This window comes from Trachypithecus francoisi, unplaced genomic scaffold, assembly GCF_009764315.1.
Source record: "Trachypithecus francoisi isolate TF-2019V2 unplaced genomic scaffold, Tfra_2.0 Lachesis_group2, whole genome shotgun sequence".
In the NCBI taxonomy this organism is placed as follows: Eukaryota; Metazoa; Chordata; class Mammalia; order Primates; family Cercopithecidae; genus Trachypithecus; species Trachypithecus francoisi.
The window spans coordinates 93,830,962-94,407,677 of NW_022681465.1; the positions used below are offsets into that span (position 1 = coordinate 93,830,962).

Sequence of the window (576,716 nt, forward strand, 5' to 3'; positions counted from 1 at the left end):
GGAGGATTGCTTGAGCCTGGGAGGTTGAGGCTGCAATGAGCCATGATCACCCACTGCACTCTCCATCCTGGACTGAAGAGCCTGCCTCAAAACAAACAAAAGAATTATTAAGGGGCCAGGCATGAGACTTAAGGCTGTAATCCCAGCACCTTGGGAGGTTGAGACAGGAGGATCATGAGGCCGAAGTGAGCTACAATTGTGCCACTGCACTCCAGCCTCCTGGCCAACAGAGTAATACCTTCTCATTTAAAATATATATAATAGAAAAGTGATTATGAAGATGTTGGGCCAGGTACAGTGGCTCATGCCTGTAATCCCAGCGCTTTGGGAGGCTGAGGCAGGTGGATCACGAGGTCAGGCATTTGAGACTAGCCTGACCAACATGGTGAAACCCCATCTCTACTTAAAAAAAAAAAGAATACAAAAATTAACCGGGCATGGTGGTGGCTGCCTATAGTCCCAGCTACTGGGGAGGCTGAGGCAGGAGAATCGCTTGAACCTGGCGGATGGAGGTTGCAGTGAGCTGAGATCGTGCCACTGCACTCCAACCTGTGTGATAGAGTGAAACTCCGTCTCAAAAAATATATATATATATATATCAAGAGAACTCTACTAAATCTACTAGAGCTGAGTGAGAGTGCCCAGGGAAGGACCAGCTTGAAAGAGGAATGCAAACACGCCTGGGTTCAGACCTCACTGAAGAAGGCACGGTTGCAGCCAATAGATGGTGGAGAAGTCTGCTGGGTTTCCCGGGCCAGATCTAGTCCACAGTCTCCAGGAAAGCAAAAAATAACCCGTCTCCCTCCCCTCATAAAAACACACACACACATCCAGAGCCAAGGCTGGAGGGCAGGTTTGCAGACAAAGTCAGAATGGCTCCACACGCACAAGGTTGGAGCCCACAGTGTTGTTGGGAGTCACATCAAAGGAGTCACCTGGTCTGGACCGGGGCTGCAAGGTCAGGATCTGGCATGCAGCCGCGGCAGTGTACCACCAGGTGTCTCCAGACACACATGCACCAATGACCAATTGGCCAGGAGGAGCAAAAAAAGCAAAGCATAGCACTCCAAAAGGAGGAAACAAAGCCCTCTTCCTCCGGTGGTATCCCTCCTGTGTGCTGTATTGACAAAGTTAACATCTTGCTAATAAAGAATAAATACCTGAAGAGTCCAGTCCATTATTGTAGAGCAGTACTGAAGTGTGAATTGGAGCTGAGGCAATTGATAGTTGACACGCACACACATAATAAAATTAATAATAATTCCCTGACAATGGCTATTCTCAGTCCAGATTCAAATTTCTCCAGTTGTGCCAAACACATCTTGTATAGTTTTATGGGGTTTTTAAACCAAGATCCAATCAAGTTCTTTTAGTTTCATTTGATTTAGAGCAGTCTCTCCCAACTTTTCCATTTTAATGACATTGATCTTCAGAAGAAATCAATGGACTGATTGAGTCTCATTCTAGATTTGTCTGTTTGTTCCTGGTGTTAATTTTCTGTCTCTGAATTTCTTGTAAACTGGAAGTTAAATCAAAGGTTTGACTACAGCCAGGTGAAATGTGTTTCAGAAGAATACTTCATAAGTGACACAGTGCACCTCACATTGTGTCACATCAGGGACATAGAGAGCATTGGCTTCCCATTATTAAAGCAAGGAACTTGATCTCGGTTAAAGTAGTGATGGCCAGATACCTCCACTGTAATGGCATGGTCTTCCTTTTGTAATTAGCAAATAATCTGTGGGGTGTTATTTTGACGCTTGTAGAATACACTGTTCCCCAACCACCTTTCGGTTAATGGTTTTAGCATCTAATTTGTCATTAGGAAGTGCAAAATGGACACTTTTTAATTCAATATTTTCTTCTATATTTTTTAACTGGTATTCTTCTGTAAAAGGAAGCTTTCCTTACAGCTTTCCTTCATCAACTGTAAATAAACTAAACTTTTTCCCAAAAAAAGAGAAGAAACATGCATTATTAGCTATTTTCAGAATAAAGAAAAGAAAGTTTTGATTGGAGAAGAAGGGGAATAATTTTGTTGGAAGAGCTTAGGAGTGGTAGGCATGTCCCAGGATGACAGGAGAGCCCGGGTTCCTAGGAGACCTATGAGAGAGGGATGCTGGAGGTTGGAGGGAAACTGGGATAAGTCATCTGTTCTGCAAGCACCTGCCAAGGGCTTGGAGTAGAAACCCCCCCTCCCCTCCATTTGCCACTCAGTTATCTTTCCAGTCACCTTTGGTATGTGAGCTGCAGAATGTTGATGCTGATTTCAGATAAGTGATCATGTTTCATTTACAACCAATACAGAAATACTGAGTGGCTACAGAACAAAAGAGGCTACATGGACTGCTCTGTGTGAAAGTGCTCAGAAAATGTAGCACAGTAAACAAAAATGAGGCATTATTGTATATTTTTGCTCTTACAAATAGTTATTTTTTCAGTAGTTTAATAATTTAATGAAAAAAAGTTTTTCAATCACTGTCTCATTTAAAATTTGAGATCGTTGGCCGGGCATGGTGGCTCACCCCTATAATCCCAACACTTTGGGAGGCCGAGGTGGGTGGATTGCCTCAGGTCAGGAGTTCGAGACCAGCCTGGCCAACATAATAAAACCTTGGCTCTACTAAAAATACAAAAATTAGCCGGGCATGATGGCACGTGTCTCTAATCCCAACTACTTGGGAGGCTGAGGAGGGAGAACTGCCTGAACTCAGGAGGTGGAGGTTGTGGTGAACTGAGATGGCACCACTGCACTCCAGCCTGGGCAACAGAGCAAGACTCCATCTTAAAATAAAATAAAATATGAGATCTTCAACTAAAAACCCAAAAATCTGAATCTAATTTTATGTTCCTGACACATTTGCTCAAAGTTAGGATGTCTTCCACATGATTACCTTATTCAAATTTATATCTCTAGAGCTTCACAAAATTCATTATCTAAACAGGAAAGCAACACAATGTCATGTAAAAGAGTACTGGGCTGAGACTTATAATCTGGATTCTGGCACTAACCAGCAGTTAGAGCCAAGGACAAGTTACTTACCCTTTCCCAGATTCAGCTTCTTCATCTCTAGAATGAAAGGCATAATTCCCCATGGTTGTAGAAAGTAAGCTTGGGGGCCAGGCGCGGTGGCTCACACCTGTAATCCCAGCACTTTGGGAGGCCAAGGCGGGCAGATCATTTGAGGTCTGGTGTTCGAAATCAGCCTGACCAACATGGTGAAACCCCATCTCTCAGGAGGTAGAGATTGCAGTGAGCCAAGATGGCACCACTGCACTCCAACCTGGGCAATAGAGCAAGACTCCGTCTCAAAAAAAAAAAAGTAAGTAAGTAAGCACGGGTTTTAGCAACAGAAAAAAATATAGGTTTGAAGCCTTAGGTTTCCTCATTCTTGATATGTAATCTTAGCAAATAAACTAATATTCTGAGAGCTTCGATTTACATTTTTTTTTTTTGAAGAGATACAAAATTTACTTTTTTAAAATGCCTTCATTACAAGTCTGGGGAAGCTCCTTTTTCCACCCAAAGAATTCACCACTATAAGCAATGATGCAAGTCCATTTATTTAAAGAGAACATTTTAAAACAGTAAAAGATTATATCCATAGGCATTTTCCAATTTCAAAGGAGTGATACAATCTTCAGGTAGCCAGAGAACTGATGAAGTTGCATCACCCTCCAAAATGCATAGCTTAATTTCTAAATGTAAGAGGGAAGGATAACGTTTGTGTAGAACAGGGGAAAAACTATTCTCAGATGACATTCCAGGATGAATCCCCACATCTTCCAAAGGAGAAGATGTATGTTGAGTTTTCTTTCTTGTTGTCCTTTCGGATGCTTCCCCAATGTGTTACTGTGATGCCCTTTCATGTTTTTCACAAAGGTGAATGAAAACTTTCTTTGAATATAGCATAATATTGGGATGTGACCTCTGGTATCTAAACTCACTGGTTCATATGTGATTGAACTTTCAATGAGAATACCCCGTGGATGTTCGTTCATACTTCTTGATGCCACAAGAAGAGAGAAGATAAAGGAGCTCAAAGAAATCCAGCAGCCCTCTGGTTACAGGACAGCAGTTCCCAGATTTTGTTCATAAGGCTGAGGCTGCAGATAATTCACAGAAGGCACTTGTCTAATTCTGACCTGGAGTCAGTGTTCAAAAAAGGCAACAGACACATTACAAAACCACAAATCAACAAAAAGGTAGGAGGAGCCCTCCTAACATACCAGAGACCATCATTGCTTCAGATGAAGGGAAAATATTTATTGCATTCGTGATTTATTGTTGTGTGATGAATTATACCAAAACTTAGTGAGTAGCTTAAAACAACAATAAATGTTTATTTTATTCAGTTTCTGTGAGTCAGCTTAGCAGGGTAGTTTCTGGTCCAGGGTGTCTCATGAGGTTGTAGTCAAGATATCATCCAGGGCTATAGTCATCTGAAGGCTTAACTGGAGCTGGATCCACTTCTCCCCTGCTCCAAAAAAAGCCAAAAGACAATAAAGTAGAAGCAGAATGTCTTTTATGATCCAGTCTTGGAAGTCATACGTTGTCACTTCTGCCACAGTACTCATTAAAAGCGAATTAGTAAGTCCAACCCACCTTCAAGGGGAGGTGAACTGGCTCTACCTTTTAAAGCAAGGAATGTCAATTTGGAGGCATTTATTTAAATTGTGGCATAAAAACACCTAACATAAAATTTATCACCTTACCCCTTTTCAAATAAACAGTCGTGCGAAGTATATTGACACTGTTGTGCAACAGATCTCCAGAACATTTTCATCTTGCACAACTGAAATTCTGTACCCATTTTAAAAGTCACCATTCCTCCTCCATCCAGTCCCGGGTAACCATCATTCTACTTTCTGTTTCTATGAATTTGCCAACTTTACCTGCCTCATGTTAGTGGAATCATATAGTATTTGTCTTTTTATGACTGGCTTATTTCCCTCAGCATAATGTCCTATAGGATATATTGTAGCAATGTGACAAGATTTCCTTTCTTTTTACGGCTGATTTATATTCCATTGTACTTATATACCACATTTTGTTTATCCATTCATCTGTCAATAGACATTTGGGTTGCTTCCACCTCTTGGCTACTGTGAATAGTGCTACTATGAACATGGGTGTACAAATATCTCCTCAAGATACTGCTTTTGATTCTTTCTTGGCTATATACCCATTAGTGGGATTGTTGAATCATACAGTAGTTCTATTTTTAATTTTTTGAACAACTACCATTGTTGTCCATAGCGGCTATACCATTTTACATTCTCACTAACAGTATGCAAAATTTCTAATTTCTCTACATCCTTGCCACTATTTATTATTTTCTGTTTCTTCATAGTAACCACTAAATTGATTTCAGATGATATCTCATTGTGGTTTTAATTTGCATTTATCTAATAATTACTGATATTTAGCATCTTTCCATATGCTCGTTGGCCATCAGTACATCATCTTTGGGAAAATGTCTATTCAAGTCATTTGCCTGTTTTTAAATCAGGTAATTTGTTGATTGGTTGTTGAACCATTGAGATATATTTTTAAACCACAACACCTATCTTGCAGATTGTGGTGAGAACTAAAAGATTTATGTATGCAGATCATATTACCTGTCATGTAGTAGGCACTCAAAAATTATTACTTGTCTTCTTAGGGTTGTTATGTTAAATAATGTTATGTTAATAATATATGTAAAACTGCTTCTTAAATTATAAAGTGCTATGCAAATGTGAGTTAATACTACAAAGCTGTATGCAAAATATTTTAATATTTTTCTGAGGTTCTCCACACTTAAATATATAAATCTTTCCATCTCTAGACTTTATTCTGTTTTTTAGCTGTAATCCCTTTTTTCCATTTTACTTCAAGTTTTATCAAAAAAAATAGCAGCAAAAATAGAACAAGTAAAGACGGAAACAATAACTAATTTCACTAAAGCAACGTCAGTAAGATCTATTTAAAAATAAAACGTGAAGAAAAGCTGCAATGGATTACACTATTGAAAAATCCTAAGAGAACCAGAACTGCCGTTCCTTCAGAGAATGTGAGTGATGTTGAAAGATTAATAACGTTTGGATAACATTAATTACAGTGATGTTATAAACTCTGGTATTCCAGTTGCCATAACAACCCGCTATATGTTGGTTTTCTAATGACATTTCAAACAAGTGCTGAGGCGAACTGCATCACTTCAGAACTTTGATTGCTGTCACTCAGTGGTTTTAAAATTGAATTGTTCTGTTCTTAAAGAGTCAGAATATGTCACCGTCTTCAGAAATATTCTCAAAATTATGGGGAGGAAATGATACACATTCCTATACAGTTATAGAGCACGCAAGGAAAAGAAATGTATTTTGTTTTTAATACAAAATTAACAGGTTTTTTTTCATAGGGAATAGAAAAAAAAAACAGAAAGGAGAAAGATTATGCTTCATGCTTCTCAGAAGACTTTGTTCCCTTGCAGAATTATTTGACAATAAAATTCTTTCTAGAAAAACTCACTTTTCTTGGTTATATTTCTCTTGTCTCCATTCTCTCCTATCTTTTCACCTCCCTGTTTCTTTCTTCCAATGAGTTCTTTTAGAAGCCACGGATTCTGGTCCAGGTAGATGCAACACTTTGGAGTTAGTGAGATGAGGTCATTCCTCCACCCAGCTTTCTGATCTCTCTTCTCTCTGCTGACCAACCCGCTGCCCAATGAATATAATAAAAGAAAGACCACTTGCCACTGGCTTATATCATATTGGATTTTAATATTCCCAAGAGAATATGTTAACTATATAGTGTGCCACTGACAAGAAGCAAAGCATGATTGTAACAGACATGCTTCTAAGTATTTGCTCAGCCCACAGCCTACTCTGCTCCTGCTGCCCAAGGGGCATCCCACCCACCCATTCACAAATATGAATCGTTTGATTAAATCATAGGAGAGCACCAGAACCAACTCATCCATATGCACTGAGTTGGACAAACACATTCTCCCTTTTTCTCCTCTTTTCCCTCTTTCCTCTCCTTCTCTACAAATTCAGCTAAGGTAAATGCTGACCATTTGCAATGGTGTTTAAAGCAGAACAGTGGTGTTCTGCGGCAGAACTCTGTGCTACAGGACTCTGAAGGAAGAGTGTGCCCACTGCCTCCCTACCCACCCCTCCTGCCCACCTCCATCACAGTTCTAGCAGCATCTCAGTCTATGCAGTGCATCTCAGGCAGTGGGGGTGGCATGATTCCATGTAAAGCATATTCTATGCTCTATAAACCCTGTGCCCAATGCCATGCCATCTTAAGTAGGCCCAGGTCTGCCCCTTGTCCAAGTGTGCCATCAGCACCTTTTCAGCACTCTCTCCCCTCCCCTTTTCTCTATTCTTAAAACTCCCTCTACCCCACCCAGATATCCAAGGGCTTTGATCCTACCCTCTCAAAGCTCCCACTGTAGCCAGCTCCTCAGAGGCCTCTCAGGGAAGAGCAAAGTGAGCTAATCAATCCAGCCTAGGCTTCTGTTGACCCAGAACCAATTCAAGATGAAGGCCATGTCTTAGAAAGCAGCTGCCAGGGAAATGTATGACTTATACAATGACATCAGCTGAAACTCACAAAGATCATTGCATTTAACTCATTCCTCACCCACAGTGATGCAAGTATGCTAACCCTTCTTCTCCCAGTCTTCTCTGGATGATCTTCTCCACTTGAGTTTACTAGAATGTACATGAACAAGCTAGAGGAGCAGCCTGTGCCTGTTATTCTCTCCTCCCCACTGCTGAAGTCACTCTCCACCCTTCTCATCCTACTCTCTTGCTGGGGACACTGAACTGTATGAATTTCATCAATGGACTGCCTTGCCCTTTGACCTCCAGTTGGGTTCTGCCAATTAGAGATCCTTAACAGGAGATAAGAGGGAGGGAGAAGGAGTGGAGGCTGGGGTATTTATGCTTCTGGCTAGATCCCTGAAGTACTGTCTTGCAGTCATCTCTATGTGATTCTCTCCATTCAGGTTCTAGTAACTGATCCCTCCTCATATCATTTCTGGTGATGAGTCTAACTGAACTCAGTGGTGCTACACTCTCCTTTATGGACTCCATAAACACTGCTCATCCTTTGTAAAGAGTCCCTTCACTAAACCTCCCTCCAATTGTTCTAATGCAAATGGCCCAACACATTCCTCCTGGGATCCTGAAACGATTGCTTAAATAATGTGGTCTATCCTATCTCCCCTTCCTGCTTACGATGGCCTTGGACTCCATCCTACCTCTGCTGCCTTTAAGATTGGTCTACTGTAAACTACATCCACATAACCCCAAGATTGTCCCTTCATGCCTAACCCCCAAAGAGAGGTGATAGGAGTTAGGCTGAGGAGTGGGGTAGGGAAAGACAAGGCTCATCATGGTCCCTGGTAACCTTGTAGCTTCCAGGCAGATGAAGTGCAGGGTGGAGGCAGGCTGCTCTGAGCCCAACTGGGAGGGGGTCTCAATCAGAAAGGATATGGGTTGAGCTCAGAAAGCCTGAGAGCAGTGGCACTCTGGAGCAGATCAGAAGCCAAGACTCTAGGAACAGCATGCAAATCTGTCTAGGGAATATCAAAGGCTCCTGCCCAGGTCTGAGCGAGTGCAGACAGACAGGCTGGTTGTCAGGAGGCACTGATTGACAGGGAAGAGGAGTGAATCAAATATGAAGCAAAGCAATGATCAAATAGCTCAATCTGCACATAGTAATAGATTCCTACAGATAGAAATTTAAGTCACAGACTATCAGAGTTGGAAGGGGATTTAAAAATCACACACTTCAATCACTTCACTTTTAGATGAGGACTATCAGACTGTAGATACAGGGGTGATGAGTGCAGAACAAAGACAAACACCCAGAACTTCCTACTTCTAGGTTAAGGATTTACCTGTGAAATCCATGCCCCTAAAAAGATAGGTGGATTCTACCTTTTTAATATTTTTAAACCAAAATAGCTTTGAATGAAAACACGATGTTATGACCTCGATATTTTTATATCAAGTATATTTTCAACTGGTCACTAGAAAAAAAGTAGATGTAGTAAAAAGAATCCACACAGGATCAAACTGATAATAGCTAAAATTATACATGTTAACTTTGATATTGACAAAAACTGACAGAAGAATCTCATTGTGTTGGTAAGTCTCAAAAGTGAACCATTTTAAAATTGCACTTTATAGAAATAACACAAAATAAAACTGACAAAGGCAAAAGCTTTACACAGAAAAATTTGTTATTGACTTCAAAAATTGACAAAAGACTCAAATCTTCTTGTCAAAAATTATACCTGCAAAATCTAGCCCAGGAAAATTAGGTTTGGTAGAAAATGACTATAAAAGAAACCTCAAAATTGCTGATGCTAAAGTTGGAAAGATTTAATATGGACACAAAATGTGATCACTGAATAAAATCTAAGTTATTTCAGAAAAATAAAAACACTGAAAATTGTTTAATGGCCCAGGAAGAAATTTGATCAAAGAATTACATTAATTCAAGACAGTTGTCTCTAGAAAATAATTTCTTAACAATATTTCCAGAAATGTTGGAATAATTCTGATGAAAATGTTTGTTTTCATTCAATAAAAATGTCCTCAGGGTGAAAACAACTGAGTGAGAAGTACCCGATGTGGGACTTCTCAGGTAGCCACCACTGCTTCCAGTTTTATACTTACCAAGTTTAAAGAAATCTAAGATCTCTTTCCAGGATCCTAACTACTTGCCTAGATCAAAATAACATGTGCTTAAGTGAATTATTTCAGCTGGTTGATAAAATCAAAGTTTATCAGAAAGCATGAAAGTTCAGAGATCCCCTTACCACTTCAAAGGGAGTTTGTACTTTAAAATCAATTTACACATCACCTCACACCCATTATGATGGTCACTAGTTAAAAAGAAAACAGAAAATAACAAGTGTTAGCACCAATGTGGAGAAATTAGAGCCCCTTTGCACTGTTGGTGGAATGTGAAATGATCCTGCCATTATGGAAAACAGTATGGAGGTTCCTCAAAAAATTAAAGCTAGGATTACCACATAATCTAATGATATGGTTTGGCTCTGTGTCCCCACCCAAATCTCATGTGGAATTGTAATCCCTACATGTTGAAGGTGGGGTCTGACGGGAGGTGATTCAATCATGGGGGTGGTTTCTAATGGTTTCACATCATCCCTCTAGTATTGTCTCATGACAGAGTTCTCACGAGATCTGGGTTTAAAAGTGTATAGCATTTCCTCCTTCACTCTGTCTCTCTCTCCTGCCACCACGTGAAGATGTGCCTGCTTCCCCTTCACCTTCTGCTGTGATTGTAAGTTTCCTGAGTCCTCCCAGTCATGTTTCCTATACAGCCTGCAGAAACTGTGAGTCAATTAAACCACTTTTCTTCATAAATTACCCAGTCTCAGGTAGTTCTTTATAGGAATGTGAGAATGGACTAATACAGCCAACAATCCCACTTGAGGGCATATATCCAAAAAAGAATTGAAAGCAGTATCTTGAAGAGATGTTTGTGCATCCGTGTTCATAGCAGCACTATTCACAATAGCCAAGAGCTGAAATCAACCCAAATGCTCATTAACAGATGAATGGATAAACAAAAGACTGTGTTTCTTTAAGTGTGATTTTATGCTGGGATCATAGGGATCCCTGGATTTTATCCAAATGAGTGGGAAAAAAAATAACACATCATGAAAAAGTAGATTTATACTGATCATACAGGACAACACCTTTTAAGATTGTAAAAAGTTAAAACTTTTCTCTCCTCACATCACCTGTAATGATGGCACCCCACAAAGATTTTTCTCTATGTATCCTTAGTTTTGCACAATGCCCTGGCCCAGTGCTGCATCCCCATATCCTGGTTGAGAAGAATATGCCAATATTTAAGGCCACACAATAGGGTCAGCACATCAAGCTTCAGGTCTTACAGTCTCCATAAAAGAGAAAATTCTCCTTTCTCATGCCACTCTCCCAAAGCCAGGGTTCCTGAAGAGAGGATTTCTGGTGTTATTACACAAAGGAGATCCTGGAAATGAAGGTTTGCCATGGGTTATGTCCAGTACTGGAATAAACACAGAATTATTGAAGTACCTTTCTCTGTCTTCTTTGCAAACTCCTTGTTGCAGCTCCTTCCTTGCAAACACTTCTGTCTTCCTTGCAAACCCTCCATTGTAGCTCAGAACTCTACTTTGGCATCGTCTCCTGGTAAAGCGCTTGCTGCGTCCACCCTTCCAGCCACACTTCCTCACTCTGCTCCACACCACTTCGGTGCTGCAGGAGTTACATTTTCTGTTGCAAAGATCAAGCAGTCTTGGGTGACCTCTGGTGACGTGGGTGATTGGAAAGCTATTTAAGGCAATAAGGAAGCACGGGTGTAACACAGGCAGGTTGTAGTCCAGTCTCCCAGAGCCTTGGGATGTCAGCAAGGGCTCCCCCTTGAGTCAGTTATGGTAGCGCCCCCTTGAGAAGAGGGACCTTTGGCCCCTGACTCCTGACAGTGTCACACTCACAATTCCACTTCTCTCCTTCACCAATCTGTGCTTCTGCTTCTCACCAGTTCAGCTGTTACCTCCACTTTTGTTTCGGTAAACCTAAGATTGTAAAAATGTAAAACTTTTCTCTCCTCAATGTCATCTGCAATAATGAAACTCCATAAATATTTACTCTCTGTATCCTGTAGTTTTGCACAATTTTGTGGTTAGCTTTGGCTAAGTTGCAGGTTCTTGATCAGTTCGATCATGGTTACTTACCAAGGTCACATGACAGAAAGTCAACAACTTATGGAAAAGGAACAGTCTTTGCTGATTTGCTTAGAAGGTAATATGTACAAACTTGCATTATTGCATATATCACAATACAGGTTAATTGTTTCTGCATAGCCCAGTCCCCTACAAGACTATAACCCTGAGGCCAGTGGTATTTCCTATATTTGCATGTTCAGCATGTAGCATAGTGCCTGGTACATGGTAGATTCTCAATAAAGCTCTGTTGAAGTTAATTGCAATGAAAGTAAAATCAAAATACCTGAATTCAAATTCTAATTTTGCTATTTATTTGCTATCTGAACTAGGATAAGTTACTTAATCTTTCTGAACCTCCCTTTCCTCTTATGTAAAGAGACATAATTGTGATAAATATTAAGTAAGATGTGGGCATATCTAGCAGTTTTGTGTGTGTGTGTGTGTGTGTGTACACATATAGATATATTTTAAACATATATATGTATATTTAAACTGTTTCTTTGTTATACCACTGCCATGTATTGTAATTATACTCAAATAGATCTTCTATTCCAAACAGAGAGTAAGTTTTAAGGACAGGATCTGTGTCTTATTAACCTTTACACCTCCATACCACCACCCAAATTTCTGCATTTGGTGGGTATTTAAGATAATGAATGGCGTGAAGCGCTAACGGATTTGTAAACTGTATGTGCTTAAAATCTCCATTATCTTAACATTTTTAACAATTTTTTAAAAGCAGGAAGTAAGAAGCATGACAAATAAATTATTGTCAACCCTAGTTTCAATAACTCTGGGTGCCTAGCAATCTTCTAAGAGTCAAACGAAAGCAATGTTGCCTAGGTTGCCGTTTTCCAGCGTGTGTCTCCACCTACTGTATTTACTGGAAAGTTGCTGAAGCATTCCTTCTAATCGTGAGGTTTTCAAGAGTGGATCTCCAGGACAAGCAAAGCTCTGCATGGGGCACCACAGTCTAGCACATGTTTTCAGTCACCACTAGAGGGCAGGCTAACGCTAACTTCGGGGGACTACGAAGCAAGGGCTTTAGTCTCGAAAAAATGGGTGAGCGCACCACTTGTTTCTTGGGTGTGTTTCTAAATGGAAAAGTACATGTGGGCATGTCCAGATTCGTATTTCGTGTTCCCTTGATTCGTTATTTAATCCTTCGACTCACCTTTCCTTTTGTTTTCTATTTCCTCCTTCAAGTTCTTTCTCCTCTGGAGTGTAACAAATAAACCTTCTTTTTCCCCCATCAAAGGCTTAACCCACAAAAATAAATCAAGATGAAGGAACAGAAGGAAACACTGCATAATTTAGTTAGTGAAAGTTGGACAGCTGAGGTTTCCTTTGGGTTTATTCTAAAATAAAGGATTTTTTAAAGGTTCAACTTGCCTAATTTTTCATACTTTGGGCAGCTTGCCAAGACGGGAAGGGAAGGGGATTTGCAGAAAGAAGAAAACTGAGTGTGTGTGTGAGTGTGTGTGCGCGCGCGCACGCATAGCGGGGCGCGTTTGTGGTTGTAGGGGATGTTTATAGGGATGGAGGAAGGAAATGAAAAGCAGATGTTGAGGAGCTGGATGGTCACAGAAAGAACACTGGTCTGCAACTATTACTGGGCAGCCGTGAGCAGTGCTGGGACACAGCTCCACTGGACAGCCACCCCTTTCTTTAACCTAAGAGCAGCCACCCTACTCACACCTCAGGCTCCTCATCAAGCATGCGCGAAATTTGTACTAGATGACCTTCTGGTTCAAATATGAGCCTGTGTTGAGCAAGAGAAAACATGGGGGTTAGAAATGCAGGATGAATATTTGTGGAGAATCTGAGAATGACAAACAGAAAGCAAGCAAGCCAACAAACACACTATGAAGCTGGAAGAGTCTTCCAGCTGACCCAAGTGTAGAAACAGTTGCCCCATCTAGAATATTTGGAACATTTTCCCTCCCATTGTCAGGGCTCTACCACCGGACTGCTCTCTGTTCTACCCTCTGGAAAGTCCAAGGGAAAAAGGTACCAAAGCAGACAAGCGAGGATAGAGACAGTGGTGGCATTGCAGGCTGATTTGCGTTGCGGCTATAGAACAAAAATTTCCAACCCAAAATGATAAGCTAATAAAATTCTAAACACAAACTTCCTCTAGCCAGTTAAAACAGTGGTTCAAAGAGATACATACCCCTGGGGATCATACCGCTATTCTTCCATAGTTGGTGTAAGTTCAGTGGTGTAAGTTCAGTGTTGGTTTTTCATGACTTTCGGAGGCCACTAACTTTCCATTTCACCTGCACAGTTTCAATTACTCTAATCGTATAGTTCCTTAATAATCAGCTTGGCTATAAGTTGGAAGCTTTAACTGCTCTCTGACAATAAGTAGTAGCTAATTAATTGCTACTTATGAACTTTTTTTATCTTAATACTTCTGAGAGTTCTCTCTAGATAATCACTGGAGAATAAGGAATTTTTACCCCCATGTGGCTATTCCGCTAAAACTAGCTACATTTAGCTCTAAAATAGGCGCGAAAGATTGTTACTTTGCGTTCAACAAATAGGAAGAATTCAAAGTATTTTAAAATTGTTACATCTGCAATTTCAAGAAATCACCACTAGGGGGTGGTGCTAAATACTTAAATAGTGATTCTCAGTCTGAGTTCAAAAATGCAGATGTCTTGGTCTTGGAGAATCAGGATCTTCTGAGCAAGAGATTAGGAAATCTTCCCCTTTTTAAATTATTATATTTTAAGTTCTGGGGTACATGTGCAGAACGTGCAGGTTTGTTATATAGGTATACACATGCCTTGGTGGTTTGCTGCACCCGTCAACCCATCATCTACATTAGGTATTTCTCCTAATATTATCCCTCCCCTAGCCACCCACCCCACAACAGGCCTTGGTGTATGATGTTCCCCTCCCTATGTCCATGTGTTCTCATTGTTCAACTCCCACTTGTGAGTGAGAACATGTGGTGTTTGATTTTCTGTTCTCATGTTAGTTTGCTGAGAATGATGGTTGCCAGCTTTATCCATGTCCCTGCAAAGCACGTGAACTCATCCTTTTTCATAGCTGTATAGTATTCCATAGTGCATATGTGCCACATTTTCTTTATCCAGTCTATCACTGATGGGCATTTGGGTTGGTTCCAAGTCTTTGCTATTGTGAACAGTGCTGCAATAAACATATGTGTGCATGAGTCTTTATAGTAGAATGATTTATAATCCTTTGGGTATATACCCAGAATTGGATTGCTGGGTCAAATGGTATTTCTGGTTCTAGATCCTTGAGGAATCACCACACTGTCTTCCACAATGGTTGAACTAATTTACACTCCCACGACAATGTAAAAGCATTCCTATTTCTCCACATCCTCTCCAGCATCTGTTGTTTTCTGACTTTTTAATGATTTCCACTCTATGGAAATGGCATGAGATGGTATCTCATTGTGGTGTTGATTTGCATTTCTCTAATGACTAGTGATGTTGAGCTTTTTTTAATGTGTTTGTTAGCTGCATGAATGTCTTCTTTTGAGAAGTGTCTGTTCATATCCTTGGCCTACTTTTTGATGGGGTTGTTTTTTTCTTGTAAATTTGTTTTAAGTTCTTTGTAGATTCTGGATCTTAGCCCTTTGTCACAAGGACAGATTGCAAAAGTTTTCTCCCATTCTGTAGGTTGCCTGTTCAGTCTCATGATAGTTTCTTTGGTTTTGCAGGAGCTCTTTAGTTTAATTAGATCCCATTTGTCAATTTTGGTTTTTGTTGCCATTGCTTTTGGTGTTTTAGTCATGAAGTCTTTGCCCATGCCTATGGCCTGAATAGTATTGCCTAGGTTTTCTTCCAGGGTTTTTATGGTTTTAGGTCTTATGTTTAAGTCTTTAATCCATCTTGAGTTAATTTTTGTGTAAGATGTAAGGAAGGGGTCCAGTTTCAGTTTTATGCAGATAGCTAGCCAGTTCTTCCAACACCATTTATTAAATAGGGAATCCTTTCCCCATTGCTTGTTTTTGTCAGGTTTATCAAAGATCAGGTGGTTGTAGGTGTGTGGTGTTATTTCTGAGGACTCTGTTCTGTTCCATTGGTCTATGTCTCTGTTTTAGTACTAGTATCATGCTGATTTGGTTACCATAGCCTTGTAGTATAGTTTGAAGTCAGGTAGCATGATGCCTTCAGCTTCATTCTTTTTGCTTAGGATTGTCTTGGCTATGCAGGCTCTTTTTTGGTTCCATATGAACTTTAAAGTAGTTTTTTTTCCAATTCTGTGAAGAAAGTTAATGGTAGCTTGATGGGGATAGCACTGAATCTATAAATTACTTTGGGCAGTATGGCCATGTTCATGATATTGATTCTTCCTATCCATGAGCATGGAATGTTTTTCCATTTATTTGTGCCCTCTCTTATTTCCTTGAGTAGTGGTTTATAGTTCTCCTTGAAGAGGTCCATCACATCCCTTGTGAGTTGTATTCCTAGGTATTTTATTCTCTTTGTGGCAGTTGTGAATGGGAGTTCACTCATGATTTGACTCTCTGTCTATTATTGGTGTATAGGAATGCTTGTGAGTTTTGCACATTGATTTTGTATCCTGAGACTTTGCTGAAGCTGCTTATCAGCTTAAGGAGATTTTGGGCTGAGACAATGGGGTTTTCTAAATATGCAATCATGTCATCTGCAAACAGGGATAATTTGACTTCCTCTCTTCCTATTTGAATATGCTTTATTTCTTTATCTTGCCTGATTACCCTGACCGCAACTTCCAGTACTATGTTGAATAGGAGTAGTGAGAGAGGGCATCCTTGTCTTGTGCCAGTTTTCAAAGGAAAAGCTTCCCGTTTTTGCCCATTCAGTATGATATTGGCTGTGGGTTTGTCATAAATAGCTCTTATTGTTTTGAGATACGTTCCAGCAATACCTAGTTTAAAAAGAGTTTTAAAGGGTAGTGAATTTTATCGAAGGCCTTTTCTGCATCTATTGAGATAATCATGTGGTTTTGTCATTGGTTCTGTTTATGTGATGGATTATGCTTATTGATTTGCATATGTTGAACCAGCCTTGCATCCCAGGGATGAAGCCAATTTGATTGTGGTAGATAAGCTTTTTGACGTGGTGCTGGATTTGGTTTGCCAGTATTTTATTGAGGATTTTCACATCAATGTTCGTCAGGGATATTGGTCTGAAATTCTCTTTTTTTGTTGTGTCTCTGCCAGGTTTTGGTATCAGGATGATGCTGGCCTCGTAAAATGAGTTAGGGAGGATTCGCTCTTTATCTATTGTTTGGAATAGTTTCAGAAGGAATGGTATCAGCTCCTCTTTGTACCTCTGGTAGAATTCGGCTGTGAATCTGTCTGGTCCTGGACTTTTTTTGGTTGGTAGGCTATTAATTACTGCCTCAATTTCAGAACTTTTTATTGGTCTATTCAGGGATTTGACTTCTTCCTGGTTTAGATTTGGGAGGGTGTATGTGTCCAGTAATTTATCCATTTCTTCTAGATTTTCTAGTTTATTTGCATAGAGGTGTTTAGTGTATTCTCTGATGGTAGTTTGTATTTCTGTGGGATCAGTGGTGATATCCCCTTTATCATTTTTTATTGCATCTATTTGATTCTTCTCTCTTTTCTTCTTTATTAATCTGGTTAGTGGTCTATCCATTTTGTTGATCTTTTAAAAACAACCAGCTCCTGGATTCATTGATTTTTGAAAGGCTTATCGTGTTTCTATCTCCTTCAGTTCTGCTAGTTCTTTTCATTGTGATGCTAAGGTGTCAATTTTAGATCTTTCCTCCTTTCTCTTGTGGTCATTTAGTGCTATAAATTTCCCTCTAAACACGGTTTCAGTTGTGTCCCAGAGATTCTGGTACATTGTGTCTTCATTCTCATTGGTTTCAAATAACTTATTTATTTCTGCCTTCATTTTGTTGTTTACCCTGTAGTCATTTAGTAGCAGATTGTTCAGTTTCCATGTAGTTGTGTGGTTTTTAGTGAGTTTCTTAATCCTGAGTTCTAATTTGATTGCACTGTGGTCTGAGAGACTGTTCGTTATGATTTCCTTTCTTTTGCATTTGCTGAGGAGTGTTTTACTTCCAATTATGTGGTGTATTTTAGAATAAGTGTGATGTGGTGCTGAAAAGAATGTATGTTCTGCTGATTTTAGGTGGAGAGTTCTGTAGATGTCTGTTAGGTCTGCTTTGTCCAGAGCTGTGTTCAAGTCCTGAATATCCTTGTTAATTTTCTGTCTCATTGATCTGTCCAATATTGACAGTGGGGTGTTAAAGTCTCCTATATTATTGTGCAGGAGTCTAAGTCTCTTTGTAGGTCTCTAAGAACTTGCTTTATGAGTCTGTGTGCTCCTGTATTGGGTGCATATGTATTTAGGATATATATGCACTTCTTGTTCTTGCTCTTCTTGTTGCATTGATCCCTTTACCATTATGTAATGCCCTTCTGTGTCTCTTTTGATCTTTGTTGGTTTAAAGTCTGCTTTTTCAGAGACTAGGACTGCAACTCCTGCTTTTTTTGTTTTCCATTTGCTTGGTAAATATTCCTCCATCCCTTTATTTTGCGCCTATGTGTATCTTTACACATGAGGTGGGTCTCCTGAATACCAATGGGTCTTGACTCTTCATCCCATTTGCCAGTCTGTGTCTTTTTATTGGGGCATTTAGCCAATTTACATTTAAGGTTAATATTGTTATGTGTGAATTTGATCCTGTCATTATGATGCTAGCTTGTTATTTTGCCCGTCAGTTGGTGCAGTTTCTTCCTAGCGTCGATGGTCTTTACCATTTGGCATGTTTTTGCAGTGGCTGATACCGGTTGTTCCTTTCCATGTTTAGTGCTTCCTTCAGGAGCTCTTGTAAGGCAGGCCTGGTGGTGACAAAATCTCTCAGCATTTGTTTGTCTGTAAAGGATTTTATTTCTCCTTCACTTATGAAGCTTAGTATGGCTGGATATGAAATTCTGGGTTGAAAATTCTTTTCTTTAAGAATGTTGAATATTGGCCCCTACTCTCTTCTGGCTTGTAGAGTTTCTGCTGAGAGATCTGCTATTTGTCTGATGGGCTTCCCTTTGTAGGTAACTCGACATTTTTCTCTGGTTGCCCTTAATTTTTTCCTACATTTCAACCTTGGTGAATCTAATTATTATGTGTCTTGGGGTTGCTCTTCTCAATGAATATATTTTTGGTGTTCTCTGTATTTCCTGAATTCAAATGTTGGCCTGCCTTGCTACGTTGGGGAAGTTCTCCTGGATAACATCCTGAAGAGTATTTTCCAACTTGGCTCCATTTGATTCAGATACACCAATCAAACGTAGGTTTGGTCTTTTCACATAGTCCCATATTTCTTGGAGGCTTCGTTCATTCCTTTTCATTCTTCTTTCTCTAATCTTGTCTTCACACTTTATTTCATTAATTTGATCTTCAATCTCTGATATCCTTTTTTCTGCTTGATTGATTTGGCTATTGATACTTGTGTATGCTTCACAAAGTTCTCGTGCTGTGTTTTTCAGCTCTGTCTTGTCATTTAAGAACTTCTCTAAACTGGGTTATTCTAGTATTCTAGTTAGCAATTCATCTAACATTTTTTTCATGGTTCTTAGCTTCCTTGTCTTGGATTAGAACATGTTCCTTTAGCTTGGAGGAGTTTGTTATTACCCACCTTCTGAAGCCTACTTCTGTCAATTCATCAAACTCATTCTCTGTACAATTTTGTTCCCTTGCTAGTGAGGAGTTGTGATCCTTTGGAGGAGAAGAGGCATTCTGTTTTTGAATTTTCAGTCTTTTCATGTTGGTTTCGCCCCGTCTTCGTGGATTTATCTTCTTTTAGCGTTTGATATTGGTGACCTTCAGATGGAGTTTCTGAGTGGACATCCTTTTTGTTGATGTTGATGCTATTCCTTTCTGTTTGTTAGTTTTCCTTCTGACAGTCATGTCCCTCTTCTGCAGGTTTGCTGGAGTTTGCTGGAGGCTCACTCCATACCCTGTTTGCCTGGGCATCACCAGTGGAGGCTACAGAGCAGCAAACATTGCTGCCTGTTCCTTCCTCTGGAAGCTTCATCCCAGAGGGTCACCTGCAAGATGCCAGCCAGAACTCTCCTGTATAGGTGTATGTTGGCCCCTGCTGGGAGGTGTCTCACAGTCAGGAGACATGGGGGTCAGGGACCCACTTGAGGAGGCAGTCTGACCCTTGGCAGAGCTCAAACATTGTGCTGGGAGATCTGCTGCTCTCTTCAGAGCCAAGTCTTGCTTGTTCTTAAGATAATATATAGATTAGTAATGCATATCTTGCAACCCTTTTAAAGATTTCAACAGATGATATAGGATACTTACTTCTTTATTTCAGTCAATTCAACTCAGGTGACAATTATTGACGCCTCTCAGGCCCAGGACCTTGCTGGCCCATACAGAGGGCTTGTGGCTTTGCCGACTCTGAACTTTGATTCTTTCTGATTTAATCTTTCTACATCCTTCGATCCAAGGGTCACTTCCTCTTATCAGTTGCACAAGAGACACCATCCCACTTGCGTGTCCTGGCAACAGCTTTTCAAGGTGCTCTAGGTCCAAAGGATAATGCCAGTTCCGCTTTCCTTTAAATCCTTTAAATAAATCTCCCCAGAAATCTTCCTTTTTAAATAAGTCTCCTGAGTGAATTTAAGGTGGGCTAAGTTAGACAACAGCAATTCAACTCATTTTAACTGGTGTGAGTTCCCTCAACCCCATCCACAAAAGGAAACCTTCCTTTAGAAAATGGTCATCTTTAACTAAAAGGACAATACAAATATCCACATAGAGTGTATCCACACCCAACCACTTTTCAGCATCTTTACTGACCACCGTCATCCCTTGTCACAGCCACTGAAATCACCTCCTAATCAGTTCCCTTGCTTCCAGTTCCCTGGAATCAATCTCCAGATAGTAGCTGGAGTGATCTTTTAGAAAGATAAATTCTGTCATTTCACTTGCCTGCTCAGAACCTTCTATTTACTACACATAACTCTCAGAATAAAATCTAAATGTCTTACTATGGCCTGGAAGGCCCTGCGTGAACAGGCCTCAGACTGCCGTATCATTGCCTCCCATAGCAACTTCCACCTTCATGCCAAGCTCAGATCCTTGAGCAAGCTATTCCTCAGTCTGTCCCCAAGATCTGCAGGGCTGACTCCTTCCTCGTCTGCTCAAATGTCACCACCTCAGAGAGGCTTTTCCTTTACCTCACCACCTACCATGGGTCCTGCCAGTGGTGGCTGGGGGTTAGGGACCAGGAGTCAGGGAGGGTTATTAGAAAGAGACAGATTTTATAGGTCCTTTTACAGTCACAGAGCAGGAGCACAGTATGTATTTGTTGAATGAATAAACGGATAAACTTAAGCTAAACCTAAGTACAAAGTGGGAAAATATTAGTATGTGTAGGTGCAAACTGGGGCCCCCTCTTTATTATTATAACTATGCAATGGCGTTTTAATAAGCTTTCCATAAACATTCAACTTCAACACAGCTACCCTTGTTTTGCCTCTTAGGAGTGATTTTCCATAGGGACTTGGGCAAGATGGACCCTTCCAAAACAGGCACTTCAGAATTTTCAGGGCCCAGGGGATATATAAAGTTGAAACTGCACGCTCAATATATGTAATTATAATATTTTAATTACTTAATTAATCATACCTTTAATATGCATAAAGACTTAAGAAAGCAGATTTCAACAAAATCTTCTGGTACTGTCTATCCCTAGGGAATTAACATGATCCTCTTTCTTGGAGTTGAAGGTTTCTGGTGTGTGGCCCTCCAGAGCCCTCTCCACCCTCGTCTACTCCACTGACTCCATGCCCTGGGAGGCTGACCTTCATGGATTATTGCATCATATGGGTTCCCTTGGTCTCTGTTTCATTTTAGGGTTTGGCCAATGGAAAGTATCAGCAGAAATTAAGAAGATGAGAGAAAAGAGAGAGTATCGGGGAACCCACTACTGATAATTCACATGGTGAATTCTATTTCCCTAAGTGTCAGCCAGTCTGAGAAATAAAGGGAAAGAGTACAAAAGAGAGAAATTTTAAAGCTGGGTGTCTGGGGGAGACACCACATGTCAACAGATTCTGTGATGCCCCCCAAGCCGCAAAAGCAGCAAGATTTTATTAGTGATTTTCAAAAGGGGAGGGAGTGTACGAATAGGGTGTGGGTCACAGAGATCACATGCTTTAAGGGCAACAAAAGGTCACAAGGCAAGAGGTCAGGGTGAGATCACAAGGTCAGGGTGAAACGAGAATCACTAATGAACTTCCATGTCCCATGGTGCACGCATTGTCATTGATAAACATCTTAACAGGGTTCAAGAGCAGAGAACCAGTCTGACTAGAATCCACCGGGCTGGAATTTCCTAATCCTAGCAAGCCTGGGGGCGCTGCAGGAGACTAGGGCATGTTTCATCCCTATCTACATCTGCAGAAGTAGGACACTCCCAGGGCAGCCATTTTAGAGGCCCCGCCCCGGGAATGCATTCTTTTCCCAGGGCTGTTAATTATTAATATTCCTTACTGGGGAAAGAATTCAGCGATATTTCTCTTACCCGATTTTGGTAATAAGAGAAATATGGCTCTGTCCTGCCCGGCCCACAGGCAGCCAGACTTTAAGGTTATCTCCCTTGTTCCCTGAAAATCGCTGTTATCCTGTTCTTAAGGTGCCCAGATTTCATATTGTTCAAAGACACATCCTCTACAAACAATTTGTGCAGTTAACGCAATCATCACAGGGTCCTGAGGTGATATACATCCTCAGCTTATGAAGATGATGGGATTAAGAGATGAAAGACTGGCATAGGAAATCACAGGAGTATTGATTGGAGAAGTGATAAATGTCCATGAAATCTTCATAATTTATGTTCAGAGATTGCAGTAAAGACAGGCCTAAGAAACTATAAAAGTATTAATTTGGGGAACTACTAAATGTCCATGAAATCTTCACAATGTATGCTCTTCTGCCATGGCTTCAGCCAGTCCCCCCATTCAGGGTTCCTGACTTCCCACAGCATCTCTCCCTTTCTTTGTATATAAATGTGCCATGGCGATGAAGGCTTGTACATTCTCTTGATTTTGATGCAGGCTTCTTTGGTCTGGCACACTAAAGACAAGCCGATTAACCAGAGAAACATAATTCCAAAATTTACTGTAGTGGAGCCCCCAATAGACTTAATCCAAGTCATGGGGTTTAGTCCAGAAAGATTTCCTGCCACATGATCTAACACCTCAGCTCCAGGCACAATGGATAAGTGAGCTTGAGAGGCTTCAAAAATTTGTTTCTTTAATTTAGTTATGTCCAATGATAAATTATCTTCCCTACCCAGAAGGTGTCCTTTGACCATTTCCCATGAACAATCAGTCTTGTTATAGGAATATGGGATGATACAGAAATCAGAGGTATTCCAGTCGCACTGTATTTGCATGCAATGTTTGAGACTCACTACCTGATCTCCAAGCCAAATAACAGACTGTCTTAAATCATAATTTGATTAGCCAATTTTTTATCAATGCCTTGTTAATAATTCCACATTTGGGTGGAATTGGCTTGCCAATTATTAACAAAATGAGCCATTTGAATAGATTGATGTAACACCATTCTGGCAGTGGTGGCCAGTGCAGTGACTGTAATTAGGCCCATGATCACAGCGATTAAAGTGAAAACAAATCTCTTAGATCTTTTTAGAATTCATAGTAACACTTCATTAATTAAATGTATTGAGGGGGAGGATTCCCAAGGTCTGGGCAAAGTTACCGGAATCCAGATTCCTTCTTGAGCTCAAACCAACATTCCACTTTTTCTGGAGTCAAAAGGGGAGTTAATACAAGTGTATAAATGACGATTAATGCATTGGACAGTTTGATTGTTCATCAAATTTTGATATTTCCCACTAACAACATCTAAGGAGGCTTAACACAATTCTGTATGGGAACAGTCAGGTGGGAGGTAAGTAAAGCAGAATGTCTGGATCTATGTTGGTACTGAGAGACAGGGGCAGTAGTGGGAACAACAGACAGACTAGTTTCTCCTTCCCATACTCGCAGTCCAGACACAGCAATAGCCAATTTCCAAAGTCTGGGTGTTCTGGGCTCAGAATGGGAAGTATCATACGAGACCTCGGGGCGGGGTGGGGAGTAATACCTTTATCTTCTCATCTTAAGGGAAAGAATGAGCTGAATCTCCTATGCAAAGTAGAATGATGATTCTCATTCTCCCGATAAGAAATAAAATAAGTAGCCTCCAGGCATTCCTTTCCACCAGAGGAGCAATTGTTTTTTAAATAGCCCTTTGGTGCCCAGTCTATTACTAAACCATATGAGTCATTTTTTAATATTACTGCATGTGAGTTAACACAATCTTCCCAAATTAAAGTTTTAGATGGGTCCTCAAAATTTTTAGGGCATGGTTTTAATGCAGGTTTATATTGAAAGTATGGGGTATCTCCCATTACTCCCCCTTTCATTTGTTTTAAAGGAGAAAGGGAGAGGCCGGAGATCAAATGTCCTGGCTCCTTTGTAGCTGATTTCTCCCAAAGATAAGCAGCCCAGACTTGAGTTGTTAGATGGATACAACCAGGTGCATGTCCAAGGCACAGGGGGGGTATTTATAACCCATGGTAACATTAAATGCAGTGGCTTCTTCTCCTGGTTGAGCAGGGCAACGGTCATCTGTAGCTCCAGGCACCCACACACTATTGTTAGTGTATATTTCTGCAGGAGCATCCATACAGGTGAGAGGTTGAATAAGTGGAGGAAAAGGCACATAAGCCCAATAAGAATAATTTTGTGTAGCAGGTAAATCAGTGTGAGAGGAAACTGGTGAGACAGAAAGTGTAAGGAGGAGAATCATTAAATAAAACCTATTGTAAGCGAGATTGAGTGCTGAAGGAGGAAGAGAAGAACAGAGGGATATTATTTTGAGGCTAACAGAAATGGTGAGACTTTTAGGTTTGTAAGGAGAAAAAGAAAGGTAATCAGGAGAAGTGGGATTAGTTAGATGGGTCTCCATTACCATCAGAGAGGATTTAATCAGATCTATTGTGATTTGGTGTGCCAGCTTCTAAGGAGTTGGCACAGATCTCACCACGTCTGACGGTGGTCTCTGACACAGATGTCTTTTCCTTGTGGTTTTCATTTGATGATCTCCTGGTGAAACATAAGCATATCCTCTTTCCCACGTTAAGTAGAATCAGAGACAATATCTAAAGGTTTGGGGAAATCCTGTAAGGCAGTAATTATAGCAATTTACTCTGCCTTTTGAGCAGAGGTATAAGGGGTAAAAATAAGCTTGTCTGTAGGACCTACATAACCAGCATTGCCATTACTGGAGTCATCAGTGAACACTGTAACGGCCTCAGGAATGGGCCGATCTTTGGCTAAACGAGGGACCACCTAAGAAGCCATTTTTATAAAATCAAACAATTTGTTATTTGGCTAATGATTGTGAATAACGCCAATGAAATCAGCCAAATGAATTTACCACAGTACGGAATGTTGAAAGGCGGCTTGAACTTCGAGCCAATTTAAAGGAACTACAATTAAATTCAGATCAAATCCAGAAACTTTAAATGTTCTATCCCGAGCCTGTCCAATTAAGATGGCTATTTGGTCCCGATAGATGGACAAAGTTTTTGACACAGAATGAGGAAGAAAACAACACTCCACTAAATCATTATGTTGAACTAGTAGTCCAGTAGGGAAGTATAATGAAGTGAAAACCAGAAGCTGAAAAGGCTGAGATGGTTGTATTCTAGATAACTGGGTGGTCTGCATTCTTTCCTCTACGAATTCTAGTTCTAGTGAAGCCTCAGGGGTCAAAGTCCTGGGACTGCAGAGATTGGAATCTCCCCGCAAAGTACAAAACAAGTTAGACAGTGCATAGGTCGGAATATCTGAAGTAGTTCTTAAATAATTAATGTTACCCAAAAGTTTTTGGAAGTCATTTAAAGTTTTCAAAGAATCTCTCTTAATTTGAAACTTTTGAGGTTGAATACTTTGTTTATTGACCACGATTCCTAAATATTGAACAGGAGTGGTCTGTTGAATTGTATCCTGAGTGATGTGTAATCCAGCCGCTGCAACATGGCAGCTCAAAATTTGATAACAGTCAATTCTTTATCAGTGGGGACAGCAATTAAAGTATCATCAATATAATGAAGAATACAGGCCTGGGGAAATTGGGCTCAAACTGGTGAAAGCACTTGCCCAACATAAAGCTGGCAGATTGTAGGGCTATTCAGCTTTCCCTGAGGAAGTCCTTTCCATTGATAATGAGCTGCAGGCTCCTGATTATTAATAGATGGGATAGTAAAAGCAAATTTTTCACAATCCGATTTATGTAAAGCAATATGAAAAAAAAATCTTTAAGATCAATAACTATGAGAGGCCAATATTTAGGTATTAAAGCAGGGGCAGGCATGCCGGGTTGGACAGCCCCCATAGATTTAATTACAGCGTTAATGGCCCTTAAATTGGTTACCATCTGCCACTTGCCTGATTTTTTTTTTTTTTACTAGAAACACAGAATTCCAGGGAAAAGAGAAAGTTTCACATTTCCAAGTTGTAACTGTTCAGAAACCAAGTGAGTTAAAGCCTCCAGTTTTTCTCCAGGATTCAACAGAGAGCAGCCATTGTTGAATCCAAATGGGTGTGTCAGATTTCCATTGTAAAGGGATAGGATCAGGAGGTGTGGCAGTAGCCACCACTAAAAATGATAATCTAAACCCGCTCTGTTTTCTTTTATAGTAACTGGGAGGGGTTTAGTAACCCCTTCATGCTTTGAACCGAGCCCAGGAACAAACTCCATGTTTTCCATCATATGCTGACTGGGAGCACTATAAGAGTTATGTGGAATATTAATTCCAGCCCCCCATTGTGCCAGTAAATCTCTATCCCAAAGATTAATGGGAATTGGTATGATATAGGACTGAATTGTACCCTTTTGACCATCAGGGCCAGTGCAAGGCAAGATAAATGTGCTCTCATAAACTTCCTCGGCTTTTCCAACACCTACTAGTCCCATGTTAGCAGGATGTTTAAGCCAGGAGGAAGGCCATAAACTAGAGGAAATAACAGAAATGTCAGCACCAGTATCTACTAGGCCCTCAAACTTTCTTCCTTGAATGTGTATGGTGCAGGTGGGCCATTGTTTTGAAATTGCATTAATCCAATAAGCAGCCTTTTCACCGCCAGAGCTCATCCCACAGCCATATGTCTTATCTCCTCTGTTTAAAAGGATATTAGGTAGTAAAAGCAATTGAGCTTGTTTAACAATAGTAAAAGAAACAAGAGCTTGGCCAGAGCACATAGTTTATCCCAAGCTCTCATACACACCTTTGTTACTTGTTCTGCAGTAAGAGCATCAAAGTTTAATTGGGCATAAGTATCAGAGAAACTATCAGAACCTGTGAGCTGAGCCTGAGTAATTAGAATGCCATTAGTCCGATATAGCTGAGCCTGCAGACAAGCCTCCTCTGCCTACCAGGCTGAGATGGGGTTAGAACAGCGTTTACCAAAAGGTCTCCATCTAAAGAAAGCAAAACGACATCAGTACAAAGTTTGTAATGCCATTTTAACATAAGGAGAAGTGGGATCCCTAAATTCTTTTAAAAAGGTAAGACTGAGTGGTGCATATCGATGCAGACCAGAATGAGAGTATGAGAAGGGGCAATTGGAGGAGTAGAAGAAGCAGAAGTATACTGGTGATTATGGGCATCCATGTGTGAAGAAGGGTACAGAGAAGCAGGCTGAGTGGATGGCAAAGTGACTGGTTGAGGAACCGAAATGACAGGAAGTTGAGGGGCTGAAGTGGATAGGGAGGGCCTGCAAAATTACAGGTAAATTGTAGTTTGGTCCTGGAGCCATTAGGTGATGCTCAGAGGCAAATGCTGCAAAGGTTTGAAGAGGGAAGAATTATCATATGTATGGTCCCGGGCTGTGTGTGTCAGGGTCATGGAAGCTTCAAGTACTGGCTCTTCATGAAAAGAAGTAAGATCATTAAGGGGTAATGTTAAGCCAAAGTCACCAGAGTTAGACATTGAATTTTCAGCACCATTAGGTGGGGGAAGAGTAGCCAAAGGGAGAGGCTGATCAGATAATGAAGGCCGTGTGGGAGAGGAAAGCTGAGGAAAAGGCAGAGGGTTGCCAGACCCAGAAAACTGCAGCAACTGCAGGGGTCACGGGATCGGCATGCCAACAAGACAACACGCACCAAGGCCCAACTACCCCAAACAGTGACGGGAACATAATTCTCTGTCAAGACCAGTTTCCAGAATGTTGCACCAATATGATCCCATACTTTTACATATAAAACCAAGGACAGTATTTTTCCACCGCCTGAATAGAGTGACCATATTTTCCATGGTTACTTGGACTCTTCCCTGTTTTAACAGGTCTACATCTAAGGTTCCTTTTTCAGGAGACCAAGGACAGTATTTTTCCACTGCCCTGAAGAGAGTGACCGTATTTTCCATGGGCACTTGAACCCTTTTCTGTTTTAACTGGCGTTTAATGTAGAAGAGATAAATATAATTTTTAGACCCCGTGTGACCCATAGTTAACCCAAACCATACACAGACCACTCACCAGTTGTCAGGGAGTCAAACATGCCTTTCTGTGGACTGAACCCATGATGTTTCTCTGCACCTACCAAAGGGAATTGGGTTCCCATATGCACTTGGGAAGAAAGAAAGACCACATGGGTGCCAGATATCGGGGAAACCCACCCCCAATAATTCACATAGGTTCTTTTCTATTTTCCTAAGTATCAGCCAGTCTGAGAAATAAAGGGAAAGAGTACAAAAGAGAGAAATTTTAAAGCTGGGTGTCTGGGGGAGACATCACATGTTGGCAGATTCTGTGATGCCCCCCAAGCCGCAAAAGCAGCAAGATTTTATTAGTGATTTTCAAAAGGGGAGGGAGTGTACGAATAGGGTGTGGGTCACAGAGATCACATGCTTTAAGGGCAACAAAAGGTCACAAGGCAAGAGGTCAGGGTGAGATCACAAGGTCAGGGTGAAACGAGAATCACTAATGAACTTCCATGTCCCGCTGTGCACGCATTGTCATTGATAAACGTCTTAACAGGGTTCAAGAGCAGAGAACCAGTCTGACTAGAATTCACCGGGCTGGAATTTCCTAATCCTAGCAAGCCTGGGGGGCGCTGCAGGAGACTAGGGCATGTTTCATCCCTATCTACATCTGCAGAAGTAGGACACTCCAGGGCGGCCATTTTAGAGGCCCTGCCCCGGGAATGCATTCTTTTCCCAGGGCTGTTAATTATTAATATTCCTTACTGGGGAAAGAATTCAGCGATATTTCTCTTACCCGATTTTGGTAATAAGAGAAATATGGCTCTGTCCTGCCCGGCCCACAGGCAGCCAGACTTTAAGGTTATCTCCCTTGTTCCCTGAAAATCGCTGTTATCCTGTTCTTAAGGTGCCCAGATTTCATATTGTTCAAAGACACATGCTCTACAAACAATTTGTGCAGTTAACACAATCATCACAGGGTCCTGAGGTGATATACATCCTCAGCTTATGAAGATGATGGTATTAAGAGATGAAAGACTGGCATAGGAAATCACAAGAGTATTGATTGGGGAAGTGATAAATGTCCATGAAATCTTCATAATTTATGTTCAGAGATTGCAGTAAAGACAGGCATAAGAAATTATAAAAGTATTAATTTGGGGAACTAATAAATGTCCATGAAATCTTCACAATTTGTGTTCTTCCGCCATGCATTTGGCCAGTCCCTCCGCTCAGTGTCCCTGACTTCCCACAACAAGAGTGTGTGTAATTTATTCTCCAGGTCACCCCCTGTAGATTGGCAGTGGCTGCTTTCCTCTACCAAAGGGCCCAGTTAAGTCAGATAGCTTCTGCTAAACTACAAGTCTCTCCAGGGTCCAGTCAGTGCCACCTTCCCTTGGCTCTTTAGGCCTGAGGATGGTCATGGCTCTCTGCAGTTACTGGCTCCAGAATGACCCCCAATCCTGCTCGCACCTTTGTAAACAGCCCCTTCATTAATCTTTCTTCAATCACTCCTTTGGAGTAAGCAATTAGTCTACTATATGAACTCAGATGAATACACTATTTTTATTTTTATGTTTATTTTTTGAGACAGAGTCTCGCTCTGTCACCCAGGCTAGAGTGCAGTGGTGCGATCTTGGCTCACTGCAGCCTCTGCCTTCTAGGTTCAAGCAATTCTCCTGCCTCATGCTCCCAAGTAGCTGGGATTACAGGCAAGTGCTACCACACCCAGCTAATTTTTGTATTTTTAGTAGAGACGGGGTTTCACCATGTTGGCCAGGCTCATCTCAAACTCCTGACCTAATGATCTGCCCACCTCAGCCTCCCAAAGTGCTGGCATTACAGGCATGAACCACAGTGCCCAGCCCAGATGACTACACTTTACAAGGGTGGTGTTGCTGTTCTAGTCTCTTTCTAACGATAAATAGATCTTAAGTTGCTCAGGTGACTACATTTCAGTCCTTTTCTCTCATTGTCTCCACACTGTCTTCTCATTCCCCTCCCATCCCAAGCTGTTCTCAGCAACAGCTTCACTAATGCTTACCCATGCCTGTGCAAAAGCCAGCACTCCCAGAAAGTCCTAGCATTCTCCAACTCTCTACAAAAAGGGTCTTGGTTTTTGTTTTCTTTCATAATACTTATATTTTAGGCAAGGAGGGTTTTAAAAAAGAATCAGCTACTAAATATTCTTTAAAATGACTATCCCACACCTGTCACCCTGTTTATTCTCAACACCCTATAAATGATACCGCTTTAGGCAAGACTGGTTGCGTGAGCATTTAACCAACAAATATCAGCAACTGGGAAGCCCATAAATAGCAGCAGAGAGGACAAATAGGATGACTCAGTAAGCCCTCTGAGTCAGACTGGCAGAGAGTGGCCTTCCTTCATAATTATGGGGCATTAAACCCATCATCTGTGAAGTCACCTCTGAGTCTCATCTAACCAATATCATGCATCTAGTTTCCTTTGAAGATGTGCAATCTTCCTCCTTCTAGCTACTAAGAAATTAAAGTGCTTGGGCTGAGAGGGCTCCTGTAAGCTAATAGTCTATGTTTTTAGCAATTAACCCCTTTCTGAGATTGGCTGATGTTCATGCTTTTAGCTGGTCTTAGTTCTGGCTTGGGCACCCTTGACGGTGAGTCCTCAGATAAGTCACCTCATCTCACTGAACTTCTTTCATCTATGATGAGATAATAAAATTTGCCTAGCTACAGAGTTGTCATGAAGATTAAAGTGAATTTGGCCAACTACATGACATTTTGGAAATGGCAAACTATACAAACAGGAAATAGACCAGTGATTGCCAGGGACTCCAGGATGAACAGGTGGAACACATCATATTTTTAGGGCAGTGAAACTATTCTCTATGATATTCTAATGGTGGATACATGACATTTTACATCTGTCAAGGCCCATGGACTGCACAGCACAAAGATGAGCCCTGATGTAAATTGTGGACTTCATTTTATAATAATGTATCCATAGTGACTCATCAATTGTAACAAATGTACCTCAGTAATGCCAGATATTAATAGTAAGAGAAACTGCAGGGGGAAGAAAGTATAGGTATGTGGGAATCCTCTGCACTTTCGGCCAATTTTTATGTAAACCTAAAACCGTTCTAAAAATAATTTTTTTGTGACATTACCAGGCCAAAATGAATTAATTAATTTAATTTAAAAAATAAAGGCCGGGTGCAGTGGCTCAAGCCTGTAATCCCAGCACTTTGGGAGGCCGAGACGGGCGGATCACAAGGTCAGGAGATCGAGACCATCCTGGCTAACACGGTGAAACCCCGTCTGTACTAACAAAATTACAAAAAACTAGCCGGGCGAGGTGGTGGGCCCCTGTAGTCCCAGCTACTCGGGAGGCTGAGGCAGGAGAATGGTGTAAACCTGGGAGGCAGAGCTTGCAGTGAGCTGAGATCCAGCCACTGCGCTCCAGCCTGGGCAACAGAGCGAGACTCCGTCTCAAAAAAAAAAATAAATAAAACAAAAATGATTTTAAAATCAATGTGGATAAGATATGTGAAAGTATTTGACAAACTCTAAAGAGCTAAATAAACATAATGCATAATACCCAAATGATCTTAAAGAACTTAATTGTGAAAGTTCATTTGGGGACCTGACAAGTAGAGCCCCAGGTGATGTCTTAATTACCTGTCTTCACACCTTCGAAGTTGGTTGAGATAGAAGAGTGGGTAGGACTTCTATGTCCAGTTTGCCTTCACTGCTGACTGAAAAGATTTCTACCAAATCCAAGTCATGGTACAAATATTCTACCCTTCACACAACTACTACCTCTGAAATTGCTCAGGAAAGTTTAATACACATTACACATACACACTACCTTTCAGCATGTTTCCTTTTGATTCTCTGCGGCTCTCACCCTGTCCAATATTTAGCAGTCATGTTTGATTAAGGTTACACTTTTCAGGATTAAGTTCAGGATTAAGTTCAGTTAGGTTAGGAAGGAAAATCTTTTCTCCTTTTAAGCCAGAGAATGCCTGACACAGACAAAGCTTCTTACAGTGTTTCATTTTTGGGACTCGGCAGCTGAAAGGGTGGCTATTGCTGGAGCCTGGAAAACATTATCTCTGATGCCCACCATAACCATGTCAGGTAGGGAGGATAAATTAGGGCAAGAAAGAGGACCAGTGGGGTCAAAAATTAGCATAGGTCATACAGAGAGGGATTCAAACTCAAGACAGAGGAAGCTGTTGCTCAGGCCTTGCCAAGTGAGATTAGCTAGCTAATTTCAGCCAACTTATTCTGGGATAGTGGTGGTCAATTGCATTTCCTCTCCTGGATAATGCTTGTACTTTTGACAAGAACCTTCAAAGCTTTTGAAAAAGACCTTCAGTGTTCATCACACAATGATCGTTGGAACTCTGTTCTAGGAGCTATTAATAGACTTGCTATGAAAAAAGAAGTTCTATGGTCAAATAACTAGGAAATGCTGCACATGATGGAGCCCTTTGTGAACAATTATGACACACATTCACACGTTGCAGGCTCTGGGCAGCCTGCAGCTAAGAAAACTAGTTAGTTTCGTTTAACTCCAACATGTCCCAGGCTTACGTGTATATTGAGCACCTTTTACTATATGCTTATTAACATTTCCTTGAATACCAGCATGGGAAAAAATTGGTTTTAAAAAAGGAAGTGGGCTGAGCACACTGGCTCACACCTATAATCCCAGAACTTTGGGGAGCCGGGGCAGGCAGATCCCTTAAGGTCAGGAGTTCGAGACCAGCCTGGCCAACATGGTGAAACCCTGTCTCTAGTAAAAATACAAAAATTAGCTGGGCATGGTGGTGCGTGCCTGTAGTCCCAGCTATTCGGGAGGCTGAGGCACGAGAATCACTTGAACCCAGGAGGCAGGGGTTACAGTGAGCCGAGATCACACAACTGCACTCCAGTCTGGGCAACAGAGCGAGACTCCATCTCAAAAAAAAAAAAAAAAAAAAAAAAGGAAGCATCTAATGGTGGAAGTAAAGCCACCCTGACGTGATAACAAAAGAGTCATTTGGGGGAAATGACCTCACATCAGCAGTTTTCCCACTCATCCAGAGGTAAGTATGGTGCACTCTCCAAGTAGTGACAATAAATAGATTTATTAAATAAATCAATCCCGTGTCCATGACTTCCCCACAACTCCATGTTATATCCTATTATCATCCATTAGGTATTAAAGTGCTCTCAGCCAAGGAGCACTCGGGTGTTAGCTCTAGATTCTGAGGTAATATTACTGGAAACTAGAAAACAAGGAGAAACAGGTGTCTGAAAAGAGAATCAGAACAGAGAACAGAGTCTGATGTGAGGAACTGAAGAAAAGCAAGCTGTGAAACTGACATCTCTTGCACTGCCTCCACTCACTATCTGACTATGAAGACAGAAACAGCTAGGTATTAGTTGGTGCAAAAGTAATTACGGTTTTTGCCATTAAAAGTATATTTAAGAATCAACATCCCCAATGAAAGGTACTTGAAGTTTAATCCACTCTAAATACTAATAAGATACATAGTGTTTGCACATAGAAGGATGGAAAAACAGGCAATGAGAAAGACTTCTTTGCTGCATATAACTGTCAGTGAATGTGGAAGCTTAGTTGTTTAGAATCTAGTAGTTGAGACCAGTTTTCTTTTTTTTTTGTTTTTTGTTTTTGTTTTTTTTTTTGTTTGTTTGTTTTTTTTGTTTTTTTTTTTTGAGGCGGAGTCTCACTCTGTCGCCCAGGCTGGAGTGCAGTGGCCGGATCTCAGCTCACTGCAAGCTCCGCCTCCCGGGTTTACGCCATTCTCCTGCCTCAGCCTCCCCAGTAGCTGGGACTACAGGCGCCCGCCATCTCGCCCGGCTAGTTTTTGTATTTTTAGTAGAGACGGGGTTTCACCGTGTTAGCCAGGATGGTCTCGATCTCCTGACCTCGTGATCCGCCCGTCTCGGCCTCCCAAAGTGCTGGGATTACAGGCTTGAGCCACCGCGCCCGGCCGAGACCAGTTTTCAAAACCACTCCCAATTTCAGGGCACAGAATGTCTTAGTAACACCCACAAGTTTCACCTAACGAACATGACTAAAGCCAGAAAGCAGCCCTGAGGTTTTTCCGCAGAGAGTCCACCCTGCCTGGGGTCATACATGCCCCTATGCAAAGTGGGCCCAGCAGCTGTCCCCTCCTGGTGCTCACCCTGTGGGGGAGCAGAGTCAGGGTGGAAACCTGCTATGGGCAGAATGAGGCTGGGCTGGGCTGGAATGAGCCACTCCCTCAGAGAATCTAAATGAGGATGAAGAATTTCTGACCCAGCTAGGGGCCAAAACCCATCCAAGAATAGAAGTGAAAGGGACTCAAGCTTTTTAAGTTTCTTCCACAGCAATCCAGATTCCAACATTGTTTCTAAGGAGGCTTTTGTTTCCCTGGAGAATTCTAGTTTCAAAGTGGACTTTCTTGCACAAAGAGGGATTCAATAAAATTGGTTGTGTCAGTGAGTGTTAAGTGTGAATTCAAAGAAGAATATTAGGCTGGGTCTCAGGCATACGTTACTATTACACTATGTATCTTATTAGTACTCAGAGTGGCTTAAACTTCAAGTACCTTTCATTTGGGATGTTGGTTCTTAAATATACTTTAAATGACAAAAACTGCAATTACTTTTGCACCAAACTAATAACTAGATGTTTCTGTCTACATCTCAGAAGCCAGAGGTGCCTCATGAGAACACTGAGGTAGCCAGACAAGGACCACATCCAGACAGGAAGAGCACACAGCACAGTGGCTGTGAGAATGGGTTTTCCATGAGATAGACTCAGTTAGAATCTCAGCCTCAACACTTACCAGCTGTGCAATCTAGGGAAATCTTCCCGTATGATCTTGCTGAGCCTTGGTTTCCTTAACTGTAGAGAGACTAAGAATCTCTAATTCACTTGGGGATTCAATGCAATAATATGTATCATATAATAATATAAGGCCAGGCATGGTGGCTCATACCTGTAATCCCAGCACTTTGGGAGGCTGAGGTGAGTGGATTGCTTGAGCCCAGGAGTTTAAGACCACCCTAGCAACATAGTGAAGCCCCATCTCTACCAAACACACACACACACACACACACACACACACACACACACATACACACACACCAGCCAGGCATGGTGGCATATGCCTGTATTCTCAACTACATGGGGGACTGAAGTGGGAGGATCACCTGAACTTTGAAATTTGAGACTGCAGTGAGCCAAGGTGGCACCACTACACTCCAGTCTGGGAGACAGGAGTGAGACCCTGTCTCAAGTAACAATAATAATACATACAATATTTAGCATTTTACTCAGCATATCGTAAGTACTTGATATATTGTAGTCATTACAAAGGTCAAATTTCCAGGACTGGGTTAGAAACTATGAGGAAAATAGACAAGTTCATAGTAATTAGGAAAGAGAGAAAGTTAAACTCTCTTATGACTTGATAAAATGTCTGGATAAAAAGACAATTTCAGCAGGGTTGCATCAGATAAATTGAACCCATTCCCTGCCACATTTGTCCCTGGGCCTTTATATCCTCAGCATGACATTGAACTGATAGGACCAGAAGGTACTGGGAGAAATGTAAAGATGGGATGTAACTGAATTTGGGGTGGGTGATTTGCTTCATAGAAATTCTTTGGTTTTTAGAGAAGAGGGCCAAACTGTGATTTTGTCATGAAACTGTCATGAAACTGGCATTTTATGATCATTTTTAAACTTCTATTACAGTTTTAAATAAGTTCCTGGCAGTCTTCAACTTTTACAAAGTCTTTCTGGAAACAGGGTCAGAAAACAAAAAGGGTGAAGCCAAATCCCTTTCCCCTGACAGTTGCTGTGCTAGAAAGACAGACAGGGCTCCCTCTCAAAGCTGGCTGCCCCTCACTTCCCAGTTCCCCTGGTTCCTGTGTGCCATTCAGACACCCCACTGCAGTGCTTTCAGCCCATAGGATACAAAGGAAAAGCTCAAGGCTATTGTTATAAAATACAGTTATAAGATCAATGGAATGGTTTTGAATGCATTTGCTGGCTAATGGGAATTTTTACAAGAGGGAAATAAAAGAGAAATTAGTTCAAATTTCCCTGGACAGATGTCTTAAAGAAATCTGAACCTTCCAAAATGCTACCAAAAAGCTTTTCTAAATTCTGCAAACAAAGCAAAATTGTTGTTAGTTAAATGCGTAATGTTTATGATCACCAGCATATTAGTTTGAGAGCAAATTTACACCACAGTGGAGTTGTATTTTCATGTACTGTGAGTACATTTTGTCAGTTGTTAGAGTCCTTGCTAAAATCAAAGTAACAATATAGTAGGCCCATTTTAAAGAAGCTAGAAAAATAGTTGTACTCTTTTTTTATTGGTTTAGAAACTTGTGCTGCTGTGTTTTTTCTTTAATGATATCATTAAGTATCTGGCCAAATATCCCTGTCCAAGGGATTCAATCTTTAATTATTACATTTTTCCATGGGAATAAACACTGTCACTGAGTATTAAAATTTAGTTTCTAAAAGTACATGGTGGCCAGAAGCCTGCTGGCCTCCGAGATATTTCCACATGTTTAGCAGGGTCCAAACTAACTGAGTTACATCAGCTATTTGTTGAATGAGTCCCACCAAAATCTGAAAGAGGCCCATAAAAGAATCAGAAAGTTTGCTTATTTGTCTGTTTAAAGCAGTGTCAGAGTAATAGATCAATACAAAATAGGGGCTGCCTATATGGTTCAGAGGAATAGTATATTAAAAAAAAAAAATGCTATTCTTGATCAAAGTAGATCCCCGACATGATAACACATAAGAGAATTTGGAATTCTAGAACTATAAGAAATGGGGAGAGATAGGAAGGAGGCAGAAAATAAGGAGAAACTTTCAATAATCAGCTTTAGTTTAGCTGATCATCAAATGACAATATTTACTATAGTGTTTTCTGTCTTTGCTAGTTTAACCACATCTTCTGTTTTTCAATTCAAGATCAGGGCATTTTTACATTCACTTTAGGTAAATCGTACATCAAGAAACATTTACTTGTATCTCCCAAAACATTCAGATTTCGTGGTAAAAATTAATGTATATGACATACATTTAGACAACAGCTACTGATTGCCCCCTCCAAAAAAAGTTAAGGTGCCACAAAGACTGAGCTCTTTATGTGAGGAAAACAGTCATTATAAGCACTCCTGTAGTCCCTGAGAAAAAGGATACCTTCCCTCTCTGAGGAGGAATTTATTATATAACATGAACAACTATCTGCTGAATTTTAATTCTGTCCTTTCTCAGAAATAAGTTTGGGCTCTGCTTTTAAAAACAAGCCCAGGAAATAACAGTTTGCAGGGGCCTGAAATCAGAAGTCTGCAGACTGCTGACAGGAATGTTCAATATTCATATCCATTCTACAATTGACCTCATGTATGTTTGGGTGAGGGAGAATGGACAAAATGGAGAAAGGTGAACAACATGGAGCAGTACCTGTTGTTTTCGGGTTCTTCATCACCAACTTACCCGCATGCAGGAAAATGCCGCCCACCCCCGAGAAGATGCAGATCAACCGAGCATGCGCCAGGTGACGTCAATCCGAAGAGATGGAAACTTACCTGGCCTATGGAGACGCCCCTATCACGCCCTTATCCTGCCCACTGCCCTCCCCCTTCCAGTACCAATGCATTAAAGTCAGCTGCCGGCAGAAGCCGGCGTGACTTCTTCGGCCCCCGCATTCATGGACCGGTGAACCTCACCCGAGAGCGCCAGCGCGACTTCCCTGGTCCCCTACACCTGAGGACCAGAGAACCTTGCCCAAGAGTGTGTGCATATTTGCAATAAAAGGCTGCTGCTTTCTTATGTACTTTGGCCTCATGTTTAATTACTTAGCTCTCCTAAATTAAGTTACATTAAATTAAAGTAAGACAGGTGGTGCCGAACCCGGGAGGAGACCCCTCCTCAGGGCCCCCCCAAGGTCCAGGGAGCCTCCTCCTCCTTCCACGCTGCCAGCAGACCAGGACACAGACGCTACTTTCCACACCTCCAAGCCTCCTAGGGGTGAGTACCTCTTGCCTCCCTCTCATACTCCTTGGCCAGAAGTCCTGCGCAGGCCCAAGGCTTTTTGGACACCAGGTGACCCACAAGAGAGTTCCCAAAGGTAGAGACATCTGCCCAAAGGAACTCCATTCCGTTCCATGTGAGACCCATCCAGGACGGAGATGTCCACCTGGAGGTAATCTCCATTCCGGCTCCAGGAGCCTTCCCTGGTCTCTAGTGGCTCCAAAGGATGCTTTGTAGCCAGATAGAGTCCGGTTTCCACCTATAGGCGAGAGAAAGGCAATGGGAAATCCCCAATCCAAAATACCTAGAGCCACCCCTTTACGGTGTCTTCTAACTAATCTCAAAACTTTACAATTAGAACAAGATCTTAAATGAAAGTGACTAATTTTCCTCTCCACAGTGGCATGGCCACAATACAAGTTAGATAATCAGTCTCAATGGCCACCAGAAGGAACCCTCCATCTTGTCCATGCTTTAAGTGTGGCACAACCGGGCACTAGGCAAAACAGTGTCCAAATTCTCGCCCACCTACCACACCATGCCCAACCTGCCATCAGGAAGAGACATTGGAAGTCTGATTGCCCCGCCAGCAGGGCAGGCATTGCACCTCAACGTGGTGCCTCTCCTCAAAGGCCAGAAGGCTCCTTCCAGCTCCTACACCTTGACGACGATTGATGGTGCCCACACTCGGAGACCCCAGTCACCCTTGCCGAGCCCAGGGTAACGCTACAGGTAGCAGGTAAGCCAATTTCTTTTCTCCTCCTTATGGAGGCTACCTACTCAGTTTTGCCATCCTATAGTGGACCTAGCCAACTCTCCACTATTTCAGTAGTAGAAGTAGACAGTAAACCATCTAACCCTCGCCAGAACTCAATGTTAAACCGTTGCCTGGACTATGCATGTTTTGCCCACTCTTTCCTCATCATGCCCTCATGTCCCACCCACCTCTTAGAACGAGACATCTTAACCAAACTCTCCATAGAGACATGTCAATCGTGGGTAACCCTACTTCCCCTTGCCCTTACCAGACTATAGGCAACACCTAGAAGCCCTACAGGCCTTAGCCCATTTGAACTAGTTTACGGGCGCCCTCTTGCATTATGAGAACTTCCTATTCTTTCCACACCGTTGGCACCCTACTTGCCCTATCTCTCTCCCTTAAGACAATTACTTAAAGAACACGCTGAAAGGTCACTTCCCCCACCTACATAAGGAAATCCAGACACCCCCTCGGCCCTTTCTCCAGGCGACCAGGGTCTACTCAAGGATCTACATGCAAAGGGCCTTATTCCTAAGTGGAAGAGCCCATATACAGTAATTCTTACCACTTCTACAGCAGCCAAGCTTTTAGGTCACAGTTCCCGGGTCCATTTTACCCAGTTGAAGAGAGCCTAGACCCCTCAGGCTAAGTGACAGTCCACCCAACTGTTGCCCACCTGTCTAAAAATAACCAAGATAGAAACAGGCTAGATGAGCCACACCCTCCTCAAATTTTCCTGTTTCCTCACTATTCTTCATCTTAACTGACTGTTCCCTCACAAATCCCATAGATACCCTCCTCCCTGACCCATCCCCCAACCAGTGGGTCTCCCGACTTTTTACTCTCATAGAAGACCTAGCTTGGCAGGGTGCCCTTTGTGATTTCAGCAATGTTGAACTTACTCTCTACACTTTTGCCACCATTATTATGGTTCACTCTAATCCCCCTAGTTACTCCTACTAATCCTAACTTTGTATCGAAATTTTATATAACTGAAACCTGGTCTACAGACAACCAGGTACACTCAGTCATGCAGGGCACTGCAGAATGTACCCCCCACCCTCCAGGGTTGTCACTCTGCCCTCTCCCTAAACTTTTTCCTAAGTTCCATCACTGGAGGCCTCCCGGCCATATGTTTCTTATATGACCAAACAGAATATAATTGTAAGAACTGCTGGAAAAAAACAACCTAGGGTGTCCATACAATTACTGCAAAATCCATCGTTTGTATGACTTCAGTGCACAATCCCAACATGAGAATATGTTTCAAAGCCCTTCGCCAGGAACATATAGTGTTATTATTAATGATCCCTGGTACCCTCGGTGGGCCCAGGGAGTAAAAGGTGGACTATATGCATCATCTTCTTCCTTATATCCCATTGCAACCATCCAGGTAAAGAGAATATACGTTCAGCAAGTACAACTCCCTAACGGTGTACAGACCCTACAAAATTTAACCTCAGCCGTAAAATCTCATGAACACAAAAATACAGAAGCTGTTAAGCCCCCCAAGCCCCCCTAACAATGAGGACCCATTCTCATGGCTAACACTTATTCACCAGGGACTTGACTTAACCCAGGCTGCCGGAGTAAGAAACCTCTTCCACTGCTTCCTTTGCACTGCACTCGGAAAAGCTCCCTTAGTGGCAGTCCCTCTACCAGCTGCTTTCAATATCACCACCGAATCTACCAGCTCCTCTCAAGCAACATCCTTGCCTCAAGTCCTACTATACCATAATCCACAGAGTCAAACCCTTCCTTTTTGCTACTCTACTCCCAACTCTTCATGGTGTAATCACACCCAAGCTCCCAAGGGAATCCAGACGGCCCCGTTGGCAGCTACTTCTGGTGTAACCAAACTTTATCTAAAACTCTTAACCCCACCTCCATCACCCAATCCCTTTGCGTTCCGGTGTCTTTAGTGCCTAGCTTAACCCTATATAGCAAAGAGGAATTGTCCGAACTAGCTTCCCAGCTTACCATTCCCAGCAATAAAATCCAAAAGTAGGCCGTTTTTCTTCCCTTAGTCATTGGGGTTTCCCTAGCATCGTCCCTAATAGCCTCAGGACTTAGGACAGGGGCACTCGCCCACTCAATTCAGTCCACAGGGGCTCTCTCCACTCAGGTCCAGGAAGCCATAGAGGCTTCAGCTGAAAGCCTGGCCTCTTTACAGCGTCAGATTACCTCAGTGGCCCAGGTAGCAGCACAAAATAGGCAAGCATTAGATCTTCTTACTGCTAAAAAAGGAGGAACATGCCTCTTCCTAGGAGAAGAGTGTTGCTATTATATAAACGAATCAGGCCTGGTTGACACCAACGTCCAAACTTTAAACAAAATCAAAAAGGAGCTTCAACAATTTAATGCCCCCTTAACCCCTGGACCACCGGTATGGCTGCTGCCTGTAGTACAGCAGATGCTTCCATTCCTAATTCCCATACTAATCCTCTGTCTTATGTTATGTCTTCCTCCCGTTCTAATAAAATTTCTCCGAGCCAGGGTCCAAGAAATCATCCGAGTCACCTTCAACCAAATGCTCCTGCATCCCTACACCCAACTGCCAACCTCAGACCCTAACTATGCCCCTTAACAGCAGGAAGCAGCCAGATAGACAACGGTGCCCCAAATTCTTATAATCAATAAGAGGTTGGACTGTTTGGGTGAGAGAGAAGGGACAAAATGGAGAAAGGTGAACAACATGGAGCAGTACCTGTTGTTTTCGGGTTCTTCATCACCAATTTACCCGCAGGCGGGAAAATGCAGCCCGCCCCTGAGAAGATGCAGATCAACCGAGCATGCGCCAGGTGACGTCAATCCGAAGAGATCGAAACTTACCCGGCCTATGGAGACGCCCCTATCACGCCCTTATCCCGCCCACTGCCCTCCCCCTTCCAGTACCAATGCATAAAAGTCAGCTGCCAGCAGGAGCCAGCGTGACTTCTTCACCCCCGCATTTGTGGATTGGGAAACCTCACCCGGGAGCGCCAGCGCGACTTCCCTGGCCCCCCACACCTGAGGACCAGAGAACCTTGCCCAAGAGTGTGTGCATATTTGCAATAAAGGCTGCTGCTTTCTTATGTACTTTGGTCTCATGTTTAATTACTTAGCTCTCCTAAATTAAGTTACATTAAATTAAATTAAGACAATGTACTATAAGGCTTTTCCTCAACTTGAAATCTCAGTGGTCCCTCAAACAAGTCTCAGCATGTGTTTGCCTCATTCATGATGCTAACTCTTACTTTTGGATGAAACAAAAGCCAAAGGTGAATCCTGGTGCCCTCGACACTCCAGGAATGACCCAGCATTGATTATGGGCCCCTTGGAGAAATTCAGACAAACATGAGAAAACAAATAGGGGTGGAGCCAGAATTTAGGGTGGTGGGGTACTGAGCAACTTTTTTTCTCATTTGCCTATTTTCCATTATTGTTGTAACATGTGCTTCATTCATGAGGTATGTGACAATCCAGAAGGACACCACTCTCCAGGATGACCCGTGTCTGAGTGTAGAGTTTCAGAGACCAGGCCATTCACCTGGCACAGCTACAAGAATATCTTTCGGAGTTTTTCAGAATCGTTGGAGTTTCCCAGAGATACGTCCTCATTGTTTGATTTTCTTACATAATATATACTCCCTTGGTAATCACATCCACATTTTCAATTATTAACTATATTCAAATCCTCTGGTTCCTCCACTGAGCACCAATGCTATATAGCCAACTCTTGTGGACATCCCACTGCTGGTCCTACAGCCCATTACATTCAGCAATGCTTGCATCATCCCCCACTTTTTCCCAAACCACTCCCCTTCCTGTCTCTGCTGCCTCAGCAAACAGCACTTCCATCCAGCAAAGCTCCTCAGCCAGACACCTTGACTTTCTTTCCCTCACAACCATCCATGACCAAGCCTGTCAATTTCACCTCCTATTAATAATTTCCCCTGAACCAGTCCACTCTCCTCCATCTCTATCGCCACCATCCTGGGGGAGGAGGCCACTACCATCTCAAACCTATCTTACATCACAGGCTTCCTAACCGAAACGCTGAGCATCTTCTAAAGCACTAGAACTTTCAACAGCTCAATCCGACATTTCTCACCCTCCTGCTCAAAACCTACTCCCACCGCCCTTGGTTTAACCAAACTCTTTTATACGGCATGAAAGGCATGTCTTGATGTATCTCTTTTATGTCGATAATCTCATCCCTTGCACTCCATAATCTAGTCATGCTACAACCTAGTCACTGTATTTTGATTCCCTGTTTTGTTTTAATTTTGTTTTTTGTTTGTTTGTTTGTTTGTTTTTAGAAACACGGTATTGCTATGTTACCCAGGCTGGAGTGCAGTGGCTATTCTCAGTCATGATTATAGTGCACCACAGCCTCAAATTCTTGGGCTAAAGCCATCCTCCCACCTCAGCTCCAAGGACTACAGGCTCACACCACAACACCTGGCCTTCTGTTTACTTCTCTTTTTCCCCTACTAAGTTATAAACTCCTCCAAGGCAAGGATTTAGTCCTGTTCACAGCTGTAACCTAACACCTAACTCAGTGCCTGCACATAGCAGATATTCAATCATTAAACTAAAATTTATTTCTCCCATAATTTTTTCTTAAGTGTTGGTGGTTCCAATTGAAGGAAGACAACATGAATGAACAATAACAAATAAATAAAAAGCTCAGATGTCTGAGACCTGCCTCCATCCTTATAATAAAAGTTATATTTTCTTCAAGTAATTTTTTTCCTGTTTTATGTGAGGAATTAAATATATCAGTGTGCCATAGTGTTAGAAAAGGAGAACTTTGCCTTTCAAGTAATACAACACCTAAAAAAGTTTCATGTCATCTGTATTAGAAAATGTCACATTCCTAGGCTGCTTAGATACTCAGGATTCATTAGTTATTTCTCATTGTAAGTGCCAGAAAAGTACCAGAAATCTAACTCAATTAACTTAGATACTCCACCTCCCAAAAAAACTGATAATCGGTTCATGTAATCCAAGAAAAGATTGAATAACCAATACACAGAAAGGACCGTCATGCATCTAGGTCTTAGAAAGGACTCAAATCCAAGATTCAAAAGCTATCAGGCTCACTGTGACTCTTCTCTTAAAACAAAAACAAAAACAAAAAAACCTGCATACTCTCACTAGTTCTCTCCATTCCATATGATGGCAAAAAAAAAAAAAAAAAAAAAAGCAACCACGGTTTTACTTTCTAGGGCTGCTATAACAACATACTAAAAATGAGTTGGCTTAAAACCACAGAAATCTATTGTCTCACAATTCTGGAGGTTAGAAGTCCAAACTCAAGGAGTTGGCAGGGCACGCTCACTCAGAGGACTCTTGGGGAGAATCCTTTCCAGCCTCTCCCAGCTTCCCATGTTTGCAGGCAATCCTTGACAGCCAGTGACTTTTAGATGCGTCACTCCAGTCACATAACCATCTCCTCCCTGCGTCTCTTCACATGGTCTTTCTTTTGTGTGTGTCTGTCTCTGGGTCTAAATTTCTCTTTTTCATTATATAAGGACACCAGTCCTATTGACTAGGGCCTACTCTAATGACCCCATTGTAACCCTATTTCCAAATAAGGTCACATTCTGAGGTACTGGGAGCTAGGACTTCAACATATTTTTTTGCAGGGGACACAATTCAACTACAACAATGAGTAACAACAGTTTCCAATATTTGCATCTAAAGTCTCCCCTACCAGAGGAAAAGTCTAGAAGTCCTTGACCTGGTTTGTGTGATATCCCCAACCCCTGGACCAAACAACAGAGATGGGGGCAGCAGAGTTCTATCAGAACACGATTGTTTCTGTGGTCATCATATAGATGGGGAAAGTGGTAATATGGAACAGTTATGCTCACATCTGCTTCCCTTCTAGTGACAAGGAGATGGGTTAATGTTAGAGGGTAAAAAAAAAGATACAGACACTCAGCAGAGTGACAGCAAAACAGTCACAAGGAGAGGAGTGTTAGGAAAAAGATCAGGAAAGGAGTGTATGTCATGACATATGAAATGTCTTCTTTAATATTGTAAGTGGGAAACAAACCATAGCATTTGTTCAATTTACTGCTGCTACAAATGAGAGATGCATTATTTTTCTTTATCGGGGTTATGGTCAACCCAATTTTCTCCCTACTTACAGCATTCCATTACATATATTTTGCTCCTAACTTATTTTATATTCCTGAGGTGAAAGCATATAAGAACAAATCAGTAAAAACTGTGGCGACATTTTGGCACCAGAAATAAAGTTCTTTTTTTTTAACATTATGAACTATGGCTAAACCAGGACAAAGGTGACTCAAAATTTCCTTAACTTAAGCTGGGTGTGGTAGCACCTGCCTGTAGGCTCAGCTACTCAGGAGACTGAGGCAAGAGGAGAGGATGGCTTGAAGCCAGGAGTTTTAGGCCAGAGTGCACTGTGATCACACCTGTGAAGAGCCACTGCACTCCTGGGCAACAAAGCAAGACCCTGTCTTTAAAATAAAAAAAAAAAAAAGTTAAAAAAATTTCCTTTACTTAAAGGTTAGTATGACTATTTAGACATACATTGAAGCCAGGTGCGGTGGCTCACATCTGTAATCCCAGCATTTTGGGAGGTGGGGCAGGGAGGATTGCTTGAGGCCAAAAGTTCATGACTAGTCTGGGCAACATAGCAAAATCCTGTCTCTACAAAAAAGTTTAAAATTAGCTGAGCCTGGTGGCATACACCTGTAGTCCTAGCTGCTTGGGAGGTTGAGGCAGCAGGTTCGCTTGAGCCCAGGAGTTTGAGGGTGCAGTGAGCTATGATTATGCAGCCTGGGTGACAGAGCAAGACCTTGTCTTTAGAAAAAATAAAAGTAAAAATAAAATAAAGATAAAAACACACATTGCAATTGTTCTAATTGTCAAATTTATTTGCTCCAAAATAAAACTGGGCAGGTCTATTTTGGACACCATTGAAACTCCACCATAAGGAAACTGTGTTTTAAAGTATTTTTAATTATAGAAAAATAATATTTGTTAATTTATAGACATTTTGGAAAAATCTGTGAAAGACTTTAAAAAATAAAAGTCACCTATAATCCCATCATTAATTACCGTTAACATTTCAATATCTTTACTTAGTTGTTTTCTCTATTTATATAAGTACGTTTTTAAAAACTTTACAGAGTTAGATTTATATTATACAGTTTTTGGTTTTTGTTTTTGTTTTTGTTTTTTTGAGACAGGGTCTCACTCGGTCACCCAGGCTGGAGTGCAGTGGCATGAACATGGCTCTCACTGCACTTCTGCCTCCTGGGCTCAAGGGATCCTTCCACCTCAGCCTCTCGAGTAACTGGGACCACTGACACAAGCCACCACATCCAGCTAATTTTAGTATTATTTTGGTAAGGTTCTGCCATGTTGCACAGGCTGGTCTCAAACTTTTGGGCTCAAGCAATCCTCATGCCTTAGCCTCCCAAATTGCTGGGATTACAGGCATGAGCCACTGCGCCCAGTCAGATTCATGTTAAACAGTCTTATGTCCTCATTTTTTCGTTTTATATTTTGGAAATACCATGTTTAATCACAGCATAATATTCTACGGTATGCCATAATTCATATAAACACTATTTTATTGTTGGACATGTAGGTTGCTTATATTTTTTATTATAATGATGTTCCAAATATATATATGCACAGTTTTATTGTAAGCACAGCTGATCACCCCTAAAAGAGATGCAAAGCTTTTGGCCATCACTAAGCAAATTTCAATTTATTCTATACAATCTGCCTCTAAAATGAGATAAAATATCAATCATCATAAGAAATATACCAAAATGCATATATACAATTAACAAACATATCTAATTCCTAATTACAAATTGTCTCATATATCGAAAAGCACATTATTCAAGTTCCTTGAGGGCAGGCACAGCGGCTCACACCTAGAATGCCAGAACTGTGGGAGACCTACGTGGGAGGATCGCTTGAAGCTGTTACAGCAAGTAGCAGTAAGTAGCTAGTCAGACATGAGCAAGGTGGAGCAGGACCAGACAGGAGAGGGGAGGAGTGGGCAGGAGAGGGAAGGAATGGGCAGGAGAGGGTTCCCCCATCCCCCACCCAGGATGGGAGGGCGAGGAGGTTGTTAACTGTCTCTCTAAAGTAATAATTGGTCCTAGCCGGTGCTAGGGAAAGGCAGGCTCCAAATATATAGAAAACACTGGAAACTGATCAACTTCTGGCTAAGCTCTCAGGACTGGGGAGAAGTAACCCAAGATCCTGGAAGTATGCCGATGTATCAAACCCCAGATCAAAAGGTCTAACCACACACTTACCTTCCAGGTCTCCCACTTGGCCCTCTTCCAAGTATACTTTCCTCCCTTTCATTTCTGCTCTAAAGCTTTTTAATAAACGTTCACTTCTGCTCTAAAACTTGCCTCAGTATCTCCTTCTGCCTTCTGCCCCTCAGTCGAATTCCTTCTTCTGAGGAAGCAAGAATTGAGGTTGCTGCAGACCCGTGGGATTTGCCATTGGTAACAAGGCCAGGAGTTCGAGACTAGCCTAGAAAACTTGGCGAGATCCTGCCTCTAAAGAAAAGGGGTGGGAAAAAAGTTTCTTGACTCTCTTCAGATCTTTTGGAAATCTTATCCCTTGCTAATAAATATTTGTAGAGTCAGAAAGAGGAGATGGAATTAATTTCTGCATTGATGTTTATATTTTGGTAGTATATGGTCATGTCGAAGGGCTACATATTCCACCTCTGCTCCAGAGCTGCTTATCCAAGTTCTCTGGGATATAGCTAGTATAACTGGGAATTATGTCCCTAGAAAGACGCAACCCTGCAGCAGCTAGAATTAGTGCAATTTAGTGAGAAGAACACAGGACTTCCTCTACACCTGGGTTCAAATCTCAATGCCAGCACTTCTGGGAGCAAGTCTTTGGGCAACTCAGTTTTTGTGAGTCAATCTACTATTTCCAAAATAGGGAAGGAGACAGATGAACACTCATTGAATACAGAGGCTTTACACAAGTGATCTCATTTAACTCTCACTAAAAAATGACCAATCCCTTTTAGAAATAAGAAAACAGGCTCCGATTGGGTAAGTAATTATTCAGATTGCTAAGGAGGCAAGGCAGGATTTAATTTTAGATCTGTCTAGCCCTAAAGCTCACATTCCCTGCCCACCCCCCGCCCCCGACATGATGCTTCCTGGACTCACTTGGACTGTGGAGAAATTAGTTAGATTTGAACATCTCCTCTAGCATAATGAGCACAGTTTTCATTCCTGTAGCAGTTTTTGTATTATAGTTTGTTGGGATAGAGGGTTGGGACCAGGACCAGGAATGGGTTAAGTGAAAAGCTAACCTCAGGCAGAAAATGTAAGGAGGGGCACACAAACTCTGTCGTCAAGATAAATAATATTTTAATATAATAATTTTAAAAATCTAAATTAATGCAAAAATCCATGAAAAGCAAAATAACATTTTAAATGAAAACGAGAACTGATAGTGCCATGTTAAGCCATATTGGGGCCTAAAAGACATACAACCCTCTTCACATGTTTTTTATGTATTTTTGATGTTTAATTATGATAAATGCTATGTAATAATACCTTAAGCAGATATGAATTTTTTTCAGAACACTAGTTTTAAAATATTGAAAAAATTGGAAAGTAGGTATATTAAAACTCACATTATTTTAAGTATTTGATTTATACCAAAATCAGAATTTATTATAAATTTATTTTGCTGGTTTTAATGGAAGCAAACTCATAAGTTATATTTTTATCTAAGTCAATAACCTTTTTCTTTTTTCTGAGACAGCGTTTCACTCTTATTGCTCAGGCTGGAGTGCAATGGCGCCATCTTGGCTCACTGCAACCTCCCCCTCCTGGGTTCAAGCGATTCTCCAGCCTCAGCCTCCCAAGTAGTTGGGATTACAGGTGCCCACCACCACACTCAGCTAATTTTTTTGTATTTTTAGTAGAGATGGGGTTTCATCACTTTAGGCAGGCTGGTCACGAACTCCTGATCGCAGGTGATTCACCTGCCTCGGCCTCCCAAAGTGCTGGGATTACAGGCATGAGCCACCGCACCTGGTCGCCAATATCTAGTTTTAAAAATATGTAAAATCATGTATCCAGTTATAAAGCATGTAGTACACATCCTTCCTTTTGCAACATGGCTGAGCATAGCGCTGGCTGGAACTATGACTTATGACAACCAGCCTCAAACATTTTCAGGGCTCTGTAAATGGAAACAGAACATCTGATCATATCTGACTCCTCAGGTCTCCTGTCACAGCTCCTTTGGGTAGTAGCCTCTCTTTTCATAGAAAAATATCACTGTCAGGCTGACTTTTAGGGTCATGTTCCTAAAGGCCAATAAAGACAAGCTGTGTTCTCATGACAACAGGTGCAAGTCAACCTTACACATATGCTGACGCTCCAGAACATCTATGTGGACTTCCAAGCTTAGTCAAGCACTAAATATCTGAGAGTTACTATCTTTTAAATACCCCCAAATCAAGGTTTTGAATAACTTTTCTGGATCACATATGTTCATTTAATATTTATCGAAGACTACATCCCTACTAATAAAACAATCCATACCTGGGTTTGCAGATTCTATTATCCAACCTTATGTTTTAAATATACCAATTAGGAGTGTATTTCATTATATCTTTTGTCATTTAAAAAGCATGTATTATGCATCTTTTATGACAGTAAGGGCTATATAATAATGCCTTGTACTTTTACATTTTTTCACTTGCATTCAATGCTTATGAAGGTTCTATGAGGTAGGTAGATATTATATTTTATAGAAATTAATTTATTAACCTTTTCTTTGAAGCTGCAGGTTATCTAGTGATCAGCCCTCTCTTTACTCACTGTCCTCTGATTCCAGTTCTAATGCTCTTTCCACACTGCCAAGTTGCCTCTTCTAACAGATACGCAGCCTAACAACATAGGATTTCAGATAGACAAGTGTAGACAAAGCAAGACTGTACAGTTGAATATAGAATGTCTAAAACGATCAAATGAATATGAAATTATGATATAACGTGCCAAGGAAAAGATGAATTTTCCAGAAGGGAGAGTGAAGAAGAGTCATAGGGTGACTCAGTCCCGGACACAGTCACAGAGCTGTGGAGGTCCGGGCCTGCCGGAGAGGTGGTGCCACATGTGGTTACCATATGGCTGGGGGCAGAGGCATGGTCGGCAGCACAGGCAGAGGTCAGAGCATGACAGCCTCACCAGAGACATAAAGTTGAGTCACAAACCTGGCCTAATCAGAATTGAGTAACAGACCAGGCTTGGAGCAGTAGCTCACACTTGTAATCCTAGCACTTTAGGGGGCTGAGGCGGGTGGATCACAAGGTCAGGAGTTCGAGACCAGTCTAGCAACACAATGAAACCCTGTCTCTACTAAAAATACAAAAATTAGCTGGGTGTAGTGGCGGGTGCCTGTAATCCCAGCTACTCGGGAGGCTGAGGCAGGAAAATCGCTTGAACCTGGGAGGCAGAGGTTGCTATGAGCTGAGATCATGCCACTGAACTCCAGCCTGGGCGACAGAGCTAGACTCCATTTCAAAAAAAGAAAAAAAGAAACAGATCAATTCTCAGAATGAATGCCAGTGAGAAGACCTAAGAAAATGAGAGACAGGCCAGGCGCAGTGGCTCACGCCTGTAATCCCAGCACTTTGGGAGGCCGAGGCGGGTGGATCACGAGGTCAGGAGATTGAGACCATCCTGGCTAACATGGTGAAACCCTGCCTCTACTAAAAATACAAAAATTAACTGGGTGTGGTAACGGGTGTCTGTAATCCCAGCTACTCGAGAGACTGAGGCACGAGAATCGCTTGAACCCAGTAGGCAGAGGTAGCAGTGAGCTGCGATCACACCACTTCACTCCAGCCTGGGTGACAGAATAAGAGTCCGTCTCAAAACAAAAAAAGAAAAAAGGAAAAAGAAAACGAGAGACAAAACAGACTACTGTCCGTGATTTCTTTAAAAAACAGGAGGAGAAGATAAAACTGTTCTGGAGATGGATAGTGGTATTGGTTGTACAACAATGTGAATGTTTAATGTCACTGAACTATACACTTAAAATGGTTTAAATGGTAACTTTTATTATATGTACATTTTTAACATAATATATATTGTGTTATATATAATTGTGTGTGTATATATATGTACAATTTTTAACATAAATAATTTTTTTAAGTCAGAGAGTAACTCAAGTTGACCTAATTCTCTGTACCTCAGAGGCAAATCCTCCCAGGTCCAAAAAAGAAAAACAGTCAGGAGCTGCTTAACAGTGATTGAGGTGAAGGCAGGGGAATGATACCTACCTAAAGGGACAATTTGTAAGTTTGTCAGTATTTTGGGGTTTTGTGCTGTTTTTTTTCTTTTTTGAGACAGAGTCTCACTCTGTCGCCCAGGCTCGAGTGCAGTGGCACTATCTTGGCTCACTGCAACTTCTGCCTCCCAAGTTCAAGCAATTCTCATGCCTCAGCCTCCCAAGTAGCTGGGATTACAGGCGTGCACCACCATGCCCAGCTGATTTTTGTATTTTTAGTAGAGACAGGGTTTCACTATGTTGGCCAGGCTGGTCTCAAACTCCCGACCTCAGGTCCACCTGCCTGGGCCTCCCAAAGTGCTGGGATTACAGGCATAAGCCACCACGCCCGGCCTAGTTCATTTGTATTTTGGTTCTAACAATGAATGGGGTACAACTGGCTGGGGTACTGGGATTAGAGACGCCCAATAATATGTGGGTCAGTCATGCAAACGAAAAGCTGTCTCATGTCACACATGAGCTTTGAATGTCTTTCAAGTAGATGAAAAACCTATTTACAATGATGTGAGCCTAAAACCTAACTTTAATTTACATGTAAAACACAAAATACTTTTGAGTAGCTTTAAGTGCACTGAATTTTCTAGGAATACAGTTTATAAATGCAAAGAAAATTGGACGTTGCCTCACTGAATTTTTCAGGAATGCACCTTATAAAGGTAAGGAAAACTGGATGTTGCTTCACCCACAACTTAACCCACTGTAGTTCAACATTTTGGAAAGTTACAATACCAATGGTGGTGCCCCTTGTGGTATCTGAGTCATCAATATATCACTGCAGTATCGGTCTGAATTTGTAGGTGTCACATTCACAATTCTAGGTACAAGTACAAGCATCTGGCTATAACGTATGTTTACTATAAATTAAATTTTTAAAATTTCTCCTTTATGTTACCCTTAGGCCACCATCTTTTAAAATTATGTGTGAGGTTATCTTGTATTTTCTATTCACTTTCTTTTAGAATAGAAGATATTTACAAAAGAAAAAGCGTATTGAGATTGGTGAAATGTATCTACATCCAACCAGGATGGCTTGGAGTACACAGCTACTGGGGATTTTCCAAGCACTTTGGGAGAATGCATGCATTCTATTGTTTGAACAGAGACCACCCATTTATCACTGACATCCTGTATCCCTTTTCTGCTGCTATCGGGGGTCTAACCTTGTCCAGACAAACCAGAAACGTCTCGATTTCTCTTCCAAGTACTCTGCGGCATCTTCATTGGAAAAGAGGAATTTCAGATGTTTGACTATTAGAGGCTTGACAAGGGCAGAGAGAGCAGACACCTAGCGCAGATTGTAGTCAGAAGGAACTCTGAGGAAAAGGGCAATGATCAGTCAAAAAAGGTCAGCTATAATATGTTTCCTATCCTCAAAGCCTGCTTCTAAATTAAGGGAAAAATTGTAAAGATGTATGCAAAAAATGTATTGTACACAATCAAAAGGATGTTGAATTTAACTACAATTGCAATTATTCATGAGGTTGATCAATTTGTAGATCATTTTGAAGAACTGACAACATTTTATATGCTCCTTGGGGAGACACTGAAAACGTCATTAAAGCAAAGGAATCTCATTATCAAATGTGGTCTCTGTCCTCACTGAAAGTTAAAGAATGACTCAACTCACAGACAGTTTCCATACTTCCTTTTTAATAGCCGTACCTTATATCAGTTCGCTCTCATGCATGAGAATTAGAAACCACGTATTTTTTTCAGAGCAATTTAAAAACAACTGTTTCGCCAAGTGCAGTGGCTCACGCCTGTAATCCCAGCACTTTGGGAGGCTGAGGCAGGTGGATAACGAGGTCAGGAGTTCAAGACCAGTGTGGCCAAGATGGTGAAACTCCATCTCTACTAAAAATACAAAAATTAGGGTGTGATGGCAGGTGCCTGTAATCCCAGCTGCTCGGGAGGCTGAGGCAGGAGAATTGCTTGAACCCGGGAGGCAGAGGTTGCAGTGAGCTGAGATTATGCCACTGCACTCCAGCCTGGGCGACAGAGCAAGACTCCATCTAAAAAAAAAAAAAACAAAAAAACAAAAATCTGTTTCTTTCTATAACCACTTTAAAAAAAACCATGCCCAAACTTAATTTCATAATCTAAATTGCACTACTATAAACCGAAGATAAACTGGAAAATTTAAATTTTCATTACTTTATTGCAGTGTTGTTTGTAATCGTAAAAAAAAAAATAGAAACAACCTAAAATGTCTCAACAGAAACATAGTTGAATAGGAGACTGTGCGTTCATAAATGGAATACCATGCAGTCTCCAAAATGATCTTACAGAATTACCAATGTTATTGAAAAATGTGCATGTGTCAGGCATGGTGGTTCATGCCTGTAATCCCAACACTTTGGGAGGCCAAGGTGGGTGGATCACTTGAGCCCAGGAGTTTGAGACAAGCCTAGGCAACATGGCAAAACCCTGTCCCAACAAAAAATACAAAAATTAGCTAGGCCTGGTGGCACACAGCTGTAATGCTAGCTACTTGGGAGGCTGAGGCAGGAGGATCACTTGAACCCAAGAGGTGAGGGTTGAAGGGAGCCAGAATTGCACTACATTCAAGCCCGGGTGACAGAGCTAGACCACGTCTCAAAAAAAAAAAAAAAAATGCAGGAAAGAAAGATGTACATGATATATTTAATCATGAGAACATTACTAAAATCCTTTAAAAATGCATATATTTACACATATGTGCTTAGAAGAAAAAGGATACACACCTTTTGCATTTGTGTAACAACATTTTCTTTGGCTTCTCTGTAATTTCTAAATTGTCTGTGTATATATCACTTTTGCAATAAAACAATGTCTTGTCAGAATAAATACATTTAACTTTTATTGACAATATTTTCTCTGGGGCTATCATATTTTTTTCTAAGGCCTCAATAAACTAAACAACTAGACAGAACAGAAGGGTAAAAAAAGTGAAGCTCATTTTCTTTATTAGTTATTTATGACCATCATCTGAACCAATCACCCTCAAGCACCAAGCTGGTTCTTCCCCACCATCCCCACCTCATGAATGGCATCACCTTACTGGCTGCCCAAGTGAGAATTTGTTATTTTTACCCATCCCCAATCCAGAGGCCCACCTCTGTCCAATATTTCTCCATAATAGCTCCCAAACTCTAACACCCCCCTTATCATTTCTACCATGTTGTTGCTCTATGACTACAGCAAGTCCTGTAACTGGCCTCTCTGCCTCCAGGCTTCTCCAGACCTAGACTTGTTTACATTGCTGTCCAAGTGAGGTTTTTAACATTCTCTGTCTTGTCATTCACTGCTTAAACTCCTTGAAGAGTTTTTACTCTTTTCTGGCGAAGGCCTATGTGAAGCCCTTCAGATGTGGCCCTTGCTTGCATCTCCAGCCCCATCTCTCAGCACTGCTCTTAACACTCCCAACCATCATGAGCTAATTACTATCCTTTCAACATGCCATGCTCCTTCACACCCCTCTTGCTTTGAACACGCTGGATCTTCTGCCTGAAATGCCTTTCTCAGTTCCCTTCTGATATGGTTTGGCTGTGTCCCCAACCAAATCTCATCTTAAATTGTAGTTCCCATAATCCCCACATGTTATGGGAGGGACCTGGTAGGAGGTAATTGAGTCATGGGGGTGGTTACCCTCATGCTGCCATTCTCATGGTAGTGACTGTGAGTTCTCACAAGATCTCATGGTTTTATAAGGGGTTTCTCTCCCTTTTGCTCAGCACTTCTCCCTGCTGCCACCATGTGAAGGACACGTATTCTTCCCCTTTCGCCATGATTGTAAGTTTCCTGAGGCCTCCCCAGCCATGCTGAACTGTGAGTCAATTAACCTCTTTCCTTTATAAATTTCCCAGTCTCGGGTATGTCTTTATTAGCAGCATGAGAATGGACTAATACATCCCCTTCACTCACTTTTCAGTCCTCAAAGTGCACAGCCATCCTTTACCGCCCTGTGCAGCACCTTCAGGCCTTGAGCTCTATGCGGGGATGTAAGCCACAGAAGCCACGAGCACATATTTTATACTAGGGCACACAGCTGAAAACTCACAGACTGGTACCAAACCAGCTTGCTTCTGTTCTGCTTCCACTGCCTGTCAGGACTGTGTGCTCTGGGCAAGGTACTTCAACTACTGGACCTTGGCTTCCTCATCTGGAAAATGAAAATAAAACTGCAACTTTATAAAGCTTTTCTGAAATCAAATAGAGCAATGTACATAAAAGGCAAATAAAACTCACTCTATGTTTTACCTAATTTTCTTTTTATCCTGCCCTGTGTATTTCTTAAGCCAACCATCTTACTTCCTTTTTTACAATGCATCAGGATAGACACAAACACATGGAAACACCATTACAAAGCCCCTGCTGACACTTCAGAATTCAGATTGCATTAGCTCCTCCAGGAAGTCTTAGTTAATCACTCTCTGCTGGAGTCTCACTTAGATGATCTCCTGTGTGCTTGCATATCATCTGTACACACCTCTGTGTTGAGAGGAGTGGTAAGGGATGGGGCTGGAGACTCAAGAAAAGGCCATATCAGAAGGGCCTCATATATAGCCTTTCCCCTGAAGGGAGTAAAGGCTCTCCAAGGAGTTTAAGCAGTGAGTGAAAAGACCAGCCGAGAATGTGAAAAACCTTATTTGGACACAAGGCAAAATAATTACTTTCTCCCTTGGCTACCTTTTCCATTCCCTTTCTTCAAGGGGAAGAATCATGTCTTATTTCGCTTGGTATCAGCAGCTCTCAGAACAGTGGCTTGACCAATACCAAGCATTCAATAAATGTTTATTGAAGGGATGAATCAATGGCCAACCACAACCTATACCTCTTACAGCCCATTTAATGCCCTTTAGCCCCTTCCATAAGTATTTGCCTGGAATGTTTGTACGATTTTTGAAAATCTCAGAAACAACACTAGCCCTCCTCTCATGGGAAGATGTGTTTCAGGCTAACACCTGTGCTGTTGTTGATGCCATTACCCCAAAGAAGACCAACCTCTCCCTTTTGCCCATATAAGTTGGCTCTAATTTCAATGTTGCTGAAAACCTCTCCTCTTCCATAAATTCTTTTTTCAAATTGCTCCAGCCCATTGTGATCTTTCATCTTTCAAACTCCTTTAACATCTAGGGCCTACACCATTAATCTTCCCTAGTACCCAAGATACCCTGATCCCCTCGATTTGTTCTCTGCCTTTCCTTGCTCTTCTTCCCAAGGAAACAAACACTTTCCAACTTTATCACCAGGGCTCCTTTGCCTTCTGGCTTGCATTTGGGTTCAACCAATAGAAGGCACAGATAGGCAATAGATGGGTGGGAGGACAGAGTGGTAGGGAATGTCTTCCCTTGCTTGGCCCATTCTGTATCATTTGAGTCCTTCCAGGACTGTGGCTTCTCTAGGGCGGCCCCTCTTCAAAGGCTCTGCCCCCAGGTAAGCTTCAAAAGCATCTTTTCCTCCCTTTACCTTTTCAGGTCTGGTGCCTCAACATCCTTTTTTGATGTTCTTAACTCTGTCCACACTTCTGTAAATAGTCCCTTTATTAAAGGGACTTTTATCTCTTCAAAATCCCCACAGAATGTTCTGTTTCTTGCTGTGATCTTGACTCACACAGGAACTTTCCATTTAGTTGGGATAAGACTATAGGAACCTTACAATTTATCAACCAAACCAGGACACTTCTGAGAGTGAAAGGGGGCACTATTAATTAAACCATGGCAATAGGCGCAAATCAGAACTGTTCCAGGCCACCTGGAATGAATGAGCATCCTAGGTAAGTCAGGAACATAAAAAGATAATTGTTATAATGAAGAGATAAAAACATTTCTAAAAGAGATAATATTACACGATAGATTAAGGTAAGTGCCAAGGGTGCCATAAACTTTCAGTGCTACAGCCATTCCAAGACAAGAGAGATTATTTCTCCTGGGGAAAGACATTTGAGATCAGCCGGTTGCTCAGTTCTCCTCCAACTAAATGAAGTCACACAATCCATGTGTGCTTGGCCAATTTTGTAGATTTTCTCCAAGAAATTTCAGTCCCAGTTGGGTCCCCCCCACTCCACCCCTCACACACCCAGTGTAACTCTTCCTATTTCTTTCCATTGTTTAGACTCTGGGTTTTTAAGGAAAGCAAATTAATTTAAATCTTAGCCAATTATTCTTTTTAAAAAACACCAAATGCATTCCTGATTCAAGTATAAATCATTATAAATGTCTTATATTTTTGATTCTTTAAACCATGTTTTAACTTCATTTCGCAAAGATATCTAAGAGGTGATTTATAAGCTTTGTTTGCAAATACAAACATTCCTGTTAGTAATCACATAAAGCCTAAGTAACCCCAGAAAGCTTCTTTATGTATGTATGTATGTATATATGTATATATGTTTACCTTGTCTCTTAAACAAAAGAGTTTGACAATTAACCGATACTCTAAAGCCTTGTCACCCTAAGCAAAGTGAACCCAGACTCATTGCACCCCTACTCCTAGCTGATTCAAGGCTACTTGGCCAGGAAATGTTTATAATGCTCACGTTGCTAGTAGAAGCAAGTTACTATGATCCCCAGTGTGTGACTTCAGGCTTGCCAAATCACTGCTTTATTCAGGCATTTCATACTCAAGAGAATAGTATATAAAAACACCCACACCCCTGCCCAGGAGCAGAGAGCACCATGTAGATTAGGGCAGCCAGAGTTCCTGCTCTACTTCCCAACCAGTTGGTGCTGGTTAGGATTAGACTAGCATGAGTTGGAGTTGAAAAGGTCCCTCTTGAGAGAGTCAGAAAGGGTCCTACAACAACAAGACAAACAGGAAAAGAAAGTAACTAGAGACAAAAAGCAATGGCAGACGTGCAAATCATACACAGGAAACAGCAGAAATCAACGCAGACAGGTGGGAGTAAAGTGAGAGTAAAAACCACAGTGAGGAAAAGTAAAAGATAACAGAGCAGCCTCTAATTCTACACTGGTAAACCACAAAAATCCAAAAGGAATGGTGCACATAGAGCAATTGTAGCAGGATGTAAGGTTCAGGCACAAGACAAGAAAAAACTGCAGTGTGCCTTGGACAGCAGAAAAACTTAGAAATGACCTAAGTGGTTTAACAAATCTATTCAGGCAGGATTCAGATTCCTATAAGGCGCTTTCAGACTCCTGCCTACTTTATCACCAGGGAAGATCGCCAGCTGCTGTACTGATGGATGGAGGAAGTGCTCTCCTGAACATGGAACACGTGGTATTCTGTAGGAGGAAAGAGAGTACTGGAAACTCCCTGATGAGAATATTCTGGGTCCATATGGGGTGTAACATTCTATCAGCCTGTGAATTTTAAAAACCACCCTAAGGCCCCAAACTAATCCTTCAATTATGGGCCATTGCCTGCTGTGTTTTGCATGCATTGTGTGAAATGGATTATAACCAATTTTCAAAGTCAGCAGATTGTTATTTACCCATATGTTGACAATCAGTTTAAAGAGGCAAAAACTGTATGTTAGCTACTTCATGAAAAATACTACACCTACTCAAAAGTCCTCACTGGCAACATCTACATTGGCATTTCCTTTCAAAAGTTATATTAAAATAACTTATGTTACATGTAAAGTGTTATATCTATAATTTATATAGAGAATTTATAATACCTATAGTTTACATAGCATGGATTTATATTAAAATACATAATACATATTATTAAATTATATAATATTATATATATAATTTTTATATACATTTTCTTGTCTAAATATACAATTTTATATATTATAAAATGTGAAAATTTTATATTAGATATAAATTATTTATAAATAATTTTGTTATATATATTAACTTTTTAAAGTAAAAGTCAATATAGATGTTATCAATGTGTGTGTCTCTGTGTGTGTGTGTGTGTGTGTGTGTGTAATATATAGTATTGATTAAAAAAAAACCTTTTTCTTTTTTTTTTTTTTGAGACAGGGTCTCACTCTGTAACCCAAGCCAGAGTATAGTGGCACAAACATGGCTCACTGCAGCCTCGACCCCCTGGGTTCAGGTGATCCTCCCACTCCAGCCTCCTGAGTAGCTGGGACTATAAGTGCACACTACTGTGCCGTTAGTTTTTTTTAATTTACTTTTTATACACACAGTCTCACTATGTTGCCCAGGCTGGTCTCGAACTCCTGGGCTCAAGCAATCCTCCTGCCTCAGCCTCCCAAGGTGCTGGGATTACAGGAATGGGCCTCTGTGCCCAACCAAAAGCTCTTTCTAAAAGGTTTTGCAAAGGTTCTACCTGGCAATATGTCCATGTTTGTGTGCATTTTGGTAATCTACTATTACAATGGTTCACTGACAGGTAGTTATATGTTTATACAACTTCATTTTCATTAATTTCACAAACACATTATGAAGCCTACTAGTTAGTAGGCTTATACCAGTGTAAACTCCAACCAGGAGTTTTCAGGGAACTTTGTAGATCAGTTTGAGACAAATCCCTTCACATGGGATATCCCACAAGACATGGGATAAATGTCTTGATAGATATGTTCTTAGGTGCCAGAGTAGTGGAGGCATCTAGGAGGACTTTTCCAAAGATGATCTCAGCAGGAGCTGAGTTTTGAAGGAAGGATGAATATGAGCTAGTTGAAGGGAGGATGAGTAGGAAGGGGAAGGAGCTTCATGCTAAGGGTGGAGAGAACTGCATCTTTCTCAGGCACTGAAACATGGCTCTGCCTGATGCATTTAAGTCCAAGGCACTGGTAAAGTACACACTGAAGAATGATTGACGATGAGACTAGATAGACAAGGCCTCATATCATTAGGGACTTTGCATGCCAAGTTGGAAACCAGGGAAAGATTTTAAGCAGTGGCATAGCATGATCAGATGGTAGAAAAGGAAGTGTTTAAGGAGGAAGGTAATAGGATGATATCAAAAACTTCAAGCACTAATGGAAGAAGGGATAAGAGACAGTGGAAAGAAAGAGGTGGAATGACTCAAGCTGTTTAAAAGGCAGAATCTCAGCCTGGAAAACACAATGAGATCCCACCTCAAAAAAAAAAAAAAAAAAAAAAAGTAGCTGGGCATAGTGGCATGCACCTTTAGTCCCAGCTACTCTGAAGACTAAGGTGGGAGGATCCCTCGAGCCCAGGAGTTTGAGGCTGCAGTGAACGGTGATTGCATCACTGCACTCCAGCCTAGACAACACAGCAAGACCCTGTCTCTAAAATAAAATTTTTAAAAAGAAAGAGAATCATCTAAGTTCTTGGGACTGCTTAGATATGAAGCATGAGTGAGAGGAAGAAATCTAGGATGTCTCCCTGATTTCAGGCTAAGACCACAGGATGAGCAGTGGTGCCATTGAAGGCTACAGGACCTCTGGAGGATGAACAGGTTGCTGTTGTTGGTAATTTTCATTTTGGAGTGTTTTGGAGGAAAGGATGTGAAAACAAAACATTCTATTTGGGGGTGTTCTTGTTTTGAGAAACTATATGATTCTGGAGCTCCACAGCAAGGTCTGAACTGAAAACTCAAAAACTGGGCATAACCAACACATTAGCAGAGGTTGAAGATGAGTGTATCTGTGAAAAATGAGTGAAGGTAGATGAGCAAAGTCAAGGACAGAATCTTGGGATACACCATCATAAGGCAGGCACCAGACATAGATTATAAAGGAGCAACCAGAAAAATAGAAAAATAGAGCTTAATTTTTCTTTGAAATGGAACAGAGAAAAGAGTTCCAAGAAAGAGGAGCTTACAATCAGATGCTGCATTGAAGCCAAGAAAGATTTAGGAAAAATAAAAACTTATCACTTAGCAGTGCATTTTGATATGTTGAAAAAAATTAAGTTTCTGGAATATAACTAACTGGTAATTTTTAATGTGATCATTTAGTACTAAAAGTCATCATGGGGCTTTAATTCAGCATATATTCTGTTCTCAAATGATGGCTGAAAGGTCATTCCCTGAAAAAGGTAGAACTGTTTGATAAGTGGTTCTCTTTTTACAGTGTCACCTGTTGGTTTTTCTAGAAGCAGATGACGAGACATGCCGAGGTAGAATCTGAGGTGTAAGATATTTATGAGAGATCAACACTGGAGGGAAGGGGAAACAGGGAGGGCTGTAGAATGAGAATGTACCATACCATGCTTCAATGTCTGGGCCTTTGTACTTCATCTCACATAGTCACTAGATGTGGGCTCTGTGACTATGGAAGGGCATGATATCAGGAGATGACTCTATAGCTGAGACAGACTCTAAGGAACAAACAGCTGGAGTGCCACCCACAGCTGGGCAGTAAGTCCTTCCTTGAAAGAGATCTGGCCAGTGTATCCTATTTCAACATCATGCGGCTTGCAGCCATCACCACATATGGTGTAAGCCACATGAAGTTGAAATGTCAGAGCCTCGTCCAGCTATGATTTCTGCTTGTTGAAGTAGCCAACTATTAGTTCTTTGCTCCTGTATCAGCATTATAAAGCTATTTCTCTGTCATTACATATATGAAACAATTTTCAATGGCAAGAAAACACTAAATTATGGTCTCATCACATTGGTTATGTGGGTGTAAAAACGTGGACTAGACACGAATGTTGTAATTACATTCACTTTTGGAATTAAGTGCTGGATATATTTTATATCTAAGGCAAACAAAGAAAATAAATTTAAGTATAAGGCAATAAAGCAGTTGAGCTGTTCCAATAATATCTAAAACAAAGTTTTGGTTACCTAGTTTGAGAGGACTGCCAATTAACAACACTTTTCCAAAAAGTGCTCTATAATTGCACAGCCCTGAGAAAATAGAATGAAGCAATCATATTTGGTTATACATTGCATTTATACCATTTGACATCTCCTCCTTTGCAAAATAAATTTTCCCGTGCCAGCTGTAATTAGGCACTGAGATAAAACTGCCTTAATATTCTGCATATTTTATTAGGGCTGCCAGCAGCTGTCGGATCACTGGCTCTGTTCTCATGTACAATGAAAACATCAAAGACATCTGTGGTTTGCCCTAAAATTAGTGCCAGAATTGGCCTTCTCTCCATTGTGTAACCAGCTTTGCTATTTGCATAACTAACAAGGGAACCTCCAGACTTTGCTGCTAGGTTCACGAGGGAAAACTACCAAAGGCAGACTTTGGAAAGTGGCCGGTATGGCTTTCCCCCATAAGGCTTAAGTGCATGGGGTTTGGAATCACACAGACCTGGATCCAGGCCTCAGTTTTTACCATTTATTTGTGACTTTGGGCAAGTTATTTCTCAGCCATATTATCTTTTTTGGTAAAATGAGAAAGACAATAGTATTTATCGTTTTGAAGACGAATTAAGACAATGTACATAAAGCATCAGCATGTGCCCAGGCCTCCTGGGAAGCACTCATTAAGAGTTAGCAATCTTCGGCCAGGTGCCGTGGCTCATGCCTGTAATCCCAATACTTTGGGAGGCCGAGCCAGGTGGATCACTATGTCAGGAGTTCAAGACCAGCCTGGCCAAGATGGTGAAACCCCATCTCTACTAAAAATACAAAGAATAGCAGGGCATGGTGGCAGGCACCTGTAATCCCAGCTACTCAGGAGGCTGAGGAAGAGAATTGCTTGAACCCAGGAGGCAGAGGTTGCAGTGAGCCGAGATCACACCACTGCACTCCAGCCTGGTGACAGTGAGAATCCGTCTCAAAAAAAAAAAAAAGTTAGCAATCTTCCTTCCTTCATCTAGTGCCCTTTTCTAAAAAGTTATAACTACAGTGGCTTTCCCTGTAAAGCAAAGGTGTGAAGAGTTCTCCATTCAGTTTAAAATGGCAAATATGCCACACACACACACACACACATGCGTGCACACATGCACACTCACATGCACAGTTGCCTTCAGAATTCCCAAGTTACAGAAACTTCTTAAAGTTTTCCTAGCAAACACTGGGTGTCCTTTTCACTACTGTTTACCATTGTGTGACAGACTTTAAAACTTTATCTCCTTCTTAGAACCACGTATTTACTATCAAGTCACTATCAGGTGAATTGCAGTGAATCTTCTGGAGAACTTATCAGATAGTTGGCCTTTAACTACAAGTAACGTCTTGGCTATACTGCCTCAAACAGTAGACATTTCTTATCTCACAAAATAAGTCCACGACAGGCAGCTCCAGGGCTGCTGTGGTCAGTGACTCTGTAGTTGACCATGGATGCAGGTGCTTCCCAGCTTTCTGCTCTGCCGTCCTCCACATGCAGACTTCATCTTCAGGCTAGCTCCCTCATGGTCACAAAATGGCTGCCATATACAAACAGTTACAGCTGGTCTTTCCATGTCTCTTTTTAAAAAGAAGGAAACCTATCTCAGACGCCTCCTGGCTTGTGTGTTCTCAAGTCTCAGTGGCCAGAACTGAATCATATATCCATTTATGAACCAAATAGTAGCAACAGAAATGGAACTGCCATGACTGACTTCATGAAGCACACAGCAGTATGCAGGAAGTTTCCATGAGAACAAGGACCAGGTTTGCCTTGCTCCCCATTGTATTCTCCATAGCATCATAAACAGCGCACAGGAGGTATTCAGTAAATGTTTGTTGAATAAATGAATGAATAAAATGATACAAAAATAAATAAGACACTAGACATACTGCAGCAGGACTCCTGTCCCTACAGTTCCCTAATATTTACAACTAGGGCTGTCTAATGACCTCCTTCCACAGCCTCTGATTTCAATACTGTTGTTAGTCCAGGAGACTAAGGAACACCATGTCAGTTGCTTAATGTCAAATAAGCCTTTCTGATTGTTATGTAATTATCATAATGACTTGGCTTTTTCCTTTACAATGTAGCTCTTTCTGGATATCCCAGAACCTACCATTAATAAATTAAATTCATGGTATTGAAATTCAACCTGCCTATCACAGGAAGTTAACACTACCATCAGACCTCCCCAGAGGTAGTGGCATATGGAAAATGCAATGCCCTCAGACATGTCTTATAAAGACACCCTTCTGGAAGGTGTATGGTTGATCTAGAATGTTCACTGTGAACACCAAAATCATACTCAGAGTTGTCAGTTCAGATTATATGTGATCCTGCTCCCTATGATCATATCTATAAGAATTGAAATTTTATTAAAAATAACTATAGGACTATTTGAGAATTTAGCCCACACTAAGAAATAAGACCCACATACAGTTTATAATATAGTCAATTTTAACAAAAAAAAATAACTATTAGGATTCCCATTTTAACTTCCAGTTTTTTCTCCTCAGGATTTAACAAATCTTTTCGGCAGATATTGGTTAGGGAATGGTGTCTGTTCTGGTCTAGTTATCTTTTCCTTTATTTATCGGAGAGTTGCTGCTGATTCATTTCATCTCTGCAGGAATGATTACTTTCTTGAATTGCAGTGGCCAATGTCAATTGTAGAGACTATTCAATGACTGGTTTTGGTTGTTTTTTATTTTTGAGCAAATTCAGACAGAGTCCCCACCAATTGATTTCTAAGGAAACTTTGCTTTTCACCAGGAAATTTCTGCAAAATGTCTGCTACCAGTGAGCTATTTACCTTGGAGCTGTATCTGTATTTGCTCAACCCTACAGCTTTTGATGCTCAAGGACTCTGCTACTGCCTTGCTGTCCTGTTTGTGCTGGATGATTAGATGAATTCTAAGGTCTGCTAGAGGCAAGAAGAGTAGAAGTACAACTTTCAGACTGAGCCCAAGCTGAATAAGATTCTCCCATTGGTATATATGGATTTTATGATACTTTCTGAAGGGTACCATTAAACTTATCCCATTTAACCACTTGGAACCAACAACACATCAGGCTAGCGGTTTCCAAATCTGGCCTAAGAATCTCCTAGAGAGACTTTAACTAAACACAGATACCCTCTTATCCCCACCAAGACTGGAAACCAATAATCTTTTGGATAATATCAGTTTTTATGCTTACTATTTAAAGTTTTAATGTTACTGTAATTAAACAGCTTTAATTTTTCAGTTTTCACTTTAATCACCATTTTAATAAAAATAAACCTATTTTATGAATGAATTTTATAAATTATTAGAATATAAATAGATTTTACAAATTATAAGAATTATAAATAGATTTTATAAGATAAATGCACATGGCCAGGCATGGTGGCTGATGCCTGTAATCCCAGCACTTTGGGAGGCCAAGGCAGGTAGATCACCTTTCAGGAGTTCAAGACCAGCCTGGTCAATGTGGTAAAATCCCATCTCTACTAAAAACACAAAAATCAGCTGGGTGTGGTAGGGGGCACCTGTAATCCCAGCTGCTCGGGAAGCTGAGGCAGGATAATTGCTTGAATCTGGGAGGTGGATGTTGCAGTGAGCCAAGAACATGCCATTGCACTCCAGCCTGGGTGACCAGAGTGAGACTCGGTCTCAAATAAATAAATAAATAAATAAAAGTAAATACATAAAAATAAATGTACATTATATTTCATTCTTCTTGACCGTTTTTACGTACTATATTTTTATGTATATATATAAAGTAAAGTATACTTTTTGGAGAATGAATTGACAAGAAGTGTCAAATTTAAAATGCTTAGGCCATTGAGGCCCAGTAATTTAAATTCTCAGAATCAACCCTAGAAAACTCCCGGTAGAAGTGTGTATGGGTGTTATAGTATTTAGGGCAGTCTACCAAAAATTTTTTAAATCTCAAAACCTCAGTGGCTCATTATAATAAATGTATGTTTTGTGCTCATATCACCAATGCAAGTCAGCAGGGGTACTCTGCTCACAAAATCATTTGAAGATTTGTCTTGTGACTCTACCTTTTTCTAGATCCTTGGAGTCACCTCTATTAAGTTGAAAATGGGGAGAGAACAGATGGAGGATGGTACCAGAGATTTCTTTCTATGGACCAGGTCCAGAAGTGACAAACATCACTCCCACTCACATTCCTTTACAGAACTTGATCACAAGGCTACCTGTAAGGAAGCCTGGGAAATGTTGACCAGCTATGTGTCCTGGAGAAAATCAAAGTGTGGTGAACACTGCCAGAGGGACTTGAAGGAAGATGTTAATCACAGCAGTGTTTATGAAAGCAAAACACTGGAGAAAACCTATGGGTTCATAAACAAGTAATGGTTGGGTGAGTTACAGCACATCAATATTACAGAATATGAAAGCCGTGATTAAAAAGAAAGTGGTAGCTCTGCACGCACTAATGTCGAAGACTGCCTGTATTATATACAAGGGTCAAAAAAAGAAAGGTTGTATAATAGTGGGTCTGGTATGGTACAACTTTTATTAGAATTTGTTATTACATATAATTGGAATGTAAACAATCTAGCCTCAAGATAGGGTCTTGTTTTTAAAAAATTAGTCTTATCCACACAATGGAATGCTATGCAAATATTATGAAAATAAACAGCTCTATATATGCTGTACTAATATAGAAATATCTCCAAGGTAGATCATTAAAAGCACAAGATGCTGAGCAGTGCATAAAAGATGCTAACTTTTATGTAAAATGAAAAAGGTGTATATTTACATATATTTACAAAGAAGATAAGAAACACAGGAAATGTTTTGGCAGTGGAGAACTGAGTACAGGAACAGGAAAACAAAATGTGGAGTAGAACAGGCACGTGTTTTATAATAGTTAACCTTTTGTACCTTTTAAAATTTTGCCGTGTGAATTAACTAGACAAAATATGTTTTAAAACACCAGTCCTTGGTAAGAAGAGGCCAGGCAATTAGAGGGAGAGGTGGTGAATCAAGACCTCTATTTTAGCCATGTGGCTTTCAGATATCCGTTAGCCAGCCAAGGGGTGCAGTTGGCCACAGTAGTGGAGATCTCAGGAGAGAAGTCTGGGCTAGGAATAGAAATATAGGAGTTTTCAGGGTTTAGATAGTATTTAAACTAATAAGAATTGGTGAGATCACCTAGGGAGAGAGTAAATAAAGAAAAAGGGACTAGGGCCAAGCCTGGTCCTGCAAGATAATGCAGGTCCATGACCAAAAGCTTGGAAAATATTACTAAAAGCACTAAATAAATAAAAATCATCTCTAATCTCACTCCCTAGAGATTACATCTGCTAACATTTTGGTACATTCCCTTCTAGTCCTTTTCTCTGCATCTAAGAATATGTCATTAAGTACCTCCTTATATAAAAATCTGTGTGTTTTTAAAGAAAAAGAAAAAACAGTATTTTAACTACCCAGAGTACTTGAAAATGAAATACAATTTTTACAGTAGGCTTATGGATCACTAAAGAGCATTCCATTTATAATCTGTAGCACATGTCTTTAAAATCCCTTTTGTCCATCTCTTTCTCTCTCTCTCTCTCTCTCTCACACACACACACACAACACACACACACACACAGAGAGAGAGAGAGAGAGAGAGAGAGAGAGAGAGAGAGAGAGAGAGAGATCAGCAGCAGAAGCAGCAACAACAGTGACAGAACTCAATACTCCTGCTTTCTCTAAATGCCCCGACCTCTCCTTTGTAGACAGGTCTCTGCTGTCTTTTTCCATCCCTCCTCCTGCCTCCTAAAATATATTCTTTTAGGAAATGTTATGTTGGATATCCTCCAGTTGCCCTTCTAGTCCCACTCTGTATCCTGCTCTGTGGCCTGCATGGGTGACCTAGATGGCCTGTCTTGACAGACCCTTTGCCTTCTGGCTTCGAATTGAGTTGGGCCAGTGGGGAGCCTTGGCAGAGGAAGGTGGATGGGAGGAGAATGGAGTCAAGTTGGCTTTGCTCCCCTGGATCCCGCTATGCTGAGTTGTCAGCACAGCTCCTATTAGGGGGACCCTGACCGATTTCTGATAGCAGGCTCCACCCCTTGCCCCATGAGGTCTAGCAGAGGTAACAGCCCCCAGTTTTTATTGGCCCTGGGGCACTTCCGCATCTCTGTTGGCTTCTTTAAATCCTGTCCATCCTTTTGTCCCTTAATTATGCTCTTCTTAGTGACCCCCGCTCAAATATGCTATTTCCTGTTAGGACTTTACTGATACAAATAACTCAGGCACCTTTAAATTATACATCTCCTTTAACTTATTTTCTTCATCACCATAACCAAAAGCCTGAATTCCAAGCAGGCAAAGACATTTTTGTAGATATTACATCATAGTTTTTTATCCTACAGGAGACATTAATACAGATAGTATGGATACATTTTCACGTGCACAAAGAAAATCTGTAAGGAGTGTTTCATCCTAGAGAGCTGGTGATTGGGTAAAAAGGATAGATGAGTTTTCACTCTTTTCTTTATGCATATATTATTTGATTTTTGATTTCAGTAAGCAGGTACTACTTCTGAAAAAAAAAAATTAAGGAATGAAATACAGATTCCAGGACCCTACCCGTAACAACCCTGAATTTGCAATTGCTCTGCAGCACCTCTGTGTGGATTTGTGTAGGTTGTGCCCTGCATTTGGGTCCCAGTTGATGGGAGCCAACATCCAGCCTACAATGTACTTGCCAACCCTGTCATAGACTTGAGACCTGTCATAGAGCCCCAAAGCACCTTAAGACCAGTGGCAGTCCTTCTCTTGCCTGCCTGGTTCTATGCTAATTTTCTGCCACTTAGAATTTGGAATTTTCTGCCAATTGGAATGGCTATTGCCTTTGCTACTTCTATCAGGGCAGAAAACTGAATTTGGGGCTTGAATTAGAGCTATGCTGATGATACTTGGACTTGCCTATCTTTTTTCCACCCCACACTTTGTCGCTCAGATCTCCAATTTCTCAGCCCTATTCTAGGGTTCTTTATTAGCACAGATTTCTGGTCCCAAATTGTTCTGATCTGGCCCATTTCATTGTTTCCAAGTCTCACGCTTAGAACCTGCAATAATTCTCTTAGGCCTTCTCGCCAGTGTTTAAGTAGCTTCTTTGCCACTACCCAAGTTACTAGGAGTCATCTAATCTGAATTTAATTTGATTTTCAATCTCTATTTATAGATTTCAATTCAGAGATTTTTTTTTTTTTTTTTGATCATCTTCCATCTGGAAAGACGTTAGATTTTCCTTGCCTTTAATAGTCATAATATATGTCACTAAATCACCTCAACCATTTCTAAAACAGTTCCATCGATCCCTACCCTGATTCAGCAACCCGACTTTTTAATCAACTATTCTATTTTGAACCGCAAGTTTAAAATTTTAAAGTGGTTTTAAAAGCGAAATATATGAATATTACATATGTATATATTTTTAAAAATAAGGGAATATACATTAAGATCTGTTTACTTACAATGAACTTTTAAAAAATGATAAATACTCTATATCTGACTGTCTCCAAATTCCTAAAGTTTTCAGAAGCCAGCTGAGTTTCTACTGTGTTTTACAGTACCACTCTCTGGCAGGGTTCCATCTCACTCTCCTTAAAACAAAGGGGATGGGCCAGGAACCAATCACATCTCCTTCCAGTTTGTGATTCACCTGCTGAAGTTGCCCCACTACTTCTGGAAGCTCAGATGTCAAACAACGAACTGAGGCTCCATTTACCTTTGGTTTGGCAAACTCATATTCTATTATCTTTCCCTCCCACTCAGGAGCAAGATTTAGTTACTCATTACTTTTAAGGGGGTTTCCTAAGAGACACAAGGAAAGATTTCCTGGTGATATGGGCTGACAGCTATAGAAGCACTAACAAGAGAAGTTGTAAAATCTCTTCCCTGGGCGTCTTTATGAAAAGCAAAATCACATGGGTCTTGTTGAGAAGAAGAATTAGAAGTAGGTAGGAGACTTGAAAGGGGTAAAGTGTCATATAATTCAATGATTTTGTAGTAACAGATGGGCTACTAATTTAAAATAAGAAGCAACAAGCAATTAACAGAGTTGGTGATTCCCAAATTCCATGGGTCTTTTAACCATGGATTTATGCTAACTACACTCCCACCTTCTTCAGGTTTAGTAAGATTTCAGCCTGAGTTGCAGTGCTGTATTTACCATTACACAAATAGCAAGTTGAACTTGCTATTTAATATCTGATAATAAACTATCTCCCTCCTCCCATGTAGTTCTACTCTTTGGCAGAACACAAAAATGGTCTGATGTGGGTAGAACGTAGGATGTGGTTCTTTATTGCTCAAGTTCCCCTCTGCACACTCCCTCTATTTTTCTTATATAGGAAAAGTATGAGCCATGAATATATCTTGTCCAAGTCTCTTATTAAATCAAAACAAAGTTCAGCTTTGGCACAAATGCAATCAGTTTCCATACTTGACTTCTCCACACAACTGATTGTGGCAATCACATGCTTTTACTAAATTGTTGCCATCCAATGAAAATAGCAATAATCCTCATCTTTACCTATGAGATCAAACATTTTTTAAATTCATATGTCTTGTAGGTTGGCTTGTGTTAACCACATCACTACTATGTGCAAATTCCCACGCAGAGCCATACATGTGCGCTTTTCTTTCAGGAAGTTTGTTATTTAAAGTGCTGGATGTTGTTAACAGATGAGTTTTTGAAAATTTTTTAAAATAATATGTTGAGCTTCAAAAGCCAGGTAACCACTGAGAAGAATCAAGTACTGCAACCATAGTCACCTGTGGCCCCTCCATCTCTGGTTCTCTTCACTTGAATTCCTATCAGTGCCCCAGCAGAGATGTGTGGCTATATTTATTTATTGGACACTACGGTTTTTTAATTTTAAAATTCATAGTAGTATAATATTCATTTATTGAGCATCTAGTATATGCCAAACACTATTCTAAATACTTTTTAAATACTTGGTTTATCTCATTTAAGCTGCATAATAACCCTAGAAGATAGTATTCCTATTATGCCCATATTACAATGAGAAAAAGGAGCAGAGAAATTGAGTAACTTGCTCAAGGGAGAAACTGTGGAGCCAGAATTTGCACTGAGGTACTGATTTTCTAACAACCAAGGTTCAAGCTTTTATTATTGGATGGGGCTTCTGTGTACAGAAAAGCATATTTATAATTACTAATATTTTGATTAGCATGTAGTTTATTTTAGATGTAACTTTAAAAATGTTTTTCTTAATACTTTTTATATCAAATACGAACAACCATTTGTACTTTGTTGATTAATGCTCAAACATCTCTTACATTTGAAAACTCAAACTCCTGTAAATATTTAGCTATGTAAACATTTGATTAATCAGATTTTCTTAGGCTCCTAAATTACAATGACAAACACTTCAATCACCTTACAAGTCAGTATAAGAAAATAAACAAAACATTTCATTTAAGCAATTGTATAAATGTGATAAACCAGATCTTCAAATTTAGAAGCTCAAATCCTCCTAAGCCTAAAATGCAAACAGAATATACAAAAGGGGTTTCACTGCAAGCCTAGTTCTTAGACATAACATAAGAATATTGAACTATAGGTTCTGGGCTTATTAGTTCATTGTTCTGTACCTTCCTGGTGTTGCAAACTTACTTATCTAAGCAAAGGGAACAAAGTTAGCCCTTAAAGATCATGACCCAGATTACTTGTCATAGGGGCATAGAGTGCCCCCTTTTTTATTTTTTATTTTATTTTATTATTATTTTTGAGATGGAGTCTTGCTCTGTCACCCAGGCTGGAGTGCAGTGGCATGATCTTGGCTCACTGCAAGCTCTGCCTCCCAGGTTCAAGCAATTCTCATGCCTCAGCCTCCCAAGTAGCTGGGATTACAATCATGCACCACCATACCCAGCTAATTTTTGTATTTTTAGTAGAGATGGGGTTTTGCCATGTTGGCCTGGTTGGTCTTGAACTCCTCACCTCAGGTGATCCACCTGCCTCAGCCTCCCAAAGTGCTGAGATTGCAGGTGTGAGCCACCATGCCTGGCCAGAGCGTCCCTTATTCTCTTTCAAGAATAAGCCAGTAAATGTTGTGATGAGCCTGTTTATGGTCAGATTGTATCTCACATCTCCTAGGCTTCTTAAACCTATGCCCTTCTGACTTAAATAACCACATACATTTCCACTTCTCATAATCCTCTGACTTTCCCAAAATACCCTATCCCTTAAAATATTGGGGGCTTTCCAGGCCTCAGGTTTTAATTCCCTTTGGATTAACAAGAAACTTTTTCATTAAGGCCTGGGTAATAATGAAAACTTTGAACCTAGTAGTCAGACTTTAATCTCCTCTTTTATTTGTATCTTTCTCATCAACCATGGTTTTATGGTTACATTTCCCCTTTTTCTCATAGCCCTAAAAATCTTCCTATGCATTCTGTAGCGTCTCTACCTCTGAGAATGAATTTCTACCCATACTTTATTCCATAGCAAAATACATCATTGGAATGCTTCTTTTTCATTACTAAATGTGTCACAGTTGGGTCAGGCTGTCCTTGCACGAAGGGTGGAACTAAATTGTCCTGTTCAGAGTTCCACATAGAACCAGCACAAAGTATCTTTCCCATTATGGTCAGAGCAAAAACATGCTAAGAGACATTTCACAAAGATCATGAATGTGACTCAAAAGTCCCTGGCCCCAGCCTGTAACTAATACACAAGATCAAGCCAACTTACAAAGGAACAAGCCACTTCAGCTTCATTACTAGAAACTAGCTCTCTTCAAAGTATCCACCAGCTAGCTAGCTCTGTGTTTCCCAAATATTGTCTCTTACATGTGCTCAGGGCACATCATGGTATTTGGTTTCTTAGTTTCCTACCACGCTGCGGCCTCAGTGATAAGGGCCTCAACATTGACAGGCCTCTGCGCACCAATGAGTCTCCCCTACCACCACTCTGGCCTCAGAAGAGGAGACCCATTTCCTCTTCACTTCTACCTAATTCCTCAAGTTTAGGCACAATGAGAGGGAGGAAAAACACAGCAAATTTTGATATCTTCCATTAGAAGTGGCAACTAGAGATCACAGAGGTCTAATCTCAGGAATGTAGCCTGTTTCCCTAGCAAAGGTCAGCTCACTTCTCTCCTCAAGAATAATCCAAATATTCCCACGGCCTAGATTCCCAGACAAAATGTCAAGTTCAAAAAATAAAGCAGAGATTTCTCTTTCTCTCCAGCCTTAAGCCCACCTCCCAAGTCCTCATTTTCTACCATGAAACTGACTCTTTGCTGGATGACGCACTCTCTTCAAGGCATCACTGCTCTTACACCAACCACAGCCTCCAAAAGACATCAAGGCCATCACTGTCCGCCATCAGCATGCTTCCCACGATCCACACACTCCACTCTTAACATCAGCTTGTCAGTGCTACCTACACTAAGCTGTGCTACACCAAGGCTCCCCCAGAGGGACTCCCCCAACAAAAAGTTAAAATGTCAGCCCTAAGTATATTTTCTGCAGTTTTGGAGGACTCCACTGCAAGTATCCTGAAGGAAAATTCTTTGACAAGGACACACACACATACATACACAATACCTCTACAAGAACAAGAAAAAATAAATAAGCACTATGCTTCTAAATTCAAATTGAAGGAAATAAAATTTCCAAAGAAGTATCTTCTAACATGTAGTCTCTGTAGGACTTATTAAAATACCAATTTTTGGACACCATGCAAAACCTGATTGTATGAGAATCTGTGGTGGCCGGGCCCAGGCAATCAATATTTTAAACAAGCCCATCCATTAACTCTTCCGTACACTAAGGTTTGAGAACTACTACTCTGAGGGCAGCCCCATCTATAACATTTGTAGTGTCTGGGCAAGAGGCCCCTGGCCCACCCCTCTTCTTCCATCCAGCTCCATCCCATACCTCAAGGGGCCTCACCTCTGGTCACCCCCTAAGTTGCTCATTTAGGCTCTGTCCATATATCCCTAGGCCTAGGGAAGTTATCAAGAAACCAGACTCAGTAAAGAGGGCTGCAGAGATCCTTGGAGCAGGTTCAGGAATGTTTGGGCAGGAAATTAAGGGGTCCTTGACACCCAAAACATGGTCAAGAAATTGGAAAACAGGCTCCAGTAAGCATGCCTCCATGGCCCTGCAGACTTCTCACCCTGTCGGGAAAGACAGGCTGGAAGAAGGTCAGAATGCAGGCCTAAGTCCTATTTCTAAGGGAATTGTCAGTGATGGAGACATGGGTTTCTAAACAGAGCTGCTCTGTTGGATGCATCTGTTCCTGAGTTACTCCCCTTCATTACATTTTTTTCCCATGAACAATGAGAAAGAATTTAATTTGCTTTATAGTGGAAGTTTCTCCAAAATAAAGGAGCTATCTGTCCTAGAGGTAAGTTTAAGTCTCAACCCTTAAAACAAAAATGGAAACAACTTACAACTAAAAAATGACAAGTTTTTACAACTACCATACTGTCCGGGTTTCCCCAAAACACTGAGGTTTTGACAAGAGCACCCCATTACCCCACAGCACTCTGTAACCTGAACTTAAAACCTTCTAAAGTCAATGAGATTTAAGAGGTTGAAATATATGGTGGATAGTCTTTGTCTTTGATGACATGAAAAGTTGATACTGTTGATACCCAGGAACAGATATTGGGCTCTACACTGAAGGACAACAGAAAGTCTTGAAACAGCTAATTATTTTCAACTCGCCATGAATACCTCCAAATTTTCCCCATAAAGGATATCTATTTCCAGAGTGAAGGCCCTAGCTCCTAACCTCCTTGATACTATGACTGCCGAGGGCTCTGGGCATTTCCTCTTAGTGAATGGCACTGTGGCAGCCACACACAGGGTTGTCGACCTAGACCCTCTTCTCTGGGGATTGCTCCCTGGCCTTGGATGGTTTCCCAGAAGCCAAGTTTGTGTCATATAACCTTGCATCCCTGGCAACAGTTGCTTGGACCAGGGGCACCTGACTCCAACTGGGTCAGCTTGATTGTCTGCACTGGGAATTTGAAATTAGGACAGAAAGAGAGCATGTCCCTCTATGTAGCTGAACCTAAACTACGCAAATTTGGGTGCTGTGGGTCAGCCATGAATTAATTGTTCCATGTGGGTTGGGAGCTAAGGAACCCTGCCCTCTCAGAAACAAGTGAAGCGGGTGTTCAAAAAAGTGAGAGAACATACTTCCTGTGTTCCTACAGCAGCTACATTCCTGGCTTTGGGTTCTGTGGGTCACTCCTAGGGTTTTACAGTAAATTTTTCCCGGAGGAAGGAGGGGTTAAATTAACTGATCAGGGCGTTTGTTACCTGTAATTAAACTGATCTACCTAGAAGAGCACCGTTAGTGACGTGTTTACTTGCCTTGACTCCACTCTCTCCCTTAGACCCCATTCAAAGAGCCAGGTCTAATCTATTTCAACTCTTAATACCTCTTCATTTATCACATCCTCTTTATTTCTACTGTCACACCTTAGTTCAGGTGTCCAACTTGAAGTCATATAGACCTGAGTTCAAGTCCCAGCCTTGCCACTCACTAATTGTATGACCTTGGACAAGTTACTGAAACTTCTTAAAATGGGAATCATCACAGTACTTGCCTCACAAGATTGTTGTAAGGGTTGAATAAAATAGTGCATACAACAAAATGTATGGCATATTGTGTTCAGTAAATATCTACTATCATTATTATGGCATTATTATTTTCATTTATATTATAATATTATTAAAGAAGAAAGTTTAAGTTACTTATAGACATCAGCTTAATTGCTAATAGACCCAATTGTATTTCTTTTAGGAATCTATGTTATTTTAATAACTGTGATAATGTGCATTAAGGACTGTTGGCTTTATTATAATATATCTAAAGTTATTCCAGTTTAATTCAGGTCTTTCAAAGGTAGGCAAATGTTAATATCTACAGTGTACCTGAAGTACCAGATACCCTAATAAGCATTTTACACAAATTTTCTTATTTAACTTACAAAAGATGATACTATCTCTATTTTAAAGATGGAGAAACTGAGGCTCACATACATTAGTTAACTTACCAAGAGACAGGAACAAAGAGACAGGCCTGGAGTTCAAATCCAAGTCTTTCTCTTTTTGCTGTTGTTGTTTGTTGTTTTTTTTAGACAAGGCCTGACGCTGTCACCCAGGCTGAGTGCAGTGAGATGATCTTGGCTCACTGCAGCCTCCATCTCCTGGGCTCAAGAGATCCCCCCACCTCAGCCTTCCAAGTACCTAGGACTATAGGAGCACACCACCACACCCAGCTGACTTTTGTATTTTTTGTAGAGATGGGATTTATGCTATGTTGCCCAGGCTGGTCTCGAACTCCTGAGCCCAGGCCATCCATCTGCTAAGGCCTCCCAAAGTACTGGGACTGCAGGCATGAGCCACTGCACCCAGCCACCCAGCCTTCAAATCCAAGTCTTTCCAACTCCAAAGTTTATGCTCTTTCTACCATACTGCTTAGTCTCCTGATTCATGGGTATATTTTTCTGTTGGAGAGACAGCCAGAAAGATCATGACAATTGTGGTGTACAATCTGATAAACATGTAATTTTAATCTAGTGTGATAGCTGCCCAGAATCCATTTTTGCAGAGTTAATCATCTGAGCATGTCAACTCCCCTGAAACTCTGCTATCCCTCTCTTGAATCCCTTAACTCCACCTTGCACATTAACCTGAAATGATAGTAGTAACATTTTAGTTGGCACTCTGGGTAGCTTAAAGATAAGCACAAATTTGAATTGCTGATGTAACAGTTAAGCAAAGAGCCTGTCAGTATATCAAGTGCAGATAGATAGATAGATAGATAGATAGATAGATAGATAGATAGAGCAGACATTTAGCTTCACAAGGTTTTTGTAATGACTAATTAATGTGAATTTGAAATATACACAGTTTTTCTTCTTGGGAAGGAAATGTGGAGTACTATAACCTTCTTCAGAAGTTTCTTTCTTTTGATAGGAACTCTGAATGTAGATATCTTTACAATTCCCTTTAGTGCTTGAGTGTTCATATTACCTTCAGATACACTCAAGAAAAAGAAAGTAAATCCAAAGGAGTTTTGATGCATTTAAAAAACTTAAGAGAATAAGTAAAGCATTTCTTTACTTTTATTATTTAAACAATTTTTTTTTTTTTTTTTTTTTTTTTTGGAGACAGGGTCTCACCCTGTTGCCTAGGCTGGAGTGCACTGGCCTGATCTTGGCTCACTGTAACCTCTGCCTCCGAGGTTCAAGTGGCTGTCCTGCATCAGGCTCCTGACTAGCTGGGACTACAGGCGTGCACCACCATGCCTGGCTAATTCTTGTATTTTTAGTAGGGACAGGGTTTCACCGTGTTGGCCAGATTAGTCTCAAACTACTGACCTCAGGTGATCCGCCCACTTCTGCCTCCCAAAGTGCTGGGATTACAGGCATGAGCCACCACACCTGGCCTTATTTCAATGATTTTTTTGTATGTTTTGAGATTTATAAAAATGATTTGCACTGTAAGAAAATATTCTTATTTTAAATACAAATTCAGGTGACAATAAAAATAAAATATTGAAAAACCTGTGCTGGATATTTAAAGATAATCATCATGTTTAATAGCAAAGCTTAATTTGCTTCAATCCAGGGAGGAGAAATATACTTTTTTTTTTTTTTTTTTTTTTTTTTTTGTGGATGGAGTCTTGCTCTGTCACCCAGGCTGGAGTGCAGTGGCACGATCTTGGCTCACTGCAACCTTCGCCTCCTGGGCTCAAGTGATTCTCCTGTCTCAGCCTCCCGAGTAGCTGGGACTACAGGCGTGTGCCACCACATTCGGCTAATTTTTTGTATTTTTAGTAGAGACAGGGTTTCACCATGTTAGCCAGAGAAATATACTTCTTATTCTTTAAAAACTTGACTAGTAGGTAAGTCAGTTGGCTTAAGGTAAAGAGAGTATAATTTCTTATACACATTGTTTTATGTTGAGTCCTGAGAAATGCCTGTACAACACAGATTATCATTTATTTCTTCTCTAAACAACAACAAAAATGTTTGAGAGTGCAGTTTTATTGAAGTATTGAAATGAAAACTCAAGGATATTTTAAAACAGGAAAATATTTTAGCGGAGCATGTTGATTATATTGCTCCTACTGTTATTTTCTAATCACATTTCCTTCATTCATATGCTTTTTCAATGTACATTTTCTGCTAAAATAGAGGGTCAGGAGAGAATCATGCTTCTGTTTCCTGCTGATAGTGTGAACCCAAAATAGCAGCCAATGAAAGCAAACATCTGTGAAGGCTTAGTCAGAACAGTCACTCACTAGTCATACCTCCTAACTAATGTTTTACTCCCAGAAAGAATTTTACCTGCTTCTTCAGTGTCTTAACCAACATCCTCTAACAATCAAAGCAATCTTCTAGGAAAACAATGTATACAGCAACATGCCTTTCCCCACCAGATCAAAGCAGGAGATAATGCATACCAGCAAAGGATATGAGAATTTACCAGTATAGGCATCAATCAATGAAAATGGGATATAGAAATCAAATTTCAAATTCAAAGCATTTTAAAGTAATATTTTAATACAAGGCTATGTTGTCATTGAGTACTATTACATGTATTGATACAACTGGTGTGCTTCACTAGGTAAATGTCCATGGTAAATGTGACATGTTACTATTTAAATTCGTCAGTAATCCCACTGAGCAAAAAGTTTCTTTCCCAATTTTAAGGATGTTAATAAAAGGATTGAGTACAAAGGAATGGAGCAGATTCTTCCTTGTAGATTACCCTTTCTGGAGAAAATACCTTGGGAAATCTAACCTATGAATGGTGTTAGATTTCCTCACATAGATTCCTAGTGGAGTGAAAAAGTGTCTTCATAAAATATATTTGGCTGATCACCCTGTATCAGTGAGAGAAAATACAGACTGTACCATCACAGCTCCCAGCAATATCACGATGTCCATGCAATTCATTTATTCATCCAGCATATATTTATTGAACAGATGCTTTATTGATTATTGTTAAGAAAAAATATTATTGAAATATCTTTGCCAATTCTTTTTTTTTTTTTTTTTTTGAGACAAAGCCTCACTCTTGTTGCCCAGGCTGGAGTGCAGTGGCACAATCGGCTCACTGCAACCTCTGCTTCCAGGGTTCAAGCGATTCTCCTGCCTCAGCTTCCCAAGTAACTGGGATTACAGGTGCCTACCACCACACCTGGCTAATTTTTTGTATTTTTAGTAGACAGGTTTTCACCATGTTGACCAGGCTGGTCTCAAACTCCTGACCTCAGGTGATCCACCTGCCTCGGCCTCCCAAAGTGCTGGGATTACAGGTGTGAGCCACTGTGCCCAGCCACCAATTCTTGATAAATCACAGCTGGATCTGACTTCCTTCTCGCACTTCTAGCCAAAATATTAATAGTGTTGCAAACATCTATTATACTTGAGCATCTATCTTATCTTGAACCTGAAATTATAAATTAGGATTTCATCATCCTGTGAATAATTAAGGTCGCCAGAAGTCAAATAATGAACATGCTTTGCTTCTGGGCCTTGTTTCCATGCATTTTGCATGGCAAGTGCTCTCAAGGTCAATTTCTTGTGGAATGTCTGCCTCATATCGTTGAATCTGCAAAGAATCTTGCTAGAAATGTGGATGTAACATTTTTGGCTTGGTATGATATTTCTCAACCCCCAGTCTGTAGAATGGTGTGTTTTCTATGTTATATTGACCCACTTCAAAGAACTCCATTTTTCAGATTGGACTTTATGTTTGAAAATGCTATTGCAATTAAGAGAAGTCAAAGAGGAATTTGGCTGTTACAAGAGGGTACTGTGGTAGGTTGAAAAATGGCCACCCAAAGATATGTCCATGTCCTAATCTCCAGCAACTGTGAATTTTACCTTGAGATGAGGAGATTATCCTGGATTATCCAAGTGGGACCTAAATGCCACCACAAGAGTCCTCATAAGAGAAACAATGAGGAAGACTTGGCACAGACTCACAGATGAAGACGAAGATTGAAGTGATGGGGCCACAGCCAAGAAAGTCAAGGAAGCCTCTAAAATCTGAAAGGGACAAGTAGGGATTCTCTGAGAGAGAGAGAGAGAGAGAGAGAGAGAGAGAGAGAGAGAGAGAGAGAGAGAAACTGATTAATTCATTGATTGATTTTAAGGAACTGGCTCATGTGATTGTGGGAGCTGGCAAATCTGAAATCTGTAGGATAGGCCAGCAGGTTGGAGACACAGGGAAAAGTCAGTGTTACAGTCTTGAGTCCAAAGCAGTCTGGAGGCAGAATTTCTTCTACCTGGCTGGGTACAGTGGGTCACCCCTGTAATCCCAGCACTTTGGGGGGGCCAAGGCAGGTGGATCACCTGAGGTCAGGAGTTCAGGACAGCCTGAGCAACATGGAGAAACCCCATCTCTACTAAAAATACAGGAATTATCTGGGCATGGTGGTGTATGCCTGTAATCCCAGCTACTCAGAAGGCTGAGGCACAAGAATTGCTTGAACCTGGGAGGCAGAGGTTGCAGTGTGCTGAGATCGTGCCATTGCACTCCAGTCTGGGCAATAAGAGTGAAACTCCATCTTAAAAAAAAAAAAAAAAAAAAAAAAAAAGAATTTCTTCTACCTGAGTGGAATTCAGTCTTTTCTCTTAAGGCCTTCAACTGATTAGATGATGCCCATGCATATTATGGAGGGTAATCTGCTTTACTCAAAGTCTACAGATTTAAATGTTAATCATGTCTAAATAATACACACCTTCACAGTAACATCTAAACTGGTGTTTAGAGGGTACTATGTACGGTAGCCTAGCCAGATTGGCACATAAAATTAACCATCATATTGTCTATTCATGTATTCATGACAGGACTCCTATCAACAGAAAGAGAGTACAAAGAGTAGACTCCAGCTCTTCAGAGAAGGAAGCAAGGAAGCAGAATGAAGGACACAGAGAAACCAAGCCTGGGAATTGTCAAAGATTTTGTAGAGAAATGAGGACTGCCCAGGATTGAGCCCTGGGAATATCTACAATATTTAAAGTGTGGTCAGGGCTTAGAGAAAAGGGTTTTTCATAAGCTCCAACCTCAAATGTAGTTGCAACCTACTAATCTCTCTATATTAAGATGCAGGTGGCTGTCCAGTGGGACTGGGAACAGCCGGAACCATAATTTCAACAAGCTGAGTGACCGATAACTGATGTCTATCCAGCAGCACAACTTCAGAGCTGTGACATCAATAAGCACAGGGGGACGGGATCAATAGAAATTCCAAAACCAAGATGACTGGAGTGAATTCCTAATAAAAAGGTGAGACCTAAGGAATTGAAACCACACACAGGGAAAGGCAAAATCAGAGTTGTATCTTTAAGATTTTGTTGACTTGGAGGTGAGGTGGGTAGTGAATGAACATGCCTTGACTTGTCTAAAGTATTATTTGTTCCTCTGGACAGGGTGAGAATCGGGACCTTTTGAAAGTTTCTTGCAGGAAATAAAAAGCATAGAGCAAAAGGCTACAACTTTCATGATAGACTTTGTGGACAAGTGGAGTTGCCTTAGTACCCAGAGAAGAAAGGACATGGGCCCAGGTCTCGGGAGCAGATGTTGGTGATAACAAGAGATCAGCCTTAGCAACAGACATTGTCACCAATAGAAATTTCAGATATTTTCATATCGCATTATAGTGCTGCAGAAATCTTAAAATATTTTATTGTCTTCATCAGTACTTCAAAATTATAGTCATTTTTGAAGATGATATTACATTATTTTATTTATGATTTGATTAAGACATCATTTTTATAACAATTTATTCAACATATTTAATTTTCTTTGTAATCTTATATATTTTATTTTATGCATTAAAAACATTATTCTGAGGGTCAAGCACAGTAGCTCCTGCCTGTAATCCCAGTACTTTGGGAGGCTGAGGCAGGAGGTTTGCTTGAGCCCAGGAGTTTGAGACCAGCCTGGGCAACGTAGGAAGACCCCATCTCTGTAAAACAAATAAAAACATATTCTGAGAAGACTCCATAGGATTCATTAGACTGTCAAAGGGGTCCAGACAGAAAAAAATATTAAGAACTCAAATAAAAGAATCTATTATTCTGTCCTATTTATATCCATTCATTTAACAAATGCTTATTAGAACTTACTTTGTTCTGTGCATAAACCTCTAACTCAGAAAGTGTTTTGGAGGAATTTAGGGGAAGAGATTTAAAACAGTAACATAAAACATAGTAAAGCATTAATATAAACCACAACAGAAATGCTACGAAAATAATGACACAACGAAAGCTGTAAATTTAGGAACCAATCCATTTGAAGGATTTCTTAGCACTATGTAATTTCTTACTGTTAAGCTTCTGATTACTATATAATCAGGCTGACAAATGACTAATGCTGGGCAGGCCCAAACAAGTGAATTCGAGTTTTGTTTGGGACTCTGTCTCCCCTTCTTTGTATAGAGTCTTACGGAATTTTAATGGTCCTACCTCCCTTTGGGCCGTCTCCCTTCTGGATGACTGACAAAAGCTTTATAATTTTTCTCATCTAGACTACAGACATTGGATGGAGTAATTACCTAGAAGCTTGGAGCACACTTACTTCATCTATCATTCATTTTTTTAAAATTATATTCACAACTGGAGAGAACACACAGATTTTACAAAATGCCTGACATTTTGCTAATACAAAACTTGGAATAAAAGAGAAGATAGGAAAAAATTAAAATCTGCCAAAATTAATAGAACTCACTTTTATGAGTTGATCATTGATTATTTAAAGGAAATAGAATCATAATTACACTGGGCAGTAAATGTTGGCATTGATGAGGTTAGTTAAAAGGATCTTTACATCAAAATTTGAATTTTTTTTTTTTTTTTTGAGAGGGAGTCTCACTCTGTCGCCCAGGCTGGGGTGCAGTGGCCGGATCTCAGCTCACTGCAACCTCCGCCTCCCGGGTTCACGCCATTCTCCTGCCTCAGCCTCCCGAGTAGCTGGGACTACAGGCGCCCGCCACCTCGCCCGGCTAGTTTTTTGTATTTTTTAGTAGAGACGGGGTTTCACCGTGTTAGCCAGGATGGTCTCGATCTCCTGACCTCGTGATCCGCCCGCCTCGGCCTCCCAAAGTGCTGGGATTACAGGCTTGAGCCACCGCGCCCGGCCTAAAATTTGAATCTTAAAGTAGAAACCAAATGAATGCATGACAAGACTGCCAATGAAGGCTAGATGTTGATGGAAAAGAGGTAATGGCACAAATCACCAGTCCTTGCAATGTGAAGAAGCCTGGAACCAGGAGACATGGAAGTCCAGGGAGAAAAATGAGCAAGTCGTCCCAATAGGCAGTGGAGGAGTTTGGAATATGTTTCCTCCTCTTTCAGCCCATGCAGACACAAATGGGCAGAAAATACTGATGTTGGTGAGGTTACGTTCCCCTGATTATAATGCTGACTTCAGCCACCGTACCTAAAAACTTTAGAGTACTATATTAGAAACAATAAAATGCAATGTTTGGATTTGGGAGCATTCAAAAGGAAGTCTAAGAATAATCTTTATTCTTCTCAACCCCCCCACCTGCCTCCACACACATACACACACACACAATATCCCTGCTGATTAGAAGCCATTCACTTAATAGTTACATTTACAAAGATAATTTCATTCTGATTATAATTTCTCTTTCTTTTAAAAACTAGGTCAGGAACATGTTCTTCCTATACTTTTATACTCAATAGTTGGGTTTTGTTTTGTTTTCCATTTTACCGTAAAAACATTTGTAATGGCAGTCTTTCTACCTTTTAGAGAGATTTTTTTTTCACCAAAATACATGAAACAAAAAAGTATTTGGACTTAAACATGGCATTAAACTCCCAGATGCTGAAGTCGGTTATTAGCAAATCTATTACTGCTGTCACCAAGATCTTAGAAGGAGGTAGGTGTTACAAAAAAAAGAAAAAGAAACGGAATCCTCTTTTATAGCTAAATAATGTAGTTGAAGCTGTAACCCATAGTTTATCTCTTCTGAAACTTTCCCCAACAACTCAGCAAAGGAAATTAAAATCCTTAATTAAACCCTTTTTGTTAGACGTAGCAATGAAGACAGTGCTTTCACCCTAACCAGAATAATGTTGTGCTAAAATGATTAGAACACAACAAATGCTACTCAGACCAAGGCTCTAACCAATAATTTCTTACAACGACTCTGACAATACCTTGTGATTTGCTGTATCAAACTGCAGAGACTTTCGTTGGACTCTGAACACCCTTCATGTTTTATTATGAGGGTGTCATCTCTTAACTTATCTACAGCGTCATTAAAAACATACCTATTGTTTTGTCTACCCAGCAACTATTTTCCAGAAATTGCCTCACCCCATTGCCCAATCTGGAGAGTGGCAGCAGGATTTGCAATATTCCCATAATGTGACTCTGCCCCAAGTCATGCTTAATTGGTCTGAAGGTAGGCATCTAAACTTAATTAAATCTATTGGTCCCTTTCTCAGGAATGTAAAACTAGAATGAGAAAAAGATCATCTCTCTCTAGGTGACTAGTCTGTAAATGCCAGCTTCAGAACTGTTTCTGCTATGTGTGAACTGCAAACAAGAAAGCTGATCTGCATTGAGAAAGTAAAGCAGATGTGGGGAGAGGGGCAGAGAGAAGGGTCAAAAGGGGAAGAATTTTGGGGTTTTCTTTTGTGCTCTAGTTCGGGTGGTTCTATTCCTGAAGTTCTTGTGTCTCTTGGATTCTATTATTCAGTAATTCTCCAATAAATCCACCCTTTTTATTTGTAAGCTAGTTTGAGTTGGGCTTTGATTCCTCACATCAAAATAATAAAAGCCCCAACTAATATTCATTTATTCAATAAATTTTTATTTATTTAATATTTAACATATAAATTTATTCTGTTGTATCTCTTGAAAACACAAGTTTCATAAGCTTTTAACTCATTTCAGCTAAAGAACATATCTTTCAAGTGTCAAAAAATGCCTTCTAATCTGAGATTTGATGTTAATTTTGTGTTCCCCATATGTTTAATTATTTAAGAACCTCGCTCATATCCTCCAAAGCCTTAGTCTATTTAGTTCAGTTCAGTTCACACATTTTTGATCATCCACTTTGTGCCAGACAATGATGTGGTGATGTAAACTCAAAGATAAAAGAAGAGATCTCACAATCTAGTGGAAGAAAAATATTTGTAAATGAATAATTAAGACGTAATGTGCCAAGAAGTAACACAGAGGTGCAGTCAAGGTATTAACAAGGGAGTTTTTAACATTCTGGCTAGCAATAGACACCTATTTTTTTCCCCAACACTCATCCTCCAATTTTTCTAGAAATTTCTCCTTTATCTTCCCCATCTTTACCATAGTATCCCTTTTCTTCAGCCAAGAGAGACGAATGTCATGTGATCTATTCTGCCTCTGCTCTGGCTACAAAGACTAGGAAATTAATGCAAGGTGTGCAAATTACAGTGCCTTGATATCTAGCCCCCAAAATTAACCCCAATCTCACCTCCTGTTATTCATACATTTATATAGTCCCTTCCTACACTGAATGGGTCTGCCCTATGTAACTATCAGGATATTAAGGAAAAACAGAGTATGACTTCAATGTCTAAGTCATAGAAGATAGTATAGTTTCCACCTTGCTCCTCTGGGTCATTCACTCTGGGGAAAGCCAGATGCCATGTCACGAGAGTCCTCAAGCAACCATATGGAAGTGTCACATGGCATGGAACTGAGGCCTCTTGGCAACAACCTTCATTAACTTACCAGAATGGTGAGCATAGTTGGAAATGGATCCTCCAGCCTAGTTAATCCTTTAGATGACTGCAGCTCCAGCTGACATCTGAACTGTAACTTCATTCGAGACACCCCCTTCAAGACAGAACCATCCAGCTAAGCTCTTCCTAAATTCATTTTGCACAAAAACTGTGAGATATAACAAACGTTTATTGTTATTTAAAGCTGCTAAGTTTGGGCATAATTTATTACACAGGAACAGGTAATAAATATCACAGCCCTTTGGCACTAATTTTTCCAAGAACGGGCAACTAACCCAAGTTAGGGTAATGAGTAATTTCCCCCAAATTTTTTGATGGGTTATCACAGAGAACATAAAGATAGTTTCTCTGATAGCTAAACATATAAGATGTCAAACTGAAATGCTTCCTGTGACCATGTTGCCACTAGGTGGAGAAAGCCAGTCTAATGTGAGAGAGAATGAAGTCAACACAGAGAGAAACAGAATGGCAGAGAGACAGCCATGAGGGTGTTTGGATCCTTAGTTCTAATTACTCCTGAGACTGCTGGATCTTGCTTTTTCTTTGGGTATTTGACCCTTCTTCAGAGTCCTCCATCCAGATGCCATTGCCTCAAGGCCTTTGTATGTCCTGGTCATCTCTCCTTTTTTTCTCTTGGCCCAAACCTTTGCTATCGTTGTTGTGCAAATGTCATCTCACTGGCTGGGCACAGTGGTTCACATCCCAGCACATTCAGAGGTTGAGGCAGGAAGATCACTTGAGCCCTAGAAGTCTAGGCTGCAGTGAGCTGTGACCATGCCACTGCACTCCAGCCTGGGCAACAGAGACTCTGTCTCAAAAAAAAAAAAAAAAAAAAAAGTCATATCACCAATGAGATCTGACCACCCAGCCTAAAATAGATTATCCAGTGTGTGGTAGTTTTGTAATGTGTCAACCTACCTAGGTACAACATTTCCTAGAATTCATTTTCTGGGATGCTTCTAGTTAGAGTGGGTCACAAGGAAGATTCTTGAGAAATTTGGAGGGTGGTAGGGAAACAGTGGCCATTTTGTAGTTCACGCCTACATTGTTGCTGATCTGCTGACTCACTTCATTGGTGTGAAGCAGTAGCTGGGCCTGGGCCTGCAGTTGCTCTGACTTTCCTTGGACTTTCCCTCAGCTCCTCCCACTCCTGCCAGGTTGCTGTGCTGAAGAGCCCTCACTTTTACAGGATATCCTCATCACAAAGGCCAGAAGCAATAAGAATAAACATGGGTTTCCATCTCTCCTTGTCCTCTTGTCCTTTCATATATATGAAATTCTAATAAGATTTTGAATGATAAATAGGTTTTCATCAGATGGAAGAGAGTTGGGGGAGAAAAATGCATCAAGCTAAGAAACAAGCAGATTCAAAGACAAAGAAGTGTGAAACGATTCATGAGGAAACATGTTTTTCCTAGAACACAAATTGCAGAGGTAGTGGTAAGATGAAAAATTAAAGAGGTTATATAAACTAAATACTGAAATGTGTTATATACCCTAAAAAGGAGTTTCAACTTAATCTTACAAGTAAACATTTACAAAAATTTTTTGTGCATCAAAATTCCTTTCTAGAAATAAAAGTTAAAAATTCAGGCTCCATCGTCCCATCTCCAGAGATTCTGATTCATTAAATCTGTGATATGGCCTAGAAAATTGTATTTTTAATATGTCATCCAAATGATTCTGGTCAAAGGCAATCTAAGATCACACTTTGATAAACATCATAGAACAATGGGGAGCCCCTGGAGAGTTTTACGCAGGAGTGTCACCTGATAAGATCTGAATTTCCAAAAGACAACTTCAGATGCAGTTTAACAAAATTGATTTGAGGGAGATAAATCTGGATATAGAGAGATTTATTAGGAGACTGGTGTAATAATCCAAATGAGAAGTAATGGCAGCCTCAATTAAGGCAGTAGAAATAACAAGAAGATTGTGGAGAGAAGTAATATTTAGGAAGGGTGAAGGGAGGAGGAGAATCCAAGATGAATCCCCAAATTTTTATTTGAGTAATTAGGTAAGTTATAAAATAGAAAATGTAGACAGAAACACAGATTCTGAGGTTGGAATGTATTTTTTAAGTGGTGAGTTCAGAATGATGGATTTTAAGTTCAATATGCCAGTGTGATATTTCAGGCGAGATGCATAGTAGATACATATACATTACACATGGATTGTTACTCAGGAACATTTTTTTCTCTACATTTGATATTTTCATGCTGTGAGACATCTATTAGAACAACACTTCAGTTCTCCTTTTTCCTCCTCATTCACTACTTTCCACAGAGGAGAGAGGCACCTAATAGGTGAATTTGGAGGAAATGATTGAGGCATGTGTGGCTTAATCCATTTTTTTCTCCTTCCTTTGAGATCTGCCTATGAGTAGACTCAAGTTTTGTGAGTATGGGCACATATGTGCAGAAAATAAGATATTGAAACAACCTGGAGGGCAGGGGACAAAACAGAAATTATAAGGCTGTGCAGGCAGCTGCCATCTAGAAGAAGTGATATCCTTCCAGAGAGGGTGTCAGGAATGGAGGCTGGACAAGGTCCTTAGCAGCAGGAAGTAGGTGTGGGGACAGGGTGACTCTGAGAAGTATTCAGAGGAAACCTCACTCACCATCATGGCCAAATTCAATCACAGAGGACAGGACCAGACAGAGTAAGAGGGAGAGCAGACCCATAAGGCAACCCCTGCCTTCCCTTCTAGTGACCTTCAACCTAGTGAACCAGAAAAGGGAGGGGAGGAAGAGTGAAAGAGCTGACTTTGAAGGTGCTTGGACCATGAGTCAATCCTCAGATGGAGAAGTAGAGATGTGATTAGAGTCATAATTGAACTCTTTGACTTTTCTGCTAACTACAGGGTAAGCTAGCTGTGGGATCTGCTTGACACATCATGGAGGACCTATCAAGCAAAAGAGAGCTGATATAGAACAGTTGAGGACAGAGATGGGGGAAAAGTAAAATCCTAATGTTTACACCCTCTCAGGTTCATTCTGTTTAATAAATTGGTGATGGTCAGCTAGGCATTTTTCTGGGTTTGAAGGTCATGATATTTTCAAAGAGTTATATGATCCAGAAAAGGTAAAGAATGCCTTGTGAGAAGAAATGAGGAATAAGGACCAAACCCAGGAGCATATCAACATTAAACGGTGAAGGGTGGGAAGAAGAGCCAGGAAGGAAGACTAACAAATCAGAAGAATCAAGCCAAGGGAGGGGTTCAAGAAGGAAGCAGTTCTACAGTGAGTTATGCTGCATAAATGCCACCCAATGATCCCAAGTTCCATCAGCCAGTGGATACAAATATGATCACATTAATCTCCAATTTCACAACCATCCATCTATACAATTGCTGTCACCCTTCTCCCTTAAAGTCTCCTTTTCTGGGAGCCCTTCAAGATAGTATTCTTTCTTTGGTGACTTTTACTGCCTCCATTGTCCCAAAGCACAAAATCTTGAATGAGCTAAAAAGACTGCATTTCTTTTTTTATTATTATTATACTTTAAGTTCTAGGGTACACGTGCACAACGTGCAGGTTTGTTACATATGTATACATGTGCCATCTTGGTGTGCTGCACCCATAAACTCGTCATTTACATTAGGTATATCTCCTAACGCTATCCCTTCCCCCTCCCCCACCCCACGACAGGCCCTGGTGTGTCCAAGTGTTCTCATTGTTCAATTCCCATCTATGAGTGAGAACATGTGGTGTTTGGTTTTATGGCCTTGCAATAGTTTGCTGAGAATGATGGTTTCCAGCTGCATCCATGTCCCTACAAAGGACATCAATTCATCCTTTTTTATGTCTGCATGGTATTCCATGGTGTATATGTGCCACATTTTCTTAATCCAGTCTACCATTGATGGACATTTGGGTTGGTTCCAAGTCTTTGCTATTGTGAATAGTGCTGCATTAAACATGTGTGTGCATGTGTCTTTATAGCAGCATGATTTATAATCCTTTGGGTATATCCCCAGTAATGGGATGGCTGGGTCAAATGGTATTTCTAGTTCTAGATCCTTGAGGAATCACCACACTGTCTTCCACAATGGTTGAACTCATTTACAGTCCCACCAACAGTGTAAAAGTGTTCCTATTTCTCCACATCCTCTCCAGCACCTGTTGTCTCCTGACTTTTTAATGATCACCATTCTAACTGGTGTGTGAGATGGTATCTCATTGTGGTTTTGATTTGCATTTCTCTGATGGCCAGTGATGATGAGGATATTATTCAAAAGACTGAATTTCATTTATTCTTCCATGTGGTGAATCCACATTCTCTTTCTTACACAAATGGGGGAGTATGATAGCAGAGACTCCTAGTTGTACTTCAATATCCTTTTTGTTTGTTTACTGGTCCCAAGCCAACAAGAATAAAGACTATATAACCTAGTTTTCCTTGAAGTTAGGTATGGCAATGTGATTAGACTCTTGCAATAGACTATGAGCAAAAATAGTGCATACAACTACCAGCATAGTTCCTTTTCCTTCTTCCAGCTGGCTGGAAAGTGAATGCTGAAGTTACAGTAGCCATCTTAGACTACAGGTAAACTTGAAAATGAGGAGGCTGAACATGTTGAACATGAACCTCCCAGCTCTCTCTTCAACGAAAGCTGTTGGGAGTGATGTCAGTAGACATCCCACAGCTTTCTTTCCTTTTAGCTGCAGAGAGCCACCTTGTTCAAGGTCACACTCATTCCTGGGTGGCTTATATCTAATGACAAATCAATGCTGGGATATAAAGTCCTGGCCATTTTGGCCTAACTCAAGACAACTCTGAGAGGCCTTTTTAACTCCAGCGTCCCATGGGATTGGCCATGGTGATCACAGGCCTGCATCATAGCTTGACTCTCTTCTGCCTGCCCCAGCTATTCCTCAAACCAGCCAGACAGCCTTAGTGTGGCTGCAGTTTCAGGTTGCAGTGTTCATTGTCCAGATAGTCAGGCAGACTGTCTTCCTCACAACACTCTTGACGTCTTCATCCTCTTCTGTTGTTTCTTCTTTTTTTTTCCCATAAACCTGCTGCCATCCTCTAATATGCTATATAATATAGTTAGTTGTTTATTGTGTTTTGATTTACTTTCTTTCTCCCCCATGTAAGGCCCATGAGGAGAGGAATCTTTATTTTGTGCCCTGATATACCCCACACACCTATAGTGATATCTGGCACAGAGCAGGTATTCCATAAGTATTTGTTGGTGGGTTTTTGGTTTTTTTTTTTTTCTTCACGAAGCCTTGCTCTGTTCCCCAGACTGGAGGGCAGTAGCATGATCTTGGCTCACTGCAACTTCTACCTCTCGGGTTCAACCGATTCTCCTGCCTCAGCCTCCCAAGTAGCTGGGATTACAGGCACATGCCACCACACCGAGCTAATTTTTGTATTTTTCAGGTAGAGACAGGGTTTCGCCATGTTGACCAGGCTGTTCTCGAACTGCTGACCTCAGGTGATCCACCCGCCTAGGCCTCCCAAAGTGCTGGGATCACAGGTGTGAGCCACCACACCTGGCCTCAATAAGTATTCATTGAATGAATGAATAAGTGAATAATTCTCTGATGATAATTTTGCAAATATCTGCTTATTAGGGCCCTCAATTCCAAAAACAGTTGGAAAGAAATTTTTGGCAGCAGATTCACTGAGTATTATACATTCTATATCACCCAATAACAAAAGATTGATTATGTACTTTTATGGAGTGCTGTAAATCTCTCCTTTTATAACCTAGGCTTATTTTTTTTTTTATTTTTTATTTTTTGAGACAGAGTCTTGCTCTGTCACCCAGGCTGGAGTGCAGTGGTGCGATCTTGGCTCACTGCAAACTCTGCCTCCCGGCTTCATGCCATTCTCCTTCCTCAGCCTCCCAAGTAGTTGGGACTACAGGCCCCTGCCATCACTCTCAGCTAATTTTTGTATTTTTAGTAGAGGCAGGGTTTCACTGTGTTAGCCAGGATGGTCTCAATCTCCTGACTTCGTGGTCCACCCACCTCGGCCTCCCAAAGTGCTGGTATTATAGGTGTGAGCCACTACGCCCCACCTAACCTAGGCTTTTTAACATTTTCATATATATACCTCTAGATATTAGAGGTACCTTATTTCACATGAAATGTCCACTGAAAAGACTGATTTTCCCTAAAATATTAACAGGAAATTTAGAAAAAGCAACCCTGAAATTCCCAAGTGTGGTGATCCAGGACAGCTTGCTGGCTTACATTATAGGGTACAGTTACTTCTAACAGGAACTGTCTGTTCTCAAGTATAATTCATCACAACTGAGTTGTTGGAAACTTTGTTTTGCTTCATATTACCTGCTTCTGAAAGAAGTCAGTATTTGTCAGGTTTCAGAAAGATTTCTTTGAAGTCAGCATTCCAATAAAAACATGAACTAGATAAACTGAGCACCCATTGAGTTGGACTGATGATTTATTTTTGTAGCTCTGAATTCTCAGGGGACTTTCCTCTCCCAGGCAAGTTCTGTAGCTCTGAATTCTCAGGGGGCTTTCCTCTCCCGTGCAAGTTCTTTTTTTTCACAATTTGTCTTAAGAGTTAGTAAAGGTTACATAAATGTCATTATGTCCTTCTAATTCAAGTGAATTAGAAAGGCAGTCATAATATGACTGAGTGTGATTAAAACCAAACTTTTTATATAAAACAAAGAAAATAATTCCAAAATATTTATAAATAAAATAGATCATTGGACTGCCTAGGAATAAAATCTTTATCATTATTTATTAACTAGTTATTAGTTATGAATATGGAGTGTTGAGAGTACAGATGCTAACTGCATTATTCTTTTGACTTTTTTGATATGTTAATAACTTCAAGGAATAAAGGTACATAAACCATCGCTAAAGTTCTTTTCTTACCCCTTGAGCAATGTTGCTTCCAATCAATCTACCCATCACTCATTCATGCTCCAAAAGGCATGCAGGGATCAGAATTTAATTTTAAGGCCACGCGCGGTGGCTCATGCCTGTAATCCCAGCACTTTGGGAGACCAAGGCATGAGGATCACTTGAGGCCAGGAGCTGGAGACCAGCCTGGCCAACGTGGGGAAACCCCATCTCTACTAAAAATACAAAAATTATCCATGTGTGATGGTGCATACCTGTAATCCCAGCTACTTGAAAGGCTGAGACACAAGAATCACTTTAACCCAGAAGGCGGAAGTTGCATTGAGCCGAGATCACTCCACTGCACTTTAGCCTGGGTGACAGAGCAAGACTCTGTCTCAAAAAAAAAAGTAATTTTAAAACATTAGATTTAAACTGCAGTTGGAATTTATCTTTGGGCAGCTTTTCTGTCCTTCCGAAATTTTGTTCTGCAACAAATAATAAAGATTAGTAAGAGAGGCTGGGTGCGGTGGCTCATGCCTGTAATCCCAGCACTTTGGGAAGCCGAGGCGGGTGGATCACGAGGTCAGGAGATCAAGACCATCCTGGCTAACACGGTGAATCCCATCTCTACTAAAAATACAAAAACAAACAAACAAACAAACAAACAAAATTAGCCAGGCGTGGTGGCAGGCACCTGTAGTTGCAGCTACTCGGGAGGCTGAGGCAGGGGAATGGCCTGAACCCGGGAGGCGGAGCTTGCCGTGAGCCGAGATGGTGCCACTGCATTCCAGCCTGGGCAACAGAGCAAGACTCTATCTCAAAAAAAAAAAAAAAAAAAAAAAAGATTAGTAAGAGAAAGATTACCTTTTAAAATGTATTAATAAGAAGAATTAGGGAACCAATTTTTATCATGTAGCTTTTTATTGACATCAACTGATTTTCAACAAAACTTGATTATTATCATTAAATGGATAATCAGAATGTCACTGAAAGATAACACTTGGAAACTGTATTTTATTTCATGCATTTATCTTTAGTCAGATCTCTCCCACAGTTAAAACCTCAGGAAAGATTCTCTTGCTTCTTCCATCTACCATATGCTGGTGTCTTGATAGTAACTATTTTCTCAAACTCCTTGGCATGAAATACAGACTTCGCTTATTCCTTGGCCTCAGCAGACAGTCTTGTATCATGAACAATAAATAGCTCTTTGGCCTATTCACCAAAAGCATATCACGCCTCACAAATTAGCTTCTGGAATATTCCTGAAGTGGATGTCTGTTGCGCTGCCCAGATCTACTTTTAAGACCAAGGCACTCATTTCCCTACTTGTAGGAGTGTTGGCTACTGAGGACTCACAGCTGAGTTCCCCCTCAGGAATTGCCCACCTCATCCAAGACCCACTTCCCTCTCCCAGGGCTAGTCATATCCAAAAAGTGGCCCATGTGCAGGTGTACAATTGCACACTCATACTAACTTAAAACAACTTGGAAAGAACATCTAGTTTTAAAGCTACACATGGAATAGATGGAGGCCTTTGCTATCACTGAGTCATAGTTCAACTTCTCCTTCTGCGCAGTCCTGCTTCTTTCACTCTTCCACAGGTGTTGATTCCAAAGCCACTTCCCAGTAATTTTCCTACATACTGATCTCTACTTTAGAGTCTGCTTCCTAGGAAACCTGACCTGTGAGAATTCTTTTGGTCATAATTAAACCACCACCTTCAGTTGTCATTGAAAAACCTAACATTTTGATGGTGACTTGTGTACCAGCCATGGCAGACTAGCTTCTGTAATAAATACTCCCAAGGTGTTAGTGGTTTAACCCAATACAAATTTACTTTCTTGTAATTCCAGCACTTTGTGAGGCTGAGGCAGGCAGATCACTTGAGATCAGGAGTTTGAGACCAGCCTGGCCAACATTGTGAAACCCCATCTCCACTAAAAATACAAAAATTAGCTGAAGATGGAGGTCCACGCCTATAATCCCCACTACTTGGAAGGCTGAGACACAAGAATTGCTTGAACCTAGGAGGAAGAGTTTGCAGTGAGCCAAGATTACACCACTGCACTCCAGAATTTTTTTTTTTTCTTTTTTTTGCTTCTTACTCATTCCATAGTACACTGTAATTCAATGGGGAGAGAAGCAGTATTGTGGAAGCTTGGCTCCACACAGTTATTCAGGAATCCAGACCCTTTCCAGCTTTTGGCTCCACCCTTTTCTAGGAGTCTTGTCCTTCAGCTGATAGATGAAGGAAGAAAAGGAGAAAAGTGCATGGGAGGTTAGATAGCTTAAAAGGCTACACATCAGTTCTTCATTGGCCAGAACTCAGTCATCTGGCCACACAAATCAAGCTGATAAGCACTAGCAGTCTGCAACACATTTATAAAGTATTTGTGATTTTCAAATTTTCCATTATCCATACCTGTGACACTCTAGTACCATTCTTCAATTTGTAAGAACTAAAAAATCATCTTTATTAAAGATTCAAAAAGTTGTGGTCGCTCCACTTTAATAAAAGTCTCTGTAGGGTTTGGGGTTTTTCGTTTTGTTTTACTTGTTGTTGTTGTTTTGTTTTGATTCAGTTTTATGTCTTTAAAAAATAAGGGCTTTAGGCTGGGCGTGGTGCTCACGCCTGTAATCCCAGCACATTTGGAGGCTGAGGCCGGTGAGTCACCTGAGGTCAGGAGTTTGAGACCAGCCAGACCAACATGGCGAAATTCCGTCTCTACTAAAAAATACAAAAAATTAGCCAGGTGTGGTGGCGCAAGCCTGTAATTCCAGCTACTTAGGAGGCTGAGGCAGGAGAATCATTTGAGCCTGGGAGGCAGAAGTTGCAGTGAGCTGAGATTGTGCCATTGCACTCCAGCCTAGGCAACAAGAGCAAAACTCCGTCTCAAAAAAAAAAAGTCAGGGGGGAGAGCTTTAAAGAAAAACAGAATGCCAGGTACAGTGGCACATGCCTGTAATCCCAGCTACTCGGGAGGCTGAGGTGGGAAGACCACTTGAACCCAGGAGTTCAAGACCAGTCTGGGGCCGGGTGCGGTGGCTCAAGCCTGTAATCCCAGCACTTTGGGAGGCCGAGACGGGCGGATCACTAGGTCAGGAGATCGAGACCATCCTGGCTAACACGGTGAAACCCTGTCTCTACTAAAAAATACAAAAAACTAGCCAGGCGAGGTGGCGGGCACCTGTAGTCCCAGCTACTCAGGAGGCTGAGGCAGGAGAATGGGGTAAACCTGGAAGGCGGAGCTTGCAGTGAGCTGAGATCTGGCCACTGCACTCCAGCCTGGGCGACAGAGCCAGACTCCGTCTCAAAAAAAAAAAAAAAAAGACCAGTCTGGGCAACATAGTGAGACCCCCATCTCAAAAACAAGAAAAAAAATTAATTAGTTAAAAAAGAAAACAGAACCACAATATCAGTATCATACATAATAAAATTAATTCCTTAATATATCTAATACTCAGTATGTGTACAAGTTTCCCTGATTGTTCTTCAAAAGTATTTTCATTTAGTAGTTCTTTTAATTGCCAGACATTTATTGGTAGCTATGTCATACATAGTTCCAGCAACTGGCCATGCCACTGTTCCATCTTCCCAAAACCTCTGCAGGATCCATTTACTCCTTTTTGAACTGATCTGACTGAATTTGTCATAACTACAGCCATACAACTTCAAAACCGTAAACTAAACCTTCATGGGTTTGCTGAGACCAGCTGGTGGTTTTTCTGTGTTTTCTTTTCTTTTCTACACGTAGTCTTCATCCATTGTCTAAGCTACTACTCTTAACCATAGCACTGGCTAGCACTTCAAAGGCAACTCCAGCAAATACCTCAAGGCTTGGGGCTACTCCTGCAACATTCTCTTCAGGGATAATATGATTTAAAGGTAAATGCTTCTACACCCTCAGAAAAATGACTCCTTCAAGAATTCCAAAATTCTTATGTTCAATGATAAGGTCATATATTTATTCAATGATGTATGTTTCAAACAGCATCTCATCTTCAGATTGTTGTTGGGATATTAGAGAAAACAGTGTGTTTGTTTCAAAGCAAAAATTTAAATACCACATTTTTTATGTCTTTAAATGTAGCAGAAATAATTCTCATTAAGAGGTTAGAAATAAAGTGAAATCATTCACCTAAGCTGCTTTATATCTTTAGCACCATCTCTCCTAGTACTTGCTTAGACAGTAAAATGAAGCTTGATAGGAGATTTCAGAAAATAGTCCTAGAACCTGACTTGTAATATATCCACTAACAAGACAATCTTAAGTTCTTCTAAGGATTCCACTGCCCTACAGATATTTGCACCTCAGTGATTTCAGCTTTTGCCATAAACTCTGCCAAAGCACAGACAAATTAAAATCCCAACCTAGGATCCATTTATTGTGCACAACACATAACATTGACAATATTCCTGCAGAGCTCAGGGCAGTACTGACACCCATAAATGACTTGGCACTTGTATTAGTTGAGATTTTTAGTGGCAGGTAGCAGAAAATCTAGCCTAAACTAGCTGAAACGTTGAAGTAAATGTATGGATTATGCTGCAGAAAAACTAAAAGATAGATCTGATTCCAGATAAGCTTTCATTCATACCAAGAGCTCAAGAATTAGGACAGGTGCGCAGTTTCTTTTGGCTCCACTCCTCCAGGGTCAACTCCCTTTCACCAGGCCCTCTTCTTGTGGTCACATGATGGCTGCTAACAACTTTTGGAGCTACTTTCTTCCAGAGAAGTGGGAGTTTGCTTCCCCAACTCAAATCAACCTGAGAATTGAGACTCTTTGCACCTTATTGGTCTGGAGTGGGGAATGTTTTCATCTATGAACCAATCATTGGTGGGAAGGATGGGGGAGAAGGACCTACACTGACCGCCTAATCAGACTATACTTGGAGGAAGAATCAGTCCTATTCAAATCATATGATTAAGAAATTCATAGTACTGCCAGGAAGAGGGAAGAGGTTACAGAGAAGGCAACGACAAATGTCCACTGTAATACTAAATCCAAAGTGGGCTGACTTGGGCTTTCTAACAGGATAAAATACAAAGCAAAATACAGCTTCAAATAATTGGATTTTTGCTTTTTATTCTATGAATTTGAACCCTGAAAGAGGTTTTAGGTAAACATAGTTTATTTAACTTTTGTTACCGGTAGGTAATTTCTTCTTACAAGTATTCAATGTGATTGTAAAATGTTCATGTTACCACCACTTGGTATTAGTGAACCAGGATAATAATTTCCAGCAAAATCTTGTCACCCGAAGTTGTATCTTTCCCTAAATTATCAGTTACCTGTATACTCTTTGACTCCCATCGTGCTTGACCCTCGCTTCTCAAACTACATTTTATAGTGATGCCAATATAGACTACTTCCTATAAAATAAAATAACAATGTTCTCAATTTTTAAGTATCAGAGGACTCCATATGTCATTCTCCTTTATTCTCTATGTTTCATATGTAATCAGTTTCCATTTTTGACATCTCATGTCTGCTGGCCCTTACTCTTGTTCCCTGCCATCCCACTAATTTAAACTTGAATAATTTCCTGCCTGGATTTCTCATGAGTCTCCTCGCTGACCATCCTGATGCAAAACTCTCCTTCCTCCAATCTATTTGGAAAAATACTTCTATACTAATGCAAGTGGTTATCAAGGGCCTATTTGTGCCAAGTGCTTTATAGCTCTTACCTCATTTTATTTAACTATTACAAAATTTCTATGACATAAGGTATTATCCCCATTTTATAGATGAGGAAATTAGACTCAGAAAAGTCAAGAATTTGCCCAAGGCTACACACATCATAAGCAGCAAAACTGGTATTGGAAACCAGGTCAGTCACACGTCAAAGCCTGTGCTGCTTCCATCACATCACACTGCTGCTCTATGACTTCATGTCATGTCTGTCCTCAAAGAGGTTCCCTACTGCTGCCCCTCCCGAGGGTAAACATCTCAGCATGTCTTTCAAGGCCTGCCGTAATTATATCCCACCTAAAGATTTTTCTAGTTACTTTCAATGTGTACATCTTTCGGCAAATATGTCTCTTCCATCTCCCTCGTGTAAACTGGCCCCCATTCATTATCTTATACTTACAAGAAAAAAATCTTGATAATAATAATACATACTAACTTAAAGGTTAAGCAATAAAAGTAACTAAAGTAGAAAATGGAAGTCCACCATATTTGGAGTGAACATCAGGGATGGACTAGAGGTCATAAATGTCTGGTTGAATACATTACCTCAGTTAAAAAAGACATGGTAATTTTTATGTTTTAACTAGCTAGCATCAAAATGGCCACATCAAAGTGGCCACATAAAAATATTCTGTTTCTGGTTTTTCTTGCCTTGTTTGCTTTCTTTTTTGCTGTCCTCCTGTTTAAGTCCCAGTCATCTTTCGGGGCGTAGCTGAAGTCACACCTCTTGACCCCTACTCCCTGATCCCCTTTGTTTTCCCCCAAAACCTTAGCACCCACCAGAGGATACTCCCTTTTTAAGGTGAACTTCTTCACTGCTCATAAATAAAACACAAAAACAAGAGAAGCTTAAAAATTTAGCATCAGGAAATCTTTCCTGACTGTTGTAGTTCTCACTGACTTTCTTCTACTGTCTACTTAGAGCCTGTACCACAAAACTAGCATTTAATTACATATTATTTGTATTGTTTGTTCCATATGTGTTAGAGTAGGTATCAAGGTTGTGGGTGGAATTAGATTATGGGGAACCAGGCTAGGGAATGAATTTACAGGGTTGATGAGTACTCTACAAGGCAGGCATGGAAACAGCTAGACCTGTGAAATTACAGAAAGTTGAGTTGTGAATTTATAGCAGTGGTCTGGAACAAGTCCTGAGCCAGGGCTTGTACACAAGTTTGAAGTCAGAACACATCAGTATGTCCAAGATGAGAATTTGGCTTAAAATCTAGAAATCTACAGAAATGAGTGAGGATATGGCAGGGCATGGATTAGTAATAAAAAATAATGATGATATAGTATCCTTAGTTCAAACACTGTGTAAAATATAATTGATGTGTAACATCAAAAACATTAAAATAACATCAGAACCACATTTTTAAAAATCTCCGAATTTCACCAAAATTTTACACATTTATCTTTTGGATCAGCAATTCTACTTCTAGGAAATTATCCTAAAGAAATATTGATACAACTGTACATAATGTTTACATTTAACATTGTTGATAAAACCAAAAGATAAAATGGAAACAACCCAAATATCCATCTGCTTGTTTGCTTACACTTTCCCCTATTATCCACACATACAGTAGAATAATAGTCAGATATTAAAACAGAGATAGATCTATGAACACTGGCATGAAATCAGGAGTTTGAAACTAGCCTGGGCAATATGGCAAAACCACATCTCTACAAAAAAATACAAAAATTAGCCAGGTGTGGTGGTACATACCTACAGTCCTAGCTAATTGGGAGGCTGAGAGGAGGGAGGATCACTTGAGCCTCGGAGGTGGAGGCTGCAGTGACACATGATTGTGCCATTGCACTCCAGTCTGGGTGACAGAGTGAGATCCTGTCTCAAAAAAATATGTGTATATGTATGTACTTTTTTAAAAAAGAAAGTTTCAGAACAGTATATACAGCATGGTTTCTTTAAAATATTAATCACACAGGAAAAATCATTTATATAATAAAATTTATTTTATTTTATTTTATTTTATTTTATTTTTAGAGATATAGTCTCGCTGCATCAGGCGAGTGGCGCAGTGGTGCAATCATAGCTGACTGTAGCCTTCATTTCCTGGGTTTGAGCCATCTTCCTGCCTCAGCCTCCAGAGTAGCTGGAACTAGAGGCACGCACCACCTCACCCAGCTAATTTTTTATTTTTTTGTAGAAATAAGGTTTTACTATGTTGCCCAGGTTTAAAATTTTTTGTAAAATACATTTTTCAAAGCATTATCACCTGACCTGGAGTGAAAATCACACTTCAAACTAGATCTACTGAATCACAATCTCTGATGATAGGACCCAAGAGTCTGGATAACAATCATCCCATATGACTCTTATGCCCAATAAAAATTGAGAATTATTGGATTAATATGATACTTAACAGTGGCCACTTCCAGAAAATGGGACTTGGAGGGCAACGAGGGCTTTCCCTTTCATTTTACTTTATACTCTTTTTGTTTCAAAACTTTTTTAGTTTTTATTTTTTGGGTTTCACTCTGTCACCCAGGCTGTGGTGCAATGGTAGGATCACAGCTCACTGTAGCCTCAAACTCCTGGGTTCAAAAAACTCTCCCGCCTCAGCCTCCAAAGCACTAGGATTACAGGCACGAGCCACCACGCCAGCCTAAACTTTTTATAAACATTTATTACATATACACTAATCTACATCTACTAGAGATTTTTGAGGTTCAGAAGACTGAAACATTAAATATTGATTGTCTGGGTCATATAAATGAGAAAATCTATTAACAATTGAGCTTATTCAGAACGAGAAAAGACGGGCCAGGCGCAGTGGCTCATGTCTCTAATCCCAGCACTTTAGGAGGCTGAGGTGGGTGGATTACTTGAGGTCAAGAGTTCAAGACCAGCTTGGCCAAATTGGTAAAACCCTGTCCTCTACTAAAAATACAAAACTTAGCCGGGTGTGGTGGCACATGCCTGTAATCCCAGCTACTCGTGTGGCTAAGTCATGAGAATCCCTTGATTCTAGTGAATCGCTTAGACCCAGAAGGCAGAGGTTGTAGCGAGCCGAGATCATGCTACCGCATTCCAGCCTGGGTGACAGTGAGGCTCCATCTCAAAAAAAAAAAAAAAAAAAAGGGAAAAGACTATCTAAGACTATAAATTTGGCAACATGTAACAAATTATCAAACTTTTCCTTCATTCTTTCAACAAGTATTTGCTGAGCAGCTGTGTTCCAGGTACCCTTCTATGTGCCAAAGATAGAGTGAACAATTTTAGGCAAGATTTCCACCCTTGAGGATGTTACTTTAGAGTTGGGGAGGAAAGACAGATTGAGAAAAGTGGGGGTAAGGTGAGGGACAAGGAAAGGCTTTTTCCAGGAGTGATTTTCGACTGAGATCTGGAAGATGAAATCAGTCACATGAAAAGTTGAGCAAGAGCAGCCATCCTGATCAGAGATCTTGACTGATTTAGGGGACAGAAAGCAGTTCTGCGAAAATGGAGCAGAGTGAGAGGAGACCAGTGCCAGATGAGGCTGCTGAGGAAGCCAGAGCTATATCGCGTAGACTTTTGTAAATAATTTAGATTTTATTCTGGGAAGCCAGCGATAGGTTTTAAGAAAAAAATGATATCTCTTTTGCATTATCTAAGTGATCACTTCGATAGCCTTTCACCTGGTATTTTCACTGAGCAGAATGTGACTACAAGTGTCTGGTCTGAAACTCCTGAGCTCAAGGGATCTTCCTGTCTAGGCCTCCCAAGGTGCTGGGATTATAGGCATGAGCCACAGCACGTGGCCTGGGTTATATTTTATAGGATGGTTTACTTTCATAAAACAAATTATAGGCCAGGCACGGTGGCTCACGCCTGTAATCCCAGCGCTCTGGGGGGCTGAGGCGGGTGGATCATCTGGGGTCGGGAGTTTGAGACCAGCCTACCCAACATGGTGAAACCCCATCTCCACTAAAAATACAGAAATTAACCGGGCATAGTGGTAGACGCCTGTAATCCCAGCTACTCAGGAGGCTGAGGCAGGAGAATTGCTTGAACCCGAGAGGCAGAGGTTGCAGTGAGCCGAGATTGCGCCATTGCACTCCAGTCTGGGCGACAGAGTGAGATTCCATCTCAAAAAAAAAAAAAAAAAAAAAAAACTATAAATATCAAGGCACTATCACATTTTATTTGTCCTCACAAAAAATTTCTGTGATTGAGAGAATGTAAGTTATTATTCCAGGTTGATCAAAGAGGTAACTGAGATACTGAGCAGTTTAAGAAGTTAACTCACTGAACAAATGTCTGAGTGCAGACTATCTAATCCTAATAAAAACAGTAGTTCTTAGTAGGGTATATATATCTTAGTGATTAATTAGTAGTTACCACTTCAGGATCTTATTAGTAGTAGTTCTAGTTAGGATTATACGTCTTGTTAACGTCTGAGCCACAGTTAGAATCTTTGATCCAGGATGTTGAAGGAAACAGTCACATTGCATGTATTTATGGCTGCTCTTCAGGAAGCCACCAGCATACAAAGCCCATAATGAAAGTCTTGGTAAATACATATGCTGATGTGTACCAAAAACAGTAAGCCTTTTGGGTATGTCTTATAAAGGAAAAGTTTTGTGTTTGTTAAGTGTTATGTCATACATTTTTATGGAGCAAAACAATGTACGTATTTTAAAAATACCTTTTATATGGATTAAAGGTTAAGACTAACCATATAAACTACAGAGTGTAAGGTATGTGTCAGCAACCGTGATACAAAAAATATTTTATGGGCTGGGTGCGGTGGCTCACGTAATCTCAGCGCTTTGGGAGGCTGAGGTGGGTGGATCATGAGGTCAGGAGATCCAGACCATCCTGGCTAACACGGTGAAACCCGTCTCTATTTTAAAAATACAAAAAATTAGCTGGGCGTTAGTGGCACATGCCTGTAGTCCCAACTACTTGGGAGGCTGAGGCAGGAGAATAACTTGAACCCAGGAGGTGGAGGTGGCAGTGAGCCGAGATCATGCCACTGCACTTCAGCCTGGGCACGACGGACCGAGACTTTGTCTCAAATAATAATAATAATAATAATAATAATAATAATAATATATTATTATTATTTTATGAAGCAATGTTAACTTTGAGCTATATAACTTGATTTCTTTGCATTCTTTATAAAGTATAAATAAAATATAAATAGATGTTTTATACCTCAGTTGCAGAGACATCAGAAAATGAATTCTAGACAGGAGCTCAAAGAGTTCAGATAAAACTCCCAAAATTATAGAAAAAATAAAAGCTAAACCCTAATTTGGTCAAATTTCACTTGAAACAAGGGTTCTCAAGAGTGGTGTCATTTCTGGAATGTAAAAGAAGTTATTTTCCACATTGTCTATCCAGTGTGTTTTTTTTTTTTATAGAAATTATACACTTTAGAATGGATTCAATAGGATTGTTCTTTTGACAAGGATACCTTCAATATGTTCAAGCTACAGATGAAGCCAGTCTTTTAACAGTTTTTAAAGGACCTACTTGATTACTTATACATTAGATTGAAAACTCTAGGAGCACACATATATCCAGATAAGCACTGATGTATATATCCAGGTTCCAATTTTTAAATTTTAAATTGTATATTTGTAGTTATTGTTACAGGGAGATTAACAATGACTAGGGAAGGCCGGGCGCGGTGGCTCATGCCTGTAATCTCAGCACTCTGGGAGGCGGAGGCAGGTGGATCACCTGAGGTCAGGAGTTTGAGAGTAGCCTGGCCAACATGGTGAAACCCCGTCTTCTACTAAAAATACAAAAATTAGCAGGGCGTGGTGGCGCGGGCCTGTAATCCCAGCTACTCGGAAGGCTGAGGCATGAGAATCACTTGAACCCAGGTGGCGGAGATTACAGTGAAAGGCGATGGCGCCACTGCACTCCAGCCTGAGCGACAGAGCAAGACTCCCTCTCAAAAACAAAACAAAACAACAACAAAAAACAATGACTGGGGAAAGTAGGCTATGAAAAGTGTCGTTTCCTACCTACCAATTGCCAGTACTACAAGCAGGAGTTAGACGTTTGGAGGTTTTTACACGGTGCTATAAATACAGTTTCCTGGGTCCCGGTCCACGTGGCCTTCCTGCTCTGCCAGGATGGAGAGTCTTGCTTTCCACATTACTGATGTGGTCAGACTAATTAAATGACTGCAGAAAGACACATTCCCTGGTCAACCTTACCTGTCTGCCTTCTTTCATTGAGTCACAGTTGTTGGCTTTACAGGCCAAGGCAAGTAAGTCTTGAATCCTCAGCAGAAACAGGACACCAGCATCTGATGCCTCATAACCTGAACAGTTAAGGACGTCCCACCACAGAGCTTCCTTTTGAGCGTGATGAACTATAAGGCAAGACTATAAAGGGGTGGATCTTCATTTCGATTTAGGGTAGGTGACACCTGAAAGGTGTTTCTTCCCTTCCAGCGTAACTGAATGGGAAACCTGAACCAAGTGTGCTTGGGAGGGCTGCTTGGGTCAGCTACCTGTAAGCGGAAATAGGGGGTGCCACCTTCCTATGAAAACACCGAGCCCATACTGTCAACTGAGGGCCCTTGAATTCACATCCCTCAGCCCGCTGGAAAGCCCTGAAACCACGTGGCCTTTAACCCATTCCGGCAACAGCGCCAATTCACAGAAGCGAGAGGGCAAGAAAGCTCAGCGCGACGCTTCCCGCGTCTTCTAGGCCGCGCGCTGAAATCAAACACGACGCTGGCTAGCTGGGGGCCGGGCCAAGAGCGCACCGCTACAGCGGCCGGGTAAGCCGCGGCCGCCGCCCGCCCCGCTGCAGAGCTGGGCGGGGCCACCTGGAGGCAGCCGGGAGAGGCAAGGCGAAGAGGAAGACGAGAGGCCGAGGCGCGCTCTGCGCAGGCGCGCGGCGCCCCGCCTCCCCAGCGTCCGCTCCCGGGCTGGCGGCGCGGGCCCTCCCACTCTACCCCGCGCCGCCTCACGGCCCCGGCCCTAGCTTCACCCCGACTCCCCGGCGTGCGCGTCCTCCTGCCGGCCTGCAGGCCCGGGGCCTCCGCCTGCTTCCCCACAACTGCTCCTCGCGGCCCCGCTCGCGTTCACGCTGTCGCCCGGGCCGGCGCGGCCGCGGGCAACTGCTCCCCCTCCCACACCTACCCCGCCCCCTCCCCGCCTTTTCCGTCCTCCGGTTCCCCTCCCTCGGCCCGTTGCCGCTGCTCCAGATGAGGTGATGGCAACGGCCAACTTCGGCAAGATCCAGATCGGGATTTACGTGGAGATCAAGCGCAGCGATGGTGAGCCGCGCTGCCAGCCCCGCTGGCCCGCTCGGCCCCGCGTTCGGGTGTGCACGGAGGGGACGCGGGCGCCGGCCGCCTCATTGATTGCTTCGCCGGGCTGTGGGGGCGGGAAGGCGGCGGCCGCGGCGCTTTTGTGTGTGGCGTGTGTGCCAGTGAGGCCGGCGTGGGGTCCGCCCGGGCGCCGTTGCAGTTCTCTGGGCCGGGCCGCGGGGAAGGGAAGCCGGGTGGGGAAAGGGCCCAGGTGTCGAGGGTCGCGTCTCCGGGGGTCTCTGGGCGGGGGCCGCTCGCTCCTCCCCCCGCAATCTCCAGCCCCGCCGGGGACACCAGCCCGGGAGGGAGCGGGCTTCATTAGGGATGACCCTGCTTCGCGCTTCCCCTCGGTCTTCGCATTTTACCGGCCTGGCCTTTGACGGGGATGGGGGTGGGGGAGCGGGAAGACCAGCGATTTCTCATTTAGAGAACCGACTGCTGGTCGGAGGCCGAGATTGGGGGGAAAGAGCCAATCCCGTCGCCTTAAACTGCCGTCTGGTTGTCAGACCTCCCCGGCTTTCGTTCTCTACCATGCTGCTTTCTTTTTTGCCACTTCCTTGGGGGAAAGATGTGGAGAATATCGCGCTGAGCCATAAATAAGGGTGGGGGAGCAATGCGAAGAAATATTCGATGGGCTTCTCCAAGGTGATGAGAATGTAAAGGGAAGGATAGGGGATGGGCAGAGTCAATGCGAGGCACTGCTGAGAGGGTGTGGGGGTGGGCGACCGGATGTTGATATTTTCACACCCTCGAGAGAGGTAACTGAGAAAAGTGTAAGGCGAGGTGAAGACACATGCCTCATTTTTTTTTTTTAAGAGCCTTAGGCTTATGTATCTTTCTGTAGGTTTCTCTTGGGGAAAATGTTTTATGTCACTAGCTTGGGGTGTGGAGTCAGATACGCCAGCCAGATTGGAAATAATTCATATTGTAAAGGAATAAATGCACGGAGGGAGATAAGTGAAATTATTTTCTTTAGGTACCAATATAGAAAGAACGAGAGCTGTGTGATAATCGCGAGTTGAGCAGTGTTCCTGACTTCATCTCTCATACCGACTCCTTTTTTTTCTTTCTTTCTTTTTTTTTTTGTTGAGACGGAGTTTCACCCAGGCTGGAGTGCAGTGGTGCGATCTCGGCCCACTGCAACCTCCGCCTCCCGTGTTTAAGCTATGCTCCTGCCTTGGCCTCCCGAGTAGCTGGGATTACAGGCGCCGGTCACCACGCCCAGCTAATTTTTTGTATTTTTAGTAGAGACGGGGGTTCACCATGTTGACCAGGCTGGTCTCGAACTCCTGACCTCAGGTGATCCACCCGCCTCGACCTCCCAACGTGTTGGGATTACAGGCGTGAGCCCCCGCGCCTGGCCTCGATTCCTTTTATGTGTGGCTTAATGTATTGGCCTTTAGCCTAGCCTAGTCAGTAGTAACTTGGCTCTCACGTCCACGCCCCCCTTGGATTCTGCCAGGTTTGACCAAGTTATGTGAAGCTAGGTTGATTTTCATATTGTGTGTATGATATATTGGAAGACCCTATATAGCTAATGATTTTTTTCCTCCATTATATTTGAGGTAATTGGTGGTAACAACTGAAACCATCATTATCCTGTATATGAAAAGATAAATTGGCCGGGCGCGGTGGCTCAAGCCTGTAATCCCAGCACTTTGGGAGGCCGAGGCGGGCGGATCACGAGGTCAGGAGATCGAGACCCTCCTGGCTAACACGGTGAAACCCCGTCTCTACTAAAAATACAAAAAACTAGCCGGGCGCGGTGGCGGGCGCCTGTAGTCCCAGCTACTCGGAGGCTGAGGCGGGAGAATGGCGTGAACCCGGGAGGCGGAGCTTGCAGTGAGCTGAGATCCGGCCACTGCACTCCAGCCTGGGCGACAGAGCGAGACTCCGTCTCAAAAAAAAAAAAAAAAAAAAAAAAAAAGATAAATTATACCGCTTAGGGCTTTAGAAGTTGCCAGTAACACTGATGGGAAAGAGATACCTTCTTTACTTCGGTTGAGGTTTCTTTTGTATTTTCTCTTCAAATTACTTTCTTGAAAGAGTGCTGTTAATGTCATTTTTTTAGGTAAATACGAGTTCACAGTATACCAGCAAAAGTAGGATTTACATATTGTTTTGAAGATTCTGGGTGCACAGCAACCCCTGTCCCAGGTATACCCCCAAGGGAGAGGAAATCACCACTTTGAGAAGATATCTGCAGTCTCATGTTCACTGCAGCATTATTCATAGTAGCCAAGATAGGGAAACAACCTAAATGTCCATCGATGGGTGACGAATGGCTAAAGAAATTGTTCTGTGTGTGTATATATGTTTATGTGTGTGTATAGACAATGCACAATGGAACATTATTCAGCCTTAAAAAAGGAGATCCTACTATTTACCACAACGTAGATGGGCTTGGAAGGACATTAAGTTAAATGAAATAAGCCAGACACTAAGGAAAATATTGCATAATCTCACTCATGTGGAATGTGTTTTTAAGGAGCTAAAATACACAGAATGAAACAGTGGTTACTAATGCTGGTGGGGAGAAGGAGAGGAAATGGAGAGATGTAGGTCAAGGATACAAAACAGCAGATATGTAGGATGAACAAGTTTAGAGATACAGGGGGACCAATGTTAGTAAAATTGTATTAGAGATTTTTGTTAAATAAGTAGATTTTAGCAGCTCTTATTAAAGAAGTAATTATGTGAAATGAAGCTATGTTAATCTGCTTCACCATTTTGCTGTCTATATTCCATAGCATCATGTTGTAAATCTCATATATGCACAATGAAATTTCTTTTTTTTTTAATTAGGGTGCAATAAAATGTGTAAATTCTTTACACTCTTATAAATCTTTATTAGTATAGATGCTAACTTTGAAACCTTATCAGAAAAAAGTATATGATATTTGATGTATACATTTTAACTTCTGTGGAGCATATTTTATTTAAATTTATTGAACTTGAAGCAGTTTTGGGTTCTTTTCAGCCTTCACCTTCAGCCTATATCAGAAGTCCCCAGACATACAAGACCTCTGTGTTCTTACATAAGTGCTACTAATCTAAAACCACGTTTCAAAAGCGGTTTGCATATAAGGAATTATGGAAGTCATTATCGTGTGTTATTATCCTAACCTATGGTCATGTATCTTTTTATTTGCCTCAGAGATGCATGATGGAATTGGTGGAAGGCAGAAGATTAGTAGAGAACTTGGAAAGAAGGGAAGGATCATTTGCATTGGACAGTAGTGTTTCACAGTAGAAATTGATGTCTGGGAGAATGCCCCTCAAGCTTTCCCTTTTTCACTTTAAAGAAGCTTGTTTGCTTCCTCTCACTTCCATAACAGATCTGTATTGGATAAAACACTAGTGGTTATTATAACAAAAATAAACTTTGCAGTTGGATAAACGCTAATATCTGAGACAGTAGAAAAAAGAAGGGCTGCTTCAGACCATTTTTTTTTTTAATACTTTAAGTTCTAGGGAACATGTGCACAACATGTTTTAAGTTCTACTTTAAGTTTTACTTTAAGTTCTAGGGAACATGTGCAGGTTTGTTACATATTTATACATGTGCCATGTTGGTGTGCTGCATCCATTAACTCCTCATTTACATTAGGTGTATCTCCTAATGCTGTCCCTCTCCCCTCTCCCCACCCCATGACAGGCCGGGGTGTATGATGTTTCCCTTCCTGTGTCCTAGTGTTCTCTTGTTCACTTCCCACCTATGAGTGAGAACATGCAGTGTTTGTTTTTTTGTCCTTGTGATAGTTTGCTCAGAATAATGGTTTCCAGCTTCATCCATGTCCCGCTTCAGACCATTATTAACTGGTGACTTGATGTTTTTCTTTTTGCTTGCTGATGGTGATCCATGTCCCTATTTCAGACCATGCTTTTCCCATCAGTGATGCTCTTATACTAATAAACATATTCCAAGGGCAAACAGGTACACTAAAATGAGCTTATTCCTATTTTTCAAGACCGTGATGAAAACTAACCTAATGAGTCTTCACTGATTACTAAAACCAGATGGCCAGTCAGCATAATCTAATTCCTAGATTATTCTGTATTATTCATGAGACAGCATATTTCCTTAAGTATTAATGTTTGGGTCTGTAACTTTTTTTTTTCCAACTCCTCTCAGCTCATACCTATGGGTACATATTCTTCATATTATGTTTTTAAACTGCATGGGATAATGGGACTTACTAATAACTAATACTTTTTTTTTTTTTTGAGCGGAGTCTCGCTCTGTCAGTGGTGCGATCTCCACTCACTGCACCTCTGCCTGCCGGGTTCAAGCGATTCTCATGCCTCAGCCTCCCAGGTAGCTGGGACTACAGGTGTGTGCCACCATGCCTGGCTAATTTTTGTAGTTTTAGTAGTGACAGGTTTTTGCCACGTTGGCCAGGCTGGTCTCGAATGCCTGGCCTCAAGTGATCCACCCACCTCAGCCTCCCAAAGTACTGCTGGGATTACAAGTGTGAGCCACTGCACCCAGCCTCTAATGACTCGTAAATTCTCTGAATGCATCTGTGTGTCGTTACCCCCACTCCCACCCCCACCCCCACCCCCACCCCTTGATGCCTAGCAAAGTTCCTTGCACATCGTTTTTGAATAAATCATACATTATTGAATTTTTTGTTTTCAAACATTTTAATTAATCATTAGAATGACATCTTAACTGGAACCAAACCTTCCATCTATGCTTCTCTGTACTGCTACCTCCCTCCTCTGGCCCTCTACTTCCCACTGGCCTCTTAGTCAGGATCTACATCGTTAATTGAAATTGAGTGATCTGCTAAGGTTAATCTGACTTTTCTGGTATTCTAAGGTTATCAGTGACAGGGGTTAGGATTGGACTCCTAAGATAATTCCCTGCCACAGGAGATAACCTGGTATGAAATTGGACTGGTATATATTCTTACATGTGTCTTCCTGTTTTTCTGATTCAATTCCTTTCCCTTTTTAAAACCCACTGACTCTTTAAAAAACCTACAATCTTTCTGTCGCGTAACTAGTTGTTTTTTGTTTTTTGTTTTTTAAGCTGCACTGTTAACAGTTCTATAGTAGCTGTGACTACCCTTCGGGTACTGGGGGAGAAATGAGAAATGTTGAACGTTTGGAAGCTGCAGCTAATATGGGATTGTTCTTTGGGGGGGTCTCTTAGTCACAGTACTGTGACTGTATTGATACATGTGATCTGAAAAGAATCTTAGAATATTTCCACCAGAAAGATTTTTGGAGATAAACTAGTTTTCATTTTTATAAATGTGGAACTTGAGTCCCAGATCACCATAAGTGACTTATCTAGATTCATACAACTTGTCAGTGATGGCCAGGAACCTGACATGCTCAGCATAGAAATCAGACTATCAAGAACTATGACAGTAAAGGAGGAATTCTCTGTTATTTTGGAACCATATACCGCTTTTTACAGCCCAGTCGAGATGTAGGAAATTGCTTCTTTCTTGGGAGAAAGGCACCAGTGAGCAGTGTTACAGAGCTGGATTAGAATGATCCCTGGTAAGAAGTAATATGTTGGCCGGGCGCGGTGGCTCAAGCCTGTAATCCCAGCACTTTGGGAGGCCAAGACGTGTGGATCACGAGGTCATGAGATCGAGACCATCCTGGCTAATACGGTGAAACCCCGTCTCTACTAAAAAATACAAAAAACTAGCTGGGTGAGGTGGCGGGCGCCTGTAGTCCCAGCTACTCGGTAGGCTGAGACAGGAGAATGGCGTGAACCCGGGAGGCGGAGCTTGCAGGGCGCTGAGAGCCGGCCACTGCACTCCTGCCTGGGCGGCAGAGCAAGACTCCGTCTCAAAAAAAAAAAAAAAAAAGAAGTAATATGTTACTACAAGTTCATAAAACCTAAAATTGTGGGAGGAAAATATTCTTGTTTCTTAGTTAAGTGTTGGTGTAAAGAGTTCCTTTTAACATCTGAAATCAAGAGGCAATTGACGATTTCCAAGGACCCATCAGGAATTTTGGAGTTCAGGACAGGCAAAGAAAATCTTCAGAAAAGATTTTAAATGGCCGAATTCTTTATATGCTTTGCCACATTTTTCTTCTGCTAGTTCATCTTTACACGTCATTATATAGGCTTCTGGAGAATAGAGTGTGTAAATTTAAGTAATAAAGATGAACCATGTAGCAATACAGTTGTTCTTTAGGTACAATTATGTGATTGATTATGCGGGTGGAATGGAATAGGGGAATTTGTGACCTAATAGTTCCCTTTTGCCTGAGGACTAGGACGATAATGTTTCTGTATATGTATTTGTTAGGGCTTAATAGTTTTCCAAGTGCTTCAAGACATGTTAGCTAATTGGATCCTCACAGGAACTCTATGAGGTAAGCAGGGTAGGAAGATGGCAGATTATCGGTTTATAGGTGAAGAATCTGAGGTTGGATTATTTGCCAAGATCATATGGCTGATAAGCCCATGGCCAAAGCCCAGATCCCTTCACTCCCAGCTCTCTTAAGTGCTGCGGACAGATGTTAGCTGATTATGGTGTGAAGTTGTATACTTCAGTAATTTTTTTTGAGACATACAAACCCCTGTAGTAAAATTCTTTCCGCTACTACGAAGGAAGCGCAAAAAACTTAAAATAGTCACTTACTTATTGCTTCCAAAAGTACCACAGAAAGCCAGGAATCTATATTCATCGCCTAGCCACTTGATTCTTACGACAAACATTTGAAACTCTGAGGAAAGGCTGTGTGTCAACTTGTTTTATGTGTCATGATTGCTAAAATGCTAGAGAAAATAGCAAAGAGCCAGTTAAATCTTGTCTGCTCAAATGAGACAAGGGGCAAGAGTGTGAAAAATCCAGAACAAGATTCCTTGAGAGATCATCTAGACCCCATTCTTTCTAGTCATAAGTATAGTTGTGATTAATATGACATTAATCTTTTGCAAAGTTTGATTCTTGGATTCAGCCATCTCCTTTAATTTTAACACCTCTGTTTTGTAACCTAAAATAATTTTAAGGTGTTTGTTTGTTTTGAGATTATGATTCTTAAGCTTAAGAACAGATACAATTTTTAAACTTTGGATAAAACTAATTTTTATTCTTCTGGTTCAGTTGTAGAACTTAATACAGGTTAAGTTGTCTTCCAGCTCTTTTAGCTAAAGTAATATTAATGATATTATAGTGCTAAGTGAATAGACATTAGAATTTCACCACATTAAACTATCCCCCAAGAGTAATATGAGTGAGGGAAGTGTTCCTTTTAAAAGTCATGCTTCGGCCGGGCGCGGTGGCTCAAGCCTGTAATCCCAGCACTTTGGGAGGCCGAGACGGGCGGATCACGAGGTCAGGAGATCGAGACCATCCTGGCTAACACGGTGAAACCCCGTCTCTACTAAAAATACAAAAACTAGCCGGGCGAGGTGGCGGGCGCCTGTAGTCCCAGCTACTCGGGAGGCTGAGGCAGGAGAATGGCGTAAACCCGGGAGGCGGAGCTTGCAGTGAGCTGAGATCTGGCCACTGCACTCCAGTCCGAGTGACAGAGCGAGACTCTGCCTCAAAAAAAAAAAAAAAAAAAGTCATGCTTCTAGGTTGAGCATCGTAGTTCATGCCTGTAATCCCAGCACTTTGGGAGGCCAAAACAGGAGAATTGCTTGAGCCCATGAGTTTGAGGTTGCAGTGCACTATGATCTTGTTACCCACTACAATAAAACATGAAATTCAGTTGGTCATTCACTAGGGTGTGTGATATTTTGGAGTATAGACCTTAAATGATTATGGCATATCAAAATAATGTGGTCTTATATTTCTTTTCTTTTCTTTTCCTTTTTTTTTTTTTTTTTTTTGCTGATTTCATTGAATACACTTCTATTAACAGCCTGCTGTGTATCAGGCATTCTGATAGGTGTTGGAGATACAAAAAAAGAATAAAGCAAAAATAGTTCCTGCCCTCACAAACAAGTAAATAAGTGATTCATCTATAGTGTAATTAGTATCGATAGAAGTTTGCCATTTTGTGTGTACATTATTACTACTTTCCTTTTAAAGATTAGGCTTTTTAGTTAGACTCCTGAAGTTATGGACCTTTTAGATGGAAAATACATGTCATATATGCCATCTCTCCTTTATGACCAATATCCATGATCCCTTCTAGCATGCTTTCGTGATGAATTTAGCCTCAGAGTTTTTTTGTTGTTTTGTTTTGTTTTTTTGAGAGGGAGTCATGCTCTTGTTGCCTAGGCTGGAGAGCACTGGCGTGACCTCGGCTCACTGCAACCTCTCCCTCCTGGGTTCAAGCGATTCTCCTGCCTCAGCCTCCTAAGTAGCTGGGATTATAGGCATGCACCAACATGCCCAGCTAATTTTTTTGTATTTTTAGTAGAGATGGGGGTTTCACCATGTTGGCTCGGCTAGTCTCGAACTCCTGACCTCATGATCCACCCACCTCAGCCTCCCAAAGTGCTGGGATTATAGGCTTGAACCACTGCGCCTGGCCAGTCTCAGAGTTCTTAATACAGCATTATCAGCCCTGATAGCTGTAGTCAGCCAATTGAAATTGACATTGTCATTGTTAGCCTATTTTCTATCTTTTAGTACCTATTTGAGTATAAGTTTATAACTTTTAAATTGTTTTGATATCAAGAGGAATTTTTTTTAGGGGGTTTTGCTCTGTCACACAGGCTGGAGTGCGTGGCATGATTATAGCTCACTGTAGCCTCCAACTCCTGGACTCAAACAATCCTCTCACCTTGACTTCCCAAGTGTCTAGGACTACAGGTATGCACAACTGTGCCTAGCTAATTTTTGTATTGTTTGTAGAGACGGGGGTCTTGCTATGTTGACTAGGCTGGTCTTGAACTCCTAGCTTCAAGCAATGCTCCCTCCTTGGACTCCCAAAGTACTGGGATTACAGGTGTGAGCCACCATACCTGGCCAAATTTATTCAATTTTAAGTTTTTGGCAGACCAGCACCTGACAGCAGGTTTCTCTCTAGAAATCCTGGGTTGGGGTACTTGTAAATAGAGACTGGCTCGGTGTGGTGTCTCGTGCCTGTGATCCCAGCACTTTGGGAGGCCTAGGTGGGAGGATTGCTTGAAGCCAGGAGTTGGAGACCAGCCTGGGCAACATGATAAGGCCCTATTTCTACAAAAAATAAAATTAGCCAGGCCTGGTAGCGTGTGACTGTAGTCCCAGCTACTCAGGAGGATGAGGTGGGACCATGAGTGAGCTGTGATCATGCCACTGCACTCCAATCCGATCTGGGTGACAGAACAAGTCACTGTCTCAAAACAAACAAACAAACAAACAGAGACCAAGGAAGCAGAGCATGAAAATAGCAGTAGATCCAGCTACTGGTGGTTATGTGTAATTTGGATATAACCTCCTTATGTATTATGGCCAAGGAACTGTAAGAATCAGGTTCCTCCCTGGGCTATGTTTTATTTACTTTTGAAGACTTTTTCTCGAGGTTTTTGTAGGTTTTGGCATTAATTTTGACCAAATTTTACCTACAGGAAAGACAGGATCAGCAGGGAACAAACTTGTGGTAAAATTTGCTGAGTGTCTATACTGTGCTAAGAATGAACTTTTTTTTTGTTTTTTTAGGATGGAGTCTCACTCTTATCACCCAGGCTGGAGTGCAGTGGCATGATCTTGGCTCACTGCAACCTCTGCCTCCTGGGTTCAAGTGATTCTCCTGGCTCAGCCTCCCGAGTAGCTGAGATTACAGGCATGTGCCACCATCCCCAGCTAATTTTTGTGTTTTTAGTAGAGACAGCGTTTCACCATGTTGGCCAGGCTGATCTCAAACTCCTGACATCAAGTGATCCGCCTGCCTCGGACTCCCAAAGTGCTGGGATTATAGGTGTGAGCCGCTACACCCGGCCTTATGCCTGCATTTTGACCACAACCTGTCACAAGGTCGTGTGTGGAATTTTCCACTGTGGTGTCATGTTGGTGCTCAAAAAGTTTCAGATTTTGGAGCATTTTGGATTAAAGAATGCTCAGCCTGTTCATAACTCTGGCTGCTTAGTAGATCACCTGTGGGGCTGTGGAAAAAAACAGACCAAAAAAAAAGGCAACCCACCACAGCCAATATCTGGTTCCTTTACCTAGAGAGTCTCTCTGGTATGTAGTCTGGGTATCAGTATTTTACTGTAAGGCACCTCACATACTGGTGAAGCTTAACTTGTCACAGATTCGTGATTCCAGGGTATAGCCAGTGTTGTGATCCATTATTTTAGTAAAAGTAGTCTCTCCTAACAGAGTGTCTGACAAGACTTCATGGAGAATGAAGTTTAAATGGTGAGAGGAAGATGACCAGTAGGTTGCCCTGAGGGGAAGGAGGCATTCTAGCCATGTAGGACAGCATGGAAGAAGTCCCTGACTGGAAACAGAACTGTCCGGTGAAGGGCGTTTAAAACAGGCAGAGGGTAGGATGATGAGGAAGATACGGAAGGAGGGATAATCTGGGACACTCTATTAAAGACCTGGAAACAGAGGTAAGGTAAGGATCTTGGAATTAATTTCTAGGACACTTGGAAACTACTATAGGACTTAATCTCCTAAGACCAGTAATAGGAGTTAGTGATTAGTGATAGATTAGAGGGAGAGTAGTACTGAAAATGAGAGGTAGCATGGCTAAGATTTCATCATTCTAGGAGGGTGAGCAATGATTAAGGAACAGATGATATGCAGAACACACTGCAAGAAGAACTGATGTTATTTTGCGGTATATCGCTTTTGCTGGATAAAGGCAGATGAGTTGAAAGGAAAGGACTTATTTAACATTTGGGAAGTCTGAGTATAGGTTTTAAATCTCTTCAGTTTTATTTCATCAAGCTAACCCTATTCAAGAATACAGTGTAGAGGACTGTAGAGCCTATCAAGGTAATATCAAGGAGAGCATCCAACTCAGGCTGCATATAGTTTTTGCCACTAATATCCTAAAAGTGAGTGAGTTTAAGGTATAAATCACTTCCATTGCATGTTTATCTGCAGTGGGAATTTGCTTAAGCTATAACTGAGTACTTTGCCTTCTTGGTACTGAGCTATAGTGTGTTAGCCAGGACCCTCTCAGAATTCTTTGTACGGAATGAGAAGGAAAAGCAGTACACACATAATATGGCATCAGCTCTTTAAGGACTGAAGTGTTTTGTTTCTTGAAATGCAGCTGCTCTTTTTCACTTTTTCTTTGCTCTTACTTTTGGCTTATTTTTTCTGTCCTGGCATTTGCCTTCTCTTTTTCATCCTTAGGATTCTAAGTGCCATTTCAGTATTCAGACTCTCTAAACTGCAGTTTGCAATTTAGGACTTGCAAAAAGAGGTAAGCAAAGGGATAAATAGGCACAGCACAGAGGCAGTGAAATTAGTCTGTATGATACTATAAAGATGGATACGTGTCACGATACATATGCTAAAATTCATAGAAGGTACAATACCAAGAGTCAACCCTGATGTAAACTAGGGACTTTGGGTGATAATGGTGTGTCAAGATAGGTTCATCGATTGTAACAAGTGTACCTGGTGCAGGGCATTGATAGTGGGGAGGCTGTGTATATTTGGGGTTAAGGATTATATGGGAAATCTCTATACCTTCCACTCAATTTTGCTGTGAACCTAAAAGAGGTTGGGGAGGAGAGGATGCAAACTTCAGGTGTTAAAAGTTAAAACCACTCTTGAAATAATGGACCAATTAATGACAAAAAAATTATAATTTATGAATGAGGATTAGTCATATAGGTATACAATTAAGATAAAATTTTGCCATTCATTTTTGTCATGCATAGTCTATTGGCCAATGTAAGAAGAACAATTTTTTAATGAGCTATAGTATAGTAAAAAGGATTCACATATGTATGGCAACTTTAGCTACCCACCCCATTTTTTTTTTTTTTTTTTTTTTTTGAGTCGTAGTTTCACTCCTCTTACCCAGGCTGGAGTGCAATGGTGCAATCTCGGCTCACCGCAACCTCTGCCTCCTGGGTTCAAGTAATTCTCCTGCCTCAGCCTCCTGAGTAGCTGGGATTACAGGCATGTGCCACCTTGCCCAGTTAATTTTGTATTTTTAGTAGAGACGGGGTTTCTCCATGTTGGTCATGCTAGTTTCGAACTCCCGACCTCAGGTCATCCACCTGTCTTGGCCTCCCAAAGTGCTGGGATTATAGGCTTGAGCCACAGTGCCCAGCCCCTGTAAGATTTTTAAGAAATGAGAACAAATTAGGGGCCCTAATTAGTGAGGTACGTCTTAGAATTTAACCATAGAAAGCTCTATGATTAAGTACTACTGTTGGTCAAAACTTGCTTGTATTGTTATAATGAGGAAGTTGACTTGTCCAAGGTCATACATAAAATAAGTAGCAAATCTGAGATTAGAACATGGATTGTCTGCTCCCAAAATCCTCTATATACTAATTCGTTGTAGACCGTAATTCATTTTTGTGCACTATTAATGTTCCAGGCATTGGAAGTCAAATAATTAATTTCATAATGCTTTTCTTTTCTAGGGTATACTTTTTTATTAATCAGGTGTTTTTATTAATCCAACTAGTATTTGCTATATGGCCATCATGTGTCCCTTCATCTGATTTCTTTGAAGAATTAGTTGAATGACTTTTCCCTAGAAGAAGTTAGTTTGTCAGTTACAACAAAATGCTAAGTAGCTACTGCACTCAATACAAATGCTCTGTGGCTCTGTAATTTGACAAAGGCATTCTAGTTTTCTGCAGTCTCTTTTGCTACTGCCTATGTTTAAACTCTCTTGCTCACAAGACTTTAGACAATTTATTTATTTATTTATTTATTTATTTTTTATTTATTTATTTTTATTTTTATTTTTATTATACTTTAAGTTCTAGGGTACATGTGCATAACGTGCAGGTTTGTTACATATGTATACTTGTGCCATGTTGGTGTGCTGCACCCATCAACTCGTCAGCACCCATCAATTCATCATTTATATCAGGTATAACTCCCAATGCAATCCCTCCCCCCTCCCCCCTCCCCATGATAGGCCCCAGTGTGTGATGTTCCCCTTCCCGAGTCCAAGTGATCTCATTGTTCAGTTCCCACCTATGAATGAGAACATGCGGTGTTTGGTTTTCTGTTCTTGTGATAGTTTGCTAAGAATGATGGTTTCCAGCTGCATCCATGTCCCTACAAAGGATGCAAACTCATCCTTTTTGATGGCTGCATAGTATTCCATGGTGTATATTTGCCACATTTTCTTAATCCAGTCTGTCACAGATGGACATTTGGGTTGATTCCAAGTCTTTGCTATTGTGAATAGTGCCGCAATAAACATACGTGTGCATGTGTCTTTATAGCAGCATGATTTATAATCCTTTGGGTATATACCCAGTAGTGGGATGGCTGGGTCATATGGTACATCTAGTTCTAGATCCTTGAGGAATTGCCATACTGTTTTCCATAATGGTTGAACTAGTTTACAATCCCACCAACAATGTAAAAGTGTTCCTATTTCTCCACATCCTCTCCAGCACCTGTTGTTTCCTGACTTCTTAATGATTGCCATTCTAACTGGTGTGAGATGGTATCTCATTGTGGTTTTGATTTGCATTTCTCTGATGGTGAGTGATGATGAGCATTTTTTCATGTGTCTGTTGGCTGTATGAATGTCTTCTTTTGAGAAATGTCTGTTCATATCCTTTGCCCACTTTTGGATGGGGTTGTTTGTTTTTTTCTTGTAAATTTGTTTGAGTTCTTTGTAGATTCTGGATATTAGCCCTTTGTCGGATGAGTAGATTGCAAAAATTTTCTCCCATTCTGTAGGTTGCCTGTTCACTCTGATGGTAGTTTCTTTTGCTGTGCAGAAGCTCTTTAGTTTAATGAGATCCCATTTGTCAATTTTGGCTTTTGCTGCCGTTGCTTTTGGTGTTTTAGACATGAAGTCCTTGCCCATGCCTATTTCCTGAATGGTACTACCTAGATTTTCTTCTAGGGTTTTTATGGTATTAGGTCTAACATTTAAGTCTCTAATCCATCTTGAATTAATCTTCATATAAGGAGTAAGGAAAGGATCCAGTTTCAGCTTTCTACTTATGGCTAGCCAATTTTCCCAGCACCATTTATTAAATAGGGAATCCTTTCCCCATTTCTTGTTTCTGTCAGGTTTGTCAAAGATCAGATGGCTGTTGATGTGTGGTATTATTTCTGAGGACTCTGTTCTGTTCCATTGGTCTATATCTCTGTTTTGGTACCAGTACCATGATGTTTTGGTTACTGTAGCCTTGTAGTATAGTTTGAAGTCAGGTAGCGTGACGCCTCCAGCTTTGTCCTTTTGCCTTAGGATTGTCTTGGCAATGCGGGCTCTTTTTTGGCTCCATATGAACTTTAAAGCAGTTTTTTCCAATTCTGTGAAGAAACTCATTGGTAGCTTGATGGGGATGGCATTGAATCTATAAATAACCTTGGGCAATATGGCCATTTTCACGATATTGATTCTTCCTATCCATGAGCATGGTATGTTCTTCCATTTGTTTATGTCCTCTTTTATTTCACTGAGCAGTGGTTTGTAGTTCTCCTTGAAGAGGTCCTTTACATCCCTTGTAAGCTGGATTCCTAGGTATTTTATTCTCTTTGAAGCAATTGTGAATGGAAGTTCATTCATGATTTGGCTCTCTGCTTGTCTGTTACTGGTGTATAAGAATGCTTGTGATTTTTGCACATTGATTTTGTATCCTGAGACTTTGCTGAAGTTGCTTATCAGCTTAAGGAGATTTTAGGCTGAGACAGTGGGGTTTTCTAAATATACAATCATGTCATCTGCAAACAGGGACAATTGGACTTCTTCTTTTCCTAACTGAATACCCTTGATTTCTTTCTCTTGCCTGATTGCCCTCGCCAGAACTTCCACCACTATGTTGAATAGGAGTGGTGAGAGAGGGCATCCCTGTCTTGTGCCAGTTTTCAAAGGGAATTTTTCCAGTTTTTGCCCATTCAGTATGATATTGGCTGTGGGTTTGTCATAAAGAGCTCTTATTATTTTGAGGTACGTTCCATCAATACCGAATTTATTGAGCATTTTTAGCGTGAAGGGCTGTTGAATTTTGTCAAAAGCCTTTTCTGCATCTATTGAGATAATCATGTGGTTCTTGTCTTTGGTTCTGTTTCTATGCTGGATTACGTTTATTGATTTGTGAATGTTGAACCAGCCTTGCATCCCAGGGATGAAGCCCACTTGATCATGGTGGATAAGCTTTTTGATGTGCTGCTGAATCCGGTTTGCCAGTATTTTATTGAGGATTTTTGCATCAATGTTCATCAGGGATATTGGTCTAAAATTCTCTTTTTTTGTTGTGTTTCTGCCAGGCTTTGGTATCAGGATGATGTTGGCCTCATAAAATGAGTTAGGGAGGATTCCTTCTTTTTCTATTGATTGGAATAGTTTCAGAAGGAATGGTACCAGCTCCTCCTTGTACCTCAGGTAAAATTCAGCTGTGAATCCATCTGGTCCTGGACTTTTTTTGGTTGGTAGGCTATTAATTATTGCCTCAATTTCAGAGCCTGCTATTGGTCTATTCAGGGATTCAACTTCTTCCTGGTTTAGTCTTGGAAGAGTGTAAGTGTCCAGGAAACTATCCATTTCTTCTAGATTTTCTAGTTGATTTGCGTAGAGGTGTTTATAGTATTCTCTGATGGTAGTTTGTATTTCTGTGGGGTCGGTGGTGATATCCCCTTTATCATTTTTTATTGCATCTATTTGATTCTTCTCTCTTTTCTTCTTTATTAGTCTTGCTAGTGGTCTGTCAATTTTGTTGATCTTTTCAAAAAACCAACTCCTGGATTCATTCATTTTTTTGGAGGGTTTTTTGTATCTCTATCTCCTTCAGTTCTGCTCTGATCTTAGTTATTTCTTGCCTTCTGCTAGCTTTTGAATGTGTTTGCTCTTGCCTCTCTAATTCTTTTAATTGTGATGTTAGGGTGTCAATTTTAGATCTTTCCAGCTTTCTCTTGTGGGCATTTAGTGCTAAAAATTTCCCTCTACACACTGCTTTAAATGTGTCCCAGAGATTCTGGTATGTTGTATCTTTGTTCTCATTGGTTTCAAAGAACATCTTTATTTCTGCCTTCATTTCGTTATGTACCCAGTAGTCATTCAGGAGCAGGTTGTTCAGTTTCCATGTAGTTGAGCGGTTTTGATTGAGTTTCTTAGTCCTGAGTTCTAGTTTGATTGCACTGTGGTCTGAGAGACAGTTTGTTATAATTTCTGTTCTTGTACATTTGCTAAGGAGTGCTTTACTTCCAATTATGTGGTCAATTTTAGAATAAGTGCGATGTGGTGCTGAGAAGAATGTATATTGTGTTGATTTGGGGTGGAGAGTTCTATAGATGTCTATTAGGTCCGCTTGGTGCAGAGATGAGTTCAATTCCTGGATATCCTTGTTAACTTTCTGTCTCGTTGATCTGTCTAATGTTGACAGTGGAGTGTTGAAGTCTCCCATTATTATTGTATGGGAGTCTAAGTCTCTTTGTAAGTCTCTAAGGACTTGCTTTATGGATCTGGGTGCTCCTGTATTGGGTGCATATATATTTAAGATAGTTAGCTCTTCCTGTTGAATTGATCCCTTTACCATTATGTAATGTCCTTCTTTGTCTCTTTTGATCTTTGATGGTTTAAAGTCTGTTTTATCAGAGAGTAATATTGCAACCCCTGCTTTTTTTTTGTTCTCCATTTGCTTGGTAGATCTTCCTCCATCCCTTTATTTTGAGCCTATGTATGTCTCTGCATGTGAAATGGGTCTCCTGAATATAGCAGACTGATGGGTCTTGACTCTTTATCCAGTTTCCCAGTCTGTGTCTTTTAATTGGACCATTTAGTCCATTTACATTGAAGGTTAATATTGTTATGTGTGACCTTGATCCAGCCATTATGATATTAACTGGTTATTTTGCTCGTTAGTTGATGCAGTTTCTTCCTAGCCTTGATGGTCTTTACATTTTTGCATGTTTTTACAATGGCTGGTACGACTTTAGACAATTTAAACAGGAACAAATGCCATCGTAAGGATGCTTCAAATTAGATGAGCAACAATATTGTCAGGAAAAATGGTAACAATTAGATTATAGCACCTTGCTAACGTGCTGACATAATAGATTGATTTGGGGGCCTATCCAAATGATTATTATTATTGTTTGTGTGTGTGTGTGTGTGGAGACGGAGTCTTTGTCGCCAGGCTGGAGTGCAGTGGCGCGATCTCAGCTCACTGCAACCTCCAAATCCCTGGTTCAAGCGATTATCCTGCCTTAGCCTCCTCAGTAGGTGGGATTACAGGCACGTGCCACCATGCCTAGTTAATTTTTGTATTTTTAGTAGAGATGGGGTTTCAGCGTGTTGAACGGGATGGTCTCTAACTCCTCACCTCGTGATCCGCCTCCCTTGGCCTCCCAAGGTGCTGGGATTACAGGTGTGAGCCACTGCGTCCAGCCATAAATTTATTTTTATAAGCCCATTGTTTAAAATTGTTTTGGGATTATATGTGGGTTGTGTATTTTTTAAATTATAGCTGATACTGCGAGTTGACTATAACTTGGCTCTAAGTATATGGTAAATGCTTTCTTTATATGCTCTTTGGTTGCAGTTTTATTAACAGTGATAACATTGCTTTTTTTTTTAACATTGCTTTTTTTATATGCTCTTTGGTTGCAGTTTTATTAAGAGTAATAACATTGCTTTTAACTTTACATGCTCTTTTGGGTTTCTATTAAGAACAATTCCTTAATTAAAAATAAGTAGAGCTTCTTTTCCTTCTGTTCCTCAGATTTTTCCTTTTTAATCTTTACAGGTGCTTCTTCCCCATTCTCTTTAAGTGTTGATGTTCTTCAGGGTTTGATCCTACCCCTGCAGTACTTCTCACATAGTATTCTCTTTCTGGGTAAACCAAATGCTTCTTTTTAGCCCATGTTGGCTACAGACAGGTACTGTTTGTATATGTCATGGATTACTGCATATCTCCACTTGGATATCTCATAAGCACTCAGATTCAGCATGTCCAAAATTGAACCCATCGCCCCCTCCTCAAATCTACTTCAGTATTTCTCATTCACTCTATTGCTCCAATCAGAAACTTGGTTGTCTTCCTTGACTCCTTATTCTTCCTTGACCTCACAGCCTATTATCAGGATCTCTTAATTTAATGACTCAAGTAACTCTTCCTGCATTTTTTCTGTACCTACCACTGTAACTTTTGGTCATGCTAGCATTATGTCTTGCCTGGGGTTTTGCAACAAATTCCTAATAGGCCTCTTCACTTAGGAGAGTAATTTGGTTAATAATAACAACAACAACAACAACAACAACAAAACCCAAAACAATAATTTGGTTAATTACTGTTTCAGAGTAACCTTTCAGGCACGTAAGTTTGACCCTCTGATCACCTGCTGAAAACTTTGAAAGCGTTCTCTACTTCTGTTGCCCTTTGTATGAAGCCCAAGTCTAACATGGCTTATTATGGTGAACCCCGAACAAACTAACCTGCCTCTTCAGTCTCATTCTTACGCTTATTTGAGGCACACTATACTCCAGACAAGCTGAACTTCCTTGGAACACTCCACTTCTAACTAACCTAGCTAACTGCTGTATCTCCTTTTGATTCCTAGCCTAAGATGGGTCCCCTAATAATATGTTTCTGTCTGGTCAGATCAAGTTCCTTTATATTCCCCATTGCCTAGGACATGCACTTTGCACACTTTATAAATTATCTATGTACTGAACCAGTGACTAAATGAACTTCCAGCTGCTCTTTCACTGCTCTGTCTATTCAAGTTTTGACATTCTAAAAAATTGACTTGTGTGGTTTCATCCTTCAGGCATCAAGAATATGACATGACAAGGTGTGTGTCACTGTTTTTAATGCATGCTTGTAATTTTCTCTTTAATAACCTGTTTTGAATAGCAATATAGTCCCATGGCTAATTAAGTTCCAAAAGGATATATATATATGTATGTATGTATATATCTGTTAGTCTCCATCCTACCCCTACCCCACAGCTAGCTACCCAGTTCTTCTCCAAGAGACAAAAATATTACTAGCTTCTTATATTTGTAGAGAATTACTTCTTTTTCATTTTTCAGGAAAATCTGTGCTTACGTATCTCTATCTACATGTAATATAAATATGTGTAAATATATACTTTTTCCTACAGATGTTATATTGTATGTACTGGAATGTAATTTACTTTCACTTAATAATAATGATATATTGGAGAACCTTTGAGTAGATTAATAGTCTCATTCTTTCTTGTACTGCATTTCATTAGTGAGTAAATACACTACAATTTATTTAACCAGTCTTTTACTGATGACATTTACATTTGTGCCTAATCTGTAGCTGCTACACAGCCAGTACTGTAGTATTTAATGGTCTTAAACTCTTGACATTTTATACATATATGAATATATCTGTAGGGGAAAATTCTAGAAGTAGAAGCACTGGGTCAGATAATTGTGTGTGTGTGATTTTGATAGATCTTGTTGACTTGTCTTCCATAGATATGAATTTACCTTACTATCTGCAAAAATGCGTGTTTCTTCATACTCTTGTCCACACAGTGTACATTACACTTTTGAAATACGCTGGCTTGGATTGTGAAGTTCAGGCTGTGCCTATAGAATTTTTTTTTTTAAGTGACCCTGTAAAAGATAACATGCTTAATTTATGAAGTGTTTGTGAGGTCCAGACATATAATAGAAAACATCTAAGTTCTGATGTTTATCTATCATAGCCAATATAGAAAAATAAAATATGTATCATATATTATGTCTATGAGAATAAAGTAATTTTTTAGTTAAAATTTTTTGAGAAATAAGCATTATAGTTTTACTTACTAAAATTATAACCTGAATTTATTTACTAAAACTAAAACCTAAAGAGTCCTTTAAGGTGTACAATTCAGTGATTTTTTTTTTTTGTATGTTCATGAAGTTGTAAAATTATTACCACTGTCCAATTTCAGAACATTTTTATGACAAACCCTAAAAGAAACTCATACCCATTAGCAGTCACTCTGCATTCCCCTCTCATTCCAGCCTTTGGTATCTGCCACTAATCAACTTTTTATTTTTGTAGATTTGTTTGTTTTGGACATTGAGTATAAACGAAACTGTACAATACATAGCCTTCAGTGTATAGCATCTTTCACTTAGCATAATCCATACTCAGGTTTGCCAATATAGTAACTTGTTTTCAGTACTTTTTTTATAGTTGAATAATATTTCATTTCATTTATCCATTAATCAATAGACATTTGGGTTTCCCATTTTTTGGCCATTATAAATACCATTCATATACAAGTTTTTGTGTGGACATAAAATAACTGAAAATTGTTTTCAGTTTTTGTAGGTTATACCTAGAAGTGGAATTGCTGGATCGTATGGTAACTCTACACTTAACTTTTTGAGGAACTGCCATATTATTTTCCAAAGTGTCTGTATTATTTTGCATTCGCACTAGTAATATTTGAGGGTTCCAATTTTCCACATCCTGGCCAAAACTTGTTATTTTCCATCTTTTTTATGGTGGGTATGAAGTGGGTCCTGGTGGGTCGTCCTGGTGAGTATGAAGTGGCGTTTTGTTGTGATTTTGATTTGCATTTGCCTGATGATTAATGATGTTGAACATCTTTCCATGTGTTCATTTACCATTTGTTTTTTGTTCTGTTTTGTTTTTTTGTTTTTAAAAGATAGAGTCTTATTCTGTCGTCCAGTCTGGAGTGCAATGGTGCGATGTCAGTTCACTGCAACCTCTGCCTCCTGGACTCAACTGATCCTCTCACCTCAGCCTCCCAAGTAGCTGGGACTACAGCTGCACACCACATCTGGCTAATTTTTATATTTTTTGTAGAGACAGGTTTCAACACATTTCCTAGGCTGGTCTCATACTTGGCTCAAGGGATCTGCCCACCTTGGCCTCTCAGGGTTCTGGGATTACAGACTTGAGCCACCATGCCCAGCCATTTGTATGTCTTTTTTTGGAGAAAGATGTGTTCAAATCCTTTGTTCACTTTATAATTTGGTATGTTTTCTCTTTTTTTTTGAGACGGTGTCTCACTCTGTCACCCAGGCTGGAATGCAGTGGCATGATAATAGCTCATCGCAGGCTTACCTCCCAAGACCAAGTGATTCTCCCACTTCAGTGCCTGAGTAGCTAGGACCACAGGCACAAGCCACCTTGCCTGGCTAATTTTTTTTTTAGAGGGGATTGTGGTGGGGGAGAGACAAGGTCTCACTGTGTTACCCAGCCTGGTCAAACTCGTGGGCTCAAGTGATCCTCTCGTCTCAGCCTCTCAAAAGTGCTGGGATGACAGATATGATCCACTGTGCCCAGTCAATATTAATCTTTTTATTGTTGAGGTATAAAAGTTCTGGATACTACTGCCTTATCTGATATGCTTTACAGATATTTTTTCTCATTCTAAGGGTTGTCTTTTCCCTTTCTTGATAATATACTTTGAAGCACAAAAATTTTTAATTTTGATTAAGTCCAGTTATCTGTTTTTTCTTTTGTTGCTTTTGCTTTTGTTACGTCTAAGAAACCATTGTCTAATCCAAGGTGAGACCTACCTTTATGTCCTACTACTTATGTAGGCCTTTCCATAGACTATATTACCTTAAATGTTTATGTTCTTCCTTTATCTTAACACTTGTTCTTGACCTTTTAACATAGAAAACAAATTAAGCATTTGTCAGCAAATATGCTGCAAGTGTTTGGTAAAGGATGAATAAGGCCTTGAAATACCTTGCAACTCTAGTCTCAAAGTCATCTCTTTGTTACCAGAGTTGAAGGGTGGGAGAAGGTTGTCTTTTATCTGTGTGCCTACACACATATGTGCATATATGGTATAATTTATCAGTATTTACAGAGACCATAGTAAGCACAGCACAAAACCAGGCTTTAAGAGATACATGGGAAATAGAGTTTAAATGGTAAATATGGTTTTATGGTTTTGGGGTGTTTTTTTTTTTTTGATCTTTTTTAATGTTACTTTAAAATAGATGAGTGGAATGTGATTCACTTTAGTAAAACAACAACAAACTAGCTTTATTAAAACATCTGAGAAAGCTGGGTGCGGTGGCTCACACCTGTAATCCCAGCACTTTGGGAGGCCGAGGCGGGCAGATAACATGAGGTTGGGAGTTCAAGACCAGCCTGACCAACATGGAGAAACCTCATCTCTACTAAAAATACAAAATTAGCTAGGCGTGGTGGCACATGCCTGTAATCCCAGCTACTCAGCAGGCTGAGGCAGGAGAATCGCTTGAACCTGGGAGGCGGAGGTTGCGGTGAGCCAGGATCATGCCATTGCACTCCAGCCTGGGCAAGAAAAGCGAAACTCCATCTCAAAAAAAAAAAAAAAAAATTCTGAGAAAGATGGAAAAATGAATATATTAGAAAAGGTTTTTAAAAGGGAGAATGTTAAAAACACATAAAATTATAGCTTTATACATTCTGAAGTAAATACTGATAAGTTGATATGATAGCTAGAATTTGTTTCAAAATAACCCAGTTGTGGGGATAGAAATAGCTACAGGATTGACCATATGTTGAAAATTAGTGCAGCTGAATGTGGGGGGTTATCATCTGTTGTGTAAGTTTACAATTTTTCATAATACTTTAAATTTTGTTGCTGGGTACAGTGGCTCATGTCTGTAATCCCATCACTTTGGGAGGTTGAAATGGGTGGATCACTTGAGCCCAGGAGTTTACGATCAGCCTGGGCAACATGGCAAAACCTTGTCTCTACAAAAAAAAAAACCTTGCAAAAATTAGCCAAGCATGGTGGTATGTACCTGTAGTCCCAGCCACTGATGGCTGAGGTGGGAGGATCCCTTGAGCCCCAGAGGTTGAGGCTGCAGTGAGCTGTGTTCATGCAACTGCACTCCAGTCTGGGTAACAGAGGGAGACCCTGTCTCAATAAAATAAAATTAATTAATTAAAAAATTGTAATGAAAAGTCTTCTTCAGAATGCCTCTGCACACAATCCCATTTACAGTAGCCACATAAAGAATAAAATACCCAGGAATACAGCTAACCAAGGAGGATAAAGAGAGCCATACAATGAGAATCACAAAACATAGGTGAAATAAATCAGGGATGATACAAACAGAAAAACATTCCATGATCATGGATAGGAAGAATCAGTGTTGTTAAAATGGCCATACTGCCCAAAGCAACTTACAGATTCAGTGCTATTTCTATCAAACTACCAATGACATTCTTCACAGAATTAGAAAAATGTATTCAAAAATTCATATGAACCAAAAAAGAATCTAATAGCCAAAACAATCCTAAGCAAAAATAACAAAGCCAGAGGTATCATACTACCCCATTTCAAGCTGTACTGCAAAGTTACAGTAACCGAAACAGCACGGTACTGATAGAAAAAACAGACACATAGACCAGTGGAACAAGATCGGGAAGCCAGAAATAAAGCTACATACCTACAACCATCTGATCTTCAGCAAAAACAAGCAATGGGGAAAGGACTCCTTATTCAGTAAACGGTGCTGGGGAGACTGGGTAGCCACATGCAGAAGATTGAAACTAGACCCCTTCCTTTCACCATACACAAAAATTAACCAAAATGGATTAAAGACAAATGTAACACCTCAAACTATAAAACCCCTGGAGGAAAACCTGGCAAGTACCATTCTGGGCATTGGCCTTATCAAAGAAATGTATGACCAAGTCCTCAAAACAATTACAACAAAAATTAAAAAAATGACAAATAGGAGCTAATTAAAGAGCTTCTGCACAACAAAAGAAACTGAGTAAACAGACAACCTACAGAATGGGAGAAAATATTCACAAACTATGCATAAGGCAAAGGTCTCATTTCCAGAATTTATAAGAAACAATTCAAGCAAAAAGCAAACAGTCCCATTAAAAAATGGGCAAAGGGACACACTTGCTTTCTTAAGTCGCCTGCTTATTCCTCTTCCAAGTTGTGCTTTCTTTCTTTTCTTTCCTTTCCTTACTGTTGTAAAGCTTTTCTTTTTCTTTTTCTTTTTCTTTTTTTTTTGAGACAGAGTCTCTCTGTCACCCAGGCTTGAAGCAATGGCATGATCTCGACTCACTGCAGCCTCCACCTCCTGGGTTCAAGTGGTTCTCCTGCCTTAGCTTCCCGAGTAGCTGGGATTATAGGCGCCCGCCACTATGCCTGGCTAATTTTTGTATTTATAGTAGAGATGGAGTTTCACCATGTTGGCCAGGCTGGTCTCAAACTCCTGACCTCAGGTAATCCACCTGCCTCGGCCTCCGAAAGCGCTGGGATTATAGGCATGAACCACCATGCCCAACTGTAAAGCTTTTTAATAAGCTTTCATTCCTGCTCTGAAAGAAAAAAAAAATGGGTAAGGGACATGAACAGATACTTCTCTAAAGAAGACAGACGTGGCCAACAAGTATATGAAAAAATACTCAACATCACTGATCATTTGAGAAATGTAAGTAAAAACTGCAACAAGACACCATCTCACACCAGTCAAAATGGCTATTATTAAAAAGTCAAAAAATAACAGATGTTGGCCAGGTTGCAGAGAAAAAGGAACACTCACATACTGTTGGTGGAAATGTAAATTAGTTCAGCCACTGTGGAAAGCAGTGTGGAGATTTCTCAAATAACTTAAAACTATTCAACCCAGCAATCCCACTACTGGGTATATACACAATGGAAAATAAATTATTACTACAGAAAATACACCTGTACTTGTATGTTCATTGCAGTACAGTTTATAATAGCAAAGACATGTAATCAACCTGGATGTTCATTAACAATGAACTAGTTAAGCTGGAGCTAAACATTGGATAAATACGATAAATACCGGATACAAAGATGGTGACAATAGACCCTGGGATTACTAGAGGAGGGAGGGTGGGAAGGTTGAAAAACTAGCTATTGGGTACTCTACTCACTACCTGGGTGATGGGATCATTTGTATACCAAACCTCGATGACATGCAGTTTAACCCGTGTAATAAACCTGCATATGAACCCCAAACCTCAAATAAAAGTTAAAAAAAAAATAAATGCCTCTACAGACCAAATATTTCTCTTGGTTTCTGATCTACTTTTAGATACTATCACATGTATTTCCTGCCACTATCTTAAACTTACCAAAAACGGAATCCATTGCCTTTATCCCCATATTTCTGTTTTTGCATTCTGTCTGTTGGTTAGTGGAGACACCATATATCTGGTTTCTCAGATAGAAATCTTTTTTTTTTTTCCAGACGGAGTCTCGCTCTGTCGCCCAGGCTGGTGTGCAGTGGCGCTATCTTGGCTCACTGGAAGCTCTGCCTCCTGGGTTCATGCCATTCTCCTGCCTCACCCTCCCAAGAAGCTGAGACTACAGGTGCCCCCCACCGCACGTGGCTAATTTTTTGTATTTTTAGGAGAGACAGAGTTTCACTGTGTTAGCCAGGATGGTCTTGATCTCCTGACCTCGTGATCCGCCCGCCTCAGCCTCCCAAAGTGCTGGGATCAAATAGATATCTTACTGATATTGCCAACTTTCCTCATTCCTTGAGGATGTTTGCCCCTGGCTCACCCACACTCTCAGCAAAATGGCCTTGCTTGTCTTTTCACCACCAAGAAATATAAGCAACCAGAAAAGAACTACAAGTCAGCCACATCTATCCAACTACTAGCATCTGTGCCTATGACTGCCTTTCTTACTTTACTGTGGACACATTTTTTCTCTTCCTCTTTTAGGCCCCTTTCCTCCACTCGTATGCTGGATCTTATCTCTCTTCACCTGCCCAGTCACAACTTCAGTGGTCTCTCTGTGCTGCATCAACAGTTATTTTCTTCACTGAATCATTTCTATCAATATGGGAATGCTGTTATTTCTCCCATCAAAAAAAAAAAAAAAAAAAAAAAAATCCTCTTAGGCTGGTGTGGTGGCTCACACCTGTAATCCCAGCACTTTGGGAGGCTGAGGTAGGTAGATCGCTTGAGCCCAGGAGTTTGAGACCAGCCTGGGCAACATGGGAAACTCCTTCTTTACAAAAAATATCAAACGTAAGCAGGGCATGGTAGCACATGCCCGTGGTCCTACCTACTCAAGAGGCTGAGGTAGGAGGATTCCTTGAGCCAGGGAGGCGGAGATTGCAGTGAGTTGAGATCCAACCACTGCCTCAAAGAAAAAACAAAAACCTACTCTCACTTTTAGGCATTGCTCCTATTTTATTTGATCTGTTAGCAGCATTTGACACAGTTTTTTTTTTTTTTTTTTTGAGACGGAGTCTTGCTCTTTCGCCCGGGCTGGAGTGCAGTGGCCGGATCTCAGCTCACTGCAAGCTCCGCCTCCCGGGTTTTACGCCATTCTCCTGCCTCAGCCTCTGGAGTAGCTGGGACTACAGGCGCCCGCCACCTCGCCCGGCTAGTTTTTTGTATTTTTAATAGAGACGGGGTTTCACCGTGTTAGCCAGGATGGTCTCGATCTCCTGACTTCGTGATCCGCCCGTCTCGGCCTCCCAAAGTGCTGGGATTACAGGCTTGAGCCACCGCGCCCGGCCGTGACACAGTTAATTCACTCCCTTTTGTTTGAAATACCTTCACTTAGCTTCTGTGACTACTCTTCTGATTTTTCTTCTTTTTCTCTGGTAACTTCTTGATTTCCTTTGCTGGTATCTCATTTCCCTGACCTCTGTACAGAACTTTAAAGATCAGAACTTCTACTCTCATTCTCTTAGTGGTCACATCCACTTTGATTGTCTTAAAAAATACTGTCTATATTGGTGTTTTGCAAACTTTTTTCCATTATTGCTCTACCTGAGAAGCCTTTTGACTACTTTATTGCCTAATCACCCCTTCGCGGTGAAATTTCTCTACATCTATTTACAGGTTGTGGCCCTTCGAAGGGCCATAAACCATTGTAATATCTAAGATCTGCCCTTCCAAAGAGCCAGTTTTTACCACCTTGGGGATATCACCCCCACTGAGAATGCATGATTTGAATTGACAATCCCCAAGCTTTTTTCTTCAGCTTTGACCATCTCCAGTCTATTAGACAGCCTACTTCATATCTCCACTGGACAGATATCTTAAACTTCACATGTACGAAACCAAACTCATAATCTGACTTTAGCCTTTTTTGCCACACGGAGCTTCAATGATCTCATTCTTCTTTATGTATCTTTAGTTCTGGCAGCACTGAATTTGAAATATACATTTTGCCCTAGTGGTAAAAGGGCTTAGAAGAGTGATCATTTATTCCCCTAACCGAAATTGGCCAGGCTTTGAAAGTAGAAATTTCCGTGACTCAGGGCCACTATCATCATAGGCTTCCCATAAGTAGAGTGGAGCAGCAGCTGGGATGACAGAGTAGGGGAATAGTAACATTGCACTGACAGTTGAAAAACATTCCACAAGATCCCTGTCTCATTACGATGTATGCATAAGAGAAGGTGATATGTATATGTAGCTGTGAAAAGTTCACAGAATAGCACAGCTATATTGGTATGGAATTCCCTTTTGGGTAAATAAAAATTTAAGCCAGGGCACAATTAGATAGCATTGCTTAGTGTGTTCAGGAGAACACCTGGGAAAGAGTTCTTCAGAATTTTGAACTATTGGCAACATGTTGCTTCAACACCACCACTGTAAAAGTCTTTGGTATTCTAAATAGGAAATCTTTTATTCTTTAACACATGAGTAAAGATACATTTAGTATAGTCTGTTACCGAAAAGAATGTAGATATGAAGAACAACCTTTTAATTGAGACTTTTAGGTTTTGAGATTTAGTTAACTTTTTTTTTTTTTTAACATTGTTACTATTTCAGCTAGAATCATAGTCATATTACATTGTGATTTTAGAATTTTGGTTTTTTTGTTCTCTTTACAAGTGGTTTTGGACGGCGTTTTAACCCTGCCTTTCCCCAGCCCCAAATATGCTGAATAACATCAGGAAACTACAGTGATTTAATACCTTTTTTTTTTTTTTTGAAACAGAGTTTTGCTCTTGTTGCCAAGGTTGCCCAGGCTGGAGTGCAATGGCCTGATCTCGGCTCCCTGTAACCCCCACCTCCCTGCAACCTCTGCCTCCGGGGTTCAAGCGATTCTCCTGCCTCAGCCTCCCTAGTAGCTGGGATTACAGGCATGCTCCACCACCCTGTCTAATTTTGTATTTTTAGTAGAGACGGGGTTTCTCCATTTTGGTCAAGCTCATCTCAAACTCCCGACCCCAGGTGATCCACCCACCTCAGCCTCCTAAAGTGCTGTGATTATAGGCGTGAGCCACCGTGCCCAGCCTGATTTAATACTTTTTGATGCTATCATAGCTCTTTTAGGACATTTTTCTTATTATTCTTATGCAAATTCTGAATGAAACTTTTCTAAAAGCTGCACAATGGGCCCTTCTAAATAATAATGCTACCTTAATTGTTAGTGTGCAGCTCAACAGATACGAAGTTTCCCCGTCAGCCCATAGGAACTGAGCACTACTGAGTTTTTACATCCCTTTTCAAAACAATAGATGAGGTAAGAATTTGAAAATTCATAGTTTGTTTTCAATATGAATAGAATTTGTCCCATTTTTAAGTTGTATTTTCTTAATGAAAATCTTAGCTATATCATTTCCTTTTTCCTCTCCTTGTGTCAGACTTTCAGGTTTGTGTTTAATGTCTAAGAAAAGAAATACTAAAACTTTCGGTTTAGTTAAAAAACTAACATCTTAAGAGTGATAAACCAAACAGAAAAGTCTCTATGTTTGGCGAAGTCACATTCCCCAGAGATTTACTAAACAGCAACAGCACTGTTACCAGTGTCAGCTGAGACATTATTTATGTCCTTCTCTAATGGCTTCTTGTTCCACTAAAGCTATTAAAGAAGGTGTAATGCTACATAGTCCTCATGAAGGATTCTTTTCCTCACTGCTTAGATTAGCTAACACAACCTGAATATCAGAGTTTGAGACTTTGACTTCTGCTGGATCTGCTGCTGACCTGCTGTGTGACCTCCAACAAATCAAATTTCTTTCTGTCCTCATTTACTGGTCAGTGGCACCTAGGAATAAATTGACATTTACTGTTAGATTATAAATAATAACTGCTTTGAGGTAGTTGGCAAAACCAAGATATAATGTGTAACTATTAGTGTAGTTAACATTACTATGAATATTACTGTGTAGTTAGTTAACGTCTACTTTCTAAATAATGCTTTTTTGTAGCATCCTTTTCATTTTAGTCTATTTTAAAGCAACATTTGACAATCTTTGTTTTCCCAACTGTTCTCCATTTTGTGGTTATGATAAGATTATAATATAAACGTATTAAAGAGGGGAATTATTTTCATGTTCTTGAAGGAGCATCCTTTTAGAATTCTTTTAATAAGCTGAAAAAAGGAATTGTATCTGTTTTAGAAGACCAATCTTAAACTTCTTTAGACAATGAAAGCTTACTAACATGTTTTTCTGTGATTTAACTTGGAAAGATGGCAGTACAATTTTTGAATTTGCATTTTACAGTGGTAGTTGTTTTAATAACTAAATATACAATTGATTGGAACCACTATTTTATGTACCTAATAATCATTTAAGAAAAATGGGGCCGGGCACAGTGCAGTGGCTCAAGCCTGTAGACCCAGCACTTTGGGAGGCCGAGGTGAGCAGATCACTTGAGCCCAGGAGTTTGAGACCAGCCTGGGCAACATGGCAAAAACCGGCCTGTACAAAAAGTATAAAAATTAGCCGGGTGTGGTGGCAGGCACCTCTGGTTCCAGCTACTCGGAAGGCTGAGAGAGGGGGATCACTTGAGCCCGGGAGGCAGAGGTTTCAGTGAACTAAGGTTGCAGCGTTGAATTCTAGCCTAGGTGAGAGTGAGACCCTGTCTCAAAAAAGAAAGAAAGATGGAAAACCTGTTATTTAAGACAGGTTTTAATCAATCACCTCATATGAAGTGGCAAAGGTTTTACCGTCAGTGTGTTCTAAGATAATTTATCTGGTGCAGAATGACTTGGAAGAAAGTATTTCCTTCAAGTATCTGTTTACCAACCACTTTGAATAAGCTTATGTATTGTACTCTTCTTCTGGAAACAGCATTGTTCTGCCAGACACTTGGTCTGAATGTGTGATTTTACAATTCAGAGTAATATTTCTTTGTTCTTCTGAGAATGGATATTTATGCATGTTTTCCTCTTAGTTGCTGCTTGAGAGGTACAGGAGATAATTAGTTTTATTAGCATATTTTTTAAAGTCTATTAAAAATGCTTTTAAATTATTTGGTGGTATTCTGATTGGAAATGGAAGGGGTTGCTAGAGGTTTTATCAAGAATAGATACGCTATATATTTTAATTTATTGGCAAGTAAGCTAGATTTTCCTATTAATTTTCTTTACATGGCTGTATTCATGTGAATCACCAGTGACTACTTTTTAAAAATATGTGTAAAAATTTTTAAATTATATTTTTTATAGTAATATTTTATAAAGCATTGATTTGTTGTATTTTTAATTTATCATACTTTAAACAAAACAGATTTAAACAACTTCAAAGGGTTTGGAAATAGCCATTATAAACAATCTTATAACTGAAGTTTTATTTTTGCTAATAATTTAAGTTGTTGTTCTTAAACATATTTAGGTTTTGAAATTTTTATAAAGGTCTAGGCAGGGCGCGGTGGCTCATGCTTGTAATCCCAGCACTTTGGGAGGCCAAGGCAGGCAGATCACCTGAGGTCGGGAGTTCGAGACCAGCCTGACCAACATGGAGAAACCACATCTCTACTAAAATTACAAAAGTAGCTATGCACGGTGGCACATGCCTGTAATCCCCAGCACTTTGGGAGGCCAAGGCAGGCAGATCACCTGAGGTCGGGAGTTCGAGACCAGCCTGACCAACATGGAGAAACCACATCTCTACTAAAATTACAAAAGTAGCTATGCACGGTGGCACATGCCTGTAATCCCCAGCACTTTGGGAGGCCAAGGCAGGCGGATCACCTGAGGTCGGGAGTTCGAGACCAGCCTGACTAACATGGAGAAACCACATCTCTACTAAAATTACAAAAGTAGCTATGCATGGTGGCGCATGCCTGTAATCCCAGCTCCTCGGGAGACTGAAGCAGGAGAATCGCTTGAACCAGGGAGGCAGAGGCTGCGGTGAGCCGAGATCGCGCCATTGTACTCCAGCCTGGGCAGCAAGAGCAAGACTCTGTCTGAAAAAAAAAAATTGTTTTTATGGGATTGCAGGCATGGTGGCATATGCCTGTAATCCCAGCTACTTGGGAGGCTGAGGCAGGATAATTGCTTGTTGAACTTGGGAGGCAGAGGTTCTGGTGAGTTGAGATCGTCCACTGTACTCCAGCCTAGGTGACAGAGCGAGACTCTGTCTCAAGAAAAAAAAACAAAATTATAAAGGTCTTAATATCTTAAAAGTATGAAGAGAAACTTTCATAGAAATATCTAAAGGGGAACTGATAAAAATAATGTTCACTTTGGGGGAAGACTTGGCATATGTATGGTCATATACCACAATCCTTTGATTAGGGTAGTTAGAAATAGAAAAAAAATAGAGTTTGTAATCCTAGGTATGTCAGAAACAACTGCAACCTTTTAAAAAACTGCTTGGATCTGAAAATAATTGATTGTTGCTTTTTTGTATTTTTCCTAACGTTCTACTACTATATCCTCTTAATAAAATACATATTTTTGTTAGATTTTTAATATTCTGACTTTTAAATACTTGTAATGAAATTTTATTAGTATTCTTGGCTGACTTATTTTGGCTCTTGTCTCCTCCATTTGCAACCAAATTATACTTTATATGCTAGACAAGGTTTATGCCAGCCTAATTGGTTGCTGGCATTTCTTAGCCTCACAGCTGCTGTGAACTCAGCTGTGAACTAGAAAACATATAATAGGATCCTGTATTCAGAGACCAAAAGGCAATTGTCAACATGTAAAACTTGTTTTTGACAGCTCAATGAATATATGAGCTTTTATGACAAATAGCACTAATAGCAGATCTTAAGTAACTATCTGAAAGATTAGAAAGTCTTGAAATATGAATTCCATGTGTTTATTTTTATTCACTGAAGCAAAGATGGCTTAAATTTGCATGTGTGTTCTGTTAAGTCATTTGTGGCTTTTTTCTTTTTAAAAATCATGTGTCTTGATATTTACCAACAGATATTAAAAAGTTGAGATCTGAACTGTTTTCCTTTTAATTTCACCCTAATAAAAAGTTGAACCTTAAATGAGGTAAAAAATATTTCTTAAAATGAGCTAAACATAAAATGGCTTTGATTAAAGATTATATTTCAAAATATTATGTTTCATTTAGCAGATTTTATTTTTATAAATTTTATCATCTAAGTTTGGGGTGAACATTACTTTTATATTAAGTTGAACCATATGAAATTGTCATTTTTTTAGGTCAAATGGTTGAATGTAGACTAAATGGGAAAAAATGGCAGTCTATCAACATGAACTCCCTAACCACATTCAGAAATGTAACTAACCACTATTAATTACCTTTGTATAAGTAAAATATCATCATGTGTGATCAATAAACAATGAGGTTAACAGATCAGGTTTATATATAGTAAAATCTTTTCTTCCATTATAATTGCTTTTTGCCTGTTCCCACTGTTTTCTTCCATTTTCTTAAATATTTAGATACTCAGCAATAAACAAAACAAAGGCTAAACAAATATATGAGAGGCTATAGAAATACATTGAGGACAAGCAAACTGTGTTAGTAAATGGCTCATACTGAATATGATAAAAGCATCATCCTGTACCTACATTTTGTATCACTTTGATAACTTGGCATGATTTTTTGTGTCTACTGTGATACTAACAGTCTATCGATTATATTTGGAATGTAGCTCCAAACTTTTCTTGCACACTCTTTTATTTAAAATGCCAATTGAGTTTTGTCACATACAAATATAAATGTTTCCTTACATAAATATTGGCCAGAAAAATCTTGCATTGTGAGAAAAGTACATTTTAGGAGGTTTTGGTATTAGAAACCAAGAGGTGTTCTATTGGGAAAATAATGATTGGGGAGCTATTCTGCAGGGTTTGCCTGTACTTTCCAAAACTCTTCGTGAGGCTGAGGCGGCAGTGGCTACGGCTGGAGTAGGATGCTGGGAGGTGTTGAGGAAGGAACAGTGGCTTGTACTGTGAGGATGTCAGGAAGGAACAGGGGAGGAAGATGGTGACATCAGGGGCAGGGGCAAATGAACCTTGTTCAGCCACAGCCTTGGCTTTCAATCTGTGCAAGTTTAGTGAGATCACGCTGCAAGAAGCAGTGTCAGGCTGAGGACGCAGCGGACCTCGAGGAGATGATAATGGACATCGGCTCCACCCAGTTACACACTCAAAAACTGCAACTGCCGTAAACAAGGAGCTCCTGGTATGGTGGTTCTCTGCCAATACCCTACCACACTGACAGCTCTCCTATAGTCCTGCCTACTTATCTCCTCCCCAAGTGTCCAGCTAGTTAAGGACTATCCCCTGGGACAATTTCCCTGCAGAGAAGGGGTACCTGTTTTGCCCAGCATCTGCATTTAACAGGACAAGCTCTGACTCTGCCCTTCACACAAGTGTGATGAACCCCAGTTCCCAGGATACTTATTCAGGCCCCACATCTCCCAGCATCTCGCCCACCCAACACTTCTGGGTGGTAAAATGGACTCCAAAGTACCTGCTATTGAGGAGAAGTTCTCCTAGGTGACAAGAATTTGCTGAAGCCATGGGATACTTAGAAGCTGTCATCACCTTCATCCTGACCCTGGTCTTAATGAAGTCCCTGGAATTAATATCTTTCCATCTCCTGGCCAGCTTGTCAATGTGCCTGTCCTCCCACCTGCCACGAGTAATGGATATGGGAGGAGGTCGCTACCTGACCTCACCAATTTGCACTTTCCGCCAGCACTGCCCACCCGCCTGGACCCTGAGGAGACAGTCTACCTTAGTCTGAATAGGGGCAACAGTACTTCCAATTTGACTCATATCATGACTCACCTGGGCATTAGTGAGGGCCTGGGCCTGGTCTTGGGCCCAGGTCATGATGCACCAGGAATTTGTTCACCTCTTAGCCACCCATCCCTGTGGTCCTCCCTAAGCAATCCCGATCTCCAGGCTTCCCTGAGCAGTCTTCAGATCCATCTTCAGGGCTCCCACAGCCACCCCTCACTACCTCCCTTCTCCTTGGCCCACCATGCCCTGCCTACTACCTTCCTGGGCCACCCCTCATTAAGTACCCTGGCCCTCCCCCTCCTCCTCCCCCCCTTCATCCTCCTCTTCCTGCCCCTCTTCCTCCTCCTCCCCCTCTTCCTCTTCCTCCTCCTCCTCTCGTTCTCCACTTTACTCTTCATCTGCCCCTAACTTACTCAACCTCTACTCCTGGGCCTCCCCCCCACCACTGCCTTGTACCCCTCAGCCCTCTAAGTTTGCCCGTGGGTCCAGCTGATGCCAGAAGGTCCCAACAGCAGCAGCCTAAACAGTTTTTGCCAATGTCACCCATCCTATCTTCCATCACTCAGGGTATCCCCCTGGAGACCAGTAATCTATACATCCAGCCACATACCCCAAAGTCTCTGCAGCAGCCAGACTTGCCCTCTCAGGCCTGCTCAGTGCAGGTGGGCAGCCCCTGGGCAGGCAATTGGATTATGGAATACTACCCACCTTGGCCCCCTGGCGTTGGGCAAGTCTTCACTGGCCAATGAGTGACTTCAGCCTGGGGAACTGGAGCAGTTCAGCATGGAGAGCCCATAAACCAGCCTGGTGATGGATCCCCCTGGCTTTTCCAAAGGGCCTGGATTTTTAGAAGGTGAGGGGCCCGTGGCCAGCCCTCAGGATCCCCACACCCTCAACTACCAGAACTTGACCCCCCACTGCTCCTGCTGTGGCTCAAGTCTTAACATCATCCTCATAGGAGACTCCTCCCCAGGTTTCTCTAAGGAGATTGCAGCAACCCTGGCTGCTGTGTCTGGCTTTGAGGTGTCAGTAGTAGGGTTGGAGTTGGGGCTAGGGCTGGAAGATGAGCTGTGCATGGAGCTACTGGGCCTGGAAGGACTATACATGCTGAGTGACCCAGTGCCCTGCTACCCGATCCTGTTCTGGAGTATTCATCACCATCCCTCTTCTTGGCCCTGTCCCCCATTACTGTCCTTTTCCTCCCTTACCCCGGATAGTGGAGACTCCACTCTGCCCCCAGATCCTCTCTGTAGCATGAACGAAGGATCCCAAGAATGAGAAAAAGCATGGAGTTTGTCCAGGTGGCCCTTGAATTCTGTACACGGGTGGGCCTGGGGAAGCTCAAAGGAGAGCCACAAGCACTTGCAACTTTGAACCAATTGCCTGGAAGTCAAAGCCTGTTGGAAAGCTGGGGATGTAGAGGGGAACCTGGGAGGCAGGGCGTGTCCGAATTCCTAGGGGTAGGCATTGCCAGCCCCTCCTCATCACCCTTTCCCTCTCAATGGAGGAGAGTGCCACAGTGGGTATTATTTTTAATTAAATATATTTTAATAAAAAATCAAAAAAATTCTTTGCAAGTGTTTTGTTTTACTTCTAACATGACATTTTCTATACTAATTTATCTTTACAACTAGATTGAATTAAAATGGAAAACTTTTAAATATGTCTCTGGATTTTAAGTTTTAAAAAGCCATAGAGTTTTTGAAACTATAAGTTATCTTTTATATGGTAGTACTGATTTTATGTAACAGTGTAAATTTAGAATTTTCAAATCTGACTTCATTTTCTATGAATATGACTTATGACTTAAAGATGGATTGAGACTTCTGGTCAAAATAGTACACTAAAGTCCATGTATTGGTGTTCTTCTGTCCCAAACACATAAGAGGAAACCAAAAAGGCATAGCTGAGCTCAAAAACAAGATCATGGATTAGTAATGGAATAGGAATTCTAAGAGATGGGTGAGGCTGAAGCAGGCATGGATGTCAAAAGTGATTCCTGTAGGATGATGCAGGAGAAAGAGACTTTGAAAAAGGAGAGTCAGAGTCAGTTCCACTGTTTGAAGACAAGGACTTGTGTGGCTCCTCTTAAAAATGCTGGTTTTTAAATGGGGCTGATTTGCTCCTAGAGCTAGATTTATAAGAAATTTTCCGTCAAGGCAGCCCAGTACAGTTATGGTAGAAATACAGGGGTATTCAGCCACTGTGCACTGGGAAAGTCATACCAATTATTATGGCTCTGTCTGTCCTAATTGGTCAGTTATCTCACCTTTAAAAATCATTAACAGGATACCTAGAAAACTCCCATGTGTGGAATTTGAGAACATTTCTAAATAACTCATGAGACAAAAAGTCATGAAAATTAGAAAAATAGGTGGAACTGAACAATAATAAAAATACTACATGTAAAAACTTGTAAGATGCTGCTAAAGCAGTTCTGGGAAAGAAATGTGTAGCTTTAGCTGCTTATAAAGAAAAAAGAAAGAATAAGGATGGTGAATGACTTAAGCATTCATCTTAAGAATTTAACGAGAAGAAACAGTAAAATATGCCCAAAGTAAGTTGAAAGAAAGAAGTAATAATAGCAGAAATTAAGTACATCATAACCTAATAAAAAAGGCTCAACAAAGCCAGGATTATTCTTGGAAAAGACAAATGAACAAATCCCAGGTGAGATTAAGAGAAAAAAGTTTACCAAAATATTAGGAATGAAAATGTTGACATCATATCAGATGCCAGAGGCATTAAACAGATACCATGAGCTTGATGCCAAAAATATGGAAACTTTATCTAAAACTCCTAGAAAAATATAATTATGAAAACAATAAAAAACTAATAATTCTATAATTAAGGAAATTGGATCTTTTAATAACGCAAAACAAGATGGTTTAACAAGTGCCTACCAAATACAACTATTCTAGAGTATGGAAAGGGAAACTCTGTCATAGAAAATCATTTTATAAGATTAGCTTAACCAGCCGGGCGCGATGGCTCATGCCTGCAATCCCAGCACATTGGGAGGCTGGGGTGGGTGGATCACCTGAGGTCAGGAGTTCCAGACCAGTCTGGCCAACGTGGTGAAACCCCGTCTGTACTAAAAATACAAAAATTAGCAAGGTGTGGTGGCACGTGCCTGTACTCCCAGCTATTCAAGAGGCTGAGGCAGGAGAATCACTTGAACCCGGGAGGCAGAGGTTGCAGTGAGCCGAGATCACACCATCGCACTCCAGCCTGGGCAACAGAACGAGACTGTCTCAAAAAAAAAAAAAAAAGGTATAACTATGATACCAAAATTTAATAAGATTGTTATGAGCGGCTGGCAGCAGTGGCTCACACCTGTAGTCCCAGCACTTTGGGAGGCTGATGCAGAGGGATTGCTTGAGACCAGAAGTTCAAGACCAGCCTGGTCAACATAGCGAGACCCTGTCTCTACAAAAAAATTAGCCAGGCATGGTAGTGCATGCCTGTAATCCTTGCTATTTGGCAGGCTGAAGCAGGAGGATCACAGGCTGTAGTGAGCCATGATCACACCACCATACTTCAGTCTGGGCACAGAGTGAGACCCCTGAACTCTTAAAAAAAAAAAGTAGCTTTGAGAAAGGAAAATTGCTGGCCAGTGTCATTCTTAATTAATGATATAAAAATCCAGAACAAAACAGACAATGCAATTCCAATCAGAATCCCAACAGGTAGTGTTTCGTGATTATTGGTTTATATGATTTTTGGAACTTCACAAGCTGATTCTAAAGTTTATATAGACATGCAAAAGGCCAAGAAGATCAAAGAGACTCTTAAAGAACAATAAGGCAGGAGGGCTTATTCTATATGGCAAGACTTAATAATAAGCAAAGCTATAATACTAAGTATAATTTTAGTTCAGGGATAAAGAAATAAACTCATGCATGTATGCTTGAACTATGACACAGGTAGTATTGCCGATAAGTAGAGGGGAAAGGGGATTTTCAGAAAATGGTCCTGGAAAGGAAATTGTGTTATAGAAAAAATATCAAAATGCCAGTGGATTAAGGTCCCAAATATGAAAGGTTTTGTAAAATTTTATTTATTTATTTGAGTCAGTCTCGCTCTATCACCCAGACTCGAGTGTAGAGGCATGATCTTGGCTCACTTCAACTTCTGCCTCCCGGGCTCAAGCAGTTCTCCTGTTTCAGCCTCCCAAGTATCTGGAATTACAGACACCCACCACCATACCTGGCTAATTTTTTGTATTTTTAGTAGAGTTAGGGTTTCACCATGTTGGCCAGGCTGGTCTCAAACTCCTGATCTCAAGTGATCTGCCCATCTCAGCCGCCTAAAGTGCTAGGATTACAGGCCTGAGCCACCACACCCGGCTTGTAAAACTTTAAAAGGTAAGAGACTGTTTTACGGATCTCAATCTTAGGAAAAATTTCATAATGTACCAAAAAACAAAAAAAAACCCATAATGGAAAAACATATATTTGACTACATTAGAATCAAGAACTTAAATGCATCAAAAGGCACCATAAAGAACATGAAAAGATAAGCCACAACTTTGTAGAAAATATTTGTTATACATACAACAAAAGATTAATACCAAGAATATATATAGAATTTCTGTAGAGAAGCAGGCAAAAGAAAAAGGCCCCAACACTCAAGTCAGTACTCAAAAGGCCTCAATGGCTAACAAGCACAAAAATAGGCAAAACCTCATTAAATCAGAGACATTAGAACCATATTTGATACATTAAATCTGACTAATATTAAGTGTTTTCATGAATGTCAAGTAATTGCTAGGGGGATTACAAATCATTATAGATACTGTGTGTTAGGTCCATATTTCATTGCTATAAAGAAATACTTGAGAGTAGGTAATTTATAAAGAAAAGAAGTTTAATTGGCTTGTGGGTCTGCAGGCTTTGCAGGAAGCATGATGCTGGCATCTGCTCAGCCTCTGGGAAGGCCTCATGAAGGCTAAGGGGGAGCAAGAGCAAGAGAGGGAGATGCCACACACTTTTAAACAGCCAGAGAACAGAACTCACTGTTGTGAGAACAGCACTCATCACCAAGGGGATGATGCTAAACCTTCATGAGAAATCCACCCCAGTGATCTTGTCACCTCCACCATCCAATCATCTCCACTGGGCCCCACCTCCAATATAGGGATTATAGTTCTACATGAGATTTAGGCATGGATGAATATACAAACTATCACACAGCTACTATAGATAGGAAACATCATGGCACTGAAGAGAAAAGTTTTATATATGTGGACTCAATTACTCTGTATTTCTTCTCATGTATTCTAGAGAAATTATTGCACATTTGTACCAGTACACATATGTAAGAATGTCCATAGCACATTGTTGCTAAATGCAGAAGCATAAAAACAATTCAAATGTCCGATAGTAGAATAGATAAAATGTATATTCATGCAATTAAATACTATATTGTAGTGAAAATAAGTTATATACATTTTATATATATGACATAAATGAATCACAAAAAATAGTCTTGAGCAAAAAAAAAAAACCACAAGTCTTAAAGTAGTGTTAATCCATGCATATGCAATTTAAAGAGAAGTAAACTGTTTAGATTTGTGAGTGTATGTTACATTGAAAGGTAATAAAATTATAAAGAAAAGCCAAAGTATGATTATTTCAAATGTGAGTGTGTTACATTTAAAGGTGATAAAACTATAAAGAAAAGCTAAAGTATGATTATCTCAAATGTCAGGGTAGTTACTTTTAGTACTTTTTTTTTTTTTTGAATCGGAGTTTTGCTCTTATTGTCCGGGCTGGAGTGCAATGGTGCGATCTTGGCTCACTGCAACTTCTGCGTCCCAGGTTCAAGCAGTTCTGCATCAGCCTACTGAGTAGCTGGGATTACAGGCACGCACCACCATGCCCAGCTAAAATTTTGTACTTTTAGTAGAGACGAGGTTTCACCATGTTGGCCAGGCTAGTCTCAAACTCCTGATCTCTGGTGACACCTGCCTCAGCCTTCCAAAGTGCTGGGATTGCAGGCGTGAGCCACTGCACCTAGCAGTTCTTATCTTTCAGAGGGGAACGTATGGGGTTTCAAAAGTGTTTTTTAACCTAGCTGGTGGTAGTTACACAGGTGTTTGCTCTATTATTTTTTGTTAATGTAGAAGTGTATGTGATATAATTCACAGTAAAGTAAATGGTGAATCAAAGAGAGTCAAAGGGCAACAAGTTAGTGAAGATGGAGTACAGGAGTTTTCTCAGGTGGATCAGAGAAATGGGGTGGTATTTGGAAGACCACATGGAAAGATTGTTGCATTTTCTAGGGAAAGATATTTCCTGTCCTGATTAGTCTTATTAACATCTATGCATGATCCCTATTAACAACTGAGACTTGAGCATCTCATTGTTCTCCCCCTAGTGCCATCATTCTCCCAGTCATCCAGACTTGAAACCTTGTTATGCCTATATGTTGTCACCATATCATGATTTTTTTCCTTTGAAAAATTTTTCATGTATCTTATTATTGTTTCTCTTATTACTGAACACCTTTGTTAACAGGTGTTTACTATTTGACTTTTGAAATAAATCATTGGATGTCTTTGTTAAAGAAAAAAACAAATTTTAAAAGAAAACAAATTATACATTTGTATTACAATTTAAAAACAGGTACTTGAGTAGTTCAATGAAAAGCCATATATAAGACAATTTAAAAATATTTAAAGGCATATTGGGCAAAGTTGGTTTTTAAAAGGAAAATAACATTTTTTAGAGACGTCTTTTGGTGCAAATAAAGCCCCATGCTACATTGGTATTGTAGGTAGTGTAGATGGTTCTAGTTATCTGATTAATTGGCAAAAAGCAAATGCTTAAGACTTTGTTTATTCATTTCTTATTGCTGGAATTTAATACTCACTTCTGGTTGGATGAGTAAACTGGATTATGGTAGAGATAAGGCAACATAATTCTCAGTTCTGCCCTGCTCAACTTCTAGAGTTTAGTCTTAGATCAGATGCTTTTGACTCTGCAAACTTGTGATTTAAGGCTTTCTGGATCTGTACACTGCTGGTTGAGGTCATAGAGTTTCCAATACTGAGAAGACTGCTGATACTGGATGTTGTCTCCTTGATTTTTTTTTTTTCTTTTTTTTTTTTTTTTCCTTTTTTTTTTGGAGACAGGATCTCACTCTTGCCCAAGCTGGAGTGCAGTGGCACAATCATGGCTCACTGCAGCCTTGATCTCCTGGGCTGAAGCAATCCTCCTACCTCAGCCTCCCAGGTAGCTGTGGCTATAGGTGGACACCACCACGCCATGTTGATTTTTACATTTTTTTCATAGAGTTGAAGTCTCACTATATTGCCAACCTGGTCTCAAACTCCTGGGCTCAAGCCATCCTCCTACTTCTGCCTCCCAAAGTGCTGGGATTACAGGTGTGAGCCACTGTGCCTGGCCTCCTTGATTTTCTTTATCCTCTCATTGCCAATCTCTCTAGGCTGTCTTTGGAAATTGAGGTCCATGTGAATTTGTGACCTGTATTCGTGGTACGTGTTTTCTCCACTGGCCCACCTGTTTTTTGTACACCTAGTTATGGTACATTAAGTCACTCCTTGCCCAGAAGGGTGGGAATATCCTGGTAGATGCCCAACAATAAGAATGGTTGTGTTGGTCTTGCCTTTTGGAATATGCACATTCTCGTTATTGTGGTAATTCTACTGGTAATTGCATGGAGATCCACCCTGGTAACTCGTTTCTTTTTTCTTTTTTTTCGAACTAGATTTGATAGCTAGGTGTGTCATTTCTTTAACCTCAACCACAGCCTCTTCAATTCCTTCATTTCCTCTTCATATTCTTCACAGTAGTCTGATATTCAAATACATCTTCCTTAGGCTGAAATACTTCCTTCCTTTCTGTTGATAAAACCAATGTTTTTTTAAACATATCAATGTTTTATTAAACTCTTTTACTTTCTCCAAAACCTTTGTTGCTATAATCATCTTGTCCCCACTAGTGGGTATTAGTATGTTGTGGGGCTGCCACGGGCGGTTGGGGAAAGGATGGCTGCCAGGTCTCAGCCTCACTATTCATGTTGTAGAGATGGTGATTGATGCAGGGCTTGATGCAGCAGTGGTAGGCTCCTCCCAGATTGTGATGGTGACTGGGCTGCTTATGGCTCTCTGGGGTTCACTCTTCATTTCCAACACCAATTAAATTCATCCTCTTTTTCATATGCTGTGGCAACCATGCAGGTGCACTGCTTAAATGCCTCTCTAAGAAAGAATTCCAGTTTCAGGGAATGCAGTTAGCTGACAACCTGCAGTTGTTAGTACCTTCAGGGCCTTTAGGTTTGGGGTTGAGAACTTGAATTTCCTGGGAAATCCACAGCCAGTGATAGAGCATGGCATAGATAATAGGACATATCCATTTTGGCTCAGTGCAGGACTCCTCTAATGGGCAGTCTTGCTCTGAAGCACCCTACTGGGTTGACCAAGACTTTGTTAGATCTACATCAAGGTCTGAGACTTTCTCTGCTCAGTCCTGCTTCATAGCCACTTCCTTCCTAGGTTTCAAATATGTGTCATGGTCTGAAGGTTTTCAATTTTTTTTTTTTTTAATTTTAATCTTTTTTTTTTTTGGAAGCAGAGTCTTGCTCTGTCACCCAGGCTGAGGGCAGTGGAGTGATCTTGGTTCACTGCAACCTCTACCTCCTGGGTTTAAGCCGTTCTCCTGCCTCAGCCTCCTGAGTAGCTGGGATTACAGGTGCCCACCACCACACCCAGATAATTTTTGTATTTTTAGTAGAGACTGGATTTCACCATGTTGGCCAGGCTGGTGTCAAACCCCTGACCTCAAGTGATCTGCCCACCTCAACCTCCCAAAGTGTTGGGATTACAGGTGTGAGCCACCTGGACCTGGCCTGGTCTGAAAGTTTTCTGTGCCCAGTCCTCTTTCCTCCCCACTTTTATCTTGAGCAATAAACCTCTTGTACTTCCAACTCTCTCATCTGCTTCTCAGAGGACTCTAAATGACACATATCACTTCCACTGGTTATTTACCTAATTTATCCCTAAAACTGAAATAAGGATTATCTGGCCGGGCGCGGTGGCTCACGCCTGTAATCCCAGCACTTTGGGAGGCCGAGACGGGCGGATCATGAGGTCAGGAGATCGAGACCATCCTGGCTAACACGGTGAAACCCCGTCTCTACTAAAAACTACAAAAAACTAGCCGGGCGAGGTGGCGGGCACCTGTAGTCCCAGCTACTTGGGAGGCTGAGGCAGGAGAACGGCGTGAACCCGGGAGGTGGAGGTTGCAATGAGCTGAGATCCGGCCGCTGCACTCCAGCCTGGGCCACAGAGTGAGACTTCGTCTCAAAGAAAAAAAAAAAAAAAAAAAAGGATTATCTAATTTCCCTTTTTTAACTCCCTTTTGACTCCTCCCAGTATTTTTTTAGGTCATCAATTTCACCCACCCCCAGCACCTGCATCTCCTCTAATACCCATCTATTAGTAAAAGGCACCACTGTTTACTTAGTTGCATTTACATCTTTCACATTTAAATTTGTGACCCATCTTTTGGGGAAGTGGGGGGAATGGAGGTGGTATTGTGTGAGATGGGAATTAGACAGTTAAAAGGAGTGACTTTAGTAAGGTATGAATGAGGTCACAGGTAATGCAGGTCAGATCATGTGAGACTTTGTTATAAGTCATTAATCGGCCATTGAAAGGACTTTAGCTTCTACTCTGTGTGAGATGGGGGATGGGGAGTCATTGGAAGGTTTTGAGCAAAGGAGTAGTATCTCACTTACTTTTTACCAGGAACATTTTGGCTGCTCTGGAGAATAGACAGAGGGCAGATAAGTTGGAAGCAGGAAGACTAGTTGGGAGAGTATCACAGTAATCTAAGTACAAGGCATTGGTAGCTTGCACAAAGGCGATAACAGTGAAGTTGTTAAGAATTGGCTCATTATCTGGGGACAAGACTCAAGCAATGTCATTTTATTTTGTAAAAGCTCCCTAGGAGTTTCTGGTACACATGAGGGTTGAGAATTTGTGCTACCGTTTATACATTTTTATAGGAATGCCTGGACTTAAGACATATAGACATCTTCATCAGCTTAATTCAAGTGGGTAGAGATGCATAGTGATTAATAGCAAGTACTTTTACATCTGACCCAGGTTTAGATCCGTGCTACTTATTCACTGTAACTTTGAGCTTTATTTTTCTCATCTTTAAATGCAGATACCTACTTTGTAGGTATATTTGTTATGATTAAATGAACCAATGTGAATTAAATGAGCTAGTATCTGACATATTCATGCTTAAAAAGTAGTAGCTTAAAGAAATCTGACACATGAAATGATAAAAATTTTAGGATTGATAATGCTCAGTGTTGTTGAGGATGTGGAGGAATAGGTCCCACTGCTGGTGACAATGTATACAAAGGGCAGTTTAGTAATATCTATCAAAATTTCAATTTTCGCAACCCACTAATTCTCCTTCTAGAAATTTTATTTGTGGAAACATTCACACCTATGTTCAGATATTCAGTGCAGCATCTTTTAATGGCAAACAGTTAGAAATAATACTCCTCATAAAGGAATAAATTGGATATATTCATTTATGGAATGCTTTGTGGTTATGAAAAATAATAGGTAGGTCTATACATACTGTCATGGAAAGATTACTAGTATGTATTTTAGTTTTTTGTTTTTTTTTTTAAAGCAACACCAGTATATCATTTGAGAGTACTTAACATCCTCACTATTTGAAATCTATAAGATTATGTTCATTTATCACTTATATGGATTTTTATATGAGCTCATATAAAAGGTAGGCCAAAGGCTGGGCATGGTGGCTCACGCCTGTAGTCCCAGCACTTGTGGAGGCCAAGGTGGGCAGATCGCTTGAGACCAGGAGTTTGAGATCAGCCTGGCCAACACGGAGAAACCCTGTCCTCTACTAAAAATACAAAATTTAGCCAGAGCCAGGTGTGGTGGCTCACGCCTGTAATCCCAGCTGCTACTTAGGAGGCTGAGGCATGAGAATTGCTTGAGACTCTGTCTCAAAAAAAAAGAAAAGAAAAAAGAAAAGGTAGGTTGTGCACAGTGACTCACGCCTGTAATCCCAGCACTTTGGCAGACCAAGGCAGGTGGATTCCCCGAGCCCAGGAGTTTGAGACCAGCCTGGGCAACATAGCAAGACCCTGTCTCTCTTAAAAATAAGATAAAATAAAATATAAGAAAATAAAAGGCAGTGATGGTAATTTCATAAACAATAATACTTATCAAATTATTATAGTGCCCATGTTTTAACAGTATTGAATGCCTCATTATAATAACATTGTTTGTTTTCTGTACTATATATCTGTTTTTAGATATTTAAAGAACTATAAATTATCTTAAGGTAAATTATAGATGCCCCTAAGGATTTCTACTAGGAAATATTGAAGATGCAGATATATTGCATAGTTTCTGTCTCTCTTTGACTAATAACCAAATGGATAGGTAAGATGAAAACAGATGAAATAAATTTTTTAAAAAGTGTTTTATATAAGTATATATTCTGTTGGTGTGCTTCTAGGAATTTGTCCTAGGCAAATAATCCGACAAGTATATAATGACAAATATACAATAGTATTCATTGCAGTGTTTATAATAATAATAAATTGCACATAACCTAAGTGATAGGTATTAATTTATGATAAACATAATCAAATACTATGTAATAATTTAAAATAATTATTTAGATCTATAGTTATTAACAGATAAAACCTACAATCTACTAAAAAGGGAAAAGAAGTTTAATACATTATATATAATATCTTCTCTCTACAGATTATAAGACTAGAGTAATCAGGGAAAGTAAATAATAGAATAGATTTGGATAGACAACATGTAGAAGAGGACATTTTAAATGAGCATTTCCCAACCTTTTTGGATTCACATTTCTTAATTTTAAAATTTTATCAATTTGCATTGTATATGGTAAAATGGTTTTTAAGTAAAAAGTATTTTATGTCAGTATAATACTTAAAACTGCTTTCTGAGCCAGGCGCAGTAGCTCACGCCTATAATCCCATCCCTTTGGGAGCCTGAGGTGGGTGGATCACTTGAGGCCAGGATTTCGATACCAGCCTGTGCGATATGGTGAAACCCTGTCTCTACTAAAGATACAAAAATTAGCTGAGCGTGGTGGCGCATGGCTGTAATCTCAGCTACTTGGGAGGCTGAGGCACAAGAATCACTTGAACCCGGGAGGCAGAGTTTGCAGTGAGCCAAGATTGCATCTGCACTATAGCTTGGGTAACAGAGCGAGACTGTCTCAGGAAAAAAATTTTTTTTTGCTTTATAAATTTTTGTTCTTTGTTGTACAGAATCATTTTTGGCTCATAGTAAGGAAACTTTCTAATGTTTAGAACTGTTTTTTTTTTTTTTTTTTTTTTTTTTTGAGGCGGAGTCTCGCTTTGTCGCCCGGACTGGAGTGCAGTGGCCGGATCTCAGCTCACTGCAAGCTCCGCCTCCCGGGTTTACGCCATTCTCCTGCCTCAGCCTCCCAAGTAGCTGGGACTACAGGCGCCTGCCACCTCGCCCGGCTAGTTTTTGTATTTTTAGTAGAGACGGGGTTTCACCGTGTTAGCCAGGATGGTCTTGATCTCCTGACCTCGTGATCCGCCCGTCTCGGCCTCCCAAAGTGCTGGGATTACAGGCTTGAGCCACCGCGCCCGGCAGAACTGTTTAACAGTTTAAGATTTCAGGCATTGTATGTCACTGTGTGACCATTTATCACATATGCTGAAAATAAACTTTAGGTCTTATCTAATTTACTGATTTACTGGACTTGACAAGTAGCAAATTGATTTATGGCCCCATGGACAAAGTTCATTCCCTGCCTGAGGGTCTGTGGAAATCTCTCGTAAAGAAAAGTAATGTCATTTTTTTTTTTTTTTAATTTCCAAGTTATAAAATTGTATTTCTTAGTGTTTAGGAATGCCATAATTTGTGGCATTTTAAAGGTGTATACTTTATTTCCACATAGGCCGAATACATCAAGCAATGGTAACATCTTTAAATGAAGATAATGAAAGTGTAACTGTTGAATGGATAGAAAATGGAGATACAAAAGGCAAAGAGGTAAGATCACTGGGTTAAATTTTATTCCTAGTCCTGCAATCAAGATTCTGAATGTAAAACCAGAAAGTACATAATGCATATGTTTTTATTATTCCTTTAAAACTTTGAAATGATTAAAAATTTTCACTTAAAGGTAGATTCCTCCTATATCTCTTATGTGATTGCACGTATCAATCTTAATTATTTGATAAAAATATACTGTTCTTTAAGTCTAGCTCGCACAGTTTGAAAATGTGCTATAATATTTAATTATGTGGTTCTATTGGTCACTGTGTTGTTAGCAATTCATAGAGTCAAGACTATAAAATGATACTTTTTGAGAGAAATTCTTTAAATTTGAGGATTATAATTCTAAATCATTTGCAAGGCTAAGGGATTGTATTCTTTTTTTTTTTTCTTTTTTTTTTTGAGACAGGGTCTCACTTTGTCACCTAGGCTGGAGTGCAGTGGCATGATCACGGCTTACTGCAGCCTTGACCTCCTGGGCTCAAGTGACCCTCCCACCTGTCTCCAGAGTAGCTGGGACTACAGGTGTGTACTACCACACCTGGCTAATTTTTGTATTTTTTGTAGAGGTGGGATTTCACCCATGTTGCCCAGGCTGATCTCAGACTCCTAGGCTCAAGTGATCTGCCCACCTTGACCTCCCAAAGTGCTAAGATTACAGGCATGAGCCACTGCACGCAGCTGAGGTACTGTATTCATTAGGCTAAAGTAATTTAAGAGTTATTTACTGTGTCAATTTATTTGAAAAATAAAAGGTTAATTGTCAAAATATACTCTCAAAAGACTATGTGTGTGTGTTGTGAACAGATTGACCTGGAGAGCATCTTTTCACTTAACCCTGACCTTGTTCCTGATGAAGAAATTGAACCCAGTCCAGAAACACCTCCACCTCCAGCATCCTCAACCAAAGTAAACAAAATTGTAAAGGTTAGTGATAAAAATTCAGAGTGCAGGACACTGGGAACGGGGGTGGTGGGGGGGTGTAGATGTGTGTGTATTCTAGTTTGAAATTGGTAGGCTTTGAAGAGTTTAAGAATTGATGAATTTGCTTTTTCTGCCATCCATATTCATGTATATACATACATATTTTCAAGGATTAAGGTTGTCTAATTCACAATTATGACAATCACTGGATAAGGTCTTAGAAATTTCTCACCTAATTAGGATTTTTCCTGAGACTAAGTTTCTTAGGAGATATACATCAAAACCATTTGCTTGGTGTTTGTTAAATGAATACATATGACTTTGACAAAGGCATAATAGCTATTTCTTAGGAATAATAACTACCAACTCTGATAGTCTTTTGAAATTATAATTCTGCTATTTGTTTCTTAGAGAAAGATGGGAAATGATACTATAGTTCACTTCTATATTGTCTGTCATGATATACCTTAAAACTGTGCTAAATCCTCCCTGGCAGTTTTATCTTTATAAAAATTAAAAGCACATTGTTTTTACGGCTTTTAAAGATAATTCTCCTTCCTTTCTCTTAAGACCTTTCAGTATTAAATTTTTGTTTCAAAATACAACTCTTTTTAAAACAGGTAGTGTTGCCGGGCGCGGTGGCTCAAGCCTGTAATCCCAGCACTTTGGGAGGCCGAGACGGGCGGATCACGAGGTCAGGAGATCGAGACCCTCCTGGCTAACACGATGAAACCTCGTCTCTACTAAAAAAAATACAAAAAACTAGCCGGGCAAGGTGGTGGGCACCTGTAGCCCCAGCTACTCGGGAGGCTGAGGCAGGAGAATGGCTTAAACCCAGGAGGCGGAGCTTGCAGTGAGCTGAGATCCGGCCACTGCACTCCAGCCTGGGCGACAGAGCAAGACTCTGTCTCAAAAAAAAAACAGGTAGTGTTGCAAAGTTGTTGAATCTGCAGTTCTTTGTGTTCATTTCAACAAGCATTTGTGGTTTTGTTTTGTTTTTTTACATTGTGCCAAATACTATGCTGGACAAAATACAAAGATGAATGATGACATGGCTTTCAGCCTGTAGGAACTTGATATCTTTCAGGGAGGACATAGATAAGCATCTAAATATAGTATGATAGAAGCAACAAAACCTTGTTTTGTGAACTATGCAGAGGAACATAAGGCATATTTTCAGCTCATGAGTTTAATCATATTGAGAGTCACCACTTAGAGGTTATTAGCTACCACTTACAAATGGGTTGTTTTTTATATTCATCTTCAAAATAAAGGATCTTCACTGGAGGATCTTTATAGTTTATTCTTCCTGGTATATCATTAACAACCTTTACTGTACATTAGAATTACCTGGAATAGAATAAATCAGTGTATTTTAAAAATAAATATTTACTATTAATGCTATCAATATTCAAGCATTTTTATATATATTTTCCTCTATCCTCCAAAAATATTCAGGAATTAATATGAGCCAGGCACTGATCTAAGGACTTTCTTCACAACAACCTATGAGGTCATTACTACTGCTATTCCCGTTTCATCGATGAGAAAACTGAAACAAAGAGCGGTTAAGTAGCTTCACAATAATATGTGTTTTAATCATCATACTATGCTGCTAAAACCATGTAATAAATGTCATTTCTGAATAAGAGGGGGTAAACAAAAAATAAGTATTTTTATAAGTATTAAAAATATTTTTAAAGTATTAAAATAAATCAATATTTTTTAAAATACTGATTTATGGGCCCCACTCCCAGAGATTCAGTTTTATTTTACCTAAAGGGAGGCGCTGGCATCAGTGTCCTTTTAATAGTACTCATCTGATTTAAATGTGTAGCCAAGGTTAAGACAACTACATTATTTGATATCTTTTTTGAGGTGAATAAAAGGAAGCCTTCATGAATAAATTAGAGGACCAAAAGTTTGCTGCCTTAATCCGTACAGTGTCCAAGTCTTAGAAACTCTTATGAAACCTTTTTAGGATAACTGAAAATGTACATTTTATAGTATTCTGATATTTTAGTTTAACAAGGGGTTCTAAGCTGTCTAGAACTAATATTTTATGAATTACCCCCTCTTATTCAGAAATGACATTTATTACATGGTTTTAGCAGCATAGTATGATGATTAAAACACATATTATTGTGAAGCTACTTAACCGCTCTTTGTTTCAGTTTCCTCATCGATGAAATGGGACTAGCAGTAGTAATGACCTCATAGGTTGTTGTGAAGAAAGTCCTTAGATCAGTGCCTGGCTCATATTAATTCCTGAATATTTCTGGAGGGTAGGGGAAAATATATAAAGGAACTTGAATATTGATAGCATTAATACTAATTCATTAAGATTATAGTTTTTCTTCATTTTGTTTTATATTCTTACATATCTGCCTACTTTCGTTTAATTGAAAGCAACTCAGATCATGATACATATGAGGAGTAAAGACAGAAAATATAATGAGCATTTTTTTCCTTTCATAGAATCGACGGACTGTGGCTTCCATTAAGAATGACCCTCCTCCAAGAGATAATAGAGGTAAAGTAAAAATTTATCTCTTAATTTTGGCTTTTGGCTTCTTAGTATGTTCCTGACGAGGTAAATCAAAAGTAAACATTACCCTGATGTTGGTATTTATTTAAATTTTACCTGGCTAATTTTAAGAGGGTTTTTTTTTTTTTTTTCTGGCAGAGGGGTGTTTGTTTGTTTTGCTTTTTGAGCAGGGTCTTGCTCTCTCACCCAGTCTGGAGTACAGTGGCATGAACACAGCTCACTACAGCCTTGACCTCCCAGGGTCAAATGATCCTCTTACGTCAGCCTCACATGTAGCTGGGACCACAAGCATGTGCCACCATGCCCAACTAATTTTTTTAATTTTTTTGTAGAGACAGCCTTTCCATGTTGCCTAGGCTGGTCTTGAACTCCTGGGCTCAAGTGATCCTCCTGCCTTGGCCTCCCAAAGTGTTGGAATTACAGGCGTGAGCCACCGTGCCCAGCCTGGTGTCTTCTTGATTTCCTGATACAATATGCCAATAATACTAAAAAATGATTTTGTCCGGGTGTGGTGGCTCAGGCCTGTAATCCCCACACTTTGGGAGGCTGAGGTGGGTGGATCACCTGAGGTCAGTAGTTCGAGATCCCCCTGGGCCAACATGGTGAAACCCCGTCTGTACTGAAAATAGAAAAAATTAGCCAGGCATGGTGGCGGTGCCTGTAATCCCAGCTACTCGTGAGGCTGAGACAGGAGAATTGCTTGAACCCGAGTGGCAGAGGTTGCAGTAAGCTGAGATCGCACAACTGCACTCCAGCCTGGGCGACAGAGCGAGATTCCATCTCCAAAAAAAGAAAAATGATTTTTAAAATGTATGGGATGATGGCTGGGCACGGTGGCTCCTCCCTGAAATCCCAACACTTTGAGAGGCCGTGGCAGGTGGATAACCTGAGGTCAGGAGCTCAAGACCAGCCTGGCCAACATGGTGAAACTCCGTCTATAATAAAATACAAAAACTAGCCAAGTGTGGTGGCATATACCTGTAATCTCAGCTACTCAGGAGGCTGAGGCAGGAGGATCACTTGAACCCAGGAAGTGGAGGTTGCAGTGAGCAGAGATTGCATCACTGCACTGCAGCCTGGGCAGTAGAGTGAGACCCTGTCTCAATAAACAAATAAATAAATAAATAAATAAATAATAAAATGGATGGGATGAATATGAAACTATGAAATGCAATTTTTAATTCATCTTATTTACTAAATAATTTTGCAAATTCGAGAAGAATAGCATGAGAAAGAAAGGAAGCGGGAAAGAGTCAATTAGTTGGCTGATTTCACTAGCTGAAGAAAAGTTGAACACACATAAAAATTGTGTGGTTAACTGAAGTCTCCCATATATTTTCAGCCAGGACATGAAAAGCATAGTGAATTTATTTTCTGCTGTTTAGTGGTTCAGAATTGTCTTTTCTGGCAGTATTCTTTCTCTGTGTGTGTGGATGGTAGACCAGGATGGACAGAAGTATTTAATGAGAGACTGAAAGTAGAGGGACAGTCCTTCATTTAAACACTATCTTTTGAGTCTTATGTAAATTTATATTTCTTTTAAAATTTGATATTTATATTTTTATATTCTTTTTTCTACTTGTATAATATCCACATTGGGAAATTCTCTGCTGAAGATTTGCATATTTGAGGAGCAAAGAGTGGGATTTGGAATAGAGGGAGGGTTGAAGAATTCTAAGTTTTTACTGTCTGTATATATGTGATTAGTGTAAATTTTAAAAAATGAGAATAGATGTAAAATTTATATTTTGCTGGGTGTGGTGGTTCATGCCTTTAATCCCATCACATTGGGAGGCCAAGGTGGGTAGATCACCTGAGGTCAAGAGTTTGAGGCCAGCCTGACGAATATGGTGAAACCCTGTCTCTACTAAAATTACAAAAATGAGCCGGGCCTAGTGGCGTGCGCCTGTAGTTCCAGCTACTTGGGAGGCTGAGGCAGGAGAATCACTTGAACCCGGAGGTGGAGGTTGCAGTGAACCAAGATTGCACCACTGCACTCCAACCAGGGTGACAGAGCGAGACTCCATCTCAAAAAAAAAATTTATATTTTGCACACATATTTTAGGAGGATTTCTTTGTAGTTTAAAGTTTTAAGACATGGAGCAGTTTATATATACATATGTATGTATATTTTGTTTTCTTCACATATATATTTTAAAGGATTATTAAAAATCAAGCTTGGTTTTGGTTTTTATGTAAATTATTTAGATTGAATTTTGTAGCTAAAATTACATTGGTGAAAGCTAGGTCTGCACATATTACTTTGAAAGCCTCTTAGCTTATGTCAGTTTATTGAACAGAATTATTATAAACTATATTATATTTTACATATATAAATAGAAAACTTGGCAACTTACTAATGTAACTTTTAAGGATCAGTGTTTTGGGGATATCTCTTCCTTTTACTAAGGTTATCTTTACTAATTTTCTATCCTGAATTAATTTTTTTTTTCTTACAGTGGTTGGTTCAGCACGTGCACGGCCCAGTCAGTTTCCTGAACAGTCTTCCTCTACACAACAGAATGGTAGTGTTTCAGATATATCTCCAGTTCAAGCTGCAAAAAAGGAATTTGGACCCCCTTGTATGTAAATTATGTATCAAGGCTTTAGTCATTTTAGGCATACATGTATTCTCTCTTGGTCATCCTTTTTAAATCCTCAAAGAGTAAACAGTCTAAATACAAGCTTGATTGCAGATTTCATTTTACCACTGTGGAAAACTTCTTTTTATTAGTTTAGTCTGTTAATTGGGTTTTTTAAAGTATATTTTGGAGCAAAAATTTTTTTGTGAAATTATAGCAATGTTTCAGTTTGAGTTTAAAATTCTGGTCAGATGATAATTTGTCAGATGTTACAGAAGAAAGTCTTGTGCTCCTTGATTCTTTGAATTCAAAAATGTGTGTTTCTAAACCAAGAGATGACATGTATCAATATGTTTGAGTCATTTTTCTGGACTCTCATCTGTACATTGTCCTATTTTAGTTTTGGTAAAGCAGTTCATTAAGTAAAGCTCACATAGTTGTTATAGGCATGCTTTGTCACTGTGTACCTTTTGCGTGTGTGTGGTGAAGTTATACATAAAAAAAATAATATTAGTACTCTAAAAAAGAAAACTATACTTCTGCAGCTCATGTTGTCTTTTCAGCACGTAGAAAATCTAATTGTGTGAAAGAAGTAGAAAAACTGCAAGAAAAACGAGAAAAAAGGAGATTGCAGCAGCAAGAACTTAGAGAAAAAAGAGCCCAGGTTCGTAACATAAGCATATATTTTGTTTATATACTAACCAGAGATTAGATTGTATCAGTGAAGGTAATTGATGTGTCAAAAATAAGGCATTTTTTTGGAGAATTTTAAGAATTCCTTAAATTGATATTGAGGAATAATATAAACTCTTGTGAAAATAAGTTACCATAACACGTTTTTACTGTATTGTTCTTTTCATGTTTTATGGGTATGTGTTAACGCTAAAATTTGTTCCATTAAGAAAAAGCCATTGTGTTACAGAATTCTAATGTGTATAGTATAATATTTAAGAATTTTTATTTTAGAAAGACCTAAAAATACTTTGGGAAAAATATCTAGTTAAAGTGCATGATTAAACTATAAATTTTATTGTTGTTTTTATATGGTTAATAAGTTCACATGTCTTAGTGAAACGGGAAATTCCTTGTGTTTTGATTTATGCCACATATGAAGAGTGGATCTCTATTATGTCCCCCTCGGGGTCCCTTCAGATGGTGGCAAGACTGCTTAATAGCAGTGGGAAAATTGCATAGAGAACTGGTCTTTTACCCTTCTACAGGTCTTTACATATTAGACATTTTGTTATTATACATATAACTCCACCATTGTGCTTGTATGGCATCTATTACATTCTCAGAACTACTCTTCTCCAATAAAACATCAGGATTATTTATTTAATAGTATGTTCAAATGCCCTTAATCATGTGAAACTACCAGTTCACATGTTGCGTTGTAGAATTGTGGACCTAGTATTATATCCAACCTGAATGAATCAGCTTTTATCTGAAAGTGACCTGAGAATGACCAATTGGGTTTTGAAATAAATAATAAAACAGATTATCTACTAATACTTAGCATAGATGCCACCTGGTGTTTCCTGTGGGTACTTCATAATACTTACACATCTCTCTGTGATCTCTTAATTCTCACTTCACAGTCTGCTTCTCAGTTGACATAGGTGGTATTATTTCCTAGAAGAAGGTTAATTGAAAGTAAGTTTCAGTAACAGTTTGTAATTTAGTTGCATTCAAAAAAAATCTGAATATGATGTATAAAAAATGTGACTTCTTAGAATGGTTAATAATTTATTGTTCAAGGCTAGGAGAGGCTGTTGACTATTGCTATTTGTATCCTAATCTGAATTTTCTGTTTTGAAACCAAATTGTAGTTGGCATTCAAAAATTTGAATTTTAAAGATTTTTAAAAAATGATCTTGGCTTCTGATTCCTTTAGTTCTATGTTCTGTCGATTTGGGACAGTTTTGTCATTACTTAGTATTTTTTAGAGGGTCAGCAAATATAGAAAATGAAGACAAATGAATCTGTATTTATACTTTGCTGAAACACTGAATTAAATTAGAAGATGAATCTGCTTAAATGAATTTTCCTAGAATTTCAGCTTTTCTAGAGTTATTTGCCAGTGGTTAACATGAGCATTATTTCTCTGTTGCTCCATTTTATAGAATAATTAAGGTATATGTATAACAGATGGATTTTTGAAATAGGTAATTGGTAACTTCAATGAAGAGTCTTTAATTCGGAATTAACAGAATGCATACAGACTAAGAGAATTGTGTTTGTAATATGAAAGTGGTTCAGAGCTGATAATGAAACCACAACTTTGAAACCATATCATATCGTCAGTTTGAGTTTAGGCTTGGTTATGACAAATGGCACAATTTAATTTTCAAACCAAATATAAATGCAACAAATACATTATTATATTTATAATGGTGAATTCTCTCTGTCTTCTAATAGGACGTTGATGCTACGAACCCAAATTATGAAATTATGTGTATGATCAGAGACTTTAGAGGAAGTTTGGATTATAGACCATTAACAACAGCAGATCCTGTAAGATTCTTTGCAAACCATTATTCTGGAACTTTTTGTGCTTCAAATAAAAACATGTATTTGACACTTGCTAAATTCATACTGTATTCAGCTATGTAGTTTTTCCTTTCCTTATGGGTGCTCATTCACCATATTTTAAGAAAAGTAATTATCCACATTAATGCTCATTTTCCGTAATTTAGTATATGAGATATGCTGCCTATAGCGATGTCCTTCTCAAAGCAAAACCTCCCTGTCTTTGGAAGGGCAGAGCAACACTTAAAGGAGTGATAGCAGAAGACTCACTTTCCTTTCTGACTATGAATTATACTTTGATCTCAGTTCCAAGCTTATCTTTGTCTTGGGCTATATATCCCACCATCATTTCTAATTTACTGTTGGTAATTTGTTAGTTTTAAATGTTACTCTGGCTTTTAACAATAAGTGATGGTTGTTGAGGGCTGCAGTGGACCAGAAATCTAGAACTGGAAAAAATTCTCTGCTCTTACTACTCAACTCCCTTGCTGTTGATGAATGAGAATTCATTGGACAGGGAATGCTTTTTTTTGAGATGGAGTCTTGCTCTGTTGCCCAGGCTGGAGTGCAATGTTGTGATCTCCGCCTCCCGGTTCAAGCGATTCTCCTGTCTCACCCTTCCGAGTAGCTGGGACTACAGGCACCTGCCACCACACCCGGCTAATTTTTGTATTTTTAGTAAAAACGGGGTTTCACCCTTTTGGTCAGGCTGGTCTCAAACTCCTGACCTCAGATGATCCACCTGCCTTTGCCTCCCAAAGTGCTGGGATTACAGGCGTGAGCCACCGCTCCCATCCAGGAATGCTTTTATAACTAATTGGTACTTATAAAAAGTAATCCATCCGACGTAGCATATACAGAATGTGTTAGTTACAAAAAAGACATTTGTGTTAGATAGATGTATTATTTAGAATTGTTGATAGTACTTGTATCCCACATATTTTAGGCCTTGCTATTCCTTCATGTATTTCACTTACTACATGGGAGCTCACCCTTTAGGACAGGAATTGGAAAACGTTTTCTGCAAGGGTCTTTGGCTTTGGAACTATATGGTCTTTGTCACAACTACTGAACTCTGCCATTGTATTGTAAAAGCAACCATACACAATACATAAATGATGGGTATAACATTTGTTTCAATCAATGTGTGTCAGTAAAACTTTGCAGAAGAAGTAGGTAGTAGCTAAATTAGGCCCACAGGCCATACTGTGCCAATCCTTGATTTATGTTAAGTTTTATTAAAATGAGGCATGTATTGGGAACAAAAATTTTATAAAAAAATACTTAGGCATAAGAATTGTTATATTTATAAAATAGTTCAAATTATTTGGCTCAGTAATCATCTGAGAATCCTGTTTCTTGCCAGTAATTATCTTTGCTAGCAACTTTCCCTATGATCAACCTATATGTCACTTAGTGGAATAGAAATGTTTACTTTTGTTGTGTATAGCATATCTTGAAGTGGATAATACAGCTTTTTTTTTTTTTTTTTTTGGAGACAGAGTCTTCTCTGTTGCCCAGGCTGGAGTATAGTGGCAGGATCTTGGCTCACTGCAACCTCCACTTCCCGGGTTCAGGCAATTCTCATGCCTCATGCCTCATGCCTCAGCCACCCGAGTAGCTGGAATTACAGGCGTGCACCACCATGCCCAGCTAATTTTTGTATTTTTAGTAGAGACAGAGTTTTACCATGTTGGCCAGGCTGGTCTTGAACTCCTGACCTCAGGTGATCCACCTGCATTGGCCTCCCAAAGTGCTGGGATTACCCACTGCGCCTGGCATCACAGCTTCTTTTTTTTTTTTGGTCCTGAGATGGAGTCTCACTGTCACCCAGGCTGGTGGGCAGCGGCATAATCTCAGCCCACTGCAACCTCCGCCTCCCAGGTTCAAGTGATTCTCCCACCTCAGCCTCCCGAGTAGCTGGGACTACAGGCATGCACCGCCACTCCCTGCTAATTTTTGTATTTTTAGTAGAGACAGGATTTCTCCATGTTGGCCAGGCTGGTCTCAAACTCCTGACCTCAGGTGATCTGCCCACCTCAGCCTCCCAAAGTGCTGGAATTATAGGAATGAGCCACCACGCATGGCCTCCTCACAACTTCTTAATGTGAACTTAATGCTACTAACAACAGTAGTACCCTCTACAAAATTATTTCCTAAGGTGATGGTTTTCTAAATAACAAAATAAACAAGTTTCCATTACACTCGGAATTCTAGAAGTAATTATATCTGGCAACCATTAAAATTTGTGCAAAGGTAATTTGTTTTTTAAGCTTACCTATCATTTATGCTATGTATACATTTCTAAAACCCCTGGAGGAAATACTACATAATTGACATTTCAGTGTTTTACATGACAGTGATAATCACTGAAATAAAATACTTTTTATTTCTAGATTGATGAACATAGGATATGTGTGTGTGTAAGAAAACGACCACTCAATAAAAAAGGTATGGCACTTAATGAGCTCTAATAAAAGATTGATTTTATCTTATTTGTAATGTATTTTTATAATAGCAAATCAAATTGGTTTGGAAAAATGTAAATCATTTCCTTTGATTTGTATGTAACCATTATGCAGATTTCTATGGCTAAACTTGTCAGTTTGTTATTGCTCTGAATCATTGCCATTCCAAGTCTTGCTTCACAGAAATCTTGATTTTGTTTTTACTTTGCTGTTGAAATATTTTGTCTTAGTGAGTTGCATATTTATGGGATATTATCTTTATATGTACAGAACTTCCTACATGTATCTTAATTCTTACTACTTAAAATAATTTTTGTATGTGAACTCAAATGCTGTGAAAATTATTGGGCATTGATTTTCATTTATTCTTTTAGAAACACAAATGAAAGATCTTGATGTAATCACAATTCCGAGTAAAGATGTTGTGATGGTACATGAACCAAAACAAAAAGTAGATTTAACAAGATACCTAGAAAACCAAACATTTCGTTTTGATTATGCCTTTGATGACTCAGCTCCTAATGAAATGGTTTACAGGTAGGTAAATTCATTTTAAATCAGAATTTTGTTCTTATGCCATGTGGTCATCAACACCTTGAAATTTACATTAATTGTGGGATATTTCTTAAGAAGTGCAATATGCTGTTTTATTCTGAGTTTAAACAAAGAATGTAATAAATGCTGTAATGAATATTAACACTTGTTCTCTGTAATGCTCCCTGAAATCACAGTTTCCATTGCTACTTGCTAAATAGCTTATGACACATATATATACATACATATGTATCAAACAAACCATGTATATGGATAAGAAATTTCTGGAAAATGTTAACCTCTAGGAATAGGATATGATGAGGAGGACTTTTAATTTTTACCTTTTAATCTCTGTACTAACAAAGACATTTGAAATGTTTGTTTGAGGCATGGTCTTGCTCTGTTGCCCAGACTGGAGTGCAGTGGCACGATCACAGCTCACTGCAGCCTCGACCTCCCAGCCTCAGGTGATCCTCCCATCTCAGCCTCCTAAGTAGCTGGGACCACAGGCATGCACCACCACACCCAGCTAATTTTTGTACTTTTGGTGGAGTTGAGGTTTCATATGTTGCCCAGGCTAACCTCAAACTTCTGAGCTCAAGTGATCTGCCCGCCTTGGCCTCCCAAAGTGCTGGGATTACAGGCGTGAGCCACTGTTATGCCTGGCCAAAATACCTGTTATCAGTAAATTATTAATTTATCTAAATCTGTATTTATTATGTATCATCACTTAAGGCGAAAAAGTTCCATATTTGCATTTAAATTTGTCATCTTTAAGCTTGGAGATAGTTTTAGTACATGAGATTCTTGTATGTTTTCTGTATTCAACTTATAAATAATTCAGATTTACCTGTATTATACATTGGTATCTCAAATTTTTATGCCAGATTTAGATTTTCATACATAAGTTTGCAAACATTTCTAATAATTACAACATCAGTTTTAGCAGTATTGTTATTTTGGTTTATCTAGGAATATAACTGTCTTTGTAATTGCTTGAATGCTCTGTCTGGTTGTCCTTTTTCATAAAAATGCCTAGAAAGGAGAAATTTAAGAGTTAATGAGACTAAGAATTGAAGGTGTTACAAAGGAAATAGTTTTGAGACCAACTCCTTTTGTCTTCACCAAGTGTACTGGGTAGTCAGTTGTAAAAAAAAAAAAAGGATCAAATTAAAGAACATATGAATACTACATAGAAATATTTGTGAAGAATGTATTTAAAAGGGAATTATAATTGTTAATTGTAGAATTTTTTTTAGCTTTCTGAAGAGTCCACTCTTCCTTTTCATTCCCTCTTTCTACTCCTGCCTCATAAAATATGTTTGACTTTTATAATAGTTTTTAAGAAATTATTACAAATACAGGCATGTTTCTGGGTGTATGATTTAGTTTTTATGATTTTGTTTTTACCCTGTATTTATGTTTCTTAACTTTATCAATATTTATCCTTCTCCTCTATCTCTTATACTTAACTATTATGGATTGAGGAGTTACATGTTTTTTTTTGTGGGGAGGTTTGGGAGGGCGGGGTTGATCTAACTACTTAGCAGGCTCATCCTAGTTCTTTTTGATCAGAACTTTTTCCTGTTTTGTTCTGTACTTTCTTCAGTTTTGCCTTTTACAAAACAAAACAAAGACAGCAGTTATATAAAATGTTCTACTTGTAGATCTGTTTTCCATCTTTTTTTTTTTTTTTCTTTTTAAGACGGAGTTTCGCTCTTGTCGCCCAGGCTGGAGTGCAGTGGCACGATCTTGGCTCATTGCAAGCTCCGCCTCCCCGGTTCAAGCGATTCTCCTGCCTCAGCCTCATGAGTAGCTGGGATTACAGACCTGTGCCACCACACTCGGCTAATTTTGTATTTTTAGTAGGGACAGGGTTTTACCATATTAGTCAGGCCATTCTCAAACTCTTGACTTCAAGTAATCCACCCAACTCAGCCTCCCAAAGTGTTGGGATAAGAGGCATGAGGCACTACACCTGGCCTCCATCATACTTTTTAGTTTACTGTTCAGGAAAAAAGTACTTCTTATACCTTCCCACCTTTTAATTTTAACTCTAGCAGTGGGTTATACCAATACGTTTGAAATATAATTCAAGGCCAGGCACGGTGGCTTACGCCTGTAGTCCCAGCACTTTGGGAGGCCAAGGCAGGTGGATCGCCTGAGGTCAGGAGTTTGAGACCAGCCTGGCCAACATGGTGAAACCCCATCTCTACTAAAAATACAAAAATTAGCTGGGCGTGGTGGCAGGTGCCTGTAATCCCAGCTACTCAGAGACTGAGGCAGGAGAATTGCTTGAACTCGGGAGGCGGAGGTTCCAGTGAGCTGACATTGCACCATTTGCACTCCAGCCTGGGGGACAAGACTGAGACTTTGTCTCAAAAAAAGAAGAAAAGAAATATAATTCAAACCATAATATTTAGGTATCATTTTCCAAAATTGAGGCTGTCAACTTATTAATAGAATTCAATGTCCTATAAGCGCAATTTATATTCTTTTTCCTTAAGTATAAATTACTTGTCTAAATTCAAGGTAGTCATCATTTTTCTATTTATTTAGATGGTCTAAAGATAATATTTTTGCAGCTTTTTTTCTCTGTTAACTTTTCAAAATTGAGATTACCACTCTTGTTTATTGTTTTTGTTGAAATTATAATACTTTTTGTTTTTATTGTATATGCCTTATTGTGACCATTGTTTATTATGGAAATATTGCTTGAAATTATGCTTTAAGTAGCTTTAAGTAATTTTAGCGTATGATATTTAAAATTCTTAAATCAATTCTTCGATATTGTTATTTAAGATTTTTAACAAATATTTGTTTAGAATCTTGCTGTTAAGTTTTGTTTATTAATAAAATACTTTGTATTACTCAGCATTACTTTTATTCATCAAAATATTGGTGACACATTCTGACTGATGCATTTTATTTTTAAGGTTTACTGCTAGACCACTGGTGGAAACTATATTTGAAAGAGGAATGGCTACATGCTTTGCTTATGGGCAGACTGGAAGTGGAAAAACTCATGTAAGTAATTTATTAAAGTTACATTCTGGTATGAAGCTACAGTTTCTTTTCCTTGTAGCTTAATTCCGAGACCTAAATTCTTAAGAGTTATTCCTGAGTAATATCTGTTCTTTATTTTCTTTTTAAAATATAGACTATGGGTGGTGACTTTTCAGGAAAGAACCAAGATTGTTCTAAAGGAATTTATGCATTAGCAGGTAACTCCTTTTTCCATATAATTTGGAATATTCTTCTTAGGTATTATTCAGGTAACTTTGAAATAAGGCTTTAAAATATTGTTCAGCAACTATAATGCTATATTGACTGTGTATTATGTCAATTATAGGCTATTAGATTGCTTGAAAAGAACTGTAAGATTATATATTCACAAGATTTTTTTTTTTTTTTTTAAGAAGAAAAGAACTGTAGGCTGGGCGTGGTGGTTCAGGCCTATAATCCCTGCACTTTGGGAGGGCAAGGTGGGTGGATCACTTGAGGTCAGGAGTTTGAGACCAGCCTGGCCAACATGGTGAAACCCCATCTCTACTTAAAATACGAAAAAAAAACTTAGCCAGGTGTGGTGGCGGGCGCCTGTAATCCCAGCTACTTGGGAGGCTGAGGCAGAAGAATCGTTTGAACCCAGGAAGCAGAGGTTGCAGTGAGCCAAGACCACGCCACTGCATTCCAGCCTGGGCAACAGAGCAAGACACCATCTCAAAAAAAAAAAAAGAACTGTAAGATTGAGGGGGCAGAAATCTTGATTATAGTTGTCAGCAGCGTATTCTGGCACATTGTTGGAGATTAGTCTCAGTTGAATTTCTGAACTGTAAAAAGCTAGCTATGGTATGAGAATAACCTCATTATGACCATCTGTAATTTTATGCTATTTATAAATATAAATATTAATATATATAAATAAAAGTAGCACCCTTTTATGGAATATGAAAGATAATAGCTTCTATTAATACTATTTTTTGTAAAATTAATATTCACTTTATTTCTCATTTTTATTATTGATACTATTATCCTAGGTAAAGATTAACTGATTTCTCTAGAAATAGACAATTTGAGTTGCTTTTTAAAAATATTTATTGCATCTCAATTTTCTGTATATGAAATTCTTGACAGCTCGAGATGTCTTTTTAATGCTAAAGAAGCCAAACTATAAGAAGCTAGAACTTCAAGTATATGCAACCTTCTTTGAAATTTATAGTGGAAAGGTGAGTGGGAACTTTTTTAATTTTAATTTTTTTAAATATATATATATATAACATAACATTTGCCATTTCAACCATTTTTAAGTTCAGTGGCATTAAATATATTCACATTGTTGTGCAGCCTTTACCACTATAATTTATGTGTATTTAGAACTTTTATGTTAGAATTTATGTTATGAGTTTTTTTTTAAATGTCCTTTGAAACTTTTCAACTTCAATGTTGAGAATTCTTATTCTAATTATTATTTTAATCTCTGAAATAATTCTTAAACTCTGAGTGACTTATTTTTATAGAACTGATATTTTAATTGCCACAGGATCTCGCTCTGTCACCCATGCTGGAGTGCAGTGGCATGATCACAGCTCACTGTAGCTTCAATCTCGTGAGCTTCCCGCCTCAGCTTTCCTAGTAGCTGCGACTATAGGCATGCACCACCATGCCCAGCTAATTTTTTTTGTTTTTAGCAGAGACAGCGTCTCACTATGTTGCCCAGGCTGGTTTTGAACTCCTGAGCTCAAGCCATCCTCCTGCCTCAGCCTCCCAAAATGCTGGGATTACAGGCGTGAGCCACTGCACCTAGCCTCTTCTTTACTTTAAAGCTAGTTTTCTAATTTGAATATGGTTTTTCATAGGTGTTTGACTTGCTAAATAGGAAAACAAAATTAAGAGTTCTAGAAGATGGAAAACAGCAGGTTCAAGTGGTGGGATTACAGGAACGGGAGGTCAAATGTGTTGAAGATGTACTGAAACTCATTGACATAGGCAACAGTTGCAGGTAAATTTCATTTTGATTAAGAAAGGAAACTTCAGTTTTAGAAACTTTGGGTATAGCATAACAAAACGAGGATGTTATCTGTCAATACATCTTGGAAGTAAAAATCATTGTTCATAAAAACTTGTGTTACATGTAAATGTGAGTGACAATTATTATATTGATACTATATTACAAATATATTAGAAATATGCCAGATTAAATTGTATGAATCTGGTTCTATTTAAGTGTTACAACTCAGTGTCTTATCTGTATTTAAAAGATGAAAACTAGCTAAAGCAGTGTTTGTTGCTGCTGCTGTTTTTAATGAAAATAATGTGGTTTGAATATGTTAATTGAAATTTTTACGTATCAAGATGTCCCTAATCACATTGCAGAACATCCGGTCAAACATCTGCAAATGCACATTCATCTCGGAGCCATGCAGTGTTTCAGATTATTCTTAGAAGGAAAGGAAAACTACATGGCAAATTTTCTCTCATTGATTTGGCTGGAAATGAAAGAGGAGCTGATACTTCCAGTGCGGACAGGCAAACTAGACTTGAAGGTGCTGAAATTAATAAAAGCCTTTTAGCACTCAAGGTAAATAAAATATATTTTATCATGAAAGGTCTTTTGCTTTTAACTTTAATTTTCTTTACTCAGTTGCAAAATAATAGTACTTGTTTTACCTAATAAGAGGTTTTCGAAATTTAGATGCTTATAATTTATAGTGTGATTTTATTATACCCAGAATTTTTCCTTGCACACATTCTTTATTCTTTTTAGATGGGATAAAGGATATGTGACTTAGTAGGTCAGTTCTGGGGCTACATAGGTAGACTCCAGAGGGTCTTTATTTTTCTTGAGACTAAGTCTTGCTCTGTCGCCCAGACTGGAGTACAGTGGCGCAATCTCAGCTCACTGCAACCTCCACCTCCTGGGTTCAAGCCATTCTCCTACTTCAGCCTCCCCAGTGGCTGGGATTACAGGCACGTACCATCATGCCCAGCTAATATTTGTGTTTTTAGTAGATAGGGGTGTCACCATGTTGGCTGGGCTGGTCTTGAACTTCTGACGTCGTGATCTACCTTCCAAAGTGCTCGAATTACAGGCATGAGCCACTGTGCCCAGCCCAGAGGGTCTTAATTAGCCATGTTTTCTGGGAGGAGGGCAATGAACCACTGAATTGAGCTAAGAAATAGTTTCTCAGAAAAACGTGAAATGGCTTTCAAAATGTTAGGCCAGGTTATTACATCTTTTCTTTGAGTAGAAAAGCAAAGCTGGGAAGGCTGTAATAAGACTGTTTTTTTCTTTTGGAGTGCCATGTTAAGAAATTAACTTTTTACAGTTATCCTACTGCCTGTCACTTTCAAACACTAGTCATAGTTTCCAGAAATATCTCTTGGAAGAATAAAGTAGGTTTTTTTGTTGTCATTTTTTATTTTCTTGAATTAGCATTTATGGAAACACCTACACTATGCTTTAAAACTGTTGGCCAGGCACGGTGTCTCACGCTTGTAATCCCAGGACTTTGGGAGACTGAGGCGGGTGGATCCTCTGAGGTTAGGAGTTCGATACCAGCCTGGCCAACATGGTGAAATCCCATCTCTACTAAAAATACAAAACTTAGCTAGGTGTGGTGGCAGGCACCTGTAATCCCAGCTACTTGGGAGGCTGGGGTAGGAGAATTGCCTGAAGGCCAGAGGCAAAGGTTGTAGTGAGCCAAGATTGTGCCACCACACTCCAGCCTGCGTGACAGAGTGAGACTTTGTCTCAAAAAAAAAAAAAATAAAACTGTTAGTAGAATTTTCACAGCTGATCAGACCTTAAATGTTGGAAGTTGTAGTAAGAGACCTTTTAACATATGTTAATTAAGATTACCCTTTATAAGAAAGACTAATCTGTGAGACTTGTTTTCTTAATTTTCAGGAGTGCATCAGAGCCTTAGGTAGAAATAAACCTCATACTCCTTTCCGTGCAAGTAAACTCACTCAGGTGTTAAGAGATTCTTTCATAGGTGAAAACTCACGTACCTGCATGGTAAGTTTATGTTTATTTTTTGTTTGTTTTATTTTATTCCTGAAGGAGTAACTACACAATATTTATGGAAAATGTATTAGTGACAATCATTTGAAACCTTCTATTATGAATGATATGGTGATATTTAAGATGTGGTCCCTCCCACTCTGATAGAGAGGATTATATTGCAGTTATATAATTTCAGCATCTAGGTGTTCTCGAGGGCTGGTCTTTCTTGATTTTTTTCCTTTTTCTTTTTCTCTTTCTCTTTCTCTCTCTTTCATTTTGAGTGTAGGTCACACTTTTCTTTATGGTCATATGTCTGGTAATTTGGGGTTATATCATGTGTGTTATGAATGAACGTAGAGACTGGATTCTGTTATGTTCTTCTGAAGGTTATTGGTTTTTTGTTTAGCAGAAATTTAACTAAACTTACTCCAAACTCTTATCTCCCCTGGGCAACAACTGTAATTGAAAGCTTTGTTTAATCCTTTCAGATTTAGCTGTGTTGCCTATAGTTTGCCTTGTGTATGTCTAGGTCAGGAATCAGCTAGGGATTTGGGCAGTTTATATATAAAAGTTTGTCCCAGAAGGGAGAGTACCACACTCTCTGTAGCACTTTCCCTTCTGGGACAAAGTTTACTTTTCCAGCTGCTATGAACTGCACTCCCAAACCATATCCTTTAATTTCTTAACCAGAGAGACTGCAAGTTTTCAGTTAAGTTTTAGTTGCCCTGTGTGACAGCAGCAGAGCTTGCCCTCTGTCAAAAAGCTGTTTAAAAAAAAAAAGTCGGGTGGAGTGGGGATCAGTCAGTACTATTCCTTCCAGGTGTTAACCTCCTCCATTTCTGCTGGATTTTGATTGTTTTCTGGTGCCTTCAGAGTTTGTATTTAACTAGACTTTATCTGATTATAGATACGATAATATAATCTTGGAGTTGAGATAACATTAATAAGTCTTTATTTTTAAATAATCATGGTAAGATTAGACCTAAATGAGCCGTATGTCAGTATTATTGTCTTGATCATTTATGACATTTTCTTTACCTCTGCATTTTTTTTTCCTGTAGATTGCCACAATCTCTCCAGGAATGGCATCCTGTGAAAATACTCTTAATACGTTAAGATATGCAAATAGGTATGAGAGATAGTTCTCCATTTTGAAATTTGAGGGGAGTAGAGCAGTATGCAGTATAATTTAATATCTGATAGGGTAAATCTTACTACATTGTTCTTTCAATTCTCAAAAAAAAAATGTTTTGCATATTATTCCTTAAGATGATGTATAGAATCATCATGTCAAATTCTAAAAATAAGTGGAAATGGGTAATTTGAGAAGGGATTAATCACTTTAGTAAAATTGGTCTTTTTATCCTAGAACAAGGTTTCCATTTCACTGTTTTATTTCCTAATATTTTACTGCATTTAAATCATGCTAATTCTTCTTATTACATTAAGACTCTGAAGTAAATCAATGTCAGGGACCAGTTTGTATTTCTTGAATTGTTTTGGTATATGGTCCAGATTATTCCTGATAATATTAAATGCTATATATGGGGAATCTAGGATTTGAGGAAGAAGTGATAGCACAGTTCTTTCTGGTGTTCTTTTTTTTTTTTTTTTTTAATTTATTTTTTGAGACAGAGTCGCATTCTGTCACTCAGGCTGGAGTGCAGTGGTGTGATCTCAGCTCACTGCAACCTCCACTTCCTGGGTTCAAGCGATTTTCCTGCCTCAGTCCCCTGGGTATCTGGGACCACAGGCATGTGCCACCATACCCGGCTAATTTTTGTATTTTTAGTAGAGGCGGGGTTTCACTATGTTGGCTAGGCTGGTCTTGAACTCCTGACCTCAGGTGATCCACCCACCTCGGCCACCCAAAGTGCTAGGATTACAGGCGTGAGCCACCCTGCCTGGCCCTTTCTGGTGTTCTATATGGGTTACATTTTTGTTATTCATATTATTAGTCTTATAAACATTATAAACATTATAACTGGGTTATTACAGATAGAAGGACAGAATGCATTATAGACTACTAAAGCAGTTTATTCTATATAGTCATGAAATGCCTTTGGAACTTTGATTTATAACGGGCATATTTATATTTGATCCATAGATTTTTTCTCCACTGCTTTTGAGTGACTTTATTTACCACTGATCTTATTTTGAATGACTGTTTAGTGTTAAATTTCTCTTCTCAAATGTTAAATTTGTGATTTTAACCTAGAGACAAAATTCCTCTTTGTAATCCATTTCTAGTATAGCAGTTCTCTTAATTTTGCTGGACAGAAGTATCTGTCCTATTTCTTTGTTTTAATCACTATGGAAATGTTATTTTTTAATTTTTTATTAAAATGTAAAATACTTATGCATATAGAAAAGTACCTAAAGTATAAGTGAATAATTAAATGGATAATGGATATTTATAAAGTGAAAACTCCTGTCACTGGTTTGGGAAATAGAGCATTATTGGCCCCCCAAAAGGTTCCCCATGTGCTCCTTCCTGTTCACAAATCCTGAATAACACGCCTTATTCATTTATGTCTACCCCGATGTAACCCATGTATTAACTTCTGTGGAATACTTTACTTTTTTCCTCTTTATAAAAATAATTTTACTACCTATGAATGTTATCTCTCGGTAACATAGGTAGCTTATTTGAACATTACACAAATGGTATTATAACCCCCCAGATTTTTTTGCATCTTGTTTCTAAAGAGATTTTTTTAATGGTAGTAAACACTGTTGGACAGTATAAACCTATTGAGCTTTTGTAAAAAGGTATTAAAATATAATCACTTCTTTAAAAATGTAATAGGGCCAGGCACGGTGGCTTACACCTTTAATCCCAGTGCTTTTGGTGGCCCAGGCGGGTGGATTGCTTGAGCCCAGAAATTCGAGACCAGCCTGGGCAACATAGCAAAACCCCATCTCTATAAAAAATACGCAGATTAGCCTGGTGTGGTGGCGTGCATCTGTAGTCCCAGGCACTTGGAGAGGCTGAGGTGAGAGGATTGCTTGAACCTGCAATGTTGAATCTACAGTGAGTTGTGATCACACCACTGTACTCTAGCCTGGGTAACAGAGCAAGACCTTGTCTTAAAAAAAAAAAAAAAAAGTAATAGAACTACATTTCTAAGTATGAACTATTGTATTTTCTAAATTTAATCCCTTTTAAAGTTTGAATTATGAGCTCCTAGCTGCAGATCCTTATTGTGTTAGTTTTAATTGATCTTTGTAATTAACATTTTTGATAGTGGGATTTTTATCATTAATTTAAAATGTTTATTTCAGAATAATTCTTGAGAAAGATGAGGAGCAGCCTAGTGTAGTAGATTCTTGCCATGTTATAGAATTAAAACAAACAAAACCCCTCTATTTCTTAAGATTTGAGACAACAAAAGATTCCTCCCTAATATTGTGAAAATGCTCTATCTAGCTGTTCCTCTAGTTCACTTAGGTCAAAGTAAAATGTTTTAACCTACTGTTATATCATGTAACTCACTTGCAACATGACTAACCATTTGGGACACTATATTAATCCATTCTCACACTGCTACAAAGGAATACCTGAGACTGGGGAATTTATGAAGGTTTATTTGACTCACAGTTCAGCATGGCCGCAGGGGCCTCAGGAAACTTACAGTCATGGTGGAAGGGGAACAGGAAGCAAGGCACCTTCACAAGGTAGCAGGAAGGAGAAGCGCCAAGCAAACTTGGGAAGAGCCTCCTATAAAACCATTAGATCTTATGAGAACTCACTATCATGAGAACAGCATGGAGGAAGTTGCCCCCATGATTCAATTACCTTCACCTGGTCTCTCCCTTGACACTTGGAGATTATGGAAATAATAATTCAAGATGAGATTTGAGTGGGGACACAGGGCCTAACCATATCAGACACATAATTTTTTCAATTTTATTTCCAAATCTCTAGGAATAAAGATTTTCAACCTTCCTTGATACTCATACCAATGTTTTATGACCTTAAGAGTCAATTTTTTTTTTTTTTACAGCCAAAAATAATTAGTTCCTCCTTTATACTAAATCTGCCTTATTTTATTTAGGCCAATACTTTGAGGTGATGGGTAGGTGGCGTTACATTAAAATTTTCGTATTTTTAGGAAGCTATTTCTCTCTTAACTGTTTAAACTTTTTTTGTATTTAAGACATAGCTTAGTGATTGAAGTGTTATTTCTCAGGACAAAATAGGTTTAATAACTTCCTTACTACTTAATGGTACCAAAGCCTTGGGAAAGTTACTTAACCTCTCTCTGCCCTTATTTCCTCATCTTTAGAATGGACAGTTAATGACCGTGTCTATCTTAAAGGATTGTTTTTGAGGAGTAAAAGAAGTGATCTGTGTAAAATGTTTAGCACAGTACCTGAAATATATTAATAGGAATAGTTATTCCTGTTGCTACTTTAGTGAGCAGTTCTGTCTTAAAAATTCAGTTAGACAGATGTGAAAGCAGTGTTTTTTCATATCCTTATATTAGAATCATATACTTTGAAAATTTTATGTGGGAATTGTGGGATAGTTTGTAACAGTACACATTGCTGCTAAGTGATTAAGTGGACAAGTCCAGTTCATTAGATGACAGTTAGAGATACTTTATTTATTTATTTAAGATGGAGTCTTGCTGTGTCACACAGGCTGGAGTGCTGTGGCACAATCTCAGCTCACTGCAGCCTCTGACTCCTGGGTTCAAGCGATTCTCCTGCCTCAGCCTCCCAAGTAGCTGGGATTACAGGTGCCCATCACCACGCCCAGCTAATTTTTTTGTATTTTTTAGTAGAGATGGAGTTTCACCATGTTGGCCAGGCTGGTCTCGAACTCCTGACCGGAGGTGATCTGCCCACCTCAGCCTCTGAAAGTGCTGGGATTACAGCATAAGCCACTGCACCCAGCGAGACAATTAGAGATAATTTACAGGGAAGTACAGGGGAAAACTTTCAGAGTGGAAGGAATGGTTGTGCCAAGGGAAAAAAAAATTATAGGATGTGTCAGAAACAGACAGTGGCCTCTATCCTGAAGCAGAGATACTTAATCTTTGCTTGATGGAAGAGGTTAGAGTGATTAGAGTGATTAGGAGTTTTTAGTAACATTGAAGAATATGATTCTTGTACGTAGTATAGTTTGGCTTGGGCAAGAGAGCTTTGGATAGAGGAAAAAATGTGTGGATGAAGCAAATAGGTTGTCTAAATTAAAAGATTTAGATAAGAAATGGGGTGGGAGTGAAAATAGTTGTTCACATTAGAAATTTAGATTTTTCAGGCCAGATGCCGTAGCTCATGCTTGTAATCCTAGTACTTTGGGAGGCCAAGGCAGGAGGATCACTTGAGTCCAGGAGTTTGAGACCAGCCTGAGCAACCTAACAAGACCACATCTCTACAAAAAAATAAAAAATTAGCTGGGGGTGGTGGCACGCCACTGGTAGTCCCAGCTGAGATGGGAGGATCACTTGAGTCAAGGCTGCAGTGAGCCATGATTGAGCCACTGCAGCACAGCCTGGGTGACACAGTGAGACCTTATCTCAAAAAAAACCAAAAAAGATATTTACATTTTTCAGCATGTGTGGTAAATAAACTTTCAAGGATAAAGGACAGATGAATCCAATATTGAACCTTTGACAGTAGATATTACCAATAGGTCAAAGAAAGACTGTTAGTAGAGGAAATATGTTAGTTTGATTTATATGAAGATATTGATACTTGTTTTTGACCGATAAAGACGGGAATTTCATTTGGTTCAACCTAAGAGAAATGACAAGAAAATCGGAGAATATGGTTATTATACTGAAGTGTTTAAATAACATAGGCTTTGTACTCAGGGCTAGGTTTTAACCTTAGTTATGCCACATTCTCAGTGAGTGACCTTAGAGAAGATACTTTATTTCTGAGTCATTTTTCTCATCTATAAAATCAAAGATGGTTGAAGGACTAAATAATATAATGCCTAAAAATTACCAATCCTAATACCTGACATGTAGGGGGTACTTAAATATTTTATATTGATATGAAACAGGGTTGGCCCAAAGGAGACATAAGGAATTACATAGATGGGGTGAGAAAAATCATAATTTGATTAAATGTAACTATTGAAGATGTTAACAAAAGCAATTTAAATTTCATTGCTAAAGGCTGTTCTCAACCAGAGTTCTTCATCTGAATCACCAACCACTGAAAATAGAGTGAATATTTTCTCAGTTATACTAAGGACATTTCACAGCTAATACCATTCTGGATGCGTAGGAAAGAAGTTGATTCATTACAAACAATGGATGCCTTGAGGCATTAGTACTTAATTCCCTTGTGTCCAGTTTGAAAAAGATGGCAAAAACGTTGAAGAGTCATGAATGCTAATAAACAAATAGTCGTGGTACTGACTACATGAAGAAATTAGATTGAGTGGTCATGTAGTTAGAGGGGCATTTCAGATTTAAGTGATTTAGTTAAACTTCTAGGAAGGATTATGAGAAAAGAGGAAAATACACCAGAAAGGAAAGACCTAGGACTACAGAGCAGGGGATCGATAGAACAAAGATGTTCAAAAACCTCTTAAAATTTGTTATTTGTAAAATAATATTCTAAATACATTGTCACAATAATATCAATATCCTTTTCTAAACAAAAGTGAATACTAAATGAAAATGTGCAATGTGCATTGCTGTCTTTCAAGAGCATTTTCTTTTAATTTGTTGCTGTTTTGGTGCTGCAGAGTAAAGGAGTTTGGAATTAGTCCATCAGACATTCCCTTCTCACAGGGTAGTGGCAGTCGCCCTGATCTCTCTCCTTCTTATGAATATGACGACTTTTCTCCTTCAGTTACCAGGTCTATTTCATTCTATACATAAGATGTTCATTTTTATAGTTTCTTTTGAATTGTGCTTTGTATAAACATTTCATTTGCTATGTTTGTCCTGAGCCATTTTAGTTTTCATTTTCATTTCATTTGGCAGGTGGTGGTTGTACTGCATGATCTGCATTCTTATGTCTTTTATTAATTTGTTTGCTTTAAAATGTTGATTTAGAATTCAGGCTTCCTATTTCCCCCTCATATTTTTAAGGATGATGTCACTTTTGCATACTTACCATTAAAAGATAAATTGTTAAAAGATAAATTATCTTGCTTAAAATGAAGAGATTGCCTTTATGCTGTACGGTCTTATGAGTTTCCTTGTCTGCAAGGAGCCTCTTGACATAGAAAGTTTACCCTCTTTTGGCTGGGCGTGGTGGGTTACACCTGTACTCCCAGCACTTTGGGAGGCAGAGGCTGGTGGATCACCTGAGGTTAAGAATTCTAGACCAACCTGGCCACTGTGGTGAAAAAAAAAAAAAAAGTGTTTTTTTTAAAGTAAAGAAAGCTTACTCTCTCCCAAATGTGTAAGTTTAAATATAATGAGTAAACTCTTTTCAAATGATAAAACTTAAAATCTTAAAATCTTTATACATTATAAATAAAATTATTTTACATGTAGCTATTTTAATTGAGCATAACTACCAGAAATCCGCAGGGTTGTTTTTTGTTTTGTTTCAGCAGTGATCCAGTTATTGGTCTGTTATTGTTTACATTTTTCTGTTCATATAATTTAATTGCAATAACATCCACTTTGATGAACCAGTAGTAAAAAAAATTGAAAATTAAAAAAAAATTTTAAATTGCAACTTTTTTTCTTTGAATACTGAATCTACATACTTTGTTAATTCTCATTTAGTTTGCACAGTAATTATATTTGATATAATTAATATAATATGAATTATATAAAGTTATCTAAGTAGATTTCCTAAAATTAAACAACCATTTATGTGTTTCTATAGATTTCAGATAAATTTTACCTATAAAGGTGACATCATCAATTTTAGTATGTTAACTGAATTGCTTGTATATTGAATAGGTTGGTATTTTCTTGTTCCTCTGCATGAGTGTTTTTAACTTTAGATACCTCTTATATATTTATAGGGTCAAAGAATTGACTGTAGATCCAACTGCTGCTGGTGATGTTCGTCCAATAATGCACCATCCACCAAACCAGATTGATGACTTAGAGACACAGTGGGGTGTGGGGAGTTCCCCTCAGAGAGATGATCTAAAACTTCTTTGTGAACAAAATGTGAGTGACTTACTATAGTTGTAAGTGATATAATCTTAGTTCATTTCATCAGTAGCAGAACTTAACTGAAAACTATCATTTGGGGGGGGTCAGGCTGTGGGTGTGGTTGCTCAAGCCTGTAGTCCCACCAATTTGGGAGGCTGAGTGGGAGGACTGCTTTAGGCCAGGAGTGCAAGACCAGCCTCGACAATTTCATGAGACCTTTTGCTATAAAAAATTTAAAAATTATCCAGGTGTGGTAGTATCCACCTGTAGGTCTACCTACTAGGCAGGCTGAGGCAGGAGGATTGCTTAAGTACAGGAATTCTGGGCTGTAGTGGGCTGTTGTAGCATCACTGCACTCTAGCCTAGGTGACAGAGTGAGACCTTGTCTCTTAAAATAAATGAATAAATAAATCAGGGGTCAGCAAACTACAGCCTGTGGGCCAGCCATCTGTTTTTACAAATAAAGTTTTACTGGAACATTCTCTTTAGGGTTGTCTGGCTGCTTTCTTACCATAACAGCAGTAACAGACTGTGTGGCTCATAAACCCAACATGTATTATCTGGCCCTTTAAGGAAGTATCCAACCCCCAATCTATTCATTTTTTTCCCTCAGATTGTTGTCTGGTATTATAATTTGGGAAAAAATTAAAGTAATACAGGGAAAAACAACGTTAAAAATTATACATATAATAAATATCTTATTAAAAAGCTCGAAAACAGGCTGGGCACGGCGTCTCACACCTGTAGTCCCAGCACTTTGGGAGGCTGAGGTGGGCAGATCACTTAAGGTCAGGAGTTCAAGACCAGCCTGGCCAACATGGTAAAACCTGTCTCTACTAACAATACAAAAATTAGCTAACAATAAAAAAATTAGCCAAGTGTGGTGGCGCATGCCTGTAGTAGTCCCAGCTACTCAGGAGGTTGAAGGATGAGAATCGCTTGAAACTGGGAGGCGGAGGCTGCAGTGAGCTGAGATCCCACCACTGCACTCCAGTCTGGGCGTCAAGAGTGAGACTCCATCTCAAAAAAAATTGAAAAAAGCCTAAAAACAAAAGAACTGTAGACATATGCATCTACATTGAAAGGATGCATGCACTATATTAAAATCAAACAGCAAAACACTAACATTTGTCAAATCTGGTTGCTTTTCTATACGATTACAATTTTTAATGATATTTTGTAATTAAAATTTTTTTTTGTAATTTCCCAATTACAAAAAACAATACATGCCCATCGTATAAGGATAGAAAGAGATAAAGAAATAAAAAGATATATATATAATACACTTTCACATAATTGCTTTTAATGTATTGAGAGGGTTCTTTTCTGTGTGTGAGATGTAAAGGTGTGTTTTTAAAATGCATATTCTGTATAGTTTTGTGTCATTCAATACCACTAAGTCTTATGGCATATTCTCATCAGGTTAAAAGTCAGCATTGATTAGTTGCTTTTACTACATGATATACATTGCTAAGCATTTTATTATCTGATCTCATTATCACAACTCAGTGTAGTAGGTACTATAATTATCCCTACTTTATAACTGATATTCTAAGGTTTCAATAATTTGACCAAGATTTTACTAGTAGTAAGTACAGAAGCCAGGATTGAAATTTAGATCTTTCTTATTCCAATGCCAAACCTTGTACCAATTAAACTGATTGCTACCTGCAATACAGTGTTCTTTGAAAACAACATTAGTTAGTTCTAATACTTTGTAGCAGATACTTAGCCCAAAATATTCTAGAGTAACAAATACTTGCACTACTTTTTGTTACCATGTTCCAAATCACGATTACTAAAGCAGGGCTTAAAGCAGTGGTTCTTAACTAGGAGCAGTTTGGCCCCCAAAGCGAAACGTATGGACATTTTGGTTGTCACAACTGAGGTGATGCCGCTAGCATGTAGTGGGTAGAGCCAGGAATGCTGTTGAACATGATACAGTGCACACGAGTGTCCCCCTCACCTTATCCCCACACAATGTCAGTAGTTCCAAGACTGGGAAAACCTGGTTCGAAGTAAGAGTTTTAAACTTTGAACCTAGAAACTAAAAATGAGATCCTGGCCGTAGTCCATCATTTGTGTCCAGAATTTTTAAGAGAGACTGTAGTTGCTTTTAGACTCTAAAGCAAACCCTGCACTGCATCTAAATACGTTACCTCCCAAAGATGTGGAAAACCAGAGCAAGATAAGTACTCCCTATAGCATATCTTTCCATTTTATTCTTGCATCTATTGGGCCTCTGTAGAGCCTGAATTTGGAGAGGTTAGTTAGGTGACCAGACTAATCCAGGGGAGTATGACATCATGAGTTTTTACAGCCTCCATGTTTGAGAGAGTGTGCATTTCTGTCACCTGTGCCACTCCCAGGGAATTATCTTGCAATGACTCAGCATTAGCCTTAGTTAAGTATTGGTGCGTGTGTACATATTATTATTGCTATATTGTCTTAACAAAGTAGATTAAAATGGAACAGTATCTAAGACATGCTCTGGAGATCGGAGAAGTTGTTTTTTTGTTTTGTTTTGGTTTTGTTTTTGAGATGGAATCTTGCTCTGTCGCCCAGACCAGAGTGTGGTGGCACGATCTCAGCTCACTGCAACCTCTGCCTCCCGGGTTCAAGTGATTCTCCTGCCTCAGCCTCCTGAGTAGCTGGGATTACAGGCGCACATCACCATGCCCAGCTAATTTTTTATATTTTTTGTAGAGACTGGGTTTCACCATGATGGTCAAGCTGGTTTTGAACTCCTGACCTCAAGTGATCCACCTGCCTCAGCCTTCCAAAGTGCTAGGATTACAGGAGTGAGCCACCATGCCCAGCCAAAGTTGTTTTTTTGTTGTTTTTTTTTTGTTTGTTTTTTTGTTTGTTTGTTTTAATTATCATCTGAACCTGACCTGGGATCAGAGAAGCTCTGACTTGCTGTAGGACAAAAATATGAATATATTGTATATAGTTGTACCCCAGTTATACATGGAGGATTGGTTCCAGGACTGCCTGAATATACCCAAATTGTGCATACTCAAGTCCCACAGTTGGCCCCATGGAACTTGCAAACGTGAAAAGTTGGGCCTCTGAATACAAAGGATTCACATCTCTCAAATACTGTATTTTCAGTCTGCGTTGGTTGAAAACCAGATATAAGTGGATGAGTACTGTTCCAATATGTATTGTTTTAGAGTCAACTATATATGTTTTTTGTTGTTGATGAAGTAAAATTGTGAATTGTCCATAGAAATTTCTATAAAAACTGGTAAATATATTCTATAATATATTTAAGAAATTAATGTTAGTTAAGAGTTAAGTCCTCTGCCGGGCGTGGTGGCTCACGCCTGTAATCCCAGCACTTTGGGAGGCCGAGATGGGCTGATCACGAGGTCAGGAGATCGAGACCATCCTGGCTAACACGGTGAAACCCTGTCTCTACTAAAAATACAAAAAATTAGCCGGGTGCAGTGGCGGGCACCTGTAGTTCCAGCTACACAGGAGGCTGAGGCAGGAGAATGGCGTGAACCTGGGAGGCGGAGCTTGCAGTGAGCCGAGATTGCGCCACTGCACTCCAGCCTGGGTGACAGAGCGAGACGCCGTCTCAAAAAAAAAAAAGTTAAGTCCTTTACAACACTAATTTTATAGTCCTGAAAGACATTTTCTTTACATTATCTAAAGATACTATCTTCATATCTCTTTTAAGAAAAAAAACTTGCCGGGCGCGGTGGCTCAAGCCTGTAATCCCAGCACCTTGGGAGGCCGAGACGGGCGGATCACGAGGTCAGGAGATCGAGACCATCCTGGCTAACACGGTGAAACCTCGTCTCTACTAAAAAATACAAAAAAACTAGCCGGGCGAGGTGGCGGGCGCCTGTAGTCCCAGCTACTCGGGAGGCTAAGGCAGGAGAATGGCGTGAACCCGGGAGGCGGAGCTTGCAGTGAGCCGAGATCCGGCCACTGCACTCCAGCCTGGGCGACAGAGCGAGACTCCGTCTCAAAAAAAAAAAAAAAAGAAACTTAAGATAAACATGTAAATTAAATTGTTAGTGAAAAGTAAACAATACTGAGGAAATATTTCATACATTTACAGCCTACAATAACTGTATTTTTGAAAAGTTGGGCTGTTCCAAAAGAGTACTCTTTCAGGGTAGTTCGGCAATAAAGCTTGGGCTAAGTGAAAAATATTCCCTACTCATCTTAAGTTTGAGTTGTCTTATTGAGAGTTGCATATTTTTACACAAAGAAAGAAATTGTGGCTTTGCCTTTTATATATAGTTTGCTAGCCTTTACCATTCAAGCCTCTTCAATTTCTAAATGACATTTTCATAAATAAAAAAATCTACTTTTATAACATTTAAAATACACACTATATCATAGTTTCTTAACTATGTTTATTTTAAGGAAGAAGAAGTTTCTCCACAACTGTTTACTTTCCACGAAGCTGTCTCACAAATGGTAGAAATGGAAGAACAAGTTGTAGAAGATCACAGGGCAGTGTTCCAGGTAAAATAAGACAGGGCCTTCTATGAAAATATTTATTGAGATAAATTGAGAATTTGTCATAATTCCATAAATGTCACACTATTCTTTCAAAAATACTTGTTTTATATGTATATGTGTATTTGTAGGGCATATGACATGGCAAATTTTTAATACAATGAATGATGGCTACAAATAACATTTCTTTGCACCATGGTGAAACGTTCTGCTTTATTTACCTCCCATCCCTCTTACTGGTTTTTGTCATTTGTCCATTTTTAGGGAAGAGTGTCACTTCTGCCCACCAGTACGTCCTTCTAAATATTAGGCCAATGTATTTGATAGCAGTTAAGAAAAACTCTTTTAAAGGGTTTTGGAGCAGTTGAGGAAGTATCAGTTGTTGCAGAAAAGGTAGACTACTTCAGGAGATGGAGAGTTACTGCTCTGAGCTGTCAGTGGCAAGTTGAGGGAAGGGTGTTATGTCACCACCTGTAGCAGTAACTCCTTAGGCATTCATCCCATTATGCATTCACCCTGTTAAAAGTATTTACTGTGTGATACTCTACTCCCCTTTTTTTTAAACAAGAAAATGTCCTATCATGGTGATATTTGAGGGAGTGAACATATCATTTGGACATCATTATGAAGATTGTACAATTGACTTGCCTTACACTGCCGCCCCCACCTTCCTGTAATACTATGAACACTTCTTGAGAAAAAAAAAAAAAAAAAAAACAGTAACTGTCTCCCTTATTGACCTGTATTCCTTCTTTGATGTTGAAGAAATCTTTGTCATTAAACAAAGAAACTTCAGCTGTAGGCCATTCAAGAACCTGGTAAAAAGGGCTCAAAAATGACAGAGAATACTTTATGTCAGATTAGGATACATGTTCATTGAAACTATTAGAGTTTGGCCAGGCGCAGTGGCTCATGCCTGTAATACCAGCACTGTGGGAGGCCGAGGAGGGTGGATCACTTGAGCCCAGGAATTCAAGACTAACCTGGGCAGCAACATGGTGAAACCCTGTCTCTACAAAAAATACAAAAATTAGCTGGGTATGGTATAACATGCCTGTAGTCCCAGCTACTCGGGAGGCTGAGGTAGGGTTTCTTGAGCGTGGGAGGTAGAGGTTGCAGTGAGCTGAGATCACACCACTGCACTCCAGCCTGGGCAACAGAGTGAGAAAAAAAAAAACAAAAACTCTGGAGTTTTAGTCAAACTCTTATTATGAGACTCTCTTTAGAAGCCCAGGTGTTTAAGAAGAGAACGGACACTAATAATTTAAGAAAATTACACACCCGTAATCCCAGCACTTTGGGAGGCCAGGGTGGGTGGATTGCTTGAGCCCAGGAGTTAGAGACGAGCCTAGGCAACATGGCAAAACCCCATCTCTGTTTAAAAACAAAAAGAAAAGAAAATTGTCATCTGTGCCCTTTTGGAACAAGGTATCACGTAAAGACCATCATTTCCCACTGCCATTTTTTAAATAAAGTCTCACAGCTGTTTATTGGTAAAATTGGGTATTTCTGACTTTCAATCCTGTATTCTTTTTACAATTCTCTATATCATATAATTAAAAAAAAAATTCTCTATATCATTCCTCTGTATTGTGATCTGCCATTTCGCAAAAAAACAAGTTTTGTTAAACCAAAATTAAGTGTATAGCTGAAGGAAAAGGAAAGAAAAATTAGAGTGTATGACCGGGCATGGTGGCTCATGCCTGTAATCCCAGCACTTTGGGAGGCCAAGGCTGGCAGATCACCTGAGGTTGCGAGTTCGAGACCAGCCTGACCAACATGCAGAAACCCTGTCTCTACTAAAAATACAGAATTAGCCGGGCATGGTGGCACATGCCTGTAATCCCAGCTACTCGGGAGGCTGAGGCAGGATAATTGCTTGAACCCAGGAGGCGGAGGTTGCAGTGAGCCGAGATCGCGCCATTGCACACCAGCCTGAGCAATAAAAGTGAAACTCAAAGAAAAAAAATAAAAAAGGAAAATTGGAGTATATTTGTGTTTTCTAAAAGTCAATTGATGTTTAGAAAATTGAGATTGTATGCATCCTAAAAGCAAATCCACTATAAGAGCTTTTATGTCCAAATAGCTCTTTAATTCAGAATGATCTGGTCTTGTTTTGTTTTTTGTTTTGAGACAGTCTCACTCTGTTGCCCAGGCTAGAGTGCAATTGCACAATCTCGGCTCACTGTAACCTCTGCCTCCTGGGTTCAAGCTATTTTCCTTCCTCAGCCTCCCAGGTAACTGGGATTACAGACATGTACCATCCATGCCTGTAATTTTTTTGTATTTTTACCTGGCTAATTTTTTGTATTTTTAGAAGAGACAGGGTTTCACCATGTTGGCCAGGCTGATCTTGAACTCCTGACCTCAAAGTGATCCACCTGCCTCAGCCTCCTAAAGTGCTGGGATTACAGGCGTGAGCCACCATGCGCAGCTGGAATTTGGTATTACCTCTTGGCTCAACCACTATAAGTCCCTAATTGGATATGTTAATTTGTCAGGTTCTAGGCTACCATAGCCCCCATCAAAGTGCTCAGTAGCTTTATTATGCACATTCTTCCCCTGTTTTAGGGACAGCTGTTGAGGTATTGAGACTTATTCTCCTCTTTAATATTGATGTATTTGATGCATTCTCTCCCCCAAATTCCCATCCAGAGTAAAAGTAGAGAAGTGAAATGATCTTGCTCAGCCCATCTTTCATGTGTTTGTGTTAGATTTTGAGGACATACAGTTGACCCTTGAAAACCGTAGAGGGTTAAAGACACTGACCCCCAGCACAGTTGGAAATATATATATCTTTTGAGCTCCCCTAAAAACTATTAATAGCCTATTGACCAGAAGCCTTACCAATAACATAAAAGTCTATGAGTACATATTTTATATGTTACATATGTTATATAAGGTATTCTTACCACAAAGTAAGCTAGAGAAAATAGTATTAAGAAAATCGTAAGGAAGGAGAATTATCATAAAGGTCTTCATCCTCATCATCTTCATATTGAGTAGGCTGAGGAGGAAGAGGCGGGCTGGACCTGGTGTCTCAGGGGTGGCAAAAGTGGAGGAAGTGGAAGGGATGGCAGGAGAGGCAGGCACAATCAGTGTAACTTACATTGAAAAAAATCCACATAAGTGGACCCACACAGTTGAAACCCATGTTGTTCCAGAGTCAACTGTATTTCTTAACTATACTGTCTGTGAATAAAGATGTTTTATGTCTATTGACATTTTAGAGAATACTATCTTAAGTATGTTTGATTATATTTAACAGAATTGTAATTTGGTTTCTGTTTTACAAAGAGGCTTATTGGATTATCGAATTTTTGTCCTTGTAGGAATCTATTCGGTGGTTAGAAGATGAAAAGGCTCTCTTAGAGATGACTGAAGAAGTAGACTATGATGTCGATTCATATGCCACACAACTAGAAGCTATTCTTGAGCAAAAAATAGACATTTTAACTGAGCTGCGGGGTAATTCTTTTTCCGTTTTAATGTTTGAAATCTGATTGGTATTGGTATGTATATTAGCGAGAGGGTTTCACATTGCAAGAGGACATACGAAGTAAAAATTGTGGGCACTGTTTAGCACCTATTTTCCGAGAGGTAATAAAGACAACTAACCATTGTGGTTTTTCTAAAAGTCATGGTATACATTTTAAGTTTTCTTTCATATTTTAAGAGAGTCAAAGAGAGCAAATGTGTTTTTAACAAAATTATAAATTTTATGTACCTATTCAGATCTTTAGTTTGGTAGGCTGATGCTTATGAGATTTATCTTCTTTCTGTGCTTTTTTTCGGGTCTCACTCTGTTGCCCAGGCTGGAGCACAGTGGCGTGATCATGGCTTACTGTACCCTCAACCTTCTGTGCTCAAGCAGTCCTCTCACCTCAGTCTCCTGAGTAGCTGGGACTACAGGTGCAAGCCACCACACCCAGCTAATTTCTAATTTTTTGTAGAGGTGGAGTCTTGCTTTGTTGGCCAGGCTGGCCTCAAACTCCTGGGCTCAAGCAGTCCTCCTGCCTTGGCCTGCCAAAATGCTGGGATTACAGGCATGAGCCACCACACTTGGCCTCTGCCATTTTTTTTTTTTAACGAAGGAGGTGTAAAGATGACTACCCTCTGTACCTTACTCATGAAGGGAAGCATGTGCCTTACCTACTAAGCCGTGTCTTTTTGGTTTTTTAGTTAGCTTATCTGTGTAGCTTCAGCTATGCATTTCTTTATTTGTTAATTTCTTAGGCATCTGTACACCATTGGCTGTTTATGTGTGAGTGAGCATCTGTATGTGTGTATACATGCAATCCAACATATACCAGAATGAAATTACTAGTTTGGGGAAGTAAATAAGCGGCTTATTTTTTTAAGGAGGCCCTCTGTGAAGTTGATTGGTTGTGTTGAAGGGTTATTTTTCTTTCAAATTAATTTGTTTATTTAAATTGGCATCCCAGCCTGGGCAACATAGAGATCCTGTCTCTAAAAAATAATTTAAAAATTAGCCAGGCATGGTGGTGCCTGCCTGTAGTCCCAGCTACTTGGGAGGCTGAAGTGGCAGGATCACTTGATCCCAGGAGTTTGAGACTACAGTGAGCTAGGATCGTGCCTCTGCACTCTGGTTTGGGCAACACAGTGAGATCCTGTCTCAAAAAATTTAAAGAGTTGACAGATAAAAATGTGTGTATTAAGTACAACATGATGTTTTGAAGTATATACAGGTTGAGTAGCCCTTATGTGAAAAGCTTGGAAATAAAAGTGTTTTGGATTTCAGATTTTTGAATATTTGCATTATACCAAAAGTTTGGGATTTTGGAACACTTTAGGTTTCAGATTTTTTTTTTTTTTTTTTTTGAGATGGAGTTTTGCTCTTGTCTCCCAAGGCTGGGGTAAAATGGCACAATCTCGGCTCACTGCAACCTCCACCTCCCACGTTGAAGCAATTCAGCCTCCCGGGTGGCTGGGATTACAGGCACGTGCCACCACATCCAGCTAACTTCTGTATCTAGATGGGGTTTCACCATGTTGGCCAGGCTGGTCTGGAACTCCTCACCTCAGGTGATCCACCTGTCTTGGCCTCCCAAAGTGCTGGGATTACAGGCGTGAGCCTGGCTTTTTTTTTTTTTTTTTTTTGGAGGTGGCGTCTCGCTTTGTCACCCAGGCTGGAGAGCAGTGGTAATCTCAGCTCACTGCGACCTCCGCCTCTCGGGTTCAAACAATTCTTCTGCCTCAGGCTCCTGAGTAGCTGGGATTACAGACGTGTGCCACTGTACCCGGCTAATTTTTGTATTTTTAGTAGAGACAGGGTTTCACCATGTTGGCCAGACTGGTCTCGAACCCCTGACCTCATGTGATGCACCCGCCTCAGCCTCTCAAAGTGCTGAGATTACAGGCGTGAGCCACCATGCCCAGCCAGATTTTTGGATTTGAGATGTTCAACACATATATGTTGCTGACTGGTTATGAAGTTGGTTATTTGAAATCATATTCTGTAAGGTGAGCAGTGAAGTGACTGCTGAACTAAAATTTTCATTTGTTTCTCATACTGTTCATATTTAACCCTTTATTTAAATTGTTTTGATCATTTTTCTAATCTGTAATAATTCACAATGAGCTTCTGTATCCATTTTATTCAGAAGACAGATCATAATGCACTCTGGTATTTTTTCTTTGTAGCATTCAACTTAATTGACTTCCTTTCCTTTTCTCAAATTTCATGTATATCAAGCATATCCATAACTTTTAAGAAATTACTATATAGATATATTACATTATTCAGTATTCAGTCCTTAGAATTTTTTTTTTAACCATCCAGAGATAAATTTGAGATTCGTAAGAACAATTTGGGCTGGGCACCTGTAATCCCAGCACTTTGGGAGGCCGAGGCAGGTAGATCACCTGAGGTCAGGAGTTCATGACCAACCTGGTGAACTGGTGAAATCCCGTCTCTACTAAAAATACAAAAATTGGCAGAGGCGGGCGGATCACAAGGTCAGGAGATCGAGACCATCCTGGCCTACACGGTGAAACCCTGTCTCTACTAAAAAAAAATACAAAAAACTAGCCGGGCGAGGTGGCGGCGCCTGTAGTCCCAGCTACTCGGGAGGCTGAGGCAGGAGAATGGCATAAACCCGGGAGGCGGAGCTTGCAGTGAGCTGAGATCTGGCCACTGCACTCCAGCCTGGGCGACAGAGCAAGACTCCATCTCAAAAAAAAATAAAAATAAAAATAAAAATAAATACAAAAATTAGCCAGGCATAGTGGTACATGCCTGTCGTCCCAGCTACTCAGGAGGCTGAGGCAGAAGAATTGCTTGAACTGGGGGGGCGGAGGTTGCAGTGAGCCAGGATCGCGCCACTGCACTCCAGCCTGGGTGACAGAGCGAGACTCCATCTCAGAAAAAAAAAAGAACAGTAACAGTTTGAGAGCACCAAATCCAGAAGTCCTTAAATTCATTTCAAAATTTCAGAAAAGTTAACTTTTCAAAACATCACTGTACTTCCAAAAAGGGGAGGAAAATTGAGATTCCAACTTTATTTTCTTCTGAAGTCTACAGAGTAGGGTTTTGTAACCTTGGCACTACTAATATTTGGGGCTAGGCAGTTCTTTGTTGAGGAGTATTATCCTGTGCCTTGTACAATATTTACCAGCATCGTTGGTCTCTGTCCACCACATGACAGTAGCACCACACCAGTTGGGATAACCCTAAATGTCTCTCGACATTACCAAATACCTGCTGGGGGCCAAAAATCACATCCAGTTGAGAGCCACTGTTATTGAAAGATGTCTCATCTTAGCTGCATGTAATTTGTCTGACAATTTACTAACCTATTTCTAGTTCTTACATGACTAAATCAGTAGATGACCGGAAATAACGTGTAAAAGCAAGAAATGTATCGTTTTGTCATCACCTCTTCACAATCCCCCTTCGTCACAATGAGGACAAAATGTACATTTCTAAAAATTCAAATATATTTTAAATTTTCATAACTTAAAAAAGGTAAAATAGGGGGGCCAGGCGCGGTGGCTCATGTCTATAATCCCAGCACTTTGGGAGGCCAAGGTGGGCAGATCACCTGAGGTTGGGAGTTCAAGACCAGCCTGGCCAACATGGTAAAACCCCGTCTCTACTAAAAATACAAAAATTAGTTGGACATGGTGGTGCGCACCTGTAATCCCAGCTATTTGGGAAACTGAGGCAGAAGAATTGCTTGAACCCATGAGGTGCAGGTTGCAGTGAGCCTAGATTGCGCCACTGTACTCGAGCCTGGGCAACAGAGTGAGACTCCATCTCAAAAAAAAAGGTAGACTATGTATTTTACACATGTAAAACCTGCCTATACTCCAGAAGGAATTCCAGTAAATTAAAACAGAACTAAATGTGCCAAACAGAACAGAAAGCTATTGAAAGATATAGAAAAATAGGTATTTCTGGAAATCTGTAACAAAAAACTTTGTAATAGTTCAGCACTGAATTTAGTTCTGAGTTTCTAGACAACAAAAACAAAAGGAAAAATACTGAGTAACTGTTAGGAAATAACACAGCTGACTTGATCGAACCCATAAAGTTGTAAACTCTTACTGCATATAATACAATACTTATCCCCTCTTTCTTTTCTTTTTCCAAGACAAAGTGAAATCTTTCCGTGCAGCTCTACAAGAAGAGGAACAAGCCAGCAAGCAAATCAACCCGAAGAGACCCCGTGCCCTTTAAACCGGCATTTGCTGCTAAAGGATTCCCAGAACCCTCACTACTGTAACATACAACGGTTCAGCTGTAAGGGCCATTTGAAAGTTTGGAATTTTAAGTGTCTGTGGAAAATGTTTTGTCCTTCACCTGAATTACATTTCAATTTTGTGAAACACTCTTGTCTACAAAATGCTTCTAGTCCAGGAGGCACAACCAAGAATTGGGATTAATGAAGCATTTTGTTTCATTTACGCAAATAGTGATTTACTTTTGGAGATCCTTGTCAGTTTTATTTTCTATTTGATGAATTAAGACTGTGGACTCGATCCAGAGCCAGATAGTAGGGGTAAGCCACAGCATTTCCTTTTAACTCAGTTCAATTTTTGTAGTGAGACTGAGCAGTTTTAAATCCTTTGCGTGCATGCATACCTCATCAGTGATTGTACATACCTTGCCCACTCCTAGAGACAGCTGTGCTCACCTTTTCCTGCTTTGTGCCTTGATTAAGGCTACTGACCCTAAATTTCTGAAGCACAGCCAAGAAAAATTACATTCCTTATTTGTCATTGTAAATTACCTTTGTGTGTACATTTTTACTGTATTTGAGACATTTTTTGTGTGTGACTAGTTAATTTTGCAGGATGTGCCATATCATTGAACGGAACTAAAGTCTGTGACAGTGGATATAGCTGCTGGACCATTCCATCTTATATGTAAAGAAATCTGGAATTATGATTTTAAAACCATATAACGTGATTATAATTTTTCTTAGCATTTTCTTTGTAAAGAACTAAAATATAAACTAGTTGGTGTATAATAAAAAGTCATGAAATTCTGAGAAGAGTTTTATCTTAGGAAAATACATATATATGCAGTGTGTGTGCCAGTGTGGTATTAACAAGACTAATAGTGCAATTTGATCCTTACCAATATCATTACTTAATTTGAAGTGTTCATTACCACCCCAAAATACACCTTTTCTATGTACTGTTAAAGGAAATTGGCTTCTGATGCATGAACATTTACATGTACATTGAAAGTAGTCCATAATAGAAGTTAGTTTAAGCCAAGTGTAGACAGTACATTACTCCCTTGAAAAAGAATTAAGCTGAAAGAGTTGACTTCGCCTTTAAAAGGCAGATCTAACCCAAGCTCCATCCAGTACCAAATGTGAAACTTCGTTGTTATTTGGTGAGAATCATCAAATTCTCACTAATACATTGTTGTAGGGCATGCTACTTTTTAAACAGCAGCACTTATTTTTACAGATTGCTACTCCAAGGAAGAAAACTGGCCACTTTTCATGTAAATATTTTGTTCAAAGATTCATATATCTCTCTAGGAGTTTTCCCTCAGTTCCCAGGATGGGGTCCCGGAGTAGATTAACAGATAAAAATCTCCCAAGGATATCTTGTTTTGATTTATTTACTCCAGGGAACTACCAGCTCCTTCATAGGAGCCAAAGGGGAGCTATGAATAGAGAGTCACATGAGCCAGATTCTTTACTTTACTGTTCATAAAACCCAGAGAGTAGTTGTGAAAGATCCTAATACAAGTGTGAAAAGCTCTGTAAACATGAAATCTAAAACAAATGTAGATTTTCACAATATGCTTATTAATAAATGAAGTCTATGGAATAAGTTTTAGAGAGAATTTACTTCAATCACCTTTGTTTTGGAAGGGACTCAGGTTTTCTTGCAGCTGTAAGATATATTCTATTTGTGTTTATTTCAAAGGGAAGAGGAAGGATGGAGAACTGTTACAATTGACCTTGCAGAGGATATTTTAAAAAAGGTAGTTTTTGAGATTAACCGACTTTCAAAGGGCAATAAAGACGTGAATTTGCTCATTTAAAGCACAACAGATTAGCTTCAAATGTATTATTTGCATTGGATGGGTACCGTCTTTGGAAAGTCTCCTTATAGACAAATACGCTGCCTTATACTATGATGGCTTCATTCTGATCAGGTATTTTAAAAGTTAGTACCAGAAAAGATATTGGAGGCAGTATAATACAGTCCTTCAGCTTTACAGATAGTGAAAACTGAAGGCCAGAAAAGGAACTAAAACTCAGAAATTCATAGGGGTAGAGGGAAATAACCCGAGAAAGCCAAGTTAAATCTTAAAATTTTGACTATAAGGATAGAGATGATACAAGTGAACTTCGCAAAAGAGTTTTGTGAAATTAAACAAAAAATCTACCCTTATGTATATTTCATATTTGTTTAACAAAAGCAGCTTGACGCTTTTGTTCTGGATTATACATCAAGAACAAGCATTATTTTAATTATGTAGTAACATTTACTATATGACTTTGAAGCTAGATTTCAAATCTGGCTTTGTTAAATTAATTGGAAACACTCCTTCTATTAATTTAGGTATTTAAAAAAGCCAAATATCAACAAAGATATTTTTATTAATTTTTTATAGAAAGAAAATAGCTACTAAAACTATTATAGTATATTAACAGCACTTAGTATTATATTGATTTAAACATAGTAGCTAATAAAACTTGCTTATGACATCTATTGAAATTCTCAATCTGACAGTTTTAAAATAGCTTAAAACTAAGCACCAGGTATATGAAAAAAGTACTGGAAATTTTAATTGTCCAGAAATCACAGGAATACTGGGAACCTGTAGTTATGGGGAATGGCTGTTTTTCTGAAGTTGAAAGCAAATATAAAACTATAAAACCAGTTTCAATTACAAAACCCTTTGAAATTTTGCTATGTCTATAGTTATCTACCTAAGAACCATAAAAAAAGATAATTTTATTGTTAACTTCATTCCAGTTTAGCTTCCTCATTTTACACGTAGGGAGTCATGCCCTTTAAATATGCCTGGCACTGCTCGGTGGCAGTAGCAGACTTGGGCTTAGCCAGAACCCTAAGTCTCTGATGCTATAGGATAGCAAAAGAGGTAGGCAATCATAACAGACAGTGTATAGGATAAATAGAGAAGAGAATGAGAGAACCAAAATAAAAATACTTTAAGAAACAATTGTTTTACTGTACATGTGAATAAAAGAAATGGTACGGGGAATGTGAATAACATGAAATGGTATGGGGAATGTGTGACTAGTGAAGCATATTTTAACTGTTTTACTACTGGAGGAACAGAGCTAAAGGCCTAAAGAAGGCCTCACAGTATATAACAGTAAATAGAAGAGTAACATCTTTATACAATAAACTGTTAGAAATGATAAGTTTAAGTGTAAAGTTGTGCGTCTCTGCGGCTCCTGAACTTGAAGATTATTATGAATAGATTGGACCAGCTCTATATATTAAAAACTTGGATACTTAGAACTCTCCAACTTAAAAATTCAGAGTCATAAATGGTGACAACAGTAGTAGTATCGAACCAAAAACAGTCAAGTAAATTATGTCTCTAAAGCAAAAGCATTATCTTCTCAAATACAAAAAATACAAAATTCATTTCTTTTCTTGACCTTGAAAAATTCTGTTTTCCAAACACCTAGGAAAAATGAATACCTTCTGCGTTGAATCCATGTAGCAATCTGAAAAAAGAAATCAAAATGGAATGGTACTGAAAAGCTTATTTGTAGCACATAATGGTATATAGTTCTATACCATTATTTCTAAAACATGAATACATCATGCTGACAGAGCCCACCCACTCCTAATACTAGTTATTAAAGAAACGATACTGGCTGGGTGCGGTGGCTCACACCTGTAATCCCAGCACTTTGGGAGGCTGAGGCAGGTGGATTACCTGAGGTCAGGAGTTCAAGAACAGCCTGGCCAACATGGTGAAAGTGCGTCTCTACTAAAAATACAAAAATTAGCAAGGCATGGTGGCACATGCCTGTAATCCTAGCTACTTAGGTGGCTGAGGCAGGAGACCTGCCTGAACCCGGGAGGCAGAGGTTGCAGTGAGCTGAGATTGTGCCTTTGCACTCCAGTCTGGGGGTCAGAGCAAGATTCTGTCTCACACACACAAAAAAAAGAAATGTTACTGTCTGACTAAATTTATAAGATGTATATTGGTTAAAACCATGCCATGTTGGTGCGTCTTTCATTATAGCTTTTATGTCGTAATGAATTTGACTAAAATTATCTTAGACTCATTATCCCAGGCCTAAGAACTCAACTGGCGCTTGTTTCAAGGTAACTGAACAAGAAGCTGTTTGGAATTGGCAGAAGTCAGATGAATAACCAATCTTACATGCCCCTTCTTCCTCTCTTAAGCTGTTATTTATATTCCAATTAAATACACATTATTTCTCCCTGTAGATACCTGTGTACTTAATAGATTCTAGTTAGTAAACTGCACATGCCCAATAACTTTGAGGAAATTTAGTGAAAATGAAGGAAAAGATAAAATATTTCTCTTTAGACCTGAGGTTATTTTTAGGCTGGCCCATAGAAACAGGTCCAGATAAATTTCTAAAAAAGCAAAGTAGATACTTATGAATAGTATTCAATGCCTAGGATTAACATCTAAAAAGACTCAGTAGTACTGCTGGCCAGCCAATAAAATATAAACTCCATTTGTCTTAGTTACATAGAACTATGTTTCCGGCTTAGAAAAAGTCAAACCAATGACTTTTAGAACAAACTACCCTCATTTTGTATTCAGCCTCTAGAACATGGAAGCTTTAAAAGTGAATTGGCTAAACAGGCAAGAACTTCTGAAAGTTAACATCTTAATGATTAAAAACAGTAAGTACAGGTTAGTAATTACCTGGGTAATTAATTGAAGCCTTATTCTATTTTCATAAGACTTACTTGCTTAATTCAAGCAAAACAAATTTTGGTCTACATTACCTAGATAATTATGACAGCTTTTTACTTGAGAAGTATAGAACTTGCCTCAGGCTACAAAACTAACTATATTATTACTAAATAGATAACCAGGTAGGATTCTAACTGGCACTGTATGCTTAAGATTGATTTAACAACAGCTATTCCCAGTAAGGAAATTTTAAAAATCAGATCTAGTTACATGTATTATGATTGGAGGATTACCATAAGGTCCATTCTACCTTATGGACTATTTTGGAGGGATAAGCTATTAAGACTAAGACTATGAATGAGAGTTGGGGAGGGAGCAGGAAGGGAGGAACATGCACACCACATTAACACAAAGGCAATCTTCTGGCTCGGACTGTTCTTGACTACTGTTCTTAAAGAAAATGTTCATTCTGCTGCAGCTAACTAGCCTCCATCTTCTACACCAAATACTATTCCATGCCATGGAAGTGCTATGCAATAACTCTCCCAGGTAGCACCTTATACCGCTTAAAAGCCTTTAAAATCTCTAATCTGAAGGTGTCACAGTAAAGAAATGTAAACACTTAGGAAAACAAGAATGTAATTACCTGATGAAGTCATCTATGTCCATGGAACGGGCCCGTTTGTCACTAAAACCTGTGCTGGTTAGGATTTGCTGTATTTTATCTGCTATGCTGAAATCTTCTGGTATTATCTATCAATATAAGATTCAGAATAAATGAACGACATATCTTTAATGAGGTCACCTTGACTCTTTTTTTTTAGTTCAGTAAGTCATAAAATAGTCACCTTTAATATATCTGTTAATAAGACTTTGGAAGGCCTGATTGTTTACGTAAGACTTGGATCTCTAAGTGGCTGATCTTTATTAACAAAAACTTGGAATACCTTGAATTAGTAATCCTGTCTATATTAGCCATTTTCTTCTTTAAAATTCTATAATAGTTACTAGTTTCAGACTTCACAAATAATTAAAACTATAAATTTTAAAGCAACTGTTACTCCTTTCAAAATAATGCATTTTCTTGCTACAGATTTCACCTTAACCACCTCGTTTTTCTCAAAGAGGTGACCTGCCCAAGCCTTGGGAATATTAAGGATTTTACACTTAATGCACATATTTTATCCAAATATTTTTCTTAATCTAGCTTAATATTTTTCTATTATACTTAGGCAGATTATCTAATGACTTTTTCCCCATAAATGAGAAAATGGAGATAGTACTGTGATACATTAAATCATATAGGTTCTGAGTCATAAAAAATAAAGAGAAAATTGGTGTTTATCTCTTGTCTGTTCTGTTTAATTAAACTGGAAGCTAAAAAGTTAGCAAACATCACATTACACACACTGTTACACAAATGATAAGCATGAGGCAACCAGAAACCTGCTATTGAGCCATATAAACTTTATTTCAATTTCTGGGTATTAAACTTAGAAATTAATAACTATATTTGTAACTGCTGTGTGAGCAAAAAACAAGACATGGTCACAATTCAGAGGACAGTAAATTGTACACAGTTATTTTAAGTTGTGCAAGCTATACATATCTATAGCTTTGAGGAACCCGTAACTGCTCAATCTGATCCTTGTTATGGCTAAAAACAACTGTCAGTAGTTAGAGGACAGGGTGGAGTAATCAAAGTTGCTCTTATCTGTTCCACAGGATACAGAGCAGCACTGACCTGTCAGAATTCAAGTCAAAATTGTGCTAGTTATGCATTCTATATTGTCTTTTAAGGATCCTATGGAATGTACAAAATAATCTCATGCTAGATCAACAAGAATAAAAATGGACATTTTAAAAGAAAACAAATCAATGAAACTGCAGGAACCTTTTCTACTTACAATATTATGGACTGAACAGTGAATTCTGTAGTTTTTTTCCAAGAGTTGTTGCACTGCACTTGATCTGTAGCATAAAGAAGTGATGCCACTGTTATTATTCCAAAGTCAGAAGAATTTCTTAATTTAAACTTTTTTTTTTACTAATATATAAGCCATTTAAGCAATAATTTCATTTTAGATGAAATTCATGTTATGTATGGTGCAATTAAGGAATTTTAAAAGTTGTTGAATATTTAAACTTATGCAGCAAACACTATATTTAAAGTGCAAAATCCTGATAAATACCTCTTAAATTCTTAGAGAAGTTCTAGACCCTCCACGAAACATCCCCTAAAAAAAAAATCTCCAAGCCCTGTAAAACTGTGTCTCACCTCTCTTTTACCCTTGAACCCCAAATTGATGAGTTGCATTTTCCCAAGTTAATAAGATGACACATATCCTTCACAAGTGTGGAAGGGGTCCATCATTGCCTCATTTTTCCAACAAAAAACTAGAGCAGATGTATGGTCAGAGTTTGGGAGTGTTTTCCTGTTTTGCCAAAAAAAAACCTGATCTGACTCTCAACTCCAGCAAACTTTCTTCATTAAGTTCTCCTGCCTCCCAAGCTCTAAAGATAGTTAAAAAGGTGAAGTTTGTCTGGACCCATATCTTTATGCTTTAGGGTAGCTGCTCACGAAAAGGACCAAATTCTAGCATAGTATCTGGAGCACTGGTCCTTTACACATTAGAAATTAGTATAATACTTACTTAAATGCAGCAGACAGTGTCTTGTTTTTCCTAACAAAGGTTATCCTTACTAGACCATCCCATTCCTGAAATAGAAGATAAACATTTTCTTCAAATCACAAACTTCTTGTTCTTGTCTATGCCTGCTAGGTATTACCTTGTCTTTTAATATATAAAATTGAAGGGAACTTTCTAAAGTGGAAAATGTTCTGTATCTTGATATGGCTGGCACACGTGCAAAAGTAAGACATACATTTGATTTTTGTACTTTGGTGCATTTCACTGAGTATGTCTTTTCCTCAGAATTTTTTTTTAACAAGGGTCAAAGCATGACAATTTTTTTTTTCATTTGAAAAAATAAAGCCAGGCACAGTGTTGCATGCCTGTAGTACCAGCTACTCGGGAGGCTGAGGTGGGAGGATCACTTGCGACCAAAAGCTCAAGTCCAGCCTAGGCAACACAGTGAAACCCCATCTTAGAAAAACAAAGTGGAGGCCAGGTGCGGTGGCTCAAGCCTGTAATCCCAGCACTTTGGGAGGCTGAGACGGGTGGATCACGAGGTCAGGAGATTGAGACCATCCTGGCTAACCCGGTGAAACCTCATCTCTACTAAAAAATACAAAAAAAAACTAGCTGGGCGAGGTGGCGGGCGCCTGTAGTCCCAGCTACTCGGGAGGCTGAGGCAGGAGAATGGCATAAACCCGGGAGGCGGAGCTTGCAGTGAGCTGAGATCTGGCCACTGCACTCCAGCCCGGGCGACAGAGCGAGACTCCGTCTCAAAAAATAAAAAATAAAGAAAGTGGAGGAAAAACAAAATGGTCCCACTTCTGAACAAAGAACATGGCATCTATTTAAATCTAAGTATCATTTTCAAAAATAAGATTCGAAACAGACATGACTTCAGATACTGCCTGTGCAACACCCCTAAACCTCCTTGAAGGAGTTACTGACAAACCACTCCATTTACCACCAGTTGACCACACACAATTGTGTTTTTCTCTAATGTGGCTGTAGTAAGGTTTTACATTAAGTGGTCTTCTTTCTTGTTTTTAAATCTCAAAAGCAATTACAATTAAAACATGTAACCCATAATATTACTTTAAAACAACTATTTTCATTTTACCTTGTTTTCCAAGTTTTATTCAATTTTTTCTTTTCTTTTTTTTTTGAGACTGGGTCTCACTTTATAACTACCTTGCATCAAATTATTCCATCTACTTCAGCAGAAGGATGTGTTGTAATTAACATTTTCCTGTGTTTGAATATTTAGGTTGATTCAATATTTTTCTGCTGCTATAGACACACATCTTCCAGCCTGGACTTTTTTTTTCCTTTTATTAAGCCAATATTTTAACCTCACCTGAAAATTGATGGGTGGTGGTGGATTCTTAGGTTCTATCCTTACAACACTGGATTCCACCTTGGGCGGTGGTCTGAAGTTATTCTTTCCAACCTGTTAATGAAAAAGTACTTAAGTAGTACTCTCAAAGGCAACTTTTATTTAGTAACCAAAGATGCTGTCCTCACAGAAGGCACAACTAGATGCTCAAGGATGAGTTAAGCTAGATTATTTCAATAATAAAAATCACTGGCTGGGCGCTTTGGCTCACACCTGTAATCCCAGCACTTTGGGAGGCCAAGGCAGATGGATCGTTGAGCCCAGGAGTTCAAGACCAACCTGGACAACATAGCGAAACTCTGTGTCTATAAAAAATACCAAAATATTAGCCAGGCATGGTGACACACAGCTCTAGTCCCAGCTACTCGGGAGACTGAGGTGAGAGGACTGCTTGAGTATGGGAGGCAGAGAGCGCAGCGAGCCACTGCACTGCAGCTTGGGTGACAGACTGAGATTCTGTCTCAGAAAAAAGAGAAAGAGAACAAAATTCACTTACTTTCATTAGATGGTCCACACGTGCCAACAGCTGTGTATTAATTGAGAGTCTGCAGTATAACTTATCTCCAGGTTTTGCAACCAGTCGGAGGGCAAATTCTCTTTGAAACATAAGTATAGCACATCTGAAAAGAAAGCAGAAAGGAATAAAGAAAATGGTCATTGTCAACTATAAATGAATTTTGACTGCAATGAATTTTCTTGGGAGAGAAATAGCAAAGCATTGGCAGCTGATTATAAGGTAGGAGAACACTTTCAGTCTTTTTTATTGCCACAGAATGAGAGAGCTGGCTTTGTTTTTATAATGGCTGTACTCCTCACCACAAGATAGCTTGCAAATATAAGCCTTTAAAGACTGGATGAGAAGGTGTTTCAAATCAGCACTAGTCCATCACCTCTTCTATGAAAACAAAGTGAAATATATTGTTTCAGCAGTAGAAATATATTTATGGGGTAGCAGACACCTTTAAGGAAGAGATGAGGCTGAAGAGGCAGATTGTGATGTTCAATGTCCTTGATTTGACAGGTTAAAAGATGTACACTTTTTTTTTTTTTGAGATGGCATTTCACTCTTGTCGCCCAGGCTGGAGTGCAATGGCGTAATCTTCATTCACTACAACCTCCATCTCCTAGGTTCAAGTGATTCTCGTGCCCCAGCCTCCCGAGTAGCTGGGATTACAGGTGCACGCCACCACCCCTGGTCGATTTTTCTATTTTTAGTACAGACAGTGTTTCACCATGTTGGCCAGGCTGGTCTGGAACTCCTGACCTCAGGTGATCCGCCCACCTTGGCCTCCCAAAGTGCTGGGATTACAGGCATGAGTCACCATGCCCAACCAAAAGATGTAGACTTTTTATTCAGCAGGCAATGGGGAGACTTTGTAGGGGTTAATGAACAGAAGAGCATCTTCAAAGCTACACTTTGACATTCAAACTTTTGACGAGTCACATTAAAAAATACATTTGGCATTGCAAGCCAAGCCACAAATGTCTGTGTGTATATGTGTTTATATTGTATTTCAAAACAAAAGTTTCATGGAACTATAATTACCTGGACTACATGCAATGCCCTCTGATATATTCCATTCCATGTCATTAAAAAAAAAAAAAGATGGTCATGACTCATTAATTTTATAACCACTAAATAGTTTTTGACTTGCAGTTTGAAAACCACTAGTATGTAACGTAGAAAGTGACTTCAAAGTTCATGGAAATATTGAGTTAAAAGATAAAAATAAGGCACCTATAATCACAGCACTTTATGAGGCCAAGGCAGACAGATCGCTTGAGCTCAGGAGTCCAAGACCAGCCTGGGCAGAACATGGTGAGACCACGTCTCTAAAAAAAATATAAAAATTAGCTAGGCATGCTAGTACACCCCTGTAGTCCCAGCTATTCAAGAGGCTGAGGTAGGAGAATCATCTGAGCCCAGCCTAGGAGAGGCTGAGGTTGCGGTGAGCTGAGATCTCACCACTGCACTCCAGCCTGTCTCAAGAAAAGAAAAAAAAGAAAAGACATGAACTTTATTATTCAACATAAGCTCCATCAAGTTCAAGACACTTTTGTAAGTTATGATACCAGCCTTTTAGTCTGTATCAAAGAACTGAGGCTCTGGGGAATTTAACCATGTCACTGCAGTCTTTTTTTTTTTTTTTTTTTACATTATTAACTGAAGAAAAAAGGGTACCCTTCCAAGATTTTTTAAGACCAGGAAACAAAAATAAATCAGAAGGGCTGGGCACCATGGTTCATGACTGTAATAATCCCAGCATTTGGGGAGGCTGAGGTGGGCAGATCACTTGAGCTCAGGAGTAGGAGATCAGCCTGGGCGACATGGCAAGACCTATCGCTAAAAAAAATACAAAAATTAGCTGAATGTGGTGGCACATGCCTGTAATCTCAGCTACTTGGGAGGCTGAGGTGGGAGGAATGCTTGAGCCCAGGAAGTGGAGGCTGCAGTGAGTGCAGATCACACCACTGCTCTCCAGCCTGGGAACCAGAGCAAGACTACCTCATGAAATAAAAAGTAAGTCAGGTGGGGCCAAATCAGGACTGTAAGGTGGATGCCTAACCATTTCCCATTGAAACTCTCAAAAAATTGCCCTTGTCTGAGGAGAGGAAGGAGTAGAAGTGTTATGGTGGAGGAATCTCTGGGGAAGCTTTCCTGGGAGTCATTCTGCTACAACTTTAGCTAACTTTCTCAAAACACTTTTGTAATAAGCAGATGTTATCATTCTTTGTTCCTAAAGAAAGTCAGCAAGCAAAATGCCCTGAGCATTAAAAAAAAAAAAAAAAAAAATGTTGCTATGGGCTTTTCTCTTGACTGGTCTGCTTTTGCTTTGACTCGACCCATTCTGCCTCTTGGTAGGCATTATGTTGACTCTGCTTTGTCTTTAGGGTCACACTGGTAAAGCCATATTTCATCTCCGTTACAATTCTTTGAAGAAATGCTTCAGGATCTTGTTTTCTTTTTTGATAATCTCGCTGTTGCCCAGGCTGGAGTGTGGAGTGCAGTGGCACAATCTCGGCATACTGCAACCTCCGCCTCCTGAGTTCAAGCGATTCCCCTGCCTCAGCCTCCCGAGTAGCTGGGGTTACAGGTGCCCACCACAATGCCCAGCTAATTTTTGTATTTTCAGTAGAGATGGGGTTTCACCATGTTAGCCAGGCTGGTCTTCTAACCTCAAGTGATCTGCCCACCTCGGTCTCCAGAGTGCTAGGATTACAGGTGTGAGCTACTCCACTCAGCCATGTTTCAGGATCTTGATCCCAGTTATATAAAATTTCCACTGGAAACTCTGCTTTTATCTGCAGCTGATTTGAGTACAATGTTTTTTGTTTTGTTTTCTCATAAAATATTTCAGAAACGAGGATATGACAGTTTGGGTATCCATAAAGTAGACACTTTAACTTTGATTTTGCAGTCAGAATCGTGTAAGTTGAACTAACTGAGATGTCTATGGTGTTGGCTATTGTTTGTGCTGTTCAATGTTTTTCTTCGTCACTTAGGGAACAAACAAGATGAATGCTTTCCACAAATTTGATGTGGCTGGTCTGCCACTGTAGGCTTCATTTTCAACACTGTCTCATCCCTTCTTAAAACGAGTTATCCATTTGTAAACTGCTGATTTCTTTGGGATATTGTCCCCATAAACTTTCTGTAAAGCATCAATGATTTCACCATTCTTCCAACTAGGCTTCACCATAAATTGGATGTTTATTCTTACTTCAATTTTAGCAGAGTTCATGTTGCTGATAGGGGCTCTTTTCAAACTGATGTCTTATCCTTCTCAGTGCCTCACACTAGATCCTGTTCAGTTAGTACAGAGTTTATTGTGGTGCAGAAAAATTTTGAAATCCTTGCATAGTTCTTTCATAATACACATTTTCCATGAACTTTTTGAAGACCTCTTATACTAGAGACCAGTTAGCAAACCACTGCAATTGTCTAGATCTAACGTAATACAAATTCTAACCTAGGCTTAACGGCAGGAAGATTCAAAAAGAGGGAAAGGCTGTCTGGTCTCAGAAGCAGGATTTCTAGCATACTGTCCCCAAATAACCTCTCAATTAAAAAGAGAGAAAGACCTCCATACGAATCAACATTTTCTATAAAAATTCTTCAGTAGTTTTTCAACTGACCTGACTCATTTTTGGCTATGTTCACCACCTGAATTGTAAGTCTTTCAAAATTTGGCAGTAACTCTAGTCTTTTGTCACAAACCTGAAAAAAGGTCGATGTAGCAACAGCTTGAAGACAAAAGGCGATGAGATCTGTAAGAGAATTAACTAGTTATTTTTGGGAAACACACGTCAGAGAAACACTTAGTATCATGTTCCTGAAAATGTGAGAACATACCTGATAAGGCAAATTTGCCACACAAGTATCAAAGAACGGCAAATCTGTTTTCAACACATCACCCACTAGTACTTGAAGTTTGCTGGCCGCAGGCCTGATGAGAAAAGAAAAAATGTAAAAAGACTGTTGTTTCATGAGATTGAAATGACTTTAATTCTATTATGTATACTCACGTGCCCTGAACTCTTTTGTGAAGTTCAGCTACCAGCCTTGGGTCAAGTTCACAAGCAACAACCTAATTAAAAAAAAAAAAAATTATTTAGGTTAATTATGGAATATAAATATTTTATTGTTATCCCAACAGGAACTCTTACATGATTTATGTGACAAACTTCTTTTTCCATTTCTACCACCAATATTCTTTCAATTGTACTCGCCTACTTCAAATAACAAACAAAAATGGGCCGGGTACAGTGGCTCATGCCTGTAATCCCAGCACTTTGGGAGGCCGGGGTGGGCGAATCACAACGTCAGGAGTGAAAGACCAGCCTGGCCAACATGGTGAAACCCCATCTCTACTAAAAATACAAAATATTAGGCCAGGTGCAGTGGCTCACGCCTGTAATCCCAACTCTTTGAAAATTTTTGTATTGAGACAGGCAGATCACCTGAGGTCAGGAGTTCGCAACCAGCCTGGCTAACAAGGCGAAACCCCATCTCAACTAAAAATGCAAAAATTAGCTGGGCACAGTGGTGGGCGCCTGTAATCCCAGCTACTCGGGAGGCTGAGGAAGGAGAATTGCTTGAACCCGGGATGTGGAGGTTGCAGTGATTCGAGATCGTGCCATTGCACTCCAGCTTGGGCGACAGAGAGAGACTCCATCTCAAAACAAAAACAAAAACAGAAACAACACAAAAAATTAGCTGGGCCTAGTGGTGGGCACCTGTAATCCCAGCTATTCAGTAGGCTGAGGCAGGAGAATTGCTTGAACCCTGGAGGCAGAGGTTGCCATGAGCCAAGACTGCGCCACTGCACACCAGCCGGGACGACAGAGTGAGGCTCCGTCTCAAAACAAACCAATAAAAAAGCCGGGCGTGAGGCTGAGGTGGGTGGATCATGAGTTTAGGAGATCGAGACCAGCCTGGCCTAAAATTCTATCTCTACTAAAAAATTCAAAAATTAGCTGTTGCAGTGAGCCGAGATCGCGCCATAGCACTCCAGCCTGGCGACAGAGCGAGACTTGGTCTCAAAAACAAACAAATGAACGAACAAACACCACCACCCAGAAAAGTAGACAACCAGATTATGTGAGAGTTCTACCCATATAATCAACAGAATCACGTTTCATCTGTCTCCATGCTTTGTAACTGAACAGACGATGAAAGAAAATATACCACGTCTGTGCAGTCAGTGTTGTTAGAGAAGAGCGTACAATGCAATTGCTCTTACTGTAAGTATGTCACATCTACTGAGATACACAATACATGGCATAGATAACTTCTCAAGTAAATGAAATAGATGTCAAATAAGGCCGAAATTGAAATTTTATTCCAATTTCAGCTGAGGTTTCATTGACTTCTTTTATTTTTATTAAAAACACTTTTTTTAAGAGATGGGGTCTCACTCTGTTGCCCAGGATGGAGTGGAGTGGTGCTATCATAGCTCACTGCTGCCTTGAAGTCCTGGGCTCATGGGATCCTCCCACCTCACCTTCCTGTGCAGCTGGGACCACGGGTGTGTACCACACCAGGCTAATCTCCTTTCTTTTTTTTTATAGAGACGGGTCTCACTATGTTGCCTGGGCTGGTCTCAAAACTCCTGGACTCAAACAATCCTCCCACCTTGGCCTCCCAAAATGCTGGGATTACATGCGTGAGCCACCATGCCCAGCTTCTTTTTTATTTTTTATAGAGATTGGGTCTCACTTTGTTGCGCAGGCGAGTCTCAAGCTCATGGCTTCAAGCAATCTTCCTGCCTCAGCCTCCCAAAGTGCTGGGATTACAGATGTGAGCCACAGCTCCTGGCCCCACTTCTATATAAACCGTCTTTACAGGGTAAACAATGTGCTGCTTATTCTGTTTGGCTCCCAGATGTATCTTTATTTTTATTTTTTGAGACAGGGTCTCGCTCTGTCACCCAGGCTGCAGTGAAGTGGTAGGATCATGGCTCACGACAGGGTCTCGCTCTGTCACCCAGGCTGCAGTGAAGTGGTAGGATCATGGCTCACGACAGGGTCTCGCTCTGTCACCCAGGCTGCAGTGAAGTGGTAGGATCATGGCTCATGACAGGGTCTCGCTCTGTCACCCAGGCTGCAGTGAAGTGGTAGGATCATGGCTCACTGGAGCCTCAACCTCCCAGGCTCAGGTAATCCTCCCACCTCAGCCTCCCTGGTAGCTGGGGCTACAGTCATGCACCACCACGCCCAGCCAATTTTTTGTAGAGATGGGGTTTCACCATGTTGCCCAGACTGGTCTCGAACTCACTCCTAGGCTCAAGCCATCTACCCACCTTAGCCTCCCAAAGTGCTGGGATTACAGGTATGAGCCACCACGAAAGGCTTTTCCAGATATATTATCTACTTCTCTCTGCATCCTATAGATAATGAAGTCCAGTTCCCTTACCTTTCAACTTCTGGTTGGAAATGGCCAGTGAAAGGCACCAGCATTATAGGGTACAAAGGGAAGGGGTTGGGTATTTCCTTCCTAATTAAACTCCCTGTTGAGGTTGGGTATGGTGGTTTATGCCTGTCATCCCAGCACTTTGGGAGGCCGAGGTGGGCGATCACCTGAGGTCAGGAGTTTGAGACCAGTCTGGCCAACATGGTGAAACCCCATCTCTACTAAAAATACAAAAATTAGCCAGCGTGGTGGCAGGTGCCTGTAATCTCAGCTACTTGGGAGGCTGAGGCAGGAGAATCTCTTGAACCCAGGAGGCAGAGGTTGCAATGAGCTAGGACCGCATCACTGCACTCCAGCCTGGGGAACAGAGTGAAACTCCCTCTCAAAAAAAAAAAAAAAATTCCCTGTTGAAATACCTAAGTGGTTTCTGTTTTCCTGACTGAAATATCTCTTATTTTCTTTTTTTTTTTTCTTTTTTTTTGAGACAGAGTCTTACTCTGTCACCAGGCTGGAGTGCAGCGGTGCAATCCTGGCTCACTGCAACCTCTGACTCCCGGGTTCAAGTGGTTCTCCTGCCCCAGCCTCTGGAGTAGCTGGGACTACAGGCACCTGCCACCACACCCAGCTAATTCCTATATTTTTAGTAGAGATGGGGTTTCACCATGTTGGCCAGGATGGTCTCAATCTCTTGACCTCGTGATCCAACCGCCTCGGCCTCCCAAAGTGCTGGGATTATAGGCGTGAGCCACTGCGCCCGACCGAAATATCTCATATTTTCTAAGACAAAATTTCCAACAAGGGATCAGGAGTTACTACTAAAATAATAGCAATTAATTAAGACATATTCAGATTGAAAACCAACTGAGCATGCTAACGTAGTCATTTGTGATACCAAACATTAAATCCCCTTTTTACCTTTTTTGCCTTTTCTAACAACTTTACAGTCATGTTGCCAGTTCCAGGTCCAACTTCTAGCACTACATCAGTTGGTCTTAAGGCAGCCTAAAAGCAAGCACGAACACTTTAGCTCTTCTGGCACATCAGAACACAGAAGTTAATTTACACTTGACCATCTTTACTCGTATGTCCTCCGATAAGAGCTCTTAATCTGACTCCATTTTTAGATTCTTCATGATCGATGTGGTTAACAAAATTACCTCAATAACATTTGGTGCAAATGAAAATCTAAAACCTGGCCGGGCGCGGTGGCTCAAGCCTGTAATCCCAGCACTTTGGGAGGCCGAGACGGGCGGATCACGAGGTCAGGAGATCGAGACCATCCTGGCTAACATGGTGAAACCCCGTCTCTACTAAAAAATACAAAAAACTAGCCGGGCGACATGGCGGGCGCCTGTAGTCCCAGCTGCTTGGGAGGCTGAGGCAGGAGAATGGCGTAAACCCAGGAGGCGGAGCTTGCAGTGAGCTGAGACCCGGCCACTGCACTCCAGCCTGGGCAGCAGAGCGAGACTCCGTCTCAAAAAAAAAAAAAAAGAAAATCTAAAACCTTTCCTAACTTGGAGGAATACTGCTCAACTTTAGGAGTCAGAAAAGCAGGAACAGCATTTGTGGGATTGGCATTCTGATTTCTATCTAGAAATACTTCAATCGCCTCTTGTTACCTTCTCTGTTCACATCAACAAGTTCAAATGGGAAAGGACTGTACGTGCTGGACGAGTTTTTTTCAATTCTCAACCCACCTATGGTTTCAAGGATGCAGAAGAGCAGCAACTGTATACAAAATTGAACGTCTGCACACAGCTGTAATATTCTAGGGCCACAGCTTTTATCAGATGCTTAAAGGAAACTATGAGCTAAAAAGGTTAAAATAGTACACCAACCTTTTCTTTTTCTCATTTTTCAAATGACAGGAAGCCCGACAAGATCCTTTAACTATGTAATGCTCTTTCTACAACTCCAAGATGCTTTTCTTGCTTTTAACCATAAGTGTAATCTGCACCGTGTATATTTCACTTCCTAGCACCCAATCATCCATAACCATAAGAGAACATCAATAACTCAGATAGGAGTAATACTCCAAGCAATTTATATGTGGTACTGGAATACATCAAATAATTTATATGTGGTACTATATGTTTTTCTGGGGAACAAACTTTCTAATGTGTGGTTTAGACATAAATAGATGGAGTACATAAAAACTAAAAGTGATCAAAAAAATGATTAGAAATAGAAGAATAATTATCTTGAACAAATACAAAGGTCCAGAATTGGGAAACCAGGAGAAACTCAGACCCACAGAATGAATCTTATTTATGCAGAAGACAGCCCCTGAATCCTAGACAATTATTTGATTCATTCAACAAATATTTACAGAGCATCTAATTTATGGCAGGCAGACTTTCTGCCCTTATGTATTCACAGGAATAAAATTAATAAACCAACAAGTCTCTCCCTTTCCTCTTCCATACCCACCTTATCGATAATGCTGTTAATAATGAGAGGATTTTTCAAAATGTGCTGCCCAATTCCCGTTTTGAACATGAGTCCTGTAAGAAAACACGAAACAGCCTTAATTTTCCTACTGAGATTAGATATTAGACAGTCCCAGAGAAGAAAGCTGCATGGGTAGGGGGAAGATTTCTGAGCCAACCAGGGCCATGAAACGTCACGCCAGGACTGACAAACTCTTTTAAGTTCATCCTCCAGCTGTAAAGGAAGCCAGCGACGACGCGCAGGGCCTGCGGCCGACTAGGGGACCCACCCCTGCCTTCCGCGCTCACGGGAGCGGGTCCTGACCAGCCTCCGCCGATCAGGTCTCGGTCCGCACCCCAGGCTAGGTCCTGCCGGAAGACCTGACCCGACCCCAGCTATCTCGCGGGGATCCGCACCTCCAGCGCTCTTCAGCTCCCGGCGCTGCTCCTGCCGCCCGCGGCGGCGGCCAATGGCCCCCGACTTGACCTTCGGCATCTTGGCAGGAAGCGGGCCCACAGGCCCGGGATGTCAAGGAGGACCAAAGTGGGCTAGCGTGAGAAAGCCAACACGTGGGAATCGCCGCCTCGCGCCGCCCGCACCACTCTGGCCCAAGCTCGGGAGGGGCAAGGGTCCGCCCCCTCCCGTACGATCTGGGCTCCTCCTCCAGAAAGAGGGCGGACCTTGGAGCCCACTGACTGCCGGGAATTGGAGTCACCGAGAGAAGAAAGCCGAACTGCGGGAGCCTACAGATCCCAGAAGACACCGCGCTACCGAGGCGTGCAGTCTGGAGTTGGAGGAGCGCTTCTCCCAACCCGAGCTGGATAAGAAGGTGTTGGTGTGGTGCTCTCGGTGTTGCGAAGGCTGTTTAAGTTATATGATGAGGTTAAGCCTATGGATGTTTTAGAAGGCCAGGTTCTGGGATCGTTGAGGTCCGAAGAAATATTCGCGTGCCTCCCTCCTGTTTTCCTGCAGCTTGTGGGGCTGGGAAACCCGGGATTTGGGGATGAGCTTGCTCTTTTGTGGGAATGCATTTTTTGCTGCTTGCCTTGGGGAAAAGAACTGCGAGAGTGGAATTAACGTCTGGTTTCGCTAGGGCTATGATTGCTTCTATTAGGAATAGAAGAATAATTATCTTGAACAAATACAAAGGTCCAGCTATAAAGTAGATAATCCACGAAAAGACACAGAATTGGGAACCAGGAGAAACTCAGACCCACAGAATGAAGCTTATCGTGCAGAAGACAGCCCGTGAATCCTAGAAAATTATTTGATTCATTTAACAAATAATTCAACAAATTCCTTTTGTGCCTCATCATTCACTCCGTAAACATTTATTGAGCTCCAACTGTGTAGCGAACACTGCTGGGGATTCTACGTAAGAAACTTACCTCAAAGTTTATTCTATTGAGAGAGATGGACAGAAACTCCAAAACGCTGTAAATACGATAACGTATTGGTCATTGTGCTAGGACAGTGTGCCTGACTATAAACTCCGTGAGTACCAGAGCCACAATATCCACATCTGTCTTGCCAGCCAGTGTAATGGCTTTCTTAAATTTTTCTGTGTGTATTCTGTTTCGCTGAAGAAATAGCTTCTTCCTGTCATTACTAAAGCTAACTTTCTTTTGAGCAGTTCATTGTGTGCATTCCCATACCTTGGTCTTAGGCCCTTCTTTCTTTGATGTAGTTCTAAGTCAGAAAAAAAGTCTTATATACCCTAGTAGCACCTTCAGCTATATGTTTCATTTCAGTAATCATTGTTATTCCACAAGTCTAAAGAGTCTACACTGTGCTAGGCACTTCCAAATGTTAATAGGGTGGACATGGCCTGGAGAGGTGGCTCATGCCTGTAATCCCAGCACTTTGGGAAGCCAAGGCGGGCGGATCACTTGAGCTGAGAAACTTGAGATCAACCTGGGCAACAATGTGAGACCCCGTCTCTACAAAAAATACAAACATTAGCCAGGCGTGGTGGTGCAGGCCTGTAGTCTCAGCTACTCAGGAGGCTGAGGTGGGGGCATCACTTGAGCCCAAGAATTTGTGGTGAGCCAAGATTGCACCAACCTGGGTGACAGCATGATAGCCTGTCTAAAAAAAAAAAAGAAAAAAGAGGATGAACATGACACAAAACGCTGTGTGTGATTTGTTATTGTTGTTTTCTTTGGGGGGGGGTTTGGTTTTGTTTTTTTGAGACAGTCTCACTCTGTCACCCAGTCTGGAGTACAGCGGCATGATCTCAGCTCACTGCAACCTCTGCCTGCCGGGCTCAAGCGATCCTCCCACCTCAGCCTCCCAAGTAGCTGAGATGACAGGCATGAACCACCTTGCCCAGTTAATTTTTGTATTTTTTGTAGAAGCAGGGTCTCACTTTGTTCCCCAGGCTGATTTCAAACTTCTCAGCTCAAGTGATCTACCCACCTTGGCCTCTAGGTTGCATTTCTTCTGTGAAATAAAAGGATGCATTTCTTCTGTGAAATAAAAAGATATATTTCTTCTGTGAAATAAAAGGTTACATTTCTTCTGTGAAATAAAAGGCAAGTTTTTCTGTAGAGAAGGAGCTGTGGAGGTGGTAGGACAAAGGGCATGAGTGCGGAGAAGGTTTGAAGATCCTTTATGGGCAATGGGAGAGGAAGATTAGAAGGAATGCAAGAAGACATGCCATGTCTTCCAGCTAAATGTGGAGCCGAGTATCTCCAATGTGTACTGCTATGTAACCACAGTCTGGAGAGAAGAGCAGAAAAGGCAAATGGTTCTTTTGATTCATCAATGAATGACCACTATTGCTCCCTAGAATAACATTGTAGGCCTCTCACATTAAGTTCCTATTTACCTTACTTATTTACTTCCCAACGTCATCAAGTTCCTTTTTCTTTCTTAAACATCTTTATACCTCTGCTTTGTGAGTACTGTTCCCTTTGCATTCTCAACCTTCCCCTGGATAACTTTTGTTTGCCCTTAAAGACACAGCTGATATATATATATATATATATATATATATATATATTTTTTTTTTTTTTTTTTTTTTTTTTTTTAAGATAGAGCCTCGCTCTGTCACCCAGGCTGCAGTGCAGTGCCATGATCTTGGCTCACTGCAACCTCAGCCTCCCAGGTTCAAGCTATTCTCATGCCTCAGCCTTTCAAGTAGCTGGAATTACAGGTGTGTACCACCATGCAGGCTAATGTTTTTTTTTTTTTTTTAGTAGAGATAGGTTTTCACCATGTTGCCCAGGCTGGTCTTGAACTGGCCTCAAGTGGTCTGCCCGCCTCTCCCTCCCAAAGTGCAGGGATTACAGGCATGAGTTACCATGCCCGGCTTCAAATATTATGTTTTTTAAAATGGTGGCTCAGGCTGGGTTTCAGTGAGGCAGAGTTGCAGTGAGCCGAGTTCGTGCCACTGCACTCCAGACTAGGCAACAGAATGAGACTCCATCTCAAAGAAAGAAAGAAAGAAGGAGGGAGGGAAGGAAGGAAGGAAGGAAGGACGGACGGACGGACGGAAGGAAGGAAGGAATCCTGAATACTATAAACAAGATTCTTCCATAAATGTGGTTTTTTTTTTTTTTTTTTTTTTTTTTGAGACGGAGTCTTGCTCTGTCGCCCAGGCTGGAGTGCAGTGGCCGGATCTCAGCTCACTGCAAGCTCCGCCTCCCGGGTTTACGCCATTCTCCTGCCTCAGCCTCCCGAGTAGCTGGGACTACGGGCGCCCGCCACCACGCCCGGCTAGTTTTTTGTATTTTTTTTTAGTAGAGACGGGGTTTAACTGTGTTAGCCAGGATGGTCTCGATCTCCTGACCTCGTGATCCGCCCGTCTCGGCCTCCCAAAGTGCTGGGATCACAGGCTTGAGCCACTGCGCCCGGCCAAATGTGTTCTTTAGAATGATCTAAATACGTGGCCGGGCACGGTGACTCAAGCCTATAATCCCAGCACTTTGGGAGGCCAAGGTGGGTGGATCATTTGAGGTCAGGAGTTCAAGACCAGCCTGGCCAACATGGTGAAACACCATCTCTACTAAAAATACAAACATTAGCTGGGCATGGTGGCATGTGCCTGTAATGCCAGCTACTTGGGAGGCTGAGGCAGGAAAATCGCTTGAGCCTGGGAGGCAGAGGTTGTGATGAGCTGAGGTTGTGTCACTGCACTCCAGTCTGGGCAACATAGTGAGACCCTGTCTCAAAAACAAAAACAAAAAAAGCAAAAAATAATGATATAATTATTTTTAGATCATCATAAAGACTATGTTAGATTAATACAATTAATTAAAGAAGATGATTATGGTCACTGTTTAAGACCAGCATAAGTGTAAACCTTGTCAGTGAATATTACATAATCTCAAAAACATTTGTCAGATAAGTGTTTCCATATCATTACCATTGTTAAAAGAGAAACTAAGGCACAGTAAAATCTTAAAGTGTTTATTTGAACAGACAGTGATTCATGAATCAGTTTGGGACTCTGCTAAAGGGGCACCAAAGAAAGGCTTTTATAGGGTGAATGTGGAAGTGTGACAAATAAAATACACTGAGTTGGGTTTTGGTTTGCTTCTGTAGGAATCCAGGGTGCTGGAGCAGCCTCAGTCTAATGGCCTATTAATTATTTTAACACCATAAAATAATGTATATCATGTTGTAAAATAAAACTTTTAGAAGGATTCCAAATACAACAAAAAACAAATTATTAGGGTACATAGAATTCTATTTGTGGATTAGAGTCTATTTTTATTTTTACTATTTATTTGTTTTTGAGACAGGGTCCTGCTCTGTCTCCCAGGCCGGAGTGCAGTGGCACAATCATGGCTCACTGCAACCTCCCTGTCCAGGGCTCAAGTGATCCTCCCACATCAGCCTCCAGAGTAGCTGAGACCACAGGTTCGCGCTACCATGCCCGGCTAATCTTAGTATTTTTTGTGGAGATGGCATTTGCCTAGGCTGATCTTGAACTCTTGAGCTTAAGTGATCCTCCCACCTCAGCCTGCGAAAGTGCTGAGATCAGAGGTGTGAGTCACCACACCTGGCTAGAGTCTATTTTTATATTGTATATTTATATTTAGGTACTTTTTATTTTAAACAATATTTTAGAGTATAAATAAATAAAAATATTTTATTCTATGAAGTGGTGCATGCTCATAATCCCAGTTTCATTAAGGAGACTGAGATGGGAGGAACACTTGAGCCCAGGAATTTGAGACGAGCCAGAGCAACATAGCCAGAGACCCTGTCTCTAAAAGCAAAAAAAAAAAAAAAAAAAAAAAAAAAAAGGCCCTTTTCCAAGTTATGACACACTCTTAATAATTAATATTGAAAACTACTGCAGAAACTTTCACCTTGTGAATGCATAAGCGTTTACTAAATCATTCCTATACCATTGTTCTTATAAAAATAGAGCCATACATGTTTTAGTTTATACCTGAAAAATATTTTCAGTACTTTGAATTGGTTCTCTAGTATAGATTTCCAAGCATGGAATTATTTACTCAAATTACCTGAGCATTTTAGTCTTTGAATATAAATTAACAAATTATTTTCTTTTTTATTTTTTGAGATAGAGTCTTGCTCTGTTGCCCAGGCTGGAGTGCAGTGGCACGATCTCTGCTCACTGCAAGCTCTGCCTCCCAGGTTCAAGCAATCCTCCTGCCTCAGCCCCCCTAGTAGCTGGGATTACAGGCACGTGCCACCATGCCTGGCTAATTTTTGTATTTTTAGTAGAGGCAGGGGTTCCCCATATTGGCTAGGCTGGTCTCGAACTCCTGACCTCAGGTGATCCACCCTCTCATCTTGAACTCCTGACCCAGGTGTTAATGTTAATGAACATAAACATTAATGAATGTTAATAAACATTAATGAATATAAACCTTAATGTTAATAAATATAAAGCTACATCAACATGTTTACCAGCTACCATATTCCATTGTATAAACATACCATAATTTACATAATCAGTCCTTATGGAAAGATATATTGTTTCAAGTTTATTATAAACAAAAATGAATCTAGGAATTCTGTTAATTTATAAACATCCAATGAGCTGTATTATAATGTAGAGTTATCCAAGACTCAATTTTATGCAAGTTAAAATAATAAATGAAGGGTAGCAAATTAGAGAGCCTATAACTTTTGAGCATGTATTCTATTGCTGCTTCAGCGAAGTACCCCAAACCTAATTAGTGCCTTACAACAAGATACATTTATTAATTTAGAGTTCTAGAGGTTAGAAGTCTAAAATTGTTTGCATGTCTGAGTTTCTTCTGGTGGCTGTAGAAGAGAATCAGTTTCCAAAACTTTTCCAGCTTCTATAGGCTTTCTGCATTCCTTGGCTCCTGGCCCTGGCATCCCTCTGACATCTATTATACTGGCGTATTTTCTTTGTCTTGGACACTCCAGCCTCCCTCTTATAAAGACCCATCTGATTACATTGGACCTAGAGGATAATCCAGGATAATCTTCCCATAGTAAGATTATCACATTGGCAAAATCCCTTTTGCTCTGTACAGTAACATATTCACAGGTTTTGGGGATTAGGATGTGGACATCTTTTATTCTACCTACCACAAAACAGAGATCTAAATTTGTTTAGAAATGGAGAACCTCGAGCCTCACCTCAATCCAAATGAATCATGATCTGTATTTTAACAAGATCCCCATGTGATTCTATGCACACTTAAAATTTGAGAAGTACTGCCTGAGACAGAGTTTTGCTCTGTCACCCCCAGGCTAGAGTGCAATGGCGCAATCTCGGCTCACTGCAACCTCTGCCTCCTGGGTTCAAACGATTCTCCTGCCTCAGCCTCCCGAGTAGCTGGGATTACAGGCATGCACCACCATGCCCAGCTAATTTTTGTATTTTTGGTAGAGACAGGGTTCCTCCATGTTGATCAGGCTGGCCTCGAACTCCTGACCTCAGGTGATCCGCTTGCCTCAGCCTTCCAAAGTGCTGGGATTACAGGTGTTAGCCACGTCTCCAGGCCTGAGAAGTACTATCTTTCAATAAAATCAGAAGATACAGTTAAGCAAAAAGAAAATAAAGCATGGTCACAATACCCATCCAACTAGTGATAAACTCTCTTAGCATTTTGGCATTTATTTATTTCCAAAAGTGGGACATTCTGAACATAATGTTTTGCAACCCCCTTTTTTCACAATGCATTGTGAATGTGTAAACATGTCAACAAATACACTTCAAGATAATTTTATTTTAATTAATTAATTAATATATATATTTTTGAGACAGAGTCTCCCTCTGCCGCCCAGGCTGGAGTGCAGTGGCCTGATCTCGGCTCACTGCAACCTCCGTCTCCTGGGTTCAAGCAATTCTCCTGCCTCAGCCTCCCTAGTAGCTGGGATTACAGATGCCCGCCACCAAGCCCGGCTAATTTCTGTATTTTTAGTAGAGAGGGGGTTTCACCATGTTGGCCAGGCTGGTCTGGATCTCCTGACCTCCAGCAATCCACACGCCTCGGCCTCCCAAAGTGCTGGAATTACAGGCTTGAGACACGGCGCCCGGCCTGTTTATTTATTCTTGAGATGGAGTCTCGCTCTGTTGCTTAGGCTGGAGTGCAGTGGTGCAAACTCCGCTCACTGCAACCTCCGCCTCCCAGCCTCAAGTGATTCTTCTGTCTCAGCCTCCTGAGTAGCTGAGATTACAAGCACATGCCACCATGCCAGGCTAATTTTTGTATTTTTAGTAGAGATGGGGGTTTCACCATGTTGGCCAAGCTGGTCTCGAACTCCTGACCTTAGGTGACCCATCCGTCTCGGTCTCCCAAAGTGCTGGGATTACAGGTGTGAGCCACTATGCTCGACCTCAACATAATTTTAAATGACCAATTTGTATTTTATTATATATGGATGTATTATGATTTAATCATTCGTCTCATTGGTGATTGTTTAGGTAATTTTATCTTTTTACTTTAAAAAACAGCCCTTGTGTGATTGACATTCTCGGAATGTGGAGCTTGGTTCAAATTCTAACATGGCCTTTTACTAGCTGTTAAAAGTTAGGTAGGCTACTTGACTTCTCTGTGCTTCAGTTTCTTCATCTGTAAAGTGGACATAAAGAAAATACCTACCTCGTAAGGGTTGTTCTGAGGATTAAAATAGATAATTCCCATAAAGATCTTAAAACTGTACCTGGAATATTCTAAATGAGCAATAAAGGTTTTCTATTATTAATCTTTATGAGCACTCTACTATTTCCTTACAACTTCTCTTATTATTATTATTATTTTGAGACGGAGTTTCACTCCTGTTTCCCAGGCTGAAGTGCAATGGCGTGATCTCGCCTCACTGCAGCCTTTGCCTCCAGGATTCAAGTGATTCTCCTACCTCAGCCTCCTGAGTAGCTGGGATTACAGGCCTGCACCCCCACGCCCAGCTAATTTTTTATATTTTTAGTAGAGACAGGGTTTCTCCATGTTGGTGAGGCTGGTCTTGAACTCCTGACCTAAGGTGATCTGCCTGCCTCGGCCTCCCAAAGTGCTGGGATGACAGGCGTGAGCCACTGCGCCCGGCCTTATTATTATTTTTTTAAAGAAATATGTAGTTGATGTGTATTTTTAATTAATTTGTTTATTTTGAGATGGAGTCTCTATTTATTTATTTTGAGACGGAGTCTCACTCTGTTGCCCAGGCTGGAGTGCAGTGGAGCAATCTTGGCTCACTGCAACCTCTGCCTCCCGGATTCAAGCGATTCCCCTGCCTCAGCCTCCCGAGTAGCTGGGATTACAGGCGTCCAGGCTAATTACTGTATTTTTAGTAGAGATAAGGTTTCACCATGTTGACCAGACTGGTCTCGAACTCCTGACTTCGTGATCCGCCCGCCTCGGCCTCCCAAAGGGCTGGGATTACAGGTGTGAGCTACTGCGCCCACCCGATATTATTTTTGAAATGGGTGTGTGTGTGAACTCTCTACATGTCCCAGGCTGGCTTCGAACTCCTGGGCTCAAGTGATCCTCCTGCCTCAATATCTGGAGTAGCTGGGACTACAGGCACGCACCACTGCGCCTGAGTAAGTTCTCTTTTTGAGGATAAGAACATTTAGGTGACTATGTTAGCTTTTAGCAGAGGCAAGCAAAACTGGATTTATGTCCTTTTATATTTTTCCACTCTTTCTATTACTCAGGAGTAAACGGCAAGCGATTTGGGTAACTTAAAAAATAAACATTTGCGGGAGGGAGGGTGGATTGATGGGAGTAAGATTCTTTAAATAACTCTTCTCTGCTGTGACGGATCCGCAATTGATATGTGGAATAGAAAACGTGAAATGGTTCTGACTGAAGCTTCAATCAACCCGGGAAACAATTGAGCTCCCTCGAAGTAGGGCAAACCAAATCTATGGTTTCCATGGTGACAGATCTGGCTAGTCCGGACTTCCGGCTCTTTATACTGCGCAAGCGCACACAACTGATTTGGCTACCCCGCGCCTTTTGGTTCGAAGAGAAAGCCCCTCCTTCCCCTTCCCAACGTTCGCCTATCGCCTTCGCTCTCTGCTGGTCGCATGCGCGCTGGGCTCCTGTGACGTAGTTTTCGCGCGTCCGCGTCGTTTGGAACCGCGACGCTAAACATGGCGTGTTCCTAGAAGCCGCTTTCGGCATCAGTAGGCGGCGGCGTGGGGACTGGCAGCGTGGGGCGCGGGACCAACCGACGCCACTTCGTGCTGGGAAGTGGGAGCGGGAGGGCCGGGCAACTCCCGACCGACCCAAACGGTGAGGCCCCGGCCCGAGAGCCACAAAGCGCGCGAGAGTGGAAGGGAGTGGGTTGGGCACCCGAGACCCGAGAGGCGAGGGAGGAAAGTGGGGCTACCGGGAGATGAGGGATAACGGTAGCGAGGCAAGGGCGGCCTGCAGACTTGGCTGTTTGCGTAACCTTAGGAATTCGGGGAACTGGGGGCTGGCCGAGGAAGCCCGGGAGTGGGTAGCATGGTAGCGGAGCAATCAGGGTGCGGGGTGGGAGGGACAGTATGCTAGGCTGAGCAGAGCCGAGTGTACCCATCGTGGCCGCGGTTGCGGACCTGGGTGATGTATTTGCCCTTGGGGGAATAGGTGGTGCAAAATTTGAGATAAAGTGGTTATCTCGATTATAAGGCCGTTGTGCATTGTTACTGCGCACACGACTTTGTTGCTAATAGCAATAGTGTGATAGCTTTAAACATTTGACCCTTACATGCTTTTAATGAAAAAGGGAAGGTAGTTGTCCATTTGTTGAGAGGAGCTTCATGGAGAGGTATGGCCGCCAATTCTCAAGTTCAGCGACTCCTGCAGATTTGTATTTGGGGGTATTTGTGATTCAGCAAAACTACTTTTGCTCATTGCATGTGTCATTTTTTCTTTATTATTTTGTGACATGGTGGTTAATGAGAGAAGTACTCCTATCTGAAAGTGATTTGACTAAATAGCAAGGACTGGTAAATAAACTACTAGTGCCAAGGTTGCAGTTGACATACCTCCTCCCCTCCATCATTTAAACGAGCTCAGTTATAGTGCGGTAGTGCCCTTCAGATTTCGGTTATTCTTCAGAAGGAAGTAAGGAAGAGCAGTTTGCAGCCATAATGCTTTCCCCCCCCCCGGATAGGAATTTTCCTCCTCCATTTTCACGTTATTTCAAACTTCTCTGTTCAGTAGAGAAGCTTCAGATTAAGGGCAGGGTGACTCTTCTATAGGAGACATCCATTGCATGACACGTTTTACATCTTTCATTACTGAGAAAAATTTCGGTGAAATTAGAAAAATTTTCATTTTCCCTTTTGGTTGTGATAGGACTGGTATTTTCTCTGTTTCTGCAGTAACCTAGCACAGGGTATAGTAGAAACAATTATAGTAATGGTTTGTGTCCATATGTTATAGCCCCAGGGTAGGAGGGTGGTCTCTGCCCTAGTCGCACTTCCTGAGGCCAAAGAGAATTTTCACCACAAACACATTTGGCTGTGGTAATATGTTAGATGTTTTAAACAGATATGTAAAGATTATCTGATCATTAATAGAAAAATCATCAGATTTTGTGATGTTTGAGTATATTTACATATGGAATCAAACCAGAATGCAGCATGATCCTTGTAGGCATGTGGCTATTAAAATACACCGAAGATTTTTCCAGAAACAAAATTTTTTTTCTCAGCAATAAAAATATTCAAATTTTGAATAAGGTAATGTTTGATAAATTGGAATTTTGACCTTTGTGTTATATATTTGTACCTATGTGTGTGTATATATTTAACCTCACTTCTAATTTAGTGTTATTGATGGTAGTATTTTTTCCTTTCTTTATCAGCTTCAAATAGGGACTGTTAATTTCAGAGCATTTAAGGAACGGCAAAACACATTTAGTGCAAGTGTGAGTCTCTAGTGTCTTTGGTTTGCCGACTTTCAGGCTGATGACAGATGAGTACAGTTATAAGCTTTGTAGAGCTTAAGTTGCATCAATGTTCTTTACCCTTGCTACTCAAATTGTGGTGTATAGCATCACCTGAGAGTTTATTAGAAATGCATGATCTCAGGCTCAATCCAGAGCTGCTGAATCAAAATCTGCAATTTTAACAAGATCTCTAGATTAAAGGAATATTCAATAAATCTTGAGATACACTACTTTGGTTGGTAACAGTTGAAGAACACTGAAGTAATGCACAAACCTGTATAAAAATTTATGGCATCATTTATTTTAATCTGAGGTGATCTTATGCTGATTATCCAGTCTGATGAAACTGAGGCGCAGAAAGGTAAATGCCTTGTAAAAGGTCACACATACTTAGATTTATAACCCAGATTCCAACTCATCCAGTGCTTTTCTTTTGCTGGTTACTGTCAGAGCTTGTTATATTAAAAATGAACTAAAATTCATGAATGACAGGTGTTCATTCAATAACAAACGTTTATTGGGTACTGGACAGGCAGCCCAACAATCCTGTGTGTCCCTGCTATGTGCTCCTGTTTATCATGGTGGCTAATAACCCACCACCTTTCCTCTTTATTTATTTTCTTTGAGATGGGGTCTCACTGTCGCCTAGGCTGGAGTGCAGTGGCGTGATCTCTGCTCACTGCAACTTCTGCCTCCGGAGTTCAAACGGTTCTCCTGCCTCAGCCTCCAGAGTAGCTGGGATTACAGATGCTTGCCACCAAGCCTGGGTAATTTTTGTATTTTTGGTAGAGACAGGGTTTCACCATTTTGACCAGACTGATCTTGAACTCCTGACCTCCTTGAACTCCTGACGTCCTTGAACTCCACCCACCTCGGCCTCCCAAAGTGCTGGGATTACAGGAGTGAGCCTGGCCCCCTCTTTACTCTTTTTTTTTTTTTTTTTTTTTAGTTGGAGTTTTGCTCTTTTTGCCCAGGCTGTAGTGCAGTGGTGCACTGCAACCTCCGCCTCCCGAGTTCAAGTGATTCTCCTGCCTCAGCCTCCCGAGTAGCTGGGATTACTGGCATGCGCTACCGCACCTAGCTAATTTTGTATTTTTTGTAGACATGGGGTTTCTCCATGTTGGTCAGGCTGGTCTCGAACTCTCGACCTCAGGTGATCGCCCACCTTGGCTTCCCAAAGTGCTGGAATTACAGGCGTGAGCCAACAGGCCTGGCCCCCTCTTTACTCTTTACTGGTTAAAGTTCCCTTCTGCTTCATAGAGGAAGCGAAATACATTGAGTGGGAACTTCATTGCTTTCTGTTCTGTTTCACTTGTAAATATGAAGACCTCTATCTGTCCATCTCTAATTATATTCTAATTTTTTTCTCTTTATGGGCAATATTTCCTTCATGTGTTTGCTAGGGCTGCCACAACAAAATACCTTATATTGGGTAGCTGAAACAAGAAAATTTTTTTTTTCACACAGTTCTGGAGGGTGGAAGTCCAAGATCAAGGCGCAGATAAGATTGGTTTCCTATAAGACCTCCATCCTTGGCTTGCAGATGGCTACCTTCTTGCTGCCTTTTCTCATGGTCTTCTTGTGTGTACATACACCTCTGCTGTCTCTTTTTCTTTTCTGTTTTTTTTTTTTTTTTTTTTTTTTTTTTTTGAGATGGAGCCTCGCTCTTGTCTCCCAGGCTGGAGTGTAGTGGCCTGCTCTCAGCTCACTGCAGCCTCTGCCTTCCTGGTTCAAGTGATTCTCCTGCCTCAGCCTCCTGAGTAGTTGGGATTATAGGCACCCACCACCACACCTGGCTAATTTTTATGTTTTTAGCAGAGACCTGTTTCACCATGTTGTGCGGGCTGGTCTCAAACTCCTGACCTCAGGTGATCTGCCCGCCACAGCCTCCCAAAGTGCTGGGATTACAAACATGAACCCCTGCACTGGCCTGCTGTGTCTTTTTCTTTCTTACTTTTTTTTTTTTTTTGAGACGGAGTCTCGCTCTGTTGCCCAGGCTAGAGTGCAGTGGTGCGATCTCGACTCACTGCAAGCTCCGCTTCCTGGGTTCACGCCATTCTCCTGCCTCAGTCTACCAAGTAGCTGGGGCTACAGGTGCTCGCCACCTCGCCCGGCTAGTTTTTGTATTTTTAGTAGTAACAGGGTTTCACCGTATTAGCCAGGATGGTCTCAATCTCCTGACCTCGTGATCCGCCCGCCTCGGCCCCCCAAAGTGCTGGGATTACAAGCATGAGCCACCGCGCCCGGCCCTTGTCTCTTTTTCTTATAATGGCATCAGTTATATTGGTTTAGGGCCTTACCCTGACAGCCTCATCTTATCTTAATCATCTCCTTAAAAACCTTATCTCCAAATACGGAGGGTTCAGGGGTTAGGGCTTCAACATGAATTTTTGAGGAACACAATTCAATTCATAACATTCAGTTATTCCTTTTTCGGTTAGTACTAACTTAAGGATTTAAGCATACCCAAGTCTCTTACCTTTTTTTTTTTTTTTTTTTGAGACAGAGTCTCACTCTGTTCCTCAGGCTTGAGTGCAGTGAGGCTATCTTGGCTCACTGCAACTTCTGCCTCCCAGGCTCAAGCAATCCTCCCACCTTAGCCTCCCTGGTAGCTGGGACCACAGGTGAGGCACAGGCCACAATGTTTGGCTAATTTTTGAATTTTTTTTTGTAGAGATGGGGTTTTGCCACATTGCCCAGGTTGGTCTCAAACTCCTGGGTTCAAGTGATCTGCTGGCCTTGGCCTCCTGAAGTATATTGAAATTATAGGGGTGAGCCACCATGCCTGGCCTCAAATCAAGCTTTATCTTCAATATACTCTCCTTACCTTAGATCCTTAGATTACTCTTCAGCTTTGTCTGTAATTATTTTTCTTAGCTTTTTTTTTTTTTTTTTCCTTTTTTAAGAGATAAGATCTCTGTTACCCAGGCTGGCCTCAAACTTCAGGGCTCAAGTGATCCTGCCACTTCAGTCTCATGAGTGGCTGGTACTACTTGTGTGTGCCACCATGCCCAGCTTATTTCCTTTAAGTTTCTTGAAATAATTATCTATATTCATTTTCTTCACCTCCTTATTACTTATTTTATTTTATTTTTTTTCAGTATTTTGAAGGCTGACAGTCCATAGCAGTCACTGAATTTGATGTAGTGGTGATCACCATTGATATTTTTGTTGCTAAATCTAATGGAATCTGTTTATTCATTTGCCATTTTAACTACTTGTTCATTCTTGAAATTTTCTTCTTATACTTCTGGGTCACCATATTTTCCTTATTTCCGTCTTATGTTTTAGCCAGTCTTTCCTTGGTTGTCTTTTTTCTCTGACCACTTTAGATGTTTCACTCTGAGACACTACCCTGCTCTCTTCTGAAAACCTTCAGATTAAAATCCAAACTACGTAGTGTAGGAAATAAGGACCTTAATGCACACTCTTCTTGAATGGTCGAATCCGTGGTGGTTTCAACTACTGCCTCTATTTTGATGACTCCCAAATCTCTGGCTTTTTAGCACGGGTCTCTCTTCAACGCTGACATATGTAGTTGTCTTAAAATACTTGACATCCGTGTCAAAAACATTGTGTATTTCAACCTTTCTGAAGTTGTTTTCCTCCTATGAGCCATGCAGGCACCAATGAGTTGGAGAAGCCCAAAATCTTCATTCTTTCCCCTTATTAACATATGTGTAACCCCCACCTCCAACTCTCCAACTATCTAATTATTTCCAACTCTCCAATTATCTATTTTTTTTTTTTTTTGAAACGGAGTTTCACTCTTGTTGACCAAGCTGGAGTGCAGTGGCGTGATCTCGGCTCACTGTGACCTCCACCTTCCAGGTTCAAGCGATTCTCCTGCCTCAGCCTCCTGAGTAGCTGAGATTACAGGCATGCGCCACCACGCCTGGCTAATTTTGTATTTTTAGTAGAGATGGAGTTTCTCCAGGTTAGTCAGGCTGGTCTCAAACTCCTGGCCTCAGGTGATCCACCCGCCTCGGCCTTTTAAAGTATTGGGATTACAGGCATGAGCCACTGCACCCAACCAACACATGTATAGTTTAAAATGTGTTTACAGTACAGTAAACTATTAACAATATAGCACTACTAACAGTATTCCTATTGTTAATAGTATGCAGAAAAATTAAGAAGGATGTCGGGAATATAGAGATTCTGGGTTGAGGAGTGAGCCATTTTAGATTGGCAGTTAGTGGACACCTCTTTAAATAGAGGAAAACTTGAGCAGAATGGAATGCTGTCAAAGAGCAAGACATGCTTTTATCTAGAGACCAAAGCTTTCCAGCCAGAGGTAACACATTGTACAAGGGAAGGATAAGCTACATTTTATACATCTTTCACTAAAGATGTTCACATATTGTCTCCAAGTCTCTGTTACTGTAGATAACTAGGTTGTGCAGACAACCTAGTCCTTTGTCTCCTTATTCTTGTGTGCCCATGCAGGAGTATCTGTGATTATAGCACCAGGTGTGAAACTGCTGGGTCATAGAAGATACAGTCAGGAGTTGCTTAAGGCTGGGATGCATCCTGAGAAATGGGTCATTAGGCAATTTTGTTGTTCGTTCTATGAACATCGTATGAACAAACCTAGATGGTACAGCCTATTATATACCTGGGCTATGTGGTATATAGCTTATTGCATCTAGGCTACAAGCCTGTACAGCATGTTACTGCACTGAATACTATAAGCAGCTGCAGCAAAATGGTATTTGTGTGTTTAAACATATCTAAACTTAGAAAGGTACTGTAAAAATACAGTGTAGAAAATTTAAAAATAAATGGTACATCTGTATAGGGCACTTACCTTGAATGGAGCTTGGAGGACTGGAAGTTGCTTTGGATGAATCGGTGAGTGAGTGGTGAGTGGAAGTGAAGGCCTAGGGCATTGGGGTACACTTAGGCTACACCAAATTTATTAATAATTTTTTTCTTCAATAATCTTAGCTTATTGTAACTTTTAGTTTATAAACTAATGTTTTGTCTCTGTTGCAGTAACACTTAGCTTAAAACGCAAACACGTTGTGTAGCTCTGCATTGTTTAAAACAAAGACACAAACACACACATTAACGCAGGTACACACAAGTTGAGGATCATCAATATCTCTGTCTTCCACCTCCACATCTTGTCTCACTGGAAGGTCTTCAGGGGCAATAACATTCATGGAGCTGTCATCTATGATAGCAATGCCTTCTTCTGAATTATCTCCTGAAGGACCCGTGTGAGGCTGTTTTACAGTTAACTTTTTTTTTTTTTTTAAATAGGAGTAGTACATTGTAAAATTATGATAAGAAGTATAGTAGCGGGGCTTGGTGGCTCATGTCTGTAATCCCAGGGTTTAGGGAAGCTGAGGTGGGAGGATTGCTTGAGGTCTGGGGTTTGAGACCAACCTGGGCAACATAGCCAGACTCTATCTCTACAAAAAGTAAAAAAATTAGCATGGCATGATGGCTTATGCCTGTAGTCCCAAGTCTCCACTATTCAGGAGGCTGAGGTGGAACGACCACTTGAGCCCAAGAGTTCAAGATTGTAGTGAATTATGATGCCGACATTGCTGTCTACCTTGGGTGACAGAGATCCTAACTCTTAAAAAAAAAAAAAAAGTAGGCGAGGTGTGGTGACTCACACCTGTAATCTTAGCACTTTGGGAGGCCGAGGTGGGTGGATCACGAAGTCAGGAGTTCGAGACCAGGCTGGCCAACATGGTGAAACCCTGTTTATACTAAAAAAATACAAAAATTAGCTGGATGTGGTGGCATGCACCTATAATCCCAGCTACTTGGGAGTCTGAGGCAGGAGAATTGCTTGAACCCAGGTAGCGGAGGTTGCAGTGAACCAAGATTGCACCACTGTACTCCAGCCTGGGCAGCAAGAGTGAAACTCCATCTAAAAAAAAAAAAAAAAAAAGTGTAATGTGGTAAATGCATAAACCAGTAACATAGTTGTTTATTATCACTTTCAAGTATTATGTACTGTACCTAATTGCATGTACTATGCTTTTATACAAATGGCAGTGCAGTAGGTTAGTTTACACCAGCATCACCACTAATGTGTGAGTAATGTGATTTGCTACGACTTAGGATGGCTATAATGTCACTATGTGATAGGAATTTTTCAGCTCCATTAAAATCTTATGGGATCACTGTCGTATATATATGGTCCATATCTGACTGAAATTTGTTTTTTTTTGAATCTCACTCCGTCTCCCAGGCTGGAGTGCAGTGGCACGATCTTGGCTCACTGCAGCCTTGACCTCCTGGGCTTAGGTGATTCTCCCATCTCAGCCTCCTGAGTAGCTGGGACTACAGGTGTGCCCCACCACACCCAGCTAACTTTTTGTTTTTGTAGTAGTGATGGGGTTTCTCCATGTTGCCCAGGCTGGTCTCAAACTCCTGCACTCTAAGTGATCCGCCTGCCTCAGCCTTCCAAAATGTTGGATTACAGGGGTGAGCCACCATTTTTATGTGGTGTGTGACCCTCTGTGTGTCCTGGTCATAGAATACACAAAATATGTACTCACACTTAATTTCGTTTAGAGACTGCTAGATAGCTCTCCAAAGTTGTATTAATGGATATTCCCAGTAGCAATGTGTAAGAGTTTCTGTTTCCATGCATTCTTGCCAGCATTGAATATTTTTGAAGTTTGTAATTTTTGGACTTTGTAATTTTTGCTAGTCTGATGATCATAAAGTAGTTTTTCACTGTTTGGATTTTAAATCCCTGATAACCAGTGAAATAACATCTCTTCTGATATTAGTTAAACATTTAGCTCTTCCTTTCTATGTATTTTCTGCTTACACCCTTTGTTCACTTTTCTTGTATATTTGTCTTGTTGATTCACAAGAGTTCCTAGTATATTCTGTATAATAAACCTTTGTTTGAGTTATGTATTAATAAAATTCTTCTCTTAATCTTCACCTTGTTAACCTTGTGTAGAGTATCTTCAATGACTCCATCAATTTCAGTCTTCAGTTCTGATGTAGTATAATTTATTAGGCAGATAGGCTATGAACTTGATGTATTTTTGTTCTTTCTCAAGTCTAAAGCTAAAAATTCCCGGTTAATTTAAGTTGAGATATTAATGGACAGCACTGAACAAAAGTAACAGTGTATAATCTTTAGGGAGTCCTGGATGGAGACAGGAAACATGCATTTAAAGTTCTAGAAGTGTCACTAATGAGCCTGCGACCTTAGAGAAGTCAGTTTATCTCCTTAACATCTTTTGGCCACAGTGTCTTGGTCAATAAAACAAAATACTTAAACTGTAGAGAATTGATATGAGTATCTCCAAGGTGATAGGAAAATTATGTTTATTTACTTGTTAACTTATACAGACTCACAACTGAGAGAAAACTTATTTTAATGATAAAATGTAGAATAGTGATTAACTGTGGGAGTATTACTTGGCATACAGCACATGCATATTTGAACAAACGGATTTTTATAAATACAATGACGGGCTGAACTCTTTATAGCAAGAATGAGATTCTTTTAAGATATAGCTTTATAGACAATGATGTCCTCAACCAGTAAATAGAGACTACCAATCAAAGATGTCTATATTTGGAGAGAGAACTGATGATCTCTTAACTCAGCAAAAAGTTTTGCCTAACTGCTCGTTATAAATGTCTGTTAAATTTAATCTAAGCTGGTTATCTCACTTCAGTGCCTTGCTCAAAATCAGTTTTATAGCTTTTCCTTCCTATTTTTTCTTTTTGTATCAAAGAAGGAACTTTATTTATTTATTTGTTTTTGAAATGGAATCTTGCTATGTTACCCAGTCTGGAGTGCAGTGACACCATCTTGGCTCACTACAACCTCTGCCTCCTGGGTTCAAGCAATTCTCCTGCCTCAGCCTCCCTAGTAGCTGGGATTACAGGTGCCCGCCACCAAGCCCAGCTAATTTTTGTGCTTTTAGTAGAAATGGGGTTTCACCATGTTGGCCAGACTGGTCTCAAACTCCTGACCTCAGGTGATCCGCCTGCCTCGACCTCCAAAAGTGCTGGGATTACAGGTGTGAGCCACCGCCCAGCCAGAGAAGGACCTTTAAAAGCAATAAGTGTAATTTATGCTGTTCCTTAGTGGGTTTTGTACAGACATGTATTTTTGTTTTTCAGCTAAGGAGACATCAGAGGGTGATGGTGGCAGTAGTTGGTACCTCACAGCTGGGCACTGATCAGGTAGGGGTTGTCAGTATTGTTTAGGATAATGTATAACTTTTCCTATTAGTGGGAGATTAGTCATGGGGGACTCTTGTATATACCAAACAGGCAAGAGACTTACTGCAGTTTATCAGTGCCATTTTACTAAAAACTCCCAGTGAGACAAAAATACTCAAGTTTTTTAGACTGGTCTTCCTCTCACAGGTCTGCCACCCCTGTGTATTGTCTTGTTACATACTTTGTACTTCACCCATTTATTATTTGTTTTCCATTTATTTCTCTCCCCACTATAAAATATGCTTCACAAGGCTTGGTTTTTTTTAGTCTTTTTGGTTAATCGATGTATCTCAAGTGCCTAGAATAGTTATTTGGCATTTGTAGGTGTTCAGTATATTGAATGAATAAATATAGAAAAGCCTAATGATAAATCAAGTAAATACCAGAAAGGGGATTGGAGAGCACAGGATTAGAAAAAAGGGTGTTAGATATTCCCAGTGAAAAGTATTATTAAATTTTGTTGGCTTGATATGCTCCATTTCAGTATAGGAATATACTGAATAGACTGTTCATACATTCATTCATTTTTTTCAGCCATTCAGCACACTATTTACTCTAGCAGTGTTTTTTATAGATATTTCTGTCTTTACTCTGATAAAATTTGTATTCCATATTGTTGTTCTTGGACCTCTTTCTCTCACCTTTTCTGTCTTCTTCTGAGAAATCATAATTTCTGTTACTGCTTTGTTTAGTTGATCATCCATTTACTGAACATCCTTCACACTGTGCTAGGTAATGGCATTTATAGATGAGTAAGACATCATTCTTTCCTTTAAACAGTTCATGATTTGGAGATGATATAGAAGTAAACAAGCAAGTAAGTACAGTAATAGGAGTGTGTACTATGCAGAACAGTAGCATGGAGGAAGGAGCGCTTTCCTGTCTACAGCAGTTAAAGATTTCCAGAGGAGCTGATGTCTACCATGAACAGCAACTTTAGTGATCTGTGCCCATTAGTGGCCATTTTAAAAAGCATACATAAAAGTAGACAGAATTGTATGATGAACCCCCATCTAGCCATCATCGAGCTTTAACAATGGTCAATTTCATTTTGTCTTATCTCCCACATACTTCTCTAGTTACACTGATAGAAGTTCTAGAAGCTTGGTCAGATTCAGAATTTTTTTTTTTTTTTTTTGGCAAGCAGCCTTTCTTTTAAGATTTTGGTTTCTCAAAATGATAAACTGTTCATTTCTTTTAAGTTTTCTAATATGCTCACTTTCCTATTTTGATTATCGTAGAACTCTTCCCTGGTCTTCACAGAAATTAATTTTTTTCTTGTCTTTGGCATATTGTCTTTCTCTAGTTTGCTTTTGACTCTGGGCAGTTTAACTAAATTTGCTTGTATTTCCTATCCATGATTCCCTGTGATATATTTTCTGCCTCTTATTCTTCTCTTTGTAGACTTGGGCTGTATAGATCATGATTCTTTTTTTGAGACATGGTCTCACTCTGTTTGCCCAGACTGGTGTGCAGTGGTGTGAACATGGCTCATTGCAGCCTCAACCTCCTGGGCTCAAGTCATCCTCTTTCCTCAGCTTCTTTTTGAGAAGTCTCACTCTGTTGCCCAGGCTGGAGTGCAATGGCACAATCTTGGCTCACTGCAACCTCTGCCTCCTGCCACCTCAGCTTCTTGAGTAGCTGGGACCATAGGTGCGTGCCACCACACCTGACTAAGGTATTTATTTTTGTTTATTTTTTATTTGTTGTAGAGATGGGGTCTTGCCATGTTGCCCAGACTGCCAGGCTGGTCTTGAACTTCTAGGCTCAAGCAATTCTGCCTCTGCCTCCCAAAGTGGTGGGATTACAGATCTGAGCCATTACACCCAATCTGAATATTTGTTCTTATCTGAAATGTGGAATTATGCAGTGAATCAGTAGGTGATTTTATTTCTCTCTTTCTGTCACTCTTGTCTGTTCTTGCTCTATGGTTTTTCAGTCTCCTTTATACTAGACATTGCCTTTATTATTATATTTTTAAAAATTGCTTCATATTTACCTTGACTAGAACTCAAAAACAAATTCATGTCTTTACCTCAAATTTTCTTTTGGTGGAGTGGTGCAATATTTATAGAAGTAGAAGCAGTGCTGTAAGGAAGTTCTTAGGTGTCATATTTTGCCTCAAAGTGAGGTTTTCATTTTCATGTTTTAAATCTCATCTTTGTTGCATTGCATTACTCTCTAGGCTCCTATTCATTTCTTTCCCTCAGGAGCTCAGCATTCTTTGCCCTATCCTCCTGAACCCTGTAATCCCTGTTACATTTCCACATGGTTGTCTTGCTCAAATGGTCATTGAGAATTCTGAAGTTCCTCGCTTTCCCCAACCCTCCTTGAGGGAAAAGGAACATACTCTTTGGAATGTGGTACTTCTTACCATCAGGTGGCAGGCACTACACACTATTCAATTTATTTTATTTCATTTTATTTTTTCAATACGGAGTTTCACTGTTGTTACCCAGGCTGAAGTACAATGGTGTGATCTCAGCTCACTGCAACCTCCGCCTCCTGGGTTCAGGCGATTCTCCTGCCTCAGCCTCCCAAGTAGCTGGGATTACAGGCGAGCGCCACCACGCCTGGCTAATTTTTGCATTTTTAGTAGAGACGGGGTTTCACCATGTTTGTCAGGCTGGTCTCAAACTCCTGACCTCAGGTGATCCACCCGCCCCAGCCTCCTAAAGTGGTGGAAGTACAGGTGTGAGCCACCACGCCTGGCCAGTTCAAATTATTTTTACAGCTTTAGGAATGATAGAAACAATAATACATTATCTGGTAAAGAAACAAGTTGATGTGGGAACTGATAAGGAGAAGACTTAGAAATGAAAGTAAAGATACAGTTGCTAACAAATACAAATGTATTTTCCTTTTATGTGATGCAAGTGTACACAATATATAGAAGTGTATATAATAGGTGAAGCTTAATGGAAAGTAAATAATACATTAGACTGTTTTGATTAGTTTGATTTTTCCAAGACTGTTTAAGTATTTTAAACTATCGTCTTTATAAACACCAAATAGTAAGAACATTAAGTACCTAATAGATATGACTATTTGGAGCTATACTGCTATTTGAGAATAAAACATAAAATCCCTGCTGTTTGATTGTAAAACGCAGAGTCCCCTGGGTGAGGAAAATTGACTCTTGGTAAACGCTGCCTTCACAAATCCAGATAATATGACAAAACTATTGCTTACCGGCTGGTTGTGGTGGCTCATGCCTGTAATCCCAGCACTTTGGGAGGCCAAGGCGGGTGGATCACCAGAGTTCAGGAGCTCAAGACCAGCCTGGCCAGCATGATGAAACCCGGTCTCTACTGAAAACACAAAAATTAGCTGAGTGGTAGGTACTTGTAATCCCAGCTACTTGGGAGGCTGAGGCAGGAGAATTGCTTGACCCTGGGAGGTGGAGCTTGCAATGAGCTCAGATCGTGCCATAGTATTCCAGCCTGTGTGACAAGAACGAGACTCTGTCTCAAAACAAGCAAACAAACAAACAAAAAAACTATTGCTTACCTACTTGTTCTACTGAAGACTAGGTTTGTAAACTTTCTTTCCTGAACTTTCATGAGAGTGCAGTTATTAACTACATTACCTACTTCTTGATATGTGCTTAACAAGAGAAATACATAATGATTTGCAGCTCTTCAGAAGTTGGGATAATTTTGGAGAAAGGAAGAGAAATAGAGCAAATGTCTAATTCCTGTGGAAATTTAAGCAGATGTAAAATGAAAACTCTTGGCCTTAAAAAATGTATTTTTTCATTATTAAAGTGTGTCGACTATAAGAATGATAACCCCTGGAGCTTTCTTAACACAACTATTGTTTATGATTTGATGTGTTTACTGCTTGTCTATTTGTAGGTGTTTGTATTTTGTATAGTGTTAAATATATATTTATATTGTAATTTTTATTTTTTATATGTATATTCCTCTAGTTACAAAACAGACTAAGAGAGAGTATTTTTAAGTTGTGATTGGCTTAAGCAGGCTTAAACTTGTAGTTCCAAATGCACTTCTTTTTTCTTTTCTGTTTTCTTTTTTTTTTTGAGACAGAGTCTCGCTCTGTCGCCCGGGCTGGAGTGCAGTGGCCGGATCTCAGCTCACTGTAAGCTCCGCCTCCCGGGTTTACGCCATTCTCCTGCCTCAGCCTCCCGAGTAGCTGGGACTACAGGCGCCTGCCACCTCGCCCGGCTAGTTTTTTTTTTTTGTATTTTTTAGTAGAGACGGGGTTTCACCGTGTTAGCCAGGATGGTCTCGATCTCCTGACCTCGTGATCCGCCCGTCTCGGCCTTCCAAAGTGCTGGGATTACAGGCTTGAGCCACTGCGCCGGGCCTTTTTTTTTTTTTTTTTTTGATACGGAGTTTTGCTGTTGTTGCCAAGGCTGGAGTGCAATGGCACGATCCCGGCTCACTGCAACTTCTGCCTCCCAAGTACAAGGGATTCTCCTGCCTTAGCCTCCCGAGTAGCTGGGATTACAGGCGCCCACCACCACACCTGACTCATTTTTTGTATTTTTAGTAGAGACAGAGTTTCGCCACATAGGTCAGACAGGTCTCGAGCTCCTTACCTCAGGTGATCACATGCCGTGGCATCCCAAAGTGCTGGGATTACAGGTGTGAGCCACCCCGTCCTCCAGATGCATTTCTAACAAGCAGGAGTTTGCACATTTTTTGAAAACTCCAAGCAGAAGTTTGTAGGTCTTTTGAAACTCTTAAGTAGATTTGATGTTTTAGGAGTAGGGAAGAGAAAGAAAGCAAATACCTCCTCTCTTTGATGTCACATATATTTTGTTGCGCATTTTTTCCTTCCAAACAAACCAGTTTTTGACAGTCTGCGTGAAGTGTCATCGGGCAGGTGTTCCCAGCCCTCAGACCATGGACCAGTATCAGTCAGTCCATGGCCTGCTAGGAACCGGGCCACATTGGAGGAGGTGAGCAGTGGGTGGCGAGTGAGCATTACTACCTGAGGTCCACCTCCTGTCAGATCAGCAGCAGCATTAGATCCTCACAAAAGCGCAAACCCTGTTGTGAACTGCACATGCAAAGGATCTAGGTTGCATACTATTTACGATAATCTCACTAATGCCTGATGATCTGTGGTGGAACAGTTTCATCAAGAAATATTCCGGCCCGGCGCGGTGGCTCAAGCCTGTAATCCCAGCACTTTGGGAGGCCGAGACGGGCGGATCACGAGGTCAGGAGATCGAGACCATCCTGGCTAACACGGTGAAACCCCGTCTCTACTAAAAATACAAAAAAAACTACCCGGGCGAGGTGGCGGGCGCCTGTAGTCCCAGCTACTTGGGAGAGGCTGAGGCAGGAGAATGGCGTGAACCCGGGAGGCGGAGCTTGCAGTGAGCTGAGATCCGGCCACTGTACTCCCGCCTGGGCCACAGAGCGAGACTCCATCTCAAAAAAAAGAAAAAAAAAATATTCCTCCCCTGCCCTTTACCCCTCCGCCACTGCCCCACCCCTTCTATGGAAAAATTGTCTTCCATGAAACCAGTCCCTGGTACCAAAAATGTTGGGGACTGTTGTCATAGGGAATACATCAGTAGCCCTGGTGGTTCTTTTAGCTGAAGGTATTTGGGAAATATATGGAAGCATCTTTAGTCAGTCTGTGTGAAGTGTTAATAACGTATAGTGCGCAGGGACAGAGAAGCTAAACAACCTGTAATACATGCACAGAAAAGAATTTTCTTGTCCAAACTGCCAAAGACTTCTGCTGAGAAACTGAAATGAATCCAGATGTTGCAGTACTCATTTGAATCCAGATGTTGTAATACACAGTAGCATCTTTGGAACGTCCTTGTCTTATGCCAAAAGTCTGACATTCTTTCTTTTTTTTTTTTTTTTTTTTTTTTTTTTGAGGCGGAGTCTTGCTCTGTCGCCCGGTCTGGAGTGCAGTGGCCGGATCTCAGCTCACTGCAAGCTCCGCCTCCCGGGTTCACGCCATTCTCCTGCCTCAGCCTCCCGAGTAGCTGGGACCTGGGACCACAGGCTCCCGCCACCTCGCCCAGCTAGTTTTTTGTATTTTTAGTAGAGACGGGGTTTCACCGTGTTAGCCAGGATGATCTCGATCTCCTGACCTCGTGATCCGCCCGTCTGGGCCTCCCAAAGTGCTGGGATTACAGGCTTGAGCCACCGCGCCCGGCCATGACATTCTTTCATCTTGCTTTAATTTCTTGATCTTTTTGGCCCGGAGTTAACATCAATTGTTGTTGAAACTATAGACACTTTATTTTTATTTTTATTTTTTTAAAGAGACACGGTCTCATTATGTTACCCAGGCTGATCTCGAACTCCTGAGCTAAAGTGATCCTCCCACCTTGGCCTCCTAAAGTGCGAGATTACAGGCATGAGCCACCACTCCTGGCTTATATAAGTTGCATTTTATTTATTTATTTTTTCGAGATGGAGTCTCACTCTGTCGCGCAGGCTGGAGTGCCATGGCGCGATCTCAGCTCACTGCAACCTCCGCCTCCCAGGTTCAAGGGATTCTACTGTCTCAGCCTCCTGAGTAGCTCGGATTACAGACGCATGCCACCACGCCTGGCTAATTTTTGTATTGTTAGTAGAGACGGAGTTTCACCATGTTGGTCAGACTGGTCTTGAACTCATGACCTCGTGATCCACCCGCCTCAGCCTCCCAAAGTGCTGGGATTACAAGCGTGAGCCCCCGCACCTGGCACATTTTTAAAAAATTAAAAAAATTTTTTTTTTTAGAGACAGAGTCTCACTTTGTCGCCTGGGCTAGAGTGCAGTGGCACAAACGTAGTTCACTGCAAGTCAGACTCCTGGGCTCCTCCACATTCAGCCTCCTGAGTAGCTAGCTGTAACTATAGGTTTGTGCCACTACTCCTGGCTGAATTTTTTGTTTTTTATTTTTTGTAGAGTTGAGGTCTCACTATTTTACCCAGGCTGGCCTTGAACTCCTGGGCTGAAGCTGTCCTCCCGCCTAAACTCCCAAAGTGCTGAGATTACGCTTGAGCCACTGCACATGGCAATCTCTTGTGGATTTGGACATTTACATAGTCAAAGCACTTTAAAAAAACAGCTTTATTGAGCTGTAATTTACAGTCCGTGTAATTAGCCCAGTGAAAAAAGTACAATTCAGTGGTTTTTAGTATATTCACAGAGTTGTGCAACCATCATTGCAGTCAGTTTTAGAACATTTTCATCGTCCCAAATAGCAGTTGCTCCACATTTTCCCCCAATCCCCTAGCCTAGGGAACCACTTATCTACTTTCTTGTATTATAAATTTGCCTATTCTTCATATTTCGTATAAATGGGGATCATGCAACTTGTGGTTTTATGTGACTGGCTTCTTCCGCTTAGGGTGATATTTTCAAGGCTCATTCATGTTTTACTATGTTACAGGATTTCATTCCTTTTTAAGTGAAATAATACTTCATTGTATGGAAATACCACATTTTATTTTATTTATTTTAATTTAATTTTAGTTTTGTTTTTTTTTTTTTTTTGAGACGGAGTCTCGCTCTGTCGCCCGGCCTGGAGTGCAGTGGCCGGATCTCAGCTCACTGCAAACTCCGCCTCCCGGGTTTATGCCATTCTCCTGCCTCAGCCTCCCAAGTAGCTGGGACTACAGGCGCCAGCCACCTCGCCCGGCTAGCTTTTTGTATTTTTTTTTAGTAGAGACGGGGTTTCACCGTGTTAGCCAGGATGGTCTCGATCTCCTGACCTCGTGATCCGCCCGTCTCGGCCTCCCAAAGTGCTGGGATTACAGGCTTGAGCCACCGCGCCCGGCCTAATTTTAGTTTTTGAGACAGAGTCTCACTGGCCCAGGCTGGAGTACAGTGGCACGATCTTGGTTCACTGCAACCTCCGCCTCCTGAGTTCTAGTGATTCTCATGCCTTAGCCTCCCGAGTAGCTGGAATTACAGGTGCACAGCACCACGCCTGGCTGATTTTCGGGTGTGGGTGTGTGTGTATATATATATGTGTGTGTGTGTGTGTGTGTACATATATATATGTATGTATTTTTTTTTTTTTTTTTTGAGACCGAGTCTCACTTTGTCGTCCAGGCTGCAGTGCAGTGGTGTGATCTCGGCTCACTGCAATCTCTGCCTCCCGGGTTCAAGCGATTCTCCTACCTCAGCCTCCCGAGTAGCTGGGACTACAGGCACATGCCATCATGCCCAGCTAATTTTTTGTATTTTTAGTAGAGTTGGGGTTTCACCGTGTTAGCCAGGCTGTTCTTGAACTCCTGACCTCAGGTGATTCTCCCACTTCAGCCTCCAAAAGTGCTGGGATTACAGGTGTGAGCCACGGGAGCCACTGTGCCTGACCTTATTTTGTATTTTGAGACAGTCTCCTCTGTCACCCAGGCTGCAGTGCAGTGATGTGCTTTCCCCACTGCAACCTCCACCACCTGGGTTCAAGTGATACTTTTGCCTCAACCTCCTGAGGAGCTGGGACTACAGGCACATGGCACTGTATGCCTGGCTAATTTTTTCCATTTTTAGTAGAGATGGGGTTTGCTATGTTGGCCAGGCTGGTCTTGAACTCCTGGCCCCAAGTAATCCTCCCACCTCGACCTCCCAAAGTGCTGGCATTACAGGTGTGAGCTACCACATCTGGGCCTTACAGTGTATTTTAAAACTCTTCATTTTCCTTCCTTTTCCACCAGGCACTCCTGTGTACAGTACTCATCTAACTGTGCACTTGCTTAGAAATTCCAGAAGCTTTTTTTTTGAGACGAAGTCTTGCTCTGTCACCCAGGTTGGAGTGTAGTGGTGTGAACTCAGCTCACTGCAGTCTCTACCTCCTGAGTTCAAGCGATTTTTCCAGGGGCTAACTTTAAAACAAATCAGACATAGGGACTCAGCTGTGGAATTCTCCTGCTTAGGAAGAGTTACAGATGGTCTACCACCACCAGGCTGAAGTCAAGATGATGCCAGCTATACCACCAGCTTACTCAAGATAGCCATTAGCAAGGTGTGCAGAGCAGACGCAGTGGCTCACACCTGTATTCCCAGCACTTTGGGAGGCTGAGGTAGGTGAATTACTTGAGGCCAGGAGTTTGAAACCAGCCTGGCCATCATGGCGAAACCCCAGCTCTATTAAAAATACAAAAGTTAGCCAGGCTTGGTGACGCACACCTGTAATCGCAGCTACTTGGGTGGCTGAGGCACAAGAATCGCTTGAGCCCAGGAGGCAGAGGTTGCAGTGAGCTGAGATTGCGCCACTGCACTCCAGCCTGGGTGACAGAGCAAGACAGGGTGACATGTATGTGAGTCTTCTCACATACATACATACATACATACATACATACATACATATGGCATGCGGACCTGTACCCTCCTGCACCACTCCCGTGTGTTTCTTACACCAAGTTTTTCTTCTTAAACCCCTTCACTCAGTGCAAAAAAACCAAAATGATTCCTTTGAGGCTTGAGCTGGGCTCTTTTCCCATTTACTAACATTTAAGTAAAAGCTGCTTTCCTTTTACCACACCATACTTTGACTTACCACACCATACTTTGACGGCCAAATTTTGAGTTGGGTACTTTATTTATCCTGGTGTGGTACCTCTGCTCTTTGAGCAAGCTGTTGTGGGCATGATAGAGGCTCACTATTCTTGGCCTGCTGCCCTGTGGTAAAGCTTCTGGCCCAGGAGTGGTGCCTGGATGGAAGAAGAGAGCCCTGGACCTCTAGCTGTGTTTGCCTGGTATAGAACTTCTCCAGCATATAGCTGGGGTGTATGAGAAACGCTGGCTGGCTGGCTACCCATCCGAGGGAGAGACCATAGCCCTTAGCTGGGAGTTAGGGTGAGTGAAAGCCCCGTGTTCTTGGCTGTATGTCCCTGGAGTAGAGCTTCCTCACATTGTGGGGCAGGGCTGGGTTTGTGGCTAAAAAACCACAGATTCTTAACTGTTCCTATCAAGATTTAGTAGCATTTGTCACATAGATGTTTCTGTATTTGCTGTATGAACTTAAGACATTTTCCAGAGACTTTGAGCCTTTTATAATTTTCACCAGTTAGGGTTGTATCCCTGAGGAGAGGGTCAGTGGAGCTACTCATGCCATCATTACAGAAATATTCTTTTAAACTGGAAGTTAGTCCCAGTCTTGATTAGATGAATGTTGACCATTTTTGATGTTTCAGAGGCAAGGCTGTGGGCTGCGTATTTCATCATATCAGGAGGCACTTAAGGTCAAGTTGTGTTGCTGTTGTTGATAACTGAATTTACTCTCTTGGTTAAGCTGATGACTGATGATGGATTTCTTTATTTTAGAGGTTCGTTTCTTCATTACAATTAGCAAGTAATCTGTGGAGTGATACTTGGACACACTGGGAACACATTCTGTTCCCCAACAACTGTTGTTTCATTTAATGGTTTTAGCATGGGTTATTTACCCATGCCTGAATAAATTATTTCGCTCTGGGAACCCTTTTTATTTTGAAACACTCTTCAGTTTTTACTCTAATTTTGAAACCTTTTTGTTTTTTTTTAGAGTCAGTCTACTTAATGTGTTGGCATTTAGTAGACTTGCTGAGGTTATTGTATGTGTGAAATGCCCTGAAACTAATTACAAACACAGATAATACAAATATTCTAAAGAAAATTGTTATGTATGGCTGAAATTAAAGTCACTGCAGGTCTGAGAAATCTGTTAGTGGCAGGCAAAGGTGCTGAGTTTTCTTTTGTTTGCTTGCTTCTTTTAATGAGCATTTTTATGTTTCCAACTACAGGCACATTTGTATACCTTTGGGCTTTGGGTTTTTACCCATTTAGATGAACCACTCATATTGGTTCTCTGTGGGAGATATACTCTGGGTGCCAACTGGTATGGTAGAAACGTACCTTTCACAATTTGTTTTAACAGTAAGAATAACTTCCGGCCGGGCGTGGTGGCTCACACCTGTAATCCCAGCACTTTGGGAGACTGAGGTGGGTGGATCACGAGGTCAGGAGATCAAGACCATCCTGGCTAACACCGTCTCTACTAAAAATATAAAAAAATTAGCTGGGGGTGGTGGCAGGCGCCTGTAGTCCCAGCTACTCGGCAGGCTGAGGCAGGAGAATGGTGTGAACCCGGGAGGCGGAGCTTGCAGTGAGCCAAGATCGCACCACTGCACTCCAGCCTGGGCAACAGAGCGAGACTCTGTCTCAAAAAAAAAAAAAGCATAGCTTCCTCTGCCTCTCTCCCCTGTAGCCCATAGATTTTGGGTAGACAACAGAGACTGTTCTGATTCTTATCCTAACAACTACTGTAGTGTCTGGCAAAAAATAGGTGCCCCCAAACTGTATGAACTGAGCTCTTCCCCCCGAGACTGGATGGACTTCTTAGGAGCAAGCGCCAAAGCAAGGGGATGACCTGGATGGGGCAGGTACTGGAAGGAGGCAGGGATGGGAAACTCTAGCAGATTCCACTAGAACAGGAAAAATGATGAGGATAAGGATTGCTTTGCTGTGTGCATTTATGTTCTCCACACAATCTTTGCTCTAGGGAAAAATTGCTTTGAGGGTTGGTAGTAGTCAGTGATTTTTTTAGTAGTAGCCCAAAGCAAGGCCGTGACTTTTATCTTTACTTCTTTGGTAGAGGGGTGGGATGAGGATGAGTTCTGGTAGAGCTTTTCTCCATTCATATGTTGACATCAATATGTTTATATTGTTCCTATCCTGTGTCTATTTTTATACCTATATGAAAAGTCTAGACACCTTATTTTGCCCCATTTGTTCCTGCCCTTTTCTCCAACTTCATTTTCTGCCACTTTCCCTGTTTCCCACTAAGTGTCAGTCATATTGGCCTTCTTAAGTTTGTTTCTGATCCCAAGGCCTTTTTTCTAGTTGTTTTCCCTATCTGAAGCTCTGCCTTCTGATCTTTGCATGGGTTTCTCTTGTTCATGTCTGTCATAAATGTCACTTCTCAGAAGCCTTCCCTGAATACCCAATCTAAAGTGACACACTCAGTTGCAGTCGATCTTTTTTTGTTTGTGTTTTTTTTTTTTTTTTTGAGACGGAGCCTATATCTGTCGCCCAGGCTGGAGTGCAGTGGTGCGATCTTGACGCACTGCAACCTCCACCTCCCGGGTTCACTCCATTCTCCTGCCGAGTAGCTGGGACTACAGGCGCCCGCCACAACGCCCGGCTTATTTTTTGTGTTTTTGGTAGAGACGAGGTTTCACCGGGTTAGCCAGGATGGTCTCGATCTCTTGATCTCGTGATCCGCCCTCCTCGGCCTCCCAAAGTGCTGGGATTACAGGCGTGAGCCACTGCACCCGGCTGTTGTTTGTGTTTTTGAGACAGGGTTTCACTGTTGCCCAGGCTGGAGTGCAGTGGCATGATCACAACTCACTGTATCCTGGACCTCCCTGGACTCAGGTGATGCTCCCACCTTAGCCTCCTTAGTAGCTGGGACTACAAGTGCACACCACCACACCTGGGTAATTTTTGTACTTTCTTTAGAGACGGGATTTTGCTCTGTTGCCCAGGTGGGTCTTGACATCCTAGGCTCAGACGATCTGTCCGCCTCAGCCTCCCAAAGTGTTGGGATAAACAGGTGTGAGCCACCACACCTGGCCATGAGATATGCTTTAAGTGCAAAAGATACACAGGATTTTGAAGATTTAGTATTAAAAGTAAAATATCTCAATATATTTTAAAAATATTGGTTACATGTTGCAGTGATAACATTTTGGATATATTGAGTCAAATACACTATTAGTCCTGGTGCAGTGGCTTACGCCTGTAATCCCAGAACTTCAGGAGGCCGAGGTGGGCAGATCATTTGAGGTCAGGAGTTTGAGACCACCCTGGCCAGTATGGCGAAACCCAGTTTCTACTAAAAATAAAAAAATTAGCTGGACTTGGTGACTCGCACCTGTAATTGCAGCTACTTGGGAGGCTAAGGCAGGATAATTGCTTGAACCCGGGAGGCAGAGGTTGCAGTGAGCTGAGATTGCATCACTGCACTCTAGCCTAGGCAACAGAGTGAGACTCCGTCTCAAAAATATATATATATATGTGTGTGTGTGTGTGTGTGTGTGTGTGTGTGTGTGTGTGTATATAAAAATCAGAGCGGCTGTAGTAAAGTATATATAATATTAAGATTAATTTTACATATTTCTTTTTACTACTTAACGTGGCTACTAGAAAATGTAAAATTAGGCCAGATGCCATGGCTCATGCCTGTAATTACAGCACTTTGGGAGGGATTGCTTGAGCCTAGAAGTTCGAGACCAGCCGGGGCAACAAAGTGAGACCTTGCCTCTACAAAAAATATAAAAATAAAAAAGAATTAGCTGGGCCTGGTGGTACATGCCTGTGTTCCCAGTTACTTAGAAGGCTGAGGTAGAGGGATCACTTGAGGTCGAGGCAGCCGTGAGCAGTGGTCACGTCACTGTGTTACAGCCTGGGCGACAGAAATTTAAAATTTTAATCTGGGCTAGGCGTGGTGGCTCACCCCTGTAATCCTTTGGGAGGCCAAGGACCTGGCAGGCGGAGGTTATAGTGAGTCGAGATCGTGCCAGTGCACTCCAGCCTGGGCAACAGAGCAAGACTCTATCTCAAAAAAAAAAAAAAAATCTTAATCTGGCTGGGAATGGTGGCTCACGCCTGTAATCCAGCACTTTGGGAGGCCTAGGCAGTCGGATCACCTCAGGTCAGGAGTTTGAGACTAGCCTGGCCAACATGGTGAAACCCTGTCTCTACTAAAAATACAAAAATTAGCTGGGCTTGTTGGTGTGTGCCTGTAATCCCAAATACCGGGGAGGCTGAGACCAGAGAATCCCTTGAACCTGGGAGGTGGAGTGAGTTTGAGGTTGTGTGCTATTGCACTCCAGTTTGGGTGACAGAGTGAGACTCCGTCTCAAAAAATAAATCAAAATAAAATCAAATCTTAATCCAACTCTCTTACTAACTGTTGGTATTTTTCAGATTCTAGTTATTGGGCCCTTCTTAAGATGGTACAGTGAAATTTTTGTGTTTTTGATTAGCCTTGCTTTACTTACATAGGTTTTGAAATGGTTAATTTTCCCTAAAAGATAATCTAGGTCAGATTTCTTGTTGAATCAGCATTTGGGATCTTGCTATTTGACTGCAATTTAATTATAATTATTTTAACAAAGAAATCCATTTGCTTTGGCTATATTCTTTATAGGCTAATAACTTTCAGACTTTTACTGTCTGGAACATTCTTCAGTCATAGAGTTAGCCATTATCACTAAGCTATATCAATACAGTACAAATCTATTCCCTGTCACCCCTGCACTGAGAACTTCGATTTATTTTCTGTCAGCATTTTTAGCTTTCAGTTTTAATCCTTATGTTTTGTATGTGTATATTGTGAATAACTATACATACTTGCTAAGTATAGAATTGTATATACAATTTTGGGGGCAATTAGAAACAGAATCCTGGAGAATTCAACACATTCAAGAAATTGTGTATTTGTTGAATGGCTTCAGCTACGTGGTATAGGATTAGATGACTCAGCCCTTAAGATCCTTTCTGACTTAGGTTTTAGATTTTTGTTTAATAGGTCAGTTTGGCTTTTTTCTCCATAGCATTTCATTTTGTGTGTTTCTTAAAATGATTTGGACGTGTACCTCTGGTGGTATGTAAGATGATGTTGGAGAATACAAATGAGTCAAAGCAACTCTTTTTCGGTTTTCTTTTCTTCCTTCTGATTTGGTCAAGGATAAAGTTAGGTGCTACTTGCTACATGGTTTAATACTTTTATAACACTTACTAGTGTCCTTTTTAAAACGAAGACAGAAGGCATTATGCTTAGTCTTGGGCACATAATGGTACTTACTCAGAATTTAGAAACTTTGAAGTTTGTGTGTGTGTCTCCCCTCCCTCAATTTATTATCTTACATTTATAGAACAATGAAAGAGAGTTCCGTTTAAGAATAAATTGATGTAAGCAAAAATAATTTGATTATGAATTTTAAGGAAGAGTGTGGATATACTTAGAAAAGATAGAAAGGCAGAACATGAAGGAGTAGATGAATAGGAGTAATTCAGTACATGAAAGCTTTTTGTCTCCATTTATTTTACTGTTAATTTTTTATTGTAATACACACATTCAAGTATGTTAACTTATCATTGCCAGGTTTCCATGGATCTCAATAGTGCCAGCACTGTTGTTCTTCAGGTCTTAACACAGGCCACCAGTCAGGATACTGCTGTGTTAAAACCAGCCGAGGAACAGCTGAAGCAGTGGGAGACACAGCCAGGTTTCTATTCAGTGTTGCTGGTAAGTTGTTCTAAAATTGTTTGCTCTTCTTTTTAATAAAATGAGACAACATTACTTTGTTTTAAAAACCTAGTTTTCTTGGTAGTTTAGTGAAATAGATTCAAATGTTTGGCTGCTGATGCCTTTGCCATTGTTTTATTACTTTATGGCTTCTTAAGGGTGTTAAAGAAATATTTATTGATAAATATAAAAATAAGCAAGGTATGTGTAGCATCTGCTCAGAAGGCAAAACCATGATGATTTTCAGTTTTAGTATGTTGAAAGTATCTACCATCAGGACTGGAGGTGACACTCTTTCATATTTTGTCTTTATCCCTACCCCAGGTAATTTATGTTGTCATAGTTGTTCAGGTCTCCATATTGCAGCATCAGTGTCAGGTGTACTGTGTATTTCACTTTAAAATGTTTTCTTTTCTCATCTAAAAATTTCATTCTCTTGACACATCTGATGCTTTCTTGGGTGTAATAGGAAGTAGTATAATTAATTAACAATATGTGCTTTAAACAAACCTTTGTTGGAGTTTAAAGTTTTTGACTAATTAATCAAAATTATTTTCTCAATGCCAGAATGAAAGAAGTATTTTTGTGTTGAAGACCTTCCTTATACTTTTCTTCTAAGAAATTGAGAATTTTGATTAGTGTTTGAGGCTTAGCTTCTGGTCAGGGCAACAAAGCTCCCACTTGGGTTAAAAACTGACTCAGTATTTGTGACCGAGTCATAGAATCAGAGCAAAATTGTTTATTATATCTTGCAAAATAAAATAAGTGATAGTAGTTGTCATATATATTTTAACTTGTTGGCTAAAAAAGTTTGAGTTGTTTGTTAAATTGAAGAAGATATTGGTCGTGACTGTAAGGGAAATTGTTTAAACTCAGACTTGTTATTCTGAATATAACAAAAAAGTTGGCTGTTTGGCTCAGTAACAGAATGGTAAAAAAAATAAAATACTGGTTTTAAAAGATACTAAAGAAAACATCTTATTCTTTATGTAATCCTAGCATCATGTTTGTAAATTTTAGGCGTAGTATATAAATCTGTAGAAAATCTCATGAGTAGGGCTAGGTGCAGTGGCTCAGACCTGTAGTCCCAGCACTTTGGGAGGCTGAAGTGGGTGGATCACCTGAGTTCAGGAGTTTGAGACCAGCCCGACCAACATGGTGAAACCCCATCTCTACAGAAAATACAAAATTAGCTGGGCGTGCTGGCGCATGCCTGTAGTCCCAGCTACTCAGGAGGCTGAGGCAGGAGAAACACTTGAACCCGGGAGGCGGAGGTTGCAGTGAGTTGAGATCATGCCACTGCACTCCAGCCTGGGCCACAAGAGCAAAACTCCATCTCAAAAAAAAAAAGAAAAAAAGAAAATCTCTTGTGTATCTTTACTCTTCTTATGCTTATTTAAATGAATGTGCTCTATAAATTAGACTTGTGCTTTTTCAGGCCAAAATGTAAAACACTTTTGGAAGTTCTCATTTTAATTACTGCTGGACCTTAAAAACCAGTACGCATTGCTTAACTGTTGTCTTTTTATATATTAATAACTATACATTATTAATAATATCAAGTTCCTAGATCTTTTTTTTTTTTTTTTTTTTAAAGTAGAGACAGGGTCTTGCTTTGTTGCCCAGGCTGGTGTCAAACTCCCGGGCTCAAGTGATCCTCCCACCTCGGCCTCCGAATGTCTTTATTTTTACTACCTGTAATTTTCTTCTTAGAGGGATATAACATTTCTTTTAGATGGAACATATTATATTTATAGTAGATTAAAAAGCTGCTGTGTTTTAGTCTTCCTTTTTCCTCTATACTCACTTTCTAGGTACATTTGATCTTACCCAGCTGTCCATTCTAGTCAGGAGACTCCTATATTTATATGCATGATCTCAGGCTTGTATTCTAGTCCTGTTATTCAGAGTACTTATAGGATATTTCTACTTGGGTTGACATCTGCAGCTTGACTTTTCTTATTTTCCCAAGTGTAGTTGAGATAGACTGAGTGAGATCCACCAACTTCCACAGTATTCCCATATTACTTCCATTTGTTCACTCATTTGCTCAATAGAAAGTTAGGAAGTTTCTGCTTTGCCAGGCACTGTGCTAGGTTCTAGGCGTAAGACAAGACCCAGTCTAGTATAGAAGGTGGACATGTAACATGTTAAGATCAAATGTGATTAATGTGGTAAAAGAAGTGCATCTTTTGTAATGGAGACCCAAAAGAGGGACTTGCACCCAGTTGCCAGTGGTTCGAAGGAATAAATGTGAGTTACACAAGTATCATTGTAATCTTTTTTCTTTTTTATTTGTATTTACACATGATTTTCTAAAATTGGCTGTATAGTGTACGTTCCTTTTTTTTTTTTTGTCTGAGACGGACTCTTGCTGTGTTGCCCAGGCTGCAGTAAAGTGGTGTGATCTCAGCTCACTGCAACTTCTGCCTCCTGGGTTCAAGTGATTCTCCTGCCTCAGCCTCCTGAGTAGCTGGGATTACAGGTTCCCCCCACTATGCCTAGCTGATTTTTTGTATTTTTAGTAGAGACAGGGTGTCACCATGTTGGCCAGGCTGGTCTCTAACTCCTGACCTCAAATGATCCACCCACCTTGGCCTCCCAAAGTGCTGGGATTACAGGCATGAGCCACTGTGCCCAGCCTGTATTCCTTTTTGAAAAATACTTGGCAGTGGCTCACCCCTGTAATCCTAGCACTTTGGGAGGCCAAGACATGTGGATCACCTGAGATCAGGCATTCAAGACCAGCCTGGCCAACATGGCAAAACCCGTCTTGGCTAAAAATACAAAAATTAGCCGGATGTGGTGGCGCATCCCTGTAATCCCAGCTATTTGGGAGGTTGAGGCAGGAGAATTGCTTGAACCCGGGAGGTGGAGGTTGCAGTGAGCCAAGATTGTGCCACTGCACTCCAGTCTGTGCAACGGGAGCGAGACTCCGTCTCAAAAAAAACATAAAAACTTATAAATGTTTTTCTATAGCAAAGGACATACTTCCACATCATTTTTGGCTTTGGGATTTTCCTATACAAGGTTTGAGAGGTCACCTCTGGGAATTTGAGTTGTTTTTGGTCTGAGACATAGTATAATTATAGCCATTATTATTACTTGGATTAACATAATGAATACTTTTTTTGAGTAATGGTTAATTTTGATTGAGATTATTCACATCACATGTAGTTTTATCTGTCTTTTTTTTTTTTTTTTTTTTGAGATAGAGTTTCACTCTTGTTGCCCAGGATAGAGTGCAATGGTGTGATCTCAGCTCACTGCATCCTCTCCCTCCCAGGTTTAAGTGATTCTCCTGCCTCAACCTCCCAAGTAGCTGGGATTACAGGCATGTGCCACCATGCCTGGCTAATTTTTGTATTTTTATAGAAACAGGATTTCTCCATGTTGGTCAGGCTAGTCTCAAACTCTCGACCTCAGGTGATCTGCCCTCCTCAGCCTCCCAAAGTGTTGCTATTACAGGCGTGAGCCACTGTGCCTGGCTCCTTTTTTTTTTTTTTTTTTTTTTTTTGAGATGGAGTTTTGCTCTTGTTGCCCAGGCTGGAGTGCAGTGGCACGATCTCAGCTCACTGCAACCTCCGCCTCCTGGATTCAAGCAACTCTCCTGCCTCAGTCTACTGAGTAGCTGGGATTACAGGTGTGCACCACCACACCCAGCTAATTTTTTGTATTTTTAGTAGAGATAGGGTTTCATCATGTTGGCAGGCTGGTCTCGAACTCCTGACCTCAAGGTGATCCACCTGTCTCAGCCTCCCAAAGTGTATGGATTACAAGTGTGAACCACCACGCCCGGCTGCTTCGTGTCTCTTAAAAGTGTTCTGCTGTCAAACTTTTGTTTTTTTGAGACAGAGTCTCGCTGTCACCAGGCTGGTGCGCAGTGGCGTGATCTCAGCTCACTGCAACGTCTGCTTCCCTGGTTCAAGTGATTCTTCTGCCTCGGCCTCACGAGTAGCTGGGATTACAGGCATGCGCCACCACGCCCAGCTAATTTTTGTATTTTTAGTAGAGTTGGGGTTTCACCATGTTGGCCAGGATGGTCTCGATCTCGTGACCTCGTGATTCGCCTGCTTCAACCTCCCAAAGTGCTGGGATTACAGGTGTGAGCCACCATGCCCAGCTTTATTAAGCTTATTTACAAGCGTAATTGTTTTGATAAGGAGGATACTATGAAATAGTTTTATTTCATAGTATGTATTAACCAACCCTGGGGCCCTGATTACTTAGAATCTTTGAATCTATGCTGTAGTGGGCCTACTTTTTCTAATTTGGAAGTTATATATTTTATTGAATGTGTGTGGGGCTATGGTTTTCATTTGAAAAATAATTAGGTTTGCTTTTTCTGAATTTAATTTTTTTACTAGTGGAATTTTCAAACACACCTAAAAGCAGACTAGTACAATTACTCTCTGCGTGTCTGTTACTCAGCTTAAAACAGTTAACATACAACTGAGCAGGTGTACTTTCTTACATTAATTGTAGAACTGTATATACTTCATAAATGTGGATATGATATATGTAGTGATAGAATATAAACAAATTTAATTAAAAGATCTGTCCAGGCCAGGCGTGGTGGTTCATGCCTGTAATCCCAGCACTTTGGGAGGCCCAGGCGAGTGGATCACCTGAGGTCAGGAGGTTGAGACTAGCCTGGCCAACATGGTAAAACCCTGTCTTTACAAAAAAAAAAAAAAAAATACAAAGTATCAGCTGGGCTTGGTGGCAGGCACCTGTAACCCAGCTACTTGGGAGGCCAAGGCAGGAGAATTGCTTGAACCTGGGAGGCGGAGGTTGCAGTGAGCCAAGATCGTGTCATTGCACTCCAGCCTGGGAGACAAGAGCGAAACTCTGTCTCAAAAAAAAAAAAGATCTGTTCATATTTTATTGTGGGTACATTAATTATACTTTTTACTTATTCCATGCTAATTCTAATATTATGTTTTTTATTTATAGAATATTTTCACAAACCACACTTTGGATATAAATGTAAGGTGGCTTGCTGTACTGTATTTTAAACATGGAATTGATCGCTACTGGAGACGTGTAGCACCTCAGTAAGTTCCATCACTTCCCCTATTCCTTGGGTGTAATCCTTCCCAAATTCAGGAATGTGTAAGAATGTACTTGTTTATGTAAAAAAAATGTGTTAGCACTTCTGCAGCACATATAACTAAAATTGGAGCAATACAGAGATTAGCATGGTCTCTGTGCAAGGATGATTTGTGAAGTGTTTGATATTTAAAAAAATGCAAAAAAAAGTGTTTACTGAATAAATGTTCTATTTAGTTAATGAGAAATCAACAGCTATATTATTGTTTTCTTCATAGTTTTGGGTGTGTGTGTGAGTGTGTCATGTTGGCCCTCTGCTTACAAGGATCATGCTGAGTGAGTCATGTTGAACAAAAGCCCTTATTTTTAGTCCTATGCACATTAAAAGGCTGAGGCAGGAGGATTGCTTGAACCCAGGAGTTTGAGACCAGCCTGGGCAACGTGGAGAGACCCCATCTCAAGAAAAAAGAAACAGAAATGTAAGGTTAGGATTTGGGGGAAAAAAACCATTCAGAAGGAAATCCCAGGTCAACTCTGAACCAGCTGGGTGTAATTTCTGAGTCTTACGCATTCTTTCTCTGTGGTGGGGATGGATTAGTATACATTTGTAATCACATTAGTATTCAGTTATCACTGTTTTTTGTACCTCGTTAACAAATTTCTCTTAGTAATTAATTTTACATGTTATATAATCAGTGGGAAATCATTGTAGACATGACCCTGGGATTTGTTTGTTACAAAGTACGGTACTGAATTTTGCCTAAGCAGCATCATAATCTGTGTTTTCCAGTAGATGGCACTAAAGCTTTGTAAATTCTTAAAGCCGTAAGACTTTTCTCAGTCTGAATACTTCAAAATGCATATAAAACATGTCCTTGAATAATATTGGGAACAAGAAGAGTATTTTCAGGCTGCACTTAGGATACTATATTAAGATTTAAAGCAAACGTGTCTTCTTTTTTTTTTTTTGAGACAGAGTCTCGCTCTGTCGCCCAGGTTAGAGTGCAATGGTGTGATCTCGGCTCACTGCAAGCTCCGCCTCCTGGGTTCACACCATTCTCCTGCCTCAGCCTTCCAAATAGCTGGGGCTATAGGTGTCTGCCACAGCACCTGGCTAATTTTTTATATTTTTAGTAGAGCCGAGGTTTCACCATGTTAGCCAGGATGGTCTCGATTTCCTGATCTTGTGATCCGCCTGCCTCAACCTCTCAAAGTGCTGGGATTACAGGCGTGTGCCACTGTGCCCGGCTGGATTAATTTTTTAGATAGGATTAATTCATAATTTCGGGGAGAAATTTGGTAGGTAGTGATGAGAAAGTGTGCATTATTGGTTTATAGGCAATGGCCCAGCAGCACTTTTCTACTGCTTTGTCCAATTAAATTTTGCATATCCCTAAGATTCATTTTTGTTTTACTGTTTTGTTTACATTTTGTTTTGTTTACCTCACCTGAGGTCACGAGTTTGAGATCAGCCTGGCCAACATGGTGAAACCCCACCTCTACTAAAAATACAAAAATTAGCCAGGTGTGGTGGCGGATGCCTGTAATCCCAGTTGCTGGGGAGGGTGACACGGGAGAATCACTTGAACCCAGGAGGTAGAGGTTGCAGTGAGCCGAGAACGTGCCACTGCACTCCAACCTGGGCGACAGAGTGAGACTATGTCTCAAAAGACAGACAGATGGGGAGAGAGAGAGAGAGATGTATGTGTGTGTGTGTGTGTGTGTGTGTGTATGTGTATGAACATACATAGAAATATATATATTTAAATGATTATTTTGAAGGTAAAGTAAATTATTAAATATTTCAGGCTACACTTTTACATAATGAATTAGAACCTGGACTTTTGCTTAAATTTAAAAAGTTATGAGAGAATTTATACAGTATTTGGTAGTTAAATCCCAAGCTGTCTCTTTTCGTATATATTGAGATAAAAGCTGGAAAGGAGATGAATGTATTTAGAAAGGGGGAGCATGGGTGGCAGATTAGTAATTGAACTTATAAACTTGAGACTTTTTAAAAATATGCTTGTTTCTGTACTTACCTATTTCATTTTGTATAGATCCTACTCTTAACCGTTTTCACAGAATGAGAATTAACTAACAAGCTTGTTACCATTACCGTATACATTGCAATTTATCTGGGTCCTAATTAATTAAATACTATCCAATTTCTGCTTGGAACATAGTTTGATTTCATCTAATGATAACATGCATAAAATTAAAGGTGGAATGTACATTATTATTAGAGAATTGTTAAAGATGTGAATTTTCTTCAGGTTAATGGCTTGTTTCTTTAATATATATACAATCCCTGACTTATGGTGGTTTGATTCAATGAATTTTTTTTTTTACTTCACTATGATGCAAAAGCAGTATGTATGTATTCAGTAGAAACTGTACTTCAAGTGCCCATACAACCATTCTGTTTTTCACTTTCAGTACAGTATTTTTCATTTTCACTACAGTGTTTAATACATTAACATGAGATATTTACTACTTTATTATAAAATAGGCTTTGTGTTGGATGCTTTTGCCCAGCCGTAGGCTAGTGTAAGTGTTCTGAGCATGTTTGAGGTAGGTTAGGCTAAGATACGATGTTCAGGTTAGATATAAAATACATTTTTAACCTACAATATTTTTTATTTACTGTGGGTTTATCAGGAGGTAACCCCATCGTAAGTCAGGAGCATCTGTGTATTTTTTCGCATGATCTATTTTGATAGTCATTATACACTTTTTTTTGTTGTTATTGTTGAAATGGAGTCTCGCTCTGTCGCCCAGGCTGGAGTGCAGTGGCACAATCTCGGCTCACTGCAAGCTCCGCCTCCTGGGTTCACGCCATTCTCCTGCCTCAGCCTCCCAAGTAGCTGGGACTACAGGCGCCCGCCACCACACCTGGCTAATTTTTTGTATTTTTAGTAGAGACGGGGTTTCACTGTGTTAGCCAGGATGGTCTCGATCTCTTGACCTCGTGATCCACCCGCCTCAGCCTCCCAAAGTGCTGGGATTACAGGCGTGAGCCACCATGCCTGGCCCATTATACACTTTTATTGTAGTTAGAGTTATGCAAACTGATGAACCTGGCTCCTTGGCATAGAAGAAAAGTTCAATTACAAGTTTAAAGCAAAATATTGTAGGAGAACACATTATGTCGGATTTGATAGTAGAAGGGAACTATTAAAGTTGGAAAGTATAGCACAATCATAAAAGGATTAGAGAGATATTTTAAATGATCTGAATGTTTATGTTAATCTTGTTTTCTCATTTATTAACTTTGAGTAAGTCATTAAGATTTTAAAATACTTTCTTTGAAGTGTAATATATAACATACTTTAAACAGTGCACAAGTAAAGGGTGTAGTTTGAATGTTTATAATGCAAAGACACCTGTGTAACTGCCACTTGGAACTAGATAGAACACTTATAGCATTCTAGAAACTTTTACACACATTTGCATTTTATTACCACTTATAGTCAGATGTGTGTTCAACTTTAGTAGATATTGTTAATTTTCTAGGCTGGTTGTATCAGATTGCACTGCAACAGCAACATACGAGTGTTAGTATTTTCTCTGCATTCGTATCAGCACTTGGTCTGATCTTTCATTTTAGTCTTTCTGGTGGGCTTGGTAATTTTAGTTTGCATTGTCTTTAATGATCAGTACTTTTTAAATATACTTATTGGTCATTGGGGTATCCTATATTGTGAAGGGTCTGTTATTTGAACGTTTAAAAAATTGGATTATCTTATTGATTTATGGGACTTTTATTTTGGATACAAGTCCTTTGTCAAATATGTGTATTACAAATATCTTCTCCTAGGCTAGGTGCGGTGGCTCACGCCTGTAATCCCAGCAGCACTTTGGGAGGCCTAGGCAGGCAGGTCACCTGAGGTCAGGAGTTCGAGACCAGCCTGGCCGACATGATGAAACTCCATGTCTACTAAAAATACAAAAACTAGCTGGACATGGTGGCGCACATCTGTAGTCCCAGCTACTGAACAGGCTGAGGCAGCAGAATCTCTCGAACCTGGGAGGTGGAGGTTGCAGTGAGCTGAGATCATACCACTGTTTTTTCCAGCCTGGTCAACAGAGCGAGACTGTCTGCAAAAAGAAAAAAAAAAAAAAATCAACTTTGTGACTTGCCTTTTCACTTTCTTCAGAAGCCCTTAATTTTAATGAAGTTTAATTTAATTACCTTTCTATGATTATTTCTTTTGGGTTGTAGTTTTTTTTATAATTTTTTTTTTTTTAAGAAGACAGAGTCTTATTCTGTTGCCCAGGCTAGAGTGCAGTGATGCAATCATAGCTCAGTGTAACCTCTAACTCCTGGGCTCAAGCAGTCCTCCTGCCTCAGCCTCCTGAGTAGCTGTGACTACAGGTGTGTGCCACCAGTGCCTAATTTTTAAAAATTTTTTGTAGAGATAGGGTCTTGCTGTGTTGCCCAGGCTAGTCTTGAACTCCTGACTGAAGTGACCCTCCCACCTTGGACTTCCGAAATGCTGGGATTTACAGGTGTGAGCCAGTGCTTCCAGCCTATTTATGAATTTTTTGCTCAGCCGGTGGTCATGAAAATACTCTGTTTTCTACTGAAAGCTTTGTTTTCCTTTTCTATTTTAGGTGTATGATCTATCTGGAGTTTATTTTTGTAGAAGGTGCTCATGTGAAGTAGGGACATGTGTTCTTTCTCCATTGCATCGTGATTGTACCCTTTCTTTTTTCTCTCTTTTTTTTTTTTTTGAGACAGGGTCTTGCTCTGTCACCTAGACTGGAGTGCAGTGTTGCCATCATGGCTCACTGCAACCTTGACTTCACAGGCTCCAGTGATCCTCCCACTTCAGCCTCTGGAGTAGCTGGGACCACAGGTGCATGCCACCATGCCTGGCTAATTTTTGTATTTTTGGTAGAGACAGGGTTTCGCCAAGTTGATCAGGCTGGTCTCGAACTCCTGAGCTCAAGCAGTTCCACTCTCTTGGCCTCCCAAAGTGCTGGGATTATAGGAATGAGCTACCATGCTCGGCTTTGGATTTGTTTTTTCATCCAATTTTATCATAAATGTCTTTTAATTTTGGTATTATGCCCATTTATACTTAATGTAATTACTAATATATTGGGATTAAATCTGCCCACACTTTGTTCTTTTTCTTTTTCTTTTTTTTTTTTTTTTTGAGACAGGGTCTTGCTCTGTCACCTAGACTGGAGTGCAGTGTTGCCATCATGGCTCACTGCAACCTTGACTTCACAGGCTCCAGTGATCCTCCCACTTCAGCCTCTGGAGTAGCTGGGACCACAGGTGCATGCCACCATGCCCAGCTAAATTTTGTATTTTTAGTAGAGACAGGGTTTCACTGTGTTGTCCAGGTTGGTCTTGAACTCCTGGCCTCAAGTGATCTTCCTGCCTCGGCCTTCCAGAGTGCAGGGCTTATAGGCGTAAGCTACTGTGTCCAGCCTCACACTTTGTTTTCTGTATGTCTTGATATCTGTTCCCTTTTTTTCTTTCTTGCTTTCCTTTGGATTACAGTAGTTCCTCCTTATCTGTAGGTGATAGGTTCCAAGACTCCCAGTGGATACCTGAAACTGCAGATAGTCCTAAGTCCTGTATTTAGTGTGTTTTTTTTTTTTTTTTTCAGTCTGATAACAAAGTAGCTACTAAATATCTAGTGGGCAAGTGGCATGTACAGCATGGGTGTGCTTGACAAAGGAATAATTCACATCCCAGGCCAGACAGGGCAGGACAGCATGAGATTTCATCATGCTATTCAGGATGCTATGCTATTCAAAACCTATGAATTTTCCATTCCATTCATTGAATCTACTTCATTGATGGTAGATTACTAAAACCATGGAAAGTAAAACTATGAATAAAGGAGAACAACTGTATTCAAGACAGTTTTTATTACTCAGTTTTACTCTAAAATGTTTAGTATGTTTTCATTATTTAAGTGATTGTAACATGGATCCTTGATATCCTTGTATTAGTACCTTACCTTTTTTTTTTTTTTTTTAGAGACAGGGTCTTGCTCTGTTGCCCAGGCTGGAATGCAGTGGCACAATCATAACTCACTGCAGCCTCTACCTCCTGGGCTCAAGAAAGCCTCCTATCTCAGCCTCCTGATCCTGAGTACCTCAGTCTACAGGTGTATACCGCCATGTTCTGCTAATTTTTTTTAGTTTTAATTTTTTGTAGAAATGAGATCTTGCTATGTTGCCCAGGCTTATCTTGAACTCCTGGCCCCAAGCAATTCTTCTATCTCAGCTTCCCATAGGATTGGGATTACAGGCATGAGCCACCATGGCTGGTGCTTTACTTTTTCTAGTTAATGCCAGAACCTTGTAGTAATATGTTAATTCTGTCTAATCCGTTTTGTTTTTAATGCTGTTGTTGTTGTGTGCTTTAATTTAATTTAATTTAATTAATTTAATTCTGATACCCAGAATGGAAAACCTTAAAATGAGGCATTAAAATCTAATGTACATTTACTATTCAAAAAAATATTTAAGAGACAAGGTCTTGTTTTGTTGCCCAGGCTGGAGTGCAGTGGTGCAATCATATCTCACTGCAGCCTTGACCTCTTGGGCTCGAGCCATCCTTCTGCATTGGCCTCCCGAAAGTGCTGGTATTACAGGCTTGAGCCACTGTGCCTGGCCTTCATTTTAAAATTAACAACACATTCATACGTATGTATTCAGTCTTATACAGTAGTGTTCTCCTTTTCCTGTCCAGTACCTTTCTGTTTTCCCTTCTCATATGCAGTCAAAATTATTAGTATTGTGTTTATTCTTTTTGGAGATGTTTAAAATGAAAGGTTTAAGCTAGTTGATTTTCTCATAAGTCGCCCGTCCCAAATATTCTCTGATTCTGAATCTCTTGCCCCATAGAATAATCTCACACAGATTTTATGGAAGAAGCCGATGAAGTGACAATATTTACTTGTATAGATTTTTTTTTAGCCATCTATTTTTTTTTGTAGGCTACTATTTTTACATCAATAAAAGTGAACATCAAATATATTAATTATTTGGATTTGTCTTATTTACTCTTGCTTACTGTGTAATGCTTCCCATTTATTCAGTCGTGAAGGAATTTTATGCTTCCAACTTACCTGATGTGTCATTGTACGAGTAATAGAAATAATCTTGTTCATTTCCCAAAACCAATCAGGGACAGTTGTTTAGAAGACTTTTTATTGTTAAAGTTCATAGTAGTGCTGATATACAAGTAATGGAAATAATCCTTTTCATTTGCAAAAACCAATCAGAGACGCATGTTTGAAAGACTTTTGATTATTAAAATTTACAGTAATGGGTACCTACATTTTTTATTAGGTGGCATTCTTTTGCATAATCAATTTTTTTTTACAGTGCTCTGTCAGAGGAGGAGAAAACTACACTGCGTGCAGGGCTCATCACCAACTTCAATGAACCAATAAACCAGGTTAGTGAGAAAAATGAATGCTAATTTTTCTTTTAATTTGTTCTGCTTTTCCAAACTAATTTTATATTCTGGCATTAAAATGAAAAATAAATAAAAATATCACTATTGCACTATTTTTGTTTGTGATGTTTTTCCTTTTTTTACATTTTGAGATCTATTTGTAGCTTTGAGTAGTTTTGATTAGATTTGGTTATTAATTATTTAAAGCCCAGAAGTCATTTTAAGGTATATTTGTATACTTTTCAGCTTTCTCATTTTATGAGCCTGTATTTAAAGCAAATCTCTCTATATAGTCATGTGATGCCTAGTATTGTTTTGGGCAACAGTGGACTACATATATAATCGTGGTCCCATAGGATTATAATGGAACTGAAAAGTTCTTCTCACCCATTGACATCATAGCTGTCCTAATACTGTAGTGCAACGTATTACTCATTAATTGGTGGTGATGTTGGTGTAAACCTATCGTGCTGCTGCTAGTCTTACAAAAGTATAGCACATAAGATTATTATATGTTCTGTGATATTCACACAACCACAGAATTGCCTGATGACACATTTCTCAGAATATATCTCTGTTGTTAAGTGATACATGGCTATATTTGTAGTCTTACTGCATAAGAATTAATTTTAATGATTATAATTTTTAGATTATCCCCCCCCCTTATTTTTTTATTTTTTTAGACAGAGTCTTGCTCTGTTGCCCAGGCTGGAGTGCAGTGGTGCAATCTCAGGTCACTGCAAGCTCCATCTCCCGGGTTCACGCCATTGTCCTGCCTCAGCCTCCTGAGTAGCTAGGACTACAGGCGCTTGCCACCACGCCTGGCTAGTTTTTTGTATTTTTAGTGGAGACGTGGTTTCACCGTGTTAGCCAGGATGGTCTCGATCTCCTGACTGCGTGATCCGTCCGCCTCGACCATCCAAAGTGCTGGGAATATAGGCGTGAACCACTGTGCCCGGCCAGTCCCCACCACTTTTAAAAAAAAAAACTACAGAATGGCTTTAGGTTTTTTTCTATTGGTTGCATCTATCACATTTTCAATTCCTACTGTTCTGTGGCAGCTAGATAGTAAATTATGTACAGTTTTATCTTTTTTTTATATATTGAGGTTTTTCTTCTAAGAATAAAATAAGTTTTGCTTATAGGTACAATAATTCTTAAGTTTTTTCGAGATAATACTTGATTATGCTTGCTTTTTTAAATTGAGCTATTAAAGCACAATTGTATTTGGCAATATTTCCAATACAATTTTATTTTGACCTGTTTAAATGATCTCAGTTCTTTGCTCTTTCTTGACAAAGGAGCTAAAGGATAATGGAGAAAAACAGAGTTACCTTTAATGGGGCAGGAGGTGATTAGGGAGGGGTTTGTGTTACTGAGCGATGAACAACTGCCTAATTGTTCTTTCAGCTAGCATTTGGGAAACAATGGTGTGTAGAAATATCATTATTTAAATGCCCAATATTTGATGTTTCTTTCTACTTTTAGGTCAGGATTCTTAAACTTTGTGGTCACAGGATCTCATTTTACTGCTAAAATGGAAGACCTAAAAGAGTTATATCTATTGGTATTTACTGTGTTATAAATTAAAACTGAGAAACTTAAAAATATTAGTGTAAAAAATTATATCATACTTGTCAACATAGCAGTTTTGGAAATGAGCAATAGTAGCTGTTTCCCAAACAATAAAAATTTAGTGAGAAAGGTGGCATTGGCATGCATTTTTAGGGTCTGGCTATTTAAAGGAAGACATCTAGGTTTTCATATCTGCTTCTTCATTTACTCTGTTGTGATACATGATAGACGTTATATGAAGAAAACTTTGTTTCACACTGACAGGTAATTGGGTAAAGGAGGACCTCATAGGTCCCAGAAAGTGTCCTAGCTCTACCAGGGGTCCATGGGCCACACTTTGAGAACCACTGTTTAAGCAGTCATTCAGTGAAATTTGTTCATTTTTATCAGATGTATAATTAACAAGGTGATTTTTCACCGAGAATGCATTCCTTATCTATTGCCTTGATTCCATTTGTTTATTTCTCATTTTTTCCTTTTAGATTGCAACTCAGATTGCAGTGCTGATTGCAAAAGTTGCTAGATTGGATTGTCCCAGACAGTGGCCTGAACTAATTCCCACTCTTATAGAGTCTGTTAAAGTCCAGGATGATCTTCGACAGCACAGAGCATTACTTACCTTCTATCATGTTACCAAGACACTGGCATCTAAACGACTTGCTGCTGATAGAAAACTATTTTATGATGTAAGTGATTTCACATAGTTAAATTTGATTATGAAAATTGTGCGGCCAGGTGTGGTGGCTCACGCCTGTAATCTCAGCACTTTGGGAGACCAAGGCGGGTGGATCACGAGGTCAGGAGTTCAAGATCAGCCTGGCCAACATGGTAAAACCCTGTCTCTACTAAAAACTACAAAGATTAGCCGGGCGTGGTGGCACGCGCCTGTGGTTCTGGCTACTTGGGAGGCTGAGGCAGAAGGATTGCTTGAACCTGGGAGGTGGAGGTTGCAATGAGCCGCAATTGTGTCACTGTACTCCAGCCTGGGCGACAGGGCAAGACTTCTCATTTCACTCATTTCTCATATCACTGCTGGGCAGTGATATGAATAAAAAGATCACTTAGTTGCCAGTGAGGAGTATTGGTTGTTGGATACAGTCTTAAGGAGATCAGTTTGAGGTAAAGGAAGTACTTCAGATGAGATGATACATCTCTTAAATGAGGCTGTGGTAAAGAGAACAATTAGGTGGGCATAGAGTTGACATTTAGGAGTAGAATTGATACGTCTGGGTAATTGAAGGATGTAGGGCAGATATAGGAAGGAGTTTGACATAAGTATGGGATGACAGCCGTTGATCAGGTTTTTTGCACCTTTTGTTTTTGGTTTTGGGTTCGTGTGTGTGTGTGTGTGTGTGTGTGTGTGTGTTTTGAGACGGGGTTTTGTTCTGTCACCCAGGGTGTAGTGCAGTGGCATGATCATGGCTCACTACAGGCTTGACCTCCTTGGCTCAAACCATCCTCCTACCTCAGCCTCACGAGTAGCTAGGACTACAGGTACACGCCACCACGCCCAGATGGTTTTTTAATTTTTTGTAGAGATGAAGTCTCACTGTGTTACCCATGCTTTGAAATATTTTTAACAGTGTTCTTTGTTACCTTTTGTAATTGTAGAGAAATTAAAGGTATATAATTTTAAGTCTTATTGTATGGTCACATGATAGGGCTTAAGAAACTATTTCAGGTGGGTTCTGAATCATACTGCCCTCCAAAAAAGAAGAGGGTGACATAGTGTTTTGTAGAAAGATTTTTCTTTTGTCTTTCTTTTTCTCCTCTAAATGTACTTTAAATATTGCTCATGCTTTTCCCTAAATTGGCAGGCTTTTCCTTGGGAGCTTCCAGAGTTCCTTTTACTTCTGAATTTAGCATGTGGTCTTAAGCAGCTTTTCCCAGACCTCCGTCTGACTTTTGCGCTGGTCTCTATTTCACCGTCCATGATTAGAGATGCTTCATTCTTAAAGAAGGAGATAGCCTAGTCCTATAATGTGGAAAGGAATCAATGAAGAGTATGCAGCATGTAGAAGAGAAGGGATCTAATGGAAGGAGCCAAGTAGAGAGAGTTCTAGAAGAAAATGCTTGTCCTAGTCTTTTTATGTTGCCTTTATTCCTTCACAAAAAATTGGCCAACTTTTTGTTCCTGAGGACTCTTATTTTGTCTTGAACTCACAGTGTAGAGCCTCTTCTTTGAGAATGGACTAGGGAAGAGGGTGGGAAGAGCAGTGTATAACCTTGAGCTGTCTTCCATGCCAAAAATATTCGTTTTCAGTCTGTTACTCACAGACTGAGAGGTTTCTGAACCACACCTTTGGAATCCTCACTTTGAGGATACGGCTTGGCGATTTGCACTTTTAACAAGCTCCCCATAGGATTTTTATATACACCAAAGTTTACGTCAGACCACATTGTGTCCTTTCCATTTTTAACTCAATGGGTTTAAATAGCCAGTCTTATGTTCATCCGAGGATATTGTGTGTAAGAGAAATTATTTTTGATAGTTTAAGGTTGCTTTTTAAATCCTTTTCACTTTTGCTTGATTTCTAACGAGGACTAAGTAAATGGACAGTTGACTTACTCAAGTCTTTCTATGAAATTGTTTTTCCTTTTCCTCTGTTCTATCCTCACCTCAAACCCTGCACTTCTAGGACTTACTTTTGTGTTAGGGAGAGTCTCAAAATCAATTGTCTAGAAGATTCTTGGTTACAGTTACCTGTTATTAAAGGCTACCAGTCTATAGAAGTTTTAATTCCTATTTCAACTTTATCAAAATTTACTCTCCTAATACGTTGCCTTACAGGTACAGTTTATATTTAGTTGAGGCGATCTCCACAGATTGTAGAGATAACCAGGGCCTTAAGGTGGATAGCTTGTGTGAGTTAGCTTCTTGCTTGTTTTTTTTTTTTTTTTTTTTTTTTTTTTTTTTTTTAGTATGAGACTAGTTCTTTTACATATAGAAAGAAGTATATGCTTAATTAGCATCTTGTAGTTGCTTTCAATATAGTAGTCACATTGTACTGAATTGTAATTGCTGACTTATTTTTCTCAGATTCACTACATTGTAGTTTTTATTCCTGTTATCCTACTGCATAGTCTAAAAGAGTACACATAATGATTGTTGCTCAATAGCTGTTAAGTGAATGAACAATAGAATAGGAGACTTCTTACATGCCTGCTGGATTTCAGAGTGATATAGTGCCAAACTTCAAAAAGCAGGGTTTTTGAGAGATTAGTCAAAGCTAAAAATACCTGGAAAAAATTCAGATTAGCACTTTTTATTTTGGAATGGTGCAGCTGAACCTGGAGATAGGGACTATAGTAGGGACTGGGAAGGGTATCCTGTCTGACGCAGTTGAGGTACAAGATGTGTAGTTAATTGAAGGTAGCGTATATGGGAAGACATTACTATAAAAAGCAATTTTGCTAGTTAATACAGCTGTGCCTATTATTTTGGTAATCCAAAGCATGGAAAATCTTCCTTTTAATAATAAAGGAAGATGCCAAGATGGTCCTCAAGTACCAAATTAGTTTCCTATATAAAAAAATGTAAGGGTCATCAGGCTCATGCCTGTAATCCCAGCACTTTAGGAGGTTGTGGCGGGCACATCACCTGAGGTTGGGAGTTTGAGGCCAGCCTGGGCAACATGGTGAAACCCCGTCTCTACTAAAAATAAAAAAACTTAGCCGGGCATGGTGGTGCACACCTGTAATCCCAGCTACTCAGGAGGCTGAGGCAGGAGAATCACTTGAACCCAGGTGGTGGAAGCTGCAGTGAGTCGAGATTGCACCACTACACTCCAGCCTAGACGAAAGAGAGAGACTGTCTCAAAAGGAAAAAAAAAAAATAGTAAGCTCATGGTTGAGCTGGTTGCTATAGCAAAGTGTAGTGCACAGGGTACACTTAAAATGGCTACCTGCGGCTCAGTGTGTCTCAACAATTGTTATACCCTTTCCTCCTCTTTGTTAAAATAAGCTCTTTTGAGGGGTGACAAATTACAAAATCAGCAGTTGAGAGCAAATTGTTTTGCAGTAACAAAATTGAGCTTGATTTGACACAAAAAGGAATCCTTTTTTTTTTTTTTTGAGAGAGAGGGTCTCTGTCTTGGCTCACTACAACCTTTGCCTCCTAGCTTCAAGCAGTTCTTGTTCCTTAGCCTCCTGAGTAGCTAGGATTACAGACATACACCACCATGGCCAGCTAATTTTTGTATTTTTAGTAGAGACAGGGTTTTGTCATGTTGCCCACGTTGGCCTCAAACTCCTAGCCTCAAGCGATCCATCTGTCTCAGCCTCCCAAAGTGCTGGGATTACAGGCATGAGCCACTGTGCCCGGCCAGGAATTCGTTTTCTGTTTTTTTGAGACAGTGTCTCGCTCTATTGCCCAGACTGGAGTGCACTGGCACGATCTTGGCTCACTGCAACCTCCACCTCCCAGGTTCAGCCCCCCTAGTAGCTGGGTTTACAGGTGCATGGCACCATGCCCAGCTACTTTTTGTATTTTTAGTAGAGATGGGGTTTCGCCATGTTGGCCAGGCTGGTCTCCAACTCCTGACCTCAGATGATCCACCCACCTCCGCCTCCCAAAATGCTGGGATTACAGGCATGAGCCACTATGCCTGGCCAGGAATTCATTTTCTATAAAACAGTATGCCTTTACATATAAACCTAAATATAGTAAAATGGACATTAACCACAGTTAAAATCCAAAGTCTCTAAAAATAGGGAAATTTAAGGTACAGGTAGCAATTGTAATTAAGTTGTGAGTATGTTAATAATGTCCCCAAATCACGATGTGTAACCCACAAAAGTATATGCTACATAGCGAGTGGCACAAACATAGGTGTCTACAACCTTGACCTCCTAGGCTCAAGCAATCCTCCCACCTCAGCCTCTGAACTAGCTGGGACCACAGGTGCCTATGACCATGCCCGACCTGGATATTAGGGATTAATCTTAAGTTTTTACTTCTGTCTAACCGTCACTCAACAGTTATTGAATGCCTGCTCTGTACAAGAGATATGTACAATATTGTGGGAGACAGAAGACAGAATTAGTAGTCTCTCTTTTTTTTTTTTTTTTTTTTTTTGAGACGGAGTCTCGCTCTGTCCCCCAGGCTGGAGTGCAGTGGCCGGATCTCAGGTCACTGCAAGCTCTGCCTCCCAGGTTTACACCATTCTCCTGCCTCAGCCTCCCAAGTAGCTGGGACTACAGGCACCCGCCACCTTGCCCAGCTAGTTTTTTGTATTTTTTAGTAGAGACAGAGTTTCACCAGGTTAGGCAGGATGGTCTCGATCTCCTGACCTCGTGATCCACCCGTCTCGGCCTCCCAAAGTGCTGGGATTACAGGCTTGAGCCACCACGCCCAGCCAGAATTAGTAGTCTCTTTGACAGTTCATGTGGAAGAACACATGAACTTTGGAAAGCTGAGGTGGGAGGATCCTTGGGGCCAGGAGTTTGAGACCAGTCTAGGCAACATAGTGAGATCCTACCTCTAAAAAAATTTTAAAAAATTAGGCATGGTGGTGTATGTACGTCATCCTGGTTGCTTGGGAGGCTGAGGCAGGAGGATTACTTAAGCCTAGGAGTTTGAGGCTGTAGTGAGATATGATTCTGCTAGCCTATAAGACAGAGTTGGACCACGTGTCTAAAACATAATAATAATAGTGTTCCTGCTCAACAACACTTGAATTATTTGGATGATAAGGGTAAAAGAATGCTGTGTGGCAAGGCAAAGTCAAGTTAAAATACTTCAGAAGGTCGTCATGATGAATTATTATATTTTCTAAACAAAGGAGAACTGCATAGCTGCTTTGAGATGGGTTGGTTAGTGTAAGATAGATCACTCACCCTCATAGCAGAGACTTGCAGACTTACTCCTTGTAAACTTAAGACTTCAAGATGTGGTTCTTGGGGAAATTTCCAAATAAATTGAAATTACGAATGCTAAATTTGAGAATGCCAAGGCGCCACTTACATGATGTAGCTCCAGCCTTTAAGATATTTACAGTGCAGTAAAATTATTTAAAATATAAATGCCTTTGTGAGCAAGTCATCAAATAGGTTTAATAGATCTTATTTTCACTTTTGTTTTGTTGATTTTAATTGTACATTAAATGCCGTGTTGATTCTGTTTCTTATCTCTTGCTCTGTGTAATTTTATAGTGGCTTTTTTCCCCCCTGAGGTTTGAGTCTTGCTCTTTCGCCCAGGTTGGAATGCAGTGGTGCGATCTCAGCTCACTGCAACTTCTGCCTCCCAGGTTTAAATGGTTGTCCTGCCTCAGCCTCCTGAATATCTGGGATTACAGGCGCATGCCGCTATGCCTGGCTAATTTTTGTACTTTTAGTAGAGACAGGGTTTTGCCATGTTGGCCAGGCTGGTCTCAAACTTCTGACCTCAAATGATCTGCCCACCTTGACCTCCCGAAGTGTTGGGATTTTAGGCATGAGCCACTGTGCCCGGCCTATATTGGCTTTTTAAGTACATTATTTAAAAAGTGACTCTCTTAAAGGGTCATTTGTGCTGTGAACCTGTGTGGGGATTTGAACCTGTGCATGTGTGTGTTTCGGCTTATATTAATACCAAGGTTAAAAAGAACTTTTTGGTGGAAAGTTACTTTAGTGGAAGAGAGCCTCAAGGTGACAGACTTGGTTCAAAAGAACAGAGCTGTGCACTGAACAGAAGAGATTTTGAATATAGCATGGTGCGTGTTCTTCCTGTATTGATTCATAAAGCCTCTTGTCTGAGTCCTAGTTAAGGGCCTGGAATAAGAATGAAAATTCCAAAACTATCCCCCAAATATCTATAAGTTGCTTTTGAAACAGTACTGATTTATACCTTACCCATCTGTCTATTTATCTGACAAATATTTGGATTCTTACTCTATGCAGTCACTTTACGGGATGCCTGAGATACAACTGTGGAAAGATAGGGGCCCACCCAGGGAGGAGAGTAGTTTTACTTTTTTTTGTTCCTCCTGCTTACTGAGTTGATATTTTGGATACATGAGAACAGTGTGTAGGCATTAAGTGGCTGAAGAGAGGCTTAAGGCTGTTGCCAGGATAAGAGACTTAGGGAACTGAAAGATGGGCCACAGCATCCCTCCTGGGCCTGAGCTATATCACTGGCAGGTTTGAAAACAAAATGAAAATTAGATTTTACTTTAAAAAGCATGTAAGTAACAAATACTGTAGGTCTTTAGGAATATCCTTCATTGACAGTGAATAAATAAATATTAGTTGAGGCTGGGCGCGTTTACTCACGCCTGTAATCCCAGCACTTTGGGAGGCCGAGGCAGGCGGATCACAAGGTCAGGGGTTCGAGACCAGCCTGGCTAACATGGTGAAACCCCATCTCTACTAAAAGTACAAAAAATAGCTGGGTGTGGTGACGGGTACCTGTAATCCCAGCTACTTGGGAGGTTGAGGCAGGAGAATTGTTTGAACCTGTGAAGGGGAGGTTGCAGTGAGCCGAGATTGTGCCATTCGTCTCAATAAATAAATCCGTCTAAATAAATAAATAAATAAATAAATATTAGTTGAGAGACATCAGCAGTTTGGCTGGAAATTGTTTTTGAGATAGATCTTGTACCTACCAAAGCTTCTGGCTTGATACATTTTGGTAATTTAATATATATATTTATGTCATAGTTAGGTGGAAGCAAATTTATACTTAAGCCTTTTTTTTTTTTTTTTTTTTTTTTGAGGCTGAGTCTTGCTCTGTTGCCCAGGCTGGAGTGCAGTGGTGCAATCTTGGCTCACTGCAACCTCTGCCTCTCGGGTTCAGGCAATTCTTCTGCCTCAGCCTTCCAAGTAGCTGGGACTACTAGGCGCGCACCACCATGCCCAGCTGATTTTTTTATTTTTAGTAGAAACGGGGTTTTCACCATGTTAGCCAGGCTGGTCACGAACTCCTGACTTTGTGATCTGCCGTCCTCGGCCTCCCAAAGTGCTGGGATTATAGGCGTGAACCACTGTGCCTGGCCGACTTAAGCCTTATTAACAAAAAAAAAACAATTATTACTAAAATAACCTTTTTAGTTATTAAGAATACAGGTGTTTTTAAAATTGAAGATAAATTTTAAAAACATGGAAAAGTAAACAAAAATATTAACTGCCATGTAACTATTACCTAGATCTAATAGTCAACATTTTGCTGTTTTTGCTTTCTCACTTTTTTTGAGCTGTTTTAAAGGAATTTAAATATTTCATTTTTTTACTAAATTCTTCAACATTTATCTATGAAAAGATAGATTTATTTTTTAAGTATTTAACTTTTATCATCCTGAGGAAGTAAAAAGTGATTTAATATCATTTAATACTTTTATCCAGTTTTCTAGATTGTTCTCAAACACATTTTTACAAGTGGCTTGAGCCAGAAAAATGAATGAGGTGCATTTGACATGTCTTTTACAAATCTTTTAATTTTGAATAGTATTGATTTCCTCCCTCTCCCCCTTAAAAAATGCCACTGACTTGTTAAGAAAAAAAAACGAGATCAGTTGTCTTGGATGTCCCACCTTCTACATTTATTGATTGTATACGTTGCTGATTAGGTTCAGGGTAAGCAGAGTTTGGCATCGGTAGCTCATGGGTAATATTTTTTGTCCCAGTATTAGTGATGAATTATTTAATACATGAACTTTGATGTAAAACTTTTTCGGTGCTAACATTTCTTAAGGGAAAATTATGAAGACAATTAGGAGGCTAAAAAAGTTTAAGAATATTTGAAATGCTGAAATACTTAGTGTGTAATGTTTAGCTTTTGATACTTTGGAGTCAAGGCTTTGGGTTTCTCAGTTACAGCCACTAAGCAGTCAGTAGGTGGCACTGTTTCTTCTGGTTTAGAAATAGAAAATGTTAAGTATTTCATGAACTAGTACTTAACATGTTTCATTAAATAGTTTATTTGCATATTGTCTCACTGAATATTCCTTTCCCCCTCCACAGTTTTTAGAATCACATATAGAAAAAAATATTTTTATTTCTCCTACTTGTTTGCTTTATTACTTACTCTTTTCTAGCTGAGCCTTCTATAAGCATGTATCAGTTGGTGTTTTCTGGAGCAGATAGGAGGTTATACAGGGCTTGTGAATATATTAGTTGGCAATGGTTGCTTCCTGTGGTTTCTTCTTTATTCCTGATGTTTCTTCTTTCTTTATCTTTCCCTGCATTTACTGAAGGTAAAGGGCTGAAAAGTGTTAAAGAAAAACTTTTCAAACACTTGTAAAGGATGATAAAACAGACTTTATTCAGATGGTGCTACTGTAGTGGGGTTTTGTGGTAGGGGAGAGAAATTGTGCTCAACTCTGAATACAAGGAAAAGTGAGAATTTATTGCCAAGGAGCAGGGGTGGAAAGGGTGGGCGATTGCAGGAGGGTTGTGGGGGTTGAGAGGATGGAAAATTACTAAAAAGAATCATCAGGGATGAGAGGGGGTTCTTGGCCAAACTGAGCTAATAGGATTCTTGCCGAAAGCAACCTGATTAGATATTGATAATATCAGATGTCAAGGATAGGGGATTTTGGCTAAACCAACATAGCAAGATTTCTTGCTAAAATTGGGTGATGCAAAGAACAGACGTTTTGGAAGTCCAAAAGTAGAAGCCTAGTTAGGACAAAGGTTCAGAAAAGCCTAATTAAAGTTTGGTCAAGGAGAGACTCTTTGTCGAAAGATAGTGCTATTGCTTCTTCATTCCAGCTATTTGTGTCTAGACCTTTTGTAGGCTAGCTAGAAAGTCTTGAATTGGAACTTTAAGAGATGCCTAATGTCCTTAACTGTTAGGTTTTTGTTTTTAAATTTCCATACTATTGTTTTTTTTTTTTTTTTCAAATTTCTGTCTCAAATACTACATGCCTTCATTTAGCAATACCTGCTGTGTGCCAGGCGTCTTATGTGCTTTTCATATCTGTAGTCATTAAAGTACAGGTTAAGTACTTCTTATCTGCAGTGCTTGGGAACAGAAATGTTTCAGATTTTTTTCAGATTTTGTAATATTTGCATTATACTTACGTTGAACATCTCAAATGTGAAAATCTGAAAATGGAAACACTCCAGTGATCATTTCTCTTGAGCATCGTGCTGACACTCAAAGTTAAGGATTTTGAAGCAAATACTTAAGGTTTTCAGATTTGAGATGTTTTACCCTGTAGTTCTCTCATATTAAGTATTACTTTCTTGGGACAGAAAGAGGGAAGAATTAATAGATCAAGATCTAATTTTGCCACTAATATCTATAAATCTTATTTATTTTTGTGAGAAGTAGGAATGAAAATTTCAACATTGAAAGTTGCTTAAGGTGAAATAGAGTGGAATCTTTGACTACCTGAATTACTGAACTTTCTAACACGTATTTTTAGAGTCACATGATAAATAGAAAAGGAGATAATTTTATGGAACAGAATAGAATTTTATTTTAATGACTTTGATTCCACCATGATTAAATACTTCTTTTATTCAATCTTGTGACAGTAAGAACCTTTGGTGTAGTATTCAGAGATGGTATTTTTTGTTCTTTGTTTTGTAGCTGAGTGGGGAAGATTTTATGTTTAATATGTCTACTGTGATTTGCATTGTGTGTATGCAAGTGGTAGAATTCTGCAAAGAGAGATTCTTCTGGTAACAGAAGTCAGGCCTGAAAAAAATAAAACAGTTTTGCCCCTTTGCTACCATTATTAAAAAATACTGTTTTTATTTTTTATAGACAGGGCTTTGTCTCCCAAGCTAGAGTTCAATGGTACACTCATAGCTCACTGCAACCTTGAACTCCTGGGCTCAAGCAATCCTCCTGTCTCGGCCTCCTGAGTAGCTGGTATTACAGGCATGAGCCACTGTGCCCGACCAATACAAAATACTTTTAAAAAATCTGACACAATTTCAAAATATGCTGGTTATGTAGGGTGGCAAATTCTCCCTTAATGTTTTGCTTCTTGAGTCTGTGCCATGTTTTATTTGGCTGACTTTCCCCCCCCCCCCCCCAAGCTTAATCTTACTTTTAATTGAGGAACTAGGGAATAATTACTGTTACCATCCTTTTTTTTTTTTTTTTTTTTTTTTTCAGCGAGTCTGGCATGTAGTGGTAGTGGAAGGTATTGAGAATTAGATAAAAGGTCTATGGCTATTATGGCTAGTGAATGGGACTAGTTCTAATTTACACATGTATGTTACTTATATGTATATGAATATATGTGTATATACAAGAAAAACATTCAATTTATGTTTAGAGACAGTGCCTCACTTTTGTCCTGACTGGAGTGCTGTGTTGTGATCGTGGCTCACTGCAGCCCCGAACTCCTGGGTTCAAATGATCCTCTCACCTCAGCCTTGCAAGTAGCTGAGATTACAGTCATGCACCACCATGTCCAGCTAATTTGTTAAGAAACATTTTGTAGAAACAGAGTCTCACTTTGTTGCCTAGGTGGTTCTTCAACTCCTGACCTCAAGTGATCCTTTTGCCTTAGCCTCCCAAAGTGCTGGGATTACAGTTGTCAGATACTATGCCCAGGGTGTACTTTTGTCAGATACCATGCCCAGGGTGTACTTTTGTCAGATACTATGCCCAGGGCATACTTTTGTCAGATACCATGCCCAGGGTGTACTTTTGTCAGATACCATGCCCAGGGTGTACTTTTGTCAGATACCATGCCCAGGGTGTACTTTTGTCAGATACCATGCCCAGGGTGTACTTTTGTCAGATACCATGCCCAGGGTGTACTTTATATTTTGATATCAAAAGGTTTAAACAGGGCCAAGCATGGTGGCTTATGCCTGTAATCCCAACACTTTGGGAGGCTGAGGCAGGAGGATCATTTGAGCCCAGGAGTTTGAGACCAGGCTGGGCAATATAGTGAGACCCCATCCTACAAAAAGTAAAAATAAATATATAAATTAACCTGGTGTGGTGCACCCCTGTAGTCCCAGCTACTCAGGAGGCTGAGGTGAGGGGATTGCTTGAGCCCAGGAGATTGAGGCTGCAGCGAGCTGTGCTCACACCACTGCACTCTAGCCTAGGCAACAGAGTGAGACTCTTTGTCTCAAAAAAAAAAGTTTAAACAGAACTTAATTATACCAAAAATGCTTATCTCTTTTATACAATGCAGTTAATTGTTAGTTATTGTATTAGGAGACATTAGAGCATAGAAGATAATAATGCAGGTTTTGAGCACCTTCCTTGGATTCAAATCCTGTCTCTTCCTCTTACTGTGTTCTTTATTCTTGGGCAAGTTACTTAACTTTTCTATACCTCACTTAATTTTCTTATTGTAAAAGGAGAGTAAATAATAACTACTTTTAGATTGTGATGATTAAATAAGTTAACACAGGTAAAGTGCTGAGAGTACTGCCTAGTGCATAGTAAGGTTTAATAAATGTCTTATTCTGTAAATGCTGTAAATGTTATTTTATTTACCATTGATGTCATCATTATCTACATAAATACTTGTATACTGATAAACTGATATCCTGAACATAGCTTTTATTTGTGTATGTAGTTTTATTTATTTATTTATTTATTTATTTAATGATGGAGTCTCTTTTATGCAGACTGGAGAGCAATAGTGTGATCTCACCTCACTGCAGCCTCCAACTCCTGGGTTCAAGCATTTCTCCTGCCTCAGCTTCCTGAGTAGCTGGGATTACAGGCACGTGCCACCATGCCCAGCTAATTTTTGTATTTGTAATAGAGATGGGATTTCGCTATGTTGGCCAGACTGGTCTCGAACTCCTGACCTCAGGTGATCCACCCGTCTTGGCTCCCCAAAGTGTTGGAATTACAGGCGTGAGCCACTGCACCTGGCCTATATGGGGTTTTTTTTTTTTTTGAAATGGAGCCTGCTCTGTCGCCAGGCTAGAGTGCAGTGGCAATATCTCTGCTTGCTACAACTTCTGCCTTCCGGATTCTCCTGCCTCATCCTCCCGAGTAGCTGGGACTACAGGTGTGCACCACCACGCCCAACTAATTTTTGTATTCTTAGTAGAGACGGGTTTCACCATGTTGGCCAGGATGGTCTCAGTCTTTTGACCTCATGATCCACCTGCCTCCGCCTCCCAAAGTGCTGGGATTACAGGTACGAGCCACTGTGCCCAGCTGGTTATTTTTTGTTGTTGTTTTGTGTTTTTTTTTTTGAGACAGGGTCTCACTTTGTCACCCAGATTGGAGTGCAGTGGTGTGGTCTCGGCTCACTGCAGCCTCCCTTCCTGGACTCAAGGCATCCTGGCATCCTCCCACTGCAGCCCCTCAAGTAGCTGAAAGTACAGGTGCACCCCACCACGCCAGGTTAATTTTTTTTTATTTTTTATAGAGACCGTGTTTCTCCATGTTGCACAGGCTAGTCTTCTGACACCAAGTGATCACCTGCCTCAGCCTCCCAAAGCACTGAGATTACAGGCCTGAGGCATCGCGCCTGCTCTGAGCTTACCTTCTAAATGAGTTCAAGTGACTTCAGATAATACTGACACAAAAAATTTCAATATAAAGTCCTCTTGAACAATTTTAATATCTATACACAGAAGTTAATGTTAACCGGTAGTTTTAAGGAGATGCAAAGAAAGGCTATAAAATTATTCAAAATGTCATTTTGTGGTAAGTAAGATATCGGTTTAAAGCATAATAGTTTTTTGGTCTTACTTGAAATTTGGGTATGGCACCCTTTGAGTTTTTGTTTTGTTACAAAAAGACACAGTACAAAACAGATCTACAAATTATAGCCAAGGCTATAGATTTCATTTTTGGGAAGTTGAAATATTTGCTACAATAAGAAATTTTACATTAGTTTAAAATTTAATTTTAGGTGTTTTGTAGAATTCTTACCCTTTCTACCTCTAAATCCTTCTGTTTGTATTCTTTCACTTTCTTCTGCCTGACAAAATATTTTAATGATGTATGTGTTGGGAAAGTTTAGGATGTTGTATATTACACAGTAAGTATAATAAAATTTAGGACGATAGATTTTTTTCAATTCTGGATATATATTTCAGTTCTTTATTTTCTGAAAGGACTTACTAAGAAAAATACAAATTCATTTTATGGTTTACTGAAGTTATAAGTAAAGCATACAAGTTTGTTGAAATAAAGCTTTTTCCCACTTTTTAAATATTATTTCCCTTCTATCAGAGTGAATGTTTGCTTCTCTGCTACATTATTACTTCATGGGAAAATGTCACTTTCAAACTCTTTTTATGATACAGCGGTTTGTGTTATAACACTATTGAGAGAATGATCACTAAAGTATTTTGGCTATGATGAAACATTAGGATTCAGCAGTTTGATTTTACTCTATGAAATACTACATGCATACTTGAGAATATGCTAAAGTAGCTTAATAAGTAAGTAGTCATTGTACCTGTTGTGAAGTATACACACAAGACGAGGAAGGGCTAAGGCATCCCTGACTGATTTAGTTTGTAAAGATACAGTGAACCACTTTTAGATTCAGGCAGTTCATTATTTAATTTGGATAGAGAAGGGAAGCACCTACAGGTGCAAGCTTCCTGTGGGCCTTGTCTCATACACCAGAAAGAATGACACAGAAACAATAGGAGATGGATGACTCTAATGTGACTCGTGGGATGCTTAATTGCTGAGAAGCCAGTTCTAGACTGTGTAGCTCAGTAGTTTTATATTCTGCAGTATATTTTAAGGGGAGTAGGACAGAAAGCCTTATACCTCTTCAGAACCTGAGAGGTGGTGAGAAACTGTCTTATGATAGCCTAAAGGAGGAGATAAAGAGGCGAGTAGTAGATGGTCTTATAAGTTTCTTACAAGCCTTCTATCCTCTTGTGTTCTGGGAGGATCACAGGATGTTTTGCCAAGACTCAGATTAGCTGCGGTTCAAGCCTTTGCTAGGCTTGTGTGTTCTGTGTGGATACATGCACAGTTGCTCCGGGGGATATCGTGAAGCTGTTTTAATGGCACAGACCATTAAAAATACTTAATTAAACTAACGTAAATGGAATTTGATTTTTTCATAAAAACATAATTTTAACAGGATTGCAGCTCTGGTTTCTGATGCCTGTTCTATAAATAGCATTTAATTAGTCAACAGGAGATGCTTATGTCTTGAGTAAGAAAAAGTATTCTGAAGTATGCTGATGATAACTAGTCATAAATACTTTTATCTAATTTTAATTTAAAGTAAATAGCCATGTAGACTCAGCTGGATTGCTCTGGGAAGTCCTGGAAAAAATCGAAGATATCACTGGAAGATGTTCTGCCTCAAAGTGTGAGGCAGAACATTCTTAATGTGAGGGTCAGGTTTTTAAATATCAGTACACTTTAGTAAAGCAAGCGAGAAACCATGTGGTTGGTATGTTCCTGGCATTAAATGTGCAAAAGCCGTATGGGTAGAACTGGCAGGACACGGAAGGCTTTCTCCTTTGTATATCTTCATATATTGATTTATCTGACATACTCAGTGACAGTCCATAAATCATTGTTTTAAACTGAGGTTGCAACCTATTAGTGGGGATAAAAAGAATAAAAATAGAATGTATAAGGCTGCAATGCAGGATTTGATGAGGTATTAATATTGTTTTAAGAAACTAGTCTTTTAGGGGTGTGTCTGTGTGTGTTTAGCAGCCAGTGTAAGCTGTATGTGTTACTGTGCTTTGTGGCTAAAAAAGTATGAAACATTGCCACAAATACTCCTTGACTATTTCAGATCTCTCAGAAAATGTGTGCTTAGTTGTAAAACTAAAATATATTACTTTGTAGTTCTAATGTATTACTGAAATCTATAATACACTATGAATAAATTTGTTGGCTTTTTTTGCAGTTAGCTTCTGGAATTTATAATTTTGCCTGCTCTCTGTGGAATCACCACACAGACACGTTCCTGCAACAAGTTTCGTCTGGCAATGAAGCTGTAATTCTGAGTTCACTAGAACGAACTCTGCTATCATTGAAAGGTACTGTTAAACTTGATATGTTCATTTTTGAAATGAGGTACCTCAGAACAGTCGCCAAATAGTTTCTTTAGATGGGTTTTCTGTTCCCAATTTCACTGGAAAAATAAGAGATTAATTTCTCCCTGAAAGATAAAGGCTTATTTATAGTTTTGTGACAGTAGCTCTTCCTCTACCCCTTCTAATTTTTGAAAGCACGTATAGTAAGTTGAGGTGGATAGTTAGATTCACATTATTCACATTATTGTGGCCTCATGGCTCTGAATATATTTCTTTCAAATGCTTCTAGTTTTTGTTTCTACTTTATTTTTCTCATTCTGGACCCCCTACACTTACATTGTCATGCCAACTTTTCCTAAATTTTTTTCTCCAGGCTGGAATGAGCACTGTCTTTCATCCCTCCTTTCCCTGGCAAGGCAAGGCTCCATCTTTCATCTTAGTGCCTCACACTCACTTGGATTTCAGAAGGTGCTTGCTGGGATGCCATCTTGACCTGCATCTTGGTGTATGTTGCTTGCAGGCATTCCCTTAGCATAAATCTCCATCTCACTTTCCTTGAGCTGTTTATCTTGATGAATGTATTCCCAGGTTCCTTTTCTTCTGAACCATACTCATTTGTCTTGTTCTCTTACTGTTCTAGTCCCTCCTCTCTTTCTTCTTTCTGTTCTGGTTGCTAAGACTCTGTTAGTTCTTTTTTTTTTGGAACAGACAGGGTCTTGCTCGCAGCTTGAAGTGCAGTGGCATAATCATAGCTCACTGCAACCTTGAACTCCTGGGCTCAAGTGATCCTCCCACTGCAGCTTCCTGAGTAACTGGGACTACAGGCACATGCCACTCTACCGGGCTGATTTTTACGTCTTTCTGGTCTTGAACTCCTAGCTTCAAGTGATCCTCCTGCCTTGACCTCCCAAAGTGATGGGATTACAGGGATGAGTGCTGTGCCTGACCTAGTTTGTTTTTCTTAGTTTGATCTCAGACAGCATCAGTTTCTCTCTTACTCTAACTCAGTTTGCATTCTTTTTAGTTTTACTTATAAGTTCTTTTATCATACTCATTCTGGTACCTTGGAATCCCATCGGTCTTGGCATTGCCTTAATGCATCACTTACTTTCACTAGACAGTGGATGCACAAATCCCAAACTGTCAGCATATTTTGTGAAACCTGTGAAGAAATGTTTGAATGATTTTAAAGGACTGTTGAAAAATAAAATCCATTGTGGAAGTAGTTATAAAAGTGAGTGGAGATGGTTTTGTCAACATCCTTGAGGAAGAAATTACATACATTGGAGAGAAATGTTTACTCAGAAAGAATCAGAGAAACTGATATAAGGCTGTGTATACAAAACTGTGTGTATAGTAGTATATTTAATGATCAAGAAATTTTCAAGATTTCTTTTGATTATAGGGTTTTTTTACCTTATTGATTTCAAAGCCTAACTCCTGACGAAAAATATGTAGCTTTACTATATCTTTGCCTGCCTTAAGCTTTTTAATACCTCACCATCTAAAGGTCTTAGATTCACATTAACTTTTTAGAGACATCCTGCCTGGAAAATTTTGTTCTGTAACTATATGTTTCTGTCCTGAAATGAAGAAATACTCCAGACTAGAATTTTTGTTTTGTGTAATCTCTATCTGAATTTACACTTAGTGCATTTAGTATCTTTTAGACATGGATACATTCATTATTTCATTCGACAAATCTCTCGGTGCTTGGCACTGGGGAGACAGACTTAATAAAATGATCCCACAAATATATTTAAAGTGACACCTGTGACAGAGGCCTTATGATATTATGATAACTGATAATATGATCAGAAAAAATTTCCCTGAGAAAGTGATCTTTGAGCCGTAATCTTAAAGGATAAGTGGAAGTTAACTAGGTGATGAAGGGAGAAGGAAAGGATCCTCTCAGGTATTATGGCTCAAGGTCTTATGGTGAGGAAGCATACCCAGAATAAGGGACTCAATTTGAATTCTGTTTTCTCCTTATGAAAACGAGGAAAAGTTACTGCATCGTTACGATGCAGCAACTTCTGAGTTGCATATAATTGATGGTTTCAAACTGAAGGTCTTATAAACAGCTACATTCTAAACCTAATTTTAATACATTGCTTTCAACTTACAAACTGAAGGTCTAGTAGACAGCTACATTCTAAAACTAAATTTAATCCATTGCCTGTAGACCTCATAAACACTATTTAAGGTATAATTTTTTAATATTGTAATAGCAGTGCTTATTTACTGAACTTTTAATTTTGTCTTTTACACTGTCACCATCCTTATTGTTGCTAAGTAATTGCTATATTTTACATATACCATGGAATCCATCAATAACCCTATGAAGTAAGATTTGTTAACCACATTTTACAGATGAGGAAACTGAGATCTAGAAATGTTGCCCAAAGTAGTATTACAGCCGTAGACAATAGAGCAAGGATTTAAATCTAGCTCTGCCTTCAAATCTATTATCCTGCTTATCTCTCTGTGTACATTAGTTTGTCATGTTACTCATGAAATGTCACAATTGAGCAGTGTAGTTGATTCCAAATTTGGGAATAGGGTTTAATTTTTATATGCTTTTTTGGAGATAACTGTATTTCCATTAATATACCCTAAAACTGAATGAAGTTTTTTGGTTACCGTTGAGTCATAGCTTAAAGTTTGTGAAACAGAAATAACTTTTCCAATTTCAGTTATTGCAGGTAAGAAGTACTAACAATCATATAAATTACACTAAATTTTGGAATCCAGTTTTAGAAACATGAGTAGTAACAATAAGTCAGAAGAATACTGCATTTGTGAGTCAGAAGAACTAGACTTTAGTTCCATTTTCCCACTAATTTCCCAACCAGATAACCAGGAGTTAACTTTCTAACCCAGATTAACCTCCAAGCTTGATTACGTTTTGTGATTCTGAATCTTTGTTGTGATTGTACTTTCCGTAGGATAAAATACGATTCAAGTAAAGCTTGCTTTTGCTTTTCAGTGCTGCGTAAGTTAACTGTTAATGGATTTGTGGAGCCTCATAAGAATATGGAGGTGATGGTAAGTGATCAAAGAAATTTGCCGTGACTTTGGGAAAGTGGTATTTTCCTGAATGTTTGGAAGAGTGCTCTTTTTATTTGGCATTCAATTAGAAGAGTTTTTATTAAGTGACCATCTAGTTTTTTACCATTCTGACTTTTAGACGTCTGGTCTGTTTTCACTACATCAAAGTGGCTGTTGTGTGAAGGAGAGGAAATAGGCCCAGGATATTTCTCAAGGATACCATGGTACATTGAGAGTGTTAATTTGAATTTAAATTAAAATGAACTCCTGTGAATTTGAATGCCATTATAACATTACCAGGCACATTGTAGATAGTTATTTATATACTTAATATTTTCCTTTGTTTTTGTGTATTTAAAATAAATTTGTTTTTTTCTGTCTGATCATAACAATACATGCTCTTTGCAATCAATTAAAAAATATATGAGAGAAAAACCTTGTCAATAAATTGATCATAAGTTGTGATGTATATTCATTGTCTGTAGATCCATCTTCTTTTTTCTATGCAAAAATATAGTTACCTTTTTTTTTTTTGAGACAGAATTTCGCTCTGTCACCCAGACTGGAGTGCGGTGGCGCAATCTTGGGTCTCTGCAGCCTCTGCCTCTTGAGTTTAAGCAGTTCTCCTGCCTCCCAAATCGCTGGGATTACAGGCATGCGCCACCACGCCCAGCTAATTTTTGTACTTGTAGTAGAGACAGAATTTCACCATTTCTGCCAGGCTGGTCTCGAACTCCTGGCCTCAAGTGATCCGCCCTCTTTGGCCTCCCAAAGTGCTAGGATTACAGGCATGGCTGTGCTTGGCCTAGTTGCATTTTTTTTTTTTTTAATAGATGAAGTGGCATTTTATTATACTTAGATCTGTGTTAGTATTCACAGTAAGTTTAGCTCAGGTAAAACATTGCTTTTTGTAAGTTGCTTTGGGGGTTGCTCAGGAGTTGAGGAAAAAATAAATCTAATTGGGTCTTTAGGTCTCCCCTACTAGATTTGACCAGAGCCATTAAAAAAATAGAATTTTTTGTATATTGATGACATTTGATTGAAGTAATTGTTCTATTGTTAAGAGTTTAAAACCGATTAATATACATCATCATAATATGATGGTTTTTTTTTTTTTTTTTTTTTGAGACGGAGTTTCGCTGTGTCGCCCGCCCAGGCTGGAGTGCAGTGGCGCGATCTCGGCTCACTGCAAGCTCCGCCTCCCGGGTTCCCGCCATTCTCCCGCCTCAGCCTCCGAGTAGCTGGGACTACAGGCGCCCGCCACCTCGCCCAGCTAGTTTTTTGTAATTTTTAGTAGAAACGAGGTTTCACCGTGTTAGCCAGGAGGGTCTCGATCTCCTGACCTCGTGATCCACCCGCCTCGGCCTCCCAAAGTGCTGGGATTACGCGCCCGGCCTAATGGTTATTTCATTTTATGAAAATTGACATGCTTTTTTTTTTAAATTAAAAATTTCAGAAAAAGAAACTAAAAAATCACTTATAATCTTACTCTTCAGAGATACTGCTGAAGTTTATAAATATCCTTGAAGACATTTTATGCATATTATTCTGGATAGACCTTCTCACTCAATTTGATACAAATGGGATAATATTTACTTGTTGTTTCCTTACTTTCATTTTAAAGACAAACTAAGCATATTATAGATAGTTTTCCCTTGTCAGTTGTATTGTTGCTACATGTTATTTTAAAAATGATTGTATGGTACATTCATATGATTAGTGTCAGTAGACTAATTTTTTACAAAAGAGATATTAATATAGGATTCTTATAATGTACTTACACAATTATCTGTTGATGGACATACAGGTTCTCAGTTTCTCATTTTTGATAAAAGATATGGAGTGAACATTTAGGTAACTGTTATGTGGTTTTCTAATCTCTTTAGGATAAATTCCTAGAATTGAAAGTGTTGGGTTAAGCATATGCACCTCCACAGTATTGATACATATTACCAAATTGCTGAAAGATATCAAGTCTCAGTTTAAATCCAGATGCACTTTAATTGCCATACTGCCAAAAAAGATTTTTGAGAAACCAACTTGACAACTCCCTTTCAATTCCCTCACTAGAATGTATAAATTCCATGAAGGCGGGGGTTTTGTTTTATTCTCTCTGACTTGGAGCTTGGAACAGTCTTTTTCATATAGTAAATTCTCAATCGTTATTTGTTTAATGAATAAATCCTTTATGTTAGAAGCAATATGTCAAAAGCCTCAGGAATTATATGCAATATTACTCTCATTATATTAACTAGAATATTATGTTTATCTTTTTTTAAGTGAAAATGAATTGATTTGATTTATATTCCTATGAGTTGAAATAGTGGTTTACTTGGGCTATCACTGATATTTTGTGAGCTTTGGCTTTGCCTTAAGAGTCTTCTGTTTGCATAAATCATATGTCAACCTTTACTAAGTTATAAATGCCTTATTGTAGCATTTAATAATTAAGGTATATCAATCAATTAGAGAATAAAATCTTAACAAATTAAGGACAACGTTTCAAATAATATAAAAATCTTTTTCTTTTTTTTTTTTTTGGAGACAGTCTCACTCTGTTGCCCAGGCTGGAGTGCAATGGCGTGATCTTGGCTCACTGCAACCTCTGCCTCCCAAGGTCAAGCGATTATCCTGCCTCAGCCTCCTGAGTAGATGGGACTATGGGGTGCACCACCACGTCCAGCTAAGTTTTTGTATTTTTAGTAGAGGCAGGGTTTCTCCATGTTGGCCAGGCTGGCCTCGAACTCCTGACCTCAGGTGATCCACCCGCCTCGGCCTCCCAGAGTGCTGGGATTAAAGGCGTGAGCCACCACACCTGGCCTAAAAATCTTAAAAACAACAGAGAGCTTAAAAGATGCTGAAGAAATGATACATGACAGTGGTGAGATTCTGGGCTCTGAAGGCAGGCACATTGATATGAGGGCTTTTAAAATCGGTGGCCTTTATAATTTTTTACTTTCTTTGGGGAATAGGACTATTGGACCCTTTTATAAATTTAAGAGACATGGGATCTCTTAGTGATCTTATTCTTTTATATTGAAACCTTTTGCTGTTTCATTGTTATGTTATTACTTTTTCATTATAAATTATTGTCAACTATGCTTTAAAAACAGAAATAGTATGAAAATGGAAGATGATGCAGTAGTGAAGTTGTCATCCTGAAGTTTTCTTCTTTTAATTGTGTTGCCAATTAAATTAATTTAACACAATTAAATTGTATTAATTGTATTGCGTCCCATTTCTGGAAAGTATAAAGGAAGATTGGAAACATTCATTTTACTCTGCTTTTAGCTTTTATTTAATATAGTTGAGAATTCAGAATTTTACATTTTCTACCTGAAATGACAGAGAGGGAAGGAAATTGACAGAGGAAAAGGTTTACTAGTTTTTGATGAGTCAGTGGACATGTATTCAGAGTCTGAGAGCAGTACTCTCGACTCAAATGTTAACAATGAAATTGTCTAAGTAAAATCTCAGACACTAAGTCTTCAGATAATGGTATCCTAGTTGAATTTTCTCAAACTCAAGAATTGATGAATGAACAATATATTTCTGAGGATAGAGAGGAATTGTAGCATTCTAGAGTTAATTATTTTCCAGGAAAGCCACCATCGTCCAGTATTTCATGACAAAACGAGACCACTTCATTTGCTAATAGAGTGTGTGACATCTTTTATGATGTTTATATGCCAACATTTATTGATACAAAGATGTCTTCTATGTTTAAATTCTTGTTAAAAATTTTAATTTTTTTCACTATTTCTTTTTATTTATTCCTGTTAATTATTCAAAACATATCTTCGCATATGTTTTCAAAAATAATGGTCCGTTAGACCTAGCCAGTATATGTTGATGCCTATCTAATACTAGTATCTGAGGACCAATGTGTCATATACTTGGAGTTAAGAACTGTGGTGTAACAATGTTCCAGGATTCTGGGATAAAGCAGTAAACAGAGCACAGTTCTGGCTCTCAAGGAGCTTATATTCTAATGTAAGGAGCCACATAATAAATGGACAAATGCAATATTTCAAGGGATTTAAAGCCTGTGAAGAAAAATTAAAGCAAAGTAAGGAGAATAGAGAGTGTTTAGTGAAACAGGATGCTTAGAAAGTAATTTTTTATTTGTTGCAAAGTGATTTATGTAACTAAAGGAGATATTGAAGAGGTGAAATACTATAGTTATTTCCTTGTTTGTAATAGTGAATTGTTTTTTGCTTAACTAATTTTAACTTATTTTTCTTCAGCTAACTTTTTAAAGTGATGTAATAGATTTGTTTTAGTATCCCTGAAAAGGGTACAAGGTAAATGTTTATAACAGTAAATTGAGATATTTCAAATAATACTCTTTTCTAGGGTTTTTTACATGGAATATTTGAACGTCTAAAACAGTTTCTGGAATGCAGTAAGTACTTTCATTGCAGTCCTTTTTACTGTAGAATTTTTATTCATTAATAGCTAGGATTAATGAAGGATTAATAGATACTTATTCATTAATAGCTTCTGGTGCGCACTTGTAAATCTGGAGAAAGTGTCTCTTGTCAAATTGCCCCCCTGAGTGAGCACGTGATAGCTGCAGAGATCCTATATGTAGCTAAAATGAGTATTTTGTATCAACTTTCTGAAGTTAAGTTAGAAGCTTACCCTTTGTCTCATGTACAGAATTCCCTCCTTGGACTACAAACCAAGACCTACAGCGGATGCTTGAAACCACAGATAGTACCAAACCCTATGTGTACTATGCTTTTTCGAGCTAATATCCAAAGTGACTACTAAGTGATTAACAGGCGGGTAGGTTATATAGCCGGGGTTTGCTGGACAAAGGGAGGATTCTCATCTGGGGCAGGACAGAGGGGGCCAACTTGAGATTTATCACCATACTCAGAATGCTGCACAATTGGAAACCTAAGAATGGTTTATTTATGGAATTTTCTATTTAATATTTTTGGATTGTGATTGACTGCAGGCACCTGATACTGGGGAAGGCAAAACTAAGAGGAGACTACTGTACTGGTAATGAGTGTAGAGGAATTTGCCTTGTTGCCAGGCTGGTCTCAAACTCCTGGGCTAAAGCGATCCGCCCACCTTCATCTCCCAAAGTGTTGGAATTACAGGTGTGAGCCAGCTTGCCTGACCAGAATAGATTTTTAAAAAAAGATTTCCCTGAGGCCAGACGTGGTGACTCACGCCTGTAACCCCAGCACTTTGGAATGCCGAGGCGAATGGATCGCTTGAGCCCAGGGGTTGGAGACCAGCCTGGGCAGCATGATGAAACCCTGTCTCTACAAAAAATATTAGAAAGTTAGCCAGGCATGGTGGTGTGTGCCTGAAGTCCCAGCTACTCAAGAAGGATTGATTGAGCCTGGGAGGTTGAGGCTGTAGTGAGCAGTGATCTCACCACTACACTTCAAACTGGGTGACAGAACAAACCCCGTCTCAAGAAAAAAAAAAAAATCTATTTTGTGTTCGTTCCCCTTTCTATATTTCTTCTGCGGCTACCCCTTTCCAGGCAGATGTTCACAACAGTCATATGTATAACAAATATTACCTATAGACTATATGCCAAATCCTGTTTAGACTTCTTATAGACTCTTTCGCTTTTAGTATTTGCTGCATATCACTGTGATATAAATTTCCTTAACTGACAGTTTCATTTTGTAAATCCCTTGTTCATTAACCTCCAGTGGCTTATCTTTAGTATCCTTTATTATTCACTGTCCCATGTGAGAGACTATAGCATTTATATTTGTGTTGTATTTTACTGGTGGTCTGTTTGTTATCTTCTTCTTCCATGTGATTGTAAGCACCTTTATTTGGACATACACATGTGTGCACGCACAAATTGTGTGTGTGTGTGTGTGTGTTTGGGGATTTGCTGTCCTGAGAAGATATCTTGGTCTACTCTCTTTTAAGGAGCTACTGATTGTTTTATGTTAGTCAGTTTCAATTTAGTAAAACGTTATTGAGCCTTTTGGCAGACACTGTTCTGGGTACTATGCATGCAAAGATATGCATGCAGGAATGTTCATATTGTGTAAGTTACGTTTTCTAAAAATAGTCATTTTTCTCTGCCATCCTTGTGGGCGTGGCAGAAGGAAGAATACAAACCCTTCCAGGAGAGAATAAGACAAATGAACAAACAGAATATGAAGAGTATTATTAGAGAGCAGAGTAGCTGATGAGCTGGTGGACATTGTTCTGAATGTACAAAAAAAAATCACGCCAGGGAAATTATCAGAATCAATTTGTCAGAAGATACAGGAAAAATGATAATGAGTATGTTACTCCTTGAGTGCTTTATTTTACACATGTGTGTTGTACTTCAGCTGTGACATTTAGCTTTTAAATGTTATCCATGATTCATTGCTAAAACGACTATTCTTTTACTATAAAAATGAGTTCAGTTCATATATTGGGATTAATTTTGTATAATGTGGCACAGAGGGCTACTGTGTCATTCGGTGTAAATCTTGGTATTGCTTTTTAAATAATGAAGTCATAATGCATAATATGCAAAAATAAAACCAGCAATATTATTTTTGTGAAAGTTTTGATGTTGTCTTGGTTGTGAACTTACAGAATATTAACTTCTACTAATATTTGAAATGTATTTTTAACAGGTAGAAGCATAGGTACAGATAATGTGTGTAGAGATAGACTGGAAAAGACCATCATTCTTTTTACTAAAGTGGTAAGTTTTTAAAAAACTTGTTTTCTCAAATATAATACACATTCAAATTTAGAAGGGAAAATGATATTTTTATAACCATTTTCACTTTAGTGTAAGGAAACCTATGTTCTGACTCCTTATAGGAAAGCTAAAAATTGCTTTTATATGTACTTTAGAATACATATAATAATTAAATTATATAACATGTCATAGTGTAAGTCACCTTGATACATAAAAAATCAATTCTAATATTAGAGTATTTGATTCCTCTAAACTCGTTATTCTTTGACCCACTGGAGAAAGTGGAGATAAAGAAGATAGCAGTGCAGTTCAGCTAGAAGCAGAACAAATGTAGCAGACAGGAAGTCAGTATATTCAGAATGACCATCAGACTATCTTCGTCCATACTAAGCATCTTTTGAGTGGAATTATAGGGGGTGCACTGTGGTAGGCAATGTGCATAATTACATTTTATAAAACATTAATTTTTATGAAATTTTGGGCTTGAAGGATTGGGAGAAGTGCAAAAATTGGGTTACAGCAGTTAGAAAGACCTAGCTTGGGGACTGCTTGCAGTAAAATAGGTACTCGAAGACAGGTGGGAATACCTCAATCTGTAATCTATTTCCCTTTTTAATTAAAGATTCGATAATAGGGGAGGGGTTGCTTATTCCCTGGGAGGGGAGAAAAGGAGCAGAAATGAGCTATTTTTTATCTTTGTGTTTTAGGTAGTAATTACCTTTAGTTTCAGTTGTCTTTGTTTCTCTTGTTCCAAGTAGCCTCAACAACAGAAGTTCACCTAATCTTCCAAGATACAGTATCAAATTGACTCAGATTCTCTGTTAAAAAATCACAAAGCAAAGTAAAACAGGATGATGTGCTTAGTCAAAGAGGACTATACAGTATGTATCACTGACACTTGCCTGCAGCTCTGCTACCTCACAGTCCCTACTCAGTATATCAATTACATAAGTAAAAGTTAAAGAGCATTATTTGGATGATCTCTTTTAGAAAACACATTTATTTAGCTGTGGGATTTTTCACTTCTTTCAGCTCTTTCTTAAGGTAATGACATGGATAGACGGTATCTGTAATTCTACTTTACATAACATGTTGGAAGCAATTTCACTTATGAAATTCATATTTATGATCTCTAAGAATTTGTTAAAGCTTTTTAAATTAGAATATTTCAAAATACGATAAAGTTACTATAAATAGAATTGAGTAACTTTGAGTCTTCATAACATCATCACTCAGCAGCTATTACCAACATATGGCCACAGTCAGTCTTACTTTGTCTTTGTGCTTCTTTCCCCTCCCATCCTTGCTGGTTATTTTAAATCAAATCCCAGATATTATTTAGCATTATCTGTAAATAGTTGAGTGTGTGTCTTTAAGTGGTAGGGTTTTGTTTGTTTTGTTTTGTTTTGTGTGTGGGTGTGTTTTGAGATGGGGTCTTACTCTGTCACCCAGGCTGGAGTGCAGTGGTGTGAGCTTGTCTCACTGCAGCCTCTGCCTTGTGGGCTCAAGTGATCCTTCCACCTCAGCCTCCTAAGTAGCTGGGACCAGAGGCACCTGCCACCACGCGCAGCTAAATTTTTGTATTTTTGGTAGGGATAGGGTTTTGCCATGTTGCCCAGGCTGGTTTTGAACTTCTGGGCTCAAGTGATCCACCCACCTCCACCTCCCAGAGTGCTGGGATTACAGGCATGAGCACTACACCTGGCCTGTTTTATTTTTTTAAAATAGGATCTTAACACAATTATTATATTTAAAACATAGTGATAGCTTCTTAATGTCATTTAAATCTCTAGTCAGATTTTAGATATCTCCGATTGTCTCATGAATTCTTTATAGTTTGTTTGAATCAGTATTCAAGTTGCATCAGCTCCCTTTCCATCTATTCCAAAGTTATTTCCTTGCTGTTATTTCTTGAGGTAACAGGTAATTTTCTGTACTTTTTCATGTTTTGAATTTGATTGTTTCTGTCTCCATATGCTTTTTTAAACATGTTCTTTAGTCTCCACAGTTCTCCCATATTTCTTATAAGTTGGTAGTTAGATGTAGAGGCTTAGTCACTGGCAGGCTTTTTTGTGGGGATAGGGCAGGGATGGCAAGAATACGTTATAAGTATTGCTGTGTATTGTACGACATGCACACATGCAATATGGCACACAATGTCTGGTTGTCTCTTTTTTCTTTTTTTTTTTAATTGTACTTTAAATTCTAGGGTACATGTGCACAATGTGCAGGTTTATTACATATGTATAATTGTGCCATGTTAATTGGCTGTACCCATTAACTCGTCATTTACATTAGGTGTTTCTCCTAATGCTATCCCTCCCCCATTCCCCCACCCCACGACAGGCCCGGGTGTGTGATGTTTGCCACCCTGTGTCCAAGTTTTCTCATTGTTCGATTCCTACCTATGAGTGAGAACATGCGGTGTTTGGTTTTCTGTCCTTGCAATAGTTTGCTCAGAATGATGAAACCATCCCTACAAAAGGACATGAACTCATCCTTTTTTATGGCTGCATAGTATTCCATGGTGTATATGTGCCACATTTTCTTAATCCAGTCTATCACTAATGGACGTTTGGGTTGATTCCAAGTCTTTGCTATTGTGAATAGTGCCGCAATAAACATATGTATGCCTGTGTCTTTATAGTAGCATGATTTTATAATCCTTTGGGTATATCCCCAGTAACGGGATGGCTGGGTCAAATGGTATTTCTAGTTCTAGATCCTTGAGGAATTGCCACACTGTCTTCCACAATGGTTGAATTAGTTTATACTCGCACCAACAGTGTAAAAGTGTTCCTGTTTCTCCACATCCTCTCCAGCACCTGTTGTTTCCTGACTTTTTAATGATTGCCATTCTAACTGGTGTGAGATGGTATCTCATTGTGGTTTTGATTTGCATTTCTCTGATGCTGAGTGATGATGAGCATTTTTTCATGTGTCTGTTGGCTACATAAATGTCTTCTTTTGAGAAGTGTCTGTTCATATCCTTTGCCCACTTTTTGATAGGGTTGGTTGATTTTTTCTTGTGAATTTCTTTAGGTTCTTTGTAGATTCTGGATATTAGCCTTTTGTCAAATGCGTAGATTGTGAAAATTTTCTCCCATTCTGTAGGTTGCCTGTTCACTCTGATGGTAGTTTCTTTTGCTGTGCAGAAGCTCTTTAGTTTAATTAGATCCCATATGTCAATTTTGGCTTTTGTTGCCATCGCTTTTGGTGTTTTAGTCATGAAGTCTTTGCCCATACCTGTGTCCTGAATGGTATTGCCTAGGTTTTCTTCTAGGGTGTTTATGGTTTTGGGTCTAACATTTAAGTCTTTAATCCATCTTGAATTAATTTTTGTGTAAGGTGTAAGGAAGGGATCCAATTTCAGCTTTCTACGTATGGCTAGCCAGTTTTCCCAGCACAATTTGTTCAGTAGGAATCCTTTCCCCATTTCTTGTTTTTGTCAGGTTTGTCAAAGATCAGATGGCTGTAGATGTGTGGTGGTATTTCTGAGGACTGTGTTCTGTTCCATTGATCTATATCTCTGTTTTGATACCAGTACCATGCTGTTTTGGTTACTGTAGCCTTGTAGTATAGTTTAAAGTCAGGTAGCGTGATGCCTCCAGCTTTGTTCTTTTTGCTTAGGACTGCCTTGGCAATGCGGGCTCTTTTTTGGTTCCATATGAACTTTAAAGCAGTTTTTTCCAATTCTGGAAGAAAGTCATTGGTAGCTTGATGGGGATGGCATTGAATCTATAAATTACTTTGGGCAGTATGGCCATTTTCATGATATTAATTCTTCCTATCCATGAGCATAGAATATTCTTGCATTTGTTTGTGTCCTCTTTTATTTCATTGAGCAGTGGTTTGTAGTTCTCCTTGAAGAGGTCCTTCACATCCCTTGTAAGTTGGATTCCTAGGTATTTTGTTCTATATGAAGTAATTGTGAATGAGAGTTCACTTATGATTTGGCTCTCTGTTTGTCAGTTATTGATATATAGGTAGGAATGCTTGTGATTTTTGCACTTAATTTTGTATCCTGAGATGTTGCTGAAGTTGCTAATCCGCTTAAGGAGATTTTGGGCTGAGATGATGGGGTTTTCTAAATATACAATCATGTCATCTGCAAACAGGGACAATTTGACTTCCTCTTTTCCTAATTGAATACCATTTATTTCTTTCTCCTGCCTGATTGCCATGGCCAGAACTTCCAACATTGTGTTGAATAGGAGTGGTGAGAGAGGACATCCCTGTCTTGTGCCAGTTTTCAAAGGGAATGCTTTCAGTTTTTGTCCGTTCAGTATGATATTGGCTGTGGGTTTGTCATAAATAGCTCTTATTATTTTGAGATACATTCCATCAATACGTTCCATCAATACCTAGTTTATTGAGAATTTTTAGCATGAAAGGCTGTTGAATTTTGTCAAAGGCCTTTTCTGCATCTGTTGAGATAATCATGTGGTTTTCGTCTTTGGTTCAGTTTATGTGACTGACACGTTTATGCATATGTTGAACCAGCCTTGCATCCCAGGGATGAAGCCCACTTGATCATGGTGGATAAGCTTTTTGATGTGCTGCTGGATTCGGTTTGCCATTATTTTATTGAGGATTTTCACATCGATATTCATCAGGGATATTGGTCTAAAATTCTTTTTTTGTTGTTGTATCTCTGTGAGACTTTGGTATCAGGATGATGCTGGCTTTATAAAAAGAGTTAGGGAGGATTCCCTCTTTTTCTATTAATTGGAATAGTTTCAGAAGGAATGATACTAGCTCCTCTTTGTACCTATGGTAGAATTCGACTGTGAATCTGTCAGGTTTGGGACTTTTTTTGGTTGGTAGGCTATTGATTATTGCCTCAATTTCAGAGCCTGTTATTGGTCTATTCAGTGATTCAGCTTCTTACTGGTTTAGTCTTGGGAGGGTGTATGTGTCCAGGAATTTATGCATTTCTTCTAGATTTTCTAGTTTATATGCGTAGAGGTGTTTACAGTGTTCTCTGATGTTTGTATTTCTGTGGGATCGGTGGTGATATCCCCTTTATCATTTTTTATTTCATCTATTTGATTCTTCTCTCTTTTCTTCTTTGTTAGTCTTGCTAGTGGTCTATCACTTTTGTTGATCTTTTCAAAAAAACCAGCTCCTGGATTCATTGATTTTTTTGAAAGGTTTTTTGTGTCCCTATCTCCTTCAATTCAGCTCTAATCTTAGTTATTTCTTGCCTTCTTCCAGCTTTTGAATTTGTTTGCTCTTGCTTTTCTAGTTCTTTTAATTGTGACGTTAGGGTGTCAATTTTAGATCTTTCCTGCTTTCTCTTGTGTTCATTTAGTGCTGTCAATTTTCCTCTACACACTGCTTTAAATGTGTCCCAGAGATTCTGGTATGTTGTGTCTTTGTTTTCATTGGTTTCTTTTTCTGTGGTTAAGATTGATGAGTGATCTATCAGCTTTCCTTAGCAGCTTTTTCTCCTATTTTAACAGCGTTGATCGTCATTTGCCTAGATCCGTTATTTGATCAGGAGTTACAAAATGATGGCATTCTAAGTCTGTTATTCCTTTTGCATTTATTAGCTGAAATTCTTCTATAAAGAAGACGTCTCCCTCGTCAGCTACATGATACATTAAAATATAGTTCATATGGGAAAGGGAAGATAATATTTAAATTCTTTGTCTTAGTCTGTTACTTTTAAAGGTCTATCTGTTGCATATTTAAGCATTTTGTATCATATTTACCCATTGTTATAAAATTAAGTATGAATTGGGTCTGTTTTGGTTTTTGTACTGAAAATAATAGAAAGTTCTTATTATGAGATATAATCTAACATAATCCACATTATATGATGTGCCTCAAGAAGGGTTATGATACGTGTAAAACTGAGTGAACGTAGACTCCACATTAAGGTTCAGACTGCTAAATGATTGTTGGTAAAGTTATAATTGAAGTGATTATATTCCAATATGAATTTGGGGAAAATACATTTTAGTTTTTATTTATTTTATTTTTACTTTTTTTACAGCTTTTAGACTTCTTGGATCAGCATCCCTTTTCATTTACTCCTCTAATTCAGAGATCACTGGAATTTTCTGTAAGCTATGTTTTTACAGAAGTTGGTGAAGGCGTTACATTTGAACGATTCATTGTGCAATGTATGAATCTTATTAAGATGATTGTCAAAAATTATGCTTATAAGCCATCCAAAAATTTTGAAGGTAATTGCTTTACTGACAGTTTAAAAGAATTATTTTAATCTTAAGTGTGATATAATTGCTGTATTTATGTAATTGTAAAATTTTTATTTTAGTGTGAAAAATAAATTGTTGCTAGGACATGAAATAGAGATGAGGATTATAGACTTTAATATGTTTACACCAGCTTTTAAAAACAATGTAGTGCGTTTAATAAGCCATTTCTTGTAGCACAAATTGGTTGAGGCTTAAGGACTTTTAAGAATTAGGTACTATAGTCATCACTGCAGCTCATATTATAGGGTGTATTCATTTGAACAAATAAGAGCTTTCTCTGACTTTATATGAAGGGTGATTGTTTCTAGACAGGTTAAATTGTTGTATTATTTGAAATTCATTCCTATGTGTTTGTACCAAAGTGAATGAAGAAGTCTTGTTGGTAGGGGAAGAGAGAAACACACGCACACCCCCCCATCCTCTATATATGAGGAAGTCATTTCAGTGTGGCGTGATAGTATTGCATGGTAATATACAAGCTGTAATGGTAAGACAGAAGCAGGATTGATGTGGGTGTGTTGTAAGGAAAGAGTATCTTTGAGATTTGTTTATAATAAAAATGAAAATTTATCCACAAGAATAACTTTTTCCCTGAGAGTGTATTTTTTGTTTATTTAAATTACATAATCCAGTGTGGCTACAATGTTTGGCTATACAATTAACTTGGAAATTTCATTTTTCTAGATAGCAGCCCTGAAACTCTTGAAGCCCATAAGATTAAGATGGCATTCTTCACATATCCTACTTTGACAGAGATATGTAGAAGATTAGTCTCTCATTATTTTCTGTTAACTGAAGAAGAACTGACAATGTGGGAAGAAGACCCAGAAGGCTTTAGTAAGAATTAATTTCTTAGTGTTAGCATGACTTTTCTCCCCTTTCTATAAATATCTATTTGAGTGATAGGTATAATATTGTATTTTCATACAGCACTTTTGATCTGGAAATCTTGGTTTTTTAAAATTAACTTTTTCTTTGTTATCCTTTAGAACAAATTGAGAAGCAGAAAATGAATGACTTACACAAATATGATGTAGAATTTTGTCCAGGAAAAGACGTTTTTAGTTTTTAGATTCCTTTACAAATATGTAGTTTCAAACAAAAATATATAATTAACTCTCTCTTATCAGGTCAGTTTATGTTTTGTGATTCATTCCATATTATTTTTTATTTGTAGAAATTCTTGCAAAGAAATTTGGAGGTTTTTGAATAGTTTTTTTTTGGACAGGACATCTTTGTATCTGTTTGAATTTTAGTACTGGATAGATAAGTGGAATAAGTCTACTGGGACCCTTGCTGTAGAAAATCAAGGAATCATGTGTCTAATAAAGTACTTGTGTGTGAATTACTTACGTTATGGTGGGACATAGGCTAGATTTTAGCCTCCCTTTTCTCTTTGGTTGGATGCCCTTGCATAGTAGTTACACATGTTTCCTAATATTTTAAGAGTGCCCAAAAGTTTTTGTAATACTTATTTTCGCCATCCGTTTGATTTTTAAAAATAATTTTAGTTTTAATACAGGATTGTACTGTACAACACGTCTTTTCTTGTTTTTTTTTTTTTTGCTTTTTTCTGAAACATCTTGTTTCGATTTGCTTTCTTCATACAGTACATACAATATTGTAACATGAAACATTGAGTCCCTAAATTTTTAAGAGCCCTGAAGTATTTTACTTTAAATTTAAATTTAAATACAAGAAATTAATGGAGAGTGTGAGTAATCATTGTACCTAGTGAAACATGATTACTGTGTTGAAATGAAATGATTCTCAGAATTGTAATGATATTGGATCAGGTGATAGCAGATGCCCTGGAAATGACAAGTACTTTGAGCTTTTTTCCATAAAGCGTTGTTGTCGAAAATGAGAATGCTTAGGGATATAGTAAGCACTTAATAGACGACTGTGAGATACACAGCTGTGATCTGTAGCGTATAGTAAGAAAACCTGTGTAAGGCCTGTGTTCCCAAGGATTTGCTCTTAATGTTATGTTTAGAACAGTTCACAGAAATATTATACTGATGTTATTCAGGTCTTTGTTTTCCAAACCAAGATGTTGAAAATGTCATTATTACATGTTTTTAATTGCAGCAGTGGAAGAAACAGGAGGAGATTCTTGGAAATATAGTTTAAGGGTAAGTATTAATTGCAAGAAAAATTGATAGGGGAAAACGTAATCCTTCTAAAGCTCTTAGTAGAGAATGACACTCTATTAAAGATTCCAAACATTAGCTGGGCATGGTGGCTCACACTTTAATCCTAGCAGTTTGGGAAGCCAAGGTGGGAGGATTGCTTGAGCCCAGAAGTTCAAGACCAGCTTGGTAAACGTAGTGAGACCCTGTCTCTGCGAAAAGTAAAAAAAGAAAAAAAAAATTAGACCACAGTGGTGGCGCACACCTCTAGTCCCAACTATTCAGGAGTCTGAGGCAGGAGGATTGTTTGAGCCCAGGAGGTTGAGGCTGCGGTGTGCCATGATCATGCCACTGCATTTCAGCCTGGATTACAGAGCAAAATCCTGTCTCTTAAAAAAAAAAAAAAAATTAAAGATTCCCAACATTAAGTCAGACAGATAAGAAATTGTGTATAAGAAACTAAGAACTATATTAATATTAAATTATGACGTTTAATCTGAATTTTTTTGTTTTTGTTAACTTGGAGTTTGAAAATGAATTTTTTCTTCATCTTTCCCATTGCTTGGGAAATAATTCTCATTGCACAAACAGAAAATGTTTGTCAAAGTAAAAGCTGCCACTCTTAAGCTAGAATCCTTCTATGTATTTCATTAGTAAAATTTCTTTTTGGTATGTTATTTCTCTTACCACTTAGTGTGATTCTCAGAGACCAGCCCATTGCTTTCAGTTATAGGATACTTTTACAACACATTTATTAATATGACAGATGTTTTGCCAGTACCAGATGTGATGTTTGAGCTGTTCTTTTTAAGTTTTGTGCTTACATAATTTACAGAATTTGCTATTTGTTTTCTAAAAATATTATCTTTAATGTTTTTAGACTCGTAAACTTACAATTGCTAACCAGAGAGATTACTGGTGATTTTAAAACTAAACAATTTCATTCCTTTAATTTTTAAAAGTTTCTCTTACGGAGAAGTTTAAACGTACTAAAAAATAGAATAATATAATGAGCCCTTCATGATAACCTAGTTTATTAGTTATCAACTCATGGCTACTTTAGCTTCCTGTAAACATCTTCCAGTGTTGATGGTTTTGAAGTAGATATCTGAGATGACACATCCTCTGACCCTATTTCAGAGTGTATGTCTCTAATGTTCCTTTTGAAACACACTAAACCTTAAAAATTTAATTAAAAAATGTAAATATTGTGAACCATCTAGTGATTCCTTTTTTTAAATTTAAATAAAATAATTGTTAAATTTTTTGTGGGTACATATGAGGTGTACATATTTATGGGGTACATGAGATGTTTTGATACCAGCATGCAATGTGAAATGATTCAGTACTTTTTAGAACCAAATGAATCTTTGTTTTTAAATGTAGCTAATGCTAATTTCTGTTACTGCTTTTGTTTGTTAAGAGAAAGACTACTCCGTGTGGCAAATTGGAGTTCCTGTTTTTGCTTATTATATCATTGCTAAGAAAATACATAATAGCTACTTGGGAGGCTGAAGCAGGGGAATTGCTTGAACTCGGGAGGTGGAGGTTGCAGTGAGCTGAGATCACGCCACTGCACTCCCGCCTGGTGACAGAGTGAGACTCTTGTCTCCAAAAAAAAAAAAAAAGTCTTGGATAGTCAGCCATTTATAGTACTGAACTATAAACGAGTGGCTACAGAATGCTTTTTAAATTTAAGATGATTAATTTAAAATGTACACTTTGCTTGCCATAGTTTTAAGTTTTTGAATACGTAATGACAAATAATTGAAATAAAGAAATCAAGTTTATCTTATTAATTATCATTTGATTTTGTTTTCCTTTGTGTTGGTTACAAAAAATGGTAATCTTTTTTTTTAACAAATCAAACGTTGGAAACATTTTCAGAGTTTTAGGACTTTAAGATTGAGTATTTGCTTTATTATAGAATTAGTCAATATAGTATGCAACTGTTTTGATGGGAAATTTGTCTTTTTCCCTCCAGCCATGCACTGAAGTATTATTTATAGATATATTCCATGAATATAATCAGACTCTTACTCCTGTACTTCTAGAAATGATGCAGACACTTCAAGGTAAGGCATATTTTGTGAATAACTTTGAGTTAATCTATTTAACATTTAGTTAAGAAATAGTCTGAGTGCCTAGAATACATACGGTACTGTTTCCTGTGTCATATAATGAATATGAATTTGAGAAAAACAATTTTGAAACTTACTATCTTCCAAAGGGTTGGCATTTGAGATAGACCTTGAATTATAGTTTGGAAGATGATAAATTTTCCTGTAATAAATGCAATAGAAGCAAACGCAAAACAGTAGTTATATTGCTTGCAGAAAGTCTGTCTGGAGCATGTTGTTGAGAAATAGTGAGAAAAGGTTAAAATAGTAAGTATTAGCCTCTCAGAATGGTAGCAGTGGGAATGGAAAGAATTGATGATGGATTTGAGAGAAAATATTGATGTAAATTTTTGACACTTGATCATTACACTTAATACACAAGTAATGAATTATCTGCCTATTAACTAACATCGATTTATGATTTCTGTCTTTTCTGCTAGACTGTAAGTCCTAGGGGCATTGATCACGTCTGTTTTGTTTATACTTTATTCCCAGTGCTGGGCATATTCAGTGACTATTGTTACTTGATTGACTTTTGGCAACTGATTGAATGTGCTAGGGAAGGAAAAGTGATCAAAGATGATCCTAAACTTTTGAGTCTTAATGACAAGGAAACAGTTACCTCATTAGAAGTGGCAGGAGATAGAGATGTACTTTTGAAGTGCATCTGTATAAGGAACCTTGGGAAAACAAAAGAGGATCTTAAGGACAGAACCTGAGATTTTCACCTATAGGGATATGAGGAAGTAAAAGCCTTGTAAAAATGCCAGGTGTGGTGGTGTATCCTAGAGAAGAGCATGTTGTCAGAAGTGAGTGTTGGCCAGGCATGGTGATTCACGCCTATAATTCCAGCACTTTGGGAGGCTGAGGTGGGCAGATCACTTGAGCCCGGGAGTTCCAGACCAGCCTGGACAACATGGCAAAAACCTGTCTTTACAAAATTAGGAAAATTAGCTGGGCCTGGTGGTGAGTACCTGTAGTCCCAGCTATTCAGGAGGCTGAGGTGGAAGGATCATTTGACCCCAGGAGGTTGTGAGCTGAGATCACTCCACTGTACTCCACCCTGGGTAACAAAGCAAGACCTTGTCTCAAAAAAAAAATAATTTTGTGGTATATAGCACATTAGCATTTTGTAGTGTATATTTTCTAGAATGTTGTTTGTCATAACATTTGGTTTTTAATCCTGTGTTCTCTAATGATAATCATAAAACTTAGACTTTCCCTTTGTACCTGTGTCCATGTTTGATACCATGAAATGTGCTGTACTTAATTGAATTGGGAAATTAACAAATTGTGTTTAAATATAAATTTTTAAAAATCCAGTTTTATTTGCTTCTACTGATACCTATTTTTTTTTTTTAGGACCCACAAATGTGGAAGATATGAATGCACTGTTAATCAAAGATGCTGGTATGTTAAACTTAAGTGATTTAGAAGCATTTATTTATTCAGTAGATGGAGAGTCTGTTTTGTGGTAGATTTTATGCTGAGGGTGTTGAGATATAAGAGTAACTGAAATACGGGAACAATCTGATTGGGGAGATAACCAAATAAAAAGATAATGCATTATAATAATGCTATACAGGATAGTTAATGCTAAAGTAGGTGATGATCACCAGGTAGTTTGGTGTGTCTAAGGAAAGACTCCCAAAGACATGTAATGGGAGAACACAAGGATAAATAGGAGTTACATGTGCACGGAGGTGGTGGTGGAAAGAGGGTGGTGCATTCCGGGGAGATGGAGCAAAAGATATAAAGACTTGAGGGAAAGAGGAGGAAGCACAGTTAGAATTTGAATTGTGACTGTTTTGGTTTAACTGAAGCATTGGGGTTAAGGGTTGAGTTGAGACTGGAGAGAGTTAAGTAGGGACCAGGTCATAAAATATTACATCCATTTTAGAAGCAGTCATTATTTTATCATTTTTATAGTTGGACTTAAATATTTTAGAATGAATTGAATTTTCTGTTTGAAAGTAGTAAGGAATATTTAGGAAAAACATGAAGTAAAATAATTTTTCTAAAATGTCTACTTACATAATTTCCCTAATTAACATATTGTGTGTTTCCCTTAATGAACATATGTTTCATACACTCATTTGCAGATCTGATATCTGAAACCTTTAATTTTTTTCTTAAATTTTCTTCTCAGTGTATAATGCTGTTGGATTAGCTGCTTATGAGCTCTTTGACAGTGTTGATTTTGATCAGTGGTTTAAAAACCAGCTTCTTCCAGAATTACAAGTCATTCACAATAGGCAAGTATAAAATTTTGTATTTATTATCCACTTACTTTTCCTTATTTATTCTATTAATGAAGACAGGAAGGTATTAAAATGGCTTACAATTTAAAAATGCAATCGTATGAGTTAAGTAATGTCTTATGTGGAAAGGAATAAGAATTTTGACATCTAGGAAGTATTTGACATATCAGGTAGTTTGTGAGAGAGAAGGAGGACTTTATGCAAAGATGAGGGAGGATGGAGGTCTCTGAGTTCAAGAAACTATGCCTAAGAAAAAGACAATTGGAAACTTAGCAAGAGGTATGCCTAGTGTCAGAAGTAGCCTAATCAAAGTAACATCTGTGACAAGTGAGTGTCTTGGGATCACATAATGCATATTGCAAGTCTCTGGGAAGACAGTAGAGTAGAATGTAGAGACATCATGGCAAAAATATTCAAGTACACTTTAAGTTCTAATTGAAGTACCTAATTAAATAGTACAGATTCATATTACATTTAGTACTATGAATTATGAAATGAATGAATTTAGTACATTTAATAGCACATTTGCCCAATGCTTTTTTTGTGAAACAGAGTCTCATTCTGTCACCCAGTCTAGAGTGCAGTGGTGCAATCTCAGCTTACTGCAACCTCTACCTCCTGGGTCCACGAGATTCTTATGCCTCAGTCTCCTGAGTAGCGGGGATTACAAGCGCGTGCCACCGCACCTGGCCAGCCCAATTCTTACATTTTAGATACATTTAAGCACTTGCCTACTTACTTAAATTTTAGGTGTAGAATACATAAAATGAAAGGAAAAACCTCTTTCATAGTTTATAAAATTATTTCTTAGTTTAAAATTTGATAATTTAAAAAAATTCTAAGGGGCGTTTTTCTTAGTTTGAAGGGTACACTTCTACTGATTCACTTCAGTATACCTGCGGCCTATCAGAATACTTAGCATATAGTCGTAGACAGACAGTTAATATTTGTTGACTAAACTAACGAACGTACAGAAGGTCACATTTAGAGCCACAGAATTTGTAGAGTTGGAGATACTCCAATTTTTGCCAGTAAGTAGCTGTTTATCTCTTCAGTTATTCAATCATTTATTCAGTTAACATATATTTTTAACATTGGAATTTGCCATGTCCCATAAGGCGGTGTTGAATAAAATAGACTCTGACTTAGTCTCAGGGAGCTAGTGAGCCTTTGATGGAGAGAGAAGACAGATGTGCAGTTTAGTTGTCCTTGAACCCTAGAGGCTGTTTAGTATAAGATCTTCACTGTCCAGTACAGAAGCTCCCTATGTGTGGCTATTGAGCACTTGAAATGTGCTTAGTACAACTGAGGAAACAACTTTCCAATTTTAATTAATTTAAATTTAAAAATTAAAGCCATGTAAAATATTTATTGATTACATGTTGAAATGATAATATTTTGGATATATTGGGATATGTAAAAATATTAATAAGATTGTATTTGTTTTTTTCCTCTTATAATGTGGGTACTAAAAAATTAACATACATGGCCTGCATTGTATTTCTGATGGACAAAGCTGATGTAGACCAGTGTTTCTCAAACTTTAATGTACATAAGAGTCACTTGTTAATCTTGTTAAAGTTTAGATTTTGACTTAGTAGGTCTGGGACAGATCAGGCAATGCACACATTGAATAGCAAAGTGATCTATAATTTTACCTCTGTTTGGATGTGTCTGTGACTTTGGAATTTTACCCTTCTGAGTTTCATTCTGTTTATCTGGAACAGAGAGTCTAATATGGTCTTACTCCCAAAATTGATAGTTCTTTGGTCCTTTTACTTCACTCTACACAAGTTGTTACTTCTGCCTGTGTCACTTGGTTCAAACAGTTTCTGTCCCTTGACATGACATTTTTTTAACCTTCAGCTCCAATAGTGTTTATCTCAAAGACCTGCCCAGATTCCATCTGTCTCTGCCCATTTCTTCTCTTCCTTTTCTAAAGTCCTAGTACACTACTTTGTGTTTTTTAATTCCTTTAGGTATGTTATAAACTTCTTGGGGTCAGGAATACTTACGTACATATTTTTATAACTTTATTTATTTATGTATTTAATTTTTGAGATGGGATCTCACTTTGTCACCCAGGCTAGAGTACAGTGGCATGATGTTCGCCCACTGCAATCTCTACTTCCCGGGCTCAAATGATCCTCCCACCTCTGCCTCCTGAGCAGCTGGGACCATAGTGTGTGCCACCATGCCCAGCTGTTTTTTTGTAGTTTTGGTAGAGACAGGGTTTTATCATATTGGCCAGGCTGGTCTCAAACTCCTGCCTGAGCTCAAGCGATCTTCCCGCCTCAGCCTCCCAAAAGCTGGGATTACAGGTATAAGCCACTGTGCCCGTCCCGGTTTTTGCGACTTTAATGAGCATTTTTTTTCCTATATGTTTGATCATCTTTTAGAATTGTGGTTTTTTTGGGGGCGAAAAAACAGTGTTTCATTTATACACAGAAATATTTATCATCTTGCCACTAAAATTTACGTAATAAGGTACTTCATGAGTGAAATTCTTGGACACAAATGTTTTGAACTGCATGGGTTTTCTCCTTACCCGAGCTTTCATTTCTTTTAGCAAAGATGATGAGAGAAAGAAGTGTATATGCATGCTACTGTAAATGTTTTGCAAATGTTAATATATGTTATTTTGGTAATCTGAGTCACATTCTTTTATTGTGTACCTCTTACAAAATTAGCTTAGTTGAAACCACAAAATTTATATGAATGTTTTATATAAGCCTAGAATTTTCTTACATTGTTCTGAAAATAATCTTCATAGTATTAACAGAATTGGAGTAGAAAATTAAATACAGGAGCTTCTTTATTATTATTTTTGGGAAGCTTTCCAGTTTTAGAGTTTGGAGCATTGCCACTGTTTTTGGTTACTTGAGCTAAAATCAAATGGATTTGGTTTTTATGAAACATATCTACATTGCGGTTCTTTTAAGATAAAAGAATCAGGATTGCAACATATATGCCTAGGAAAAAATTTTTAAGTATTAAAATTTTAATAATATTAATTTATTTAGATCAGGACTTCATTGTTAATATTTTGTACTGTGGTACATTTCGAAGTAGCCTTTAAGCTTTATTTTTTTTGACCGAGCCTTGATCTGTTGCCTAGGCTGGAGTGCAGTGGCAGAATCTTGGCTTATTGCCAACCTCTGTCTCCTGGGTTTCAAGGGATTCTTGTACCTCAGCCTCCCAAGAAGCTGGGACCACAGGAGCATGCCACCGTGCCCTGCTAATTTTTGTATTTTTAGTAGAGATGGGGGTTTCACCATGTTGCCCAGACTGGTCTTCAGCTCCTGGCCTCAAGTGATTTGTCCTCCTGGATGGCATACCAAAATGCTGGGATTGTAAGCGTGAGCCAGCACACCCGCTTTTAAGTTTTTATGTTAAAAATGCAGATTGCATTCTTACTACATTTTAGATTTAAATGATAAATTATACTAAATGAAATAGACCTCTTAAAATATTTAACATTTTAATTTCATGATTTTTTCTTGTTTAGGTATAAGCCATTGCGGCGCAGGGTGATTTGGCTCATCGGTCAGTGGATTTCTGTGAAATTCAAGTCTGACTTAAGACCCATGCTTTATGAAGCAATCTGTAACTTGCTTCAAGATCAAGATTTAGTGGTATGTTTCTTAAGTGCCTTAAAAGAGTTAGTTTTTAAAGTTTCACCTGTGCAAATCATCAAGTTCACAACAGTTTATATGTCTTTCTTTACTATGTTTATGACCTTTCACTGCACTAGTTACTCCTTGGGGAGCACTTTGATTTGAGGATAGAAAATTCTTTGATTATCATTTGCCCTTCCCATTACTAGTCATTGAAAAAAAAAATTAAGCTCTACTGTTATAATTTATAATTTCTTAGTAAGAAAAAAAAAGGCAAGTTTAAAAAATCCCTTTATAGCTTATATATTCTTTTTAAAATTCAGGATAGATGTTGGCATTGAAATAGCATCATAATTTATTTCATCTTTACTGTTGATTCTTTGTCCCTCATTTGTGAGAATTTTTTTTAAGCCTTTGGAATTATTGGGCTCTTTTAAGGGATTTTTCTTTGTTTATGGTATTCATATATTGTTGATTTTGTGTTACTGAAAACTTGATAGTAAGCTCTTTGTTGCTTTTTTTCCCCTTCAAAGCAGTAGGTTTGCTGCTTTATCATAAAATTACTGAAGTAGTAGTAGTAATTTTACAGGCTTATGATTTTAAGAAGTTTAAATTGTAAAGAATAGTTTTCTTTCTTTTTTCCTACTGGTGCTTTTCTATATGCCTGGGTGAATATATTAGTGACTTAATATATGTGTTCATTGTCTTTTCCCGATTTTCCATTTGCTTTAGGTAAAATTAAGTGATTTTTTTTTTTCTCCCCTGAGTTGTGCTAAGATCTTTTTAAATCATTTCTTAGTCTCCTCCCTTTACCCTGCTGAATCTTATTTTTAGTTTGAACCCACCTAGTTTTTGCCTTTCAGCACAGGCTTGGACTATACTTCTCTTTTTTACATATGCTGACATAAAGAAAACTACATGTAGTGTTCACTAAAGGAAAACATAAATAGGTGAATTTGTTACAGAAACACAATACATTCCAAAGGCAAATAGAACTGATCTTTGAATTTTCTACCTAAGTATTATCTGCTTTGTGTAAATGATTTGAGAATTTAAGTACCATTCTGTAATTATTAAATACTAATTAAGTATGGGAAGTTACAAGAGAGCCTTGTGATGTTTTACTGGGTTTACATTCTTAGAAATGTATTAATATAACTTAGCTGCTTCTAAAATTTCTATTTGCTGAAATTAATTTTCTTTTGTAATAACTTTAGAATAAAGCATAAGATTTAAATTTTTGCTTTCCTAGTTGGAAATATTATTTGCTCTTCTGTCAGAGAGAAGATATTAAATGATTTATGGATGTGTTACAAAAGGGTTAAATTTCAATTAAGTTTTCTTTGGGAAATAGAGAAATTGCTTGGAGTTTTTCTTTTTTCTTTGTTTTGTTTTGTTTGGTTTTGTTTTGGGAGACTGAGTCTCTCTCTGTTGCCTAGGTTGCAGTGCAGTGGTACGATCACGGCTCATTGTAGCCTCAATGTCCTGGGCTCAGCTGATCCTCCCACCTCAGCCTCCCAGGTATCTGGGACTATATATGCCACAACGCCTGGCTGATTTTTCTATTTTTTGTAGAGATGGTGTTTCGCCACATTACCCAGGCTGGTTTTGAACACTTGGACTGAAACAGTCCACCCACCTCAGCCTCCCAAAGTGTTAGGATTATAGGCGTGAGCCACTGCACTGGGCCCAGAAATTGCTTGGGTCTTAGACTTGTTTTATAATGAGTCTATTAAAAAAGGAAAGAGAAAAATGAATTGTTTCAGCCAGCACCTTAAAAACAGAACATTAATTCTACCAGATACCAACAAATGGAACTGGAGAGAAAGGGATTCATGGCCAGATAAGTTTGGAAAACTTTGAGATAAATATTCAAATGGGGCTCTTAGTAACACAACTGGTCAAAGCCTTTAAAAATGTACATTTGCGGTGTGCGTAGTGGCTCACGCCTGTAATCCCAGCACTTTGGGAGGCCGAGGCGGGCCGATCACAAGGTCAGGAGTTCAAGACCAGCCTGGCCAGCATGGTGAAACCCTGTATCTACTAAAAATACGAAAGTTAGCTGGGCCTGGTGGCATGCGCCTGCAGTCTCAGTTACTTGGGAGGCTGAGGCAGGAGAATCGCTTGAACCTGGGAGGCAAAGGTTGCAGTGAGCTGAGATCGCCCCACTGCACTCCAGCCTGAGCGACAGAGAAAGACTGCGTCAAAAAAAAAAAAAGTACGTTTGCCTTGTGACTAGCCCACATGACTAATACATTAGTATTCGTAGAATATACTTTGAGGAAATGTTGCTTTAGATTCAGCCTTTGCCCTTTATATCTTCTGGTGGCTACATCTCATGTTTACATGTTTTGCATTTGCTTTATACTGTCCCTATTATTTTGCAATGAATTGTTAAGAAGATTGTTTAGTAAGGCACCAAGTTAATGTCGTAAACCTTGGCCTTTTTTTAAAGTACATTTAAAGAATGTATAAGTCATACTGCTTTAATTTTCAGCCTTTGAGAAATGCTAGCTAATATAATGTGGGGAGATACCTTATACATGCATACATATACACAATAGTGTACAACCATATAGAGATATGTATGTATATATATATGCAAACGTACATTTATATATATAAACGTATACATAAACATTGTGTATGTGTATACATATGTGTCACACGATTAAGTCAAATTGCTACACTGAGGAAAAGTTATAAACCAAAAAAAGTCACTCTATTTGCATTATATTTCCCTAGATCAGACAGTAATTTTATATTATCACACAGCTATCAGAGGTAAGAGACGTTCTCTGCCCAGTGGCCTCTGATGTTATAAAATTTGTAAAGTCCTGTGCTAACTAGAAAAGTTGCTTCCTCCAGTTGCTGCACTGCTTCTGCTGTGTTACAAGTATGTAGATCCTGATGAATCGAATTCCTCTCTGGCTTTCAGAATCTGCATTCTTTTTCCTAAGGGCTGCTGTTAAGGAGTCGGGATACATTTGATGCTGATTAACTACTGTTGTCCATGTGCTATTCTTTTGTTATTAGGAGACTGTGACAGAGTAGAAGTAGGTGTTAATTTTCTTTTGTTTTTTTGGCTGCTCCATAGAAAGAGCAGGGCTACCCCATAGGCAAGAATTTTGTCAATAAAAAATTCAGCAACTAACAGAAGCAGCACTTGTGTGCTCATCACTCAGTTACCCATATTTTCATTTGTAATGTTTTCCACATATATTTCAAATATCTTATTTAAGAAATAAAATATTACAAATACAATCGAATTCCTCTGTCTCTTTCCAGTCTCATTCTGTTGTCTTTGTTAAGCAGAGGTTTTACATGTTAATAGATTTATTGATTACTTTTTTCTTTCTTGAGACAAGGTCTCACTCTGTTGCCCAAGCTAGACTGCAGTGGCGAGATCATGACTCACTGCAGCCTCGACACCCCATGGCTCAAGCATTTTTCTCACATCAGCCTCTCGAGTTGCTAGGACTATAGGAGTGTACCACCACGCCTGGCTGATGTTTTGATTTTTTGTAGAGAGGAGGTCTCACTGTGTTGTCTAGGCTGGTCTAGAATTCTGGGCTCAAGTTATCTTCCCACCTTGGCCTCCCAATGTGTTGAGATTACAGGCATTAGCCCCTGGGCCTGGAAAGAAATCCTTTTTCTTCACTCTTGGTTTTTTATTCTGCCGCAGATTTATTTTTGAGTGTGATGTAAGGAAGTTTCCATCTTTCTTTTTTAAAAAACAAGGATAGCAACACTACAGTGATTCCTTGAATAATACATAGTTTTCTTAGTGGTCCATAGGGCTGTCTCTGTCATATCCCATGTTTACATGTGGACCTGTTTCTGGAATTTGTTCCGTTTCATTGGCCTACTTGTGTGACTCTATTTGAATATTGTTTTTTGTTGTTTTTTTTCAAACAACAGCTTTTGTAGTAAGGCTTCACACCTGGTAGGAAATGCATTCTTGTAGCTTTCAATACCCACACATTTTTCATAGTTTATGAAAGATTAAATACTGTTTTCATTAGCCACGTTTTTTTGCATGTGATCCAGTGTTTGTACTTACTGTTAATTGACCACCGTTTTATACTTATTGTTAATACACTATCTCTTTTGGAGCATATCAGTAGTTCCTTGTGCCATAATTTGAGAACTGCCGACCTGGATTCTATACAATAAAACACCTTCTAAAAAAATATCTTTTACACTCTCCCTTCCTTTCCCTTTTATAACATATTAGTTAGTAGATGGAGTGCTTATGACAACTTTTAGGTTTTAGAACATTATTTCCACACTATAAACTAGCATTACTAAATTTTAGGTTAGAGGAACCTTCTTTTCCCAGGACTACAGATGATTCTTTAAACCGGGCTTCTTTAGGCTGTAGAGTTTCTGAATTAATTGTATTTTTAAGTTTCAGAAATTCTAAAGAAGTTTTTAGAACGTTTTGGCTGGTCACAGTGGCTCACGCCTGTAATCCCAGCACTTTGGGAGGTCAAAGTGGGCGGATCCCCTGAGCCTGGCCAACATGGGGAAACCCCATCTCCATTAAAGATACAAAGATTAGCTGGGCATGGTGGTGGGTGATTGTAGTCCCAGCTACTCAGGAGGCTGAGGCAGGAGAATTGCTTGAATCTGGCAGGGGGAGGTTGCAGTGAGTCGAGATCAAACCACCACACTCCAGCCTGAGCAACAGAGCAAGATTCCATCTCAAAAGAAAAAGAAAAAAAAATTTTTAGAAAGTTTTACTTTACCTTCAGTAAAACAAGCAGTAAATTACTAGAAAATCAGCATTAGGATAATCTTTCACTTTTGTGAAAGCCTGTGTAAGATATAAACTGCGGTGTAATCAGAAAGCCTGTAGTTTAAGGGTGTGGTGTGGTTGCTTGTGAAGCAAAGAAATGGCCATCTTCATGGGCACGTTGACCACCAACCAGCATAGACATATGGTCATGTGCTGTTGCATGACAGGGGTCTATTCCGAGAAATGTGTCCTTAGGCGATTTCCTCATTGTGGGGACATCACAAAGTGTGCTTTTACACAATCTGAGATAGTAGAGGCTCTCTAGGCTGTGGGTACAAACCAGTGTAGCATGTTACTGTACTAAATACTTTAGGCAGTTGTAACATGATGGTAAGTATTGGTGTGTCTAAACAGAAAAGGTACAGTAAGAACATAGTATAAAAGATTAAAAAATGCTACACCTCTTTAGGGCGCTTAACTTGAATAGAGCTTGCAGGCTTGGAAGTTGCTCTGGGCGAGGCAGTGAATGAGTGATCAGTGAATGTGAAAGCCTAGAAAATCACTGCATACCACTGTAGACTTCATAAACATTGTACAGTTAGGCTACACTGAATATATTGGAAAATATTCTTTCTTCAGCAATAAACTAACCACATCTTACTCTAACTTTTGTTTGTTCGTTTTTTTGAGACGAGTCTCACTCTGTTGTCTAGGCTGGAGCGCAGAGGCGCGATCTCGGCTCACTGCAAGCTCTACCTCCTGTAACTTCTTTACTTTAAAATTTTTTTAAAGGTCTTGACTCCTTTGTAATAGCACTTAGCTTAAAATACACATACATTGTATATCTGTGCAAAAATATTTTCTTTTGTTACATCCTCATTCTGTAAGCTTTTTTTATTTTACAATTTTTTCCGCTTCTAATGATTTTTCTTAAAATCTAAATCAAAGACACAAACACATTAGCCTAGGCCTACGCAGGGTTAGGATCATCAATATCATTGTCTTCCATGTCCATATCTTGTCCCACTAGAAGGTCTTCTGGGGTGTTAACATACATGCAGCTGTCATATCCTGTGATAATAATACCTTCTTCTGAGCTGGGTGTGGTAGCTCACGCTTATAATCCAAGCACTTTGGAAGGCCAAGGCGGGCAAATTGCTTGAGCCCAGGAATTCAAGACCAGTTTGGACAACATGGTGAAACCCTGTCTCTACAAAAAATAGAAAAATTAGCCAGAGATGGTGGCGTGTGCCTGTAGTCCCAGCTACTTGGGAGGCTGAGGTGGGAGGATTGCTTGAGCCTAAGAGGTCAAGGCTGCTGTGAGCCATGATCATGGTTTGATTTTGTTCTACCCATTGCTTGAGTTGCTGCCAAATGCACAGAAGTTTCTGGTTCTGTTTACCTTTGTAGCAGTATTTGAAAGTACTGTTGCCTGCATTTTCTTCTCATTCATTTCCCTGTTTCTCTCATGCTTTGGGGGATCTTTCCAATGTTTCTTATGTTTTGACGGCACTTTGCTCTCCCAATTTGGAATTGCCTGTTATCTTTTCGTGAATTTTCTGAGGTTTCAGCTGGGGTAGGGTAGACTCACAGTAGAAATGTGTTAAGACTTTTCTACCAGTCTTCTAGCACACTCCCCAAGTCTTCATTCTGTAAATTCAAGTTTTAATTTTGTCCCCCCACTGCTTGAGTTGCTGCCAAATTCATTCCATTTCTTTGTAGTAAGTACCTCTTATTTCTTTTAGAGCTCAAGAAGAGCTGACTTTTTGTCTTATGTTTATTTGCCATCATTTAAAATGCTCTTCAACTTTCCTTAAAAGTCTGTATTTTTTTATTTTCCCTTGTGATCTGGCTTTCTGTTCTTGCAGTCAAACTGGAATGCAGGCAGGTCTTCTTAATTCATTTCACCTTTTTCTCTGCACATAATACTACACTGACTTCCCTTGTTAGGAGGGAAAACACATTGTTTTATTCGGGTGTCTTGTTTCTTATACTTATTTGCATTAATGTTATGGCTCAGGGAGTGCATCTCTAGAATAAATGGTCCTTTCGTGGAGGAAAGTCGAGAAAATTAAGGGTTAGCGTGCTGGCAGTTTGATTTCCTTTCTTTTCCTTTTTCATTTTTCTGAGTTGGAGTCTTGCTGTGTTGCCCAGGCTGGAGTGCAGTGGCACAATCAGCTTACCGCAACCCTTGCCTCCCAGGTTCAAGCGATCCTCATGCTTCAGCCTCCTGAGTAGCTGAGATTATAGGTGCATGCCACTATGCCCAGCTGATTTTTGTATTTTTTTTAGTAGAGATGGGGTTTCACCATGTCTACTAGTCTGGTCTCGAACTCCTGACCTCAAGTGATCCTCCCACCTCGGCCTCCCAAAGTGCTGGGATTATAGGTGTGAGTCACCATGCCTAGCCTTGATTTCTTGTTTCTTTTTTGAGGGACTTTCATGTCTTGGTCTCTGTGAATTGTTAATATTGTATTTTCACTCAGTACTAAATGCTGGGAACTTAAAGATGTTTACACATAGTCCATGTCCTCAAGAGGATTGTCCTGTGCTTAATGTTTTCAAGTTAGCCATTTTTATCAGTAATTGTTTAATATCTAGTCACCTCCTCCCCACATTGTAAGATCTATATGGGCATGGCTTACTCCGCTTTTTCTACAGCACCTAACACAGTGCCTGATGATAGTTCCTCCTTAAATAGTTTCTGATGCAATACCTGACCTGTCTTTTCATGAGGTCATTCTGTGATAGATCAAGTGGCAGCAAATTTGTTAAATCTGTTAAAAATCTGGAAATGTTCACATTGCCTTTAGAGACAGTGAATAAAAGGAAAAAGCAGGTGAAAAAACATCTGCACTGTAGGCTCTTGGAATCTGCGGATTTGTCAGTGTTTAACATTTGGTGAAGGTGCCTAATTACATCTCAAGACCTCAGAAGCTCCTGTAAAATGTTTTAAATGATTACTTTCTGAAAAATGACTGGAAAGAAAAAAACAGTTGCTATTAACAAGTAAGGAAAGTGTAACACCTAAGAAAGTAATGGTTCTCAGCTGGGAAATAAAAGGTTTGGATATGTTATCTCACAGATTAACATACAGAATTTAGTCTTGTCTTGAGCTCATGTTACTTTATGTGGAAACTAGGAATATCTTAGCCCATGCCAATTTTAGCTGATTTAAGTCCAAGATAACACTTGAAAGAGAACGAGGTTATGTTGTAATATGATTTGCCCAGGTAACATGCTGGTACACATGGAAAATTTGTGAGGTCGGGAGCATATTGTAAACCTTTCTGTATTTGTGAACTGTGGGATTTAGAAAATCTCAGAATGGGCCGGGCGCAGTGGCTCACGCCTGTAATCCCAGCACTTTGGGAGGCCAAGGCAGGCGGATCATGAGGTCAGGAGATCTAGACCATCCTGGCTAACACGGTGAAACCCCATCTCTACTGAAACTACAAAAAAATTAGCCGGGAGTGGTGGCGGCCGCCTGTAGTCCCAGCTACTTCGGAGGCTGAGGCAGGAGAATGGTGTGATCCCGGGAGGCGGAGCTTGCAGTGAGACGAGATCGTGCCACTGCACTCCAGCCAGGGCGACAGAGCGAGACTCCTTCTCAGAACAACAACAACAACAACAAACAACACCACCACCAACAACAGAAAATCTCAGAATATTTTGGGGATATTTCAAAGATTTACTGTAGTTGAGGTTACAGGTGGAAATTTGCTTGTGTTCTTTCTCCTCCCTGACTCCTTCCTTCCTTGTCTCCTTTTGCACCTTTCACTTACACATCCTCCAATTTGCCCAACCCCACCCTGGTTTCCTGCTTCCTTTTTCCTCAATCCCATGCCCTCTACATACTTTACGGCAAATTATTTTCCTTCCTGGAAGGACGCACTGGGTTAAAGGCTTGTTAAGTAAATTATAGGAAACTGAGAAGAATAGGAATAAATATTACTTTACCTTTTCTTTTTATTCCTTGCTTTGGATAAGGAGAGTATCCTTGTATTTCTGAATATTTACATGGTCTGTGTCTCTAGTAATAAGAAGAGTACAGAAAGTGATTTGGAATAAAATTTTTTGTTTGATATTAATGATGTTTAGTCATTCTAAAATAATTAAAAACTCATGATATACTACTTTCTTTTAGGTCCGTATTGAAACAGCTACAACTTTGAAGTTAAATATCCTTCTGAAAATGTAAAAATACTTCATTGCAAAGAACTTTAACACTTTTAAGTTATTTATTTTGTGAAATTAATTTATGTATCCTTGTTTTAGATACAGATTTATTTTGATAAAACTTATGTATTCTCAATATTCCTTAACTGTGCTTCACCTGTTGATGATTTTGAATTTAGAACAGATCAGTTTCTACCGGTAAGAATATACATTTCCAGGTATTTTTTTAAAAAACCATTTCTGCTTATGTCTTTGAATACTATTTTATACACGAAATTATCTATGTGTTACTTATTAAAGTTGAATTTAAAAGTATGCTGTATTGGATTATTTTGGAGGACATAATTTTTATTTGTAAACTGTTTTGGTAACTTTTATTGATAACAGTTCACTTATATTCTGCTTACTTTTGTTTAGCAATTTTATCATCTATGTTGAAGTTGGTTGCCAGACTTTTTTTTTTCAAAATGGAAAATCATTTAATATCTTCATTTTATGTGTGTCTGTTAATTTTACTCCTTAGGTTATTTCTCTGTGTTATTTACATGTGTATATCTGTATCCTATCCTACACACTAGACTGTAAATTACTTGATGAGCAGAATACCAAGTTCTATTCATCTTTTTACTCTTTACTCAACCCCCAGGACCTAGCATGGTGTTTTCCCGTAACTGGTACTCAGTAAGCACTTGTTAAACATATCAGTAACATTGGGGTGTTAGTGTTTGTTCTTAAGAGGACTGGCTGAGAAGAAAGTTACGTGATAAAATGTACTACTTTTGGTGAGGGGAATAGATAGGGAAGCTTGTAAAGCAGTGATCTTGCTTTAATAAAATAATCACTATAGACATTTTTGGATGAAAGAAATGTGTTGCAGAAGTGTGTACTAAAATGAGCCATATATCTGAAAGAACAAATTCTTGCTTTATGTAAGTGTGATTTGTTAGTTTGTAACGTAATTTTCATAATATAGGAGTTCACAACCAGACATAGGGTATTTGTTTTTGATTTCCCAATACGAACTATTCTGCCATTTTTAGAATAACAAGTTATATCTATAAAATATATATCTTCATACAATGTATGTTAAGGGCCTCATCAGATAGCTGGCATGTGAGTGCAATAATGTCTTTTTGCTGTAATGATCAGGTCTTGCAAAACAAAACATTCTGTGATTGGCAGCGGGCATATATGGAAGAACAGTGACAAGGCACTGTTAATAGTTTAGTTAACAGTATAAAATTTAAACAGACATAGCTTAGACAATATTCCTCTAAACATTATTCGGTTTGTGGATAAGTTAAATTCTGAAATGGACACATTCAGCAGCAATGAAGAAAGAAAACACTTTGTAAAACAATATGTAAAATACTGGTAGCTTAAACAATTTCAGGTTGTTTAGGTAATGCCAAGCTTTTGGCTTTCTGTGTATTTGACTTACTGCTTTGACATTATGATTTACTTCTTACTTCTGTTCATATGAATGTCTTTCATTTCTGTTCTAAACCTTTTTTATTTTATTTCTTTTTAAACTGCAGTATTTGGAAACCATGTTCACACTACTTTTTCAGTTATTGCAGCAAGTTACAGAATGTGACACAAAGATGCACGTTTTGCATGTCCTTTCTTGTGTGATCGAAAGAGTCAACATGCAGGTAATTATATTGTAAAACATGAAAATAAATGACAGGTGGGTAGAATATATGTAGAATTCATTAATATCCTTGACTACATTGTTTAAGAGTTAAAACATTAATTGAAATGCTTCTAACTTATAGACTGTGGTTTCAGTTATGTATTATTCAAAATTGACATTTATATTCGATTTTTAAAAAATGCCTAAGAAAATTAAAATATGAAAAAAAATTGAATCATCAATGTAGAGGTGTTCATAAAGCAGAATTTTACATATTTTAGAAGATCCAGCCAGTGTAAAATTCCGTGTTTGAGGGCATAGCCACAAGTGTCCATCAGCAAGACTTCTGGGAAGTCTGTTATTTTTACCTTAAAAATTAAGTATTTTTTGTAGTCTGGTCTGCATTGTATTTACATGTGGCTTAATGTAAAAATGAGGTGTAATGCTCTTAACGGTTTAGTTATTCAGCTTCCCCTGTCACTCTGAATCTTTGTGGAAATTGTTAATCCGGATAACCACACTATAATTATCCTTGTGACTTCCTATATTCTAGTTCACCATTGCATATCCTTGTTTGGAAAGCACTGAAGCAAATCTGTGATTTGCATTGTATTAGGAAAGATAATTGATATGGATTTCACAGACTTAGCGTTTACTCTTGGATCTGCTGTTAGTGAATTGTGACACCATGAGCAGATTTATTAATTCTAAAGCAATTGATGAGAATAGCTATTAATTATTGAGTAATGACAACATACTGACATATGTGCTACATGCTTTGCATATATTTCTCATTTAGTTGTCACAAAAAACTTGAGGTAGGAGTTAGAATTTATTGTCTCAAACAATATGAGACTTGAAGAAACTTCTCAAAGTTCACATATTTTAATGGCACTGCCAGTACTTTAAGCATAATGTGACTCCTGTGGTAGGGTTGAGTCACTGTTAATCATTTGAAACAGATCTGGTTACCGGTGTCTAAAAGTAGTAATATCTTGCATGATTCTTAGTACTTGGTGTTCTTAATACATTAATCACATTAATTCATTTGATGGTGTTTTTTAAACAACATTGAGAGAGTTTGTCACACAGAGTTCCTTGCAACTGTTTTAAGAACTCATTTTAAGTCCTTGCCTCTGCTGTTTAGTTTGGGCAAAGTCTTTAACCTTGTGTCCTCATGTATAAAATGGTAAAGATAATTCTGAACTCACTTAACTTAGGATTTCATGAGCATGAAATTATTATACATCTCCAATATGCTTCAGAGTACTATAAAGTTGCAATAAATTGTTTAAAAAGTTGATTATAAAAACAAGATTTGGCCATTTTCTGTAATTTTATTTAGAAATATATGGTGGATGGAAATTTCTTAAATAAAACTTTTTTTTTTTTTTTTAAATAGAAATGGATCTCCTTTCCTTTGTCTCCCCAAACTTTGAATTAAAACTTTTTCTCCGAAAGTTTGTTATTCTTTTGGCTTATAAATTAATGCTTTTGTGTTTCTGTCTGTACTCATCTTTCGGAACACAAATAGCCTAAGCAGCTTATGTGCCTGTATCATGAGAAAGTAACAATAAGATATAGTTATTCAATAGCATTTTTGTTTTTCAAAACTCATACTAAATAGGAAATGGTTAAAAAATATTTTCAGTTGTCTGATTCTTTAACTTTTTTCCTACCTTAACCTTTGATCAACCTATCATTTTTATCTTTGTTGCATATATCCCTTAACTCTCTTTCATATGCCAAATTTGATGTTTGTCCATGAGGCAGCAAACTTTTAAAAAATGTTAACAAATTTTATCTTTTTTGAGACGAAGTCTCGCTCTGTCATGTCAGGCTGGAGTGCAGTGGCTCAACTCAGCTGACTGCACCCTCCGCCCTGATCCCCTGGGTTCAAGTGATTGTTGTCCTCAGCCTCCTGAGTAGTAGCTTGGATTACAGGCGTGCTATCATGCCTGGCTAATTTTTTTTTTTTTGTATTTTTTGTAGAGATGGGGTTTTGCCAGTTTAACTGGGCTGGTCTCAAACTCCTGGGCTCAAGGGATGCACTGCCTTGGCCTTCCAAAGTGCTGGGATTACAGATGAGAACCACCGCAGCCGGCCAGAATTATGTTTTTGATATTAGGCAGCAAACATTTTGAGCCATCTTACAATAGTGCTTTCTTCTTATTCTTCTTTCTTCTTTCTTCTTTCTTCTTCCTTCTTCCTTCTTCTTTCATCTTTCTTCTTTCTTTTTCCTTCTTCCTTCTTCTTCCTTCTTCTTCTTTCTTCCTTCTTCCTTCTTCTTTCTTCTTCTTTCTTCTTTCTTCTCTTCTTCTTCTTCTTCTCTTCTTCTTCCTCCTCCTCCTCCTCCTCCTCCTCCTCCCCTCCTCCTCCTTCTTCTTCTTCCTTTCTTTCTTTTCTTTCTCCTTCTCCTTCTCCTTCCTTCCTTCCTTTTTCTTCTTCTTCTTCTTCTCCTTCCTTCCTTCCTTCCTCCTCCTCCTCCTCCTCCTCTTCTTCTTCTTCTTCTTCCTTCTTCCTTCTTCCTTCTTCCTTCTTCCTCCTTCTTCCTTCTTCTTCCTTCTTCTTCTTCCTCCTCCTCCTTCTTCTTCTCTTCTCCTTCTCCTTCTTTCTTCGTCCTCTTCCTCTTCTTCCTCTTCCTCTTCTTCTTTCTTCCTCTTCCCCTTCCCCTTCCCCTCCTCCTCCTCCTTCTTCTTCTTTCTTCTTCTTCTTCTTCTTTCTTCTTCTTCTTCCTCCTCCTCCTTCCTCCTCCTCCTTCCCCCCCTCCTCCTTCCTCCTCCTCCTTCCTCCTCCTTCTTCCTTCTTCTTCTTCTCCTTCTCCTTCTTTTCTTCTCCTTCTCCTCCTCCTCCTCCTTCTCCTTCCTTCCTTTCTCCTTCTCCTTCTTCCTTCCTCCTTCCTTCCTTCCTTCCTTCCTTCTTCCTTCCTTTCCTTCTCCTTCCTTCCTTCTTCTTCCTTCTTCTTCCTTCCTTCCTCTTCTTCCTCTTCTTCTTCTTCTTCTTCCTTTCCTTCCTCCTTCTTCTTCCTTCCTTTCTCCTTCTCCTTCCTTCCTTCTTCTTCTCTTCTTCCTTCCTTCCTTCTTCCTTCTTTCCTTCTTCTCCTTCCTTCTTCTTTCTTCTTCTTCTCCTTCCTTCTTCCTTCCTTCCTTCCTTCTTCTTCCTTCTTCCTTCCTTCCTTTTTCTTCTTCTTCTTCTTCCTTCTTCCTTCCTTTCTCTTCTCCTTCTTCCTTCTTCCTTCCTTCCTTCCTCCTTCCTTCCTTTCTCTTCTTCTTCTTCCTTCTTCCTTCCTTCCTTCTTCTTCTTCCTTCTTCTTCCTCTTCTTCCTCTTCCTCTTCTTCCTCCTCTTCCTCTTCCTCTCCTCCCTCCTCCTCCTCCTCCTCCTCCTCCTCCTCCTTCTTCTTCTTTCTTCTTTCTTCCTTCTTCTTCTCCTTCTCCTTCCTTTGTCCTTCCTCCTTCCTCCTTTCTTCTTTCTTCCTTCTTCCTACTTCTTCTTCTTTTTTTTTTTTAAGTATACTTTAAGTTCCAGGGTACATGTGCACAAAGCGCAGGTTTGTTACATAAGTATACATGTGCCATGTTGGTTTGCTGCACCCATCATGTCGACAGTTACATAGGTATTTCTCCTAATGCTATCCCTCCCCCAGGCTCCCACCCCCCCTACCCCCACAGGCCCCAGTGTGTGATGTTCCCCGCCCTGTGTCCGTGTATTCTCATTGTTCCACTCCCACCTGTGAGTGAGAACATGTGGTGTTTGGTTTTCTGTCCTTGTGATAGTTTGCTGAGAATGATGGTAATGATAGACTGGATTAAGAAAATGTGGTGTATATACACCATGGAATACTACGCAACCATAGAAAAGGTTGAGCTCCTGTTCTTTGCAGGGACATGGATGAAGCTGGATACAATAGTGCTTTGTGACGCATACAGTTTAATTTTGAAGTTTCAGTAAAGTCACCGTCTTTGTACCGTAATGCACAATTAGTTGAATGTTGTCTTTACCTTTTGATAAAGTAGTTGAAAACTTACAATTCACTTTTCTAGTGCAGAGATCTTATAAATATGTAGTCAAAATAAATATGTAATCATCAGGGGTGGTATCAGGTGGTCTTCGGGCCTGTGCATTTCTGAAGTAAAAGAACAAAATTAAAGGAACTCTGTGAAATATAAAATACTCTGTTGAAAATTTTATCTAAAAGATGAGGTGTCTTTAGGAACTTAGGGTAATTTTTTTAACCCCAATGATAGAGCCCTCATTAAAGCATTTATTAGATTGTCACCTATTTGATTTTCATGTTTTCAGTGATATGAATTTAAGTGGAGCTTTACCTATATATGAATTAACTCATAAGGCTATAATACTCAAAGTGCTTCCCCTACACCCCCAATTATTTGGTAAGAACACTTAACATGAGATCCATCCTCTTAACAAAATTATAAGTGTAGAATATATTGTTGACTTTTGGTACAACATTCTATAGCAGAACCCTAAAGCTTATTCATCTTTTTTACCTGAAACTTTATGCCTATTGAATAGTAACTCATTTCCCCTTCCCTTTAGTCCCTGGCGATCACCATTCCACTCTTTGATTCTATTAATTCGACTATTTTAGATACCTCATACAAGTAGACTGGCAGTGTTTGTCATTCTGTAGTTTGTTGGATTTAGCATATTGTTTGCAAGGTTTATTGTCCCATATTGCAGAATTTCCTTTTAAGTCTGCATAGTTTGTATATGCAATTGCATATATAATATGACATATTCTTTATCCATTCATCTGTTAGTGGGTATTTAGGCTCCTTCCACATGTTAGCTACTGTGAATAGTGCTACAATAAACATGGTAGTGCTAATAATTTCTTTGGGATCCTGATTTCAGTTCTTTTGAATAAATGCCCAGAAATGGGATTGCTGGATAAAATGGTAGTTCTAGTTTTCATTTTTTTTTGGAAGCTCCATGCTACTTCCCACAGTGGCTGTAACATTTTGCATTCCTAGCACCAGTGTACAAAGGTACCAGTTTCTCCACACCATTGCCAACACTTGTGTTATCTTTTATTTTTGTTTTATAGTAGCCACCCTGACAGGCATGAGGTGATATCTCATTGTGGTTTTGACTTGCATTTCCCTAATGACTGCAGAAACTTTCGTAGTTCTGTGTGATTTTTAAAATTTTATGCAAATAATTGAAATTGTCCTTCCCTTAAAATCCTTGTGTTATAATCTTATTCAGAATTTTATATGGACAGTATTTTTTCTTTCACCTCTTTTCATTGAAAAATCTCAAAACCTACAAAAAAGTTATAAAAATAGATCAACACTCATATATCCTTCACTTCATTAGTAAGTTTCATCACACCACATTTGCTTTCTTTTTATCTATCCACATGTACAGATTGTTGTTGTAAAACTTTCAGTTTTAGTTGCAGACATCATGGTACTCTCTAGAATATTAGACCTCTCCTTCTTAAGAGATGTATGCTTCATTTCCTACATTATCATAACCGTGATTAGACTCAGGAAACTTAACACTGATGCAATAATATTATCTAATATCAAATTTATATAAATGAATATCAGTATTCAAATTTCCTCAGTTGCCCCATATAGCTAGCCTACCACCCCGCTGGCATATGTTTGGCTCTCATGTCCTTGCTCTGTTATTTTTAATGCCAATCTTTTTCTCTTTCCTTTTATATCTTTCACAGCACTCTGATTGATTTTTTTTTGTTCGTTTTTGTTTTCTGAGATGGAGTCTTGCTTTGTCACCCAAGCTAGAATGCAGTGGGGCTCTCTTGGCTCACTGCAGCCTCCACCTCCCAGATTCAAGTGATTCTCCTGCCTCAGCAGGAGTAGCAGGGATTACAGGTGTACACCACTATGCCCAGCTAATTTTTGTATTTTTAGTAGAGACGAGGTTTCACCATGTTGGCCAGGTTGATCTTGAACTCCTGACCTCAAGCGATCTGTCCTCCTTGGCCTCCCAAAATGCTGGGCATGAACCTCTCTGCCCAGCCTCCATGATTGATATTTGAAATTCTGTTTTTGTAGCATTAATTTTAATTTAGAACATTGTATATTCTAATGACAGCCAAGATTGGAATATAAATATTTTATGGCTTTTAAATGTAACTGGGTACTTTGGTTTTATTACCCCATTTGTAGTTTATAGTATGCATATCTTTTCTGCAATTTCTGGGAAAGTATACTCCCTATTTAAAACCAACACTACCTCATTTTCCTTACCATTAGATTGTGTTGTCATATGCTTATTTTTAGTTGAGTACGAATGAGTTAGATACTTTGAAATCTGCTTTTACTCATTAATTGGCCTGCTTTTATGAGCTCATTGGAGTGATCTTTGAGATAGAACACTTAGTAATGTTGAGTACATGTTCCAGAAATATTATTATAGTCAAATTTTGAAAATAAGATATTACATGATAAATATGTTACAATAAGGTAATACCTATCTTAATATTTATTCACTTATATCTTACTGAGATGTTTGGGCAAATATTTAACTTCTTGTTTTTCTGCATTCCCCACCAACACTTCCACCACCATGAGACGGGAGCAAATTCTCTAGCTGTTTGGCTACCCTTTTAGAGTATTTTACTAGCATAATAAAGAAACTCACGCTTTCTGGGAACATTTTAAATTTTAATCCATGATATTCAAGTAGATAGTAGTGAAGCTATGACGGTCTAGTGTTTTTATTTCATCCCCAAGGATACTCATAGCAATTTCAAATACTGGAGCTGAAACGCTGTCCAGCATCATTGTAGATCCATTTTACTTTTCAAGAAACTACTGTTAGACTGAGCTGTGCTTCAGGGTAAAATTTAAAATCTGATTAACTTAATCCATGGTGAGCTTATCAGTTTTATCCTTTGAAAATTTTTTTTCCTCTTGTGTTTCCACTGTACCTTGTATACACCTTCATCATGACACTTCTCCTTTTTCATTGTAAGGGTTTGTCTGGCTCTCTTTGTATCCTTTTCTTTCCAGTGCCTTGTGTTCAGGGCCTGAAACTTGGAAGGTATTTGTAGAATGAATGAATAAATGCTGACTTTTTAAAAAACAATAGTGTAATTTCCAATTTGGTAAGCTGTTTTATTAAAAAGGAGGATATAATGACATTTTCTGTTAACCTCTAAAGAATGTTTTTTTATATTCATAAGCGTTGTTTCATTCAGTACACTTGATAGTTGTTTAAAATTATTTTAAAATATTTACTATAGAGCCCTGGGCCTTTATGTAATGTCTAATTTTATTTCTTAAGGATGTAAGCTTAATACATTACATCTAATAAATATTAAATACGTGTTGCCTGGGACTTAATAGTGCTCTCAGTGTTTTTCAAAGTAAATTGCCTTCTTTACTAATAAAATTTTGTTGTTTCCTCTAATTATATTGTAATAGATACGACCATATGTGGGATGTTTGGTACAGTATTTGCCCCTCCTTTGGAAGCAGAGTGAAGAACACAATATGTTGAGATGTGCTATTTTGACAACCCTTATTCATCTTGTTCAGGTAAGTCACTTCTCCACAGGGTTTTTTTAGTGTAGTGGTTTTTTAAAAAAATTCTTTTAAACATTTAAAAATTGTTTTTATGTTATTTATGTTAATGGTAGTGAAAAACCTCACATATCATTTACTTTTTCCATGTGTGATCTAAACAGATTTAAAAACAGCTTTTGCATGCTTATTTTGGACTTTTTTTTGAGGATGTGAAAAATATTATTCACTTTTAAAGAAGATATCGTCTCCAGTAATGATAGACTCATGGTTCGTGCAGTCCATGGCACCATGCATGCAGTTTCCTTGGTGGTCAGGGCTTTTCTGCTTAAACATACTTTATGTTTTCACTCTTTTTCCTTGATTTAAAATACAAAATGTGCCTATTATAACTTGGGAAGGCAGGAAACCAGGTGAGTTGCTTTTAAGGGGAGACAAGTTAATTGGATTTCAGACATTGTGACTTTTGAGGTGTTGGGATGTGGTAGCAGATAGAGAGGAACCTGAAACTTCGAGCTGGACTGTAGTTCTCATTTGAACTGTTATAGTGAATCGTAGTCTCGTGAGAGTATGGAGAAAGAGCTCAAGGCCATGAGTCAGAATATATGTGTGGGGATGCTCAAGTGATTTTACTGACTTCACCCACAAGTTTGAGAAGTTTTCCAGTGGGGTAGAAATCAGAAGTACCCCTAAACTCAGAAGTACTACTCTAAAGCTTTCTAAAATTAGTTTAGAAAAAAACAGAAACTTTTCTCAGAAGCTTTGATACTTTTTTGAATTTGAGCTCATTGTTTCCATAAATGCTTTCTTTTTTATTTTTTTGTTTCTTTTTGAGATGGAGTCTCGTGGTGTCGCCCAGGCTGGAGCACAGTGGCGTGATCTTGGCTCACTGCAACCTCCGCCTCCTGGGTTCAAGCAAGTCTCCTGTCTCAGCCTCCCAAGTAGCTGGGATTACAGGCACACACCACCGTGCCTGGTTAATTTTTGTATTTTTAGTAGAGATGGTGTTTCACCATGTTGGCCAGGCTGATCTCAAACTCCTGACCTCAAGTGATCCCCCCACCTCAGGCTCCCAAAGTGCTAGGATTATAGTCGTGAGCCACCATGCCCGGCCCTTCCGTAAATGTTTATGGATGACTTTTAGTTACAGATTCCTATCTAAGGCAGTTTCAGATAAATAGTAATGCAAAATATTTTTAATGCACATTTCCCTATTTTTTTTTTTCTGTGGTAAAATACACACAGCATAAAATTTACCATTTTAACCACTTTTAAGTGTATGGTGAAGTGGTGTTAAATACATTCATAATGTTCAATTATCACTGCCATCCATCTCTGTAACTCTTTTTATGTTGTGAAACTGAAGCTGTACCATTAAACAGTAACTCCACAGCTCCATCACTAAAGCACTTTAAAAAAATAAGTGGCCCAGAATTTTCCTGTCTACCCTTTAATGCTTATGATTACTTTATAAAGATTATGTCCCTTTCATAGAAGAGGATGCAGACTAAGAGAAGGTTACTGACTAGCTTGTGAATGCATTTATAAGTAATAGAAAAATGAGTGACCCCAGACATTTTGTATTATAACAACCATCTCTGCCATTTTTTTTTTTTTTTTTTTTGAGACAGAATTTCACTCTTGTTGTCCAGGCTGGTGTGCAATGGCATGATCTTGGCTCACCGCAACCTCTGCCTCCTGGGTTCAGGCAGTTCTCCCGCCTCAACCTCCTGAGTAGCTGAGATTACAGGCATGCGCCACCATGCCTGGCTAATTTTTGTATTTTTAGTAGTAATGGGGTTTCTCCGTGTTGGTCAGGGTGGTCTCTAACTACCGACCTCAGGTGATCTGCCTGCCTTGGCCTCCCAAGGTGCTGGGATTACAGGCGTGAACCACCTCTCCTGGCCTCCAAAATGTATTTTTAAGCTCAACTTGGGAGTTTTGTGAGGGACATGTGACAAAACACCAGCTTTTATGTCTGCTCAGGCAGTGTTACTTCAAGTTGTCTCAGGAAGTCAGTAACTCTTGTGGAATGTTAGGCCTATTTTCGTTAATCATAACATTTAAGTACCCGGTATATTTATAGAGGCCAAGAGTGCAAGGTTCAACCAAGTAGTATTCTACCCTTTTTGGAGAAAGCATATAACATTTCATACCAAAATTGAGACTGTAGCTTAAAATATATTTTTCAGCCATTTGGGAAGATTATACTAAAGTTTATTGGTTGGCCAGGCACTGTGGCTTACGCCTGTAATCCCAGCATTTTTGGGAGGCCGAAGTGGGCAGACAGCTGAGGTCAGGAGTTCAAGACCAGCCTGGCAAACATGGTTAAACCCTGTGCCTACTAAAAATACAAAAATTAGGCTGGGCACAGTGGCTCACGCTTGTAATCCCAGCACTTTAGGAGGCGAGTGGATCGTGAGGTCAGGAGATTGAGACCATCCTGGCCAACATGGTGAAACCCCGTCTCTACCAAAAATATAAAACTTAGCCAGGTGTCGTGGCACATGCCTGTAGTCCCAGCTACTTGGGAGGTTGAGGCAGGAGAATCGCTTGAACCCGAGAGGCTGAGGCTGCAGTGAGCTGAGATCGCGCCACTGTACTCCAGCCTGGGTGACGGAGCAAGACTCCGTCTCAAAAAAAAAAAAAAACCCAAAAATTAACTGGGTGTGGTGGCACACACTTGTAGTCCCAGCTGTTTGGGAGGGCCAGGTGGGAGAATTGCTTGAACCCAGGAGGTGGAGGTTGCAGTGAGCCGAGATTGTGCCACTGCACTCTAGCCTGGGTGACAGAGTTAGACCCTGTCTCAAAAATTAAAAAAAAAATTTACTGGTAAATTTGCTTTCTTGCAAAATACTGCTATCATTTGGCTTTTGACACATCACAGACATTAGTGTGAGTTTCTGTATGTTTTTGTTTTCGTTTTTTTAAACCTGGAAATCCAGATTCTGGTAGTCTTTAAAGAGAGTGGTCACTGGGTGAAAATAAACTTTCTAGTCTGCATAGTTGAACTTAGAGGAAGTAGATATTCTTTCATACACTAAACATTTATTGAGAACCTGCAATGTGCAATACAGGGTAATAGGCAGTGGGCTACAGAACAGAAATGAATAGAATGGGATCTCTGTGTGGGTGACTGTCTAGGGAAATACTGAATAAGTGTGTTAATTGCCCTTTTAGCAATTAAGAACATTTTGCTATTGGGGGTACATGGCCAATTCCCTGTGTCACACGGAGGGTGAGGTGGGGCACATTAGGGAAGGCCTCCTGACGGAGGTGTTACTCAAATTGTGGTGTTGTTAAATAGTGTTAAACAAGAAGTGTTATTTAGATGGTGGTTTAGCAATGAGAGCGGTAAAGGTATTTTAGACATATGAACCGGCATGTGTAAAACTCCGTAAGCATTAGAGAATGCAGTACAATTTATTTTTTTAAGGTTCATATACTGATCAGTTTTCATGTTGATAGATAAAGGAGTTAGTTCTTAAAGATTTTTCAAATGAAAACTATCGGTACCCTGCTCCGCCTCCTCATTTCCTTTTTGGTGGAAGAATCCACTGTCAACTCTTAAAGCCAGATCATAGGTTTCTCAGTCTTTCTCACTGTAACATATTGTTGATTACTGATTTAAGCATTGTAGTCATTATTTCTTGACTTCCCTGCATAGAAGATGAAAATGTAATTCTTTTGTACCCCTGTGTCCTTCCTATTCTACCATCCTCCCAGTATACTTGATGGTATAAAGACTGTTGAAGGCGTATATCATTATGTCATGATTAATTTTATTTCTTATACTTAGTATTTCCAACCTCCACCCTTGTATTAATAATTTTGTTTGCTTAGTGTTCTGAGAAAGTACCATAAACTTGGTGGCTTAAAACAATATGCATTTATTAGCTCATAGTTATGTAAGTTAGAAACCTGGGCATGCCATGTCTGAATTCTCTGATTAGAGTTTAGTGGACTGAAATTGAGGTGACTGCCAGAATAAGTTCTTAGCTGGAGGCTTTGGGGAAGAATCTGTTTCCATACTCATTCAGCTTGTTGGCAGAATTTAGGTTGTTGATTTGTAGGACTAAGGTCCCAGTTTACTTGCTAGCTGTCATCTAGGGTCCCCTCTCGTTCCCAAGTCCAGCCACATTCTTTGACACATAGCCCCTTTCATGTTCAAAGTCAGTGGAGACATTCTCAAATGTCAAATCCCCTGAGGGTTTTAATCTGTGACCTCCCTTTATGCCACTAGCTAGAGAATACTCTCTTTTAAAGGGCTCTTGTGAGTAGGTCAGGCATACCTGGATAATTTTTCTATCTAAGGTCCGTTGATTTGGGACTTTAATTACAACTGTAAATTATTTCTTCACAGTAGTACCTAGATTAGTGTTTGAATAACTAGGAAATGATGTGTGTACAGTAGTGGCCAAGAACCTAAGTGATCATCTTAGATTTCTGCTTAGTACACTTAGTTGTCTATGCAGTTGAACCTGTTCTTTTCACTTGTTATCTGCACATTTCCTCAGTGATGTTTTGTTACTTTCATCATTTTGAAGAGACATGACATTCTTTTTTTTTTTTTTTTTAAACACTTTAAATTCTAGGGTACATGTGCACAATGTGCAGGATTGTTACATATGTATACATGTGCCATGTTGTGCTGCACCCATTAACTCGTCATTTACATGAGGTATTTCTCCTAATGTTATCCCTCCCCGCTTCCCCCACCCCATGACAGGCCCCAGTATGTGATGTTCCCCACCCTGTGTCCAAGTTTTCTCATTGTTCGGTTCCCACCTATGAGTGAGAACATGCGGTGTTTGGTTTTCTGTCCTTGCGATAGTTTGCTCAGAATAGTGGTTTCCACTTTCATCCTTGTCTGTACAAAAGGACATGAACTCATCCTTTTTAGTGGCCGCATAGTATTCCATGGTGTATATATGCCACATTTTCTTAATCCAGTCTATCATTGATAGACATTTGGGTTGCTTCCAAGTCTTTGCTATTGTGAATAGTGCCGCAATGAACATACGTGTGCATGTGTCTTTATAGCAGCATGATTTATAGTCCTTTGGGTATATATGCAGTAATGGGATGGCTGGGTCATATGCTACTTACTAGTCCTAGGTCCTTGAGGAATCACCAGACTGTTTTCCATAATGGTTGAACTAGTTTACATTCCCACCAACAGTGTAAAAGTGTTCCTGTTTCTCCACATCCTCTCCAGCACCTGTTGTTTCCTGACTTTTTAATGATTGCCATTCTAACTGGTGTGAGATGGTGTCTCATTGTGGTTTTGATTTGCATTTCTCTGATGGCCAGTGATGATGAGCATTTTTTCATGTGTCTGTTGGCTGTATGAATGTCTTCTTTTGAGAAATGTCTGCTCATATCCCTTGCCCACTTTTTGATGAGGTTGTTTGTTTTTTTCTTGTAAATTTGTTTGGGTTCTTTGTGGGTTCTGGATATTAGCCCTTCGTCAGATGAGTAGATTGCAGAAATTTTCTCCCATTCTGTAGGTTGCCTGTTCACTCTGGTGCTAGTTTCTTTTGCTGTGCAGAAGCTCTTTAGTTTAATTAGATCCCATTTGTCAATTTTGGCTTTTGTCGCCGTTGCTTTTGGTGTTTTAGACATGAAATCCTTGCCCATGCCTATGTCCTGAATGGTATTACCTAGGTTTTCTTCTAGGGTTTTTATAGTATTAGGTCTAACATTTAAGTCTCTAATCCATCTTGAATTAATTTTCGTATAAGGAGTAAGGAAAGGATCCAGTTTCAGCTTTCTACTTATGGCTAGCCAATTTTCCCAGCACCATTTATTAAATAGGGAATCCTTTCCCCATTTCTTGTTTTTGTCAGGTTTGTCAAAGATCAGATGGCTGTAGATGTGTGGTATTATTTCTGAGGACTCTGTTCTGTTCCATTGGTCTATATCTCTGTTTTGGTACCAGTACCATGCTGTTTTGGTTACTGTAGCCTTGTAGTATGGTTTGAAGTCAGGTAGCGTGATGCCTCCAGCTTTGTTCTTTTGACTTAGGATTGTCTTGGCAATGCGGGCTCTTTTTGGGTTCCATATGAACTTTAAAGCACTTTTTCCCAATTCTGTGAAGAAAGTCATTGGTAGCTTGATGGGGATGGCATTGAATCTAGAAATTACCTTGGACAGTGTGTCCATTTTCACAATATTGATTCTTCCTATCCATGAGCATGTGTGTTCTTCCATTTGTTTGTGTCCTCTTTGATTTCACTGAGCAGTGGTTTGTAATTCTCCTTGAAGAGGTCCTTTACATCCCTTGTAAGTTGGATTCCTAGGTATTTTATTCTCTTTGAAGCAATTGTGAATGGAAGTTCATTCCTGATTTGGCTCTCTGTTTGTCTGTTACTGGTGTATAAGAATGCTTGTGATTTTTGCATGTTGATTTTGTATCCTGAGACTTTGCTGAAGTTGCTTATCAGCTTGAGATTTTGGGCTGAGACGATGGGGTTTTCTATATATACAGTCATGTCATCTGCAAACAGGGACAATTGGACTTCTTCTTTTCCTAACTGAATACCCTTGATTTCTTTCTCTTGCCTGATTGCCCTAGGCAGAACTTCCAACACTATGTTGAATAGGAGTGGTGAGAGAGGGCATCCCTGTCTTGTGCCAGTTTTCAAAGGGAATTTTTCCAGTTTTTGCCCATTCAGTATTATACTGGCTGTGGGTTTGTCATAAATAGCTCTTATTATTTTGAGATACGTTCCGTCAATACCGAATTTATTGAGAGTTTTTAGCTTGAAGGGCTGCTGAATTTTGTCAAAGGCCTTTTCTGCATCTATTGAGATAATCATGTTGTTTTTGTCTTTGGTTCTGTTTATATGCTGGATTATGTTTATTGATTTGCATGTGTTGAACCAGCCTTGCATCCCAGGAATGAAGCCCACTTGATCCTGGTGGATAAGCTTTTTGATGTGCTGCTGAATCCGGTTTGCCAGTATTTTATTGAGGATTTTTGCATCGATGTTCATCAGGGATATTGGTCTAAAATTCTCTTTTTTTGTTGTGTCTCTGCCAGGCTTTGGTATCAGGATGATGTTGGCCTCCTAAAATGAGTTAGGGAGGATTCCCTCTTTTTCTATTGATTGGAATAGTTTGAGAAGGAATGGTACCAGCTCCTCCTTGTACCTCTGGTAGAATTCAGCTGTGAATCCATCTGGTCCTGGACTTTTTTTGGTTGGTAGGCTATTAATGATTGCCTCAATTTCAGAGCCTGCTATTGGTCTATTCAGGGATTCAGCTTCTTCCTGGTGTAATCTTGGGAGAGTGTTAAGTATCCAGGAAATTACCCATTTCTTCTAGATTTTCTAGTTGATTTGCGTAGAGGTGTTTATAGTATTCTCTCATGGTAATTTGTATTTCTGTGGGGTCGGTGGTGATATCCCCTTTATCATTTTTTATTGCATCCATTTGATTCTCCTCTCTTTTCTTCTTTATTAATCTTGCTAGCGGTCTATCAATTTTGTTTATCGTGTCAAGAAACCAGCTCCTGGATTCATTGATTTTTTTGGAGGACTTTTTGTGTCTCTATGTCCTTCAGTTCTGCTCTGATCTTCGTTATTTCTTGCCTTCTGCTAGCTTTTGAATGTGTTTGCTCTTGCTTCTCTAGTTCTTTTAATTGTGATGTTAGAGTGTCAGTTTTAGATCTTTCCAGCTTTCTCTTGTGGGCATTTAGTGCTATAGATTTCCCTCTACACACTGCTTTAAATGTGTCCCAGAGATTCTGGTATGTTGTATCTTTGTTCTCATTGGTTTCAAAGAACATCTTTAGTTCTGCTTCATTTCATTAGGTACCCAGTAGTCATTCAGGAGCAGGTTGTTCAGTTTCCATGTAGTTGAGCGGTTTTGATTGAGTTTCTTAGTCCTGAGTTCTAGTTTGATTGCACTGTGGTCTGAGAGACAGTTTGTTATAATTTCTGTTCTTGTACATTTGCTGAGGAGTGCTTTACTTCCAATTATGTGGTCAATTTTTGAATAAGTGCGATGTAGTGCTGAGAAGAATGTATATTCTGTTGATTTGGGGTGGAGAGTTCTTTTTTTTTTTTTTTTTTTTTTTTTTTTTTTTTTTTGAGAGCGGAGTCTCGCTGTGTCGCCCAGGCTGGAGTGCAGTGGCGCGATCTCGGCTCACTGCAAGCTCCGCCTCCCAGGTTCCCGCCATTCTCCCGCCTCAGCCTCCGAGTAGCTGGGACTACAGGCGCCCGCCGCCGCGCCCGCTAGTTTTTTGTATTTTTAGTAGAGACGGGGTTTCACCGTGTTAGCCAGGAGGGTCTCGATCTCCTGACCTCGTGATCCACCCGCCTCGGCCTCCCAAAGTGCTGGGATTACAGGCTTGAGCCACCGCGCCCGGCCTGGGGTGGAGAGTTCTGTAGATGTCTATTAGGTCCACTTGGTGCAGAGCTGAGTTCAGTTCCTGGATATCCTTGTTAACTTTCTGTCTCATTCTGTCTAATGTTGACAGTGGGGTGTTGAAGTCTCCCATTGTTATTGTATGGGAGTCTAAGTCTCTTTGTAAGTCTCTAAGGACTTGCTTTATGAATCTGGGTGCTCCTGTATTGGTTGCATATATCTTTAGGATAGTTAGCTCTTCCTGTTGAATTGATCCCTTTACCATTATGTAATGTCCTTCTTTGTGTCTTTTGATCTTTGATGGTTTAAAGTCTGTTTTATCAGAGACTAGTATTGCAACCCCTGCTTTTTTTGTTCTCCATTTGCTTGGTAGATCTTCCTCCATCCCTTTATTTTGAGCCTATGTATGTCTCTGCATGTGAGATGGGTCTCCTGAATACAGCAGACTGATGGATCTTGACTCTTTATCCAGTTTGGCAGTCTGTATCTTCTGATTGGACCATTTAGTCCATTTACATTTAAGGTTACTATTGTTATGTGTGAGCTTGATCCTGTCATTATGTTATTAACTGGTTATTTTGCTCGTTAGTTGATGCAGTTTCTTCCCAGCATCGATGGTCTTTACATTTTGGCATGTTTTTGCAATGGCTGATACCGGTTATTCCTTTCCATGTTTAGTGCTTCCTTCAGGAGCTCTTGTAGGGCAGGCCTGGTGGTGACAAAATCTCTAAGCATTTGCTTATCTGTAAAGGATTTTATTTCTCCTTCACTGATGAAACTTAGTTTGGCTGGATATGAAATTCTGGGTTGGAAATTCTTTTCTTCAAGAGTGTTGAATATCGGCCCCCACTCTCTTCTGGCTTGGAGAGTTTCTGCCGAGAGATCTGCTGTTAGTCTGATGGGCTTCCCTTTGTGGGTAACCCGACCTTTCTCTCTGGCTGCCCTTAACAGTTTTTCCTTCATTTCAACTTTGGTGAATCCGACAATTATGTGTCTTGGAGTTGCTCTTCTTGAGGAGTATCTTTGTGGCATTCTCTGCATTTCCTGAATTTGAATGTTGGCCTGCCTTACTAGGTTGGGGAAGTTCTCCTGGATGATATCCTGCAGAGTGTTTTCCAACTTGGTTCCATTTACCCCGTCACTTTCAGGCACCCCAATCAGACGTAGATTTGGTCTTTTCACATAATCCCATACTTCTTGAAGACTTTGTTCATTTCTTTTTCCTCTTTTTTCTTTAGACTCTCTTCTCGCTTCTTTTCATTCATTTGATCCTCAGTCGCTGATACTCTTTCTTCCAGTTGATCGAGTTGGTTACTGAAGCTTTGCATTTGTCACATATTTCTCATGTCATGGTTTTCATCTCTGTCAGTTCGTTTATAGCCTTCTCTGCATTGATTATTCTAGTTATCCATTCTTCTATTCTTTTTTCAAGGTTTTTAGTTTCTTTGCGTTGGGTACGTAATTCCTCCTTTAGCTCTGAGAATTTTGATGGACTGAAGCCTTCTTCTCTCAACTCATCAAAGTCATTCTCCGTCCAGCTTTGATCCGTTGCCGGTGATGAGCTGGGTTCCTTTGGAGGGGGAGGTGTGCTCTTATTTTTTGAATTTCCAGCTTTTCTGCCCTGCCTTTTCCCCATCTTTGTGGTTTTTTCTGCCTTTGGTCTTTGATAATGGTGACGTACTGATGGGGCTTTCGTGTGGGTGTCCTTCCTGTTTGTTAGTATTCCTTCTGACAGTCAGGACCCTCAGCTGTAGGTCTGTTGGAGTTTGCTTGACCCTGTTTGCCTGGGTATCAGCAGCAGAGGCTGCAGAAGATAGAATATTGCTGAACAGCGAGTGTACCTGTCTGATTCTTGCCTTGGAAGCTTCCTCTCAGGGGTGTACTCCACCGTGTGAGGTGTGGGGTTTTGGTCTGCCCCTAGTGGGGGATGTCTCCCAGTTAAACTACTCAGGGGTCAGGGACCCACTTGAGCAGGCAGTCTGTCTGTTCTCAGGTCTCAACTTCCGTGTTGGGAGATCCACTGCTCTCTTCAAAGCTGTCAGACAGGGTCATTTGCCTCTCCAGAGGTGTCTGCTGCTTTTTGTTTGTTTGTTTAGCTGTGCCCTGTCCCTAGAGGTGGAGTCTACAGAGACAGGCAGGCCTCCTTGAGCTGCTGTGGGCTCCACCCAGTTCAAGCTTCCCAGGGGCTTTGTTTACCTACTTAAGCCTCAGCAATGGCGTTCACCCCTCCCGCAGCCTCGCTGCTGCCTTGCCCTTAGTTCTCAGACTGCTGTGCTAGCAATGAGGGAGGCTCTGCAGGCATGGGACCCTCCCGGCCTGGTGTGAGATATAATTTCCTGGTGTGCCGTTTGCTAAGACCCTTGGTAAAGCACAGTATTGGGGTGGGAGTTACCCGATTTTCCAGGTGTTGTGTTTCTCAGTTCCCCTTGCTAGGAAAAGGGATTCCCTTCCCCGTTGCGCTTCCCAGGTGAGGTGATGCCTCGCCCTGCTTCAGCTCTTGCTGGTTGGGCTGCAGCAGCTGACCAGCACTGATTGTCCCACACTCCCTAAGATGAACCCGGTACCTCAGTTGAAAATGCGGAAATCACCCATCTTGTGTGTCTCTGGGAGCTGGAGACTGGAGCTGTTCCTGTTCGGCCATCTTGCTCCGCCCCCTCGCAGTGTTTTCTTTAATGCAGTGTTTTAATTACCAAAGATATTAATAATACATTTTTCTAAGTTTTCATCTCTGCCTGGTCTCTGTTTCTTTTAACGTGCTGTTTTCGTATTTAGTTTTTTTGTTTTCCGTTTTTCATAGCAAACATTTTAATCATATCTCTTGATCCTTGATTGCCTTCTCTTATTTACTTTACTTTCTATTATGAAAAGTTTGAGGCATATACAAAAAAGGAAGAAGAGTGTAATGAATCCTGAAGCATCACCCAACTTCAAGATCAGCATTTTGTCTGTATAAATTTAGGAGTGGACACTAAAAAGCTGAGTGGAAGGATTGTATGTGTGGTGTGGTGGGGAGGCTTGCTGATTGTGGTGGTTTTTTTCTTGAGACGGGATCTCACTCTGTTGCCCAGGCTGGAGTGCAGTGGTGTGATCTCTGCTCACCACAACCTCCGCCTCCAGAGTTCAAGTGATCCTCCTGCCTCAGCCTCCCTAGTAGCTGGGACTATAGGCGTACGCCACCATGCCTGACTAATTTTTGTGTATTTAATGGAGACAGTGTTTCATACTGTTGGCAAGGCTAGTCTCAAACACCTGACCTTAGCTGATCTGCCCACCTTGACCTCCCAAAGTGTTGGGATTACAGGTGTGAAGCACTGCTCCTGGCCATAATTGTATGTTTTCCTTTTAGAATGATCTCGTTGGGTTTTGTAGGAGAATGTTTTCGGGTTACTTTTTAAAGTCTTTCCTCAGTGAAAGACCCCTTAGTCTCCTGCCTGTTACATGCTGATGTAATCTTCCTGTTTTATGTCATATCCCTGTTCTTGATTACCTGGTATCTCCTTGTCTTGAAACCATCTGTTTTATCTTAGCAGAAAATAAATAGCTGGTTTTATGCTGGTTCAGAGGAGGGTCAGTTAGTTGTCTGTTTATGTATCTGGATGAGATCTTGGCATCAAACTGCTTTCTAAACATTTTCTAGAAGTCCTCTTATTATTAATAGTTCCTTTTCACTGTCCTCCAATCCTCTGTCCCCCAAATGCATGCATGCATGTGCACACACACCCCTCAAAATACCTGGTTCCATTAGTTCCTCAGTCTTTTTTCTGTAGTGTAAATCAGGTAGTTTTTCTTTTCCTGCCGCCCCCGCTGCATTTTAGTTTTGGTTTCTTAGTTAGCTAAATCAGTTAGCACTTGTCTTTCTTCCCAGCTTCCAAAGTGAATTACTTTTATCTCTTCTTATGCTGTCTTTGTATTTCTGTTTTTAGTTCTTTAAAAAAAGGGAAAAATCCTTCTGTATCCTTTTAGTTGGCTTTGGGAAAGAACAGTAGTAAATACATGTGTTGAAATTGTTCATCCGTTAGCTTTCTCCAGATGTTAACATAGTGATTTCTAACGCTGCTTTATTTGGTATAGCAGGAACGTAGAGTATAGGGCTTGTGTAGGGGGAACTGGTCAGGAAGGCTAAGTGAACATCTCTTGAAGGTCAGAGGAAGAAATGTTATTTTTATTTTAGAAAAGTAGTCAGGGCACCACTGAGGACACTAGTTTGGAAGAGGGTAAAACTAAGATCAAATAGACTAATTAGGAGACTGTTAATCAGAAAAAAGACGGGCGGATCACGAGGTCATGAGATCGAGACCATCCTGGCTAATACGGTGAAACCCCGTCTCTACTAAAAAATACAAAAAACTAGCCGGGCGACGTGGCGGGCGCCTGTAGTCCCAGCTACTCGGGAGGCTGAGACAGGAGAATGGCGTGAACCCGGGAGGCGGAGCTTGCAGTGAGCTGAGAGCTGGCCACTGCACTCCAGCCTGGGCGGCAGAGCCAGACTCCGTCTCAAAAAAAAAAAAAAAAGAAAAAAATGATGAGAACCTGAATTATGGAGAGAAGGGGAAAGATTTGAAAATATTTAGGAGATATTTCTTCTTCTTTGAAGAAGAAGAACCAGGAGGTACTTATGATATAATTTATCACTAGGTAATTAGTGATTCATGTCACTTGAGTTAGGAAATACAGGAAGAAGAACTGTGTTTTAGGAAGACCATACGTTGGTTCAGTGTTAGAGGTTGAGATGACGTTCTAGCTGATAATGTGCTGTAGTTTGTTAATTGTCTAGAGTTCAGAGACTTGTTTCAGAGATGATAGATTTGTGTATCATCAGTGTGTTCATGGGACATGAGAAGAGAGCCAAGGATACTACCCTGAGAATGGCCAGTATTTGGAGGGTGCTGTTTTTTGTTGTTGTTGTTTTTTTTTAACTTTCCTTTTGTGGAAATAATTATAGATTCATGGGACGTTTCAAGGATTGTATAGAGAAATCCCATGTATCCTTCACCCAATTTCTCCTTACATCTTATGTAATTATAGTAGAATATTAATTCTCCCCTCCTTAATTATTCCTGGTAGTTCTCTTATTTTAATAACTAATGAATTTATTTTTGAACTTTCAAAGTATTGTAGGCAATGTCTTGTAGTTACTGTGGACCCAAAGGGTGCTTACATTTACTTAAAGCTGCATATCAGGGATTGGACACATTCTTTAGCCACTAGAATTATAAGGTACTGAATCTCTTCAAGTGTTGATTAAAACAGTGTGTGTGTTTAGCAGTTGCTTACTTTAGTTTTGCTAATGATAGCATATTTTGAATATTGGAATACACACCTAAGTAAGTAGATAATTTTCCAAGGAAATTTTAAGCCTACTTGATAATCAAAATGAACTTGACTGTTTTTTTTTCTTAATATTCTTTCTTTTTCCTTTCGTGAAAGATTGAGCTATGTAGAGTGAAATTGAAGTGAGTTTTAAGGCCCAGTGTGTACTCCTGTTAAATAATGGTATTTTCATAATTCTCTTCCTTTGGAAAACTCCTTAATAAAGTCTTCCAAGTGGTTTTTCATTATAAAAAGGGCCAAAATTGTATTTAACATAAGTTCTGGAGATTTAATATACAGTGCAGTGACTATAGTTAAAAAATAATGTATTGTACACTGGAGAATTGCAGGTAAAATCCCAACAATTGAACTTAGTAGTATATGTCATCAAAAGGGGAATACATATATGCTATGTGGCCTTATAATTTGCTTTGAATTATATTGACATTTGAATTACTTCTTAGGTGAGGAGGTATTTGGTGATTTATTTGGTTTCCTTTTTGTGTTCATCAAATTATAGATATTATGTTTTACAGATTGACTTTTTACCCCTTTTGTTTTCTTCCAAAATACTTGCTGTGTAATATATTGAATCAACTCCCTAAGACAGTAATTCAGCAAACTAGAATTTTATATCAAAACTTATCTTCTTCTTCCATCTTTGTGTTCTTGATTCATTAAAAATATTATGAAAAATTCTTAAATACGTTGAAAAGATAACAAAAAACTCCTTTGCCATCATCCCAACATCATCCTTTTTCCTTTCCTGTATCTAAGAAGCAGTAACAGTTTTTTTCTGTTTGCGTCCAGAAACATTTTTGTGTATACCATATACAGATATCTAGATATTTTAAAAAATTCTTTGACATGTGGAATTGTTATACACACTTCTGCACCTTTTAAATTTGTTTGACAGTTTAAAATTATGTGTCAAATCCTCCCATCCTTGTGTGTGTGTGTGTGTGTGTGTGTGTGTGTGTGTGGTGAGGGAATGGACAGATTCTCGCTCTGTCATGTCGTTTGGAGTGCAGTGATGGGATCATAGCTCACTGACTGCAGCTTTGAACTCTAGGGCTCAAGCGATCCTCCTGCCTCAGTCTCCTGAGTAGCTGGGACTACAAGCAGGCAACACCATGCTTGGCTAACTTAAATATTTTTCAAGAACAGAGTCTTGCCATGTTGCCCAGACTGGTCTCCCAACTCCTGGCCTCCAGCAGCCCTCCTGCTTTGGCCTCCCAGTGAGTTGAGATGACAGGTGTGAGCCATGGTGTTCAGCCCCTAAAATCTTTTTTAATGGCTTTTCAATATTCTTGAATCTGAAGTTCCATAATTCAATTACTTTACCGACAAACATTTAGGATAGATTCGTTTTAGATTATTTAGGCGAAAGCATTTATAGAATTTAAAATACCAAGGTTAATATATCATCTGTAGTGACAGGGAGAGGAAAATAGATATTTCTTATATGTGCAATCTCTTAAAATGAACAGATGTATGTAGCCTTGGCATATACATCTTTTTAACTGCCAATAGGCAATTGAATAATATTTTTTAATTTTTCCTTTCCAATTATAAACAGAACTAACTTTGTGTTACTATTGCTTGACCTTCCTAAAAATATGATTCATTTTTTTTTTAATTGGTTTTAGGGCTTTTTATATGATAGGTAATTTTTTGGTGGGGGATGGGACATTAGAGTGTCTTATTGTAAGTTTTATTTATACTTCCCATAGGGATTAGGAGCAGACAGCAAGAACCTGTACCCTTTCCTGCTCCCAGTTATTCAACTGAGTACAGATGTTTCCCAGCCTCCACATGTTTATCTTCTGGAAGATGGTTTAGAATTATGGTAAGAGGAAAAACTTAATACCATGGATCTTATTTTATTCGTGACCTTTCCTACTCTCATGCCAGTGAAGTTAAGGTCATGTAATAGAGCTTTGAAAACAAAAAGTGTAAACTCTGTTTCTTCAAACTGGGCCATATATCTCCTTTTTTTTTTGGCAGCTGTCACTCAGTGTAGGATTACAGTAGACAAAGTTAAAGGTGGACATTTCAGTAGGAACTCAGCTGCATTTCATCTTTTGGAATTTGTCATGTAAAATGGGGTCATGGTAACTTTTCCAAAAAGTTATTGACTTATAATTTCCAGTCTGTTAAATGAGATATTTGGGGGGTATTAAGGTCCTCTTACTACTTAACCAAGTATTGAGATATTATACCTCAGCTCCAGATACTAATGCTACTTATGGTCTTAACTTACTGTTTTACTGAGTAAATTAGTAGTATGTATTATTAAGAGGTTAAAAAAAATGCCCTACTTCTGTGGCAGCTCAGTGCTACAAAGGCTTATTGACTGCCCACGGTGTGTAAGCAGCTGTGCTAGAAAATCCTTTTGCTTTATTAAGCTCACTGTACTGTTTTTTTTTTTTTTTTTTTTTTTTTAAGCTCACTGTACTGTTGGCAACAGTTTTTTCCAGAGATAATCTTTCAGTAATACATGAAAAGTTTCAAAATCCCGTTATGTAAATTGATAGTGCAGTTAAAGAAAGCAAATCATAGAAATCAACCATAAAAGAAATGAACATTTGTTTCTCTTCATCCCTGCCTCCCTCCCTTTGGAACTTGCTTCTTTCCTTCTATTGTTTTTCTTAGATGTCTAGAATTTAACAGTTTTGGTTCTTAGAAATTACCTTTGATGCAAATTATAAATAATGATCTATATCAGGATATGAGATGAATGACTTTAAAACTTTACTAAGTAGATACTTATTAATTTGTGGTTTGCGTTCCTCAGAAAGGTATTGTTCAAACTGAAATGGCATCTATATGGTTTGGTTGTAAATCAGCCTGTTGTTGAAATATTTTATATTCAAACATTTATATTTGTATAAGGATGGATTACTTTAGATCAGAGGTTGGCAAACTTGTACTGGACAGGACCAGATATTAAATATTTTAGGCTTTCTAAGTGACACAGTCTTTGTTGCAGCTATTCGACGCTACTGTCAGTGTCAAAACCGTCATAGACAATACATAAACAAGTAGGTATGGCTGTGTGCCAGTTAAACATCATTTATAGAAATAAATACGTGGGTGGATTTAGCCCATGAGCTGTAGTTTGCCAACCTCTGCCCTAGATTGTAAGATAAAATATTAATTCCTGGCAGATAAATAATTTTTATAAACATGTAAATACTATATGATGTTGAATGTTAGAAAAAAATCCAATATTAAAGAGATTAGACTCAGAGTTATCAGTATTGCTGACAATATATTAATGTGTTTATTAAAATGTAGACATTTTCAAGGGACTACATTAAAAAGTAGTAGTAAAAATGCACTGCTTTGTTAATGGTAATGTTTTTTCCTAGCCTTTAGTTACATGCTAACGAAAATAAATTATTAGGAGAAAATTTTTTTAATTACCTAATTTGTTAATAGTTGAGTTTCTTTAAAGAGAAAAAATTCATGAAGAAACTCCTTCTTCATGAATTTTTCTTGATGGGTTAGAGTTTATATTTGAAATTAGGCAAACATAGGTGCCATTCCCAGTGATACTATTGCATTCTATATGTAATTTGAATAAGTTAATCATCATTGGTGAACCACAGTTTCCTTATCTGTAAAATGAAGAGTAATTCCTACCCTTACATGATTGTTGTGGATATGAGAGAATGTTTGCTGAAGTGGTTGGCACTTTGGATATGGCATTCAATGCCTGAAAATAATTCAAGATTGCCTGGGAAGCGAAGGACAGATAGAGAACATTCTGCCCAGGGCACAATTCTAATGAACTTGTGACATTTTGAGGACACGAGGAGCCATCTACAAAGACAGAGAAGAGCTATGTACTTATATAGTAGGAAAACCAAGCCAAGAGAGAATAATATTTCCTAGAAGAGGGGAGAGTGGTCCACTTTGTCAAATGTTGCTGATTTTCCTAGTAAGATTGGTATAGAGATGTGAATTTGGCCACATGAAGATGTTAGGAGGGTTTTCACCGGAGTGGTAAGAACATAAATTAGAATTGGAATAGACTGAAGAATGAATTGAAGGTAAGTCCGTACAGACTATACACACTGATAAGTTGTTTGAGAGCTTTTACTGTTAAGAGGAGCGTAGAAATGGGGCAACAGCTGGGTAGTGTGGGAAATGTTAAGATCTAGAGGAATGGGTGAGGCTGGATTGAGAGAGTGGGATAAGTAAAGGAGGCAAACAGGGGTGGGATTCAGAGCTCAAGTGGAGGGGTTGAATTTTGGTAGCAGCTGGGATACTTCATCCATTTTAACTGGAGGCAGAAGGTGGTTTTCCAAATTTTGTAGTGGAATGAGATAGGAAGGTGTTCCATCCAATGGCTTCTATTTTCTTGACAAAATATGAAGCATTGTCGTTAGTGGTGAGTAATGGGCTGAATTAGGAGTTTGTACAAGATATGAGAGGTCTGTAGGTGAAAGAAGGTATGAAGTAGTTATTTAGAGAATGGGAATTTGAATTTATTAGGGATGAAACCAGTACCACTCGATGTTTGGGCTCACGAATATAAAGTGAAACTCTCAGACTGATTATGTGATTTATCTCCCACTATGGCTTTTTATTTTCCTCTTACTCCATCTCACTAGAGTTTGTCAGTTACTAGTCTTTTCAAAAACAACCATTGGCCTTGGTTCTCTTTGTTGTATATCTGTTTCCTATTTATTAATATCTGTTCTTATGTTTATTATCTTATTCTGCTTGCTTTAGGTTTATAGGCTTGTTGTCATTTGATCTCCATTCTAAGAAAATCAGCTCATCAACTTTTAGCCTTTCTTCTATCATAATATAAACATTTAATACAATAAATTATTTTTATACAGAATTTGAACAAAAGACCTTGCATAGTTGTTTTTTTTTTTTATTTTTAAGATAATTGGATGAGGTAGTAATTAATACTGGTAAGCAGTCAGCAGTATCAGCTATATCTTATTAAATGTAATATGATCATTTTTAAAAATGAAACAAATTTGATTGCTTTTTGTCATTTACTCAAAAGATCATATCTTTCTCTTAAGAACCTTGACTTCCTAGGATAAAGTTGACTTGGTGGGGAATTCCACTATTAATGCATATTATAAACATTTTTCTAATACTTTATTTTTTCCTCTATTAATGAGCTGGATCTATGATCTACATTTTGTGATTCTTTTTGATTTTATATCAGTGCTATGTTTAACAATTTAAAAATGGTTTTCATTGCACTGGAATGATTTTTGTGATATGTACCAATCTATTCTTTATCTGTTTGAACAATTAATTAATAAAAGGAACTGGAAATAGACCAATGTTGGGGGCCAGGGGTTCTTTACAGTTATGATAGCATCATCAGGTAATTCTTTAGTTTTTAATTTTTATAGCCAATATTAGATTTTGAATAGGCTTTCCCCTCCTTTCGTCGCTGCTGTTTTGACAATCAAAACAATCCTTGTTTTGAGGGTTGGGGGATGTGAACAGATGGACCAACCACACACTTCTGTGATAACCCACCATGGATATATATTATGTCATGGATTGTGGTCAGATTTGTTTGTAATTGGCCTTTGTTACACTAAACCTTTCATGTATATGTATTATATTTTGGATTGTTTCATAACTGCTAATGCGGTCAGATTGGCTTGTAATTGACTTTATTGTACTAAGTTCATATTTATTAAGCATTTAGCATAAGTTTTACTAATTTATTAGCCTAGTTTCCCATCGAAGAACACATCAATTACGTGTGGCAGAGGGACATATCAAGAAAATCAGAAAAACAAAATAACTTTTTTACCTGTTTGACCAATTTGTAATAGTTATAGTTTTGGTTTGTTGTTATAATTTCATTATTATGGATACTTTAGTATATACAGTTGTGTCTTTCTATCAACAGGAGATCATTCCAGGACTACCACATATACAAAAAATCATGCATACTACAGTTCCGCAGTCAGCTCTGCGGAACCTGTGTATATGTGTATGTGAAAAGTCAGCCCTCCATGTACTTTGGTTTTGCATCCTGTGAATACTGTATTTTTAATCTTGCATTTGGTTGAAAAAGTCTGGGTATAAGTGGACCCACTCAGTGTAAAGCCATGTTGTGTAAGGGTCAACTGTAGTTACTTTCCTTACTACTTTTGCTATGTATGTAGAAATACTACATAATTTGTAGACAGGTTTTTATTTTGAGGCATTTGGTTAATTCTTTCTTAGATAATTTTTATAACTTACTGATTATACACTTACCTTTCTTCATTTAAATGAGACCTTTTAAAAGATTTAAGTCATATGTTAATGGCTTTAATGGACGTGGAAAGTGATTTAATCATCTGTTTTTCCTTTCTAGGTTAGTAACTTTGGAAAACAGCCCATGTATCACACCAGAGTTGCTGCGTATATTTCAGAATATGTCACCACTTCTTGGTATGTGTTAAAGCATAAACTTACTAATGTTTTTTAATGCAACCATAATTTGAAGGCATTGAAACAAATTTTTTTTTTATATATATATATAAAAGTTCAACTTTTAGTTTAGATTCAGGGAATATATGTACAGGTTTGTTACGTGGATATATTGCATGATGTTTAGGTTTGGGGTCCAGTTGATTCTGTCATCCAGTTAGTGAACATAGTACCTAATAGTTTTTTAACCTTTGAGTTCCTCCCTCTGCCTTCTAGTAGTCCACAGTATCTATTTTTGCCATGATGATGTCCATGAGTACTCAGTGTTTAGCTTCCATTTATAAATGAGAATATACATACTTTCCATTTTTATTTAATCCCTGATATTGACAAATAAGTCAGTTGGTGGTGTTTGTTTTGTTTTGAGACAAGGTCTTTCTCTGCTGCCCAGGCTGGAGTGCAGTGGCATGGCATCTACTGCAGCTTCAAACTCCTGGACTGAAGCAACTCCTCTAGCTTCCTGAGTAGCTAGAGCTACAGGCACACACCACCACATCTGGCTATTTTTTTTGGAGACGGAGTTTTGCTCTTGTTGCGCCGGCTGGAGTGTAATGGCTTGATCTCGGCTCATGGCAGCCTCCACCTCCCAGGTTCAAACTATTCTCCTGCCTCAGCCTCCTGAGTAGCTACGATTACAGGCCTGCATCACCACACCCAGCTAATTTTTGTATTTTAGTAGAGACGGGGTTTCACCATGTTGGCCAGGCTGGTCTCGAACTCGTGACCTGGTGATCTGCCTGCCTTGGCCTCCCAAAGTGCTGGGATTGTCAGAGGCAAAAAATGTCCCTGAGGTATAATGAATGACACACTGGAAAAATAGACTCACTCTTTGAAAATACCAGCAAATATGGACTAAAAACAATTGTAACTGATTAGAAAATCATTTTCTTGCCTTATTTGTTGCGTGACCATGGTGGTTAGATCGTGTGATTAGTTCTTCACATTTTCTCCTAAATTTTTTGTTGCTCTTTTCAAATAACAATCAAGGCCGGGTGCGGTGGCTCAAGCCTGTAATCCCAGCACTTTGGAAGGCCGAGACGGGCGGATCACGAGGTCAGGAGATCGAGACCATCCTGGCTAACACGGTGAAACCCCGTCTCTACTAAAAATACAAAAAAAAAAACTAGCCGGGCGAGGTGGCGGGCGCCTGTAGTCCCAGCTACTCGGGAGGCTGAGGCAGGAGAATGGCGTGAACCCGGGAGGCGGAGCTTGCAGTGAGCTGAGATCCGGCCACTGCACTCCACACCGGGCGACAGAGCAAGACTCTGTCTCAAAAAAAAAAAAAAAAAAAAAACAATCAAGGTAACCATTTGTTTTGCAATAAAGAGACATTTGTTGTTTGTTATCTAGAGTCCCCATAAAAGGAACAACTTACCAAAGATGAAGTCAGTGGCAGTAGCTATTGATCTACTGGGAAAAATTTTTTCTTTCAGTCATCATAGAGAAAGAGAATAGGGTTCTTTGGTGAAGGCCTTTTTAGTTCTGTTCTACCTAATTTTGAGACTGCATACCATCCTGCTTTAGGCAATCCACAGGCTTCTTTATATTTGACCTAGGATTAGACACCTCAGCCAGACCTTTTACCAACTTTGTCATAAACAACATTTAGCTGCTTCCACATATGTGTGATTTCACACATTGGTATCTTTTCACCGTTTTCCACCTCAAATTCATCATGCTTAGTCTCCACAATGCTCATTTCCCTAAGAGTGGTGGGAGAGGGATTGGTAATCAAGAATAAGAGATTTAAATAGAAAGCATATGACTTACTTTACTATACCTGTATGACACTATTTTTAGTGTAGCTTTAGGTAAGTGCTCTAGTGTAGTGGTTTTTTGGTGGTGGTGGTGGTGGTGGGTTTTTTTTGTTTTTTGTTTTTGTTTTGTTTTTTGTTTTTTGTTTTTTTTTGTTTGTTTGCTTTGTGTGTGTGTGTTTTTTTTGTTTGTTTGTTTTTGAGACAGAAGCTTGCTCTGTCACCCAGGCTAGAGTGCAGTGGCTCAATCTCAGCTCAGTGCAACCTCCGCCTCCCAGGTTCAAGCAGTTCTCCTGCCTCAGCCTTCCCGAGTTGCTGGGACTACAGGAATGCGCCACCATGCCCAGCTAATTTTTGTATTTTTAGTAGCGAAAGAGTTTCACCATGTTTCCCAGGCGCTCTCAAACTCCTGGCCTAATGTGATCCGCCTGCCTCGGCATCCCAGCGTGCTGGGATTACAGGCTTGAGCCACTGTGCCCATCCTCTAGTGTAGTGTTAGCGATAGAAAGCTTTGTAGTTGATGCATATTTCTTACCAAATCAGTAAGGAGTTTTATGTGTTTGGAATAATACCTGGCACAGTATTATCCTACCATTGACTGGCTCTTCAGGATTTGTTACTTTACTGAATCCAGAACTAATGAAATTTCAACCTTTTGATAACGGATATTCAATTTCAACTTTTTTAATTTTTAAAGATTTAAAAAGTTCTATTTTATAAAGTTTCAATGAATATAGGTGATGTGGATGCTATTGAATTGTTTTCTACTTTTATTGTTCAAACTGGTTATGTGTGTTTACATCAATAGTGAAGAAATTCTGTTTACAAATTACATTTGTTCATGTTAATTAGTACATCTTGACCTCAGTATTACTTTTATTTTTGTTTTTGACATACAGCTTTTTGTATGTTCGTTCCTCCCTCCCTCCCTTCCTTTTCTTTCTTTCTTTCTTTCCTTCTTTCTTTCTTTCTCTTTCTTTTCTTTTCTTTTCTTTTTCTTTCTTTCTTTCTCTCTCTCTCTCTTTCTCTCTCTCTCTCTTTCTTTCCCTTTTCTTTTCTTCTTTTCTTTTCTTTTGTTTTCTTTTCTTTTCCCCCTCCCCTCCCCTCCCCTCTGTTTCACTCTTGTTGCCCAGGCTGGAGTGCGATGGCGTGATCTTGGCTCATCGCTGCCTCCATCTCCTGAGTTCAAGAGATTCTCCTGCCTCAGCCTCCCGAGTAGCTGAGATTACAGGCATGTGCCACCACCCTGGCTATTTTTTGTATTTTTAGTAGAGGTGAGGTTTCTCCATGTTAGTCAGGCTGGTCTTGAACTCCCGACCTCAGGTGATCCACCCGCCTTGGCTTCCCAAAGTGCTGGGATTACAGATGTGAGCCACTGTGCCCAGCCGTACATTCTTTCATATAAGTTTAAAAATTTATTTTTAAATACAACCAGAATATTTAATCTTTTAAGAGTATAAACCAAAATGAATACTGTTTTTGTATCAGTTAAATTCTCTTATTAGAATAATGCTTTTAAACTATCTATTTAATGAGTATGCTGGGTATTATATTTTTCTAAGCAGAAATTAAGCCACTGGGCTAGTTGCAGTGGCTCATGCCTGTAGTCAGGTAGATTGCTTGAGGGCAGGAGTTTGAGACCAGCGTGGGCGACATAGCAAGACCTCATGTCTACAGGAAATAAAAGTTAGCCGGCCTTGGTGGCCCATGCTTGTGGTTCTAGCTGCTCAGGAGGCTGAAGCAAGAGGATCAAGGCTGCAGTGGCTGCAATGAGCCGTTACTCTGCTCTTGGATTCCAGCTTGGGCAACAGAGCAAGACGCTTTCTCTTAAAAAAAGAAAGGAAGAAAGAAAGAAAGCCACTGGCAGAAAGTTTCCTACTTTAAAACATATAAAGCCAACATTATAGAACACTTTAAGATGTTTAAGTTAATTTTTTTTAAGGATGTGTTAAGTGTGAATATATTCAAGGCTAAGATTCATTTTATGTCCTTTTCCCTACATGTAAATAGAATCTGATAAATTTTAAGCAGAACCAGAGGCTGTAACTAGAAGTAATTCTATCAATTTAGTTCTAATAGCTTTTTTTCTTTAAATCTATGTTATGGTGTTAATTTACTTAGTATTCTCATTACTTAAAAGATCAGCACATGACTGGCTCGTCCTAGTTATTGCGAATGCGACACTGATGTTCCTTTAAGTGTAAACTTTTTCAGCTGGTAACTTTCTGTCAAATTTGGAAAGGATGAAGTAGATTTCTCTAGATTCTGTATAACATAATTTAATAATTCACTCCCTCTCCTCTTTACAGAAATTTAAAGAAATATATAAAATATAAAATAAAAAAAATAGGAGCAAAATTATAAATAAAAGCAAATAGGAGTAGATTATAAAATAAAATCACACTAAAGATATGAATCATATATGCCCAGTGCATAACTAAATACTTTGATAGGTTATATACAGGTTTACCTTAGAGCTCTGTAGCGGTCTATGAAAAGAAAAACTAATCACTTAAATCAGGGATTTTCAGTCTTGGCTCTGTTGACATTTGGGTCAGGTAATTTTTTTGTTGTGGGGGACTTTCCTGTGTATTGAAGGATGTTTAATAGTATCCTCAGCTTCTACCTGCTTGATGATAGCGATGACAAAAATGTTTCTATACATTACCAAATGTCCTGTAGGGGACAAAATTGCCCCTGGCTGTGAACTCTAGACATAAATTTCTCAGTATCTGGAAGTAAATACATATCTATAGCATGATTGAAGTATAACTTCTTGGTATTAGGACTAGACAACTTTTCTTCAGAGTCTCACTAGGGACTTGTGGATGTAATGAACAGTATCCAGTACCTTAAAACAGATCAATTTGTTAATTTTAGGGCTATGTGTAATATCAGTATTTGTTTATTTATTTATTTGATGATGATAACATGTCCAAGAAAATTTTGTCAGTGCCATCCTGGGCATGGCAGAGGCATGGAAGGCAGTGTGAAGTGACCTAATTTGTATAGAATGGTCCAGGAATAGTTTTTAAATATCTGTAGGAAGAGATAGGCTCTTTTCTTTTTATATCAAGTCTTCTTAAATGTTGGGGTTTTTTTAACATTGATTTTAATAAAATTATACTTGGCAGTGATTTCAAAATTATATTCCCTGATATGCCTGGAATGAAGCCATTCTCAGTTCTCTCTTAAATATAGACCCTTGGCCCTACTTTTCATGGCGATGGCCAGACAGTCCGCTGTTCGTTGTTGGTCTACAAAAAAAGTATGCACAATTGCAGGCTTTCTCCTTGAGGAGAAAAGGATAATGTGAATTTTTCGTAATGATAGCTTTATCTAATATAAAGGACCCCTTTATTCTGAGATTTTTATTTATTTATCTTCTGTTGTAAAAAGATACTTAGATGACAGCTTTTGGTTTTTTTATGTCTTTTAGATTAGTAACTAGTAATAAGTTTATCATTTCCTGTCCCCTTCTTATCCTCATTTTTTAAAACTGTCAAATCCTAAAGTTTAGGAACTAATGTCTTTAAAGACATTTTGAGACAGGGTAGGACTGTCATTCTTTTGTGAAAATAAATGGAAAATTCACATCTGAATAGAATGTCTTCTTTCATTAGGATATGATAAATAAGAACATAGGGGTTTATCTTTTGCCAGAAATTGAGAAAAAACAGTTTGTCTGATTGTGAGTGAATATAATTTCTAAAATACTTGCAGCAAAGAATAGCAGGTTTTAGGCATCGATGGTATTTTGGGGTCATATTTTAATCTGTATAATTTTATACATACAGCCTATATTCTTTTATTTTATTAAGTAGTGAAACATGTAAAATAGCACAGTGTCAACCTTTGATCATATTCAGTTTTAGCAAGTAGTTTCTACTCTGCACTTGCAAAGGAATAGCTAAAAAGAATATCCTTTTCTGATAAAAGCTGAAAGATTGAAAATATCTAAACTTAATATAATTTTTTTGGAGGGTGATCAGGACTCTGTTGAGAAGTCATATCGTGTATTTAGTGCAAGTGCAGTAACACTCAGTAAATATTCACTGAGTGAACCCATTTAAGTAGATGTCAAAATATGATGGTAAAATGATTCGGTTTCATGTAGTTTGCCATGCTAGCAGTAAAAATTTATTTTGAAATGAAAGGTTGGGTCAAATGGTTAGGTATTTTTTTTCTGAAAGGAAAAAATATGGGGAGCTTGGCTTTTTTATGAATGTTTCACCTAGTGAAAAGCAAATGAGATAGCATTAAGCTTTGGGTTGATACCAGTATTCATTCATTCATTCATTCATTCATTCATTCATTGAGACATTCACTCTTTTGCCCACCCTAGAGTTCAGTGGCATAATCATTGCTGACTGTACCCTTTAAGTCCTAGTGATGTCAGTTTTTAGATATCTATAGATACTAGTAGTCTGAATAGTGCTCGGAAGAGATTTCTAGAGTATGCGAATTAGTTTGAAATAACCATGAATCACTTCATTTAAACTAATTTTGAGCAGTGAATTAATTTGTTTTTTGTTTGACATTTATTGTTTTGGCAGAACTAAGTTCAGAAAATCTTAGAACTTGCTTTAAGATCATCAATGGTTATATCTTTTTATCATCAACGGAATTTTTACAGGTATGTTGGAGTAGTTTTGCATTATATGAAATTATATAATTATTATTTTGATTATTTCTTATTTGAAATCAGGGGATGCCTTTTCAAACTTTTAAGATTGGTCTTATTTTAAGGCAGAGAAACATTGACTGTGAGCATTTCCCATTGCAGGGCAGATGTGCTGCATGCAGTTCCTTTGTTACTTAATGCAGAAAATGTGCTATGTTAACAAATTTTTATATTCCTATAAAAATCAGTGTATCGATAATCTATATTTTTATTTGGCATAATCTTTTTTCTTTAACTTTTCCTAAGAGTTCCAATTGAAATTTGATATGCTTAGACCATTAGTGTATAATTCTGAAGTGCATTATAATGAATCCCAAATGAAATTGTATGCCTTTTTGATATTACAGATATATTCTTACATATATTGACTTTTAATTGAATTTCAGACATACGCAGTAGGTCTATGCCAGTCGTTTTGTGAACTTTTAAAGGAAATTACTACAGAAGGTCAAGTTCAGGTGCTCAAGGTATTGTAATCATTTTAAATGAATATATTTGTGAGTTTTTCATTTATATTTTATAATTGGGTGTGGACTTTCGTTTGGGTGTGGATGGTTCAGAAGAAGAACAAGAGTTGATATAGTTCTAGACAGGCTATTTTAGCAGTTTTCAGTTGGTTTAATACCTGTGGACCAGAGATCTCAAATCTGAAGATTCATACACTTTCAACAGGCAACAGATCAACTGGACATCTTATGAAAATTCAATTCTGGATTTCTAACAAGGTCTGAACTGATTGGGATGTTGCCTATCTTGAGACCTTACTTTGGGTAGTAAGGATTTAAAAACTCTTGCAAATTATGCAGTGATGTAATATCTGATACTTCTCATTCTTTCATTTTGTTAGTCTGCTGTTGGGACAAAGTTTTCACTTTATAATTTGGTGGCTTTAATTTGAGTTAGCTATCAAAATTAGAGTACCATGTTTGTTGAGATTGTGTAACTATGAACCAACAGTCTCTAAGTTATATATTATCTTTATATATTATACCTGTCTTAAAGATATAAATAGTATTCAATGTATTTACATATAAACATAAATGTATGTAGAAATATATTAAAATATCTTTATGTATGGACTTTGAGAGAAGGTTCAGCTGTTAAAAGTACCCGTATTTGGGTGCAGCAAACCAACACAGCACATGTATACATACGTGTCAAACCTGCACGTTGTACACATGTATCCTAGAACCTAAAGTATAATAAAATAAATAAATAAATACAAAATTGATTCAAAATAAAAAGAAAAGGACCCCTATTTTTAGTGTTGAGTTTCTCGGCTATGTTCTAAGATATGAGAACTGAATTTCTATCACAACAAAGTAGCATTATGGTGTGAAAATCGTGGCATTGCATTAGAGCCTAAAAATAATTTCACTTCCTCCCAGTGAAATGAAAGAGGTTACCCAAAGAGGTTTGCTGTAAAAAGTACACTTAAGTAGGCCGGGCGCGGTGGCTCAAGCCTGTAATCCCAGCACTTTGGGAGGCCGAGACGGGCGGATCACGAGGTCAGGAGATGGAGACCATCCTGGCTAACACAGTGAAACCCCGTCTCTACTAAAAAATACAAAAAACTAGCCGGGCGTGGTGGTGGGCGCCTGTAGTCCCAGCTGCTCGGGAGGCTGAGGCAGGAGAATGGCGTGAACCCGGGAGGCGGAGCTTGCAGTGAGCTGAGATCCGGCCACTGCACTCCAGCCTGGGCGACAGAGCGAGACTCCGTCTCAAAAAAAAATAAAAAAAGTACACTTAAGTAATCACAATAACTGTAAGCAAGGATCCAAAGTGTACTTTAGGATCTAATTGGGTAAAAGTTTGCGCATATAATGAAGTCTTACTTCATAATAACTGATATGGTTAGGCTTTGTGTCCACACCCAAATCACTCTTATGATCAAGGGGATTGTAGGCATTACCGCCCCCGATTAGTTATCTCTACCTGGTCTCCCAAGTCAAGGGAATCCTGGGGATGGTTTCCCCCATGCTATTCTCATGATAGCGAGTCCTCACGAGATCTGATTGTTTTATAAGGGCCTCCTCCCGCTTCGCTCAGCACTTCTTCTTCCTGCCATCCCGTGAAGAAGCTGCCTCGCTTCCCTTTCGCCTTCTGCCTTGATTGTAAGTTTCCTGAGGCCTCCCCAGCTATGCTGAACTGTGACTCAGTTAAACCTCTTTCCTTTATAAATTACCCAGTCTCAGGCAGTTCTTTATAGCAGTAGGAAAATTGACTCATACATTAACCAATAAAATACCATCTAGATTTGCATAAGCACAGTCTATGACATTTGCACAACAGTGAAATCGCCTGATGACACATTTCTCAGAACATATCCCTGTTGATAAGTGGCGCATGACTGTGTTTTTATTCACTGTCACAACTCTGCTAGCATGAATCAGGCTAATATAGTGTTAAGTACTGCAGAGAAGTGAACAAGAATAAAGAGATTCTTTACGCCGATGCCGTTAGGATTGTCTATTGAGCATGGGGATTTACATTTTAAAACCAAAATTTATAAACGTATTTTTGTGTCTGTAAATTGGAAGGGTCATCTGCTAGATTACTGAAGTATTAAATTATAGATTGATGAGAAAAAGAAGGAGCTTAAGGAGGTTAGTAAGGACTGTATTAGTTTCCTAGGGATGCTGTAACAAAATACCACAACCTTGGTGGCTTAAAACAAGAGTTTCTTTATAATATTTATATTAATTATATAATTAAAAAATCAGTGTTTGTGGGGCCATGCTCTTTCTGAAGGGTCCAGGGGGAGAACCTGTTCCAAGCCTTTCTCTTATCTTCTGGTGATTGCAGTCAGTCTTTCGCATTCCTTGGTTTGTGGATATGTAATCCTGCCATCTGTGCTTCTGCTGTCACATGATGTTCTTCTGGTATCTGTCTGCGTCTCTGTTTTGTTTTTGTTGTTGCAGGGACAAAAGTCATAATTGATTAAGGGCATTCCCTAATATCTTCATCTTAACTTGATTACCTCCGGGATATGGCAGAACTCTTTGACTTTAATTTTGTGGTTTATTAGTTTCTTTTTTAGAGCCAGGGGTTTACTAAAGGGTGAGAATATAAGCCACTGTTACCAAAGAATCATGTGGGCTGTAAAGGATTTGTAATAACAGTAATCTGCATGTGGCTTGTTGAGACTGTGGATACTTGAGGCCTGGTTTATTGCACTAGTCTATTAATCCACATTTATTATTAATTTCAAAGTATTCTCCTAGCTCCAAAGCTTACAAGTAACATCAAACATGTTGCTTACTAAAATGCTTTTGTGAATTTTTATTGCATTTATGCCTTTACTAAACTGATAGAGTGGCAGTATATTAAGGAATTCAGTCTTACACAATCTCAGCTTTAGCTTTTGCTTTGGCGATAAATTCTTCTCTGGAGGTAAGAGGAAATAAAGAATTAACACGTTGGACTTACTGACTGAGGAAAAAGTGATTGGTGGTGTGGGAGTGATTAAAACAAGTGAAAATTGCCATGTCACTTTGATATTATCTTTACAGATTTTTTTCTGTATCTATGCCTGTTTTAACGTTTCTCCTCTATTATACTGAGCTTCTCCATTATCCAAAGTTCAGTAAATGTGTGCTCTGTTTGCTCTGAATACATGTATAGTAAGTGACTTGAAAGACGAGGAATCCATGATTTTTATGTTGAAGATGTGCATCCAGTATAAATGCCATCTTGCCTATACTGAGGATCCATTTGGAATTCTCTCCTTGACCAGCCCCTTGATTTGCATATGCTGCCCTGCTACTTTTATGGCTCTTGAGTATACTTTGGCCTTCATTTTCCTCATTTATTAGATGAGGAGTGATACTAAATGATTTTTATTTTGTAAGTATGCAGTACCTGAAGTTCTCCATGTTAAATTATAATATATGTATTCTAAGTGATTAAGAAAAGGTGATTTCTCACATTTAAACACCTGCCAGACTAAATTTGAATTGACCTCACCCCCAGCCCCCTCTTTTGACTTTTCTGCTACAATATTATTACCGTAATTGTTGAAAGACAACTTGTGAACTATTTGGAATGGCCATTGTGATTCTACTTGTTTTTATTATACTGTTACCAAATTATTAGAGGAAGCATAGCATAGCAGATAAGACTACCCACTGAAGGGAGACTCCCAGGGTTAGAACATTGGCTCTGCTACTTCACAGCTGTGTGATGTGGACAGATTACTCTTTGTTCCTCATTTTCCATGTGTAACATGGGGATGATACCTTTACCTACTTCCTAGGATAGATGTGAGGAATATTTGAGCTTATATTTATAAACAGTTATAACAATGCCTAGCATATAATAAGTGAATATAAGAGTTGGCTGTTTTTATGTAATATATAGCTGTCTCATTAGTCTTTCTATGGGGGGAAATAGACTACTACAGTTTTAGGCAAAATAATTTGTTTGCTAAGATCTTTGGCTGTAGAGAAACCAAGTTGTTCTACTTCATCCTTTGACCATTTATTGGAAATAAATACTTAATACATTAATTAAATTTACTTTTAAAACTAAGCACCTGGTTTGCGCAATGATGTGTATTATCAGCAAGAACTGCATATTTCAGCTGGCTCTTTAAAATAATTAGTAATTGTATTTTGGTTGCTGGGTGCGGTGGCTCACGCCTCTAATCCCAGCACTTTGGGAGGCTGATGTGAGTGGATTACCTGACATTGGAAGTTTGAGACCAGCCTGACCAACATAGACAAACCCTGTCTTTACTAAAAATACAAAATTAGCCGGGCACGGTGGCGCATGCCTGTAATCCCAGCTACTTGGGAGGCTGAGGCAGGAGAATCACTTGAACCTGGGAGGCAGAAGTTGCGGTGGGCCGAGGTGGTGCCATTGCACTTCAGCTTGGGCAACAAGAGCAAAACTCCGTCTCAAAAAAGAAAAAAAAATTTATTTTGACCGGGTGCGGTGGCTCATGCCTGTAATCCCAACACTTTGGGAGGCTGAGGTAGGCACTTGATCTCAGGAGTTTGAGACTAGCCTGAGCAACATGGTGAGGCCCGTCTTTACAAAAAATATAAAAATTAGCTGAGCATGGTGGTGTGTGCCTGTAATCCTAGCTACTCAGGAGGCTGAGGTGGGAGGATCTCTTGAGTCTGGAGGTTGGAGGCTGCAGTGAGCCGAGACTGTGCCATTATACTCCAGCCTGGCCAATAGAGTGAGACCCCATTTAAAAAAATAAAAAGAAGAAGAAAATTAATTGTATTTTATTTATTTATTTTGGCTGCTCAGAATAACACAATCTTTTTAAACTTTTTTATTATTGAAAATTCCAAACTAACTGCGTATCAAAAATCTGTAGTCAAATACATAGTCATTATTTTTGTAACATTTAATACAAATTACAAATTAAGGCAATTTCTCTATAAGTATGCCAACAGTAGATTATTATTAGGATACAAATACTTGAATTAAGAAATTTGGAGTCAGAGACGGTGGTGTGTGCCTTTAATCCTATCTACTTCAGAGGCTGAGGTTATAAGATCACTTAAGCTGAGGAGTTCGATTCCAGCCTTCCACGCAACCTGACAAGACAGCATCTCTCTTTTTCTTTCTTTCTTTCTTTCTTTCCTTTCTTTCTTTCTTTTTTTTTTTTTTTTGGCAGAGTTTCGCTCTTGCTGCCCAGGCTGGAGTGCAATGGTGTGATCTCAGCTCACCACAACCTCAAAAAAAGAAAAAGAATGAAAAACTGAGAATCTGATAATATGTGTTTAAGATAGTATTTTTGTACAAATATTGCCATAGCTCAATCTGTATGTTTGGTTTAAAAATCTTGGAAACTAGATTTTATTATTTAATAAATGGATGTTAAATACTAAATATTCATTATCGTGAATAAATTGTATTTTTATGTTAAGGAATATTTTAGGACAATAGTGCTTTCATTTTACTGCTATATTTGAAGACTGGGCAAACTCTCAAAATTTTTGGCATTTTCCTGTTCTTAGAATTCTAGTATAACAATAACAATCGTTTTTAATATTAGCTCGTTTTCATTTTTAGTATCTCTCAGATACCATTTCTTAATATAGTATGCTATATAACATTTTAAATATATTTTTTACTAAATGCCAGTTATACTAATTTCTGACAGTATCTGCAAGTAACTTCTTTGTTCTTTGAAGCAGAAAATTACAATGTTAGGAAAATTGGATAGAGAGACCAGTATGCCTGCTTTTGGAGCAAGTGGTATAGAGCGAAGAATAGACTTTATTTTGTGACTCAACATGTTATCTAGAGAAATATAAAATACTCTAAATTGTTAACATTTCTTTAATTTGAAATTTGTCAATATTATAGCCATACTACTATGACTGTGAATTTTCATTCTGGTCGTGGTCGTATTAAGCAATGTCAAGCCAAGTTTCTTTTTTTCACTGTGATTAGACGTAAGATGACACAAATATTTTTAAGGTATAACTTATTCTGTAATAATAGTAGCTCATACTAGCATTTAACACGTGCTACACATTCTAAGCATACAAAACATAGATTTTATTTAATCCTTACATAAACATATGATGATAGTACTGCTCTTTTCCCCAGTCTTACAGATGAGAAATTAAATCACAAAGTGGTGAATAATTTTTTCAAGGCTGACACTCAGTTAGTAAGCATTGGAACCATAATATAACATAGGCGTTTTGACTTTAGGATCTATGCGTTTAATCACTTTGTATGCAGTGTGAGCGTAAGCGTAAGTCAAGTAAATTGAATCCTGCATTTTTCACAAAAGTTTTAAGAACACAATCTGTTGCAGGTATATTTTGAAAGGGAATGGGTTTAAAGTGCAAAAGTTCTTTTTGTAATAACAAAATGTTGTCAAAAAACAATTAGTAATGGGTAATTGGATGATTGAAGTACCACATCTTGTTAGTTATACAGTGGAGTACTGTGCATTCCATTAAAAAGGAATGAAGAAAATCTCTATATGAGTTTGAGAATATAAACAAGGAGCGGTGTCTCTAGTTTTCTTCTGTTTAAAAAGTGGAAGAAGGCAGTGGAAGAATAAACCAGGTAATTAAAGTAGCTGTCTAGCAAAAAGAGGAGGAGAGGGTGAAACTAGATCTGTCAGGATGTATATCTGTTTTATATTACAGAGTTTGGAACCATGTAGAGGTAAAGTATGATTTAGGGGGAAAAAAATTACTGAAGATACAAAACAGACTGAAACATTTGAATCTAACTGTTATGATGTTGGTGGCATAGCTATTTGAGAAGAATATTTCAAGTCATTTTAATACATAGTATTTCACATGTATATCCCTGGTGGGATGTAATGTTACAACAAAAAAAAGTTTGTAATTGCATTCAATAGTGTTATCGTCATCAGTAATATTGGTATTGTTGTTTTAAAACTCGTATATGAATAGTAGAAAGAAAAAAGGTTATAGGAACTGGCATTTTTCAGTGTAAGAGAAAAAATATAGGACTATTTCGTATGGATTTCCCACAGGCACCTCAAATTCAGCATATCAGAATGGAATGTCATTATTATTATTGACACCACAATTGTATCCATTTGACCAAACAGGAAAACTAGAAGTAGTGAAAGACTTTCACCTTTGGTCCACTGTTCAGCTTTTCTGTATGTTGCCAGTTCTAGTTCTGAATTTTCTCTTGATTCTGTCCCATACCCTCTGCACCCAAGTCTGATAATGATATTTTTCTTTCAGAAACTTCTCTAGCTATGGTTCCTGACCTTTTAGACCACAAAAACTCTATTTTATCCCTGAAATATTTGTGTATACGACTATGTTATTTATTTACTCAATCAGATACTGCTTTATGTGGGGATTATTTAATCCTTGCATTAATTCTAAATACTCCCTTGCCACAACCCCCTGCTCCCCGCTGCCAAATAAAACTATAAAGATTCCTGTGGATTGGGGCCAGCCACAGCTATGTATTATTACTATAAATTCTCTTCAAACCGTTTTGTTTTTAAAATTTTAGTCAGAATTTTATATGACATAGTTTAGAGTCAACTAGACAGATGTATAAGATTTCTTAAAGAAAAAAACTGTAGTCAGCTGTCTTTCTGCCACTTTTCCTTGCTCAGAGACAACCACTTTTATTGTTTGGAGCCAATTGATTCTTTTGTATCTATGTTCAGATCTGGAAATAACACCCCTGTGTTACTCCTTCATAAGTTGTTAATTGTAGGCAGTATGTATTGATACCGCCTTTGCACTTCCTCTGTGCCTTCCTCCTCCAAGTAATCAAAATTCAGTGTTTACATCATGATTCCTATATATCCTATTCGAAGCTGAGACATGTAGTCAGCTGTGTTTACTTCTCCTTTTCTGTACAATCTTTTGTATTCCCTGGAAGTAATACCCTTTTTTTTTGGTATAATTTTTTTTTATGTTCACTGAACTGTCTGACAGATGTCCAATATGTTCAGACACATCAAGGATTCTATTAGTTTAATTTTCTTGGGAAAGTCTCTTCAGAACCATGCTGACTCCCACCTTGGGGCTCCTTCTTTTCTAAGTTTGTAGCTGCTGCTGCTTGTTCCTATTCTGAAATTTTAGAATGAGGTGCCGTGATGTAAGTTTATTTAAATGCATTCTGTTGGGCACTGATGAGCTCTTTTAGTCTGGAAGCAATCTCTTTTAGAGTCTTTATAGAAAATACACTGTCTTTGTTCTCCTTGATTGGGCATCAGTTGTCCAGATACTACAGAGTTGAAAATATGTAGCACTCTGTTTCTTAGACAGACTTTTAACCAGTCTTATTTTCTTTCTTCTTATTTTTAGCTTCCCCTTTCTCCTTCCCAAAAGTATAAGGTTCTGCTACTTTCTGTGTTTTTTGGAGTAGAGAAAGTGGGGGAAGTTATATGAAGTAAATCTGGTTGCTTCTCAGCTTTCTCCTTTGACACCTTGGGATTCAGCTTTCTTTGACTTAATGAGTCACTTTCCTCTTGAATTTCTTGTTTCTTGCTTTCAGTGTATGTTTCTCATTCCTCTTGTCCTTTTAAAATTATGTTCCCCCTCTTAAATTTTTTTTTCTATAATTTTAGTAGGGTTTGAGATGGGAGTGAAATTATACATGTATTTAATAATGGGTAGGTGGCCTTACTTTCTACTCACAGATAAATACTATCTGGTGATATCTGCCTCTATGACTCTCTCAATCTACTAGCTTATCTGTATATTTTCCATGTTTATCTTTTTTCCCAGATCTAGTTTTTTTTTTTTTTTCCAAAAAAATAAACTTTATTGAGATAAAATTTTATTGTTTCAGATTTTATCTTCTCTTGCTTTTAATCAGGAATTGATACCTTGTAAACCTGTATCTCTTAGTAGTAGCATACATAGTGCTTGCCCCACAGTAAAGTCTTCATATTTTTAATCTTTTATTTGGACATTACCTTCACTTCTTGCTCAAAATTAGAGCAGCAGCAAATGTTGTTATCAACCATGGTTGCTACTTGCTTACCTTGGGACTGTTTTGAAATGCTTGGAAGTATTCTTGATGGTCATAATTTTTGGAGTACACTATTGGCACACAGTAAGCAGACACTGGAAGATGCTAAATCTCCCTCAATGCATGGGATGACTATGCACAGTAAATGGTTCTCTTCATTCAAAATGTCAGTAGTCAATCTTGAGAATCATTGATGGAAGTCATAAGGGAAACTTGGCTCTACCCTGAGGCTATTCCTTGCCCACAACCCTCTCAGATGGTACCTGTTTCCTTCCCCACCTCTCAAGCACTTGGGCTGGAAGTGTGGGGTAAATGTCCTTCTTGGTCCTTTTTTGCTGTTTCCTGACCACTGCATTCTTCTCTTCCTAAAACTTAAAACAACAATAAACAAAAAAACTCCACCCTGCTTTGAATTTCATGCTTACCCATTTTTGTTATAGAAGAAACATCTCACTCATATCAAAATAATTTCTATGTCAAGTTTTCACATGTAACAATCAATACTCATGACTAATCAGTGTAAGTATGAATGAAATATGATTTCTAATTTAATAAATATGCAGTATATATGCCACATGCCTTTTTCCTCCAATTTATTGATTGACTTAAATGTGGATTTATTTCTGGGCAGTGAGTATAGGTGTTACTAACTTCCTGTTTAGCTATCAAAAAGCCAATGTTTTAAAAATGCCTTTTGCTACCTCTATTAGTGCATCATTTTTAAGGGTTGTTTAAATTGCAAGGGTAAGAATTACATTAACTGCATGTGATGCCTATGTTATTACAATGTGATTAAATACAGTTGTATGCAAGATATATAGCTGTGTGTCAATATTATATACTTCATATCAAACTGCAATTTTAAAATGGATTATCTTGTAAAAGTGTGTCTAGTGTCGGAATACTGCGTACTCTGCATTCTTAAATTTGGTCTGTGATATTTATTTTAGTATATTGTTTCCTTACATGTGTTTTTCATAAAGGAATGACTTTCAGTGTTATCACCAATGTTTCTTTCTGGGTTTTAGGTTGTAGAAAATGCCCTTAAAGTGAACCCAGTATTAGGTCCGCAGATGTTTCAACCGATTTTACCCTATGTTTTCAAGGGTATTATAGAAGGGGAGGTAAGATTTTTCTTTAAGTTCCAAAGGTAGTATTAGACTATAGGATTCTAATTTTAATTACTCTGTTAGATGCAGAAGGAAAACTTTTCTTGTCATTTGGATCATATTAAATTACGTTAAATTTTCAGGGCAGTTAGACACCTTTGCCTTTTCCTGTTCCACACGAGGAAGCATAGATATTCTTTGACATGTCTCTTTCAAACATATGCATGTATGTTCACACAAAAGTCATTTGAAGTACAGGAATGGTGAATGACTTGATTCCAATGCTTGACTACTAAGAATATGAGGGGGACAGAATAGTGTTAATGCTGGTATAGACTGAATATGTTAAACCACTGGTTATTTTCTAAGAACAGCTCTCTTAAATAGATCCATAGACCTGTGTATGTTATGAGTATTTAAAGTGATATACTACTGGGAGGCGGAGATTGCAATGAGCCGAGATCACGCCACTGCACTCCTGCCTGGGTGACAGAGTGAACTCCGTCTCAAAAAAAAAAAAAAAGTAATATATGAAATTGGTAAATATTATTTCTTTCTCTTTATTGGATATATATATATATGTATAGATAGATGATGCATATAATTCATATATGTATTTAGTAAGTTAGAACTCAGGCAATATTGACAGTTCATTCGAAAGAGAAGTGATATGGAGGAGAATGTTATTTTATATCCCTGTTGCTTGTTACTGTGTCAGTGATTGTTTATACTTGTACCATAACACAGTTTTACATGTGTTGTATTTTAATTGTACAGAGGTATCCTGTAGTGATGTCCACGTATCTTGGAGTTATGGGTCGAGTTCTACTACAAAACACTAGTTTTTTTTCTTCACTACTTAATGAGATGGCCCATAAATTTAATCAGGAGGTAAGAATCAATGTACTTAAATTTAAGGAAGTCTTTATCTAAATATAAATTAGAAATAGTTTGATGAGATAATGAGTCTTTGTAAAAGTCGCTTTATAATATTTAGACCTTTACATTTTAAATCTTTATTTATGCTATAGCAATAATTTGGGATAGAAAAAGGAATCTGTAAGTGGCAGTTGAAACTTATACATTTTTGTCTTCACTCAAAATAGGTGATTTTATTCTGCTTAGCCATAGAATATAATGTTGGTTTGTTTATAGCTGCTGTTTTTCTTCACTGATACAGAATCTGAAAACGGGTATTTTGCATGGAGTGATGTATCATCTTTGTATTATTTCTTTAGTTAACTTGTTTTTAATGCCACAGGTTGAGAGAATTTCTGTTCTGATTATTGTGGAAATGACCTTTTTAGCAAAGGTTTACTTTTAAAAATTGTGGCTGATATCCATTACCAGAGTAAGTTTGAAATGGGTTTTTCAGTGAAGTGATTTAAGACTATATGTATGATAATTCAAATAAGATTATGTTGTAAGTCATTAATCTGTTTATTAAGATTTATATGATATAGAAGATAGGGTATACTTGACCAGTATATCTACATTTGAGACAATTTTTAAAATCTTTTGGTTTATGGCTGAAAACAAATATAACTATTTCTAATATAAGGAAATCCAAAATAAGGAAGTACAAATTTTTAAATATATGTAGCTTTTCTAGAATTAGGCTAATCAGAGATCCCAACCCTTGTTTTGATAAATACATAGTGTATATTTTTTATTAGCTTATTAATTTTAATTGAAATGGGATAATACATATTTTTTAGTTCTTTTTTTTTTTTAAATTTTTAGTAGAGATGAGGTCTTGCTATGTTGTCCAAGCTGTTCTCAAATTTCTGAGCTCAAGTGATCTTCCCACCTTGGCCACCCAACGTGCTGAGATTACAGGATAACTAAAAATATTTAAGAACATAAGAGAGAAAATTAAAATGATCCAGAGGAAACATCAGAATGCCATTACTATGAATTCATTTTCTTGTTTCCATGAGGGGCCTGGTCATGTTTCCAACATTTCTTGAAATATGTGTCCTTCTTCCCTTGCATTACTTTGTGAAGATTCAATCTGAGGTCATAATGAGTAAATATTTAATCACCAAAGTTACGGATTAATCTCTTAATTTTTTTAATTGACACATAATAGTTGTAGACATTTATGGAGTACATAGTGATATTTCTATACACACGGTGTATAGTGATCAAATCAGGGTAATTGACGTATCTATCACCCCAAACACTTACTATTTCTCTGTATTGGGAACATACAACAGCCTCCTCCTCACTATTTGAAACTGTATATTACTGTTAACTATAGTCATCCTGCAGTGCTATATAGAACACTGGAACTTATTCCTCCTATCTACCTGTGATTTTTTTTTTTAATCTTTTAACCAATCTCTCTGTCTGTCCCCACTTTCCCCTTACCTTTCCCAGTCTCTAGTAACCACTGTTCTACTCTCTACTTCTTTGAGGTCATCTTTTCTAGCTTCTACATGAGAAGTGAGAACATGCAGTATTTGTCTTTCTGTTCCAGGCTTATTTCACTTAACATAATGCTCTCTAGCCTCACCCATGTTGCCACAAATGACAGGAAATCATTCTTTTTTGAGATCAAATAGTATTCGTGTGTGTGTGTGATATTTTCTATATCCGTTCATCTGTAGATGGGTGCCTAGATTAATTCCATTGCTGTAATAAAGATGAGGGAACAGGTGTCTTTTCAATACAATGACTTCCTTTCTTTTGGAGATATATATATCCAGTAGTGAGATTGCTGGATCATACAAGAGTTCAGTTTGTAGTTTTTTGAGGAAACTCGTGATGTTCTCCATAATGGCTATACTAGTTTACATTCCCACCAGTAGTGCCTGAGTTCCCTTTGCTCTACATCCTTTCTAGCATTTGTTATTTTTTGCCTTTTTCATAATAGCCATTCCAACTAGAGTGAGATGATATCTCATCGTGGTTGTGATTTGCATTTCCCTGATGACTATTGATGTTGACCCTTTTTTTGTTTTGTTTTTGAGGCAGTCTTACCCTGTCGCCTAGGCTGGAGTGCAGTGGCACGATCTCAGCTCACTGCAACCTCTGTCTCCCAGGTTCAAGCGATTCTCTTGCCTCAGTCTCCCAATTAGGTGAGATTACAGACACTCACCACCCTGCCTGGCTATGGGGTTTCACCATGTTGGCCGGACTGGTCTCGAACTCCTGACCTCAGGGGATCTGCCCACCTCGGCCGCCCAAAGTGCTGGGATTACAGGTGTGAGTCACTGCGCCTGGCCGATGTTGACCATTTTTTCACTTACCTGTTGGCCATGTGTATGTCTTCGTTTGAGAGCTGTTTATTCAGATAATTGTCCTACTTTTAAAATGGATTATTATTTTTATTTAGCTGTTGGTTGAGTTCCTTGTGTATTTCGGAAAGTAATCCTTTGTTAGATGTATAATTTGCAACTATTTTCTCCCATACTGTGCGATGTCCTTATACTCTGTTGTTTGTTGCTTTTGTCGTATGGAAGCTTTTTAGTTTGGTAGAATCCCGTTTGTCTGTTTTTCTTTTTGTTGCCTATTTTTTTGAGGTTTTATTCATAAAATCTTTTCTCTGACCAGTGTCCTGATGTGTTTTCCCTGTTTTCTTCTAGTAATTTTATATTTGTGGGTCTCACATTTTAAGTCTTTAGTTCATCTAGAGTTGACTTATGTATGTCACGAGAGCTAGGGGTCTAGTTTCATTCTTCTGCATATGGATATCCAGTTTTTCTTGCACCGTGGCTGAAGTAACTGTTCTTTCTCCATGAATATTCATGTTACCTTTTTCTAAAATCAGTTGGCTGTGAATGTATGGATTTACTTCTGGGTTCTCTGTTCTGTTGGTCTGTGTGTGTTTTTATGCTGGTACCATGCTATTTTGGTTACTATATTTGTAGTATATATACTGTATTTGTTATATATACACACACACACACACTTTTTTTTTTTTTTTTTTTGGGAGACGGAGTCTAGCTCTGTGGCCCAGGCTGGAGTGCAGTAGCAGAATCTTGGCTCACTGCAACCACCGCTTCCCAGGCTTAAGCAGTTTTCCTGACTCAGCCTCCCTAGTAACTGGGCTTATAGGCACATGCCACCATGTCTGGCTACTTTTTGTATTTTAGTAGAGACGAGGTTTCACCATTTTGGCCAGACTAGTCTCGAACCCCTGACCTCAAGTGATCCACCTGCTCTGGACTCCCAGAGTGCTGGGATTACAGGCATAAGCCACTGCACCTGGCTTATGCAGTAAATTTTGAAATCTGGTGGTGTGATGCCTCTAGTTTTGTTCTTTTTGCTCAGCATTGCTTTGGCTATTTGGGATTTTTTATGGTCCCATACGAATTTTTTTTTTCTATTTCTTTGAAGGATATAATTGGTATTTTGATAGCGATTGCATTGAATCTGCAGATTACTTTGGGTAGTATGGTCATTTTAACAGTATTCATTTCACCAGTTCATGAACATGGTATGTCTTTTTTTGTTTTGTTTTGTTTTTTACCTTCTTTGTGTTTTTAAATTCTAAAAATTTGCTGTGTTATTTAAAAATTTTTAGAGATTGAGTCTTACTGTATCATCCAGGCTAGAATGCATGGCACAATCATAGCTCACTGCAACCTCAAACTCTTAGACTCAGGTGATCCTTTCACCTTAGCTTCCCAGTTAACTGTGACTACAGATGTGTGCCACCACACCTGGCTTTTTTTTTTTGAGATGGAGTCTTGCTCTGTTGCCCAGGCTGGAGTGCAGTGGTGTAGTCTCGGCTCACTGCAAGCCCCGCCTCCCAGGTTCACGTCATTGTCCTGCCTCAGCCTCCCGAGTAGCTGGTACTACAGGTGCCAGCCACCCCGTCCGGCTAATATTTTGTATTTTTAGTAGAGATCGCATTTCACCGTGTTAGCCAGGATGGTCTTGATCTTCTGACCTTGTGATCTGCCCGCCTTGGCCTCCCAAAGTGCTGAGATTACAGGCATGAGCCCCTGCAACCAGCCCTACACCTGGCTAATATTTAAAATTTTTTGTAGACATACAGCCTTGAATATTGCCTAGGCTAGACTTGAACTCCTGGTCTCAAGAGATACTCCTGCCCCTGCCTCACAAAGCGCTGGGATTACTGGCATAAGCCACTGTGTCCAGCCACCTTCAGTTTTCTTCTATCTAGTTTTTAATTAAGAAAAAAAAATGTCATGTGAGTCCATATCAACATTTGATCTGATTAAATCCAAATGCAATCCAGTGAGATATTAAGTCAGTTAAATGTAATTTAACATTGATATATTTCTTTGGGCTGCTATTAGCTTTAAAATATTACATCATAATGCAAAAAAAAAAAAAATACATCTTATTGAGTAATTAAAATGGCTTAGATTTTGACAGGCATTATGGCAGGCACCTGTAATCCCAGTTCCTTGGGGGACTGAGGCAGGAGAATCGCTTGAACCCGGGAGGCAGAAGTTGCAGTGAGCTGAGATCACACCACTACTCTTCAGTCTGGGCGACAGAGCAAGACTCTGTCTCAAAAATAAGTAAATACATAAAAATAAATAAAATGGCTTAGCTTTGCTTATCATGTAATTAAAGTATCATGTGAGAACTACTCCAGTTACTGCTTGGTAACTTTGAAAGCAAACACATTTTAAGGTTTCAGTGGCCAGGTGTGGTGGCTCATGCTTTGTAATCACAGTGCTTTGAGAAGTCTAGGTGAGAGGATTAAGCCAGGAGCTTAAGACCAGGCTGGGTAACAAAGCGAGACTCCATCTCTACAAAAACTAAAAAAAAAATTAGAGCCCCGGAATTTGAGGCTGCGTTTAGCTATGATCACTGCACTCCAGACTGGGCAGCAGAACAGGATTCTGTCTCTAAAAAAAAGTTTAAAATTTTTTTAAAACAAAAAAAATTAAAACAAGAACTTTTTTATAAAATGAAGTTTCAGCGATTTTGGTATCACTACCAAAACAACCTACTTTGTATTACTTTTCATTGTCCTTTCCTGCAATTTCCTTTCATCTTCTTTCCATCCTCTTTTATCTTTCCTTTCCTTGCTCTCCTAGTCTTGGATACTACTTCCACTCCCCCACCCCAGATTCCTACTGTAATTCGTTTTGATTGTTTGTTGTGGCTTTTTTGTAGCTTGTGATTATTTTACAAAACTCCTACTTGATGAGGGCTCAGTATTCTTGTTAGATTTATTCACATGTCCAGCGCTTTCTAAAATCCCTTGGTGCATGAGGATCCTGTCCCCTTGAATATCTTGGGTTTTCGCCTCAGTCACGTAGATCCCATTTGAATTCTTGGCTTCACTTGTGGGTGCCCCTCAATGTGTTATCTAAACATTATTGTCAGTGTCTCTATATCCTTGATAACAACTCTGAGATGGTCATGAGCCCTGTTTTTGTTTGTTTGTTTGTTTTTCCTTTGAGATGGAGTTTCAGTCTTGTTGCCCAGGCTGGAGTGCAATGGTACCGTCTTGGCTCACTGCAACCTCCGCCTCCCAGGTTCAAGTGATTCTCCTGCCTCAGCCTCCCAAGTAGCTGGGATTACAGGTGCACGCCACCATGCCTGCCTCATTTTGTATTTTTAGTAGAGACAAGGTTTCTCCATGTTGATCAGGCTGGTCTTGAACTCCCGACTTCAGGTTATCCACTCGCCTTGGCCTCCCAAAGTGCTGGGATTACAGGGTTAGGCCACCATGCCTGGCATGAGCTCTTTCTTGCTTAGGAACTTAAAATATACCCATGGTCTCTCACTTCCCATTGACATATCATTTGTTTTTACAGTAAATCAGTAATAGAAATGTAAGGGAAATACTGTTATGCCTCCATCTATAGGCTATTGGGCTAATCCAGATCTTACAATGCCTATTTGTCCCTCTTTTTCTTCCCAATTCTATATTGTTTTCATATCAACACTTTATTGTGCTGGTACCTAGAATACATTCCTTTCCAGAATGCTGTGTTCTTATTCTGGATTAGACATTTGGTCTTCTGGATTGGACAGCTGGTTTGATATTTGTCATGTTACACTGATGAGGCTTGACTGGTTCGTATGTTTCCTGTGCTGTCCATGCTCCAACTGTGGCTGAAAAGAACTCTTAGCCCTCTCTTCTCTGCCTTCTCTCCTCAGGCTTTTACTTTTCAGTCTTTCGCTCAGCCTTCTATTTTTTTGTTTGTTTGTTTTTTCATTTGTTGGGCTAGAATTATAGTAAGTCACCTAGAACTTTATACCAAGGCTCAACGTGCTGTGGTTTTAGAAGTCTGTTCTGAATCCCTATTAAACTAATTATAAATTCTGCAGCCCAGAACTGATATTCAGCTGATAGGTGTCAATGTGGTCATACCAGTTGTTAAAATATTGACATAAATCCTGCAAATTAGCAAACCGGGTAAAAAGTGCCTTTGATAAGTGTTATAATTAATGGTATAAATTTTACTATAAAAAATTGAGCATTCCTTTTAAATATTTTAAACACATGTTTTGAATCTGCAGGAGTACAGTGAAGAAATTTTTATCAATAATAAACTATCAATAATCTGCAGTTTAGGACATCTTCTGGTATATTTAACAATTTTAAAAGTCTTCAATAACTGCTGTAAATATAGGATTCAGTGCAAACTAAAATTAGTATTTATTCCTGGAATAAAGAAACTTTTACTATTTCAACAAAAATATAGTGGCTTACTATTGGTGGTAATATAAAGTTTGGGAGTAAAGATGCTTAAGAATTATTAAGAGTTGAAGGGTCTAAATTGTATTTTATCAGAATGTCAGTTATTTTCTATTAAAGTTCCACTGGCAAAAGTAAAGAATTTTTGCAACAGTCAGGGAAAAAAGTAAAGGACCATCATGAATTGACAATAGACAGTTGTGTTTGAGATAAAAACACATTTTTTAACTGTCAAAATGAACAAAAAGCATTTAAATACTATCAGCATTTTTTCAATAACATTTACTATGTAGTTTTAATAGAATATTTGAAGGAATAAAATATTTAATAAAAACACCAGAAAATTATTAATATGAGAGTATTATTACATTCTAGATTTGTTTCCGACATCTTAGAAAACTTGTATAGGTATACTTGATATTGTGAGTTTGGTTACAGACTACCACAATAAAGTGAGTATCTTCATAACATAAGTCATACAAATTTTTTTAGTTTTCCAATGCATATAGTTATAATGACACTATACTGTAGTATATTAATAGTGTGCAGTGGTACTATGTCTAAAGTAACAATGTATGTACCTTAATTAAAAATAATTTATTGCTAGAAAATTTTAGTGATCTTCTCAGCCTTGAGTGAATAATGTTTTTGCTGGTAGATGGTCTTGCCTTGATAGTGATGACTGCTGGCTGATCAGGGTGGTGGTTGCTGTAGGTGTGGGTGGCTGTCACAGTTTCTTAAAATAAGACAAATGACGTTTGCTACATCAATTGACTCTTCCCTTCACGAATGAGAGGATTGACTCCAGTTTTGACAAAAATTCTACTGAAGACTAAATGGTCCTCAGAGAGCAAGAAAAGGAAAAATAAAAGAGGATGGAAGGAAGTTGCAGGCAAAAGATAAAGAACAGTAGGTTGTTTTGGTAGTGATAACAGAATCACTGAAACTTCATTTTTTTAATGTTGACGATGGACTATTTGGTCCTCAGTAGAAATTCTGTCACAATTGGAGTCAGTCCTCCCAGATTCTGCTGCTTCTTTTTTTTTTTTTGAGGCGGAGTCTCGCTCTGTCGCCCAGACTGGAGTGCAGTGGCGCAATCTCGGCTCACTGAAAGCTCCGCCTCCCGGGTTCCCGCCATTCTCCTGCCTCAGCCTCCCAAGTAGCTGGGACTACAGGCGCCCGCCACCACGCCTGGCTCATTTTTTGTATTTTTAGTAGAGACGGGGTTTCACCGTGTTAGCCAGGATGGTCTCGATCTCCTGACCTCGTGATCCGCCCATCTCGGCCTCCCAAAGTGCTGGGATTACAGGCTTGAGCCACCGCGCCCGGCCTCTGCTGCTTCCTTATTAAGTTTATGTAATATTCTAAATCATTCGTTGTTATTTTAGCAGTGTTCACAGCATCTTCACCAGGAGTAGATTCGATCTTAAGAAACCACTCTTTGTTTTTGTTTTTTGCTCATCCGTAAGAAACAATTCCTCATGGCTAGGCGCGGTGGCTCACGCCTGTAATCCCAGCACTTTGGGAGGCCGAGGTGGTGGATCACCTTAGGTCTGGAGCTTGAGACCAGCCTGACCAATATGGTGAAACCCTGTCTCTACTAAAAATACAGAACTAGCCAGGCATAGTAGCACATGCCTGTAATCCTAGCTACTTGGGAGGCTCAGGCAGGAGAATTGCTTGAATCTGGGAGGCGGAGGTTGCAGTGAGCTGAGATCCCGCCATTGCACTTCAACCTGGGCAACAAGACTGAAACTCTGTCTCAAAAAAAAAAGAGAAAAACAACTCTTAATCTGTTCAAGCTTTATCATGAAATTGTAAAACTTTAATCACATCTTGAGGTTTCACTTCTAACTGTAGTTTTCACTATTTCCCCCATATCTGCAATTATTTCTCCAACAAAGTCTTGAACTCCTCAAAATCATCCATCAGAGTTGGAATCAAGTTCTTTCAAACTCCTGTTAATGTTGATGTTTTGACCTCCTCCCATGGGTCACAAATGTTCTTAATAGCACCTGGAATGGTGAATTCTTTCCAGAAGGTTTTCAATTGACTTTGCGTAGATCCATCTGAAAAATCACTGCCTATGGTAGCTATAGCCTTATGAAATGTATTTCTGAAATAATAAGACTGAAGTTTGAAATGACTTCCTGATCCATGGGTTGCAGGATAGATGTTGTGTCAGCAGGCATACAAACAACATTAATCTCCTGTACATCTCCATCAGAGCTCTTGGGTGACCAGGTTCATTGTCAATGAGCAGTAATATTTTGAAAGAAATCTTTTTTTCTGAGCCATAGGTCTCAACAGTGGGCTTAAAATAGCAGCAAACCATACTGTAAGCAGATATGCTGTCATCTAGGATTTGTTCCATTTAGAGAGCTCGGGCAGAGTAGATACAGAGTAATTATTAAGGGATTTAAGATTTTTAGAATGGTAAATAAACATTGGCTTGAACTGAAAGTCACCAGCTACATTATCTCCTAATAAGAAAGTCAGTCTGTGGACACGTTGATGTTTTGAACCCAGTCCCTGACTTCTCCTCCCTAGGTGTGAAAGTCCTGGATTGCATCTTCTTCCAGTAGAAGGCTGTTTCATTTACATGGAAAACCTGCTGTTTAGTGTAGCCACTTTCCTCAGAGATCTTAGCAAGATCTGAATAACCTGCTGCAGTTTCCACATCAACACTTGTTGCTTCACCTTCCACTTTTATATTATGGAGGTGCTTTTTTTTTGTTGTTATTGTTGAGACAGAGTCTGGCTCTGTCACTGAGGCTGCAGTGCAGTCACGTGGTCTCGGCTCACTGCAGCCTCCGCCTCCCGGGTTCAAGCAATTCTCTGCCTCAGCCTCTCAAGTAGCGGGGATTACAGGCACCCACCACCACGCCTGGCTAATTTTTGTATTTTTAGTAGAGATGGGGTTTTACCATCTTGGCTAGGCTGGTCTTGAACTCCTGACCTGTAATCCACCTGCCTTGGCTTCCGAAAGTGCTGGGATTTCAGGTGTGAGCGACCGCACCCAGCCGGCTTCTTTTATTAAACCTCATGAACCATCCTCTGCTATCTTCACACTTTTTTTCTGCAGCTTTCTCCCCTCATTCAACCTTCATAGAATTAAAGAGAATTAGAGCCTTGTTTTGGATTAGGCTTTGGCTTACGAGAATGTTGTGACTGATTTGATCCTCTATGCAGACTAATGGAACTTTCTCCATGTCAGCAGTAAGGCTGTTTTGCTTTTTTATCATTTATATGTGCACTGATGTAGCACTTCTAATTTTCTTCAAGAACTTTTCCTTTGCATTAACAGCCTGTTTGGATCAAGAGGCCTTTCAGCCTATCTCAGCTTTTGACATGTCTTTCTCATCACGCTGAATTGTTTCTAGCTTTTGGTTTAAAGTGAGAGATGTGTGACTACCTTTAACTTGAACACTTAGAGGACATGGTAGGATTATTAATTGGTCTAATTTTTTTTTACAGGGGGTGGATGGAGTCTCATTCTGTCACCCAGGCTGGAGTGCAGTGTTGCGATCTCGGCTCACTGCAACCTCCACCTTCCAGGTTCAAGTGATTCTCCTGCCTCAGCCTCCCAAGTAGCTGGGACTACAGGTGCATGCCACCACGCCCAGCTAATTTTTGTATTTTTAGTAGAGACGGGGTTTCACCATGTTGGCCAGGATGATCTCGATCTCTTGACGTCATGATCTGCCCACCTCATCCTCCCAAAGTGCTGGGATTACAGGCGTGAGCCACCACGCCTGGCTGATGTACTTTCAATCTGTGTGATCAGTACGCTTGATGGCATTTTACCTCATAGATCCTATAGAGACAGAACCAGTAGAGTGTGTGTTTGCAAAAGGGCCATGTATTCAAAATGGCTCTTAAATGCTGAAGGGCCCTAGAAAGCAGAGAACAAGGTAGACTAGTGCAGTTTGTCAGCAAAGGATGTTTTACTGGGAGAACTGAGAGCAGAAGGTGGCAGCAAGATAGGTAGATATTCGCACTGCTACTTCCAGACCCTCAGGTTTATTATATTTTATAGGGAATTGGTGTATGTGCTCTTGGCAAGACAATTAAAGGTCCTTACACTAGGGACAGTAAATAAAGCAGAAATCAGGAGGCCTTCCTAGGACTAGGACTAATCAGAAGCCATCATATTGGATTAGCATTCAAGATGGAGTCATTTTTGTCTCCACAGTTAGATTAAAGAATTGGCATACATAATTGTGGGGCTGGTAAGTCTGAATTTTGTATAGCAGGCTGGAAACTCAGACAGGATTTCTGTTACAGTCTTGAGGCAAAATTTCTTCTTTCCTGGGCATACTGTTTTTGCTCTTAGGGTTTTCAATGAATTGGTTGAAGCCCACTCACATTATCTAGGGCATTTTCCTTTATTTAGCATCAACTCATTGTAAATGTTAATCACATCTACGTAATACTGTCACAGCAACATCTAGCCTAGTGTTTGACCAAACAACTGATCACCTTAGCCCAGCAGAGTTTATACATAAAATTAGCCATCACATTCTGTATTTTGTTGATTTGTTTTAGCATCATTTTTAGTGTAGCATGCAAATGTCTTAGGAAATAATTCATTTGTTTTCCTTTGAAACTCTGCAGTTTGAGGTTGCAACTTGTCCTCTCCTCTGAGAGTAGCAGCAAATTAGTCTAGCAAATTAGAGAACATTGAACAATAATCATCCAGTTGAATAAACTATAATCTAAGTACAAGTTGACAATTTTGAAAATGTGTTTTTCATTGTACCTGATTGGCAGTGATTTATTAAATGATATTACTAAAATCACTCATGGGCTACTTACATGTTTTGAATAAGTCTACTTAGCTCTCGGGATTAATTAGAGTCAGTTTCTGGTTATGCTCAAATTATCAGTTTCCAGCTCATGACTTACCCCCAGTTCGGATATTCCACTTCTGTGGTTTACTATAATTGAATTTTAACCGTGACTTATGAGGCTTTAGCTTTTAAAAGTATTTACCCACAAGTAAAACATATTTTAGGTATTTTGAGATGCCTTCTGCTCTTATTTCAGATGGACCAGCTTTTGGGAAATATGATTGAAATGTGGGTCGATCGAATGGACAACATTACTCAGCCTGAAAGAAGGAAACTTTCAGCTTTGGCTTTGCTCTCTCTTCTGCCATCTGATAATAGGTGAGGAAATGTTTTATTAAAATTTGTTTCAAGCATCAAAATGTAAACACTATTTTTGGCCATCAGTATGGCTGTGTGTTGCTAGGCAGTGTTACTTTTTTCTATATGGATGTGAATTTTGTTAGCTGATGATGATGTGGTAAGTGTTGATCCAGATCCAGAAAGCACTTAGTGGGATAGGTACTCTTGGGACTGTGGATGCTCTAGTTTATTTTGGTTGTATTCATTTTACAAATTTATTTTGTTCTTATCTGAATTTCCATTTTTTATAATAACTATTAATAACTATGTTTTATTAGACTAATCTTCAGTCCTCTTTTTACATAGATATATTAAATATCTAACATTTCAAAGTCAATAGCACTTCATAAAGTGTGTTATAAAGTATGTTAATTGAAGAGTATTATTAGTTTTGTTTTCTTTTTATTTTGGATTATTTATAAGGAAGTTTGCAAGTTGTTTTTTTCTTCTAAAAATTCTCACTCCCGTAAAGCAAATACAAAATGCTTTGGTTTGGTCATTTAAAGAAGAGTATATTTCTTCGTTTCAATTCCTATTTTGTGGAGCTTGGCATGAAATGCTTTTAAAAATACGTTGACAGTCAGTACTTAGTTCTCATTCACACTGTGTAGATTTTTTAAAGTGATGGCAGGTATATAAATAACATAGAGCTTGATTGGTGAATCTTCCTCATTACATTTTCTGGACAACTGCACATGGATGTGGTATGGGACATTGTTTATACTTTTGGCTTAGTCGGTTTGATTGAGCTTCATATCATTGCACACACCTGGAGTCCCCTTCTTTTTCATAGCAAATTTTTGAAATTTTAGTGCATGGTCAGCACATTTCTTGAAACTCACTTCATGGATGCACTTATGAATGTTGGTGGTATATTCTCAGGTCACCACCTTGTTAATGGCATGACAGCCCTTTTTGCTGCCCTTCTGTATCAAAGCCATTATGCTGGGCCCCTATTTTTTTTTTTTTTGAGACGGAGTCTTGCTCTGTCGCCCAGGCTGGATTGCAGTGGCCGGATCTCAGCTCACTGCAAGCTCCACCTCCAGGGTTTACGCCATTCTCCTGCCTCAGCCTCCCGAGTAGCTGGGACTACAGGCGCCCGCCACCTCGCCCGGCTAGTTTTTTTGTATTTTTTTTAGTAGAGACAGGGTTTCACCATGTTTTTTTGTACTTTTAATTCTAAAGGCTTAAAAGCAGATCTCAGGGCTTGATGCTGTGTTAAAAGAATAATGGTACTACATTAGATCTTTATGTCTTAGGGCAGCAATCCCCAGCCTTTTTGGCACCAGGGACCTGTTTTGTGGAAGAAAATTTTTCCATGATCTGGGGGAGGGGAAGGGAATGTTTTCGGGATGAAGCTATTCCACCTCAAATCATCAGACATTAGATTCTCATAAGCAGTGTGCAACCTACATCCTACATCCCTCGCATGCACCGTTCACAATAGGGTTACCGCTCCTATGAGAATCTAATGCTGCCACTGATCAGACAGGAGGCGGAGCTCCTACGGTAATGCTTGCTTGCCCTCTGCTCACTTCCTCCTATGCAGCTTGGTTCCTAACAGACCATGGACTGGTACCAGCATACGCATCCTAGTGATAAATTAGTAACATAAGTCCAGTTTTAGAAATCCTTATTTGTTCTTTATGTATTATTTACTTCTACTATGGTAATTTGTATTAAGGATATATATAATTATTTTATCTCAACATCATAACAATAGATAATACTTACCAAATGCCATATACTTTCCTAAGTGCTTTATGTTGATAATTTAATTCTTTAAACAGCCTGATGAGGTATAGACATGATTATCCCTTCTCACAGAACAAACAATTACTTGAAAAAAGGAACATTTCTAAGGTAAGAGATCTAGCATTTGGCATGGTATAAGCCAGTTTGAACCTGGACTGCTTCACACCAGGAATGCCTCTTTTAACCACCAGATGATATTTCTCCCCAGGTGGACAGGCACAAGGTGAACAGATTTCCTCTCTATGAAATGGTGTGGCATCTTATTTATTTTTGATAAATAAGCCGAATTTAAGCTACCTACATTTTAACTTACTGGTGTTTCTCTCAGTGGAAAAAAAGTGACATGAAAATTATTGAAGTTTTTAATATTGAAATGTTAAAGAACATAGTCTTTGGTAGTAGTCAGCACTCTAAATGTTTGTTAGATAAATTAATGAATGGAAAAAAATGAGTTAATAAGACATGTTAGAGTTTTCTCCAAGATAAAGTACTGAGATTATTGAAAGAAAGCTAGAAATGGTAGAGGTTAAGTTTAGAAAGATATCTAATTGTATCAGAAAAATTTGTTTTACATTTTTAATGAGAGTACTGTTTGCTTCGACATAAAATATTATGTAAGTGTGTGGTTGTTCAGAACTATTTTTGACATGTAAGTTGTGGAAATTTCATATAGGTTGAGTATCCTTAATCCAAAATGTTTCTTTCAGATTTTGGATTTTTGGGATTTTGAAATATTTGCATATATGCAACAAGATATTTTGGGGATAGAACTCAAGTCTAAATGTGAAATTTATATTCCATATACACCTCATATAGTCTGAAGATAATTTTGTACAGCATTTTAAATAATTTTGTATATGAAACAAAGTACTTGTATGAAGTTTTCCACTTGTAGCAGTATTCTGACACTCAAAAAAATCTCAGATTTGGGCCATTTCAGATTTTTGGATTAGGGATACTCAATCTATAGTTGGCATCTGTAAGAAAAATTAATACTTAGACTGGGACTTAAGTCATCTTATATAAATTGAGGGATAGGACTTTATTAAGACTCAAATTTCTCTTAAACACTGGAATTTTAAATTTAAAAGTTGTGAGGTGCCTTGTGATGGAAGATCAGATACAATTTTTGTTTTTAAAATGAAATACAAATCTGATGGGCACTAGCAAACTCACGTCATTTTAAGGGTACTGAGAAAGTCTTGAATAATGTGGTACTAGAATTTTTTTTTTTTTTTTTTTTTTTTTTTTTTTTTTTTTTTTTTTTTTTTTGAGACGGAGTCTCGCTCTGTCGCCCAGGCTGGAGTACAGTGGCGGATCTCAGCTCACTGCAAGCTCCGCCTCCTGGGTTCAGGCCATTCTCTGGCTCAGCCTCCCAAGTAGCTGGGACTACAGCGCCCGCCACCTCGCCCGGCTAGTTTTTTGTATTTTTAGTAGAGACGGGGTTTCACTGTGTTCGCCAGGATGGTCTCGATCTCCTGACCTTGTGATCCGCCCGTCTCGGCCTCCCAAAGTGCTGGGATTACAGGCTTGAGCCACCGCGCCCGGCCAAGGTACTAGAATTTTAAAGAATAATGATTTAACTTCATAATATCCTTAATAGACTAGTGATGAAACATTGATACAGAAAATCGGCATCAACCTGTAACAATCTGAAAAAAAAAAAAAAAAACACCTTTATTGCGCTAGAAATTTGGCTCATAGTAATTGGCTTGTGACTTAGGAAGATTTAGTCACATGCTGTAGTGGAACGTGCTGATATTCAAGTCAGCAGTATTATTGTCTCCTATTTGTAACCTTTCTTCTAGTTAACTACATAGTTGTTGGAGTTTGGGGAGATTTTTCCTCTTTTGCATCCCCAATGATGATTTCTTATTTTTCTACCTAATATTGATTTCCTATTCTTGTGTTTCTTTTAGATTTTGCAGCATACCATTTCTTTTTCCCAAAATAAGGCATGTCTAAAGTATGATGTTGATGATTTTAAAAGTCAGGCTAAATTGGGAAATGTCATTTTTTCCTCCTTTTATTATGATGGCATTTGGGTCCAGTTGATTATTTTTTGTGGGAGGGTGTCTTGTGCATTGTAGGATGTTTAGCATCATCCCTGGCCACTACCTACCAGATGCCAGTAGCATTCTCCCCTTCCTCCCCTACTCACGTCACGACAATTGAAAATATCATCAGACATTGCCATTAGATATCCCTGGGGACAAATTGCCCCCAATTTAGAACCACGACTCTAAAGAATGACCATTTGGGAAATGGTTAAACTCTTTTACTCTAATCCACTACTTTTGGCTTAGAAATTTGGTATAGACTACTTTAGGACCACACTCAAATCCCAGGGCCACCAGTCACTTGCTAATAACCATGGTCAAGTTACTTAACTCCCTGTGTCTGTTTCCTTGTTCTTAAAATAGGGGTACTAATAGTATCTTTCTAATGAGGTTGTTGTAAGGATTAAGATTGAGTTTACATATGTAAGGTCAAACTGTCTACATAGATGGAATTAGCTGTCCTTATTTCATCCCCTTCTTTTTCTCATCCATGTAATGCAGTACCTAATTCTAAAAGATGATTTGAATGGGAAAGATATATTTTTGCATCTGAAATACATAGTAAGTTTTGTATTAAGAAAATGAACCTAAAGAAATAACCAAATTCAGGCCAGGCTCAGTGGGCTCATTCCTGTAATCCCAGCACTTTTGGAGGCTGAAGCAGACAGATCACTTGAGGTCAGGACTTTGAGACCAGCCTGGGCCAACATGGTGAAACCCTATCTTTACTAAAAATACAAAGATTAGTTAGGTGTGGTTTCACATGCTTGTAATTCTAGCTACCCAGGAGGCTGAGGCAGGAGAATTGCTTGAACCCGGGAGGCAGAGGCTGCAGTGAGCCAGTGTGCGCCACTGTGCTCCAGCCTGGGCAACAGAGTGAGACTCTCTCAAGAAAAACACAACAAAACTGATGACAACTTTAATTTTGATTATGAAGAAAAGAAACTAACACCATACACTCTTTACATCATTCCCCCACATTTTGATTTTTTGATGTCTCAGTTTACATCTTTTTTATATTGCCATTTCTTAACAAATTATTGATTTTTCTTTTTTCTTATTTCAATTGCCTGGATACAAGTACAGAACGTGTAAGTTTCAGCCCATCATCTAGGTTTTAAGGTCCGCATGCATTAGCTATTTGTCCTAATGCTCAACCTCCCCTCGCCCCCCACCCCCACAAACTGGCCCCGGTGTGTGGTGTTCCCATCCTTGTGTCCACGTGTTCTCATTGTTCAACTCCCACTTATGAGTGAGAGCACGCAGTGCTTGGTTTTCTGTTCCTGCGTTAATTGCTGAGGACGATGGCTCCCAGCTTCATCCATGTCCCTCCAAAGACATGATCTCATTCCTTTTTATGGCTGCATAGTATTCCATGGTATATATGTACCACATTTTCTTTATCCAGTCTGTCATTGATGGGCATTTGGGTTGGCTCCCATGTTTTTGCTATTGTAAATAGTGCTGCAAGAAACAACATATACATGTGTCTTTACAGTGGAATGATTTGTATTGCTTTTGGTATATACCCAGTAATGGGATTGCTGGGTCAAATGGTATTTCTGGCTCTAAATCCTTGAGGAATTGCGACACTGTCTTCCACAATCATTGAACTAATTTACATTCCCACCAACAGTGTAAAAGTGTTCCTATTTCTCCTCAGCCTCTCCAGCATCTGTAGTTTCTTGACTTTTTAATAATTGCCGTTCTGACTGGCATGAGATGGTATCTCATTGTGGTTCTGATTTGCATTTCTCTAATGATCAGTGATGTTGAGCTTTTTTTCATATGTTTATTGGGTGCATAAATGTTATTTTTCTTATTAATAGTTTCGTTTTGGCTAGGCACGGTGGTTCATGCCTGTAATCTCAGCACTTTGGGAGGCCAAGGCAGGCAGATCACTTAAAACCAGGAGGTCGAGACTAGCCTGGGCAACACGGCAAAACACCATCTCTACTGAAAAACAATTCAGAAAATTAACTGGGTGTGTTGGTGCATGCCTATAATCCCAGCTACTCCAGAGGTTGAGGCGCAAGAATCACTTGAATCCGGGAGGCAGAGGTTGCAGTGAGCCGAAATCGTACCCCTGCGCTCCAGCCTGGGTGACAGAGCTAGACTCTGTCTCAAAAAGAAAAAAAGAGTTTTGTCTTTGTCTTTATAATTCATAAAGATATGGGTGATATACTCGCCACAATTAGAGTATTATTTTGAATTTTTGTCTGTGTAGTTTAAAAAGAATTTTTTTTTTTTTTAAGTGGCAGGGTCTAGCTTCTATTGTTCAGGCAGGCCTTGATCTCCTGGGCTCAAGTGATCCTTCCAACTCAACCTCCTGAGTAGCTGGGACTACAGGCATGGACCACCATAGTTGTGTAGTTTACCTTTACCAGAGAATTTTATCCATCCAGATGTTTTCTTGTTACATTTTACCACTGTTAGCAGTTTTTGTAAGACAGGCCTGTGGTGATGAATTCCCTCAGCTTTTATCTGTCTAAGAAAGTCTCTATCTGTCCTTCATGTTTGGAGTATATTTCTGCTAGTTACAGTATTCTTGGTTGCCCCTTTCTTTCCTTCAGTACTTTGAATATGTCATCCCTCCTGGCCTGGAAGATTTTCACTGAAAAGTCTGCTGCCAGCTGTGTTGGAGCCCCTTTATATGTTACTGGTTTTATTGCTGCTTTTAGGATCCACTCTTTGTGACCTTTGAGAATTAGATTATTATATATATGTCTTGGAATTGTCTTATGTGGGTTGAATCTCCTTGGTGGTCTTTGACCCTCTTGTCCCTGAATATTTATATCTTCCTCTGGATTTGGAAAATTTTCTATTATTATTATTTTTTTACTATTTCTACGCCTTTCTCTCTCCCTCTTGAAGGTCAGGGACTCTCACATTTGCTTTTTTTTTTTTTTTTAAGATGGAGTTTCACTCTTGTTGCCCAGGCTGCAATGCAATGGCACGATCTCAGCCCACTACAACCTCTGCCACCTGGATTCAAGCAATTATTCTGCCTCAGCCTCCCGGGTGGCTAGGATTACAGTGATATACCATCACACCCAGCTAATTTTGTATTTTTAGTAGAGATGGGGTTTTGCCATGTTGGTCAGGCTGGTCTCGAACTCTTGACCTAAGGTGATCCACCCACCTCAGCCTCCCAAAGTGCTGGGATTACAGTTGTTAGCTACTGCACCTGGCTACATTTGGTCTTTTGATGCTGTCCTATAGATCTCATAAGCCTTATTCATTTCTTTTCAGTTTTTCTCCTCCTTTGATTGCGTTTTCTTCCTTTTTCTCTTTTGACTGATTGATTGATTGAGACAGGGTCTTACTCTGTTGCCCAGGCTGAAGTGCAGTGGCATGGTCATGGCTCACTGCACCCTCAACCTCCTGGGGTCAAGCGATCCTCCTTCCTCAGTCTCCCAGTTAGCTGGGAGTACAGGTGCATACCACCACACCTGGCTAATTTTTGTATTTTTTGTAGAGATGGGGTTTTGCCATGTTGCCCAGTCTGGTCAGACACCTGAGCTCAAGCTATCCACCCATCTCAGCCTCCCAAGTGCTGGGATTACGGATGTGAGCCACCACACCCAGGCTGACTGTATTTTCAAATATTCTGTCTTCTACCTTACTGATTTTTTTCTTCTGCTTGATCAGTTTTGCTGTTGAGATCCTCTAATGTATTTTTCAGTTTGTCCGTTGTTTTTTCACCTCCAGTATTTCCGTTTGATTTTTTAAAATATAAAAATGCAAAAAATTTGCAGGGTGTGATGTTACACATGTGTAATCCCGGCTACTTGGTAGGCTGAGGCAGGAGACTCACTTGAACCCAGGAGGCAGAGGTTGCAGTGATCCAAGATCGTGCTACTGCACTCCAACCTGAGCGACAGAGTGAGACTCTGTCTCCCCTCCCCCCCAAAAAAATTCAATATCTTTGTTAAATTTTTTGGTAAAGTTTCTGAACTGATTTTCTGTGTTTTCTTGAAATTTGTTGAGCTTCCTTTTGAATTCTTTGAAGGATTGCACATCTCCATCTTTTCAGGATGGATATTTCATCTTTTCAGGATAGATAGTCTGATAAATATGAAATGAGATCATATTTAGCTGAATGTTCTTGATGACTTGTAGAGGTATGTCAGTGTCTGAGCCTTAAAGAATTAGGTATTTTTCCCTGTCTTCACAGCCTGGCCTTGTTTGTACCTGCCCTTCTTCAGAGGGTCTTCAGGAATTCAAAAGGGACTGACTGTTCACTTCCCTAAGCCTGTGGACACTGCAGCTATTTCAGCACTAGAGAATGCCCTAAGGCCAGGTGTGCTGTTCACCAGCCTGAGGGACTTGAGAATTCCTAGGGTTCCCAGGCAAAGGCCTTTGCTTACTTTTCTCTCCCCTTGTATGCGAGGAGTTTCTCTTTGTGCTATATACTGTTGGGAGTTGGACCCAGTACTGTGATTTATTGTGGGTAGTGGGGAGAGGAGAGGGGTTCTGGTAGCAGCTTTCAAGGCAGAGCTGTCGGCATACTTCCTTCTCTGTCTCCCCCAAGCACACAGCTTCTCTCTCTGCCGTGTACTGCCTGGAGTTGTGGTAGGAGTGGTGTAGGCAGTGAAAGACTGTTCTTTCTTCCCCTTTCAATTTGCCCTTTCTTGTTTTATGCTAAAACCAGCTACTATGATCTCTCACCTGGTTTCTTTAGCTCTTGTGAAGGTATTTTCTCGTTTGGATAGTTCTGCAGATTATTCTGCAAATTGGTCTTCCAGTGGAGGAATGCAAGGAATTGGTCATTGGAGGGTTCTGTTTTGCCATATTGCTCTGCCTCCTCTCTGAGTACTTGCTCTTATTGTTGATGTTTTTACTCAAAATACAACCTGAGCTGATTTCTAACTTAGTTTCTATTATCTGATTATACAGTAATTTGTGGAAAGGGGCAGTGAAGTAACAAGGGGACGGTTCTTTACAATTTTTATTTTGCCAGGGTTGGTCGTAAAAGAAACAGTCTTTGGCCGGGCGCGGTGGCTCAAGCCTGTAATCCCAGCACTTTGGGAGGCCGAGACGGGCGGATCACGAGGTCAGGAGATCAAGACCACCCTGGCTAACACGGTGAAACCCCGTCTCTACTAAAAAATACAAAAAAAACTAGCCGGGCGAGGTGGCGGGCGCCTGTAGTCCCAGCTACTCGGGAGGCTGAGGCAGGAGAATGGCGTAAAACCCGGGAGGCGGAGCTTGCAGTGAGCTGAGATCCGGCCACTGCACTCCAGCCCGGGAGACAGAGCAAGACTCCGTCTCAAAAAAAAAAAAAAAGAAAGAAACAGTCTTTGTGGGGTATATTGAATGATGACTAATTCCCTTTCTTGCTTTGTTATGCAAGGAAAATAGAGACATGAATAAGATTACTTATATAAGTTTCAGGACCTCAGATGTTAAATTCTGCTCCCTTACCACTCTGAATATATGGTTTACAAAGGGGCTGATCCTTTGAAGATCAAAAGAATCTTTACATTATGTATGTTTTCCTGCTTTGTATATAATCTAATGCAATTTGTAGTAATTATTGGTTCTGATTATTTCAGTTCAACTAGAAAAGAAAACCTCTTTGATGCAGCTTTTAATGTTTTTATTTTTTATATAAGCTATGCATGTGTATCTTTTGGCTCTTGTGAGTTTGGGGACTGGTTTTCCAGCATAATTTAAGTAAGATATCTATTTTTGAATTGGCTAATAATTGTAAGCTGGATTTTGTTAGCTTTAATCTAGCAGAAGCTGGAGGATGTAGACAAGTGTTAGAACAGTTGATACTACAGTTGGATGCTCACTCCTTTCATCTGTATACAAAGCAATTTCATTGAAAAAGAAAGTAAATGATTAATTCCTTGGCTTGCTGATTTTTCATTGAAGGGTATAATCATTTATAAAACTTTTTTTTAGCTTCTGAAAGTTCTTTGAAAACCAGATATTCCCGTCTCCACTCCCCCCAAAAAAGTGCCACACTTTTTGAAGTGTTTTGAGGTGTTTCTATCTTCCTACATTAGGATATGAATGGAAATAGTCTATTTTGGTTTTCATTTTTAATACAAATTTACTTTACCCTTGAAACATACATTAGAACTAAAATGCTCACCTGTTCCTCTTCTGATATCAACCTTATGACACTAATACAATAGCAATGTTTTAAAGATGCTGTTATGTGGTAAGTCACCATGCTGTGCCCTGAAGACCCATTGTACTTCACCTTTAGGATAGATGATTGTTCATAGCACTCTGGTATCTTAGAACAATAATTTGTGTCTTCTATCTCCTGTCCTGACTACTTAGGAAAGTTTCTGAATGCTTGTGAATTTGGAACTGCGTTCTCAATGCTTTCCTCGTATCTAGGAACCATGCCCTGTCTGCAAATTAGATAAAGGCTTCTGGCAAACTGTTTTCATATGTAACAGTCATATTGTAGACAGACACTGGATGCCATTAGCTAATCACTGACCATTCTATGAGAAGCTTCTTTTAAACATATCACCAGAGAAAAACTAAACTGTGATCAAATGAGATTATTTTGATGTTTCGGGACCTCAAACTGCTTTACAATGAGAATAAGAGATGTTTCTCAGTGAGAGTGAGGTATTGGGTCCAGAGCTCAAAGTAGTTGACGTGATACAGAAAAATAATTGTACACAGAATAACTAGCTCCAACAAGGATAACACTAGAAAAAGTATTCAGAGGAGTAAAATGATGAGTCTGATGTGCTTTGTAGTTTTACCCATGTAGATGATGCATGTGTACATCACAAGTGGTTCCTTCGTAGCCTGAGGAACATCTTTTTTATTTTGTTTTATTTTATTTGGAGATTCTTTTCCTTGAGCTTCTGTTTTTGTTCTATCCAGACTACCAGAGAGAAAAATATGCATTATAATGGGAAGGGAAGCTAGATTAACTTCAGATGCCTGTTGTGTGTACTGTTAGTGTGACGTTGGACCAGTTTTCTATCATTCTCAGTTTTCTCATATTTCAAATGGAGGCAGTGATAACAGCTAGCACCTAGGGCTTATTATGATAAATTGGAGAATGTATATATAATGCCTACTAAAATGCTTAATGAATGTGACCACCCAGTAAATCATTGTGTCTGCTGTTAATTTGACCAACTGTGTGATGGTACTAGTTTATCCAGTAGGTAGATCTCTTTCTTTTGAAACTTTCCCATGTTCATCTAGTTTATGTGTGAAGAAACTGCTAACAAGAAGTAAATAATAACTAATAGAACACATAATTTATGATAGCCTTTATACAATACATTTTTTACACACATTTCAGTTGATTCTTCCAATAGCTCTATGGGGATGGACATTATTAAACTTTTTTTTTTTTTTTTTGAGATGGAGTCTTGCTCTGTTACCCAGGCTGGAGTGCAGTGGCGTAATCTTGGCTCACTGCAAGCTCGGCCTCCTGGGTTCACATCATTCTCCTGCCTCAGCCTCCTGAGTAGCTGGGACTATAGGCTTGTGCCACCATGCCCAGCTAATTTTTTGTATTTTTAGTAGAGATGGGGTTTCACCATGTTAGCCAGTATGGTCTCGATCTCCTGACCTTGTGATTCACCTGCCTCAGCCTCCAAAGTGCTGGAATTACAGGTGTGAGCCACCGTGCCTGGCCTTTTTTTTTTTTTTTTTTTTTTTTGGAGACAGTCTCGCTCTGTCGCCCAGGCAGGAGTACAGTGGCACAATCTCAGCTCAGTGCAACCTCCGCCTCCCAGGTTCAAGTTATTCTCCTGCCCCAGTCTCCCCAGTAGCTGGGATCACAGGCACACACCACCACTGCCAGCTCATTTTTGTATTTTTAGTAGAGATAGGGTTTCACCATGTTGGCCAGGCTGGTCTTCAACTCCTGACCTCAGGTGATCTACCCACCTCAGTCTCCCAAAGTGCTGGGATTATAGATATGAGCCACCGCACCCAGCCTTATTAAACCTTTTAAATGTGTAATCAATACTAATAAAGGCTAATTACCTACCCGAAGTCAAGTACCAAACTGAAATTCAAATCCAGTCTATCTTACTCTTTTTTTTTTTTTTTTTTTGTGTGTCATTTTGTGATTTATTTCACGTCATAATGTCTTCAAGATTCATCCAGGATGTAATATGTATCAGAATTTTCTTCCTTTTTAAGGCTGGATAATATTCCATTGTGTGTATATGTCATATTTCTTTTTTTTTTTTTTTCAATTCTTTTTTTTTTTTTTATTATACTTTAAGTTCTAGGGTACATGTGCATGACGTTTATATCATGTATAACTCCCCAATGCAATCCCTCTCTCCTCCCCCCTCCCCATGATAGGCCCCAGTGTGTGATGTTCCCCTTCCCGAGTCCAAGTGATCTCATTGTTCAGTTCCCACCTATGAGTGAGAACATGTGGTGTTTGGTTTTCTCTTCTTGTGATAGTTTGCTAAGAATGATGGTTTCCAGCTGCATCCATGTCCCTACAAAGGACGCAAACTCATCCTTTTTTATGGCTGCATAGTATTCCATGGTGTATATGTGCCACATTTTCTTAATCCAGTCTGTCACAGATGGACACTTGGGTTGATTCCAAGTCTTTGCTATTGTGAATAGTGCCGCAATAAACATACGTGTGCATGTGTCTTTGTAGTAGAGTAATTTATAATCCTTTGGGTATATACCCAGTAGTGGGATGGCTGGGTCATATGGTACATCTAGTTCTAGATCCTTGAGGAATCGCCATACTGTTTTCCATAATGGTTGAACTAGTTTACAATCCCACCAACAGTGTAAAAGTGTTCCTATTTCTCCACATCCTCTCCAGCACCTGTTGTTTCCTGACTTCTTAATGATTGCCATTCTAACTGGTGTGAGATGGTATCTCATTGTGGTTTTGATTTGCATTTCTCTGATGGCGAGTGATGATGAGCATTTTTTCATGTGTCTGTTGGCTGTATGAATGTCTTCTTTTGAGAAATGTCTGTTCATAGCCTTTCCCCACTTTTTGATGGGGTTGTTTGTTTTTTTCTTGTATATTTGTTTGAGTTCTTTGTAGATTCTGGATATTAGCCCTTTGTCAGATCTGCCAGGCTGTTGAGTACCTCAAGTACTATTTGAGGTATTGAGTACCTCAGGCTATTAAGTACTCAAGTACTGTTTTGTCTAATTTTCCTATTCCACAATCTGGTTTTACTATTTCTGAGTCATTTTTGTTAGTCTGATTAGAAAATGAGATCATATTCCTAGATATTTCATTATTAAAGTAAGGTACTTCTTCCAACCACTTAAAACCACATATCTCGTTTTTATTTAAGTTGTTCATAAAAGGGACAACAAAGCATTCTTTCTGTCCTCTATCTAGAAATCCAGTGCATTTATTAGGAAACTATGTATTGAGATTTTCCACTTCGTTATACATAGAAAATACATTGGAAGTATTATTTGGTGTTTACAACTCTAAAATTCTAGCTTATTCACAGGACACAGGATCTTTAAACTATAATATCTTGATTTTATAGTACACAGTAATTGTGTATATATGTTTTTCTTTATTTGTTTATTTTTTTTAGGCTTTGAGGCTGGGTCTTACTCTGGTTGCCCAGGCTGGAGTACAGTGGCATGATCTCGGCTCACTGCAGCCTTGACCTCCTGAGCTTAAGTGATTCTCCCACCTCAGCCTCCCAAGTAGCTGGGACTACAGGATTGCACTACCACACCGGCTAGTTTTTTGTGTTTTTAGTAGAGATGGGGTTTCGCCATGTTGCTCAGGCTGGTCTTGAACTCCTGCACTCAAGCAGTCCGCCTGCCTGGGCCTCCCAATATGCTAGGATTGCAGGTGTGAGCCACTGTGTCAGGTCTTTCACGTTCTTTCATAGTTATGAAGTTTGGTCACTGCACATTGTTCATTTTTTGAGTTTCGTTTTCTCAAGTTCCATTTGTTAAGAAAAACTCCTGTCATACATTACATAAGAACAAAATTTTATATATGGAAATGTGGTAGGATCTTCTGGGGGTATAAAGCTTTACTATTTATTTATTTTTTATTTTTATTTTTATTTATTTTTTTTATTTTTTGAGACTGAGTCTCGCAGTGTCGCCCAGGCTGGAGTGCAGTGGCACGATCTCAGCTCATTGCAAGCTCTGCCTCCCGGGTTCACGCCATTCTCCTGCCTCAGCCTCCCGAGTAGCTGAGACTACAGGTGCCTGCCACTACGCCTGGCTACTTTAAAGCTTTACTCTTAATTTCTCTATGTCTCATTTTTTTATCCATTGTATGAGGTACTCCAATCAGAGTACCTACCTTATAGGGCTCCTGTGAGAATTAAAAAGAGATAATACTTGAAAAATGTTGAGAACACACTCTGGATCATAGAAGCACTCTATCAATAAATAGATCTGATCCAGCAGTAGCAAAAGGAGTTAATCCTATATTCTGTTTATCCTAATTTCTCTGCTTCACTAACTAACCTTTCTGACTGTGTACTCCTTTTTAAAGTTGTGAGTTAGATTTTATGTAGGGAATTTTTCTGAATTACTGAGTAGCCGTATTATACTACATAGTAGAAATATGTTTGATCTGTGAGCAGATCGATGAATTATGAGCATTGGTTATTGGAGTGAGAAAGAGCTGCTGATGCTTCTTTAGCAGGTCAAAATAATGGAGATTAAATGGTAGAGGGTCTGTCAAATCCAAGCTATAAGATGCTTGAAAGGCCAGCTGTGAAAAGGTTAGCAGTTTGGATACTAAGAAGCAGTTAACCATATTCCAATTACCAAAACAGGCATGATTCTGGAATTATTTTTCACACGGTTGTCAATTTGACTAGTCTCATGCCTGACATAGATAGTATTGTGTGGAGCCTTGATGCCCCTGCAGTAGTTATATATATTCCTCACAGCCGTATTGGGTGGTCTTCAGCACTGGTGGCTTAACATTGAAAGTTCCCGTAGGGGTTATTTAGGTTAATCTTTATTTGGTAATAAACTTTCCTTCTATAGCATCCCTGATGGGGATGTTCATTCAGCTTCTGTTTGGATACTTGGCTAATAAAAAGTCCCTGCTCCTTAAGGCAGCCCATTTTATTGTAGGACTTCTTTCTAACTGTAGCTGTTTGTCATGTAAGTGTTATCCTCAGAATACAAACTGTAACTCCCAAATCTGTGCTTTTAACTCCATATGCTAGTTTCTATATTCAGTACAGTCTTCATTCATGTAACTTCATCCATTTTATAATATTGTCTATTGAGGCAAGAAAATAATTTCACAAAGGTTATTATATAGTTATTGGAAGAGACTTAGCTCTCTCATGGCCTTATTAAATCATCTGTTAGGCTAATTACTCCCTCATCTCTTCTCCCGGGGTGTGTGTGTGTGTGTGTGTGTGTGTGTGTGTGTTTAAAACTATGGGGATTTTAGGGATTATGATAAACTAGAAATTGTAATATAAACATAAAATAAGAACCATCAAAATGGAAGGAATTTGCAGGAAAGATAAATTCTAATATAGCCCAGATCTGAAGTATAATCTGCTGAGATTAGTCTTTCAGCAAAACGCAGAAGGTGGTGGATAGGGTCAGAGGAGAGATTAGTGTTCCAAAGGTTTCAGGTGGAACTAGGGGAAAGAGGAGATATTTTGAATTCTAATACATTTCTGCTAGCTTTTTCTAAGTTGGAACAGCCCTTCTGTTTAATAGTTCTGCTTTCTGTGCTTTGCAGTGTAAAACTATGCCAATACACAACAAACAAATTGATCATCATATAGCGGCAATGAGAATGGTACCTAAAATTGTCCCTAGAAATAGAATATTGCTTCTCAAGATGACTGGGTAACAGAACAGGTATCAAGAAGTTAAAAATGTTCTTCCAAAGTCATGCTGAGGGGATGATTAATAATATTCCTTGAAAGTGTCCCAGTGACAGTACATCCTTAGGAAGTATCAGTTTGCTTTTTAAACCCTTGTAGTCACAGGCATAGTTGAACTTTTATGCTTCTCATGCATAAAGTACATAAAGTTTATTTTTTATTCTCACAGATTTGCAGTTAAAAATTTCTTAGTTACTTGTTGACAATTGAGCAAATAGAGATGTTCATAGTTTTGCCATGTTATAGGAGCACAATATTTGTTTCTGTTTTTATTTTAAAGCATACATTAGAAACTTAGAAATGGTGACATATTTTGGCAGTAATGTGCATGGACAAATTTTACATGAATATCATAGCTAATGTCATGATATTTTCATTTGGAAATTATTTCAAACTTAGAAAAACACTGCAAGAACAGTAAAGAACACACATATGACCTTTACCCAGAATCACCTATTGTTAACTTTTGTCCCAATTTGTTGCATGATACACATTTTCTGTCAGATAACTAGATAGGTGTTTTATATTCTGAACCATTTCTGTGTAAGTTGCATTTGTCATGGTCTTTTACTTCTCAGTACTTACAGTCTAGGACCAATTATTGCTTTAGCTCTTGTGTTTTTGTAGTCTCTTTTACTCTGTCATGTAATTTCTTCAGTCTTTTATTTTTCTCTTATAAAATTTTTAAATAATCCACTCCTTATAATCTCTCTCCATCTTTCCAATTGCCTCTCTGATTTTATCTCCCATCCATCCTCTCCCCAACTCCCCCAACAGAATAGAATGTTCCTCATTTGTGGTTCGATATTTTCTTATGGTTCGATTTATGTGTGCATCTCCCATTAGAATATTGCATAAGTGATGTGTCCCTCTTGGACTATCACAGGCAAAGTCACATGGTGCTCATCTGTTTCTCACTGATAATGTTAATACTGATCAAGGTGTTACCTGATTTCTCCATTGTATATAGTTATTATGTTTTTTTTTTTTCCTGCAACTGCTAAGAGGTCTATATTGAGATGTACTGCCCCTCATTAGAATTTATCTCCTACATTGAGCAAAATAATTTTCAAATTGTTTGCTAATTTTTTTTTTTCTAAGAGCACAAGTCCACTTTATTTACTTTTCATTAGTTTAAATCCTTAAGGGGTTACAGCATCTATGTCTAATGGCCTTAGCAGAAGGATCGCTTTGGAATTTGGCAAAAACCATGCCAGTGTTTCCTTGGGCCCAAGTTACCTTTCTGTAGAATACTCTGGTTTTGTTTGGTTTGCTGCCAGGAGTCACTGTGTTCTCTGCTTTGTATACGTAAGCACATTTATTGCCCAAATAGAATTCAGTTTCATCTTGGGCATAAACACCTTCAATTTTAAGAAGATCTGTGTACTCCCTTTGGTTTCAGAGACCTTGCCTGTAGCAGCAAAAATGACTTTGGATGACAGCCTTCCAGAAATATTTGCCTTTTGGAAGTCATGTTCCAAGCAGGCCTCGACAGGCTTCGTGATGGCAGAAAGAGCTGGATTATTTTTTAATTGCAAATCCCATCTCACATTTTCATTCTCTTGATTTTAGGTCTATCAGTAACTTTTAATGTCCATAAAATCAGTAACTGCTGTTATTATAAGCCATTCTTTATGTGTAAACCAATCTTGATTGGTTTATATATAGATGCTATATGTCTAAATACATATAGGCTGGGCACAGTGGCTCACACCTATAATCCCAGCACTTTGGGAGGCCAAGGTGGGAGGATTACTTGAGCCTATTAGTTCAAGACCAGCCTGAGCAAAATGGCAAGACCCTGTCTCTACAAAAATAAGAAAAATGCCAGGCATGGTGGCAAGCACCTGCAATCCTACCTTCTCAGGAGGCTGAGGGAAGAGGATCACTTGAGACTGGGAGGTCGATGCTGTGGTGAGCTGTGTTCACATTGTTGCTCTCTAGCCTAGCCGACAGAGCAAGACTGTGTCTCAAAAGAATACATGCATACATACAGACGATGTCTATTTAAAAGATGCTAATGGAACAGTTACTCTGTTATTTATACATTCTTGTTTTAGTATGGGCAGAATCTGAATGGAAAAGAGAATAGTTGTGTATTGGTACCAGAAGCATGAGATGATCTGGAGACAAAGGGAGTGTAAAAGAAGGTTTCAGCAATAAGAATGAGAGGAAAATATTGGGGCCCGTGCCGGGGGTGGTGGAGAATGAACAGACACAAGAGACAAAGACAAACAGAGAACATGGCGGCCGCGCCTAGAGCCTCCGCCTCACTTTATTTATACCCCATAAATCCCACGTCAGCAAAAATAACACAATGTAAAACAAACTTTCTGCACCCAGATATAACCTTCTGCTTAGTTCCTTGTCTCTAAGTTCTTTCTTATTTTGTCTGCCTTCTTGGCGCCTACTAGAGTTCATTAAAAGTTCAACTAGAGATACTGTCCTTGACTACTGGAGTTCATTGAAAGTGCAACTAGCTAGAGATACTGTCCTTGAGCCTTATCTATTCTTAGCATATTATTTTCAATGGCCCCTGCAGAAAACACCTCAATGAGTCAATTTTCTGGGAAGAAATAGAAGGCTAATTTAAGAGGCTGAGCATAGTGTTCAGTAATAGTTGTAATGAACATTAGTAATCAGAAAAGGGTAATGAAGAATCATTGTTGATCAGTTGTCTCTAAGAACAGCAACTCCTAAGTGAACAGAAAGACTAAACTTTGTTTTGCTGGAGATTGAATTTTTTTTTTTTTAAGCATTCAACCTGAGAGTTACAGTGTACTATTTATATTTAATTGTTTTGTTGCAGTCAGTTTAGTTTCCTTCAGTTTTTAGAATGTGAGAAGTGAGATTTTATTTTGTCATTGTTCCTTAATACAATTTCCTAAAAATTCTACCTTTGCATCCTAATAAGTATTGCAGCTGCTTTGGATATTTTTTGGCATAGAGAACAAAATTAATTCATACTCTGGTTATATTACTTTGTGGGTTTTTTCTCTTTAATTTTATTTTGATTTCAAAGGACCCTTGTTCTGAATTTTTCCTAACTCTTTAAGCTGTATGATGCAGTTGAAAAATCCATGGGACAAGCCTCATATCACTTGTGTGTTATTGGAAGTACTAAACAAAATGGACCTGAGAAACCTAACTCCCACCTCAAGTTCATGTCATTTCTGTCAGTTGTTTTGTTTTCCATTTTTAATGCATAAGATCGCAATAACAATAGCCAGCCATAAAGGATAGGTATAAGAATCATAAATCATTTTGATAAAGATCTGCTATCCAGTATGCATTGCTGAATTTTTCGTCATAGAAAGATAATGCTAGATATTATTTCAGGTATCTAATATGGACATAATTCATATTATTATCTAAAGTAATTGTTGTCTTGATGTGAAATGAAACTGCTTTAATAACAAAGGAGAGTTGTATACAATTACATAACTTGATATTTTAGGAATATTATCAGGGTATTAGTAATATTAATAAAAGTCAGAATTAGAAAGCTTAAGCAACTAGCTTAAAGTTAGTTAATGAAAGAAAGTTAATGACTGAACAATATATAATATAAACAATTATATCTGATTCTTTAAATCCTGAAAAATTTAGATTTAAAAATTCTCAATTTTCATTCTAAAAGATTCAAACTAATACAGATATATACAGGGCAAAACATCGCCTCTTTTATTTTCCCCAACTTTTCTTGCAAAGATAACCTATGTCAGTAATTTGGTATGCAGCTTCTTACCATCTTATAATCCAACTCTACCAATTAGTGCCTTATTAGTAATTAGTACCTTACTACCAATTAGTACCTTAACATATTAAATAGTACTCAGTATTTTTTGCAACCAAAAATATTCTGAAAATTTTGAAAAGAGCACTGGAGGATAATATAAAAACATTTGTGTTCATTCTAAATTTTTCCCCTATTTTTATTAAAGGAATAAAGCATAAAGTTGAAGTCTTCAATGTGTATTTAAAACAACATAAATATTTTGTTCATTAAAAAGTTTACAAAAAATTGTATTACTCTATATATATCTTATTTCAACTAGCCTTTTCCATTCAGTAGCTATGTTGTTGATAGCTAGAGTCTGTTGATAGATATTTGAATTCTGAATAACTAACGTTTTCAAGTATCCTTTAAAAACTATTATTTTACATTATGGGAGATATTTTGATGCGTATATTAGGAAAACTCTAACTGCATTCTGAAAAAATAAGTTCCTGAGATTTCCGTTCAGCAATACTTTTGAAACACAGATAAAATTACTTCCTGTCTCTTAGCTTCCTGTATCCATGGCAACCTCTGTTTTACACACTGACTGTAAAGGAACCAATGTGAAGAGTGGTGTTTCCTGAGCAAACGGTGACTTAAAAAAAAAAAAAAGTGGTGGGGTGGAGGTCAGCAATGCCACAGAACAAAATGGAGTTTAGAAATGTCGTTCTTCAGATTTAAAAAGAAAACCTTTACTGAATCAGCTGAGTGTTAATAATACGAATTTCCTTTTCTTGGTAAGATTATTTACTTAAATATGAACTTTTAGTTGACATGAAAAATAGTTTTGTGAAAAACTAATTTAGAGTTTAATTGTTCTGTAGTGAATTTGTATTTTCATAAATTATAATGTTATTTGATATTAGACTTTATGTTGTTAAAGGGACATATTAAATTCAAAGATTCTCATTCCTACATCGTTTGTCACCTATGTTGTAATCATTTGTAATTTTTAAGTTAGCAAATGTTTCATTAATCTGAACTGTTTTGTCAAGTAATGGGTTAATGGCCTGATCATGTTAATAATTCTAGAAAGTATTCCATACTCATTATTTTATGCTATTACCATGGTATGATTTATGATGGTATTATTGGCTGATCCTAATTAAAATAGAATACAGAAGTTATAGTATTATAAAAAAAAAAACACATTCATGTGATGAAGTTTTGATGATTTAAAGCTTTACCTTCTCTTTTTGTAGCCAATTCTGATCTGAACAGAAAAACCAAGAACAGGGATATGTGTGGATTACAGTTTTCTCTGCCTTGCCTACGACTGTTTCTGGTTGTTACCTGTTATCTTTTATTATTACTCCACAAGGAAATACTTGGATGTTCGTCTGTTTGTCAGCTCTGCACTGGGAGACAAATTAACTGCCGTAACTTAGGCCTTTCGAGTATTCCTAAGAATTTTCCTGAAAGTACAGTTTTTCTGTATCTGACTGGGAATAATATATCTTATATAAATGAAAGTGAATTAACAGGACTTCATTCTCTTGTAGCATTGTATTTGGATAATTCTAACATTCTGTATGTATATCCAAAAGCCTTTGTTCAATTGAGGCATCTATATTTTCTATTTCTAAATAATAATTTCATAAAACGCTTAGATCCTGGAATATTTAAGGGACTTTTAAATCTTCGTAATTTATATTTACAGTCTAATCAGGTATCTTTTGTTCCAAGAGGAGTATTTAATGATCTAGTTTCAGTTCAGTACTTAAATCTACAAAGGAATCACCTCACTGTCCTTGGAAGTGGTACCTTTGTTGGTATGGTTACTCTTCGGATACTTGACTTATCAAACAATAACATTTTGAGGATATCAGAATCAGCCTTTCAACATCTTGAAAACCTTGCTTGTTTGTATTTAGAAAGTAATAATTTAACAAAAGTACCATCTAATGCCTTTGAAGTACTTAAAAGTCTTAGAAGACTTTCTTTGTCTCATAATCCTATTGAAGCAATACAGCCCTTTGCATTTAAAGGACTTGTCAATTTGGAATACCTCCTGCTGAAAAATTCAAGAATTAGAAATGTTACTAGGGATGGGTTTAGTGGAATTAATAATCTTAAACATTTGATCTTAAGTCATAATGATTTAGAGAATTTAAATTCTGACACATTTAGTTTGTTAAAGAATTTAATTTACCTTAAGTTAGATAGAAACAGAATAATTAGCATTGATAATGATACATTTGAAAATATGGGAGCATCTTTGAAGATCCTTAATCTGTCATTTAATAATCTTACAGACTTGCATCCAAGGGTCCTTAAGCCATTGTCTTCACTGATTCATCTTCAGGCAAATTCTAATCCTTGGGAATGTAACTGCAAACTTTTGGGCCTTCAAGACTGGCTAGCATCTTCAGCCATTACTCTAAACATCTATTGTCAGAATCCCCCATCCATGCGTGGCAGAGCATTACGTTATATTAACATTACAAATTGTGTTACGTCTTCAATAAATGTATCCAGAACTTGGGCTGTTGTAAAATCTCCTGATATTCGTCACAAGACTACTGCGCTAATGGTGGCCTGGCATAAAGTAACCACAAATGGCAGTCCTCTGGAAAATACTGAGACTGAGAACATTACTTTCTGGGAACAAATTACTACATCACCTGTTGGTAGATTTTTTCAAGAGAATGCCTTTGGTAATCCATTAGAGACTACAGCAGTGTTACCTGTACAAATACAACTGACTACTTCTGTTACCTTGAACTTGGAAAAAAACAGTGCTCTACCGATTGATGCTGCTTCAATGTCAGGGAAAACATCTCTAATTTGTACACAAGAAGTTGAGAAGTTGAATGAGGCTTTTGACATTTTGCTAGCTTTTTTCATCTTAGCTTGTGTTTTAATCATTTTTTTGATCTACAAAGTTGTTCAGTTTAAACAAAAACTAAAGGCATCAGAAAACTCAAGGGAAAATAGACTTGAATACTACAGCTTTTATCAGTCAGCAAGGTATAATGTAACTGCCTCAATTTGTAACACTTCCCCAAATTCTCTAGAAAGTCCTGGCTTGGAGCAGATTCGAATTCATAAACAAATTGTTCCCGAAAATGAGGCACAGGTCATTCTTTTTGAACATTCTGCTTTATAACTCAACTAAATATTGTCTATAAGAAACTTCAGTGCCATGGACATGATTTAAACTGAAAACTCCTGTTAGAATTATATACTTTACATGGAAAATAATGAATTATATGAAGTTAGCATTATTAAAATGTTTTTAATAATTTGTGAACAGTGTATTCATTTAGCACATATTTTCTTTGATATGTACTGTATTAAGTAATAATAGCTAACATTTCTGTGTATCAAGCACTGTGCCAAATATTTCACATTTAATCCGTGAATAGTCTTGAAAGGTGGTACTATTTATACTTTACAGATGAGGAAACTTAGAGTTTAAGTAACTTTCCCAAATTCTCACAGCTTGTAACACTGTTTAGGCCTCTCTGACGAGCTCATGCTTTCAGTTTTATACTATATTGCTGCTGTGGTTCTAGGATTGTAATACGAAAAAAATAGACATGGTTCTTATTCTAGATGGAGCTTGAAATGTAGAGGAGGAGATACATGGTTACTGCACAGTACGATGATAAGTACTGTACTTAGAGATGCTGTTGAGTATAACATTTGTGGAGGTGAGAGATGGCTTTATGAAGGAAGCGACATCAAAACTGGATCATAAAGAATAACTAGAAATTAGCCCAGTGAAGAGAGCTGAGTAACACCGTGTCAGAGGGGTTAACAGAAGAAAAAATGCTGCTTTTCAGGAACTAAAATTCAGTATAGCTGGTGTCATGAATGATGGTATGCGATTTAAAGCCCAAAAGAGAGATCAGGTGATGAAAGCTCTGTAGTTGTATGCAACTTGAGGGCAACAGAGAGCCATTGAAGGATTTTTAAGCAATAGAGTGAAATGATTAGATTTACCCTTTAGAAATTTGCCTTTTTCTGGAAGGAACAGTAAAACCGGAGCCAGAATTAGTTGAGTAGGAATCTGAGTTACTAATCCAGGGGAAAGTTGCTAGAGGCCTGGGCCAGGATACTGGCAAAAAGGATGGATGGATCAAGAGGTACTTTGAAAGTAAAATGAACTGCCTTGGCGATTGGTTGAGGGGTGGCAGGAGAGGGAGGAGTCAAAGATGTTAGGTTTTTGGCTTAGGCAGTTTTGTGCTGTATTCACTAAGCTAAGGAATGAAAAGGAGTGGGGCAAAATAATGAGTTCAGTTTTAGACAGATTGAATCTGAGGTTCTTATTAGATCTCCAAGTGGAAATATATAGCATGCAGAAATTCAGAAGTGAGGTCTTATGGTCAAGGCCAATAATTCTTAAACTTTCATCTATCCAGTACACTGGAAGTGTATGATACACCCTTTACAGTAACAATAACCATTTGGGCAGTAGGTAAGTGGGGAAGAATGAGACCTTGTAGAAGTTGAGAGAGTCCCTAGGAGATGTTAGTGCCCTTGATTAAGAATCTTTAATATAGATGGTAATTGAAGTCATAGAAGTAATGTAATGTTTTTCTTTATTAGCATAAATTTGTACTTGCATAGCCCTCTGCAGAATATTAGGGATTGTAGTAAGCGCCATGCCCATTGGTTCATTAATAGTGACCTGAACCACAAATATGTATTTAAAATTTTTTCTTAAGCATTGTATCTTTCATGTTTGTGTCTCTTCTTCCTTTTCCCCAAAATTTGTTTTTTTAATTACTAAAAAATACAATCCTTATGAAATTAACCTGGAACATGTTATCTGGGAGTATTTAAAACAAATGATAATTATCAAGTTCATATTGTGAAATGAAAATAATTATAATAAAATGCAATACTGTTTATTCTACCAAAATACAGTGGTTATCAAACTCAGAATCTCCTGGTAGCCTTATAAAAACATAGTTTGCTACCCCGACTCCTTCCTCTACCCCTCTCAAAGTTTTTTCTTTTTTAAAAAATTGTTACTGATAATATTTGTACATATTTGTGTGGTATGTGTGATATGTTGTTACATGTATAGAATATGTAATGATCAAGTCTCAGGGTGTTGGGGGTATCTATCACCTCAACTGTTTATCTTTTCTATGTGTTGGGAACATTACAAGGCCTCTTTTGTAGCTGTTTTGAAATATATAATATATTGTTGTTTACCATAGCTATTCTACTTTGCTGTTGAACATTAGAACTTATTCCTTCTATCTGACTGTATTTTTGTACCCATTAACCAACCTCTTTTCATCTTCTTCCCTGCACACAGACACACACACACACAACCTTCCCAGCATCTGGTATCTGTCATTCTGTTCTCTACCTCCATGAGATCAGCTTTTTTTAGCTCCCACATATGAGTAAGAATATGTTACAATTGCCTTTTGCACCTGGCTTATTTCACTTAACATAATGACCTCTAGTTCTATCTTTGTTGCTGCAAATGACAGTATTTCATTCTTTTTTATGGCCTGATAGTATTCCACTGTGTACATGTACCTCATTTTTCTTTATCCATTTGTCAATTGATGAGCACTTAGGTTGATTGCTGATCTTTGCTATTGTGAATAGTGCTGTAATAAACATGGGAGTGCATGTCTCCATACTGATTTCTTTTTCTTTGGATAAATGCCCAGTAGTGGGATTGCTGGGTCAGATGATAGTTACAATTTTAGTTTTTTGAGAAATTCCCGTACTATTTTACATAGTTACTGTACTAATTTACATTCCCACCAACAGTGTATAAGAGATCCCATTTCTCTGCATCTTCATCAGCATCTGTTTTTTTTTTTTTGTCTTTTTATTACTGGCCATTCTAATTGTGCTAAGATGATATCTCATTGTGGTTTTCATTTTCATTTCAAATGCAATTAGTGATTAGTGACGTTGAAGATTTTTCATATACCCCTGGGCCATTTGTACGTCTTCCTTTGAGAAATGTCTGTTCCTTTGCCCACTTTTTAATGGGATTATTTTGTGGATTTTTTGTTTATTTGTTTGCTGTTGAGTTATTTGACCTCCTTGTATATTCTGGATATTAGGGTCTTATTAGATGAATATTTTGCAAATGTTTTCTCCCATTCAGTGTATTTTCTGTTCACTCTTGTTTCCTTTGACATCCAGAAGCCTTTTCACTTAATATAGTCCTAGTTGTCTATTTTTGTTTTTATTGCCTGTGCTTTTGAAGTCTTGGCTATAAAATCTTTGCCTAGACCAATGTCCAGAAGTGTTTTCCTTGTGTTTTGTTGTAGTAGCTTTATAGTTTTAGATATTATTTTTAAGTCTTTAATCCATCTTGACTTGATTTTTATATACAGTGAGAAATAGGAGTCCAGTTTCATTCTTCTACATATGGATATCCAAGCCAGAGTTCTTGATTCAGTAGGTCTGGAATAGAGCCTGTGAGTTTTCAGTTTAACAAGTGTGCTGATGCTGTTGGTCTGGGACCACACATTGAGAACCACTGCATTAATATATTTGAGAGAAAATCAGAGAGGAGCTGAAGAGTAGTTTTAAGATTTATTAGCAATTGCATAAATAAAGCCCCACCAACCCCAAAGAGTTTTCCAACAATGGTTTGCTTTTCCCTGCTTAGCTGAATGCTTTTTCGGGGATTGTAATTTCAGCAGAAAATGTGAATATGTTTAAATAAATGTTATTTTTCCTAAGTAACTTGTTTTGTTATGGAAGAGCGATCTTTTTGTTCACCTCAAGAGACGTTTTTAATAATGTATTTTTTTCTTTGTTGTATCCTCCCAACTCCTACAAATCCAATTATGTTTTTTCTTTAATTACTGAAAGTACTTGTTCATTGGGAAAAAATTTAAACAGTGCATAAATACATAAGGTAAGCTGAAAATTTCTCCATGCCCCAGTTCCGTACCACACTACTAAACCATACCCTCTTAAAGATGTTCACAAGCAACACAGCTGGCTATGTGAAGTTCAGAAAAATTTATATAACAAAGTATTTTTATCTTAAAATTCCTAAATTCAAAGAAGACAGTTCAGAAGATCTATCCACATTTTTGCTTTTTGAAAATATAGCTTCTAATTGATTTAGACTCAACTGGAAAACCAATTATATTAATACCAATTTATATATGGAGCTATAGTTCTACACAGTGGTATTCATTAAATGTTCATTTCGGTCTTTGCCAGCTATTTCCTTTTAAAAAAAATTCTTTTTTTACTAATCAAAAGAGAGCTGGAGTAAATAGCTACTCCCTTTTAAAATATTAGCCAGCTCATATTTCACTGTTGTTTAATAGTTGTGCAGTGAAAAAACTTATTTAAGGTATAATTGAAGTGTTACAGGCATAATAGTTTTCTTGGGTACAATTTCTGTATTTCATTGTTTTACATTTTGAGCAGCCCTAAGTGAAAACCAAATGATATTCTAAATTAATATAGCTAAGGAAGCTCACCTTTCTTAAGATTTCTATATTTCTCTATCATTTACTATAGGTTCTTATCTCTACCATTTATTAAAAGTTCTTGATTAAAGCACTCTAATTTGTGTGACTGTGTTTGAGGAAGAATAGAATCCATTTTTTCCATTGAGTATTACAAATTGTGATTAAAGTTTCAGGGCATAACAAAAGTAATTTGTTTTTCCCTCATAACAAATGGCAAATATTAGAAATCAATAATATTTATTTATAAACTATAAAAGTGTATGACTTTTAAATTTATAATTCCAATGTGGAATTTTAAAAACATATCTCTCATTTCTGGGATGTAAAACTGAGAACTTACTCGCAACCTCTTCCTGTCAGTGAAGTAGATATATTTGGTGTCAAGCTATTGATGAGGGCTTCAGTGGTGTTGGGACAGGGACTTCAGTAGTAGTGATCAGGAGATAGGAGAGGCTGGGCACGGTGGTTCACACCAGTGATTCCAGCACTTTTGGAAGGCTGAGGTAGGCGGATCACTTGAGCTCAGGAATTTGAGACCAGCCTGGGCAATATGGTGAAACTTCATCTCTACCAAAAATACCAAAAATAAAAATAAAAAATAAATCTGGGTGTGGTGACCTGTGCCCATAGTCCTAGCTACTTAGGAGGCTGAGGTGTGAGGATTGCTTGAGCCCAGCGGGAGGAGGTTGCAGTGAGCCATGATTATGCCACTGCACTCCAGCCCGGGTGACAGAGCAAAACTCAAAAAAGGGAATAGCAGGTCACAGGAGAAGGAGGGGAAGGCTGATAAAGAAGACTAACATGTTCCATGGTCCTCTGGAAGTGAGAGATGCCAGTGTTTGATAGCTAGAGGCCAAGTGGTCGGGAGGGTAAGGGTGGACATTATGGGAGAGTGAGGACATTATGTAGAACTTAAGTAGTGGGGAAAGAGGATCTGTGGATACCTCTTTGTTGTCCCTAAACCTTTTACTGTTAGTGGCGTCCTGTACTTTCTCATACATGAAGTTCCAGGGTTACTTTGTTGATCTACTCTGCCTCGTGGCTTTCTGGGTCTTTTGAGTAACCATTGGACAGATTTTTGTTATCTTTTCTATTGCTTTGTGTATTTTGTTTTTAGGAGTTCTCCAAGTAGTAGTAGAGTTTATCCAGATCCCCCCATACCAGTGTTAATGCATGTCAAATATTTTCCCTGTAAACACTTTTTAAAACTGTTATTGATAAATCACATACAGAAGTAGACACATCTGTATAACTACCACTGAGGTCAATAAATAGAACATTCAGATATAACACACGTGAACATTTCTTGAACCTCTAGGCATTATATAAACATTTTAAGTTTTAAGCTTTGAGATGAAGGAGGACCAGCATGTAATTAGGACATTTTTACTTAATCAGCTTATCTGCACAGCAACAAATAACAGTAAAATCTCCAATATTTGTTCTTAGGCGGTGTTTAAAAAAAAAAAAAAAAAAAACGTAGGAGAAGAAAGCTGAGGGAACCTTTTCCAAGCTTCTGACAAGCAGTTTTAATGCTAGGCCTTCCTGCCAAGTTGATCCTACATGAACTTTTCCTGTTGAGACCTATTCTTTTTTGTTACACAAGTCAAACTCCTTTACTGGTCCTGTTATTGATCTCTGAACTAGAAAAATATATGTTTGGACTTAAAGTATGATGTACTCCTTTAAGAGGAAGGAGAGTGGGGTATGTGAAGCAAAACAGGCTGTTCTGTTTACCATTAGACTTTACCTAGACCCTCTCATTTCTCATTAAAATTTATATTTGACTTTTCTCTTACTGGACTTACCTATGAACCCTTTTAAGCTAGTGGAGAGAGAGATGAATCAATTTTCTCAAATTGTTATCTCCTTCTTAATGATTTCACGGTTATGGAAGCAATATTAACAAGGTAATAGGCATTTTTTTTTTTTTTTCTATACTAGTGCTGTACTGTCTGAAGCATAGTTTTTTGTTCTTCTTTTTAAGTGCCCTCTACCAGTGGTCCTCACTTTGCCGAAGCTGGTAAGCTTGTGTGGCCACACACTTTTAATGTGGGAAGCCTGGTATGTTAAAAGAGAAATGTTGGAGAAAGCAGTATGAGAGAGAAGAATGTATAGTATGCTTGCTGCTGGCCCAGATGTGCCTTGTTTCATTGCTTCTGACTCAATTCTGAGACATCTTGTGATAGATGACATTTTAATTTAGTAGAAAGTAGTTTTCTTATCCTGAGTAATATAGAGACCTTACATATGTGTATATATATGTTGTCTTCCTTTTGTCTCCATTTTTTCCCATGTCTGTGGAGTTTTCACTACATGCACATAAACCCTAGCCTGTTGTTAGTTTGTATCTTTGATTTTGGGCAACCTTATTGCTTTTTTCCATATGTTTTCTATGATACACAAGTTAATACATCATTTATATTTTTGTCTGAGGCTCTGAGAAGCAAAAGTTTTTATGTTGTACTGCAGTTTCCTCAAGCTTTGGCTTTCAAAACTCCCTTATCCTCAGTTACCTGCTTCTCATCTATGAAAGCATCCTTAAACACCATCGTCTAGAATTAGGACCATACTTGCAGTGTTGTTGTTGTAGTTGTAGTCTTATTATAATGCTACTGACCAGGTAAACCCAGGCTATACAATTCCTAGCAGATGGAAAGCCCCTGTGAAAGCCTGGAAACTGGAAAGTGTTAATTAATCAAAGAGAGCCCATGAAGGTGGAGAACAATGTGAGGCTAGATAAGGTCAGAGAGCTGGGCAGAAACCAGGTCATATATAGGGCTGAGTAAACTAGGATTAAGGGTTTGGATTTTTAAGTGTAATGGAAATTTGTTGAAAGGTATTAACTTTTGCTTTAAAGCAAGAAAAAGATACTAGATTTTGTAAAAGCATTCTAGTGTGCTGTATAGAGAATGGATTAGAGGAAGTCAAGAGTGAAAGTCTCCTCGTTTGGGAAAGTAGGCAGTAGTTTGAACTCTAAACTCGAGACAGATTGGCTTGTTGCACAGTGTTAATAGTAGGAATATAGAGGAGTAGAAACAAGGAAAAATTTCAGAGATAAATTTGACAGAATTTGTTCATGAATTGAGTAAATGGAAGGGTACATTGGAAGGGTAAATGAGAAGAAAGGTCAAAACTGAATCCCTGGTTTCTAGCATGAGTCACTGGGTTGATAGAGATGCTTTTTACTCAGATAAGGAAAACAGGAAGAGAGCCTGGTTTTGATTTTCCGTTTTGTTTTTGGTTTCCTTGTTTTTGTTGGGGAGACACTCATAAGTTTGGTATTGGATCTCTTAATTTTGAGATGATTGTGAGAGTGCCGAGTGGATGAGAAAGATGCCGGTGTACTTGGGGTTCCAGAACTTAGAGAAAGGTCATTGAGCATAAAGTTTTTTGGTCAACTGTAATACCTTATTATAAAACTGTAACAAAATAGTAACTATGTGTTTATATGAAGTTGTTAATTTAATTACACATTTTTGTTTTGTCTTTGTTTTTGTTTTGAGACGGAATCTTGCTCTGTCACTCAGGCTGGAGTGCAGTGACTCACTCGATCTCAGCTCACTACAAGTTCCGCCTCCCGGGTTCATGCCATTCTCCTGTCTCAGCCTACCAAGTAGCTGGGACTACAGGCGCCCGCCACCACACCCGGCTAATTTTTTGTATTTTTAGTAGAGACAGGGTTTCACCATGTTAGCCAGGATGGTCTTGATCTCTTGACCTTGTGATCCACCCGCCTCGGCCTCCCAAAGTGCTGGGATTACAGGCGTGAGCTGCCACGCCCAGGCACACATATGTATTTTTAAACGTGAAATTTTGCTTCAGTGCTATTTTTTAAATTTTATTCTTGATACAATTTTATTCAAATGCTTCTTGCAAACTTTGACATTGGTGTCTTCATCGTTATCAGTCAAAATTCCCCTTTGATCATGTAACACTGTTTTCCAGAGCATGTTATCTTCATTTTGTTCTGAGCTGTGTGACATACAAGACTTTTCCAGGAATTTAATCCCAAGCTACAATTACCTTTTCAAATAACTTCGGTAACATGAACAGAGTTGACCTTTTTGATTTGTTCTTAAAATATATCTTCATCACCTGAGGTCGGGAGTTCGAGAACAGCCTGACCAACATGAGGAAACCCCGTCTCTGCTAAAAATACAAAATTAGCTGAGCGTAGTGGCACATGCCTGTAATCCCAGCTACTCAGGAGGCTGAGGCAGGAGAATCATTTGAACCCGGGAGGTGGAGATTGTGGTGGGCTGAGATCACACCATTGCACTCCAGCCTGGGCAACAAGAGTGAAACTCAGTCTCAAAAAAAAAAAAAAAGTATCTTCATGATTACCTTGTAATTATGTGTTGTATAGCTTTATTTTCATCAGTTTCCAATATCTACAATGGTGCTAGCTCCATAATTACCAATTCTTTGATAAGTTTCTTTATATCACTTAAAAAAAAAATTCTGTCAAGTGACTTTTTAAGTAACTACTCAATCTTTTATTCAGCTGAATTTTTAAAAATGTTTTTCCAAACAGTTCTGTACCAGTCCTTGATCATCTCCTTTCCGTGGAAGCTTAGTATGTCTTCATTGGGCATTGTTTTTTATAGCAAAATCACACAGGATGGCACTTCCTTCTCATGCCATGAAATATAGATCATTTTAGTTATTTCTTGTAGTCTTAAAGATAATGGTTTTGTTGGAGGAGGGTGGTGCTGCTGTGTGTGTGTATGCACTCAAAAAATGAAAAGAAAAAACAGGTAATCAGGGGAGTGGTTTAGTATATAAAAGCTTTTGTAAGGATCATTATGGAATGCAAAAAAAAGTCAACTTTCACTTTAAGATAGTGAATTTCAACTGTGGTTTTTTAGCTTATTTTCTTGCCAGTATTTTTCAGGGGAGCTGGATTTATTAATATACTTTTCCTTGACCATGCAGAGAATTACTGTGTAGAAAGGATGTATGTTTCCATTTAAATGACAAAAGTATTTGCAGGCTATGTCCTGGGAAATATCTACAGGGGAAAACTTTTTTTTTTTTTTTAAACTAGGTAATAGGCTTATTATATTTTTATATTTTTTAAGTGAATAAGTATTTTTAAAGTATTTTCTCAGTTTTCTAATATAAAAATATTGAGATATAATACATTTTTTAAAAGGTTCTTTGGCATCTTCAACAATTTGTAAGAGTGTAAAAGGATACTGAGATGAAAAAGTGTAAGAGATTTAGAGACTGTTAACCCCCTCATTGTTCAAATGAGAAACGGTGATGATGCTGACATTTAAGTAGTGCTCTGGCACATGTGGCAGGCCTTGCTATAAGCACTTTACTTGTAGGTACTATTATGCCTTCATGTTACTGATAAGGCAAGTGAAGCACAGAGAAGTTAAATTGACTTGCCCAAGACCATGTAGCTAGTCACTGGTGGAGCCACAATTTGAGGATGTGATGCTGACCACAGTTTTCTGCCACTTTCATGAGGTCTGGAAGGGTTCAGAAGGCCCCTGCCATCTGGTTACTTCACCAGCTCTTTGTGTTCTCTAGCAATTTCACAGTCACTATGCAGGAGTCACCGAGGCCTCGAATCTGCTTTGCAGTCTTCATCCTAGATTCTGCCACCCTGAATGTTTTCAAGCATGGCCTTACAGTTGGCCTTACAAGGCCTTGATGTTTTTCAAATCTGTATGCACTTCCACTTCAACCACACATTCCTCCCTTGTGATCATGCTCAAAACTCTAATATCCTGTCTTACTGTAACTTTTTTTTTTTTTTTTTAATGTACAGTGTCTTGCTTTGTCACCCATCCTGGAGTGTAGTGGTGCCATCATGGTTCACTGCAATCTTGAACTCTTGGCCTCAAGCCATCATCTTCATATCTCAGCTGGGACTGAGTAGCTGGGACTACAGGCGTGCACTACTGCCCCCAGCTAATTTTCTTCTTTTTTTGTAGAACAGGGGTCTCACTTTGTTGCCTAGACTAGTCTTGAACTCCTGGCTTTAAGTGACTCTTCCACCTCAGCCTCCCAAAGTGCTGGAATTACAGTCGTGAGCTGCCATGCCTAGCGTAAACCTTGATGTTTGCACTTGATGTTACGGGTTTTTCTTTTGTTTGTTTTTTCCACTTTTAACCCTATCCTCTACCTGACCCAACAGGTGCCCTGTGGTCAACTCAGACTTCTCATTAATACCCTCAGCCCTTTAAACCCCTCATCCTCAAACTCTATTAGCTTTTCAAGCTTCCAAGCCTGAATTGCCTGACTCAGTTTCTCCCTGTGTGTATCTGCTTGGGGTGTAAAATATAGCAACTAAAAATGATAGAAGTGTACAGATTGAGGCTGTTGCAAATCTAGGGCATTCAACTGCAGTTGGACCTCAGTGCCATTGAGCAATCTTTTTGTCTTTGGTCAAGACCCTGTATTGTAAACATTGACCACTTGGCTCCAACTGCTTATCCACATACCTAATACATAACCTCACCTTCTAATTCACAGAAGGAGGATAATTCAAAATGCAGGAACTTCTGCTTCCCACTGTGAGCCTCCAAGGGAGTCTGTACATCTGTGTCCTGCTGCCTCCTGTACGAAGATATCCTTTGTGTTCAGCCCTGCCTCTGTTGTGATCTCACTTCATCCCATCTCTGGGATCCTGCTCCTTCACCCACCACTTTGGCACCTGCACTTTCAGCTGCTCAGCCTCTGCTGGTCCATTTCCCTCAGCCAAAAACACTCCTTCAACCCTGCACTCCCTCTGGTTATTACCCTATTGTTCCGTCCCTGGACAAGCTTCTTGAAAGAATGGTCACTCCCCTTCCTCAGCTAGAACCTGATTTATCTGATTACTTGACTTTTGGTGCTGTTAGTCACCCTCTCTTCTTCGGGGGTACCACTTTCATCATCTTCCTTCTCATGCCTTTGCTCTTTTTGTATCCCCTGTTGGATTGAGCAAAGTCACCAACCTAGTCAAGTCATCCACCCAAGATGAAACCCAACAGTCATCCTAGACTCTTTCCTCCCATTTATCTTCTATAGCCAATTAGTTGCCAAATCCTGTGATGTTTACCCATTAAACATCTGTCAAACCTACCCCTTTCTCTTTATTCCTGTGGCCACCAAACCATTTCAGGCTGCTACCATCTCTTCTGATGTGGAGTGATCTTGGCTCCTCACCAACCATCATACTCCCTTATGTGGTTCTTTTTACTGCCCTGGGCAATAATGATGCTGAAGGGCCCCCCAGAGAAGAAGTTTATACCAGAAAACAAGAGTGACCAGAAGAGGCTAAGCTCACAGAAGCCAAAGAAGCAGAGTCTTCAGGAAGGGAGACCAGTGGTGTCCACCCAGCAGAGATATCTCATGAGATAAACTGAAGTGTGGCCCCTAGATTGCAAAAATGAATGTCATCTGCCCGTGGAGTAGTAGGGTCGAAAGCTGCATTGCAGTAGGCTGACGGGAGTCCTGGGAAGCCTAGAAACTGAGAGTAGCTAGAGGTGACTTCTTCCAAAACATGAGCTGTGGGCTCTATAGAAGCCCTCTTTTTCAGTTTCTCAGCACAGTAAGGTTGAAGTCATCTCCAGTCAAGCCTGGAACACTGCCCTCTGGGTTTGGTCAGTATAAGGTTCTGGATTTCAGTCTTGACTCTAGCTACTAGCAGCTGTGGGGACACTCCACCATCTCAGTCTTTATTGCTTGCCAATTGTAGCTGCTTTCAGCTAAGTTTGTTCCTTGCTCAGGGGCTGTTCCAGTTGTAAGCTCTTCCTCCTCTGGTAGGGAAAGTGGAAAACTATTCTTTTAATGTTACCACTGTTGTAGACTCTACTGTTGTAGAAATTCTGGAGTAAGACTAATAAATCAGGGCTTGTTTCTTCCTTCGACTATTTCGATAAATTGTTGTTCTTTGCTTAACCCTGTTGAATGACCTAAGCAGATAAATACAGTTAAGGGACTATTTTATCTGGTTCTGGGTTTTAGTGCCTAAAAACTTGTTTAGTCTCTTAAATTACCCTAACTTGACTTAAACTTCCTGTATTTAAAATATAATAATGCAAGAGTGACTTTAATTATTAATTAGGTACCATGTATAAATAGCATAATTATGGTCTGGTTGGATCTGAGAAAATTCTAAGGTGATTAAGGTTGTGATTAATTTCTGTCTTGTGATTGCTATTATGAAAAAGTGTTACATCATCAATTTTAGCTTATGTAACTGTTTTGAAAAGTTAATTGAAAATTTCGTTTGTGTTACTGCCTGCTTGGACTTTATAAAAGTCTATAAAATCTGCACGTTTATAGATTTACCCCCAAATCTATAAAAATTTAAAAACACACACTACAAATTTTTTTAAGATTTCATTGCGATTTAATTCGAATTTGCCTAATGCCTAATGATTTTGAACATCCTTTTAGGATGCTCACATGCCATCTGTATATCTTCTTTGGTGAAATGTCTGTTCACGTTTTTGCCTTTTTTAAAAAAATATTTTTGTTCTGTTTCTTTTAAGAGACAGGTCTCTCTGTTGTTGTCCAGGCTGGAAAGCAGTGGCTGTTCCCAAGTGTGATCATAGTGCACTGCAGTCTTGAACTCCTGGCCTCAAGAGATTCTCCTGCCTCAGCCTCCCAAGTAGCTAGGACTACAGGCTTGCACCACAGCACCTGATGCCTATTTTAAATTGAAATTGTTTTTCATCTTAATGTGTTTGCAGAGTTCTTTTTACATCCTAGGTTCAAGTCCATTACCAGATATTTGTTTTACAAATATTTCTTCCAGATATGGCATGTCTTTCTTCTTCACAATGTCATTAGAAGAGCAGAAATTTTTACTTGTCAATACTCAATGTCTTTATCTTTGTAGTTATAAAAGTAACATAAGACTTATAAATCCAAGAATATTAAAATATTCCTTTACTATCGAATCTCTCCATCTAGTATTTAAACATACTAATTAGTGAAAAAGAATTTTGTAATGTTATAGGCAAAGATAAACTTTTTGTTATAAGAAAATAGATTTTGAAAATTTCTTTTGTATTTCAGAACTGGAATTTCTCTTCATGTTCAAGAGGATATTTCAGAGAAAAAAAAACCTGTTCTAGTACTCCAGTTAACCTGTTTTGCTTTTCTTTTATTCTAGTGTTATCCAAGATAAATTCTGTGGGATTATAAACATTTCAGTGGAAGGCCTGCATGATGTCATGACAGAAGATCCTGAAACAGGAACTTATAAAGAGTAGGTGCATTATTTAATTAATCATAATTGGATTTGGGGGATAATTAAATACATGCTGCATGATTTTTTTCACCATCACTCTTTAAGCACAATATGAAAGTTTTATAATTTCTCTTTTATACAGAAACGTTTTTATTTGTTATTTTGCTTATAGTATTTATTGTTTGATCTTGGTATCAGCTTATTTATTTATTTATTGAGATGGAGTTTCGCTCTTGTGGCCCAGCCTGGAGTGCAGTGGCACAATCTCAGCTCACTGCAACCTCTGCCTCCCAGGTTCAAGTGATTCTCCTGCCTTAGCTTCCTGAGTAGCTGGGATTACAGGCATGCACCACCACGCCTGGCTAATTTTTGTATTTTTAGTAGAGACTGGGTTTCTCCTTGTTGGTCAGGGTGGTCTTGAACTCCCAACCTCAGGTGATCTGCCTGCCTCGGCCTCCCAAAGTGCTGGGATTACAGACATGAGCCACCATGCCCGGCTGGTATCAGCTTTATTATGTTACAGCGACAACCTGAATTTAGCTGCTTTGATTTAATCGTTGTTTGATGATTAAGTTTTTAAAATTTCGAATATATTTTAGCATATAAGTTTTTTTTCCTGGTATGTTCTGAGCATGGTCTTTTTTTCAACTTTGCTGTTTATAAAGCCATCTCTAGCAAATGGGAAAGAGTGTCACTTGAATCATATTTTGTTGAAAAATATGGATAGCAGATATATGTTGTTGAACCTTATTAAACATATTAAGAAAATGTGTCTGATATGTCACTTAGCTTTTGAGAACACTGGAGTTTGTATGAAGTGGAAACATCAAATTTTTTGAGACTACAAACCAAAAACAAGAAAGCATTCAATGTAGGCAGGTTTTTTTCTTTTTAAGTTAACGTAAGGGTTTGTGGCTGTATTAGTCCATTTTCACGCTGCTATAAAGAACTGCCTGAGACTGGGTAATTTATAAAGAAAAGAGGTTTAATTTAACTCAGTTTTGCAGGACTGGGGAGGCCTCAGAAAACCTACAGTCATGGCAGAAGGGGAAGCAAACATGTCCTTTTTCACATGGTGGCCAGAAGGACAAGTGCTGAGCAAAAGGGGAAAGGCACCTTATAAAACCATCTGATCTCATGAGAGCTTACTCACAAGCACAAGAACAGCATGAGGGTAACCGCCCCCATGATTCAATTACCTCCAACTGGGTCCCTCCCATGACACGTGAGGATTACGGGAACTACAGTTCAAGATGAGATTTAGGTAGGACACAGCCAAACGATATCCATTGATATGACTGCACATGACTGTAAATTGTATACATAATATGTAACAAAGTTTACAACTATATGTGAAACGTTTAGGATATGATCAGATGTTCCTTTGTCCTCTTTGGAGTATACAGTTTAGTTGAAGGGAGAACATGGCTGATAGCACAGTTAAAACACTAGTAATGAATACAGACGATTATATCTTGTTTTGTGCAGGGAACACCGAACAGTACAATTCTGGATTTTGCTTTAATAGTAAGTCAGGGAAAGAAAAAAGGCACTATGTGTTATAGTCTTCAGGGAAGGAAGTAGAACAAAATTATAACATGTTTTAACTGGAAGAGGTGAGAGTCTGAAAGAAATTTAGAAATTTTTTTGTACAGTCTCGTGGCATTAAAAATCAGGATATCAAGGCTCTGAAAAGTTGGCCGGTCACAGTGGCTTCTGCCTGTAATCCCAGCACTTTGGGAGCTGAGGCAGGTAGATTGTTTGAGGTCTGGAGTTCGAGATCAGCCTGGCCAACATGGGGAAATCCTTATCTCTACTAAAAATAACAACAACAAAAGAAGTGGAGTGACACAGCAGATTTGTTGAAGAGTCAAGATGAGTCAAGGTGTGCATGTGCCAAGCTCAGCCATGAAGAAAAAGTTTTGGTTTGGAAGAGGGAGTATGTTGGAAGTAAGGAAAACAAACCAGTTTTAGGATCCCAGCTAAAAGGCCTAGACTTGATCAAGCGTTAGTATTGATGAGTAGCTGGAACATATCTGACCACTGGTTTCTTTTATCTGCAGAATTGTTTGGTGATTTCTTTTTGCTCTGGGTGGTACTTTGCATATAGAAACACAGTTGAGAAATAAATTACCAAGAGATACACTTTTCTGTGTCTCTGTTTCTAAGAGTGGTTAGACTAGATCTCTATTAAATCTTCCTACTTTGTAATTATGTGAATTACATAGTTCTATAAATTACAGTCCATGAGACTATAAGGCATAAATAAACTTTCAGAAATGCCTGCGTGAGAAACATAAAATACATACTTATGTAGCTAATTTAGATTTCAGCTTCCCCTTCCTATTTATTTAAACAGTTTATTCAGAAAAGTTAATCTTTCTGGTTCTGTTGAATTCTTATTATAATCTCTCAACTGAGTGAATTGGAAAAAAAAAAAAAAGGAAGAAAACTCTATTTCCTTCACCTCCATCAGTAGTGTATTAAGGTTCTCCAGAGAAACAGAACCAAGAGGAGACAAAATATGTATATATATAAAGAAATTAATTGTAAGGAATTGGCTCTCATGATTATGGAGGCTGAGTAGTCCAAAATCTACAGTTGGCAAGCTTGAGACCCACGAGAGCCCATGGTGTAAGTCTGAAGTATAAATCTGATCATGTCCCTCCAGGGTGGAAATCACCAGTGGACCTCCATTGTGTCCAGAATACAGTCCACAATTGTTTGTATTTCATAAAGGTTACTTAACTAGTTGGGCTCTGAAGGCGGAAGAAGTGCAGTGTCCCAGCTTGAAGCAGCCAGAGGATGAAATCTTCATCTAGTCAGAGTTTTATTCAGGCTTTCAGTGGATTGGCTGAGGTCCGCCCACATGGGGAGGGCAAACTGCTTTACTCAGTTTATAGATTCAAATGCTAATTTCATCCAGAAACAGCCTCACTGATACACCCAGAGTAATGTTTAACCAGATTGCTGGGCACTCAGTATCTCAGTCAAGTTGATACAAAATTAGCCATCACACTAAGAAAGCCTTGTTGACAGATCATCTTTTTATTCAAACTGTTTACGCCAGGCACTGTGCAGTGTGAGGAAGCAACTGAGTCTCTGACCTGAAAGAGCCCACAACCTAGAAGGGGAGACAGGGACAAATGGAGCAGTACCAGGTGTAAGAGAGAAAGGAGTCCAGGGAAACTGAGAATCATTCCTAAGGATATGTAGTGGATTGGAGCCAACTAAGTAACCTTTGTGAAATACAAAGAATTGTGGTCTGTATTCTGTAGTCAATGGAGGTCTACCGGTGATTTCCACCCTGGAGGGACATGATCAGATTTATACTTAGAAAGGTCACCTTAATGCATTGTGGAGGACGACGGGGTAAATGCTGGTGAGTGGTCTCAGACCAGTGGAACAACCTGGGATGCATGTTAGAAATGCAGATTCTCCTTCCTCGGTACAGACTCATTATATCAGAATCTTTTGGGGGTCACACAGTAGAATCTGCATTGCAAACAGGAACTGTGATGGTTCATATACACTGTAAAAATTGAGAACCTACTGCTGTGGAAGTGGGAAAACCATTTAGGTAGCTGTTAAAGTAGTCTTATCTTGGTGAGCGGTGATGACGTGAATTTGAGATAGATTTTGGAGGAAGGATTAGCAGGAAATGGGGACAGGTAGGATAGTATGGCTAGAGAGTGTTGAAGGGTGTTTACAGTTTGGGTGACGTGATGTACACGTGCATATACAATTTTTAAAAATAGTTGTGCTTATACCTGTAGCCTGTGCTTATTTTTATACCTTGATTCGCCCTCATAACATACTGAACATGCATTTTAAAATTTAAACAACATTTTGTGTGGAAAAAATGGAAATGGGCTTTTATTTTCCCTTCTAATGATCCCTCTTTTTTTAAAGTTAGAAAAGTTTATCTTCCAAGATAAATAGATAGTCAACAGTTGCCTATTAATGTTGATACTGGTATTTCTTCAGGGTTGTACAGAAAATCTTTTGGAAGAAAGAAGAATGCTGTTTTGAGAGTTGATGAATCTGGTTATTTGTTGGGGTTTTGTTGGTGGGTTTGTGGTTTGGTTGGTGGGTTTGTGGTTTGGTTGGTTTTTTGTTTTTATTATTTTTTTGCCTAGAGTTTTTATTAAGCCAAGAAAATACACTAATGAGGCTAGAGATTTGCCTTGTTTGCTTTCTGCTTGTATGGTTAGAGTGTTTCTCTTTTATTTCCTTAAATAATATTTTTGTTGAAAGGAATATTGGGAAATGAAATTGACAATCCCTTGCCAAGATTTGGAAAGTAAAAAGGAAGAAAGAATTTAGTGGCCCGATGTGGTGGCTCACACCTGTAATCCTAACACTTTAGGAGGCTGAGACAGTAGGATCGCTTGAGCGCAGGAGTTGGAGACCAGCCCTGGCAACATAGTGAGACCCTGTCTCTTTAAAAAGAAAAAAAAAAACTAAAAGTCAGCCAGGCACACGCCTTTAGTCCCAGCAGCTGCTTGGGAGGCTGAGGTGGGAAGATTGCTTGAGCCTGAGACGTTCAGGCTGCAGTGAGTTGTGATTGCACCACTACACTCCAGTTTGGGTGGCAGAGCAAGACCCTGTCTCAAAATAAATAAATAAGTAAGTAAAATCTAGCCAGCATTCTAAGAAGCCTGGAGGCACTAAAATTTGATTAGAAAATGACTCATAAATTGTGGTTTTTATAGCTAATAATCTTATTTGAAACTATTCTATATTCTGTAGTCCGTGGAGGTCCCCTGGTGATTTCCACACTGGAGGGACATAATCAGATTTATACTTAGAAAGGTCACTTTGGTCCATTGTGGAGGAAGATTGGCAGTGTAGATGTTGGTGAGTGGTCTCAGACCAGTAGAACAACCTGGGATTCTAAAAGTTAAAATTAGACTTTTAAAAGGACTTTTTTCTCCATCACTCAATACATTGACCCACTGGACCGCTCTTCAGAAGGGAATAGAGAATACTAGAAGAAACATTGGTTGTGGGATTCTGACATCTGTATGTTACCTTAACTTGTGTAGATCCTAGTGACCTCCTTAGGAAGTCTCTCGCTTCAGTTTCCACCCTCTGATCCATTCTGCCCCACTTAAAATTAAAAGCCAAATTTCTTACAGGATCAAGTTAATGGGGCTCTATTCTGTGCTGACTCAGTCTCCAGCTTTTTCTCTTGCCTCCCTGGGTTCTTCATCATTCTGCAAACATGCCATACACTTTTACACTCATGGCTTGACTAATATTTCTGCTGCTTGGCGTGTCAAGCCCTTATCCTCTTTAGCAAATATCTACCTCTAAAATTGCATTCCAGACTTATAGAAAGAATTTATTCCATCTTTCTCTGTTTCTTCATGGCACTTTGTCTTTACTGCTAATATACAATATTTAGTTGCTTATATTCAGTCTAGTGACCGTAAGAGGATTTGAGACAGCGCATAAGAAAGTGCATGCTCATTTTAACAGAAAACTATTAACATAGATTGAAGGGATTTAGATAAAAAACCTTGATTGGGGAAACCTGTGGCATCAGGATATAAAACTTAGCTATATGCTTTCTAATTACTAGGATAAAAAAAGAAACATTAGGAATTACATGGCTCTTATTTTCAAGTAGAAGGAAATAGGTTTATCAGGTGTTAAACTTAAGACAAATCAATTTAACAGAGTTTGATTGAGCAAAGAATTGTTCACAAATTGGGCAGCCCCCAGAACCAGAATTGGTTCACAGTGTCTTCAGTGCTGTACCTGGTCAGATAATATTTATGAGCAGAAAAGGAAAAGTGAGGTACAGGAAAGGGAAATGGGGTACAGAAACAGCTGGATTGGTTACAGCTCAGTGTTTGCCTTATTTGAACATGGGTTCAACAGTTGGCCACCTATGATTGGCTAAAACTCTGATTGGTACAAGAATAGGTTACAATCTCTTTAGACTTCCAGTTAGGTTACACTGTACTATGTACGAAGAGACCTTCAGGCTGAACTTAAAATATGTGAGGAAGAAGCTTTAGGCTAAATGTAATTTAACACAGGAGAGGGAGATTCATATTTCTTCTCATTGGGATGTCATGCCCTGAGCCCAGAAATGCATTTTATTTATTTGTTTGTTTGTTTGTTTGTTTGTTTTTGAGACGGAGTCTCTGTCACCCAGGCTAGAGTACGGTGGCTGCAACCTCCACCTCCCGGATTCAAGGGATTCCCCTGCCTCAGCCTCCCAAGTAGCTGGGACTGCAAGCACATGCCACCACGCCCGGCTAATGGCTAATTTTTTTTTTTTTACTAGAGACGGGGTTTGGGGATTCACTGTGTTAGCCAGGATGATCTCGATCTCCTGACCTCTTGATCCGCCCGCCTTGGCCTCCCAAAGTGCTGGGATTACAGGCGTGAGCCACCACACCTGGCTGAAATGCATTTTTAATTAGTATTTATATAAGTGACTATGAAAGGACTGCTTGTTTTAACAATAAAGAATTAGTTGTTTCTGATACCCTAATGACTGTAGGTAAGTGACTCTGGGATTAGCTGACTGTGGCCTTAGCAACATCATCAAAGCCCCATGTTTTTTCTACTCCGTCCCCTCAGCGTATTAACCTCATCTGCAGGCTACCATCCCTCATCGATAAAAAGTAGTTCTAGGCATTACAGTTCATAACAATGCTACTGACACATAAGTAATCTTCTTCCTTATGTCTTTTTTAAGATCGAGGCAATCCTTATCTGGAAATCATTGCAGTAGATGTCTTCTTTTGTCTAATTGGCCAGAATTCCTTAAACACGCCCCTGCTGAAAGTAGTCATTGACCAAGGGGATGGGATCTCTATTACTGATTATTGAACTACTGTCATTGGGGGTCTGGGATCAACTTTTTCTGAAATAGTGGTAGCATGGAAGAAGAGGAAAACTGGACAGATTCAGGGTTCAGTTAGGAAAGAGGCTGATTATGTAGACAAGCAGAGTGTCCACTACAGAGCCCAGCTGAAAGTGTCAGTTTTGTCTTATGTGAAACAACCCATAAATTGTTTCTTCTCTCTTTTTTTTGATATGGAATCTCACTCTGTTGCCCAGCCTGGAGTGATCTTGGTTCATTGCAAGCTCTGCCTACCAGGTTCCAGCAATTCTCTCATCTCAGCCTCCTGAGTAGCTGGGATTACAGGCATGTGCCACCACACCTAGCTAATTTTTGTATTTTTAGCAGAAATGGGGTTTCACCATGTTGGCCAGGCTGGCCTTGAACTCCTGACCTCAAGTGATTTGCTCGCCACGGCCTCCGAAAGTGCTGGGATTAGAGGCGTGAGCCACTGCACCTGGCCTGTAAATCATTTCTTATATAAACCTAGCTGAAAGTCAGTTACATAGGAGTTAAAAAAAAAAAAAAAATCTTTATTAAACAATTTATTGGAGGCCAGAGGTAAAAAAATATGTATAAATAGGAAGCATATTGGTGGTTTGGCCTAACATAGGACTGGGGTTAACAGAGTGTGTGCCCCCCACAACTTCCTCAGCAACATTAGCATCAACATTATGGAGGAAATGATGGGAAAGCATCACAGAGGAACTTGTGAGAAATGCAGATTCTCAGGCTCCATCAAAATCTACTGAATTAGACACTGTGGGAATGGGGCTCAACCGTGCTTTTAACAAGGCCCTTCAGCTGGTTGAGCTGAAAGCTCAAATTTGAGAATCACTGATATTGGACATTCAGAAAATGACTTGAATACCTGGCCTTTGTCCCAACTATCCCTCCTGTGCACACAGATGGACTCCAGGTAGAGTGGAACTAAGCTTTTTTTAGACAGTTGCACTTAATTCTGTTCAGGTGCCAGAATAAAGGCAATTTTAAAGCATCCAAATTTGATACCCTGAAGTAGAGAAAAATTCATTTAGACAACAAAAATTTTGAGGAAAAATACTGTTTATCAGTGCTCAGTGAATGTTTGTAAATTCAGCTTTTTCTCATCTGTAAAATGGCTGAATTACTTAGGGCAGAGTTTGTATAGATTAAATGAAAAGTATTATTACTACAAGTACCTTTAAACCCAGAAATGACTTAAAAGGTTTCACTTTTTTCATGCTAACACCTGTTGGTTCTGTTTAGCTGGTTGAAGTTTCTTCTTGAGAAAGATTCTTATTTAGCAGGCTGGAGTACCTGGATCTATTCGGTGATTTGTGCCTTGAGTTTAGAATGGAGAAGTGGCCACTTATATTCACGTTAGTCATTCCTATTTTAAACTGTTGTGTTTACTATTTTTATTAGTATATTACTGCATGCACAGTCTACACACTTTAGTTTATTAGCAATCTATTCATTCTTACCTGTCTTTTATGTAAAGCATGATTGTCTATCTTTAATCTTTATCAGCAAAATGAGATTTGACTTTTAATTGGAAATTTTTCTGCAGGACAGTTTTAACTTTGGGCTTTTCAGCCTCCCAAAGTACTAGGATTACAGGTGTGCACTGCTGTTCTCGGTCTTAGGGTAATAAATCTTTTAATTTAGGGAAGACAGAACAGAGAGTATTCACTATATGAGTAAGTTAACAGATTTTGGAAAGCAGTGGAAGAATTTGATGCAGAATAAAGCATGCTTTCGTGTAGATCCATAGTCATTGCAATTAGAATTCAAGTTTGCAACAGACATAAATTGACTAGTGTAAAGGAACCCCATATTATTATTCAGTTCTAAAATACAAAGTGGGATTTAGACCTTTTTAAGACATTTCACTTTATTAAATAGCTTTTGGGTTGATAGAATAGTGTAATTTTCTCACTTTGTGTCGGAGTCCATTGGCCAGCTACTTGTGTTACACTGTATTATATCATGGCAGACAAAAGCATTGCAGCCCCAGGTCAAGGACATGCAGTGAGTTAGGAATTGAGTTCCTGCCGTTTTTCAGGACTTCTGATTTCTAGCCTAAGGTTCTTTTTGATCCCACCAGTGGGCACTAACTGAATCAGAGGCAGTCACTCCAAACATTGCTTTTTTAATGATAGGAAATAGAAACGAAAGACACTTATTTCCACTGCAAGAATGAGCCTGATCAAGTTTTCTGGTATCAGCACCTATGTTAGTTCTCTATTAAAAGCTATTTACACAGCTGAGTCAGGACTTGTCCTTCACCTGTACTTGCTACAAAGCAACAGAACCCAAACTTTCTTTGCCACTGTTTATTCGTTAAGAACTTAGGATCATGCTGGGCGCGGTGGCTCACGCCTGTAATCCCAGCACTTTGGGAGGCCGAGGCGGGCGGATCACGAGGACAGGAGATCGAGACCATCCTGGCTAACACGGTGAAACCCCGTCTCTACTAAAAATACAGAAAATTAGCCGGGCGTGGTGGCGGGCACCTATGGTCCCAGCTACTCGGGAGTCTGAGGCAGGAGAATGGCGTGAACCAGGAGGCGGAGCTTGCAGTGAGCCGAGATTGTGCCACTGTACTCCAGCCTGGGTAAGAGCGAGACTCCATCTCGGGAAAAAAAAAAAAAAAGAACTTATGATCGTGTTGATAAATTACTGAATTCTCCTGTTACAAGTTAGGAAACAGTGGGGTTTATTCCATCAGTTTGATTCACTAGACTGTTGATTTCTGGTCTCCCTAGAACCATTGTTGACTGAACAGAAACTGTTTCTGTTTTCTCTGCTAATAGTAAAGAGCATGGTGCAGATATTCAAAATAAATGATTTGTAACTACCCAGAAAGTACAAGTGCTATCAGGGACAGATTCCTCATAGCACAGTAATGTCATTTGGAAACAAGGTAGATTATTACATAATTAATATGTTTGTGATATCTAAATTATTGCATGTATAAAATTCTGTAGATGTGAAAATTATGGGGAAGAAGTATTTTTTAAGAGTTTATGTCATTTTTTAATAACATATAAAGGGTATGCATGCATTACTTTGTCAGCTGATGTTTCATTGTTTCAGAAGTTGCGTGTAAATAAATTACTATCTGAAATGCCCCAGAAAAATGCTGTAAAATGTTTTAGTGTGGCCCTTTTTATAGTGACATATCTTTTCATAATTCAAAAATTTTGTTAAATTTTAAATCTAAATTGTCTAGTCTTTTTCTCACATTTTGGTGTGAGAAACTAGGAACAGAATTATTCATGTTCTTAGTGATTTTAAGGGCTTATTTTTAAGTGTATTGTAGATATTTTTTATTTAAAACATGTTTTTTAAAAAATTATTATAGCTGTATGTTGATGTCTCATCTTGAGGAACCAAAAGTAACAGAAGATGAAGAACCACCCACAGAACAAGATAAGAGGAAAAAGATGGTAAGTTATAAAAGTAGCTTCTAAAAATGAAGAACCATATATTATCATTTTCTGTAGGTTCAGAAATATCTCCTCTGTTTGTCCATCCAGCTATGTATCTATCCATCTATCCCATGTTACAGAATTAATGTAAAGTGTACCCTAAAACAGATACGTTTTATTCCTAGTACAGAAAGTTGAGGATAACTTTTCATCTGAAATAACTGTGGCTTGTCTTAGTGCAGAGCAGATGATTTAGTGTTTTACTTGTGGAAAGTGTGTGACCTGCAAACCTTATTTAAGTTGAAATGTGCGTTCTTCTGTTTTGAGGAGATGTGCTGAAATTTCCTTGCATTGCCTATTGTTTTATAGATCTTCACATGAACTTTTGCTGACCTGCATCATAGGCTTTTATAAAAATGCCCTTAAATTAACCACTAACTAGTAAACACCACTAATTCTCACCAGAGCAATCTGATAAGGGGAAAAGAACAAAAAAATAGGAAACACCTAAAATATCTTGCCTTTTAAAATTATATATAATCTTGAATGTTTAAATATTTATTTTGACTGTGAATATAAAATAGGTACATAGGAAACTTCTTCCCCTTTTGTTTTGGAATCTTTTCTTGTCTTCTGGCCTCATCGTTTAACTAACTTTATTATACCTTCTTTCCTCATTTGTAAAATGAAAACAATTGTATCTGCCTCATAGATAGAATAAATATTTAAAATGGTTATGGATACCTAGTAATTACTCTGTGTTAGCTATCATTTTAATCGATCATTGTATTTACACCTTGCATTACAGCACGTTAGCCTTCAATGGCTTCATCCTTAGCTTATAGCTAACGTCGCACTGCTCTCAGAGCATGTGCAATGCTCTTCTTTTAAACTGTTTGAATTTAACTCATTTTACTTTGCTTTATGCTAGGTATCATCTCCCTAGCACATAGTGTAGAGGACAGGACAACATCCAGGAATTCTTAAGACCTGAATTCTAGTCCTTTTTGTACTATTACTTGTAACTTTGAGCAAGTCACCTAGTCTTTGTAGATCCGTTTTGCCTCATCTGTGAAAAGCGGCAGAAATTGGATTAGCAAATTTCCAGGGCCTGTGAACTGAAAAATTACTGTTAAAACTCTTAATGTCATTCCTTTTCTTCCCCCAAAACAATGGTTATACATGTAATAAGTCCTCATTTAACATCACTGATAGTTTCTTGGAAACTGTAACTTTAAACAGAACAACATACAATGAAACCAGTTTTACCATGGGCTAATTGATCTAATCAAGAAGCTCCTACAGCATATTTCTGGTCACAAAAACACCACCAAACTTCTAAATAAAGATCCAAAACACTTCTAATATTTAACATTGAAGTAAGTGTGAGCTGTACATACATTTAAGAAATATTAATAAAAACAAGTTAAATTATTTTCCCCCTTTTTGGGGGAATCAGTGAGTGATGATGGTTGTGGTGGTGAGTTAAATCAAGGAATAAATGTTTGCAAAGTGAAAATTGTAAGGAGCACCTCCTACTACCTTGCAGTTGAAAAACAAAAAGAACAGATCTGGCGAGCTTGCTGAAAGCTTTCATACAGCAGCATTTATATGCATTTGTATGACCATAATTTGTATTCATTCATTCTTTCATTTTTCCAACCCACTTATTCTGCTTTAGGGTAGTGGGTAGCTGGAGCCTATCCTAGCAGCTACGGGTGCAAGACGGGAACCAGTCCTGGATAGGACACCATTTCCTGACAGGGTGCACTTGCACACACTTACACTCACTCAGATGGGAACAATTTAAACACGCCAGTTCACTTAATGTGCACATCTTTGGGATGTGGGAGGAAACTAGAGTACCCAGAGAAAAGCCACACAGACATGGAGAGAACATGCAAACTCCACACAGACAGTGGCCCCAGCCCGAATCCATTTGTTTTTCTTATCAAAGTTATAATGAAATGATGTTAGCAAGGACCTGCTGCACAGTCATGCACTGCTCAACAACACAACATTTCGGTCAACAGCAGACTGCATACTGTAGTGGTCCGTAAGATTATGATACCATATTTTTACTGTACCTTTTATGTGTTTTGATGTGTTTAGATACATAGATGCCACTTTGTTACAGTTGCCTACGGTATTCGCTACAGTAACGTGCCGTACAGATTTGTTGCCTAGGAGCAATAGGTTACCATATAGCCTAGGTGTGTAGTAGGCTGTACCATCTAGATTCCTGTAAGCACACTCCATGATATTTACACGGGGAACTTGCCTAACCATGCATTTCTCAGAACATATCCTCATCTTTAAGCAATGTATGACTATATTCCTTTGAAATTAAACTGTTGTGTGTTTTTTGTTTTGTTTTGTTTTGTTTTTTGTTTTGCAATGGAGTCTCACTCTGTCACCCAGGCTGAAGTGCAGTGATATAATCTCAGCTCACTGCAACCTCCGCCTCCCAGGTTCAAGCAATTCTCATGCCTCAGCCTCCCGAGTAGCTGGGACTACAGGTGGTGGATACACACTGTTACATTTATTAAGACCCATAGAATAGACTACAGGTGCGTGCCACCATGTTCGGCTAATTTTTTTTTGGTGTTTTTAGTAGGCATGGGGTTTTGCCGTGTTGGCCAAGCTGGTCTTGAACTCTTTACCTCAGGTGATCTGCCCACCTTACCTCCCAAAGTGCTGGGATTGCAGGTGTGAGCCACCATCCCTCGCCTATGTGGTATCTTAAATACATGGAAAGTATTTTTTTTTTCACCCACAGTAATAATAACCTTTAAGTATAGCCTAACATTTGTCTTTCTGCCACTCACACCCCCACTTTATCATTCTAATTATATGTAGTATTGGTTTATAGAACAACCATTTTTTTTTAAGTGGCTGATTTTATTTGAAGTTATTTACTACAGTAGGTATTTAATATAGATTTATATTGTCATCTCTAGTAAGATTTCTAGTACCTTGGTCTTGCTCTTGGATACCCACTGCTCTTGGATATGCTGAGGATACCACAGCAGTTTTTGACTGAAGCTGGGATTGTGTATTGTAACATTTAATAAATCTAATTATGAATTCTTGCTAATTTTCCAACAACTTTAAACAAAAAAAATTTGTTTCACTTGTCTCTTAGAATTATAAGTTAATGTATTTTTTCAGTAATTATGTCATTCTTGAACTGTGTTGTCTATAACATTAGACATTTTTTGAGAACTATCCAGTGATATCTTGGTTGTTTCTTCAAAGGGAAAGAGTAAGTATTTGCTGGTAAATGGTTATGCATTATTCTTTACAAAAAAAAAAATTAGCAGCAAAGGTTTTTCTCATTTTAAAATGAAATTATTTACTAGGAAGAAAAATATAGCTGCTTAGTTCCAAGGTCACATAAATGAAAATTTGATTGACTTACTGTCATTGTTGTCTTAAAGTAGTCCCTAAAATGTGGTGTCTGTGTTTCAGCAGCTGCTTTGGTAGAGAATAGCAGTAGTGATTGTAGTTCAGAAAGGCAGATGATTAATATTATATCAAATGTGCCAAATAATTTTCCATAGGTTTCTGAGAATTCTCTATGTTTTATTTCAAATAAGGATGAAATTTACACTCAGGAAAGCTATTAAGCTGTCCAGACTTTTGATCTCCCTTTTCATTCAGCCTCTCTCTCTACCTTTCATTGCAGTGAAATAATACTTAGAGTAGCAAATGCAGCTCAAGCATTTCATTTAATATATGTTTCCTTTCTGTCCAGTGTGTTATTATAGTAGAATAATTCATGACCTTTACTATAAAGACGAGCTAATATATTAATATCTTAAGTTTTTTGTAAATTTTTGAAATCTGACTTATAGTCACTTATAAGTTGTAATTTCCAAATTCTAGTTTTGAGCACTTTAATGCTTTCTCACAACTCTATGATACCAGCTAACAAAGTATTATTATTATTACGTATTTATTTATTTATTTTTTGAGATAGTCTTGCTCTGTTGTCCATGCTGGAGTGCAGTGGGTGCAAACATGGTTTCCTCAGCCTCGACGTCCTGGGCTCAAAGAACCCTCCTGTCTCAGCTTCCTGTGTAGCTGAGACCACATGTGCATGCCACTACACTAATTTTTACATGTTTTGTGGAGACAGGGTACCACTTTGTTGCTTAGGTTGGTCTCAAACTCTTAGGCTCAAGAGATCCTCCCTTATCAGCCTCCCAAAGTGCTGGGATTACAGGTATGAACCACTCCACCCTCCCTATTTTTTCATATTTATTATTACTTTTTTTTTTTTAATGGGCAAATGAAAACTGTATGGATCTGTGGTATACAACATGGTGTTTTAAAATACGTGTATATTGCGGAATGGCTGAATCAAGCTAATGAGCAAATCTGTTACCAGTTGAGCTCATTCAGAACGAGAAGAGTTGGGCCAGGCGTGGTGGCTTATGCCTGTAATCCCAGCACTTTGGGAGGCTGAGGTGGGCAGATCTCTTGAGCCTAGGAGTTCAAGACCAGCCTGAGCAACATAGCTGAATCCCGCCTCTACAAAAAAAAAAATAGCTGGACGTGGTGGCATGCACCTGTAGTCCCAGCTACTTGGGAGGCTGAGATGGGAGGATTGCTTGAACCTAGGAGACGGAGGTTACAGTGAGCCAAAATCATGCCACTGCTACTCCAGCCTGGGCAACAAAACGAGACCCTGTCTCAAAAAAAAATAAAAAAAAGGAAAACCCTTATGTCTCATTACAAACCACTGAAGTTGAAATGTTGTGCAGGGCCAGGCACGGTGGCTCACATCTGTAATCCCAGCACTTTGGGAGGCCGAGGCAGGCAGATCAATAGGTCAGGAGATCGAGACCACCCTGGCTAACATGGTGAAACCCTGTCTCTACTAAAAATACAAAAAAATTAGCTGGGCGTGATGGCATGCTCCTGTAGTCCCAGCTGCTGGGGAGACTGAGGCAGGAGAATCGCGTGAACCTGGGAGGCGGAGCTTGCAGTGAGCCGAGGTCGTGCCACTGTACTCCAGCCTGGATAACAGAGCAAGACTCAGTCTCCAAAAAAAAAAAAAAAAAAATGTTGTGTACATTATCATTTGAATGTATTTTAAATTGAACCATATATATGGCAAACATAATCCACAGCTTTACTTAGCTTTTTAATGCAACCATGTATATGTAGACTGCGGCTCTGGCAAGCTTTGGCATTATAGTCTTCTGCCTAGGCTCTAGCATATGTAAGTAAACTATACGTTAGATTGAGTTGCATTTTATTTCATAAATTTATAAGTACATCCTAAGTTTCATGCCAAACGAAACAAATCCTGAGCATGGCTTTTGTATTGTCTTAGTGATTACAGTTTCTCTACTGCTCTTGAGGATGGAATTGTCCTGCTATCAGAGCCTACACATAGCTAACATTTTTCTCTTAGAGCAGAGACATATCCCTCAGTTCCCCTCCCTGCTTTCCCCTCCTTTACTCATCAACTCTCTGAAAACTTTTATTTTATCTAACTTTTGGATCTAGAAGGTTTCTTTAGACTTGCACTTACTAGAATTTAGAATACATCATCAGAAGGAAAGTGACACTGTTATGAATTGAAAACATTTCATGAGGTTTTCTGCAAATCTTTATTCCAAATATAATGTCAACAGGGCACCCTGTGGTAGTGGCTTGGAGTGGGAGTGGCTTGGGGTGGCTTGGGGTCAAGTTTGAAAACCTGACCACTGAAAACCAGTAGACTGATTCCTTTGCCTTCTCCCATTTGCTTCTAGAAAACCTCAACAGAATTACTATAAAGATAGAATTGTATTGGTACTGATAAGGTACTGTGATGTTCTTAATTAAATATCAGTAATTTTTAAATGTATGCATAAAATACATTTTCCTTTTGCAAATAATAATATGAGAATAATTCATCATCATGTTGGTGGCTTCAGAACTGCCCTTTGAGAATCCTTACCTTATAGCATTCAGTAATCAAGATAAATTATAGCATTTTTGAAAATACTTTTGTATTCAGCTTACATGCACTGCCACTCAGGTTATGAGTTGAGAGGTTTTTTTTTTTTTTCTCAACTTGCACAGTTAACATCTATGCTTCTATTGTCATGCCACATCTCTTTTTGTTTTTTGTTGTTTTTTTTTTGGAGAGTCTTATTCTGTCACCCAGGCTGGTATGCAGTGGTGCTATCTCAGCTCACTACAACCTCTGCCTCAGCCTCCCAAGTAGCTGGGATTAAAGGTGTGTACCACCACTGCCAGCTGATTTTTGTATTTTTAGGTTAGAGACGGGGTTTCACCGTGTTGACCAGGCTGGTCCTGAACTCCTGGCCTCAAGTGATCCACCCGCTTTGGCCTCCCAAAGTGCTGGGATTATACAGGCATGAGCCACCACTGTGGCCTCTGATGCCACATCTTGACCCCAAACCTTGAACTCCAACATTTCTCTCTCATCATGGTGTCTTCTTCCTTACTAAGCATTCCTTTTCTTTTGGTAGATCTATTCTGAATTTTTTCTGGAGCCCTACAATTTTTCCTTACTTTCCCCTCTTAAATCCTAGAATCCCACATTCTTTACTGTTTTTACCTTTGTACAAGCCATATCCCTCACCCTGTCTATTTCAGACTTACTGGATCTGGGGGCCTGGGAACCAGGCATACATATTTTCTAAAAGCTTCACATGTTCTTTTGGTGTACAACCAGGGTTGAAAACCACTAGAATAAGAATTAAACCCCTTGACACTCTTTTTTTTTTTTTTTTTTGGAGACGGAGTCTCGCTCTGTCGCCCAGGATGGAGCACAGTGGCCGGATCTCAGCTCACTGCAAGCTCCGCCTCCTGGGCTTACGCCATTCTCCTGCCTCAGCCTCCCGAGTAGCTGGGACTACAGGCGCCCGCCACCTCGCCCGGCTAGTTTTTTGTGTTTTTTTTTTTAGTAGAGACGGGGTTTCACTGTGTTAGGATGGTCTCGATCTCCTGACCTCGTGATCCGCCCGTCTCGGCCTCCCAAAGTGCTGGGATTACAGGCTTGAGCCACCGCGCCTGGCCCGACACTCTTTTAAGAAAGACCTCTACAGTCTGCCTCCTTTTAAACCTTGTCCTGTATTCTCATTCTGTCTCCTTCACTGGCTAAACCAAATGACTTGTCTCCACACGTTATGTGGTTTCTGCCTCTATTACATGCTAGTCCTCCATCTGGAATAGTCCTTTTGTCCCTTTTCTCTCCACTGAGCTTTTGCATTTGCCATTTTAATTCCCATATATGCTGTGTCCCCCACATAGACACAACCTCCCCCACTGTCCACATCCTGTACCACAGTGTTACATTTGTTACAGCTGATGAACCTACATTGACACATCACCGAAAATGCATAGTTTACGTTAGGGTTCACTCTGGTATTGTACATTCTATGGGTCTTAATAAAAGTATAACGGTGTGTATCCACCATTGTAGTATCATATGTAAGAGTTTCACTGCCTTCAAAATCCTCTGTGTTCTGCCTATTCCTCCCTCCCTCCCCTGAGTCCCTGGTGTTTTTACTGTCTCCATTGTTTTTTCTTTTCTGGAATGTTATTTAGTAGGACTCAAATACTATGTAGCCTCATATGATTTTTAGTCAGAAAGTCAGCAGAGTGTGATGTTGCAGCTAATGCATGTTGCCACTAGTCTGGCTCACCATGTTGGTGTGGGGAAGCAGCTGGAAGTGCAGCAACTCCACATCCTGCCACATCCTCTCTAGCTTCTCTTACTTCAGAGCCAGGCACATGCCTAGTTTCGTAATGAAGACATTGGCTTCTCTTAGAAGATATCTCATCAGCAAAGTTGAAGACTTGTAAGTGATGAGAGGCTGAAGGGTGTTGCCATCTGTTCTTACAGGTTCTACTATTTCTTGCAGTTTCACTTTGCCCTGTCCCTTGGGCCATATGACTTCAGGTTGTAGCATCACCAGCACAAAAAGAAACAGCCTTCCATGGACTAGACGTTTTACTGGCTCTCACAATCATGGAAGATAAAATCCCTATAATAAAGCCCATGTATATGATTGATAGAAGCTTCCCAGTGCCTAACAGCTTGTGTGATGTATCTCAGGTGCTCAGCAGTGTTTACTGAATGGATAAGTGACTGGATGAACCAATGAATGAATGAGACACACAGTCCCTGCCCTCAAGGAACTCCTAGACCAGTGTGGAGACAGAACTGAGATGTAGGGCCGACAACACAATTAAGTGATTTTGACATCTCTAGTAGAGCAGTCTGGAGAAGAGCTGGGCCTGCCACTAGGCTTCCCTGTCACCAGTGTCTCCCTGGTTTGGGTTTATGCTGTGTGAGGTGATGGGCACTTCATTAGACTGCTATGTCAGTTGGTGTCCCCAGAGATCTGGGAGCACATAATTCAGTGTCCTAGTGTCCAGTAGGTGACTGCAAAGCTTGTTCCTGAAAATGACATTCTAACTGTTGTGCGTCCAGCTGCTGCAGCAAATATGAAGTCAACTCACAGTTCAATGTGTGGGTCTGCTGTGGCACCTGCTCCTGGGACCACATTGGATGTGGTCATTGGTGATACTGTAATTGTAGCAGTTCCATTTAGGGAAGCACTGCCTAGCTCTCAGGAGGGAATAACAGCAGTCATGGGTGAGGCAACACCAGTTGTTGGCATCCACCGGCTGCCCCTGGCCCACCAAGCCACAGTGGCCGCAGTAGATTAGGTACTTGTAATATTACTGGATATTTTTTATGATACTGTTTGAGTGAATAAAAGCATAGGCTTGAATGCTTTATAGTCGTTAACATAGAGGTACTCATATGTTAGTGTTAGACTCATGTCACTTTATTGCTTGCCATCTGATTCTTTTTTTTCCTTCAAAAATTACTGAAATAATTTTGTTTCTTTCTTTATCCTTTGGCACATGATGATCTTTACAAAGTTTGTAGATAGATAATGGGATAAGTAGAAAGCAGTGTATTGTTGTTTAATGTACTTTTTCTTAATTATGAGTGAGACTAAGAATTTTTTAGATGTTTATAGCTCATTTTTTTTTGTTTGATGAATGGCTTGTTCATATCTCCCTCTCACACACAATTTTTTACTGGACATTTTGTTTGATTATCTGCTTCTGAATAAGAGTCCCATGGTAGATTTTATTTCCCAAGAATAGCCATAATAATATCTCCTATTCCACATGCTCCTTTTTTTTTTTTTTTTTTTTTTTTTTGAGGCAGGATCTCATTTTCTCACCCAGTCTGGAGTGCAGTGGTGTGATCTGGTTCACTGCAGCCTCTATCTAATGGGCCCAAGCTTCCTCCCACCTCAGCCCTCCAAGTAGCAGGGACTACAAGTGCACACCACCATGCCTGGCTAATTTTCATATTTTTTGTAGAGAAGAGCTTTTGCCGTGTTGCCCAGGCTGGTCTTGAACTCCTGAGCTCAAGTACACTGGGATTACAGGTATGAGCCACAATGCCTGGCACACATGCTCTTCTGTAAAATGTGATTTTGACATTCTTCCTCATTGGCAGGTTGGGTGTATATTCCTTCCCTTTGAAACTGGGCAAATTTGCTGATAGTTTATGACTTCCCAAGTCTCGATTATAAGATACAGCTTCCACCTGGTTCTCTAGGGACACTTGTACTTGGAAAGCAGCCACCATACTATAAAGAAGCCCATAAATCCATAAGAAGTAGGCCTCATTTTCCCCAGCTGAGGTACCAATTGACAGCCAGCATTAACTACTGAACTCATGAAACAGTGACCCTTAAGATAATTCCAGGCTGGGCGCGGTGGCTCACACCTGTAATCTCAGCACTTTAGGAGGCCAAGGCGGGCAGATCACGAGGTCAGTAGATCAGACCATCCTGGCTAACACTGTGAAACCCCGTCTCTACTAAAAATACAAAAAATTAACCAGGCATGGTGGCGGGCACCTGCAGTCCCAGCTACTCAGGAGGCTGAGGCAGGAGAATGGTGTGAACCCAGGATGGGAAGCGGCGCTTGCAGTGAGCTGAGATTGTGCCACTGCACTCCAGCCTGGGTGAAAGAGCAAGACTCCATCTCAAAAAAAAAAAAAAAGAAGGGCCTGTGTCACCCCGAGCCTTCAAGTCTTCCCTGTATATATCCTAGCCACTTTAATTTTTACAGGAAACCTTGCAAGGTGAAATTACCTATGACAGACTTTAAAACAGTTGTGCAGTTTTATCTTTATTTTCTTTTTCACATGTGCATTGTGTGTGAACATCATATTAATAAATCATCTGATTTTCTGGAGATGTCCCCTTGGAATAAAGTACTTTAAAATAAAACACATATAAAAGGAAAGCTTTTGTTATATAAACTATTCAGATGTTATTTATGACTTCCTTTGAACTTCACAAGAGTTGATTTCATCCCCACAACTGTCTTACTGCGCTGGAAGAAACCTGATGAGTTTCTTAACCTTACTTCAAAATGGCTTTGTGTCATTGTGTGAATTAAGTTGAGGTAACTTTTACATACAAACAAAGAAGAGGAAGGATCTTTGTTTAATAGTGGTTCTCAACTGGGTACTATGTTGCCCTGCTCCTTGCCCCTCCCTGCCAGCATTGTCATTACAGGACAGGGAAGTGCTACTGGCAGTAATGAGTGGGAGCCAAGGCTGTTGCTAAAGTTCTGCAATACTTAGAACTGAAATGGGAGAGTTTCCTGACGCCCCTCAACAGGATATGCAACAGAGGTGTGACTTATCCACAAGTGCTCAAACCCCTTGCGGGAGGGGGAGCATGCAGACAAGTAGGTGCAGGAGCCAGGGCAAGTACCCCTGGGCTCTGACCCTATGACAACATCCAAGGGTGGTAGCCCACAACTCCCAAAACCCAAGTGTGTGTGTGTGTTACAGTCCACTTTTAGCTTTGCTGTCTGCAGGCAGCTTGAGCATTAACCAGCTCAGTGCCCTCTTAGTACCCAGGTCCTTGTCTGGCATCCAGGAAGAATCAGCTCACACACAGACTTGAAGATGGTGAATGTGGGGGTTTTATTGAGTGGTGGAGGTGGCTCTTAGATGTACGGGGAGCTGGAAAGGGTATGTGCCGAGACCAGCTTGTCTGGGAGACCCTAACCCAGTGGCGCTAGAGGAATTAAAGACACACACACAGAAATAGAGAGGTGTGAAGTGGGAAATCAGGGGTCTCACAGCCTTCAGAGCTGAGAGCCCCAACAGAGATTTACCCGCATATTTTTTAACAGCAAACCAGTCATTAGCATTGTTTCTATAGATATTAAATTAACTAATAGTATCCCTTATGGGAAACGAAGGGATGGGCCGAATTAAAGGAATAGGTTGGGCTTGGTTCACTGCAGCAGGAACACGCCCTTAAGACACAGATCGATCATGCTAATTGTGACTTAACAATGCCTTTAAGCAGTTTTCCACCCTGGGCGGGCCAGGTGTTCCTTGCCCTCAATCCCGTAAACCCCCAACCTTCCAGCTTGGGCGTTAGGGCCATTATGGACATGTTACAGTGCTGCAGAGATTTTATTTATGGCCAGTCTTGGGACCAGTTTATGGCCAGACTTTGGGGGGCTTGCTCCCAACATGTCTCCCTTCTTTGATTTGCAAAGAGATAAAAGGGCAGCTTTGGTGTGAGCTACTTCTTGCGGGAGTCGGGATCCACATCTGCAAACTATACAAAGACAAACAACATAGATTAAAAGCATGATTGTTGTTGAAATCACAGAGCTTCCAGGTGTTTTTATCCATTTTTAATGAGTTACTAGCTGCTAATTTGTCTGCAGCTCCTTTAAGCACTCAGTGCCTGGCATTAAGGTCAGGTGTGCCTGGGATGCTTTAAATATTTGTTTGTTTTTTAAATTTTGCTGTATTTAAAAACAAGTTTGTAGAGTGTCCTTCTAGATGCTTTTTTATTCTTTCCCAAATTTTGATCTTATTAAGAGCATTTAATAGTTTCTACAAATCCTTCTGTTAAGCTCCTAGAGCGGTCCATATCATTTGAGGTTGAGGTGCCACTAAACCATCATGGTTCCAAGTAACAGAAACTTTTGCCATACTTGTTATCATTTCTACCATCTGACCATTTTGTTCAGATCATCTGAACGTCGTGTGACCCTGGCACGCAGACTGAGAGGTGCAATTCAAGCTAAACATCCCCTTAGGGGACCAATTAATAATGATTCCATAGGAATCGTTGTACAGCACCTTTGCCTGTTCTGCAATGCAATCTTCCTAAACAAGTACGTTCATTTTTTCTAACTGGGTCCAATCCTGTTTACAAATAGGTTTTTGAGGGCGGTATGTCTCAATTATAGGAGCAGATTTATTATGGTAAATACTGAGATCAGAAAGCATGTGTAACTGTGTCAGAGTGATTGCATCTAGGCATTATTGCCAGCCAAGATTGATAAATGTACCCAGTAAGTATAATTGTTCTCTGTGTCAGCCCTTATTGAAGGAATACTCACAGCAGTGGTGATAACCGCTATCATAGCTACCATTAAATTATTCATTGTGACTGGTTGTCCTGCTTTCCTCAGGTTTTCTTCTGCCATCTGTGACAGCTTCTTGATCTGTCCCCAGGTGGGTGGCTGTGTTCGACAGGTGTTGCTCGTGACAGTTGGGGTCCTCCTCAGCGTCAGCCTCAACATGGCTGCAACCGGGGGGTCCTCGGGATCCTCCCGGAATCTCCTCCTTGACATCTGGCTCATGATAAGGTTTCAGGTGTCTTGATGGTATCCAAATTGGCTGTTGATTTTGGCCTGGAGAAATACAAGCATAACCTCTACCCCAAGTTGTTATTTTACCTATTTCTTAACTTTTTGTTATTGGATCTTTTCACCAAATAATGCTAGATTCAATTGTGTATGGGCTGCCCAGTAATCCCCATTTCCCCTCCTTTTTTTGTTTTTGTCATCAATTGATCTTGTGTATGAAATCATAACAGCATTTTCAATTAACTGTGTGGAGTGAACCACGTATGAAGAATCAGAAATCACATTAATAGGCATATCAAAAGCAGTCAATACGTCAATTACAGCTACAAGCTCCATTTTTTGAGCTGAAGTATAGGGCGTCTGGAAAACTTTACTTTTTAAGCCCAAATAAGAAGCTTTACCATTACTAGACCCGTCTGTAAATACATTCTCAACACCTTCAGTTGGTTTAAATTTAGTTATTTTAGGGAGAATCCAGTTAGTTAATTTCAAAAACTGAAACAGCTTCGTTTTAGGAAAATGATTATTGAGAATACCCACAAAATCAGCTAAATGGGTTTTCCAAGTAAGACTGTTTATGAAGGCTTGCTGTATTTGTGCCTTCGTGAGAGGGACAATAATATTTCCAGGATCATATCCATGTAATTTAACAATGCGAGTTCTCCCAATCCCTGTCATAGTAGCGATTTGATCTAAATAGGTGAATTAGTATGTGGAAGAAAAAGCCACTCTACTAAGTCCTGTTCTTGGACAGTAACACCAGTAGGTGAATGCTGAGTTGAAAAAATTAGCAAATCTAGAGTCTTCTCTGGATCTATTTATCTGAGCTTTATGGACTTGCTTTTCAATCAGTTGTAACTCTGCCTCAGCCTGTTTTGTTAATTGCCTAGGGCTGGTGAGACTAGGATTTCTTCTAAGGATAGAAAACAGATTACTCATGGCATAGGTAGAAATGCCTAAAGCAGGTCATATCCAGTGAATATCCCCTAGTAATTTTTGAAAATAATTTAATATTTTTAATTTATCCCTACGTGTGTTTACTTTCTGTGGCACAATAGTGTCATTTGCTAAGGTCCCCAAGTAGGAGTAAGGAGTAGTAGTCTGAATTTTGTCAGGAGCTATCATTAAACCAGCACAAGAAATTGAATTTTACAAGTGATCATTGTCTTAATTTAATTTAATGTAACTTAATTTAGGAGAGCTAAGTAATTAAACATGAGGCCAAAGTGCATAAGAAAGCGGCAGCCCTTTATTGCAAATATGCACACACTCTCAGGAGAGGTTCTGGGTTCTCTGGTCCTCAGGTGTGGGGGGCCAAGGAAGTCGCACTGGTGCTCTTGGGTGAGGTTCTCCGGTCCACGAATTCGGGGGCCAAAGAAGTCACGCCGGCTCCTGCCGGCAGTGGACTTTTATGCATTGGTACTGGAAGGGGGAGGGCAGTGAGCAGGATAAGGGCGTGATAGGGGCGTCTCCATAGGCGTGGCCGGGTAAGTTTCGTATGCTCGGTTGATCTGCATCTTCCCGGGCGCGGGCTGCATTTTCCCACGCGCAGGAAAGTTGATGAGGAAGAACCCGGAAGCAACATGGATTGTGCCTTCTTGTTCACCTTCCTTCATCTTGTCCTTTCTCCCTCACCCAAACAATCATAACATTGGAGTAATATTTCTCGAGTGGGGGCAGCACAAAGTATATCATCCATATAGTGAATAATGTAACACTGTGAAAATTTTTTTCGAGTAGGTTCAATTGCTTGCCCGACATACATCTGGCAAATGGTAGGGCTGTTCAACATGCCCTGTGACAACACTTTCCAATGATAACGCTTAGCAGGCTGCAGGTTGTTTACTGCAGGAATTGTAAATGCAAACTGTTCACAGTCTTGCTCAGCTAAAGGGATAGTAAAGAAACAGTCTTTTAAATCTATGACTATTAAAGACCATTTTTTTGGAATTGTAGCAGGAGAAGGCAATCCTGGCTGTAAAGCTCCCATAGGTTGTATAACTGAATTGATGGCTCTTAAGTCAGTTAACATTCTCCATTTACCTGATTTTTTGTTAATTATGAAAGCTGGAGAATTCCAAGGAGAAAATGTTGGAACTATGTGCCCATTTTCTAATCGTTCAGCAACTAATTTCTCTAAAGCCTCCAGTTTTTCTTTACTTAGTGGCCGTTGTTCTATCCAAATTGGCTTATCTGTTAACCATTTTAAAGGTATAGGTTCTGGAGGATTAACAATGGCCGCCATCAAAAATTTTTTCCTAGTCTTTGGCGGGAACTTGGTTTTTCCACTTGAAGTGGTTCTTTCAAACCTTTCCATTTTTTTTTCTAGTCCCATACCAGGGACATACTCATTTCATATATCATATATTGACTTTGAGGGCTATATAATTTTTCTGGAATTAGAACTTGTGCTCCCCATTGTTGTAATAAATCTCTTCCCCATAAATTTATAGGTACAGAAGTTATAATTGGTTGAATAGTCCCAGGTTGTCCATCAGGCCCTTCACAATGCAGAATGTAACTACTTTGATATACTTCATTGGCTTTACCAACTCCAACCACGTTATATTGAGCAGGTTGAATTGGCCACGTGTACGGCCAGTGCTGTAGAGAAATGATTGAAATGTCTGCCCGTGTATCTGCCAAACCTTTAAATTTCTTTCTTTGAATAGTTATTTCACAGGTAGGATGCTTATCGGCAATTTGATTTACCCAGTAAGCTGCTTTGCCTTGTTTATTTGTGCTTCCAAATCTTCCTGTTCGTTTAATTTCACTTTTTCCCATTCGCACATATGGCAGTATCAGTAGCTGTGCTATGCGCTCTCCTGGCTCTACTATTCAAGGAACAGAAGTAGATACAACAATTTGAATTTCCCCATTATAAGCTGAATCAATGACTCCTGAATGTATTTGTACGCCTTTTAAACTTAAACTAGACTTTCCTAAAAGTAATCCTATTGTCCCTGCTGGCAAGGGTCCACAGATTCCTGTTGGTACGTTTTGTAGGGGTTCACCAGGCAGAAGGCCCACAGCTTTTGTGCAGCATAAATCTACTGTAGCACTACTGGCTGTGGCGGGGGACAGACATTGTACAGGGGTGAGGGAATGGCCTGAGCCAGAAATGCCCCGGTTTAGAACGGGGCCCAGGACGGGCCCCTCATGGCGTTTCCTGAAATCGGGTTCCCTTCTTTATCAAACTTAGAGTGACACTGACTAGCCTAGTGTTTTCCTTTTTTACATTTTGGACATATTTCAGGCTCAACAGTTTTCTTTTTTCCCCTATCTGGCAGCCTGACTCGCTGATTTTTTCTACTTTCTCTTTTAGTATGACCATGCTCCCCACAGTTAAAACAAGCTCCAGGAAATTGAGTATTTCCGTTATCCACTCTCAGTCCTGCCATTGCCTGTGCCAACAAGGTAGCTTTATGCAGATTACCTCTGATACCATCACAGGCCTTGATATAATCAACTAAATGTGTTTTCCCTCTAATAGGTCGCAGAGCAGCCTGGCAATCAGGATTAGCATTGTTGAAAGCTAATAACTGCAACACTATATCCTGAGCAGCCGAATCTGCAATAATCTTAAGAGACTCCTGTAACTGAGCTGTAAAATCAACACATGGTTCTCTGGGTCCCTGTTTTATAGCACTGAAGGAAGGGTATTGTTCTCCACCTGAAGTGATTTTTTTCCCAAACTCTAATGCACACTCCTCTAAGCTGTTCTATGGCATCATCCTGCATGACCAGTTGTGCATCTAAACCAGTCTAGCCGCCAACCCCCAAATGCTGGTCTGCAGTTATATTAATTTGAGGTTGGGCCTGGGCATTGCGAACAGCCTGAATGGAAGCTTCGTCTGCCCACCAAGTTTTAAACTGTAAGAACCAAGCAGGAGTTAGACAAGCTCGAGTAAGAACATCCCAGTCAGTAGGAATCATCCGACTGGAAACAATAACATTCTTTTAACAGTCCCATTACAAAAGGAGAACCTGGTCCATACTGATTTATTGCTTGTTTTAATTCTTTGAGTAATTTAAAAGGAAAATACTCAAATGTAGCTATAATACTTCCCTCTTGATCTGTGGGGGGTGTATTCTAACAGGAAACTGCCAAGCCTCTAAATCACCTTCTTGTCTAGCTTGCTGAATTCCTACCTGAATAGAACTAAGAGCGGTCACTCAAGGCGCTGCTCAAGCAGTCACTGGGACAACTACTTTTCGCCAAGTGTCCTCCAGAAAAGAAAGATTTAGGGGGTCATTTTCTTCAAAATAATGAGGAGGGGGTGCAGAAGTGTAGGGATGAACCTCTCCTTCCCTTGCCACTTTAGCTTTAGTTGGCAAATAAACTTGCTCTGTAACCTCTTCTGTTACTTTGCTATACTCTTGTTCGTCCTCGTTATCAGTGTGAAAAAGTTCCAAGGCTGGAACGAACCAGACCCCAAACCTGTCCCATTGTTACCCTGATGCTTCCAAGCTACCCTTCTTACTCACCACGGGGTTTGCTTTGAGAGTACTGGGGTGTCCTCTAGCTAGTTTTCCATTACAGCCATCACTTGGCGACCCTTCTGATTTGTTTTTCTAAGATCACCAGAGCAGGCACAAAAGAACCAGCGAGCAGGCAAGGGTAGGAGCAAAACTGCAAATTTATTTTTTGGTCACCCAGCTTCAAGGAAGAAGGTGTGGGGGTGAGGTCTATCGGCCTCCGGCAAAGGAGGCCAAGAGAGTCACCGGGTGGAGCTCTCAGGCGGAGTTCCTGATACAGTCCCGACTGGGGACTGGGAAGTCCACGTGGCGTACTGGCCTGGAGCTGCTTTTCTAGGAGTGGGAGGGCAATAGGCGGGGCACAGGCGTGTGGGGGGGCGTTCCGCAGGTGCGACCAGGTAAATCTTGGTCTCTACGGATTGACGTCACCTGGCGCATGCCGGTCGGTCTGCACCTTTCCCAGGCGCCAGCTGCATTTTCGCGCGTGCGGGAAAAGTAGGTGATGAAGAACCCGGAAGTGCACCATCTTGCCTCCGTTCGTCCAGACAGCTTCCACCTGGATTCAAGCCCCCACGAATGGACGCCACTTGCTGAGACCAGCTCAGTTGGGGAGACCCTAACCCAGTGGCGCTAGAGGAATTAAAGACACACACACAGAAATAGAGAGGTGTGAAGTGGGAAATCAGGGGTCTCACAGCCTTCAGAGCTGAGAACTCCAAACAGAGATTTACCCACATATTTATTAACAGCAAACCAGTCATTAGCATTGTTTCAATAGATATTAAATTAACTAATAGTATCCCTTATGGGAAACGAAGGGATGGGCCGAATTAAAGGAATAGGTTGGGCTTGGTTCACTGCAGTAGGAACACACCCTTAAGACACAGATTGCTCATGCTAATTGTTTGTGGCTTAACAATGCCTTTAAGTGGTTTTCTGCCCTGGGCAGGACAGGTGGATTGGGGTTTATATAGGTACAGGATAGTGGGTGTAGTGGGCCATACGGAAATTTTTGGGCATGAAAACAGGAGTGCCTGTTCCCATTTAGGGCGTCAGGTTTCCAGGCTTGAGGGTGCGGGCCTTTGCTGGGGAACCGTTCTCTTCTACCCAGTATTTCCGTTTCCTGTCTGTATCAGAACAACTCCCCCCCATTAAAAAGAATTATCTACCCAATGTTTGATGGTGCCACGTTTGAGAAACCCTGAATTTAAGCCACTCATGTTTTGTTGGGTGTAATTTTGTTTGAGTTTAGATTTTGCAAGTAAAATTATCTTGTTTCACTGAGCAGTGGGTAGTTGTAGGAGTGCCATTCAAGAAGTATTTATTAGGTGCATACCACGTGCTAAAATAGCAAATGGCTTATAGAGGGCCTTGTATGCCATAAGTGTAGCAGGCAGAATAATCTCTCTCATCCCCCAAGGATGTGCGTGTCCTAATCCCTGGAACCTGTGAATATGTTTCATGTATCAAAGAACAAAATTTCAACAAAGTGAGTTTCAAAGATTTAATTAGTTTTTATTAGTGATTCATGAATCAGGCAGCATCCAGTGTGCAAAACAGATAGGAGCTCTGAGGAGGTGGTGGAAGAGTTGGTTTTTGTAAGGAAACTTGAGCAGGAACAAGCAAACAGCATAGTACAAAAAGTGGATTGGTTAACATTTGGTTACTTTCCTTGGATGGGCTAAGGGAAAGGGTGCTTCCTTATCGTGCTATCTCAGGTTTACTGGGCCTCTTTCGATTGGTTACTGTGAATCTCATTTTTAGAAAACTGGTCTGTTTTGAAATTTAGTTTGATTACATGGCATCTAGCACAAGTGACTCCATTCTGGTTATTTAAGACGTGACAAAATGGAATTTGCTGATCAAAGATAGGTACATGTGTCATGACAGGTCATTAAAAGTGGAAGACGGGTGGAAGGGGAAGTGGGGAGGAGGGAAGAGGGTGGCAGTGGTGCAGAACAGAGAGGAGGAGGAGCCAGAACAGAAAACAGAACAAATTTCTGTTACTGAGGCCCAGGGACAGCTAACTGGCTATGTGGACCTATCTATTTAACGGCATCATTATTCACTGAGTGGAAGCAGTTAATCTGTAGGTAGCCAAATGTTGGTGGGCGGGGTGGGCAGGAGGAGAAAGTTGAGATCCTGTAGTAGGAAAATTCCAGGAAGTTTTCTTAGATGTGGCTAAGCACAATCTCAAATATTTTCTTGCCAAAAGTTTTCTACTGTTTCTGAAAATTCCTCAGTAAACCAAAATATAAACAAATAACTTTTAGAAATATGTATACATCTGATCTGTGATAATAAAAACCAGTGAGATGGCTGGGTACAGTGGCTCACACCTGTAATCTCAGCACTTTGGGAGGCTGAGGCGGGTGGATCACTTGAGACCAGCTTGGCTAACATGGCGTGACCCCATCTATACTAAAAATACAAAAATCAGCTGACCGTGTGCCATGCCCCTGTAGTCCCTGCTACTCAGGAGGCTGAGGCACGAGAATCGCTTGAACCTGGGAGGCAGAGGTTGCAGTGAGCCAAGGTTGCGCCACTGCACTCCAGCCCGGGCCACAGGGTGAGACTCTGACTCGAAAAAAAAAAAAAAATCAGTGACAGAACAGGATCTGCTTTAGAAAATTAGCCTCATAGCCAAACTTGGTTTATTAAACAATTTTGCTCTGTCACCAGATGGTCAAGATGGAAAGTTTTTAGCCCCTTATTCATCTCCATCACATTTTATCATTTTTATAAATTATTGATATACCATTTGATGAAATCAAATTTTTGAAAGAGATTGAGGACACTGACTGACCCATTATTAAACTTTTTTGCCTTTAAAGGTTCTCATTCAACATTTCCTCTTTATAGCACCTGCACTTTTCAGTCCTTCACCTGATAGCTTGACCTTGTTGAGTATTTTTACCACGAGACTTGAGATTCTCCTAAGACTTGCTCAGTGATCTTGCTTCTTGGAACCACAAAGGCAATTGGAACAATAAGGAGCTATAAGGGAGTAGCTGTGTCCTATAGATGTTCATACTTGTTCAGATTTCTCAGTCCCTGTAATAAAAGTGTAGACAGAAATAAATGATATTCAGAAAACTCAGCATATCCATGACATTTAGATTTCAAATAGAAATCTCATCTGATTTTTCCTCCACAGTTTATCTTCTTTCCATTCTCTGAATCACCTGGTGTCCACATGTAATAGGAACAATGTATTAATTCACATGTTTGGTTTTATAGTATATTCTCTCCCATAGTGGACAAACAGGAATATTAATTATATTTCTGAGAGGGAAGTAATAGAACTAAAGGCATTGCTGGATAGTGGCACTTTTAGATCTCTAGCAGTCTGTTATTTTCTAATTTCGTAACATTGATGTGCATAGCACACCCCTAAATATTCTGTTACACTTTATTATGTAGTCATTTTACTTTAATGACAATAAGATGAATGGAAAGAAAACAATTCCCTATTATTTAATGTAGTTATATATTAAAGTTGATTTTTTTAATGTAAAGAGATCACCCCATCGCTAGAAATTGAGTATAGTCCTAAATTGCACTGCCAAAATTGACTTACAAGTAGAAATGCTTTTATAAAACATGTAAGAAATTATCTCAAAAAGCAACATACTTTTATAGGATTCTGAAAATACATGTAAGATTATAACATTTTTATTGGTACAAAATTTATCTTATTTTCCTACACATTTTCTTTTTTTGTGATAGCAAGTCTTCCCCACAGCCTTCTGTATAAACTGATGCTAAGCATAGCGTATGGTAGTCTTGTGAGCCTATGTTTAGTTGAACTTAAGATGATCTAGTATGTGTATAGTGACAGATCTGAATAATATCAGGAAACTTAATATATAGAAATATTCGTGAAACATTTACAAAAACTGAGCACATTCTAGGCTAACAAAGAAAATCCCTAATTTCTCAGAGTAGAAATAGTACAGGTTAAATTATCTGACCACTTAAAGTAAAACCAGATATTACACGAAGGTTGAGAGAAATATTGGTTTCATAAAGTTTTTTAAACAGTATTTTAAAGGGGAAGCTTGAAATTTTGAAGTAGATGATATACAGCTTTGAGATTGTTACACATAAAAACGTGTGAACACAGTTATTCCTAGCCTTAAGTAATTTTATTATCATACAAGAAAAAATGAAAATAAATGAACTCTACTGATGTCAAGATGTGAAAAAAGGAAAAATAGAAGGAAGACATTAGAAAAAATCAGCCTTTGAAAAATAGAAGACAATAATTTTAAAAATTAGAAGGCAGAAAAGTACTAAAATTGATGAATAAGTATTGTTTGCCTGTTTTTCTTTTTAAAATACCCACATAGTAGATAAACCTGGCCAATTTAATTAAGGGGTAGAAGAATAAACATAAAATATTAGGGATAAGAAGGCATATAGTATGGCTTCAGGTATTATACATGCGAGTCTAGGCTAATCAATGGAAAAATCTTTTCAGAACAGTTTTCCCCCATATTAATTTTGCAAAAAGAAAAATCACTTAGGACCAGATAGAAATAGATTTATAACCATGGAAGAAGTGTTTTTAATTGCTTTCTTGCCCCCAAAAGTCCCTCCTCTCAAATGTTTCTTGCTTGCTCATTGCAAGTGGTTTTAACAGAATGTACTATCAGTCTTTTTTTAATGTAGTTTAATTCATTTAATATTACTAATGACAGGCCGGGCTGGGTGGCTCATGCCTGTAATGGCAGCATTTTGGGAGGCCAAGACAGACAGGTGGATCACTTGAGGTCAGGAGTTCAAGACCAGCCTGGCCAAAATGGTGAAACCCTGGTTCTACAAAAAATGCAAAAATCGGCCAGGCATGGTATTGCATGCCTGTAATCCCAGCCCCTTGAATGGCTGAGGCAGAAGAATTGCTTGAACCCAGGAGGCAGAAGCTGTAGTGAGCCGAGATCGCACCACTACACTCCAGCCTGGGAGACAGAGCGAGACCCTGTTTGTAAAATGAAAAAGTACTAATGACATTCTTTTAGCAACAGCTTGTCTTTCCACCCTTTTTCTTTTTTTGTTCTTCCCTCCCTCCCTCCCTTACTTTCCTTTGTATCCGGTTTTAAGGAATAGATCATTCTATGCTAGTTCAGCTATTCTAGAACCTAGAAAAAAGGATAAAACAGAAAAGTATAGATGACTTTTTAAAATAAAAATAGATACAGAAATGTAAATTACTATCAGCAAATTTAATCTAACATTAAATTTAGCATTTATTCCTGGTAAAATTTCTTACTGAAATAGGAATAGAATATTATGTCTTTACCATGCTAAAATATCTATTTGAAACTGTGCACAAACATACCACTGGATAGTGAATATTCTAAATGCCAGGAAATGCTGTCTTCTGTAACAGACCTCTGGAATCTCAAAGTAATAGTTTATTGCCCAGGAAAAACACAAGAGAGGGAGGAGCAGGAGTGGGTCTTGAAATCCGCAGTCTTTGAGGGATGATCCTGTCAACAAAGAGTCATACTCTGTAAAATATTTAAAGAGATTTATTCTGAGCCAAATATGAGTTACCATGGCCTGTGACACAGCCCTCAGGAGATCTGAGAACATGTGCCCAAGGTGGTTGGGGTACATCTTGGTTTTATACATTTTAGGGAGACGTGAGACTTCAATCAAATACATTTAAGAAATACAGGGCTGGGCAAGGTGGCTCACGCCTGTAATCCCAGCACTTTGGGAGGCAGAGGAGGGCGGGTCATGAGGTCAGGAGATCAAGACCATCCTGGCTAACACAGTGAAACCCTGTCTCTCTTAAAAATACAAAAAATTAGCTGGGTATGGTGGCGGGTGCCTGTAGCCCCAGCTACTTGGGAGGTTGAGGCAGGAGAATGGTGTGAACCTGGGAGACGGAGCTTGCAGAGAGCCGAGATTGCGCCACTGCACTTCAGCCTGGACGACAGAGCAAGACTCTGTCTAAAAAAAAAAAAAGAAAGAAAGAAATAGATTGGTTTGGTTTGGTCCAGAAAGGTGGGACAAAATGTGGAGGCAGGAGGCTTCCAGATTATTGGTAGATTTAAATTTTTCTGGTTGACGGTTGAGTTTTTCTAAAGACCTGGGGTCAATAGAAAGGAAATGTCTGGGTTGTGGATACCAAAGTTTTATCATGCAGATGAAGCCTCCAGGTAGTAGGCTTTAAAGAGAGTAAATTATAAATGTCTCTTGTCAGACTTAAGGTCTGTGTTGATTCTAATACTGGAGAGGTATAATGAGGCACATCTGCTTACCATCATGGCCTGAAGTAGTCTTTCAGGTTAAATTTTAAGAGTGTCCTGGCCAAAGAGGAAGTCCATTCAAATGGATGGGTAGGTGGCTGGGCGGAGGGGGGGGCTTAGAATTTTATTTTTGGTTTGCAATACAGACTTATTGAAATGCGTGGCTTTAACACATGGCTCCGTCTAGCTGGAAAACTGTGAAAAAGAATGAGTAGGAGTGGTTTAAGAGTTAGGTTGAATATGGCACTTATCATGTCTGCTCACATTCCATTGGCTGGGAAATGTGGTCTGTGTGGCCTAGGAAGAAGAGTAAAAGAGTTTGATGATGATGATACAATAGTCTGTTACACGGAGTTTCTATCCGATGCGATGAGAAGGGAGTGGATGTAAGTTTTTTTTTTTTTTTTTTTGAGACGGAGTCTCTCTCTGTCGCCCAGGCTGGAGTGCTGTGGCCAGATCTCAGCTCACTGCAAGCTCCGCCTCCTGGGTTCACGCCATTCTCCTGCCTCAGCCTCCCGAGTAGCTGGGACTACAGGCGCCCGCCACCTCGCCCGGCTAATTTTTTTGTATTTTTTAGTAGAGACGGGATTTCACTGTGTTAGCCAGGATAGTCTCGATCTCCTGACCTCGTGATCCGCCCGTCTCGGCCTCCCAAAGTGCCGGGATTACAGGCTTGAGCCACCGCGCCCTGCCGGATGTAAGTTTTAAGTATTGGCAAAGAAGAGACGAAATTCAGAAGTCATTGTAATTATAATATTGTAGTAAAAACCAAATTCTTGTCACACGACCAGGAAGGATTAGGCTCGCAGACACTTTGAAGGGCGAGGGGGAACAGAATTTATTGGGCAAAATGGAAAAAAACTCAGCAAAGTAACAGGGGTACCTGTTAACAGGCCCCCATCTCACAGATTGAATCCCAGGATACCTACCACACAGGAACAGGACAGGCCAGGCTCCTCCCCCTGCAAACAGGGCATGAATTTCCCAAGACGCCACCCTGTCCTCCCAGGGGACAGGCCGGTTGGAGATTCTCCCAGGCCTGCAGTCCTGTTTTTCAGCCTTCAGGCTGTTTTAGGCTTGAAGGCCAGGTTTCAGCCGGAAGGAGAGTGGGGCCTTGGCTGCCCCCGTCTCTGTCAGTAATTTAAGCCAGAAAAGTCCAAGAAGATCAACAGATCAACTATGAAGAGAATTTAATAAGTGGTAATTATATATAAATGTATGTTGCTGTTATATGCTAGCAATAACTAGTTAGGAAAAGCAGGCTAAATGAACGTCCTTTACAAATTTGAATCTTATTTATCTTGTGATTTGAGGAATGCTTTGGAATTCAGGAAACAAAAACCAAAATCAGAAGCGCACTAAACTTTTGGACAGTGGAGGAGTCAAACAATGATTTAAAAAAAAAAAAAAAGTTATCAGCATTTCCTAGTATGCACACAGTAAAGTAAAACTCTCAAAATTGCCTCAGTGAGAGTAAAAGAGAAAGGAAACCTCAAAGGTTTCTGGCAAGTAAGTAATGGTAAATGGGTTTGAGTTTAAAGAGCTTATAATTAGTAGCTGAAGGGTTTTTGTTTTGTTTTTTTTCAAGTGTTATGTGTTGTATTTAGCCTGTTGTCTGTATTCTTTTGTGTTAATGCATATAGAAATACCTGTAGATGTTTTATTGTGTTTACTTGAGAGGTTAGGCCTCAAAACTCTTGGCCCACATTTTTCTGTAGCAATGTCTCTTATTTTTGGATGTATATCACAATCACTTGTGGAGCTTTTAAATATTCTGGAACCTGAAACTACTTAAAATCAGAATCACTAGGGGTAGGACTTAGACATCAGCATTTTTTAAAGTTCCCCAAATGATTCCCTCATGCTGCCAAGTGAAGAACTATTGTATAAAGATTTGTTGTGACATTGCTGAGGCTTCCCTTTCCTCCTTTATTCTTATTATTAGTTTTAAATGAAATTATATATGTGAATGGCCTACCCTGTACCTAGCAGAAGCCTTGCTTGTGATTGGAGTTTAGTAAATGTGGATATTGTATTTTGATTCCCATTTAATTGCTCTGAAGATCATTGCATAGCGAAACGTGAATAAGCAGATGTTCTGTTGCTCAGATCTAGGCTTGAAATAATTACTTTGGCTGGGCGCGGTGGCTCAAGCCTGTAATCCCAGCACTTTGGGAGGCCGAGACAGGCGGATCACGAGGTCAGGAGATCGAGACCATCCTGGCTAACACGGTGAAACCCCGTCTCTACTAAAAAATACAAAAAAAACTAGCCGGGCGAGGTGGCGGGCGCCTATGGTCCCAGCTACTCGGGAGGCTGAGGCAGGAGAATGGCGTAAACCCGGGAAGCGGAGCTTGCAGTGAGCTGAGATCCGGCCACTGCACTCCAGCCTGGGTGACAGAGCGAGACTCCGTCTCAAAAAAAAAAAAGAAATAATTACTTTGTCTGATTGCTTAAGTTGTGCATTTCTCTCAAGTTTACTTTCAGAGATTTAAAGCACATTGCAATAAAGGCATACTAGAGTAAGAATGCCCAAGTAATAGTGGTCAAGGACTAATAGAAAGAAAAATAATTGTGTCAGGAAACCTAGATTATAAGGTAATTGCTAAATTAGAATTTTAATTTGTTTACTGAGACATGTATGTATATATGTATGTATGTACTGCCATTTTTATCTCATGAAGTCTAGGTCCCAGTGTTTCTAGACATAGCAATGTAAAATGTTCCTTTACTTACAAGCTCATCATTTAGAAACTGTATTCCAAGCTTCTCAAAGGACAGATTGGGTTTCGCAGTAGGTATAATTTGATGATTGAGTTTGTATTGCTGCGCCCTATTGATTAAGTGGGTTCTGATTGGTATCTGCCGGACTCATACTCTTCATTAAGCCACAAAGTTAGGAGAGTTTATATCCAACAGATCTTAGAAACTGAGTTATTTTAGATATATTTCAGAAATTGACAGTTACCTGCAGCAAAACAATTAGAAGTCAGAAAAGAAGGGACTTTTTAAACCAAAGATATTTTCATTAAACTAAGGAATTTTTGAAGACCACACGGTTAAATACATTGTTGTAGAAAATTTTCCTTTAAGATTTTTTATTCTGTTATATACCTAGTGTATTTATGTGTCATCTACCAAGTTTCATGGAAAGGAAGCCTGAATATATTATTATTATTAAAAAATGTTCTGTTTCTAAGTGAGAAAAATTAAATTCAAAGTTAGCAATTATTTAGTATTTTCCTAGGATGGAAAACACTTTAGCAAAATTCAGTAGGAAATTGTTACCAGAAAGGGGTCCTGATCTAGATCCCAAGAGAGGGCTCTTGGATCTCACGCAAGAAAGAATTCGGGTTGAGTCCACAGAGTGAAGTGAAATGAAAGCAAGCTTATTAAGAAAGTAAAGGAATAAAGAATGGCTATTCCGTAGGCAGAGCAGCCCCAAAGGCTGCTTGCTTGCTTTTCTTTCTCTCCTTCTTTCCCTTTTCTTTCTTTCTTTTCTTTTCTTTTCTTTTCTTTTCTTTTCTTTTCTTTTCTTTTCTTTTCTTTTTTCTTTTCTTTCTCTCTCTCTCTCTCTCTCTCTCTCTCTCTCTCTCTTTTTTCTCTCTCTTTCTCTCTTTCTTTCTCTCTCTTTCTTTCTTTTTTCCTTTTTTTTTTTTTTGGACAGAGTTTTGCTGTTGTTGCCCAGGCTAGAGTGCAGTGGCACAATCTCGGCTCACTGCGGCCTCCACCTCCTGAGTAGCTGGGATTACAGGCATGCGCCACCTATGGCCCCCCAATTTTTTGTATTTTTTTTAGTAGAGACAGGGTTTCATTGTATCATGTGGGCCAGGCCGGTCTCAAACTCCTAATCTCAGGTGATTCACCCGCCTTGGCCTCCCAAAGGTGCAGGGATTACAGGCGTGAGCCACCTGGCCTTTTATGGGTATTTCTTGATTATATGCTAAACAAAGGATGGATTGTTCATGAGATTTTTGGGGAAGGGGTAGTCAATTCTTGGAACTGTGGGTTCCTCCCCCTTTCCCCTCTTTTTTTTTTTTTTTTTTTTTTTTTTTGAAAAAACGGAGTTTTGCTCATGTTACTCAGGCTGGAGTGCAATGACATGATCTAGGCTCAAGGCAACCTCCGCCTCCTGGGTTCAAGCAATTCTCCTGCTTCAGTCTCCCAAGTAGCTGGGATTACAGGCATGCTCCACCACACCCAGCTAATTTTGTATTTTTAGTAGAGACGGAGTTTCTCCGTGTTGGTCAGGCTCGTCTCGAACTCCTGACCTCAGTTGATCTGCCCGCTTCAGCCTCCCAAAGTGCTGGGATTACAGGCGTGAGCCACGGCACCCAGCCAGTACCTCCCCTTTTTAGACTATATAGGGTAACTTCTGGACATTGCCATGGCATTTGTAAACTGTTATGGTGCTGGTGGGATTGTCTTTTAGCATGCTAATGCATTATAATTAGCATGTAATGAGGAGTGAAGATGACCACAGGTCACTTTTGTGGCCATCGTGGTTTTGGGAAGTTTTAGTCAGCTTCTTTACCACAACCTGTCTTATCAGCTAGGTCTTTATGTCTCCTATCTTGTGCTGAACTCCTATCTCATCCTGTGGCTTAGAATGTCTAACGTCCTGGGAATGCAGCCCAGTAGGTCTCCGCCTTATTTTCTCCAGCCCCTATTCAAGATGGAGTTGCAGGCCAGGCGCTGTGGCTCACGCCTGTAATCCCAGCACTTTGGGAGGCCTAGGCGGGCAGATTATGAGGTCAGGAGATCGAGACCATCCTGGCTAACACGGTGAAACCCCATCTCTAATAAAAATAACAAATTTGCCATCTATGGTGGTGGGCGCCTGTAGTCCCAGCTACTCCTGAGGCAGGGGAATGGCGTGAACCTGGGAGGGAGAGCTTGCAGTGAGCCGAGATTGCGCCACTGCACTCTAGCCTGGGCAAGAGAGAGAGAGAGACTCCACCTCAAAAAAAAAAAGATGGAGTTGCACGGTTCAAAGGCCTCTGACAAAATAACTTTACAGTAAGTAGTTTTTGCAAATTATAATTGGGCATATAGGCTTAAAAAGTGAATAATGACATGCCGCATAACTTAAGGAAAATGAAAGATTTTGCTTCACTAAATTCTTGCTGGGTGAAATTTCTTATTAATGTAGTGAAATATAATGGAAAACTTTGTTTCAAGAGATAGAAATCTCGAAGAGCAAGAAATTTGTAAGTAGCCCCACGGAAACTAAAATCTTGAACCACTTTAGAAGACTACTTCATGGGTTGAAGCATGTCAAAAGTCTATCATTACCAACAGAGGGAACTGATACGCACTTCAACTAGAACCATTCTGTCTTAGAGTAATAATTTTAAAATTAAGTAATACTGAGCCACTTGCTCATTAAAATCCGATATGTGGACTTTTGAAGTGAATCTGGCTATTAACACTTCATTTATCTGGTGTTACCCCAGAGTCAGGAATTCTGGGTAATTATCTCTTGCTAATAACTGAAGCCTCTGAACGTTCCTAATTTTATCTTACCCATTTCAATGGAAATATCTCTTGAATGATCACATACTTTCTTAGAAGGCAAGAGCATATGGAAGTAATGGAAAGAGAACAAAACCAGGAATTTTCCAATGTGTATTTTCTGATGAAGTTATTAACTTGAGAAAAACTAACCTTGATTGTCATTCAGAGCTTGGAGACGTCAGCTTTTATCTCAAAATTGAACACAGGCCTAGCTGCTTAGATGTATTATTAGACACTTATATAAGCTAATACATAAGATGAGATGTCAGTTGTAGAGCGGTTTGACCTTATACCAAATGGCCACAGAGGGGTATACTTTTCTAATTGCTGAGTCCATTTTTTAGAATAATCTTCTTAATTTGGAATAATTTTAGGTTTACAGAAAAGTAACAAAAATAGTACAAAGAGTTCTCATGTGCCTCTCACCCAGTTTCTCCTAATGTTAACATTATGTGTTACGTTTTTCTTTATTCTTCTTCCTTTTTTTTTGTTTTTTTTTTTTGAGACGGAGTCTCGCTCTGTCGCCCAGGCTGGAGTGCAATGGCGTGATCTCAGCTCACTGCAACCTCCGCATCCCGGATTCAGGCGATTCTTCTGCCTCAGCCTCCCAAGTAGCTGGGACTACAGGCATGCACCACCACGCCAGGCTAATTTTTGTATTTTTAGTAGAGATGGGGTTTCACCATATTGGCAGGCTGTTCTCAAACTCCTGACCTTATGATCTGGCCACCTCAGCCTCCTAATGCGCTGGGATTACAGGCATGAGCCACCGGGCCCAGCCCTACATTTTTCAAATATACATGGTACATTTATCAAAACTAAGAAACCAACATCGGTGCATTATTATTGACTAAACTCCAGACTTTTATTTAGATTTTACCAGTTTTTCTGGTAACACTCTTAGTTCCAGGATTCAATCCGGTATATCACACATTGCACTTAGCCTGGGTGCAGCTGTGTTTTATGTATGTGTATGTATGTGCATGCCACAGGGTAGAAGCAGCCGAAATATTTTCCTTTGTCATTGTTATCTTTAGGGAGTAGACTTATGGGTTATTTTTCATGAAATTATACTTCTTTTGTTTTCCAAATATCACAGTGGGAGACGAAGAGTCCCTTTTTTTTTCAGCCAGAAGCATATACAGGAATTTAAATAGTATGGCAATCCAGGGTAGGGCAAACACTGTCTCCTCTCTGGATCCTGAGGGCATTACTGGGTTGCCACAGAGGCCTACCCTATCTTCCTAAGGAGAATGCTGGACAATTGTATTTAAATGTTCTTCAGCATGTTCTGTTTCTTTTAGAATGCTTTCTACTAGGCTTTGATGCTTTAAATAAGTGAGTCCCCCAGCTCTTCAGAAATGGCTAATCAGAAAACATGTTCAGGGGGCCCTAGGGAACTGAAGTTAGACTAATTGAATGAAATTTTCTGCCGGGCGCGGTGGCTCAAGCCTGTAATCCCAGCACTTTGGGAGGCCGAGACGGGCGGATCACGAGGTCAGGAGATCGAGACCATCCTGGCTAACACTAGCCGGGCGACATGGCGGCACCTGTAGTCCCAGCTACTCGGGAGGCTGAGGCAGGAAAATGGCGGGAACCCGGGAGGCAGAGCTTGCAGTGAGCTGAGATCCGGCCACAGCACTCCAGCCTGGGTGACAGAGCGAGACTCCGTCTCAAAAAAAAAAAAAAGAAATTTTCTTTGACAGATTTTTCCACTATGAGACTATTACAGAATCTGTGTAAGAAGAGAGGCAGAAGCAATTTTGTTTCTGTAGAAGAGATTACAAAGAACTTTTGTAAATTGCAGGTAGGAGAGACTTGTTTTGCTTTTTTGACACAGTCTTGCTCCTCTCTGTATCCCACAGCTGGCCCTGAAGGACCCTGTTCATATGGTGTCTCTGCAGCAGTTCATCTACGAGAAGCTCAAGGCACAGCAGGAGATGCTAGGAGAACAAGGTTTCCAGTCCCTCATGGAAACAGTGGACACGGAGATTGTCACCCAGCTACAGGAATTTTTGCAAGGATTCTAAGAGCACATGACATGTGACTGCCTCGCCTTTCAGAAACAAGCTGAGTAACCTAGCCTGCCGGTTGTATGTGAGAGCCTGCTGAGATGAAGAAATCACTTCATGAAAATAAGCAAAGACCACACATTTTTTTTTTTACTACAAAATGTAAAGGATAAATGTAAATGCTGCATAACTAAAATCACAAACCTATTCCTCAAAAGAATTTAATTTTATATTTATGAGGGGGCCCTTTACTAAAAAGTACATGTAAAAGTACATTTGATGACAATAGCTGCTTAGTTTCCTGTTAAGAGAAGAAACTTTATCTTTTAATTATGTGCTCTTAACATTTGAAGATAAGAGTTAATGCCCGAGATGTTTTTCTGCAACCAAAATTCATTAAATTTGGCTGCCTTATCCTTTTTTTAAGCTAATGAAACTACAGGTTTGAAAACTGACAAAGCTGTTCAGATGATGCTATTAAAGAAATGTGTGTACTAAGCAAAAATGTATAATAGTGACAAATACACATTACCAAGCTTATCTTGCAAGGGAGTTATTTTCATCTAACATAGAAGGTGTGTTTCATCAGACAAATGCTTTTATTTTCATTCTAATAATTTGATACAGAAATTAGTAAAGGCATTCTTTTCTTTTCTTTTTTTTTTTCCCAGTAAATACATTGAGTCTACAAATGTACATTTGTAAGGCCTGTAAAAGTGAACGTGTGGTACTGCAGTACCACATGGGAGACCTCTAGTTATGGTTTGGTCCTAGTTCCTTTATTACTCCTGTGAGCACCAAGAAGAACTGGGCGACTCCCAGTCCCACCTGTGCTGTGACAGTTCCACGTGACTATGACAGACTGTTCAGTACTTACCCTTCTCAGGTTCCTCAGTGCAGGGGTGCATCAAGGCCTCAATAATAGGGGTATACCTGGGAGGATCCAGCAGTAATCCCCAGGGTACTAGGATTACTAGTATTCTGATGGAACTAGTCTTCCTTCCTTATTCCTCCAACATGCAGTACATAAAAAGGGGAAAAGGAGAAAAAAAAAAAAAAGCCTTACTTTGTTTTACTTGCCATTTATTGTAAGGAAACTTTAAAGCATTTTTTAGGAAATACTCAAAAGCAAGGTTGGAAAATGTTTTATCTTTCTATAGAAAGTTGGGTACAGTATGTAACTGCGGGAAACCCACTGCCCCTTTGTAAGCTGTGGAACCCAAAATGTATGGGGATATTTGATGTTTTCAGAAAGAGGAAGAAATATGGTCCAAATTAAATTTTCCAAAGATACCTCACCTTGCACTGATTTGTCTGACTACTTTTCTTCCTCCCCCCAAAAAATGAGTTCTTAAAAATTGCCCAGTGACTTACAAAGGGAGTTTTCTTTTATACTCTAGCTTGGATTCTGTGCTAGTAGGTATCAGTACTGCAGGTAGCAAATCCTAGTTACCCTTTAAATTTATCTTCATTTAAAGACAAAAAGCTCCTTTCAAGTGATATTTCGTTATCAGTATTACTAAGTCCTCAAGACTGATCCAAGAATTTCTTTTTGTTGACTTAATTATTTTCATTTGAAACACTAACCCATTAGTGTTATCAGAAATTCTCAAACATTCTCATTTTTCAGTTAAAGTACTCATCTTTCTAATTCTTGACAGATTTCATTATAGTGCCATAGCAAATATTACTGAAATAGCTACCTTGCAAAAGAAGTAAAAAGCTTATCTCAGGGAAAGAGTTTGCTTCATTTTTTAAACTCGTAAGTTTAAATAGGCTTGATAAATAGCTCGGAAAAATAATTCATGTATCTTGAATTTTTAAGTGCTCAATTAAGACATCAAATGTCATTATTGGTTAACAGAATTCTATTCATTAACAGAACTGTATAGCAAATATATTAAGTTTAAGACAAACAACTCAGCCAGGCCTCTGGCCTCTGGTTGAACTGTGGCTCCTGAAACAAGGTAATGGTCATTTATACTCCAAAAACATTCCTTTTCTCTTTATTTTCTATTCCAAAGACTTCTCCCAACCCTCTCACAAAGGCCCATGTGACTAACAATGACATTTTAAAGCTTCCTTATGAGTTGGTCCCTCCTCTCTCTCCTACTAGTCATTTTAGAGAATCCACATTATTGCATACCATTTTTAAAAAGATACAATTTTTCTTGAAAAATCCTCACTTTAATCTTTATTTTACCCATTTCTTTATTCAGTTAGTATGTATTGAGTTACTGTTTCATGCCATAATGCTGTGCTTGTGCTGCATTCTGAGATGAGAACAGAGTACCCACCTTCGTGAAATTTCACAGTTGATTAGGAACACAGACTTGCCGACATGCTATAAGAAAATAGGGGTTCTGATGGAAGGGCACATTCTAAAGCAGTTGGCCTGCAGGTGAAGGAGATTGTGTATGAAATAAAATGATGCTGTCACTGTGTAATTTGATAGTTATTTAAAAACTGCTCTCTAATGGCATGGTTTGGTGAGGCTACTTAAGCATCAATGGCACTAGACTGGAACTGGGCAACTCCCTGACTCCAGACTCGCATCAATTTGGAGTCACTCTAACATACAAAATCATCAGGTTTTGAAAATGTTGGATCTTTGTAGCCTCACGACTAATTTATAATTCCATGAATTAAAATATAAGGCTCACCTACTAAGGGTTGTTGTCTTTTCTACTTCTCCAAGTCATAAACCTGAAGTGCTTAGAAATTTAAAAGTTGAAGAGCTAATGAAGATGACATGCATGTCATGAAAACCAAAATACTTGCTTCTCTTAACTTTAGAAAAGAAAAACATCTGCAGAAGCATGAAGAAAATAGTGTAATGAACCCCAGTATACCCATCATCTAGATTTACCAAACTTGACATTTTGCCATATTTACTCTCTTTATGTGTGTCTGTATATAAATATACTTACATATACACACATGTACTTTCACTAACCATTTGAAAGTACAAACACTACAGAAGTTTATTATTATCAACCTTTATCTCCAAATACTTTAGCAGACATCTGAGGATGCCATTCCTTTACATATCCACTAATGCCATTATACACCTAAGAAAATTCTCAATAATGCAATAACATCTAATGAACAGTTCATATTCCAATTTTCCCTACTGCCGCACAGATGTCCTTTATGTGACATATAATAAAAGACATACAAAAACCATGTGTTTTTCCATCCAGAATCCTCTCATTTACTTTAGACAGGGTATCACCCTGTCACCCAGGCTGGAATGCAGTAGCTTGATCTCGGCTTGCTGCAGCCTCCACCTCCCTGGCTCAGGTGATCTTCCCACCTCAGTCTCCCAGGCAGCTGGGACTACAGGCACTTGCCACCACGTGGGGCTAATTTTTGTATTTTTTTGTAGAGATGGAGTTTCACCATATTGCCCAGACTGGTCTCAAACTCCTGGGCTCAGGTGGCCCGCCTTGGCCTCCCAAAGTGCTGGGGTTACAGGCCTCAACCACCAGACCCAGCTCCATTTAATATTTATACATTGCATTTGGCTGCTTAATTTTTCAATCTAGAATTGTCTTTTCATGTCTTTGGCTTTTTAGAAGAATCCAAGGTAATTGCCCTGTAGAATGTTCCTTATTGTGGAATTATCTAATTGTTTCCTCATAATTTTATTCAGGTAAGCATTTTTGGCAACAACACTAATCTGGTAATGTACAGTTTCTGTGACATCACATCAGGAGGCACATAAAGTTCGGTGGTTCTGCTGATAATACTAAGCACCAGGCCTCTCTATTATAAGGAGAATTTTTTTTTTTTTTTGAGACGGAATCTCGCAGTGTCGCCCAGGCTGCAGTGCAGTAGTGTGATCTCCGCTCACTGCAACCTCCGCCTCCTGGGGTTCAAGTGATTCTCCTGCCTCAGCCTCCCAAGTAGCTGGGACTACAGGCACCCACCACCATGCCCTGCTTATTTTTTGTATTTTTAGTAGAGACGGAGTTTCACCATATTGACCAGGCTGATCTTGAACTCCTGATCTCATGATCTACCTTCCTCAGCCTCCCAGAGTGCTGGGATTAAAACAGGCGTGAGCCACTGCGCCTGGCCAGATAAATTTTTAAAGAGTTCTTAACAGCTCTAGAAATGTCCAGTGGTTATTTTGTTGATTGATTGTTTTAACCTGAATCAGAGCTCTTACCACCACCAGCTTGCCTGTTCATTTACAAAAGTTCTACAACTTTCTTTTAACCTAGAAAAGTAGCATGGCTGAACTGGAGAAGAATATTAAACTTGGTTCAAGTTTCATCAGCCTTAAGTCTCTGAAACGCCTTTATGTTACTGCAAACTGTTTAGTCAAGAGTCATCTCTCGGCCAGGCGCGGTGGCTTGCACCTGTAATCCCAGCTACTTGGGAGGCTGAGGCAGGAGAATCGCTTGAACCCTGGAGGCAGAGGTAGCAGTGAGCCAAGATTGCGCCATTGCACTCCAGCCTGGGCGAAGAGAGTGAAATGCCATGTCAAAAAAGAAAAAAAAAAAAGTCATTTCTCTTTAGAGTTCTGTTTTTCTCGTTTTTAAGTTATGTAGTTCTTTGTGACTTCCAGTATTATTTTAACTCACACACCACTAAAATGGAAGGTAAACACTGCCTTTTCCATTACCAAAATATCCTTTTTGGATTTGGAAACTTGGCAAAGAGGTAGATATGCAGCAATACTTTATCTTTTTAGTGAGACTCGAATTTGGGCTGAGCTTAGAAACATGCTAGACTTGAGAGCATTGCCTTTGAGTGTGGTTAAGGATAAGAAGCAGTACATATCAGCTGGCAAAATGAGGAGAAAAAAATAATCATTTCCTTAAATGTGAAGAAGCTTTGATCTTGGTATCTTGGTAGGACTGTGACATCTGCTGGAAAAGCAGTTTAAAGTCACCTTTTTACCACTTAATAAACTACATTCTGTCCCAAACATACCTTAACTATACAGAACCTGGTGTCCCGTGAAGTGGTAAAAACCAATTCATCTGGTTGTAGAGCTGAAACTCTTTACACAGCTTCATGCTGTTTGTCTGAAGTCGAACTTTAGAGCCCTTGGGGGTGAATACCTTAATGTCCTGGAAAGGGTTCTAGCTATTGATCTGAGAGTCTGTTTTTGCTTCTGGGCAATTGGACTCCTGGCCTGAGGGACTCCTTATGGTCTAAAGCACTGGGATAAAATTCAAAACTGAGAGTTGTTGACTACATTTTCTCTTGAATTCTTTCTTGCCATAACAAGTGGAAAGTCCCTGATTGGCCAACGATGTTTAGCAAGCAAGAAGGTTTTGCTCTTTGTTCCAGCAAATGCCTGTATCCAACTCATCTGGGCCTGTTGGAATTTATTAAGTGTACTTTGAAGAACTGTCTAATCCGGGAAGGAATATATTGGTATCTGGTGATCCCGCCCTTTTCGCTTCAATGTAAAACATTGATTTTCATGCCACTTTAATTTGCCAGTAGTTCAAAAATAGGATGCAAGCAACTGCTAGAATAGGGAAGAGTCCAGGGAGGCTTAAAGCATTTCTATCTGTCTGCAACTAGGCAGGTGGCTTTAAAGTGGGAAATAGGTCTTTTGGCTAGAATTCTGCTTGTTGGGGATTTATTTATTTATTTATTTATTTATTTATTTATTTATGTTTTTTCAGATGGAGCCTTGGTTTGTCGCCCGGGCTGGAGTGCAGTGGTACAATCTCGGCTCACTGCAAGCTCCACCTCCTGGGTTCACGCCATTCTCCTGCCTCAGCTTCCGAAGTAGCTAGGACTACAGGTGCCCACCACCATGCCCGGCTAATTTTTTTTGTTTTTTTTTTTTAGTAGAGACAGAGTTTCACTGTGTTAGCCAGGATGATCTTGATCTCCTGACCTCATGATCCGCCTGCCTCGGGCTCCCAAAGTGCTGGGATTACAGGCATGAGCCACCGCGCCCGGCCTGGGGATTTTTATTGTAAGGGTTACAGCAGAAAAGTCTGAGATATGAGACTGAGCAGACCTGCAAGTGAGCTTTCAGTTTCTCTCAATTGCTTTAACCTGAAATGAGATCAGCATCTCATTGCAAAAGGGGCAGGTCATTTCCACAGTGCTTTCTAGGGCAGCCCCAAAGTGACTTTTTCTTCTTTTTGTAATGAACACTGCAATTTGAGCAAGAGTCTAGAAGAGCAAAACTTTTTGATTGATGGAAAGTTGTAGCTCATAAAAGTGCTCACTGAGCTCAGAAATGTATTGACAGCCAGGGGAGGAAAGTCTACTGACAGATCTGGAGGTAATCACAAATTAATGAAGTGCTCTATTTAGGTAAGGGAGGCAGTTTGATTATTTCTTTTTTGAATTGAAAGGCACATAGCCTGTACTATCTCTGGCAGTGAAATCAATACCATGAAATGGCCTTTTTCTTTCAGCCTTGTCTGTTCTTAAAGCACGATGCATTGAGGAATGCTGAGCCAGGTGAGGAAATTCATCGTTTTAACCAACTAAAGGCCGCTCACAGTTTGGAAGTATGGAAACCCAATTACTGAAATAATAAATTAGGGACTTGGCTATTTTAGAAAGCTCTTCTTTCAAAAGGTTCTTTGTTATAGTTACCATTTTGGACTAAAGGAACAAGGTAGACTTTTAGTTAACCTTTTTTTTTTCTAGTAGTAAAATTGCAGAGCAGGAATGGAATCAGGGAGATGATCTATTCTTAAACTAGTCATTTCATAGATGAGGAAGTGGACCAGAAAGATAAGGCCAACGACCCTGGGTCCTTGGCACCTCCTTCAATGTACTTTATTTATTTTATTATTTTATTTTTCCAAGATGGAGTTTTTGCTCTGTCGCCTAGGCTGGAGTGCAATGGCACAGTCTCAGCTCACTGCAACCTCCACCTCCTGGGTTCAAGCGATTCTCCTGCCTCAGCCCCTGAAGTAGCTGGGATTACAGGCATGCACCATCAAGCCTGGCTAATTTTGTATATTTAATAGGACAGGGTTTTGCAGTGTTGGCCAGGCTGGTGTCGAACTCCTGACCTCGGGTGATCTGCCAGCCTTGGCCTCCTAAAGTGCTGGGATTACAAGCGTGAGCCACTGTGGCTGGCTGCTTTATTTATTATTAATATTATTATTATTGTTACTGAGACAGAGTCTTACTCTGTCTCCCAGGCTGAAGTTCAGTGGTGCGATCTCAGCTCACTGCAACCTCCGCCACCCAGGTTCAAGGGATTCTCCTGCCTCGGCCTCCCGAGTAGATGGGACTACAGGTGTGCACAAACAGGTCCGGCTAATTTTTTTGTATTTTTAGTAGAGATGGGGTTTCACCATGTTGACCATGCTGGCTAGTCCATTTGGCTAGTTTGGGAGTTCCGCCTGCCTCAGCCTCTCAAAGTGCTGGGATTACAGGCCACCGCACCCAGCCTACTTCAAGATACTTTAAATTATACTTCCTTTTAATAAATGTTAATGGTTCCCTAAATTTACAATACACATTTTAATCTGCATCTGTCTTCAAATAACACTTCATGTGTAGTGCAGATACCTTATAACAGAGTAATCCCAATTCCTCTCTCCCAGCCCCTATGAAGCCGCTGTCTCTCATTTCACTTATTCACGGGTTATAATCATCCAGTACATTATTCCTGTTATTAAGCAGTTATCCTTCAGTTCAAGTAAGAATTTTCAAAATGGAAGATTTGGTTTTGTCTTTATTCTCTGACAGTCGTCCTTGATAGAGATCCAAGTGTGACCTATATCATTTTCCTTCTAATATTCTTTGCATGGCAGGTCTGATGGCAATGAATTCCCTGTCTTTGTCTGAGAATGTCCTTTTCCTTAACTTTTGAAGGGTACTTTTAGTAGATATAAGATTCTAGATTTTTCTTCTTTCGGACCTTTATTTCACTTCACACATTTCTTGCTTGCATGGTTTCTGATGAGAAGTCCACCATAATTCTCATCCGTGTTCTTCTATAGGCTAAAAAAAAAAAAATTAAAAATCTGTCTCTGCCTTCTTTATCTCTCTTAATTTTTGGTTTCCTACAGCAGGGGTCCCCAGCCCCCAGGCTGCAGACCTGTACCGGTCAGCGGCCCATTAGGAACCAGGCCATATAGCAGGAGGTAAACAGCGATCATTACCGCCTGAGTTCCGCCTCCTGTCAGATCTGCAGCAGCATTAGATTTTCACAGGGGCTTGAACACTATTGTGAAGTGTGCATGTGAGGGATCTAGGCTGTATGCTCCTTATGAGAATCTAACTGATTATCTGAGGTGGAACAGTTTCATCCCAAAACCATCTCCCCGCCACCATGGAAATACTGTCTTCCACGAAACTGGTCCCTCGTGCCGAAAACGTTGGGGACTGCAATTCTACAGTAAAAATCTGATATGCCTAGGTGTAGTTTGTTTGTTTGTTTGTTTGTTTTAGTTTGTTTCTGTTACACTGTTTTTTGGTTTCTAGCATTAGATTCTTTACCAGAATTTCCATCTCTCTGCTTACATTACCCATGTTTCTTGCATGTTGCCTACTTTTCCTATTTGAGCCCTTAACAATGATTTTTGAATTCCCTGTTGCTTGCTTGATCTATCTTCTTTTTTTTTTTTGAGACGGAGTCTTGCCCTGTTGCCCAGGCTGGAGTGCAGTGGCCTGATCTCAGCTCACTGTAACCTCTGCCTCCCGGGTTCAAGAGTTTCTCCTACCTCAGCCTCCCGAGCAGCTGGGATTACAGGCACCTGCCACCACGCCTGGCTAATTTTTGTATTTTTAGTAGAGACGGGGTTTCACCGTGTTGGCCAGGCTGGTCTCAAACTCCTGACCTCGTGATCCTCCCACCTTGGCCTCCCAAAGTGTTGGGATTACAGGCACGAGCCACCGTGCCCAGCCCTTGATCTGTGTTCTTACTTGCTTTTTAGCATGCCTTGTAATTTTTGTTGAAAGTTGGACATGTATTGGGTATAGGCACTGAGATAAATAGGCATCTAGTATGAGGATTCATTTTCATTTGGCTAGGAGGTGGGCTTTGTTTAGCTCTATTGGTGTGGTGGTAAGGCACGAGGGAGAGAAGTGTTCTCAATCTTACAATTAAATCTTAAGTCTCTTAGTGGGCCTGAGTCTCTGGCCTGGGACCTTCACTTGTGCTTCTTTTTGGAAAGCTTTCCTGTCCCCCTCAGGTGAGACAGGAAGAGGAGAAATGGCTAGAGTGAGAGGAGTACTTTTCCCCATGGCTCTAGGACAAGCCTAAAGCCTGGTTAAGTCTTTCCCCCGAGGAGTTTATTTTCTTTTATAATTTTTATTTCATTATGAAGAAAGCTCTGGACATATTTCATAAGAATTGCTCTTCCCCTCCTGCAAGAACTATGCCGGCATCTTTCTCTGATCTTCACAATGAGAAACTGGTGAGATTCCTAGAGGTAATGTTCACAAAACCAAGAGGCTTTCCCCAAGACTGTGTTCCCGGAAGTGAGCCTACCAGTTTAGAGATCCAGCACTTCTGCTCCAGGTAAGTTGATCTCAGCTTTGTCTCTGGATTTTTTGGAGACAGTTTGCAAACCCTGGAGACAGTTTGCCCTACAAATCAGTTCTCCCATGAGTCCGAGTCATTGGTTTGCAGTTTGTCCAGCTTTTTCTTGTAAAAACAGGAGTGACAGCTTCCAAGCTTTTTATATGTTCAAACTCAAACAGGAAGTCCAACCTCTCCATGTGGCCTTCCATTATATAAATAACCTAACTTGAGCATCAGTAGAGGGAAAATTCCTCCAAAGACTTTCTGTTTCTGAAATAATTTACAAAGAGCAGTCGAAAAACATAAGCACGAAAACTTTCTGAGCAAATTACATGGTCAATTGCTTTTTAATAACATTTTTTTCTCATTATAAAAGCAACACAATGCTGATGGTAAACAGTTGAAAATACAATGAGGTGTGTTGAAGGAAATGTAAATTGCCTGCAATCTTACTAAGAGATAACCAGTTAACATTTTGCCATATTTTATTTTTCTTGACTATGTATAGCTAGAAACACATACCTTTAAAATTGGAACCATTACTAGTGTCCTTTTATTAGCCTGTTGTCTTTTTCTTACCTGAATGTAATATTTAACCATTTTCCCATGTCAGTTAAATATTCTTTAGAAATATGTTTGTAGAGGCCGGGCGCGGTGGCTCAAGCCTGTAATCCCAGCACTTTGGGAGGCCGAGACGGGTGGATCACGAGGTCAGGAGATCGAGACCATCCTGGCTAACATGATGAAACCCCGTCTCTACTAAAAAATACAAAAAACTAGCCGGGCGACGTGGCGGGCGCCTGTAGTCCCAGCTGCTTGGGAGGCTGAGGCAGGAGAATGACATAAACTCAGGAGGCGGAGCTTGCAGTGAGCTGAGATCCGGCCACTGCACTCCAGCCTGGGCGGCAGAGCGAGACTCCGTCTCAAAAAAAAAAAAAAAAAGAAATATGTTTGTAGCATCTGCATATAAGGGTGTGTCATTATTTAACTATTATCTGTTTGATAATAATACCACAACGACCATACTTCTACATCAATTCTTGTGTACCGCTCTTAAATTTTTCTTAAAACTACTGGAAACAATTGCTAGGTAAAGAGTTATCAATATTAAGAAGATATTAATATTCCAGGGCTTTTGATATAGGCCAACTGTGTTTGGGGTGGTAAAGGTCTTCTTGAGAGAGGTGCCCTAAGAGGTGTTTTTTTACTTTTGAGATGAAGTCTCGCTATGTCGCCTGGGCTGGAGTGCAGTGGCACGATCTCGGCTCACTGCAACCTCCGCCTCCCGAGTTCATGCCATTCTCCTGTCTCAGCCTCCTGAGTAGCTGGGACTACAGGCACCTGCCAACACCACGCCCGGCTAATTATTTTTTTCTTTTTTTTTTTCCATATTTTTAGTAGAGACAGGGTTTCACTGTGTTAGCCAGGATGGTCTCGATCTCCTGACCTCATGATCTGCCCGCCTTGGCCTCCCAAAGTGCTGGGATTACAGGCGTGAGCCACTGCGCCCGGCCTCCTAAGAGGTGCTTTAAGAGTCCAGCATCACATAGGACTCATCTTCCTCTCACCTGCATTTGACACCAGTGGGATGCTTCTCTGACCACACCTTTTGTTGAGCACAGCATATTTTGTGACATTTGAGTATCATATTATGAGAAATAGTACAGAGGAAATAATGTGAGCTTTATAATCAGCAACCTGGGTGCTGTGGTCAGAATGTTTGTATCCCCCTTAAAACTCATATATTGAAATCCTTACTTCCAAGGTGATGAGGGTAGGAGGTGATTAGGTCATGGGGGTGGACCCTCATGAATGGGATTAGTGTCATTCTAAAAGAGACCTTAGGGAGACCCCCCCCACCCCTCCCACCATGTGAGAACACAACAAGAAGGGGCCATCTGTGAGGATGTGAGCCCTCACCAGACACTGAACCTGCAGGTGCCTTGACCTTGGACTTCCCAGCCTCCGGAACTGTGAGACATAAATTTCTGTTGTTTTTTTATGAAAGTCATCCAGTTTATAGTATTTTGTTATATAGTAGCCTGAAAAGACTAAGATACTGGGGTGTGTCTTTAATTATCTACAACTTAAGTAACTTAATTTTCTTGAGTTGCTTCAATCTTCTCATTTGTGAAATGAGGATAATAGCTTTCTTTCCAGGGGTAGTTGTGAAAATTAAGTCATTCATTCAACTTTCATTGAATAAATGTAATTGAGTGCTTACATATAATAGGCATTATGCTGAGTGCTGAGGATACAATGATAAACAAAAGCAGAGAAGACTATTTTGTTTTGAGCTTTCTGTCCACCACAGGAGACATCCATCAAATAAGCCTGCAAATAAGTGTAAAAGTGGAATGGTGACCTGGAGCACTAGGAGCACCTGCTAGGCAGATCTGACCTTAGGGAGTTAGAGAAGGGTAGGCAGCTCTGTGGAGGTGATGATGGGGTGGGGACATGTGAAGGACAAGGAGGTGAGTGGGTATGGGGCTAAGACTCTGAGTCTTCTAGTCAGAGGGAACAACATACAGAAAGGACTCTAAGAACCACGGAAAGAAGAGAAAGTATGCAAAGGCAACAAAAATGGATTTGCAATTTAAAGCCAGAATCTTGACTGCAACAGGTGGGGATGGTGGTGTGGGAGGAGATGGGGAATGACCACAGGCTGGTCAGTTTAGAAGCTATTATAAATCCAGGTGGTGATGGTCAGAATGGAAATCAATGAATTTAATAAGTAATCTCAGTAGGAATTGATGAAGTTAGTGAGACAAATCTCTGGTTTGTGGCCTTGCCCGGCAGCATCAATGCTCAGCACATCCACAGAGGTTATGTTTGGCAGATAATGCTACCAAAAGCCAGAAGACGTGATGGGGCACAATAATGGACAATGGATTCTAAGCTGGATACAAAGGAAGTACAGGTTGGGGAAAGCAACACTGGGGAGAATAGAGGGTTCAAACATCCTAATGAGGTTCAAACATTGGTAGTAGGAGTAGTAGCTAAGCAGCCTGGAAGGACTGGCAGGCAATGGTAGTGGGAAATGGAGATAACTGAGATTACTGCTTCAGAAGATGGAATGGTTTGAGTGATAACAAGGTTCAGGGTGTGATGGTGGAAGAGATTTCTACTTAATGTTAACCATCCCTCTCCTCCTAGCCTCTGCAGGAGGTCACTGCCCAAAGGAAAAAGGTTTTTGTTGTACAAGTGGGAGGCCTAATAGTCTAGCACAGTGCCTGGCTCAGAGCAGGTGCTCTAAGTGTGAGAGATTCCTCGAGGTAGCATTGGACTGCTGCTGCCAGTGCTAAGCTGTCTCCTGGGCCTATACTCTGTACAGTCATTTTAGAACTGCTTCCTGAAACCAGAGCTCTTTAGGGGCTAGGACGTGTCTATTTTGCTGAACTCAACTTTATACTGAATAGTATATGGCAAAGTTCCTGTGATGCGGTTTAAATAACATCTTGTAGTCAGAAACCATTCATTCCCTGAGACTGTATCCCCAGTGTTTAAGCCACATTCTGATCATTATTTGACCTGTATTCATTTACCTCTCCAGTAATACATCCATTCTGTAAGATGAGAAATGTAGATTGTAACAACAGCTGGAAGGGTGTTGCATTGGTTTGCTAAGGCTGCCATAACAAAACACCACAAACGGCGTGGCTTAGAACAACAGATATTAATGATCTTGTAATTCTGCAGGCTAAGTCCAAAGTTGAGGTATCATCAGGCTTGGTTCCTTCTGAAACTCATAAGAGAGAATCCTTCCTTGCCTCTTCTACCTTCTGGTGTTTGCCAGTACTCTTTGGTGTTCCTCGGCTTCTAGATGCATCATTCCAGTCTCTGCCTCTGTTGTTACATGGTCATCTTCCCGCTCTGTTCTTCTCTCCTCTTTTCTTTTTTCTTTTTCTTTTTTTTTTTGAGACAGAGTCATGGTCTGTCACCCAGGCTGGAGTGCAGTGGAGTGATCCGGGCTCACTGCAACCTCTGCCTCCTGGGTTCAAGAGATTCTCCTGCCTCAGCCTCCCAAGTAGCTGGGATTACAGGAATGTACCACCACGCCCAGCTAATTTTTGTATTTTTAGTAGAGACAGGGTTTTACCATGTTGGCCAGGCTGGTCTCAAACTCCTAATCTCGAGTGATCCACCTGCCTTGGCCTCCCAAAGTACTGGGATTACAGGCGTGAGTCAGCACACCTGGTCCTTCTCTCCTCTTATAAGGACACCAGTCATACTTGATTCAGGGCCCACCCTACTCCAGTGTGACCTCATCTGAACTAATTACATCTGCAAGGACCTGATTTCCAAATGAGGTCATATTCTGAGGTAGTAGGAAATAGAACTTCAACTATCTTTTTTTGTCTTTTTTTTTTTTAAGGGGTAGGGAGATAGAGACACAATTCAACCCATAACAGATGGGCTTAAAAGAACCCAACTAAATATTTCTCTGTTGACATTTTCCTGGTGGTAATACATCTGGTAACTGGGAGCCCCACTGCTGTAGGTTGGAATTGCCTATCTAAATAAAACCTAGTTCTGAATCCCCTAGGAAGTGAGATGAGTTTTACCTCGGTTTAGGGGCTAAATCTCTTAGGAACACCTGGCTACTGTGGGGGCAGGACTTTGAGGGATTCGATGAGGACAGCACCTCAATCATTATCAAGCTTCCTGCAAGGGAGTCAAATGTTCAAGATTTAGTTACTAATCTTGCTTCAGTGCAGTTGCTCAAAAGTATAAACAATTTATTGTGAAATCTCGAAGATGTGCTTTGGTTTCCATCTTATTTTTTAGTTACATTAAATAATGACCAAGAACCATGATTAGATGTTCATGCATTATAACAAGGCGTTGCAGTTGCACAGGAGAACTGGATTTTGCTGAGCCTAAGGAGAATGCAAAACACATTGCAATAAACAAAATCCACTCCAGCATCATTCCGTTCAATTAAAAATGATGATGGCATTCAGGCTGCGTACAGCAGCACTAAACTTTAACACCATTCATGATTTGGCCTCCAGACTACAACAACATCCAATTTAGGTACTGTTTTGAGTTGTATGCTAGGAGCATGGCCTTTGGAATCAGACAGATTTGAATTTGCTTTCAGGCTCTAAATCCTGTTTTTTCCCACTGTGGAAAGCAGAATAATGTTCCCCCAAAGATGTCTATTCCCTAATCCTCATCAACTGTGAATATGTTCATTTACATGGCAAAAAGGACTTAGCAGATTTGATTCAGGTGCAGACTCTAGAGAGAAGAAGAGTATCTTGCATTATCCAGGTGGGCCCAATCTAATTACTTAATCCTTAAAAGCACAGAACCTGTCCCAGCTGTGGTTAGAGAGAGACGTGATGAAGGAAAAAGTGTCAGAGAGATGTGGTGTTGCTGGCATTGAAGATGGATAAAGGGACCACCAACCAAGAAATGCAGGTGGCCTCTAGAAGCTGGAAAGGTAAGAAAGCAGATTCTCTCCTAGAGCTCCCAGAAGAGATGCAGCCTTGCCAATGCCTTAATTTTAGAACTTCTTGTCTGCAAAAACATAAGGTCATAAAGTTGTCTCATTTTAAGCCACTAAGTTTGTGGTCCTTTGTTAAAGCCACAATAGACAACCAATACGCGATTTCTAGCTGTATGACTTTCTGAGTCTTGGCTTCCTCAACCATAAAAAATGGTAATTGTCTTATGGAATGTGTATGTGTGGATGAACTGAGATTATGTACGTAAAGTCCGTTGTTAATCATTTCATGTGTTAGTATTGGAAGTCCAGTCCTAAAGAGTCTGATTTTTTTTTTTTTTTTTTGAGACGGAGTCTCTCTCTGTCGCCCAGGCTGGAGTGCAGTGGCCGGATCTCAGCTCACTGCAAGCTCCGCCTCCCGGGTTTGCGCCATTATTTTCCCTGACATCCAGTGTGGGCCCGGCTGTCAGCTGGTGAGTGACTGTATCTGGGTGTGTTGTCCAGGCCTTGCTGTTGGCAGGATGTGTGCACCAGCAGCAGCTGCCTCGCCTTGGGAGCTCATTAGGATTGGGATTGCCGAATCTCAGGCACTCACCTCAGACTGACTGACTCAGAATCTGGAGTTTTAGACAAGATCCCCAGGTGATTCCCAGGCGTTTTAGAGTGTGAGACACACTGGACTAGTAGTTTTTCCACATCACATATGCTAACAGAACAGACGCCTGGGCCCAGAATTTATGGACGTGAGCCTTCAACGTGTGTATTTTTAATATGCTCTCCGGTTATTTCTAATGCACAGAGTGTGGCTAACCAAATAAATGCTTAGAAATGTACTTTAATATATGAGATTCAAATGAGAATTGCAAAATTTCAAATTAATACTTTTTTCTCTAAGGAAAACAGCTGTGCTACATAAGTGTGAATTACTGAGTACTATATTTTAAAAAGATACATAAAGGAATAAACATCAAAGAACAGCAGAGACACGTTCTTGCTAGTTCTTAACTGTTATGATTCCAGTTCTGGCTTTATCATCATAGACTCTTCTTTCAGAAGACTCATCCCGTGTGCTTAATGCAGAAGCAATTAGACAAACCTGTGGAACTTTGGCATTAAAAGCTTTCAGCTGTTTTTAAGAAGAGACCTTGTTAACTGCTGATTATAATGATCAGAAGACAAAGTACTCTGTTCTAGGAGTACCTGTGTCCCTTCCTCCACAGACAGCGGCATAAAGAGCGAGTTGAGCAGCTTTCATTGAGGCAGCTCAGCCGTGCTTCCAGGGGGCGGAGATTCAGAGCACAGTTACATTCCACGAACCAAAACTAGAGTGATTTCTCTCCATGAACGCCCAGGCCAGAAGATGCAGAGACGAGAGCTCCAGGCTGAGTCTGGACAGAGGGCTCGGATTCAGCCTCTCACCCTGGAGCCCCAACAGAGGGTAAGGGCTAGGGACAGGAGCTAAAATTGAGAAGAGAGGGCTGAGTGCCCACAAGGGCAGAAGGGCAGCAGATGAGGAAGGCAGTGTGATGTTCCTGCACAGTTGCCACGGACAGCTGTGAGGCACTTGTGGCTCTTGTTTCTTAGGCAGCAAGGGTGTGGTGCAGGTGCATTGGGCTGCCTTTTAGCTGCAATGTGGAGATGAGCCACGTACCCTCATTACTTCCACCATAAAAAGCAGAGACTTAGACCTAGCCAAGAGGAGGCCTAGAGAAAACTTGTCGTTGTAGCCATTGAGGGCTTGGCAGCCCTGCATACTAACTGCAAGGGCTGATATGGAGGAGAACAGGGCCCCGGATGGCCTTGGCTGACCCAACTCTGCTTCCTCTGGCTTCAGTACTTGGAATGTATGGAGGATGCAACATCCTGATAAGGAAGTGGGAAAGAAGCCGGCTGTGTCCTCGAGCCTCCCAAAATAGGATGTTCTTCCACACTTCTGCCCAGTGAGCTAAGTGGTGCCAGGGGTGGAAAACCCAAAGCAGAGCACTTTCAGGGCCCCTCAGCTGTGGCGCAATGTGCGGTGGACACGGACGAGACTCCACCTGCCCCACACAGCTCTCCGAATCTTGGGGCACCAGCTTGGCATGGATCCTTAGGCTTCTGATATCCTTGCCACCTATCGGTGAGTAATACAGCTGCTTTGCCTGACGTGTGAGAGTGTTCTGTCTCACCAAACTCATGCATGTGACAGAGAACCTTTGCACTGTGAGGACCATACTTTACCAGTGTTCAGACCTCTAGAAATAGCCCCCTGAGGTCTCACCAGGCCTGACTTACTGGCCCAGAGCATCAAAGGTTGTGCCTGCAGAGGAGCGTCTTCTTTAGGGTCTGGCCATGCAGGTCTGTACACAGTAAACATACCTGATAGCAATAACTTAAGCATACCCTGAGAATGACTTGGCATGGCAGACGCACCTGAATGTGGTCTCGAGTTCCAAGCTGAGGAACCCAGAGTAGCCAACCTGGAGATTCATTCCATGTCAATGAGGAACATCTGAGCCCTCGCCCTGTCCCGTAACATACAGGCCATACAGGGGCTCGCGGCCTTTTGTTTTAGGTTGAAAGAAGGTTGCCAGGTGGAGGTGCTTAGGGAGAGGGTGTTAAGTGCTATAGAAACTGCATGCTTTTTGTAAGTGGTTGTGGTTCTTCTGTCCAGCCAGCAACCACTAGACTCTCACTTGTATGTAAGTCCCCAGTAAAACCTGTCTCATTTGCTGGCTCTAGGTCTCTTCTTTGTTCTCTTGAACCTGGTGTCATCCTCCATTGGAGTCATAGGGGTTCAGCACAACAGTCTGCAAGCAGAAACTGCTGTACTATTCTGGATTCTCCACTTCAGTGAACACACAATTACAATTTCCTGTTAGAAAAAAATAAAAAGATATATTTTTCTACACTTCTTTCACAGTCCTAAAATATGTATATAATATCTCCCATTTCATTAAGATTGCCTTCTCCCAGAATAAACCACTTAAAATGATATTTAGGTAAACCTCCATGTGGGAGAAAACAGAGATCCCTGATTTTGCCAGAGATTCCAGGGGCCAATTGAAAACTTGATTGAATTTTATTCTCAGCTACTGGCTACTTGTGGCTTAAAGCCAGTGCAGTCAAACACTCCTGTGAGTCAGGTTTGTGTGTGTGTGTGTGTGTGTGTGTGCGCGTGTGCTTAGAGACAGGCTCTTGTTCTGTCACCCAAACTGGGGTGCAGTGATGTGATCATAACTCACTGTAACCTTGAACTCCTGGGCTCAAGTGATCCTCCCGGGTAGCTGGAACTGCAGGCATACACCACCACCATGCCCACCTCATTTTAAAACTTTTTTTTTTGTAGAGACAGGGTCTCACTGCATTGTCCAAGCTGTTCTCAAACTCTTGGCCTCAAGTGATCCTCCCACCTTAGCCTCCCAAAGTGCAGGGATTATAGGCATGACCTATTGAACTAGGCCTGTGACCTGTGATGCAGGTTTTTTAAAAAAATATTTCTCTTACTCTTCTCTTTCCTCCTCTTTGTTCCCCTCCTCTTATTCGCCTATCTTCTGATTTTCACAGGTTGAGTCTAAAAACACTATTGTCTAATGCCATTAAATCATATCAAATTATACATCACGGCCCTATGTAATTTCCAACATGATTCTGACCTGTCAAACTACAACATCAGACTTTCCCAGTGATAGGGACAGTCAGTGTAAGAAAGCCCAGGAGAGAGCGAGCTTTGGGCCAACTCAACTGGATGGTCATGGCATGATGGTAGTAAGCATTAACCATTCAAGTAACTTCTCTTGGAGTCTACATCTACCTTAGAGCCATGTTTAGAGAAACTGCATTGGTGGAGTACAGGGTCTGCTTTCCTCTGAAGTGGCACTCCTCATTATAGACTAACATTTGGCATCCTATTACTTTCATTGAAAAACTATATAAAAGTCAGACTCTTAAGTTTGAAAGCCACTCATTAGGTGGTCCCATTTCTCAAAGAATACATAGGGCCCTTTCTTCTCCGTTCTGCACCTTGGATTGCAACCCAGCAAATAACAATGACAAAAACAATTATAGTGGTAATATTAATTTGATTGTCACAATATCTCTGTGAAATAGGTTGTATTAGTCTGTTCTTGCGTTGCTATAATGGAATATCTGAGACGGGAGAATTTGTAAAAAGAGGTTTATTTGGCTCATGGTTCTGCAGGCTGTACAAGCATGGCACTGGCATCTGCTTGGCTTCTCAGGGAGCTTTTACTTATGGCGGAAGACAAAGCAAGAGCAGGCATGTCACATGGTGGAAGCAGGAGCAAGACAGAGCAAGGTGGGCAGATGCCACATATTTTTAAACAGCGGGATGTTGCGATAACTCACCATTGTGAGGACGCACCATGGGGATGGCGCTAAACCATCCACGAGAAATTCATCCAGTGATCCAATCACCTCCACCAGGCCCCACTTCAAACATTGGGGATTGCAGTTCACCATGAGATTTAGAGGGAACAATGTCCAAACTAGATCATAGGTAGCTTACTGTCTCGATTTTCTGGATATGAAAATAGGCTTAGAAGGCCAGGTGATCACCCCTGGATCATATACCTGGTCAGCTGGTGGTGTTGGAGCACCAGTCACCATGCTCCTCACCATGTCACCATACCCCCTTGCCATCATTCTGCCATCTCCCTTCCCTGCCTCATACCTGCCAGGCCACCACCCCTCCTTCTTCCCTCTGCCACACAGCCTTCTCAGGCTCTGTCCTTTTCCTACACCCAGCCTTCCATGCATGCACTGCCTGGTCCCATGAGGCCCCTGAAAAGTCCCTCTCTTCAGGGATGTGCTTGCTTGTGGGTTGTCTGAAAGCAAAGAAGGTCTGCCAGAGCCTATACTGGCTTCGTTGGTCTGTAAGCCAAAAACTACTGGCAAGGGAAGAAGTGCTGCTTCTCCAAGCTGCTGAGGGCCATCCTTGGCAATGAACGTGTCCATAGTGCATGGTCCACATGCATACCCGTGGTAATCAGGTCCAGGCTCTGGAAGATGGCCCAACCCCCACTGCTTAGCCTGCCTCTGCTCACCAAGATGCTCCAGGATCTCTTGCTGTTTAGGCAAAACCCAAAAGGGTACTGTATCAAAACTGTACTTCCTTCAAACAGATAAAGAGTCCAGTTAGGGCAATCCTGCTGCTTCTTTGCAGTTGCCAGATCTGTGTGATTTATGTAGATAACTCTTTGCCTATGGTTGTTGGAAGCAGATGCTCACATATAAAGAAAACCCTGTTGAGCAGTGGCTGCACTTGTCAAGGCAGAGCAATGCTCTTTGAACGGGTCTCAGGGCAGGAAGTTCTGTTCTTTAAGCCAGAGAAACCAGAATGGAGAAAGTAAAAATTGTAAAGCCAAGTTTCTGAAAAGCAATGTAAGTCAGATGGTGTCTTCTGAGATCGCCAAGCCCTCTGTCCTGCTAAGGCGGCCATAGATGTCATTCCTTTTGTATTTGCAGGTATAGCATGCAAATAAGATGTAATAGAAGGTGAAGAACTTATTGGTTGAATCATTTGAACCCACTGCAGACACAGTAGTAGCCCTGACCTCCAGAGACTAGCCTTGTTCAGCAGCTATGGGCCAGCACTTCCCATGTATCAGGAACAGCTCTGAAATGCGTTACATGTATTAACTTATTCACTTTTCCCGGTATCACCTCCCTCTACAGAGAAGAAATTGAGGTGCCAGAGGTTAAGTGATTTGCCCAAGGTCATACAGCATGCACGTGACAGAGCTGAGTTTTGAAGCCAGGCTTCCAGCTCCAGCGCCATGTTCTTGGCTCCTGAGCTATGCAGGGAAGGATAAATCAGGATTCCAGAGCTCCCTCTTGAGCCGTTCTCTGCAGAAGGCAAATGGCCCAGGAGAAAAATGTTATCCAGGCAAGGCATGAGGAAATCTAGAATGATTGGAGCTGGGCTCCAACACCACCTCATAAGGGTGTGGGGCTTTGCACTTTATGGAGCACTTATGTGTGGGGAATCAGTGGAAGAGAAAGCCTATTTCTTGTGGCAGTACTTGAGACAGAGTATGGAGAGTTCTTCTACCTTCATGACCAGCCTCTCAGCCAAGAAAAAAAACTCCCCATCACGAGGTGAGGCACAGTGCACCCTGGCTGGGAGCGGGGGGAACCGTGGAGCAGACCAGGGAGGCTGTCCCAGCTGTGGCCTGGCCAGCCCACCAGCCCCCTTCCTGCCACAGCCTCTTCTGGCTTCCTGCAGAGAGCAGAGGTCAGGTGCTGGGAGGGGAATTTGACCCATTCCCAAACCCCTCCGGCCCTCTCCAAGGTCAGGACCTGAAGAGAAGTCTCCTGTGAGGCTCAGAGGATTCTGGAAGCAAGGCTGGCAGCTGCCACTCAGCTGAGATTGTGTGAAGCAAGAGCAGAACTAGCCAGTCATGGGAAGTGAACTCTCACCTTCCCCAAGAGGCTGTTGCACAGTGATAGGCAAGGGTGAGGCTTTCTGGAGATTCAGGTCAGATCAGAGGAGGTGGGCAGTAACGTAGAGTTTAACCAGAGGGAACACTTAAACTGCACAGTCAAGACTAACCAACGTACCCAAATTTGAATACCCAAGAGGGAATACAGTTTCAAATAGAACCAATTTTTTAAAATGCCACTGTGGCTTGAATTTACTGGATTGGGACAAATTTCATTTTCTGACTTCAGTGGGAATAGAGACTCCCCTATTAAAGGAAACAGCATATAGTTATAAAAATAAAACAAGCTTCCTGTCTGTGCATAGATGATTTGAGAATGTTGGTTTATATGGTCCACACATGCATGAACACATTTATCTTGACAAAGCCCAGGGAGGAAGGGCTGGAAAGGGGAGAGAATGGCAGCTTCCTGCTTGAAATTTCACATAGAGGGTTTCTGCTTGGGATTGCTCCTATAGAGCTCCCATTTTCACCAGGGGAGACATTCAGTTAAAAATGTAGACATACACACACACACAGATGTGGTGTTGCTAGGAAGAAAATCTGAGCTGTGTATAGGGATTGAGAAGGTGGCACTGGGGATGCTGTTTGAGAAAGGTGGTCTTAGAAAGCTCTCTCTCAAAGTGATATTTAAGCAGAGACCTGAGTGGGAATAGAGCTAAATACTGGTTGAAATGGGTGATGGGAGTGGGGCAGGTTATTTGTTTGTGTTATGAACTGAATGTTTGTATCTCCCCACAATTCATATGTTGACGTCGTAACCCCCAATATGATGAATTTACAGGTGGGGACTTTGGGAGGCGATTAGGTTCAGATGAGGTCATGAGGGTGGGCCCCTGTGGTGGGATTCATGTCTTTATAAGAAGAGGAAGGGGACATAGCAGAGCTCACCCCCTCTCTCTCCCCAGCTGTGTGAGGACACAGTGAGCTGGCAGCCAGCCATCTGCAGGCCAGGAAGAGGGCACTTACTGAATCTGCTGGTGCCTGACTTCCCAGGCTCCAGAACTGTGAGAAATACATGTGTATTGTTGAAGCCACCCAGTGTAGGTATTTTGATGTAGCAGCCTGAGCTGCCTAATGTAGTTTGTTTTTGTCTGGTTTTATCTGTTATGTAGTCTGGCCATGAAGTGACCATCTACACTTGTCCATTTTAGAACTTCCAGAGTTAACCCTCAAGGGGGTGCCCCAGCAGAGTTGAGATGACATCACTGGTTTCAGGAAGGTACACAGGAGTAGTCACATGAATCAGAGAGGTCATCATGGTAGGAAAGGAAAGGTGTCTGTGATGTTCTCACTCCCTTAGTTCGGATATAGGCAAGCCTAGGGTGACCAACTAATTTTTTTTTTTTTGAGAAGGAGTTTCGCTCTGCCACCCAGGCTGGAGTGCAGTGGCCGGATCTCAGCTCACTGCAAGCTCCACCTCCCGGGTTCACGCCATTCTCCTGCCTCAGCCTCCCGAGTAGCTGGGACAACAGGTGCCCGCCACGTCGCCCGGCTAGTTTTTTGTATTTTTAGTAGAGACAGGGTTTCACCATGTTAGCCAGGATGATCTCGATCTCCTGACCTCGTGATCCGCCCATCTCGGCCTCCCAAAGTGCTGGGATTACAGGCTTGAGCCACCGCGCCCGGCCTGTGACCAACTAATTTATGCTCCAAACCAACTTAGGAAATTTTTAGTATCTGCACCAGGGAAACATACACAAACCAAGACTTGTGTCATAAACCAGGAATCTGTCAGAGCACATCAGAATGTAGGTGATCCTAGTTTAGTTCCTGGTTTGGGTGAGAGATTACGCTAATCCAGCCCTAGTTCCAGATTTGCTTGTGAGTGCCCTGGGGCACAGTTACCATTGCCTCAGGCTTTGGCAGGTGGATGGTGACAAGGCCTAGATTTGGGTTTAGGGGAAGGGAGGGTCCTTCTTAGACCTCATACCTAATGACAAGTAATAGTAATTTTAAAAGTGTCCTTCCGGCTGGGCGCGGTAGCTCAAGCCTGTAATCCCAGCACTTTGGGAGGCCGAGACGGGCGGAGCACGAGGTCAGGAGATTGAGACCATCCTAGCTAACACGGTGAAACCCCGTCTCTACTAAAAATACAAAAACTAGCCGGGCGAGGTGGCGGGCGCCTGTAGTCCCAGCTACTCGGGAGGCTGAGGCAGGAGAATGGCGTACACCCGGGAGGCGGAGCTTGCAGTGAGCTGAGATCTGGCCACTGCACTCCAGTCCGCGCGACAGAGCGAGACTCCGCCTCAAAAAAAAAAAAAAAGTGTCCTTCCATGGTCACGTGTAAGTATACTTCTGTGAGGGGATTTACAGTTCGGGATGGAAGTGGTTTGGGCAGAATTCTGACATTCCTGCATCCTCATCTCTTACTTCATCCTAACACCACTAAGGGCATTTGGAATGCAGCAGTTTAGAATGAAAGCTCTGGCACCAAAGAGCTTGGGTTTCAAATATGGCTCTGTCACCTTCTAGCTGCATGATATTGGGCGATTACTTAATCTTCCTGTGCTCCATTGTCTAAATGTATATAACAACAATGCCTTGATGGGGTACATAAAGACTAAATGAGTTAACACATGGAAAGCACTCAGAATAGTGCCTGATGTATATTACCATGCTCCATCAATGTTGGCTATTACAATATTATCATTATGTTTATTTAGAGACAGGGTCTCACTCTGTCATCCAGGCTGGAGTACAGTGGGATGATCTCAGCTCACTGTAGCCTTGACCTCCTGGGTTCAAGTGATCCTCCCACTTCCAACTCCTGAGGGGACTACGGGCGCATGCCACCATGCCTGGCTAATTTTTGTATATTTTTGTAGAGACAGGGGTTTCAGTATGTTGCCCAGGCTGGTCCCAAACTTATTATGTTTTAATAGCTGCTTCCTAAGACATTATTATCCCACTTTATGGATATGGAAACTGGGTTCAAAAGTGGGTTGTTGCATCCAGAGAAAATGGAAAAGCTTTGAAACAGGCCTAGGAATAAGGGCAAGGTTGATGATGAAAAGGAGATGGAGAAGTCTAGGCAGGGAGGAGCCACATGTGGAATCAGACGGACACTCAGTGTGGTCAGGAGACTGCAGTAGGACCAACTCTAGTGGCAAAGCCAGTTTCAGCTGGGGAAAGTGGGCAAGAAGAGCTGGCCATGGAGACGATTATGAGACAGAAACCGTACATAGGGTCTCCTACAGCTGGCTTTTCCTCCTGGCTACCTGAGGTGTCTCTGCTTCCAGGAGAAGATGGGTATTTTCCCAGCAAGTCTGGGCTAAGAGCTGATTGGGTGTTTGGGAGTCAGCACCATCTTGCCCTCTGATGAGTCCTGGCCTTTGTGTTAAGGTGTGCTGGGCAAATGCAGTGAAGTAGAGTGTGTCTCCCAGGGCATGGGTCACCCCACCTCTCTGGCAGAGAGAGTTTATTTCAGTTTCAGCTTCCACCTGTCTGTTAGTTGTGACTCTTTCAGTTGTGAGGTTGGAATCCAATTTATACTGGTTTAAGAAAAGCAGGAATTGATTGGCTCACTTAACTGATATAGCTGGGCTATATTGGCTTCAGGTACAGTCTGATCCAAGGGCTCAAACACTGTCGCAGGACCCAGTTTGTCTGTTTCTTGGCCATGTTTTATATGGTGTTGGCTTCCTGGGCAGCTCCAGGTATGTGTCATCTGACTTATGGAAGTTCCAGCAAAAAAAAGCAAATGCCTTATCACCTGCTGCCCCAACAAAAGTCTTACTACATCTCATCAATCCTTATTGGGCCACAAATTTGACTCTGGACCAGTCACTGTGGCCAAAAGACTGTGGGCCTGGGTCACTTGCTTGCCTCTGGAATTAGCAATAGCATCATAAGCATGTGAGCAGAGAGGAGTGCACTGCCAGGAGAAGGACACGTGGCTGCTGCGTGGCAGATACAACAATAATAAATAAAGCAGCCCCTTTGCAGTGAACCAAAAGAGAGGTAAAAATGAGATCTGTGTGTCTGGAATATAGGTCAAGTAACTTAGTTATCCTGGAGAACAACATCTCAGCAGTTTTCTTCTTACTTGATCTAGGATTCCTCCGGCTTTGCCATGTAGGCCCTGTGCACACAGCTGTTGGCTTATTATTTATTTTTTTCTTTTCTTTTCTTTTTTTTTTTTTTTTTTTGGAGACAGGGTTTCATTTTGTCATCGAGGCTGGAGGGCAGTGGCACAATCTCAGTTCACTGTTTGCCCTCTTTTAACCCTGCCTACTTGTGGCCATCAATATCCCAGCTCCATTTTTCTAAATGAAATGATATGACCTTTGCTCCTCTTTGTTGTTCATTCAACATTGACTTCACCAATGTCTCCCTCCTATTCTGCCGCTGCCTCGTACGAAAGCTGCTTTCCAGGGACCCAGCACTGTCATCTTATCCAAATTTGATCCTTATTTCAGGACACAGCTTAGGATGTTCCCTTCCCTCTCCCTCCCGGACCTGAAAGAGTTACTTGGTAGATAAACTTCTGTGATCCCTGGCTGAGCTCTGTGATGTGTGGGACCCATGTCCCTTAATGCTTAAATCCTCTTACATAAGTATTTTGACATTTCTGAGTAGGATGAAAGCTGGTAAAATGTAGGTTTAGTGAATGAATTCTGTGATCAAGGTTGTAGAAATGTAAGTTGGGGCTAGTCAATGGAAGGCTTTCAGTGCCAGGCCAGGGTGTCTGCACTTGTGTCCTGCTGATGGTGGGAGCCGTTGAATATTTTGAGTAGAAGAGGGACACCCTTCTCCCATGGCACCTTTCTTTGAGCACATACCAATGGTTAAGCCCCATACACATATCCTTTACATATATGATCTTATTTCATAGCCACAATAGTCCTGTGAAAGAAGAATCCTTTTTTTTTCTCTCTCTCTCTGTCTCTCTTCCCACTCTCTACCACCAGAAACAGGGTCTCACTATGTCTACCAGGCTGGGGTGCAGTGACACCAATAAAGGTCTTATTGCATCTCCTTGATTCTCTTTGGGCCACAGACCTGACTCTGGACCAATCACTGTGGCCAAAAGACTGTGGGCCTGGGTCACATGCCTGTGACCATGATAGCTCACTGCAGTCTCAAACTCCTGGGCCAAAGCAATCTTCCTGCCTTGGCCTCCTGGGTAACTGGAATGGCAGGCATGCACCACCACACCCAGCTAATTTTTTTTTTTTTTTTAGTTGTAGAGATGAAGTTCTCACTATGCTGCCCAGGATGGTCTCAGCCTCCTGGACTCAAGTGAGCCTCCTGCCTTGGCCTCCCAAAGTTGAAATTAGAGGTGTGAGCCACTGAACCCAGCTAAGAAGCCCCTTTTAAATGGTAGCTACTCACCTGAAATCACACCTCATTCTTGGCAGGAATCCCTAAGAACACAGAGGACATACAGAAAACCAACCATCCGACCTAACTCCATGCTCTATGGGACAGTGGCAGCCAGTGCGTTGCCATTTCACTCTACAGAATGTTAAGCCCTGAGGGACGGGTTCATCCCTCCCAATCTGTTTGGCAGAGTGGCTGAGGAAGACATGAGGTTAAAATAACAGTGAAAAGGAAATGATGCAATTCCCCCTCCAACTGGTTGTTTCCCTCTTTGCTTTTTTGCTTTCCCAGAGTGGGAATATCTGACCCCCTGCATTTCATTTCTGTGCTTCCTCCTGGCTGTCAGTTCCGTCACCTTGTCGCTGCTTTTTTTGTTTTTCTTCGTGTCCTTTGTATCCAGTCTTCACATGCTCGCCTCCTTCCTCTCTATGGCCCTTTTCCCCGTGGAATGGCTTCTTGGACTCATTTGACTGCACCCACTTCCCCATTTGCTTCATGCACATTGCATCACTTCACTTGTTTGTCTTCCAGTCCGTCCTTAGTGCACTTGTTTAGCTGTCTCCCATGTTTAAGTTCTGATGCCCTTGTCTGTTTACGCTGATCTGTTTTCCAGTGCAGTCTTGCTTCCCTGCTGCTTCTCTGGCATAGTCCAATTTTCATTTCCATCAAGGGCAGCCAGCTGTGTACCTGAGCCTCCAGATTTGCTTTTTGTTCTTTTTTATTTTTTATTTTACTTATTTATTTATTATTTATTTATTTGTTTGTTTTGAGACTGAGTCTGGCTCTGTGGCTCAGGCTAGAGTGCAGTGGCATGATCTTGGCTCACTGCAACCTCTGCCCCCCAGGTTCAAGCGATTCTCCTGCCTCAGCGTCCAGAGTAGCTGAGATTACAGGCACCTGCCGCTACACCCAACTAATTTTTTGTATTTTTAGTACAGATGGGGTTTCACCATGTTGGCCAGGCTGGTCTCAAACTCCTGACCTCAAGTGATCCACCCACTTCTGCCTCCCAAAGTGCTGGGATTATAGGCGTGAGCCACTGCACCTGGCCTGGCTTTTTATTCTTAATCTGGTTTCTCCTTTGTGACTTCCTGTGTTCAGAATCCAGCCTCACCACACACTAGCTATGTGGTTCTGGCAAACTTACTGTCTCTCTCTATACGTGGTGTCCTCCTCTGTAAAAAGGAGATGGTGCTAGTATTTCTTTTGTGGGATTCTCATGAAGATTAAATGAGATGTTTAATATATGGAAAGTGTTAAGGACATTTCCTGGCACATAGTAGTTAGCCAGTACATGTTCTTACTATTGTGTTGTTAGTAGTATTATATAGTTCTGCCATTTTGATCACAAGAGTTCCTCAAAAGCAGCAAACACAGAGGCAGCTTCATGGTGGAGGGACAGAGGGCTGGTTTGAGGGTGGCTAGCTGGAAGGACCATGTGTGTGTTCCCTGCCAGCTTAGTTTTCCCTGACTCATCCCTTTTAAAAACTTGGGAGGAAAGTCATTTGTCCTTCAGGGACAAGGGGAAGACATTATTTTTGCTTACCAGATATGTGATAAAATGAAGAATAAAGTCGTTTGGGTAAACATTGACTTGGTAGAAATTTATTTTAAAGCATAATGAAATGAAAACAAGCAATGATCAGTAGGATCAGCACTCCATCTGTTTTGTTCCCTTCTGATGCTCCATCAAGATTCCTAAATGTGGTTTGGATTTTGAGAACATCTGGAATCAGCCAAACACATTTCTGAAGCATTGACATTATCATCTGTATTTCCTGCTGCTTAGTTGTGCCTGCTGACTGTGCATTGACCTCCAAAGATGAGGCCCACAGTCATTCAGACAGTGTCCACAGCTCAGGGTAACTTAAAAATCCCTGGGGACTGTGTGTGTGTGTGTGTGCGCATCTGAGTGCAAGCACAAAAATTTACCTTTGTTTCTGATTATAAAGGTAATAATGTTCATTATTGAGAGACTGGAAAAAGAAAAAGTAAAGAAGTATTTATAATCAACAAACATTCATAATCCAATCACCCAGAAATAGCTACCCGTAATATTGTGATGCATATGTGAAGGATTTTACACATACACATGCATATATGTATTACTGCATTTTTAAAAGCCTAACTAGGATGATACTGAATATACTTTAAGAATACTAGTATTTTTGGTAGCATTATATCCTGACCATCTTTCTATCCTTAAATCTTTCTGGTGAATATAATATTTGAACTGCCTCAATGTTTGGTGGGTAGATGTTCAGTTGGTTCAGGTCCTCCAAGAAGCAGATGCCAAGAGAGGATTAACTGTGCAAGAAACATTGGGAAAAATCCTTGGAAGGAGAAAGGTGGAGGGAGCAGGAATAGGCAGCTGTGATGAAGCAATTTGGGCTCCTGTGAGAGGAAACTTAGAAGGAAGGACTGGGCAGGAAGAGTGTTCTGAGAAGGCCTTGCCCAGGCTGGAGGGGAGACAACACATGGGCAAAGGTGGCAACTGCCTTTGGACAGTTCTGGTGTTAGACAAGAATGACCTAACCCTGGTGGCTCCATGATGCTTGGCCATTGGCTGGTGGCAGCAGAGGGAAGCATGGCCTTGACATGAGCAATGTAGTGGGTCCAGAGTGGCAGCTGGAGGCTTCCAGTCAACTGTGCTCCCACAGAAGATTCTGTGGAAGGAGATCTGAGCGGCCCAGCTCCCTGTCTACCACAGATGTACCAACAGGAAATTAATTTTAATTGTTAGTCATTTTGACCAGTCTTATTATTTGCTGTTATAAATTATGAAGCAATAAACATTCTTCAACACAAATCTTTGTGGTATTCTCTGATAATTTTCTCTCTCTCTCTTTTTGTTTTTCAGACAGAGCTAGCTCTGTCGCCTAGGCTGGAGCATAGTGGTGTGATCTCGGCTCACTGCAGCCTTGACTTCCCTGGGCTGAGGTGATCCTTCCACCTCAATCTCCTTGGTAGCTGGGATCACAGACAGGTGCCACCATGCCTGGAAAATTTTTGTATTTTTAGTAGAGACCAGGTCTCACTATGCTGCCCAGGCTGGTCCCAAACTTCTGGGTTCAAGCAATCTGCCTGCCTTGCCCTTCCAAAGTGCTGGGATTACAGGCATGAACCACCATGCCTGGCTTTCTCTGATAATTTTCCTAGGGTAAATTAATATGAGGACTTCTGGTTGAATGTGATATATTGAAAATACATATTTTTCTGGGTTATCTCTCAAAACTCAGTTAAAAAAAAAAAAATCAGAAGGAATCAGTCAAAATCTACCAACTTAATCCTAGAGGGTATAGCAGTGGATGAGACTTTCATAAAAATTTAAAAGATGGAATATTAAGGTACATTTTAAGATATCAATCAGAAGGAAGAAAGTTGAAACCCAAGATGCCTGCAGAGGAGGTAGCCAATATACTCTACAAGCTCGCTGAGGTTTAGAAATTGTAGCACTATGTCCTTTAGAAAGGTATAGAGACTGACAGCAGGTTTGGTGGAAAGTCTCTATATGAATAAGACAGACTTCCTGATGACCTCCTTCACCCCAGGTGACCACCCTTTCCTAGGAGATGGGAGGTTACTCTCAAAGAAGCTGCTGACTTGAGGATATTATGCTGGATAGAATACATGGGTATATTGTCTAGAAACAGAGACCATATGAAAGTCTATATACTGAACATGAGCTCCCTGGCTCTTCCTTCATTCCACTTGCTTGGTCTGTTTTTCTATCTGTAAAAATGGGGATAAGGTAATAATAGTACTTTACTTTTCAGTATTATTTTAAGGATAAGAGATATAAAACATGTAGAACAACATCTAAGTGCTATGTAAGTTATTTTCTATTGCTTCCATTGCCGTCATTTTATACATACATATCTTATTTTCCATTTATCTGTTTATGCAATCTTATACCATTATCATATTCTTTAAGGTAGTAAGGCTTTGTAATTTGTCTCTTCTCTATTATATTTTACTTGAAATTAAACGTGGATTAATTTGTAGGACATTGACCCCTTTACAAGATATGGTCTTCTACTTTCAAATATTTTGTGCCCTTCAAACACATTTTTAGTTCTTTTCTTATAATTAACGAATTTTTTATTAATTTTCTTTGTACTCGTTAATGCGAATGGGAATTTTAATTCCAGTTTCTTTTCAATTTCCTAAATACTGATTTTTAAGAGAGATTTACATAATTATTTCATAGCTGGTCACCTAATTAATATAATTAAATATTTTTAGCATTTCTAATAGGTTTTTAGACAAATTTATTTCAAGCTGGTACTGTGAGGTGGAAACCCAGTGACGGATGTGACTTGCTTCCCCCACGGACCTTGCATTCTAATGGTGATATAGACAGGAGACAGGGAAATACTGGGTAGAAAAGGGCAGTTCCCTAGCAAAGGCCCCACCCTCAGGCCTGGAAACCTGCGGGCCTAAAGCGAACAGGCATTCCTGTTTTCATGCTCAAAGGCTGCCTTTTGGCCCACCATGCCACCCCATCCTGTACCCATAGAAACCCCAAGCGCCAGGCTCCACAAGCAGATAAAGAGAGGAACAGAAGAGGAGACGAGAGAAGAGAAGGAACGTCTGAACGTCAAGAGGAGTTTGGCTGGGGACGGTCGGAGAGGAGACCGGCTGCTGGACGGCCAAACTCCGGGGGAAGATCATCTTCCCACTCCACCCCTGATCCAGCTGCCCATCCATTCTGCTGAGAGCCACCTTCACAACTTAATAAAACCCCTGCATTCATCATCCTTCAAGTGTATGTGTGACCTGATTTTTCCTGAATGCCGTACAAGAGCTAGGGATATGGAAAGCTGTCACACTGGCCCTCTGCCCTTGCAAAAAGTCAGAGGGTCCACTGAGCTGTTTAATACTTAAGTCATCTGCAGATGGCAAAGCTAAGAGAGTGCACTGTAGCACACACCCACTTGGGCTTTGGGAGCCGCAGGTACCCACACCTGGATGTGGTTGTGGGGCCAGAGTCCAGGGGTGCTCGCCCCGCTCATGTACCTGCCTGTCTGCGTGCTCCCCTTCCCATAAGTGGTTTGAGAGTGCACAGCGGCCAAACAAGCCACACTCGTGTTGCACGTTCTGCGAGGGGGATCAGGAAACTCTCCCCTTTCAATGGGCAAACTCAGGAACAGGCCATGATGAGAAGAGGACTTAGCATCCACAGCTACCTGGAGTGCCATGGCAATAATTTACATGTTGAAAAAAATTGTTCATGACTTGAAATTACAGAGGAACATAGATTGCTAACTGGAGCCTGGAATCTTTTTAAAGGTAATTCTTGGATAACGAAAATATTTTTCTTCCATAGTTATAAAATTATTTAGATTTTTCCGTAGTTTTACGTTTTTTAGCAATTTATACTTCTCATGAAAACCTCTTTTTCAGTGAGACTATGTAGTTTATTAAGAAAAAGATGATTATTTTATTCCTTTATAATTAGAAAACTCCTCCAAAAATATTTTGTAAATTCTCATTGTCTTTTCTTTTTCTTTTTTTTGAGACAGAGTCTCATTCTGTTGCCCTGGCTGGAGTGCAGAGTCTCAATCTTGGCTCACTGCAACCTCCACCTCCCAGGTTCAAGTGATTCCCATGCCTTGGCCTCCCGAGTAGCTGAGATTACAGGCGTGCACTGCCACACCCAGCTAATTTTTTAAAATTTATTTTTATTTTACTTTAAGTTCCAGAATATGTGTACAGAACGTGCAGGTATGTTACGTAGGTATATGTGTGCCATGATGCTTTGCTGCACCTCTCACACCCAGTTAATTTTTGTATTTTTAGTAGAGATGGGGTTTCATCATGTTGCCAGGCTGGTCTCAAATGACCCGCCTTCCTTGGCTTCCCAAAGTGCTGGGATTACAGGCATGAGCCACCATGCCCGGCCTTTCATTGTCTTTTAAAATGAATTCTTATAAAGCTCAAAATTTTATAGTTATTTATTGTCTACTGTGTTTGTATAGTCTGAATCATTTATTTTCTGCTTTAATGTGTATGATATCCTCTCTGTATGGCCCTTGGTAGATTTCATGTTTTTCCTAACATTTGGGTGAGTGATTATTGGTTTTTTTGTTTGTTTGTTTGTTTGCTTGTTTGTTTGAGACGGAGTCTCGCTCTGTCGCCCAGGCTGGAGTGCAGTGGCCGGATCTCAGCTCACTGCAAGCTCCGCCCCCCGGGTTTACGCCATTCTCCTGCCTCAGCCTCCCGAGTAGCTGGGACTACAGGCGCCTGCCACCTCGCCCGGCTAGTTTTTTGTAATTTTTAGTAGAGACGGGGTTTCACCGTGTTAGCTAGGATGGTCTCAATCTCCTGACCTCGTGCTCCGCCCGTCTCGGCCTCCCAAAGTGCTGGGATTACAGGCTTGAGCCACCGCGCCCGGCCGATTAGTGATTATTGTTATGTTTAACATAGTAATCATGTAAAGTTCTGAAAGTTTCCTAATATGACCACTTGGACTGAATCCTTTAAATGTTCATGTTTAGGACTTTCAGTTTTTACAATGTGGTGAACTGGATAACGTGAAAATCTTTCCCATCACAAATACATAGAGATGCTATTTATCCTACGATATATAGTCTTTTAAATACATAGCCAGGCCTTCCGAAAAAAAAAAGGGGGAAGTTGCCAGGGACCAGAAAAATAGTTACAGCACAGGAAGTAACACTGCCTTTTCTCTAGGGTAGGATGGGAGTTATAAAGAAGGAGCTGTCAGTGTCATTAACCGAGGGGATTGTGACTTAATTCTCACACAGGAATAGGAGATAATGCCTTGGGCTCATGCAAGGTAGTGTTGAAACTGAAACGTCATACATCTAGAACTCTTAAAGGGATACATCTAATAGTTAAACGGTAGATTAAGCACACATCCACCCTAAAAGCCACTCACCAGCAAAATCTAGACCTGTCCATAGGATCGCCAGTAGCCACATGTGGCTATTAAGCCCATGAAATATAGCTAGTCCAGATTTAGATGTGCTCCAAGTTTAAAACACATACTGAATTTCAAAACTTAATATGAAAAAAGTAAATTATCTCCTTAATAATTTTTATATTAATTACATGTCAAAATAATATCTTCGATATATTAGAATAAAATGTTATTAAAATGAATTTTCCTAATTTCTTTTCATCTTTTAAATGTAGCCACAAGAAAATTTAAAATTGGCCGGGCATGGTGGCTCATGCCTGTAATCCCAGCACTTTGGGAACCCGAGGTGGGTGGATTACCTGAGGTCAGGAGTTGGAGACTAGCCTGACCAATATGGTGAAATCCTATCTCTACTAAATACAAAAAATTAGCCAGGCGTGGTGGTGCATACCTGTAATCCCAGCTATTTGGGAGGCTGAGGCAGGAGAATCGTTTGAACCCAGGAGGTGGAGGTTGCAGTGAGCTGAGACTGAGGCATTGTGTTCCAGCCTGGGAAACAAGAATGAAACTCCATCTCAAAAAAAGAAAAGAAAAGGAAATTTAAAATTATATATGTGGCTTTCATTTTTAGCTTACATTATATTTCTACAGGTTCAGTATCCTTTATCCAAAATGTTTGGGACCAGAAGTGTTTTAGATTTCAGATTTTTTTTGAATTTTGGAACATTTGCAAATATTTAATGAGATATCTTAGGGATGGGATTATGGCCTAAACACAAAATTCGTTTTTTTCTTTTTTTTGGAGGGGTGGGCAGAGTCTTGCTCTGTCACCCAGGCTGGAGTGCAGTGGTGCAATCTCAGCTCACTGCAACCTCCGTCTGCCAGGTTTAAGCAATTCCCTGCCTCAGCCTCCTGAGTAGCTGGGATTATAGGCACCCACCACCATGCCTGGCAAATTTTTGTATTTTTAGTAGAGGTGGGGTTTCACCACGTTGGTCAGGCTGGTCTTGAACTTCTGACCTCATGATCCACCCACCTCAGCCTCCAAAGTGCTGGGATTACAGGTGTGAGCCACTGCACTCAGCCTTTCATTTGTATTTTGTATATACATTATACATAGCCTGAATATAATTTTATACACTATTTAAATTTTTTCTTTTCTTTTTTTTTTTTTTTTTTTTTGAGACAGAGTCTTGCTCTGTCACCCAAGCTGGAGTACAGTGGTGCAATCTCAGCTTACTGCAACTTCCACCTTCCAGGGGTTCAAGCAATTTTCCTGCCTCAGCCTCCCAAGTAGCTGGGATTATAGGCGTCCACCACCACACCTGGCTAACTTTTGTATTTTCAGTAGAGACATAGTTTCACCTGTTGGCCAGCCTGGTCTCGAACTCCCTGACCTCAAGTGATCCACGTCGGCCTCCCGAAGTGCTGAGATTAAAGGCATGAACCACCATGCCTGGCCTAATTTTATACAATATTTTAAATAATTTTTTGCATGAAATAAAGTTTGTGTTAGGTACTTATGTGTGAAATTTTCTACTTGTGACATCATGTTGGTGCTCAAAACCTTCTGAATTTTGGATCACTTCAGATTTCAGATTTTAGGATTGGGGTGTTCAACCTGTATTGTGTAGCACTGGTATAGAAGACCAGGCTTGCCATAGGATCTGATTGGGGCAAATGTCTCCTCTAAGAATTCATAAACATAGATTTGCTCACATATAAAAGTTTGTCTCAGACAAGTAACAGTCTATGGAGTTATATAGCATCAAATCAGGTGGCTCTGAATTCCCACAAAGTCCACTGAATATTGTGTCACAGTTTAAAATTATATGCCTGGCATGGTGGCTCATGCTTGTAATCCCAGCACTTTGGGAGGCTGAGGCAGGAGGATTGCTTGAGTCCAGGAGTTCGAGACCAGCCTGGGCAACATGGCAAAACCCCATCTCTACTAAAAAATACAAAAATTAGCTATGCATGGTGGTGTTCCCGTAGTCCCAGTTAGTCGAGGCTGAGATAGGAGAATCACCTGAGCCTAGGAAGTCAAGACTGCAGTGAGTCAAAATCGTGCCACTGCACTCCAGCCTGGGCAACCGGAATGAGACCCTGCCCCAAAGAGAAAAAAAATGAAAATACAGACTACAGCGTGAAACAGCCCTCCACGAGGACCTAAGGACCTGCAGACACTATAAGTAGTGGGATTAGCCATCCGAGAACTTCCACAATTAGAACAATTTGATAGATAGATAAATTATTTCCAAATGACAAGAAAGGACATAAAAATGAACAATAATTGGGAGTTCGATAAACTATGGAACATCAATATAACCTACATGCTATCTGAGCTTCCTATCCATTGATATTTAAGTGAAATTGGCTGAAGCTCTCTATCTGATATTTTATGGGAAATTGTTGTTGTTATTTAGACAGAGTTTTTTTTTTTTTTTTTTTTTTTTTTTTTAAGAGACGGAGTCTTGCTCTGTCACCCGGGCTGGAGTGCAGTGGCCGGATCTCAGCTCACTGCAAGCTCCGCCTCCTGGATTCACGCCATTCTCCTGCCTCAGCCTCCGAGTAGCTGGGACTACAGGCGGCCGCCACCTCGCCCGGCTAGTTTTTTGTATTTTTTAGTAGAGACGGGGTTTCACAGTGTTAGCCAGGATGGTCTTGATCTCCTGACCTCGTGATCCGCCCGTCTCGGCCTCCCAAAGTGCTGGGATTCTGTTGCCCAGGCTGCAACCTCCACCTCCCGGGTTCAAGCGATTCTCCTGCCCCAATGTGCTAAGTAGCTGGGATTACAAATGTGCATCACACTATGCCCAGCTAATTTTTGTATTTTTAGTAGAGACAAGGTTTCACCATGTTGTCCAGGCTTGTCTCGAACTCCCGACCTCAGGTGATCCACCCAAAGTCCTGGGATTATTTTTCAAAGGCGTGAGCCACTGCACCTGGCCTCTGTGGGAAAATTAATACTCTAAGATTTTTTGGCTGGGCGCGGTGGCTCAAGCCTGTAATCCCAGCACTTTGGGAGGCCGAGACGGGCGGATCACGAGGTCAGGAGATCGAGACCATCCTGGCTAACATGGTGAAACCCCGTCTCTACTAAAAAATACAAAAAACTAGCCGGGTGACATGGCGGGCGCCTGTAGTCCCAGCTGCTTGGGAGGCTGAGGCAGGAGAATGGCGTAAACCCGGGAGGCGGAGCTTGCAGTGAGCTGAGACCCCGCCACTGCACTCCAGCCTGGGCGGCAGAGCGAGACTCCGTCTCAAAAAAAAAAAAAAAAATACTCTAAGATTTTTATGAATTTCCAGGGACCAAGGACGTTTGGGCATTTACAATGCTGAGTTCTGGATCTTTTTTTTTTTTTAATTATTATACTTAAAGTTCTAGGGTACATGTGCACAACGTGCAGGTTTGTTACATATGTATACATGTGCCATGTTGGTGTGCTGCACCCATTAACTCGTCATTCACATTAGGTATATCTCCTAATGCTATCCCTCCCCCTTCTCCCCTCCCCACAATAGGACCCAGTGTGTGATGTTCCCCTTCCTGTGTCCAAGTGATCTCATTGTTCAATTTCCACCTGTGAGTGAGAACATGCGGTGTTTGGTTTTCTGTTCTTGTGATAGTTTGCTGAGAATAATGATTTCCAGCTTCATCTATGTCCTACAAAGGATATGAACTCATCCTTTTTTATGGCTGCATAGTATTCCATGGTGTATATGTGCCACATTTTCTTAATCCAGTCTGTCACAGATGGACATTTGGGTTGATTCCAAGTCTTTGCTATTGTGAATAGTTCCACAATAAACACACATGTGCATGTGTCTTTATAGCAGCATGACTTATAATCCTTTGGGTATATCCCCAGTAATGGGATGGCCAGGTCAAATGGTATTTCTAGTTCTAGATCCTTGAGGAATCACCACACTGTTTTCCACAATGGTTGAACTAGTTTACAGTCCCACCAACAGTGTAAAAGTGTTCCTATTTCTCCACATCCTCTCCAGCACCTGTTGTTTTCTGATTTTTTAATGATTGCCATTCTAACTGATGTGAGATGGTATCTCATTGTGGTTTTGATTTGCATTTCTCTGATGGCGAGTGATGATGAACATTTTTTCATGTGTCTGTTGGCTGTATGAATGTCTTCTTTTGAGAAGTGTCTGTTCATATACTTTGCCCACTTTTTGATGGGGTTGTATGTTTTTTTCTTATAAATTTGATTGAGTTCTTTATAAGTTCTGGATATTAGCCCTTTGTCAGATGAGTAGATTGCAACATTTTCTCCCATTCTGTAGGTTGTTTCTTCATTCTGAAGGTAGTTTCTTTTGCTGTGCAGAAGCTCCTTAGTTTAATTAGATCCCATTTGTCAATTTTGGCTTTTGTTGCCGTTGCTTTGGTGTTTTAGACATGAAGTCCTTGCCCATGCCTATGTCCTGAATGGTATTACCTAGGTTTTCTTCTAGGGTTTTTATGGTATTAGGTCTAACATTTAAGTCTCTAATCCATCTTGAATTAATTTTCGTATAAGGAGTAAGGAAAGGATCCAGTTTCAGCTTTCTACTTATGGCAAGCCAATTTTCCCAGCACCATTTATTAAATAGGGAATCTTTTCCCCATTTCTTGTTTCTCTCAGGTTTATCAGAGATCAGATGGCTGTAGATGTGTGGTATTATTTCTGAGGACTCTGTTCTTTTCCATTGGTCTATATCTCTGTTTTGGTACCAGTACTATGCTGTTTTGGTTACTGTAGCCTTGTAGTATAGTTTGAAGTCAGGTAGCGCGACGCCTCCAGCTTTGTTCTTTTGACTTAGGTTGTCTTAGCAATGCAGGCTCTTTTGGGTTCCATATGAACTTTAAAGCAGTTTTTTCCAATTCTGTGAAGAAAGTCATTGGTAGCTTGATGGGGATGGCATTGATCTATATAATCCTGGGCAGTATGGCCATTTTCATGATATTGATTCTTCCTATCCATGAGCATGGTATGTTCTTCCATTTGTTTGTGTCCTCTTTGATTTCACTGAGCAGTGGTTTGTAGTTCTCCTTGAAGAGGTCCTTTACATCCCTTGTAAGTTGGATTCCTAGGTATTTTATTCTCTTTGAAGCAATTGTGAATGGAAGTTCTTTCCTGATTTGGCTCTCTGTTTGTCTGTTACTGGTGTATAAGAATGTTTGTGATTTTTGCACATTAATTTTGTATCCTGAGACTTTGCCGAAGTTGCTTATCAGCTTAAGGAGATTTTCGGCTGAGATGATGGGGTTTTCTAAATATACAATCATGTCATCTGCAAACAGGGACAATTTGACTTCTTCTTTTCCTAACTGAATACCCTTGATTTCTTTCTCTTGCCTGATTGCCCTAGCCAGAACTTCCACCACTATGTTGAATAGGAGTGGTGAGAGAGGGCATCCCTGTCTTGTGCCAGTTTTCAAAGGGAATGCTTCTAGTTTTTATCCATTCAGTATGATATTGGCTGTGGGTTTGTCATAAATAGCTCTTATTATTTTGAGGTACGTTCCATCAATACCGAATTTATTGAGAGTTTTTAGCGTGAAGGGCTGTTGAATTTTGTCAAAGACCTTTTCTGCATCTATTGAGATAATCATGTGGTTTTTGTCTTTGGTTCTGTTTCTATGCTGGATTACGTTTATTGATTTGTGTATGTTGAACCAGCCTTGCATCCCAGGGATGAAGCCCACTTGATCCTGGTGGATAAGCTTTTTGATGTGCTGCTGGATTCAGTTTGCCAGTATTTTATTGAGGATTTTTGCATCAATGTTCATCAAGGATATTGGTCTAAAATTCTCTTTTTTCGTTGGGTCTCTGCCAGGCTTTGGTATCAGGATGATGTTGGCCTCATAAAATGAGTTAGGGAGGATTCCCTCTTTTTCTATTGACTGGAATAGTTTCAGAAGGAATGGTACCAGCTCCTCCTTATACCTCTGGTAGAATTCAGCTGTGAATCCATCTGGTCCTGGACTTTTTTTGGTTGGTAGGCTATTAATTATTGCCTCAATTTCAGAGCCTGCTATTGGTCTATTCAGGGATTCAACTTCTTCCTGGTTTAGTCTTGGGAGAGTGTAAGTGTCCAGGAAATTATCCATTTCTTCTAGATTTTCTAGTTGATTTGTGTAGAGGTGTTTATAGTATTCTCTGATGGTGGTTTGTACTTCTGTGGAGTTGGTGGTGATATCCCCTTTATCATTTTTTATTGCATCTATTTGATTCCTCTCTCTTTTCTTCTTTATTAGTCTTGCTAGCAGTCTATCAATTTTGTTGATCTTTTCAAAAAACCAACTCCTGGATTCATTGATTTTTTTGGAGGGTTTTTGTGTCTCTACGTCCTTCAGTTCTGCTCTGATCTTAGTTATTTCTTGCCTTCTGCTAGCTTTTGAATGTGTTTGCTCTTGCTTCTCTAGTTCTTTTAATTATGATCTTAGGGTGTCAATTTTAGATCTTTCCAGCTTTCTCTTGTGGGCATTTAGTGCTATAAATTTCCCTCTACACACTGCTTTAAATGTGTCCCAGAGATTCTGGTATGTTGTATCTTTGTTCTCATTGGTTTCAAAGACCATCTTTATTTCTGCCTTCATTTCATTAGGTACCCAGTAGTCATTCAGGAGCAGGTTGTTCAGTTTCCATGTAGTTGAATGGTTTTGATTGAGTTTCTTAGTCCTGAGTTCTAGTTTGATTGCACTGTGGTGAGAGAGACAGTTTGTTGCAATTTCTGTTCTTGTACATTTGCTGAGGAGTGCTTTACTTCCAATTATGTGGTCAATTTTGGAATAAGTGTGACGTGGTACTGAGAGGAATGTATATTCTGTTGATTTGGGGTGGAGAGTTCTGTAGATGTCTGTTAGGTCTGCTTGGTGCAGAGATGAGTTCAATTCCTGGATATCCTTGTTAACTTTCTATCTCGTTGATCTGTCTAATGTTGACAGTGGGGTGTTGAAGTCTCCCATTATTATTGTATGGGAGTCTAAGTCTCTTTGTAAGTCTCTGAGGACTTGCTTTATGAATCTGGGTGCTCCTGTATTGGGTGCATATATATTTAGGATAGTTAGCTCTTCTTGTTGAATTGATCCCTTTAAGATTACGTAATGGCCTTCTTTGTCTCTTTTGATCTTTGATGGTTTAAAGTCTATTTTATCAGAGACTAGGATTGCAACCCCTGCTTTTTTTTGTTCTCCATTTGCTTGGTAGATCTTCCTCCATCCCTTTATTTTGAGCCTATGTATGTCTCTGCATGTGAAATGGGTCTCCTGAATACAGCAGACTGATGGGTGTTGATTCTTTATCCAGTTTACCAGTCTATGTCCTTTAATTGGACCATTTAGTCCATTTACATTTAAGGTTAATATTGTTATGTGTGAACTTGATCCTGTCATTATGATATTAACTGGTTGTTTTGCTCGTTAGTTGATGCAGTTTCTTCCTAGCATCGATGGTCTTTACAGTTTGGCATGTTTTTGCAATGGCTGGTACCGGTTGTTCCTTCCATGTTTAGTGCTTCCTTCAGGGTCTCTTGTAAGGCAGGCCTGGTGGTGACAAAATCTCCAAGCATTTGCTTATCTGTAAAGGATTTTATTTCTCCTTCACTTATGAAACTTAGTTTGGCTGGATATGAAATTCTGGGTTGAAAATTCTTTTCTTTAAGAATGTTGAATATTGGCCCCTACTCTCTTCTGGCTTGTAGAGTTTCTGCCGAGAGATCTGCTGTTAGTCTGATGGGCTTCCCTTTGTGTGTTACCTGACCTTTCTCTCTGGCTGCCCTTAAGATTTTTTCCTTCATTTCAACTTTGGTGAATCTGGCAATTATGTGTCTTGGAGTTGCTCTTCTCAAGGAGTATCTTTGTGATGTTCTCTGTATTTCCTTAGTTTGAATGTCAGCCTGCCTTACTAGGTTGGGGAAGTTCTCTTGGATGATATCCTGAAGAGTGTTTTCCAACTTGGTTCCATTTTCCCCCTCACTTTCAGGCACCCCAATCAGACGTAGATTTGGACTTTTCACATAATCCCATACTTCTTGAAGGCTTTGTTCATTTCTTTTTCCTCTTTTTTCTTTAGACTTCTCTTCTCACTTCATTTCATTCATTTGATCCTCAGTCACTGATACTCTTTCTTCCAGTTGATCGAGTCGGTTACTGAAGCTTGTGCATTTGTCACATATTTCTCATGTCATAGTTTTCATCTCTGTCAGTTCGTTTATGGCCTTCTCTGCATTGATTATTCTAGTTATCCATTCTTCCATTCTTTTTTCAAGATTTTTAGTTTCTTTGTGCTGGGTACGTAATTCCTCTTTTAGCTCTGAGAAGTTTGATGAACTGAAGCCTTCTTCTCTCAACTTGTCAAAGTCATTCTCTGTCCAGCTTTGATCCGTTGCTGGTGATGAGCTACGTTCCTTTGGAGGGGGAGATGCGCTCTGATTATTTGAATTTCCAGCTTTTCTGCACTCCTTTTTCCCCATCTTTGTGGTTTTATCTGCCTGTGGTCTTTGATGATGGTGACGTACTGATGGGGTTTTGGTGTGGGTGTCCTTTCTGTTTGTTAGTTTTCCTTCTAACAGTCAGGACCCTCAGCTGCAGGTTTGTTGGAGATTGGTTGAGGTCCACTCCAGATCCTGTTTGCCTGGGTATCAGCAGCAGAGGCTGCAGAAGATGGAATATTGCTGAACAGCGAGTGTATCTGTCTGATTCTTGCTTTGGAAGCTTCATCTCGGGTGTACCCCGCCATGTGAGGTGTGGGGTGTCGGTCTGCCCCTAGTGGGGGACGTCTCCCAGTTAGGCTACTGAGGGGTCAGGGGCCCACTTGAGCAGGCAGTCTGTCCGTTCTCAGATCTCAACCTCCGTGTTGGGAGATCCACTGCTCTCTTCAAAGTTGTCAGACAGGGTTGTTTGTGTCTGCAGAGATTTCTGCTGCTTTTTTTGTTTGTTTAGCTGTGCCCTGTCCCCAGAGGTGGAGTCTACAGAGACAGGCAGGCCTCCTTGAGCTGCTGTGGGCTCCACCCAGTTTGAGCTTCCCAGTGGCTTTGTTTACCTACTTAAGCCTCAGGAATGGTGTTTGCCCCTCCCCCAGCCTCGCTGCTGCCTTGCTGTTGGATCGCAGACTGCTGTGCTAGCAATGAGGGAGGCTCCATGGGCATGGGACTCTCTAGGCCAGGTATTGGATATAATCTCCTGGTGTGCCCTTTGCTAAGACCCTTGGTAAAGCGCAGTATTGGGGTGGGAGTTACCCGATTTTCCAGGTGTTGTGTGTCTCAGTTCCCCCTTGCACTTCCCAGGTGAGGCAATGCCTCGCCCTGCTTCAGCTCTGGCTGGTTGGGCTGCACCCACGGACCAGCATCAACTGTCTGACATGACACACCCCAGTGAGATGAACCTGGTGCCTCAGTTGAAAATGGAGAAATCACCCGTCTTCTGTGCTGCTGGCGCTGGGAGCTGGAGACTGGAGCTGTTCCTATTCGGCCATCTTGCTCCGCCCCCCACATAGTTGTTTTCACAGTACTCACAAAACTTTGAAGTCTGCTTTTCTCATCTGGTATTATTTATAAACATTTTATATGTCCACAAATATCCCATAAACATCCTTTTTTAGTGAATGCATAATTCATTATAATCAAACTAACCATAAAGCTATTAAGTCATTTTCTTATTGCTGACATTTGAATTGCCTCTGTTTTGGGTTGTTGAATGTGGTGCTATAATATATGCTTTTTTACATAGACTCAGAACTGGAATTACATGGTCAGATGTATGAATATTTTCATAGCCAAAAAGATATATTGCCTGAATATTTTTTCATCAACAGTACCACCAGCAGTGTATGAGTGTATTATTTTTACCCTCCTCTAACACTGAGCATCTAACAGCTTTTACTCACAAACAAGTGTGCTTGTACCAAGAAAGTGTTGTTAAAGTAATGACAGATAATCTCTGAGTGCAATGTAAAATTAGAATTTCCCAAATTGGAAAATTTCCCTGTTTCATTACTCAATTAGTAAAACCTTTAAGCACCATAGCTTTAATTTACATAATAGTGCTTTGCATAATAGGTATTCTGTATTAACTGATTGATTTAGTTATATATCCTGTAAGATACTAATTGTGGTACCCTACGGTGGAAAAGGGAAGTGGAAAAGAGGGATATAAAAGGGGAGATCAGGAGGGAAAATGTCATCAGATTACACCAAAGGGAAAACCAGGAGCATCTCCTCCAGTGACAGGGTCATAGTCCTATCCCCTAGTGCTCTGAGCATAACCAACTATGTCCACATCTATTCCTGACCCCAGAACTTGACTCTCCTCACTCTTTCCCTTCCCCCACCCCCAACATCCCTAACGACTGAGCTTCTCCTTTATTCCTTTTCCCCTGATTGGACTTGCCCTATCACCTGTGCTTATTCCTTAAGGTGTACGGTGCAATCCTCAGCCTTGTGAGGGATACAAGGATTAACCATGTGGGCTCTGCCTTTCTGGAGTTCGAAGTCTGATAGGAGAAAGAAGACATGAATAAACAGCAGAATGTGAACAAACCATAAGAAGGTTACAGATGGGGTGCTATGGGAGCTTTCTTCTGGATAACGTCTTCCCAGAAGTGGCATTGAGACTGGACTGGGAGGGCCTCAAAGAATTTGGACATTGGATCTGACACTGTCCCCCAGATTGCCAGGATCCTCCAGGCTCTCCAGATCCCTACTGCCTCGGTCACCAAGCCGGGTCCCCCCAAAGCTGAATATGCCAGGGGGCGTGCAGAACGTTAAAAAACTTACCAGACATTATTTCCTTCTCAAATTGCAGGATAGCTTTGATGTTTCCTATTTTTTTTTTCTTTCAGATGTTCTTTTTTTAGTGAAGTGAAACATATCTTTTAAAAAGTAAGTGTGCTTGAACTGCATGAGGCAGTACAAGGGGTGCCAGTGTAGTGCCTAGGTGTGTGAGAGAAGGCAGCTGATTGGACTGGTCCATGCCTGTACCTTATCGATCTCTGTGCTTTACTGGCCACCCTCTGTGCTAGACCAGTTGTTCGAGATTTCAATTAATATTCCTGGGAGAAGGAACATTGGCATTTCTTGTGATGGAAGGAGAATGCAAGTCACTAGGTGGTCAGCCTATGATGTTAGGTGACCAGGGCCCTGGAGTCAATCGTGATGCCTCATCAGAAAAGATTGTACTTGCTGAATGTGTGAGAATTGGATTATTTGCTCTTTTCCTTTAGTTATTATCTCTTTAGTTACTATTGTCTTTGTTTAATTCTCTTCTGTGCCAACCCAAGCCTTGTCAACTATTTCTCTTTCTGTAATTGCAGAGCTCTGTTAGTCCAAGGGTATCATAGTGGATCCTTTCACAATATTCACCACATTTACCAGGCTGGCTGAATGTTATAGAATTAGAGAGATGTCATCCCAAGTGATGCAGTGTTGGAGGGAGAAGCTCAAACCCCAGAAGACTTCTAAATGTTTCTAAATGCATGTTTAATTTCAGAATACATATTGTAATTGCTAAACTGTTAAGATGTAGACCTATTTATCTTCCACTTTTCCAAGTTTTAGTAATCATGGTCATGAAGTTGTTGTGTATCCTCCCCACCCCTAAAGAGACAAAAGGGCATCCAGGGAGTAGATCCCACTCACACCCAAATGAACTGTTCGATTAGGGTGTACAGTGCAATCCTCAGCCTTGTGAGAGATGCAAGGATTGCATCTGAGGCCGGACTGGTTCTTACTTAACTGTCCTCAGAACACCATGCCTAGAACTTTCATGTCTAGGGTTTGACCACACAAGCCATTGGTCAGTTGGGTTTCCCATAACAGTCAAGGAGCTCTGGTTGTGAGAGCTGTGCACCTTTCAGGGGATGGGCTTAGAGTGAGGTCAGGCTCCTACTCAGAGCATCTGTGATGCATCTTGAGTTTTTGTTACTCTCAGTCTATTGATCTGAAACTAGTCCCCCTTCCCATTCTGCCATTTAGGAAAATCGTAGATGGTCTCTAAGTTGAGTTTATGCCCAGTGGTCCTGAGTAGTGAGATTTATTCAGAATAAAATTAAAACAGATATAATACGCCCCTTCTGACTACCATAGGACCTGATCCCTTGCCCAAAAGGCTCTGGAGTCAGGAGTGACTTTGGGCATAGACAGAATAATTTTTCAAGTCATTATTTTCCTGGGGCTTGGAATATGTGTATGTTGTCAAATAACTTTTTCTTTTTTTTTTTTTGTCTTTTCTAGGTGGAGTCTCACTCTGTCTCCCAGGCTGGAGTGCAGTGGTGCAATCTCGGTTCACTGCAGGCTCCGCCTCCCGGGTTCACACCATTCTCCAGCCTCAGCCTCCCGAGTAGCTAGGACTACAGGCGCCCACCACCAAGCTAGGTTAGTTTTTTTTGTACTTTTAGTAGAGACGGGGTTTCACCGTGCTAGCCAGGATGGTCTCAATCTCCTGACCTCGTGATCCATCCGCCTCAGCCTCCCAAAGTGCTGGGATTACAGGCGTGAGCCACTGTGCCCGTTTTTTTTTTCTGTTTTAAAAACTATTTCCTCTTTGGGGATATAACTAACCTGACACTATAGCAATTCTGTGTTCCTTGGAATCTCTTTGAAGAACTACATGAACTAAAGAATTATTAAATTCTGATTCTTGAGTGTGGACGCACTTCATAGATCATTCTGCTCTCCCTAGAGTCCTTATGCATTTTCAACAGCATTACTGTTTGAGTAAGTCAGCATAGATTTAAATATGGCAGGGTATAAGGTACATCCTGAAATCTCAGTGGCTCAACATAGCAGTTTTATTACTCACTCATATAAAGTTGATCTAGGTTGGGTGGGCCTCCTTAATCTTGGAGCTACACTATCTGATACATGGAGATTTCAAAGGCACTGCTAAAAGGGAAAAGAGGGAAGGGGGAGACACACTGGTTTTTAGCTGCTTCAGCCCAGAAGTAGCATAGTCCATCGGCCTGAATTGGTCACATGGTCCCAACAAGAAGGAAGGAGATGTGGGAGCCTTTAGTGAGTACCAACCCACTGTCTCTGCTACATTATTCTTACCTCAAAATGGTTGTAACAACCTGGTGTGGTGGCTCATGCCTGTAATCACAATACTTCTGGAGGTTGAGGTGGGAGGATCACTTGAGGCCAGGAGTTGGAGACCAGCCTGGGAAACATCGTGAGACCCCATCTCTGTTTAAAAACAAAACAAAACTAGGCATGGTGGTGCATAGTAGTCCCAGCTACTCGGGAGGCTGAGACAGGAAGATTCCTTGAGCCAAGGAATTTGAGGCTGCAGGGAGCCATGATTGTGCCACTGCAGCCCAGCCTGAGTGACAGAGTGAGACCCTGCCTCAAGAAAAAAGATTATAACTTTGAAGGTAAAAGTAATTCATCTTGCTCTAAAAGTGCCTGAAGTTTTAAAAATAGCAGGAGTTCTCTTTAATGGCTTCTATTTCACATGTTACCTAGAACAACTGATCTCTACTTCTGGAAATCATACTAACTGGTATGCTTGGGACCTGCTGGCACACTCTCAGCTAGTAGGTTAGTCCCTAGGCATCCTCATTCACTTTCTTACAGGACTGCCAAGTTTATATGCCCACTGTGCAGCAACAGACCAATACACTGAGATAGCAGGGTTTGCAGCAAAGAAGGAGTTTAATAATTGCAAGACAACTGAATGAGGAAACAGGAGGAATTCTCGAGACTCAAATTCATTTCATCAAGGGGTTCTGGGCAAGGATCTTTTAGGGGATCATGGAGGGCAAGGGGTTAGAAAATTGGGGTTATTGTTTGGTCAGGGTAAGGGGGATGAAGTCATTAGAATATGGAAAGTGCATTCTTCCATGAGTCAGCTTCTTGCTGAGCCCTTCACACCAGCAGGTATTGATCATTTTATCAGCATGCAGAACCTAAAGGAGAAATTTAAACAGAAATCTTATTGTTTCACAATGTCTTAGATTTTATCTATAGAACAGAAAAGAAAGAGTCTGTGGCAAGGCTATGTTATCCTGGGGTAGTAAGCAGCAACCAGCTATGTGGAAGTGGGCCAAAGGGCAGGCTGGCTTGATGATTACTGCTGTTGTGCTTCAAACTTAGTTGAATTTTATTTTTTTTCCTCTTTAATTGATTTTATAAAATTTTATTGGGGATGGTTTCAACTTCTGTTCTCACCCCTTGAGTTGTCTGTTGATCAGGTGTAGAAGACTATTTATAAAAAATGTTTGCAACGAATCCCCTTCCTTGAATCTTGGCTAGCCGGTGAGTTGCTTATGGACTGTGATGAAAGTGACATGGTGCCGGATCCGAATCTAGGCCTCAAGGGGACTTGCACGCTGTAACTCACTGAACAAACCCAGGTAGCCTGCTGGCTGATGGCCCAGTCGCCATCTTCACTTCAACCAACATTCAGCCAGCCCTGGAAGCACAGCGCCCAGCTGACTTGCAGCTGACACATGAAGGAGCTCAGTGCAGCCCAGCCTAGATCCCCGAATGCAGAATTGTGAGTTGAAGACATGGGGTAGGTAGGTCCTTTAAATCACTGAGTTTTCAGGATGGTTTGTAATGAAGCCATGGCTGATACACCAAGGGCTAGTATGTTCCCAGGAGATTTACACCAGCTGTATTGTTTAGTAATTATGTCATTTACTTTAATATTACTTTAAAATGATGACATATGAGTCTAAGAATGAAAATTATTCATTTGAAAACTAAACGGAATGCCTTGTAAAGACTTGATAAAAATAGGAGCATTAAAAAATGTCAAATATGTAGGTGAGACACATGTAATAAACGAAGAGAAAGTTATAAAAATATAGGAGCCTGCCCTCAGATTATTTCCTACATCTCTTTAAGGTTTTGGTACATATTGACAAATTGAAACTGGGCATGGATTATGAGAGTAAGACTGAGGCTACTGTATAAAGAAGCCTAACAATAATTTGATGGCTTAAAGAAGACTGAATTCTATTTACTTATTTGTTTTTCTACTTAGGAGTCCAGGGTGAGTATTCTGGGTCAGAGGGAAGTCTGTTTCCTGTAATCATTCAGGAATACAGGGCTTTTTTTTTTTTTTTTTTTTAATCATTTTGATCTTCAGACCCATAGGGTCTTGTTGATATCTACATTGTCGAAAACATGTTTTCATGGATTCTGGAATCAAAGGGTAAAGAGAACATGGTGGAGCCAGAACTCTTGCCTTAAGGCATCAGTCTAGAAGTGGTACACATCACTTTTGCAAGCATTCTATTGACAAAAACTCAGTCACATGAACATACCTACTGTGAGGAGGACCTGGAAGTATACAGTATTGGGACAGGAACGTGCTGAGCTATCATCCTTTTATTGTAGAGAGGGAGAGAATGTATTTAGGTAAAGAGCCAGCAGCCTCCAACAATGGGGAGCTTGTTGAGTCTCCAGGCAACAGGGAGCTTGAATGAATGGACTCATGCCCAGTGGAAAGGCCTTGGTGAATAGGTATGCATTTCTATGTTTTAAATCAAAATAACACATTTATGATGGGAAATATCTGTTTTTATGACTTGCAGCCTTGATTTCTTACCATTCATTGACCAGTTATAATGATCTTGCTTATGGTAGACATGGGGACTTTTTATTCTTTCTCTTGGCTCTTCGATACATCTCTATAATATTTTCCCATTTGTTTTCACTCTTGGGGAATCAAGAATATGGCAGACATCGAGCACCTACATGTTATTTTGAAATGACATATACATTTCTGAAGTAGCCTCCTGTTTTTACAAGAAAATGTAGTGTTAGCTCAGTGCTTGAGACGTGGCCAACTCACTGAGATAAGTCAGGAAGAAAACTAATGTCTAAGTGAATCTATTCCCTAGTCAGTGCCAAAAGAAGAAAAGGTTAAAACTAAAGATGAAGAGAAGGTGCTTTCTAACCAATATTGCTACCACACCAGGCCTGAGAAACAGGTTAAAATAGCTCCATTATTTTGGGAGCCGAGGACAGGAGGGCTTGATGTCTGGCAACAATGGAAATCCCTGTCAGAGCTGCTGTCAGTAAATCCTCTGAGTTTGTACTTCTGCACCAAGAAGAGCCATTCAGAAGATTTGAAGAAATGGATGCTGACTTGTGATTTAAGCATGTGACATTTTAAAGTCTCACAGTTTGAGGCTAGCTCTTCCCAGCTTGTCCCTGAGCCCAGAAGACTCCAGTCTCTGATGTGTCCCCATTCAGGATGCCGCCACTCCTTAATCTCAGGTGCTTTTTAAAGAATCATTAGCCTCAGCTGGGTGTGGTGGCTCACGCCTGTAATCCCAGCACTTTGGGAGCCCAAGGCCAGTGGATCACCTGAGGTTAGGAGTTTGAGACCAGCCTGGCCAACGTGGTGAAACCTTGTCTCTACTAAAAATACAAAAATTAGCTGGGCATGATGGTGGGTGCCTGTAGTCACAGCTACTAGGGAGGCTGAGGCAGGAGGATTGCTTGAACACAGGAGGAAGAGGTTGCAGTGAGCCGAGATGGCGCCACTGCACTCCAGCCTGGGTGACAGACTTCATCTCAAAAAAGAAAAGAATCATTAACATCTCACCTCCTCCCGCCCCCCAACCTTGCGCATCTCCCTCAGTTTATATAAGTGGGCCTGACGCTGGCAAAGGAATTTGAAATAAAAGAGTATTGTCAAGCTTGAGAGGAAGTCTTATTTTCTCCATTTGTCTAACAGAGTTTTCTGAAAAGTTGGCCTGAAAGTGTTAATGTTGAAGAGACCGAACAGACATGCAGCAATGGCACATAGCATTTGACAATTTGGCAAAGTGTAAGAGAGCTGGGTTTTGGTGTCTGAGCTTCCTGATATCATGTCTGCTTAGGACTGACTTGGGAGATACTGTTTGTTAAATGTAGAATTTTTTCTTTTTATTATTTATTAAATAAAGAGAAACAGGGCTCTGCTACAAGAAGTCAGAAATTCAAAGCTGCTACATTCTCCATGTAGGCTTGGATTGTGAGGATCCTGATAATTCTTCTTTTTGAATACCTACTATGTGCCAGGCACTGAACTAAAAGCTTTAAATCATTTCAGTCAGTCTCTGCAACACTCCTGTGATCATTGTCTTCCTTTACAGACCAGGGAATTAAGTATATGGGGAGGTTAATTGGCTTTCCTAACATCATCCATCTATCAAATCATGGGGCTGATATTCAAATCCAGTTTTCCTTTCTTAGTCACAGTATAGGAATGAAGGGCACACAGGAGCAGTGCTGATTCCAGAAAAATCAAAAGAAGTGCACGTCAGAGTTCAGCATTCCCGGAAAAGAGGTCTGTCTGTATTGCTCACTTTGTGAAGGATGCTTGAAAACACATGAAGAAAAAGGAAAGTTATACTTTCGGATAATGCAGCTGAGACAGTTACTCCTGGTCTCCCTAGAGCCACAGTCAGACGAACATTCCTCCATGTTTTGTAGTGTCAAGGCCTGAGCATGGTCTTGTCCTCCCCTCTCTGATTGTGCCTGCGCTCCTTGGCAGCTGTGCTCTGGGTCAGGTATGTTCCCATAGGAGGTTCTGTTACAGCACTTCCTCCATGGAGACTATGCCAGGCGCCCATGTCATCAGCCTGATCCCTAGCTTGAAACCCACTCAGAATGTGTCACTTCTGAATTTCCAGATAGCTTTGGGGTTTAGGAATGTAAGGTTATCTTTTTTCCCCCCTGTTCTTTCAGAAATCTCTGTTTTAAATCAGAGAGGAAAAAAACTATTCAGATGCTCATAAGATTTATTAAAAGTACCATCTGGTTTTGGTAAATGATTGTGAATAATGAAGTCTCCATTAGAACCTGGACTTCACAGTCACAAGTGCATACTGATTGGAGGTATGGGAATGAGGAGGAGGAGGCTGAGGACTGAGGCAGGCAGGAGAAGAAAGATGTGAGCTCAGCAAATGAAGGGTGCCCCTTCACTGTGTTCTTGTAGCATTCTACACTTCCCCCTCCAGGGCACTAACATGGCTGGTTCGTTTTTCTGTTGTCTCTTCTGAACTGTGACTCCTTGAGGGTAGTGCCTGATATTTACCAGGTGACAACAAATATTTACTAGATTAACACATCAATGAATAAGAGCTCTGATCTTCAAGTGAAAAAATAAATAAATAAAGTGCTGAAACTCACTCTAATCCCCACCCTTAGAATGGAATAGATTAGAGGAGAAGGCCATTTGATTTGATACTTATATGCTCAGAGCCATACTTGAATGTTTTGGCCTAACAAGGTTTTCACACCTGACTGCACATTGCAATCATCCCAGTAGTTTCTATTTTTAACATAATAGAGTCAGCACTCTATCTTCCTTCTCCTGAGATTCTAATTTAATTGGCCTAGCGTGGAGCCACTGGAAATTTATACACACACACACACACACACACACACACACATACATACATATATATTTTTTTTCCTTGAGACAGGGTCTCTGTTACCCAGGCTGGAGTGCAGGGGTGCAATCTCGGCTCTCGGCAACCTCCACCTCCAGGTTCAAGTGATTCTTCTGCCTCAGCATCCTGAGTAGCTGGTACTACATGCCGCTACTACGTCCAGCTAATTTTTGTATTTTTAGTAGAGACAGGGTTTTACCATGTTGGCCAGGCTGATCTCAAACTCCTGACCTCAGGTGATCCACCCGCCTTGGCCTCCCAAAGTGCTGGGATTCCAGGCGTGAGCCACCGTGTCTGGCCAAAGTTAATATTAAAAAACAACAACAACAACAACAAAAAAAACTTCTTAGGTGTTTCTATTGAGCAATGAGGGTTGAAAACAACTGTTCTATGTGTACCTGGAGCAACTAATATCTTATGGCTGACATAATGGAGAGGAGTTTCATCCTGCAGAATCTGAGCCTTGTGGGAAAAAGATACCCTGAAACATTTCCTCAAAGAAGGCAAGGACATTTCTTGGAAGCCCCACTAGGTCTTGGCTCAGGTGCTTCTCTTAAATAACTGCTCATCTGTGGGACACCGGAGCAGGTGTTTCACTGTTGTCCTAAGAGAGGTTTGGCATCTTTGCCACATCATCTCTCGCCTCCCAGTGTTCTAGTCTAAGAACAATGGCTTGACAACCCTGAGAAGGATTTACATGTGTAGACACAACTTCCTGGCAGAAATAGCTGAATTGAATATGCTAGGGTTAGGAATAAATGTGTAAGTCTCTCCTGCCCTGAGGATAGAGTTTTGAACTGTATTGAAATGCTAGGATATGCCTGAAAAGTTCTGTGTGTGCAGTCCATGGAACAACAACCAGGGTTGGTTTTCCTAAGCTATTATAATAATGGCTTTAAAAGCTTTATGGCTTCACTGATTTTTTGAATCTATATGCCCCTGTGATGGAGTCTGTGCATAAGACTACTCAGGTCTGCTTCATTTTTGCTGAATGCTGGGGGGGAAAAGCAGAAAGTGGGGAGATCAACAGTATTTTTCTTTTGCTGTTAAACCCTCTGTGTGTCGTTAGCATATCTCTATCTAGCTTGCCGTTTCCTTTTCCTTTAATGATTTTAAAAAATGGATTTGGCTGCACGCCTTTATCCTGTGTCCTTTAAAGAAAAACGAAGCTTGTGTACAGCTGTCACTGCCTTGGAGTTTCTGGGTACAGGCACAAAATGTGCTTTTCCAGGGTAATTTGCAGAGAAATTGGCCTTTACAAACACTAAGCAATATCCCCTACATGACTTTGGCTGTTAGTTTTATATACAGCAGTTTTGGTTAATTGGTGTCAAGATCTGTGGAAGGTCTGAGATTTTACACCCTTGCAAGCTAACAAATTATCCTGTCAGTGTTTCATGGATGCTGGCACAAGACTGGAGACTCTTGGGTGAGAGACAAAGGGCTTTACTATTCACAGCATTAGCAGGGGCCAGAATATCAGCTATTTCTTGTGCCTCAGTGATACAAACAGTACCAGGTGACACCTGCATAGGTGGTGGGTTGTGTTATAGGAGACAACCTCTGACCTTATGAAACCAGAATCTTTTACACTGAGCAAAGCATGCCTGTCCTATTCTCTGGAGAGCAACGCTGTCTCTATCTTCCAAGGCTGTTCTCTAAACAAAAATCTTTGAGAAGATACTCTGGAACAAGGACAATCAGTGCCTCTGCTTATAAGATACACAGAAATGCCAGCCATACGTAAAGAATTGTAAAACAGCAATCACATGGAATGTTAATAAAAGTGTGGATAAAGTTGAAATCTGAGGGAGGTGGTGAACTTTATAAAATTCCCCAGACCCCATCTCAAATGTGACAAGTGAGTACACAGTTTGCTCATGTATTAGCAAGCATTTGCTATCTAATAGACCACCCCACAACTTAGTAGGTCAAAACAACAACCACTTATTTGGCTCAGGATTCTGTGGGTTGGTTGGGTGGTGCTTCTGGTCCTGGCGGGCTCAGCTGATGTCAGTTGAGCTCATGCCTGCATCAGCTGATGCTTCTGTTGTTGTTAGACTGTGAGTTCAGACAATAGAAACAACTGGCCAAGTGTGTCTTGTTACCCAGCAGGCTGGCCCAGGCATCTTCACATAATGACAGTCAAGGGGTTCTCGGGAGCAGCAGGACTGCAAGTCCCTATACACTAGTGCTCCCTGCCCCCGCCCCCCCCCCCCCCCCCCCCCCGCCATATTTGCTAAAGTCCTATAACAAAAACAAGTTAAGGTGAATTCAAGGGTGGAGAAATAGACTCTACCCCTTGAGGGAGGGGAAGGGTTTCAGGCTATTATTCTGAAATTTTTCACATTGCAAATCTGTGGTGAGCTACTTTGATCTCTTTGACTTTTATTCTCACTTAATTGTTTCAAGTTGAGCAGTTGTGACATTTAGGGAAAACTAGGTATATTAGTTCAAACATGTCTATTTGAACCCCACTCTTGGTACCAAAATCTATATTAGTCAGAGTTCAACCAGAAAAGCAGAACCAGTAGATCTATACCTATATATATTTGTACATTTATGTATCCATATATCTATATCTATATCCATATCCATATCTTACGTCTGTCTATGTATCTATCTATTTTTTTGAGATAGCCTTGCTCTCTTGCCCACGCTAGAGTGCAGTGGCATGATATTGGCTCACTGCAACCTTCATCTCCTGGGTTCAAGTGATTCTCCTGCCTCAGCCTCCCACGTAGCTGGGATTATAGGCACCCACCATCATGCCTGGCTAGTTTTTGTATTTTTAGTAGAGATAGGGTTTCACCATGTTGGTCAGGCTGGTCTCAAACTCCTGACCTCAGGTGATCTGCCCACCTCAGCTCCCAAAGTGCTAGGAATACAGACAAGAGCCACCGTGCCTGGCCCCATCCATCAATTTATTACAAGGAATTGGCTTATGAAATTGGGACTCACTAAACAAATCTGAAATTCATAGGACAGATCCTCAACATTGACAGATCACAGGCAGGCTGGAACTCACAGGCACAGGTTGAGACTACTATACACAGGAAGCATTTCTTCTCTCTTCAGGGAAGTCTTAGCTGTGCTTTGGAGGTATTTTATCTGATTGATTAGGCCCATCCAGATTATTTAAGATAATTTCCCTAATTCAAATTCAATTTATCTGAAAATTCAATTATGTCTGCAGAATATCTAGCGGTACCTACATTGGTATTTGGATAACTGGACACTATAGCCCAACTAAGTTGACATTAAAAAAAAAAAACATCACAATGGGCCTGGATTAAAGACAGATAGGGTAGAAAAGAGGCTTGAGCATGTGCTCAAAGTTCTGGCTGTATTCCTTGGTGCTTCCTTAGGGACTGCTGAAGACTAGCTCATTCAGTAAACTAATAATTTTCTAATGTAATAATAATTGTCAAATACAATAATAACATACCCCAATTTTGACCCATGGGAAAAAGACTAAAGGATGTTGGTGAGACTCTGAAACACGAAACTTAAAGGGCAGGTGCCAGGAGTGGGTGGAGGCGAACAAGCCTTGGGGGGCTGTGAATTGGTGACCTGCCTTTGATTTCACAGGGACTTATTCTTAAGTCTTGGACATACCACTATACTTTCCTTACCTCTCAGGTTCCTCACCTGTAAGTAATTATTACTTCCAATAATAATTTAGCTTAAGTTTTATATGTTGTAAAATGCTGCATCTTCATGCACATATGTATACACATATGCAGAGACACATACGTAATCTACATACTTATATATATGCATCTATGCAGCAAGACTTCCTGCAGAATCATTCAGACAAAGGCAACATTTGAAAAACAGAAAACTAAAGTCAGTAATCTTAACTGACATAACTTCGCATTGTACTTTTTAAGTTTCATTTAAAACTTTGGGTCAGAATGTATACACTAAGGTATTATCTTGGACAAGTAACACTTCATGGGTTCCTGGGAAGATTTCTTTTCTTTTAGAGACAGGGTCCTGCTCTGTCACCCAGGCTGAGGGCTGGAATGCAGTGGTGTGATCATAGCTCACTCTAACCTCAAACTCCTGGGCTCAAGTGATCCTCCTGCCTCAGCCTCCTGAGTAGCTGGGATTACACGTGCCTGCCACCTTGCCCAACTAATTTTTTAATTTTTAATTTTTGTAGAGACATCTTTCTATGTTGACCAGGTTGGTCTCAAACTCCTGGGCTCAAGTGATTCTCTCACCTTGGCTTCCCAAAGTGCTGGGATTTCAAGTGTGAGCTACCATGCCTGGACCCCGGGAAGCTTTTTGCCCCTTCTCCTGTCCCCTCCAAACACTCCATCTTCTTCCAATGCCTCACATTTTATTAACAACAGAAAAGGCTTCCTTTCATTCAATATAAGAAATAAGCTTAAAATACAAAATATACTTGGGGGAGTTAAGAATGTAAGTTACATGTTCACACCAAGACAGATTATTTCAAACCAACAACAGATTATTTCACTTCTTTTTTAGGTTTTGATGAAATATAGGAATGCCTGTTTAAAGGGCTCAGTAGGCAGGAGGAACCACCACTATTAGAAGAGATGAGAGTTGAAAGATAGAAGATTGAAGAGGGGTATTGATGCTTGGTAGTCTGGTTGGGAGCTGGCCTAACCAATCTACAATACAGAAGTTTCAAGAAGTTCTGTTGACTTGTGCTTTTTAAAAATCCTTCTTAAGAAAACAATCGTAGTTATATGTTTGGCCAGTCAAGCCCTTGCCATTTTAATGAGTTTGCATCAGATTTATTTGAGTGTGTTAAAAGGGAAACAGGTTGGGCATGGTAATCATAGCACTTGTGGGAAGCTGTAATTCCAGCACCTGTAATCCCAGCACTTTGGGAGGTTGAGACAGGAGGATTGCATAAGCCCAGGAGTTTCACAGCAGCCTGAGCAACATAGTGAGATCCCATCTTTACGAAAAATAATTAGCTGAGCATGGTGGTGTGTTCTGGTATTCCCCACTATTTGGGAAGTTGAGGTGGGAGGATCACTTGAGGCTGCAGTGAGCCATGATTGCACCACTGCACTCCAGTCTGGGTGACAGACGAAGACCCTGCCTCAAAAAAAAGAAAAAAATTTTTTTAAAAAAGGGAAATTGATCATGATCATGTCTCTTCCTTTTCCTGCTATAACTCCCAGAAATAGGTATAAACAAATGCTGGTATGTGGGACTTTTTGGCAAAACCATCCCAGGATTTCCTCAGGAGACAGGAAAAGACTTGAAGTCCTAAAAATGTATCTTTAGGGCAAAATAAACGCAAGCCAGCTGGGTGTGGCCATCAACACTCCCAGAGGCAGAGTCTGCATTTTAGCGATGGTAGTGGGCCTGCTCCATGAGTATCTGGTGAGATAGCTCCTTGGAAAGTGGGTTGTGAATCATGAAACACTACATCTGTTGCGTTATTAGGTGAAAGCTCATTGGAAAATCACAGGGAAATATTTTTTCACAATTGCAACTTCTGCGTTGGTGAACACATGGAGGTGCTGGCAGGGGGCCCTGGGAGGGCATGGGGGCTCCGTGGCCCACCCCCTCTTCCGTGCCCTACACATCTCTTCCATTCAACTATTCCTGAGTTGTATCCTTTATCATAACTCAGTAAACATAACTGACAAAAATAAAATGTGAAACTACTTAAAGCAAGATTTAAAATATCTAAATGCTGAAGTGATTAGAAAGGTTTTCAGTTCTTGATTAAAAACAAAGTTCAGGAGTGTTCCTTAAACTGGAAAAAACTGTAAAAGCTACTAACTCTTCTCTGAAGTTTGAAGTAGACCAGATGACTCAGGACTTTTATTAGAAACTCAGGCAGAAGTGCTAAGCAAAAGCTAAAGTCCTATTTCACTTTATTTAAACTGCCAGTTAGCAGGAGCCTAATGTATGCAAGTCAAACCACTGCCGTTTTCCTGGCCCTGGGTCCTGACTCCTGAAGTGGCCACAGGAGATCCTGGCCTTAGAAAGAATTCTCTCCTGACCTCTCTAGGAATCAATTATGCCAGGTTTGCCTGCCCCACTTTTCCCCCACCAGAAGGTGAGAGAGCCTCTGACCATTCTAAAGGCCGCCCTCCTCCATGAAGCTCCAGGACTTTTGAGTGGACAGGTCAGGGCGGGGAGTGTTGGGGAGCTCCTGCTGTTTAACTTCATTTGACTAACAGTGTATGCAGAGTGGCCCTCTCACCTCCAAGTGGCTCTGGTGTGCTCAGTCCCCAAGTTTCCTATTTATGTTAGTAAAATTTGTGGTACTCTGAGTCCCTTTGGTTTGTGGTCATTGGAAGGTACAAAGGTTGACCCCTTTGTTCACCCTCATCCTGGACAGCATCTGGATGGGTCTTGCACTCCTGCCTTACTGAGTCCAGTGCTGGGAGACAGGACACAGCAGGCCCCTGCCCCTGAAAGAGACTGCATTGGAATTTTTGCCAGGTGGCCCTGACACCTAGAAATGCCCAGCTACTGTGACTAAATACTCTCTGAGGTAAAAAGGTGTCCTACTGATTTTAGAAGGCCGAAATTCAAGGTCATTTCAGAGGTCATGCCAGTGGCCATATAAGTGTTTGAAATGCTTGTTCCTTGGTGCCGTAAAGAAATAGTACTTGAACTTAAATTTATTCAGCAAGGCCATTTTTATTTTCTGCAGAAAGGGTACACTTGGCAGCAGTTTTGCCACGAGAGTACCCTGAACAAAGGAGACAGGGTCATTTATAACCTGACACGTCCACCGTACTGCTGTGTCCGGTTTCCATTGGCTGGAACGGGACCCCACATTCTGTATTTGTCCCGATTGGCTTGCAACTTAGAACTTTTTAAAAGAGGCAAAGCTAGAGGAGAACAAAGGAAGGAGGAAGTAACTTGTGGAATGCTGAGAAAGGTAAAAACACCTTCAAATAAGGAAGAGGAACAGGCTATGACCTAATGCTTGCTTGGACCAGTATAGGCATGCCAGGCCAAATATTTAGGCTAAATTGTGGGAGTTAAGAACATAAAGTACATTTATTTTTTTTTTTTATTACAGTTAAGAGATATTTAAGAATGTTAGCACAGGTTTTTGAATAAATTTTGCTTCTAAGAGAAGTTATTATTTATTCCTAATTAAATGGGGAGGAAAGTCTTTGAAGAGGAACCTCTACTTTACTTTTTACATATAACCTTGCCTGGTACCAGGTGCAAACTAGAATCAAGGAGTCACAGAGAGTTAGAACTGGAAGAACCTGAGTGATCTATCTCCCAGCCCAATTTCTTCCCATACCAGTGTGGAGATGGAGAGTGAAAGTGACCCATCCTGGGCTGCCCAGCCAGCAGAGTTAAGACAAGAACCTGGGGTTTCATCTTGCTAGTTGAGGTTGCATTGCATATGTTTGCTTTCCACTCTTTTTTTTTTTTTTTTTTTTTTTTTGAAACGGGGTCTGGCTCTATCTCTCAGGCTGGATGGAATATAGCGGCATGATCTTGGCTCACTGCAACCTCTGCCTCCCGGGCTTAAGCTTCCTTCCATCTCAGTCTTCCGAGTAACTGGGACTACAGGTGCACACCGTCATGTATGTTTTTATATTTTTTGTAGAGATGGGGTTTCATTGTGGTGCCCAGGCTGGCCTCAAATGCCTCAGCCTCCCAAAGTGTTGGGATTACAGGTGTGAGCCACTGCACCTGGCCTGCTTTCCATTCTTACCTCTGTGTTAATGACACGGTGTTTTTTTCAAGACAGTTTTGTTCCTATTCTTTACCCTCTGCAAAGGGTGTTCTTGATACGCACACACACACACTCATATATGTTTTAGGCAATTGCAGATATTTGCTTCTAGTGCAGGGTGCCAGTTACAGAGGTCCCCATATCTGCTGCTTTGAGGCTCGTGCTGAGCTGTGGGATTTCTTTTTGTGAGCCCCTGGCTCTGCTCCTTGGGTGCAGGGCTGGCTCAGATGACTAAGAACACAGGACCACAGGAACAATGGTCCAGTGAGGTGTGCAGTGGAGCTCTGGATCCACCACCCTCACAGCATGAAATTAAGAGGTCATCTCTGGTCTGTGCTTGAGGAGATCATATCTACCAGTACTGTGCTCTCTGTGTGCCAGAGATTTGACCAGGTGATGTAAACACAGGATGTCAAACTCTTCAATTGTAGATTAAGTCTATAAAGTATTCTTACTGGTCAATTTGCCTTAGCCTCCTGTGATAGCAGTTTATTTGTATACCTCATAGAAACTGAAATCCAGTCAAAGAAATCAAATGACCTAAGAGACTTGTTTCTTTAGATAGATAATCCAGACAATAACTACTATTGCCTGGGATTTATGGTGTGCTTTTTCTTCCAAGAGCCCTATGTGCTTTCAAAGCAGCCATTCATCTTCAAGCACCCCTGAGAGGGATTACTGTCAACAGACTGTTTTCTGCAGGAGGATGTAAAGCAAAGATATGCTGTCTAAAATCACAGGAGGTCATCCACAGACAGGTATCTGGAGCTCTGCACACCTGCCCAAAATACACTTGAGCAGGTGATGTTGATTTTAAGATGCCTTCATATTGAATGGGATTTGCAAACACATGTAAGGCCCTGAATGCCACAGGCCCTTGATGGTTGGTCATGGTGTTCTTTCCTGTTGAGTCAGTTTGCAGACTCAGAATTTTTCCCAGCAATGATCTATAAGCAGTCACTTCACTCTGTGTTAGCAAGCAGATTGGATCCTCTTTGCCATTTGTGAGCAGAAGTTGGTCTAAAATGCTAAGTGTTACTTGTCTTCTGCCTGAAGTCTTCATCAAAATCCCAAAGTGGCTGTTGAAAGGTGACATCATTCTGACCTTAAAATGCAATAGGGTTAGCTGTCATTTGACTTTACACTGAAAACTGAGGTGGAAAATAGGATAATATAAGAATAAGCGGCCCCTTTTTGGAGAATTAAGAACCGGGAGTTTCATCTTGCGAATTTCAGGATTCTCTGTCATTATCTGGTTGAGGCTATGAGCTCAGGATTGAGGTGAAACCTATCATTTGTCTTTGTTAACTCAGATATTTTCTATTTTTATCGTTAAAGACACTTTTGGTTGTATGTGAAGGCCAGGATCCTTTGTGTTCACTTTCAGTATTGGGCTAAAGCTGTAAAAAATCATCAAAATTAATAAAAGTAAAGGGTTCCTTTTTTGTTTTTTTGGTAGTGGGTCAGTCTGGAGCCTGCAGAGGTTCAAGTTGACTGGAAAATCCAGGAAGGGTAACTGTCCCCTTCTGTACCTCAGGAAGGGAAGGAGTAATTTTTTTTTTTTTTTTTTTTAATTTCAAGAAGTGGAAAGCTCAACATTCGCTCAACTCAAGGATATAATTAGCCAACAAGGTTTTTTTTGAGAGAAGCAAGTTTGCCTTTAACAGATTTTGTATCCCCAAATTTGGAAGATGACAGAAGAAACTCAAGATCATTTGAAGATAACTAATTATAACAGTTTCACCTTTGAATTGACACTAAGTGGGTGGCAGAGGTGGAAACACCCTTATGACTTCAATATTTTCAGGTCTGTAAAATGGAGAAGCGGGGATGGACATATTTTTAGCATTTAGCATGTTGACAGCCACTGATTTTAAAATAAGTGCAGATTGCAAAGCCCACTGATCTCATGATGTCTAAGATGAAGAGCTTTTTGAGTTATCTAAACAGCCTTTGGCTTTTCTTAGGGCTGCCCTAGGTAAAACTGCCAAGGAAATTAAGCTTTCCACTCTGGTGTTGATGCACTAATCCCTGCAAACATTCTGTGAGTATTTTTCCATCCCAGGCCATCCATTTTCCCACCCTGTCCCCTGGTCTCCAGAAAGGTGGCCCACCAGGAGCCAACCCTCACTTCATAGCTCCTCTGTGGTCCCACCTCTTCTCTCTTCTAGTCTTCCCCGTCTAGACCTGCTGTCAACACTAACTTACTGATGCTCACGTTCCATTGTTGTGGGTTCTTGGATTACTGTGTCACCATGGATGGTTGCTGTATTACTACCTCCCAAGCAGCATGGACACATGCTAACCCAGGACTTCTGCAGACACACGAGTGGAAAGGGTCTGCACTGTAGAAGCTGTGGAGAGGGGGTAGCTTGAGGGCTTTTCCAATTGTTGACCATTGCCCTTGTACTTCACAAGTACTGGTCAGTCTTCCCTGCTCCTTTTGGTCCAGACTATCACTCACACCTCCCAGGCACAGGGATCCATAATAAGTATTGCCTGTCTATTTCTATGTATTGGAGAAGGCCGGAAACAATCACCTGTGGACTCTTCTGCTTTGTCATTTCATAGCAAACCACTAGAGGCGGTTATGCTCATACGTGTTCATGAGCACTTTTTAAATTTTTTTTGGAAATAGAGTCTCACTCTGTTGCCCACGCTGGAGTGCAGTGGCATGATCTCTGCTCACTGTAACCATCACCTCCCGGGTTCAAGCAATTATCCTGTCTCAGCCTCCCAAGTAGCTGGGACTACAGGTGCATGCCACCATGCCCAGCTAATTTTTGAATTTTTAATAGAGATGGGGTTTCGCATGTTGACCAGGCTGGTCTTGAACTCCTGGCCTCAAGTGATCTGCCCCCCTCAGTGATCCTAGCACCTCTTGAGGGAGCATGGCCTTGCTGGTACCTTGATTTTGGTCCAGTGAAACTGATTTTGGACTTCTGGTCTCCTGAATATCACTGAATACATTTTGGTTATTTAAGTTTGAGGTCATTTGTCCAGCAGCTATAGGAAATGAGTGTCTACCTCCCCACCCATGGCCATGGGATTATTACTACCCTTCACAGGAAACAGGTTCAGTGAAGTTGAGTCACCCACTTCAGTCACTGCTTCAGGATTCATCTGAGGAACTTTGGAAGGAGCTTGTGAAGCAGCTGGTAGCAAGCAGAATATCCCGTCCACACGCAGGTGTTTGTTTTTCATTTCTGCTGTTTTCCAGGCTGACTTTAGCTCCATGGGTTCTCTGCTGCAGCTGAAGTTTGTGTACTTGGAGCTGGCACTAAATGCCTGTAAAGTCATGATGATGAAGAACTTGGCCTCAAGTAGTGTAATCAGAACACATTCTTTCAGTTCCTTGGGTAGACTTAGTTCTTCTCCCATTCCCATAAAAGACTTAAGGCAGTCCCATAACTTTTAAGGCCACTTTTAGGTCATAAAGATTCTCCCATCTGTGATTAATATATGTAGTTCAGGCGTAATGACTGACTTTAAACCAAATATATATATGTGTATATATGTGTATGTGTATATATATATATGTATGTGTGTGTATATATTTTTTTTTTTTTGAGAAGAAGTCTCTCTCTGTTACCCAGGCTGCAGTGCAGTCGCATCATCTCGGCTCACTGAAACCTTTGCCTCCCAGGTTCAAGCGATTCTCCTGTCTCAGCCTCCCGAGTAGCTGGGACTATAGGCATGTGGCACCACATCCAGCTTTTTGTATTTTCAGTAGAGATGGGGTTTCATGTTGGTCAGGCTGGTCTCAAACTCCTGACCTCAAGTGACCACCTGCCTCAGCCTCCCAAAGTGCTGGGATTACAGGCGTGAGCCACCGCACCCGGCCTAAACCTTATATTTCAAGCTGCTCTTTCTCCCTGCGAAGACCCACTGGAACCTGGTGGCTTGTGTCGGGCTGCTTTTTCACCCTCTCCCAGCCTTGCAGTTTTATTTCTCTTCCATCTTGCTGGCCTCATTATGATACTCCAGGGCAGCAGCAGGGAGCAGGAGAAGAGAAAAGTCCAGGGAAGTTTTTCCTTGACTGACACTGTCAGGTACTGACATTTTGTTTCCGGGTCTGGCAGGTGTTTAAAGCTGACTCTTTCCTCATTTGCACTTTTGTAGTTTCTTCAGGCCCCCGGCTCCTTCCCTTCCTACCTCCTTCTGCTCAGGCCAATGGCTGGCTCTCTCTTACCTACAGTTTCTCTTAGAGGGGGTCAGGCTTCCATTGTGCGCAGTTGCTTCCTCGTGCTCAGCCCCAGGCATCTGGTAGTACCTCTGGTATCTTTCCTCTTAGGACTAGTTGCCCCTCCAGGCAGCTATCTTGGAGGAAATCCAAGAAGGCCTCCCATTGGCTCCCTCACACGAGTGGCCACATCTAGTTCATGAGAATGTACTCAGGCATCCTTGCATCCAAATCCCAAAGCCACTCTTCATTCTTTGCTCCACCACTGAAGCAGATAGCCAGATTGTTTTATGTGGGAGTCCCAGGGGCCCCTACACTCAGAGGACACATGTCAGATTCTCTGAGTGGTCCCGTTGTGCCTCCTTTTCTTAGGTTTGAAGTGAGAGAACCCCGTGGGGCCATTTGAACTCAGCATACCAGTAGGTCTGTCATAAATACTCCTAATTCCAACCTCCATCCTTTTATGTAAGAGAAGGGTAGGTGTGAAGTGGAAGAGGGGATCAAGGGTGAGAGTCCCAAAATGGATTTTGATCCCTTCTAATGTAAATCCTACACCACGATGTTCTCTCTTTTACTTTAGCATGTGGCACTGTTAGTCCTGATGCCTCTGCTAGAACTTCTGTTGCACATCTTCTCACATCTCTGTTTACTAGAGAAACCAAACACTGGGGCCATTGCTCAACTGTAAAGGTAGTCTATCATATTCCTTTTGGATTCTAGGAAAAATGCCATTCCTTGAAAGCTTGCCTTAGTAATGAGGTAGCCCTCTAGTAAAGGTCTGTGCCCAGTCCTTGCTCTGGAAATGTGCCTTCAGCACATGACTGAAATTCAATAAATGGAAAGTAACATTAACACATTAAATAAGGATTTCCACCAAAGAAGAACAAAGAGCTGCTGTGTGCTATGTTTACCTACCCTTGTGGGGGAGTCTATAAAATATTCCAGTGAAGAACCCCAAGGATTCTGCTTAGAGCCAGAATGGAGGTTCTGAGTTCTGGAACAGAGAGCTTATGGCTTCTGCTTACTAGGTAAACTTTCTTCTCTTCACTTGCATATGAGTTGGGCAGAACTGACTGCTTTTCATTTGTTTGAAGAGCACCATGAAAATGCTATTGATGGAGTCTTTGTGCTTGGCCTGGTGAGTTGGGTTGACTGAAAACTGATTAGAGCACCAAAGTTAATTCAACTTAATTGTTAATAATAGTTAATAGGACAGATGGTTAGTAACAGAACAGACTTGCTGATCATTACTTTGTGCTCACTTGGCAACATAATGTGAAAAAGAAACCCATATCTCAACTGGCAAATAATGTCTTTATGCATTCATAGTACAAATGCTTCTTGGGAGAAGATATAAGATACTACTGTTTTTATAGAGATGACTTTCTCCTGATGTGGAATCAGGAGGATGACCTCCAGCACCAAGTTAAGCCATTCTGACCTTAAAGGAACTGGCCCATCTGTGGAGTTAGGGCTTCCACATAATTTTGGAGGGACACAATTCTATCCATAATGAATGCCTCATCATGTTACTACTTATTGCGTAGTCTATGTTCCCTTCTCTCCCACCTCGGTCATATATCTGGCTTCCACATATGTGGGGTTCTATATTACACAGTATTTCATTCTGGGTTCTACATTTTATTCCATGGATCTATTTGCTACTCTTGTGCCAAGATCATGCCCTGCACTACTAAAGCTTTGCAATAAGTCATGAAAAACAAAAACAAATGAAACAAAAAAGAAAAGAAACTGGCCCATTAGTCATTTGCCTTGTCCCAGTTGTTTGTTACTGTATAAAAACTACTCCCAGACCAGGTGTGGTGGCTCACACCTGTAATCTCAGCACTTTGGGAGGCCGAGGTGGGTGGATCACCTGAGGTCAAAAGTTCAAGACCAGCCTGGCCGACATGGTGAAACCTTGTCTCTACTAAAAATACAAAAATTAGCTGACCATGGTGGCAGGCGTCTATAATCGCAGCTACTCAGGAGGCTGAGGCAAGAGAACCACTGGAACCCGGGAGGCAGACATTGCAGTGAACCAAGATCATACCATCGCACTCTAGCCTGGGTAACAAGAGCAAAGCTCCATCTCAAAACAACAATGACAACAAAAACGACTCCCAAATTTAGTTTTAAAACAAGAAGCATTTCTTATTGCTTGTGGGTCTACACATCACCTGAGTGCTTCTTTGTCTTAGCTTGGCTGACTTATGTGACTTCAGGCAGCTATGGATTGCATGCACAGTCCTGCTGATCTTGGCAGGTCTCTCACAAGGTCTATTAGAATATCTGATGTCTTTCCACATAGTCTTTAGCAGGCTAGCTCAAACTTGTTCACATGGTCGTGAGGGGTTCCAAAAGAAAAGAGTAGGAATGTGCAAGGCCTCCTGAGGCCTAGGCTTGGAGCAGGACCACCATCACTTCTGTTGTACTCTATTAGTTAAGGTCCAGATTAAAAATGTAAGGAGGAGACTCTACCCCTTAAATGGAGGAGCTGTAAAATCACATTGCAAAGGGCTTAGAGACCCAGAGGGCATTATTGGACCATCAATGGAATCACCTACCATACTCCACAAGCAAAAATTTCCAGAAGCTGCCATGCTATTTTATAAGGCCACAGCTGCCTTGGGGAACACAGAGGCTTTTAAACCACAATTGCAGCTCTGATCAGAATCCAACCTGAGAGTTCCCATCCTCGTTTCTCCTGTCTGCTGCAGTTCCTGCTGCCGGGTAGTCACTGTCATGAGCTGCTTGTAAGCAGGATGCCTGGCTGTCCATATTTGCTAATTTAGATGTACAATATTCGAGTAAGAGACAAGACGATTAGTTTTATGATTAAATCAGGGACAGCAAAATTTCAGTTGGATAAATGATTTGAATGAAAGCTCTGGATTGTCAGTGAGGTTAAATGTCACTCTAAGTAAATAAGATTTCAAATATAATTGATTGATGGATTCAACAAGCACTGATTGGGAATAAGTGCACAGGACACTATAATTAATAGGTTAGGCTCTCAACCCTATTGCACACTAGAATTTGATTCAATTGTACTTGGGTACAACTTGGACATCTGTATTTTCTAAATTTCCCCAAGTGATTCTCATGTGCATCCAGGGTTTACAACTGCTGGATTAAATTATTGACTCAATTTGTGGAAGCCAATCTACACAGTATACCATGGTTAGACTGTGGCTCTGAGGTTGGTTGCAAGTATTCCTTCTGTCAATCATATTTAGGGAAATCTAACCACAGGCATGGCACCCTGTACTGTACTCATACCAGCAGGCAAGGGTGAAATCACGGAAATCCTACCTATGGGAAGATTGGAGTGTAGGCAAGGGGATGAGATGGTAAGATAACATTGGGATAATTGGGGGAAATGCTATAAAGGGTTAAAAAGGCTAGGGCAGTGCTTCTCAAACTAGAATGCACATACGAATTATCTGATATTATTAAGATGCAGCTTCTGATTCAGTAGGGCCAGAACTGGGATTCTGTAATTTTGCAAGGCTCCCGGATGATAGTGGTGCTGCTGCTCTCTGGACCATCCATAGCTCTAGCAGTCACAGCTGTTATACTACACAGTTTCCACCTTGGTTTTCCAGGGGGTCTTTTTCTTATGGAAACATTTTTCTGATTTTATAGTACAGATCGAATGGATGTATGAATTTCCCTTATGGACATTTGCTTTGAAATGTAATTTTGCCAAATGAACCAGTCCACTCACACTTACTTGGACTTTGGAGAATTCATGCAAGAACTAGAGCCCTTGGTTAGCCCAGTTGTCCCCCTTGGAGGGACTATGGCAAGTGGAAAGCGCAGAGGCTTGGAGTCACAGGACTGAGTTCAAATTTCTGCTGACTCTTTCTCAATAGGTAACTTTAAGAAAATTGGTTAAACCTTCTGGTTTCAGTTTTCTGTATGTAGAATAGAATGGGGTTGTTGAGTAAGTTAAGTAGTCTTGTGTCTATTTGAAGTAGCTGTCACAGCCTCCAGCGTGGAGTAGGCTCTCGTTTAATAATCGTTGTCCTTATGACTGTGTGCTAGCTACAGTGCTAGGCCAGTGAAGATGATTGAGACTCAGACTCCCCTTGAGAGGTGGAAGGGAAGACAGACAAGGAATCCGTTCATGACAGAGGGCCTGATGGCTCAAGGGAGGAGCCAGTCTTTAGCCCAGGGTGCCTCTGTGCTGGGAGACAAGGGGACACTCGACTGTCTGACTCTCTCATGTGTGATCTCACTGTCTGAGGGTTTAACAGGAGATCTCTTGTTTTTCAGACTGAAAAGAAAGCTCAGTAGGCAGTCCTTCCCCCCAGAAGGCTTGATTCTGACTCACTTTTTGTTTTTTTCCTGCAAGAGTTGAGCTGAAAATCCAAATGGGTCTGTTGGCTTTGCAGGAAGATGCCATTTAAAATAGGAGAGGGTTCAAAGTTCCTCTGGAGCAATGAGTCTTTCCTTAGGGGATAAGGAGAAACTACAGAACAATCCAATCATTCTTCCTGGGAGAAGAAAGAAGGAAAGAAAAAATAAGAGGAAGCAGTTTCTCAGCTCTGTAAGGGAATGGCAAGTAGAGTTCTACATTGTCTGAAATTCATTTCAAGGGAAGCAGTTTTGGCTGCTGTACTTCCTCATACTCCAGTGTGGACTTAGTAATTAGAGCTTCAAAAATTGAATCTTGACTCTATTGCCACACTTTACATGATCAGAGAAAAATGTCTTTAGATTTTTTGGTGTGTATGATTGGAAGAGGTTAACAAATTCTTAACTTGTCTGATAATATGAAAATTGTTGCTACAGAAATTGTCACTTTAAAACAATCAGGGAATGAAGTTAGAAACATCAGAATTTGGAGAAACTGGAGAGCTCAATATAGAGTATTTGCCGATAGAGGCCGGGCACAGTGGCTCATGCCTGTAATCCCAGCACTTTGGGAGGCCGAGGCAGGTGGATCACGAGGTTAGGAGATGGAGACCATCCTGGCCAACATGGTTTAACCCCATCTCTACTAAAAATACAAAAATTAGCCAAGAGTGGTGGCGTGTGCCTGTAGTCCTAGCTACTCAGGAGGCTGAGGCAGGAGAATCGCTTGAACCAGGGAAGTGAAAGTTGCAGTGAGCAGAGATGGCACCACTGCACTCCAGCCTGGGTGACAGAGTGAGACTCCACCTCAAAAAAGTATATATATTTGCCAATAGAACCTTTGCATCTTGTTCTATAGCATTTGATGCACAAGTAATGGCCATGATGGAAACAGGTCACTTGCCTCTGGAGTATCAATTGTTCTAAATAGGGGTCTATGCAGTGGGTATTGAAATGCAGACTTTACAGGTAGGGTCTGATTCCCCAGAATGCATCAGGGCTACTTCCTGGTGGCAGCATGACTCCTGTAGGGATCATTTGCATGTCTTCTGCAGGAAGGAGAAAGAGAGTTGTCCCTGTCCCTTTTCCTCTCCAGTTTCTTTCCCTTGATTTCAACTTCCACACTTCTGCTGGATATATCTTTCTAGATAACAATCTTGTTATGAGACATCTTGTTTTACAACCTCCACAAGCTCCCTCCCTATCGTTTATAGGATGTATTCCAAAAGTCAGAAGACCTCGGGCCTTACCAAGCTTCCTCCCCCGGCTTCTCAGAGCATCTCCTTTTCCTGGAAGAGCCCCCATTTGCAACTCCAGAGCGAGCTGTCTCCTCTGACTGACATTTATCACCTTCCCCCAGCATCCTGTCTGGGAAGTGTGGATGCATCCCAGCACTCTCTCAGATGGTGCTTTTGCCACAAGCCATCCTCAGCTCTTTGAGAATCCATGAATCTCTCTCTTTTGGCCTCCCATAGCTCTTGAACACACCTCTTTGGTAGCACTTTCCACGTGGTTTTAGCATTACTTTTTTGTCTCCCACTCTAGACCTTGGGCTGTGTACTGGCTTCTAGTAGGTCTCAATGAGGGATTACTGAGTGGCAATGTAACTAGCGGAAGTGGGCCTCATTCCACTTTTCCTGATCCACTTTATAAAGATTTTGTATGATTTGCCAGTAGTAAACTTGGTCTTACCATATCTGTGTCATAGAGATGTTTTGATGATACGTGCCAGTATCTATGGTAGGCTATTGATTCATATCCTCTGACTTTGCTATTTTGTGGGTAAATTATCAATCAGGAAATTGGTAATCTTTTATTTTAAAGGTTCGGGGAGGACTCAAAGAATTTAGTGACATGCCAATATGACCCTTCAGGGCTAGCCTTGTGCTTTGAAAAATGAGAAAGAACTCAAATCTTCTGAAGGCATTCACTTTTGTCTGGGAGGATAGTATGAGATAAGTGTGGACTTGTGGGTGATGGGCTTCAGGGCACACTACCTCAGAATACAGCCTGCTGTCATACTGAATGTTTTAAGCTGAAGGCATATGAGAAACAGCAGGTGCGGGAAGGACTCCCTAACTCCATTGGCCCTCATGTGGGAGGTGCCCTCCCTGTACCTGGAGGAAAGGAGCATCCTTATCTCTGAGGATGCAGGGCTGCTGAGAGGTATCTGAACGAACAGGTTTTTGTTGTCTCCCTGTTTCCTACTCTTGCTCACACCCTTTTGCCCTCTTATGTTTTTCCACAGCTTTCCACTCTCCTTCAAACCTAGAATGAAAACACTCAGGCTTCATTGTTTCTTCAGCTCTTCACTTCCTTACAAAAGCTCCATGTCATATAAAACTTACATTGAGTAAATTTGCATGCTTTTTTTCTTGTTAATCTTTCTTTTGTTGCAAGGACCCAGCTGAGAACCTAAGGTGGATAGAGGAAATATTTTTCCTCCCTACATGGGTAAAGAGAAAAGCCACAGGTACACAGTAGGCATTCAATGAAGACTGGCTCCCTGATGCCAACATGAACACAGGAAGAGATAGCTGATCAAAGAGAGTGATTTATTTCTACTTTGGAAATGACTCCACCCCTTCTGATGATTCCGACAAAGAAAACATGAGGTTCTACTGATTTTGAAGCTCATAGAAAAACTTCAGAAAAATTTCAGAGAATTGCTGTAATATCTTTCAGAGTCAGCTATCATGGAGAGGCACTTCTCACTTCTTTGAAAGAGTTGTCAAATTTTTATAGAATTACTTCTCTGAAGAGCTCAAAGTATTGAACTGTATGTCCAAGGGCATGATTTTACTTATTTTTTTATGTATTTATTTTAGAGACAGAGTCTCACTTTGTCACCCAGGCTGGAGTGCAGTGGTGTGATCTTGGCTCATCACAACCTCCACCTCCTGGGTTCAAGTGATTCTCATGCCTCAGCCAAGGACATGACTTTACTAACATATTTTTAAGTTGTATTTCTTGTGAAAACAGATGAGGGACCAATATTTTCTATAACTTTACTGACTAGGATCAGGAGCAAATTTCCCTAAAGGGCTTTCATTGATATCTGAGGGTTACCCCGTAAGTCCAAGGTCTCACTGGGTCACAATGAAAAGTTTCCAAAGTAGGTCCTAGGATGAAATGTGAAAAGCGTTGGGATTAGTGAGGCTGGAGAAAGATTAAACTCTCAAGTACTGAAGGCTGTTGTTCATGAGGAAGTGGGCAAGTCTGGTACGTCTGGAACTTAGGACACTAATGAAAAAGGCATTAGTTTATTTTTGTATTCAACATTTATAAAGCTCTTTTTATATGTTAGATCCCACACACTAGGCAGTAGGTATACAAAAGAAAAAGAAAACTACCCTACTTCTGAAGACATTTGCAGCTCAGTTAGAGACACAGATGTAGAAACAAATTGTTGGAGGCTTTGGACAGCCATAGGCTAACTTGAAAATCCCATGTGGGAAATTATTGCCTGAGATTATTTGACATATAATCTCTTAATAAGGTGCTAGGAACAAAGTGCTTATCACTTCCAAATAGAAAAACTACCCCAAAGAGGGGCTTCAGAAAGTGCTCTGAAGAGCCTACGGAAAAGCCTAGGAACCCAATAGTAGTTTGCCCTGAGGGACAGAGTATGGGTTATTCAAGTTCTTAGCCTCTTACAGAGACTTCAGCCTTGGGTCTGCCTGACATCCCAGGCCTCAGTGTCCTACCCTTGAAGGAGCATTGTGAAGTGGGTGGCAAAGTCCCAGGATATTTCTTGGGTCATGGTTTCAAGGGTGGAGCTTTCCTTTATTTATTTATTTTGAGGCAGTTTCGTTCTGTCACCCAGGCTTGAGTACAGTGACGCCGTTGATCTTGGCTCACTGCAACCTCTGCCTCATGGGTTCAAACGAATCTCATGCTTCAACCCCCCACGTAGTTGGGATTACAGGCATGCACCACCATGCCTAGGTAATTTTTGGATTTTTAGTAGAGATGGGGTTTCACCATGTTGGCTAGGCTGGTCTTGAACTCCTGGCCTCAAGGGACCCACCCACCTTGGCCTCCTAAAGTGCCGGGATTACAGGCGTGAGCCATGAGCCCCTCTGGAGCTTTCCTTTACATGCAAAGAAACTGAACTGCTCTTGCTCCCCAGGGCAGGACCTCTTTCATTCCTTCTCCCTCAGAATATTCAAACAGTTTTTCTCTCCTATTTTGCATGGCTGTGATGGAGCTAAAATAGGCCTGGAGGTGCTCTTGGGCTAGGAAGGCTGTGAGTGGGTGTCTTGGTCAGCTTCGTTCTAGGCCTTCAGGAGAAATCTCTCTCTTCTCTTTTCTTAGGAAAGCATTCCCTGGAGTTTATCATCAGAAGGCTACGATAAGGATAGGGGAAGAGGTTCAGGGGCTGTTAGGCCTGCTTTGGTCCAGGCCTTGGTGGGCTCCTCCTTGGCTTGCAATGCTCCAACTATGGAGCTTCAGCCTAGCTTTCAAGGAGACTTTGTCGAGCTTTGGGGCAAAAGCCACGGGAGAAGCCACTCAGGATTCAAGAATACTGAGTTTCAATAAAAAACTGAACCAATATACTTAACGAGTTTGAACAAAAAAGTAAGGAAGAGAGTGGGAACATGCCTTCAAACCCATTGTGATTTGACAATTTAGAGATAGCTGCCATAGTTGTTACCTAGCAACATCTTAAAAGAATGATCAAAAAGATGTATTTGAGAACAAATATGTCACAATTGTCTATTGAGTCAGTTTATAACAACTCCGAATAAGAAATCTCAGGGCTGCCACAAGGCCCATGCTCTCAGATCAGGTGTGGATCTTTTCTACTCAGAAAACACATTGATTTCCCACAACATGCACCTCTGAACTCCCATGGCTGAGACGTGCGCAGTCCACTTCCTCCTTCTGGACACCCTCAGAGCTGCTTTTCCCCAGTTTCTCCCATGTGCCTTACAACAGCTCTCCTGTAATTTAAATTCCACCTTTTCAGAGCTACCCTAACCAATTTAGCGCCCTCTTGAGGCAGCAATGCAGTGGCACCCTCTTGTGAGCAAATGCCATGTTCAACTTATTTTGGTTGCAATTTCACATTAGAAACAACTGGTATCTTTTGAAAAGTAGTAATAACTGGGTCCCGTCCTGGACAAATTGCATCAGTATGTCTGGGGGTGGTGATTCTGATGCATGGTGAGGATGGAGAACTATTGGTCTCACCCATCCCTCCTACCCTATTTGATGATAGACTCCTGGAGGTGATGGTGGTGGTATGATAGCATCTTCTGCTTCCTTGACTCTCTCTATCAAGCTTGTTCCAAGGTGGGGAATGCTTGCTGCTCATGACTGACTTTGCAACTTCTTTGAAGGCATCTTTTACCCAAGTGGCCCCATTGGACCCTCTCATCTTTCAGTTTAACATCTGAGAGAGGATTAGCAGGGAGGTGGGCTCACTTCCCACTTCTTCCAGGATGAGAGGACATTGCCACCGTCCTGCCCTGCTATCTTTAGAGGCAGAGAGCTGTTGCAAGCCAGCTGAGGGAGAACTCGGGAAAAGAAGGACAAACTTTTGACGAGGTGCCTAGATGCCGTCAGATCCAGATGAGGGTAAGAGATTTGAGCTGGGCCTGAAGAAGGAAGAAGCCCATGTGGCAAGCCTCTATTGACTGTGTCTCAGAGCAAACAATGCAAAGTTTTTGCTTGGGTAGGGAGCAAGTCCATGAAAGTTGAGTCAGAATAGCCAGGCCCTGGAAATCTGCCCAGGGATGTTGGGCCAACCTCATAGTGTTATTTCAGAGCTGCCATTTAAGTTTATTTGTATTGTCAATGAGGTTTGTGCCTTCAAGAAAACAGCATCATCTTAATTAGGTGCAGGGTCATGGAAAACACACAATATGGAAGGCATGGATTTGAACTTGACTTTGGCTGAGGCTGAGTGACTTGCCCCTCAGAGGCTGAGTTTCCCCATCTGTGAATTGGGTTGTGGTACAAGCTCTGCTGAGGAGTGACATGGGATGAAATAAATGCCTTCCCCAGAAGGTGACAGCACACACTAGAAGTCACAGCCACCAGTTATTTTTCATATAATAAGGATCCCTTGAGGAAAGCCTGGAAGAAGCCTGGACATTCCCCAGACTGGAGTGTCCTCACTTCTTGACCAGATGTTGGTATTCCAGCCAGGGCTTTAGCAGCATAAACTAGAGATTGTGGCCATCTGAAAACTCCTCCCCTAAGGGACTGATTTCTTCAGCTGTACCTGTCCTTCTTCCAACTCCTCCTCCCCCCAACTCTGCTTAGATCTCTGAACATGAGTCTGAAGAATAAAACTGGAAATTCTTCGTGGTTTATTTGTAATTTAATTCTCACTTGAGGAAAGAGTAGTGTATAAGATGCTTTCTTCTTTGCTTGAATATTTTAGAGTTTGATCAAACTATATTTAGACTGTCTGGAATCAGAAATAATCAGTATCACTGAAATAAATTATAGATAAAAGTAGGACCACAAATTGGAAGTACAAGATGTCCGAGACAAGCATAACAGAAAGACTGAGAGCCAGATGCATCACTCCCCCAGCCCACCATTGAAAGTGGAGGCTGCATTTTCTCGACCCAAGATCAGAAGGTGGTTCAGGCTTTTGGACGGAATTTAAAATTCAACATGTGAATAACTGAATACATCAAGGTTCCCTCTAATAATCTCTGGCTAAGCTTGCTTGCCACCCCCAAGGAAACAAACATACCAGTGTTATAAATCAACCTCTGACAGGGTCATCCATGGAGAACAGAATGTGAAAGTCAAAGTTTTCTTGGAGTAACCCATGTACTTTTCAGTGAGAACACAGTGGTCCTTTGCCCTTTGCATATTTGAATTATGTGTGGGGCCGTTAAAAATACAGATGCTCAGGCTTCAGCCCAGAAAAATTAAATCAGAATCTCCGAGGGTAGAAAACCCACCTTGGTATTTTTCTATAGCTCTCCAGGTGATTCGAGGTAGATAAAATAAAAATCATTTGTTTAACCTGTGGCTGGGAGAGCTAACATTTCCAGACTCTTGTCAATATCCTCCTCCTTACCAAGGAAAGGAGTGTATCTGTGCCAGAAGTCTTAATTATCAGGAGCCCATGGGTAATAGCTTCTGCTGGATAAGTGAATGTAATGTGGCTAGTCCATAGCAGAAGGGGAAGAGACAGGATGAGGGAGAGCTGTTGCTCTTCTGTGTTGACTGACTTGACTTTCTCCCTTTTTATTTTGATAATAATATGGAACACAAAGGAACTGTTATAGAACCAACAGGTTCATATATGCACTGTGCAATAACAGACCAATACACCAAGACAGCAGAGTTTGCAGCAGAGAAAGAGTTTAATGATCTCAATTCACCTGAATGAAGAGACAGAAGGAACTCTAAAATCCATCTCCAAGGAGATCTAGGCTGGAGTTTTTAAAGGACTTGTGGAGGGCAAAAGGCTGGAAAATTAAGGCCATTGATTGGTCAGGGAAAAGAGTATGAAATCATCAGGCTGTGGAAAGTGCTTTCTTTGGTGAGTCATGCCTTGTAGGGTCCTTCAGACCAGCTGAGAACAGAAATTGTATCAATATGCAGGAACAAAGAAAAGATCTCAAATGGAAAACTTAACATTTCATAGTGTTCCAGTTGTTATCTATAGAACATTTAAGGGGAGTTATAATCTAGGGGCTGCATGATTCTGAGGCAATAGGCAGCAAACAGCTATGAGGAAGTGGGCCAGTGAGCAAGCTGACTTCATGACAATGCTGTACGTGCTGCAAGCTTGGTTTATTTTTGCTTCTCCCCCTCCCTTTTTCCCTGATTGATTTTATCAAGTTTACAGAAATTATTTCAGAACTACATTTATGTACCAGACTTGGTTCTGGGAACTTTACATAAAATATCTCTTTTAATCTTTATAAATGAGTCTTACTCCAATTACAACAAGAAAGCCAAGGAGTTAAGGAGCTTGCTCAAGGGCTACATATAAGGTATTGTTGGGATTTGAAACTAGGAGTGTTTGACCACAAAAGCCAAGTGTCAGAATACCTCAGTCAGGCTTTGGTAAGTTCAGCACCAAAAACATGTAAATGGCACTGGGAAAAGTTCAAGAGCCATTGCCCTGGCAGGCCTCTGCTTCTAATAGCTGTGTTGGGAAATGTGCTAGAATCAATGCCATAATTAGGGTGTGACCTTACCAGGCCTATCTCATCTTCCCAGAGACAGGATTCAGCAACAGGATAACCCAGGGGCTCTGTATATCTTAGCTTCACTGAAGGTTCTCGTCCAATGGACCAGAGGCATTGGCAGAAAGGAAAAGTGAAACCAAGAGAAAGAAAAAGAGTGAGGAGTAGAAGGTATCTCTCCATTGACCACTGCAAACGATGATCACCTTGATATTTAAAGAAATAGCCCTGCTTCCAGTTCAGCATTTGTTGTTTTTATTAATGTTCATGAAATCAAACAAACACAAATCTTAGAGGAGCTTGTAGGAGATGAAAATCTTCTTCTGCTCATCTTAGTTTCATTGGCTGGGGCCCTGCAATTTAGACTGACAAAATACAGATTAACAAGAGAAATACAGGAGTTTGTTAATGTATGCCCTGTGGACATACATGAGAGTGCTTAGATGAGTAACTCAAATGGGGGGTAAGAACTGGGACCTATGTATCATTTTAACAGAAGAAGAATAACTTTTTAGAGAAATCACAAGGCAAAAGAAAAGGACTTTAAGATTTCAAAGACAGCAAATTGTGGAAAGGTAAATCTATGGGGGAAACTAATAGAAGGTAGGAACTAGTTAGTAAAATTTGTTTGTGTAGACTCCTCTGGCACCATTTCTGGGCTGATAAGGGTCTAGAGTTGTCTCTCATTATTAACCTCTGTCCTTCCTCATAGAGAGGGGAGGGGGTCAGTTTTACCAATTTCTGTCTTGCTTTTAGGCAAATAGGAAGAGGGCAGACAGCTTGCTCTTTCCCTCCCTCCTCTCCTTTCCTTCCTTTTTTCCTTCCTTCCTTCCTTCCTTCCTTCCTCCTTCCTTCCTTCTTCCTTCCTTCCTTCCTTCCTTCCTCCCTCCCTCCCTCCTCCCTCCCTCCCTCCCTCTCTCCCTCTTTCTTTTCTTTCTTTCTGACAGAGTCGTGAAAGAAAGAGCCCAGGCTGGAGTGCACTGCTAGGGTGATAGCTCACTGTGGTCTCGACCTGCTGGGCTCAAGCGATCCTCCCACCTCAGCCTCCTGAGTAGCTGGTACTGTAGGTAATTGCTACTATGCCTGGCTAATTTTTGTATTTTTTTGTAGAGACAGGGTTTTGCCATGTTGCTCGGGCTGGTCTTGACTCCCGGGCTTGTGATCCACCAATCTTGGCCTCCCAAAGTGCAGGAATTACAGGTGTGAGAGATTTTCTTGCATCTGCTTTTTCTCATTTGCCTTCAGCTCAAAATAATCCTTACGCTAAAGTGGCAAATTTGGGGGTTGCTTGTTTTGCTTCCCTCTAACCTCAAGCTGGAGCAAACCTCTGCTGGATGCACATCTCTAGAAGCCCCAGGTTCTGACTGGCAGCTGGATCTCAGGTGAGGACACTCTACCTGTTCTGGTATCTGTAGTTTGACATGGGTAGAAGTAGGGAGATTCCTAGTGAAACCAGCTATAATTTGTTTACCATGAGAGAGGCCTATCAGATCTGAGTACGAATCTGCCCTACTTGGAATACCCATGATGTCTTTGAAAATATCCATATAGACTATTCCCAATCTCTCTCTCTCTCTTTTTTTCTTTTTTTCTTTTTTTTTTTGAGGTGGAGTTTTGTTCTTGTTGTCCAAGCTAGAGTGCAACGGTGATCTCAGCTCACTGGCTCACTGCAACTTCTGCCTTTCAGGTTCAAGCGATTCTCCTGCCTCAGCCTTTGAGTAGCTGAGATTACAGGTACACGCCACCATGCCCAGCTAATTTTTTGTATTTTTAGTAGAAATGGGGTTTCACCATGTTGGCAAGGCTGGTCTCAAACTCCTGACCTCAGGTGATCCGCCCGCCTTAGCCTCCAAAGTGCTGGGATTACAGGCGTGAGCCACAGCGCCCAGCCGACTATTTCCAATCTCTTAAAAGACATGCTTTGTGGTTACAACCTGGGAACAAAAACAAGTTGTACCTGTGTATAACCACCGTCTTACTCATAGAACCTTAGATAGATTGTACTGTAGTGTTCTAGCCTCAAAGTTATTATTATAGACACCTGTGACAATAATATAAAGCAAGTTCTGAAATTTTTGATATTTGGTTTTTAGCTCCTATATCTTTTCTAACACCAACGTATTTTTGGAAAGTGCTCTCCAGACTTGATCTGTATCTAACCAACCATATGGAAAATAGAGGAACATGTACTGCCAGAATATGTATGTCTCTATCTGAAACAACTTCCGCACTTTGACACATATTACTAGCCAAGAGATCAGAGAGATGGCAGATAATTACTATACCACAGGGCGATGTTTGCTTGTTTCCGGAGAAGCTGTATTGACTTGTGATTTATGGAGGTGACAGTAAGGAATCTCACAGACATATCTGACATATTTTTAAGATGAAAATATTCCAGACCAGGATGAAATTTATTTAAAAATCACTTACTCTTATTTCTGAATCAAGCGGAGCCTCTGAGAAACAGGAGTGAAGGAGCAAAGACAGTTGCTGTCTTTGTCTTTGCCCCTTCAATATCAAAATGGCAACAGGAGTCACAGTGTCCACAGGGAAGCGGGAAGAGCACTGGGCTGGTGGTCAGGAGACCTGGCTTCCAACATGAACCATACCCTAGCTGTTGAATGGGCACTGATGGGCGATTTCATCTCTCCTTGCCTCACTTTGCTCATTGGCTAATGGGAAGTTACAATAACTGCCCCATCTCACAGGGGTGTTCTGAGAATCCAGTGAGGTGTAAGATTTGGAAAGGATAAAGCGCTATACAAATATAAGATTATTAAACTCAGCTGCCTCCTCCCTATTTGCTATGCATATGTTAATTAGTTTTATTATGCTTCCAGATGAAAAATGTTGGCTCAAGTGTGGGGGAATCTGATTACAATGTCAGACTGAGAAAGTCAAATTGGGTTGGTACGGCTGACCAGATAGAAGTCTTCTTTCTTTCTTATGCCCCTTTTGGTTGAAGAGAATGACCCTTCCAGAAAGAGGCAGCGTGTACTTTATCCCAGGCCATGTAAGTGCTGCTACAATAACAAATGGACTGAGTCCGTCTGCAGGAGAACATAGGCCCTTAGGAGACACATTTTCTTGATGGAAATCAATTCATAATAGAAAGTATTTACCATGTGTCGGTACTTAGCAGAGATGAAAGATGGGAAGTCATAGACTTTTGTTTGTTTATCTTTTGAGACAGGGTCTCACTCTGTTGCCCAGGCTGAGTGCAGGGGTGTAATCATGGCTCACTACAGCCTTGACCTCCTGGGCTCAAGTGATCCTCCCACCTCAGCCTCCTGAGTAGCTGGGACTATAGGTGAATGCCACAACGCTGGCTAATTTTTTATTTTTTGTAGAGATGGGGTTTCACTGTGTTGCCCGGGTTGGTCTCAAACTCCTGGACTCAAGCAGTTGGGCCACCTCAGCCTCCTAAAGTACTAGGATTACAGGCATGAGCTGCTGCACCTGGCCAGAAGTCATGGTTCTTATCCACAAGATGCTTATGCTTCAGGGTAGAGAGGGACGTAGTACAAGTATAGAAAGACATGGTATTGGCTGGGCGTGGTGGTTCATGCCTGTAGTCCCAGCACTTTGGGAGGCCGAGGCAGGCAGATCATCTGAGGTCGGGAGTTTGAGACCAGCCTGACCAACATGAAGAAACCCCGCCTCTACTAAAAATACAAAATTAGCTGGGCTTGGTGGCGCACGCCTGTAATCCCAGCTACTTGGGAGGCTGAGGCAGGAGAATCGCTTGAACTCGGGAGGAGGAGGGTGCGGTGAGCCAAGATCATACCATTGCACTCCAGCCTGGGCAATAAGAGTGAAACTCCGTCTGGAAAAAAAAAAAAAAAAAAAAAAAAAGAAAGACATGGTGTTAGGGTGGCTTCTAATACAAATGGGAGTTATTCTCACTCCTCACTTAGGGACAGGGTCTAGGGATAGGCAGGCTCCAAGATAAGCCAATATCACAGTCCTCTAACCTGCATAGGTACTTCCTTGTATATTAAAGCCATCTGTTGATAGTTGAAACTCTCTACTTACAGAGTAGTTCTCATGCTTTTGGGTCTCAGTCCTCTTTGCACTATTAAATCTTATTGAAGATCCTAAAGACCTTTTATTTTATCTATAAATATTTATATTAGTTATCAAAATGGACATTAAAATATTTAAGAATAACAATAATAAACCCATTACATTTGAGCATAACAGATGCTTTATGACAAATAACTACATTATCCAAAACAAAATACTAGTGAGAAAAGTGACATTGTTTTACCTTTTTTTTTTTTTTTTGAGATGGAGTCTCGCTCTGTCGCCCAGGCTGGAGTGCAGTGGCCCGATCTCGGCTCACTGCAAGCTCCGCCTCCTGAGTTCATGCCATTCTCCTGCCTCAGCCTCCTGAGTAGCTGGGACTACAGACACGACACCCACCACCATACCTGGCTAATTTTTTTGGTATTTTCAGTATAGATAGGGTTTCACCATGTTAGCCAGGATGGTCTTGATCTCCTGACCTCATGATCCGCCTGCCTTGGCTTCCCAAAGAGCTGGGATTACAGGCGTGAGCCACCGTGCCCAGCCTGTTTTACAGTTTTACAAATCTCTGTAATGTCTGGCTTGCAGGAAAACAAGTAGATTTTCGTATCTGTTTTTGAATTCAATCTGTCACAATCTGTTGTGTGGTTGAAGTATGTAAAGAAAATCTGGACTTAACCAGATATTCAGTTGGAAAAGGGAGTATTTCATTAATCTTTTCAGATAATTGAGAATATTCTTCTTTGATACTAAACTGCAGCTCAACAAGAGGTAATTTCTTAAAGGTTAGTTGCAATGCAGAATCTGAGAACATACTAATGACTCTTTTGTCCTCTGTACATTAAAATCCATTTGGTCTATCTTGCCCTTTAAATGGATGTTTTATCCGTATGTGATTTTGTAATATCGTGCATTGGTCATTTGGAAAATACTGGATTGCTGAGTTATGCAGCTCTTCCAAATATTGACACATTTTGTTACATGATATCAAAAAATTACAGTTGTTAATATTACCATCCATCTCATCAGAAAAGTCTATAAGTATGTAGAAGCTGTCATGGTCATAGTGGTGGATATAAGTTTTCCAAAATTCGAATTTTTGTTTAACAGCTCAAATTTTTATTGTTGCCAGTAAATTCTGCCAGTTTTCCTTGAAGTGACAGGCTCGCTTGGTTTGGTACTGAGAAAATGTCCACCAACTGGTTTGTCTGTCAGTCATACTTTCAAGTATAAAGATGGCGCCCCATGAAGAAAGCAGCTGGTTCAGCTCACAACTCAGTTATAGAAATACTTTTCCTTGAGACAACCTCAAGATAGCAGAAATGCTTTCTGTGCACTTTTTGTTTTGACACAAAGCTTATTAAAATAATGAGTGAGGGTTGAAATTTAATGAAATTGCTTTTTTTTATTGACTCAACAAGGAGATTTTTATTGAAACTGGCCTTTTCTTCTTACTGTGAGTGCATGGCGGGGAAGAAGATGACCATCAGTACAGCTTGGTGCCACTGCCTTGGTTTGTTGTTAACATGGCAGCAGTTTTACCCATCAGTGCTTCTGCAAATGTCAAAAACAGTGAAAAAGGCAAATGATGTGTTAGTATTATTATGACAACAATTTTGACCTCATGGACCACCCAAAAGGGTCTCAGGGACCTGCAAGGGTCTGTGGACCACACTTTGAGGACTCCTGACTTAGAGGATTTGACCTCCCTCAGGTGATTTGCCACAGTCTTGCAGTCATTATTCTCTCTCAGGTCTTTTGATGCTGAACATGGGAGAGATCGAGGCATCAGGCTGGCTGGAAAAGTTGGGATCCTTCAGCGTGAGGCACCAGATACTGAGCGATCTGTAAGAAAAGATAGAATGGGTCTTGCAAACTTATGTCTCTAGGTTAAAGGTGAAGGTTACTGGGGCTACCTGATTTCTCTATCTCTTCTGGAATGTTCAGCGGTTATCACTGTGTTCTGCATGTGGGAAAGGGATGATTTTATCTTTCCTTCTCCCTTTCCTTTGTATACGCCTGGTTCAGAATAATCAGTTTTTGAGCCATGAGTGAAGATTTGTTATCTGAGAACCGTGACATAAAGAAACTCTCCAGATATCTCCTTGTCTTCCCTTAAGTTACCTGCAGTCCCCAGTGGGGCGCGATGTTTTAAGGGGAATCCTGGTATAATAACTAACAGTGAGCATCAGTCTATTTAATTTCTTAAAGACTAGTGCCAAAGTTCAGAGGAAGGAGCCTCCCTGGCAGCCAGGGCCCTCCCTGGAGGAGGTGTTCTGGAGCTGAGCATGAAAGAGGACTGGGTGAGGGACAGCCTGGCTGGGAGACTGGCTGGGCATATGCTTGGCTGGCAATGAGTTGTTAACTGCCATGTTGTCTTCATAGGGGCAACTGAGGTCATAAAAAAGGAAGAGAAAGGCTTTTGCCAAGTAGGAGGCACGTAGGTCCCTTGCCTTTTTTGAGGAGTTTGTATACCAGCTGTCACATTTACTAGCTCTGTAAACTTGGGTAACTTTCTCCATCATTTTGTGCCACAGTTTTTTTTGTCTATGCGATGAGAATTATGTTTACCTTATAGAGTTGTAAGGATTAAATGAGTTAGCACATGTAACAAGAACGTTTAGGAGCAGTGCTGGCATGGAGTAAGTAGTCAAAAAAATATAAATATTACTATTATTGTTATTTTTATTATTATATCACTTAATTGAATCCTCTCATAAGCCAAAGTAACAGAGGTGATTACCTCTGTTAAAGCATAATTTTCAGAAAGATAAAATCATGAGTCTTATGCAAATATAAAGTGAATACACATCAAAGATTTTATTTACCTCATTAATGAAAGAACCATTAAGATGTTAATGGTAGATCAGAGAGCATTTGAAAGGCATGGTAGTTTGTAGGCAATGTTGAGATGAGATTGCTGGATAAGACACAAAATTGAGTAATGTTCAATAAAGCTCTAAACCATCATCTTTGTGGTTATATCTGTCACCAAATAAAAATTATTTGCATTTCTACTGGACAAAAATGTGCAATTTAAACTCTGCCCCTACAGAGTTGAAAGATATCCCAGACAATAGAAAAACAAGCTCAGTACCACACTGAAAGAACTCCTGGTAATCCCTTCTGCTTATTTTGAAATTCTGGATACGTTTTCTGAGAACACCAAACTATGTATGGGGAAACTGAGTCTCAAAAATAAATAACTTGTGCAAACTTTCGGCTAGAAATGACAAAGCCAGAATTCCAACACCTATATATCCATGTTTTTTTCACTAAATTAGTTTTCTTCCATTCAAGTAAAACTCACTCTTTAAGGAGATCACTAGAAAGTGGAGACATGAAACTTCAAGTCTTCTCTGAGGGAGGTGGGAGGGAACAGGGAAGAGTTCAAACAAAACCAAATAGCAAAACTTCAGGATTCTCAGGACACAACAGTGTTACCAATCTGCCCACCGTTAGCAAAATCGTGTTTTCTCTTCCCTCTCCTGCCTTTTAAAATTTACCATGAGATAAAATAAATTTTAGGGCACTGCGATGGACAAGTATGTGTGATATCACTTACAGGTTCAATTGTCCTGGATTGGAAGACAGTAAGTTTGTTACTAATTCAATAACTCAATATAAACTTCTGCTTACACTCAGTACAATTACTTTCAAATGGGAGTGAAATATTTTATTGTATTTAGATAAAAGATTTTCTAATATTTATAAGTGCCCCTTTCCTGGGTTATTCTTAGCAAGAATAAAATTTAACTTTTTAACATAAGTTTGAAGTAGAGGCAGTTGGTTGCTTTGAATTCTCTTTTAACTTTGTCAGAATTTGTCAAAACATGATATAAAGCAAAAGGCATGGAGTAGGTGAACCAGACTACGTTTATTTATAAGCAGAAACTTGAGCCAAATGCAGCAGTAAACGAAAAACTGGAACAAATCACATGAATTGGTTTTTAAATATAAAGCAAAACAAGTAGGATTTTTAAAACTCCCCAAGTAATGAACCAGTTTAAACCAGATCTGAATAATATCGGGATGAAAAACTTTTCATCTTAGTAATTGGTGCCAGAAAACATCTTAAAAAGAGCATTGTCTTAATTTAGGGAAAACTTTGTAATCCACTTAGGGGAGGAAGATAAGGCCCTGTTAGTGTGTACCGAATGAATGTAATCTTCACATGACCTTGGAGGGGAGGAAAAATAACTCTCGACTCTTCTGAGTTCTTAGCTGGGACAGACTGCTGCAGCAAAAGACAGATTAACAAGAGAAAAACAAACAGAAGTATATTAACATATATATTTCATATACACATGGGAGATACCTGGGGAATTAGTAATTCTCAAAGAGGTGGCTTAGACCTCTGGTTTATATGGCACCTTCAACGAAGAATAGTATGTTTTTTTCTTTGTTGCTTTGTTTTGAGACAGAGTTTCACTCTTTTGCCCTGGCTGAAGTGCAGTAGTGAGATCTGGGCTCACTGCAACGTCCGCCTCCCGGGTTCACGCCATTCTCCTGCCTTTTCCTTCTGAGTAACTGGGACCACAGGCGCCCGCCACCATGCCCGGCTAATTTTTTTGTATTATTTGTAGAGATGGGGTTTCACTGTGTTGGTCAGGATGGTCTTGATCTCCTGACCTCATGATCTGCCCACCTCAGCCTCCCAAAGTGCTGGGATTACAGGCTTGAGCCACCGCACCCCAAGAACAGTATGTTTTTAGAGAAGTGTTAAGACAAAGGAAAAAGACTGAGTCTCCAGGGGCAGCAGATTGTGGGAAGGCGCATATGTGGGAGTTAACCAAGTTTGTTATGCAGATTCCTCTGGTGTTGTACACAGGCTGAAAAGGGTCTAATGTTGAATCAATGGTCAACTTTTCTGCTTCCTGGTAGTGAGGGAGGAGGACACCTTTCCTTCGTAAATTTATGTCCTCCTTTTAGGCAAATGCAAGAGGGCAGAGAGCTTTTCCTATATCTACTTCTTCCCAATTGCCTTCAACTCAAAATAATCCTTATGCCAAAGCGGCATGTTTTGAGATGGTATATTCTTGTCTCCTATAGCAGATGTTTGTGTGTTGGAGTGGGTGAGGCTGGACCATGTTAGAGGAGGTTGGAGCCTGTGGAACAGGGTGGGGGGAGGGCAAGAGGCCTTGCTAGTGGAAGAGTGAGCAAGCCTTTTTATTTTATTAAAAATTTTTTTTTTAATTTCATTAGCTTTAGGGGTACAAGTGGTTTTTGGTTACATGGATGAATCATACAGTGGTGAAGTCTGGGATTTTAATGTATTGTCCCATGTGCAGTGTACCTTTTACTTCAATAGGTAGTTTTTCATCTCTTACTCCTCTCCCACCCTCCTGGCAAGCCCTTTGAGAACAGGGATCTTTCAAACCCACTCTAAAATTGTTTATTGTTTACTTTGCCACATTACAAACCCTTCTGATTCCTTAGGCTGCTAATGACTTGGGAGAGTAGTGTTTTTCATTTTGTTTTGGGTGGTGGTGGCAAAGTTGCTAGAGAAATTCAAGGGAAAATGATTAATTCTATGAGTCATTCCAAGAGAACAACTTGAGAGGGAGGCCCATGAGAGGCAGAGTCTCCAAGGAACATACCTTTAGAGCTGGTAGTGACATTAGCAGTGCTGACCCCTGGAGGGTGGGATGTGTGGGACAAGGACCTGAACTTAAAGTTTTTAAATAACAACAGGATAATGTTCCCTGGCATGTGACTTACGCAATGAATAAAACAAAGACAGGACATTTAAAGATTCTTTGGACCAGACTCCATTTCCCCGATTGCCATCACCTGCTGGCCCATCAAGGACTGGGTTGATGAAGCTTTTGCTAAGAGGCTTCAACTCTGATCTGAGTTGTCTGTAATTAGGTGTTCCTTGAATTTGATTTCCTAGAAGATGGTAACTCTGGACTAATGACTACAAATCTGTTACGGCTTAGTGCTTCTCTTTCTGTTATTAAGTAATTATGGTAGAGCAGTGCACATATAGAGACTGTTCTAGATGCAAGAGAAGATGCCTCCTGCCCTGTGAGCCTGCAAAAGGGAGGCCACGGCTATAACCAGGGAAGGCTCAGACTGATGGGCCGCACAACCACTGGAAAGACCATCAGGAGAAAATCTGGTGTGTGGAGAGGGTTAAATTCATTGAAGATCTGTCCTCCCTCAAGGAACCTTAAGGTTCTGGTTGAGAAATCAGCTTTCTTTCTGGTCAGATGGCACTCTTTTCTAATTCTCAGTATAAATTGCTCTTTTCACCTTCTTGTAGCTTGTGGTTGAAAACCTGTAATTAATTTATAGAAGTATGTTTCCTGCAATTATAAGAGAAATTGCTCAGTGGAGGTGGGCAAAAAAACGTGGCTGTGCTGTGCTTGGAAGTGAGGTATATTTTGCGAGTAAGTTATTAATCAAGCACAGAAGTGAATAATTTCCTTGTAATATCCACTATCCTAGCTTTTCTGAGTGTCTTCATCCTCAAGATCCCAAGGCGTTCTCAGAGGTTGCCCCTGTGCCCAGAGAAATGGAAGGAGAAAAGCAGACCCCACCACCACTCCACTCGCTCTGGCTTTGCAATTCCTTGGAGCACTGAGCTGCTTTGTGCCCGGGTTGTTTCAGCTGGAGAATCACCCTGACATTCCTGAACTGAAGGTGAGCCTGGTGCTCCCCAAACTTGTGCCTCAGGGGTTTAGTGAACACCCCACTGACCTCCAAATTTCCCTTTACTTAGCTTCTGATTCTTCCCAGCCTCGGGGGCCTAGCTGAATTTTAACATTTTAACCCGCTTCTTTCTTTGCATCTGATCTTTTTTTTTTTTTTTTTTTTTTTTTAACTGTGTGTCAGGCCAACACCTCTATTGTCTCTTTCCTTTAGGATCTATCTAAAGGTTTTTTTCTAACATACACCATTTGATTTTGTCCCGTGGGGTCCCTACTGTGAGAGATACACCAACAGTCCATTCATTCTGGGGGCATTGAAAGTGTCCATTTCTCTGACAGATTCTGCTTGCTTTTCCCTCTGAGCAGCCACTTCCTGGAAGAAAGCACCTTCTGCCAGAGCCATGTTCACTCAGTCCCAACCGATGAGTGGCTGTCCTCAGGCTGCCTCTAGAGGCACACCTTGGCACCAGGGCTGAGCCCCAGTGGCTAAACCCACACGTGTTCCCTCATGCATGGCACAGGAATCTGTCACCTGGAAATGCTCCAGCAGCACTTGAGGTTTTCTATACTACGTGCGTGTGTTAGTTTTCTCTTACTGACATAACAAATGACCACAGACTTGCCTTCGAACAACAGAAGTTTATTGTTTTGTGGTTCATTAGCTCAGAAGTCCAAAGTCAATTTTACTTGGCTAAAGTCAAGGTATTGGCAGGGCTAGTTCCTTCTGAAGGCTCTAGGGGAAAATGTTTCCTTTCCTTTTCTGGGTTCTGGAGGTTGTCTTGATAGTTCCTGGTTCATGACCCCTTCTTTACATTGTTCCAATCTCTTGCTTCTGTTGTGCCTGCTCCTACTTCAATGTCAAATCTCCCTCTGACTCTCTATTGGGGTGACATCTGGGGCCCACAGAATAATCCAGGATATTCTCCCTACTGCAGTATCCTTAATAACACCTGCACATTCCCTTTGAGTATGTGGACATCTTTGAGGGCTGTTATTCAGCCTAGTATATCATGTTTGAAAGCAAGGACAGTGCCACTTCTCTTTTGAGCTTGCCCAGTCTGGCCGTTAAGAACCTCTCTTTCTTCCAAAAGAAATTCCTCTCCTCAGCTTCCTCCCCACATCTTCATTAATTTGTTCTTGCTTCACACTGCTCTATTGTGACTACAAAATTCCAGTTCTATGAGTCAATGGACAATCTTTATCTCCTAGATGGGTTAGGCTGGGCAACGGCCATTTACATTTTTCTATAGCATAACTGTTGCTACAGTTCAAACTCAAGCAAAAAACAAAAACAAAAAAACAACCATTTGTTTTCTGACTAGCGTTCAGTTCTCCCAACATTTCTCACTGCAGATTTGCTAGTGCTTGCCCTGGCCTTCATAGGCTTCAGTTCCGAGTGGGGGAAAAGCCTGTTAGGTATGGAGAATGGTACAAGAAAACTGCTCATCCAGTAATGCTGACATCGGTGACAGCATTTGTGGTAGTGCCAATTTGCACCATGTTGCAATTTTCTCCAGTAGGGCTTAGTTGGTTGGGTGTAGATAACAAGAAGATAGAGAGCAGCATTGATCAGGGTTGTGGTTTTGCCAAGTGGGTGGGGTAGAAGGACAAAGATAAAGGACAATTGATTTGCTAGGGGGAGTATTGTTTTACCCTGGCTGGGTAGAAACATTTATTTAATAAATTTATATAATGACTACATGATAATAAAAGCTTTATATTTGATTTCTCACAGAAGCTACCTGATAGGGTTGCTATCTTCATTTTAGACAGGGGGAAGTGAGACGCAGAGAGGTTAAATAACTTGTTCCAAGCCACGTAGCTAGTAAGTGGCAGAGTTTAGAATACAACCCCAGGGAGTTTGGTTACAAGAACTTTTTTCCTCAACCTTCTGCTGTGCTGTAAGGGCAGGAGTTAGGTCAATGGACTGGAAGGAAAAGGAAGTCTCCAGGGACAAGCGTCTGTAAAGTCCAGGACATTTTAGGGAGCATGGACATGGAGTGTGCTGAAGATTTGATATGAGGCTTGGAGTATTTTGGGATTATGACAAATTCTAGAAGGCAGTTGTGGATGTGGGTAGCTGAAATGAAAGGAATTACAGGTCATTGAAATTCAGGGGTCAGGAGAGTCTGAGGCCAGGTGTTGGTTGTGACACAGAGCACTGAGGTCATCATAATAGAAGAGTGGAAGGACTTGGGGTAGAGAGGAAGAGAAGGAAACCAGATGCCAGAGTCTGGCAAATGAAGGGGAAGAACTAGAGGTTAGTAGGTAATGATGAGCAGGAGAAGATGGCACTTCAAAGAAGGAGGGCATGTTATAAACATAGTTGGAAATATCATTGATGAGCAAGAACAGTGTAATACCTCCATTTGATTCTGAAGTTACCTGGGGCATAGGAGAAGCAGCAGCCTCTCAGGAGGATGCTACAAGTAGAACTAAATTTTAAATTTTAATTACTTTAAATTTTAAAATGGATACTGATTTGGTTATTGGAAAACGTTTAAGCATTTTTAGAACAACTTGTGTATTGGAATTTACTTTTCGACTGTGAAGTTTATGAAACCTAGATACCACCCAAGGACTTCCAATGAAAATATAAGCATTCAAACTGAGATGTGCTAGCAGTGTAAAATATACACTGGATTCCAAAGACATAGTAGAAAAAAAGAAGGTAAAATATTTCATTAGTAATTTTTTTGTCTTGATTACATGTTGATATTTGGGTATATTGAGTTTGAGAAGATGTTATTAAAATTACTCTCATCCATTTGTTTTTCTTTTTAAATGTGACTACTAGAAAATTTAAACTTACAGATGGAGCTTACATCATATTTCTATTGGGTAGTGCTATTGAGACCAAGGAAGACAGTGATGGGCAATGTACTGGAACTGGCCGCCTTGACATCTGACGTGGAACTTCGTGTCATCATGAGGAAGAGAGAGCCCATGTGCGCTGCAGCAGTGTCTATGATGGCGGTGTTTCAGGTGTCATGAAGTCTAGACATAGTGGCAGATGCATAATGGAGTAGCTGGAATCAGGAAAAGTTATGCACATTTTGTTTATGGGAGTCATTCATATATGCTAATTGCCCATCTTCTAAGTAGAGAAGTATTTGAGAAAACTACTGGAAACAAAACTAAAGGAGTGACTCAGAGAATTGGGGAGAGGAAGGATCCAACTTATGAAGGAAGAGGAAGGAGAGAGTAGCAGAATGTGTGAGGGTTTTGGGTGTGCTTAGGTGTGTCAAAGTCCCTAGTACCAATCTTGGAAGATGCCAAAGTTTGAAAAGACAGACAATACTGTCAAAAGATTAGAGAAAGTCATTAGTAGGCTAGATAATCACACAAAGGGCAAGAACATAGACTATTAAAGATGAGAGCTAGAGGCATCCTTTCAGCTCTGGAAAAAGCATTACTCTTAAAAATAAGAATAGAAATTCTTGGCTTCCGCTAAGTGAAACAATTCTTATCATGGATAGCCTCTAGAGGTAGCATAGACCTCACCTTTTCTAACAGTATTTCCCTCTGGATAGATAGCAGTGTTGGTAAGAACTTTGAAGATCAACTTATTAAAAGTTGGGGGAGCAAGATGGCCGAATAGGAACAGCTCCAGTCTCCAACTCCCAGCGCGAGCGACACAGAAGACCGGTGATTTCTGCATTTTCAACTGAGGTACTGGGGTCATCTCTCTAGGGAGTGCCGGACAATCGGTGCTGGTCAGCTGCTGCAGCCTGACCACAGCGTGAGCTGAAGCAGGGCGAGGCATCGCCTCACCTGGAAGCGCAAGGGGGAAGGAAATCCCTTTTCCTAGCCAGGGGAACTGAGACACACAACACCTGGAAAATCGGGTAACTCCCACCCCAATACTGCGCTTTAAGGAAACAGGCACACCAGGAGAATATATCCCACACCTGGCCGGGAGGGTCCCACGCCCACGGAGCCTCCCTCACTGCTAACACAGCCGTCTGCGGCGATCTATCCGCAAGGCAGCAGCGAGGCTGGGGGAGGGGCGCCCGCCATTGCTGAGGCTTAAGTAGGTAAACAAAGACGCTGGGAAGCTCGAACTGGGTGGAGCTCACAGCAGCTCAAGGAAGCCTGCCTGTTTCTGTAGACTCTACCGCTGCGGACAGCGCACAGCTGCAGTCCATTAGGGGAAAGAGCGGGGCCGTGGCAGACGCGAACGACTCTGTCTGACAGCTTTGGGGAGAGCCGTGGATCTCCTAACGCGGAGGTTGAGATCTGAGAACGGACAGACTGCCTGCTCAGGTGGGTCCCTGACCCCTGAGTAGCCTAGCTGGGAGACATCCCCCACTAGGGGCAGTCTGACACCCCACACCTCACAGGGTGGAGTCACCCCTGAGAGGAAACTTCCAAAGAAAGAATCAGACAGGTACACTCGCTGTTCAGCAATATTCTATCTTCGGCAACCTCTGCTGCTGACACCCAGGCAAACAGGGTCTGGAGTGGACCTCAAGCAATCTCCAACAGACCAACAGACAGTCCTTCTGACTGTCAGAAGGAAAACTATCAAACAGGAAGGACACCTATACCAAAACCCCATCAGTACGTCACCATCATCAAAGACCAGAGACAGATAAAACCACAAAGATGGGGAAGAAGCAGGGCAGAAAAGCTGGAAATTCAAAAAATAAGAGCGCATCTCCCCCTGCAAAGGAGCGCAGCCCATCGCCAGCAACGGATCAAAGCTGGTCAGAGAATGACTTTGACGAGATGAGAGAAGAAGGCTTCAGTCCATCAAACCTCTCAGAGCTAAAGGAGGAATTACGTACCCAGCGCAAAGAAACTAAAAATCTTGAAAAAAAGTGGAAGAATTGACAGCTAGACTAATTAATGCAGAGAAGATCATAAACGAAATGACAGAGATGAAAACCATGACACGAGAAATACGTGACAAATGCACAAGCTTCAGTAACCGACTCGATCAACTGGAAGAAAGAGTATCAGCGATTGAGGATCAAATGAATGAAATGAAGCGAGAAGAGAAACCAAAAGAAAAAAGAAGAAAAAGAAATGAACAAAGCCTGCAAGAAGTATGGGATTATGTAAAAAGACCAAATCTACGTCTGATTGGGGTGCCTGAAAATGAGGGGGAAAATGGAACCAAGTTGGAAAACACTCTTCAGGATATCATCCAGGAGAACTTCCCCAACCTAGTAGGGCAGGCCAACATTCAAATTCAGGAAATACAGAGAACGCCACAAAGATACTCCTCCAGAAGAGCAACTCCAAGACACATAATTGCCAGATTCACCAAAGTTGAAATGAAGGAAAAAATCTTAAGGGCAGCCAGAGAGAAAGGTCGGGTTACCCACAAGGGAAGCCCATCAGAATAACAGCAGACCTCTCGGCAGAAACTCTACAAGCCAGAAGAGAGTGGGGGCCAATATTCAACGTTCTTAAAGAAAAGAATTTTCAACCCAGAATTTCATATCCAGCCAAACTAAGTTTCATCAGTGAAGGAGAAATAAAATCCTTTACAGATAAGCAAATGCTTAGAGATTTTGTCACCACCAGGCCTGCCTTACAAGAGACCCTGAAGGAAGCCCTAAACATGGAAAGGAACAACCGGTACCAGCCATTGCAAAAACATGCCAAAATGTAAAGACCATCGAGGCTAGGAAGAAACTGCATCAACTAATGAGCAAAATAACCAGTTAATATCATAATGACAGGATCAAGTTCACACATAACAATATTAACCTTAAATGTCAATGGACTAAATGCTCCAATTAAAAGACACAGACTGGCAAACTGGATAAAGAGTCAAGACCCATCAGTCTGCTGTATTCAGGAGACCCATCTCACATGCAGAGACATACATAGGCTCAAAATAAAGGGATGGAGGAAGATCTACCAAGCAAATGGAGAACAAAAAAAGCAGGGGTTGCAATCCTAGTCTCTGATAAAACAGACTTTAAACCATCAAAGATCAAAAGAGACAAAGAAGGCCATTACATAATGGTAAAGGGATCAATTCAACAGGAAGAGCTAACTCTCCTAAATATCTATGCACCCAATACAGGAGCACCCAGATTCATAAAGCAAGTCCTTAGAGACCTACAAAGAGACTTAGACTCCCATACAATAATAATGGAGACTTCAACACTCCACTGTCAATATTAGACAGATCAACGAGACAGAAAGTTAACAAGGATATCCAGGAATTGAACTCATCTCTGCACCAAGCGGACCTAATAGACATCTATAGAACTCTCCACCCCAAATCAACAGAATATACATTCTTCTCAGCACCACATCGCACTTATTCCAAAATTGACCACATAATTGGAAGTAAAGCACTCCTCAGCAAATGTACAAGAACAGAAATTATAACAAACTGTCTCTCAGACCACAGTGCAATCAAACTAGAACTCAGGACTAAGAAACTCAATCAAAACCGCTCAACTACATGGAAACTGAACAACCTGCTCCTGAATGACTACTGGGTACATAACGAAATGAAAGCAGAAATAAAGATGTTCTTTGAAACCAATGAGAACAAAGATACAACATACCAGAATCTCTGGGACACATTTAAAGCAGTGTGTAGAGGGAAATTTATAGCACTAAATGCCCACAAGAGAAAGCAGGAGAGATCTAAAATGGACACTCTAACATCACAATTAAAAGAACTAGAGAGGCAAGAGCAAACACATTCAAAAGCTAGCAGAAGGCAAGAAATAACTAAGATCAGAGCAGAACTGAAGGAGATAGAGACACAAAAAACCCTCCAAAAAATCAATGAATCCAGGAGTTGGTTTTTTGAAAAGATCAACAAAATTGACAGACCGCTAGCAAGACTAATAAAGAAGAAAAGAGAGAGGAATCAAATAGTCGCAATAAAAAATGATAAAGGGGATATCACCACCGACCCCACAGAAATACAAACAACCATCAGAGAATACTATAATGCCTCTACGCAAATCAACTAGAAAATCTAGAAGAAATGGATAATTCCTGGACACTTACACTCTCCCAAGACTAAACCAGGAAGAAGTTGAATCCCTGAATAGACCAATAGCAGGCTCTGAAATTGAGGCAACAATTAATAGCCTACCCACCAAAAAAACTCCAGGACCAGATGGATTCACAGCTGAATTCTACCAGAGGTACAAGGAGGAGCTGGTACCATTCCTTCTGAAACTATTTCAATCAATAGAAAAAGAGGGAATCCTCCCTAACTCTTTTTATGAGGCCAACATCATCCTGATACCAAAGCCTGGCAGAGACACAACAAAAAAAGAGAATTTTAGACCAATATCCCTGATGAACATCGATGCAAAAATTCTCAATAAAATACTGGCAAACCGGATTCAGCAGCACATCAAAAAGCTTATCCACCATGATCAAGTGGGCTTCATCCCTGGGATGCAAGGCTGGTTCAACATTCGCAAATCAATAAACGTAATCCAGCATATAAACAGAACCAAAGACAAGAACCACATGATTATCTCAATAGATGCAGAAAAGGCTTTTGACAAAATTCAACAGCCCTTTATGCTAAAAACGCTCAATAAATTCGGTATTGATGGAACGTACCTCAAAATAATAAGAGCTATTTATGACAAACCCACAGCTAATATCATACTGAATGGGCAAAAACTGGAAAAATTCCCTTTGAAAACTGGCACAAGACAGGGATGCCCTCTCTCACCACTCCTATTCAACATCGTGTTGGAAGTTCTGGCTAGGGCAATCAGGCAAGAGAAAGAAATCAAGGGTATCCAGTTAGGAAAAGAAGAAGTCAAATTGTCCCTGTTTGCAGATGACATGATTGTATATTTAGAAAACCCCATTGTCTCAGCCCAAAATCTCCTTAAGCTGATAAGCAACTTCAGCAAAGTCTCAGGATACAAAATTAATGTGCAAAAATCACAAGCATTCTTATACACCAGTAACAGACAAGCAGAGAGCCAAATCAGGAATCAACTTCCATTCACAATTGCTTCAAAGAGAATAAAATACCTAGGAATCCAGCTTACAAGGGATGTAAAGGACCTCTTCAAGGAGAACTACAAACCATTGCTCAGTGAAATCAAAGAGGACACAAACAAATGGAAGAACATACCATGCTCATGGATAGGAAGAATCAATATCGTGAAAATGGCCATACTGCCCAAGGTGATTTATAGATTCAATGCCATCCCCATCAAGCTACCAATGAGTTTCTTCACAGAATTGGAAAAAACTGCTTTAAAGTTCATATGGAACCAAAAAAGAGCCCGCATTGCCAAGACAATCCTAAGTCAAAAGGACAAAGCTGGAGGCGTCACGCTACCTGACTTCAAACTATACTACAAGGCTACAGTAACCAAAACAGCATGGTACTGGTACCACAACAGAGAAATAGACCAGTGGAACAGAACAGAGTCCTCAGAAATAATACCACACATCTACAGCCATCTGATCTTTGACAAACCTGACAAAAACAAGAAATGGGGAAAGGATTCCCTATTTAATAAATGGTGCTGGGAAAATTGGCTAGCCATAAGTAGAAAGCTGAAACTGGATCCTTTCCTTACCCCTTATACGAAAATTAATTCAAGATGGATCAGAGACTTAAATGTTAGACCTAATACCCTAAAAACCCTAGAAGAAAACCTAGGTAGTACCATTCAGGACATAGGCATGGGCAAGGACTTCATGTCTAAAACACCAAAAGCAACGGCAGCAAAAGCAAAAATTGACACATGGGATCTAATTAAACTAAAGAGCTTTTGCACAGCAAAAGAAACTACCATCAGAGTGAACAGGCAACCTACAGAATGGGAGAAAATTTTTGCAACCTACTCATCTGACAAAGGGCTAATATCCAGAATCTACAAAGAACTCAAACAAATATACAAGAAAAAAACAAACAACCCCATCAAAAAGTGGGCAAAGGATATGAACAGACATTTCTCAAAAGAAGACATCCATACAGCCAACAGACACATGAAAAAATGCTCATCATCACTCGCCATCAGAGAAATGCAAATCAAAACCACAATGAGATACCATCTCACACCAGTTAGAATGGCAATCATTAAGAAGTCAGGAAACAACAGGTGTTGGAGAGGATGTGGAGAAATAGGAACACTTTTACACTGTTGGTGGGATTGTAAACTAGTTCAACCATTATGGAAAACAGTATGGCGATTCCTCAAGGATCTAGAACTAGATGTACCATATGACCCAGCCATCCCACTACTGGGTATATACCCAAAGGATTATAAATTACTCTACTACAAAGACACATGCACACGTATGTTTATTGCGGCACTATTCACAATAGCAAAGACTTGGAATCAACCCAAATGTCCATCTGTGACAGACTGGATTAAGAAAATGTGGCACATATACACCATGGAATACTATGCAGCCATCAAAAAGGATGAGTTTGCGTCCTTTGTAGGGACATGGATGCAGCTGGAATCCATCGTTCTTAGCAAACTATCACAAGAAGAGAAACCAAACACCGCATGTTCTCACTCATAGGTGGGAACTGAACAATGAGATCACTTGGACTCGGGAAGGGGAACATCACACACTGGGGCCTATCATGGGGAGGGGGGAGGAGGGAGGGATTGCATTGGGGAGTTATACATGATATAAACGTCATGCACATGTACCCTAGAACTTAAAGTATAATAAAAAAAAAAAAAAAAAAAAAGAACTTGAAGATCAGCTTGCATATATGAATCTCAAGATAAATTGCTCTGATGCATCCGAGGGTATATATGCATGCATCTCGCTCTCACCTATCTTCATCTCCTGCCATCTTCCACTTCATGGCATAACATTAACATAATGAAGGCTTGTCAGTTTATTACCCTCCCTGCAGCCAAATGCCTAACAGGAGGCCACCAACAGACAGTGGCTATCATGGAAGCTCAAAGGTGGCTTATTTTATATCGTCATTCCCAAGGAATGATGCCAGGATGCCCTGAGGTGAACTGTGTTAGCTTTGGGACTTTTCTGGCCTTAAGTTCCCTGTTCTGCTCCCCAATCAACCTTTATCTTTCTCTGGAGGAATGCTTTTAGGTATTGAGACAAAATAATTTGCTTTATGTGGCCGTGCTATTTGTCAATATCATCTAGTAGCATTAAACACAATGCTCTACTCTTCCTGCTTTCAAAAAGAGGGCTTCTAGGATTCACCTCAATCAGGTGCTCAAAAGAGAGGGTTTCGATCTTGTTGGTGGTTGGAGTCAGGTGAAGATGTTTCTGGTCAGGCCGTCCCTTTGCCATGCCTATCAACTCAGAAGGACATGAGAACTCCCTCCCAGCTTCTCTTGCAGATGCAAATACCGCCCCCCCGCCCCCCCCCCCCCCCGGCCCCGAGATAGTGCTGAATAGGAACAAGAGAGGCAGAAGGAACAAAGGCCATGAGATGGGAGTCCCAAACCTTATCTATTTATGAGCATCTCTGTGGACTGCATCAGCTCTCTGACTGCCCCATTCTTTGGCACCTCATTATGTGGAATCAGAAGACACAGAACCCCAGGGGAAAACTGCTTTGAGGTAATATCGGTTGGCAATGACTTTGGTTCAGGCAGAGCTTAGCTTCTACATTATTAGTCTGTCTTCTTAGTACATTTTTAGGCTACAACAAATTTCCCTTGATAGTCAAACAAAATTGAGGAACAGAGACTTTCTAAAACCCTATTGATTAGCATACATTTCTTTTTAAAATTTTTCAGCTCTTTAGTGTATATTAAAGTGATTCATTCTAGTGCAGGTTGAGGGGGGACTAAGCTTTCTACATTTACTCTGCGTCCTGGGAACTTGTCTCTAATAGATCTGCACAGGGAAAAGGAACCAGGACCAAGCACAGTGCTGGCAGACTGGCAGGCTTGAGATGCAGCCACCACTTAAAGTTGACTGCCATGTAAATGCTCTTTCCAACCCAGTGACAATACACATGGAAGAGGGTTGAGAAAGATTTCTTTTGGCTCATCTGTTGACTCCCAAGGAGATTCACTAGATAGTTCCAAAGGAATTTATCCTGTTCTAAAAATTCTCCTGAAAGGAACCCTCAAGTCTTCCTTGATTAGTTCATATTCAGCCTGTCAGGGAATTCTCTATGTGCTACTTTGCCTGAATTCTGTATGTGCTATTTTCTGTCTGTTTCCTCCAGCTTCGGCTTCAGGGATGTAAGTTTCCTGAAGGTAGCACTTGGTAAAGGAAAGTGAGTTTTAAATGACTTATGTTTTCAAAAAGGCAAGGATGAGATTGTTTTCTGTGGTGTGGGAGGAAACTTCATTCTCCCCCATCATCTACATATTCTGTATCTTTTATATTTATATTGAGGTAAAGCCTATGTTAAAAGTCTTGGACTGAAGATGTATTGCTCTGATATATCTGTGGATATGTATGTGTCATGGATATGTATGTATGCATCTCTCTCTCACCTGTCTCCCGTCTCACACCATCTTCTACCTTCATGTCTTTTCCCAAGAGCCTTTGCTTAAATTTTATACAAAGAAATGTAAGAGTGAGCTAACTGCATCAGTATCTTGGCATTGTTGGGTTGGAATTACCATAAAGCTTGATACAGAAACATTTAACTCCAAAGATATCTTACTAATAACCCTATAATCACTCTTTAAATAAACCTGAGCAATGTATTTTTTTTAAAGTATTGCTTAGAAAGATAAGTGATTTTATCTTTCAGATTTGAAACTTTTGTGGAACTGTATTCTATTTTAAGAAACTTGAAACTATCCTCTTCAGCTGAAGTTTATGGTCTCGCCTGACACAGACCATGTATTAAAACCCCAAAGCCCTCTGGGCATATCCTGACTTTATAGCCTTGTGAGGTGGCGTGTTTGGCAGAAAATAATGTCCTACACTAGGGGCTGGGATGATAGAATGAAAGATAAATAGAATTTAGAGATTTACAGAGTCAAGGACTATTTAGTGGAAAGGATAAAACAAAAATAAATGAAGTCATATGGGGATAGTTTCAAAGTGGTTCAAAAATTGTCACTAGAATTTTGTATTCTTCCCTTTCAGTATTTTGTCTCCCAAATAGCCATTCTACTGCATTAGCCTTTTGTGTGACAAGTTGTCCATGCTCTTGATAATTTGTTTCTATCAGAACATATCTGTCTTCTGTCTCATTCCATTATGGCCAGTTTTCTGCCATGGAGTTGATGAATTGAGTGGAACAGAGGCATTCTTCACTGATAATGCCTTACTATATCATCTCATCCATAACATATTCGCATTTTAATAGTTGCCTCTAGGGACATAATCTGAAGAAGTTAATAATGGTGAGAAAATGAGGGCATTATGCCTGTGCAAGGATTTTACCTGCATGAGAACTTGCTCCAGAACTCTCAAGATGAACTGAAAAGACAGCTTCCTCCTCTACCAAAGCTCAACATCAACCCTAGTTATAAACAGCCTGTGCAAACTGACAGGCCACAATATTGGAGAAAACCAGGGCTTTACCTGAACTGTGGAGGACCCATATTTGGGAAGAAGATAAAAAAGGCGTGATGACAATGAAAAGTGTCTAGAAGTGCCTGATCCAAAGCACTAGCCACATTTTCATCATTGTATAGTTTTATCAAACAGTGCCCCTCTAGAAAGTAAGGAGGGCCTTGCTGAAAGGAAGTGATCCTTTCTAAGAAGCTGGTTCTATGTGTGCCAAGATTGCCCTCATTCGCTAGTAGGCATAATGATTGTGGTCCTTAATGTGAGTGGTAAAAAGGTACAGACATCATTATGATAGATCTTTATTCTAGGGAATTAGTTCTCATGAAGGGAGACTGTGGCTTATGCAGATTTAGTAATAATGACAGATAATAATAATAATGGATAGCTTTTATTACACATCTAAGGACTTAACATACATTCTGTCTAATGCAATGACTCTTCAAAGTAAGTATATTAACTGTCTACATTTTACAGACAAGGAAACTGAGTTTTATGGAATATAAAGTGTCTTGCTTATTCATGAACAGGGCAGAAGCTGCTCAGTGAGTCCTTGGAAACAACTGCCCAGCCAAGGGCCCTCTTTTGTGCATTTGGTTGTGTCAAAGTTGGTTCAAATCAAGACATTTGGATGAGCTAACCTGGTTTCTTTAACGAATGTCTTTTAACATCCATTCCCAAATTGTGGTCCAGGAATACAGTGTTAGATGACAAAGGATTCTAAGATCAAACAGGTTTGGCAAATGTTAGGTTGAGAAAAATTAAACAAGCTTATTTATTGTGGAACTTCTCAGAGCCTTCAACATATTATTACTCATTGTGAATCTCCAAGAAGGGATATGATAGGTAGATATTTCAAAGCTTACTTGACCACAGAAGCCTTTTGCAGCAGTTTCTTGAGGATAAGTGTTCTACAGGACACTCTCTGAGAAGTGAGGCTCCATGCAAATGGCCACTCAGAGTGTAGGACTCTAACTGGAGGAAGTGGTTTTCTGTGGCTGGCAATCTCAGAATTTCTTGGCATACATTATGTGCTCAATAATTATTTTAGAATAAATCTTCACTGAATGAAATAATCTAGAGTTTAGGCCTCTTCCGTGCTAGACCTAGGAATCAGGACTAGTTTCTCATCTTGTGAGAGGGTCCTGGGCCCCATGTGTGGTGGGGGAGGTGCTGTGTGTATGTGTATGTGTGAGTGCATGTGTGTACGTGCATTCTCTTAGCTTACCCATAAATGGAAATTCTTTTTTTAACCTTGATATTCATTACTAATAATCATATCAATAATATATTTCCATAAGTATCTCAAAATCATTAATTTTATTTACGGAATAATACTGAGAAGAATTCATGGCCAGATACAATGTTGAGTTTGATGTTTGTAACAGGAGCTGAGTCAGCAATGCTCCCACAGTCAAGTGGGTCAGTCCTGCCTAAGGGCCTGTGAAATAAATGGGCCTTTCTATCACTTAGCAGGCAGCCCTGACATAGTGGGCCTCTGCTGGGCTCTCGGCACCATTTGAGGTAGCTTTCCTCTTCCCCACTGGCTTGTTGGAGCAGAGAGGCAGTAAAACAACACAACCCAAACCACACACAGCGGAGTGTGGCCGGTGTCTCTGTCTTGTATAAGCTGATGGTCTCTCACACTGGTCCTTAGGCTGGGAAGATAGCAGGTGCAACCCAAGCTTTCATGCTCAAGGCATCCCCTAGAAAAGTCTGGTTCCTTCCATCAAATCTAGCCTCATCACACGGCTCATTTCTATTCATGGCAGGTGTTGTTCTCTTCTACAAAATCCCATCTGAGTGTAATGAGCCCACTGGGCTGGCCATGTAATTCTTTCTCCAGCTGAACACAGTGATGATCGAGTTCTCTGTGGATAGTAATGTTTCCTCATTCTACTCTGGAACCAGTCAACAGGAACTGAAGATGCTTTGTGTATCATTCAATGGATATGAGCTGAACAAATAGACCTCTGGCAGGGAACTCCATTGATTCATCTTTATCAGGAGTCAAAATGCAATCAGGTAAATTGGCCAATGGAAATTTGTGTATGTGTGCACCAAAAATATGTACATGCATGTTCACAGTAGCATTATTTGTTGTAGCCCCAAACTCAAAATATCTCAAATCTGTCTGAACAGTCTGATGGGTAAGTTGTGGTATTATTTACACAATGGAATATTACACAGCAGAGACTGAGCAAACTAAAACCACAGCAACAACATGGATCTTCTCACAGACATAATATGGAGCACAAGTAGCTGGACACAAAAGGAGTGAAATACTCTAGGATTTCATTTATATTTCATCTCAAAAACAGGCAAAACTAATCTCTGGTGTTCAAAGCCACCTTTGGAGAATGACTGAGAAGAGGACACAAGGAACTCTTCTGGAATGTTGGTGTTATTATTTCATTTCTTGATCTGATGGTGGTTTCATGAGTAAGTTTACTCAATACAAATTCATTAGGCCAGGTGTAATGGCTCACACCAGTAATCCCAGCAATTTGGAAGGCTGAGACAGGAGGATGACTTGAGATCAGGGGTTTGAGACTAGCCTGACCAACATAGGGAGACTCTGTGTTTACAAAAAGTAAAAAAAAAAAAACAAAAAACTGGAAGTGGTGGCGCACACTTGTAGTCCCAGCTACATGGGAGGCTAAAGTGGGAGGATCAGTGAGCCTGGGAGGTTGACGCTGCAGTGAGCCGAGATCGTACCACTACGCTCTAGCCCAGGTGGCAGAGTGAGACCCTGTCTCTCAAATAATAAATAATAAAATTTATTGAACTGTAGACTTGTGTACTTTTCTGTATGTGTGTTATACTCCAATAAAGATTTATCTAAATAATGTAAAAAATATAATAAAGGTTCATAAGTGATCTGTTTCTGTCTTTTAGAGGATTTGTTCCTGAAATACAGGAAGAGAGGGATGGGAGAGTATGATGAGGCCAGTTCCTTCTTCCCAACTCTTCCACTGGGAGGAGTGAATGAGAGTATAGGGTGTGTCATTCTGGGGAGATCCCTGTATATGAGGATTGGGGGTATACATTTTTCCCAACAGCGTAGATTCCAACTTTATCTGATTCCAAAACACTTACTTTAACCAAAGGAATGGTTCGAATGTCACATTTCAGACCAGTGGAGTACATATTTTAAGATCTTGGCTTTTGGGGGAATTCTTGTCTTCCAGATAGGTCCCTACTGCCTGGAGACATGAGGTCAGGGATCATAGAGATTCAAGAGTTTGTTGTTAATGGTTTGTTGCTGCACATCCATCAACAGATGAATTGTATGTTGATTTCATGGGAAGTGGGAAAACCTAAGTAATTTTTGGTTAATGAGGATTTAAGCTGGGTAGTTGGTTTCTACTCTGTATATACTGATGAATACTTTCATTAAATTGATCTTTTTTATGGAAAGGGTGTATTTATTAGGTAATGGAAAATTTCCACAAATATAATGAGTATTTTTTTTTGCTGGAAACACTAATGAGAGAATAAAAAAACTCTCTGAGTTTCTTTCATTACTGTGCCACCAAAGAGACAGGAATAGCTTAAAATAACCAGAACTTACATTTAAAATCACAAATTCAGCACTCAGCCTTGTCAAAACCCTCAAATGCACAGGCTTGGCTGTCTAAGGCAACTCAGCATTAGCTTTATCAAGAGTGGATTCCTAGGACATGCCTAATTTGCGAGAAATCTTTGAGTTCAGAGAACTTGCTTAGTTGAAGTTTCATTATGCATGAAGTTGTTCATGTCTGGTTCCAGTGTTGAAATTCTGCAATTTGCCAGCTGTGAATTGAGAAAAAAATGCCTGAGAGTTTTAAATGGGAAGACCAAGGCTAGGTCACCTTTTAAGAACTTCTTAAACTTTGGAGTATCAAGCAAAGAGACTGTAGAAATGTATTCATTATGAAGGGATGACATATGTACTTAAATAGTTTTTAATAGGATGGTTCTAGCAAAATTTGATGCAAATTTTGTTTTTAGATCTATACCTCCTATAACGTCTGTCTACTTTTTTTTTTTTACTTTCTCTGGACCCCACCCCCAACACAGCATTGCTCTAGGCTTGCCCTGTCTTGAACATATGTGTTCTTTGTTCATTTGCTTGTTCTTCAATTCATTCACACACCCATTTATCCATACACCAAATATTAATATATAGACTTAGCACATACTATATTAATAGAATAGAATCAGTCTTAAGCAAAATACGTGGTTTATTTTGGGCCTTCTAGAGATGATGTCCACTCTTTTGTACTTTCATTTGTTAGTGATTATAAAAAGAATGCTATGTTAGTTGATTGAAAAGAATACATTGGCAGGCTGATGGGGTACCTCTCAGTCAACATCTGATGCTTTAGATTTGATTGTGCTGAGAGATTTTTCTTTTCCTCTTCTTTTGTTGTCTGATGTATTGTGCAAAAAAAGTACATTTCTGCCATCAATTAAGCCATCAACTATGTACTTGCCAAAATGGCCTTCTTGGGACAGTTCAATTAACTACTTAGAGCCATTCCTCTTTATTGAGGGAGGTGTGTGGTGGCCTAGTCTTTGTAGCTGTGTGTAGGTCTCCATGACTTTGCCTTCATCTTTCATCCATGGATAAGGCATGAGCAGAAGATGAGTCAGAAAAAGAGTCATATATGATGACAGGAAAGCAAGATTGGATAACAGGAAGCCCCAACAATCCACAGCCATGGAGTGGTGCACTCCAAGTGGACTTTAAGCCAGTGGTCCCCAGCCTTTTTGGCACCAAGGACCAGTTTTGTGGAAGACAGTTTTTCCACAGACCTGGGTGAGGTATGGTTTTATGATGAAACTGTTCCATCTCAAATCATCAGGCAATAGATTCTCATAAGGAGGATGCAACCTAGATCCTTCCCATGTACAGTTCACAATAAGGTTCGTGCTCCTATGAGAATCAAATGCCACTGTTCATCTGACAGGAGGCAGAGCTCACGCAGTAATGCTCACTGGCCCACTGCTCACTTCCTGCTTTGTAACCTGGTTCCTAATGGGCCATGGCTGTGGCCCGGGGATTGGGGATCCCTGCTTTAAGCTCTCCACTACTTTCAGGTTTCAGAGCCTAAGAAGGTCTAACATCACTCTGGTGACTGTGACTCCATCACTCTAGCAGTTCTAGCAGTTAAGTATTCAGGGACCGGGTGACTTCCAGATGCTGCTTCTGATCAGAACATTTCAGAAAAAAGGATAAAATGACCTCAGGGGGACCATCTTAGCTTTCTGGACCCCATCCTATCCAGCTGCAAATGGAGCAGCTTTTCTTTTTCAGTAGCTCTAGAAAATGAAGGAGAATATTTTCCCTTTCAAAATTTCCTTCTTTTTCCTTTCCAAAAAATTTAAAAAACATTTCACAAATAAAGATTGAAGGGCAAGGTATACGGCATGATGATTTGACACATATGTACATTGTGTAATGATTTGTACCATCAAATTAATACATCCATTGCCACCCATCCTATAGAACCATTCTATACTCAGAACTTGTCATCTTATAACTTAACATTTTTTTCTCTTTTGAATTATCTGGTATCTTACCTATGATAGGATCACTGAAGAAGGGACAGTGAGAGTTTAAGTAATTCATTCCTTTCTCATGTCCTCAAATCATGATGTAATTAATCCACGCAGGAGGTATAGCTACCAAGTGCATGTGATTTCTTTCTTTCTTTCTTTTTTAAATTCAGATGGAGTCTTGCTCTTGTCACCCAGGCTGGAGTGCAATGACATGATCTCGGTTCACTGAAACCTCCACCTCCCGGGTTCAAGCGATTCTCCTGCCTCAGCCTCCCAAGTAGCTGGGATTACAGGTGCCCGCCACCACGGCTGGCTAATTTTTGTATTTTTTTTTTTTTTTTTAGGAGAGATGGGGTTTCACCATGTTGGCCAGGCTGGTCTTAAACTCCTGAACTCAAGTGATTTGCCTGCCTCAGCTTCCCAAAGTGCTGGGATTACAGGTGTGAGACACTGCGTCCGGCCACAGTGATTTCTTGAACATCTCAACTCAGTGGGATTCAAATATGAAGTGGTTTGTTTTTCTCCTATGACTTCCTTCAACATGCTCTTTTAGGTTGCCTTTTGTGTTTGTTTGTTTTGTTTTTTTGTGTGTTTGTTTGTTTTTAGGCAGAGTCTTGCTCTGTTGCCTAGGCTGGAGTGTAGTGGCACAATCTCAGCTCACCGCAACCTCTGCCTCCCAGGTTCAAGTGATTCTTGTGCTTCAGCTTTCCAAGTAGCTGAGACTACAGGCATGCAAAACCATGCCTGGCTAATTTTTGTATTGTTAGTAGAGACAGGGTTTCACTATGTTGACTAGGCTGGTCTCGAACTCCTGCCCTCAGGTGATCCACTTTGGTCTCCCAGAGTGCTGGGGTCTGCCCGGCAGGGTTGCCTTTCTTTCTGTATCATTTAAGAACATCTTAGGTCCTTTAAGTCTTCTATTATTTTTAGATATGGAAAGGTCTAGTTTTGCCTGGTTTATGTTGAAACTTCAATCTCACTTCCAGTTTAGTGCTGACCTCATCGCTGACCCCACAGCAAGCAAGGCTCCAGCTTGAGGGATTTGTATAAAGGGGGAGTGGCCACAGTCTGTTCTTTCTTCCTTCCTTTTCTGCCTTTAGCTCCTTCTGTGTTGAAGCATATGAGAGAGATCTTGGAAAAGAGCCAAAATCTTCTGACTTTATTCCTCTGTTGTGGTCAATGACTGCCTGTCCATGACTGCTGTGTGGCTGGCATTCAAGTGCTAGCAATGTATCTCTGTGTGGTACATGAGTGGTTCTTTTGTTGGACATAGTCAGAGGCATCTTCAATACAGAGTTCCTTCACTTGGCCCAAGAAAAGAGAGAAGTCAGAGCACTTATCATAGCCAGCATTATATAACTTCGAAGATCCTAAGCCTTCTGTTCTTGTGAACCAGTGGGCCTCCACATTGTCTGAGTGACTAGAATAATCTAGGGAGACTTTAAAAAAATACCAGGGTCTGGGTTCAATCACAAAAATTCTATTTGATTAGTTGGGCTCAGACATGGGTATTTTTGAAAAGCTCTCCAGCTTCTTCTAATGTTATTCTATGTCAGGTTTGAGAACTACTGACATAGTCTGGCGGGATAGAAAAGATGGTAGCAGCATTTGTTAGTGATTGCTACAGGGTTAGGGCTGGTGGTTCCTTGGTGGCTCTCTTTAGAAGATGGGATACACAAAGCACCTATTGCTTTCTACTGTGTGGCCTTTTCAGAAATGCACAATCAACGGGAACATTTCATTTGACATTCTATTTTGCTGCATTTTTTGTGAGTCTCCCTGGCCCTCTTGCCTATCTTGGCATCTCTTCCTACAAAGAGAAGGTTCACAGAAAAAGATACAGTTGCTTTTTACCAACACAGGCCAAGAGGCTCAGACAGTTGGATAAATTCTGTAAAATTGTACTTCACGCTAGCAATTTCTGGAGCACTCTGGAAGGATCATGAACCCATAGCAGACTTCTTTTCCAACTAAGATTAACAAGAGTTTTCTTCAAGGAACCAGACACATCCAAGTGACATTTTATTTCTTCTCATTCCTATCTCCCCTTTCTCCAACACATTTTACTAGCAACTCCAGTATAAAAATAGTATCTTTGTTACTGAGATTTTTGTCTGTTCCTGCTACTTAGGCTACCATGGAGTTATTATCCGTCAGTCTCTTGACACACCAAAATTGTTTCCATAGTAACAGATTTTAATGTCAGAAATGGAGATGATGACTTCAGATGAAGAATAAATAACAAGAGCCAATGAACTTGGAGGACCAGGCATACTGCTCCAAATACAATGAAAGCCACTCAGAAAAAATATGATTCAATACTGAAGCAGATTCCTACCTAAATAGAAATTCAAAAATTTCCCACAAATCATCAATGACTCTTTAAGTATAGTTCCTGTTGGCAGTAATTTATACCATTTTTGGTATGAATGCCACCAAAAAGGAAACAGATTGCTTGACAAATTTTATGTGGTTCAAGCTGGGAACATACTAACCATTTAAAGATATTCACTTGTAAGTTCTTGCTGATAATTAGTGGCATTGGGGATGTGACATTATACCCTAATCATAGGTAATACAGAGTCCAATAAGTGCTTTTAGGTATAATTTGCTAAGAATGTGAAAATTCTCCTTTTTTCCATCTTTCCTTCTTCTGAAGGAGGTCAGGATATGCCACCTCAAAGTATGCCACTTTGACATATTAGTTATTTTGAGCTGGAGACACTTGAGAAACAGTAGTTGCAAGAAGAGCTCTCTGCCCTCCTCCCACTTTTTGCCTAAAATAAGGGCATAAATTCACCCCATCTCTTGTATCAGGATGAGAAGAGCAACCCTTAGTACTGAAGACAGAGAGTTGGCATTGAGAAGAGTCTGCATAAACAGACCTTATGAAAATAACCGTTGTCTTCCATTAATTTCCCATATATATTTGCTGGCCACTTTCCCTTAATTTATTGGCCCTAGAAATCCAAACCCCCTTTTCTTCATCTAGTCTCTACAATTTATTACCCTTTGTTAAAATGGTATATGAGCCTTCATGTTGAATTGCTTCTTTGGGTTTTCACTTTTCTGTGAAGTCCCTGTGCATGTTACATTAAAAATATGAGTAAAATGTTTATGCCTTTTTCCATTAATCTGACCTTTGTCAGTTTAATTTGCAGGCCCCAGTCACTAAACATAAGAGAGTGGAGGAAAATTTGTCTCCTTACATCTCCCAAGACACAATTTGGCGTCTTAAAATTCTAACTGGAAAGAGTTAGATCTGTGTCTTTTGCTAAAAACAAAAACTGGTAACATTAAATTTTAGTGGAAAAAGCACCTGACAAAGGCTCAAGCGATCTTAGTTCTTTCCCCCTCCCCCTGTCATTAACTAGTTCTGTGATTTGGAGAAAGTAACTTAACCCCTTTGGGCTCCATTTTGTTTGGTTGTAAATTAAGGAGGTGAGTCAAGCAATCTCTATGTCTTTCACAGCTTTATCATTCTATTAATTTCTGACTTGTCACTTGTTCATCTTCACGACATACATGGAGAGTCAACTCTTCTCAACTATTGGCCCTTTAGAGAGTCTCATTAACAAATACAGAGAGCATCTGAGCAGATCAGTTTTAATTTTGGATTACCTATGATTTAGTAGGACAGATGGCCAATTATTAATCAAAATATGTACTTCAATTTCATGAGTGTTGAATTTATCAGTAATCTTGCACTTAAGTGAGGCCATGAGACTAGAATCTGCCACTAGAATATGAGAAAACCTAATGGATGCCACTGTTGAGTCAAGGTGGATAAGAAGCAGCTTGCCTTCTCTGTGTTGTCTTATGCCTTTTGTTTGCTGGATGTCAATGCCCAGATCAACCTTGGAAGCGTAAGTTGAAAATGGTTCAGCTTCTGTCAGCCTGGGTAGAGCTGGGAACTATGCCCACTAGGAAAATCCATATTTTTTTTTCTATTGTGTTGACCCCTAATATTGGGGGTTTATTTCCATAACAGCTAGTGTTATCTGACCAATAATGTTTAAGATCTTATTTCCTCTGATTTTTCATCCTCCCTTCAAATGAAAGAAGCCTTATTTCAAAGGTGCAACACCCACAAGTAGATTTGACTCAATTCTCCAACAGCATTTTGTTTTTTTCTTTTTTTTTGAGATGGAGTCTCACTCTGTTGCCCAGGCTGGAGTGCAGTGGCATGATCTTGGCTCACTGCAAACTCCACCCCCTGGGTTTAAGTGATTATCCTGCCTCGGCCTTCGGAGTAGCTGGGATTACAGGTGTACACAACCATGTCAGATTAGTGTTTTGTATTTTCAGTAGAGACAGGGTTTCACCATGTTACCCAGGCTGGTCTTGAACTCCTGACCTTAGGTGATCCAACTGCCCCGGCCTCCCAAAGTGCTGGGATTACAGGCATGAGCCACCGTGCCTGGCCAAGCATTTGTTGATTAGTAATTTTATGTTTGAAGGTTGGAGAGCGGTGGTCTGTTTTCTGAAGGCATGTAGTTAGGTTCCCTGAGAATGGTGTAGAAATGATTGGTAGTTCAGGAAGTTGAGGAGATCTAATTCTACCAGCATGCAGCCCCTGGAGGGCAGAATCTGGATGGCTGCATGGCAAACATCAATTCTAGAAATGGAAATCTTTGCAAGGATCACATAAACCTGGGGACTTTTCTGGACTATGTAAACCCTAGCATTTCATCTTTGATTATGATCACTTCTAGTAAGTTATCTCTGACATCTCATTGATCTTGTTCTTCTTGTCAACCTTGGCTAGTTGGAACATGAATTGAATTGAATTTGATTTAGAAAATAAAGAAATATGACATTTCTTGCACCCTGGGTGTTGTGGGACAATTGGTACCAGTTATAAATGACCTGGTTGATAATTCCTGTGGATGCTGCACAGGTATATGAATAATGCGTAAACTTCAATTGTGGAAAGCTGTACTTCACTCTGCTAGGTAGCTTAAGTGATAGGCTACACAAACACGGCCACCTTTGCTTTATGGATGAGCTCAGGATATGTTAAATTCCATATATGCTTCTGTCACCTTACCTCCGAATTTCCACCCCATTTAGTATGTGCTGTGGATTGCAAACACATTTTAACATCAGTTCAAGAAAAGTAGAGTTAGTAAAATAAATTGGCTGAGGCTACATCAAAACAAAGATTGCACAATGCTCACTAAATCAGACAGAAATAACTTTTAAGATTATTTCATCCTATTACCATCTTAGCTTGCATAATTAGGCATCAACTGTATCTAGAAAATATCATGTGTAAAAATAGTTAAAAAATGAGGTGTTAAATAGGGGATTAGATATTCTGAGATTCAAATATCTTTTTCTTTTAAGCAGACAATATCCGTGAGAAAGACAAGCTATTGTACTGGAAGAGAGGAGGAAAGTTATCAGTGCTAATTAGTAGAAATAGCAGTTAAGTCAGCAGTTTTAGGATTTATATAGAGTAAAAATAAGCAAGGCGAGAAAGCAGATGTGGTGGTTCACATTCTTTTAACCAGAATAGTGAAGTAAACAAGAACAGAGTTTGTTCACATGGATCAGAGGGCATAGCTGGATGTGCCTTAGTTCTGCTGACTTAGAAATGATTCTCCTACTTTGTAGTAATGGATTTTATAATGCAGGGGGAAAAAACTACATTAAAAGACAGTCAAAAGTAAGGCCAGGCATGGAGGCTCACTCCTGTAATCCCAGCACTTTGGGAGGCCGAGGCAGATGATCACTTGAGCTCAGGAGTTTGAGACCAGCCTGGGCAACATGGTGGAATGCCATCTTTACCAAAAATACAAAAAATTGGTTGGGCATGGTGTTGTGCACCTGTGTTCCCAGCTACTGGGGAAGCTGTGGTGGGAGGACCACTGGAGCCTGGGATTCAGAGGTTGCAGTGAACTGAGATTATGCCACTGCACTCCAGCCTGGCTGAAAGAGTGAAACTGTCCATTCCCCTCCTGCCCCTCCCAAAAAGAAGGACAGTCAAAAGTACTTAGAAATGGTGTTGCATATAGTCTAACTAGGTCCATGTTGGAAAAAGACCTAGAGAGAAGGATTGGCTGGGTTTGTGGCCTAGATGAAGAAGGAAGTCATGAAGGGAAAGGATCTGGAGTTGTGTATTAAAGGGTTAACTTTTGCTCAACACACTCAGGAGGGCTGCTGAAAATTGTGACCTGCTGTGTCTTCCTCTGATTCTTGTGGCATCAGGGCAGGCAATAAATCATGTAGCTGTATATCCTCATTCGCTCTTCTGCCTTGGCCTGGAAGGAACAATGGCTGCAAAAGACTCAGAAGCTCCCTCTTTTGGTTGTTTGTGGAAGTTCCCTATGTTCCCAGCAATCACCCTGGAGGCAGTGCATGTTAGAACAGGCAGTGCACAACTGGTATTGATTTCCAATGTGGTATGATGCCACCTTCTCACTAAGACAAGGACTTACTTAATCTTTGTATCCGAATAGCACCTTATACAGTACCAGGCATATACTGTGCATTCAATAACTTGAAGTGAATGAATATAGAACTGAGTGAACAAATGAAATATCTGGGAGAAAAATGGGATCTGGCCAGGCGTAGTGGCTCATGCTTGTAATCTCAACTCTTTGGAAGGCTGAGGCTGGAGGATTGCTTGTGGTCAGGAGTTTGAGCACAGTCTGCGTAACATATTGAGACTCTGTCTACATAAAAATTTAAAAATGAGTCAGTCACGGTGGTGCATATCTGTAGTCCCAGCTACTTGGGAGGCTGAGGTGGGAGGATTGCTTGTGCCCAGGAGTTTGAGGCTGCCGTGAGCTATAATCATACCACTGCACTCCAGCCTGGGTGACAGAGAGAGAGAGAGACTCTGTCTTTCTAAAAATATATAAATAAATGAAAAGAAAAATGGGATCTGTTTTTTATCTACATCTAGTGGTAGTGGTACACATACCTCTCTATGTCTAGATATAAATTTAACATTGAAAAATACATACTTTTTCGAGACAGGTTCTCGCTCTGTTACCAAGGTTGAGGTGCACTGGTGTGATCGTGGCTCACTGCAACCTCCAATTCCTGGACTATGCGATCCTCCCACCTGAGCCTTCCAAGTAGCTGGGATTGAGGTGTGCTCCATCATGCCTGGCTAAAATTTTTTAACCTATCATTTGTAGAGATGGGGTCTCATGTCCAGGTTTGTCTTGAATTCCTGGTCTCAAGTGATCCTCCTGCCTCAGCCTTCTAAAGTGCTGGGATTACAGACATGAACCACCATCACACCTGGCCCCCAAAATAGATATTTAAGGTAAAATTATAAAATCAACTACATTGTCTCACAATAACCTCTACATAAACATTCTGTAAGGCTAATTTTTTTTGTCTCTTGAATAAAATTTTTAGATAGATTCCGTAGCCTATTTGCTCACTCGTTAATAAAGTCTGGCCTCTTGAGCATTCAAAAAAGACTGCTCAGTTCAGTATCACTGGTCCAGTGTTATAACCAAATTTCCTCCTTGCAGTCTACAATGGGGAAGGTGGGATTGGCTAATTATACTACATTTCTCCACCTACTACCCGTGACCTCCTCTCTCAGCTCACAAGCTACACTTTCAGCTGTTGTTGAAAGCTGGGGATGGGATAAAGATAAGGTGGCAGGAAATGTCTTATTGGTAATTCTGCAAACTGTTATTGATACTTGGTGTTCAAAACTGACTGTCTTTCAGGGCAATATTTTTAGATTCTTTGGAGACTTCCCCTATGTGGGAGTTATCCCACAGTTCTGTTGAGGTGAGTGAACGTACCTGCTCTGACTGGTTGCTTAGGGTTTGCTTAGGGTTTCTTTCCCTGGAAATCTAATGGTTCATCTTCAACCTCTTTCTATGAAGGGCTCCACACCTTCCAGGATGAACTTTTGATCGGGATCTAAGATAACCTCGATACTAGCCTCCTCCCTCCCCTCGTCCCTCCCCATATCTGATTCACATAAAATATGCATCTTTCATCCATCATCGGTGGAAATTTAGTTACTTTCCAAATACAGTACTCTTGTCATTAATTTCCTGGTAAGCAACTTCATCCACAGCCACTTCTCAGTTGTGTCAGGCCTAACGAGGTCCACTGTGTCCAAGCTCCAGGGGATCTCTATAACCCTCACTGAGTAGTTTCCATGAAGACCCTGTCTCTAGGCTTGAAGTGAAGACCAAGCATCCTACCCATCCCTTATGGAGGATGTAGGAGGTAGAGCTTATACAGCTGTTCCAGAAAAATCTTCCTTCTGATTTCCTGCCTCACTTTAACCTGTAGCCTCAGTGCCAGTATGTTCAAGGGGCACAAACACTTCCTTTGTTAGTCCTGCATGGTGGTGTACCTCACTCATTTTGAGATGTGAGAGTAGTTGGCTCCTATCGTGGGGCCTCAAATGAAAGTGAGCCTGAAGTAGTTCCATATGTTCACTCTGATACGTAGATATGGAAACAAATTCTCCATAGTTGGCTTTTTAAATTTACCAAAAATTTGTCAAAGATGAAATGCACAAATACATTTTGAATATTTCAATCTCTAGAGTAAGAGACAGATGACTATTTTTAAAAAGTATTTCTGCATAGAGTCAAAGATAATAATTTAGCCAGAAATCAGTTCTTTTGTCTCCTTGGCTTGGGGTGGAAGTGCTCTTTTTGCTTGTGCAAAATTCAGTCGGTCTCTTTTACTTCTGTTTCGTTCTGCGTTTTCTCTTCTTCTGGATCTATTTCAGTGACATTTGGATTATTTAATTTTAATAAGTAAATTTTGGTATCTAAACAAATTTGGGGATCAAGTCTCTGATTCATTCCTACTTTAAGTACCTAATGATTTTCCGCCCCGATTTCACTGACCAAATTTTAGAGTCTTTGAGAGAGGCTGACATGAATTCATAGCTCAAGACTTCTTTGCGTTCAGGACCCACATTCTGTAGTGTTAATGGAGAATTCTGAACTTAAGTAGCAATCTATTCTATCTTGACACACCTTTTGTAGTTGTGGGAAAATCTTTTAATATTCTTCAGGGAAAGAAACTTTAAAACTTCCCGTTCTAAACAAACAAGTGTGTGATTTATGGATTCGGGTTAATTTGATGTCATACTTGTACGTGAGAGGAATAGCTTTTTTGATGGATGTTTAATTGGATTAAAAGTATTTACTGAATATCTAGTGTATGCCAGGCAGGGCTCTGGGCACAACAATGAACAGACCACAGTACCTCTACTATTCTGGTATATTTATTTATGTGCCTTTACAATTTTAGTTGGAAACAAGACACTTTACACTTCAAGCTTAAAATTCTTGGGGGCATGTATTTGAAAGGAATATGAAAATAATATACATATTTTCCCTAAGTGAGGAAGTTGAAACAGGAGGATAGAGACTGAGATTTAAGAGTTTCATCCATATCCACCCCTGACTTGCGAGGTCATCTTGCACAGACAGTCTTTATTTTCTCCAAGCCTCTTTTCCCTTGGCAGCTCAGTACTATGGAGATCATAATTGTTTGCACAGTGTTTTGCAATCTTTAGAAGCAAGCTGCTGTATGTGTGAAATGTTATTCAAAAGACAAAAGATTTGAGACTGGTGTTGGTTTTTCTTTTCCTAAGGCAAGTACCTGTTATTTTTCTGAGTGAGCCCAACCAGACAATGGAAGCTGTCAAATATTTATGATACAAATTTCTTGTGTTGTGATTTGGATCCTGAGAGAGGATTTTTGATTATTTATAATTGCCTCCTTTCAGCAGGTGACCTGATTTTTTTCTTTCTATTTTATAATTGTCTGATAAGTAGTACTTAAAAAAGAAACTTTAGAGTCAGAGAAATGCTATGTTCATTGAATCTGAAATTCTACAATGATGATGAACAGCTTTTGGCATTTGTCTTGTGCTTTCTCATCAAGATCTTTGAACCATTCTTTTTTTTTTTTTTTTTGAGACGGAGTCTTGCTCTGTCGCCCAGGCTGGAGTGCAGTGGCCGGATCTCAGCTCACTGCAAGCTCCGCCTCCCGGGTTTACGCCATTCTCCTGCCTCAGCCTCCCCAGTAGCTGGGACTACAGGCGCCCGCCACCTCGCCCGGCTAGTTTTTTGTATTTTTTAGTAGAGACGGGGTTTCACCGTGTTAGCCAGGATGGTCTCGATCTCCTGACCTCGTGATCCGCCCGTCTCGGCCTCCCACAGTGCTGGGATTACAGGCTTGAGCCACCGCGCCCGGCCGAACCATTCTTGTTGTTACATATTCACCAGACATAAAGGTGCCTGACCCATGTCAAACAGTGTAGTTTGAATCTGCCAAGTTGCATGGCTGTGTTTTCCTAGGGAATTGATGTCATCTTCTGTGCTTAACAAAACTGCACATCTTTTTTTCCTCCCCATGCTATCATGGAAGCAGATTGGATTAACCTGACAGGATTTATTCTTAATGAAGTCTTTTTGGTTATTACCTAGTATCTTTTTTTCTTCAGAGGGCTGAAAATGTGATTTTTTGATGAGTGAAACCCAGATCTCTCAATATAAGAGAAGATTCTCTTAACCAAGTCTTGCCTTTTATCAGTCCTGGATGGTCCTCTCTCTGATGTTCATGTTGTGTGTCTCACAGTAGAAGGAGTGTGGTCACTACTGGAACCATGAAGCATGTGTCCTTAAGAGTTTTCAGTTGTCTAATTTCTAGTACCATGTCCTCTGCAAAATAACCACAGAATAATCACACCATTTTCAACAAGTGTGGCCACTTAAGATGAGCTCAGCATGCTTCATGAGATGAACAACAAAACGTAACACACACATATACAGGCAAGGTAAGTGTGTGTCTGTGTGTGTGTATAGTGTGTAATGAACATTTTGGCAATTACCGGCAAAATCTGTCTCTTATGGATTGACTTCAGAATGTATTTTGTAACCTTATATGTTATACTCTTGGATTAATTATAACTCTGTACCAGTGATCTTGGCAGCCAAATACTTTGCCATTGCTAAAAATGGGATCATAAGCTTACGATCTGTACTATTGTGAACAAGTTAAGTTGTCTAGGCTAACCAACTGAAAGTTGGCTAATCTTAAACAGATTCTCAAGTTGGAAGTATCTTTGGGCCATAAGGCTACAAATTGCTAATAAAGGAGAGGCCAGGTTAATGTAAGTGAGCATAATCAATGTCATGAGTGTAGGGTAAAATAACTCATGTCAATGGTGCAAATCACAAGGCCTTCTCAAGTAAGGATCTTTTTCTCATTTTGGGTAGAGATGTGGGTTCACAGAAATATTTTTGGCAAGATAAAAGAATAGTGAAAATGTGACATAACATATCAATTGTGACCTAAGAAATTCCAGTTTTGCAAATAAAAGAAGGATGTATCAGGAGCATACTTTTGTCTCTTTCCTGGCAAGTGCAACCTGGGCAACATGGCTTGGGTGGGTGCCGCCCTGAGTTTGTAAGTCTGGGTTTCTGATTACCTGGTCTGGTAGTGTTGGGAGTTGTCATGCAGGGAGTCATTTCTGGTGTTTTGTGGGTACTTTCCTGCCAGGGCTCCTCTTTCTTTCTCATGTCTCTTCCATCTGCCATTCCTTCTCTCTCATATTTATACAGTGGCAATGGGAAGGGAGCATTGGCATTCCGAGTGCTTTAAGATTCCCTTGTCCTACTTCATTTGGCTGGGTTTTCATGCTCTGAGTTCTAAGGAGAGTAATCCAGTAGCTTTCATCTTTATCTTTATCATGTATGTCATCTGCTCCAGACAATCATATCAACAAATGGCTGTTCTGTGTCAGAAGGATTTGAACCATGTTCTTTGGAGGACAAGAGTGATCAGCCTGCCTCCCCTTGCCCACTGCATTGGAAAATCCAGGAAGCACTGTCTGCTCACAGCCCTTTCTCAGAAAAATGACCCCCAGTAGTTATTTCTTTTTTTTTTTTTTTTTTTTGAGACGGAGTCTCGCTCTGTCGCCCAGGCTAGAGTGCTGTGGCCGGATCTCAGCTCACTGCAAGCTCCGCCTCCCGGGTTCACGCCATTCTCCTGCCTCAGCCCAGTAGTTATTTCTATAGAAACTGGCTTTGTTTTGTGCTAAATGACCTTGCCTTCTAATCTCAGCTGACTCAAGTTGGAAGGGCGTATTCAAGCCCCTGGGATCTATTACCATCCATATATTGATACTTCTCAAAACTGTATTTCTGGGTAGACTGTGCTGATGAGCTCCAACTCTAGATCACCAATTCTTTCTCTGTGTCTGTGTCTGCATATATCAGCTGCCTGCTAGACTTCTTCACATGGATGTCTCACAGGCATCTTAAGTTCAGTATACTCAAACTTGAACTCATCACCTTCTTCATCAAACCTGCTCTTTCTTCTTGATTCTCAATCTTTATAAATGGTACAACCAATCACCAGTAACCTGTGGTCAAATACCAGAGAAACTGACCACATTTTTCTCTCTCACTTCTATACTTAATGAATTGCCAAGTGTTACTGATACTACCTTCTAACAATCTTCCACAATTACCTACTTTCTCCTTCTATGTGGTTCCACCCAACTCAGCATCCCCATCTACCTACCGACAGTCATTTGGATTTCCTACTTGGCAGCCCTGCTTCCTTTCTTACTCTTCTGTAGTCTTCCTCTTCTCTCATCATCCTCACAACAACCTGAGAGAATGATCTTTATTAAATGTAAATGTGGCTGGGCATGGTGGCTCATGCCTGTAATCCTAGCACTTTGGGAGGCTGAGGCAGGTGAATCACCTGAGGTCAGGAGTTCAAGACCAGCCTGGGCAACATGGTAAAACCCCGTCTTTACTAAAAATACAAAAATTAGCTGGACGTGGTGGTGGGCGCCTGTAATCCCAGCTACTCGTGAGGCTGAGGCAGGAGAATCGCTTGAACCCAGGAGGCAGAGGTTGCAGTGAGCTGAGATCATGCCATTGCACTCCAGCCTGGGTGACAGAGTGAGACTCTGTCTCAAAAAAAAAAAAAAGTAAATGTGATTATGTCACTCTTCTGCCTAAAACTTGGTAGTGGCTTCCATTTCTGCTTACCAATTCCTGCTTTTGGCTACAGTCTTAGCTCTCCCCACTCCCTAATTACATGGGATGCTCCAGTCCCCCCAAACGTACTTCATGTACCTTTTTGCCATGAAGGTCAGGTACCTTATTGTCCCTGGAGCTTTGTGTATTCTATTCTTCCTGAATTAGGACCATTCCTCCTCCCCAAACATACACACCTACGTGCGTGTGCATATACATGCGTGTGTATATACATGCACATTTGGCCAACACCTTCATTGTAGATGTTACCTGCTCTGGGAGATATTTTTGACCTACAGGTCTGGGTTAGGTATCCTTCTAATGTGCTTTACAGAATCACGCCCTTCTCAGACTGTTGTTATGTTTATTATCTTATACTTCTCATATTTGCCCACCTCCCCAGCCCCACCCTGTAAACTCTGTGTGGGCAGGGATCTTGTTTATCCTATTCAGTATTCTGGTTCTATTTTTAAGTACACGAACCAATGACGAATCCATAGTGTGTGTTCAATTAATACTTGTTGAAATTATTGATTAAAAGCCCACATTCTATAGGTTGGATTTACAGGAAATCAAGGCACATACAGTGACTTGAAACGTGTATGGGTGTTCTGAATGTGAACTGATTAAACCCATTTTTAAAAAAGTACAAATTTATAAATAAACAAAGCAGCTGGAAGATTATAGACTCTTGTTTCTGATGGGATGATAAAATTCTCTGGGCTCCCAGAGCTGCTGCTGGACCCGAACAATGAAAAATTTTGGTTCCAGTTCTTGGTGAGGCCTCTCTTTTAATGTTGGACATTTGGCCTCAGAGTGACTCTTTGGTGGCTGAGATGTTTTCTTGTGTCTCCTCATCTTCACATATCCTTATACTATGCCTACAAAATATGTATTTATTTATTTTTACATAACGAGCCTACATAAAGAGGCCCCTGATGAGACCCAGCACCCAACACACAGTCTCCCCCTGATGACACCCTGCACCTAACACACAGTCTCCCCGTGATGAGACCCAGCACCCAACACACAGTCTCCCCGTGATGAGACCCAGCACCCAACACACAGTCCCCCCGTGATGAGACCCAGCACCCAACACAGTCTCCCCCGATGAGACCCAGCACCCAACACACAGTCTCCCTATGATGAGACTCAGCACCTGACACACAGTCTATTTATCATCTTATACTTCATATTTATTTTTACCATTTGATAAGCCTATTTTCTTCCAAAGTTTAAGTTCAGTTTATAAGGCTTTAAGAAAAGCACAGCTTAACTTTTAGTGATTTCACATCAGGAAAAATGGGGAGGAAAAAAGGCCTATTTGTTTTTACTGCCTCAAAAAAATCTAAGTAAACATACTTACATCTACACTTGTTTTCTTTTACTGTCATTTAAATATATTCATTTTTACATGGTCTGACACCATAAAGGACTAAATTATCAGTGGCTAAAACCTCAATGTCTTGGTGTCTCTGTCTCCAGGTATCTGCTATCGGTGCTCAACAATGCACTAGGTTTCTTAATTTTTTTCAAACAGTTTTATTTTAAAATTATATTATTCTAGGACTAGCCTTCTCCCCACCCTACCTTTTTGGTTTGTTCACTGCTTTGACAAATCTTTATTCTTTGCCTGGCTCTGTTGTATCTCCAGCTGATCCTTCATTTTACTCTGGATGAGATTAATTTTCCTCACCACCAGCTTTATGTGCTTCAGATACAGTCCCTCCCCCCATTTATTCAGTTTGGAGATCAACACTCCTCTCCTCAGTAGCTTTCCCTTCCTTTAATCTGCCTCTTTTTGAATCAGGAATGTTTTTAGGAGTCGTATGTGTGCATCAATACCTGCTGGTGCTGTGACTGATGGAAAAATGCCAACAGACACCATGTCTTAATTGCAAAGTATATAAAAATTCACCTGCTTTACCATGACTGCACAAAATAGGCACACAGGATGTTCCCAGACTGATAAATGGGCTCCCTGATCTCTCAAGCTTTCCAACCTGCTAATGACTCCACCTGCCCACAGTGAAGATGTTGCCAGCTACAAGACGCTTCCCTACCACTTTGCAGGGATGCTTATATTCTCTTGGCCCCTCTTAGCTGTTCTAGAGACCCAGACTATATGCCTGCCTGCTTACCAGGTGCAGGTATCCAGGGTAAACAGTCTCAGACTTTTCCTGGATATTAACTACAAAGGCAATTTCTCCAGGTTACCTGTTCTACAGCAGGACCAGAGCTTCAGACCAGCCTGTGATCTATTTCTGCAAGCCAGTTGGATTTTTCCCTTTTATATTCTACCTGCAGTCAATAAAAAAGCAAAATATTTCACCAGAGGAAATATCATAGGCTGGCAGCAGTTAGCCCCCGAGAAAGCTCAAAGCATTATTCTCTGGAACTTTTATTCTCTGGATGCCCTTTGTGCAGAATATCTTTATTGTTTTCAACTAGATCTATAGCATCCACTGATGGTAACAGAAATAATCCCTAGAGACTTCTAGAAAGAAAGCAGAAATTGTTGGCAAAGACAACCATGAGACAGAATGAAATTGCAGCCATCATGTTTTGCACACCATAATGCAGTGTGATTAAAAGAAAAGCTAATGTATGTAAAATGCCTAGCCTGGTGCCTGCCTGCCACACAGTAGGTCCTCTAGCCACAACTGTTTTTATTATTATTATTAATCCATCTCATTGCAATCAGTTGCAATGAGAAATCACCGTGGCAGAGGCACATGACAATTACTGTTTCTATTCTTGCAGAAGGCTATCTCAGGCTCGGCATGGTTGATTATGTGCTTTCTGTACTCATGCTGCAACTGTGGTAGGTGATATGTAAGTAGCTACAACACTCTTTCATCACTTTGCTAGAATGAAAACCCAGTAGTGGTTCACATGGAGCCATTTTAGACTAAGAGTGCTGGTGATTAATGTTCAGGTTTATTTTCTAGAAAGAGAAATTGATATTGTTACCTTAAGACCTGTGGCGTGCACTAAGTCTTGTGATTTTTTTTTTCTCTTTGGCTGCCTAAAATATTTCCCCCTTTTCTAACAGTATGATGTTAGGCTAATTAACTCATCTGCACTGGAAGCAGCCTGGTGGAAGTATAATTGGGTACACTGCCCTGCACTAACCTAGAGGTAGGATTTGACCCAGGTTAGACCAACTGGATGTTCCCTCCCTGAAATATAAATCTTGGGTAGAGGGACAAAGAGATGGAATGTGATAGGAATCCATGCATCCCATTGGCAGACAGGTCTTGGCTAATGATTATTCTGACTCCTACCTCTTTGTATGTAGATCCAGCACCTGTGTTCTGCCTGTTTCTTTTCTTTTTTTTTTTTTTTTTTTATTATACTTTAAGTTCTAGGGTACATGTGCATAACGTGCAGGTTTGTTACATATGTATACTTGTGCCATGTTGGTGTGCTGCACCCATCAACTCGTCAGCACCCATCAAGTCATCATTTATGTCATGTATAACTCCCCAATGCAATCCCTCCCCCCTCCCCCCTCCCCATGATAGGCCCCAGTGTGTGATGTTCCCCTTCCCGAGTCCAAGTTTCCTCATTGTTCAGTTCCCACCTATGAGTGAGAACATGTGGTGTTTGGTTTTCTCTTCTTGTGATAGTTTGCTAAGAATGATGGTTTCCAGCTGCATCCGTGTCCCTACAAAGGACACAAACTCATCCTTTTTTATGGCTGCATAGTATTCCATGGTGTGTATGTGCCACATTTTCTTAATCCAGTCTGTCACAGATGGACATTTGGGTTGATTCCAAGTCTTTGCTATTGTGAATAGTGCTGCAATAAACATATGTGTGCATGTGTCTTTGTAGTAGAATAATTTATAATCCTTTGGGTATATACCCAGTAGTGGGATGGCTGGGTCATATGGTACACCTAGTTCTAGATCCTTGAGGAATTGCCATACTGTTTTCCATAATGGTTGAACTAGTTTACAATCCCACCAACAGTGTAAAAGTGTTCCTATTTCTCCACATCCTCTCCAACACCTGTTGTTTCCTGATTTTTTAATGATTGCCATTCTAAGTGATGTGAGATGGTATCTCATTGTGGTTTTGATTTGCATTTCTCTGATGGCGAGTGATGATGAGCATTTTTTCATGTGTCTGTTGGCTGTATGAATGTCTTCTTTTGAGAAATGTCTGTTCATATCCTTTCCCCACTTTTTGATGGGGTTGTTTGTTTTTTTCTTGCATATTTGTTTGAGTTCTTGTAGATTCTGGATATTAGCCCTTTGTCAGATGAGTAGGTTGCAAAAATTTTCTCCCATTCTGTAGGTTGCCTGTTCACTCTGATGGTGGTTTCTTTTGCTGTGCAGAAGCTCTTTAGTTTAATCAGATCCCATTTGTCAATTTTGGCTTTTGCTGCCGTTGCTTTTGTGTTTTTAGACATGAAGTCCTTGCCCATGCCTATGTCCTGAATGGTACTACCTAGATTTTCTTCTAGGTTTTTATGGTATTAGGTCTAACATTTAAGTCTCTAATCCATCTTGAATTAATCTTCATATAAGGAGTAAGGAAAAGATCCAGTTTTAGCTTTCTACTTATGGCTAGCCAATTTTCCCAGCACCATTTATTAAATAGGGAATCCTTTCCCCATTTCTTGTTTTTGTCAGGTTTGTCAAAGATCAGATGGCTGTAGGTGTGTGGTATTATTTCCGAGGACTCTGTTCTGTTCCATTGGTCTATATCTCTGTTTTGGTACCAGTACCAAGCTGTTTTGGTTACTGTAGCCTTGTAGTATAGTTTGAAGTCAGGTAGCGTGACGCCTCCAGCTTTGTCCTTTTGACTTAGGATTGTCTTGGCAATGCGGGCTCTTTTTTTTCCATATGAACTTTAAAGCCGTTTTTCCCATTCTGTGAAGAAATCATTGGTAGCTTGATGGGGATGGCATTGAATCTATAAATCACCTTGGGCAGTATGGCCATTTTCACGATATTGATTCTTCCTATCCATGAGCATGGTATGTTCTTCCATTTGTTTGTGTCCTCTTTGATTTCACTGAGCAGTGGTTTGTAGTTCTCCTTGAAGAGGTCCTTGACATCCCTTGTAAGTTGGATTCCTAGGTATTTTATTCTCTTTGAAGCAATTGTGAATGGAAGTTCATTCCTGATTTGGCTCTCTGCTTGTCTGTTACTGGTGTATAAGAATGCTTGTGATTTTTGCACATTAATTTTGTATCCTGAGACTTTGCTGAAGTTGCTTATCAGCTTAAGGAGATTTTGGGCTGAGATGATGGGGTTTTCTAAATATACAATCATGTCATCTGCAAACAGGGACAATTGGACTTCTTCTTTTCCTAACTGAATACCCTTTATTTCTTTCTCTTGCCTGATTGCCCTGGCCAGAACTTCCAAGACTATGTTGAATAGGAGTGGTGAGAGAGGGCATCCCTGTCTTGTGCCAGTTTTTAAAGGGAATTTTTCCAGTTTTTGCCCATTCAGTATGATATTAGCTGTGGGTTGTCATAAATAGCTCTTATTATTTTGAGGTACGTTCCATCAATACTGAATTTATTGAGCGTTTTTAGCATGAAGGGCTGTTGAATTTTGTCAAAAACCTTTTCTGCATCTATTGAGATAATCATGTGGTTCTTGTCTTTGGTTCTGTTTCTATGCTGGATTACGTTTATTGATTTGCGAATGTTGAACCAGCCTTGCATCCCAGGGATGAAGCCCACTTGATCATGGTGGATAAGCTTTCTGATGTGCTGCTGAATCCGGTTTGCCAGTATTTTATTGAGAATTTTGCATCGATGTTCATCAGGGATATAGGTCTAAAATTCTCTTTTTTGTTGTGTCTCTGCCAGGCTTTGGTATCAGGATGATGTTGGCCTCATAAAATGAGTTAGGGAGGATTTCCTCTTTTTCTATTGATTGGAATAGTTTCAGAAGGAATGGTACCAGCTCCTCCTTTTACCTCTGGTAGAATTCAGCTGTGAATCCATCTGGTCCTGGACTTTTTTTGGTGGGTAGGCTATTAATTGTTGCCTCAATTTCAGAGCCTGCCATTGGTCTATTCAGGGATTCAACTTCTTCCTGGTTTAGTCTTGGGAGAGTGTTAGTGTCCAGGAAATTATCCATTTCTTCTAGATTTTCTAGTTGATTTGTGTAGAGGCGTTTATAGTATTCTCTGATGGTAGTTGTATTTCTGCGGGGTCGGTGGTGATATCCCTTTATCATTTTTTATTGCGTCTATTTGATTCCTCTCTCTTTTCTTCTTTATTAGTCTTGCTAGCAGTCTGTCAATTTTCTTGATCTTTTCAAAAACCAACTCCTGGATTCATTGATTTTTTGGAGGGTTTTTTGTGACTCTATCTCCTTCAGTTCTGCTCTGATCTTAGTTATTTCTTGCCTTCTGCTAGCTTTTGAATGTGTTTGCTCTTGCCTCTCTAGTTCTTTTAATTGTGATGTTAAAGTGTCCATTTTAGATCTTTCCCTGCTCTTGTGGGCATTTAGTGCTATAAATTTCCCTCTACACACTGTTTTAAATGTGTCCCAGAGATTCTGGTATGTTGTATCTTTGTTCTCATTGGTTTCAAAGAACATCTTTATTTCTGCTTTCATTTCGTTATGTACCCAGTAGTCATTCAGGAGCAGGTTGTTCAGTTTCCATGTAGTTGAGCGGTTTTGATTGAGTTTCTTAGTCCTGAGTTCTAGTTTGATTGCACTGTGGTCTGAGAGACAGTTTGTTATAACTTCTGTTCTTGTACATTTGCTGAGGAGTGCTTTACTTCCAATTATGTGGTCAATTTTGGAATAAGTGCTATGTGGTGCTGAGAAGAATGTATATTGTGTTGATTTGGGGTGGAGAGTTCTATAGATGTCTATTAGGTCCGCTTGGTGCAGAGATGAGTTCAATTCCTGGATATCCTTGTTAACTTTCTGTCTTGTTGATCCGTCTAATGTTGACAGTGGAGTGTTGAAGTCTCCCATTATTATTGTATGGGAGTCTAAGTCTCTTTGTAAGTCTCTAAGGACTTGCTTTATGAATCTGGGTGCTCCTATATTGGGTACATATATATTTAGGATAGTTAGCTCTTCTTGTTGAATTGATCCTTTACCATTATGTAATGTCCTTCTTTGTCTCTTTTGATCTTTGATGGTTTAAAGTCTGTTTATCAGAGACTAGGATTGCAGCCCCTGCTTTTTTTTTGTTCTCCATTGCTTGGTAGATCTTCCTCCATCCCTTTATTTTGCCTATGTATGTCTCTGCATGTGAGATGGGTCTCCTGAATACAGCAGACTGATGGGTCTTGACTCTTTATCCAGTTTGCCAGTCTGTGTCTTTTAATTGGAGCATTAGTCCATTGACATTTAAGGTTAATATTGTTATGTGTGAACTTGATCCTGTCATTATGATATTAACTGGTTATTTTGCTCATTAGTTGATGCAGTTTCTTCTTCTAGCCTCGATGGTCTTTACATTTTGGCATGTTTTTGCAATGGCTGGTACCGGTTGTTCCTTTCCATGTTTAGGGCTTCCTTCAGGTGTCTTGTAAGGCAGGCCTGGTGGTGACAAAATCTCTAAGCATTTGCTTATCTGTAAGGATTTTATTTCTCCTTCACTTATGAAACTTAGTTTGGCTGGATATGAAATTCTGGGTTGAAAATTCTTTTCTTTAGGAACGTTGAATATTGGCCCCACTCTCTTCTGGGTTGTAGAGTTTCTGCCGAGAGATCTGCTGTTAGTCTGATGGGCTTCCCTTTGTGGGTAACCCGACCTTTCTCTCTGGCTGCCCTTAAGATTTTTTCCTTCATTTCAACTTTGGTGAATCTGGCATTATGTGTCTTGGAGTTGCTCTTCTGGAGAGTATCTTTGTGGCGTTCTCTGTATTTCCTGAATTTGAATGTTGGCCTGCCCTACTAGTTTGGGAAGTTCTCCTGGATGATATCCTGCAGAGTGTTTTCCAACTTGGTTCCATTTTCCCCTCACTTTCAGGCACCCCAATCAGACGTAGATTTGGTCTTTTTACATAATCCCTACTTGTTGCAGGCTTTGTTCATTTCTTTTTCTTCTTTTTTCTTTTGGTTTCTCTTCTCGCTTCATTTCATTCAATTGATCCTCAATCGCTGATACTCTTTCTTCCAGTTGATCAAGTCAGTTACTGAAGCTTGTGCATTTGTCACGTATTTCTTGTGTCATGGTTTTCATCTCTGTCATCTCGTTATGACCTTCTCTGCATTAATTAGTCTAGTTGTCAATTCTTCCACTCTTTTTCAAGATTTTTAGTTTCTTTGCGCTGGGTATGTAATTCCTCCTTTAGCTCTGAGAAGTTTGATGGACTGAAGCCTTCTTCTCTCACCTCCTCAAAGTCATTCTCTGACCAGCTTTGATCCATTGCTGGCGATGGGCTGTGCTCCTTTGCAGGGGGAGATGCGCTCTTATTTTTTGAATTTCCAGCTTGTCTGCCCTGCTTTTTCCCCATCTTTGTGGTTTTATCTGTCTCTGGTCTTTGATGATGGTGACGTACTGATGGGGTTTTGGTATAAGTGTCCTTCGTGTTTGATAGTTTTCCTTCTGACAGTCAGGACCCTCAGCTGTAGGTCTGTTGGAGATTGCTTGAGGTCCACTCCCGACTCTGTTTGCCTGGGTATCAGTAGCAGAGGTTGCAGAAGATAGAATATTGCTGAACAGCGAGTGTACCTGTCTGATTCTTACTTTGGAAGCTTCCTCTGAGTTGTGTACTCCACCCTGTGAGGTGTGGGGTGTCAGACTGCCCCTAGTGGGGAATGTCTCCCAGTTAGGCTACTCAGGGGTCAGGGACCCACTTGAGCAGGCAGTCTGTCCGTTCTCAGATCTCAACCTCCGTGTTGGGAGATCCACTGCTCTCTTCAAAGCTGTCAGAGTCGTTCGTGTCTGCACAGGCCTCTGCTGCTTCCCCTGTTGTTTTTTTTAGCTGTGCCCTGTCCCCAGAGGTGGAGTCTACAGAGACAGGCAGGTTTCCTTGAGCTGCTGTGAGCTCCACCCAGTTCGAGCTTCCCAGCGGCTTTGTTTACCTACTTAAGCCTCAGCAATGGTGGGCGCCCCTCCCCCAGCCTCGCTGCTGCCTTGCGGATAGATCCCCGCAGACTGCTGTGTTAGCAATGAGGGACGCTCTGTGGGCCTGGGACCCTCCCGGCCAGGTTTGGGATATATTCTCCTGGTGTGCCCGTTTGCTTAAAGTGCAGTATTGGGGTGGGAGTTACCCGATTTTCCAGTTGTTGTGTGTCTCAGTTCCCCTGGTTAGGAAAAGGGATTCCCTTCCCCGTTGCACTTCCCAGGTGAGGCAATGCCTTGCCCTGCTTCAGCTCTCACTGGTCGGGCTGCAGCAGCTGACCAGCACTGATTGTCTGGCACTCCCTAGTGAGATGACCCCAGTACCTCAGTTGAAAATGCAGAAATCACCGGTCTTCTGTGTCGCTGGCGCTGGGAGTTGGAGACTGGAGCTGTTCCTATTCGGCCATCTTGCTCCGCCCCCTCATTCTGCCTTTTTCTAAGTCTGATTCTCCAATCTTGCCATTGGTTCTGTGGTTACCTTCTAATAAAGGCACTTCATTTATGTTGGGTAGCCAGTTTCCATTGCCTACAGTAAAGAAGTCTAGTTGTTATAAAAGCCTGCCCAACAGTGACAGGCCTGACATGTGGGCTGCACACTTCTTTCTTCCTGGACTTAGTAAGAGCAGGAGAGTGAAGAGAAAATGACAGGCTTTCTCAAACACCCCATCTCCCAGAAGCAAGAAAGGTAAAATGAAATTTCTCATCTCATAACTAAGGCTAATCTCCCTTACATTATAAACCCTTTTAATTACTCATTTGGCTCTTCCACTGAGGGAGAATAGCTTGCACACAGTAGGTGCTCTGTAAGTGCTAACTACATTAAGTGAGTTAAGCCTCCAGTCCTCAAGGAATTCTTCCACCTCAGCTCCTGAGTAGCTGGGATCATAGACACGTACTACCATGCCCAGTTACTTTTTAAATTTTTTGTAGAGACAGGGTATTGCTATGTTGCCCAGGCTGGTCTTGAACTGGGCTTTAGTGATCCTCCTACCTCAGCCTCCCAAAGGGTTAGATTGCAGGCTTGAGCCAATGCACTCGGCCTTAGGTTCCAATTCTGACTCTGGCAACATTAGCAATGGGAACCTTGGCCTCACTTTCTTCTTCCTAAGATTAGAATTGTAACATCTGCCTTGCCTGCTTGTTAAAGTTGTTAGGAGGTAAACCTGCACTCTTCTTTTTCAGCACTTGTCACCCTCGTAATCAAATCATAAACTTTATATTTAGCTGTTTTTGTAATTAGCATGATATGTGGAAAGGACTTTGCACACACTAAATCAGGGAGAAAGCAGCTGGAAAAGGAAAATGTGGGGTCTACATTTGGCTCTGTTCAAGGCCGTCTCACTGTTGCCAAGCCCTTTTCTCTTTGGTCCTCAGTTTCCTGATTTATGAAGAGAGGAGTTTGGACTATACGATTTTGAGTTGCTTCCACTTCTAACTTTCTGTAATTCTATGGATGGATACTTAGAATTATGTGGTGTGGGGTAGCTGACCTCATTTAGCAAGTCCAATCAGCTGCTTCTCTTCAACACCTTAGTCTAAGCCTCCATCATCCTTGGTAATAGTCTCCTATCTCACAGATTGCACATTTGCTTCCTCTGATGTGCACTGAAGCCAGAGTTACATTTTTTAAAAAGTGGAAAACCAAATGCTTTTGCTCAGTGTAAAGTTTACCCTTGACGATCCACACTGACCCTAGCTCTCTGTGATGCTGCCACACTGGCTTTCTGTGTCTCAGAAGTGTAATTTCCTTTTCCTGTGTTCAGGGCCTTGTGCGTAGTTTCCTGTTCTCTGTCCATTTAATTCCTACTCATCTCTCAAGGCTTATCTTGAAAATCACCATCTCAGAAGAGCCTTCCATGATTTCCTAGATCACGTCAGACTCCTGTTAGGTGTGATTATAGCCCCCTGCCTGCTTCTTTTTCAGCACTCATTACCCTTGTCATCAAATAATAAACTTTATAATTTGCCATTCAAGGAAGACCTAATGTAATCGACTGAATATCTGGTTCCTCCAAAATTTGTATGTTAAAATTCTAACCTCCAGTGTGAGAGTATTAGCAGGTGGGGCCTTTGGGAGGTAATTAGGTTATGAGGGTAGAGCCCCCATGAATGGGTTAGCGCATTTATAAAAGGAATCCCACATAGTTCTCTCATCTTCTCTACATCATGTGAAGATACAGCCAGAAGACAGCAGTCTGCAATCCAGAAGGGGGTTCTTGCAAGATCATGACCCAGCTGGCACCCTGATCTCAGACTTCCAGCCTGCAGAACTGTGAGAAATAAATTATTGTTGTTTATAGGCCACCCATCTATGGTACTTTGTTATAGCAAACTGAATGGACTAAGATAACTGCTATGGTTTGAATGTTTGTCCTTTCCTAAACTCATATTGAAATTTAATTGCCATTGTAACAGTGTTAAGAGGTGTGATCTTTAAGAGGTGATTACGTTATGAAGGCTCCACCCTCGTGGGTGGGGTTGGTGCCATTACAAAAGGGCAAGTTCGGTGTGGTGGCTCATGTCTGTAATCCCAGCACTTTGGGAGGCCGAGGCAGGCAGACCACTTGAAGTCAGGAGTTCAACACCAGCCTGGTCAACATGGTGAAACCCTGTCTCTACTAGAAATACAAAAATTAGCTGGGTGTGGTGGTGCACACCTGTAATCCCAGCTACTTGGGAGGCTGAGGCAGGAAAATCGCTTGAACCTGGGAGGTGGAGGTTGCAGTGAGCCGAGATCACACCACTGCGCTCCAGACTGGGTGACAGAGTGAGACTCTATCTCAAAAATAAATAAGTAAGTAAAATAAAAGGGCAGTTCAGCCCCTTCTTTCTTTTTCTTACCCTCTCGCCTTCTGCCACTTGATGATGCAACAAGAAGGCCCTCATAAGATGCTGGTATGTTAATATTGAAATTTTCAGCCTCCAGAACTGTGAACCAATAAATTTCTGTGCATTATAAATGACATAATTTCAGGTATTCTGTTATAGCAACATGAAATGGACTAAGATAACATCCCACTAGGTGGTAAGCTCCATAAAGACGGAGCGTATACCTGTTTGTTCACTGTTGTGTACTATCCCCTAGCAGCATATTGGCACATTAGTAATCATTGATAGAATAAGAGACTTTCCCAGTTACTTGGTTTTTCTGGGAGAGATGAGATGCATGGAACTGAAATCCAAAGAATCAAAGGTGTTATATCAGGAGTTAGTTGAAATCTACAATGTAAAGAACGAGTGACTGTTTCTAGTGATACTTTCTCAAGTCCCACGTCTACCCCAATCCTCTCATTTTTTATGTGGGAATTAATACATTTGGGCTGCCTTAATTTTAGTCTACCATGTCAAATGGTGTGTGTCTTAGTTATCTATTTTTATATAGCCAATCCAACACGTAGTGGCTTAAAATTACAGCCATTTGTTTGCTTGCAATTCAGTGAATTGTCAACTTGGGCAGTATTCATGTGAGTTGGCTCGTCTCTGCTCCACTTGGAGTTGGCTGGGCTCACTCGTGCTTTTACAGTTAGTTGACATGTTGGCTGGCACCTCATTCACATGTTGAGTATCTCAGCTGGGAGGACTGGAATAGATGAGGTGGCAGGGCCACTCTTTCCCAGTGACCTCCCTCTCTAGGAAGGCTCTCATCCTTAAGGTGGCTAGCTGGGCTTGTTCACAAGATGTCAGTGTCCCGGAGGGTGGGAACAGAAGCTGCAGGTGCTCTTGAAGCTGATGCTTGCAAGTCATACAAGTCATTTCTGCCTCATTCTA

General features: G+C 40.0%; 5 protein-coding genes and 1 non-coding gene across 12 annotated transcripts; 5 read left to right on the forward strand and 1 right to left on the reverse strand.

The window, feature by feature from the left end:
• The first annotated feature begins 105,255 nt into the window (after positions 1 to 105,255).
• On the forward strand, positions 105,256 to 197,005 carry KIF2A (kinesin family member 2A). Of its 3 annotated transcripts, XM_033179667.1 has the most exons (21): positions 105,261 to 105,630; positions 152,570 to 152,664; positions 153,478 to 153,597; positions 156,073 to 156,127; positions 158,602 to 158,724; positions 159,288 to 159,388; positions 161,143 to 161,238; positions 163,650 to 163,704; positions 164,096 to 164,258; positions 167,192 to 167,282; positions 167,416 to 167,479; positions 168,390 to 168,481; positions 169,112 to 169,254; positions 169,629 to 169,833; positions 171,163 to 171,273; positions 172,323 to 172,390; positions 177,974 to 178,087; positions 179,216 to 179,366; positions 183,738 to 183,839; positions 187,166 to 187,301; positions 191,450 to 197,005. In XM_033179667.1, exons 1-21 carry the CDS (start codon positions 105,567 to 105,569, stop codon positions 191,533 to 191,535), a joined length of 2,235 nt encoding a protein of 744 aa, XP_033035558.1. In that variant the 5' UTR covers positions 105,261 to 105,566; the 3' UTR covers positions 191,536 to 197,005. The 3 variants fall into 3 exon arrangements, with proteins under 3 accessions (XP_033035555.1, XP_033035557.1, XP_033035558.1); XM_033179664.1 differs by lacking the exon at positions 177,974 to 178,087 and having other exon boundaries at positions 105,256 to 105,630; XM_033179666.1 differs by lacking the exon at positions 177,974 to 178,087 and having other exon boundaries at positions 105,256 to 105,630; positions 158,602 to 158,667; positions 191,450 to 193,151.
• Positions 138,140 to 141,127, forward strand: CRTC2 (CREB regulated transcription coactivator 2). The gene is given in 11 exon segments (XM_033179671.1): positions 138,140 to 138,897; positions 138,899 to 139,049; positions 139,052 to 139,264; positions 139,267 to 139,316; positions 139,319 to 139,393; positions 139,395 to 139,860; positions 139,916 to 139,980; positions 139,982 to 140,231; positions 140,234 to 140,341; positions 140,344 to 140,691; positions 140,694 to 141,127. Coding segments are annotated over 11 exon segments (1,914 nt in total). The 5' UTR covers positions 138,140 to 138,807; the 3' UTR covers positions 140,792 to 141,127.
• Positions 194,500 to 210,267, reverse strand: DIMT1 (DIMT1 rRNA methyltransferase and ribosome maturation factor). Of its 3 annotated transcripts, none has more exons than XM_033179668.1 (12): positions 210,001 to 210,267; positions 209,585 to 209,658; positions 208,070 to 208,156; positions 204,769 to 204,830; positions 204,596 to 204,689; positions 204,461 to 204,510; positions 200,738 to 200,861; positions 200,203 to 200,295; positions 198,864 to 198,928; positions 198,117 to 198,180; positions 196,856 to 196,962; positions 194,500 to 195,031 (listed from the first exon to the last, which is right to left on the reverse strand). In XM_033179668.1, the coding sequence occupies exons 1-12, from the start codon at positions 210,077 to 210,079 to the stop codon at positions 194,989 to 194,991; spliced, it is 942 nt and encodes a 313-aa protein (XP_033035559.1). In that variant the 5' UTR covers positions 210,080 to 210,267; the 3' UTR covers positions 194,500 to 194,988. The 3 variants fall into 3 exon arrangements, with proteins under 3 accessions (XP_033035559.1, XP_033035561.1, XP_033035560.1); XM_033179670.1 differs by having other exon boundaries at positions 204,379 to 204,510; positions 210,001 to 210,241; XM_033179669.1 differs by having other exon boundaries at positions 194,505 to 195,031; positions 209,984 to 210,230.
• An 8,746-nt stretch (positions 210,268 to 219,013) lies between these two features.
• IPO11 (importin 11) lies at positions 219,014 to 448,465 on the forward strand. Of its 3 annotated transcripts, XM_033179672.1 has the most exons (31): positions 219,014 to 219,282; positions 229,049 to 229,111; positions 244,232 to 244,375; positions 249,332 to 249,432; positions 256,787 to 256,859; positions 258,917 to 259,120; positions 274,193 to 274,325; positions 277,312 to 277,370; positions 281,730 to 281,778; positions 283,994 to 284,064; positions 290,066 to 290,258; positions 290,976 to 291,128; positions 292,383 to 292,426; positions 294,408 to 294,498; positions 295,906 to 295,953; positions 296,693 to 296,798; positions 300,313 to 300,439; positions 309,310 to 309,343; positions 309,499 to 309,539; positions 310,880 to 310,996; positions 318,400 to 318,513; positions 333,915 to 334,030; positions 338,540 to 338,616; positions 344,966 to 345,045; positions 345,480 to 345,560; positions 355,581 to 355,676; positions 356,439 to 356,552; positions 368,350 to 368,471; positions 404,477 to 404,572; positions 414,769 to 414,853; positions 445,653 to 448,465. In XM_033179672.1, the coding sequence occupies exons 2-31, from the start codon at positions 229,070 to 229,072 to the stop codon at positions 445,815 to 445,817; spliced, it is 2,976 nt and encodes a 991-aa protein (XP_033035563.1). In that variant the 5' UTR covers positions 219,014 to 219,282; positions 229,049 to 229,069; the 3' UTR covers positions 445,818 to 448,465. The 3 variants fall into 3 exon arrangements, with proteins under 3 accessions (XP_033035563.1, XP_033035566.1, XP_033035564.1); XM_033179673.1 differs by lacking the exon at positions 229,049 to 229,111 and having other exon boundaries at positions 219,099 to 219,282; positions 445,653 to 447,102; XM_033179675.1 differs by lacking the exons at positions 404,477 to 404,572; positions 414,769 to 414,853; positions 445,653 to 448,465 and adding an exon at positions 390,184 to 390,314.
• On the forward strand, positions 249,522 to 249,629 carry LOC117066215. The gene has a single exon (XR_004430200.1). It is a non-coding gene; the product is annotated as a U6 spliceosomal RNA (small nuclear RNA).
• On the forward strand, positions 388,255 to 391,173 carry LRRC70 (leucine rich repeat containing 70). The gene is made up of 2 exons (XM_033179676.1): positions 388,255 to 388,665; positions 389,131 to 391,173. Exon 2 carries the CDS (start codon positions 389,169 to 389,171, stop codon positions 391,035 to 391,037), a length of 1,869 nt encoding a protein of 622 aa, XP_033035567.1. The 5' UTR covers positions 388,255 to 388,665; positions 389,131 to 389,168; the 3' UTR covers positions 391,038 to 391,173.
• Positions 448,466 to 576,716: the final 128,251 nt, after the last annotated feature.

Bases quoted from the DNA above. Each gene is read 5' to 3' on its own strand.
- LRRC70 (XM_033179676.1), top strand. From the start codon at position 389,169: ATGTGTGGATTACAGTTTTCTCTGCCTTGCCTACGACTGTTTCTGGTT.
- KIF2A (XM_033179667.1), top strand. From the start codon at position 105,567: ATGGCAACGGCCAACTTCGGCAAGATCCAGATCGGGATTTACGTGGAG. The intron at 164,259-167,191 runs GTAGGTAAATTC...TTTATTTTTAAG, and splicing joins CCTAATGAAATGGTTTACAG to GTTTACTGCTAGACCACTGG. The intron at 169,255-169,628 runs GTAAATTTCATT...ATCACATTGCAG, and splicing joins GACATAGGCAACAGTTGCAG to AACATCCGGTCAAACATCTG.
- DIMT1 (XM_033179668.1), bottom strand. From the start codon at position 210,079: ATGCCGAAGGTCAAGTCGGGGGCCATTGGCCGCCGCCGCGGGCGGCAG. The intron at 209,659-210,000 runs GTGCGGATCCCC...GTTTTCTTACAG, and splicing joins GGAGCTGAAGAGCGCTGGAG to GACTCATGTTCAAAACGGGA. The intron at 204,690-204,768 runs GTGAGTATACAT...TTTTCTCATCAG, and splicing joins CACAAAAGAGTTCAGGGCAC to GCCTGCGGCCAGCAAACTTC.
- IPO11 (XM_033179672.1), top strand. From the start codon at position 229,070: ATGGTGGCAGTAGTTGGTACCTCACAGCTGGGCACTGATCAG. The intron at 284,065-290,065 runs GTAAGTTTTTAA...CTTTTTTTACAG, and splicing joins TCATTCTTTTTACTAAAGTG to CTTTTAGACTTCTTGGATCA. The intron at 356,553-368,349 runs GTAAGAATCAAT...CTCTTATTTCAG, and splicing joins CCCATAAATTTAATCAGGAG to ATGGACCAGCTTTTGGGAAA.